Source organism: Caretta caretta, chromosome 1 (assembly GCF_965140235.1).
Source record: "Caretta caretta isolate rCarCar2 chromosome 1, rCarCar1.hap1, whole genome shotgun sequence".
Classification (NCBI taxonomy): Eukaryota; Metazoa; Chordata; order Testudines; family Cheloniidae; genus Caretta; species Caretta caretta.
Window position 1 is genome coordinate 271,366,096 of NC_134206.1, and position 498,905 is coordinate 271,865,000.

The 498,905-nt window shown below is 43.5% G+C and overlaps 5 protein-coding genes and 3 long non-coding RNA genes across 15 annotated transcripts; 2 read left to right on the forward strand and 6 right to left on the reverse strand.

The window, feature by feature from the left end:
- Positions 1 to 10,176: 10,176 nt before the first annotated feature.
- On the reverse strand, positions 10,177 to 14,664 carry LOC125630092 (uncharacterized). The gene is made up of 2 exons (XR_007354558.2): positions 13,959 to 14,664; positions 10,177 to 10,550 (listed from the first exon to the last, which is right to left on the reverse strand). It is a non-coding gene; the product is annotated as an uncharacterized LOC125630092 (long non-coding RNA).
- Positions 14,665 to 20,781: 6,117 nt separating this feature from the next.
- Positions 20,782 to 55,658, forward strand: CEP83 (centrosomal protein 83). Of its 3 annotated transcripts, none has more exons than XM_048835578.2 (16): positions 20,782 to 20,865; positions 26,925 to 27,193; positions 27,786 to 27,936; positions 31,096 to 31,188; positions 31,375 to 31,506; positions 34,780 to 35,031; positions 37,771 to 37,902; positions 40,961 to 41,075; positions 43,462 to 43,606; positions 43,881 to 44,030; positions 44,728 to 44,803; positions 46,642 to 46,799; positions 47,595 to 47,724; positions 51,017 to 51,120; positions 53,124 to 53,301; positions 54,724 to 55,658. In XM_048835578.2, the coding sequence occupies exons 2-16, from the start codon at positions 27,042 to 27,044 to the stop codon at positions 54,907 to 54,909; spliced, it is 2,154 nt and encodes a 717-aa protein (XP_048691535.1). In that variant the 5' UTR covers positions 20,782 to 20,865; positions 26,925 to 27,041; the 3' UTR covers positions 54,910 to 55,658. The 3 variants fall into 3 exon arrangements, with proteins under 3 accessions (XP_048691535.1, XP_048691536.1, XP_048691537.1); XM_048835579.2 differs by having other exon boundaries at positions 47,595 to 47,682; XM_048835580.2 differs by lacking the exon at positions 34,780 to 35,031.
- A 1,735-nt stretch (positions 55,659 to 57,393) lies between these two features.
- On the reverse strand, positions 57,394 to 153,898 carry PLXNC1 (plexin C1). 2 transcript variants are annotated; one of them, XM_048835577.2, is made up of 31 exons: positions 152,689 to 153,898; positions 140,856 to 140,984; positions 138,530 to 138,664; positions 136,647 to 136,747; positions 130,327 to 130,441; positions 127,046 to 127,205; positions 122,257 to 122,326; positions 120,487 to 120,586; positions 120,287 to 120,370; positions 107,256 to 107,395; positions 100,127 to 100,306; positions 98,852 to 98,939; positions 98,100 to 98,306; positions 97,808 to 98,002; positions 96,670 to 96,772; positions 93,216 to 93,317; positions 92,766 to 92,869; positions 90,617 to 90,670; positions 90,025 to 90,149; positions 89,269 to 89,467; positions 87,919 to 88,065; positions 75,513 to 75,690; positions 74,503 to 74,606; positions 71,499 to 71,553; positions 70,630 to 70,661; positions 70,442 to 70,540; positions 68,044 to 68,207; positions 67,341 to 67,488; positions 65,280 to 65,417; positions 65,119 to 65,193; positions 57,394 to 63,274 (listed from the first exon to the last, which is right to left on the reverse strand). In XM_048835577.2, the coding sequence occupies exons 1-31, from the start codon at positions 153,679 to 153,681 to the stop codon at positions 63,170 to 63,172; spliced, it is 4,629 nt and encodes a 1,542-aa protein (XP_048691534.2). In that variant the 5' UTR covers positions 153,682 to 153,898; the 3' UTR covers positions 57,394 to 63,169. The 2 variants fall into 2 exon arrangements, with proteins under 2 accessions (XP_048691534.2, XP_074980386.1); XM_075124285.1 differs by lacking the exon at positions 140,856 to 140,984 and having other exon boundaries at positions 152,689 to 153,777.
- Positions 152,939 to 199,391, forward strand: LOC142070564 (uncharacterized). Its single transcript, XR_012666427.1, has 3 exons — positions 152,939 to 152,987; positions 163,082 to 163,235; positions 199,042 to 199,391. It is a non-coding gene; the product is annotated as an uncharacterized LOC142070564 (long non-coding RNA).
- LOC125630096 (uncharacterized) lies at positions 189,018 to 273,309 on the reverse strand. Its single transcript, XR_007354559.2, has 3 exons — positions 272,927 to 273,309; positions 208,383 to 208,440; positions 189,018 to 189,226 (listed from the first exon to the last, which is right to left on the reverse strand). It is a non-coding gene; the product is annotated as an uncharacterized LOC125630096 (long non-coding RNA).
- Positions 273,310 to 315,168: 41,859 nt separating this feature from the next.
- CRADD (CARD and death domain containing adaptor protein) lies at positions 315,169 to 415,421 on the reverse strand. Of its 4 annotated transcripts, none has more exons than XM_048835584.2 (3): positions 415,171 to 415,421; positions 406,121 to 406,418; positions 315,169 to 316,229 (listed from the first exon to the last, which is right to left on the reverse strand). In XM_048835584.2, exons 1-3 carry the CDS (start codon positions 415,261 to 415,263, stop codon positions 315,928 to 315,930), a joined length of 693 nt encoding a protein of 230 aa, XP_048691541.2. In that variant the 5' UTR covers positions 415,264 to 415,421; the 3' UTR covers positions 315,169 to 315,927. The 4 variants fall into 4 exon arrangements, with proteins under 4 accessions (XP_048691541.2, XP_048691543.2, XP_048691540.2 ...); XM_048835586.2 differs by lacking the exon at positions 415,171 to 415,421 and adding an exon at positions 409,445 to 409,532; XM_048835583.2 differs by lacking the exon at positions 415,171 to 415,421 and adding an exon at positions 409,204 to 409,312.
- Positions 415,422 to 424,024: 8,603 nt separating this feature from the next.
- SOCS2 (suppressor of cytokine signaling 2) lies at positions 424,025 to 435,247 on the reverse strand. Of its 2 annotated transcripts, none has more exons than XM_048835589.2 (3): positions 435,031 to 435,247; positions 433,431 to 433,699; positions 424,025 to 431,764 (listed from the first exon to the last, which is right to left on the reverse strand). In XM_048835589.2, exons 2-3 carry the CDS (start codon positions 433,564 to 433,566, stop codon positions 431,307 to 431,309), a joined length of 594 nt encoding a protein of 197 aa, XP_048691546.1. In that variant the 5' UTR covers positions 433,567 to 433,699; positions 435,031 to 435,247; the 3' UTR covers positions 424,025 to 431,306. The 2 variants fall into 2 exon arrangements, with proteins under 2 accessions (XP_048691546.1, XP_048691544.1); XM_048835587.2 differs by lacking the exon at positions 435,031 to 435,247 and adding an exon at positions 434,087 to 434,858.
- Positions 435,248 to 467,368: 32,121 nt separating this feature from the next.
- Positions 467,369 to 479,224, reverse strand: MRPL42 (mitochondrial ribosomal protein L42). The gene is made up of 6 exons (XM_048835598.2): positions 479,067 to 479,224; positions 474,286 to 474,473; positions 471,335 to 471,398; positions 470,124 to 470,208; positions 469,202 to 469,365; positions 467,369 to 467,493 (listed from the first exon to the last, which is right to left on the reverse strand). Exons 2-6 carry the CDS (start codon positions 474,368 to 474,370, stop codon positions 467,448 to 467,450), a joined length of 444 nt encoding a protein of 147 aa, XP_048691555.1. The 5' UTR covers positions 474,371 to 474,473; positions 479,067 to 479,224; the 3' UTR covers positions 467,369 to 467,447.
- Positions 479,225 to 498,905: the final 19,681 nt, after the last annotated feature.

Below are 498,905 nucleotides of genomic sequence, written 5' to 3' on the forward strand. Positions count from 1 at the left end.
AATGAAAGTAAAATCAGGCTTGAAGTCTGTAATGTATAAATGCAACACAAAAATATTATCTAATTTTAGCCCACCAGGACACACAGTCTGTAAGCAACCTCAGAGTTTGCCTTTTGAATATAATTTTAATTTTTTTAATTTACAATTTTGTGATCATCTTACAAATATTTTTTAAATTTAAGAAAAGTTGAAAAATTGGAGAGGGTTCAGAGAAGAGCCATGAGAATGATTAAAGGATTAGAAAACATGCCTTAACATGATAAACTTAAAGGTTCAATCTATTTAGCTTAACAAAGAGAAGGTTAAAGGGTGACTTGATTACAGTCTATAAATACTTACATGGAAAACAAATATTTAATAATGGGCTCTTCAGTCTAGCAGAGAAAGGTATAACATGATCCAATGGCTGGAAGCTGAAGCTAGACAAATTCATACTAGAAATAAAGTGTGTCTCTTTTTTGTGTTTGTTTTTGTTTTTTTAACAATTAACCATTAATTTTTTAACAATTAACCATTGGGACAATTTACCAAGTCATGGGGGATTTTCCATCACTGATAATTTTAAAATCAAGATTGGTTGTTTTTCTACAAGATCTGCTCTAGGAATTAATTTGGGGAAGCCTGTGTTCTACAGGAGGTCAGACCAGATGAACGCAATGGTCCCTTCTGGCATTGGAATCTATGAATACGTTGATTATTTTATGTTATGTTACGAATTACACCTGGTAGGACACGCACACAACTGCTGCGAATTACACCTGGTAGGACACGCACACAACTGCTGCGAATTACACCTGGTAGGACACGCACAGTTTGAACCTAGGCTGAGGCACATAAACAAAGTCCACAACTGCAGAGTTCACAAAAGACACTAAGTTTATTACGCTCGAGCGTGGTGCCCCCCTGCTAGCCAGGAGGGGACCCTGAATACAGATTATACAAAGGTTATATACTTTTTAGCAAAGCATGTTGCCCTTGTGCATCGGAAACCTTAGCCAATAAATAAACCCTTGTCTTATCTACCACCTATCCCTGCTTGGTGCATTCCTCATGCTATACCAGTATGTTAATTACACAGCATGGTCCTAAAGCCATGCATCAGTAACCTTTATTATCAGGATGGGAGGTGTCAAGGTTCCTCCCCCACTCTGAACTCTAGGGTACAGATGTGGGGACCTGCATGAAAAAAACCCCTAAGCTTATCTTTACCAGCTTAGGTCAAAACTTCCCCAAGGTACAAAATATTACACCCGTTATCCTTGGAATGGCCGCTACCACCACCAAACTAATACTGGTTACTGGGGAAGAGCTGTTTGGACGCGTCTTTCCCCCCAAAATACTTCCCCAAAACCTTGCACCCCACTTCCTGGACAAGGTTTGGTAAAAAGCCTCACCAATTTGCCTAGGTGACTACAGACCCAGACCCTTGGATCTTAAGAACAATGAACAATCCTCCCAACACTTGCACCCCCCCCCTCTCCTGGGAAATGTTGGATAAAAAGCCTCACCAATTTGCATCGGTGACCACAGACCCAAACCCTTGGATCTGAGAACAATGAAAAAGCATTCAGTTTTTTAAAAGAAGACTTTTAATAAAAAATAGCAGTAAATAGAAATAAAGAAATCCCCCCTGTAAAATCAGGATGGTAGATATCTTACAGGGTAATTAGATTCAAAACATAGAGAACCCCTCTAGGCAAAACCTTAAGTTACAAAAAAAGTACACAGACAGAAATAGTTATTCTATTCAGCACAATGCTTTTCTCAGCCATTTAAAGGAATCATAATCTAACACATACCTAGCTAGATTACTTACTAAAAGTTCTAAGACTCCATTCCTGTTCTGTCTCTGGCAAGAGCAGCACACAGACAGACCCAGACCCTTTGTTCCTCTCCCTCGTCCCAGCTTTTGAAAGTATCTTGTCTCCTCACTGGTCATTTTGGTCAGGTGCCAGCGAGGTTATCTTTAGCTTCTTAACCCTTTACAGGTGAGAGGAGCTTTCCCCTGGCCAGGAGGGATTTCAAAGGGGTTTACCCTTCCCTTTATATTTATGACACGCCCCCCAAATCTCAGCTAGGGTGAAACACTGGCTGGGATTTCTTCCTGGAGCTCTAGGAAAAACAGAGTTAATAAGACACATGGATCTCTAAATATACTACCAAGTACATAAAGACTAACAATATTTTCCACATCTCAAGGACGATTTTAACCAGTTGATTCTGGGAAACTTTCACGGGAGAGTGCATCAGCTACTTTGTTAGAGGCTCCTGAGATGTGTTGGACGTCGAAATCAAAATCTTGGAGAGCTAAACTCCACCGAAGAAGTTTTTTGTTAGTTTCCTTGACGGTGTGAAGCCACTTCAGTGCAGCATGGTCGGTTTGCAGGTGGAAACGCCGTCCCCAAACATATGGGCGTAGCTTTTCCAGAGCGTAGACAATGGCGTAACATTCTTTTTCAGTGACTGACCAGTTGCTTTCCCTCTCAGACAGTTTTTTGCTGAGAAACACTACAGGGTGGAATTCTTGATCAGGTCCTTTCTGCATTAAAACTGCTCCCACACCACGCTCGGATGCATCTGTGGTTACTAGGAACGGTTTGTCAAAGTCTGGGGCCCTTAGTACAGGGTCAGACATGAGTGTCGCTTTAAGCTTGTTAAAGGCCTTCTGACACTTTCCGGTCCACTGAACAGCATTTGGCTGTTTCTTTTTGGTTAGGTCTGTCAGTGGGGCAGCGATTTGGCTGTAGTGCGGTACAAATCGTCTGTAATAACCGGCCAAGCCTAAGGATTGAACCTGTTTCTTTGACTTTGGGACAGGCCACTTTTGGATAGCATCCACTTTGGCCTGTAGGGGGCTGATAGTTCCTTGACCCACCTGGTGTCCAAGGTAAGTCACTCTGTTTAGGCCTATTTGACACTTCTTAGCCTTAACAGTTAGTCCTGCCTCCCTTATGCGCTCAAGGACTTTTTGTAGATGTTCCAGGTGGTCTGCCCAGGAATCCGAAAATATGGCCACATCGTCAAGGTAGGCGACTGCATATTCTCCTAATCCCGCTAGGAGACCATCTACAAGTCTTTGGAAAGTGGCGGGTGCATTTCGCAGCCCGAAAGGGAGTACATTAAATTCATACAGCCCGAGATGTGTGATGAAGGCTGACCTTTCCTTGGCAGATTCATCTAGCGGTACCTGCCAGTACCCCTTGGTTAAGTCCAAGGTAGAGATGAACTGGGCCCGTCCCAGTTTCTCTAATAGTTCATCTGTGCGTGGCATTGGATAGTTGTCTGGGCGAGTTACAGCATTTAGCTTACGGTAGTCCACGCAAAAACGTATTTCCCCATCTGGTTTGGGAACTAGAACCACTGGAGATGCCCATGCACTTTCAGAGGGGCGGATTACACCCATCTGTAACATATCCTGGATCTCCCGTTCTATAGCAGTTTTAGCTTGAGGAGACACCCGGTAAGGTTGAACCCTAATTGGGTGAGCATTACCTGTGTCAATGGAGTGGTATGCCCGTTCAGTCAGTCCTGGGGTGGCTGAGAACGTTGGCGCGTAGCTAGTGCACAGCTCCTGGATCTGCTGTCGCTGCATACGCCCAAGGGTCATGGAGAGGTTCACCTCTTCCACACCACCAGCACATTTCCCTTCGTAGTAAACACCTTCAGGCCACTCAGCGTCGTCTTCTCCCTGGGCTGTAAACTGACAAACCTTTAATTCTCTGGAATAAAAGGGCTTTAGAGAATTAATATGGTACACCTTAGGCTTCCGGTTGGAGGTGGGGAATGCTATGAGATAATTAACAGCTCCCAGGCGCTCCTGGACCGTGAATGGCCCTTCCCACGATGCTTCCATTTTATGGGCCTGGAGCGCCTTTAAGACCATGACCTGGTCTCCTACTTTGAAGGAACGCTCTCTGGCATGGTTATCATACCAGGCTTTTTGCTCTTTTTGAGCATCCTGTAAGTTTTCTCTAGCAAGGGCTAAAGAGGTTCGGAGGGTGTTTTGTAGGTTGGTTACAAAGTCCAGAATGTTAGTTCCTGGAGACGGTGTAAATCCCTCCCATTGCTGCTTCACCAACTGCAATGGCCCCTTAACCTCACGGCCATATACAAGTTCAAATGGGGAAAACCCTAAACTGGGATGTGGTACAGCTCTGTAGGCAAAGAGCAATTGCTGCAACACTAGGTCCCAATCATTGGAGTGCTCATTTACAAATTTACGTATCATGGCCCCCAAAGTTCCATTAAACTTCTCCACCATGCCATTTGTTTGATGATGGTAAGGAGTGGCAACCAAGTGATTTACCCCATGAGCTTCCCAAAGGTTTTTCATAGTTCCTGCCAGGAAATTAGTCCCTGCATCGGTGAGGATGTCGGAGGGCCAACCTACCCTGGCAAAAATGTCTGCTAGTGCCTGGCACACACTTTTAGCCCTGGTGTTGCTTAGAGCTACTGCTTCCGGCCATCGGGTGGCAAAATCCATGAAAGTCAGTATGTACTGCTTTCCTCTGGGTGTCTTTTTCGGAAAAGGACCCAGAATATCCACAGCTACTCGCTGAAATGGAACTTCAATGATGGGGAGTGGCTGGAGAGGGGCTTTGACCTGGTCTTGGGGTTTTCCCACTCTTTGGCACACCTCACAAGACTGGACATAGGTAGAAACATCCTTGCCCATTCCCTCCCAGTGGAATGACCCCCCCAAACGGTCTTTGGTCCTGTTCACCCCAGCATGGCCACTAGGGTGATCATGGGCTAAGCTCAAGAGCTTGGCCCGGTATTTAGTTGGAACTACCAACTGTCTCTGAGGATGCCAGTCTTCCTGGTGTCCACCCGAAAGAGTTTCCTTGTATAAAAGTCCTCTTTCTACAACAAACCTGGATCGATTAGAAGAGCTGAGAGGCGGTGGGTTGCTCCGTGCCGCCGTCCAAGCTCTCTGGAGGCTTTCATCTGCTTCCTGTTCGGTCTGGAACTGTTCCCTTGATGCTGGAGACATCAGTTCCTCATGGGATTGTGGACCTAGGCTTGGTCCCTCTGGAAGCGATATAGGGGATGGAGCTGTTTCTGTTGACTGTGAACCGCTCTCCGCTGGTGCACTATGTTGGGATTCAGGCTCCGGCTGAGCCTCTTGGGTCGGGTTATCGGCTGCTGCCAGTTCAGGTTCGGTGGGGCCCTCTGTTGTTGAGGTTGCAAGTACTGGATTCAGTGCTGACACGGGGTCTGGTGTTGGTTGTTCGGCTGGTTCCGGTTCTGGGACTGGTTCCGTCTGGGTCTCTGGGACTGGATCCACTACTGCTGTTGCAGACATTGGCCTGGGGTCCGGGTCCATCACCTCTGACTGGGTCCTGATAGAAGTTTCCGGAACAGAGCTAGGCCTCACGGCTTGTTTAGCCTGGCTGCGGGTGACCATTCCCACCCTCTTGGCCTGCTTCACATGATTGGCCAAGTCTTCCCCCAACAGCATGGGGATGGGATAATCATCATAGACTGCAAAAGTCCACATTCCTGACCAGCCCTTGTACTGGACAGGCAACTTGGCTGTAGGCAAATTGAAAGAGTTGGACTTGAAGGGTTGAATCGTCACTTGGATCTCTGGGTTGATTAAATTGGGGTCCACTAAGGAAGCATGGATAGCTGACACTTGTGCTCCGGTGTCCCTCCACGCGGTGACCTTCTTCCCGCCCACACTCACAGTTTCCCTCCGCTCCAAGGGTATCTGGGAGGTATCTGGGCCTGTGGACCTCTGGTGTGATTCCGGTGCAATGAACTGTAATCTGTTGGGGTTCTTGGGGCAGTTGGCCTTTACATGCCCCAGCTCGTTACACTTAAAACATCGTCCAGCTGACGGGTCACTGGGGCGAGGAGGGTTGCTGGAGAACGGGGTGGTGGGACGATAAGGGGTCTGGAGGGTTCTTTGGGAGGTAGGTGGGGCTTTGGGCGGCCCCCGGTAATAGGGTGTGGTCTGGGGTGGTCCCTTCTGGTCTCCGCTCCAACTGCGACCAGTTTTCTTCTTCTCTGCCACCTCCACCCATCTGGCTCCAATCTCTCCTGCCTCAATTACAGTTTTGGGTTTCCCATCTAGGATGTATCTTTCTATTTCCTCAGGAACACCCTCTAAGAATTGTTCCATTTGCATTAGGAAGGGCAAATTTACTGGAGATTCAACACTTGCTCCTGATATCCAGGCATCCCAATGTTTCACAATGTGGTAGGCATGTCGGGTAAATGACATGTCTGGTTTCCACCTTAGGGCTCTGAACCTCCGACGAGACTGCTTGGGTGTTATCCCCATTCTGACTCTCGCCTTGGATTTAAACAGTTCATACTTGTTCATGTGTTCTTTAGGCATTTCAGCTGCCACCTCAGCTAAGGGTCCACTGAGCTGCGGCCTCAGCTCTACCATGTATTGGTCAGCAGAGATGTTGTACCCAAGGCAGGCCCTTTCGAAGTTTTCTAAGAAGGCCTCAGTATCATCACCTGCCTTGTAGGTGGGGAACTTTCTGGGATGGGAAGTGGTACCTGGAGAAGGATTGCTAGGGTTTGTTGGTATATTCTGCTGGGCCTTTATCCTCTCCATCTCCTCCACATGCTTCCTCTCTTTTTCCCTCTCCTCCTCCACATGCTTCCTTGCCTCCATTTCTTGTTCCTTCTTCAGCTGCATGAGTTCTATCTGTCTTTCATGTTCCCTTTGTCTTTCCTCAGCCTGAAATTTGGCTAATTCGAGCTGTAGTCGAGCCGCGGATTTTGCCATTCTAACCTCTCTGTTTTTACTAACTTTACACCCGAGGTTTAGAAATAAACAAACAAAACTTGGCTGTAAAATTTTGCTGTGCTGGAATAGAATACCTATTCTCTGATAGTGATTGTCAGCCTACAGAAAAAGACAATTCCCTTGTCTCTGCTCTGGGCCCAAATTAAAGCAAAAAACCTCCAACTGCTTGGAAACCTGCTTACCCAGCCCAAAGAAAAAGCAAATGGGTAGAACACACACCCCCTATTTACTTTTAGGAAGAAAAGAAAAAAAAACCCTCTGGGTTGGAAGACTTCCCTGCAGGAGTTAAGTACCCTGCCTCCAGGCAAAGAAAACCTGCAATTCACAAGATAATCCCCTTTTGTCTCTGCTTGGCCACAAAGCAGAGAGAAACCAAGCTGCTTTCAGTTTCAAAGCTGCTTTCTGGACTTTCTTTCCAAAGAAAAAAAATTTCCTTTTTAAAATCTGTATTTCTAGTTCAAAAAATCTCAACTGGATCTCAAATGATTTCAGGTTAATCCCACCACTGTGCCACCATGTCAAGGTTCCTCCCCCACTCTGAACTCTAGGGTACAGATGTGGGGACCTGCATGAAAAAAACCCCTAAGCTTATCTTTACCAGCTTAGGTCAAAACTTCCCCAAGGTACAAAATATTACACCCGTTATCCTTGGAATGGCCGCTACCACCACCAAACTAATACTGGTTACTGGGGAAGAGCTGTTTGGACGCGTCTTTCCCCCCAAAATACTTCCCCAAAACCTTGCACCCCACTTCCTGGACAAGGTTTGGTAAAAAGCCTCACCAATTTGCCTAGGTGACTACAGACCCAGACCCTTGGATCTTAAGAACAATGAACAATCCTCCCAACACTTGCACCCCCCCCTCTCCTGGGAAATGTTGGATAAAAAGCCTCACCAATTTGCATAGGTGACCACAGACCCAAATCCTTGGATCTGAGAACAATGAAAAAGCATTCAGTTTTTTAAAAGAAGACTTTTAATAAAAAATAGCAGTAAATAGAAATAAAGAAATCCCCCCTGTAAAATCAGGATGGTAGATATCTTACAGGGTAATTAGATTCAAAACATAGAGAACCCCTCTAGGCAAAACCTTAAGTTACAAAAAAAGTACACAGACAGAAATAGTTATTCTATTCAGCACAATGCTTTTCTCAGCCATTTAAAGGAATCATAATCTAACACATACCTAGCTAGATTACTTACTAAAAGTTCTAAGACTCCATTCCTGTTCTGTCTCTGGCAAGAGCAGCACACAGACAGACCCAGACCCTTTATTCCTCTCCCTCGTCCCAGCTTTTGAAAGTATCTTGTCTCCTCATTGGTCATTTTGGTCAGGTGCCAGCGAGGTTATCTTTAGCTTCTTAACCCTTTACAGGTGAGAGGAGCTTTCCCCTGGCCAGGAGGGATTTCAAAGGGGTTTACCCTTCCCTTTATATTTATGACAGGAGGCCTCACATCAAGGCCAAGAGACAGGGAGTTAGAGACTGACAAAAACCAGATACTGGGAGTCAAGGCAGGCTGGAGACAAGGAGGATTTTCACAGGGATTCAGTGTCTAAGGATCACTCCTCCTGGTGTATGATGTGCTGGCATTTAAACAATGGTGGGCCCGAAACCAAAATGGAATCACATGTGCTAACTTTTCCTTAACAGTCCTCCCTTTCTTTTTGTACGTCAGTAAGCTATATTGGGGCTGAGTGACCGCGCTGCAGGGTTAGCAACTGCCGACAGCACATACTGCAGCATTGTAGGCATACAAAAAATAACGCAAAAACAATAACAGTCAAAAAAAGTAAATACAAAATACGCTGTCCCCAAGTCCCCACATCCGGTAGCCATGAGGTGAGCCAGTCCCAGATCTCCTGGAATCCGGCGCTGGTAGTGTCGAGGCTGATGTGGTGGAATAGGGCTGCCTGTTGCTTGAGGACGTGGATGTCAGTTTCCACCCTATGGTGCTGATTTACAAATACACAACAGCTTGAGTTGACCAGAGCACAAACCCCGCCCTGATTTGCAAGGAGATAATCCAGGGCTAGGCGGTTTTGCAATGTAGTTTGGGATAGCTGGGTGACTTCAATTTGAAGGGCAGATAGAGCATGTGCAGTAGCATTTGCCATTAGTTTCAAAGCAGCTGAAATGTTAACTATAGCTTTTTTCAGCTCACTTACTCCCAACCATGGCAGAAACCAACGCACAAAGGAGTGAAAGCCTTTGGGCCGTTGAGAAAGGGGGTTTAAAGGAATACTTCGTTGGTCCCTCCATACTAGATTGCGGATCTCTCTCCGGGTCAGGTTCTGGTGTACTGTCACGGCCAGTACTATAGCCCCTAAGGTACATGTACCACACCATCCTGCTGGGAGAACCTTATAGGCTGTGTGATTGCATAACCAAAACCAGACAGACCCCTCGGGGACTGGCCACAGGGTCCTGGAGTAGGTAGAGGGGCCTCCCGCACCAGAGCTGATTTGGGTGGTGTCCTTGCACCCCACAAAATTCCCTACAAAAACTGTATTTTCTATGCCCTTACATCGTGACACACATAAAGCATAATTACCCTGGGCCACCATATCAATAGACCATATTTGGATTGTAACATTCCAGTTAAATGTAGTGTTTGCCCATAGCTTAGTTTGGAATGTTCGATTAAGGGGGATAGGTACCCCTACCAACAGGACCCCCTGACCTAAATATGTGGGGGTATAAATACAAATCCAACACTGCATTCGATTTACACCCTGTTTGATAGCGCGGGTTAAATTCAAGAAGCTATTGCCCTCCCATCCTTGTACTGGACTTGGGAATAGGGAGAGGAAACCCCCAGGCAAACCATACCAATGTTGGCATCCTCCTTTATACCATACAAAAAACACTACCCCCCAATGTAAGTCCAATAAACAGGAATACAAAAAGTCCTGGTGGGCTGTGAAGGTCCCAGTAGCTGGAAAGCTTAGTCCATGGGTTGGTTGTGGTGTTCATTCGTGAAGTGGCTCGTCCAATGGCTTGTCAGGGTCAGGTGCGGGTCCCAGCGGCAACTTAACGTAGCTATGATGGATCCAGGAACCTTTACCTGCAAAGGAGTGGTGGCAGATGGTGGGAGTAATGTTCGTGGCTGTAAGGCATTTTTGGTATTTATACTTGCCTACAAGCACAGGTTCCAGCCTCTGGAATAAACCCATCCCACCACTTTACTTCACAATCCCAAGAATACATCCCGCAACTTCCTCCCTGCCAATGTACAATGCTCCGTCTTTGCCATCAAGGCCAATTCTCAGTGTCTTTTGCAGTCAGGAATCCTTGGATTTTGGTGGTTTTAGCAGAGCAGGCGTTTCTTCTTCTTTTTTGGAACAGTCATGGTTTTGCATTATACAGGGTAGAGGTTACTAGCACGTCACCCTGTAGTGCTTTGGTTTCTTTAGCAAATACTGAATGCAGGTTAGCTTTGTCAGTGGACAAGGGAGAGGTTACTAGCACTTCACCTTGTTTTTTTTTTCTGCTGTCCAAAAGGAGGAAAGAAAAAAACCCAAAAGGAGGGACAGGCTGATCAGTAGTCGAAGTGAAGTCATCTCGAGGGGGAGGGGTCTTTTTGCAGTAAGAAGCATGGGTCCAGGCAGTCAGTCCTTGTCACTTCACAGTGGTGTTGGTAGTTAGCAGGACTTAATAAGGGCCTTTCCAGCATGGGGCCAGAGTAGTCTTTTGTTGATGGACCTTTATGTAGACCCAGTTACCTGGTTTTAACAAATGGCAGGTTTGCTCAGGATCCTTGGAGCAGGACTTCTTTCACCTGTAAATACAGAGACCTAACACATTTTATTAATGTCTGGCAGTGTGTTGCAGATCTCACAGCTGCTTGGGCACATTCAAGCCTCCCTCTTTTTTGGCTGTTAGCCAAATCCGAGCTGTGAGTAGTGTCCTTGGGCAGGCCAGTGTCTTATCTTTGGACTGAGCCTGCCAGCTACAGCGTTGAATTAGCTTGTCCTCCGTTTTATTTTTTTCCCCCCTTCATGGCTTTTATTAACCTGCAAAGGAAACTTTCACTTTTTACTTATACACCTTTGTTTAAAAGGGAACACATGTACATTGCCCATTATATAGCACTTTAGTCTTATTGTTTAATGTATGACACATACACCCTTTTAGGAAAATGACTTTATTACAGAGCTTTGGAGTAACAAGCCAGGACAAGCACAACCACTTTTGAGGAATCCACTTGGTACAACCTCTGGTGTCCAATAGCTTTCCTCCCTCCCCAGCCCTCTGGCTAGAAATGTGAGGTAGCCAGAAGGATTTCATGTATAATATGGGGAGTGGGTTAACCTTTCATGTCCTTGCTTCCAAAGACTGTTGGTGTGCAAATTTTAACAACAATTTTTTTTAATTAAAAGATCTGGCCAATGAATTTTTTTTTTTTACTTAAGCAAATGTATTAAACTTTAGTATATATTCCAAGTTGAATAAAACGAGTATCTGCATTTTGATTTAACCCTTCTATTTAGTTTTAAACTAAACTGTCCTATGAAAAATTAAACACAGCAATTCTGGCCAAAAGACAAACACCACAAGACAGGACATAGAACACAGAACAGAATTCCTATTGTGCCAGTAAATTTATGAGATGTTGAATTGCTTTTCAGCTGGCATCAGTTTTCTCTGATTTTTTGAAAGACAAAAAAAAAAACAGATCTACCCCTTTTGGGCAGTCAGTCATTGCTTAAAATATTTCCTTTTTATGCAAATACCCTTGTTAATTGCAGGCAAAACAGAGGAATTACCCATATTTTCTTTCAGAGGAACAGCCGTGTTAATCTGTATTCGCAAAAAGAAAAGGAGTACTTGTGGCCTATTTCCTCTTGTTTTTTCCTACCCCCCCCCCCGATGTTCTGGTTTAACTTGGATTTAAACTTGGAGAGTGGTCAGTTTAGATGAGCTATTACCAGCAGGAGAGTGAGTTTGTGTGTGTATGGGGGTGGGGGGGATGTGAGAAAACCTGGATCTATGCAGGAAATAGCCCGACTTGATTATGTAAAGAGTTGTCACTTTGGATGGGCTAGCACCAGCAGGAGAGTGAATTTGTGTGGGGGGGTGGAGGGTGAGAAAACCTGGATTTGTGCTGGAAATGGCCCACCTGTTGATCACTTTAGATAAGCTATTACCAGCAGGACAGTGGGGTGGGAGGAGGTATTGTTTCATATTCTCTGTGTGTATATAAAGTCTGCTGCAGTTTCCACGGTATGCATCTGATGAAGTGAGCTGTAGCTCACGAAAGCTCATGCTCAAATAACTTGGTTAGTCTCTAAGGTGCCACAAGTACTCCTTTTCTTTTTCCATATTTTCTTGTATTTGTTTTATAGGCAGCCCAGGTTTCAGTGGCCTCTACCTTATTAGTTAGAAGAAAAGAAGAAGAAAATCCAGACTCCAGCGAGAAACTGCTGAATTGGAATTCATTTGCAAATTGGATACTATTAATTTAGGCTTAAATAGAGACTGGGAGTGGCTAAGTCATTATGCAAGGTAGCCTGTTTCCTCTTGTTTTTTCCTACCCCCCCCCCCCAGATATTCTGGTTTAACTTGGATTTAAACTTGGAGAGTGGTCAGTTTAGATGAGCTATCACCAGCAGGAGAGTGAGTTTGTGTGTGTATGGGGGTGGGGGGGAAGTGAGAAAACCTGGATCTATGCAGGAAATAGCCCGACTTGATTATGTAAAGAGTTGTCACTTTGGATGGGCTAGCACCAGCAGGAGAGTGAATTTGTGTGGGGGGGTGGAGGGTGAGAAAACCTGGATTTGTGCTGGAAATGGCCCACCTGTTGATCACTTTAGATAAGCTATTACCAGCAGGACAGTGGGGTGGGAGGAGGTATTGTTTCATATTCTCTGTGTGTATGTACTCCTTTTCTTTTTGCGAATACAGACTAACACGGCTGTTCCTCTGAAACCTCTTATTAGTTAGGTAATTTTACATTAAAACAAATGCTTTCTGGCTTGCTTTTGGATCCACAGGTTAAAGATTCTTACTCTAAAAAGGGCACAATAAACTTTACCAGACTTTTGATTGCCTTTTACTTTTAACTCCTGCTGTCAAACACACAGCGACCTGAAAAGGAAGACACCACCTATTGTAGCCCCTTGGAGCCTAATAAGATATTTAATTAAGTAGCACTGTATAATTGCATTTCTTTGGAAAAGGGCCCATTTTTTTCCAAAATGGCTGCAAAGAAACCAAGAATTCTTTTTCTTTCCAGTATTTTACAAAGTTCAACTGCTTAATTCTTTCCAGCAACTAAAGAGTTAACTTCTTACTTTCCTTTCTTAAATCACTTGCTTATTTCCCAAAACGACACCCAATTAACTTAGATTTTACATTTCAAGTATTATTCCGGGATTTACGTTTTCCATTCCTGTAATTATTTACTCCTCTTTTTTCACTATGACCTCCAAGTTTCCAACCTGTTTTCCAATCTCTCTATCTGTTGCCTGCCCGATTGGGCCCGATCCTGTTTTTTTTCTCTGAACTGTCCCTTCCATGAGCACCAGCTTTGTTTCACTACCAAATTAACAAGGAGGGTAGGCTTCTTAACTAGCCCCCAGCCCTCCTGGTCTATTTTCTTAAATATTTTCACTTACAAGGGCTACCCGAGTCCTACCCCCATGAGGCTTGTCACCTGGACAGAAAGAACGGCTAATTGGCAAGCAAGGAGGTGACGGGCATAAGTCAGAAAGCCGAGGGTAAGCCGGAGGAGGGGCAGAAGCAGGCATAGCACAGAGCGGGGCTGGAGACCCCTGAGATGAATAAGAAAAGGAGGAGGAAAGAGGACGTCCTTTCGCATGCGCATAAGCCCAGTTGTCCCATACATACCAATAATCCATCTGGGCTGGAGCTTTGTTTTCCAGCCTTTTCCTAAGCGCTGTTAATTTTTCCCCACCAAAGGAACCATCCGGTGGCCAGTCAAAAGGTGTTTGAGCTGTTAGTGCTGGCCACTCAACCTTGCACAAGATTACAGCTTTTTTTTTACCTAAACCTTTGGTGCCAGAAATATTCCCCCAATTCTCGAGAATTTCAGCCAAAGGGGTCCCCTTACTTACACTCTGCCCAGAACCCATAATGGGATACCAAAAGGACACCAAATGTGCCACCTTATCGCCTAAGCAACGGCTCACACCCCCCTCCTCGGAGTTCTCAAAGGTGAACTCACCCTATGGCGGCTGGAGCTGTCCGAGAGGAGGAGTGTAATCTCGCTTGTTGGGGCGAGCCTAGAGTCCCTTCGTGGTCGCCAAAACTGTTACGAATTACACCTGGTAGGACACGCACACAACTGCTGCGAATTACACCTGGTAGGACACGCACACCAATGCTGCGAATTATACCTGATAGGTCACGCACAGTTCGAATCTAGGCTGAGGCACATAAACAAAGTCCACAACTGCAAAGTTCCCAAAAGACACTAAGTTTATTACGCTCGAGCGTGGTGCTCCCCTGCTAGCCAGGAGGGGACCCTGAATACAGATTATACAAAGGTTATATACTTTTTAGCAAAGCATGTTGCCCTTGTGCATCGGAAACCTTAGCCAATAAACAAACCCTTGTCTTATCTACCACCTATCCCTGCTTGGTGCATTCCTCATGCTATACCAGTATGTTAATTACACAGCATGGTCCTAAAGCCACGGATCAGTAACCTTTATTATCAGGATGGGAGGCCTCACATCAAGGCCAAGAGACAGGGAGTTAGAGACTGACAAAAACCAAATACTGGGAGTCAAGGCAGGCTGGAGACAAGGAGGAGGATTTTCACAGGGATTCAGTGTCTAAGGATCACTCCTCCTGGTGTATGATGTGCTGGCATTTAAACAATGGTGGGCCCCAAACCAAAATGGAGTCACATGTGCTAACTTTTCCTTAACAGTTAGGAAACACCTACTTTCCCAAACTGCTGTGAACCCTCTTTGTAATTTTTTCACTATTATAAAAGCCATATGTTCCAGAATCAATAACTGCTTACATCCAAACTAAACAGAGGAATGGAGAACATGGGACTGTGTAGGCAGCAGCCCTACAGTAATGTAACAAGCCACTTAAATGGGACTGACTCGGCTGCAACTACACAACATAATATCCTGTTGATTGGTCTCAGTCCTTATACCTATTGACTCCCATAGTTTTTTTTTTTTTTTTTTTAAGAATTATACCAGGGATGAAATCCTGGCTTTGTTGAAGTTAATGGCAAAACTTCCTTGACTTCACTGGGGTCATATTTTTACCCCATGAGTAAAGAATTCCAGTGACGTTTAGTCTTCTGACTACAAACGTTTCTCTTAGGAGTGCCACATACAGTATCCACTCTATTTAATTTTTCCTCTTCCTCAGCCTAAATAACCCACCCATTGGAGCCAGTCATCTCTGGGGCTTGTGTTAGAAGGTATGGGACTTTGTCCTGTCTGTCTGGAACTCAGAGTATGTTTATACTGCAATCACAGGGTGCGACTGCAGCACAAGGAACCATATCCGAGCTAGCTTTGATCTAGAGCAATGACGTTGTGGAAGTGTGTGTTTCTGCTCAGGCTGTACAAACCTGCCCAGAACCTGGGGTAATTACTCAGTGGACTAGTCTGCACTGAAATGCAGCAGCTTCTCTGCTCAGGTATCTGAGCTCGCTAGATTAAAATTCAGGTACGTTTACTTGAACTGTAATCACAATCTGCGCTTTCAGTGTAGACCTACCTAAGATTGTTGCCTGCCTAATACTTCCAGGCCCAGCTGAAGCAGGAGTAGGATAGAGACTTTGATCACCACACTAATTAATTTTCCATGCAGCTTCTCTCCTGCTAGACTGCATTTAGACCAAGGTGACTGTGACAGTCCCCAGGGAGGCATATCACTACTATCTGCTCTTAAGTGTGTCTGCCAGGGGTCAGCTCCCCGACAACCCTGGCCACAGGCAGAACAGATACTCCCCTTTCAGCTCCAGTGGACTCTGCTCTCTCTCTGAGTGAGTGAGTAACAGGTATACAACCCCCAAGGACTCAAAGCGTACCCCTAGAGTGTCCAACCTCTTAGGAACAGTGGGTCTGGTAATTTTCTGTGTGTCAGTGGCTAAGTACACTGCAGCCTACCAGTTCACTTAAGAACATAGCGCTGCTTAACTCACAGCACTTAGATTTATTTATAGAGAAAGCAAGTACAGTGGAACCTCAAAGATACGAATACCAGAGTTGCGGACTGACCGGTCAATCGGACACCATGGGGAACCAGAAGTAGGCTGTTAGGCAGCAGTGGAGTCCAAAAAAACAAACCAGCAAATACTGTACTGTGCCTGTATTGCATCTTAAAGGTAGGCACATCTGGGCTGCCAGTCCCCACCACTATCCCCTACTCGCCAGGGTGTGGGGCAGCCACTTACAGGTAGGGGGTGGTGAACACTTTCCCCCTCTCCCTCCTGGCTGGGAGAGGGACAAGTTTGCAAGTTCAGAGCCTGGGAAGAAATTTCCTGAGCTGCTATTGAAACCTGGCCTGGAGTGTAAGCTGCCAGAGCCTGAGCTCCTGCCTGCACCCTGCGATCTGGAGGAGCAGCTCAGTTTTAAAGGGTCACAGCCTGCACCACGCACCCCCTGATATTGTGGTGCCCTAGGATGCCTCATTCATAACCCTTCCTGCCAGGGGGCTAGAACCAGCTGTCTGGGCCCACCCGCACTCACTGGGCAGCCACTGCAGAGCTGAGCCCCCGCTCCGAGCAGTCCCCCCGAGGAGCATCCCATAACAGCTTGTTCAGAGTAATAAACAACCTCCATTCCTGAGGTGTCCATAACTCTGAGGTTCTACTGTATAAGTTTATTTAACGAAGAACGCAATTAATGTGATAAACATAAATATTGGAAACAAAGGGTTACACATAAAAACAAAGTCATAACACACGTTCTGGAGCCTAAACTCAGCTAACAAATGCCCTCTTGTGTAATAAAGTCCTCACAGCATTTTTCAACCAAGATGGCTGAGATCCTTCTTTCATGAGGCCAAGCCTGCTGGAAGCTTGGCTTCCCCTGCTGAAGGATCCCAGGGCATCTCTCTGCACCCCCAAAACACACCAGACCTTCTTAAACACCTCAAAATATCACCTCTAAAACAGGGGATCTTCCCCCATGCTCCTGCTGTTTACCTCTTCCTGTTTATTTTCTTTTGAAGTTTCCACAAGCTCATCATTAGTATTTGACTCAGTATGCAAAGGACGTTTATTGTAAGACCCATAATACACAATGGTCAGCTAGGGAGATAAGTGTTTCCCACCTCCTGTCTGGAGAAATCTGTCTCAATGCACACAGTCTCTCTGGTCCTTTAACTACAAGACCTTAAGAGCATAATTTCTAATATATATATTCCTTACATATTATCTGCTTACACATTCTGCAAAGTTTCTGATGACCAGTGTGACACAAGCTTTCTGTAGAAACCTTATATGGCATTCTTTAGTGAACTAGAATGTAAATACCAGATGCTGGAGAGCCCTGTCACCGTTCTGTACCCATGTGCCTTCTCCCAGTTGGCATCAGGAGATCCTTAGCTCACAGTGACATGTACTAAACATAGATTAACCACAGATTTATACCTGCTACTACAGCAACAGTCCTATCTAAAGAGACACTTCTGGGTTACCAAAACTTGTGTGTGTTCCACATAGCAGCTACTTTCACCCTTACTCCATAGGGACAGCAAACAAGTTTGAAGTGAGCTTTCGGATTCATTACAGCATTTCTTGGCCATGACTACGTATTATCTATCCTATGAAAAGAATGGAATAGGGGGAAGGAGGAGGGAAAGCCTGAATTGCACTTATATAAGAGACTGTTCCCATCAAACTTCTCTTTTCACTCAGGTAAGCTTTCCTTTTTTCATTTTTTTTGTAAAATTCTGAACATATAATCCAGTAATTTCCCATTGTTAAAGAAATAATTTAAGATTACTTTGCAAGTAGAAATAAGGAATCTCAAATATTGGGAACCAAAAAGCTTTCCAGCTGTTTTTTTTTTTTTATTATTCCCATCCATTGGCCTCTCTCCTGTTCAACCACTTTCTTCCCTTGCTGTGCTCACCTGCTACTCCCTAGGTCTCCTGCTGGTCCCAATATGCATGTTGTTCTCCCTTCCCTGGCCGTCTTTTCTAAGAACCCTTGAATTCCATCTCTTTGTCTCCTACTTCATCTCCCTGCCTTGGTTGCCTCCTGCGAGACCCCTAGCACAGCCCCAATTTACATCACTAAAGCAATTTTTAAATCATTAAGAGGGAAGCAGGCTTTGTGTTGCCTTCCACAAAGATGCTGCTCAGAACAGCTCTAGGGGAGGTGGGCATGCAGTTCTGCTCCTTGCTTAGGTCTTCAGACAATTAGACCTGCTGGGTCTGGGTAGCTCTAAAGTTGCTCCCTGATGCAAGACCACTGGCCAAAATGCACTCCTTTCCTGACTCAGTAAACCCAGAAACCAAGCAGGATCCTTTTCTGCCTGGGGAAAAAAATGTCGGAGCAGATGTAAGGCTGCATGATTCCTCTCTCTTCCCCCACAAATCCTGCAGCCAATTTATATAGTTCTACATTGAAAATACCTGTGTAAAAATTGCACCAATTTATTCAACAGATTAGTTGCCCATACATATTCTGTCATATTTACTTTAATGACTAAAGTAAGATTTTACTGCTTTTTACTCCTATTAGCCCGGCAGAGCCAATACAGAGTGAGGTGGGTTCTTTTCTTGTGCATCAACTAAATTCCGTCCAGTTACAGCTGTGCAACCTTACTGAAGGGTTGTGGAGATGTCACTGAGATCAAAATGTGATGGTGCTGTTGATGATGCACGATCCCGGTCCCCTTGGCCCCAGCATCAGTCCCCTCGATATCGGCACTGGTTCCCCCCACTCCAAACACCAGTCTCCAGCAAGGCAAAAAGAACTCTACTTGACCTTAGGTAGCATGAACAGGGCTGACAAAAAAAAAAATCTTTTCCGTTTAAACTGAACATGTTTGATATGGAGTAACAATAAATATGGAACCCCCTGAAGCCTTTTTTTAACAGTCATTTTTCTGAGAACTACACTTTACAGTTCTGTAAAATTACTGTGCTTTGCATCCAAAACAAAAATCTTAACTTTTTAAAACAAAATCTTTGACTTTGGAGAAAAAACTTAATCAGTATTCATATTGTTGCAGTATTGTAAAATATTGTTATAGATTTAATGCTTTTCTTCCTATAAGCTCGAGTTGTTACCATTTTGCCACTGAAATTGTCAAGATACTTATCTTAACCTTATGATTATAAAATCATAAATGTTTACATGATTTCAACTAAAGAGAAACAAATATTAAACCATTTTGCCTAGACTTATTGTTCTTGATCTTTGGGAAATAATTGTCACACGTACTAGCCTTTCCCATATCTAGGATTACAGCAACCTCTAGGGGAACTAATTGTAACTAATTTTTTGTGCAGATCTATAAAAACATTCTGGTGATATTTAACTTGGTTCTTGTTTGTTTGTTTAATGGGGTTAGGCACATAAGTAAATCACACCCTGTGATATACAAAGTAGAGCCCTTTTTTATTCTTTCTCTTTTGAAAGGTAGGACGTTACTAGACTGGGATGATTAAGGGCTCTTCTTAGTCAAAATAAATCTTTCAAAATATGTTAAAGATTTCATCAGAAGCACCTGGTAACTGTTTTGACTGCTCTTATTGATTCATAAAATAGTATAAATCCATTCAAATGTAAATGAATGGGCACTATCAACAATACTGTGAATATATGTATTCTTGTTAAACAGTTGTGTAATGGGGGTATTGGCATTAGTAACATCCACCTGCCTTTATGATCTGGAGTTAGCATTGTTGAGTTCAAAATATGAGGTATAGCTATCGCCTTACTTGTCTGAAGTAGATTATTTAAGAGTTAGACACTGACATTGTCAGAAACTTCAAATTGTGTACATATACTTTAATTACAACCAATTTTGTATGTTCTGTTATTCCCTTCTCTTACCCCAGAAGTACATCTTAGCAATTAAGGGAGTCTGAGTCTGAAATTTTGGTATAGTAACTTGCATTTTGAACATAAAAGTTTTGTTGTTCTGTAGATGAGTTACCACGAGCACAGGTGAAAGTGCTCAATTGCTTTATGCCTATTTTCTTTCATTGTCAAATACTTCTGCAATGTAACCAGCACCAGAAGAGCAAATATACCTTACTGTGTATACGGTATCTAATGCCCTAGTTAAGGAGAGGTATATACTGCTGTAAGTACCCTGTTGGCAGACCCTCGCATGGTGTATGTGAAGTAACACTACATGGGGGGCACCGTTTTAAAGAGCTTGACTGCATAGGGGTGGGGATGGAGTGGGGGACACTTCAAAAGGGCATCCCCTGTCTGACAACAGGCAAAATCCTGTTCTGGTTTGTTCTAGTACTGGGCAGGGACCAAGCCAGCCACGGGGACCGTGGGTCAAGCCAGCCCCGTGGCCGCCTTCCTCTCCACCTCTACGGGGGGAGGGGGCGCGTGGTGGCGTTTCCTCCGGCACAAAAGGTTTTCACCGCCTGCAGCCACGCGGCTGCGTTGACCCGATGCCGGGGTGTAGCCCGGGCCTGCGGCGGTGCCGGGGGGGCGGACTGGGAGCTTCCCCCCCCGGAAGGGGCAGCGCGGGCGAAAGGCTGGAGGGGCCTGTGGGCGAGGAAAGCGGCGCTGGGCCGCCCTTGCGCTGCCGCCGGGGGCCAGGTGGGGCGAGCCCACGGGGGCTTTCAAGGGGCGGGCGAGGAGACAGGAGCCGGGAGCGGGCAATGGAGCAGCCAGGCAGCGCCAGCGGCAGAGACACGCCAGCCCAGCGCCCCTCCCGCTGGGGGCGGGGCCCAGCGTTCGCGCGCCCCAGTCGCGAGCCGGTTTCCGCAGCAACCGCGCTTCCGCGTTCCCATGAGGCTCAGCGGCGTCAGCCTTATTGGACATTCCAGGAGGCTGACGGGTCCCGAGCGGGGTCACAGCCAGGAGGTATGGGGAGGGGCGGGGCGGACGGCTACAGCGGGAGGCGAGGCGCCATTTTTAAACCCTCTTGGCGGCTGCCCGCAACTGCTCCCGGGTGAGTGGTGGGGCGGCTCGGGGACTCGGGCCCTCGCGCGGCGGTGTCCTGGTTGCCCCGCGCTCGGCGGCTGGTTCGAGGCTCGCGGTTCCCGTTCTCTCCTCGGCCGGGCCCCGCCCCGTGCTTGGCGGCTGCTGCTGCTTCCCCCCGTGCCTGGCGCTGCACAGGGCCTGGCTCCCGGCCTGAGCGGGCGGCGACTCGCCCGGGGCGAGCTCAGTGGCGGGGCACAGAAACAGGCTGCGCTGCGCTCTGGCCGTCGGGGCATGGGGGCCGGGGGGACGTCTCCTTCCACTGCCGGCGCCTCGCCCGCCGCGGGCTCCTGCTCCCACCGCTTGCGTCAGGGTGCGAGCCGCACGGGAAAGGCCCCGGGCCTGTGCATCAGTGCAGAGAGGCTGTGAAGGCGCTGATGACCAACGACTTAGCAACCGGCGAGAGAAAACCCTGTCAATTGTGACTTGCCTGCAGGAGTGTGCGTGGTCGGGAGCGACCCGCGGGTCTCCCTGGGTGTCGAGTCAGCTCATCGGTCTGGGAGGGGTGGATAAAAATCTCATGGATCTTTGTGAAAATGGCTTAGCTCCTGTAATGAGTCCGAGAGGTTGCATACACACAACTTCGTTGGTTGCTGTAACAGGGACACTTATTTTTCTAGTGTAAAATAACCAGGAAGTTCTCTCGTGTATATCACCTTATCAGCACTGCTGTAATTATCTACTGCTTCTGTGGTGGCTTTAAATTGCCCATTACTGTCTGGGAACCATACTTCACACATTGTGAGGAAAGAAGTGGTGACTACTCAATTGAGATTGGTGTCTCTCTTGCAATATATGTCAGAGCTTTAGGAATATTTTCCAGAAGGGGTGAGGTAATATCTACCTTGTCTCTCTAATATCCTGGGAGGACAGGGCTACAACTACACTGCATACAACAAAGTATTGATCTGTGTCAGAGTTCCAAAGTTAACTGCACTTCCAACCTACTTGTCCTCTCAAGACACCCCACTTAGGTCACAGGCCTCCAGCATTCATCTTTCTCTGAGTGAAATCCCATGATTCTCTTCCTGCACGTTATGGCCTTAGGTTGCAGACCTCTGCTAGTTTTGGTGATCACCTCATTAGGTCTGACTTCAATTTAACACCCTCAGTTCTGTTCTCTCAGGCCAATGACAGGGTTATCCAGTAACCAGCCAGCTTTCATAAAGTGAAGTACTATTTATTTAGAACAAAAGCTTTTCACAGAAAATAATCTTAAAGTAATAAACAGCTTACATGAACTCCTGACAAACATACTAGGTGGTTCTCCGTCTTTCACATGGAGACCCTGCTAAGCTTAAAATACTTAAGGTCCTCCCACAGGGCCTGTGTCTGTTGGTCACAGTCTCATGCCTGTGTCAGTTCTTGGATGGTATCCCTTTCCTTTCTCAATCAGGTCAAAGGCTTTCTGCTAAGGTCTTTGAACCAGGTCAAACCAGGCCATGTGCTTTTTCCCTAGGAGGGTGAAACTTTAAAAAGACTTGTTACCTGGATTTTCAGTATTGGAGATTTGCATTAATTATTTCCCATTGTCTTTAATTCTTGTATGAAGCATTCTTTGTCATACCCATTTAGCCAGGAATACAGTCGCTAAGTAGCCCATACAGATACATATTGCATTTATAAAGTTAATACAATAGCATTTGAATATTCCACAATTCCACAGCATTATGTCTGTTCCATCTCAATATAATAGGTGTTGGATATTCAAATATTCCCTAGCATCTGTTATAAAAATATTTGTGTAGGTATTTCTACTGCATTCCTCACTGTGGTATGTAAGAAAGTTACAGATTTTAAAAGTAAATACAGAATATTGAAGAATCTTCTATTTATCTCTCCATTCACTGTTCCTTGTTGGGGTGTGTGTGTGTCCTTGTTTTTTTATGGGACGGGTAGGTCAAATCAATGGCTTTCATGGTGATTTTAATTTCTCCCAGTAGCGAGTTCCTCAGTCATTAGTATGTTGCCAAAAGAGCTGTGTTTCCTGCAGCAGAGAGAGTTATTCTTTTAGGCTGATGGTAGTATTAATTCATAGTAACACGATTGTCCTGACAGATCGTGGTAGGTGATCACAGGGAGGTGGTATTGGCTTTGCATTCTAGAACACTGAAATAAGTAGGTAAACAGCTTATTCTGTACATTATATGAAACTATTAAACTTTACACTTACAATAATAACTGAAGGAAGTTGTTTTTTTTTTAATGTCTGATACAATTAGCTGACACAAGGCAGAATATTACTTGTCCTGTTCTGCACTGGCCAAAAAATTATGTTCAGCCTTGTTATTTAACTTCATTGATCATAAGTGTGTTCAAATATGGTAACATTTTGTAGGTTAGACCAGGTTATAGTGATGGAAGCAGAGCCTTGAATGAGTTATGCACGTAATCCTAAACAATTGCCGGTGAACGTGGAAATCACCATTGTGTAACTTGGTTATGCCACTTAAATTAGAGTGATGCTTTGGAGTTTTCAAAATTTAAATTAGTATGATTACATAATTTTCTCTAAATGTAGGTTGATTTAGTTACCATTTACAACTGTTAGTAACAAATTCTATTATTACATTTTTAAAAAAATGTTTTAAATTTTTTTTTTAAATGAATGGTGATATGGTGACTTAAAGGACTAATATCTCTGAATTTGCCAGGACTTAAAGTAAAAGTTGTAGTCCATATTAAAAAACAAAAAACAAACAAACAAAAAAAAACCCAGACACGTTCTAACTCTATTTAAGTGAGTGAAACAATGAGGGACGTAATTAAGGTGGTTGGAAGTTTAGCAGATAACATTCACATAGCATTTTATTCTCCTCTCTAACATTATTTTAAAGTTATTTAGCTTTTTAAAGGGGCAAACACACACACACACACCCCTTGATCCGAAGAATTAACACCCATTCCTATGGGTGTACATATGCAGGATGTTGTGGTAAAAGGTTTTACAGGCTTGAATTTGGGATGGCTATTTTGATCAATCACAGCATGCCATCATATACACTATATGCCTGATATTTTACAGAAAAAAATATTTAGAGATGTTTGAGTTTTAATTTGAACTATATAAATATTTCATATTCCTCTTTCTAAAGTTAGATGACCTTAGTTATAATTAAACTGTACAGTCCTCAGAGAGAGAGAGAATTATAACTAATTTTAGAACTCTCTTTAAAAAAAAATCCAAAACTCTGAATGTATTATCTAATCATGTTGTGGATTTAATGTATGATATATGGCTATAAGCAAGTGTCTTATTCCATTAGCTGGAAGTGATGCTTGCCTTATTAATGAATAATGCTCCTGTTCGTAGCCCTAACAAGGCAATTAAATATTTTCTGCTTATCCAAGAATGTATATTGCTTGTCCTGGAGCATGCACTAATGTGATTTGGTGAAAGAAATATCATGTTGGAGTGGAAAAGGAAGCAAATATTTGGCATATTTTTTGTTTTTAAAATGGTGATTTTGGATGTGGACAAATTGGAGAGAATCCAGCGGAGGGCAACGAAAATGATCAGGGGGCTGGGGCACATGACTTATGAGGAGAGGCTGAAGGAACTGGGCTTTAGTCTGCAGAAGAGAAGTGTTGGGGGGGGAGGGATTTGATAGCAGCCTTCAACTACCTCAAGGGGGGGTTCCAAAGAAGATGGAGCTCGGCTGTTCTCAGTGGTGGCAGATGACAGAACCAGGAGCAATGGTCTCAAATTGCAGTGGGGGAGGTCTAGGTTGGATATTAGGAAATACTTTTTCACTAGGAGGGTGGTGAAGCACTGGAATGGGTTACCTGGGAAGGTGGTAGAAGCTCCATTTTTAGAGGTTTTTAAGGCCTGACTTGACAAAGCCCTGGCTGGGATGATTTAGTTGGTGTTGGTCCTGCTTTGAGCAGGGGGTTGGACTAGATGACCTCCTGAGGTCTCTTCCAACCCTAAATCTTCTATGATTAGATGGAATATTAGAAGTCACTGACCATGGATTAATCAGCAGTGTTGATTAAATGGTCAGAGGTGCATGTTATATGCAATTTAGTACTTGGATGGCAACTATGTGTACTTATGCAAGTCAGTAACTTTAATGGGACAATGTAAAAGTGCTTTTAAAAACTGGTTTCAGAGTAGCAGCCGTGTTAGTCTGTATCCGCAAAAAGAACAGGAATACTTGTGGCACCTTAGAGATTAAGAAATTTATTTGAGCGGAAGCTTTTGTGGGCTACAGCCCACTTTATCAGATGCATAGAATGGAACATATAGTAAGAAGGTATATACATACAGAGAACGTGAAAAAGTGGAAATTGCCATACCAACTCTAAGAGGCTAATTAATTAAGATGAGCTATTATCGGCAAGATCAAAAAAAAATTTGTAGTGGTAATCAAGATGGCCCATTTCAGACAGCTCACAAGAAGGTGTGAGGATACTTAACATGGGGAAATAGATTCAATTTGTGTAATGACCCAGCCACTCCAAGTCTATTTTTTTTTCTCCTGCTGATAACAGCTCATCTTAATTAGCCTCTTAGAGTTGGTATGGCAGCTTCCACCTTTTCATACTCTGTATGTATATATATCTTCTTTCTATATGTTCTATTTTATGCATCCGATGAAGTGAGCTGTAGCCCACGAAAGCTTATGCTCAAATAAATTTGTTAGTCTAAGGTGCCACAAGTACTCCTGTTCTTTTTTAAAAAACTGACAGCTTCAGACTTTTATGCAGGTTTTAAAATCTACCAGAAGATGTCACTGTAATCTAAAACAGGGTTATTTTGTTAAATAGGTACCACTTACTGTTTTGACATTTAAAAAACCTGTTTGTAAACTATGGTTCTCTTTCCTGTTCTCCAAATCGGATCTTCTCAATTTCCAGTTCTTCCTCATGAAGTGTCATTGCAGGTGAACACTTTAGGTGCTGTGCGCCTGGCTTCTCAAGCCATGCAGCATGAATAGCAAGAGCCATTAGAAGGACTCTGGTATTCTGGAACTGAGAGTATAAAATTTTCCATTTCCCAACTGTCCCTCAGTTTCTCTTTCTGATGGCTGGTGTGTTCACAGAACCTCCACCTTGTCTTCTTTCATCCATTTTAGGCTCAGTCTGCTTGTTTGTGTGTGGTTTTTCTGCTCAAGCAAGGTACTCCTCTTGCCCAAATCTTTTGGGAGAGTCAGATCTATTTTTTGGAACACAGAATCTCCCCAATTAGGAGTGTTTTGCTTATTTGCTTGTTCCTTATCTCTGAAAATTACTTTCTCAATTCTGAAGCCTTTACGGCTTGGGACTTGGAATTTAATTTCATGACAGTACAGATCTGAGCCACGTTTTAGTGGTGGCCACCATAGTCCTTTTCAGATGGCAACTCCTGGCTTGGAAATTCCTGTGTGTGTTGCCTTGGCTTTCTTCATCTGGAAGAATCCTGGATTGTGCTTGTAGTCGCTGTGTGGTTCTTGTTCTTGCTCTTGAAAAGCGTGGGTTGAAAAGTAGATTGCTTATTCAGAAGGTTCTTCAGAATTTGTTTTACTGAAGGATTAGTGCTCAGAATTGGAAAAGCAGAGGCAGGGAGAACAGTCACTGGAAGAATAGTCAGTCTTTTTTCTTCACTGGATGGCTCAATTCTAATTTCTTCTTCCTCTGGGCAAGTTTGGACAAGACAAGTCAAAAGAAAATCAAGTCAGTTCTGGCACTTTGCTTACATTAGCACTTCAACTGTTACCAACAGGAAGTTATATATATACAGTACTGCAACTATATTTGAAAACAAGTTAAAGTATTTGCTGCAATGATACCTAAAGTTTAGGGAATAGAATCGGAGTGGGGGGAAATAAAAATATTAAAAGATAGAATAGCAGATAAATTTGTCTTTGTTCAGACTCACACATTGTCAACACTGGGATTTTACTCACCACTGTAGCTGCGCCAATAGCTAAAATCAGAGTGGTTAAGGAAGTTATGAAGCTTTGTAATATGAAAGCATAAAAATAGTGTGTGAAGCCTTTTGAACCATGAATGAGTATTACTAATTAGTTGCACTTGTGTTTGTTACAGGTAATTTGGCCTCCTGGGATGCCATCAAAAGAAAAGGTGGAGGGAATCCTTCTGAAAGTGGTAGATTTGGACTGAATTCATTTTTACCTGGTTGTCAACTCAATAATATTAGCCAGGATGGATACTTTCACCAGTATACTTCCTCCAATAAGTGGAAATACTGATCTTGCTGGTTCACAAGCAGAAATACAAAAACTTTTAATCGATGAAAGAATGCGGTGTGAAAATCATAAAACAAATTATCAAACTCTAAAGGCAGAGCATACAAGGTACAGTACTTTAAATGTCTGTTTTCCTTATTTTGTTTGAGCTGTTAAAAGGTAAAATTAAATATTGGAAGGAAGGGGTTTTTTTTGGTTGTTTTTTTTAAGCTAGTTACCTGTCTGACTTTAATTTGTAGGAGTAGCAGTACAAGTGTTTACTGGATTCAGTCATGAGTTCTGTAAATTGCTCCATTGAGGAAGGGCTTTGATTGTTAAAATACTCAGTGTCTAATAGAAATGTACATTACTACTCGAATTTATGCTTCAGGACAAGTTTGACAGTTTTCTAAAATAATACTTTGTTATTTACACAACAACAATTTAAAGGTCTCAACATATGGGAGGTGAGGGTTCTGAAATATTCAGTGTATCTGTAAATATGCAGTAATTTCAAGAATTTAGCATAGTAACCATGTCAAATGTATTTTGGGGGGAGGGCGGAAATGACACCTAGTAGATATTTTGTCAGATTTGATGTCTTTTTCTTCTGTACTTCTGTTATTACTGTGACTTCAGAATTTTCCGCATAAGAAAGATCTGTTTTTAGAGGATAAATGGGCATTCTTAGTATAAAATAAAAATACTTTATATTTTGCAGGTTACAGGATGAGTATACAAAATCACAAAATGAGCTCAAACGGTTGTTAGTTGAAAAGCAAACCATGCATGACAAATTTCAATTTCTTCTTGCTGAGCTCCGAGGGGAATTATTAGATAAAACTAGGGAACTAGAGGAACTGAAGATGCAGGTGAGAAAATGGTTCCCAGAACTTAATATGAATTTCAGTCCTTCTGTAGAAACATTTCTCTAATATGTCTTTATCAATGTATTGTGTGTTTTAGCTGTAGTTTTTCTTTCTATTTGTCAAATTGGATCTGTTACAGCCATGTCCTCAAATCACAAATCTTGACTGAGTTGCACTCCTCTTGTAATTTGACTGCAGGAGCACAAATGAAATGACAATTAAAACTTCTGGTACCATTTAGATCTTCTAAACTTATCATGCATTCCATGAATAGTAGTCTCTTGAAAAGGTGCCATTGATGGCACACTCCTTCTTTACTATGTTCTAGTATTACTAATGTCAAGTTCTCTCCTTCAGGGATCAAAAATTAGTTAGACTGGTTATGAAGAAGGATGAAGAAAATTAAGGAGAAGCATATCTCTTCCCTGTGTCAACACTGCAGCTGGGATTCTGCTATCCCCACTGGGATTTCAGTCAGCTTACGCAATGCATTAGGCCCTCTTGCTCTGTGAGATGGTGACACAGAAAGAAAAGTGTCTTTCACCCTGTAAATGAAGATGTACTGAAGGGAGAAAATTAAGCTTCCATTTTCCTTCAGCCGCTTTTCTTCCTCTGCCATCTGTATTTTTATGAACTTACATCAGCAGTGCTTGTTTTCAGCCAAAGATCCCACTTGTGCAATTTGTTAACTGAGAACATATTTTCCCTATTGCTAACCTCTTTAGTCAGATCGGTGCCTCATAAAGAAAGCTTTTTCACCTGTGGCACTCAAGGTCTGAACAGGTTCTGGAAAGAAGCTTAAGATGCCACTATTCATCATTTTTCTTTTAACTATTCCAACCTTGCTTCAGCACATACATTGTACCTGGTACAGTGGGGTTAGCTAAAATTCAAATTGTGCAAATCACATGTTGACTATCAGTCTTTTCTACTTTGGAGGTCAATGAAATTTTCAGGAATCTATTTACAGTAACTATCGTTTCCCCACAGCTTGGAAAGACTAGAGTTGACTTTCCAATGACTAGTCCATTTTGTGACCAGTGTTGATCTGAAGGTATTTTGGCAGTCAGCTGCAGGGGTTCATGTTAGCTATTCAGCTGCCAGTGAAATAACTTTCTAGCATTCTTTCTGAGCAAACCTTCATCTCCTGTATTGATCCTTCTTCTGCAAGTCAATATTTGCCTCAGGTTCTTCACTTCAGGAAGGGTGATACCAGCGCCAAAATGTAAGTGGGAGGGGTTTGTAGTGATCCTGTTTGTGTCCGATATACTCAAATGAGTTCTTCCATAGTTTCTTTTACAACCGCAATCTGCTTGTCAGGCTCTGAGGGTTTGTGTGATCCAACATGACACATGAATCACAAGAGCTTTCTAGGGTTCAGAGTAGCAGCCGTGTTAGTCTGTATCCACAAAAAGAAAAGGAGTACTTGTGGCACCTTAGAGATTAACAAATTTATTTGAGCATAAGCTTTTGTGAGCTACAGCTCACTTCATAGGATGCATTCAGTGGGGAAACAAAAAACCCCATAAAAACAAATTCCTAGGAATTTAACAGAATTTGGTCAGGGAAAGGCAATACTGTCTGATTGAAAATTCTAAAGATCTTCTGTCTACCCACAGTTCAGTATACTCTGAATGAGGGAGAGAATTCTCTCAATGCTGCTTCCAGAGCTGGTCTTCAGTGTCTGAAGTGCTTCTGGGGCCCAGAATGGCAGAAGAAAAGTGGAATTTGTCAGAGGCTTTGTTCTTATGGGAGGCAATTGAGGGTATGTCTGCGCTGCAAAGTTGTAGACAAAACTTTTGTCTTTCATGAGTACTTAAAGCCCCCCCCCCCCCCCCGCACGCGAAAGACAAAAGTTTTGCCGACACAAGTGGCAGTGTGAATGCAGCTTTGTCGGCACGAGCGCTCTCCTGCTGACAAAGCTAACTGTGCTCGCGGGGCTGGAAGTATTTTGTCAGCAAAAGTGCCAACAAAGAGCATTTACACACGCTGACTTTTAGAGACAAGGCTGTGTGAACACAGCGTTCTCGCTAAAAGCTGCGTGGTGTAGACAAGCCCAGGAGAGTAGGTGCAGGGAGCTCCTTGGCCATCCAGCATCTTGCCATGTTGGATTTAAGCCATTATGTTCTACTTTTCTGTAAGAATTCAAGGGGCATTTGTGCTTTTGTTTGTAGGAGTCACTTTTTTTTTTCATGTCAAGGTAGAGAGTTCTTAAAGGCAGGCTATTAGTTTAAAAACAAAACAAATCTCTTAGTGAATTGGCCTTTATCTGTTGAGACATTCTACTAAAATCAAAATGGAGATGTTCTAAACACTCTTCCCACCTCTTTTTCCAAAATTGTTTGTTTTAAGTAGTAATGCCACATATCTCTGGCTTTGCAGTTACCACTGAAATCCAGTCGAAATTCAGTGAAGGATGCAACCTGTTGCCAATCTGTTTTGATATATGCAAAAGCTAGACACAGAGGTTAAAAAAATTGTTGCAATTTAAGAAATACTGTATCTCAGAGCAGGACGATCGGTATGCTTTAAAAACAAACAAAACTCTTTTTGGGCCCTAGTGTAAGAACTGTAACCAGAAATCTTACACTCTTCTTCAAGAAAATGAGAATGCAGTAAGACCATGCCCACTGCACTTTTCTGAGGGCTTTTTCTTTTCTGCCCTCGTCTGTGCTTATCGATGGTATCTACATTGTTTTCCTCAATCCGTTCATAATTTTTTAATCTAGTAACAAAAGGGAGCAAATCACTGAAAAAGCAGAATGAGAGTGGGAAGAAAACAAGTCCTTCACTGTTTGAGCATTAGACTTGAATTATAGCAATTAAGGAAGAAGGCAAAAAAAAAGGTAGTGAATGTACCTTATCTGAAGAACTTCAAAGATGATGCAGTGGCTGGATTTATTTCACATATATTTAATATTGTTAACCTTTGCAATGTTAAATTTTTTCCTCAGAAAGCACATCAATTATAGCTAGATTGATTAGCTTTTTATGAAAACAGGAAAAAATTAAAAATAAATTTTATAAATGGCATATGTTCATAAAAACTTTTTAAAAATTCTATATGAAATGTTTCATTGCCCAACGTTTGTTTTCCAATATAAATTACTTAATATGACTGTGTGGTTATGCTACAGTACATTTGTTTTCTGTACATGTCAGGTACTAACTCCTCAAAAGCTGGAGTTGCTAAAAGCACAAATACAACATGAATTGGAAACCCCTATGAGAGAACGCTTTCGGAAACTAGATGAAGTAAGTAGTAAGACATATTTAACTTCACTTTGTCTAGATTGAGGGAGGGTTTGTTTGATATTTTGCTTGGTATTAAAATGACTTATGAAAAGATGACGGGGAAATTCAATGGATGACTCGTGAAATAAAAGTATTAAGTATCTACTTTTGTGCTTGAGTGAATCTGTGTTCTACTTCCTAATTTAGGAGGTAGAAAAATACAGAACAGAATATAACAAACTTCGTTATGAACATACCTTCCTCAAATCAGAATTTGAACACCAGAAGGAAGAACATGCACGTATTTTAGAAGAGAAAAAAATAAAGTATGACACTGAGGTAGGTAGAGAATATGTAATATAAGTTAAACTATAAAAGTGAAATATTTTAGGTATTTATAAAATTTTAATAAGGATTTTGTCATTTTAGTGTAACTTTAACTATTATAATTTTGTCTTTTTCGTACTCTTGTAATATGTTGGTTATCAGAGTACTGTCAGCTCAAATTTTTGTCATGGTCTGGTCCATAACAATTTACCTCAATTTGTTCAAGATATCCTGTAGAAATATCAGTTGTCCTATTGCAAATAATAGGCTTGTCTTTAAATGACAGCCAATAACAATGCTTGCAAACCTTTTTTATTAGCTTTGAGAGATTTAGATGGATCAATACATTATCTCCCAGTCCTAAATTAGTAGCTCAAATAGCCTAAATAAAAGTAAATAAATATAGAATTTAGATTCTATATAGAATCCTAGAATATCAGGGTTGGAAGGGACCTCAGGAGGTCTTCTAGTCCAACCCTCTGCTCAAAGCAGGACCAATCCCCAACTAAATCATCCCAGCCAGGGCTTTGTCAAGTCTGACCTTAAAAACCTCAAAGGAAGGAGATTCCACCACCTCCTTAGGTAACGCATTCCAGTGTTTCACACCCTCCTAGTGAAAAAGTTTTTCCTAATAGCCAACCTAAACCTCCCCCACTCCAACTTGAGACCATTACTCCTTGTTCTGTCATCTGCTACCACTGAGAACAGTCTAGATCCATCCTTTTTGGAACCCCCTTTCAGGTAGTTGAAAGCAGCTATCAAATCCCCCCCGTTCTTCTCTTCCGCAGACTAAACAATCCCAGTTCCCTCAGCCTCTCCTCATAAGTCATGTGTTCCAGTCCCCTAATCATTTTTGTTGCCCTCCGCTGGACATTTTCCAATTTTTCCACATCCTTCTTGTAGTGTGGGGCCCAAAACTGGACACGCTACTCCAGATGAGGCCTCACCAATGTCAAATAGAGGGGAATGATCACGTCCCTCAATCTGCTGGCAATGCCCCTACTTATACATCCCAAAATGCCATTGGCCTTCTTGGCAACAGCGGCACACCGTTCACTCATATCCAGCTTCTCGTCCACTACAACCCCTAAGTCCTTTTCTGCAGAACTGCTGCCTAGCCATTCGGTCCCTAGTCTGTAGCGGTGCATGGGATTCTTCCGTTCTATTGTCCTTGTTGAACCTCATCAGATTTCTTTTGGCCCAATCCTCTAATTTGTCTAGGGCCCTCTGTATCCTATCCCTACCCTCCAGCGTATCTACCTCTCCTCCCAGTTTAGTGTCATCTGCAAACTTGCTGAGGGTGCAGTACATGCCATCCTCCAGATCATTTATGAAGATATTGAACAAACCCGGCCCCAGGACCAACCCTTGGGGCACTCCACTTGATACTGGCTGCCAACTAGACATGGAGCTATTGATCACTATCCGTTGAGCCCAACGATTTAACCAGCTTTCTATCCAGCTTTTGTCCATTCATCCAGCCCATACTGCTTTAACTTGCCGGCAAGAATACTGTGGGAGATCGTATCAAAAGCTTTGCTAAAGTCTGATTATATTATGCTAAAGTCCAGTAACATCTGATTACTAACCCAAGAAAGGGGCAGCAGAAAATACTGAGGTGAGCAGGAAAACTTGTCCATTTTCAAACTTCTCAATATTCCTTTGTCTGCCATTTCTGAAAATTTTTCATGATCTCTCTACTATTGACCCTCTAAATGTTTCAAAATTTGTCCTCACCTATGATTTAGCTCTTGGGTAAACTATTCAATGATCTGTTTTGTTTGGGGCCAAGTTTTCAAGAAAGAGTCTAAATTATACGCACAAGTATATAATTACCAGTTGCACTCCAGCATGTATCTCTAGCATATTATATTTAGGTGCTTACCTGAAAATTTAGCCAAAACTGATATTTATTCTGAGACGTCAATATGTAAATCAGCTATGGTATGCACAATCAAGTCTTGAGACTCAAAGTAATTCAGGTCTTCTGTTTTATCAGCTCTTTAAGATTCAAGAATTGCTGGTTAGCTTTTGAAGCTCTCTAGTTTTAAACCTCCATGACTGTTAGAATTATAGGTGAAATTATTCCCAAACTCTCCTGTTGCAGAGACTGCTTTGCTTTGTTTTGTTTTCCATCATATAGCTAAAGCTGGATAACTTCACCCAACTTTCCAAAATCAGAAACTGAGGCTTGGTCTACACTACAGAGTTAGGTCGATGTAAGGCATCTTACGTCGATCTAATTATGTCAGTGTACATGCTACAGCCTTGCTCCCTCCGATGTATGTGCCCTAGTACATAGACATCATAACTCCACCTCCACAAGAGGCGTAAGGTTTATGTCAGTGTAGTTAGGGTGACAGTGTCCATATAGACTCTGTGTTACTTACTTCTGCTGTTGGCTGTCATTCTTGTAAATTTCACGGATCCATGCTGGAGCTGTGAAATTGACAAGAAAGCTGCGGAGGGTGTGGGAGGCTCCTGCTGCCTGGGCTTCCTGCTCAGAGCCAGGCTGCACCCACCTCACACAGAGCCTGGCTGCCCCCTGGCGGCAGGGAGCAGAAAACGGAGAGACCAGGGGGGCAGCAAGGCTTTCAGCGTGTTCCCCCCGCTCCCCACACTCTGCCCCTCTTCAGCGCGTCAGGTGAGGACGCACACCACTGACAGAAGGAGGTTAGTGTGACATGAACCACTGTAGTAATTGTTGCAGTGGTTCAAGTCGACTTACCTTTCTATTGTAGACATGCCCTCGGGGAAGTTGTCTCAACTGGCAGGCTCTTGAGGGAGGGACAGTCCTTCCTGCTGTTGACTGAGGGCATGTCTACATTGCAGTGAGACCCTGCAGGGCTCCTGGGGCTCAGGTTAAGGGGCTGTTTAATTGCGTTGTAGACGTTTGGGCTACAGCCTGAGCTCTGGGCTCCTTCCACCTCACAGGGTCATATAGCCCTCGCTCCAGTCTGATCCTGAACACCTACACTGCAGTTAAACAGCCCCTTAGCCTGAGCCCTGCAAGCCCAAGTCAGCTGGCTCAGGCCAGCCCTGGGTTTTTAATTGCAGGCGCCAACAAGCCTACTTTTGTCCCCTGCACAGTCAGCAGGCTGAAGTCAGATTGTTGTGGTTCTGTGGATCTTATTACTCGAAGAAAATAAATTAACATTTAAATGCAGATAGATTTCCCTGTTTAATGCAAATTGGTGATTTTTTCTTAATCATCAACTTGTGTATTATTTTGGTGACTGACAGCTAAATAATGTAACGGTTGTATATTTTTCTTATAACTATTAGATAGCAAGACTGGATAGAGATAAAGAAGAACTGCATAATCAGCTGCTTAGTGTTGATCCCACAAGAGACAATAAGCGAGTGGAGGTACTCCTAAGAGAAAAGGCTCAACTACATCAAAAATTAAAAGGTTTAGAAGCTGAGGTAGCAGAACTAAGAGCAGAGAGAGAAAATAGTGGCGTGCAGGCAGATAATGTCCAAAGAATACAAGTACGGCAGTTGGCAGAGATGCAGACTACAATGAGATCTCTGGAGGTAAGAAGTTTAACTGTCTCCCAGGGGAACACAGCAAATAAATTTGGAAGTTTTGGGACCAGTAGACTCTGGTTCCATGTACATGTTAAAGAATTAAAAATTTTGCATTTTCCGAACTTACTCTGTACTTCTGATTTTATTTTTAAGTCATCACTTCTCAAATTCTGTCATAGCATGGGCTACATCTTAACTGAAAAATTCTTACAGACCATGTCCATTCTCACCCATAGTTCTATTTGCAGTCACTTAAGATGCATGTGTGAATTTCAGTTGCTTAACTGGAATTTAATATTGGGATAGTGTGTGTTTTGATTGTCTTTAATACAATAAAAGTTTTGTCCTTTTAAAAAATGTTAATTATATGATCTACTTTTGTTAGCCCCACTCACTTCTGTTCATGTGTTTCCTTCTTGCTTACCTACCACGTGATACTCATGTCTCCTGAACATGTTGCCGCAACTTCCTACCTTCCTTTTCTTGTCCCCTTGCACATACTTCCCTACTGTAAGGTCCCATCTATCCTACTTCTCTTCTGTACATGCTTTTCAGGTTTCACTTCTCCACTGAACATTCCTCACTGGCTTGAGGGCTTCAGACCCATTAATGGTTCCTGCTTTTTTGTCTGTTGGCAGCTCCAGTCTGTGGTGGCTTTTCTTCCTACTGTGTAGCTGCAGCCCATAGTTAGACTGGCTTCCTTTCCATCTTACTTTTACAGGTGCCTAAGCTCTTCACTGCAATAGTTTGTTCAGCCGTCCCAATTTTATAGGGACAGTCCTGATATTTGGGGCTTTCTTATATAAGCACCTATGACCCCCCACCCTTTGTCCCAATCTTTCACACTTGCTATCTGGTCACCCTACACTGCTGTGAGCTGTATTTCTGTAAAAGCAGTTAGAAACAAGGAAGAGCCAGCACTATATGCCTGCCATATTGCTGTGGATTACCATCAAGTGGTCTGAAGACCACAACTTGACAAACACTGCTGTTAGATTTTTTTTTTTTAAACGGGCAAGACATCTTAAAGACCTATCAAAATGCACTTCATAATGCTTAGATCTACTCTAATCTTAATTTAGTAATTTTTAAAATCTTATTGGAGAAAAATAAATTGATTGAAGTCAATGTCCTGAGTTAAGCATCTACCTGAAATTTTACTAAAGTGCTGTCTCCCAACACCGCAAAATGCAGAGTACTGAGACTGTTTATCCTTTATGATGTTGACTTTACAGAGGTACACTCTAGGTGTTTTGTGCTGGGGTGTGTCTACAGAAGCCTTTTTGGAGCACTGCTTGCAGGCACACACATCCTGACAGCCTAACAGTTTACTGGATGAGGGTGTAAATATCTGACCTCTCTAACCAAGCCTCCATTCCTCTTGCCTCCAGAAGGCTTTGGGGATGTGGGGGGTGCATGAGTCTGGGGGGGTATGTAGTTACAAGTGTTACTCTGAGTAAATTAGAGACAGAACATAGTGAACTGCAAACCTCTACTAAATATAAATTAAGGCTATGTTTTAATCACTGGTATTTTTAGTAAAAGTCATGGACAGGTCATGGGTAATAAACAAAAATTCATGGCCCGTGACCTGTCCATGATTTTTACTATATACCCTTAACTAAAACTTGGGCTGCGGGCGCTCTGGGGGTGGTCCGGTGGTGCTGCAGATGCTGGGTGGGGGGTGGCCCGGGACCCGTGCTGGTGCTGGGAAGAGGGGCTGGGCAGCAGCTCGTGGCCTGGGACCCCCACTGGTGCTGGGGCGCGGAGGAGGTTTGGCAGGGATGGCAGGCTACCTACCTGGCTCCGATCAGCATGTCGCTGCAACTCCTACAGGGAGGGGCTGCCAGGGGGGCACCACATGCTGCTTCTGCCACAAGTGTCAACTCTGCAGCTCCCATTAGCTGGGGGGAACCGCAGCCAGTGGGAGCTGCGGGCGTGGCACCTGCGGGCATGGGCAGCACGCGGACCCCCTGGGCCTTCTGCCTAGGACAGGGGTGGGCAAACTTTTTGGCCTGAGGGCTGCATCTGGGTATGGAAATTGTATGGCGGACCATGAATGCCCGGTGGGGGAGAGGGACTCTGTGGGGTGTAGCATGGGAGGGCTCTATAAGGGATGTTACAGAGGTGGGGGAATGGGGTGCTCATCGGGTGGGGGGTGCTCTATAGGGGTGGTGCCAGCCAACAGTGACACCACTGCTGCGGGAGGAGGCACCCTAGCTGGGATGGGTGCGGCCCCTGGGCAGTTTCTAGGCTCTTGAGGGTGGGGCTGTAGGAGACCGGGAGGGGATTGGTCTTGCTGCTGCGTGGTGGGGGCTGCTGTTTAGGGGCGAGGTTCCAATCCTGGAAACAACGCAGTAAAGTTGTGCCTGTGCAGTGTGGTTCTGGGTGAAGCTGGTGCTCATCAAGGGAATTGTGAGTCGGGGGCTGGGGAGCACATGTGGCCTAGGAGCTGCAGGGACATATCGGTGGGAGCCAGAGAGCGCCCCCCCCACCTCCAACCGTGAGCCCCCTCCCACACACCCAAACTGCTGCTGCTGGCCCTGAGCCATCATCGGCCGCTGCAGAAGTCACTAAATCCATGGTTTCTGTGACACATGTGCAGCCTTAATATAAATATGTAAGCCAGTAGTGTCCAAAAAGCCCTAATCAAGATTGGGACCCTATTGTTCTACACAATGTACAAATGCATATCAAGAGATAGTTGCTGCTCCAAAGAGCTTATAAATACTTTTTTTATTCAAGGCAGAAAAGCAGTCAGCTAAGCTCCAAATTGATCGCATTGAAAAAGAACTACAGATGAGTAATGAGCAGAATACTCTCTTAACCAGCAAACTGCACAAAGCCGAACGAGAAATCAGTGCCTTGGCCACTAAAGTAAGTGCTTTTGTGGTATCAGCAATATATTTTCACATCTGGTTTCAACCTGAAGAAAAGGTGGTTTCAGCTGACTTTTTAAAACCATATTTCACTTGGTTTTTAATGTAAAACTATTTTCTGCCCTTTGAGTCTATGGTACCTGTAATAAATGTTCTTTAATTACAGATGGCAAGATAGATAAGGAGATTTTATCCTTCTCATTCTCTGGATTTTTTTTTTTTTTTTTTTTTAATGATGTGGTGCTTGAAGAGCCATATTTAGTACCACACTAGGTTTTTCCAACCCTTAATAAAATATGTCTGGTGCTATCAAATAAGGGTTGTGATTTCTTACTTTAATAAAAATTATCAGACTATTGAGACAAATCTAAACAAAAGTGCTAGAGCTTGAAACTAAAAAAAAATTGGATCATCAAGATTTGGTTTCTGGTTATTAAAATAATTCTAGCTAAGAACAAAAACAATGTTTCTTGTCTAATGAATCGTTCATTAGACTAGACTGAAGTAAAGAACTCTGTGTTTTGTATTTTCCTTTCCTTGTGGAACTGCTCTAAAAAGTGCCCATCTGGTGACTTTCTTCTAACAGTCAAAACAGAACTTAATTTTCCAGAAACATTATTTGACTTAATGTTAGCTTTACTTCTCATTTGTATATCAGAAAATATACTCAGAATTCTAGTCCCAGAGAAGAGAATGCTTGGACAGACATTATTTTAACAATCCTCAATGCTTCTTCCCAGTACATCTTGGAGAGAATTCCAATGAAAATAATAAACCAAAGTAAACCTTAATACCTTCAGTCTCTACTGAAGAGACTGTGGTTAGATTGCCTACACCATTTCTGAGACTGCCCACAGTTCCACAAGTTCTGGTCTCACATATACAATACTATGCAAAATACCTTCAACACAGTTTTGTTTTTGTTTTTTTAAATCAACAAACAAACGGAAACACTAATCTACTGCCTTTTGGAACATACCCCCCAAAATAATAGACACATCCATTCAAAATATTACCTTTAGCAGCTATTAGCACCATAATATGGCTCAAAAAGACACCTAACACAAGAAATGTGAAAGATGGAACAAATCACAGTCCAAATTTAACAATCCAAGAACTTGTTCAAGATGAGCTTAAGCACACCCAGTACTTGCAAAATAAATCAGGCAAAAAGACAATCTCAGCCCTGAACTACATTTTCCCCATGCACTAAGATTCTAACCTTCTGTAGGAAGAGGACAAAACACCAAACAACCCACATGCCTAATCATGTAATGTGACACACCTAGTTCTTATTTATCTAACTATTTGATCTATCTAATTATTTATATTATATTAGCACCTGGGCATCAGGGCTCCATCAAGCTAGGCATTGTATGACCAAATAAGAAGAAAGCCCCTGTCCCGGAAAGTGAACGCCAGCCAGGTAACTTTAAAAAAGGAAAAAAATGAGCTAAAACACCAGCCTGGCTCTTCCCTACCTTTTGTGTCTTGTTTGCTCCCCATCAGAAGCTGTACAAGGGGTATGGAGCCTTGAGGTTGTGTGAATTGCTGTTCTCTATAAAACCGCAGGAGTGCTGAGGAATTTGACTAGATAGTAGTGTTATTGGAGGGCAGAAACTTCCACCTAAGCAGGTCTACTCCAAGAATGTGTGCAGTAGGTCCCTCCAGCACTGCACTCCCCTCCCACTGTGTATCCAGACAAGCTTATTTCAGAACCCAGGTCCTTTAAGTGCACAAGTGATTTATGTATCTTCCTCAGGTTTGTGCCTCAGAAAGCTCCTTATATTAACTTCATATTTAAGCATCCAAATCCACAATGTAGTTACTTAATAAGCTACTGTGTCATTCTTAACCTTTTACAACTTGTAAGTGCCAGCAGGTTGTAAGTACATTTGTCACTGCAAATGGATTTTCATTGTAAGTGCTTTCCTCTAGATATTTAATTCTCACTGACCATGTAATTACTGTGCAGTAAGAGCCTAAACTATAGAAAGTTTCATGTAGGCAGTAATTGCCTTTAGTGATTTGATGTCCTATTTAAAACCACTGTTTTTATGGGGCAGTTTTTATGCATTACAGTTTCAGAAAAGATGCATCTGGTTTCAAATTATTTTAAAACTATGAACAATTGGATTTTTAAAAAAGTTGTGTAGCAATCTATGATTCTAGATGCTGTAAATTGCTGTCAGAGTGAACTGAATAAGGACGTCTTCAGTGGAATTTTTATTTTTCCTGTCTTTTTGTGTCACTTCATGTTGTTAGAATCTCTGTAGCTTCATTTTGGCTAGAAGTTGAGGAGGTTTAAGCCAGGAGGGAAAAACATGAAAGCTAGAGTGCTGGCAGATTGACATAAAAATGGAGAAAGCATCAAGGTCCATAATACTGGATCAAAGTCTTAATGAGGCACTTCAAGTGAGCAGCCTTCTAAGCACAAGCTGCACAATTTTGGGACATCTGCTTGTAGGAGGTGTATGCTTGAAAGTCTCAAGATACCACATTTTGTTTAGAGATACAATCTGTCTCATTGGGTGTGCAAAATCACAGTAAATAAAGAGCACAAGCCTCTTCTAAAAAGTAAGCTTTCCAATCTGGTGCATATAGCTGGCTGGTTCAACATGACTTACTACAACTCTAGTATATGACACTTCGGTAAATGGTTGAGTGTCTGCTCTGAGTACATCTTTCCTATGGAGACGTACAGTGCAGAAGTATATTATACATGTATATTAAGCATGTACAGTAACTCGTATTAAGTTACTTGTACAGTAATTTATCCAAGAATTTCCAGTGTCTTCAATTTGAAGGATTTATGGAAAGAAAGTGGCAATGGAGTATAATTTGTGGAGTCACAGTGTATTAATAGCCTTATTGTTGCTATGTGGATATGGGATATATAGCATCCTTAACCTGGACGCTTGGTAACTCTGAAGTGGCTGTATGAAAAACATTGTTTAAAGTAATTTCTTGTAAGGATGATGCCATCTGAAAAGCTTGGATCAAAATAATTGCTAGGGTATAATATTAGTGATTCGGTTTTATTTTCTAATTAACAGGTAGATGAACTTAAGCATTCACACAAATTAGAAGTAACTAATGTCAGACTGGAGGCAGCAAGAGCCAAGAGTGAGGTAGAAAGAGAGAGAAACAAGATTCAAAGTGAAATGGATGGTAATGTGCAATTAGTTTCTAATGGTTTCTGTTGTAACCTGCAGCTCCTATCACACTACAATAAAAATTAACTGCAGAAGAAACACATTATCTATTCTAGTGAAGATAGTCAATCTGAAAATGAATTTGCTGTCTAAAAACATTGCCGTATCCCCTAATCCACCAGGTGTAGAAGCTGTGTATGAATGACTCCCAGTTTATATAAATTAATGAACCCAGGAAACATTTTAGCATAATCTGTGCTAATTCACATATTTAGATAACTTGCCTTGTTAATTTTATTGACTATTGCCAAATTGTATAGTCAGTTTCTTTTTCTCTCTGTTATAATTAGTGCTTGAACTAAGGTTTTAATGTCCACAGAAGATTACCAACGGGACCTCCTGTATTCCATGAGTCTACAGCAATGGAATTTGCCACAGAGTTAGGCCAAGGATCTAGGCTTTCATTTGAAGAAAAACGATTGTTTCTAGCCTTCATGGTTTTGAAGAAAATCTTCCAAAAACGGTTGGAATGTAATCAGTGCATTTGTTGTCTGCCTGAATAGATTGACAGTCTGAAATAACAGCTTATAGGGGTGTGTAGCAGGGCGAGACTCACCAGTGCGGCGCCCCCTGCTGGCTGTCCAAGGAATTAGGTCTTCACCAGCACTGGAGCACCCCCGCACACCGGTGTCTCACCTGCCACTGGCCCCAGGTCTCTCTCAGACCCCGGTGCCTTTTTCCCTGGGGTTCTGCCCCAGCAGGACCCCCACTCTGGACCCCTAACCCTCTAGACCCACTGTGCCTTAGTGGCTACTGCCAGTCATCAGCTAGCACCCATTCACTGGAGCAGACTGCAGTGTAATGGCCACTCATCATTGGCAAGGGGGTAGGACCTGCTGCCTTTGTCTATCCTCAGGCTGCCCCTCTGCAGCCCCAGTGCCTCTGTAGGCCTTCATCAAGGCCTACGGCCTGGGGGTTTATCAGGCTGGAGCTCCCCAGCTCCCTTTGCCCTTCCCCAGCGCTGCTCTGTGCTGCTCAGACACCCTATTCCCAGGCAGCTAGCCCGTCCCACTCCAGGGCTAGAGTGGGACTCCTCAGCTTCTGGCCTATAGCCCTCTTATAAGGACCAGCTGGGCCCTAACTGAGCTGGCCACAGCTGTGGCTGCTTCCCCACAGCTTCCCCCAGCTGTTCTCACTCCATTTCCCAGTCGCAGCCCTCTGCAGGGCTGCTTTTAACCCCTTCTGCGGGAGTGTGACCACCCACCTCCCGGATTTCCAATATGACTATAGGGTGTGAATGCCAAAGTTTCCTGGGGGCAATTTAAATATCAACACAGTTAGCTGTTTCACAGCTGATCATTTTAGCGGAACATTCACTTTATCCAAAAATCCCAAAATATATCCCTCATTTTCCTGGATGAAAAAAAGAAGCTGTCAAAACCTCTAGCTTCCCCCCAAAAGTTCTAGAAATATAGTTGTTTGCTGTCAATACAAAAATGTGTAGTCCACTGAAAATGTCAGAACAAAAGAAAAAAATTAATTTAATATTAAAATAAATAATGTACATACTTCATTATTTATTTTGATATTTCATTCCACAAACCCCTTCACTTTTAAACTTACCTGAAACTGTTGCAAAATTTTCAGTTTCTTCCTGGATTGCCTATAAATGCCCTAACAAATCAAGGGTCAGGTCCATCTTGCCATTGAGTACATGGGCCCTGAATATCACACAAGAGTTTCACTCTTCTTCTTACAGCCATAGTATTTAATTATTCAGAATCACATGGGGCAGTAACTTTTCCACTACTGTTGATGTTTCCACAAATCTGTTTTCCACTATTACTGGTCTCTGGTACATTAGAGTTTCAGGTTTTCAATATAGTCCGTATTCTTCCCAATTCCACTCCATCTTGTTTTAGTGAATTAAAACAGGGGATATGCTCTAACTAGATCATTAAAGTTCCATTAGTGATTTATTATTAGTTTCCCATCAACTTCAGCTTGTACTCTCGAAGCATATAATGCATTTGTTCATTTAACCCTTCCATATTCACAATGGAATGTTTTATCCAGGGGCATCTGTTTAGCTAATATGGCTGTTTGCTAAATCTAAATTGCAGACTCAGTTCTTAATCGAAGTCTGTGCTGCTTATTTTAGTATTTTTAGAAAAATGTTTAATCATGATTACATAAGAATTGGTCTCTAAATAATGTGTTTTCTATTTTAAAGTATTTTTAATTAACAGTAGTAAAAGTCTTGCACATTTTATCTCTTTAAAGTGGTTGAATATTATGTATGAGTGAACAGTGGATTCACAGTTCCATTTTATCAATGTTTGTAAAATGTTTTAAATACTTTAAATATTTCATCATGCTGATGTGTATATTGTATAAAACAGGATTGCATTCAGACAATGAAATTCTCAAGGCAGCAGTTGAACGCCACAAAGTGCTTTTAGTAGAAAAGGATCGTGAGCTCATTCGTAAAGTACAAGCTGCCAGAGAAGAAGGCTTTCAAAAACTTGCAGCATTACAGGAAGAAAAGTATGTTCACTTGTTTACTGCTCTGTTTTAAAAATGGTTAGGGGGCAGCATAGGGTGACCAGATGTCACGATTTTATAGGGACAGTCCTGATATTTGGAACTTTGTCATATATGGGCGCCCATTACTCCCCACTCCATCCCGATTTTTTGCACTTGCTGTCTGGTCACCCTAGGACAGCATGCTTTACTTGTTTAATGTTATATTCAACTGAACGTTTTTGCTGTCACTTTGTCCTTGTAATAGTTCTTGTGTAAATATTGAGCATTGTTTCAGGTTAGAACTTGAGAACAGATTAGGTGAGTTAGAGAAAATGAAAGTGGAACAAGATGCTTGGAGGCAATCTGAAAAGGATGAGTACGAAGAGAAATTGCGTGTTATGCACCTGGCAGAAGAGTCTAACAGAAGGGAGCTTCAGAATGTTAGGTAATGTATGTGTTTTTTTTTTTTTTTTTAAAAAACCTGGTTTAAAAATATACAAAGTATTTTAAAATAAAAAAATAGTAGCTTCATATAAAAAGGCAAATAAAGAATGTATAGTTTAAAAAACAAAACTCAGAGGAGTCATGGGTTACAGAATTTTAAGCAGAATATCTTTTCCCCCTCCCAATAAATGCTGTTTAAAGTCATTTTTAATTAGTTAAATGTTAAAAACTGATCTCTTGGTGGCTGCTGGTTCAGGCCCACAGCAGCAGAAACCACTCTTTCCCCAGAATTGAGGTTTTAGGAACATGTGGCAAATCAAGAGGCCTAATTTGATTGCTCCTACTCCGTAAGCCTCCAGTTCTGTACAAGTTTTAACTTAGCAGTTGTCAAAGTTCTCAGTGGAGTTCTACAACTGTTTATCACATCCACATATCCACATTTATAAACCCCAGTGTCAAGTCAAGGATATATAAAATCAGGCAAATCATTGGAATCCATGACATTAGTGCAGTCTAATCATACAGTAGAAACATGACTTCTTATTTTATAATTGACGCAAGTGTATTGTTCAGAGTCATCAGCCTTTCAAAGGGTTAAACAGACTGATCTGTTTAACTACTAACAAGCTGAATAGTTATGTTTTAGAATAGTTACGTTTTAATTAGACAAAAATAATGATACCTATGTTAAATTTTAGGTTAAAACTTCAACAGCAAATTATTCAGTCTGAGGAGTTAGAAAAAGAGAAAAGTGAAAATGCTGATCTTAAACAGGTAAGAGTTTTTGTATCATACTGTGATATTTTACTGTGAATGGTCTTCATCCCTTTATTCATTTAAATCAAAGAAGTCTTATGTTCATAGTAAAACTTCTTTTTTTCAATGCTCTTTAAAACTCAAATGGCAAAATTGTATAGAGGGCCGGTATTTTCTGAGCCCTTATAAATGGATTTATCACAGTCTTTTGCTTCAGGTACTTTTTACTCTTTATGTATTCTAAGGATTTCAGAACTCAGAATGTTGCTGGTCCTTTGGCCTAATAAATGCTGTTAACTGGAGAGCCAGGTTCTATACACTTATAAACTGTTTCTCGGTAATACTTTGTATTTACATTGCACCTTTCACCCAAGGTTCTTCAAGTGCTTTACAGACATTTTATACATGAATAAACTCAGGTGAAGTGGCTTGCCAAAATTGCACCGTGAATTGGTAACAGAGTTGAAAATACAATCTTAAGTCTCCTAACTCCTGATAGGCCATGTTGTCTCCTGTGTAACTAATGAACCTAACAGATCCTTAAAGAAAGGGAGACTGCAGTACATATCTCATGCTTCCCTAGAATGCAGTTATGGAGCTATGTCTTTGAAAAAGCTGCCTACTTATTTAGCCAGAGTGAATTTACCAATCACAGTTTCAGCTGATTGGGAAAATAGGTAGATGTCTACAGTGAAAAAGAGCAGTTAAGAGTGAAGACATTAGTAATTGTCTTAAAAAAGCCCACATCTCATACCAAAGACCGTTTGGGTGGAATTATCAAAAATGTTCAAGTGTTGGCCAAACTGTTACTGGTGAAATCTGGTAAAATTCTTATTTACTTCAATGGGAGCAGAGTCAGACCAACACTTAACACTCCTGAAAATCCCACCCATTAACTTCATGAGTGAGTGAGTGCTGTGCCCTGTTGGCAAATGCTCTCTTCCAGATAAGCATGGAGGGGAAATAAAGCTCAAGTTCGGTTACCCAGGGATCTTCTAAAAGACAATATGTAATATTTTTCACTGTTGCCACTATGAAACAGAGTTAAATTTAGAATTCTGGCACTTACCTGAGCTCCAACTAGCTACCAAATGTAAGTGTTGTCTAATACTCCAAAACTCCTGCAACTTACTCTGCTCTTCTAAAATTTCATAACAGCTTTGTAGTTATGGTGAAGAGGTGCACATATTATGTACTCTTGTCTTCAGGCACATGTAACTTTCCCCCAGAAAAAAAATCTGAAATTTCTGATACTTGTTTACAGTCAGGAGATGAATCTGCTTTTTGTTTGTTTTTTTAGAATTTGAGGAAAATCCATTTAGTGATTTTTTGAGTTAAATGTGTGGCAAAATGTGTGTTCACATTAAAGAAAACTGTTCATATGTTCTTTTGCACTTGCAGCTGACATGCAGGGAGGCTATGCAGGGGAGTGCAGAGATCATACTCCCCTTCACAGTCATGTAAGGTTGGGCCCTTTGTTTTTTGGATAATTGACTGACTGACTTCTGTTAAATTTGTCTGTGATGCTTCAATATTTTATGAGTGTCAATGTCTCACTGCTGGGCTCTGTAATTTCTGCAAGAGCGCTAGTAAGGGGTACTAAAGAGTAATGACTTTTGCCTTATGCTATCTCTCCCTCCTTGTAACCTCAGAAGAAACCTCTTGCCTTATCCACAGAAAATGTATTGTAAAAGTTCCAGAGAGTGGACAAAAAAGACATCCATATTACGAAGACATAATGGGACAAATGGCCAGATATCATGGCAACTACCTCCTTCTCCCTCCCATTATCCCAAACTACTTGTCACTTGTTCATATTTTTCCCCTAAATAAAAACTTATATATTTCTTTGGTAGCAAATTCATGATTTGGAACTCCAAGTGGCCTCACTTTCTCAGTGTGAAAATGACTTGCTCGATTATAATCAAAAGCTGAAGGAAATGGTGGAGAGATTAAAACAAGAATGTCGAAATGCAAGAAGTCAAGCAGAAAAAGCTCAGCTAGAAGCAGAGAAGTATGATTTGCTTTTTTGTCTAATTCATTTTTTTTCTCCATGCTTGCATGTAATTCTTTAATAGTATTTCTCACCATTGCCATGACTCACCGATAATATAATGAAGCCCCTCTTTGTCCAGATCTTGACTGTATCTTGAGAAAAATAAGAATTCTTAGTGTGCTTTTAATTTCAACATCCTGGTGTAAAAATGTATTTCTGTCTTGTGATAACTTTAAGAATATGGATATGCGTCCATTTTATTTTCACTTACCAGTTACAATTAACCCTTCTTGAAATAAGAAATATGTATGGGATTAAATTCTGGTCCCATTGATGTCGATGGCAAAACTCCCACTGACTTCAGTGGGACCAGGATTTCCCCTATGGCTTCTGTTGTAGCAATATTTGCAGTGGATAAAGGCAAAAATGTCTTGTTTCAATATTTGAAAGGGGTTTGGCACTGCTCTGGTCACTCTCCACTACACTCTAATGTGGTTCCCATAGGTAAAGGCAGATAATTTATGGACTATCAAAAGGCTAATCCAAAGAAAAAGCCTGTACAGCCATCTATTTTATTGGAATCAGTTTACAAAATTAGCCATTTTATTTGAATTAAGTCAATAATGAAATTATAAATTCAAAAGTCCAAATTTGCTGAACTTTTTAAAGTTAGATACTAGAAACATATGGTTCAAGAAGAAAAGAGTGGGTGAAATAAAGTGTATATGTCAGGGATTCTAGATGCTGATATTTATTAAAAAGAATCCAGCGTTTGGTTTACTACATCACCACTCTTTAATGTTGTTCTCCTAGGATGTTAGAAGACAGATGTGTAGAGTGGTTGGAAGAAAAGCATAAATTTATTCACCGCATCACAGAAAGAGAAGAGAAGTATGACCAGGTGAAAGAGAAATTACACCGGGCTGCTGTTGCTCAAAAAAAGGCATGTTGACTCTTATTTACTTCAGTGCTTATGAAGAGGGAGAAAGCACAGCTTTCAATTTGGGCATGCAGAATTATTCTTTTATATTGACATTTTACGGCAGCATCTATGTACGTAAGAATGGCCCTACTAGGTCAGACCAAAGGTCCATCTAGCCCAGTATCCTGTCTTCCGACAGTGGCCAGTGCCAGGTGCACCAGAGAGAATGAACAGAACAGGCAATCATCAAGTGATGGATCTCTTGTCACTCATTCCCAGCTTCTGGCAAACAGAGGCTAGGGACATCATTCCTGCCCATCCTGGCTAATAGCCATTGATGGACCTATCCTCCATGAATTTATCTAGTTCTTTTTTGAACCCCGTTATGGACTTGGCTGTCACAACATCCTCTGGCAAGGAGTTCTGCAGGTTGACTGTGTGTTGTGTGAAGAAATACTTCCTTTTATTTGTTTTAAACCTTCTGCCTATTAATTTCATTTGGTGACCCCAAGTTTTTGTGTTATGAGAAGTAGTAAACAACATTTCCTTATCTACTTTCTCTACACCAGTCATGATTTTATAGACCTCAATCATATCTCCCCTTAGCAGTCTCTTTTCCAAGCTGAAAAGTCCAGGTCTTATTAATCTCTCATATGGAAGCCATTCCATACCCCTAATCATTTTTGTTGCCCTTTTCTGAACCTTTTCCAATTCCAATATATCTTTTTTGAGATGGGGCGACCACATCTGCACATAGTATTCAAGATGTGGGCATGCCATGGATTTATATAGAGGCAACATGATAATAGGACAGAAAATATCTATCCCTTTCTTAATTAGTCCCAGCATTCTGTTCACTTTTTTGACTGCCACTGCACATTGAGTGGATATTTTCAGAGAACTATCCCCAATGACTCCAAGAGCTCTTTCTTAAGTGGTATCATCTAATTTAGACCCCATCATTTTATATGTATAGTTGGGATTATACTTTCCAATGTGCATTACTTTGCATTTATCAACATAGAATTTCATCTGCCATTTTATTGCCCAGTCACCCAGGTTTGAGAGATTCTTTTGTATCTCTTCGCAGTCTGCCTGGGTCTTAACTATCTTTAGTAATTTTGTATCATCTGCAAATTTTATCACCTCACTGTTTACCCCTTTTTCCAGATCATTTATGAATATGTTGAATAGGATTGGTCCCAGAACAAACCCCTGGGGGACACCACTATTTACCTCTCTCCATTCTGAAAACTGACCATTTATACCTACCCTTTATTTCCTATCTTTTAGCCAGTTACCAATCCATGAGAACGCCTTCCCTCTTATTCCGTGGCAACTTACTTTGCATAAGAGCCTTTGGTGAGGGACCTTATCAAAGGCTTTCTGAAAATCTAAGTACACTATATCCATTGGATCCCCTTGGTCCACATGCTTGTTGACCCCCTCCAAGAATTCTAGTAGATTGGTGGGGCATGATTTCCCTTTACTAAAACCATGTTGACTCTTCCTCAACAAATTACGTACATCTATATGTCTGATAACATTGTTCTTTATTATAGTTTCAACCAGTTTGCCAGGTACTGAAGTCAGGCTTACAGGCCTGTAATTGCCTTCAGAACTCTTGGGTGAATGCCATCTGGTCCTGGTGACTTACTGCTGTTTAATTTATCAGTTTGTTCCAAAACCTCCTCTGTGGTTTTTTCCTGCCACAGGGATATTAAATTTAATTATATTATGGTTACTATTACCAAGCGGTCCAGCTATATTCACCTCTTGGACCAGATCCTGTGCTCCACTTAGGACTAAATCAAGAATCACCTCTCCTCTGGTGGGTTCCAGGATCAGCTGCTCCAAGAAGCAGTCATTTAAGGTGTTAAGAAACTTTATCTCTGCATCCTGTCCTGAGGTGACATGTACCCAGTCAATATGGGGATAATTGAAATCCCCCATTATTATTATTATTGAGTTTTTTATTTTAATAGCCTCTCTAATCTCCCTGAGCATTTCACAGTCCTATCACGCTCCTGGTCAGGTGTTCAGCAGTATATCCCTGCCGCTATATTCTTATTATTAGAGCATGGAATTTCTATCCATAGAGATTCTATGGTACAGTTTGATTCATTTACGATTTTTACTTCATTTGATTCTATGCTTTCTTTCATATATAATGCCACTCCCCACCAGCACGACCTGTTCTGTCCTTCCGATATATTTTGTACCATGGTATTACTATATCCCATTGAGTATCCTCATTCCACCAAGTTTCTGTGATGCCTATTATATCAATATCCTTATTTAATACGAGGCACTCAAGTTCACCCATTTTATTATTTTGTAATTGTACGCATAAATTCATGTATTTGAGATTACAGTAGTTGTAATATGCTTTATAGGAGCCAACCATGTTGTTCAATTAAATACTTTTTTGTTATTGGTGAGCTTGGAGATGGACCAAGAATTAACCAATAGGATGCTGTGTTAGATACCAATAGGATGACATTTCCCTTTTTAGTAACATCTATATGGTACATTGTTCCTACCCAAGCAACTATCTGTTACACACCCACGGGTTGGTAATACTGTTAATGGAAATATTTAATTTTATATTTTTGTTTCCCCCTAAAATTGCATGTTATGGAACAGCTAGCACAAAAGGAGAAACTGGTTATTAATTTTTCCAAGTCCATACGTTTTAGAGCTTAATAAAGCCCAGGATTAGTTAGTAATTTTATGCACCATAAATACATATACAGGATGCCTGCCTCTACTTTATAAAACAGAAAATGGATGTTAGTAGTTTAACATTGATGTCACCATCAGCAAGTGATGTCAGGGAGGAAATAAAATTTGCAGTTTCTAAGGTATTGTTTATATTTATAAACAGTCAGTACATGATGAGCTTATCTAATTTGCCTGTCAATTTGTCATTGTCTAACAAGACTTAGTAGTTGTTTCAATTTCCCAACAGGTGGTTTAGAATTGTCTATAACCTGCCCATACAACTGGATACTTTGTGTGTTGCTGCTTTACCTTCCTTTTCGGCATGTTTCCTTTAGACACGGGGCATGTGGGGATTCCAAGCCTCTTTTTTGGTACATTACTTTTCTAAATCAAAGAGAGGATGGAAAGCAAATATATGCTTATGTTTTCTTTCCACCATTTTCAACAAAATTACATCTCTTCATAAGGAAATGCTAAAAATTATGGAATCTTGTAACTGAAATGCAAGTGCAAAGTAGATGTAACTTGATCAAAATGATCAAAACAGGTGACACAACTTCTAAGTGTTCAAAATGTGTGTGTTTGACAGAGAAAGGCTCTCAATGACAATAAACAAAAGAGGCTGCAGGAGAAAATAGAACTCTTGGAAGCAAAGAGAGAAGAACTAGAAACAGAAAACCAGGTGTTAAATAGGTAATAAAATATTAGATTTTCTTTGAATTGGTCCTTAGAATTATAAACCAGTTGTTTTGAGGTATTTCGTTTCTAGATTGATTGATGTAATAATTCTGTAAATGAATAACTATCTCCTAAATTATTTGATTTACCATTACAAAATATTTGAGATGTGTGCAATTTACAGCATAGTCACTGGGGCCCAGTCCAACTGCATCCTTGTGGGCAGACCTCTGCTCCTGCATGGAGACCCACTGAAGCCAGTGTGCTGTTGCAGAATCAGGGCTGTTAGAGCTATTTTTGTACTATGAGGCCACCATGCTCTTCAGAATTAACATACAAAATCCTCTTGTTAAACACCCCCAATTCAAATAAGTTATTTCCTTGTTGTGGCTTTAACAGTTTAAAACTTGACTGTAGTAGATTGTTAGAATATCAATGAAAAGTTGAATTAATACTGCAGGACAATTAATTACATTTTCCAGTATTCCAAATATATTTAAAGTACAGTGGTTTAAATGTGAGATATTTTCCTTTTGAATGGAATTACTGCACATGAAAGTGAAGAAGCTTAAGGTCAGCCTAAAATGGCAAGTGGAGTGTTCAAAAGGCTAGAAATAAGTTTTCTAAGGTGACTTTAAGGGCAAACTAAATTGCAACTGTGGTGACCAACAGGAAATATGGTTGTCTCAATTTGGTTTGTAGACATCCAAGTTATGTTTTTTAAAGTGTAATGAATTAAAATAAAGGTTTGTTGTAGATCCTTCCTGCAAGGACACACTGCTGATCTGGCTTTCACTTAAACAAACCCGTGGTGTATCACCTGCCTGACATGTCCATCCAACCAAGGTTGGAAATGAAACACTGATCTCCAACCTCCCTTTGCTTCAGTGCTGAATTTGTAAAAAAGGGTGCCGGGGCTCAAGCAATAAGGAGGGTGTCCCCCGCACAGCATGATCTCGTGCACCACTGACAGAAGAGGTGCTGGGACTGCACCTCAGCATGAAAAGAAGTGCTGCGGTTGAGCCCCAGCGCAAATTAAGCTCTGCTTTCTTTGTAAATTTCACTGAGCTGCAGCTACGCCCTGTACCATGCTTCACAGAGAGGAGATACACCATTAGCTATGTACATTCTTGAGCTGTAGATTATAGGGAGCAGCTGCCTGAGTGGAACAAAAGGATGATTCTATCAAGCCAGTGGGCCACGAAGGCAAATTAATCTGTTTCCTGTCCTGCTCAGTGACATTTATAAATAAACCGACGGGAGAGGCTGACTTTCATTCTGTAGTTCAATGCACTGATCAGTTAACAGATACTTAGGGTGTACGCACAGTGATGTTCATTTTTCTTTTGCTAGTCAGACAGTGAGCAGAAGGCAGCAGGCTTGCATCAGAAGGTTCCATCGCAATCATATTTTGGACATTTGGGGAAAGAGGAGAAAAAGATAGCATGACTGCACCAGGAGGAGGGTTGTTAGACTGGGAAGAACAGTGCTGAGGGAAGGTTAAAACAGATAGCAAGGGGACAGTGTGTGAGACTAGCAGTACCCCAGACATGCAGGTAAGCAGACGTAAAGAAAAGGAAAAATAACCCAGAAGGATATAAGAGAACCAGACTAAAATCTGCATGGAAAGATACAACAGTTCCTGGTTCTTCTAATGCCTTTAAAGCATATGGAGGGTCTGACTCATCTTTGATTTAAATATTTTAAAAAGCAGTCTTAACTATAGTGCTTCTCGCTACTGTGAACATTACATTAAAATCTGAATTTATTTCCCTGCTGTTGAGTAAATTCTAGTCTGTGAAACTGTAGTTTATATCATTTGAGGTGTAAAAGGGATCTCCCAAACATTTAAACACAAATAAAGTGCTTCTGCTTGTTCTATATGGGCTATATGCATCCATCCTGAAGCAGCACTTTATTGGGAGTGTGTCCAGCAACATGTTGGAGAGAGAGAGAGACATGTTTCTGTGATCCGGTACTCTAAGCATTTTGAGCAATACAAAAATCTTATTTCATAGACAGAACGTTCCCTATGAAGAATACACTCGCCTTCAGAAAAGACTAAAGGATTTACAGCGCAGACACAATGAATTCCGGAGTTTAATTCTGGTTCCTAACATACCATCACTCAATCCAGTCAGTGGGATGTTGTCTACCTTAGTTCCTGGGCCTGAAATATCTTTTCCCCATCTGCAGGTGATGTATTAAATATTACTCAGATCCACATTTATTATTTCATATACCTTAGCAAAGGATGGAGTTTGTTGCTAACCTGGGACATAAACAGTGGTTAAAACTTCTGCATTAATAGTTTAGGCGATTTAAGCTAGTCACCAGACATACTGTTTAAAAGCATAAAGGAAGGAGTAATGAATGCTGTCATACTGTGGCCTAATATATAGAGAAGTGATTATATAAAATACATCTCACTGTACCCACTTCAGATGTGAATCCCTTGCTTCATTTTTGTTATGCAATTGCCATGTGGTGGTGGTGGTTTGTGGGTAACAGTTAGAGCTCTCTGGGCAGTCTGTTGTGTTGTATTGAGAACTGTTTTACTTTTTGTGAAAGTGCTCCTAGCCCTGGAGGAGTTATAGTGGTTACAAAATCAACATTTGTAACAGGAAATGAAAACACCAGTAGCACAGTTAGAATTCTGTTGCACCCTGCTAGCAACTGCTTCCCTTCTGATTCCTCAGATTTATAAAACATCTGCACTTGCCGCACCCCAGGCTCCAGCCTGTTGTTTGTCCTTTCTCTTATGTTTACACCCCCAGTCTCGAGCAATTCACTGGCTTCGTTATTTGGAAGAGGGGCATAGAAATAAGAGCCTCATCTGTGCACGGGAGCAAACTTAGGGCATGTCTACACGCTGCAAAGGAAACCCTATGGTGCCTGCGTCAGTTGACTCGGGCTCAGGGCTAAAAGTACAATGTAGACATTTGGGCTCAGGCTGAAGCCCGGGTTTGAGTCCCTCTCCCGTGGCTGGGTTTCAGAGCCTGGGCTCCAGGCTGAGCCCGAATGTCCACACTGCTATTTTTACTCTGCAGTGTGAGTCCTCCAAGCCCGAGTCAGTTGACCCAGGCTCTGAGACTTGGTGCCATGAGTTATTCTTTGCAGTGTAGATGTACCCACAGAAGGGAGATTCCAGTGGCACGTCCCTGCTTCCAGGATCAAAGAGGAGTTTGGTGAAGGTGGATACTCCCCTTCAAAAAACAGCACAAAGTGTAATAGGGAGAAGAGGCAGCTCCCTCTACCTCCCTGCGACCATGTAGTTTGCTCTTCCCCTGAGAGGTTGCTGTAGTGGGGGCTCCTGCCTCCCCACCTGTGTCCATTTGTTAGGCTCTGAAGTACACTGCCCCGGGAGCACCTGTCATTCCCGTGCACATTCCCCACTGCTGTTGATATCCTGAACGTCAGGGGCAATGCTTGAAAGCAAATAGAATAAAGACCTTTTAAAAAATCTTGTTTTCACATAAGGTAACTTTAAAAGCACTTTTATTTAAAACAAGTAAGTAAAGGGGACAGAGAAAAGGGGACAATGTCTCTGCAAATGTTACAAAATGTAATGTGGCTTTTTGTTGTTGTTGTTTTTTTTGCCGTGTCCCTAACTCCTAGGAGGAACAGCATCAAAGGGAGCTCTCCCTACTTCGTAAGCGGCTAGAAGATCTAGAAACCACACAGAGAAAACAGCTGCAAGAGCTCGGGCCACGTGGAGAGCGAGTTAGGCTGGGAGCGCACAGTGACTCTGGTAGAAGCAGGATGGTTGAAGAGGACGATATACAAATCGAGGACTCCAAATAAAGCCTGCAAGTTTCAATTACCAACTGACTTCACTACTTTTTTCTTGTGTAGGTTTTTATTGAGTGCTTTGCCAAAAACATATTTGTATGTGCCTCATATTAGAAGAAAGGATGAAATATCTGCGTCATTTTGTATTTTTGATGGAACGCACTGAGTTTAGTCAAACATCATAATTCAAGGGAAAAGAATGACTACACTTGGTCTATCTAAGCGTATACAATGATCGTGTTGCACAAAAAACGATTCTTTAAAAAGAATGGTCAAGCTTTGGGTTTCATTTTAAGCCATTTAGGAAAAAAAACTTGTCTGGAAAAATCCCTTGGAGTAACTGTTTCTTCAGGGATGTTCCCTGCCCCTCCACCCACCCACCCTCCCTTTCTGTGAAATTGTGCTGTGTTGCTAGCACATTTTTTCTTTAAAAACAAAAAAACCCCAAAACACATGATACAGGATCTGCAAAGAGATGGAGGAGGAGGAAAACAGATCACATTTTGGACAAAACCGGCACCATAACAATGTACCTTTTGTACTTTTTTATATTGCAATGACTTAAAACAAAGTTATGGGAGGACATAGCTAAGTAACAATCAAGGTTTTTATCAAATGCTGCATTATAGATGAAGTATGAATATTTGCCTTTTATATCTTTTAGAGACGTCTCAATTTGTATTTAATATATTGTGTGCTTTGTTTACTTAAACCTGATCACATCTATTTATTCAAGGTTTAATATATATATTTTAATTCTCTGCCTTTTTGTATTTGTTTTTCATTTAACAGAGCATTGGTTTGAAATCAGGAAACTTATAGGGACTGAGTCTTTTTCTCTGACCCGAAGAGAATTGAAATCTTTCTGGTAGTGCAGCAATGGTTCTCTTTCCTATTTCATGTGCCCACAGCCACTGCCTGGAAGTGAAGCTACAGCATGAACAAGCACATAATCTATTTCTTTAATAGTTAATACTATTTGTTAAAACATATCCCTTTATGTAAAGTACTACAATGGTATGCAAAAGAGTGGCTCAATCACAGGAGTTGACACCTTTCAGTTAGCATCTGTCCAAACTCCTCTCTTCTCCCTGCCCCCTGCATTTCAGATTCTCCTAGGAGTGCACACATTTGAACACTACCTCTTTTGGGGAAAAAAATCTAGAATTTCACATATTTTCTAAAGAAAATTAATAAGCAATTACAATGATCTGCTTGGCATATGAATACAGCTTAACATAGTGGAAGTACTCCTTTTCTTATAGTGGAAGTTGTTTCTAAAATCTTTAGAAGTGATCTGGAAGAATTTAATCCTTGTTTGCATTTCAGCTAGGTTTCCCAAATTTAATGCACATTAACATGCATGTATATTAGTGCACAGTGATAAATATTCAGATACAAAATGTAATGGGCAGAAATAAAAACTTACACTTTAACCTCTCCCCCCAGCTACATGCTATTCAGTAAGAAAAGACTTCCTTGTGGCAGCAACCATTGCATTGTCAGAGGGAATTTACACAGTCTGGGTGCCTCTGTGGAGCCTGGCTCCTGTATGGGAGAAGAGAGGGCCATAGCAGGAGTAAGGACAAACAGTCTCTCCCCAGGTTTAGGGGGCCCTTCCCCACAGATCCTGGCAATCTAGGGGTTTGGAAAGCCAAACCCATGTTCCTGCACTGGCCCTTTATGCCTTCCTCTTGACAAGACTCGATGGAAACCCTGCAAGGTAAACCTTCAGTTTCTTAGAACACTGTCATCCTCCATCCCCTTCTGTGATCTCGCACTTCTGACAACGTGCCGTGGCTAGCTGAATGCATGTCTTAAATTGCCGTGCTAACACTAGCATTTAAATGGCCTTTCTGGGCATTGACCTCAAGCCTTAGGACACTGAAAACATAGTGCTGCTGCTCAGAACTGCATTGCTGAACTCAGGATAAATCGACTTGTCCTGCACTCTTCCCAGTGCAAGCGTGGTAGCAGCTGCTGGGAACACACACGCGGGATTCCCCCACCTCCCACTTCCTATACATCTGCAGAAAGTCAGTAGGTCAGAGTTTCACACCAGTAACTTTCCACCGCACTCTCAGCTGATGCTGCATGGCACATGCCTTTTTTGTGTTTCCAAGCCTCCTCTTTTTTGCTTCCAGGAAGGAAGGAAGACTTGTCATTCAGGTGGTTGACAGAGCTCACTTTCGAGTCACTCCAGATAAGAGGTCTAACAGAGTTCCTAGGTGACATCCACTTTGATTGACTGGCTAATTCCTAAGTGCTAAACTTAGATGAACGGGAGGAGAGGGGTTAGGGAGACTTTTGCAAAACTGGAATAAGCATGGTAGCCCTGTTGGAATGATTAATAGTATGTTTCACACCAGTCACTTAACCCAGGTATCACTAGAAGCCAAGGTTGCTCTGACATAGTTACTTACTGTAATAACAGGAGCCATGTTTCAATCGGAACACTAGTAATTTAAAAAAAAAAAGACACTAAAGTTGGTCAACTAAATTTCAAATACATTTTATTATTCTGAAAAACCTATACACACATCAAGCTGCATCTCTGCAATTACTTGAAACATCTATTTTGAACAGCTTAAATTCTGTACAAGAGGGACTACTTTACATGTTAGTAGGATTTAACATTATATTATACTAACTGCAAAATAATGCTTTATAAGCTAGTGTTAGAAAAACAAATACTGTTTACAAATAGTTAATTTGCCTGTAAACAAAGTTCAAGACAGGGTGGTTGTTTCCCTTATAGCCAATACTGTTACAATTACCAGTTATCTGTAATAGGGCTTGCTTTAATCCACAGACTTTCCAAAACAGGTATGTGATTTGACTGTCAATATTCTCTGGGTGATGAAATGTCAGTGGAGTGCAAATACTAAATGTGCATTCCATAATGGTTTACAATCTCACCCAAGGTTCTCAAACAATCTACAAACATTTGATTATACATTTAATTACGCTATAGGAGACCCACTTCACAGGTTGGTAAGCCCCGGTATAAATGATTTTACCAAAGATTGGAGTGAAGCTACTGTCAAGACTTAAATAAAATGCAGTAATCCTGTTCTCTGTAAGTGCATTACACTTGCTTCTCCGTTTTACCTACTAGCTGGTAAGATTATAGCAAACAAGCAGAGGCCCAAAAACAAAACAGGACTGACTTTAATGTCTCCTTCCCTCTAAACACATGCTGGTTATGTGTCTAAAGAGGGCTATTTCCAAATGGCAGGGAGCCTCAAGCAGCACTGTTTCTAAGCCTGCTAACAGAGGCGCTCTTGGAAGGCAGGCTCCACTAGAGGTTATGCTTGTACAAGATGATTGCATTTCCTGAACTGTAACTGACCTTTTACTCTTTCCTGCTAGGCACGCCTCTGCACTGCTCCACTCCTATAAGATTCACTTCAAGCGTGTTGGCTACAGCAGGACCACTAACAGTCCTAAAACAATTAAACAGAGCAGCTAAGGTGAATGAGTGGTGGTTGTACCCACAGGCACTGACTTTTGCCAGTCGGTTTCCCCCCACACTGCACCCCCAAGGGGCAGTGGTGGTGGGGGGTGCAGAGAGTGGCAGGGCAGCCCTGTCCAACAGCTGATTGGCACCCAGCTCCTGAAGAACTGATGGGGGCATGCGGCCAGCCCCATGGGTGGGAAACACTCCCTAGTTTTTCTCTGTGTGTCCTTGAGCACCCACAGAGTCAGTGCCTATAGGTGTACCAATGGGGGTGTGGGGGTATGCCACCCTGAAACTATTTTTGACTACTGGGCCACATTGAGCTTCATAAAACCCAATTTGTGAGATAATGTTTAAAGTGGACCTAGCCAAAAGCAAATAAGCCTTTTCTAGTTACAAAATAGTTCAGGATAAAGTGTTACTGAAACTGGTGTCCCTGCTTCTGCAAAAGAAAGTACTGTAAGTCCAGTTATACAAAACTGGCATGGTAAAAGGTAGAGAAAACACTAAAATTAAACATGTGACAGTCTGTACCCCTATGGTCTCTCCCCCCCTTCCCCCCCCGCCCTTTTACAAGTAACGGTGCCATCTATCTGGGTTTTACCCAGGCTGGTTTCTGTGTCTGGGTGCCATTTAGGGTTGCCAGATGCCTAGTTTTCCACCAGCAAGTTTGGTCGAAAAGGGGACCTGGCAGAGTCTGGTCAGATGTATTCACTGAACACCAAAAGTCTGGTTACTATGGGGTGGGGGGTGGCGCAGAGGCATTAATCCTGCAGGCACCTTGTCAGACTGCAGCAGCTCCTGTCCCAACCCCAGAGCAGAGGGAGCCCAGCTGTGTGTTGTGGAGGCATGGGCGGTGGGTGAAGCTTCCCTTGGGGGTGGCTAGCTCCCCATCCCACCTCTTCTGCCCGCGGCCCACCCACACGCCACCCCCTCCCTGTGTGCTTCTCGCCTCTCCTCCACCGCTGGCTGCGTGCGCACCCCCCCGGCAGCCAAATCCCTGAACCCAAGCAAATGACATTTGAAAAAAAATCCTCCACGAAGAGGCGAGCCCCCTGCGGCCGGGGGGGGGGGGGGGGGGGGGGGGCTGAAGAACTGGATGCGAGGAGGAGAGAGGAGGAACCAGCAGGTGTCAGCAGGGCCCCCTGGCGAGGGGGTTGGAGTGCTGGAGACTGGAGCAGGCAGCCGCAGCAGCGAGTGCTGGGCTTTCATATGCTCCATGCAGCTTCCGGGATGGCTGAGGCAGCAGTACCTGTGACGTAGCTTCCCGGGTTCTTCAGTAATCTCTCTGGGGAGGCCAAGGGATCTGGGCAACTCAACCGCAGATACCGCCTCCTTAGCTGCCCCGGAATCTGCATGGCACAGAAATAAGAAAAAACTTCCCGTGAAAGGAACACACAGGCCCACTCCCGGCAGGGAGGGGAAGAGGTGGGGGCCACCAGGCTTCCTGCAGTAGCTGCTGCACCAGGGAGGGCTGAGCCTCCCCTGGCCTATTATACCCACTGCCTGTGTGGGGGGAAGGGAGCGGGAGTGGAGAAGGGACGAGGCCTTGGGAGGAAGAGGAAGGGCAGGGCCCGCGGGGTGGAGGGGAGGGGAGTAGTTCCTAGCAATGAGAAAGGTGGCAATGCTATTTTCCAAACTATGTTCATAAGAACGGCCATACCAGGTCAGCCCAGAGGTCCAGCCAGCCCAGTAAACTGTCTTCTGACAGTGGCCAATGCCAGGTGCCCCAGAGGGAATGAACAGAACAGGTTATCAAGTGATCTGGCACTCATTTCCAGCTTCTAGCACGCATACTGTGTAAGGTAGCATTTGAAAACTCCTAATTTGCTGCTTATTACTGCCCGGGTAAAATGTGTGGCAATACTGCACATCCAGAGATAAGATTCCACAGTACATTAACCAGGCCATGTTCCAAGATGTTCTGAAGGGTAGTCATAAAAAAAGTTCCCCAGAGACAAAAGGCTGGCCAGGGTCAATGAGCCAGGTGTCAATGAGATCAAACGGATCAGCACCTGATTAAGTGGCCATGCTTCAGCAGAAGACATGGTGTGGGCAGAAAATCTAAATTCTGACACAGAAGCATCTTAAGGTTTCTGGCCCCACAAACTCTGTCTTGTGAACATCGGTGGGAGATTATTCTTGCGCAAGAGAAAGGGCTTGAAGGGGAGAGGGCAGACAGCCCAAACCATCTCTTCCTTGCTCGCTACCCACAGCATCATCAACGCCTGAACAACAAAGGAAGCAGCATTGGACTGGGAGGGAGATCCTGACTGAAAGAGGTTCAGCCAGGAACTGCTGGAACATGGGGTGAGAGAGACCTTTGCTTTATATTCATTTAGCTTTAATTGTGTTTTACCTTTTATTTCCTTGTAACCAAGTCTGATAGATGTGGCTCATTATGTGTAGTCCACTAAAAATCTTCAAATTTGTTTTATTTAAACCTGAGAGAATAAGATTTGTGCAGATCATTTTCTATTAATAAATGACATACTTTATATGAGCTTATATAGTGCAGGAGGGTGCTGGGCAGTACAAGATGCACATTTCTGTGGGAAAGATTGGGACTGGGAGTTTGGAGGTGGTGCCCTGCAGTGTAATTCAGGGGTGGCTGGCTAGAGCACCTATCCTGTATAGCTGGGAGTGATTTACAGGAGCGAGGCAGTGAGTGCGCAGATCAGGAGAGGTAGTTCTCACAGCGAAGAAGTGTAAAAGACACCCCAGATTGATGGGACATAGCTGTCCATTAGTCCAGATTGTACCCTGGGTATGTCACACAATATTTTTACAGAGGATACAGACCATGAAATATAAACATCATATAAAAGGTTAGATTACTGATGCTTACTAAATCAAAGTGTGACTTAAGGGCTCCCCTTTTGGGTAAAAGAGAGGGACGTGTGCATATGCCAGACAAAGTCTGGGAGAGGAGAGAGGGAAGGAAGCAGAGCTGCAGCCACCCTCCCCCTTTCCCCAAGTTAACAGCTGGGCCCTTCTGCCCTCTGGGGGTGGTTAGCATGCCTTAGATTTGACCAGGCACAGTCGTGGCACTGTGCCTGACCAACCCCTAGCATTTCCTGCAGAGATAACAGCTAGTATTAACGCCTGCTGTGTGCCTTCTCCCTCTCAGTGAGGCAGAGTCACTAGTAGCACAACTCCTAACTAAGCTATACTGTCTGGGGTGCAATGCAGAGGTGCTTGCTGTTCATGTGCATGACTGTTCCGAGCCCCAGTAGTTCGAAGCAGCTCAAGGACCATGCTTCCTCATTCAGGAAGATGCTGCACCATTCTTTCCCCCTTATCTACACCTCCTCCTGCAAGTGGTTAATGACTCAAACTCAGTGCAGGGCTTCCTAAGTAACTGTTTCCCTTTTGTGTTTTGCTGTGCAAGGAGATCTATCCTTTAACCTCACACCAAACAGAGTAGAAGGCTTTATCCTTAGAGAGCCCAGCTGTACAGCAGTTGCAACTGGGTCAGAGAATGTAGCTACAAAACTGTTCCAACGTACAACATAGACAGGACCTTACTCGTGTGCCATAGGCTAAAGCCCTGGATGCTCCAAAAGGGCATTGTATTTGGGATTCCTGACTCAGTTATTACTATAATATACATGAGTCCTGAGCTAAATCTGGAGGCCTGTAGGAGTTTAAGGCAGTCGGGCAAGGATCTCTCTAGTAAAGCCCAGGTGTACTGTATGTATCAAAAAGTAGCACCATATACACAGCAGTAAAAACATCAGAAACTATGACTGACTTTTGCTTTTTTTGCCATTTCTTAGCATAACACTAAACTTCCAACAGAACACTTCATTTGTGCTCTCAGGCGAACTACTAGCTTTATACATTGAAGAAACTAGTAGCCACAGTGAAAACTATCATATGGAGTCCCCTCATCCATTCTAATCTAAACTGCAACTAAGTAAACCTTTTATCACCCAAAAAGCCCCATCTGATTTAGTGAAATAATTGGAATGTTCTGATGCAGTGTATTTATATACCATCATCAAAACATAAATGTGCTCAGGAGTGTCTTGATATTCTCAAATCTTATTGAAAAATTATGTAAACTATGGACAATGTCCTTGGAACAGTTGATTGCACCAGCAACCTAATGCTCTGCACACGTTTGGGTTCTTTCCCAATACCAATGTCTAAAACAAGACTCAGTATACCTTGAGTTAAAAAAAATGACTCATCACATGTAGCCCTGGAGCTTCTCTGCCACCTTTTTGCTAATACTGAATTACCTGCTCATAAGTGCGACTCTTCTATTGTTTTCAAACAAAGCCAGCACATTCTTGTGTTTAAGGGGGAACAAGGGAGGGGGGTTGTACTTTAAGGCCACACTCTTCATCCACAGCCCATTGAGATGTCAGGGTGTGTGACCAATTAGCACTATTCTCTGTTAATAAGGTGGCAGTGACCTACAAAAAACATCCTTATGTGAAAGTTTCTCTAACTTACAGTGAGTACATTCATTTCTGCATGTTTGTTTAATTTTAAAATACGTGGGGCAGACTTTCAAATCAGAGGTCTCTGGGCACACAAATGCATGTATAATACTAAGCAGGCTCAATGCATGAGTACCAAGCTCACATGCACTTTTACTTGCCCATATTTGAAAGTCTAGTCCTGTATGTGTGCCTGTTGTTTATGCCCTACACTTAAAATAATACTTTAAATGGTCATAATGGAGAGCAATATCCAAATGTTAAAAAAAAAATACACATAACCAGCCAAAACACTCGTTTGATACCAGCACCTCTAGTTTAAAAATTCACCAGATCATAGTCTTGGGCCCATGTGCTCTATTCACATCCACTTGCATTTTTTCTTTTCATCAAATAAGGCTTTTATATGCAGGAGATCTTTCTGGGCATCTTCTAGTCCCCATTCTCTGTCTAATTTACTTAGAATCTGTTGACAATTAGAAAAAAGATTTACTTTTTTTGCTACTTGTTTTAAACACACACTTTCTTCTCATCTGAAGATATCAGTGGTAAGATCTGTCTGAACTTGTGCCTATAACATGTTCTTCAAACATTAACACACTATTTCTGGCTTGCTTCACAAGTCATTACAATCACAGGATCTAGAACACTTCTGCTGAAAATAGCACCCCCAGTTTAAACCTTCTACCTTCCGCCCCCCCAACAAAAACCCCACTCGGCTTATTTACTAAATGTAAGGTCAGCACACTACCCTGGGGCAGAGAGACGGATTTAGAATTGCTCTTGTATATCACCCCCCCACACTCCCATGTAAGCTGGTGGTATAAATTATACACTTTGGCCTTGGGCCAGAGGATGTAAAGCAGAGCAGCGCTGTACTTTGAACACCCTTTGCTGGCATTTAAATCCAGAGGATTGGCAAAGGAAGGGCCAATAAGCTTGTAGTTGCTATTGATCAAAAGCTACATGGGGGAGCAGGGGGCCCAGAATGGATGGGGTAGGTTTAGATACCACATACTAACAAAACATCATTACTAGGTTAGAGGAGATTGTAATGAAAGGCTCTGGAGGCAACAGTTTAAGTACTCTAAGAAAGACAGATGAGAGACACTTTAAAAACCACTACCAGAGTCGTTTAGCAATGAGCTTATATGGCAAAGGACATGCTTTGATGCAGAATCCAGATACGTTGAGTTGGAAACTGACCAGCAGACTAATAAATTTTGGGAAACCTGCTGGTGCTGTGCTGCATAGGAGAGTCTGGGCTGCTAGGAATGAGGCCCAAGCTGCTAGAAATTGGCTTGATGAGGATGAGACTCTTCCCCGCAGTAAATCTCAACTGCCCCCCACACCATATTCCCGCTCCTCTTCCCCACCCAGCCCTCCGGCTGTGTCCCACATCACTCTAGGACCAGGCTCTGATCAGCACCCTTACTTCACCCGGAGTGGGGGGAGCCCAGTCATAGCAGGGTACAGGGATTTTTCTGGCATGGACATCTGAGTGGTCACTTGCTGAAGAGGTGGCTGGGAGCTGAGAGCAGATGCACAGGGAGGTACCCCACTTGACAGTCACAGCTAGGATTGGGGAGGTCTAGCAAGATGGGAGGTTATTTTCATGAGGACAGGATGTGGACCAAAAATGGGGCCAGGCAAGAGGTCAGTGACGGCCAAGAGACTGAGCAGGAATTTGCTCTGCTGTAGTGTTAAATTTACCTATTGGTTTTCATAAAGTGATATCCATACCAATGACAATAAACTCTGCCCAGCTCCTCAATGGCATATAGGCTCTTAACTCCCATTGTTTTCAATGGAAGGTAGGTGACTAAATAACTTTGTGGCTCTGGGCCTCTGATTCTATGTTATCTAGCACACTGAATTCCAAACAGTTCCAGAATCTCCAGGGAAATGGGTGGGTTGTGACAGCTGTTTAACAGTCACTTAACAACATTTCCAAACACTTTGGGACAGGAAGCATAGAACACAGTATCCTTCTGCAACTGCAAGGAGAATTTAAATTCACTTTTATGAAAAGTGGTGGCAGGGAACAAGGTGTGTTTAGAATCTTAACTCTATGGCTGAGTCCAAAGATACTATAAATATAGGACATTTATCCCCACGTGAGGTATTGGTTCTATACTGACTCAGACAATCTCTGAATTACCAGTAGCCACTCTCTCTGACATTTTCGTGGAGGTCTCCCAATCAAGCACTGTCAAAACTAGACCGTGCTTAGCTTGAAAAGTCAAACATCAGTGCCTGATGTGGTTAGTTTACATTAACTGCATAAATAGGAATAACAGGAGGTCTTACTTCATCATAATATTTTGCTATGTATTTGTAGATTTCAGTCAAGGCCACTTCCTCATTAAATTCATTTTCATGTTTCTAAAAAAGAAGAGAGATCTGATGAGACAGTTTTGCTTTTTAAAAAGTAACAAAAAGTTAGTAAAGTGTCTGCTTATTAATGATACCTTAGATTCCTGAGTTAAAAATTCTTCTACCTCTGAGGGCAATAGAGGCAAATCCCTGATTGCTTTATAGTAAGCTTTCACCTCCTCCTTGTAGAGTGGAATATCCTTAGCATAGAGAAGTTTATTTGTTGGTGCGTCCTTAAAAAGAAAACATATTATGAAGACTAGTAAATTTTAACAGCACAAATTTGCCCAAACTTCTGCATCCACGGAGTGGATTTACTGTATTTTCTGTTAGCACGTGATGACCACTTCTGGTTGCAGGGTGGTCACGTGCTAAGAGAGTCAAGCAAAATTGAATTTCATGACAGTCACTGTAGAACTATTTCTACTGGGCTCAGGAGTACTAATTACTATATTTGCCCCCGCTTGTGAGAGCTGAACCAACTCTCTTGAGACTGAAATTTTATTTATGTACAGAATGTGGGCAGCCGCTCTGTGAGTTTCCCTTACATTAACCTGCCAGTGGACCTAGCCCTGCCTTGCAGTGGGCTCCTCTCTAAGGATGAGAGGACAGTTTAATATTACTGAAAGAGCAGGGAGATTATGTGAATCTGGTGCTTAGAAGAATGAGTTAATACATGGGTGAGATTCAGGCAGAGGCAAATGGACTGTCACCTTGGCTTTAAGAGTCTAAAGCGATACTGACCTACAAGCCAGCCCAGCTATTCCAATTCTAATCTTCTGTGAGGAATGACCCTCAAAATATAAGAGATTTTTGATAAGAGCTAAAGCCCCTCTTTGAACCTAAGATTTCAGAAGCTACGAGCTAGTGCCCTCAGATTTCAGAAATAGTTTACTTATTTTAAATTATGGGGAGTAAACTATGTGTATGCTTATAATTAACTTTTTAAATATCCTGGCACTCCTATTAGTGTCTTAAAATAAAAATAAATAAATATGTTTATTTGACAAGTGACTGAAGAATATTTTAATCTAAAGCTTAGAAAAGTCATGCAAAATCATGAAATAATATTTGTTGTCTTTTTAAGAACTAAAAAAACTCTTAAATGCACTGATATTACGTATAGCAAGTTTCAGCTTGATTTTTTTTAAATGGCTAATATAAGCCATTGTATCAGCAATGGTTTCTAATGATGGTTAGACCAGGGAGCATAAATCTAACAATAGGAGGGTTTTAACATGCAGGCCACAGCGGTTTGGAGTTTTCCATCCAGTTATTAGTCAATTTAGCTTGAGTTTCAAGAACTCTAAAATCCTATTATCAAATAACTGGGTTTTTTTTTTTTAAATCTTGCTTTCTTCAATATCCACCTATTTAGGATGAGCAAACTGGTACAGATCAAACAGAAAATAACTCAATTTTTGTCTGAAACTTTTTTGAGGCTCAAAATTGTATAGTTAACATTTTAAAAAATCATTTTGTTTAACCCTGTATTTCTGGTTTAAGCCAGAAGGGGAAATAGCAGAAAAAATGTCTACTGAAGTTTTTTTGAGCAGGTCAACCAAAAAGTTCTGGAAATTTTGTAAGAAAGGCTCTACTTGTGAGATTTCCAAACTGATTTCTCCATCAAAGAAGTTTGGATGCGTTCAGATAAGCAGCCAACATTGTGCAAAAGGAACTGCATCACATCTCCAATGTTTTTCAAGTTTACCTATTATTATTCTGGATAGCAGCTTATCAGCAGTCTTTGCTGCATGCCTCATTAATGTATGGCAGAAAAATCTGGAGTTCTGGTTTAATAATTTTAACATCTCTAAAAACGTTTGATTAATCACAGATGCAACTTTGACCAAATAATGTGGAACTTTTCCCCCTCTTCATCATACTCTTTTAAAATGGCAAGATGGAAAAGAACATAGAAAATGCATGAGGAAATTTAGACTAGATATGACAATTCCTAGTTAAATTCTCTCTTAGCTTCATCTCTGGATCATTCAATTTCTTATTTTCCTATGAGATAGAGTAACAAAGGATGAAATAGGAGTTTTATCACTGACTTTCACTTTAGCCAGGATTTCATCCAAAAAGCATTACATAATTAAAAGTAACCTTATTCAGTCTTGAAACAGCAAAAAAATATGAAGGCCAAGCATTACCTTTCCCAGCTGCTGTTCTGTTAGAGAAAAGGCATCCATGAAAGCTTGTGCAATTACTGACAAACAGCCATCTATATGTGGTGTCTTCTTAATATCAAAGACAAACTGAGGGTTCTTCAATATATTCACCCAGAAGCGAAGAGGAAGACTAATCAGAGAAAGGACAAGCACTTTAAATTCAGCAGCTCAAGTCAGATGACTTATTCAGTATTGGAATTCATTACACCATGCAGACAGGCACAATTCTGAGTTGCTCATTCATGCAGTAATGAACATTAGTGAATCCCACAAAGCTACCAGACCAGTCAAATCCATGCTCGAGCTTCAGCCAGCACCAATTAATGTTCAAATCACTCTGTGGATTTGTAAAGACTTCCTTTGGGTGAGAAAATCAGTGTAAATCAGAGAAAATCAAATTTCTAGACGCTATCATGCCGTATATCAGAATCTAACTGATATATTAGAGCTCCAGACAGATAACTTGGATCCAGGTACCCACACCACAAAAGTTAGTGGGCAATGCTCAATTTTAAGTGATACATTTTTCACAAACAGAAACAAGGCAAGATTGTTTCCGAGTCATGAGTACTTAGTCACAGCATAACACCTACACACGTTATATAACAAGGTATGGTTACAAGTACCCTGTTCCAATTTCACATAAATATCCTGAGAAAGCACACACACACACATACAAACAAACCTGTTGGTTTTCCATATATGGACCACATCAGGATCTGTAATTTTTTTACTTTCAGCCTGAGCATCCAAAAAGTCAAAAAAGTATTTGATGGCAACTGGGGCTTTATTGTTGGGTAAACTCCAAATGCTTTTAAAGAGGTTTTCAACAACTAAATGAATTGCAACCTGAAAAGCAAGAAAATGAGCAGTCCTGTTATTATAGGTGAAAAGGATAAACTTTCTCAAGATGGACGGGGAAGGGGAGTTGAAACACAATCCAAGTGAAACATACACAGAAATGAAGGCGAGGGGTTGATGTGTGCGCTTGCATGCATGCTCATGCACACTATATAGGGTATGAGTAAAATTGACTCAACAGGTGTGGACAGAATCACAAATAAAAAAGAAACTGGAGACCGATCACCATCAGCTGTCATAACGGCTCACCAGCTAAGCTACATTGTTTTGTCAACAGGGAGAATTGTGGTAAATGTAAAGATGAATTCTGTATGGGAGGAGGAACTGTCTTGAGCCATTTCCTGCTTCTTTAGATAACATCACGCAATCTTAACTAAAAGTATATTTTTTCTACCTTTTTCAAAGAAGATCAGGAATACAACAGGTGCTCACTTTATTCTTTTTTGGGAGGGGAGGATCATATCAAGATTTCTAGAGGACCTGATTAATGATGTCACATGAGAATGTAAGCCAAGCTGCTGTTCTTCCTCCCTGGTGCACAACTGAGAGAAGAGGTGTTGCTGAGTCTTAAGATTCAGCTTTGGGCGATAATCAGAGACCTTGAAAAGGTCCTCCATTAAAGAGAGGAATTGAGGATTAGCTATTTTTAATGCAAAACAAACAAAACAAAAAACAAAAACCAGAGGTGGTAGAAGGGCAAGGCAAGTTAACAAAAAACGCATGGACACTATTCATACAATATTATTAAGAAGGAGGAAATGGAAAAAAACCAAACAACATTATGAAAGCCAAAAGTATAACTGGTTTCAGAGTAACAGCCATGTTACTCTGTATTCGCAAAAAGAATACATCCGATGAAGTGAGCTGTAGCTCACGAAAGCTTATGCTCAAATAAATTGGTTAGTCTCTAAGGTGCCAAAAGTATAACTGGGTTAAAAAAAGAATTAGACAAGTTCAAAGGATGGGTCTATCATCAATGACTATAAGCCAAGATGGTCAGGGACACAATCCCATGCTCTGGTACCATGCTCAGAAGCTGGGACCAGAGCTTATCTAAACATGTCCAACACAATGACATTTCCTGTAGCCCATGGCACATATAGATAGGGTTTGAGTGTGATATTTTCAAAGCACTGTCTTATTCTAATGCTGACACTGGATGCAGTACACTATTATAAAGTAGGAGATGATTAATTTACTTAAAAGACTACTTCTGTTTTGTTGTTTCTCAGCCTCTAAACTGATCTTTTCCACAGCAGCCAGATTCTAGGTCAGTTTGCTAGCACTGGATGTTACTAGGCAGCTGGGGAATTGCAGAGGCAGGATTAATTTTTGTGGATCTTGGTCTTCATTCTCTTTGAAAAGCACCCTGGAACATTCTGGGAGCTTCCATGACAATAATCTTAGATTGCTAGATTTAAGGCCACGCGGGCCTTAAGGATCATCTAGTCTGACCTCCTGAATAACACAGAATTTTATCCAGTAAGGGAATTGGTAATAATATTTTTAAACGATATGCTGTTGCTAAGAGCTTTTACATTTATATTCTTGGCTTCATTAGAAATAACTCACTCGAATTTAGTGAGGGTATTTTTTTTTTTTTGGTAGTGATGGTGGAGATTGTTTCTAAAACTGTGCACTATATGAATTAGATCCCTAAATTATAAAAGTTATGACCTAAGTTTTCAACAGTAACATGTATTTTCAAAAATAATAGCGGGTGCTCAGCATTTTCTGAAAAGTAGGCCCTGTCAGGGTATCTCAAGTTGGGCACCCAAAGTCTCTAATCATTCTGGAACATAGTCTATCCATCCAAAAGGTGAAATCCTGGCTCTATGGACGTCAACAGTAAAGCTCACATTAACTCCAACAGGGCCAGGTTTCACCCAGAATGTTTATAAACACTAACCTCTCCTTTGCCTGTACAACAAGTAGGAAACCCCATCTCCCCCAGTAACTACAATCTTATCCTCAAAAGGCAAGGAGGTAACAATTGTGCTGAGACGGGAGAATTCATTACTAGATCCCTAACTTAGGGCTCCACTTTGCCAATCTGTAACATACAGTTATTTTTGTGAAAGATAAAAATCTGTAACTAGTAGTGATTTTACAGTTTAATGTTGTGTCATACACATACATCAGGTTTGCATAATTTCCACACCAATTTCTGCTAAGTCAAACATACCGCCCAACCTACCCCAAAATGAATCCTGAACTATTACCTTGGTAGACAGCAGCTTTGTCAGATACATTTCTTTCACTTCAAATTTTTGCTTTCCTTTGTGCATTGCTCCCTGTGGCTCTTCAGAGTCAGGTAAAATCTACAGGCAGTGGAGGATAGATGTCATCCTGATATAATCATTCAATGTTAAATAAATGAACAATTAAATGGCTGGTTTATTTAACTCACCAAATGACAGTGTTCGTTCGAGTATTCCACATCTAAGCCATAGGAAAAAGGAGAAAGAGTGTGAACTGGTGTCAGTTAAATGCACCACAGCAATGGGCACCTTTATTTCGGACTAGACTGTGAGTTGGGCTATGTGCCCATGCAAGGAAGCAAGAACCTCACTGTACATTCCTAGACAGGCTACCAGACCTTAGGTCAGAGTTCACAGGTCCTCTGTTTTACTTGCTCCCTCTACATAGGTGGGCAGGGTGGGGTTGAGGAAAAGGGCAGAGCCATGATTCCAATTGCCCCTCCATTCTCTGGCCAGCAAACTGAGCCGGAACAGGGTTATCATAATTTGTTGTTGGCAGCAGCTTGACCAGTGGTGCTTGACACCTAACGTGTATCTTGTAATTACTGGTGTGTTATTGAAACAGCTGAGTAAAAAGTTCTACGTTTACAAAGTGAATAATGGAGCTGACTTGAAGTTCTGTCATTAACTGCTTATTACTATAGTTCATACAATTGTTCATAAGTTTCCTGTGCACAGTTTATATACTCATTAGCCAACAGCTGTGATGTTTATGCTTCTTTGCCTTGCCATCTTGCCTCTCAGTTTCTGCATCTTTACGCATTCCATTACTTTAGACTGTATGTTTTCTATGTCTTTCTTTTATTTTTTTTGACCTCTTCCTCCCAATGCTCTGTGGAGGTGTTGCCTGTCACAGGCTCAGAGCAAGATTTAAATAGTTGTCCCTGTTCTCAGTTACAGTTCAATGTCATGTTTTTGACATTGTTTCTATGAGATACAAACTACTATGAATGCAAATCTCTACAACTTTATTACAGTCTTCACATAAAAATAAAATAATTCTCAGTTTGTTTGTTACCTGGCGTGAAATTAGTTTTCTTTTTAAAGACTTTTATAGTTGTTCCATTTGAAATCTGAAAGCAAAAACAAGTATCTCTTACTGAAATATACGTGTCCATAATTAATGAAGCCTTAGGTTTCATGTCCTCATCCCTATGATGCATCTCAAATCATACAAAATGTGAGTTATGCCAGCATTATCCATTCTCAACATAGCACACATGATTCTCACTAAGCATTTAGGCCCAGGTCCTCAAAGGCGTTTTGGCACCTAACTCTCATTGATTTCATTACCTTTGAGGATCTGGGCTGTAAAGCCTTCTTTTCAGAGACGCTGAGCAGCTGCAACTGCCACAGACTTTACCTGAAGTTATAGAAATTCAGCACCTCTGAAAAAATCAGCTGCTTAAGGCTTTCCTTCTTCTCAGATTTTGCTGGTTTATTTATGCTCTGCATAGATCTCCTTAGGTTTCATTAATCATTCCCCGGCACTGTTTTGTGCTCTCCCTTCACATTCCTATTTCTATGGATTCCCTCCAGGACTGGTACAAGAATGATGTGTGACCCCCTAGCCTGGCCTCCCACCCAATCCCTTCCCATATGGGGATGGTGCTGTGGAGGCATATAATGCCTTCTATCACTTTTTTGCTAGGGAGGGTGAGATCTGCATTTTGAGGGGATGCAGCTGACCTGGCCTCAAGTTTCTAATAGTTATTTCCAGTCTTCAATTTCCAAAGCGATAAAGATCAAACTTCTGTACTGTAGATTTCTGCATTTCAGTTTTCTAGGCTTAAGGTACCTAGGCAGGTGGCTTGAGACTTCTAGGAAAATCCTCATCCTCCCTCCACGTATAAACTCCACTGTTAAGGTAGTAAAACTTCCCTTAAAAAGAAACTGGTGAGTCATACTGTTACTGTCAAAGAACGGATCTAAAGCTAATCCTGCATAGTGCTGAGTGTAGTCAGTTGTTGAATCCTGTGTTTTGCCAAGTGCTAGCATACGCTGCTCTATAATTACAAAAACAACTGGCCAATCCTACGAAGGGATCTCTGCCAAAATAATTTAAATGTCTTTTAAAACCTTGGCAGCCAGCCCACCGCTGGGAACCAGCATGAGCATTAAGATACTCTGTAGAAAGCTATGTCTTGTGCCAAAGAAATCTTGCCCTTACACTTGCTCCTGGGAGGCAGATACGGAATATTTTATACATATATTTATAAAGAAAAAGTTTAATTTGATAATGCAGTGTTTCACAGCTCATCCAGCGCTGCAGGAATGTTTCAGCATATGGTACTTTAAGACCACTCAAAAGATGGGCAAATTCGCTAGGGCTAGACTGGTTTCAGAGTAACAGCCGTGTTAGTCTGTCTTTGCAAAAAGAAAAGGAGTACTTGTGGCACCTTAGAGACTAACCAATTTATTTGAGCATGAGCTTTCGTGAGCTACAGCTCACTTCATCGGAGCTGTAGCTCACGAAAGCTCATGCTCAAATAAATTGGTTAGTCTCTAAGGTGCCACAAGTACTCCTTTTCTTAGGGCTAGACTGTGATTTGGACCATGCACCAACACAAGAGAGAGAGGGAGGGAGAGTCCCTCTTACATCTCTGTGTGGGCTACCTGGACCATGGATCTGGGTACATAGGACTAGACACCTGTTTCCTACTTCCCTGGAATGGAGGAGCATGGAATAAGCAAAGCCTTGGTTCTACCCCCTCACACTCTGGCCAGCACAGAAGACAGATTAATGCTGATGTACACCAGCTACCAACCAGGGCGAGAGGAACAGGGAGGTAATTGTGGTTCCCTATAGAAAATGATGTCACGGGTGCAGTGCAGCTCTGCACCACCCCTACAATGGGTCATGTCTTTGTGACAAAAGCTAGCCCTTAGCATCTAATGGAATAAAAGTGTTTCTCTTCTATTGTCATTGTGACCAAATCCGCCATTTCTTCCTCCACAATATATAAACAATGAGGCCCTTCTTTTCTGTCGTGATGCTTCAATTGCTTGTTCGTGTCATAATCGTTTCCACAGGCAGTTGAAATGCTATTAATTTCTGAGATGTACAGCTTCGGGGGGAGACGCTCATGTCTGTGCAGCATGGGGCATGAGCATTTCAGAACAGCTGAAGAGGCAGCGGTCTGCCTTTGCCTGTGCCTCTCCTCCGGCCCTCCAGGTCCCTTATCCTCCACAGAAAACTGGTTTTTGAATGAGGGATCACTGGATCTCATGTCCGATTCAAATTTCTTCAGCTTTGTGCCCCTAGAATTCACGGGTGACTCTGAAGCCTGGGAAATTTAAATTTTATGACTGGAGAACAGTGGTGTAAGTTGTTTCCTAGCTCTGTATTTGCTTGGGGAGAAAGCAAGTAACCTCTTGTCATGGTCTCTTTGTTAAGGCTCTTGTCTGCTTTTAGGAGAAAGTGCTGGGGATCCTGTAAAAAGCACATGAGTGCCTCCACTGAGTGTGTAGGCCCTGACGTGCCATCCAGGAGTAGTGCACTTCCCTTTTTACTTTGTTTTTTCTAGTAAGAAAAAGCCAATAAAGCCCTAAGAAATTAAAAGCTAAAGCTCTATATTAACGCAACGTTAGGGTCGCTTGCTTTAAAATTTAAAAGAAAAAAAATTAGGCAATGCAAAAATTGAGAGCCTAAGTTTTCAAAAGTGATCAGTATTTTTGGGTGCCTCTGATTTTGGACATTGAACCTCAGACACTTTAATTATTACTGTTCACTGGACTGCACTACCAAATACAGCATACCTGAGCTATCTAACCCTGGGTGATACCCTAACAAACAAACCTCTCCACAAGTAACATGAAATAGCATGTGACTCAACACTATGAACATTCCATAAATATTGTATGGGATAAAAATTTTCTAGGTGTCCGCATAAGGTGCTCAGCGTACAGAGCTTTCCCCATCTTGGTGAATGTTTAGACTTCTAATCAATCAAGATATTTCTGGGCAGGTAGTGGTTGGGAGAAATAGGTTCCTAATTCGATTGCACTATTTTTGTTCCTACCTCATAGTGACCTATGGTGTTTAGCTTTGTTATCCCATCTTCCAGAATCACAGAGGAACCATCTATATCTAACAGTTCTTTTTGCTGTGCACCAGACTGAAGTTCTGTAAAACAATGATATTGAAAAAACAATTACACGCTAAACCTGGTCCCATAAAGCAAAATACGGCATAGTTATTTTATTATTTTTGGACTAATAGTCCCAATCCGAGTTCTACTAACCACTGTCCACGTGCTAGTTTCCATGAGCATGACTTGCATGCCTGCCTGTAGAAACTCTTTGTACACGTAAGACTACCACCTTATCCTACTCAAGCCACAATCCAGACAGGTGCTTTCAACTAATCAAGCCCAAATGGATGCTTCATGAGTGTTTTATGGAATTGTTTCTAAAACTGGATGAACAGGATTAGTTTACTTTTGTACAGTTTATATAGTCATGTCAGATAAAGATTCAGTGGTCTTAAGGGCATGCAGTTTGCCATCTGCCTTTGTAACTATCCCATTCCTCATCCCCTTGGCAGTCTTATACAGTCATTTGAGTTCTCTTAGTGGCTGCCTGCTTAGGGTAATAAAGGAAAACAGTAATGTCCTGGGGAAAGAAAGAGCCTAGTTTTGAGTGCAGTTGGGAATATTTTTGTTATTGCGATATCCTGTGCACCAGAATTAATGCTGTTCTGCTGCACAAGTGTCCCTGTCATTGTTACTGTGTTTATACTAAGGGGAAAAGGGGTATTTTTAACACACGTTAGCTAATGTTTGTTCAAATCTTAGTGCAGGTAAAGGCAGTTGTAGTTTTAACACATTAACTTCTAAGAATGAAACTTTGGGGGCAAGCACAGGGTTACAGCCTTACTAGCTGTATGAATTCCCCAGAATGTAATATGACAAAGCAGCATTAACTAACAGTAGCCAAAGTCAGTGATAGGATCTACCAAGTAGGAAACTTCACAGAAACAGCAGCAAACATAAGAGGATAATGGAAATAACACACAGTGGCACTCTCTTACCAAGACCAATTTCACTGAGCTGAAGACCATAAAGAGAGCCATTCTTGTTTAGAAATGCTTGAAAGATCTTCTCTTTGGCTTGCTCTATGGTATCACAATCCAGAACTTTAACTTGCATATCAAGACAGGTATCTGTACTCTCATTTTCTGGGATTTTTTCAAAGAAGACATTCAGTGCCTGCAAGAATACAAATGTTATTCAAATCTACAGAGAATGAGACGGGCTTCACAGTATCAAACACTGTATATCGAGCTAGACACACTACAGTAGGCTTTTCAGCTATCCACCTATTTAAACTATTTTTCCAATCAAAAAGTTTGTTTGGTGGAGTTAAATAATGCATCACATAGATCTAATTAATTCTTAGTGTTCGAAGGATCACTGCCATGCACCTGTATATTTTCAAATATGCATTTTTTTCCTTCTATATTTGTACAAACGTATTTATTGAGTTACCGCTGAAGATCAGAAGAAAGTATACATCCTAAAATATGCATTTGTTTGATATAAGTGGGATTCCTAGAAAATGAAGTTGCAAGTGGATAAAAGTTTGAGAAGGTCACTCATTCAGCAAGCAGCCACGATATGCATTGTTTTTTCTTAAAATTGTTAAAATACACGTAAGCACCAGCTGTTGTTATTGATGAGCACAGAAAATCACAAGAAACATTTCCTATGGAAATCTGCATCCATCAGAATCCAACCATTTCTCCACAGGGAGAGAAGTCACTGTGCAGGGAGGTGAGGGGGGTAAAAGAACATGTGTGGTGTCAGATATATATGAAGTGGTCCACTGGCATATAGGTCTTGTATGAGGAGGTTGACATAGCTCATAATCAGATGTGGCTGGTAGCCAGCTTGTTTACTAGACTATACACAGAGTGGGGTCAGCCAACTAGTAGGCCACATCCACGGACCACACAGATTTACTGCCTGAAATTTACTGCTAGCAACGGCCAATGAGAACAGGAGGGAGAGGGAGATGAGTATGGATGCATGACTAGGTTTTTATTTTGAGGCAGTGATAAAGCTTTGCTAATACTGCAATTTTCTTATAGCAGAGGTAACTTTGCTCTGTTCATCTCAGTGTGTGTGAATAAAGGGGTTCTGATAGAATCTGTTCTATATGAGACTGTAACAAATGTTGTTTTAAAAGTCAGCCACTGAATGCAAGCCACAGAGGAAAAACTAATGTAATAACTCTCTACATTTAAGCAGTTGAACACCTATGTTATAATAAACCCTAACTGAAACATGAGGATCGTGGGTGTGACTTACTAGAGGAAAGACTGTTAAAAGAGGAAGCAACCAAAAATGTCATTTTTTTCCTTTCTGCTCTCATGAGAAGTAAAGACGAGTTAGCCTCAGGTCATTGTGTGGGCCTGTTTTCTCTTTCAGATTTAGAAATATTAATAATTATAATAGATGAGTGGTGCTTTCTATTTTTTTTTTTATCAGCCATGAGTGGAAAATACTACATTGTGGTGAGGAAAGAAAAGGAAAGAACCGAAAGAGACATTAATTAACTTCCCTGTTTCTATAAAAACAGATGGAGTATTAAAAACAAGATTGCAAAATTGCAAACATCAGGATTTAATGAACAATACAATGTAATCTGAGTAACTGAGAATGACTTAATCAGGACATAGAGATGTTTAATTACCAGGGTAATGAGTCTACTGAAAGGACAAACTGAGTGGAAGGGGAGGAGATGTGGAAATAGTGAGGGCGGACATCGCGCCTGAAGAAAGAAATGAATACTGGCTGAGATTTGATGCAGAAAAACCAGTAAAAGGAAGTATAAGTGACTTACACTTGGGGTCTGATCCATGATTCTCTGATGCTGATGGAGGTCTCCCTGTCAACTTCAAAAGGCTTTGTATCATAACATCCAAAGAATAGAATAATAGAATAATTTGGACAAAACTGGCTTAATATTTTATCTAGGGCCTGATCCAAGGTCATTGAAGTCTATGGGAAAACTCCCACTGACTTCAATAGCCTTTGGATCAAGCCTCTAGTTCAGTGGTTCTCAAACGTATTTGATCGGCACCCCCCCACCCTTTGTATCTGTAGTCGTTTGTGGGGCCCTCCTAGCCCCAAGTACATATTCTACCACCCAGCTCTGAAGGCAGCACTGCAGCGGCACAGAAGTAATGGTGGCAATGTGAAAAGGGATATTCGTCAATATCACTTTTCACAGCAGACTCAGTGCCCCGTTGGCACCCTTACTTCTGTGCTGGTCCCTGGGGCTGACAGCCGGAGCCCCGCCGCCTCCAGGTGAGGGATTGGGGGCTGTGTGGAAGGAGAGCCCAAGCTCAGGTGGCAGGGCTTTACCTCCGCCTACTGGGTGTGACGGCCCTTCTGCACGAGCCCCAGCCACCCAGGACAGACACCCAGAACTCTTAAAACAAAAAGGCGCACAGCTTGCCCCTCCCTTGACACATTCCCATGTGGCTCTAGTTCATTCCTCCACTAGTAGCCGGATTCCAAACAAAACACTTTCAAGGGTGCTTACTGAGTCTTAAATTGAAGGTTTAAAATGAAGCTGATTCCTCTTCAACTTCTTGCAAACATGTTTTATTGTTTAGGTGATTTTCCTATTATAGCATTTGCCCCACAATATAATAGAAACTTCCCCATTTCAATTTAAAACTCTCTTGCTTTTGGGCTAATAAGAAAAGTTCTGTTTCCTCTGTCGAGTCTCCTTTCCTGCACATATATTCCCACACAAATAGCTCCATGGAAGGTGCTGTGAAACCTCTTCATATGTTAACATGCCAGAAATTTGAGGCCTCCCTCCATTTCGACACTACCCACCAAACAAACAACAACAATTTGCATTCTTTATAATACGCAATGAAATAAGGCAGCGAAGACACATAGCAGTGTGTGTCTTGATCTAAACTCACCCAGGACATTGCCCTTCCTCTAGGATTAGCTTGGTTAAGGCAGAATGTGAAATAAAAAGACCTGGCAATGGCATAGAGCCTTTAGGTTGCTAGGTCAAGTTCACCACAAGTTGGAGGGGACAAAAAGTTGCTTAATATTATGGCTGTTCAGTAGTCTATTGGAAAATGAGTTGATTGTCTCAGTGCAGGTCCTTGTGAACAAGTATCCACGTCACAAAATTCACTACAGCCGGCACCCTTCAGGTAGTCTCAACAGAGAGGCCTAAGACTGAATGGCAATTGAGACTGAACTAACTGACCCAAGAGTAATGTCTCTGTGATGGGGTGTACCAACCCTGCACTGGTCCTGCGAGAGTTAACCACTCGCTTTGGCCCCAGGAGGCCACACCCCCTCACCCCTGCTGCGCATGTTCCCGGTGGAGGGAGTACATAAAAGAAAGCAGCTTGGGTCAGTCTGGGCTTACCAGAGCTGACGCAAGCTACAGGCTCCTGCGAGAGGCCCAGTCTGAGGAGGCCAAGCACATTGAGTCCGCCACAGGACCCCACTCGACCATGGAGGATGAGGGAGTTGGAAAGTTGCCACCCCTGGAGGAACTACAGGATCTGGGATCAAGAGTAGGAAGCGACCCAGGGAATGCATTTGTTGAGCCAGGGACCTAAGCCTGAAGCCAGGACTCCCGGTTCACAGGGCCCTGTGTCAGAACCCGGTGGAGTAAGGTAGGTCTGGGTCCCCCTATGCCTCATAGGCTCTAGCCGCTAGGCTTTGCTGCCCTGAGGACAAGGGCAGTTCCCTAATCTCTGACAGCTAGGCCTCGCTACCTGGACCAAGAGGAGCCACATTCACCAAAGGGGGGCATTCTCCCCTGTAAGGTGATTGCAGCTCTCTCCCCGTCCATCGGGGGGGAGACCACGCCGCCTCGCTACAATGTTTCTGGAGCAACTCAGTTCAGGGGGAAATTAGCCGACAGTTAATGGCTCTGGCCTGCAGTCAGGCTGAGCAGCAGTGAGTCTATGGGCTGGGAGGTCTCGGTCTGGGCTGGGGACCAGCACTCTAGCGGGGCAGGCAGCAAAACCGTCTGGCATCCTAGCTCAGGTGGGTGACAAACCAATGCAGATCTCTTGGCCTAAAGTTGGGGAGGCTGCCACCCCCTCAGGGGGCAAGGGTACAGGGACGCAGGCCCACCGACTCCACCGCGTCCCAGCCCAGGGCCCTAACCGTGGCCAAGTGGCCCGCCCCTGGGTCAGCGGGGAAATCCAGCCACAGCAGGCTGGCCAGCTTGAAGTCAGTAACACAGCCAAACCCTATTTGGCGTCCCTGGGCTCTTTCCTACACTCCCATTCAGGGGGTACCTGGGTTCCAGGGTCATCATTTGTCTCGCTGGGGTAAATGGCTAGTTGCAGCCCCAACAGCTCCTTGGTGTTCCCAGTGTCTGGCAGCTCTGGCAGTCCCTCCGGGTCTCTGGCGCTGTAGCAGCCTCCATCAGGTCCAAGCTCCAGCAGTGGCGGGGAGATGTCCTGCTCCTCTGGCAGCTCTCCTCTAACTGAGCTGGAGGTCCTGCCTTTTATATTTCCGATTCCTGTCCTGCCCCTCTGCTTCCAGTGGGGCAGTCACGGGTGTCCCAGCTCTGCCCACCAGGGGGTGGTCGAGGCCCTCTCCCTCAGGGAGGGAGACCACGCCTCCTCGCTACATCCCACTATTCCTCCCCCGATGGCCTGAAACCTATAGTTTCCAACTCAGGGTCAAGGCACATTAGCAAAGATGTAGAGAAACATGCCCAGCTGCTCCCCACGTTCTTTGGATAAATGAAGGACTTGGGTCTGCAGCATAGTCAGTTGGAAGGCAAATCAGAAAATGCTTTGGAGAGCAAGCAGGCCATGCTTGTGTTTAACTCTCCCATTCCCTCTGATGGAGAATCCAGTACGCTACTGGTGACAGGTGGAGAATGTAATCATTGATTGTAATTACATAAATGGAAACAGGGCATGTAATGTGGCAAACTGCCAATTAAATGTGTTTGCCACTTGGCATCTGCCCACTATGGTTCCATCCCTGAAAAAGAAGATCCTTGTGGCTTTTAAAAGCTCTGCTTTTGTCAGGGAGTAAAATTAAGCTTTTGACGCTTCAAGAATGATTGTGATGGCATCCTAAAACAGGTAACATCATGTGGCAAATCCAGCAAAGGAACTATCATCACCATAGGGAGAAATAAATAAAAATACTTAGCTCTTTACCTTGCTATCCAAATAGTAACTAATTAATGCTCAAAATATCTCTGTCGAGTAGGGAACATTACTGTCCCTATTTCACTGATAAAGAAAGAAGATACATCAGAATTATGTGATTTGCCTAAGGACAAATAGTAAATGCCAGAATTAGGATGAGAAATCAGGAATTCCTGGCTCTCAGTCTCATGTTCAGGCCAATATTTCATTTATTTCAATTTATAACAATAGATTCAAAACAGAATCTAGATGCATTTTCCAAAATTTTAAAAATAAAATAAATTGGAAGTAAAACTAGAAGGTACTCCACATCCCACAAACGAAAAATAATCAGCCACAGTAAAATCAAGCCCAATATAAACGTCAGATGCTATCATGCCTCTGCTTCCCCAGAAGCCCTGGCTAAGAGATGGGCCTTGCAGTGTGTCCTGAAAGTAATCACATTCAAGCTATTTCCAGTCAGAGTGGATGAGAGGGGAGAATAGGTCTGAAATCTGAGTTTCCCCCTGTCACAGTTCAGGGCAACTACATCTTTGGTCCCTCAAGGCCACCTGCTCTAGCCTCCCTGTTCCTCAGCCATCACCTCTCTTGGGTGGAGACATGTCTCTCTCTCCCTCCTGACTGACTGGGGTTTTTCCCCAGGCTGCCTAGTTCCCTGCCTATGCTGCGATACTCTCAGCAAACCAGACTGCTTAAACATGCTACCGTCTGTGCTTTGCTTTCTCTTCAAAGGCTATGAACAGTGTAATTGCCAGGAGTTTTATGTTACCACCCAGATATTTAAAAGGAAGCACATTTATTCTTAAGGTAAAAGTATTACAGAGAAAACACATAAAAACAATAGAAGTTCCCATAAGAATGTTCAAAGCTGACCAGAGGTCACCCACCAGTCTTATGAGGCCCTAATAGGTCAAGTCCTTCCAACCCTTCCACAGGGATTGGGGCTCTGCCTTGGACAGAAGGTGCTGTCCATTTGCTAGATAACGAAGAAAGCCCTAAGTCAATTTAAACTCAAACTGTTTATCTAAAAGTCCTTTCTTTGCCTGTTGGCCTCTGAAGAATCCAGTTTGACCTGGTATATGTGGACCTCCCCAGGTGGTAGTACCTCTCTGGAGATGTTACAACCTGAGTGAATTTGCCTAATCACCCTCCACTATGCTCCTTCCTGGAGGAGCTGTGGTCACCCTCTCCTGTGGGATTACATACAATCCCTGGCCCACAATGATACATAAACTTAATACAGTAAGATCTCCCAAAGATATTGCAGGAAATTGCCATATCTGTCAAACCCCTCACAGATAATGTCCTGTTAGCAGCAGCTCCCTCTCTTTTACACCAAGAGTGTCCCTGCTCCAGTGCTCCACTGAGTGCAGCTGTAACGGTATCTAACAGAGAGAGAGGCAGCCTCTTAAGTATGCAGCATTGAAGCATTTATGGATTCCAGATCTAAACAATGCATAAAATGGGCATAATAATACTTCTCTACCTCACAGTGGTGTCAGGGAGATAAATTCACTGATGTGTGTGAGATGCTCAGATGATAAGCAACGTACACATGCATATACATAAAACTCCTCTAAAAACAAAGAATCAGAGTGATGTAATGGTACACGAGCCAATAAGAAAACCAACAATTATTTTGCCTGTCTCTACAGCTGAAATGTTAATGAATCAGATTTTCCCTAACAGCTCCATGCCTGGCAGGAGGAATCTAATCTTCATGAGCACCACATTTATCCACAAATTGTAACACTAAAAAAGAAATCATAGATGATAAAATTATGAAAAGGCTCTTAAGATTGCTAAGGGCACTGAAGGTCAGACATTAAACAGACACATGGATGGAAGTACAGAAATCTTGGAGAAACATTAATAGGTATTTTTCACTATTTCTGGTTTTGCATGGGAAACAAGGAAAAGTACAAGTTAACTTAAAGAAAGACTCAGGAGGAAATTACAGGCCATTTAAGGTAACCCAGTAATATCCGGAGTTGAGCTTTCATGCACTAGAAGTAAGTGCTTAGCAGTAGTAAATCACAACTCTGCACCAAAGGATTAACATGGGTTGCAAGAAAGGTTTAACAACTATTTTAAGGAGACCGAGGCAAGCATTTGGAAGGGACCTACTTGACTGGAGATTGGCTTGGAAACTGGCTAAAGGACAGGGAAAATAAAGAGCATTTTTTTCTTGATAGCAACAAGGTAATAAAGAGGTTTGAATTCAACATTTAAAGACATTTTTCCAGACTTACAGTTGTTTCTGTAAATGAAAGCAAACTGTGATTGCTCTAGTTAAGTGAGGCACTTGAGCTAATGAACAGTAGCAGATGGCAACTGTGCTGTGGTTTAAGACAGAGGTGTATGCAAAATAATGTTTCTTGCCTCAAAGAACAGAAAGATAACCTGGGGAAAGGAAAGTTACTACATATAGCACACAGTTTTTACCCCAGCTCTACATCGTATCTCAAATCTCTGTGTTGTCAGTGTTCTGTATGTAGTACTTTTCCATTTATTACGTTGAGTGAAAAACTGAGATAGAATATTGTTCATTAAAAGGGGACCGGCAAAATTATATCTGCGACTGAAATTGCCCACCAGTCTAGCATTCTACCCCTGTCTCTCAGACTACAAAATGCAATAGACATGGAGAAATTAGACTAGGCCATTTTACTGAAAATGTTCTGTCCATCTTTTCCTTTGTTCTTCTGTGCTAAGAGTCTTTTCATTTGCATCTTTAATAGGGTCTCCAAACTGCTAACGTTTCCTCTTAGCTATTTGATGTCTTTTACAAGATTGTAAGGTCACCTCTTGGGCTAGCATCTACAGCCTCTTGACATTTTTTACTAATATATGCCCTTTTATCTCTTCTGGCACGCCTTTTACTTCTCTGTCCAGAGCTCTGTATTCTTCTTGCCACTTGCATGTCTCTTCTTGTCTTAGCATTTAACAATTTTTGGGTTGCTGTACACTTCTCTTTTCCACTGCCGCCCAAGTAGCATTGCTAATCCATTCTTCCCTTTCAGAGTTCATTGTTGTTAGAATTGGCTTTGCACTTTCCAGATAGCACACACTGATGTTTTCCCACAGAGCATCAGTGTCTTGGTTCTCTTCAGTTAACTCCATTAAAACACTGAACCTGTTCTTCAGTTCAAGCTGAAAAGCACTTTTTGTGTTTCAGTCTTTTAATTGTGCACTGTTGATGCACAGTTGTCTTTTAATTTTCTTCAGCCTCTTTAAGTTGATCTTCAATTAAGTGATACAAAGGTTATAATCACTCCCCACGTCTGCTCCCCTGTATGCACCTAAGAGCTGCAAAACGTGTTTTAAATACAGAAATGATCTATCTCAGGGGTGGCCAATCTGAGCCTGAGAAGGAGCCTGAATTTACCAATGTACATTGCCAAAGAGCCACAGTAATACGTCAGCAGCCCCGCATTAGCTCCCCCTCCCCACACCTCCCGATCAGCTGTTTTGTGGCACGCAGGAGGCTCTGGGGGGGAGGAGCAAGGACACGGCAGGCTCAGGGGAGGGGGCAGGAAAGGGTGGAGTGGGGGCAGACCAGGGGCTGAGCAGTGAGCACCCTCCAGCACATTGGAAAGTTGGCGCCTGTAGCTCCATCCCTGGAGTCGGTGCCTGTACAAGGAGCCGCATATTAACTTCTGAGGAGCCGCATGTGGCTCTGGAGCCACAGGTTGGCCACCCCTGATCTATCTGGTTCTTTGTAGTATCATCTGGGGAGTACTATGTTGAACTTCTTTAGGAGGAAAATATTGTTCTACCTATCATTGGGTAGTTTACACTGTACATTTCTACTTTGTACTGCAATCACCCACAGTCACTATGATATCATGTTTTGGGACCTTTGTTAACACATCCTGTAAAAAATCATGAAAAGCATTTTTTTCCTCATCTGACTTTTCACTGGTTAGCGCATAGCACTGCATGACTGATAGTTTGAATAATTGAGTCTGAAAGCAAGCTCTAATAATACTTCCATTGACTGATTCCTACTCAGTCAGTGTCTGATCTGCTTCATTCAACATCAAGATTGCTACAACAGCTTCATATCTATCATCCACATTCTCAAAGATGATGGTGTTATTTGTTTCTCTGAAGTGTAGTTTTGTCCATCTACGCTCACTGATTCCAAGGACAACAAGATGGTATCTACCCCTTTCTTTAATTACTTGGGCAGTTTTAGTAGCATCATACATTGTTCTCACATTCCAAAGTCCTATTTTCATTACTGATGTGGCCTTGAGCAAGGCACTTTTCATGACATGGGCTTCCTTATGGGTTTGACCAATCCCCATCATATTTTTCACATGAAGCTGATCTCTTGTTCGAGCCTCAAAGACCAAGCCCGAGCAAATTACTAGAAATGTGTGATGAAGACCTATTCCTAGAGCAGCCCATTGATTTAGGAGATATTACAATGGGAAAAAAGTTAGACAAGCCATCCGTAAACTCAAAAATGGGAAAGCAGCAGAAGAGGATAATATTAGTGAAGAGTTACTTAAAGCAAGTGATGAAACAGCCCTCCAGACTTTCCTTGTGTTTCTGAATATGGAATGGAGAAAAGAACCCAGCCCAGTGAAGAGAGGCTTTGTAGTAAAATTGCCAAAGTAAGGTGACCTTACCACCTGCAGTACCTGGAGAGGAACCCCATTACTCTCAGTGCCTGGGAAAACCATGTGCAGCATCACCCTGGAATGTACCGAGAACCAAATAGACCTTCAACTTAGAGAGGAACAAGCATATTTTAGACCTGAGATCAGGTGCAGGCCATATTGTTGTTCTCAGACATATTACAGAGCAAAGTATGGAGTGGCAAGCACAGCTTGTTATTAATTTGATAAATTTCCAGAAGGCTTTTGATAGAGTACAGAGAGACTGTATTATGTCCCCACTATTGTTTTCACTGGTCATGGACTATGTTATGAAAGTAAGTGCACAAGGCAACTGAAGAATTTAATGGACAAATGATAAAGCACAATTGGATAACCACATATTTGCTGAGGACACTGTCCAGCTTCATTCAACCCATCACTTAATCAAAGAAAATACTCAGCTTTTGGCTGATATGGTCAAACAAGTTGGCTTGTTCGTCAACAAGAGGAAGACGAAATATATGGCTAAACTAACCACTAGAGTGGATGAAGAAACATTAGAAGTAAGTCATTTTAGCTATACAGGTTCTGAGATGTACAATGATGGTGACACCATGCCAGTTGTCACACAATGAATATCAAAAGCAGCAGACAATTTTCATAAACTTGAAAAGATTTGGAAAAGTAGCATGATTAGCACTGACACAAAAGTATGAATTTTTAACACTGGCATCATGTCTGTCCTCCTTTAAGGAGCAGAGTCATGGAAATCTACAACAGAAATTGATAAGATCAACTCATTCCAAAGTAACTGTCTGAGGAAGATGTTAAGAATCCATTGGAAAGAGTTTCTTGCAATAGCAGAAATTCTAAATAGAGCAAACCAAACTAAAGCATCAAACACGGTAAGATGACAATGGACATATTTAGGACACACTTTAAGGATGCCACCAATGTGACTTCCATGGCAAGTGATAATATGCACATCCACCTGGAAAAAGAGAAAAAGGATGAGCTAGAGCAGGGATGGGCAAACTACAACCCGTGGGCTGGATCTGGCCCACGGGATTGCCACCCCCATGGTGCCGCAGACCCTGCACCGCTGCTGGAATCGACTGGCACCATGTCCCTGAGGCACCTGGGGGGAGGGGGGAAGAGGGCAGAGAGCTCCGTGCGCTGCCCTCGCCTCCAGACACCCACCCCCCATAGCTCCCATTGGCCGGGAATGGGGAACCGCAGCCAATGGGAGCTTCGGGGGAGGTACCTGCAGGGGAGGGCAGTGCGCGGAGCAGCGTGGCGCAGGGCCAGAGCAGGCAGGGAGCCTGTCTTAGCTCCACTCTTGGCCACTGCCACCCCGGAGCAGCTCCAGATAAGCAGCGCCAGGCCAGAGCCCATACCTTCAAACCCCTCCTGCACCCCACACCCTTACTCCCTGCCCTGAGCCCCCTGCCTGCACCCCAACTCCTGCCGCACACTGCACCCCTCCTGGATAATGGCCACACGGCAACAGCAGCAATTGCATACTTGAAAAACCAGGAAAGTATTAGATTAGCTTTCATTGAGAGCTCAGTACCTACATCTCTTAGGTGCTTTTTGAAATCTTACCCTAATATAGTGTTAAACTTCTTTCAATGTGTTTTAGCACTAGAAATAAGGAGGAGAACCAATGCCATGGGACTAGCCACTTTTCTGTGGACCACTAGCATTTGGTGTATGGATCACAGTTGGGAAACCTCTGATCTAGAAAGTTAATAGTTTTATAACATATAAAACCTATCTTTATCACAGAACATATATAGAACACACACAGAAAATAAATGTGCAGCACCAAATATTTGTTACAAATCGGTAAAAAAACCTAGAAAATCCAAGGATTCATAGTACACAGAAAACAGAACGTGTTTAATTAACTTTTTGCAATCATCTTTTTAAAAAAAAAAGAATATCTTGGTAATTCAGGTTGAAAATATCTTCAGTAGTAGCTGGATTGCAGCGGTAAGTGCAAAATGGTAAGAATGTTGTATTTGTTTTGGTGAATGTAACAAATCTATGTATAGAGGAAAGTTCTGACACCAGCACCCTGGAATGTCATGATTTAGCTAAGTTTCATAGGGACCTTGTTTTTAATCAGGCAACTAATTAAAATCCACCACACTACAACTTTACTAATTTGCAGTTAATGACAGGAAAGCTCACAGCAAATTACTGAATTCTGAGGATTATTGAGTAAGCAAACACAATAAAATCTCAGGCATCCAGCATCACACAATTTCTTGTGTACAGTTGATAAACGTCATCTAGTTTTAAATATTTATTTCAATACCTCATCGTGTACTTGCAAATGTTCTGTAGCATAATTTATAAATAAGAATAACTTGAAGTATCATGAGACTTCGATACCATGCTTGGCTGTTAGCTCACTGCTGTGAAGCAGAAGGTATCCAATTGGTGAAATGTGGGTTAATTCATGTCTACTGTGTTTTGAAACTGTGTTAATCATAATTTTATTTTCTGCCCATTTTTATCTATCTAGGTACTTATACCATCACCATCACTGGAATATCTAAGAGACTCAGTTTAGCATCCTTCCACAAGAAGAATGTTGGGTGGTCTTTCAAAACATTTCAGTATTTGGAGGAAAAGCAGCTTGGCAAACATACCACTGGTTTGAATTCGGTGACTTGCCACAGAAGCCAGTCTTCATTTAGTGTATATAGGGCTTTGCAAGTGATTACGTCTACCGGCCCTTTGTTTATCCTCTGATTGAGGGCAGTCACAAGCTTATAGAATGGTTCTCCAACTGTCTCCTAAGAAATAAACACAAACACGCAACAGCTTTAGTTCTTTTTTCTGCATTCCCATTGGAACTCTAGTGGGACACCAACAATTTGAAGCCAGTCAAACTAACTTCCTTTTTAGCCAAGTTGCTCAGCTGTCCTGAAATTAAAAATACTTTCTGTCCAGGTTTATCTGTTCTTTTGTAAATCCCCACCCAACTCCTGTTGCTCTTACTCAAATGGGAAGAGTCACCTGGGGCTCCTGACATGACAGTTCAGAGCCCCATGCTGGGCACAGGCAGGCAGCTAGTGGAGAAAGCCTGCCTTCCCTGCCTCTTCTGGCCTGGCTTAGCTTGCCTCTGGAGCTCTCAGAGGGACCTGCCATCTTCTCTCAGGTGTCACTCACTCCCCACCCCTGTGTAGGGCACCCTACCATCCCAAGCTACCATTGTTCCTGAGCCCCACGAAGAGGGCTGGGATACGAAGAACAGGTTTCCTCTGACTGTCCCCTAGCTCTGTACTTTGGTCCCAGGAAAGTTGCCAGCTTCAAACTACCCTGCTGCTGTATTTTGCAGGCCCAAGGGCAAAGCATGTGAGCTCCCTGCAGAACAGGGCATGGGAAAGATGTCATCATATTAGTGCCCACAAAACAGGAAGTACAACCTCAAACAACAAAATTGTTTGCACACAAAATGCAACTAAATGGACTAAATTAAACAGACTGTAAAATGAGAGAGATCATTTTCCCCAACCTCTTACAGTTCTATTAATCATAGGTGTTATCTGTAACAACAATAGGCAAAAAATTCAAACAGAAGTGAGGTTTTCAAAATGACACCCTCTCTTTAAACTCTCTGAAAGCATAGCTCTAAAATAGCTTCTGAAGAGAAGGATACACAATCTTCTGCCATGACAAGAAAATATCTGATGGGATTTGGATGATAATATGTGAAGCAAAGAAGAAAATGTCAGGGTTTCAAAATTACCTAAAGTCCAACCCAAGTACAGATTGTTAGCATCATTTATACAGTTGCTCTTTTCTTACCTCTGCATGATGACAGCTGTTTATATAAGTGATCAGAACAGTAATATGGGTATATTAGTAATATAGAAAGTTAGGTTTCATGCACAAACAGATCTCTCATGAGTTCTGCATGGAAGAAGTCAGCGTGTGCTATGTTGAAAATATTCCTCATTCTAGTGTCTGAGGTGGTGGAAAGATGTCAAACTTACCCGAAGAAAACCAGAAAGGCAAACAGACATCCAATTTGTCAGCAGTTTTTCTACGACAGATTCTGTGCGCCTTAGCATGAGCTTAGGTTGCGTATTGCTAGACTGCTCCATCAAGTCCCTGGTCAAAACTTCTAGAATATGGGTTAGGTAGACTAGTTTACTTTGTAGTGCAATAGTCAAGAAGGATGCAAACAAGCACCTGTTTACAAAAAATAAAAAAGTCATAGCTAAAAGGTCTGGAATTTGCTTTTCAAATCTATGACAACAGAAAGGTGATCCTAAGCCTTTTATAACAGCATACTGTGAAATTAGTTCAAATAAACATACACTGTTCAGTTACGCCTATATGCTGAACCTTCATTTTTTAGGTACCCCAAACACCCACTAAAGTCTCTATAAAATCTAAAGTACACAGGATCATCCCATCCAGCAATTTAAAAAATATATATATTTTGTGTATCCGAATTTAAAACTGAAGAAGACTAGCATCCGTTTCAAGGAAAGCAAAGTTACAATTTATAAAGCAAGAACTGCTTGCTCTGAGGTGAGGTATGTTGCTAGTTCAGTGTCTATAGGCATCTATAAATCTTCTGATTTCTTTTTAATGGCTTGTTTCATGGTGAAGAACAAGGAAAAGACTTTGGAAAAGCTTAAATTTGCTTTGAATGTAGTGAAAACTATATGTGTGTGTCATAATCCATGGGTTTTTTTTTTAATTCTATGGCTTGAAGATTATAAGGCATAATCATACTATACCTGTCTTTCACAGAGAAATTTTTCTGTTTTTCAAGGGTGTGAATGAGAGTGACAAGAAAATTCTTGTTACAAATTAAAGCATGCAACATGGTGAGGCTTTCATCCTTTCGTCTGGGGTCTCTGCTCTGGAACAGTTAAACAAAAATAAGGCAAACTGTAGTTGGGTATGACAGGCCCTTAATTCTTAGAAATGAGGGTAAGCAACACACAAGATGAAATCTTGGACCCACTGAAATCAATAGGAGTTTTGCCAATATGGCCAGGATTTCACCCATAACATATCTGTGCGCGCGCGCACACACACACACACACACACACACACACACACACACACACACACACACACACATTCTCTCTCTCTCTCTCTCTCTCCAAGTTGCCTGATACTTCCCATTATAAGATCCTGTTTTCATATCTACATATATGTTACTACATTATATACATAAAGCCGTGTAACTTTTCCCCACATGGGAAGGAATGTAGAGAAAATTTAATCTGATCATTTGGAAGGTGCTTAGATTCTATGGTGATCCAATGAAGACAGAAAAGAATAACCACTAAATAAAAGTAAAATTACATTACACAGACTTACCCGTGACACATTAGTGTGCATGTCTTCAATGAAAATGGATGCAAAGCCGCCTGCCTAAAATAAAAGACAGGTGATGTATTACTGTTAGAAATATCAAACGCTGAGCATCTACCCAAGGCAACAGACTTTGCTAAGTAAAAATGATTTGGGCTTCTAAATGCACCTGCAGTTTATGTATTCTGGGATTTCTGCAGAAGTTCTGGCACGTAACATAAAGGAAAACTGCAAAGAGAAACTGAGGATTGAGCTAGGCCAGATTTACTGGTATGCTGCTGAATGCCCTCACTCCCAGGCTCTGGAGGTCTGTCACCCCAGTCATGTTCTAACATGCCATAGGGAAGACTGTTTATTATCATCACATGAAAATCTGCTGCTTTTCCACGTATGCAAAGGACACCCCAGAATACATTACTCCCAGATGTCACTATATCAATAGTATGAATCTTCTGGATGTCAGGGATCCCTGGGCTTAGCCAAATTTAGAGTTTTTCTCTGCAGTTATTATTATTACTGCTGACACTTTTCATATGCTTGCTATCCATAGATCTCAAAGTTCATGAATTAAGTCTGCCACAACCCTGTGAGGCAAGTCAGTACTGTACATATATAAATAACAAAACAACAGCAGAAGTTAAAATACCAGAGTTAATAATGAAAATCAAAGCCATGGTGGCTAGATACGGGGTTAAGTAACAAAATGTGGGAAGCTAAAATGGTCATATATTTTTAAAATACATGAGATAAGCGTGGTGTACGTCAGTTGTCACCCTGACCACTTTGATAGCAAATGACACATTATAAACCCCATCCTGTTTGTTTCATAAAAGAGTTAAAATTTTTGATGAGGATTAAGCAGAAAGAACAGATGAACTAAAAATAATGATAATATTGTCATGTTAATATCCTTGGTTAAAAAAAAGTAAACAAAAGGAAAAAATGCAGAGTTTATAACAACAAGAGCCCTATTATGATCTCCCAGTTGCAGTTTGGGTAACTGCACTGAAGTTATTCCTGATTTACTCTGGTGTAAATGAGATCAATATCAGATCTGGAAAGTTTTATTGTTATTCATATGTAATATTCACATTACAGTGTCAATTTTGGGAACCCATTGTACTAGGCACTATACAAACCATCTAGGGCCATCTTCTCCTTTGAGCCAGTTATACAACAAAATATTTTCCGTTTAAGTATTTGTTTTTGAAAAGTAGTTGTCCATATTGATGCTCTTAGATGATTATACTAAAAACTCATGGTTAGTTTTGGTTAGTTTCAGAATATAACTTTGAAAGATATTTGAGTCTGGTATTTTCTTCCCCAGTTTGGTATCATTCCAGCTATTCCAGGGAAATTATTTCCCCCATTGTTCTTATGCTATTAAATGTCATGATGCTGCAAGTAACACTGGACCCAGTTCAGACAACATATAAACACTTGCTTAAGCCAGTCCCTATGTAGGACAACATTAAAGCACAGGCTTAAAGTTGAGCATGTGCTTAGTGCTGTCCTGTATTGGGACCACTGTCACGCCTCTAAACATTTCTGGCAAGGTAATCTGTAGCTTGAACCAGAACGTCAACATCACTTTCCATTTTTCATTTCCTACTTTTAATTTAATTTACTGAAATTAATTCATGTGCAGGCTTATGAGAGAGAACTTGTAAGGCCTCCTCCTCATCTTGCTGAGCCAATGAGGAAGTCCCATGATGTAAACATGTTAGCCGAACTGTTTAACTTAATTAAGTTTTGTACAGACAGGTGAGCGTGTGAGAGATAAAAACCACAGATAAAATGCAGGTTTAGGAATGGTAGTCTCATGAAGGGAGGCAGATCTAGTGAAGCAAGACTATGAGAGACTCTTACATGGCACACACAATCATTAAACACATATGAATTAAGGGGACACTAGGGTTAAATTAGTTAAAAAATTTAGACTTGGGGCATATGAAGTTTTACAGAACCTACAATCAACAGATCTAAACACGCCCCTCCAGTGTTTGCCCAGCACTGTTCTACTGGATTTGGAGCAGTATACAAAGTCTCCTGTGCAAATCACATGGTGATATTTACACGAGCTATTTGGTCCTTACTTGACAACTACCTTCATTACCGTGGAAGGATTACACCTAAAAGATTAGCAACCATTTACCTCTGGGAAGAAAGTTCTAAGAGCAAAATGTTTGTAGTCAAGGAAGGGAACAGTTCCAAAACTATCCACCACATCTAATTGATCCATCTGTAGTTCTGCAAATCCTGAAATAACAACCCCCTGGAATGTTAGTTTTGATAACGCAAAAGTATCTTCACAATTACAGCTTTCAATACGACCCTGAAAAGATGTTCTTAAAAACAGTTCTAAGACTTGATGCATTATTTTTCTAGCTGAATCTCTGTGGGATGGAAAACACTGATTGGATGCAGTTTTTTGTATTTCAAGTTTTGCTGAAGTGAATTGTTACATGCAATGCTATTAGTTTCTAGTATTAGCTACTACTGCACACCAACATTAATAAGAAACTCTGATATTCACATTCCAAACTATTCTATTTCTGATTAATGGAGTTTATGAAACAAAATATTTTAAAAATGTGAGACCTACCATCACGTATTTTTTTCCGAATTTCACATTCTAACAGTTCAATTTGTTGACTCAGTTTACGGGTTAACTGTTTGGATTTGTACCTAGTTACTATGATTGCAACTAAAAAAAAATTGAAAGAAAATTGTATTAGATACTGAATATAGAAATAAGCCAAACAAATCTGCTGTATATACCAATACTAACAATAAAATGAAAATGAGTGTAAGACAAACTAGGATCTCCTGTAATGTTCTTCTGAATTATATTATTATTATTATTTATTATTAATTTCCATTTTAGTAGCACGAAGGAGTCCTAGTCATAGACCAGGCCTCAGGAGTAAAGCCCTGTAGCTGCACCTGCTCTGTATTCCTGACACCTTAACAAACCAGCGAGGCTTCCTGACAGACCACTCTGCCTGACTAGCTGAGGAAGCCAGCAGCCGGTGTGATGGTGCACCCCATAAGGCTTTATGGAAATATGCTTATGAATGTATGTATGACATAACTGGAATATGTTTTATGCTACATATGCCATGTAACATATCTATGTAAAGGTTATGATCTACTGAATATATTCATCCTATTTGTATGCATGTGTCATTGTTGTATTCGAAGTTATGAATATTGGCTGTATACTTGTTTGATTTTAAATAACCTTAATAAGGCATTTGGTCAGCTTCTTTAGAAAGGAATTTGCAAGTTAAGTGCCCAGAGAAGAAGCACGTAACGGACAATGGATCTTCGAAGGCTCCAATCCACATAAGAAGTCTATGTGAGGACATTCACGGTAGCATGTGAACCATGGCTGCTACCTGTACGTTCTGAGTCATGAATGGACATGTGACTTGCCCATGTGACTCCAAAACTTCATCTTGTTGCTGGAATTCTACACAGAGGGAGGGAGAGGTATCCACCCACAAGAGAAAGTTTATTTAAACGCCTGGGAGACCCCTCCATTTTGTCTTCAGCTGGCTCAAGAGATAGCCTCTCCACCCCCCAAAGGATACCTGAAAGAAACTGGAACAAAGGACAGTAACCTCAGGGGGTGTGAGTGATTGCTGGACCCAGACTAGAAGGAGACTAGTCTGTAAAAGGAAGCTTACTGGAACACCTCTGAGGGTGAGGTTTTATCTGTATTCAGTTTTCTTACTGTATTAGACATAGACTTGCGTGTTCTATTTTATTTTGCTTGGTAATTCACTTTGTTCTGTCTGTTAGTACTTGGAACCACTTAAATCCTACTTTCTGTATCTAATAAAATCACTTTTTACTTATTAATTAACCCAGCGTATCTATTAATACAGGGGTAGGCAACCTGCGGCACGCGAGCTGATTTTCAGTGGCACTCACACTGCCCGGGTCTAGGGGGGGAAGGTCTCTGCATTTTAATTTAATTTTAAATGAAACTTCTTAAACATTTTAAAATCCTTATTTAATTTACATACAACAATATTTTAGTTATACATCATAGACTTATAGAAAGAGACCTTCTAAAAACGTTAAAATGTATTACTGGCACGCAAAACCTTAAATTAGAGTGAATAAATGAAGACTCGGCACACCACTTCTGAAAGGTTGCTGACCCTGTATTAATATGTGGGGAGAGAGGGGCAAACAGCTGTGCATCTCTCTCTATCAGTGTTATAGAGGGAGAACAATTTATGAGTTTACCCTGTATAAGCTTTATACAGGGGAAAACAGATTTTTTTGGGAGTTTGGACCCCGTCGGGAGTTGGGCATCTGAGTGTTAAAGACAGGAACACTTCTTCAGCTGCTTTCAGTTAAGCTGGCAGTTTGTGGGACGTGGTTCAGAACTGGGTCTGTGTTTGTGGCCGGCAAGCGTGTCTGGCACAGCCAGGCAGGGCTCTGGAGTCCCAAGCTGGCAGGGAAAGCAGGGGCAGAAGTAATCTTGGCATAGCAGTTGGCAGCCCCAACGGGGTTTCTGTGATCCAACCCGTCACAGGCGGTTCTTAAACTCTGGAGCAGCAGTAGCTCACTGGGTGCTCAACACACACGCCCACTGATTCTCTGTCTCATCTTTTGCCACATCCTGCTCCTGCTCTCCTCCTCCACAGCTCCAGCCCAGACCTTGCTCTGTACCCAGCCTTGTTCCTGTCCTGTCCCAGCCTTGCTCCTGCTCAGAACCAGCCCTTTACATCACTGCCTGAGCCCTGCTGCCGGAGCACTGGGGTAGCAGCGGCGGGGCTCCGGCGGTGATTTAAAGGGCCAGAGGCTCCCAGCCGCCGCTACCGCAGTGGAGTCCCAGGCCCTTTAAATCTCCGCCCGAGCCCCGGGGCTCCCAGCTGCCTCCACTACCCAGGGGCTCCGGCAGCAGGGCTCTGGCTGCAATTTAAAGGGCCCAAGGCTCTGGCCACTGCCGACTGGGGAAGCCGGTCGGGTACGCCATACCAGCTCTTGCTGGTAAGCCATACTGGACCATACTGGCTTACTTTCACCTCTGCCTTCAGCCCTGGTTCCTGATTCTAATCCTTTCTCAACCCTGGGCTCTGGCTTTCAGACTCCGACCACCAGGCCTGACTCCCCTTCCGAACCCTAGGCCTGACTCCCACTCCGACAACTAGGCTCGACTGCTTATGACACAGTCCGCTGACAATAGTATCCCATTGTGCAAGGCACTCTTTAATAACACACTCCTTTTATTTAGATCTCAGAATTATCAGGCTGACTTTCTTTTAACAAATAACACACTCAAATCTGCATGCTAAGCCATAGCATCTGACAGAAAGTGGAATAAAACTCTTCAAACATGACTGATTTTACAAGAAAGAGAAATATTTTAAGTTGGCATGTGTATTTCCAAATTGCTTAGTTAACACTTGTGAGAGAGGAGAGGCACTGACAAGGGTAGCAGTAAAGGCGAAGACATGCCTCTCACTACAAAATATGATGGAGTAAAAATATGGAAGAATTAAAATAATGAAAAGAAGGGGTGAAAAATAAACCCCTCACCAAACTAACTACAATTAATTAAACTAATGAGTCATCTAAAATGGGATGATCACAACCATTGTTTGATGATAAGCAACTGTGCTGGGACACTCGCCCTTGGGGAGCTTTGTTTTGACAACTGGGAAGGCGCTAACTTGTGATGTAGGAATGTAGGCCCAGATCACCAGCGGTATATAGGCACCCGACTCCCACTGATGTCAATGTGAATTAGGCACCTAAAGACCTTTGAGGATCTGGGCTGTAGTTCCTAGATCTTGCATGACCACATGGTGCATTTCCTGGAAGAACTGACAACTGAAACAGCCTTGTTACATCTTGTAGTCTGTGATGATGAACTTTACCACCAGAGCAAAATAATCTACCTAACTGTTCCCAACTGGACCTGGGGAAAATATCAGACTTTCTGTGATCATCCTGGACAATCCCAGACACTTTTAAGGTATACCCAGTAATTATCTCTTTCAGCAAATCAAAAACTAATAATGCATAACAGTACTTACCAACAATTACACCCAGTAATAAGATAGGAAGCAAAGTCAGAACATACAAATACTTGTGCAATGATTTCTTTTGAATTTCCTGCGTAAAGTTTCCTAATCTGACCTAATGGAAAAATAGACAGCTGTATTAGTGGAATGCAACTACTCTAGTCCATGTTTGCAGAAGATCATGTTCAGTGGCTAAAGCAACTAGTCTCTTCAGCTGAAGTGATGAACCCTGACTAGGTAAATCATCGGGAAGGAAAAAGCAGTTTGGAAAAACATATATGAACCGATCCAAACATAACATTTAGCATATCTTATGTTAAACCAAAAGAACAGAACTGTGCTGTGTGAAAAATGTAAAACTACTCACAACCAGCCAAATGCTGCCATCACTTATATTTCAGGCTAGACACACTGAAATTAATGTGGTGTAAGCAAAGGCAGATTTTGGCCTCAAACCAGCCAAGTATCTGCACTCACCAGAATCACTGCAAACAAAAATGTTGGCATTTTCAAGAGAGTAAAAACAAGTTTTCATAGTCAAAAACTGCTCTGTTCACTGCAGATGTCTACCCTGATCAGCAGAAAGACAAATGTAAGGCTCAAGTCAACACCAAAGAAAAACAACATTTCTGGTAGAGGCCTTGCACCAAACCTAAGTCCCTTCCTTGCCCTCGCAGAGGCTCACACCTCTCTAGCCCAGCCCCTGGATTACCTCCCCATCCTCCATGGGGAATTACTTCAACCAATGGAGCTATAGTTCAACCAACCACACCCTGAAGGTGGTACAGATGGCACAGCTGCAAAGCATGCATCTTGCTCTCTTCTGCATTGGTTCTGCTCCAGGGAGGTTGAGAGGAGCAGAACTTAGTCCCTTGAACTCCTCATGAGACACTGTGATAAGCCACAGGTCTTGAAGTTTTTGTACAGTTTATCAGATACACATGGACAGATCTTGCAAGTTCACCTAAACCTGAGCTTGTGCAGCGTCACAACTTGGCTGCGAACTATTTTAGGTAAGATATATTATAATGCTATTTCACTCTTTAATTATAAAGGATATCTATGATCAGCTGATTAACATCTTTGGACCTATTTTATAAGCATAAAAACTAAACAATGTTAAATCACCGCAGAAAGAATTTTTACTCACCCAAACTTTCACAGTGGATAACTCAATCTTGCCTGGTTTTTCCCTTTTGACTTTGCACAGTATAGTACTACGATCTGGAGTTTTGGTAATATTTTGAACACTGAAGATTATAGTTTCCAAAAGTGTACCATTCATCATGTGAGTAAGAGTAACGCCAATCTCATTTTCAGAAATATCTAAGATGTCATTTTTTTTCTGAAGAGTACAAATTTGAAATGGGAAACTATTATTAAATGTGGTAAAACTTAAAACTATCGTATGTGAATTTTTGTTTGATTTTTTAAAAACTTACATATAATTTTAATTCCAGATGGGGGTCCATCTCAGTATGCAGTTGATAGTCAATAAATATAGGGTCAGGACAATATTGTAATTTAATACAAGGTATAAGGACATTTTCCACTTTTAGTGACACATTAACAATTTTACTCCCTTTTGAAAGGCTAACATCTGGTGTTAGGAAACTACATGGAGAAGTACTTCCAGGACATCCAGAGACCTAGGGAAAAACAGCAAAACTGTCAGTGCTGAAGTACTCCAAGGTACAGACAGTGAGAAACTGAGGCACTCAATAGCACTTTAAAATCCTGCTGACATCACATGGGAAACTGATAAACCTTCTATTTAAGAGCAATACGCTGTGTACAAAATTTGAAGTAGTTTCCGTATTGGTCATTATTGTTCTTTTAAGTACCAATCATAGCACCAGCCATGCACTCTTCTAAGGCTGTGTCTATGTTGGTGATGGAGAGGGTTGCTGCATGGCCTTTTGGGAAGTGAAGAAACAAGAAAATAGGAGGGAGAATCCTTAGAACTTTGAGGCCTTGGAGAACTATGCATGGGAAATAACTATTTTAGACCTTGATTCTGCAAATATTTAGGCACACACATAATTTAACTGATATGAGTAGTCCCATTTACTTCAATGGGACTACTCACATGAGTAAAGTTAAGCATGTGATTAAGCTTTTGAAAGAGCTTAAGAACAAAAGTGAGTCCTTTAAAAACACGTACTTTGTTACTGCAAAGGAGTTCAAGACTTACAGTAAAATTTAATCTCTGGTCATCTGAAATAATGACACTGTCTGTCACATTAAAATTTCTCCCAAAGAGGGTTATTTTGCGACCGCCACTATAAAAAAAATTAAAAAATTGAAGGGTTAATGTTAGTTTTTCCCCACAAATAAATACATATCTTGTTTTTGCTGTTTACATTTCAAACTTTTTATTCAAGAAGGAACTACTAGTCACAGTGTATAACGTTTTGCCTTGGTAACAGTAGATAAAAACAAGTTGCAGGGCTAGGTAATTTGTATGACTGATTTTCCAGTTACACAAAATTAAGCTGAAAGTACTTTCAAAGATACAATATAGTTGCATTCCTCTTTCATGGTGCAAATCCTGTTTGCTCATGAGAGATCCAATGCAAGCCCCAAATGATCTAATAATCTATAGGCATATAATACTTCTCAGTTAGTCATACATTTTCTTCCATTCAAGTAGCAACAATGCATTTGCTTGTATTAACCAAAATTGTGCTCACTGAGGGCTAACGCCAGAGCATAAGCCAAAGATCTACCTTGAACAAGGAGCATCACATTGTTTTGCTGCTCCTGGAGCAACCTAGGACTATGCACAATTCCTGTTGTCTTTTAGTAGGAGATGAAGATGCAGAGTACCTCACAGGAAGCATCTGGCACTTTGGCCTAAAGACAAGTCAGTGGAGGCATTTCATACATATTACTCAAGGAAGGGGAATTTTCATTTTTATGATCAGTTCACTTCTTTTTTTTTAAAGATATTTTTAATGTAAAGGAGAATCTCTGCAGCTAGTTTTCAGGAGATGAAGGGGAAATTCACAATGTATGGTCAAAATAAATCATGGGGGGAAATCAAAATATGTTTGTGCTACCCTGGCACTCTCATTTTAGAACTCAGTTTAGTACCAAGGTTTATTTTTCATTTACCATTAAGAAGGGTTAAAAATAGTTTTGTACTTTACCACAAATGTATCTTTTTTTTTTAATTACAGTGATCATCTTTGCATGTTAAATATTGCTTCAGTTCAATTCACTGGGCTAAATTCTTCCCTGCCCTCCACCCAAATGGGTTATAGCAGTGCTTAACTGGATTATTGGATCAGAACCTTATCTTGTGTAAATGAGTACAGCTTCACTGAAAACCAATATACAGTTTATAAACACTCAATTTACACCAGCCGAGGACCCGGCAGCCAGTTAAATTTACTAATATTAACATAGTATGACTAAGCTTTATTAAATCTATAAAAATAAAACAAAAAACAAAAACAAGAATTACCTGGCCCAAGTGATATTTGGCTCCATTTTAGTACATGATGGCTGAGAGACATAATATACTGTGATTGGTGGTGAACATTTACCGCCATTAGCCTTTATGCATACACTCTTGGCCTCTTTGCGTCGAGGTGGGAGAGAGAATCTCACATGTGTGTCATTTAACACCTTGCTGACTTGTATGCTGGAAGAGAAAGAAAAACAGTGCAGATGTTTTTGCAGCATTTTAACTATGACAGAGACACTCAAGCTGTGACTCTGGAGTTACATGTGGCTGTTTATAGAGCCCCAAGTGAAGATCTTGTAGAATCCCTGGGTCTGATCAGAGCTCCCATGCAATGCAGTCCAAGTAGCACTGAACAAACTGACAGAAGCCCCCATCATCTCTCCATGTTACTGCAGGCAGGCCATAAACTGAAGAGGCGGAGAGAGGAGAAAAGACTCTCCCAGAAAGAAGTTACTCACCTTGTGCAATAATGGTGGTTCTTTGAGATGTGTGTCCCTATGGGTGCTCCACTGTAGGTGTGTTTGCGTCCTTGCGCTGCTGGCTGGAGAACTTTGGTAGCTGTCCGTCCTGCCCGCACATGCGCTGCTCCTCACCTGCCACGAGGCTAGCCAGCATGTGCAGGCCAACCCTCCTCAGTTCCTTATCTACCACAGAGTCAATGACAAAAACTCCAAAGTAGAGGGGAGGAGGGTGGGTCATGGAGCACCCATAGGGACACACATCTCGAAGAACCATCATTCGTGCACCAGGTGAGTAACCTCTTCTTCTTCAAGTAATGTCCCTAAGGGTGCTCCACTATAGGTGACTCCTGACCAGTGCCCACCATTGGAGACAGGGACTTTGGAGTTGAGTCTGATATGGATGATAGCACATTAGCACCAAATTTGGCATCTGCAGCTGAATCCCCCAAGATGGCATAGTGTTCTGCAAAGATATATGCAGATGCCCAGGTCGCTGCTCTGCAGATTTCTGATACAGGGATACTCTTGGAAAAGGCAACCGATGAGGTGATCAGCCTTGTAGAAAGCATGCATATTGCAGAGTGAGGTGTTACGTTGCGCAATTGGTAACAGTATAATACATCCCGATATGCACTTGCAGAGTCTCTAAGCTGAAATCGCTGTACCTTTTGATCTATCTGCAATGGAGAGGAAGAGTCTGGAAATAGAAGGCCAAAGCTCTCCTCACACCAAGCATATGAAGGATGGCTTTCCTATTATCCTGACGAGGTTTGGGATAAAAGGTTGGAAGCTGAATAAGCTGATTTATGTGGAATGTGGACGTCACCTTGGGAGTGAACTTTGGATGTGGTCTAAAGCGTGACTTTGCGGATGCGCCATTGGAGCTGCTATTTCCCCTATCCTTCTTGAATAGGTGATGGCTATGAGGAACGCTGTCTTCATGGAAAGGTGAGTTAATGAGCAAGTGGCCATAGGCTCAAATGGCAGTCTACCTAGTATTTTAGCACTAGGTTGAGATCCCATTGAGGACTGGGAAGTGTAGGTTGTGAGAAGAGGTTCATTATGCCCTTAAGAAACCTCTTTGTAGTTGGATGGGAGAAGACTGAGTAATCTTCTACCTCTTGGTGGAAGGTTGCAATTGCTGCTAAATGGACCTTTAGTGTTGGAGAGTCACAATTTCTTGAGAGCCAACAGGTAGTCCAGGATTACTGGTAGGGTGCCTGTATAATGGGCGACGCCTTCAGGTTGGTACCATATCTGGAATCTTTTCTATTTTTGCAGATAGGTAAGACGAGTAGTTCCTTTCCTACTGCGTAACAGCACCTCCTATACCTCCTCAAAGCAAGATGTGTCCATGTGCTGGCACCACAAAGGAGCCATGCTTTGAGCTGGAAAACCCACAGATTGGGATGGAGAGTGCATCTCTCGTTCTGTGACAGGTGATAAGGAGTGATTGGAAGAGTCATCAGTGAATATAATGCCAGCTGTGACAGATAAGGGTACTATGTCTATCTGGGCCATGTGAGAGCAATCAGTATGATGTTTTCTTTTTCTCTTTTTACTTTCAACAGGACTTTCAGTAATAGAGGGAATGGGGAAAAAGGCATAAAGAAGGCCCCTGTCCCATGGAAGAAGAAGAGCATCTCCCATGGAGTGTAGTCCAATCCCTGCTCTGGAACAATAATGTGGACATTTCTTGTTCTGGTAAGTAGTGAACAGGTCTTTGCTACTGTCCCCCACTGTCGGAATATGTCACCGACTATCTCCCATTTGTGGTCATGTGGGAATTTGTAGCTGAGACTGTCCGCCGTCGTATTGTGTACCTACTGGGAAGTAGGTAGGCTGCTGATATTAGGATATTGTGGGAGTTGCCTTTGTGCACAGGGAAAGAGACCTGGCGCCTCCCTGCCAGTTTATGAAATACATGCAGGCCATGTTGTATATCATGACCCTTGTGTGCATGTCTCTGATCAGCAGGAAGAAGTGAGTGTGTTGCTGCCTCTTCTGAGTTTGAGCGGGTTGATGTGAAGGCATGTCTCTGCTGGAGACCATTTGCCCTCTATCGGGCAACCATTGAGATGTGCGCCCCATCCTATGAGGGATGCATCAGTGGTCAGAAGTAGAGATGGGCTAGACTGAACAAATCAGATTCCCATACAGACATTTACTGGGTCCTTCCACCAGTCTAAGGATTATTTGACCCTGGTGAGCATCGATACAAGTTTGCTTATGTTGTCTCTCTTCGGCCTGTAAACCAAACTGAACCATGCTTAGAGGCATCTCATGCATAGTCTGACCCGAGCAATAACCGAAGTGCCTATGGTCACGTGCCCCAGGAGCTGTAGGTAACGTCTGGCTGAAATCTGGGGGCTGGATTGTACTGTCTCTATCAACGAGGACAGATGGTGGAATCTGTGATGTGAGAGCAGCGTCTTCACCTGAACAGAGTTGAGGATGGCTCCTATGAATTCTAACATCTATACATGTGTTAAGGTTGACTTTTGCTTGTTGCTCTACAGGCCCGGATTCAGAAACAGATCCAGAGTGCTTTGAGTGATTCATTGGGCTTCTGTGAAGGACCATGCCCTGAGAAAGCAGTCTTCCAGGTAAGGATAAATCAGGATGCCCTTAAAGTGTCAGTGGGCTGCCACTACCAAAAGGACCTTGGAGAATACCCTGGGGGTCGATGAGAGGCTAAATGGGAGTACTCTATACTGGTAGTGGTCCTGGCCCAGCATGAATCTGAGGTAATGTCTGAGACTCAGTATGACAGAAATGTGGAAGTAGGCATCTTGAAAGTCAAGGGCTGAGAACCCATCTCCTTTATCTAATGCTGGAATAATCATTGATAGGGTAACCATCTTGAATTTCTGTGCTTTGATGTATTTGTTGAGCGCTCTGAGGTTCATTATGGGTCTCCAAGCTCTCTTTTTCTTTGGTATCAGGAAGTAGCAAGAGTAGAAGCCTTTGCCTCTGAGATGTATGGGCACAGGTTCTATGGCTCCTACGCTGACGAGATGGTTTACCTCTAGATGTAGTAGATTCTCAAGAGAAAGGTCCCTGAAGAGAGACAGGGAAGGGTGTTTGGAAAGGGGGTGGGAGGAGAAATGAATGGCATTTCCATTCTGGACAATCTCCAGTACCCATTTGTCAGAGGTTATCTGTTCCCATGTGCTGTGGAATGGGGAGAGATGGTCTCCGAAGGGATGGGCGAGGTTTTCCAGTTTGAGATGGCGAGGAGAGTGTTCTACGGGCACCTCGACCAACCCATCAAAACTGCCACTTCACAGTGGAGGGCTGAGATAAAGTCAGTTGGGGTCCCGATTACTTTCGCCTGGGGAACCTCGGTTTCTTCCTCTGTGGCTCATAAGATCTTTGAGAGGAGTCCTGAAATGCATACTGCACTGATCAGGGCTTGAATGGTGGTGGAGGACTGTACTTTCTTTTATAGATGGGAGTATAGCTCCCAAGGGATCGATAATCCTTCAGCGTGTGGAGAGACATGTCAGTCTTCTCTGCGAATAACTTTTTTTCTCAAAAGGAAGATCCTCCACCGTGGTTTGAACTTTTCTAGGGAAGCTGAACAAATGAAGCCACAAAGCCCGTCTCATCACAACAGCCGTGGAAATTGATCATGCTGCTATGTCAGCCGCATCTAACACAGACTGGAGGGACATCTTAGCCAACTGTTGGCCCTTGTTAATTATGGTTTTGAATTGGTCCTTATGAGAATCAGGGAGTGTGTCAATAAAGGAACAGAGTTTTTTGTAGTTCTGATGGTCATATTGTGCTAGCAAGGCTTGGTAGTTTGCTACATGGAACTGGAGGGTGGCTGATGAGTATGCTTTCCTGCCAAACAGATCTAAATGTTTCCAGTCCCAATCATAAGGAGTGGACTTAAACTGGTGCTGTCGGTGCTTAGCATTAACGGCATCCACAATGATGGAATTGGGAGGCGAGTGGGGAAAAAAGAAATTCTGTGTCCTTTGCCGGCACGTAATACTTTTTGTCCACCCTCTTGCCCATTGGTGGGACAGATGTTGGGGTCTGCCATAAGAATATGGCAGGGTCTAGTATGGCCTCATTAAACAGGAGGGCCATTCTGGAGGAGGTGGAAGAATGTAAAATGTCCACCAGTTTGTGATGGGACTTTGTCACTTCTTCATGTAATGGTATTTGTAGGGCTTCTGCCACCCTCCTGTGATAAGTCCTGGAATAACTTGAAATCATCCGCCATCAATGGTGGTGGGGGTGAGGGGTGGATCACCATCTCGTCTGGTGAGGATGATGAGAGATGGGCTTGGGAGTGACTTCTTCTTCCACCTCTGCCTCAATGTCTTCCCCTTGTCCTGGGGGTTCAGAAGCCCTCGAAGCCACAGCTGAAGAAGGGTGTTTCCTTGCTTGTTGGTATGCCATGCTGGAGTCATGGAAGGTTTGCTGCCTCTGAGCCTTTCAAGAGTCCCAATATGGCCATTGTGGTGGGTAGGGGCCTGGCGGTTGTTAGCATGGATGGCCAAACCAGGGAGACAGTGGATCAGGGGGGCGATACACCTGATGCCCATAGTGAAATTGGGCCCAGTATGGCAAGTGAGAAGAGCATTGGGAACCAATCTCTTCCTTCTCACTTTCTAACTCCAGTGATAATGGTGGTGCATGGCAAGGATGGTGGTGAACCCGGAGCTCTGAGTGAGCAAGGTCCCTGGGCTCCAGTACTAAGTAAGGGTGAATCCAGTGCATTGGACACCGAAAGATCCGTCCACACACTGAAAATCAGGCGGTGCCGATAGTGTAGGTATTGGCAGTGGTTGTCAGTGCCGAGCGGCTTGCACTGATGGAGTCAGGGATGTGGATCTGGCCACAATGTCCATCGGTGCCACGTGCACTGGAGTCAGTACCAGTGCAGATGTCCATACTGACTGAGCCTTCCCTGGGGCAGATCTTCTGTGTCTTCCACACTTCTACAGTACCGGTGTTTCTTTGCCCATGTCCACTGGGTCCTTGGGCAGTCCAGCTTGTTCTGTTGGCTTGGTACCATGCGTGCCCTGGGTACCAGTTTTAGCTAACTTCCGTGCCATTGGTACCGATTATATTGATGGAGCCGGGGATTGTTTTCAGCTCTATCTGGGCTCGCTACAGGGACTCACAAACCTTCTCTTAGTGGTCCTGTGAGTGGCTAATCTCTCTGGGCTCACTTCCCTATGACATAGAAAGCTGCAGTGAGAGTTCCCGCTGGGATTCTGGGGGTTGAAGGGCCGACTCCATGAGCAGGAGTTTAAGCCTTAAATCTCTCTTTCCTGGACCTGGGCTTCAGTTGTTGGCACAAGTCACACTTTTGTGGAATGTGCTTTCCCCCAGGCAGTGAACGCACTGTGAGTGTCCGACAGTTACTGGGATAGATTCCTTGCAACTGAGGCCCTTTTTGAAGCATGGAGAGCCGGCATACACTTGTCCTGGGGGGTCCCCCCCAACAGGGTTGGCAGGAGGCAAACCCTTTTTTCTTCATTTTTCTTTCTTCTTATTTTTTTTTTTTAGTCAAAGCCAAATAAAATGCAAACAAGGAAAGAAAGTAAAAAAGGTTTCAAGGGAAGCTAAAATTAGCAAATCTAAAGGGAGTTAACAATCTGTGAAAGGACTGCTTTAGCTATGTCTCTAGCCAACGGTGGTTGAGAAGGAACTGAGGAGGGTCACCCGTGCATGCTGGCTGGCCTCATGGCAGGCAAGGAGCAACACATGCGCAGGCAGGACGGACTGCTACCAAAGTTCCCTGATCAGCAGCGCAGGGACGCAGACACACCTACAGTGAAGCACCCACCGGGATACTACTTGAAGAAGAAGGGGGAGGAGGAGACGGCAGATAGTCAGCTGAATAAAGTTGCTGTGTGCCACAAAATAATCCCAGTACCCAAACACTGCACTGTGGCTATATGATGAAGTGCGTAATGCAATGTCAGGTTTCCATTGCACAATTAGCACGCATCTCTCTGTGCCTCTGAAGTGACTCTTCAAGATTGGGTATCACTAACCTAGGGTAATCTACTCTATTTCACTAAGGGTTACACTGTGCAATTCTTCTTCACATTGGTGAACAGGCACTTACACAAAGTCCCACTGAGCACTGCACAGTCTATGCACTCCGTTGTCACTGAAGTCTCCAGTACCAGCAGAGTTCTGAAGCACGGCTGGGATATGTTGGGGTGGGTCAAAACATGGCTGAGGCATTCCTATGCCCCAACTATTTTCTACCTGCTGCAAGGCCCAGAGGGGCAATGGCACCTGAGTGCAAGATAGGGAAGCCTTCAGAACATCCCTTACTAGTACCAAGGGCTGAACTAGGATCACTCTGGCAGCTCCAGGATCCAGAATGAGACTTGCTCCTCCCATCTACCCATACCATCCCTTCGGCTGTGCACTAATGCAGGGCTGTATTTCCTCCATTGTTTTCAGTGGGAGTTGAGAGTCACAGCACCTTACAGGATGTGTTCAGCACTTGGCTAATTAAGGGATCATTAACGTAAATAACGGGCCACATTTTGTCCTTGACTGTAAGTCAATGAGAGTTGCATACCTGCCTGCGCATCTAAAGGCAAAATTTGGCTCTGGGGTATGTGTGTAATTTTCAATGTACTAAAAATATACACATAAATATTTGTATTATTTGAACTCACTTGTCTTGTTTGCAGCCACTGGTTCCAGTCAACACCATTGTAATGTTTGATGCTTTGCTAAAGTTTTCTCCTTTGACTACCACGTCCCTTTTACCTAACACTGATATCCATAAAGGTTCTATGGAAATACTGCGGATAGGCTATTGGAAACAAAATAAAATCTGGTTAAAAAACAAGCTATCAAAAAAAAAAAAGAACATTGAGCTATGCATTTAAAATATTTTTAAATGAATCAGAATTCATCTTTCTTTTTAATTGTTAACATATTTGAATCCGATCCTGAGAGGTGATGAAAACCACAACTCCTTTTCAAGTCTTCTAATTTTAGCAGTGTTAACGTTTGCATTTCTACTGAAATAAAACTACCAACAGGAAGCGCAATCTAACATATTGATAGATATGTATCACAGAAATCCACTTTAAAATGCAGCTTTATATGTTACTGTTCAACAATTCAGAAAAAGCACAACCTGAAACAATACCTATGATCACTGAAAGAGTTCAGAGAAACAAACTGTAACTCTAGCCAATGTCTTGAAAATGGTATGGCTGGCTAGAATTCTAGAATGAAAAGACAAGAAACAGGATAAAGCTGGATTCACTGGACACTTTTTAAAGCCATACACAGGTTTTTGAGTACTATATAGCCACAATTCAAGGAAAAGTAATTTACATGTGCATCTTCCTGTGTATAAAAATGACAATATGTGTGGTGATGTCCCAATAGCTAGCCAGTCATGTTTTAAAGAATCATAGAATCATAGACTTTAAGGTCAGAAGGGACCATTATGATCATCTAGTCTAACCTCCTGCACAACGCAGGCCACAGAATCTCACCCACTCACTCCTGTAACAAACATCTAACCCTATGTCTGAGCTATTGAAGTCCTCAAATCGTGGTTTAAAGACTTTGAGGTGCAGAGAATCCTCCAGCAAGTGACCCGTGCCCCACGCTGCAGAGGAAGGCGAAAAACCCCCAGGGCCTCTGCCAATCTGCCCTGGAGGAAAATTCCTTCCCAACCCCAAATATGGCGATCAGCTAAACCCTGAGCATGTGGGCAAGACTCACCAGCCAGACACCCAGGAAAGAATTCTCTGTAGTAACTCAGATCCCACCCCATCTAACATCCCATTCCAGGCCATTGGGCATATCTACCGCTAATAGTTGAAGATCAGTTAATTGCCAAAATTAGGCTATCCCATCATATCATCCCTTCCATAAACTTATCAAGCTTAGTCTTGAAGCCAGATATGTCTTTTGCCCCCACTGCTTCCCTTGGAAGGCTGTTCCAGAACTTCACTCCTCTGATGGTTAGAAACCTTCATCTAATTTCAAGTCTAAACTTCCTGACGGCCAGTTTATATCCATTTGTTCTTGTGTCCACATTGGTACTGAGCTTAAATAATTCTTCTCCCTCCGTGGTATTTATCTCTCTGATATATTTATAGAGAGCAATCATATCTCCCCTCAGCCTTCTTTTGGTTAGGCTAAACAAGCCAAGCTCTTTGAGTCTCCTTTCATAAGACAGGTTTTCCATTCCTCAGATCATCCTAACAGCCCTTCTCTGTACCTGTTCCAGTTTGAATTAATCTTTCTTAAACATAGGAGACCAGAACTGCACACAGTATTCCAGATGAGGTCTCACCAGTGCCTTGTTTAACGTTACTAACACCTCCTTATCTCTACTGGAAATACCTCGCCTGATGCATCCCAAGACCACATTAGTTTTTTTCACAGCCATATCACATTGGCGGTTCTTGGTCACCCTGTGATCAACCAATACTCCGAGGTCCTTCTCCTCCTCTGTTACTTCCAAGTGATGTGTCCCCAGTTTATAACAAAAATTCTTGTTATTAATCCCTAAATGCATGACCTTGCACTTTTCACTATTAAATTTAATTCTATTAAAAAGAAACATGGCCAATTTTAATAGTCACACTTCTTTCTGGACTTTTTATTTTTACTTACTATTGTTACAAAAATAACATTTTCTCTAATTATTTCAGTTTGTTTATTTGGTGCATTTGACAGCAGAGTGTGTGTAGTTAGTTTAGCTGTTTCCACTGTATTATAATCAGTTAGTTTCCTCTGTGTGCATTATTCACATAACAGGGGTGACAAAAAAATATCTAAAAATATAGGAAAGTATGACTCTAAAACCACAAACTGGCTGGGGCCTTCAAGGGTAAATGATTTTTAACTATTTTTTAAAAGTTAGTTTTATTACAAGTTTAAAATGACCCATTAGGATTTCGAGTTTTGTGATTATCCAGATTTTTAATGAGTTTGTTTGTGGGCACACCCATTGACACACTCCCTTGCCCGATTTAGAGCTTGGTTCAGCATGGCTGCTGAAATATCGAAAGCTTCTACCACGTGTTCTCCAGCTCATTTTATGCACATATGTCTAGAAAACATGGCTAATTTATTCTATGAGAGCACACTGTGTTCATCATGATTTGCTGCTTCCCCTCTCTACTCTCAGAGCAGTGTCATTCACACCAGTGTTTCCTCTAATTTTTTATGTTCATGTGCGGAATGAATTTTGTTATGTGCACTGATATGAAGGCGATGTGTGACACATCGCCTTCATATTGGTGCACATAACAAAATTCATGTGGTGGGGGTGTCTCTCAAGAGTTTGCTGGATTCACCTCCCACTTCCTGGGTGCATTTCCTGACAATACTGCTTTTGAATTAACTCGGTATATGCATACAGTAAACATGTCAATAACACAGACAACACATAATGTTCATAAATCGCTACAGGCAACTCCAAATCCGTCATAGATGTTTATAAAAATTAACTGCCCAAAACCTCTGTTATGGGAGAGTTAAGGTTACCCATTGGTGCCTCATGCCCATCCAGAATATCAAGTTCAGCTCCACTAAAATCTCTGAAGATCAGGAAATGAAGAGTTAAGATAAATGCCGCCACTCCCCCTCCCCGCAATGCAACCTTAACTGTGCCACCGTGGCACTGGCAATTGTTTAGTAGGGGTGATGCCATAATAAGTAGATACAAAGAACAGCTAAGAGAATGAGCCACTGTTTTTGTGCTGTGGTTAGTTCCAGATTTGAATGGCAGCATTTACCTGCATGCATTCCAGCTGTGTTCACTTTGTCGTGTCTATCTGTGCTGAACAACTGTGGGATTATTTGGGGCAGGTTGGTATAGCCATTACTGTGTAGAAGAAGAGGTGTACATGTGCTGTCAGGTAGGCCTTATTTCAGCACTGAGTTCCACAGGTTGTGTCAAGAGCGGTGCACAGGGGTCTTCTTGTCACAGGGACTGTTAGAAGTCCAGTGGCATTCGTGACTGTGCTCTCCAGGGCTAAGTGAAGGCAATGTCTCGAAGGGAATCCTGAAGGCCAGGGAAAAGGAGTGGGAACATTTAGCAAGTGTGGGCTGGTTTGTGTGGCACAGGCTCAATGTTTGGGTGTAAGTAGCTCCTGTCTGCTGTTATACCAATAAAATAAAAACCAGCAGGATCTTATTAAAGGGGAAAAGGCAAAATACCACATTTATTGTGAATACAGAAAGAATCATAGTAAGCAGTTAGTTATAGCTATAGCATTCCATTCAATCTCATATTTATTCACACATTCATTCATACACACACACACAGAGGTTCTGCAAGGTTGTTATCATAGTTACCAGCCTTAGAGTTGCTCATGCCAAGCCACTGGCCAGGTGGCCTGGACATGAGGAGGGAGCAGGGCCTTGTCAGATGCTCATCTGATGCTCCTGGAAGTTGGTTTGCAGAATCAGACCCCAAAGTTCTCACTTGCTAGAGTCCATTTTTATAGGAATTTCTTCCTATGCCAATCTATGGGAATTGCTTCATCATGCTGTTGCTGAATCAATCAGCAGATGGCACATTCCTGACAGCTCCGTGCCGCCAGATGTTATCCTGTTCTTTGGTTCTCCCATTCTTGAGGGTGTTGGGTGGATTCCAGTCTGCCCTCCGGGGGTCCTCTGGCTATTTCCACTTGACGCCTTCTTCAGCTGATGGACACTGGATTCTTAGGCTGGCACCTCCCTGATCATTCAGTTATTATCCACACCAAGCATCCATCCACATACATCCTTTATCTCTATTTTAATCACAATTGTTAACAAAGCGAGATGAATACAACAAAAGGGAGGGGAGTCTCTGGGTGCTGTTTCTGTTGTTACAGAGTATTGCTTTGAGTCTCTCTCTGTGTGAGTAGTTGTTGTTACAAAGAATTGCTTTGAGAACAGACTCTGTCTTAGAATGTACTAACACAATTAGCAGCTTGCAAGTTTCACACATAGAGGGAGAGAAACAGTACCAAAGACCAAGAGACCTCTTAACCAGTAATACCCTGGAATTCAAACCATGGGGAATCAAACTCATTTGTGACTTTAATACAGAACTTCTTTAATATGATCCAACATAATCCCCCTTTTGACACTAAGATTTATAATCGTCAGTGTCTCTTTCTATGTAGCCTATTCAAGAGAAGGTACTGTGAGGCAATTTGAGTTTGTGATTTCAATTCATCCCACATACATGATCCTAGTGATGTATCTTTACTACAAGGTTCTGGGGCAACAGGCAAGGTGAGGCACACCCACTTTTGAGGAGTCCATTCGGTACAACCTCTAGTATCCAATAGCTTTCCTCCCTCCCCAGCCCACTGGCTCGAGGTCCAGAGTAGCCAGAAGGATCCCATGTGTAATATGGGGAGTGGACTAACCTTCAATACCTTTGCCTCCATGGACTGTTGGTGTGCAATTCTGACAACAATTTCTCCCATTAACAAGTCTGGTTTTACAATACTGGAAACGTATTGCATCCATTCATATTGATAAGTGTCAAACAATGATCTCTTTCTTTGTTTTAACAAATGCATCAAACCCTTAATATTTCCCAGTATGACCCAGAACATTTTGTGTTCCAAAGTAGCTAGGGCAAGTATCTGCATTTCAGTGCATCCCATAGCTATGGCTGTGTAGTTTCCTATTTCTAAATTTTTTCTTATGCATAAGCCATGTGGTAGTATTAAGCCATTGCCAAAGATTCCATCGGGCTTTTAGGTTACCCCGACCAATTTGGACCAAGTGTACATTGGCATGTACTTGTTTTTGTATCAGGCTGTCCTGTAGCTGGGACAGAGAGCTTAATTTATTTTTAATTACCTGCAGGTCTGCAGTATTTTTTTTTTAAACACACAACAATGCTAGCAACAAGACAAGACAAAACATAGAACACAAAACACAATTTCTATTGTGACAGTATATTCATGGTATTGGGTTGCTCTTCAGCTGGCATCAGCTTTTCCTGATTTTCTGAAGGACAAAAGAACATGTTTCTACCCCTTTTTGGGGTGGCAGATTATTGCTTCAAATATTTCTTTTACAAATACCCTTGCTGATTGCAGGCAAAACAGAGGAATTACCCCCATATTTTCCTGTTTTTTTGTTCTATAGGCAGGCCATGTTTCAATGGCTTCTATCTTTTAAGGGTTATGGGGAAATTATCCCACTGTTTAGTCATTAAATCCATGAGGTGGGGTACCTCAGTTTTCCTTCTTATACAGCAGACCAAGTTTATAACGTTTTTCCTGCTGTGTTAAGCTTTAAGTTTATTTACAGGTAATAGCTGAGAAGCATCATTACCATATGATCTTAAAGGATTTTTCCAAAAATCATACACACTATACATTGTTACAGGGGTACTTATTATCATTAAATTTATGTAAATTCTCTTGTTATCCCATGCCTTTTTTTTAGACAATTTGTTTGCTGACCAGGTATGTCCTTTATCTGCAGCTCCTTTGTGCTGCTAGTTCTTTCCTTCCTTTATCATTTAGGTAATTTGCATTTTCACAGACGCTTCCTGCTTTTGGATTTAAAGCCATCAGCAGCTCAGAGACTCCATCTTAAAAGGGACACAATCAACTTTCACCAGAGTTTTGATCACTTTTTTAACTCCTCCTTCCAAAACACACAGCAATCTGAAAAAGAAAACCCAACCTATTGTGGCTCCCTTTGGAGCCCTAATAGCATTTTAATTAAGTCGCATGGTATGTTTGCATTTCTTTTGCCCCTTCTACAATATACCCTGCACATGTTCTGGGGCAAATGCACATTCTGAAGTGAGCTATAGCTCACGAAAGCTTATGCTCAAATAAATTGGTTAGTCCCTAAGGTGCCACTAGTACTCCTTTTCTTTTTGCGAATACAGACTAACATGGCTGCTACTCTGAAACTGATTCCTTCCATAGTTTAACTTCTATAACATTATCCATATCAATTTTTACATAAGGTGTAACTATTTCTTTTTTTTTTTGCTTACAGAGTTTTCATGTACCTTTATCAAAGTGACAGTCTGATTACTCAGAGCCATTTTAAGACTCAGTGTTTCTAACATTGCTTCTTTTTGTTTTGCGCACCTCACCCCTGCTGTTGCTTCAGAGGAGCACTCTTTTTTAATTTCTTCTTATTTATTTATTTACTACAGCTCTCATCTGCTATTTTGTTACAAAACAAACAAACTCCAGAATTTTTTTTCTATTCTCCTGATTTTGACTGCCCTGCTGCAGCCGCAACTTAAAAACATTTTAAATGTTGTAAAGCATTGAGTTACCTCTTAAGAGTTAAATGCCAAATCCCAAAGCCAAACAACACTAATCACCTGTGTCTGGCAAAAAGGTCTTTCAGTTTTGCAACTTTGAATTAAAGAATCAAATGGATTTTTAGTGGCATTATTTAAAACAAAAACAAAACCAGTTGGTCCTTAGAACTTTATATATTTACACACACACAGATAGATACATACATATTTTCCATTCCTTAACATCCCTTCCACACTGCTCTGTCTTTTACATCTTACATTCCCTCTATACATTTGAGGCAGTTAAGTTCCAATAATGTCTCTTATGTTCTTTTAGCAAATTTGACTAAATTGTCCATAGTCAAAAGATTTTAATCAGATAGTTTATTTTTGCCTGGCTAATTTACAGACATTCCTTTGGAAAAGGGCCCATTTTTCCTTCAGAATGGCTGCAAAGAAACCAAGAATGCTCTCTCTAACCCTTTTCCTTTTTAACATTTTCACAAAGTTTAGCTGCTTAATTCCCTCCAGCCTCTGCAGAGTTAACTTTTTCACTCTCTTTTCTCTTTGTAATTATGCCTGGGGGTGCCCTACATAGGACCTTCTCCCCTTTCACCTGCTGTAATGGCTGCTACCTTTTAGAGGCAAAGCCCAATTTTTGTCTCAGACTCTTAATTAGTGATTCACAACGACTATGTTTTGCAGGTGCTCTGCCCTGCTTCAAGGTTAATTTCTTTACCATACCTTGGAGCACATGATTCTCTTTCAATTTTCTCAGAGGCTTTAGCTTGGTCTGCCAGGAATCTTTCTCTCTTTTTGCATTCCTGGAGAGCCTTTCACTATTTTCAGCTGACTTTGGGTATTTGTAGCCAGCACCTTCCAATTGTCTGCTCCTTTTCTGTTTGTGCCTTTTCCTCTTTACATGAAGACAAGTGGAGGTAAGAATCCTTACATGCCTCCCACAACAACCAAATTGCTGCTGCATCTCTTTTGGCAGCACTAGAAGGTTTGTATATGAGGATATACTGAGCCAATCTATCCTCTAGGTCCGAAATAGTGCAGACATCAGCTAGGGCTTGTTTAGTCCAAGGACTGTGCCCAAATTTTTGAAGGATTTGTTTAAAAGGTGTAATTTCTTTAACAAAAGGTGAGGTTGGAGTTCCTTCTGACTCCATTCCTCCCTCTGATACTGGCTTACCCTGTTTTCTTTTAAAAATCTTAACATGGATATTTCAATCTCTTTGTCACTCCTGGTATTACTTAGCAAGTGACACAGCCTAGATTCTGAAATCATAGCTTATCAAATTTCCTCGTCACACCTGGCACAGGTCAGCGAGTGACACAGCCTAGATTCTCTGAACCTGCTACTCCTTATTCCAGCAAGTAGCTTAGCCTGGCCCTTAGGCCTTCTTGCTGCCCCTGATACCTCAGTGAACAATAGGACTTAGGTTTAGTAATCGTAGCTTAATCTATACACTTTCCCCTGCTACCTTCCCGGAGGCCAGCAGGTCTGGTTAACCTGTTCTTCCCTGCTACCTTCTCGGAGAGACTCAAAGCAATACTCTGTAACAACAGAAACAGCACCCAGAGACTTCCCGCCCTTTTGTTGTATTCATCTCGCTTTGTTAGCAATTGTGATTAAAATAGAGACAGAGGATGTATGTGGATGGATCCAACACTGCTACACCTGACATAAACCCAAGATTTGCCTTAGCAAGGAGAAGGTATTAGACTTTGCCCGACAATGCCCATGTGCTCTGTTCTCAGCGAGTTCTGCAGTGTCAGTAGGGGTAGAGCACTAGTACTGTATGCATGTCATTGGTGTGTTGGAAGGTCACTCTAAAAGAGCAGGTGAGGTTGTGTTGAGGGGTGATATAGACTTTAATTCTGCATTTCCTGGTTTTCTGAAGTTTAAGTTCACATTACATTAATTCTTAATTTTATGATTCCAGAGATTTTAATGTAGCTGAACTCGATGTCCTGGAAGAACATGAGGCACCATGCGGCAATCTTAACGCAACATTTGTTTGTTTGTTTGTTTGTTTTTGGGCGGGGGGGGATGTGTTCGTTCTGTTTTAATAACAATTTATCAGCTTCTCCATTTACCACAGCCCAGTTCTTCCTCTCCACTGCCTCTGGCTCCTTGGCCACAAAATGCACTGGTTGTACACTACCGCCTTCACTGCCTCTACAAAGTCTCCTTGTCTCCCTTATCTCTGCCAGTCCAGCACAGCCAGGTCCTCCCTATGGAGGGCTGAGCACCAGTGAGTGTGTGTGTGAGGTGGGGGGTGGAGGGCAGCAAGTGTTGAAGAGCTGGGTAGAGGATGCAGGTACTAACACTGAGTCACCGGGGACATGTTTTGAAGGGGGGACAAGAATTGGGAGTGTAGATGTTGGGAAGTTTGGGGGGCAGGGCTGAAGACCACCCTACATCCCCCAAGACATGGCTCTGACCCCCTCCCCTTCTCTCCTACACTGCTCTGGCCTCCCCTTCTTCCCTAGAAGCAGCAGCACTGGTGGGGAAGGGTGAGCCTGGAGCCTCTTCCCCACTGCTAGAGGCATCGTGGAGGGAAGGAGTCCCTTGATCAAGGAGCACCGGAGGGAAGAGGTGCCTCTAAGCCCCTCCCCTGGCCTAGTAGAGCAGCCATGGGAGGAACTTTTGAGGGACGGGGATTGTTGTAGGGCAGTGGGGTGGGAGTGGGGAAGATCACCAATGGCTCCACTTCCCTTCTCCTCCAAGTATGTCACTGGAGTGGAAGGTACCCAACTTCCCTCCATTATGGCTCTGCTCTGTCAGTGCTTCTGAGCTCCCAGAGGGCAATGGCCCTTTTCAGGATGACTTCTTGTTCATCAAGTATATATAGAAAAATGACATTTCTCGAAACCCAGTTTTTCATCAAAGCTCTAGTCATTGGACTGGCTCTTTAACCACAGTATCCGGATAACTCCTTATATTAATAAAGGTTGTCATCTATGGGTGCATTGCCACTGTGTGGCTGAGCCAGAGCACAACCCTAAGGGGAGATGGTTAGCAAATGTACAGAACCCCCACCCTCCAAGGCTCTAATCCCCTGTATTCACTAGCTCTGCATAAAAAAATTATAAAAATCTGAAAATGTTATGAGCAGCTCATGTTAGGGAACTGTGTATCAGAAACCTCTGGACCCAATGACCTAGCAACTTGCTTTCCTCTGATCACACTCAGTCCCATTATTCAGAAAACAGCTGAAGAGCATGAGTCATGGTCACATTACCCCAGCTGCTTAATAGAGCCTTTCATCTTCCCTCTATTCAACAAATGCTAATTTCCTTGACAATACTTCTAAAGTAAAATCCAAGTCTGCATGGGGATTTTAGAGCACTTCAAAATATCAGCTCTTAAAGCATAAACTTTGGTCTCAGGGCAAAAGGCTTGAGCTGACCAGGAGTTCTAAACGTAACCCTCAACAGCTTTTGAAATATTGCTTCTATGAAGGGACAGTGAGTACTGTGCCCTAGCGGAGATAAATCTTGAGTGGCTCAGATCAGTGTGCAAAGGATTAGAGTCATAGCTTGAGTGCCAGGTGTGTGCAAGAAACATTATAAAAACCAGGTGATTTTGAAAACATATAATTTTTAGGAGGTCTGTAAATCAGGAATGCTTTGCTCAAATGACCCCAAGTTTGAACCAGTAACTCTATCCCACAGTCCAATAAAGCACAGTTTTCAAGACAATCCAAGTCAGCATGTGGATTTTTAAAGCACTTAGAATAGTCATCTTTTAAACAGTGACTTTAAACTTAAAATATAATGCAGGGCCTGATTCTCCATTACTCTATTCCTGCAATTTGTGCATGGCCAGAGGATAGTGGGGAACCCTGATGCTTTAAGCTATGGCACTTCCCATATTCAGGGTCTTTGGCACAGGCCTCTCTGACCTCTCAAGTTAGAGCAGCTTCAGGGATGCTTTAATTTACACCCTGAATACCTGGGAAGCAGAGAATAATTACAGAGCAGTAGATGCTGGCTATACCCACATCATGCCAACAACCAATGTCCTACACCTGGAAGTGGGAGCAGAGCTAGTGTAAAGTCCTTATGCCAGCTCTAAACTGGCTGGGGAGGTCCTCTTCACAGGGAACAGTGTCAGTGAGCCATTTATACCCCATTGAGATCCCTTTACGTTGCCAAAGCAGCATAGAAGGACATTCACAAAACTGAGTAACAAGCCCCATTAGAAAGTAGGATTTCTCTAAGTTTCATTTTACTGCTGACATATAAGAAAGGTGGGTGCAAGTTCAGCAGGGAAAAGGAGCTCACATTAAAGGCATGTAGGATACTTAATTTAAATTATTTCTTATTAAAAACTAGAAATCATCAAACAGAAAGATGCTTAACGTGTCATTGAAAAATAATGCTTTTCCTGGGCTAAATGGCATTGGCTTCCTCACTGAACACAGAATCAAATTAAAAGATTTAGTGCTGATATTCAGAGCTCTGAACAGTGCTGACCCAAGCTACTTGGGCGACTGCTTCTCTACATGACCCCGGTTGCCCACAACACCTGAGTTTCTCTGGAACAATGAAACTATGATCTCGTGAATGTGGGAGAGACAGATGTGTCAGCAGTCAGCCTCATGTCTAGATCAGTCACTTCTGCATCAGAACACCACAGCTAACTTCCCCACTTTGCACATGCAAAACTCATTTCTTCAACTCAGCTGAATGAGAGAAACCCAGCAACAACAGGGAGGAAAAAAAGGAAAGAAAGAGTGATATTTTTAAACTCTTTGTAAGGCGCTCAGCTACCACACTGATGAGTGCAGTATAAATACCTAGAGAGATACACAAAGAGAGGGAGCTTGCTGACTGAGCTGCAGGACTTGGAGATATTTAGCCACATCTTTAGCTGGTGTACGTCAGCACATGGCCACTGACTTCGATGGAGCTACACCAGTTTACACCAATTGGTGATCTTGCCCACTCTGATTTGAATGGCATAATGCCTCAACTGGTGCTGAGAGAAGTGTCCTGGGTAAAAGGCTTTTGCTGCATCTTGGAAGGTGTAGACAGCATTGACCCATAATAGGTCAGCTGGTTCATGGGCTGTAAAGAAGCACAGTCCCCTACCTCAGCCCACTAGATACAGACCTCAGAGCAGTACTGGCCATCCTGCCTCTACCCTTGCAGCCCAGACAAATTATGGCTGTGCCCTGTGTGGATCGGCAATGGGTAGAGGGTTTCTTGTGGCCTTTCCCCCTTTCTAATGCTCCTATGCCGGTCCAACCACTGTTTGACCCTAAAGTTCTAAAGCCAAAGTAAAAATTCCAAACTTCAGGATAAAAGAAAAAGCAGGTTTTCAGCTGCAGTTTTAAAACCCATTTAATGTTTCAATCGAGTCTAAACAATATCTGCCTTTCCATTGCTTTTTAATGCTTCAACAGCTTTGTCCATCACTGTGTCTCCAAGATAAGGCATGTGGGAGAAAGCCATCTTTCAACAATTCCAACCATTTACCAATTCCACATTAATGCACTTGGAAACGAGGCATAGAGGAGTTTGCTCTGTTCTCTCTGCAGTGCTAACACTCTATGCACACATCAACTCCAAAATATTAATGTTCAGAAGTGTACATACTACAGTCCCATTTTTCTGTTTGAAAAACAAAAGTGATCTTATTATTCCATACAAAAACTTTACCATCAAGCCTAGCAGCTGGATTGAGAGGTAACTCATCTTGATGTATAAGGAATTAGGTGGACATATCCGGAGAAGTAGAGATAAGAATACTATATTCCCCCTTAGCATCTATTTATAGCAGCCATGCTATCTTGCAGAAAATGAGAAACCAAATAGGTAGCAACTTTCTGTGTACCTATTATCCATCAATCAACCCCTCTTCAATACCTATTTCTCTTCTGACACCTACAGTAAATCAGCAAACCACTGATGGCTAAGCTGAGTAGCACCAACTGATTCTGTTTATTTAATTTTATCAAACATTTAAGATGGTTTGGAACCATCAAGAAAGCGAGAATGGTCTTGTGGTTAAGGCACTTAGGGCACTGGAGATCTGAGTTCAGTTTCTGGTTCTGCCACAGAATCCTCCTGTGACTTTGCACAAGTAATTTAATCTCTTTGCCTCATTCTCCATTTGTAAAGTAGGGCTGGTAATACTTCCTACCCACCCTTTGTCTATGTACTTTGTATGGTGTTTGAGGGAAGTACTATATCTTTCTATGTATATGTACAACACCTAGCAGAATGGAGCCCGAATCCTGGTTTGTGCCACTAAGCACTATTTAATATAAATAAAAATAATGAAAAACAAGCCTGTGCAATAATTATATAACCAATTAATTCTCTTATAATTACCCTTGCCTTCCTTCCAACCTTCCCTCCTTTAATCTGAGCTTTTCCCCGATCAATTTGTGCATCATTTACATCTATCTAAAAATGTTAGCTAACCTCTGACATCTGTGTAGTAGCGTTCGTTTGGGAAGCAGTAGTGGCTGGCACATTCCCTTGTTTGTCAAACAGATGACAATCATCCTGAAAAAGTCAAAACATTCTGTCACATCAAAATGAACAGGAAACATACATTTGCTCAAATAATAAAAAATGTACCACAGAAAATGTTAAGTTCTATATAGCCCAAAGAATTTTACCTGAACTTGCCCAGAACCATCAGGCTTGCAGGCAACAAAGGGAGAGATGTGCTTTATTTCACACAAGGCACAAACACCAGTGCTGATACATCTTGAGCAACTGGCAATACATAAAACAGATAGCTTGCATCAAATATAGGGATTAAGCAAATACGTTAAGAAATACATTTGTGAACATGAAATTTCAAGTTATGCAAAAAGTACAAACCTAGCAGAACAACACTGTAAATCTTTCAACTACATTAAAATGAGCAAAACACTTATCCGTATTATAATCTCCAGTAGGTCCCGTGTTCTACTCACCAAGGAGAAAGAAGAGAGGCTCCCTTCCCTATCTCAGTGTTTATTACAGTCAGAAAAGGAAAAGTGTTGATTGGGGGTATAGGAACACAGGACACAGAACTGGAAGGGACCTCCTTGGATCATTAAATCCAGTCCCCTGCTATCGCAGGCAACCCTGTCATAAATATAATCTTGTTCATAATCTGCCCACATCCTGTGTGAGTAACTCCCACTGCTCTCAGTAAGAGTTTTCAGTGCAAAATAAGCCCAGAATATGGTGCTAAAGAATGGATGTGTAGATATAAATGCCCCTCAGGTTTCAATATTACTATTATTTCATTAGGTGTTTTACTTTCTGCTGTTAACATCACAACATATGACATCCCTGCTTTAATAGCAGCAAACACCTAAAGACAGAGGTGGGCAAACTACTGCCTGCGGGCCACATCTGACCCGCAGGACCGTCCTGCCCAGCCCTTGAGCTCCCGGCCGGGGATGCTAACCCCTCCCCGGCTGTCCCCCCTCCCCCGCAGCCTCAGCTCACCACACCGCCAACGTTGTGGCCTGCCGCTCCTGCGGGGCAGCGCGGCTGTGTAGCTGGGTTCGGCCAGGCCATGTGGCTGAGAGCTTCTGCTCCTCTGAGCGGCATGGTAAGGGGGCGGGAAGCAGGGGGGTTGGATAAGGAGCAGGAGGTCCCGGGGGGCAGTCAGGGGACAGGGAGCAGTTGGATGGGGCGGAGGTTTGGGGTGGGTCATGGGACGGGGAACAGGAGGGGTTGGATGGGGGAGGGTCCTGGGGGGTGGTTAGGGGCGGGGGTGTGGATAGGGGTCGGGGCAGTCAGGAAGCACGGGGGATTGGATAGGGGGTGGGGTCCCAGGAGGGGGCGGTCAGGGGACAAGGAGCAGGGTGGTGGTGGATGGATTGGGGGTTCTGAGGTGGACAGTCAGGGGGTGGGAAGTGAAAGGGGGCAGATAGGGGGCAGGGGCCAGGCTGTTTGGGGAGGCACAGCCTTCCCGACCCTTCCATCCATAGTTCTGCAACCCCAATGTGGCCCTCGGGCCAAAAAGTTTTCCCACCCCTGCCTTCAGATGAACTTCACACACTTTTCTGGGTCTTCTGTATCCATTCATCCAGGTTAGACCATGGGAGGGTACAGCATGATCCTCAGCCCTTACACAGGTAAAATGTCCGCTGATTTCCAGGTTACAGCCTTTATTATTTCAGTGGGAGCTAGCATTGTTATAACAACTCTCCTGTAGCTGCCAGGGGCTTATAAGAAATATCTCTTTTTATCATTTGTTTTTAAAACAGACACCACATGAAAGCAGCTTTATAAAGCCACAAAAAAGAAGAGAGGATATAGGCCAGGAAAAAGGATTTCTCGACCTCTGCTGAAGTGCATCCCCCTTTTTAAATACTTTTAAAAAACAACATGTAAACACCTCAGATACACAGCCCTTAGTCATCATATTTAGAAAACAAACTTACGTTTTCAACTGAAATGTTTCTGACAAATTCCGAGAATCAGAGATGAGTGTCACTTCAACAGCTGAAATATCTGAAAAAAAGATTATCTGTATTAGATGTACGTTGGTTACCCTGCTATAAGAAATAACTAAATATTCATTGACTTAATCTTAGCAGCCAACGTACATCAAGTTGCATCCTGGTTGGTATGTTTGTCCTTTCTCTCTCTCTCCCCTCACATACACACTTTTGCTTTATATAAAAACAACCACAACAACAACATTTTGTCTTTCTACAGCACCTTTCATCCAAAATTCTCAAAACACTTTACACGCTTTCATGATTTAAGCTTGGCATCACCCCTGTGAGGTAGGAAAGTAATATTATCTTCATGCTAACAGATGAGGAAACTCCCCCACAGAGAAAGTAAGTGACTTCCCCAAGATTACACAGCATGACTGTGGCAAAACCAGAATTTCCCAACTTCCAGGCTTGTGCTTTAACCACTAGAAGGTGCTTCTCTTCACAAACAATACTTCCTTCTCTTTCTGTCTCAAACCCTTCTACAGACTGTGCTATCTACATAGTAGCAATTTTTATCCTGTTTAAATATTTTATGACTACATGAGTTGATTTGCTATTATTTCAGCCAGTAATTACTATACCATAATTCATTGGCAGCTATGGAATGAAAGAATATCTTCCTCTCATAAGCTGAATATCACACGCAAAAGCATAGCCAGACATTTGCCACTTAAGCTATAATGTGTGCTTTGCAACAGTCCCTTATATTTTTGTGAGTGTGTGTGCGTGCCCGCATGCACATGCATGCAGAATCAATAACTGCCCGAGCTCAAGTTACACCTACCCACCTACGTGTGTTAGCTGGTCAGGGTCAACCCTGGGACGAACACTGACTTTGGGACTACTCATAGGCTTAAGTACTTTGCCACAATGGGGCCAGAACGCCAGATTTTTAAAGGTATTTCAGTTGTTTAAAGATGCAGATAGGCACCTAGCAGGATTTGAAAATTCACACTATGGCATATTGGCATCTTCAGGCACTTAGAAACCTTTAAAAATCTGGTCCATAGCACATAAAGTTAACAACACGCCTAAGTCACTGCATGATCAGAGACTTAATTGGTTATAATTCACCATTTATTGATAAGTGCTTGAATGGGGGGAGGGGAGAGAGAATGAGCAAAGGAAAGATATTCTGCTGCTTCTGGTGGAGTTTATGCCGTCTTTAAATACTAAAAACAAATTACTTTTATCCCTGGCTGATCAACTTGTTAGTGGAAAAACAGCTGTTGATTTCAGTATGAGCTGGACTGAGCCCAAGAAGAATGCATCAGATTGCACTGAGCAGTAGCTGTTTTCAAAGCATTTTCCCTGGTGAGATGATCACAAGAGTCTCGCAAAGGCCCTTTCTCACAAGATGAAGGCAACTTAATATCAGATAGCATGTACTTTTCAACATACACCCACGGTTCTATTAGTAACTGATTTGTAGCAGTAGTCATAACTGTAGTAAAATGACAGTAGCACCTGGAAGCTCTAGTTGAGTTCAGGATCCCATTTCTGCTAGGCATTATACAAACACAAAGTAAGCAACAGACCCTCCCCGCATAAAAAACGAGGGGGGAAGTGACAAATTCTACAACTGTGCTTACGTGGCTCATGAGAATGGGTCAATAATAGGCATATAGAAGTTCCTAATGTAATTATGACACTACTTGCATTTTTAAAAGTCCATTATTATGTATTTACAACAGACAGCTTAATGCCCTGGAGTCATCCTCTATTTTCCCAGCTGTCACACAGTTATGACAAAAGCTTTTTCCTTTTGTTTTTAACAATCAATATTATAAAAAGATGTCAACACACACAGAAATACATTTAAGTAACCGTTAGGGCTGTGAAGCCTGTGACTCCAGTGGGAGTTTTGCCTGAGCAATGACTGTAGGATGAGATTTTAAGACCCCGACACTGCGAGGAACTCCCAGTGGGAACAAGACTCCATCTGTGCAGAGCAAAATCAAGAATGTTCATAAATTAAAGCTGATGTTTCATTTATTCCTTTACATGGGAGTATTACAAGAGGATCAGATCTATGCATACTTTTATGTATCTTTTGGGCTACAATACCTAGGAAAAGAGAAAAGGTTAATGCTAAAGAGTTTTATCTTCTACTTTAAATTTCCTTAACCTACTGTTTTTTGTCAAACTCTCAGTACTATTTAAAGACGTTTTATTTTTGTGTTCACTAATATAATTGCATCTTTGCCTTTCATTTGTTTTAGAGCTTTCTTTTCTTCTTTGGCACCAGCAGTTTCCGTATGCATCCACACAGATCCATGAAGCAATGCATAGGGAAAAAAAATTATGTTACTAATTGAACAGAAACTGGTGTCATGGATTACCTTCTGAGCTACTTTGGGACGGAATCCTTGAATTCCAGAAAGTGAATTCCAAATTTATAATAATTCACAATCTGATTCTAATACTTACACTCATCCAGTCAGAAAACATACCACATGACCTAACTGTCCAATCAGAATGATTCAGATTTCTAATACTCACAACTAACTGCTCATGAACAAAGTCATGGACTAAGAATTACTGCAGAATGATGCAGTGAATAACTCTGAATAATGAATGAAATAAAGAATAGATTTGTTCACAGTCTGTTTACTGTCTTTTTGCAGGCAATTCACAAACATAAAGAGGCAAAATTTATCAAATAAATTATTCTTTACGAATATCACTCAGCCAATCACCATTGAATCCTAAGTTTTTCTGTTATCTACAGTTGATAAACAATGTATTGTAAAAACACTGTTCACTAATGTTAAACTATAATTCAGATATACATACCCACTTTTTTCTCTCATTTCACACTGGCACAACAGTATTAAAAGCCAAATTCTGGTCTCCCACGTGAGAACAGAATTTGATTCTTAACCACTAATTCACATTCGTTTTCAACATCTCTTGCCAGTAGTCTCCAAACAAAGCTATTTTCCAAGAAAAAGTTAAGCGACTGTATGAGAAGATATTAAACACCATATTTGACAACATAAACAAAATCAGCCCTGCCCCTCAGTTCAATTCAGATTGAGGTCAATAGGCATTTCACCATGTCATTGAGGATAGAATTGAGCCCAAAGTAGGTATAACATTATAATCATGAATGTATGTGTGACAGAGGCTATCTTAGACAACACAGCAGGGGCTGGACCAAGCACTTCCAGAGCTAAAAGGTTGAACTAGTACAGGTTGAGCTAAAGAGACAAAGCTTCCCAGATGGTGGTGGAAAGAACTCAAATTCTCTGCAGATTGGCTCAGAAGGGGACCTCTAACATGTTCAGTAGAGGGTTCATATAAACAAAACTTGAATGAACAAGCACACTCTAATATGTTCAAATCACTTGCCAAAATAAGAATCAAGTGTTTTTCAAATGAAAAACCTCAATACAAAGCATGATCTACATCAGTGGTCACCAACCAGTCGATCACAATCGACTGGTTGACCCTGGAGCCTCTGCCAGTTGATAGCCATCTCCGGCTGCTAAAAGCCGGTGGCGCAGCAGGGCTCACGTAGGCAGCCTGCCTTCCCTGCCCCACGCCACTCCTGGAAGCGGCTGGCTGCTGGCACATCTCTGTGGTCCCGTGGTGTGTGTGGGTGGGTGTGTGTGTGTGTGAGTGAGGCGGCTCCATGTGCTGCCCCCGCCCCCAGCACTGTCCCTGCCCTGCGGGGGCAGCGCTTACAGGCGCAGGCAGTGCATAGAGACCCGCTCCCATCCCCCCAGGAGCCGCAGAGATATGACAGCAGCCAGCTGCTTCTGGGAGCAATGTGGGGCCAAGGCAGGCAGGCAGCCGACCGGGAGCTGTCTGTGGTAAGCACCTCCCGGCTGGAGCCTGCACCTCGCACCCCCTCCTGCACCCTAAACCCCTGCCTGAGCCCGGAGTCCTCTCCTGCACCCAAACTCCCTCCCAGAGCCCGCACCCCTCACCCCCTCCTGCACCCCAATCCCCTCCCCCAGCCTGGACCCCCTCCTGTACCCAAACTCCCTCCCAGAGCCCGCACCCCGGCCTGCACCCCAACCCCCTGCCCCAGCCCAGAGCCCCCTCCTGCACCCCAATCCCCTGCCCCAGCCCGGAGCCCCCTCCTGCACCCAAACTCCCTCCCAGAGCACACACCCCTCACCCCATCCTGCACCCCAACACTCTGCCCCAGCCTGGACACCCCACAGTTAAGAATGTTACACTGATTTGTGACAATCCCTGAAGGATTTTGGATCTATAAACCACAAATGACACTAACAAAAAGTAAAACTCATGAAATGTCCAGTGGATTCTATGAGATTAGGTACAATGTGACCATATGACCCCTGCACCCAAACTCCCTCCCAGAGCTTGCACCCCTCACTCCTGCACCCCAACCCCCTGCCCCAGGTTCAGCCTGGAGCCCACTCCCACACTCTGAACCCCTTGGCCCCAGCCCAGAGCCTGCACCCCCTCCCGCACCCCAACCCCCTGCCCCAGCCTGGTGAAAGCGAGTGAGGGTAGGGGAGAGCAAGAGACGGAGGATGGGGGGGAATGGAGTGAGCAGGGCGGGGCCTCAGAGAAGGAGCAGGGCAGATCCTGGGTTGATCTTAAATTCAAAAAGTGATCTTGTGCGTAAAAAGGTTGGAGACCACTGATCTACATCTTATGCTCACTGGGCATGTATTCACTGTTGGTTTTAATCAGTTATGAAGGATAATGAATAGGTATTTAATATGTGGATGCTAAATAAACATACCCCTATTGATTAGTGTTGCATTATTTAGATTGCAGGAGCAGTTCATGATTTGTGACTCTTCCATTTTACAAAGTACTCGGTTGGTTTTTGTATCTTTCACAATACAAACAAAATGTCTTTTGGAGAGCGCTGAAACATCTCCAACTGCAGTCACAACAATCTAAAAAAAAAAAAAAAAGTAAAAATACAATTGATTACTTGCAATATTTATTAAATTGCCTTCCTGTCTTCACACAAGTTCAAACTATATGAAGTGCAGAGAAAAACTACCATGTCAGAAGCAGACAGATTCACCAGAGGTCTGTCAAAGGGAATTCCAAGCAGGGAAGGATACAAAAGAGATGTTGATGAGAGCTCCTGCACTGACTTGTTAAAATCAGAGGTGTGTGAGTAGGTAGAAAAATTTATTTTTGAATATTTTGATAACTGTTTAATTGAATTTTGCTTTGACAGTGTTATGCTCCTTTATATTGCCTTTTCAAAAATACAGGAACTCCTCACTTAAAGTCATCCCAGTTAACGTTGTTACGTTGCTGATCAATTAGGGAACATGCTCGTTTAAAGTTGTGCAGTGCTCCCTTCTAACGTCCTTTGGCAGCTGCCTGCTTTGTTCACTGCTTGCAGGAAGCGCAGCCTGGTGCAGCTAGCTGATGGGGGCTTGGAACTAGGGTGGATCGGCAGTCCCTCTACCAGCTCCCCGCTCCCCTAAGTTCCCTGTGCAGCAGCTGCCCAGCAGGCTGTCAATTGCTGGCAGTTCAGCTGTCCCTCCCCCACTGCCCTGTGCTGCTCCTGCCCTCTGCCTTGGAGCTGCTCTCCAGAGCCTCCTGCTTGCTGTGCGGGGTGGAGGGGAAGAGGGGGGCTAATATCAGGGTGTCTCCCTCCCCCCTGCTCCTGCACCCCGCTTACCCCATCTTCCATAGAGCAGGGGGGACACATGACATTCCCGGAGGCAGCAGCTGAGGTGGGTCTCAGCTTGCTGATCTAATTAACAAGGCAGTGTATTTAAGACAGGGATCAGCATACTTAAAGGGGAAATGCACATCTCTCTCTCTCTCTCTCTCTCACACACACACAGACACACACAGACAGAGGGTGTGTGTCTCTATCTGCTATGCTGTCTCCCCTCCCTTCATTCCTTCTGCCTTGTAGAGTGTGAGGCTACATTAACTACGAGTTAATCTTTGAGGGCTAGTTGATCATTTAGCAGTAAGGCATTCCCTGGGAAATATCCTACCCTCCGACTTCACCACCACAACCAAGCTTCACAATCATCATTGCTGTGTACCAGTATTAAATTGTTTGTTTAAAACTTATACTGTGTGTGTGTGTGTATATATATATATATATATATAAATATAATATAATCTTTTGTCTGGTGAAAAACATTTCCCTGGAACCTAACCCCCCATTTACATTAATTCTTATGCGGAAACTGGATTCACTTAACATCGTTTCGGTTAAAGTCGCATTTTTCAGGAACATAACTACAACGTTAAGTGAGGAGTTCCTGTATTTGTGTCAGTCTGTATAAATGTTCATGGAAAGTTAACTTTTGGGTCTATATCCAAAATTCATTTAATTACAACATAAAATCTGTTTTGTACTAAATTGGTTGCAAGTAATTTATAAATGTTAGCTCAAGCAATCAAGAAACAAAATGAGTATCATACAAATTGGGTGGCCAACCAGAGCTCAAAAAGTGAATACTCAAAGCTATCTGTGGTGAACAGATAATGAGCAAATCCATAAACCGAAATTTGTTTGGAAGAAACCTCCAAACAATCTCAGATAGTGAGCAATTTAGTACAAAATGCAGTCTGTTCATGGACAATTCTCCAAAGGACAAAGGGGCTGTGTTTGCCCAACATATTAATCATTATGAATTGTTTACCCCACTCAAGTCAAGAATAATTGATCAGGTGATAGTGGTGGTGCTGACTGCAGGTGGGACACTTGTAGTGTTGGCACGAGCAGTAAGAGCGACACTGGCATCGGAATAAGCTATAAACAGCTTTAGGCCTCATGGTGTTTAGCACAAACATATTTCAATCTTTTTCTTATTGCCAGAAATATGTCACAAAAATGGAGGGAATATACCAAAGAGAAGCAAAAACAGTCATGCTGCTGGAGTGACTGATGTATGAGGAAAGATTAACAGAGGTAAAGATGAATAGGCTGGCAAAGAAACAACTAAGCTGGGGGACATGATACCAGCCTACAATGATTTAAAGGATGTGATCAACGAGGAGATAGAAGAATTATTTAAGAGGGTACAGAGGATATATCAATATAAAGGGATGAAATTAAGACTACTGAGACTGAACACCAGAAAAAAAAAATCTCAAAGTGAGATCTACTACAGAAGGAACAAAAGCTGCATCGGTATGCTTATAGAAAACTAGACTCCACAGTACATTTTTTTTTTTTGTGCTAACAGGGGGACCCTTTTTGAACTCCTATAGAATTTTAAAAATAATTCTGTAGTGCATAGAGCACTGGGCTGGGACTCAGGAGACTTAGGCTCTATTCCCACTTTGACCATTGGCCTGCTGGTGACCTTGGGCAAGTCACTTCACCTCCTAGTGCCTCTGTTTCCCTGCATGGGGATATCAATGCTTATCTCTTTTGTAAAGCATTCAGGTCTACTGGCAAAAAGCACTGTGTAAGAGCTAGGTATTAATATTATTATATCAATATTCATAAAATTCTGTAGGTCATTTAGAGCAATTTCTATAGAATCTTAATGATTTCATCCCTATTAAGTTCTCTGTGGGCTTCCATCTGTACATATATTCCATTTCTCATTCCTAGGATCCTGTGATGTTTTTTCTCTATTCATTTTCATCTCAATCCTTTGCAAACACCAGTGTCATGGTCTCAAAGATTATATTTGTGTTTGTGTGCATATGCTGCCTTGTTGTCTGACTTATAAAACCTGGAACCCAGTTAGTGCATTTCATAGATACTCTCTGGATAACATAAGTGATAAAGTCACAATATAATTAAATCACTCCCTTGGTCAGCATAATGAAGTACTGAGTCAGCACAATAAAGCAAGGCCTTATGACCCACCTTGTGGCTGAGAAGCAAAGAGGTATAAGGGGAGCATCTATCATATCTATAAATTCACCCAGTTAGAGTCTCCACTATATTTGACAGTTTTTGAGATGGATAGGTGCTGGTTTATGGACTGTAGTGACCAAAAGAGGAAAGTTACTGTAAGTGATGCAATAGCACATTTAAAATGACAAACAAATACACATACAACTGTTTTTACATACCTTGTTTCTACCAATGAGAAGTATCTGGATTGTCAGGCATTTACCAGCTTCATGTGATATGTTAACCCAGTCCCTTGAGTTATTTGAATGTGAACAATTTCCTTTTAAAGTGCACCTAAAAAAAAAAAACCACACATACACACACAAAATTTCACTAGTCAATACTTCTTTATACTAGCTTCAGTACCAGATGCAGTGCTTTAATTTGTTCAGTATTTTACTGAATTTTAACAGGAACCCAGCTGCTACCATAAAAAGCTATAGGAAAACAGTCAGACAAATCTTCTAGTCGTATTTAGTATTTCAAAATAAATACACAGCACAATCATTTATGCATTTAGGCCCTGATTCAGCAAAGTATTCTGAAGTTAATGGGACTTTATTTAGAAATGCACTTACACATCTGAGTTAAGACGGTCTTAGGGGGCCTGGAGTCTGGTCCTGGCTAAGAACATAAGAATGGCCATATGGGGTCAGGCCAAAGGTCCATCCAGCCCAGTATCCTGTCTACCAACAGTGGCCAATGGCAGGTGGTGCCCCAGAAGGAGTGAGCCTAACAGGTAATGATCAGTGATCTCTCTCCTGCCATCCATCTTCACCCTCTGACAAACAGAGGCTAGGGACACCACTCCTTACCCATCCTGGCTAACTTCCCACTGACTCTAATGGGCTTTGGGATCAGATCCCTGTCTCTGACAAGGTATAGCAAAATATATTTTGCTAGTATTAAAGTATAAATTAAATCAGAGGTGGGAGGGGTAGGCACATGAAGTTCAATTAATATCAAATTGTTGTAGAAAATATACACTGTAAATCAGACTGCACAGAAGTATGTTTGTACAGAAGACCGTGGAGCAACCAGGAACTTTTGAATTGTTTTAATAAAGCATTCATTTCCAGGAGGCAAATAATAACAAAACTATTCAAAACTGGTTTGTTCGAACCATGTGGAATGAAAAATATTAAGCCTCAATCCCGAAAACACGTACGTGTATGATTAATTTTACTTACATGGAACTACTCAAGAACCTACAATTAAGCATGTTTGGGGCTTTAATTAATAAAATTCCTGAAGTAACAGATCCTGACAGGGGATTCAATGGGATTTTTCAGGGTTCACTACATGAAAGCATGTTTAGACAAACACTGAATTATCCTAAAAGGAAAAATAAATAAAAGACTGAAGAACCCCCCCCACAAGATGCCTAAAAATCAAGATGTTGACAGCATGAACAGAGTCAAGCAAGTGGCCACTTTCTGTGTGCTCTAACTCAGGAAACTGAATTCCTGTTGTACCAGAAACTGCTGAGGCCCTCATAGGCAATGCTAAGATTCTAACCTTACTGCAAGAAATTAACAAGGTGGTTGACAAGGTTTCACTTGAACTAAATGGGACAAATTCAGCTCTCATATACACTCTTGCAACCACACTGACTTCAGTGGGATCACATAGGTGCACATGAAAAACCCCACTTTTTGAAATGCCCTTTCCTAGTTGCCTAACTTGACAAACACACTCAGCAGCTCACTCAGCAAAGTTCTATTTTCGGAGAATCGCAGTATATTTAATAGTTCACACGAAATATTACAGAATGCATAGCGGCAGTCAAGAAATCAAACAGTACTTACAAATGCAAACCATGCACCCCAGAATTCAGAGAGTGTCAGAAAAACACCCAGCCATATTTATAAAGGTACAGCAAGCACCACACAAATTCTAGTGGCAGGGAAAGCCTCAGGCACAGCAGTATTTATTATTCTGCAGCAGGCACAAGGGAATAGATGCCAGCAGGCAAAAACCAAAACAATACATACTTTAAACTATAGAAGAGAGACACTCTCTCAAGACAGCAAGAGAGAACACTAATGTGGCTAACCATAAAAGGGAATCTTTAAAGACTCCCACAAATGCATAGCTCTACACTGGGCTCCTGTAATAGCCCTGGTGTCAGGTTGTTCAAACTCAGCAGACAGCCACTCCACCTTGCCCCTCCGTCCTGGTGGCAGTTTTTCTCGCTTTGCCTCACATATATAATGCCTATACAACATGCAGCTATAACCACTGGGATGTTTTCCTCGCTGAGATCTAATCTAGTGAATAAAACAACAGTAACCCTTCAATCTACCAAAGAACATTCCACCATCATTCTGCACCTACTGAGTCTGTAGTTAAATCTTTCCTTGGGGATGTCAAGGTGGCCGGTGTACGGCTTCATGAAGCAGGGAAACAAGGTGTAGGCTAGGTCCCCCAGAATTACTACTGGCATTTCCACATCACCAAATCCGCTGGTCAGGATAGAATATCCCTGAATTCAGCTCTCTCAGACGTTCTGTGTTCTTAAAGATGAGAGCATCATGCACCTTCCCTTACCAGCCTGCATTGATTTCAGTGAAGCAGCCCTGGTGATCCACTAGCACTTGCATTAGCATAGAAAAATAGCCCTTTCTGTTGGTGTACTTACTAGTAAGGTAGGCTGGTGCCAAAATAGGGATATAAGTTCCATTTATCACCTCGCCACAGTTCAGGAATTCTATGGTTTCAGATCCATCCACTATTTCTTGCACATTGCCAAGAATCATAGTCCTGCATAGCCCCACACACTTGCACAACAATGGCCTCCACTGTGGATTTTCCAACTCCAAAACAATTTCTCACTGAACAGTAGCAATCTGATATTGCAAGTTTCCAGAGAATGATCACCACACTCTTCTCTACTCTTGGTGCACCTCTCATTCTGGTGTCCCTGCACTGGAGGGCTGGAGCGAGCTCGGCACAGAGATCCAGGAACTTAGCCTTTTGCATCTTAAAGTTCTGTAGTCACAGCTCATCATCCCATACCTGCATTACGATGCAATCCCACTAGTCAGTGCTTGTCTCTTGGGCCCAGAAGTGGTGCTCCACCGTCTGCAGCTGCTCATGAACACCAACAACAACCTGGAATTTTTCTTTTGCTATGTCCATCAACAAACTCTCCTCAGACACATCATCATCTTCCTCATCTTGGTTGTTGCAGTACTTCCTGAAGGTCAGCATTCTGTATTTGCAACAGTCATGAGACTAGTGCTGAGCTCTGAGGGCTCCCTGCTTGTGTCAGAGACAGCAGAGACTAAAAGTACCACACAAGTTTGTGGCATTTTAAAAAAAATGTTATAAAAATTATGGGACATGGAAGGTGCTATGGAACGGAGAAACTTGCATGCTGGGAACTTGACACCTAGCTTCCCAAAATGCCTGGCGAATCATTACTATCCCACAAAACACTGAGAAAATGTCCCAAAAGGCAGTGACTCAGGTGGGGGTGCATGGCCCACTGGGATACCTACCCCTGGTGCACCACACTACATAAACACAAGCACTCCTGGTGAGTACACACAGCACCAACACAAGCAGCCAAATATACTCAGAAACTTTGGCAACTGTACATTGACATAACTTGCAATGACAGAAGTTTTTAGTGGAGACATGGCCTTAGCCCATAATGTATAAATAATAAATTGGGATCTAACAAATCCACATTATTTTGGATCCACTGGGTACTTAGAAGTGGCTACTGGTATCTGGCAGACAGTTAGCAACTATCAGCATTCAGATTTAGAAAATTACTAGGGAGGGAAAGAGCTATGCACTAGGAGTAAGCAGGTGAGGGTATCTGGAGCTCAGTCATGATGGAGGCAGAGAGCTGGGACTGGATCAGTGGCATTGTACATGAGGGAACTGGGAGGACACGAAGAAATTGATGAGAATGACTGGGAATCTTGAAGATGGGAGCAAGTTTAGAAGGACAGAATCTGGCAATGGCTGAGAGCAGGTGGCAGATTTGACAGAGTTGAGGTGGCATGGTCCAGTTTAAGTATTTGTAATTAATTTCAGAATGAGATTTGCAAAATGCATGGATTTGAGTACAGACAGATGCAGAATTGAGAATTTGTCACATCTTTACCAGCAAGCAAAATATTTATTCTGTTAAAGATCCCTTTTCACAATGTGCATCACTTCATTCATAGATCATGATGAGCAGTGTATCTAGATGTACAGATTCATTACCGTATGAGAAAGTCAATAAAGGACCTTCACCTAGTTTACCACTGTGTTAACCAAAATGCCTTTTTGGTTTACTGTACTTCATCTCTTTATTGTCTTGCTGCAATATGATGGTTTCATGGTGCAAAATCACAGCCCTTTCTGAAGAAATGTGACCTGATTTCAAAAGTTCTGATCAACTCATTTCCCACTGAAGTCAAGGGGAGCTGCAAATGAGCAGTATATTTGAAAATTAAGCTGCTCTTCAATAAGAAAAATAACACAGATGTGCTGTATTCTTTTCCTATGTGAAATGCATAAAAAACATTAGCACCTCCAATTGGATTCATTCCAACATACTTCAGTTAAGCACAGATTTACATGTGGAAATTAAATACAGATCCAGATGAAACGCTCTATTCTGTTATTAAAAGTTTTGACAGACTGAAGGGAAAAGAAGGGGAATGTATGCACTAGCCCTTATCTGATGAAAAAGTAGAAAAAAATTTTTTTGTTTCATGTATACGGGTGTGACAAGATGTACACATTTTCATATCAGAACAGCACCATTTCAATCAATACTGATGATTTTATCACTTTAACATCAGGAGATGATAAGTTTTATTCAAATAAAGGAAAAGTGTATCTAAGACAAACATTTATCATTAAGTAAAGAGCAGATAAGGATAAATTATTGTACACAGAACAAGTTGTGCACTGCCCTTTTATCTGCTGACAACACCAAGTGTACTTCCAGCACATGATAAAGATGTACTACAGAGTATATTGTTTTTAGTGTATACGTAGAAACTTAAATAAAAACATTTGTTAAAAACATCTCCACCTCTTTTTCTAAAAATTCACTTTTCATCCTCAATTTGCAAAAAACAAATCCATTAATATTGAAAAATCGTGTGGGTGTTAAGTAGTTCTCATCTGTAAACGTCTCATATAGAAAATCTGAAACCTGAAAAGCTCAATAAGGGTAATATAAATAACAAAATAACATAAAAACATAGAAACAGTTATGCTGGGTTAGACCAATGGCCCAGCTAGCCCACTACCCTGTCTTCTGAGAGTGGCCCATCTCAGATGCTGCATGGGCAATGAACAGAACAGGGCAAATACTGAGTGATCCATTCCATGTTGTCCAGTCACAACTTCTGGCAATCAAAGATTAAAGGACACCCAGAGCCTGGGGTTGCATCCCTGACCATCTTGGCTAATAGCCATTGACGTATCTATCCTCCATACTGATGGACCTATCCTCCATTAACAACATAGTTTTGGTGGAACGCCTGTTCTGGGCCAGCAGAAGACAACTTGGACAAAACAAATTAAAAGATACTAGATTACTTTCCATCAATATCCGCCTAGGCCTACACAGAAAAGTGGGTCTTCAACAGCAGTCTGTTAACATCAACGTAAAACAAACCAGATGGAATTAAAATGTACAGCAGTCTGCCAAACCTGCCCATGCAGCTTCAAACAGAGCAACAAAACTAATGGCAAAAATGGGAGATGCTTAGAAAGTTGTTCCCTACTGACCTAGAAGAAAATCTTCCTAATATTTTGCATAGAGAATCAGGCAAGAATTTGAATACAATGAACCCTAATTGCTGAAGGAGATTCAGGACTTTATTTATTTTTTCACATACAAAATATGCCTAGCATTAAAAAGGGGGTCTCTGGATACCTGTTCACGATTTAATACAACAAATGTTTTTTTAAAACAGAAGAATTCACTCTTCTCACCAGTCCTACACAAATTTCATAGGGAGACCCTAAATATCCAGAGGTTAACACAGCCCCTGGAAGGCGTGGAGCCCCTTCTCATGTGACAGTAAACGTCATATATTTATAGCAAGAGGGATTCATAAAAATTCCCATATATCTGAAGACACACTTCGGGCTTGTCTACTCTTGAAACACTGCTGTGGCACAGCGGCGTTGCTGCAGCTGAGCCACTGTAGCATTTCAGTGCAGACATTACCTACGCCAATGGAAGGGGTTCTCCTGTTGGTGTAGGATGGTAATCCACCTCCCCAAGAGGTGGTATCTAGGTTGACAGAAGAATTTTTCTGTCACCCTAGCACTGACTACACGGGGGAGGGTAAGGCTGGTTTGGCTATGTCTCTTGGGGTCTGAATTTTTCACACCCCTAAGAGACATAGCTATACCAATATACATTCCTAGGGTAGATCAGGCCTAAGTATATTCTGAATACAGCCCTGAATTATTAGAAATTAACATTTAATTATATGTTTTTTGTCTAAAAGTCTAAACCACCAGACAATACCTTTTGCTTAAAGAACACCATCCACAGTGTGGATCCTTTGCAGATAAACATTCTTTACAGGAACCATATTTATTGCAGTTTGCAACCTGTATTCTTCTCACCTAAAAATACAGAAAGCAATAACTTATGCTGAACAGTACTAGCTCTGCTCAAAAAGGGCAAAAGGGGTAGGGGATCCAAAGGTATTTTAATGTTTATACTAATCAGCAAACTAACATCAGTACAAAGTTTGCCCTGAGTTTATTTCATGAACCTCATAAAATGAATGTTTATTCTTTGCCTTTAAACAAATCTACAGCAAGAAAGTGATATACTTAAAAAAATATCCACTGAATATCCACTGGATATCTATGGAGTTTCCTCATTAGATAACTCGTAAAGTAAAGTACATTTTAATCTGGAAAACTAGCTATTAGGTTCTAACTTCTGAAAAATCCCATGCTACCATAAGTGGATACAGGAGAAATACTGGAGTAGCACAGCGAATTATGTATAATAGAAAGGGATATGTTTATGATGAATCTTCTAGTTTAGCAGAGAATGGATTTGTGCCTCTTCAAAATCAAATTCTTAAATGGTGCAATGAATGTGCATCTAAAAATGCATGTGCAAAAAATGCATCTGTGCATGTAAGTAGATATTTGCATGTATGCATTGGGTAAACTGGTACAAATGCATGGAACTATGAAACATGCATACAAAATTCCATTTCAGTGTGCAAAAACAGGTTATTGTGGATACATGTATATTTGAAAATTTGTCTCTAATATTCCAATTAACCATTCTCAAAATGAAATAATTTAAATGAAAACTATGAACATTATTTATAAATACTAAACATTTTCCTGATTCAAAAGATTTGCTTATAAATTGTATTGCAGACATTAAGATTGTTTGTTTTGTTTATTGTGGTTTTGCTCAGACCCTCGATCAACTCTTATTCCAAATATATACAATGGAACCCAATTTATTTGAAGGTCTGTGAAATAATTAGGGGTTCAGATCATTAGGGGAATTTACTAATAAATTTAAAAGTCTGTACTCAGGATCAGAAGTCTCCTTTTATAAAAGATCTTGCTAAGCCCCAAGCAAGGTTTTGGAGAGGTATTTATTCTTAAATGTTTCTCCATAGTAATTTGCTCTTCCAACAAGACTAAAGACCATCAAGCTCTTTCTTCTAAAGATCTATACCTATTTTTAGAACAGTAAACTTTTGCACTTTGAGATTCTCCACCCTTGAAAGTCAAGGGGTGTCTATAACAATTTGTAATCGTTCTGCTAGATTTTAGGGTAAAAATATGATTTTCACTGGCACTGAAGAGACTTTATCTTAAGGGAAGGCATAAAGGTCATGGGTGAAATCCTGCCCCACCAAAATGAATGGCAGTTTTGCCATTGACTTCAATAAGGCCAGGATTTCAAACCCATATCTCGAGTTAACATAATTCAGTAGTATAGACTGCAAAGCCTGCTACCAAACTCCGCACATTGTAGAGAACTAGCCTGCTGGCTCAAAGCTTTGTTCCCACAGAGTTAATGAGACCTGTTCATCAGCAGGTCTTCTATGCAGCTTGAGTTCAATCCTGACTGGTTCCAAACACTTTAGTCTCGATCCAGCAAAACACTTAATCACATGCTTAACTTTAATCATATGAGTACTCCCTCAATGGGAGCACATAAAAGTCAGCCTATTATGAGCTCTGCAGGTCTAAAGCCAAACTTTGGGGGATGCAGACAAGCTTTGGTTAACTGCAGTTTGGATAATTAATAAGGTTTGATTGTAATTCAGATGAAAAGCTCTACTTATACAATGACAGAAAACTTATTAAAGTCTTCAAGATAGCAGTTAATCATTTAATCATTTTATCTAGTATTGTACCAACCTCGTTAGCAAATGACAGATATATGTAGTCACTATCCACTGGGTCAAGTACAAGTTTGGGGAAAACGGAAGATTCTTCTTCAATTTCATACAAAATTTCAGGGCAGTTCGGTTCCATGTTGTTGTTAAGAATAACCTAAAAACATGAGATGTAAAATTATCCACTAAACCCCCTGATTAACAAGAAGACAGTTAATATTTTAATCATAAATCCTTTCCATGCTCCAACAGTGGCTACATCATTAGACCACTTAGAAGACTTATTGTGACCTGATTTCTTTAGAAATGTGTCTGGTTCTCATAATGCAGAAAGTTGGAGGACAAGAACATCAGATCATATCTTCTGTAGCATAGAAACTAGATATATTTTGTACTGAATTTGGATCTTGGAGTAGGGTAGGTAATGTAATTTTTATCAGTATTAAGTCACTAACTGACATCAACATCAAACGAGGAGGAAAAGATATACCCATACTATATGAAGTGTGTAACAATTTCTATCGGTAGAGTGGAGGGTGAAGGCGTCCACAATACGATCTAAGGTCTAAGATGTAGACCAGTGGTTCCCAAACTTTTCACATTGGGCCACTCCTTACCCCTGCCCATGCTCAGGAGACATGGTCGGGAAACTGGGGCTGAGTCATGGCTCCCGGGGGAAGGAGGGCGCAGATAGGGATAAAGGAGCCAAGGCTGGGGCCAGAGTTGCAGCTGGGCTGGGAGCCAGGGCCGGGAGCAGAGCCGTGGCGAGGCAGCAGTTGGGGCTGGCAGCACGGGCTGCATGTGGAGTTGTGGCCAGGCCAGGGACTGAGGCTGAGGGCAGAACCTGGGGGAGAGTCTCAGCCAGCATCCGGGACTGCAGCTGGGAGTGCGGCCAGAGCAGAGCTGGGGGCAGAGCACGGCTGGGTGGTCCTGCCGCGCCCCCCCCCCGAATGTTCCGCCACACCGCTGTAGTGGGGTGCGCCCCACAGTTTGGGGACAACTAACGTAGACAGATCTTATGCCTTTTTCTTCTCTCAGAAGATGGAGAGTGGCCCCTACCCTGCTTCATGGCAGAGGTTCAGCCCCCTAAATCCATGGGTACTCCCACAGGCAAAGACTATCTGGGTAGAGGCTCCATGCTTCTACATTGCCACCCAAATCCCAATACTCCCTGCAGCCCCTTGACAGTACAGCTCTTGTGTGAGTAATGCTGTAAGGGACTTGGCTCCTTGTACCTCTGCTTCCCAGGACCACCCATCAAGGGGGAGTTTCCACAGCATGAAAAGGAACCTACAAAAGTTATTGCTGACTCCGTCTCCAGTCACAGGAGTTGCTTTGCCCTGGAGCTTTTGGGGTTGATGAGAGGATGCTTGTGAGTTGCTATTCCTCTTCCATATCTCATCCAACCCAAATCCACAGGTTTCTATGCCTCTCCTCTCCCAAAAGTAAAAGGAGTAGGGGATCCAAAGATATTTTAATGTTTATACTAATCAGCAAACTAACATCAGTACAAAATTTGCCCTGAGTTTATTTCTTATTTCCACAAACAAGGCTAAGCAATGGAGACGTGTTCATGGTCTCCACTGAACTATAGAAACATGAAAGCATTCAGTTTTATTTAATTATCAAAAATTGGTTTCCAGCTCCCTGGAAACAAACAGGAGAAAGTTTTTCATGGTGTATTCTACTCTACTCCAGCTGTCTGCTTACTAAAAACAGAAAGAGTCATCCTTTGCAGTGTAGACAGGAAATGCACTGTTACAGAACGCTGGAAAAAAAAAATCTCAAATAAAAGAGAGTTGCCTCCCAGGTTTGACAGTGAGATAGGAAGCCTTTCATTTCTAAGTTTTTGATTCAGAACGGGCAAAGGTCAACTACTCAGCAGCCTTAGTAAAATGAGTCTGGTCTTGGTTCCTAATGGACAGATAACCACAAGACACAGAAAAGTTGTTTTTTAAAAACAGCTAGAGAAATGTAATAATAGTTGGTCTCCACTGGTAAACACAGACTAACTAAATGTGGTACAAACAATAAATTAAGGACTATAGATATTATTTAATTAGTGAACTATATTTGTGGATTTTAAGCAGGACATTTAATCTCATCTGGATGTTATTTTGTTCTCTGTGTTCCACTGTCACCAAGAGACTGTAAACCAATAATTGCACATTTGAATGTTTAAAAAGTGAAAGTAACAATACTGCAGTTCTTTAAAATGCAAACAAAACAGAATATAGAGATATCCAGGTGATGATGTTAGTTTACAATATAATGTATACAATGGAACACAGGAAACATTTACTCATTAAAACACATTGATTAGGAAAAATATCCCACATTCCACTAACCTTCAGTAACTGTCCATCTCTTGTTCCCAAAAACAAAACTGTCTTGTTCAAAACTACAGTAGCATAAACAGCTGATAAATCAGAGTGAATCAAGGTGGGTGACTTTTTCACTGGTGATAACAGTTTTTGCTGAAAATCAGACAAGAGCAGAACATGTGACAAAATTATTCAACAATACTGTAAAATACAACTAAAAAAAAAAGAAGAAGAATTCCTGGGAAGCCGCTCAGTGCCCTCCCCTTATGGACCACAACTTTTGGAGGTATTTCTATTTTCAACAGGGTTATACTCAACACAATATACTCTTGGAAATGTACAGAGAGATGTGACAGTCCTTTTGTCAATCTGGTCTGTTTAGCTATGCAAATATAAGTACTAAATAATTACTAACATAAATGGGGAGGGAAAGAAAGAATCAAAGCAGATACAGCCATTTGTTCCTTGATTCACTGTGGATATCTATCCAGATATGAAGCCTGTTATTGGTACTACTTCTCTGGCCAATTGTCTACATGTACACCCCCACTGTACCATATTGCAAAGCCGCTCTGCTGTTATAAAGTCTATAATGTCCAGATCTATTATAAATTACTGGCTCCCACTCCATGTAATCCTCAGTGTACCTTCATCTGGGTCCATGGAACCCTGCTTCAGACCTGAAATATTTTCAGAAGCCTCTTTTAATAAATGCAGTTACCCAGGATACAGCAGGTATAGATTCAAACAAATAGGTGGTGTTGTTTTTTCTCTTGCCAGAAAATGAAGTGCTTCACCCTTCCTTTTTTGGTTTCCTGCTTTGCAGTAAAGGAAGCTGAATCTTATAGAACATATTGCTAGACCATAAGAACTAGAAAGTGCCATACAATTTGTGACATTGTAGGCATTAAATACAGTTTATTCCCTTACTTTCCCCTCCATCATAACTCTGTTACACATAAAATTAAAGTTTCCGTATTTAATTTAGATCAAGTAACAGTCTTCATGATAAAAATATAATAACTAAATGCTATAAGAAAAATTAAAAAACTCTGTGAAGATGTAACTATGACATAATATTATTATAGACATATTTTAATAACAAATTAATTTATTAACAGGCTGGGCCAAAATACTGGTGTAAGATTTACACTACAGAGACAAAAAAGTGTTTGACCCACTATGTCTAAACAAAATGTATCTGTGGGAATTTCAATTCCAAGCATCACCCACAATTCTTTGTTGAAGCTGAGTTGTAAAACTATATTAATTTATGGAAATACCTGGGCAACTGCAGCATAAGAAAACGTAGGGCAATATCACTTCAGAAAATTATTTTTATATCATGCAAAAAAATGGACAATTTATTATTAATCGTATTATATAGGACCCTCCAAAGACCCCAACCAAGATGAGGGCTCCATTGTGCTACATGCTTTAGAAACACATAGTCAGAGACATGCCCTGTCCGAAATGGCTTACAATCTAAAACCGCAAACCTGGACATTGTTCCTCACAGGCAGATCCCTACACCTGTAAGGAGCTTCATCAAAGTCAGGAACCTAACTAGCTCCCTTGGAAGATCTGGTCATAGACAAAGGATGGGAGACAGGAAGCATTATCCTCCCCATGTTACAACTGGGGATTTTAGAAAAATGACACGACTTCCCACGTTCCCACAGAGTGAACCTGTGACAGAGCACGCCAAATCCAGTGACAAGGCCATCATTCAACAGAAAGAGAATATGTTTCTGCAATGTAAATCCACTCTCAATTAAAATATTTTCCTATAACTTAAATTAGTTACTTTCAATTAGTTTGTAGAAAGCGCATTTGAAAAAAAAAACTTGATTAACTTTGATTATTTAAAAAATATATATCTTTTTTCAAGGGGTTGCAAAACACAGAGGGATTGTGATGCAGGACCCTGCTTAAAGCACTCTCATGGCGGCGCGTTAACGTTGCTGCCCCTTTTGCGCCCCCCCATTGGTGGCCTTGCTGGGTCCCTGGTGGCAGGGCCGCTGATGAGGGGGTGCAAAACGGGCAGTGACGTTAACACGCTGCTGCTGATGGGGGCGGGGGAGCGGGCAAAAGAAGTAGCTTCCCCAAGCCCTTTAAATCGCCATTGGAGCCCCAGGCGGCATGGGCCAGGCAGCGCAGATGGGCTGGCTGGGGGACGCTGACCCCGAGCCCCGCCCCTGGAACGGGGGGCAGAGCTGGCCCTGTATCAGTAAGAGCTTAATTTTACTTTCACTCCTGGCAGGAGTGAAAGGAAGACAAGCTACTCAAGGTGTCTTGCAGAAGCTGCACAGTTAGACCCTGGAAGGAAGGAGGAACCACCTAGACATTGAAACAGTAGGGTGACTGAGTTTTATTTTAACTTATATACTAGTCGATGAGCAGTGCCATTCTTTAGCATCCTCTCTTTCTGACTGAAGAAGCAACCCTAACAAGTCTGAGAAAACATCACCCCAATTCTCCTCGCTAGATGGAGGGACACTATAACGTTAAGCTTAGCTGGTTGGTGAAAGGGGGAACTGGTTTGGTGGGCCATCAAAACAAAAAAATTGCCTTAACTCTTTTACAACCTATTTCCTATCTTGTCCCCTCCCTTTGGGGAGCAGCTGCTGTTCCTTTCATCCTTCTCATCCTTTTTTCACACGCATTTAGTTTTTTAACCAACCCTTTCATTTATTCCACTGGGACTAAATGGGTTATGGCAGTGCAGGGTCTTCCCAGGCTTTTCCTTTCTTAAGAAAACCAATCTTGATTCAGCCCTAAAAATGTATTTACAGTTGGAGCTTCCTCTATGCTTCATTAGTCATACTTCTCCTCCCTTCCATGTTTCTGTATTCCAGAACACTTCTGTGACATAGGGCCAGAAAGGGTTACACAACTAGTAGGCTAACTGATCCAGATTCAACATATTAGGAGACAATGATTGTGTTTGAGGTTGACAGTGTAACCAAATGGTTCCTGTCTATCGCTGTATTCTGTTAATTCAGAGATCAAAAGGAGATGTTAACATTTAGGTAAACTGTGAATGTTGTAATATCATTGACTTTATTTCGCTTTGAAGTTTGTGGAATCTACCTGTAAATGGCGGGAGCTGGGCAATTGCCTTTTATTAATCCATGCAGCTAATCACCGGTGGTTCTTAGGACATAGGATGTACCTTCAAAGCCACTATTGTTCACCCAAGGACTGCACGCTGTCAAGAGGCTGCTAGATAACTATAAAAAGAACTCTAGGGCCCTGATCCTATCATCTCACATCTGCTTAAACTTCATCAGGGGAAGTTTGAATTGCAAGACTGAGGTCCCCAGCTCCAAACTGGGTCACCCTGACATTGGACTATAACTTATAGAACTAATTCTGAAATAACTTTTTACAACTCTGAAGCTCACCATCTCTACTATGAACTGACCGTAGAACTTTACTCATATCTGTATGTATAATGATCTTTTAACCCGTACTCACTCTCATTCCTTTTTTAATAAATTTTAGCTGAGTTAATAAGAATTGGCTGTAAGTGTGTATTTGGGTAAGATCTGAAATATTCATTGACCTGATAGCACTTTTTATATATGACAAACAAGGTTTTCAGTAATCCTCATCATATTTGACTTGGCTGTCTGGGGGGGAGCTCAAGGCTGGGTTGCTTTAAGGGAACTGTATTTCTGGCTTCTGGGTAACCAGTAAGGTATTGTAGAAGCTTTTCTGTTGCTGGATCGGTGAATCTAAGTATTAGAATAACCATCAGTTTTGGGGATTGTCTGCCCCATTCTTTGCAGTTTGCCCTAATTGAGCAATCTCAGTGTGGCCCCCCCCGGGGCCCCGGTCACAACTTCTAAGATCCATAAGAACACAAGAAATGTACCAAGAAAAGACCATCCTGTCCAACATGGTTGCTCTTTCCAGTTCTCAAATCCCACTCTTCTGCTTTATTCTACACTCCTCAATCTCCTTCAATTTCACAAATAAACCCAGATGTCTCCTGGATTAATTTAGACTGTGTTACAACCACCACATCTTGTAATGTATCCTGTTTATGACCCTTTGCATGAAATTACTTATACATGTTCTATAATTTACATCTAGATTTCTTCCACCTTGAGCACAGCTGTGACTGCTAAATTCATGCTTCTATGTTCTGTCTTGATTTTATTTAAATGTTTTAGAGTGCAAGCTCCTTGGGGAAAGGACTGTGTTTTCCTGTTTGTACAGCTCCGAACTTACTGCAGCTGCTCACTAAGTAAAGATACAAAGCCAGATCCTTAGCTGGTGTAAATGGACACAGCTCTACTAACTTCACTGGAACTGCACCTATTTACACCAACTGAGGATCTGGCCCATAACTCTTCATTCCTTTCTGGCCCTGCCATGTGTAGAAAAATAGGCCCTATTTTATTTTTGCAATATATCAAGCAGGTAGTAAGTAGACTCTCTCCTTTAGTATATTCATTCCCTTGCAATAATTAGTTAGCAACCGCTTTCCACCTAGGACAGTCACAGATAAATCTCAGAATAGAGTTTCTTGCCTAAGCTAAATTGATTCTGATAATTCATCCAGAATATTCATAGCTGAGACTCTAAAATCTCTCTAAAGCATTGCTACCATGCAGATTCCCTCAAAATAACATGAAATGCAGCAATCTGATCAGGACACAGAGCACATGAGAAATGTGTAGCAAATATTTGTGCAATGGCCTAACTTTGTTTTTTTATTGAGTATAGATTTTGGAACTGTGTTCTCCCCTGCTAACTTAACCATCCTCTGATCTACACATGATTCCAAGGAAGCTAATCTCTTCTTCAACGGCTCCCTACCCGTCTCTCAAAAGTTTCAAGCAAAAATACTTGGTCAAGCCAGATGACTCAAGGCAACTCTTAGCTGGGAACTGATTATTGGAGAATTTACAAGATTCCTGTGGCTTAATTCCCCATACTGAACAAAGACATTTTTAGAACTCACTCCTGTTGGACACAAAGATTTAATCAGTAATTACCTATGACAACCTCAAGTGACATATACTGGCTATGGAAGCCTATACTCTTGTCACAGCAAACGTAACACTAATGGTCTAGCAATGTACTTTAAATGACTAGACTACTGCAAAATTAATTACACTAAACAGTATTTTGAAAGCCTTAAATTTTTTCTTAAAAGAGTTTGACTCCTTGAGGGCCAGTTATAACAAAATTTAAATACTTTGTGTCTGTAAATTAATGGACCAAATTCTCTGCTGGGGTAATTGGGTCCAGCTCTATTGACTTCCATACTTTGACTTCAACAGAGCTGTGCCAATTTACACCAGCTAAGAATCTGGCCCAAGGTTTTTAATCATGCTTGATGAATAAAGGACCACACACTACACAATCTACCTACTCATTTCTTATGAACATATGGGCAAAAGTACCAACATCATATTGTTACAACTCTTTAGTGATATGACATAACAGAGAGCAGACCAGCAAAAAGCTCTTTTCTTTCAGTAGCCATTTAGATCTTAATATTTCATAACAGAAGCATCTTAATGTAGCAAATGCTCCTCTTCACCATGTGGACACATGCCGAACTCAGAATTTTAGAATTTTCCCTATAACGCTCCTGAGTCTTTTTGTTTTGCAACTGCTGACCTCAGTTACAGGTTCTTAAATGTGAGGAGATAACATTCTAAACCACTCTCTCTATTTACAGAGTCATGTATGCTAATGTATGATGCACAAAATCCTAATCTCTCGGCAGGGTGTGATATTCCAGTAGTTCCCACAGGGCAGGCCCAAAGCCCATTGAAAGGAAAGACTCCCATTGACTTCAAAGGTCATTGGAACAGGTATTCCTCATGTATTTTAGCCATGGAGCTTCCATTTCAGAATTGCAGGCATCCAAAAAATGGTCACTGGTACACAGCCAAATTTCTGAAAACAAAGTCAGATTGAATTTGATGATTTCTCATTGGGAAAAGCAGTCATTAATTTGAGCAAAAAATGTGCTCATCTGCACGTAATTTCTATTGCAGTGTCCATTACGACATATATTTCAGCTGTATTTATAATTTGATATACCCAAAATTAAGGCAAGAGAAATTTGGATCAGAAAAAAGCAAGAAGAACAAAAAAATTACAAAACTATACAATTTTGTTTGAGGTATGGTATTGTCCCCTCGCTCACCTCAATGCTAATTTTGGGTCATGAGTTGCTGGGAGTGCCACATCATATAGCTAGGTTTCAGAGTAACAGCCGTGTTAGTCTGTATTCGCAAAAAGAACAGGAGTACTTGTGGCACCTTAGAGACTAACCAATTTATTTGAGCATAAGCTTTCGTGAGCTACAGCTCACTTCATCGGATGCATACTGTGGAAAGTACAGAAGATCTTTTTATACACACAAACCATGAAAAAATGGGTGTTTACCACTACAAAAGGTTTTCTCTCCCCCCACCCCACTCTCCTGCTGGTAATAGCTTATCTAAAGTGATCACTCTCCTTACAATGTGTATGATAATCAAGTTGGGCCATTTCCAGCACAAATCCAGGTTTTCTCCCCACCCCACCCCCACAAACCCACTCTCCTGTTGGCATAGCTATAAATTGTGTATATATTGTATATTGCTAAAAATGTAGCAACCTAGGACAAAATGCCATGTGCAAACCCCACTGTATGAAATCATAGCAAAATTGGTCCAGTCTCATAAGCAAAAATGCAACACATGGCCTAGTGAGCACTGGAGTTATATATTTTGAAATAAAGTTGGTGGAGACAGATTTTAAACATACTTGTTTGGAATGCTACACTTAAATCCATTGCTAAAACAAAAGCATAAGTTCTGTTTGACCACAGTAGCAATATTGTGTCAAATCGCACCCACCCACCCAGTTTCAATGCAGTAAAGTATTAAAATTTATGCTTAATTTTAAACCTGAGTAGTTCCTTTCAAGTCAACAGGATTATTGGTGTGCTTAAAGTTAAGCACATGCTTAAGTGTTTTGCTAAATCAGGGCCAGAGTGCTCAATACCTTTCAGGATCAAGTTTATAGTGGAATCTCCAAACCATTGTCCCATGAAATACAGGAATACAGATGATCCAGTATGCATATACCCTTAGCAATACAGACCCTTTGCATGTCACTCAGAACCACAATGCAGAGGCAACATTCATGAAGTGCAAGCAGCAGTGTGTGAATGTGGACAAATAGGAGATTCCCACACAAATCAGTCAAAAAACAGTGCTGTCACAAAGTTGTGGCATGTCACCGTATGCTCTTACTGAGGGCTGCATTCCCAAGATCAAAATGTAGCATCCTGAACCTTGCAGAGAGCCAACGTGATGGGTCTATGTACACTAGCCTGGACCATACCACACATCACTGATTTAGAACATGGTCAAGAGGACCAGGATTTGCAATATTTTTTTAAAGGGTATTTTTTTAAGGGTTGCTGGCAAAAGGCAGGGTTATGTTCAGAGGAGTCCACCAGCCACAAGAGTTACTCAGAGCTCCGATTCAAGGCAGTGGTAATAATACGACATATTCATGTTGCCATGACTGTAGCCAGATAACAACCCTATCTTTAAAAGAGCTGGGATGTAAAGCATACACATCGCCAGCTACCTGCTGCATGGGTACACATTTTTTATGATGAACAGTTGATGTTCTGGGATACATGGTGCTCCTTTGTGCCCAAAAGCCCTATCGATTTCTACAGGTTTTTTTTTTTTTTAAGTTTTGCATATTGAATGACAAGTTGTGCATTATTTTTCTGAAGATTTTGAACCCATGCACACTTTTGATTCGAAAGGGCATCACATTATGCAAGTGAACCACCTTGCACTTTTTTGAGGGAAGAGGACAGAAGAATGCAAGTAGAAATATCTGGAAGATGAAGCATGCATGCATGAAGTGAGCACACGTGTTGTGTTTACCTATCCTATCCTTTTGTGCTTGTAAAATGACTTTTTAAAATGGAATTGCATTTGTTTCTGTGTCTTTCCTGCAAATATGTATAATGAACAATGAATTATCATTAGGGCTGTTGATTAATCGCAGTTAATTCACACGATTAAGTAAAAAAAAATTAATCACAATTTAAAAAATTAATCGCGATTAATTGCAGTTTTAACTGCACTGTTAAACAATAGAATACCAATTGAATTTTATTAAATATTTTTGGATATTTTCCTACATTTTAAATATATTGATTTCAATTACAACATAAAGTCCAAAGTGTACAGTGCTCACTTTATATTATTTTTTATTACAAATATTTGCACTGTAAAAATGATAAACCAAAGAAATAGTATTTTTCAATTCACCTCATACAAGTACTGTAGTGCAATTTCTTTGTCATGAAAGTGCAATTTACAAATGTAGATTTTTTTTTGTTATGTAACTGCACTCAAAAACAAAACAATGTAAAACTTCAGAGCCTACAAGTCCACTCAGTCCTACTTTTTGTTCAGTCAATCGCTAAGACAAACAAGTTTGTTTACATTTACAGGAGATAATGTTGCCCTCTTCTTATTAACAATGTCACCAGAAGGTAAGAACAGGCATTTGCATGGCACTTTTGTAGTCAGCATTGCAAGGTATTTACTTGCCAGATATGCTAAACATTCGTATGGCCCTTCATGCTTCAGCCATCATTCCAGAGGCCATGTTTCCAGAGGACATGCTGATGACGCTCGTTAAAAAAATAATGCTTTAATTAAATTTGTGACTGAACTCCTTGGGAGAGAATTGTATGTCCCCTGCTCTGTTTTACCCACATTCTGCCATATATGTCATTTTATATAGCAGCCTTGGATAATGACCCAGCACACGTTGTTCATTTTAAGAATACTTTCACTGCAGATTTCACAAAACACAAAGAAGGTACCAACGTAAGATTTCTAAAGCTAGCTACAGCACTCAACCCAAGGTTTAAGAATCTGAAGTGCCTTCCAAAATCTGAGAGGGATTAGGTGTAGAGCATGCTTTCAGATGTCTTAAAAGAGCAACACTCCAATGCAGAAACTACAGAACCCAAACCACCAAAAAAGAAAATTAACCTTGTGCTGGTGGCATCTGACTCAGATAATGAAGATGAACATGTGTCGATCAGTACTGCTTTGGATTCTTATTGAGCAGAACCCATCATCAGCATGGACACATGTCCCCTGAAATGGTAGTTGAAGCATGAAAGGACATATGAATCTTTAGCACATCTGGCACGTAAATATCTTGCGATTCTGGCTACAACAGTGCCATAAGAATGCCTGTTCTCACTGTCAGGTGACATTGTAAACAAGGACCAGGCAGTATTATCTCCTGCAAATGTAAACAAACTTGTTTGTCTGAGTGATTGGCTTAACAAGAAGTAGGACTGAATGGACTTGCAGGCTCTAAAATTTTACATTGTTTTATTTTTGAATGCAGATTTTTTCTACATAATTCTACATTTGTAAGTTCAGCTTTCATGATAAAGAGATTGCACTACAGTACTTGTGTTAGGTGAATTGAAAAATACTATTTTTGTTGTTTTTTTACAGTGCAAATACTTGTAATCAAAAATAAATATAAAGTGAGCACTGTACACTGTATTCTGTGTTGTAATTTAAATCAATATATTTGAAAACATAGAAAACATCCACAAATATATAAATAAATGGTATTCTATTATTGTTTAACAGTGCGATTAATCACAATTAATGTTTTTAATCACACAATTAATCATTTTTTTTTTATCGCTTGACAGCCCTAATTATAATGAAGGGAATATCATGCCTCCTTTGGGTTGGCTTCATTAGACAATTAGCTCATGGTATAACACAACACTCAGAAGTCATTATCTAACACAATGTTAAACATGACTCTACTGCCAATGTAGGCAGGAACCAATGAAGTTTAACATTGTGTCAGCTGGTCATGATTAACTCTAGAGGTCCAGTTAGTGACATGTTAAACATAGCGATCCCTGTCTATACTGACAGCAAAGCTGTGTTTAGCATCATGTTAATTAACCCAACTCCTCATGGTCATATTCTAACACAACCTAATTTTCCAGTAAAGATAAGCCTTTTGAAAGATTGGAGTTATTGCTGTAATAATGGGACTATGCTTGTAGTCTAAGACAGAACTATTCTTAAAATAATGAATGTTGGTCTTTCATATTTAGATACTTAGATACCATGGTGATGACAGCCATATAAATAGACTGTATTTGCACTCCTTAGACCCATTTCCTTAAAAGTTACAAAAAAACAATTCTCTAGAATTTCTGATATATGAGCTGTGCAAAATATTTATTTTGGGTTTTTTATGTGGATCGCTATTGGAAGTTTATTATTCACTTTTGCCATGGATGACAGTCTGATAAAACACCTTAGACTGCCAGTAAAGAAATCATGTAAGAACTGACAATGAAAGAACCAGCATCCAAAATCCAATTTCTAAATAACCATTGTTTGGGAAGGAGAGACTTTTTATTACCTCCTTTCATTCAATTTACCATCAGTAACCACAGCAATCAAAGTGAGTTACTGACACCTAAAAACAGAGGGTCAAATCCTGGCTCCATAGAAATCAATGGGAGTTTTGCCACTGATTTCAATATAGCCAGGATTTCACACACCTAATCTTATGATTCCATGTGGAAAGGGACAGATATTTAATCTTATTTGTTGTGACTAGCTAGTTTTAATATATTTTACATTTATATTGCAAGCTTTTATTTGGAAAGATCTCAAGAGTGCTTCCCTAACTGTGGTTAGGGAAGCAACCTCTTCTCATGAAGTTTCCAAAATACTCCATCCATTACTGGACAAGGCTGTCCCAATCTAGAAGGGGCAGTGGGTTAAACTGCAGAATGCTTGGGTGTTGGAGGATCTGCCAGAGACCAGGGCTCTCTTTACAGATCATGTTCTTGTCTTTTTTGTTGTTGTTTGTTTTGCCTGTTCTCACTTTCAGGTGACATTGTAAATAAGAAGCAGGCAGCAGTATCTCCCCTCAATGTAAACAAACTTTTTTGTCTTAGCGATTGGCAGAACAAGAAGTAGGACTGAGTGGACTTGTAGGCTCGAAAGTTTTACACTATTTTGTTTTTGAGTGCAGTCATGTAACCAAAAACAAAAAAATCTGCATTTGTAAGTTACACTTTCAAGATAAAGCGATTGCACTTCAGTACTTGTACGAGATGAACTGGAAAATACTATTTCTTTTGTCATTTTACAGTGCATATATTTGTAATCAAAAATAATAATACAAAGTGAGCACTGTACACTTTGTATTCTGTGTTGTAATTGAAATCAATATTGAAAATGTAGAAAAATATCCAAAATATTGAATACATTTCAATTAGTATTCTATTGTTATAAGTATGATTAATCAATTAATTTTGTTGAGTTAAGTGTGTGGGTTAACTGTGATTGAAAGCCCTAATATTTAGTATTCATTATTATTATTTATACAGCCCCAGAGATGTGCATGGTGCACTACGGGGTGGAGGGGAGAAAGCATGTCTAGATGGCAACAGGAGGTAGGAGGCTGAGTGTGGGGGATTTGAAGCAAGGTCTGCTAAATTGCAATCCTGGCTCTACCCCTCATTTGAGAGGTAACCATGAACATGTCTGCCTTCCCACATCTGCAGAGGGGAATGATAGTATCTACCTCAAGGATCAGCGAGTTCACACAAGGTTTTTAAAATATAAAGCTCTCTCTAAGCCTCGTGGGGAGCCAGGTCCCTGGGTGCTGGCTCCGGATCAGAATTCCCCTGAAACTCAAGGGCTCTCGGGGGGGGGGGGGGGCGGATTTTGACGGGGGCCAGCTGATCTATTTCTCCGAGGGCAACAAGCTTCACCGAAGTGAAGGGGAGACTCACACAGTGGCGATTTTCATTGATTTTCAGTAACGAGCCGCAACTGGCGGCTGGCTCCTTCCTCTGCCCGGCCAGCCACTCCATGTCCTGCATGGCGAAGATGCAGAGCGCGGTGGAGTCCCAGCGCCGCTCGCCCGGCCCGGCGCTGAAGACCCCGGCCCACCAGCCCGCCTGCCCCAGGAGGCTGGAGGAGAGGAGGGTGCTGCGGGCGCCGCAGTCCAGGCGCAGCTCGCCGAAGAGGCTGAGGACGGGGGGGTCCTTCTGGGACTTCAGCACGGCCACGCTGGGATGCGCCGCCGGGGGTAAGGGGTAGTAGGGGAAGAAGAGGTGCGCGCCCCACAGGAAGGCGTCCACGAAGTGCAGCGGGTTCGCGCCGGCGCGCTTCAGCGTCCCAAACTCCCCCCGGATCAGGCCCAGGTCCGGCAGGCTGCGCACGGTGAGCACCGTGTCGGCGTCGGAGGCCGAGGGGGCGCACGTCAGGTTGGTGTCGGGCAGCGAGTAGGTGGCGGCCAGCGCCAGCAAGCGGCCTTGGTTGGGCTGCGGCGCGAAGAGCACCCCGGTGGTGGAGCCCTGCGGCAGGCAGCTCACCACCTCGCTCTGGTTGGACAGCGCCGTCAGGTTACCCAGCAGCCGCACCTGGCAGCTGCCGCCGTGCAGGGTCCAGCCGGTGAGCAGGCGGCCGCGCTCCGGGTCCGGCAGCAGCAGCTTGCTGTGGGTGCCCGCCGGCTGCGCGCAGTCCTGCGCCCCCGCGGGCGCCAGCTGCAGCTGCCCGGAGGGCGGCCGGCCCAGGGCCGGGTGCAGCTTGTACAGGCAGCTGCCGCCCGCCAGCAGGAGGCTGTCCCCGCTCGCCGCGATGCTGTCGATGCGCACGGGCAGGGCGAAGCGCGGCTGGCACACGACGGCCCCGGCCCCGGCCAGGGCGATCAGCAGCGCCCAGGGCAGCGGGGGCGCGGCGGGGCCGGGGCGCCGGGGGTCCTTCCTCCTGCAGGGCGCCATGGGCGCGGCCCGCTCCTCGATCGGCTCCGCGGCTGCTCTAGTTGCCTGGCGCCGGCGGCTGCCCCATGCTGTGCTGCGGGGCGGGAGAGGCGCTGTGTCGTTCAGCCCCGGCTTCCTCCGTCTGGCTGCGGTGGTGGGAAGTTCCTCTCCGGGAGGCTGGGCTGGGCTCCTGGGTGGGGGTTTGGGCCTCAGACTTGCTCTTGCACAAGCTTCCTTCCCCAGTCACCCCACGCCCTGCGCCCTCCAGGATGCAGCGGGCGGGGGCCGCAGGCCCCTGCCCAGCTTTGCTCCTGGGTGCACTGCAAAACCAAGGCTGGGCTCCTGCTGTGAGTGAAACATCCCACAGCCTCTCAGCCTAGATGGGAGCAAAGCACCCCTGTGCACCAGGCAGCCTTTGGCAGGCTTCTTGGGCGTGCCATGAGTAGGACCGGCTCTAGGTACCAGCAAAGCAAGCATGTGCGTGGGGTGGCACAATTCCAGGGGCGGCATTCCAGCCATCCTTTTTTTATTTTATTTTATTTTTTGCTTGTGCAGTTGTGCTCTCAGAGCTGGGGGCGGCAAATTGTTTGCTTGGGGTGGCAAAAAACCTAAGAGCCGGCCCTGGCCTTGAGAGCATGGCTGGGGCCCACTTGGACTAGGGTGACCGGATAGTAAGTGTGGAAAATCGGGAGTTTTGCGCGGGGAGGTGGAGGGGGACGGGGCTATAGTCAGGGCCGTCCCTACCCATACGCAAAGTACGCAGCTGTGTAGGGCACCAGGAAATTTGGGGCACCACAGTTCCTGGTGCCCTGCACAGCTGTGTGCTGCTCCAGCCCCTGCCCTGCCTCTTCCCCATGGCCCCTGCCCCTGCTCTGCCCCAGCCCCATCCCCTGCTCCACCCCAGCCCCACCTCCACTCCCCTGAGGACTGCAGCAAGGCTGGGCTTGCACTCACAGGTGGCGGGAAGTGCAGCGACGTGGCCCCTGCCATGCCGCCAGTGAGTGCTGTGGGGCGGTTCCCTTCTGCCCCCCAAGCCAGCCCCGCCGCCCCCACGCGGAGGCCTGGGCTCCCACACGCACACACACGTCGCAGGGGGGCTGCGTAGGGCCTCAGAATAGCTAGGGATGGCCCTGGGTATAGTTGCATATATAAGAGAAAGCCACTAATATCAGGATGGTCTTGACAATATCGGGACATCTGGTCACCCTAATTTGGACTGCCAGGCTGACCCAGGTTTTAAACCTCTTGGGGGGTGAGGAATAACATTGGAACAAGGGGCCCCACACACAGCTGATTTTCCAGCATAGATGGGACTGTCGCCACAGCCAGCAGAGAGTGTGACTTTCTCTGACCATCTCATCTTTATTATAGAGACCCATTGGGGTTCTCACAACACATTTTTAGTGGCCTCAGAGTGCAGCCACCAACTCTTGCTGGCAGCGGCTTTGGCAATTTTTCCTAAAATATTTAATTAACTTTAGGAAAAATAAATCAATATACACTATACATTTCCAGTGTAATTTATTTATATCTGGATTTTATTTGTGCAGACTCAATAATAAAAATAATGTATAGTTGTCTCTGTTCTTTACTGGACCTACACAGAATAGAAACAAATAATGTGTTTTGCATGTTCTTGTCCCTTTTTGTTGTTTCTTTTGCTATTTTGGTTGGTTGTTCTTTTTAGACTTGCTAGCTAGTAAGTCTGCTGCTGTGAAAAGTGATACTTGTGTATTAATATCACTTTTCACAGCCTCCCAGCTAGTTGCTAAGTCTGCTGTGAAAAGTGATATTAACATACAAATATAACTTTTCACAGCAGACTTACTCAGCCACGGCAAACCTGGGGACAAGTTAAGCCCTGGATGGGAAAGTGAATAGGGAAGCAGCAGAGGCCAGGAGCCATGGAGGGAATGAATAAGGGGGCTAGGGGAGGGGCTGGATGGGGGCTGAGGGAGGCAGTGGGGCCCAGGGGCAATGGGATGGGTGAGTGAAGGGCCAGAGGGTGCAGTGGAGGCCAGCACCCACCACTGCACAGCCAGGGCCTAACCCAAAGCCCTTTGGCTGGGGCCTGAGGCCCAGCGACTGGTGAAGGCGGTGGGGGCCAAGGGCAATGGGGAAGGGGTGGTGAGCCTGGGGCCCAGCAATCAGGGGACAGAGCATGCCTGCCACTGCACAGATGAAGCCTGGGGTTGGAGAAGGCAGCAGCTGGGGATGGGCAATGGGGGAGAGGGGCAGGGTGATGAGACTGGAACCACAGGATGGGGCCCATGGCCAGAGCCCGAAGCTCTGCAACTGGAGTCTGCCACCCACCATCCCTGAAGCCCAACCCCACCACCCCTGGGAAGGTGGGAAATTTACTGGCTTGCCTGCTTCTCCAGTGTTTGTGTCTTCAGAAGGAGGCAGGGCCCAAGCTCTGCTGGAGGCCCGAGGGGAGGGGCTGCTGCTTTGCCCCTGCGCTCCAATCGCTGCACAGGAGGCTGTGCCTGCAAGAAAAGCCCCGGACTGCATGAGGCCATGGTGGCCGCATTTGAGAAATGCTGCCCTGGTTGGCTTCTGAGACCTAGATAGTGACTTCTTCCTTCTAAGTAAAGCCAGGCTAATTTGGGATTCTTGCTGACATTTATCTCAGTACAGGATGGCCTGTCACACAATATCATGAAATGAAAACGGGGACAATTTTATACAAGCTTGTCCGTCCTCCTGGGAGCGGCAAAATCCACATACTTTGCTAATTTCAAGGAAGCATAAAACTGAGATCCTTCCCACCCGTAGTCATGATAGATCAGTATTTTCATAACAGTCGGGTAAATTAATTCCAGACTCCTGGGTGAACCTTATCTAAATTCCCCTTGTTGATGTGGAATTACATTGAATAGTGTGTTTTTTCGCTGCCTTTCTTAAGCTGTTGCGTCACGTTGCTGCATGTAGTTAAACAGTTGCTGCAAAAGGTTGCCGTGATTTTTATTTAGTCTGTCAGTAACAATGGTGAAGGATGTTGTGAGGCGTTTGGGTTTGTCCATCTTTGGGTGGGCGTTGTCTAATTTAGTGCCTCCTTCGGCAAGGTGCTGAGCACGTTGAACTCCCACTACAGTCACGGACAGTCAGCACCTCGCAGGACTGGGCCTTTAGCCTGGATGCTCTCTGAATCCTACTAGACCATTTCCAGTAAGGACTCAACAAAAGCAGAACTGTATAGTGCATGCTCAGCAAATGGCAGATACTCTGCTTTTGCTGAGTCCTAAGTAAAGATAAAATATTGTTTCTTTTTTTGAATAATTATATCAACTTCTCCTGCCCTAATGGGGCAGAGTTTAATGTTGCTGGAGCAGTGTAAAGTGGCCTGAATGTAAATAAGAATCCAGCCCCAAATTTGCAAATAGAAGGTATAATGCAGATGTTAGCAGTTTGAATACATACATTGCAGAAGTACATGCCCTTCCCCAAAATGTAGACTGCACCCTGCAGCAGTTATTGCTTAAGGCAATTTATTTTGCCCTGGATCTGAAGAAACATTTATCACTGGCACTTTTCCAGTTGCAGCAGTCAGAGTCCATGACATATCCTGTTCCCACATCCAGAACCACCAGCCTTTTATACTACTCCACAGGCAGTGACTTAAAGGGTGTGTACAGGGCCTTGCACAATGCAGAGGAGCACATGGAACAGAATTGCTACACTGGAGCTTTTTATATATATATATATACCAGAGATGGTAAGCAAAGCAGGCTACTTCTGGTGTGACACACTTTCTGAAGATGTGCTTTCCTGTACAGGACTGGGTTCTTGGTCAACATGTAAATGAAATAACGTTCAAACCGATCACACTGAAATAGATTGTCCAAGCACAGGAGTCCACTTACTTGGCAGGACAACGCAAGCTGAACACATTACACTTGTGCCCAATCTGCTACATTGACTTCCAATTTGTTTCTTAGTGCAATACAAGATGTTAAAATATAAAGTTCTATATGGTTTAGGTATTGGCTTTTGTGACTTCCTGAGACACATGGTCAATTGGAGACTTCTGACAGACCCTAGTTTCAATGTTTAGGGCCCTGGCAACAGGCTATATTCAGCAAAAACTCCACATCTTTGGAAGTTGCTCTCCTTATAAAGTCACTAAAGCCCAAGGTTTCTGGCTTTCAGGGCACAGCATATACAGGAGAGCAGGAAGAGAATCTAAACTAATTCTCCCCCAAGATGTACAATGGAATTCATTGGTTGAGTGTTTAGAGCAAATTATTAAGAACTAGCATATTCTGATGACAATTTGTGAAGAAAATTGTAACAAAATAGATGGAACGATCACAGCCAAATTAGACAACATTGGTCTAAAGAGAAATGTAGAAGGTGTGCTGAATATACTGAAACCTACTTCCATAGCCTTGGACAAACTGCAGAAGATTGCTGCTGTATTGCTGATGCTGTTGAAATTTGGAAAGAACTTCAAGAGACATTTATTCACACAGTGCAAAGGCAACCTGTGGAATTCTTTGTCAGAGGATATTGTGAAGGCCAAGACTATAACAGGGTTCAAAAAAGAACTAGATAAGTTCATGCGGGATAGGTCCATCAATGGTTATTAAGCAGGATAGGCAGGGATGGTGTCTCTAGCCTCTCTTTTCCAGAAGCTAGGAATGGACAACAGGCAGGGCCGAATTTAACGCAGGGGCTTTACTGGGCTGCAGCCAAGGGCCTTGGGCTAAGGGACCCCACAGGCTGGATGTGACCAACTGCTTCTTTTCATCCGGCCCGTGGCAAGTCTCCACGCCGCAGGCCAGACACTGATCCCCGAGCCTCGGTGCCCCCACCCCCCTGGGGCTGCAGCTACAAGTACCGGCTCGCCGATGTGCCCCTGTAGTCCCTAGACGAGGGGGGTTCAGGGACTCTCTGCACGCTGCTCCCGCCCCAGCACCGGTTCCACAACTCACATTGGCTGAGTACCACAGCCAATGGGAGCTGCGGGGGCAGCGCCTATGGAGCAAGCCACCTCGGAGAGCAGAGCAACGCAGAGCCAGGGCAGGCAGGGATCCTGCCTTAGCCCTGCTGCGCCACTCACCAGGAGCTGCCCGAGGTAAGCGCCTCCCTGCCAGAGCCTGCACCCGAACCCTCTACCCCAGCCCGGAGCCCCCTTCTGCACCCAAACTCCTACCCAGAGCCCACTGCACCCCAGCTGGAGTTGCACCCCCTCCCTGCCCCAGCCCTGAGCCCACTCCCCCACTCCAAACCCCCAGAGGCCCCACAAAATCTAATAGCCTCGGGCCTACAGGAGAGTTAATCCGGCCCTGGGAACAGGGGATGGCTCACTTGATGATTACCTGTTCTGTTCATTCCCTCTGGGGCACCCCAACCCCTTGTTCTATCCCTGGTCAGGAGACAGGATACTATACTAGATGGACCTTTGGTCTGACCCGATATGGCTCTTCTTATGACATTGAAGAAACAAATATCCTACAGCAAAGTTAATGTTCAGGCAGTAAAGAAACAGGTGGATCAAGCACTCAATCAATCTCATTTTCTTGCCAATATTCTCAACCCAAAGTACCAAGGTAGATGCCTAACTACTGAAGAAGATGCTGCTGCTATGACATGGGCATCCAATAATCACCCATCAGTCAGGCCAATCATAATATCAGGGCTGGAGATGAACCATTCAAGCAGGACCTGTTTGCTGATGATATTTTAGAGAAAGTCACACAATTGGACAGGTGGTAATCACTAGCTAAGCAGCTGCAGCCAGAGTTTGTTTAAGTGCTAAACCAGTTTTGGACAGCAGTAGCCCCTTCAGCACGCACAGAAAGAATATTTTCTTCATTTAGACTAAAAAATTCATAATTGAGGAATCTATTGGGAGTTGAAAAAGCAGGAAAATTTATCTTTCTCTTCCAGTCTATGAATAAAAACAAGGAAGGAAGGGATGAGAACTACTAGTTTTAAAAGTTTGAAGGACAGTCCAGGTAACTTAGAAGACTGTTGTTTCATTTTCAAGAGATTTAGGTGAATACAAACTCTAACTCCCACTACTTTTACTTAGACATATTTGAACATTTTCCCAGGCTGACCTGAAATAATTAGTTTAATTCACTGATTACAGTTAATCTCTCTGTTCCTTTAATAAATCATTTAGTTGTAAATGTGAAACATGTTTTGATAAGATAAGTTTATGTATCCAAAACATGTAAGGTTGTTTTGTTTAATAAACAAATTTAACATGCGGTTTTGTGCATTTATAAAGCACGAAGGGCCAAATCCTGAGCTCTTTACTCAGAGGAAAATTCTCAGTGAAGTCAATGAACCAACTTCACCTGTAATTACCACCTTGAGCAGTTTCAGTTACTTCAATGGGATTACATGAGAGCAGAATCTGACCCAATGTGAGTTTTGCCTAAATAAGAACTGCATCAGGACATCAGGACTTGGCCCTATGTGGATGAGTTAAAACAAGGTTTGACCCCTTTTTACATAATTTCTTTACCCTGAGACAGAACACAGCCTCTGTTCACATATTACTCCCTATTCTCTCTCTCCGCTGACTCAACTGCCATCTTCTCTCTGTCCTTCTCTCTCATTTGCATGACAAATTTGGGACTCTATGTAGAGATCTGGCAAAAGGGAAGCCACTGTAGTTAGATAACATTAAGAAAAAATAAAATTATTTTGAATTTAGCTTAAACTTGGTACTCTTCCTACACTGAAACAACTTTTTGGGATTTATGGACACTTACTTTAACATGGGATGATAATTTATTCTGCCCCATTGCTGGCTAAACAGCCTGTGCTGTGGTACAGTGGTAACAGGTAGGGTTAGGGTCACTATGCATTTTATTTGCAGTGCCATACCTGAAAACAGGGCAATAACTGCTTTCCACCTAATATATTTCAACAAGCCAATTTTCTACTACATCTACACATGGATTTACTGCAACAGGAAAACCAAGAGGCTGTACTGAAAGACTCCTTCTTTACAGAGTCAGTGCACCTGAATACTTTGAATATTCACATGGATTCTGCAATGTTGGATTTTAATTCTACTCTGGTGTTTTGTTTGGTTGTTGTTGTTTTTTTGGTGGTTGATCTAAGAATTATTGGGCCTTCTGCATCCTTTTCTGGGTTGTCTTGCCTTCCTACGATGAGGAGATTTCAGACACAAGACTAGGCTGCTCTGTGGCCTACAAGAGGAAATTCAAGTGAGTGCCACAAGAAGCTGAACTGTTACACCGCAAATGATACAACAACTTGAAAAAATCCAGTACCCTGAAGTGAAGGGAATCCTATGACAAAATCAAATATTTTTGTACAGCAGAATCCTGATAGCTAACAACCCTTTTGTGCATTGTTTAAACAAAAATAATAATAATGGATTTTCAGTTTGCCTCTATTCTAAATAATACAAACTATTTTAGATGACTGACCAAAGAAATCATGAACATGCACCCAAAGCATGATGTTTTCAATCACATAATTTTTTTTGTGCCAAAAGTGACTTGTTATTGAAAGCTTTTTTGTTACAGTGGCCAGGAGAAAGAGAAGCAACTCAGAATTGCATATAAAAAGTAACAGATTGCTGTTCCACATATCTACAATGGGTTCATATTCTGTCACAAACTGTGACACCTCGGAAGAATGGTTTGTAGCAAAAACAAGTACGTGAGACAGGAAACTCAGGGTCTGTTCCCTCTTTGTCACCAACTTCTTAAGGTTTTAAGGTCAGGCTTGACAAAGCCCTGGCTGGGATGATTTAATTGGGGATTGGTCCTGCTTTGAGCAGGGGGTTGGACTAGATGACCTCCTGAGGTCCCTTCCAACCCTGATATTCTATGATTCTATGTGTCTCCATCCACCCATGAAGGAGTGTACTCGCCCCATCAGCCAAGAAGTTGAATTAGGCCAAGTGGGCCCAATCAGTCAATTAAGCTGCAAATAGGGGAGATTTAGGCTGTGTGTGGGGCACGAGTTAGAAGGGAGATCACCTACAAGGGAACAAGCAGGAATTTTATAAAGCCAGGAGGCTGGCAACAGGAAGTCTGCAGTCTCTCCCCCTGAGATAAGGGAGAAGGAAGGAGGAATAGGAACCTGTGAGGAAGGGTTTACACAGTAGGCCTAAGAGAGAGGGTGCTGACTAAGAAGACTGGTGAGGGCATAGGTGTTGGAACTAGGAGTCCTGGGTGTGTGGCAGCACCCCCTGGCTTGAAGTAGTTACCATCATATACAAGGTTTACAATTTGGTGCAATGGCTCTCAGCACCCCCACTATATAAATTGTTCCAGCACCCCTGGGTGAAGGAGAAGCTTAAAGTAGTAGTCCAGAGAAGTAGTCCAGAGAAGAGAGCAGTAAGATTGGTGAAGACCCAGAATTTTAATTTCACTGTGGGGACCTAGACTGGACCCCAGAGTAGAGTGTGGGCCTGGGTTCCCCTGTACCATCCACTACAGAATGGTATTGCTGGGACAGTGAATGGGAGGACTGCCTGTATCACTGCAGGAGTGACATAGTCAAGGTAGCAGGCATGAGGGCTGCCTGATGCTGCTTGTGCAGAGAGACTTTGAAAGACCCCCTCTTCCCTCCCCTGCAAAAAAGGGGAAATCAAAGTGTAACGTGGCCGGAGGGCTGAGTCTCAAAACAGCCGTACTTTGACTCTGTGAGCAGGAGGAAAACTGCAACAGTGGAAGGCTAGAAAGGGGGCATTGTACAGGGAGGAACTAATTGCCAGAAGGGGGTGCCACCCAGTGGTGGATAGAATACCTTGTCATACTACCTCATTTGTAAATGGAGACTGGCAATATTCCCTTGCCTTGCAGGGATGCTGTAGCTGTTATCTCAAAGGGGAGCCAAGATAATTGTGTAATGGGTGTAGGTAACAGAATATAAACAAACCCCTTTTTCTCAGAAGAGCAGACCCGCCCTCTGTCGTATCTGTCACTGGTGGACTGGTGAAGTTCTCCTTCCCTCTTCCCTATGTGGTGCACAAATAATAAAGACTGACCAGAAATAAGGGTTAAACAACAGGTAAGTGTATTAAGGCATAAATTTCAGATAAGGGAAAGGATAAATGTAATGAGCAATAACTATATAAACAACAGGTTTCAGAGTAGCAGCCGTGTTAGTCTGTATTCGCAAAAAGAAAAGGAGTACTTGTGGCACCTTAGAGACTAACAAATTTATTTGAGCATAAGCTTTCATGAGCTACAGCATGAAGTGAGCTGTAGCTCATGAAAGCTTATGCTCAAATAAATTTGTTAGTCTCTAAGGTGCCACAAGTACTCCTTTTCTTTTTATATAAACAGCACAAACCCAGTGACACAGCAGCTCTTCCTATGAGCATAAAGCTCAGGCCCAAAAATACAGAACCCACCCTGGCAATTGAAACTGTAACCCCAACTAAGAAACCCCTAATTATTATGTCTCACTATATTCCCAGCACTTCCGGGGTGGCGGTGAAGTCCAGGACCTCCACTCCATGGGTAATTAGAACCTGTAGAGGAGGAGCACTGGAGAGTCCCTCGATGACAGTTGGGATGGAAGAAACGGACCGAAAACCCTCTGGTTGTTGACATTCCCAGAAACAGGAGCAGGTAAGTTGGAATGCGTCGTCTTCTTTCTTCTCACCTCAGGAGTGAATGGTATTCTTCGATGGTGCACTGGTGCCATGAAGACCCGAGCCGCACACGCACAATCACTAAGGTGGACTGCACGCACAGGTGCCAACTTTTGTTGGTGCTGGTGGATGCTTGTGCCCCCCCGGCCCTGCCCCGACTCCACCCCCTCCCTGCCCCTATTGGATCTCTCCCCAAATCCCTGCCTCTTCCCCAAGCATGCCACGTTCCCCCTCCTCCCCCCACCCTCCCAGGCTTGCCGCGCGAAACAGCTGTTTTGCAGCGCAAGTGCTGGGAGGGAGGGCGGAGAAGCAGGACACAATGGCATGCTCAGGGGAGGAGGTGGAGCGGAGGTGGAGGCGAGCTGGGGTGGGGGGGTAGGGTGGGGAGCTGCCGGTGGGTGCAGAGCACCCACGAATTTTTCCCCGGGGGTGCTCCAGCCACGGAGCCCCCATGGAGTCGGCGCCTATGATTACACCACCAGTTTGTGATTACAGTCCTTTTATACAGTTTGTGGCGGGAAAACATGGTATGATCCTGGGAAAGGCGGGAAACAGTCTGAGGTGGTAGAACCTTGGGGATAGCCCAGTGGTGGGAAAAAACAGTTCAATCCAGTTACACGCAGGCTAAGATGACTGTGCATAGAGGGGGGTCACAAGATGGAGTCACAAGATGACAGTTTAGATTCCATCTTGGATTGCTGCAATATCCTTAAAAACTGATTATTGGGTCTAATACATACATGTAACCTAATAATCCATGAACAATATAACATTTCATACCCAACATAGCGATTGTAAAGAATTTTGAAAACCTCAGATGCAAGGCACCATATAAGTCCAAAATATTATTACAAGAACAGTACCAGAATATTTCCAATATTGATTTTATAACATGTCATAAGGAAAAATAATGAAAAACCCTAACTTACCCTTAAAAATCAGTTTAATCTAACCTAGATCTGTCAACAGTTTAATCTAACCTAGATCTGCTCTAATTGTAACTGTATGGTGTCACTAAAGGGCAGAGTTAAGGGTATTTCAGTGCTTTACATACACATTTTCCATACCTTAAACATGTTTGGATTTCTTTTAAATTTATCTCTCAATTTCTTGGGTTTGCAATTATTTTTAGAAAAGTTGCAACATTTTTGTAATGTCTTTTATCCTTAAATTGATATGTACTTTCAACCTTTACTTAAGCATACAGGTGAATCCTGCACTTAATTTGCAATTGATTTACTAGATTGTTTTTCCAGGATACACACACACACACACAGAGCAGACAGTACTGCAGAGATCCTAGGCAGTGGTGCTGCATAGAGACTGCCAAAGCTGGCTACACCAGTGCTCAGAACAGCTCAGGATCAGGAGGGTGCTAAGGTGTCTTTAAGATACCTTGGTTCCTCCAACACCTTGGGCGGTGCCTGTCTGTGTTGCACTTCCAAGCGGCACAACACTCAATATCACCCATTGCTTCATTTTCCAATTTTGATTATCTGTGAGAGCTCAGAGGCAGACTCGGTAGAATGAGCTAGATGATGGGGGAGATCATGGCTTTGTGGGTGTGGAAGGGGGGGATGATCGGATATAAACAGGAATATATGAGGAGTATGAGATGGATGACTGGGGATTACAGAGGGAAGGGGGAAAAGAGGGTTCAGTGGGGGTTGTCAGGATGGGTGAGCAGGAATGGGGATGTGGGGGTCAAGGGGATTCAGTAACAATGTCTAATTAGGGGAGGTCAAAGAATGTATGGAACAAAGTTATGTGCACAGGAGGCCTGTGGTGGGGAGACTAGGGCTATGAACCAGGCAGGTGATAAGTGGGGATGTGCAGGGAATGGGTGGTATCCATATCTTCCTATTAGGGTGACCAGATGTCCCGATTTTATAGGGACAGTCCCGATTTTTGGGTCTTTTTCTTATATAGGCTCCTATTAACCCCCCACTCCCGAACTGATTTTTCACATTTGCTGTCTGGTCACCCTGCTTCCTATTGATGTTCGTATAGAGTGGTGGCCAAGTGATCCGCCAGTAAGAACTGTTGACAAAGGCATATAGTTCCCTTCACAGTGCCGGTTCATTACAACCAATAGAATTGTTGCATGCAAATTAGCTGTAAAGGAAGGATGATGATTGGTTGAGTTACTTCTGATAGCACATTGGCTCCTCTTAAGAGTGACCTGAGCTGTTAATCTGGCTTTGTCTGTGCACTCATAATAATTCAATACAATCTTTAATAACATAAAAGCAGAAAAGAGTCCTGTGGCACCTTATAGACTAACAGACGTATTGGAGCATAAGCTTTTGTGGGTGAATATTTTGTGTATTCAACCACAAAAGCTTATGCTCCAATACGTCTGTTAGTCTATAAGGTGCCACAGGACTCTTTGCCGCTTTTACAGATCCGGACTAACACGGCTACCCCTCTGATATTTAATAACATAACTTAACAAACTAATTTTTCAAATGTACCTTCTGCACAAGATATCAGTAAGTTTTAACTACATGGAAAGTTTGAAGAGGCTATGTAATGCCGTTATTAAAGGAAATCAAAGTCAAAGAAAGATCTAAAAATAAGTTCTGAATTTCTTAAGAGCTCATTATACATTATTTTAACTCAGGCTAACAGATTGACTTGTAACTTCTCCGAATGTTCATTCGGTATTAAAAAAGTAAGAGCTATGAGTTGGGGTATGATTACTCCTGGGAGAATTCTGCGCCAAAAAATTTAAAATGCTGCAAAGTTCTGCATATTTTATTTGTTAAAATAGCACAATATAATCACATTACTTTCAGTTATTTTGGTAATTTATTTAAGCTACAATACAGAAAAAAGTCACTAACTTTTCAGCATTTCCTAAATACATGGAAGTTAAGTTACAAATACTTGGTAACGAATACTTTGCATTCCAGTTATAATCCTGGCTGGGGGAAATGCTTGGTTCTGACTGTCATGACATTTTATTGACTGCTTGATAAAAGTTTTATTTGCCCTCAAAGTCTTTATTTTTTTAAATGGGTAAGTAAAATAGATCCTAAGCTGTAATCTAACCCCACTGTGGCACAGGAAAAAAGTGAGAAAGCACATAGCTCTTCCTAGCTGAGGATTCTCTTACTGTCATTTACAATAAGGCTCCTTTATACCACTTGGGCAATGTAAAGGAGCCTTAAAACTTTTACACTGTTTTATGCTGGGGGAATTCACTAAGAATGGGAACAATTTCCTAACAACAATAGGAACAACTAGGCAGGCAGGCTGCTATATTTTCTGCTCTGCATGAGGGGACAGAGCCTGCCTCATGCCTACCTCTAAACAACCCGAAGCCCTACCCCTCTATGACAGGTGCGCCACAATAGCGAGTCAGCATGAGGGACAGAGTCTTGCTCACTCACATGAACACCCACGCAACCTTGCCCCCCCAGAGATGATTGACATCTCCCCATGCACACATGCCCAACACTCCACTGCCCCACACTGATGCATGTCTCCGCTGGCTGCTCCAGGCACTCGAACAGACATGCCCAGGCTGCTGGGGAAGGGGTGAGTATCCCCTGCTGATTTCTTTGCTTCCCTATTTTTCTTCAGAGAAGCAAAGAAATCTGTGGGTGACCTGAATTCTGTGCACACACAGTGGTACAGAAGTCCCACAGGAGTAAATGATATACTGCAATGTTCATCTATAACAAATGATGAACTTCTGCTTTAAAATTCAGAACTTAACTCAACTTTTTACTATGGAATTGTTACCAGCAGCTGCAGAATGGAGTTGCATAATAAGTGCCTCTAGAATAAGAATAGGCCAGGGTATGGAAGAAGCAAAATCCCTGTTAAGAAAACTCTTTTCTATGGTCTCCCAGAATGATTTCACTGTTCCACCATCTCGTGATGCTTACAAATATCAATTTTTTGACAATTCCAGCATTCGATTGTCATTGTTAGACCAGCCACAGCCAGTTTCAGAAATTGACACAACAGTTGGCAGTTAAGTCAGATTCCAGATATCCTTTGTGTTAGCAGACACATATGTTAACTTTAAGTGAAAGTTGCTATTACTGTACACCAAGGAATGACCCATAATTACTAAGTATGGAAAATGAAAGTACAAAGGAGTTACAGGAAACTAGATAAAATTTTAAATACTGAGTGAATACAATCCCTTAAGTAAATGCACATTTGTAAAATATGATGTTGCATATTCCCAAAATAACGTTAGTCTGTCATATCTTTACCCAGTCTCTATTTTTAAATCTGAAACCTTTTTACCTCCATCTACCATCAAACCATCATTCATCCATCAAACATGGCTCACAAACCTTACCACAGACCATCCTCCAGTTAATGCTCTCATTATTTTATTAGCTAGAGATACCCACAGCTTGCCATTTTACTCTTCATAGGCAGATCAGAGACTTAGCTCTCCCAAATCCCAACTATCCACCATAGTTAAGAGACTACAGTATATCACAGCTTATTCTCCAAAACAGTCTAACAACTCCATCCAACATATATTGAGGAAAAAAACCCAATTTACTCCATCTAGCTTCTCTACATGGCTTGGAAATCCTAAGACTAGTGGATGGGTGGTGGGGAGCAGTAAATGTGATATATCTTGATTTTAGTAAGGCTTTTGATACTGTCTCACATGATCTTCTCATAAATAAGCAGAGAAATATAGCCTAGACAAGCCTACTCTAACATGGGTGCACAACTGGCTGGAAAACTGTACTCAAAGTAGTTATCAATGGTTCACAATTAAGCCGGAAGGGCATATCGAGTGGGGTCCCGCAGGGATTGGTACTGCATCCGGTTCTGTTCAATATCTTCATAAATGATGTGGATAATGGCATAGAGAGTACACTTATAAAGTGTGCAGACAATATAAATCTTGGTGCTGTTGCAAGAGCTTTGGAAGACAGGATTAGAATTCAATTTGATTTTGACAAACTGGAGAAATGGTCTGAAATAAATAGGACGAAATTCAATAAGGACAAATACAAAGTACTACACTTAGGAAGGAATAATTTCCTATTTTGTATTTGTGCAACTGATGACTGCCTAGGAAGGAGTACTGCAGAAAAGGATCTGGGGGTTATAGTGGATCACAAACTAAATTAGTCAACAAAGTAATACTGTGCCAAAAAAAAAAAAAAAAGCGGTGAACATCATTCTGGGATGTATTAGCAAGAGTGTGGTGAGCAAGACCCACTCTAATAATTCTTCCACTCTACTCAGCACTGATAAGGCCTCAACTGGAGTACTGTGTTCAGTTCTGGGCACCACACTTTGGGAAAGATGGGGACCAGTTGGAGACAGTCCAAAGAAGAGCAACAAAAATGATTACAGGTCTAGAAAACATGACCTACAAGGAAAGACTGAAAAAAATGAGTTTGTTTAGTTTGGAGAAGAGAAGACTGAGGGGGGCATAACAATCTATAACAATATTTTACATACTTGAAAAGAGGAGGGTGATAAATTGTTCTCCTTAACCATTGAGGTCAGGACAAGAAGTAATGGGCTTAAATTGCAGCAAGAGAGATTTAGACTAGACATTAGGAAAAATATCCCAACTGTAAGGTGGATAAGCACTGGAACAAATTATCTAGGGAGATTGTGGAATGTCCATCATTGGTGGTTTTTAAGAATAGGTTAGACAAACATCTGTCAGGGATGGTCTAGAGAATACTTAGTCCTGCCTCAGTGCAGGGGACTAGATGACCTATCAAAATCCCTTCCAGTCCTACATTTCTATGATCTCTATGATTATATCTTCCCTTTTCACCTTCCACTGTGAGTCAGAGACCTCACCTCACACACGTGTACTGTCATCCAATCCTTTCCAAATGTCTAGGCCTCGGTTTCAACAAATCACACTAGTAAAATATTTATTTACCTTAGAGAGAAGGGAATCAACATGTCTATAGAATGTGTATTATATGCTCATTTGTAATCAATCACTTTAAAAGCTTCATAAGTTGTGATTCTTATGTTAGCTGGATGGTGAGTGGCTACACAGGGGTAGAGTTAACGTTGAGTTTTGAATATGCAATGTGATATTTTTGCAAAGGTATACTTATTTAAGTCTGTACAACTGAACACGTGTTTGAATATACATCTACCTTCTCTTAAGTGTTGATTTCCATACTTTTTAATACTATTGGATAGATAACTTAAAATGTGTAGGGGAGAAAACTCTCTCATTCTCCAAAGACTCTGCAGCGAAGTTAAATACTTTCTTTTTAGCAATAATTCTGCTTAGGCTGTTGTAAATTGGTGGAATAACTTAGCAGAAAAAAAGCTTATAGTCAGCAGGCTCTTGTCCTCTTCCTCAATGTTTCATGTTTACAGCAAGGCAGTGAAACAAGTTCTCATAATGAGACTCCCAGTCCTGGGGTTCAGTCCAGACCTGTGGCCCCCAGTTGTGGAACACAACCTTCTCAAAGGCATTCTCTCTCCAATCAGTCGCCCAAACAACCTTTCATATAGCCCTTTCATAAGCAGGGAGGGGAAGGCTTACCAAGGCTGACATCTCATTGACAGGTTCCAGACAATGTCCCAAGAGTATAGATCTATTCCATTTCCCCTTTTTTTGTTTTTGCTTGTAGAGACTCACAGTGGAAACAGGATGTTAGGATCTGACGAAGCAGCATCAAGCTACCAGCTGTTAGGGCCCAGATCCTCAAAAGTACTTCGGCATTTGTCCACTCAGCATTGCAAGAGCTGACCCCTAGGCAGCGTGCTGACTAATGGAATCCTCAGCTCTGAATTAGGCTCCCAGCTCCCCATACAAACCACCAGGAGAGTTAGGTTCCTAAGGAAGGGATCTCCTGAATCCAGCAAGCTGAGTGGAGAGCTGCTGAAGCTAGTCAAGAGTGACATACCAAGGAGATAGGTGAGGAGAGATTGAGGGAGAAGAGAGGAGTTTAGGTGCCTAAATAGCTGACCTGGTGCACTTGGGTGATAGTTACCTCCTTCTGCTTGGGATCCACAGCCATGAACCTGTTTCTGGAGTGAGGTATCAAAGCCAGGTCAGCTGCTTAGGTAGCCTATACCCTAGGCATGAAACCATGTTTCTCTCTCTTTCTGTCTTCTACTTATGCTCAATTCTTCTCACACTCACCGTACACTTCCCAGTGCCGTAGCTGTCTGTTGTAGCAGTGCTGCCTGCCTTGGCCCTCCATCTCTGTCACATACACTCGCAAGTGCGCACACACACTCTCTCTCTCTGGCCCTCCTGTTGCGAAGTCTGACAGGTCTAAGGTGTGCTCAGAGCATACCTACAGGATCGGGCCCCACTGGTGAAATAGGTGTTCCCCTGCCTAGTTTGAGAATCCTGCTTCAGGGCCTTTGGCTTGAGCTAGGATTTGAGAGGCTCATTAGCTGTAAGGTGACATCAGGGCTACAGTGGATTTGTGAATGCCAACTAGCAGAAACTAGGCACCGTGGTGGTTTTGGGGCTGTCCACCTAAATGGTGGACTTAGGCACCTAAATACCTCTTAGGATCTGGGCCCAACTTCCCGAAGATCAGGCTGTAGAAATAAATATTATTTTCTCTCATGCAGATATCTTTAGAAAAGATAACAAATGACAGACAATTGAAGGAAAGCTGAACACTTGACATGTTAGAACAGTTTCTATGGGGACCATTTTTTAGAGCTTTCCCAAGTGTCAGTGGTCTTGTAAGTAACCTTTCTGCCAGGTGGAGCCAGCAGCAACCAGGGCCGGTTTCAGTATCTAGGGGTTCCTTTCCATCAGTACAACACAGAACCAGCTTGAGCCCCCACCCAGTAACCTGGGAAAACTACACACCACCTCTGGGTGCCTCTGAGAGCAATACTTCCTGTGATGGGGCAAGGCCAGATGGCAATAGAAAAGTAGTGGGAGATAGATATATTAGCTCCAGGCTAAACAAATCCCTGGTACCAGGATAAGTGAAATGGCAGCTGCTCCAGGTCAGTTAAGACACCTGGGGCCAATTAAGAACTTTCCAGAAGGCAGGGAGAAGGCTAGGTTGATTGGGACACCTGAAGCCAATCAAGGGCTGGCTGAAACTAGTTAAAAGCCTCCCAGTTAGTCAGGTGGGTGGGCATGTCAGGAGCTGTGGGAGGAAGTTGTGCTGTTGGAGAGACTGAGTAGTACACACCATATCAGGCACAAGGAAGGAGGCCCTGAGGTAAAGGTGAAGTGGAGCTTGAGGAAGTGAGGGCTGCTGTTGGGAAAGTAGCCCAAGGAATTGAACATGTCATGTTTCTAAAAGGTCAGCTACCATAGCTGATACTATTAGGGTACCTGGGCTGGAGCCCAGAGTAGACGGTGGGCCCAGGCTCCCCCTGCCACCTTTGCCCCCTGATTAATCACTGAGACTGGGAGACAACAGAGACTGTGCAAGGAAGGATAACTTCTCCTCACTTCCCTCACGGGCTTATGATGAAAATGGCTCAGTAGACCGTGACCCTTGTCTCTAGAGAGAGAAGGGTTACATGGAGGGACACAGTGAGCCTCTGAGGCTAGCAAAATCCTCCAGGAAACACGGGACCCATGGAGGCAAGGACAGAGCTTTGTCACATTCCCCACTCTCAACCACAGAGTCCGAGTGTAGAAAATAAACTTTTATTAAAAGGAGGGAAATAACTCTGTGTTAATTTGGGAAAACACCGCAAACAGGGTTCATAAACATAAACCATGAGCAAAAGACCCACCCCCAAGTAAGTTGGGCAGTGTCCTTTTCCCATCAGGGTCTTAAGTCCAGCAACCCAAAAGTCCCTTCATGTGCCTGACCCTTCTCTGCACCCCACTCACAGTTGCTGTCCTTGGTCAGTGCAGACCCAGAGTTCAGAGGTGCATCTGCAGAGTTCACCTCCCACCCTGGGTAGAGGGGGTGGTAAAAAGGCATCTTACTTGTTCCGCTGCTTGGTCATTCACTCGCTGCCCTTCTTTGTGGGGCTCTGCTCTGGCCCTCTGCCAGCTGCCCTGATGGCCACCTGCTTGCCGCTCCCGCCGCATCTCTCCACCAGCTGCCCTGCTGGCTGCTTGTTTGCCAGCCAACTGTCGGTCACCTTTTGCTGCCAACTGCCTCTCTGCTGTGACCTCTGCACATCAGTCTCTTAGTGATTTTTAGCTCTTAGCAGGCAGGGCAAAAACTCAGTCCTAGCACAAAATGATTTCAGCTCTGCTTGAGCATTTCAAATAAGAAAAGGTGCTCTTTATGAAGCCTATTTACTTATTTCTTTGAACCAAGGTGAGGGGGTAGGAGGAGGGGAGAAAGAACAGGTTAACCAGTCCAGGAAGAACCCTTGGGGGAAGGGTCCACACCTCCTGGCTAGAACACCTGTCTCTATCCCTCTTACTGCCACAGGCCTCTGGCATTTGAACCCTTGGCTTAATGAGGTTCTTTCAGCTGAGGGTGACCCCCCTCATTTGGGACAGGTTAAGCACTGTTTTGCTCCCCTTTATTCTCAATAATGCCAACATTGGTACCAGCATTTCACTACCCCTGCATTCAGTACTAAGGTGATTTGTAACCCAACACCAGCTAAAATTGATCACTTTGAGCAACACACCTCTCTATCTGCTGAATATCTAAGCAGAGTAGGTGTGTTCATGTAAATACAGTTTGCTCATGAGGTCTCTCCCCCTCCCAGTTAGCTGTCAGGGAAGATTTCAGCAGACCCTGCTTACAGTAATGAGCAGTTCTCTAAAGTCACTGTCAATGAAGATGAGTCATTAATTTCTCTTTCCATCTGCTTTAATCAAAGGCTATTTAATTCACCAAGAGAAATTTCAGTTGTATTTTTAGAAGTTATGAAAATACAGTTTCTGTCAAATGATTCTCTGTTCATTCACTGTGTTAATACTCATAATACAGAAGCCACTGGCTGAAATTATTATTAATTATTGTCATTTTAATTCTTGTTATTTAATGCAGTGAAGTCATCATTTCCTTGTACTTTATTTAACACTGATGTGTCTGAAGGAGGCAGCAGCAGTAGCAATATGAAACTTATTAATCTTTTCTTTCCCTTTAAATTATTTTTCCCTTGCTAAATTCATTCTGAAAATGACCTGAATGAGGATAGCACTGCCACTGCTAATTTATAGACCAGGAGCCGTGTTTGGAAGAGCTGATCAGCAGTGTCAAAGGTAGTCCCCCTGGTAAGTAATTCAGCTTAATGCCAGCTGGAACAGTGGCTCCCAGACTCTTTACCGAATGCCCTCTTGGATCTCTGCCCTGCCCTTCCTTTCCTGCCTCTGTTCCTTTTTTCTTCTTGTCTTTTTTCCTTTTTGTGTTTTTTAATTTGTTTCTTTATTTAAAACAAATATTTGTTAGCTCTTTCCTCTCATGGGAATTGTCTCTATCACCAAATGTTACTGTGTTCATATAAGCCCATGGTGGCCTCCCATTCTCCTGCTCACCAGAAGGCTTGCATTCTGCGTAGCTCAAGAACTGGGAGTTAGCTGATGACTCTCCAGTGCATAGCTGCTTGTGCCCTCCTGGCTGAGCTGAGTGCCATGGGGGCTGTGACTGGCAGAGATATTTGGCCAGTGGGAGGCTGTCCATGTCAACTTCTTCCATCACATTAGGGATTGTTTGGGAAAACAGCCAGTGTTCATGGAATACCTGCTCCTTTACCTGTATGTAGGTGGATGGCAGATGAAGAGGGGAGTAGTAAGGGATCTGGGATCAAGCAGCTTTGCCACATTACAGATGCCACTGAGCCAATTTCTTTTCTTTTCAATGTTGATAAATGCAAAGTAATGCACATTGGAAAACATAATCCCAACTATGCATATAAAATGATGGGGTCTAAATTAGCTGTTATCACACAAAAAAGAGCTTTTGGAGTCACTGTGGATAGTTCTCTGAAAACATCCACTCAATGTGCAACGGCAGTCAAAAAAGCAAACTAAAAAAGGGATAGATAATAACACAGAAAATATCATATTGCTGCCATATAAATCCATGGTTTACCCACATCTTGAACACTGCATGCAGATTTGTTTGCCCCATCTCAAAAAAGATATATTGGACTTGGAAAAGGTTCAGAAAAGGGCAACAAAAATTATTAGGGGTATGGAACGGCTGCCGTATGAGGAGAGATTAATAAGACTGGGACTTTTCATCTTTGAAAAGAGATGACTAAGGGGGGATATGATAGAGGTCTATAAAATCATGACTGGTGTAGAGAAAGTCAATAAGGAAGTGTTATTTACTCCTTCTCATAACACAAGAACTAGGGGCCACCAAATGAAATTAATAGGCAGCAGGTTTAAAACAACCAGAAGGAAGGTTTTTCCTCACACAATGCACAGTCAACCTGTGGAACTCCTTGCCAGAGGATGTTGTGAAGGCCAAGACTATAACAGGGTTCAAAAAAGAGCTAGATAAATTAATGGAGGATAGGTCCATCAATGGCTATTAGCCAGGATGGGCAGGGATAGTGTCCCTAGCTTCCATTTGCCAGAAGCTGGGAATGGGTGATAGGGAATGGATCACTTGATGATTGCCTGTTCTGTTCTTTCCTTCTGGGGCACCTGGCATTGGCCACTGTCGGAAGACAGGATACTGGGCTAGATGGACCTTTGGTCTGACCGAGTATGACCATTCTTACATTTTTATAGGCCTTGTTAGCAGAAATCCAGAAAACTAACATCTTTCCATGACACAATATATGCCCCCACTGTGCTAGTTTTCTGAGTGTGCATTGCTGCTCTGTTTCTGTACACACACAGAATATACGTGTTATTGTTTTATTAAAGATAATGTTAAAAGCAAAGAAACAGCATTACTGCACAACAGCTACAGTAAATTTAAGGTCTGGATTGTGGGCAGTTCTTAGACAGCTATGCAAGTGGAGGGAGAAAGCAAAACCTTTTCAAATTATACTTCCAGATAGGAGCTGCAAGAAATATAGTCCTTGCCAGGACTGCTCTGGGCTAGTTCAGCTAGTCAGCTTGAATGGCTCCCTCCTCCAGGAGCACCAGGTAAGCAAGTTCCTTTTACTGGCCAGCTGCTCTGAGAAATGTTTTGCTAAGGCACAACGCTTCCAGGACCTTGCCCTTGGGTGATGCCGCTCTGCATCCATCCAACAGGGGCCACTGCTTATAGTGAACAATTGAGTTTAAAAAACATGGATTCCAAGAGGTTTCAATGATAGTTGGGACTACATATATCTATAAGATTAATGTTCTTAGTAAACACTATCCTAAAGAAAATAATTGAGTCCAAAGGGAGGTGAAGGCAAAAGAATGATGAAATATATATTGAGAGAGAGAGAGAAAGAACAACCACACTAGCAAAAGCATCTGGGGAATACCTGTGCAACACATTCAAGATGGATGCTATCATTCCAAGCTCACGGCAATACAATTTTTATAGTACCCTATGCCATCCTTTTCTTTTTCCTAACCATTCCACCCTCTCCCTGTCTGTCCCTCATGCATCCTCCCATCTCTCTCCAGATCTGTTTTTTCTGTTTCTCTTTCACACCTCTTCTGGGCCACCTCCATTTTACAGAACTCAGAGCTGTCACTATCAGGCCAGGAGTTGCTTGTTTCTCTCGTCCCACTGTGGAGGAGGAAGGTGTCTGACAGTGAGAGGTGAAGAGGTTACTTTGCTTGAGGAATCCAAACAAATATGAGAAAAACAGGACAAAATTTCAGAGATGGAGTGTTTTTTAAGTGGTTCTTCTGCAAAAGCTAGGAAATACTTCACTATCAAATATTAAAAATGTAGTTGTTCTCTGAAATGTTATTGTGCCAAATTAGGAGACTAAATTAAATCATTATGGTGAAATGGGTATTTTAGTCCTGCTTTAAGTATAAATCTCAATGCAATACTAACTATGGCGCTGCCAGGGATGCCCAGTAAATTGGTCAGATTTGGTGGCTAAGTAAGTAGTCAGCAGCTGGATACCTGATTTTTCTATTTTTATAAAGGTATATTCTGAGATAGAGGATGTTGACTTTACAAAACTAGGAACACCCAGGAGCTTTACATTTGCCACAAGCAAGTAGTGTCATTAGGTCTAAGCATTGGTGGAAAGGCCTGTTGTGTTTTTACCTTTAGGCACTGTAAGGAATGCAGAAGTTCCTTCTAGGTCCGCTTGAAATAACCTGGAGGCTAAAAATCCCAACCACAACAAGGAAGAAACAAAATGTTATAGTTCACCGCAAAGCTCAGCCAATGCACTTTTGCATCTACCTAATTTCAAACCCATCCACTTGCACAAAACCAACATTCTATAAAAGGACATTCTGGGCTTTTAACACTGGGTGGACAGTGACTAAGTTGCCAGAGCTAGTTTTTAATGCCTGTTATAAGAACGTAAGAATGGCCATACTGGGTGAAACCAATGGTCCATCTAGCCCAGTATCCTGTCTTCCGACAGTGGTCAGTGCCAGACATTTTAGGGAGAATGAACAGAACGGCAATTATTGAATGATCCATCTCCAGTCACCCAGTCCCAGCTCTGGCAATCAGAGGTTTAGGGATACCCAGAGCATGGGGTTGCATCCCTGACCATCCTGGCTTATAGCCACTGATGTACCTATCCTATGTGAACTTATCTAATTCTTTTTTTTAACCCAGTTCTATTTTTGGCCTTCACAACATCCCCTGGCAACAAGTTACACAGGTTGATTGTGTATTTTATGATGAAGTACTTCCTTATAGTTGTTTTAAGCCTGTTGACTATTTATTTAATTGGGTGCTCCCTGGGTTTTGTGTTATGTGAAGGGGCAGGGGTGCCGGAACATGGGAGGCCAGGGCCCCATCGCTTTTAAAAGTGGGAGGGCTATTCCTTCCCACTTTTTACCAGCCATAAGGGCGAGTGATGTGGGGAATGGGTGGCACAGAGGCAGGGCCTTGGGGAGTAGGGGACTCAGTTTGGAAACCGGTGCCACCCCACTTATAGGGAGCTTCCACCACTTCTGTGAAGGGATAAATAATATTTCCTAATTCACTTTCTTCCCATCATTCATGATTTTAAAGTCGTCTATTATATCCTCTCTTAGTCCATAGGTGCTGGACCTAGGCATGCTGTCGCACCCCCTGGCTTGAAGTAGTTTCCATTATACACAGGGTTTACAGTTTAATTCAATGGCTCTCAGCACCCCCACTATACAAATTGTTCCAGCACCCCTGCCTTAGTCATCATTTTTCTACACTGAACAGTCCCGGTCTTTCATCTCTCCTCATGTGGAAGCTGTTCCATACTCCTTGTTATTTTTGTTGTCCTTATCTGTAATTTTTCCAATTCTAATATCTCTTTTTGAGATGGACAATCAGAACTGCACAGTGCTCAAGGTGGTGTACCATAGATTTATATAGTGGCATTATGATATTTTCTGTTTTGTTATCTATCCCTTTCCTAATGGTTCTTAACATTCTGTTAGTAAAAAACAAACAAACAAAAACCTCTGGCTCACATTAAGCAGATGTTTTCAGAGAACTAACCACTCAAGAAAGGTCTTGAGTCATTGTGGAAATAGCTAATTTAGACCCCATCATTTTGTCTAAATTAATAGCTGGGATTAGTAATAGCTTCCAACGTGCATTACTTTGCATTTATCAACACTGAATTTCATCTGCCATTTTGTTGCCTCGTCACCCAGTTTTGTGAGATACCTTTAACGCATCAGTCAACTCTGAGTAATTTTGTATTGTCTCCAAACTTTGCCACCTCATTGTTTATCCCTTTTCCAGGTCACTTATGAATATGTTGAATAACATTGGTCCCAGTACAAACCCCTGGGGGACCCTGCTATTTACCTCTCTCTATTCTGAGAACTGACCACATATTCCTACCCTTTGTTTCCTATCTTTAACCAGTTACTGATCCATGAGAGGTCTTTCCCTTCTATCCCTTGACAGCCGACTTTGCTTAAAAGCCTTTGGTGAGGGACCTTGTCAGAGGCTTTCTGAAAGTCTAAGTACACTAGATCCATTGGATCACCCTGGTCCACATGTTTGTTGACCCCCTCACAAAATTCTAATAGATTGGTGAGACATTAGTTCCCTTTACAAAAGCCATGTTGACTCTTCCCCAATATATCAGACGCATAGATGAGTGTGATAATTCTGTTCTTTTAAAAATCAGTGTACCATTAGGTATCCATCAGTTATCTAGTACAGAGGCTGATTTAAGTGATAGGTTAGTAGTGCTGCAATTTCATATTTAACGTCCGTCAGAACTCTTGGATAAATACCATCTGGTCCTGGTGACTTAATTTATGAATTTTTTCCAAAACCTCCTCTATTGACACCTCAATCTGGGACAGTTCCTTAGATTTGTCACCAAAAAAGAATGGAAATCTGCCTCACATCCTCTGTAGTGAAGATCGCTGCAAAGAATTCATTTAGCTTCTCTGCAATGGCTTTGTCTTCCTTGAGTGCTCCTTTAGCACCTCCATGGTCCAGTGGCCCCACTGCTTGGCAGGCTTCCTGCTTCTGATGTACTTATTTTTTGTTTTTTGTTTTTGCTGTTTAGTTCTTGTGTCTAGCTAGTTGCCCTTCATTCTTTTTTGGCCTGCCTACTTTTGCACTTGACTTGCCAGAGTTGATGTTCTTTTCTATTTTCCTCAGTAGGATTTGATTTCCAATTTTTAAGGTGTCGGTCTCTGACTGTCTCTTTTATTCTGTTTAGCTGTGGTGGCATTTTTGGTCCTCTGACTTTCTTTTTTTTATTTGGGATATATATATATATATAGTTTGAGCGATTATGATTTTTTTGTAAAGTTTCCCTGCAGCTTGCGGGCATTTAACTCTTGTGACAGTTTCTGTTAACTTCCGTTTAACTAGCCTCCTCATTTTTGTGTAGTTCCTCTTTTTTAAGTTAAATGCCACTCTGATGGATTTCCTTGGTATTTTCCTCCCCAACAAGAATGTTAAATTTAATTACATAGCAGTCCAGCTATAGTAACCTCTTGGACCAGAGTATGCCACTTAATACTAAATCAAGAATTGCCTCTCCACTTCTGGGTTCCAGAACTAGCTGCTCCAAGAAGTGGTCATTAATAATGCCTAGAAATTTTTCTCTCTGCATCCTGTCCTGTAGTGACATGTTCCCAGCCAACATGAGGGTAGTTGAAACCCCCCATTCTTATTGGGTGTTCTGTTTTTTGTAGGCTCTCATCTCCTTGAGCATTTCACAATCATCATACTGGTCAGTAGTATATTGCTATATTCTTATTCATAGGCGCCGACTTCCCCACTACCCGGGGGTGCTTGACCTCTCCCTCTGCCCCTTCCCCCAAGCCCAGCCCCACCCCACTTCTTCCTGCCCCTGCACGCACTCCACCCCTTCCCCAAGCCCTCATCTCTGCCCTGCCTCTTCCTGCCCTGCTCTGCCCCCGCCCTGCCTCATCACATCCCCTCCCCCAAGCGCCCCCCATCCCCGCTCCTCGCCCTCCATCCCCGAGCCGATCTGCGTGTTGCGAAACATCTCTTTGCAGTGGGCGGGAGGTGCTGGGAGGGAGGGGGAGGAGTGATCAGCGGGGCCGCTGGCAGGGGAGAGGCGCTGCGGGGGGCAGGGGGAGAATGGGGATCTTGGCTGCCAGTGCATGCTAAGCACCTGCTAATTTTTCTCCGTCAGTGCTCCAGGGCTGGAGCACCCATGGAGTTGGCGCCTATGTTCTTATTGTTCAAGCATGGTGTTTCTATCAATAGAAATTCTGTGGTACTGTTTGATTCATTTAAGATTTTTACTATGACTCTGCTTTCTTTCACTTGTAGTGCCATTCACCAACCAGTGCAATCTACTCTCTCATTCCTGTATATTTTGTATCCTGTTATTACCATATCCCATTGATTATCATCGTTCCATTAAGGTTCTGTGATGCCTTTTATATCAATACCATTTTATACCAGGCACTCAAGTCCTTAGTATTTAGACTTCTTGCATATGTATACAAGCACTTATAAAATTTGTCAATATATAGTTGTCTGCCTTCATATGATGTAATTGAATGAGACTCTTTTTTGCTTTCTCTTCAGTTCCTACCTCTACTTTGTCAACATTTTATCTCTCCTCTTATCTAGGATATAGAGTGAGTATCCCCTTTAATAAATCCTCCCTTAAGGGATGTGACTGTCTGAACCATGTGCTCCTCCACACCTGTCTGCTTTCTCCCAGCCCTTAGTTTGAAAACTCCTCTTTGACCTTTTTACATGCCAGAAATCTGGTTCCATTTTAGTTTAGGTGGATCCCATCTTTCCTGCATAGGCTCCTCCTTTCCCAAAATGTCGCCAGTTCCTAATAAACCTAAATCCCTCCTCCCAATACCATCTCCTCCATGCATTGAGACCCTGTCATTCGGGCCCTGCGCATGGAACTGGAAGCATTTCAAAGAATGCTACCATGGAGGTCTTAGACTCAACTTCTTACCTAACAGCCTAAATTTTGCTTCCAGGACCTCTCCCCTACCTTTCCCTATGCCACTGATACCTGCATGTACCACAACCACCAGCTCCTCCCCACTATTGCACATAAGTCTGTCTAGAGCCATAGGTGCTAGAACTACAGGTGCAGGGGATGCTGCAGGATCCCTGACTTGAAGTGGTTTCCGTTATATACAGGATTTACAGTTTGCTTCAATGGCTCACAGCACCCCCACTATAAAAATTGTTCCAGCACCCCGTCTAGAGCTCTCAGGAGGTCTGCAACCTTTGGAGCCAGCAGTCAATTCATCGTGTGGTTTTCCTAGTCATCACAAACCCAACTATCTATTTCCAGTAGTCAAGTCCCCCATTACTATTATTTCTCTTCTTAATAACAAGGGTCACCTGCCCTGGAGAAGTATCTTCAGTGCAAAAGGCTCCCAGGATAACACCTGGAAGGAGGGTCCCAACCATGGGATCATTTCCCTACATTTCAGCTTGATGTTCTCCTTTCTTGAGACTATCCTGCTCCTCCTCAACAGCACAGAGGCTGTCAGACTCTGGGTGGGACTGTTCTACTGTGTCCCGGAAAGGCTCCTTTGTGTACCTCTGTTTCCCTTAGCTCCTCCGGTTCGGCCACTCTGGTCTCAAGAGCCCATAGTCGGTCTCTGAAGGGCCATGAGCTGCTTGTGTCTAATGTACACACATGCCACCTTCCCACAAGACTGGTCATCATACATGTTGCAGTCAGTGCAATAAATTGGATAGCCTCCACTCCGCTGCTGGACTTCTGCCTGAATTATTTTTACTCTTGCTGTGTGTGAGTGTTTGTGTGTTTGAGACCTTCCCTTTGAGCCTCGTCAACAGCTCTGAAGAGACATGACCCACTCTTTGGAGCTCTCCCCATTCTGTCTGTGGCCGGGAGGTGATAGTGTCTTTAGTGTGGTGAGCCCTTGTGTGTGAGCTCACTCTACCATGAAGCCTGCCTCAGCTTCCCACTTCTAAAAACATCTAAAGAACTTACTCCTCTCCCCACATTAAAGCTGTTCAAATAACTAATTTGTCAGTGTGCTGGCAGTTCCAAAAAAACCCATCAAATCAGTTCAGGTCACACTAAGGGCTTGTCTACACATAGAGGGCTGCAGTAGTTAGTGAAGTTCGTGAAGTGTAGCAGATAGTGAAGATGCTACCCGGGGTGGCGGGTGAAGCTTCCCCTGCCCCGCTTCTTCTGGCCAAGATCCCACCCCCACTCGCTGCTCTAAGCCCCCCTGTGGCCCCAGCCAGGGCAGAAGGGTGGGGCTGAGAGCTCGTTCAGGGCCATGGTGCGGGGGACTGAGAGCTTGGCCCCAGCCAGGGTCAAGCTCTTGATCCCAGCAAGGACCATGGTGCAAACTCTCCCCGATTCCGCTCCTTCCACCCACGGCCCCTTCCCCGTGGTCCTGCCCCCCTCTGTCTCTTCCCCCATGGCCTTGCCCCCCACATGCTCCTTCTTCCCTGTCACAGCCCTGAGTCTAGAAGCCACAGTGGGGAGCGAGAGCTCCTCCAGCCCTGGGGCTGTGAAGCAGGGGAAAGATTTTTCTAGGGCCCCTGGATACAGGCCCCAGGGGCCTACAGTAATCTGCCATTGCCCCACCCCCCCAGCAGTGTGAGGTTTGGGAAGGCTCAGCCTTCCCTAGCCTCCATTACATGCCACCCATGAACTAATGGTGCCAACGGGAGAGCTGCTCCCATTGATGTAGGACTCCACTTCCCCAAAAGGCAGTAGCTATGTCGATGAGAGAAGCCCTTATGTTGACGTAGTGCTGTCTACACCTGGAGTTTGGTCAGTATAACAGGGTTGCTCAGGGTATGGATTTTCTAGCGACTTATCTATACCAACATAAGTCTGTAGTGCAGACCAAGCCTAAATGTATCCCTAGCTTTCCAGCTCTCAAAGGGTTTTTATTTTTAAATAAAATTGAAGGAATTTTTTTAAAGAAATCATGGAACCATTTTGATTATTTTTTTTTTCAGAGTTATTTTGGGGGAAGGGGTTTTGACCAGAACAATTCAGCAAATTTGACTTGCTTGCTAAATGTTGCAGTCACCACACATCTGCATGTCTTTGCTGAAAGATCTTTGGTTGAAAAGTTGCACCCAGCTCTACCACTTGTCTGTCTGTACACCCACACCAGTTTTTTCAGAGTTACCACTGAAGGCTGAATATTTGTAACCCTTTCCTCCTCTCCTTGTTTTCCTCAGGTGAAATTTTTTAAGGGTGGCTTTTATTCTAATGGTGTCTGAATATTTTTTATTGCACTATTATCCAGCACACAGTGCTTTGTTGTGGGATTTATAAATTAAACTAAGGAAAACATGAAAGATGCTTGGGTTCGTGTTATGGTGCTAAAAACAGCTGGATAGCCATTGGGCTTGGGCTCGGGCTCTGAAGCCTGGAGTATGCTGGGGGCCAGCGCGGGCGGTCAGAGCCCAAGCAGCAACTTCTACACTGCTGTTTTTAATGCCATACCATGATCCTGAGTCCGTACACCTGGGCTTTAAAACTTAGTGCAGACATACCCATAATGTCATAGTAAGTCCTTCTCTATTGTCAGGCGTCTCTGTAAGCTATTCCATACAGGTGGGGTCCATGAGGGTACAGCTTGCCAGGTCAGGGGCATGGTGAAAATCCCACTGAATGGGAGTTTTGCCATTGACTTGAGTGGGGCTAGGATTTTAGCCATGGTGCATAGCTTTTAGAAACCAGTTTTTTAAAAAAGCAGTATAAACCTCCTGTTTGCAACGCTTCACTGGATTTCTCTTAAGGGCCATAGATTAAGTGGTATCTATATCTTAGATTTGACAGCTTCTCTTTGACGGTTTTTATTTTCGAGAATGTATTTATGTACATAGGCAAGCAGTGTGAAACATCGTCATAGCACAGACCATATTTTAGTACAGAGATTATCTTGTGGACATTTTCCTTCCATTCACAGTTCTGGATCGCCTCTCCTACTGCTAGTAATCATGTAACTTCCCTGTGGTGACTACAGCAATTGGTCCCATGGAAAAGTAATATTAAGAAAGTATTTTGTGTAGAATTAGATGATTAAGTCAATAAGACACTGATTTTTAAAGATATTTAGGCATTGCTGCACTCAGTGTTGCAACACCTCAGTGATGCAGGAGCCTAAATTTCATTTTCAAAAGGAGTCTAAATGCCCCTGGTCAATGGGATTTAGACTCTTAAGCACCTAAATCCCCTTTGAAAATGAAATTTAGGCTCATAACTCAGGGGGTGCTATGAGAGTGAGCTGGGCAAAGCTACACCTGCTTTAAAAATTTGAGCCTTAGTCTTTTGGGGGAAAGTATTCATAGCAGTTTCCTCTTGCTCTTCATTTCATTCTAACCCACCACCTGCAACCTGGTCTGTGTTCTCTCAACCGGAAACAAGGAAGAGAGCCAGCATCTTGTAACCAACAAAAGATTTGTGGACCTCAGATTGGAAACATCTGGTCTACAGAAACAATCTGATAGTTCAGCTGTGTAGCCACTGGATGTCACTACTGATTCAGTTGATGAAAGCTGATTACTTGAAAGAATCTGAGTTCATAACCTTGACAGCATATTGGTCTACCTATGTTGGAAAAGTAAAGTTTTTTGGGGGGCTGCTTCATGTAGACATTTACAAAAAATGCTTCTTTTCTACAAGTATTAAGATTTATCTTCACTACACACAAGATATTTCTTCAAAAGAGAGTAATCTTGTATTAAAGTCCACAAGTCAAAGGTGACTAAGGGAGGGGTGGTTTTCTGTTTTTTTTTTAAAGAAAGGATAAAAATTATTCCCAAGTCTCTGATAAACATTGAGAAGTAAAAAGGGTACTTTGTGTTAATTTATGAGATTAAGCTTTTTTAGGGTTAGACATAGGCTTGGAAGGATTAAATTTTTAATCCTCACCATACACAAACTGATGAAAAATATTTCCATTGATAAGTGTACAGATAGCATTTTTATTACTTTGCCTGCTTGAGAACTACTTAGTGTGATTTAAGGATATTTACTTTGTATATTTTGACATGTGCTACTGACACTTGTTTTAAAGGTTGTAAAGCTTTGTACTCTGCAGCGGAGGGGTGTGTGTGAATTTAAGTGTCAACTCCCACTTGAGATGTTTTGAGGCTAGGCTAACCATTTTCCTTGAGGTTTTATTCTCTGCAATACATAATTGGGCACAGCTGTTAGCAAGGCAGTGGACAGATCATGGGGCTAAGTGGCACAAACTCAAAGCCCAGCTCCGCTTGTGACTCATGGTTTTGAGCAAGTCTTTAAATATCTCTGTATCAAGCTCTTCACAGCCCTTTCTAGCACTGTCCAGAATTGGCAGCTGCTCATAGTGCCCCATGCCTTGTTATGTGATATTGATGATGTACCTGCTGCAGGAGCTGCAAGTATAACTTCTGTGATGCTCCTAGCTCCTGCTAAACCAGGAGCATGAGAAAGTCTCAGAGATTCCTCCACATGGAAGCAATTTGTGATTATACTGGAGCACAGAGAGCCTGACAAATATACCTTGCAATTGTTCTTGATTGCAAGGGACAGTAAATTGCTTATTTTAAAGCAAAGTTTACCTCAGCCTCACACCAACTTGCTTTTGGTTCGCTGTTTTTTATATTACAAGTTGAGTGTCCGGACCATAATACATTAACATAATTTAAAGGAATTGCACTTTTTTTCTCCACCTATACATGTGCACATGAAGCATGTAGTTTTACTTCCATATATGCTGTGAGATCCTGTATGCAAGATGCCCTTTATATACAGGCAACGGAGAGAGCAGAGTTGATGTTCCTATGCCCTCCTCAATTCCCTGGCTAGGGTGCAATTAAAATCACATCCTTAATGTAAGCTCTGTGGCCTGAAGTTCCAGAGTGGAAAGAGCACTCTACTCCCTCTATTGGCGAAGTGGGGAAAGTGCTTGCCACAGAGAGATGCTACCTAAAATTCTTCTAGAGACACTTGGGTAGTCATTATAACTATACATGAATTTGGATTTGTGCGGTAGTGGGCTCCCAGAGAGTCAAAAGAGCTTTTACTTTGTGGCAAAAAGATAATTTCTAAGCAGCAATGCTCTGCTCATGGATCCTAATTACCTTTGGGCTGGGGAGGGGAGGCAAGTAAAAGTTCTATAGCCTTTAGGAGGGTTGTGAACTAGCTGTCTGATGAATAAGAAGGCTCTGTTCTGTGAATGCAGAATCATGCTGTGTTTCTTGAAATGAAACAACCAAGCTAGTACTGCTGTGCCCCATAAGCCCATAGTTTTTTACAGCATTTCAAAATTACATTCCTTTAAATGTTGCAAAGACACTAATTTTGCAAGAATATTTAGATATGCCATGTTGGAAATCTTATAAACAGAGGGTATGTCTATTCTGCAATCATGTGGTGTGACTGCAGCTGAAGTAGACATACCCAAGCAAGTTTTCATTGACCTAGCTTAGGTCTCAGGGCAGTGAACCCATGGCAGCGCAGGCTTCAGCAGGGACTGTACAAGCCCACCCAGAATCCTGAGTAGGGGTAGGTTAGGCTGATGTGCCACAACTTCACTGCTCCAGGAACTGAGCTAGCAAGATTAAAGCTAAACTCAGATAGTTCAACTCAAGCGGCAGTCACGTTCCGAGTGCTATGCACTCATACCCCGAGTTGTTTTGAAATTATCCAAAGGGGGGGAAAATTCTTAATTGTATTTTAATGGGTTAAAAGTGATGCTTTCCCCCTCTCCCCTGCCCATAACTTGCAGACTTCCAAAATAATTCACTTTCAGGAGGAGAAACTTGAGCCCAACATGGTATAAACAGGGGTTTAGGCTGGAATTACGGGTAGTGATCAATGGCTCCATGTCTAGTTGGCAGCCGGTATCAAGTGGAGTGCCCCAAGGGTCGGTCCTGGGGCCGGTTTTGTTCAATATCTTCATAAATGATCTGGAGGATGGTGTGGATTGCACTCTCAGCAAATTTGCGGATGATACTAAACTGGGAGGAGTGGTAGATACGCTGGAGGGGAGGGATAGGATACAGAAGGACCTAGACAAATTGGAGGATTGGGCCAAAAGAAATCTGATGAGGTTCAATAAGGATAAGTGCAGGGTCCTGCACTTAGGACGGAAGAACTCAATGCACAGCTACAGACCAGGGACCGAATGGCTAGGCAGCAGTTCTGCGGAAAAGGACCTAGGGGTGACAGTGGACGAGAAGCTGGATATGAGTCAGCAGTGTGCCCTTGTTGCCAAGAAGGCCAATGGCATTTTGGGATGTATAAGTAGGGGCATAGCGAGCAGATCGAGGGACGTGATCGTTCCCCTCTATTCGACATTGGTGAGGCCTCATCTGGAGTACTGTGTCCAGTTTTGGGCCCCACACTACAAGAAGGATGTGGATAAATTGGAGAGAGTCCAGCGAAGGGCAACAAAAATGATTAGGGGTCTGGAACACATGACTTATGAGGAGAGGCTGAGGGAGCTGGGATTGTTTAGCCTGCAGAAGAGAAGAATGAGGGGGGATTTGATAGCTGCTTTCAACTACCTGAAAGGGGGTTCCAAAGAGGATGGCTCTAGACTGTTCTCAATGGTAGCAGATGACAGAACGAGGAGTAATGGTCTCAAGTTGCAGTGGGGGAGGTTTAGATTGGATATTAGGAAAAACTTTTTCACTAAGAGGGTGGTGAAACACTGGAATGCGTTACCTAGGGAGGTGGTAGAATCTCCTTCCTTAGAGGTTTTTAAGGTCAGGCTTGACAAAGCCCTGGCTGGGATGATTTAACTGGGAATTGGTCCTGCTTCGAGCAGGGGGTTGGACTAGATGACCTTCTGGGGTCCCTTCCAACCCTGATATTCTATGATTCTATGATTCTATGAATTACCATCAGTCTAATTGCCATGCTTGCACTGTAATAGCTGTATATCCAGGTTAAGACTGTCTTCATGATACAGTTGAAGATGAATGGCCTACCATTTCATTCATGCAAAGACTAACCTTGACATATTAACTAAGATATTTACAATGGGTGCAAATAAAAACTTTCCATTAGAGCTAGAAGGTCACAATCCATTAGACAGCACCACACTTTAACCTAATATGATCCATTCTAATCCCTAAGATCTACAGCTCATGTTAACTAATGCATTCTGCCAAAGCACTGGGATCATGTCCTACGTATTGAAGTAATTCTTTCCAGAAGAATTTCAATTTGTAAATAACTGAGGAATAACACTACTCCTTCTGTTAGTAGCGGCATCGGGCCATTTGCCAGCCTGTAAGCAGCACAAGCATTTTGGTGTTTAGTGCTCCCATCTGTTTAGAAAGCCTGAGGGTGACGAGTTATCAGAAGCAGTATGTGGGCTTTCTTATTACATGTCTGAGATGACACATTTTGTCACAACACAAGCCAGTAGGGGTGAGATGATTCCCTAACCCTGACTCCTGAAACCAGTTCTAAGTACTTGGCTTTTGCCCAGTCTTGATCTAAGTGTACATATTTACACATAAAATAACTCCGCATTTTATGCCTCCCCTCAAAAACCAAGTATTCAACATTTACAAAATAATTAATCCTAAACACGTATGTACAATACACCGATTCAGTAAACACACAATTATATTACACTATTGGCTTTGAATAATTTTTTTTTAAGAGGCAGCTGGCCATTCAGGGTCTGAGGTTATTTTTTCAAAACGTTGCATTTTCCCCTCTACTAAATAGGAGTACATGAATTCCCTTCCCATGAGGATTTATAGGGAAGTGGGGGGAGGTTCGGCTGCAGGTGACCTTGCTGCCAGAAGTGGCTTCTTGGAGCCCTTTGCCCCAGTTCCAGCCCATCCTTTGAGCAGCCTTTTTATTGGGCTAGGGTGCTGCATGCAGACAGATCCCCCTGCATCCTCCTCCTCCCAATAATCTTTACAATGGTGTGTGGATGGTGCAAATGACCAATCCTTGAGAAGTCTGGCCATTTGTGCTGAGGGCAGCTAACTGCAGATAGATTGGGTACCACTGCCCTTCATGTGCGCTTGGCCAGTAGCTTTACCCTTTCCCAACCTTTGCACTCTTTTTAGTTGGATGAGGGAGGAAGGCCCAGGTGGGTCTTCTTTCTTAGAAGACTTGCAGTTCCGCACTCAGAGGGTTTGGGTGCATAACTATCTGGTCCCTAGCATCTCTAGTCCTACCAGGAGAACAGCAGTAATATTGCCATAGGTCCCATCCTGTGGAGTACTGAGGACCCTCCACTCCCATTGAAAGTGCTCAGCATATTGCAGGATTGTACCCATACTGAGGAAGCATCTGCTTTCCACACTTAGCCTAGATATATTGTAACATTTGTGAAGGAAAAACATTTTACTTGCCTGGTGGAGTTCACACAGTCTACAGCAGGATGCTCTGGGGCTCCATCCAGAAGTCAAGGATGGGTCTGTGCAGATTCCTGCAGGTTGGCAGAGTCACTTCCCCCCATTCTGGCCCCCTTCCTTATTGCTGAAAGTGGACCTTACTGTCTGGGTGAGGTATTGTGTTAGTATGAGCTTGTCACAGTCTATCCAGATCTCTTCTCTCTGAGGGTACCTGTCAATTCCAAAATGTGGTAATTAGTTTGGTAACAATTTACCACCACAATTGATCAGATGGCTGAGGAAGAGGGAAGCATCTCCCAAACACAGGTAGTTCTTACATATTCATTATCTGTACCTTAAAAAAAAAAGAGGGAAATATTATTTTTAGTTATCATTTGTATTGTTTTTGGTCCAGGAGTAGAGCTCCTGGGCACTGAACCCCATTGTGCTTAGCGCTGTACAGATTTTCAGCCTCCTCTTAGTTATGATTAATCTTATTCTTTCCAAATTATGCAACCGCCTCACTGACAAACCTGAAGGTTCCCCTGCTTGGCTCAGGGAGGACTTGAAGCTTCTTGTCTCTCAAATACACTATAAGATGTGGAGTGCTTTCTCTCCCCTCTGTCTTGTTCAGGTCCTTGCACAGAGCAGTATGGTGGAACACACAGTGAACATACAACGTGTGGGGATCAATGCTGCAAGGTGCTGAGTGCCTTGGCTCCTGCTGGATTTGATGCCTTGCTGATTCAAGCCCATAATACACATGGGCTCTTTTACAAATAAATATTCGTGATTCATCATGATGAATAAGTGATTCATCTTTTTTCCTCCCGATTAAACCAATAACATGGACATTTTTAACATTAGGGTTGCACTTGTCATCCAGGAACTTCTCACAATTGCTTTTGCCTTATTTGGCTTAGTTTTTTAACCCAGTTTCAATACTGTTATGCAAATAGTTCATATGTTCAAATAGTCTTTTAGCTGCTGTCAGACTAGTTAACAAGAGTAAGGGAAAAGAATGAACCTGGATCTGCTTTATCAAATATGTAGGACTTCTGATTTTTTATTTTAACCAATGCACACCAATAACACCCCTGACACAAATAAAACAAAAATTAAAAATTGCTGTTTATCCAATAAACAGAAAACCAGAAATGGTTACTTTTATCTAAGAGCTTCCCTACACAGAGCACCAGTGCAGACTACAAGGTGTAATTGCTAAAGTGCACTAATGTTGTGCATTAGTTCGTCTGCGTAGGCCCTGCTGATGCACACTAGTGGTTCCCTAGTGCACTTTAATGTAGTGCAGTTTCAAACAGTATTACATTAAAGTGCACTAAGGAACATTACCCAGATTATTCATTACAGTATACACTCTTGTAATAAGTAATGTATTTTAATGTGGACACTAGTCATTAGTTATATACAAAGAGAAAGCCCCAACCCTCCCCCCAATTTTGGGACATCTTGATAAACATTAAATTGCTAAAAATGCCCCCCTCCTCTGCCAATGAAAATAACCTCCACAAGACAGAAGCCCTACAAGTATTCCACCTAAGAAGGAAGGAGAGGGGTGGAGAAAGGACTAAGAGGGCAGTAAAATCTACATATAGGGCCTGATCCTTGGCTGGTGTAAATCAGTTGCTCCACTGACTGCAATGGGGCTATGCTAATTTCCACCATCTGAAAATCCGGCTCATGGAGTAGATAATGGCTAATACTGAAACAACTCTATTGGCTTAGGGCCAGATTGTGTCCAACCCGTACACAGATGCATGGAGCGGCCTCTTCTTCTTCCTCCTCCCATTCATCTGTGCAGGGGCCCTGGCCCTTTCTGTTGTCCCAACAGATGTGAGACGCTTAAAAGCAGCCAGGGAGAGGTGGGGTGAAAACAAGGTTTCAGCTCCTCAGTGGGCAGCACATTCTGCACCTGGGCCATGGGTATAGTTGCTGCACCCGCCTGCACTACCTGAGATACACCCACAAAGGACTCAGTCAGAATTTCTTCCGGGGACAGCAGCTGCCATATGGCCTGCTCCATGCCCTCGCAGCACACTTAGGGTGCAAAAGGCACAATCAAGCGCCCAGCTAGTGTTTACAGTATGTGCTTTGGCTTTTTCCCAAGGCTTGAAATAGACAGTGGAAAAGCAATAAGGTTGGCATGCTCTATAATTTAGATAACTAGGCTATAACACAGGCAATGTCTATTCCTGAAGAGCAAACAGCACCATCATGATGAAATAGTATTTCTAGCAATGGAAAGGAGAAATGAGGTTGCAATAATGCTCAATCATCTGTTTTTTTCCCCTTTTCAAATCAAGTGCCACAATTTTCCCTCTGCACCCCATTTTAGCTAATGTAAAAACTATGCCTGGCTAGCCATGAAAGCACTTACGGAGAAACATGTCTTTGCAACAATATTGATTGTTGATGCTACCACTGTGCATTTTGTAGATAAGGCAGAATTACTGAGGCACAACTTAATGAAGTGATATAGTGGAAGGTTTTTCCTTTAGCAGCTGAGAAAACAATCTGTATTGACTGGAAACATTTGTTTTATTACTACAGCTGTATTGATCACTGCTTTCGCTTCCTGGGATTAAGTTAACATTTCTCAGTATTTACAACTTCGCAATGTTTCCTCTTCTCCCTCTGTGAGCAACAGGCACACGAACCATGAATCCAAGGTGTATATTAAAGACCCCATATTCTTTGCAGCAAGGTGCTTGCATCGTGGCACTCTGACGGAAAATTCTATACCATCTTCAAGTACAAAAATTAAGGTTTATTTAAATATGCAAATGAATTCAATCACTATAGTAGCCCCACTCTTACCTGAATATTCAATTCACTGTATGTGTCCACACAGATTCTATTTCCAATGTGCCATTCATTGGTCATTATGTTTCAATTCCAAAGTCAACAACCCACTAAGGTGCATGGAGCAGATCATGCCTCTCAACTATTGTCTCATGCTGTCTACAAACTCAGGCATCAGCTTACACTCAGTTCTCACTTTCAAGGTTCTCTAAAACAGTGAGGGTTAGTCACATAATTTTCTTTTTAAATGAAAGCAGAGCTGTTGTGCATAATACTGTGGCAAAGGGTGACTTTCACAGCTATGGAACTAGAGACTACACTGGTTCCTGTGTATAGGAGCATTGGTGTGTATTGCTATGGGCCTGGCAAAGTGTGTGTGCCACAAGGAGTATTTAAAGGATGCATCAGCAGGACTATAATAAAGTCCTAGTTTAAAACACAAGCATAACAGTCCTCTAGGCCATCGTTTCTCAAATGCGGCCACCATGGCCGCATGCAGCCACCAGGACTTTTCATGTGGCCACAGCTTCCTGGGTGTTGGTGGGGGGAAGGGAGCAAAGCAGTGCCCCCCCCCCCAGGCCTGCCAGTAGGGGTTGGGCATTGTCCCCCGCTGGAGCCACAAATGCTGGAGGAGCAGGCAGGTGGCGGGGCTTGGGCTTCAGACCTGGGATGGTGGATGGCAGGCTCCAGCCATGTGGTGGCGGGCTACATCCCCTGGCCATGGGCTTTGAGCCCTGTTCCCGGGCTCCCCCCTCCCCCCGGCCATGTGCCCTGACCTCCAGCTGCAGGGTTTTGGACTCCACCCATGGGCCCACGCAATCCAGCCACGGCCCCCAGCCATGTGGCAGTGACTGCTGGCCCCAAGCTCACCACCCCCACACATGGCCCCTGGTCCCCACTACATCCTCCAGCCCCAGACTCACAGGGCTGTGCAGCTGCAGGACTCCAGTCCCCGGACTCTCCCCCCTGCCGCCCCCATCACCCCTGGCCCCGAGCTCCCTGCCCAACCTCCCTGCCCACCTTCCCATCCAGGGCTTAATTTGTCCCCCAGCTTGCCAGGGCTGAGTAAGTCTGTTGTGCAAAATGATATTTGTATGTTTGTTAATATCACTTTTCACTACCTCCCTGCCAGCTAGCAAGTCTTCTGCTGTGAAAAGTGATATTAACAAATTACAAATATCACTTTTCACACAGACTTACTAGCTAGCAAGTCTTAAAAAAATAAGCAACCAAAAAAACCCCAAAAGAAACAACAACAAAAAGGGAAAAGAACATGCAAAACACATTATTTGTTTCTCTCCTGTTTAGGTCCAGTAAAGAACAGAGAAAACTGTACATTATTTTTATTATTGAGTCTGTGAAAAAACCTCCATAAATTACAATGACATGTATAGATGAATATTTATTTGTTTTTCCTAAACTTAATTGAGTATTTTAGGAAAAATTGTCAGAGCAGCCACCAGCAATAGTTGGTGGCCGCACTCTAAGACCACCAAAAATTTCTTGTGAGAACTCCTGCTCTAGGCTGACAGAGCTTTGTATATTCAAGGTGCCAGGATGCCCAATTTGCTCTATAAGATGTTTAACTGCTTTTATGTTTTAGACTGAAGGAATTCACCATACAGAGACAATGCTAATTGTACCCGTTTTAGAATAGGTCTTTAACTTCAGATTGATAGTGTCCCTCAAATAACTTGTCGTTTAATGCAGTTTTAAAACTGCATTAAACAATTTCCGGTTCTGCTCTGACACCTCATCACTTTATGGTTCTGCAATCATATTTCCTATCTTTTTAAAAGTTGTTTCTCTCTCCCCTGTTGCTGTGTAAAAGTTCTACACAAACAGGTTGTAAGGCTAACTAGCTGACTACACAGGGAAACTGACAATATACATAGTTCCATCAAATGTACAAAATACACACAAACACCAATCTTTCAATTCTAGTCATTTTAGGTCTTACTTGTAACTATAATAGGTAAACAATGTTCAGAGAGAAGTGTGACTTTAAATGAAACCATGGGGAAAATGCCAATTTAACTTCCCTTCCCTCCCCCATTCTAGTACACATGCAATCTGTCATACACCTAGCCACACTGCTCTTCAGCAAAAATCACATGCACAAGGAAATCATTTGCGTAAAAAAACCCCAACCCCCAAGATTAGGAAACTCATGGTTTGAGTTACAATTTCCAGTCTCTCCAGCAATGCAGAACTGGCAGTTGCAATTAGTCAGTGTGGGGAAATGTAGAGCAAGATTCACACCCCCCAATTTCCCAAACTGATTTGTCAGGAGCCTACATTTCAAAAATTTCACTTACACTTAGGAAAGGTGTACAAATATACTCAAGCAGTCAAAGGTATCTTGGTTCTAATCCATTGCCTTGCCTCTGAGAATCTCGATTGCTTGCTGTTTACCATTACTCTATGCTTATGGCCACAGTTAAAGTCCCATCCTCCCCACACAGGAATAACTAATATTGTGAATAAACTTGCAAAGTTTCCAAGCAAGGTGGGGCTTAAATCAGAGGTGCCAAATCCACCACAGATCTTACAAGATCTACTTGTATCTTAGGGCAGTGGCCCTCAACCTTTCCAGACTACTGTACCTCGTTCAGGAGTCTGATTTGTCTTGCGTAGCTCCAAGTTTCACCTCACTTAAAAACTACATGCTTATAAAATCAGACCTAAAAACACAAAAAAGTGTCACAGCACACTATTAATGAAAAATTGCTGACTTTCTCATTTTTACCATATAATTATAAAATAAATTGTTTGGAATATAGATATTGTTCTTACATTTCAGTGTATGGTATATAGAGCAGTATAAACAAGTCACTGTCCATATGAAATTATAATTTGTACTGCCTTTGCTAGCGCTTTTTATGTAGCCTGTTGTAAAACTAGATAAATATCTAGATAAGTTGATGTACCCCTGGTTGAGAACCACTGTCTTAGGGGACCGATGGGAGGCAACAGGCATTTGTGGGGTAGCCTCTTGCCTCTGCATTGTGCTCAGCATACTGCAGCATGTCTCCTACTGAAAACCTAAAACTTTCCACAAATAAAACAACCCAATTGTACTCCCACGTCTTCAAGTGTCAGTATACCCAATTATTCCTCCTCAAACCCCTCTTAACCCTTCCTTTATCACTTCTCTACATGCTTCCCATATGGTACAGGATGGATTTGTGTAACTTTTACTTTAAAAAGATCAGAAGTGGAGAAATCAGGGTTCAACTTGGGAAGTGTTAGCAGGTCTCACAGCTGTGTGTGCAAGCACCAGGAGCCAATCTAGTCATATGAGTCACGTGGTGTAGTTTTTAGTAATCTTTGTTGAAGTCACTGGAGTTGCTCTAGATTTACACTGTGGTAAACAACAGTTTGGCTCAAAGCTTCAGTTTCTATTAGATACTGACACCATATCTATTTGTACGTGCTGGTACAAGATTAATCCAGTTTGTGATACATCTATGTGAAAGTTGCTACACAAAGACCTTGTTCATTATAGATATATTGTATAATCCCCATGGTAGATTTTCAGTAACACTTCTGGCAGTGTTGTGCTGAAAATCTATATGCCTGCCTCATTCCACACCTGAGGGCTGATGATACTCAATACACAGATTTGTCTGTAATGTCTCTTTGCTCACTTAGCCATAGCTAGCCCAAATAGCTACTGTGATTCAACATGTGTGGATGGGAAAGTTATGTACCAGCCCTGAATTTAAACACAATTTGTCTCATTGTCCCTTGCAGAGGAAGGATTAGTGTTTGTGTGTATGCGTTCCCCTCCCTCCCCACTACCATGGCTCACCAGGTCTACTGGCATAAAAATAGGGCTTTTACTTAACTCTGAGTTCAGTCGCTCTTGATGCTCGCTTTTCAACTGAGGCCGATAATCTTCCATTTGTAACCATCTCCACAGCAAGTAAGTGATGTTATGTTGTCACATGTGGAGGTTTATTGCTAGGGCTGTACAAAGCTTCGTGGTTTTCCCCTGGATTCCAATCTGTGTGGGTTTGCTCCCAAAGAATTTCACCTTGAGTCTTACGTTCCAGTGAACCCCTGAATTCAAGACTATGCACTTCTGGGCAAGGATCATCTACTACTGTGCTTGTACAATGGTTAGCATAATGGGTCCCCATTCTTGGCTGGTCCTCAGGCAAGATGGATTAAACCATGATTAATAATGCAAAAGTCATTTGGAACCACATCCTTTCACTTTTTGTTAACCTTAAGACCCTTAGTATTGGCCTGACTTGTGTGTGAAATTAAACTCATCACACATGAACTTCAAAGGTCTGCAGACCTTTACATGAACCTGGGCACAGATCTGAGTTTATAATAAAACTCAGCAGCAGATTAACAAAGAACCAACAATTCTGCTTTGTAGGCATATTTTGCTGGTTTAATAATAATAATAATAATAATAATAATAATTAATAATTAATAAAAAAGTAAAGAGTGCACCTGCTCCCACCATAATTGAGATAATTACAGACAGATTTGTTTCTAAGGAGAAGGCAAATCGCATCCTCAGGGTAACTCCATTAGCCTCAGGACAGTCTCACAAGGGATTATTTAAGATCAGAATGCTTTTAAGTTTTCCATGATATGACAGCTGCTCTTAAACAGTAGGCCACATAAAATGTGCTCCTCCCGAAAGACTTTAGAGACCTGCCTCTTTTATCAGTAATTTTCATTTTTCACCAGCTGGCAACTCTTTTAGAGAAACAAAGTGATATGCCACAATGGAGTTGGGGAAATAATTTTAACCAATCATTTTTGGATAAATTTTGCTTCTTTTTTCATGAATTGTTCTGTGGGTTTTGCAATATTCTGGAATTTTTTTTAAAGTATTTGCAAAATAATTCTTGGTCTGTAGCTTGTCCATGAATAGCTTATTGTAAGTAACTGGTTTTCAAAACTAAAACTATTCTGGTTAGCTTTGATTGGACAAATAAATCACGTGGCATTGTTCCTGTTCCCCATCTGAATCAGAGTAACTCTTGGACTCAGGTTTCCAGTGCAAGCTTTCGTGTTCACAAAAATCAAAATTCACTTTCAATGAATATTTTTCACCATTGATTCAAATTTCACTGGTTCTGCAAAAATTCCCTGCAGTAAACCATTTCAAAAATATTTTTGAAAATTGAACACAAATGCAGTGCAAACGTAATCTAAGCAAATTAATTAAAGCAACTCAAAGAAGAAACTGCAGGGCATTTTTTGGCAGCTTTACTTACTGGTAGTAGCAGCTTTAAGAAAATCTCATCTCATTAGAATATAAATATACCAAAAACCACCCAACCAAAAAAAGACTTGAACTTCAAGTCACACTAAAAGTGAAAGAACTTTGCTTTAAAAAGAATAGAAAGATTCACAGCTGCTAACCAAGTCTTTTTTATCTAAAGAATATTTACTACCTATTTCCAGTTCAGCAGGCCATAGTATCTTTGCTATTTGTTAATTTTAATTTCAGAGTGAATTTTATTGCATTCATATTTTCTTAGAATTATTCGTTCTTGGATCTCAGCTGCAATTGTTTCCAACTTGCAATGTAATTTTGAATACAAAAATATAGTGAACCCTTCAGGACCGGAGCAGGAATGCTATAGGAGGAGGGGGAAAGGGTAACAATGGCAGCAATTTATATGCCTGGCTTTTACTTTAGGTAAAACAAAAGGTTACTATTTCAGCCTCCACTCTATAGTCATTTGAGAATAAAGAGGTATGTGTAGTAAACACAAATATGAGAAAATGTGTATGTGTTGAGTAAGGCATATCTGTAATAGATGGCAGAGGGATAAAAAGTGCTACAGAAAGTGACACTCTGTCCATAGAAACATTAAATCCCATGGTTGAATTCCTGGAAGTTTGAGAGCTGGCTGCATTTTACCTTCTAAACTCCAACTGGTTTGTTACCTAAAAATCATAAATACTAATTACTGCCTATTAATTAGAGAGGCAGTTTTGTTATTTCTAGGACCTTTATAAGAGAATGACCTGACTGCCACAGGCTTGTCTGGTACAGTGTTTGTGAACAGAGAAACCCAGCTTCTGAACTTGAGGCCAAATCCTTTCCTTAGTTTATGATAAGGACCGAGTAAAAATTATCTGATGATTTCAGGGCTTGCTTTATAATAAGAAGGCTTTTAAATATGAAGCCTTTTCAGTATATTGCTAGCGACTTCCCCTCTCTTCCTGGCCCAATATCGATAAATGTCAGTTACTCCCCGCAGTGCCCGTCTCATTTACACAGTTTCAGATTCTCTGGCAATGAGCAGGGCCTAAGGGCATGATCCAACTGCCAATGACATCCATAGGAATTCTGACAAGACATCAGCGGGGCCCGACGGCCAGAGTTTTCAAAAGCGCCCAACATTGGCCTCCCTTTGCTTCCACTGAAATCAGAGACTTTTACCACTGACTTCAGTGGGGGAAGAGCGAGGCTGCCACCCTAAATGCCTACATCAATAATACAAGGAGACTCTGGACCTCCATTCCTGCTTCACAAGTGTGACACCTTGCCTTACATTAAGCAACCTGCCCTGTACTAAGGTGACGGCGTATTAAAGGGTATTGCTGCCACCCTCCAAGGACATGTCTACATGGGGACAAGAGCCCTGTGGCATGGCTGCAGCTGGCCTGGGTCAGCTGGCTTGGGCTGTGGGGCTAAAAATTGCTATGTAGACATTTGGGCTCAGGCTGGAGCCCAAGCTCTGGGACCCTCCACTCTGGCAGGGTCCCAGAGCTCGGGCTCCAGCCTGAACCCAAAGGACTACACAGCAATTCTTCAGCCCTGGATCCTGAGCCTCATAAGCCTGAGTCAACCCTGACGTGGGCCAGTCGTGGGTGTTTTATCCCCATGTGGACACACCCCAAGTGCCGGTTGTCAGCCAAAGCAAGTGCCCACAATGAACAGTGCCACAGCAGCACTGATACTGCTGCCCAAAGCTAAGTGTAATGTGTACAGCAAAAAACAAATGGTGCCCAAAAACATCCCTGTGAAGGCAACATTAGAGAATCGCTCTTCCCTTACCCCATGGGTTGGCCTCTCTCTCAAGAGAGTGTGACAGAACTACATTTCAGCTGGGATATTCTTTCTGCAAAGTCTCTCTGCAATGACTTTTCTCCTCTTTGGAACTTTTCTTTGTTAATTTCAAGCCCTCCTGTTTCTTTCCCCCCCTTCTCTCTCCATTCCTTTCTTATTTACTTTGCCAGGAACCCACTCCTGCAAGGTGCTGTGGACCCTCAGCTCCTCACAGGGAAGGCCTTGCAGCATGGAGCTTCTCTTTTATCCACCATGGGCTGGCTCCACTCTCTTGCAATGATAAAGCACAGGGGGAAGAACACAGGCAGCAAGAGTGGAACCAAGAAAGATAAAGCCAGCCCTGATATCAAAGCATGCCCTCACATCCTGGAGCTAAGTCAGGTGCAGGAAAGAGCAAGTCAAGGTGTGAAATGCCAACTTCTCCCTATACATACCCGAACTATGAAGCTGAAATTGGAGATCCACATATTGGATTTATGAGAATCTGTAATCCAACACCGACTCTTGGAAGTCAAGTATGTGGTGGGACAGTCAGTTTATCAGTAGGACATATACCAGTACCCTGATAGCTGCAACAAAACCCCACATTAGGCTTGCAGTTCTCCTAAATTTTACTCAATATTTTTTATTTTAAATTTCAGCTCTTCTGGTCCTAAGGAAGCTTCTTATTGGATACACTATGGGCAATCTTTCTTCTATTTCCGGGGTAGCTATAAATTTTGTTCCTTTTGCTGTTGCAATTTTTATCCTGTGTTCATCTGAGGAATAGAGAATGAGCAGAAAACAGCTTTATAGAGAACAATCATATAACTGCTCAATTATAGGGCAATTATTTTTGATAAATATTACTTTGATTCCAGGTTTCGTTGAGTAATTCCAAGAATTCCAACTCATAGCATATAAATACCCTGGAAGCACTCGTTTTGAACACAACCAACAACCACAGAGGGCATGTATAGCATCTGCACTCTAAGAGCACATTTTCACTGGCAGCGCTGCCCCGGCAGCACTTTAACATGGCTGTGTAGTCGTGGCACAATGCTGGGCGAGAGCTCTCCCAGCACTATTAAAAAAACCACCTCCACGAGAGGTGTGGCTCCTAGCGCTGGGAGAGCGGCTCCCAGTGCTGGGGCACTGTCCATACTGGTACTTTACAACGCTGAAACTTGCAGCGCTCATGGAGGTGTTTTTTCACACCCCTGAGTGAGGAAGTTGCAGGGCCATAAGGTGCCAAGCTAGACAAGCCCTAGTGCAGCCCACATTTGCAAGCGATAATTGCCGTCTGTACGGAGTTGCATGTTGCAGTGCATGTGATGCCAAGGGCTGATGGGTTCTCATGGTACCAAAAACACGGCTTATACTATGGCGACCATATTGTCAAAGTCAAAAACTGTGACACCTTTGTGGCAAGTTTTTATTGGGTGTGGAAAAATTCAAAAGTACACTTTGTTTTTGTTTTTTTAAATGCGTGCTGTTGTCACTGCTGCCAGTGCCTAACTCAGCAGCAACATGTGCCTATTTCCCGGCGTAGAGAATTTTGTCCTGTAATTTAGAATTTTGAATTTATCAAGAAACACTACACAAGCGTCATTACCATTCACTGTGAGCAAACCAGCCGTTTTGATAGCCTCTATACTCATTCAACCTCTCTTTTCACTCCAAATACTGTTTGTCACGACAAACAGCAGACTGCTAGTTCCTGGGAAAAACAAAGTGGGTGAGGTAATATCTTTTATTGGATCAACTTCACCCACCTGGTCTCATTTCCTGGGACCAACACATGCTACAGACACCACCACTGCAAGCTAGGTTCTGGGAAACCGTGCAAATTGTGCTGATATAGCATTATGACTTGGACAAACATTCTGTAGCTATAAAAAAAATTGATTAAATGAAAAAACTCAGATACTTCACGTCACTTCAGCTGAGACTGAAAGCTGGATAGGCTTTCTAGGAATTGGAATAAGGGTTTGACACACAGGAGTTCTGAGAAGAAACTGGGACTGAATTTTCAAAAGTGACTAGTAATTTTGGATACCTCAGTTTTAGGGTCCTCAGCTTCAGACAACTTAAAGGGGCCTCGTTTTTAGAAAGTGCTGGGAAACTGCCCCCTGAAAAATCTCCCAAACTGAGGCATCTAAAATCATGAGCTTTTTACAAAATTTAGTCCCTGGACCTTGCTCCTATCACATAATCTAGGTCTGCATGGGTGGCAGCTGTTCCAGGCCTCAATTCAGTAGGATGCTTAAGAATGTGCAGAACTTTAAGCAAGTCCCATAATTCAATGAGGTTCCACCTGTCCCGTGTCACTTATAGAACTGAGGTATAACACATCAAGTTGTGTGATTAGTGATGTAAGTTTCCAACCTGATTTTGCCATTGCACACCACTGCACTTCAAGAGTAATTCTGTCAAAATCAATGGATTTACAGTGGTGCAAGTGAGATGCATCAGGCATTGTGTTTTATTTAAAGTTCCAGATTTACAGATTGTACACTATGCAAGACTCAAAGAGAAGAAAGTTAGTATGGCACACAAGGGGAAAACTTCCCAAGACTATTGTTTCTAAAAATTAAAAATACAGCTAAGAAGGAGAAGACTGAAGAGATCAAGAAAGGGAAAAGTGACATTGGTTGAGCAATACAATATTCACAAAAAGAAAAGGAGTACTTGTGGCACCTTAGAGACTAACCAATTTATTTGAGCATAAGCTTATGCTCAAATAAATTGGTTAGTCTCTAAGGTGCCACAAGTACTCCTTTTCTTTTTGTGAATACAGACTAACACGGCTGCTACTCTGAAACCTGACAATATTTACAAAATATTTCTAAAAGCGACTGTACATTTCATACCCAAAACATTTTAAACACTTGCATTTTTCTCCATCGATTTTTGGGAACAATTGAAATACATTGAATTTATGCCCTGAGCCAGCAAAGCACTTAAGCATGTGCAATCCCTTTAATGTCACTGGGACTGCTCATGTGCTTAAAAGTTAAGCACATGGTCAAGTGTTTTGCTGGATCAGGGTCCTGGTGAATTTGAATTTTTTGTTTTTAAGCAAGCTTGCTTGTTAAGGACTTTTAAAAAATCTTAAACTCACTCATCTGAAGTCATTGCATAAAACCTTTTAGTGCTACACAACCCCTTCCTTCTTTTCCATTGAAAAGATGGCAGACTCAAATTGGAAAGTAAAGTAAATGCTGTATCAGAAACATCAGGCATAGAAGCTGCCTGGGAAGCTGGCAGCTGGGGAGTAAAGGGATTAGGAAAAAAAAAAAGAAACCTTTAAAATATTACAAATATATGAAAGCTGAAAACCATTAAGTCACAACATGGAACACTGGGATGGTCAGTTAAGGGTGAACACTTCCTTTTCGACAGTTTGCTGTGATATAAAACACTATTGCATTAGTCTAGAAAGAGGAAGCTAGGACAACATTCATAAAATGTAGCTGTTACTATGTCATCTGTGACATGTCTAATTCTTAAATCTCTGTAATGAGCGGATGGGTCAATCAAGTCAGAAATAATCGTGGCTTGTAAAGTAATACCACTTGATGCCATACATCCAGCCTTAGCCATTGGAGTTATCATCAGCTGTCCTCCTCCCCACTGCCTTTGTTTTATTGACTTATTTTATGATTCATAAGCACTGCTGACATCCTTATTTAATATACAGAATAAAAGATCTGATAAACATCTCCCCCCAGATTTGCCTTTTTTCTTTTTATTTGCAATTTTGCAGAATCAAGGAAGATGGGGGGAAAATAGCTGGCTCGCATGACAAATGTGATGAAAAACAGCAATAAATAATAAAAGACATAGTACCACTTAATTCTCAGTTCTGTATTATAAATTTAAAATATTGCTCTATAATTTGAGCCATTGCCTGCAAACCAGACTCATGGCCCTCATGACTGGTGAAAGCCAGCCACGTAACATGGTACCTACTGCTAATGGAAATCAAGTGCCAATCTAACTGAAAAGCATAATAGCCCATCAAATCATCAAAAAGCTAACACAAGGTAGAGCGCATTGTCAAGTCCCATCCCATCTCCAGTCTCACATTCCAAAGGGTTGGGGGAGGGAAAAAATCAAGAGAGCACTGACATGACATCTGGCAACAATTCAGCTTTAGATCAAATCACAGCACAGAGGCAGCCCTGCAGGCACTAAGCTCTGATCTTCCCCATGGTACTGGATAGAGGCCACCTCTCACGCCATGTCCACACTACAAAATTATGTCAACCTAAGTCATGTTGGCCTACAGCCACTGTGGTTGTTAAATCGCTTGTGTGCGCACACACACTTGGCTCCTTGTGTTGGCAGTGTATGTCCTCATCAGGAACACTTGTACCGATGCAGAATGCAATGCATCGTGGGTAGGTATCCCTGTGTGCAACTCGCCACTTTCCAATGCAGGGTGTTTTGGGAAGTTCTTGCAATGCCCGATGGGGCTGAAACAAGTTGCACAGGGTGACTGGGAGCATGGGGGTCAACGTCCCATAATAGTGTTCTCCATAAAGTTTATCTGCAGCCCATAATATTTTGTACCTTCTTTTCAAAATACGAAACTGCACGCATCCCTCCTTGCTGTCTGCGATCTCGTACAGAAGCACGGAGCTTGCACAGCTCAGCATTATTGTCATGAGCATTGCGAGCACAGGGCACACGATCCTGGCATATATGCAGAGCTGCAAGAGATGCTATGGGGAACGTGACTATTCCTTGGAGCACAGATTACTGTGGGACATAAAAAAAAACCCAGAACAATTCAATGTTGTTGCTGGTGTTCATGGAGCAGCTGGAGCTGGTGGAGTACTGGTTCTGAGCCCCAAAAACAAGCACTAACTGATGGGATCGCATTATCACACAGGTTTGGGATGATGAACGGTGGCTGCAGAAGTTTTGAATGCACAAGGCCACATTGTGGGACCTGTGTGCTGAACTCACCCCAGCCCTCCAGTGCAGGACACCAAAATGAAAGCTGCACTGAGAGATGAGGCAAGTGGCGATTGCACTGTGGAAACTTGTGGCACCAGATTGCTACCGATCAGTTGGGAATCATTTTGGAGTTGGAAAATCCATCACAGGGGCCGTTGTATCCAAGTGTGCAGAGCCATTAATCGCCTCCTGCTCTGCAGGACAGTGACTGTGGGGAACGTGCAGGGCATAGTGGATGGTTTTGCAGTTTGGGAACCCCACTCCTGCAGTGGGGTGACAGATGGCACAAATCCCTAGTTTAGCCCTAGACCACCTTGTCACAGAGTATGTCAACAGAAAGGTTTCCCTTTCTCTGCTAATGCAAGTGTTGGTGGATCACTGCATATGCTTTACTGGCCTCAATGTGGGCTGATCAGGGGAGGTGCATGACACGTGTATCTTTAAGAACACAGGGCTATTCAGAAAGCCAAAAACACAGATACTTTTTACTGACTGGCAAACTACTACCAGCAATATTGAAATGCCAGTAGTGATCCTGGAGGACCCAGCCTACCTCTTGCTCCCATGACTCATGAAGCCGTACACCAGCCACCTTGACAGCACCAAGGAGCATGTGAACTACAGACTCACCAAGTGGAGAATGACAGATGAATGTGCCTTTGGTTGTTTGAAGTGTCACTGGCACTGTTTGCTTATAATATTGGACCTCACTTAGAACTACTGGGATATTTTTCTATCTGCCTGCTGTTTCCCACCTAATATCTGTGAAGCAAAGGGGAAGAAGTTTCTCCTGGGGTGGAGATGGAGTGGCTGTCTGGTGAATTTGAACAGCCAGCTACAAGGACTATAAGAAGAGCTCAGTGCAGAGCTATGCGGCTCAGGGAGGCTTTGAACAATCATTTTAATAGTGAAGTAGAGTGGTGCACGTTGCTGTAGGTGTGCTCTGCCTGGCCTCACTTGTTTGGCCTGGAATTAGTCTTTTAGGGATTGTTGTGTTTGTCAATGCACCTGTTAATATTGTTTGTGAATGTTATCGGTTCCCAGACAATGCAGTAACAGGAAATAGGGTGTGGTCAGACCTGCTCAGTACCAGCCAGCGTATGTTGTGAAACAGAATTTTATTCAGTAACATGAATCAGCCAGTTAAAAACTTAAATTAAGGGACCAGATCTTAAGGAGAAAGAACAGTCATTTCCATTTCAGGTACACATACACAGTGACTTTCACAGCTCACTGTATGAAGCTGTCATTTTCTTTAATATACCCCTGGGTGGAGTGGTAGGAGTGGTGGCCAACCCCTGATGCCACAAGAACATAACGGCCATAGTGGATCAGACCAGAGGTCCATCTAGCCCAGTATCCTGTCTTCTGACAGTGGCCAATGCCAGGTGCCCCAGAGGGAATGAACAGATCAGGTAATCATCAAGTGATCCATCCCCTGTCGCCAATTTCCAGCTTCTGGCAAACAGAGACTAGGGACACGATCCCTGCCCATCCTGGCTAATAGCCATTGATGGACCTATCCTCCATGAATTTATCCAGTTCTTTTTTGAACCCTGTTATAATCTTGGCCTTCACAACATCCTCTGGCAAGGAGTTCCACAGATTGACTGTGCGTTGTGTGAAAAAACCCTTCCTTTTGGTTGTTTTAAACCTCCTGCTTATTAATTTCATTTGGTGGCCCCTAGTTCTTGTGTTATGAGGAGTAAATAACACTTCCTTATTTACTTTCTCCACACCAGTTATGATTTTATATCCTCCCTTAGTTGTCTCTTTTCTAAGCTAAAAAGTCCCAGTCTTATTAATCTCTCCTCATATGGAATCTGTTCCATACCCCTAATAATTTTTGTTGCCCTTTTCTGGACATTCTAATTTCAATATATCTTTTTTTGAGATGGGGTGACCACATCTGCACACAGTATTCAAGATGTGGGTGTACCATGGATTTATATAGAGGAATTATGATGTTTTGTGTTTTATCTATCCCTTTCTTAATGATTCTCAACATTCTGTTAGCTTTTTTGATTGCCGCTGCACATTGAGTGGATGTTTTCAGAGAACTATCCACAATGACTCCAAGATCTCTTTCTTGAGTGGGAACAACTAATTTAGACCCCCATCATTTGCATTTATCAACATTGAATTTCATCTGCCATTTTGGAGCCCAGTTACCCAGTTTTAAGAGATCATTTTGTAGCTCTTTGCAGTCTGTCTGGGAGCTAACTATCTTGAGTAGTTTTGTATCATCTGCAAACTTTGCCACCTCACTGTTTACCCCTTTTTCCAGATCATTTATGAATGTGTTGAATAGGACTGGTCCCAGTACAGACCCCTGGGAGATACCACTATTTACCTCTCTCCATTCTGAAAACTGACTATTTATCCCTACCCTTTGTTTCTTATCTTTTAACCAGTTACCGATCCATGAGAGAACCTTCCTTCTTATCCCATGACAGCTTACTTTACTTAAGAGCCATTGGTGAGGGACCTTGTCAAAGGCTTTCTGAAAATCTAAGTACGCTATATCCACTGGCTTGTTCACATGCTTGTTGACCCCCTCAAAGAATTCTAGTAGAATGGTGAGGCATGATTTCCCCTTACAAAAACCATGTTGACTCTTCCCCAACAAATTATGTATGTGTCTGACAATTTTGTTCTTTACTATAGTTACAACCAGTTTGCCCAGTACTGAGGTCAGGCTCACTGGCCTGTAATTTCCAGGATCACCTCTGGAACTATTTATTATTGCAGTAGTATCATAAACATGTCCTGGCTCACTGCACAGCTGGATCCCTGGGTCACCTGTCCCCCATACTCCTCATTTTTACAGCGGGGCCTATGACTCTGGCTTCTCAGAAGTATCCACAGTGCTATTGAGGGTGGTGGTGGTGGGATCTCCACCTAAGATGGCAGCCTTTTGTAAGAGCAGCAGGTCTAAATCTTGGCACCAGATCTATTGTTAATCTCCCTGGCCGCCTGTTATGCCTGCTGCATCTCCTTAGCTTTCACATGGCACTGCTGCTGGTCCCTGTTGTAGTCGTCCTCCTCCTACATCCCAAGCAATCTGCTCATAGGCGTTGTCATTTCCATGCCTGGAACGGACCTGTGCCTGCACAGCCTCTTCTCCCCACAAGCCCAGAAGATTCAGCACCTGCTGTGTGCTCCAGGCAGGAGCGCATCCGCAGCGTGTAGCCGGCATGGTCAGCTGGGCAGTTAAACACAATAATGGGAAGCTGCTAGGTGTGCTTGCCACACTGAGCTTTAATGGGGCAGGGTGGTTTCCTGCCTACCTGACCCCTGGGCAGCAGGGCCAGTGCAAGGATGTTTTGCGCCCTAGGCGAAACTTCCACCTTGCACCCCCCTCCGCCCTGAGGCACCCCCCCTGCAGTGAGCTCCCCGCCGCCCCCCTCCGCCCTGAAGCGCCCCCTCTCCGCCCTGAGGCGCCCCCCCCCATGGCAGCTCCCCACCTCCCCCTCTCCGCCCTGAGGCACCCCCCCACGGCAGCTCCCCGTCGCCCCCCCTCCGCCCTGAGGCGCCCCCCCACGACAGCTCCCTGCCGCCCTGAGGTGCCCCCCCCGTGGCAGCTCCCCTCTGCCCTGAGGCGCCCCCCCTGCAGCAGCTCCCTGCCGCTCCCTCTCGCCTCAGGGAGCCGTGCAGCAACTCCCGTCGGCCCAGGGAGCCGTGCGGCAACTCTCCTCCCCAGCTCACCTCTGCTCCACCTCCTCCCCGAGCATGCCGCCGCCGTTGCTTCTCCCGCCTCCCAGGCTTGCGGCGCCAATCAGTTGTTTGGCACGCAAGCCTGGGAGGGAGAGAAGCAGAGCGGGGCGGTGCGCTCAGAGGAGGAGGCGGAGCAGAGGTGAGCTGGGGTGGGGAGCGGTTCCCCTGTGCGCCACCCCCATTACTTGCTGCAGGCGGCCCTCCCTGCGCCCCTCTGCCCCAGCTCACCTCTGCTACACCGCCTCCGCCAGAGAGTGCTTTTGGCTGCCCCCAACTACTTGGCGCCCTAGGCAGCCGCCTAGTTTGCCTAGTGGTTGTACCAGCCCTGCTGGGCAGCAGATTGGTGAGTCATGATTTCCCTTTACAAAAACCATGTTGACACTTCCAGCAAATTATGTTCATCTGTGTCTGACAATTTTGTTCTTTTCTACAGTTTCAACCAGTTTACCCAGTACTGAAGTCAGGCTTACCGGCCTGTAATTGCTGGGATCACCTCTGGAGCCCTTTTTAAAAATTGGTGTCACATTAGCTATCCTCCAGTCATCTGGCACAGAAGCGGATTTAAATGATAGGTTACAGACGACAGTAGTTCTGCAATTTCACGTGAGTTCCTTCAGAACTCTTGGGTGAATACCATCTGGTTCTGGGGACTTATTACTATTTAGTTTATCGATTTGTTTCAAAACCTCCTCTAATGACACCGCAATCTGGGACAGTTCCTCAGATTTGTCACCTAAAAAGAATGGCTCAGGTTTGACAATCTCCCTTACATCCTCAGCTGTAAAGACCAATGCAAAACAAGGTACTTTCTCCACAATGGCCTTATCATCCCTGATTGCTTCTTTACCATTCGATCGTCCAGTGGCCCCACTGGTTGCTCAGCCGGCTTCCTGCTTCTGATGTACCTATAAAAAAATGTTTGATATTACTTTGAGTTTTTGATTAGCTGTTCTTCAAAATTCTTTTTTGGCCTTCCTAATTATATTTTTAAACTTCATTTCCAGAGTTTATGCTCCTTTTGATTTTCCTCACTAGGATTTAACTTCTACTTTTTAAAGGATACCTTTTTGTCTCTCCCTGCTTCTTCTACTTTGTTATTTAGCCACAGTGGCACTTTTTTTGTTCTCTTACTATGTTTTTTAATTTGGGGTATACATTTAAGTTGAGCCTCTATTATGGGGGTCTTAAAAAAGTTTCCATGAAACTTTCAGGGATTTCACTTTTGGCCCTGTACCTTTTAATTTCTGTTTAACTAACTTCCTTATTTTTGTGTAGACCCCTGTTCTGAAATTAAATGCTACAGTGTTGGGCTGTTTTGGCATTTTTCCTGCCTCAGGGATGTTAAATTTTATTATATTATTGTCACTATTGCCAAGTGGTCCAGCTATATTCACCTCTTGGACAAAATCCTGTGCTCCATTTAGGACAAAATCAAGAATTGCCTCTCCTCTTGTGGTTCCAGGACTAGCTGATCCAAGAAGCAGTCATTTAAGGAGTCGAGAAACTTTCTCTGCATCCCGTCCTGAGGTGACATGTACCTAGTCAATATGGGGATAGTTGATATCCCCCATTATTACTGAGTTTATTTTTGTAGCCTCTCTAATCTCCCTGAGCATTTCAGAGTCACTATCACCATCCCGGTTTGGTGGTTGGTAATAGATCCCTACTGCTATATTCTTATTTTTCGAGCATGGAATTACTATCCATAGAGATTCTATGGTACAGTTTGGTTCATTTAAGATTTTTACTTCATTTGATTCTACGCTTTCCTACCACATATAGTGCCACTCCCCACCTCCCAGCACAACCTGTTCTGCCCTTCTGATATATTTTGCACCCTGGTATTACTGTGTTCCATTGATTATCTTCATTCCACTGAGTTTCTTTGATGCCTATTATATCAATACCCCCATTTAATACGAGGCACTCTAGTTCGCCCATCTTATTAATTAGACTTCTAGCATTTGTATATAAGCACTTTAAAAACTTGTTACTTTTTAGCTGTCTGCCATTACATGATGTAATTGAATGGGACTCTTTCATTTGACAGTTTCTCATCAGATGCTACCCATATTTTATCATCTTCCATCCTTTTCTCCTTACTAGGACATAGACAATCTCCATTAATAGATCCTCCGAAAGGTGTAACAGAATTGAATTAAGCCCCGTGAATCTTCAGCATGGTATATGCTCATGTTCTTCTGTCTACTTGCCCCAGTTTAGAACTATGAACAATTAACACTTGTCTGCCTGCTTTGATTGCAAAATGTTAGCAACCACCCACACAACCATAGACTGCAATTACTGAGCTATATAAAATATATTATTGCAGTGCAGACAGCCATGAACATGCAGGTATTGGTATACAGGAGAGCAGAAATTAGAGCTTTTAAAAATAGACTAGAAAACAAAACAGATTTTCCTCACCCACTGGTTTGTAATGGAGCACAGCAGATGAAAAGCGGTAATGGTATTAGAAAACCACAATAAAAACAAAATAATCTTATTATAAAATTTAAGTTACCACAAAAGCCATAGCGGGTTTCACAGTGAAGAACGTTTTCCTGTTGCAGAGTTGGTCTGAGGAAGAGGACCTCTAGTTTTCTAGAGGCCTTTGTTCTACAGAGACTTTTTTTATTCTATTCTTGGATTTAGCTATTCTTGAAGCAGCTATTCAAAAGTCTGTGAGTAATTACAAGGAGTATTGTTTTACATATGCAGAACTCTAGTACTACTCACATTTCTCTCAGAGAATATTCCTTTATAATTTAGATCTAGACCAAATCATTCATCCACTTGAGAAGTCTGTTACAATGTTTATGAGAAATTGTTCCATTTCTAAGTCAAATTTGATCTTCAAGGGAGGCAATTTAAACATGATTTGAAGCCTATGGCAGGTGAGTCTAATTGTTAGTTACTTTAGAAAGGAAAAGAAGCCATGAAAGCCAGACTAGCATTGCAGGAGTGCAGAAGGCAGGCATATAATTGAGAAAGGATTATATGAAACTCCCTTACACTTCTCCATTATATAGTTAGAATGCCTTTAAATACAGAGTTTTCTCTTGCTCAGTTATCACAGTGGGCTAGGACTTGTGGAGTAGAAATGACATGATCCATTAGCCTAAGTGAATCACAAAGCTGTAATATGATTGAGGTGCTTGTAGGATTTCATTATTAGTGAGTGGACAAGATTAAAGCTTTCATCAACTCAGAAGGTAAATATGGTACTGGTCTGCAGACTTGTAAGTCAATAGGGGATATTTACAGCATACAGCATGCTATGTATGTATATGCACACTAATATGTATCTCACACTCATACAAACCACATCTATGGAGGAAATATACTTCTGATCAGTTGCAAGACCATGTGATAAATTAATTTATCAAGCGTATGTGACCATTTCACTATTTCAGAAAAGATGTGGACAAATTGGAGAAAATCCAGAGAAGAGCAACAAAAATGACTGAAGATCTAGAAAACATGACTCATGAGGAAAGATTGAAAAATTTGAAGACTGAGAGGGGACATGTTAAAAGTTTTCAAATACATAAAAGGTTGTTACAAGAAGTAGGGAGAAAAATTGTTCTCCTTAACCCCTGAGGATAGAACAAGCAGCAATGGGCTTAAATTGCAGCAAGGGCAATTTAGGTTGGACATTAGGAAAAGCTTCCTAACTGTCAGGATAGTTAAGCACTGGAATTAATTACCTAGGGAGATTTAAAAATCTCCAATGATGGAGATTCCACAGAACAGGTTAGATAAAGATCTGTCAGGGATGGTCTAGATAATACTTAGTCCTGCCTTGAGTGCAGGAGACTGGACTAGAAGACCTCTCAATGTCCCTTCTAGTCCTACAATTCTAGGATCCTCTGTCCACTCAATGATCTCCATTGGGCTTATTGTAACATTCCATTTCCAAGCCCCTGAAAAGTTTCCTCACAAAAACAAAAACAAAAACAAAAAAAACCCCCACACAAGATGTGCACAATTTGTCCTTCCTCAAAACCCCCTTTTTCATACATCATAAAAAACTAATAGTTCTAAGGTATGTTATCTCATGCATCTTGCAGGGTTAGAAATTAGAGCATTATTCCTGGGGAAAGGTTCTCATTGGGGCTTGGCACACTGCTAGACTGGAATGTCCAGAGATAATAATTTAGAATTGTGACATTTTAAGAAGGTAGAGAAATGCAATTGTAAGTGGGTTTTACAGTTTCTTCTGAGCCCTGCACGGTTAGGCTCAAGGTGCTCGATCCTGAACCCATTGTGGCCAACTGGGGCTTTGTCACCAACTTCAATAGATACAGGATTAGGTCCATAGTAACTAAGGGCCAGATTTTCAAAGATTGTGCCTAAAGATTAAGATAGGTGCCTTTGAATGTCCCACGAGGTGCCTAAGAAGGTAGGTATCTATCATTAGGCATTCAAATCCTTTTGAAAATATGGCCCTACTGGATTTAGCTTTTCAGTCAGTGAAATACAAGGTAGAGCCCCATTTTAAATGCTCAAAACATCTCAAACAGACCAAGATTTCTTTTAAATGGGTGCCTAAAGTTAGGTTCCTTATTAAATCCGTATTTAGGCAACTAAATAAGTGGTCTTATTGCCAGAAATGCTGAGTATCTAAGCAAGCTTTTATTGTAGTCAATAGAGGATTCTAAGAAACTAGGCCAATTGCCTAAATATGGATATAGGAGCCTAACTTTAGGCACTCATCTAGAAAAATCTTGACCACAATATATATATTTACATTTTTAAAAAAAATTAACTTTAAAATATACAGATATTACAGTGTATGTTTGTTCCATAGTGTATACACACACCATTTCGTAAGTAAATTATACAATAAATAAATTAACAGGTCAAAGGTGAAGTAAGTGAGTATGACTTTCAAGCCTTTCATGTTTGCATGGAGGGTGGTAGCACTGTTGCACTGAAGAGGTGAACAGGAATAAAGTTAGTAGCCCACATTCAAGGGAGATAAGTGTGTAGACTGGCGATTCCAGGTGTCTTTAATTGCTTTTACATCAACACAGACTCAAGTGGGAAAGGAAGAAAAGTCAGACAAAAAGGAGAACTGGATGCATTGCAAAATGAGACGATATGCAGGTAGGGTGACCAGATAGCAAGTGTTAAAAATTGGGACGGGGTGGGGGTGGGGGGTAATAGGAGCCCATATTAAAAAAAAGCACCAAATATCAGGACTGTCCCTATAAAATCGGGACATCTGGTCACCCTATATGCAGGAAGGACAACATGAGATTACTTTACATAAGAAGGCCAACAGTTCCATACAGGGTGTCTTTGTATCCTCCGTCTCTTGTACAATTTATTAAAATGTGGTTTGCATTAGTAAAAAACTGCACACTTACTGTACATTTCCAGATAGAAAAATGCTCTTATGAGGTATGATAACCTCCAGTTAGCAGCTCATGTGCTAGTTCCTGAGATAAAAGGCTTGCCACAGTTATGGGACCACATTCATAATTTCCCTACAGCCTACACCAACAGCAGTGACATAAGGGGCCTCTGAAACATCCCTGCAGCACGGGTGGCATTCTGGGGTAGCATGGAGGTGGGCTAGAGAAAGGAGAGAATGGATCCTGTCCCTCGGTGATTCCCTGCTAGCCCAACAGGAGCTATGGCAGCCAGGAGCACAACTTAAGGGAGCCCCGTAGGCTGCCTCAGCTTGTGCTGGGGACTGAATCAACCCCTGCAGTTTTGGAATCTGGAGACACAAGGGTCCAGTTCCTCAACGATAGTTCGGCTCCTAACTTAACTGATTACAAAGTGAGAAGCCTAACTCAGTTAAGCTAGGAGCCGAACTATCTTTGAGGATTTGGGCCCTCGGGCCTCACGATTCCAAAACTGCAGGGATTGATTCAGCCTAACTGTCTTTCAGTATGTGGACCACACTTCCACCTCTCTGCTGCTGCACCAGCTTTGGAACAGATGCACAATGAAACTGACCCAAAGCATCCAATAGCTGCTTTGACTGAGTGCTGGAGATGTCAGAGAGGAAGATTACTAGCAGGTCTTTACTGGGCCATATTATTTACTGGCCTGCTGGTCAGCAAATTGCCCCCCCGCCACCACCCTGCCCCGGTTTCCATGGGTAAGTCTAAAAGATCCAAGTTTTATCAGAAGACGGAAGACTATCAAGGAAACGGATGTGTTTAAAGGCATGCAATTTCATGAGTGTTTGGATATCAAAGAGTTATCTTGGGGAAAATATTTGAGAGACTAGTTAGTTATATTCCATGGGGTAACCAAGCTGTGTACTTATTGTACAAAAAGGGACCTTGCTTTGCTGTTGCTAAAGTCACACACAGTTTTGCCTGCACTGTGTGTCCTTCCTTGCAACTGGAGCTCTCTAACAGCAGCTCACGCAAAGGCTGGTGCTTTTGTACCTTGGAAGGGGATATGAACCCTAAATTTAAACTCAAAAGCCTATTTTAGCCTCTGGAAACTGTTCAGTTCAAAAATGTAATATAGAAATCCTGAGTCTGTATCTACGGTGACCCAACTGGATGATTTTTACCAGTGCCTTAATGAAAACAACACTATGTGTCTTAAATGTTAAGAAAATGTGTCCTCTAAATGTCATTTCAAGGGCATACTCATATTAAGGAAGTAGCAACCTGGTAGGATTAAGAACTCTCCAGAAACAACAACTTCCTCTGATTTCCATCAGGAGCAACTAAAATATATAAGGGAAGCATTGAGTGTTACACTGAAAATAAGACCAATCAGCTTAATGGGAGAGACTTAAGGAGATCGACACTTACCAGGTCTTGTCTCTCAGCCAAGGCTATCCAGAAACTGCTCTTTCTTAGATCTTATCCTATCAGCTGGGTAACAAGGAGCTATTTATCCACATGAAGTACCTTAAGTACCCCGTGACACTGAGCCAGAAAGGGTTAAGCAACCAGCAGATTAAAGTGATCCCAGATCAACCTTTAAAACCGTATTAGAGAAGTACTGAAATGGTAAACAGGGCCATTTCTTGTACTGTAGGTGGTTATCAAAGTAATTAAGTAGACTAAATTCTTTTAAATGCAAACCTCTATTGCCAGGTAACTTAGGGTGACCAGATGTCCTGATATTGCGGCTTTAGCTGCTCTGGCGGGGTTTTTTTTTGGCGCTTCGGCAACTCCGGCCACTTTTTTTTTTTTTTTTGCTTCCCCCGTGTGTCCTGATATTTTGTCCGTTTCATCTGGTCACCCTAAGGTAACTAGAAGTAAATACTAATTGCATTTGCCTGTGTCTACCTGTATCTTGTTAGATGTTAACAATGTGATCTAATCAGCTTGTAGATCAGGGCTGGGCGAGCTTTTTGGCCTCAAGGCTGCATTTGGGTATGGAAATTGTACAGCGGGCCATGAATGCCTGGTGGAGGAGTGGGGACTCTATGGAGTGTAGCATGGGAGGGCTCTATAAGAGATGTTACCAAGGTGGGGGAGGAAGGACTCGTCGAGGGGGGGGGCGCTCCACAGGGGCGGTACTGGGAACTTCTAGGGGCCCTGCCAGCAGTGACACCAAGATGGCCGTACCAGACAGCACCACGGGCAGAGGCACCCTAGCTGGGATGGGTGCAGCCCCTGGGCAGTTTTGAGGTTCTCGAGGGTGGGGCTGTAGGAGACTGGGAGGGGATTGGGCGTGATGCCGTGTAGGAGGGGCTGCCACATAGGGGCAGGCTTCAGATCCTGGAAACAGTGTGGTAAGTTCGTGTCTGCACAGTGTGGCTCTGCGTGAAGATGTTGCTCTGCGTGAAGATGTTGCTCATCAAAGGAATTGTGAGTCGGGGGATGGGGAGCGCCGGGCAGGCAGAGTGGGAAAAGCTCCCCAGCAGGAGCACCAAGCAGGTGGAGCAGGGCAAGCCCCCGACCCCGCTCCCTGACGGGAACACGAGGGCCAGATAAAAACATCTGATGGGCCAGAAGCGGACTGTGGGCCATAGTTTGCCCATCCATGTTGTAGATGCTAAACTTCTGTTCCTGTTTGTTACTATATTCTATTGATTCAGAGATCAAAAGGGAATATTAGGAATTAGATGAAAATGTGTGGTGTAATAATATCATTGTCTTTACTACAAACTTCAAAGAGAAATAAACTACCTGTGAATCTTTGAATGGTTAATTGTCTTATGCTAATACATGCAAATAATTACCTGTGTATACATAGGAAATAGGAGGTTTGCTTCAAAGCAACAATGTATATTACTTATTCTTCATCCAAGGAATGTTTGCTGTGTTATCTTCTGTCAAGGGGTTATTGTAGCCTGCCAGAGATCTATAAAAGAACTTTGGGACCCAATCCTGTTTGTCTCAGATATGTTTGAATTTCATCAGGGAAAGTTTAAATCACAAGACTGAGGTCTCAAGCTCCATTCTGGATTACTCTTCTATTTCACATGGAAGAATTTAAACAAACTCTGCACATGGACTTCCTATTGGTTGATAACTTATGGAATTGATGCTGGGAGAACTTTTTACAAATCACCTGCTCACCATGGTGCCACTGAAGCGTGGTAAGTATAGACAAACCCTGAGGCTAGTGGAGGATCAGGCATATCAGAATTCTGCTCTGCCATGGCCCCTCCCTCCCAAATATGCATGCCCTACCCATGGAATGCCTCTGATGGCCTCCTTCACCTTGAGAATGGGGACAGCTGGTATAGGCGGTATCATAGCACTTCTCCCAGCTGTGCCCCAGCAGAGAATTTCCCCGAATGGGGGAGTTCTCCATTGGCCATCTCTGGATGCTTTAAAACTGCTTTGCATCACTTACACAGTACAGCATTGTTTTACTGGACTGCAGAATCTGGCAGAGTGCATGTAAAAATAGCCACCTTTCAGCATCTTAATAATGAAAATGTAACCCTTCTGCTAGTTGGAGCCAGCAACAACAAGGGCCGGGTTCAGTATCTAAGGGGTTCCTTTTCAATAATACAACACAAAACCTGATCAAGCGCCACCCAGTGACCTGGGACAATTACACATCATCCCCTGGGCACCTCTAAGAGGCAATACTTCCCCTCTTGCAAGCACAGAGTCTTAGGCCTTATCTACACTACGAAATTAGGTCGTATAGAAGTCGGTTTTGTAGAAAGCGTTTTTATACAGTCGATTGTGTGTGTCCCCATACAAATGCTCTAAGTGATTATAGTCGGTGGAGTGTGTCCACAGTACCGAGGTAACCGTCGACTTCCAGAGCATTGCACTGTGGGTAGCTATCCCACAGTTCCCACAGTCTCCGCTGCCCATTTGAATTCTGGGTAGAAATCCCAGTGCCTGATGGGGCTAAAACATTGTTGCGGGTGATTCTGGGTACATATCGTCAGGCCCCCCTTCCCTCCCTCCCTCCATGAAAGCAACGGCAGACAATTGTTTTTGTGCCTTTTTTCTTGAGTTACCCATGCAGACGCCATACCACGGCAAGCATGGAGCCCGCTCAGCTAACTGTCACCATATGTCTCCTGGGTGCTGGCAGACATGGTATTACATTGCTACACAGCAGCAGTTTATTGCCTTTTGGCAGCAGACAGTGCAGTATGACTGGTAGCCATCGTCAATGTAGTCCAGGGTGCTCTTTTAACTGACCTCGATGAGGTCGGGGCGCCTGGGCAAACATGGGAGTGACTCAGCCAGGTCATTACCCTTTTAAGTTTCATCTCATGGCGATTCAATCCTACCGGCAGTGCACTCTTTTAATCTGCAGCCAGCAGAAGACGATGGCTAGCAGTCATACTGCACCGTCTTCTGCCGAGCACCCAGGAGATGACGATGGCTAGCGGTCGTACTGCACAGTCTGCTGCCAGCAAGATGTATAAAGACAGATGAAGTGGATCAAAACAAGGAATAGACCAGATTTGTTTTGTATTCATTTTCTCCTCCCTCCCTCCAAGAAATCAACGGCCTGCTAAACCCAGTTTTGAGTTCTATCTTTGAGGTTTTGAGTTCTATCCTTAAGGGGGCCATTCTGTTTCTCGCAAAGCCACCCCCCTTGTTGATTTTAATTCTCTGTATGCCAACCCTGTACAGAGAGCCATGTTGTCAGTTGCCCCTCCCTCTGCCAGAGCAACGGCAAACAATCGTTTCGCGCCCTTTTCCCTGGATTGCCCAAGCAGGAGCAGACACCATAGCTCAGCAAGCATGGAGCCCGTTCAGCTCACCACAGCAGTTATGACCATTGTAAACACCTTGTGCATTATTGTGCAGTGTATGCAGAACCAGCACCTGAAAATCCAGGTGAGGAGGAGACAGCAGCGTGGTGATGAGGACACGAACACACTTTTCTCTAAAACCGCGTTCCCCCGCAATTTGGAGATTATGGTGTTAATGGGGCAGGTTCAAGCCGTGGAATGCCAATTCTGGGCCCTGGAAACAAGCACAGACTGGTGGGACCACATAGTGTTGCAGGTCTGGGACGAATCCCAGTGGCTGTGAAACTTTCGCATGCGTAAGGGCACTTTCATGGAACTTTGTGACTTGCTTTCCTCTGCCCTGAAGCGCAAGAATACCAAGATGAGAGCAGCCCTCACAGTTCACAAGCGAGTGGCAATAGCCCTGTGGAAGCTTGCAACGCCAGACAGATACCGATCAGTCAGTAATCAATTTGGAGTGGGCAAATCGACTGTGGGGGTTGCTGTGATGCAAGTAGCCAACGCAATCATTGAGCTACTGCTATCAAAGGTAGTGATTCTGGGAAATGTGCAGGTCATAGTGGATGGCTTTGCTGCAATGGGATTCCCTAACTGTGGTGGGGCTATAGATGGAACGCATATCCCTATCTTGGGACTGGACCACCAGGGCAGCCGGTACATAAACCACAAGGGGTACTTTTCAATGGTGCTGCAAGCACTGGTGGATCACAAGGGATGTTTCACCAACATCAATGTGGGATGGCTGGGACAGGTTCATGACTCTCGTGTCTTCAGGAACTCTGGTCTGTTTAAATGGCTGCAGGAAGGGATTTACTTCCCAGACCAGAAAATAACTGTTGGAGATGTTGAAATGCCTATAGTTATTCTTGGGGACCCAGCCTACCCCTTAATGCCCTGGCTCATGAAGCCGTACACAGGCACCCTGGACAGTAGTAAGAAGCTGTTCAACTATAGGCTGAGTAAGTGCAGAATGGTGGTATAGTGTGCATTTGGACGTTTAAAGGGTCGCTGGTGCAGTTTACTGACTCGCTCAGACCTCAGCAAAACCAATATTCCCATTGTTATTGCTGCTTGTGGTGTGCTCCACAATCTCTGTGAAAGTAAGCGGGAGAAGTTTATGGCGGGGTGGGAGGTTGAGGCAAATTGCCTGGACACTGAATACGTGCAGCCAGACACCGGGGCAGTTAGAAGAGCACAGCAGGAAGCAGTGCACATCAGAGATGCGTTGAAAACCAGTTTCATGACTGGCCAGGGTACTGTGTGACACTTCTGTTTGATTCTCCTTGATGAAAACCCACCCCCTTGGTTGACTCTAATTCCCTGTAAGCCACCTGCCCTCCCGCCTTCCATCACAGCTTGCTTGCAAAGGAAATAAAGTCACTATCCTTTAAAAAACATGTATTCTTTATTAATTGATTATAAAAATAGGGAGATAACTCACAAGGGAGCCCGGGTGGGGTGTGGGAGGAGGGTAGGGTGGAAGGAAAAGGCCACTTTAAAACTTGTTGAATGCCAGCCTTATGTTGCTTGGGCTGTCCACTGGGATGGAGTGGCTGGGTGCCCAGAGGCGCCCCTCCCCCCCCGCCGCGTTCTTGGGCATCCGGGTGAAGAGGCTATGGAACTTGGGGAGGATGGAGGGCAGTTAAGCAGGGGCTGCAGCGGCAGTCTGTGATCCTGCTGCTGTTCATGAACCTCCACCAGACGCCAGAGCATGTCTGTTTGATCCCGCAGTAGCCCCAGCATTTCCTCATGCCTCCTCTGATCTTCCTGCCGCCACCTCTCCTCACGTTCATCGGCCATCATCCTGTACTCTGCTATTGTGTCCCTCCACACAGCTCTGTCAGTGACGGATGACTGCATGAGCTCAGAGAACATTTCTTCGCGCGTGTGTTTTTTTCGCTGCCATATCTGAGATAGCCTTTGGGATGGAGGAGGGAGGCTTGAAACATTTGCAGCTGCTGGAGGAAAAGGGAATAAAGTATTTAAAAAGATACATTTTACAGAACAATGGCTATACTCTTTCACAGTGAACAACGCTATTCACATTACATAGCACATGTGATTTTGGTACAAGGTCTCATTTTGCATCTTATATTGAGTGCCTGCGTCTTTGGTGTTAGAGATCACACATGCAGGGCTGGGCAACAGAATTCGGCTTGCAGGAGGCCATGGTAAGCCATAGTCTTTCGGCTTCTGCAACCTTCATAACATCAGCCCCCTCTTTTCCCCATACCAAGCAAAGCCCGTTGAGTTGGCCATTTAGTGCTGCAGTTTTCCTGTTAACATGCAGCAGCAGAAACCAAACTAACCCCCTCCCCGCATCCAATTCTCTGGGATGATCGCTTTTCCCCTCCCCCGCACCGCCTGGCTGGTATCAGGGAAGATCCCTGCTAGCCAAATGCGAACAGCTCAGCACCAATGGCCCCCCCTCCCACCGCATGGCTAACTGTGGGGAGGATTTCTTTTCAGCCACAGGCAAACAGCCCAGTAGGAACGGGCACCGCTGAATGTCCCCTTAATCAAATCCCCCTATTTCAACCAGGTTACCATGAATGATATCACTCTCCTGAAGATAACACAGAGAGATAAAGAACGGATGTTGCTTGAATGCCAGCAAAGACCATGACCATACGCTGCCAGGCTTTGTCATGCAATGATACCAGATTACTTGCTACTAGCATGGTGTGGTAAAGTGTCCTACCATGGAGGACGGAATAAGGCTGCTCTCCCCAGAAACCTTCTGCAAAGGCTTTTAGAGTACCTCCAGGAGAGCTTCATGGAGATGTCCCTGGAGGATTTCCACTCCATCCCCAGACACGTTAACAGACTTTTCCAGTAGCAGTACTGGCCACGAATGCATCCCAAGTCCTCAGGCTACTTCATCATTAAAAAAACACTTGCTTTTATACCATGTATTATATTTAAAAAGGTACACTCACCAGAGGTCCCTTCTCTGGCTTTGTTGGGTTGGGAGGGTATTTGAGTCAGGGTGATAAAAAGATCTTGGCTGTCGGGGAGAACGGTGTGCTCTCCCCAAGCTCGTCCTCCTCCTCCTCATCTTCCCCATCTGCAAAATCCTCAGCCATGGTGGAGAGTACCCCATCATCGGAGTCCACGGACAGGGGTGGTGTAGTGGTGGCGGCCCCCTCTAGAATTGCATGCAGCTCAGCGTAGAAGCGGCATGTCTGGGGCTCTGTCCCGGAGTGTCCGTTTGATTCTTTGGTTTTCTGGTACACTTGTCTGAGCTCCTTAAGTTTCACGTGGCACTGTGTTGCATCCGTGATGTAGCCTTTGTCCCTCATGGCCTCTGAGATTTTTTGAAATGTTTTGGCATTTTGTCTTTTGGAACGTAGTTCTGATAGCACGGATTCCTCTCCCCATACAGCGATCAGATCCAGTACCTCCCATTCGGTCCATGCTGGAGCTCTTTTTTGATTCTGGGACTGCATGGTCACCTGTGCTGATGAGCTTGCCTGGCCAAACAACAAATGAGATTCAAAAGTTCCCGGGGCTTTTCCTGTACACCTGGCCAGTGCATCCGAGTTCAGAGTGCTGTCCAGAGTAGTCACAATGGTGCACTGTGGGATAGCTCCCAGAGGCCAATACCTTCGAATTGCGTCCACACTAACCCTAATTCAAAACGGCGATGTCGATTTCAGCGCTAATCCCCTCATTGGGGAGGAGTACAGAAATCGGTTTTAAGAGCCCTTTATGTCGAAAAAACGGCTTCATTGGGTGGACGGGTGCAGGGTTAATTCGGATTTAACGCTGGTAAATCTGACATAAACTCATAGTGTAGACCAAGCCTTAGGGTAGCAAAAACTTTTAATAAAAGGAGGGAAGTAACTCAGCCTTAATTTGAGAAAATACCACAACTAGGGCTCATAAACACAAACCATGAGCAAAAGACCCACCCCCAGTAAGTTGGGCAGTGTCCTTTTCTCCTCAGGGTCTTAAGTCCAGCAATCCAAAAGTCTCTTTAATGTGCCTGTCCCTTCTCTGTGCCCCACTCACAGTTGCTGTCCTTGGCCAGTGCAGCCCCAGAGTTCAGAGGTTCATCCGCAGAGTTCACTGCCCACCCTGTGTGGAAGGCAGGGGGGCTAAGGAGGCACCTTACATGCTGCACTGCTTAGGCACTCACTCATCACCCCAACAGCTGATTGCCACACCTCTGCGAGGCTCTGTTCTGGCCCTCTCCATCAGGTTCTCTGCTGGCTGCTTGCCACGCCTCTGTCTGCCAGCTGCCCACTCACCAAGATGTCATCTGAGCCCCCCCACACACACTTAACGCAGCTCTCAGTGAGTTCAGCTGTTAGTGTGGGAGCCTCACTACTTGTGCACACTGGGCAGTCTCTTGCAATAGAGACACTGCCCAAAAGTAGGTGTGATACTTAGACCTAAGTATCAGTGATTTCAGCTCTGCAGTATGTAGCAAGACTCTCAGTTGAGTTTAAATTAGGTTCATTACACCATGGAGAGAGAAGAGGTCAAATGGTGTCTAGAGCCCTTAAACAGGGCCCACACCACCAGGTACAAGTACCTGTCCCCACCCTCTCTCAACTCACTGGGCTTTGGAACCCATGTTCCCTGCCTAGCGAGTGCTGTTCAGTTGAGGATGAGTCCTTCCATTGGGGTATGCCACGTACAGTTCTGCTGCCCTAGGTTCACACAACAAGGATAGCAACCCTTTATTACTCTGGCCCCAATAACAAGGAGACTGGGGATCCAACACCAGCCACAAGTGATCATTTGGGCAAGCAGTCCCATCATGTTGAGCACCAAGGCAGGGTGGGTGTGTCCATGCAAATGAGATCAGCTTCTGAAGTCTTTTTCCACAGCTCACCACTAGATGTCAGGGGAGAGCTCATCCAGACTCTGCTTACATACAGAACTCATTCAAGTGCTTAGTTCTGATATGGGGATGACAGCAGAGAAGCAAACCTACCCACAAGGAATATTTGCAGAACACCCTGTGTGCCATGTGCCACTGAGGCTTTTAATTTTTCTGCTATGTAGTTAAATATTTCAGAATTGTTCACTGTTTTTATCCTGCCATTTCAAACTACTGTTTTCTCCTCCTGCATTTCTTTGCCTGAAGCCAAATTAGCAATCTTATCAACAATATTGATTTTGGTAATGCCCCAGAATACAGCATGTCCAGCCTAATCTGAGGGGTGAAGTGGTCTTCTGAATAATCCTCCTGTTTGACTCACTAAACAAAGTAACCTAGGTTAGCGTGTTGTTAAGACTTTAAAGCCCAGATCCTCAGAAGTATTTGGGCTCCTCTCTAGGCACCACTGACATTCTTTGAACCACAACTCAGCTGCCACCCAACTCCTCATGACACATATGTTTCTACTGGATGGCAATCAAAGATGCCTAAGCACTGATGTCACCCCACCGTTAAATTAAACAGTCATTGGGCCAGAATGCGAGACTGGCTGCATAGCACCCTGGTGAGAGTACTTTCCTAGGATGCGGAAGACAGCTTCAAGTCTCTGCTCCAACAATATTTCTACAAATTAGAACAGCTTCAATAAGGGAGATTGAGGGAAAAAAATCCATCTTAGACAAGACTGATGGCTTGGACACTCAGCTGGGTCATGAGACCTGAGTTCAAATCCCTACTCTACATCAGGCAGAGCAGGGACTCGGACCTGGGTCTCCCACATCGCAGGCGAGTGCTTTACCCATCAGGCTATTCTGAACTCTCTCCTGCGCTCTGGTTTTCCATGGAAAAAATGGCAAAAGGTCTCAGTTTCATCCCGGTGGGTTTCAGGTGCTAGGACATGGAACACTGTCACAGGCCAGCTGTCACATTGTCTGGAGCTGCTATCTCAGGGCAGACCAGCCAAAACAGGGCAGACACCCCACACCGGTGGTGGGTTCGATAATTAGATTTCACTAAGCCAGTGACAAATGTGCACTCCTGGATCACTGTACCAGTCCCACCATGGGGTCAGACAATCCCTTTAGACTCTCCAGTCTATCTTGCCACACAGGCAAGCTGGATTTAGTCATAAATGGTCACTTAAAAAAAAGAAAAACAACCGCCACAAAACAGGCAGGTTGTTTCCAGTCCCAAGAAACCATGCACTTACCCCAAGTCAGTTTGTATTAGATCTCACACCAAAGACAGCACCTGTAGCCAAATGAGTTGAAATCCAAAGAGTGACAGTTGTATCAATCTATCAATTCAAAGTGTCTTTCAGGGCAGTCCCAGGAATAACCCCTGGGAATCACTGGCTTCAGCTTGGTGTGTCTGGCTTGGGCACCTAATTCCAGGAGAAGGTTCACAGCAGAATCCTGAGCAGAAGGAGGCACCTATCTCTGGTGCATTAGTCAGGCACCTAAGCCCCTTTTCTCTGAATTTCACTCCTGGCTAACTTAAGCAGCTCCCTGCTTAGGCTTCTCAGAAGTTAGCAAGCTTTCCTTAAGCACTGTCTAGTGATCCTGGCCACCTAACTCAGGGCTGAGGATTCCATGAGGTGGAAGGCCATCTAGTGGCTAGGTGTTGCAATGCTGAGCAAAGCAATGCAATGTCTAAGTATGTTTGAGGATCTGGGCAAAAGAGTTTTCTTTTTCCAGTCCAAGTCAGAAAGCCGTACCTTGACATGATACATTCAGAATCCTAGCAAACATAGTGTTGGTAGGCAGGCCACTCATCCCATATTAAACCAGACAGTCCTGCTTTTCTGCGGTGTGTCCCCTTTCCACTACTCAGACAAAACCGGAGGTGCCTTTTTCCTGGTATTGGATGGGGGAATGCCATTTTAAAAGCATGCCACCCCATCCCCATGTGCTGTGACCTCACACACACTATGTCCAAGGACACAACGGCAGGGGTGGACGGGGTATTCTCTTAAAAATGGCACCCATGTGCGGCGTGACCTCACGTGCACAGGAACAAACATGAGCATGCAGTTTCTGTGCTCATAATTTCCAAGCCTTCCCAGCTAGTCCAGTGCCCCAAGGAGCTCTGTCTCTGCTCACTGTCATGGTCATACTCACAACTGCTTCTCCTTGTGTCTGCTTGCTTTCCTGTGGCTTTCTGCCTCTGATACACACAGCTGCAACCAAGCAATGTCCCAGCCCCTGTGTTTGCAATCAGCCCCCAGAGAAACCCTTCAGTCCACATGGCTTAGCTTCTGCTCAGGCCCTGCCATGTTGGGCAATGCCTTGGCAGTGACCTTCATAGTTTTAGCTATCATTATACAAAAGGGGCATTTAATTGCTCCTTCATTTAGCCTGAACTAAAGGTGCTTAATACGCCCATTGACTTTACCCAGGTCTGTGACTGATAGCAACCATTAACACCTTTCTGCATAACAATACCTTAAGGCAATAGAAAAATTACTTGATAGTAGAAGAGTAGCCTAACCAGATTCTGGCCCCAGTTGTACCTTCATTTTAAAAAAAAATGGTGGCAGCACTCAGGTTTATTTCTCTAAGTAATCGGTGGATTATAAATAGAAAATACTATTAAATTACCCAGGTGCTGTACTATTATGTTGCACATAGTTTTACATTGAAAGCTTTATAAATAGCAAAGGCTGAAACACTCGTGGAGAGAGAGGAGGGATTGAAACCGAAGTATGACAGAATAACCTCCTGATCTGCCTTCCAAATTTCTCAAGTAACATACAAAATAATGACTGTTAATATAAAATGTGTATTGTCAATCTCCCTAAGATCCCTTTGTACACGTGCCTCCTGACACAGACAGCGTGACATTTGTAAAGCTAAGTAACAACCAAACACAAAAAACAGAAGAGCATAAGCTCTAATTACCCTTTTCCTGCCTCCTGAGAATCCTGTAAACCGGGGGGCTGTCAAGAGTGATCTTTGCCATACTACTGTGCCTCTTATATATAAAGCCTGATTCTCCATTCTGCTAAACCCCTTTTCCCACAGCATAATCCCAATGAAATCAATAGCATTGCACCAGCATAAAACTGGTGTAATGAAGAGGAGAATCAGGTCCCTAATATTCTTCTCTGAAGGTCCTCACACCAAGATATGACACGGCAACATCCCACTCCTGTCTCCTGCTCTGTCTACACAGACTCAGAGCCCTTCCATTGTTAGAAGCAAATACTGCACTGCGGGATTTGCTCTTCCCACCACTTTACCAATCCATACACTGTATTACAGTGGTCCCCAAACATTTGAGGGTCACACCTCACCTTACCTCTGGTCCCCCGAGCTAGGGCCGGGAGCAGGGTTGCAGCTCCCAGGGTGGGGGGCGGGGCAGGAGGAGAGACATGGACAGTGTTAAGGGGGCCAAGGCTCAGGTTGCAGCTGGGCATGGGGCTGGGAATAAGGCCGCGGCTGGGGGCAGGGCCAGAACCAGGGCCAGTTGTGGAGCCACAGCCAGGCCGAGGGCAGGGCCAGGTGTGAGACTGGGGGCACGGCAGGAGCGGAGCGGGGTGGGGCGGGGCAGGGCAGGGCAGGGCAGGGCAGGGCACCCTCCCCACCCACCGTGGGGGCTGGCCGAGGCCCTGTCGCACCCTCCCCTTCTTCAGCACCACCCTAGGGGGCACACCCCACAGTTTGTGGACTTCTGCCATGTTACTTAGAGTTTCAGTTTGTCCTTAGCTCTCCATCAAGAAGAGAGAAGCACACATGTTCCCCCTAAGCCGCCTTGGTTCTGGCTCTGCCAACCTGCCTTTATTCCCAGCACTTCCCTCCTGTGCCTTCTTCTAGCCTCTAGTGTTAATGGAATAATTAGCTCTTTAGTCCTCCTCCTGCCCATTCAAATATGCTAATTAAGCACAGTCATGTCCACCCCAGGGAAATTACTTGGTGTTTAAGGAATCCGAGTGGCTCAGGGGTTGGGTCCCAGCACTCTGTCACACAAGGCAAGATTGTTTTACACCAGACTATCCTCAGGTGCCAAAATATAAATTTAAGAGTCTAATTTAAGTCTCACAGGTTTGAAAATGTTGGCCCCCTAGGTTGTAGATGCTCTAGGACGCAATCTGACTATAAGTTTGGTGTTGCTTTCTCTGGAACAGTACAAAGCTCAGCAGAGAGATTTAACATTGGGAACAATGTTTATTGGCAGAGTGGAACAAAAATAGATACAATGTGGGTTACTGTCTGCTTTCTCTGTGGATGCTGCTGCATGCTGCCCTCTCCCCGAGGAGCCAGAGAAAACCCCTCCATGACCATATTAACAGGCAGCCACAATGATTAGAGGTGGAAATGGAAGCAAAAGGGGGTGGAGAAGGGGAGCAGCGCACTCTAGACAGCAGTATTATCATAGCCTCCATGCCATCCAGTCCCTGGTGAGGAGTGGGTATGATAGGAGCGAAGGGGACAGCGTATTGCAACATGGCTCCCTCAGGTGCCATGTTGTCACCTGCAATTAGCATGGCGGGTCCTAGATCCACACAACTGCCCTCTGCTGTCTTTGCAGCTCCTGAGAACTGCAACACTTGCAGCCTGTGCTCCTGCCACACCTTTCCCCTTTGAAGAGAGGATTCAGAAAACAGTCTGTTGGATACGATTGTCAGCCAAAACATTCCTCTCCCATGGGCTTTTACCCCGGTGCTGACATCTTGCCCCATATGAACTGCCAGTCTCCCGGGCCATGGTTTTAAACAACACGGTGCTTGCTCTGGTAAATGAGACTCTCACTGTACCCTTGGTTAATAAGAATTGACATCTGCATAAAATAATCCAATTCATAGTGCCACTGATCCCTTAGCATGTGATACAAATGTGTGCTGCTATAAATAATTAGATCTTTAAAATGATCGCAGGGCAGTGGTTATAACTGCTACATTTTGTTAAGCCTGCTGCTCTACAGGCTTCTGGTTTACCTCTTATGACTCGGATCATGTTTGGATTTATACTGGAATTAATTCAGGACATTAGGCTCAGCTTTGCTTTCAATCTCTTGTTTATCCATTCATAATAGCAGATGAGACAGTTGGTAAAATTCCAATAAACATATCGAGTTCATTTCAAATAAAGCGTATTATTGTTTTGACCCTTGGGTTGTACTACTAATAAAAAGGACACCAGGGAAAAAGACAACCTAACAATCCAGGATTTGTGTGTCTCCTGTCGGCTGGTGTCATGTTCTGGCAGGGTTTCTGTGAGACAGTAGCTGTGACAGTAATGCATGGTACAAGCTGGTATGTCACTGGAAGTCAGAGCCAGTTGACGGGCTGTAGCAGAAATTTATATCATAGTACCTCACAGAGAGGAACCAATATATTGCTTTTTAAGTGATAATGGGTTGAATGCCCCCCTGAACTCGCATTTTAGGGGCAATCAGAACTTATTAATAAAGTCACTGTGCAAGAACCTTACTTAATCTGTGTAGGTGACTTTTAAAGGCTAGTTCACTAAGCCATTCTGCTTACTCTTTTTATTTTGACAGGGCTCAAGGATTTAAAATCTTAACTATAGTTCATAGGGACCATCCCCTGGAAGAGGCTCCTAAAATGATACAATGAGAATCTATTAGATGACATGGAGTTTTTTAAGTCTGGTTTCTAATTCTTGGTGTATGTGTATATCTGGAAGGTTTACAACAGAATGTGATTGTCCATTTAACACTCCTGTGCTTCACTGACCAGACAACAAGCCGATGACAGAGGGTCTGGTTCTTTTATGCAATTTGATCCTGTGTGCCACTCAGGCAGTGACAGTGAAACTCTCTATCTGATAATTCCCCCACCAGGGAGAGAGAGCTCCAATGCCAACTACCCTACCTCCACCCTGGCAGAGGGGATACTTCGGGAGCAGGAGGGAGCATGTAAAAAATGGAGCAGAGCACAGCTCCAGGACCGCAGCCAGATGTTGTAAGTTAGAGCAGCCCTTAGGGGCGCTCCAGCACAGCACCCATTGTGCTAGGTGCTGTACAAACACATACTAGGAGATTGTCCATTCTCTGAAGAGCTTACAGCCTAAGTCCCTGATCCTGCAAATACATATGCACATGCTTAACTGTGTACACATGAACAGTCCTATTGACCGCATTGAAAAAGAGATTGCGGGATTGAGGCATAATTTAAAATTAGACACTGCAAGACAGAATGAAGGATGTAGGATGAGGATAAAGTGTTAGAAACACAGATACTTGCACAGTTGGATGATTTCAAGTCAAAGATATTTTTTATTCATTCCCTATTTCTATTCCCTGTTGTCTTCACCCTGGCTGGTCTTCCAGTGTCAAGGTTACACTGTTGTCATTTCATCGCTGTGCTCGACAGTACTCACCACAGCTCTGTTAGGTTCTCTACTAGCTCGCCCCACACTTCCCTTCAGCTCTTCATTTTGCTTCTTGTGTTTTAGTTGCTCTTTTCCCCAGCATCATTCTTTTCATTCCTTCCGATATTTTTGTCTCACTTTCTCCACATCCTGTCATTAAGTGATTTCTTGAAGCCGCACGGAGTGCCTCTGTTATTTTCTTTCCCTCTGTAAACACTCCAATTTGTCCATTGTCTCTGCTAAGATAACTCCACAACTATCTGATGTTTACAATAACTAAAATAAAACATGGCTAATGGACAGCATTTGTGTATGCCACTGTCTGTGTTGAGGGAGGCAGCATGGGTGAAAGAATAAGGCATTAGACTGGGAAGCGGGACACAAGTTCTATGCTCCCTGAGTGACCTTAGGTAACCTCCTCTTGCTCTAGTTTGACCATCTGTAAGCTGGGCAAATATGAAGTGCTTTGAGATCTACTGATGAAAAGCGCTATGTAAGAGCCAGGTATTATTTATTATTCTTCGAGATCTTTGGAAGAAAGGCACTATATATATATATATATATATATATATATATATATATATATATATATATATATATATATATATATATATAAATAAAAAAGTGTATAGGCCCACCCACCCCCAGAACTTAATAGATATAGTCCAGTGTGGCACTCTGGGTGAGCCCTGCCTTAATGTCTTCCCCACTGGGACAGCAACAGGTTCCTTTTAACAGCCTGAGGCAAGCAGAAGCCAACACACATTCACAAATGGCATGTCCCCTTTCAATGAGGTTTCAGAACAGGAGCAAATACAATACACAGTTTATAAGGGACTCACCTCAGGGCCCTGGTTCAGCTCCCACACCTAAATTTTACAAGCAAAGTCTCTAGTTAGGCCCATCTCCTAGCAACTGAGAGGAAGCCACCACCCACTATAGCCTGCATGGTTTCTTTGCCCTCTCTCCTCCTCAGCTTCCTGTTTATATAGCCCAGTCCTAGGGCAGGGCAGGGCCTTCTTGATTACACCCCAGGCTGTCCCAGCATGTCCCTTAAGGGGTAGCACACCCCTTCACATTAAGATTATTACCCCTCAGGTAAGTTAGGACCATATCATTCCATTGATTTTCATGGAGAACTCAGTGAAGTCAAAGGTACAATATTGTACTAAGACTGTGAGAGGCATTGCTAATTATATGATTTATAAAGGGATGCTGTCAGGTTAAACATCAACCAGGACTGAACAGCTGTTCCTTTTTTGGGGTGAAAAAGCCCATACATTATTTTTCTACATTTGATACCCACCTCAATGAATTATTCTTGCACTTTTTCCTGCCACCAAAAACCTCTCCCTACTGCAGTAGTAGATTTTTAGATTACTATTACCCTGCTACTTCCTGGAGAAAGTGTGGCTGTCCGCTCACTATTTAAACCAGCTTTTAACTACCACATTGAAATTTAACAGTTGTTTTGGCCTTAAATGAAAATTAAAGCCATGGCACTGCAGTGACCACTATACAAATTGTTCCAGCAGCATGGAGCTCTAGCCTCTCCAAATCAGAAAAAGAGGGCAAGAATACTGCCTAAATTGCCACCCCTAATCTCAGTGTCTTTCTGCTAATAAAATTGATTTTTCTGCTAATAAGATCTGCAGTGAAATAGATAACACAGAACTTCTGGACCTGAGTCTCCTCTCTCTTTCACTAATGTTCAACGGGGATAACTCCAGTGAATTCCAATGAGTCACACCAGTGTCAAACTGATGTGTAAGGGAAATCGGCAGCAGGCCCACTTTTTAGTCTGTCTGTCTGGCAGCAGACTCAAGAAGGCAGCACTGCATCCGTTCATATTCTGGCTTCTTAGCAACCATAAGGACTAGAATCAGGTGTTTTGTTTTTTAATGAAAGCTTAAATTTTGCAGAAATTGATGGGACCATCACAGACATGCTAGTATGGCATATCAGCATACATCTGCTCAATCTTTCTCTTTATATACTGCTTTGTATAGCAGTAGTTACAAGCCTGCCAGGAGCTCACAAGAATGTACTCAAGGAAGATTAAAAGGGGGGCACTTTGAATGGTCAGCTGACTGAAGAGCTTAAAAAAATAACAGTAATTAATCGTGGTACCACAGATGTTGTAAAAAGAAATCAAGCCAGGGTGTTATTAGTGCACTCAGAATCTCCTTTGTTAAAAAGTGTGAGTGTATTTTGTATCATCTTTCTCTAAGAATATGCCTAAATAGAGGTTGTGGTTTTTTTTAAAGGATCCTGGAGCTAAATTTCAAATCAGCCCACTGTTTGAATGTTTGGAGCTCAGCTATCTTTCTGGGAAGGCTGCCAAAAGATATGAAATTAAGTAGAAATTCTAAGTTTGAAGTTATTTTGTCAAATTAGTTTAATCTGGAATAAAGCCAAGAAAAACAGTTGCTGAAGAGACGGGAAATCACACTTCAAAAGTAGCGTGAGAAGCTGGGAAATAATTATTCAAAACCTGTGTGAATTAGTATGAACATCTGGCAGGTGAATGAATACCTTCTGAAGAAGGCATTATTAACAGTCAAAACAGCTTTAGCTAAACAAGCCATTCCAGAAGGCATCATTTCTAAAGTGCCCATCATTGGAGCTGGCCTGTCATTTGATGACACCCTAGAAAATTAAGAAATACATTGGCCTCCCTCAGATAAGAGACTTTTGGGCCTGAGTCTAACCTCGCTTATACTGGTCAAACAGAAGTAACTTCACTGAAGTCAATTTACACCTGTTTCAACAAGTATGACAATTGAAGGGCCTGATCTAATGCCCACTGAAATCAATAAGAATATTTACCTCAGTGAGTGTTAGATCAGGCCCTAAATATGGAAGAAATCAGTTACATTTGTTTAGAAGGTATCTAAACATATGCTTCAGGTGTCTTTGATATTCTGTGACCCACTATTCATAATAGAAAGATTTCAAGTACAGCTGAAGGCTACTTTTTCATCAAATCAATGTGAGAAAAGTTGGGAGAGAGTACAAAGATTTATTCTCTCCCTCTTGTGCTACATGGACAAGCTAGCTACACTCATAGTCTTCAGGTACCTTGAATACAAGGACTGCTCCAGGTTACAACTGCAGGGGGTGCTAACTACCTCAACTAGGGGACAGGGTGTACTTTGGGCATCAGTCAGCAGAGCTGAGCAAGTGTGAGAACCATATGCAGCCCTCTTTGAAAGTGGAGTGGAGCTTCTGGTCCAGAATGTGCTCTCAATGCTCCAGGAGGAATTCTGAGTCAGCCAGAGTTCCTAGTGCACAACCTTCCTTAAACTGTCATTGGTTTAAAGCCATAATCTACACTGCAGTAGTAACATTCTATTTGCAGCTGTATCTGCACATGTGTGCAAGATGAATTAAAGTTCTCCGCTCATTTTGCCATCCAAATGGTATGAAAGTTCATAAAGTGAACTTCAGACTCAGATGTATATGAGAAAGTATGCATTTAAACTAGAATTTCTGTTTTCTTAGTGTCTTCGGGAGAGTGTTTGTTGAGTAAGATACAGACAAACGCTGGACTTTCAGTTAACTTGTCCAGTCATCATAAATTAGAGCTGAAACAAACTAGCAGATCATCTAGTCCATCCATCTGCAAACGTAAGACACATATTCCAAGGATCAAGGCCATGGGGTGATTTTTAGTTGTTTGGTGACTAAAAGGTGGTGTAAGTTACATGTTAGGTGGGTCAGGACAGGAGAGGGTGTATGTAGGGAAGTGGTGTCACTTGCACTACTGTGAGTTAGCAATAATTTATACTCGTGTATGAGAGAGAAATCGAGAGAGAGAGAGTGGCAGAGTGGAATACGAAGGGTCATTAAAAAGGGGGATAAGATTAAAGTATGAGTGTGTATCCATATACACACTTTTCAGAGTTTGCAAGTCTCTCAGAAAAGGAAGGAAATGATTTGTACTAGTTTACAAATTAAGGATTTGTCATACAATAAGCATCATTTATAAAGCATTTGAACTGGAAAAAGAGAGAAATGACAGTTGAAGCCAGAATGAGAATGTGACGGTGAAGCTTCTCTTTCTTGTTCTATGAGTAGGGTTTGCTATAATGAAACCCTGGTGGATTTTCAGCCCAACAGAAGGCAATTATTCCATAAAAGAAAGCAGGATCTAAAATATAAAAAGTAGCACCTGGAAGAGTTCAAAATACTAAACAAGGAGGAAAGGCAACTCCCTTCACTGGAAGTCTCCTTTGGTGCCACTGAGTCTGTTTGTCTGTCCTCCTCAGCTCTCCTGAAAAACCCAGTGGTTACCAAAGACCATAACATAAAGAAAAAGAGCAACAAAGTCCACTTGGCCGTCTGTAGACACATGAGGCCAAATCCAGCCCTAGTGTGTGCATAATGATGGTTGCTTGAATCATAGCTGAAGTTGACTCCTGGTAGGCGAAGGGGAACATCAGAAGAATGTCCCCCAGATAGAAATAGAGCAGATAAAATCTTTGATGACAGTTTTCCAGAAATCACTAGGGAGAGAGGCACACACTCTCATTTAAAATAAAAAAGAGTATCCCAATTTGTAGTCCTTCTTATGGGTCTAATTATGTATAATAATCCATTAATGCACTTCAAAGATCTGGTTTCTGGCTAAGCAGGGATTGATTCTTAAGATCTTAATAGAGTGTTGTATCCTGTGTTTCCTCTGTTGATGTCAATATTGTTTGGTCAGATGACAAAAAATGCTCCATCTGTTTAACGATCTTATTTTTGAAGTTTCCATTTCCCAGATTAGTAGTGATTCAGACTCATTCCTAAGTCTCCTTTAGTCACATGATCTTCCTTTTAAACCACCAGACCCACACTGCCATCTGCAGTTTAGAGTAACATAAAATCTTGGTAACCAAAACTGCCGTTTGCTGGTTTGCTAATTTTCATCCCCACTTCCCTTGCTGAAACAGGGAAGATATAGCAGCATCCTTGGACCGCCAGGATGTGGGCCCAGAATTGGGAACATGGAATACGAGGGTGTGAGGATCTACCATTTGCAAGGTGAGAGCATTAGCACACACTTCAAGTCTGTTTCCCTCTATGCTGATCAGTCGTTAGCTACCTGTTTCCTAAATCTGGCAGAGGGAGCCAAGCAGCAGTCAGTGAGCTCAGCACACAGAACTCAATGGAGCTGCCAAGCGTAACTGCCTCTGCAGATGAGACACACTGAGAAAGGGGTCACCAATGAGACCCTTTTTAGTTAAGATATGAAGCAAGAACCAGTGAGTCCTTCCATTGCCACTGCATGGCAGAGAGGGGAGCATGGGGAAGAGGGGAAATTAAGAAGTAGTATAAACATTCCAAGTACTAAAATGAAATGATTAAAAGACAGACATTACAACACAGTCCATGTCACATAGAAACCATATTCAAAGGATCTTGTAATGCTGTTGTTAGGCAAAAGATTTTTTTTTGTTAAGAAACAGGCAGGCACAGACAATACTGAAGGGGGTTTATTTACGGTACTGGGAAGACTGACAAGCAGCTTCAAAGATATGGTGCCATAGTGGCCAGTTATATACATTTTTTATTAATTTATTTGCATTTATTTGTACATACAGACACAGACATTGTTACAAGTTAAGAGAGAACTCTGAACAAAGATAAAAATAAGAACAGTATGTACATATAGAGGTCATCCTAATTGCATTAAACATCTATGGCTACCTTGCGAGGGAAGGAGGTGGGAGGAGGGGGGGCTAGGGATGAGTGCTTACAGATATCCAGTGGGTTGTGAAGGAGGGTTAGCATTGTTCTAAGAACTGAGTTACTGGGCGGGCATTGACCAAATAAGCTTATTAATTGTTTACAGTTGTTAGTTTCCTTGCTACTGAATGCTTATTGAAACATTCCGGCTTGTTCTGCAGTTTTTGTTTTAGCTGTTAGCTAAATTTTAATTTTTTTTTTACAATTCCCTCCTTTTGACAAATTGAACTTTTAAGTGAGATAAAGTCAATACTTTAAATACTTTAATATACATGATTTGTTTTAGGGTTGCCCAAGGGAGGTGGGAGAGGGAAGGAGAGGGAAATTGGGGGAAGAGGGTAAAGGTAGAAAACATAGTAAGATTTTTAAGCATGTGTTTAAAGTACCCACACATGACAAGAGAGGTTAGTAACACAAATATAGAAGCGGCAGCTGTTATTTGGACAATTGTTCACCAGGAGATGGGCCTGTAAGATGCATTATAAACAGGATTTTTTAGTTGGGTGATGGTTTGATTGGAGAGCTGGACTTGAATGCGACCTTTGGTGACATGGTTATGAACGGTGGTAAATGCAGACGCAGAAGCCAGGACCACTTTGAGAAGTAGCTTTTTGGCCAGTTGAACTGGTGTATTGTCCAGATATAGGTTATTATACCACCGAGGAGCCATTGTTATTCCAGTGAACACACGGCAGGGGAGGTGGACGTTTCCTAGGGTAAATGAGTCAGTAATTTGCAGGCACATGGAAGCGTTTGCCTGGCACTGTAATGGTTCCTACATGTAATAAGATGCAGGGGTGATGAAACACTACTGAGTAGCGGATACTTGTACAACAACTTCACCATTTGCAAGAGGAAGGACATTTACAACAACAGAAGAGGACAAGGTCAAAGAGCGAAGGGTCGAACAGGAGCATACAATGTAATTGTCTGTTTTTGTGCCACAGTTTGAGGTTGTCATTAGTGTAGCATTGTCAGGGGATGATGTCAGGTATTCAGACAGTCCTACTTCATACACCATATTATTTGTTACATATTTAACAGACTTGAAACGAAAAGAAGAAGGAAACACATGAGTGGGAATGATAGAAGGATACACAAGAGGGAAATTGAAGGTGAAGGGTGAGTCTGGAGAAAGTAGAGGGCTACTATTAGTTGTGTAGAGATGCCTGCAATGTGGGCAAGGGTGGAGGAGGAAAGGGTATGGGACGGGGAAAAACCCAGGTATATATTTAACATGGGTTTTTTTGCAATGTTAAACAGATTACAAGCCAGTGTATTACAAGCACAACCTTTAGCTTGTGACATGGCTATATTAATTGCAGTCAGAGTATAAAATAATCCAGGGTTAGTATGTTTAAGGGCTTGGGTGGTTGGCCTTTGACGCAAGCATTGTATGACCTTGCATTTTGAAACTGGGGGTCCTACATGTGTGTGCCCACATGCCCCGAAGCTAAATACCCAGTTACAGTCCAGATCAGGTGAAATGCAGGGAGGGAGCCGAAGTCTGCTCCCGGGCTGTGGTAGTCGGATTGAGACCTTGGAGCCTGGATGTTTTGGGAGGCGAGCTGTAACCACAATAGGTCCCAGGTGGTCCGGTCTGGGGATAAGCCAAGTGTATGGTTTCTTTACCCATTTGCCGCTGTTTCCTGTAGGGAGTTGCACATACTGGCCAGCTTTGAAACAGGTTTTTGTGTAACATGTACCAAGGGCAGGTCCCAGGAGGCTGCATCAGGTATGTTTGCCAGGAGGATTAACGTGGTGAGTCACATTTGTTACCTAAAAGGATATAATATAAACAAAATGAATTTATTTATACATTTTAATTTTGGTTTTATGGACCCATGTTGGAATTTTTTGCACTTTTACAGAGGTATTTGTATGGGTTAATACCATGTGCAGGTTGGAGTATTTTGACTGAAGTACCCCGGAGTTGTATGTTTTACCATGATCTGTTTTGGGGGTTTTTTGCTATGTTTGCTCAAGAGGGGGGTTTTGGAGGGTCGTGGGCTTAAGAGGGTGCACTTTCACAAGGAACCAGTATGCCTTGCTGAAGTAAAGAGTGAATAATGTTACCTACTGCATTTACAGCCTCAGGTTTGAGAGGGTACTGCTTGGTAGGTGGAGCGAGTTGGCTGGTAACCTGGATGGGTGGGCAGAGATGCGCAGGCACTGAACTGCAAGGCAGCTTATTTTTTGCCCAGACAGAGGGAAATCTTGAAGATAAGTCTTGAAAAGGGTTAAACGTATTTTAAGTAAGAGCCACAGATCTGGCAGTTGCAACTGAAGAGAGGGATGTATTATTGTGGAGGGGAATGGTATGAGTACGCATAAGTTTATTAGTAACTGTACTTTGAGCGAGGTTAAGAGTTGCTGCAAGGTGGCAGAGGACGTCCATGCCCCAAATAGTCCCCTTTGCATTTGGAGCTACATTAAAAAAGAGACTGAGTTCAGAAGAGTAGATTAGATTTTACAAGAACAGGATAGCTTTTATAAACCGTGAGTTGTGCACCTTTGACCCCTGAAATGGGAATATACTGTTTAGTAGTGGGGAGGGGAGGTCAGTAATGGAAACAGATGCTTCCGTGTCCACGAGAATTGTGCATGGCTGGCCCCTTATCCATGCTTGTAAGTGTGGCCTTGAGGGATTTATATTTGCATTAGCAGTACTGACAGGCAAGGGGGGGCTGCTGGATTTTAGTGGGTTATGGAATTTAAAAGCCTGACCGTTTTCTTTTTGCTTAGGTGTGAGTAAGGGTTGGCAGCTGGTTGAGATACCGTTTGAGGCCGGTTGCCCAGGGCTCCTCGGCTTGGGCATTCAGCTGCCCAATGTCCGGTTTCCCCACATACAAAACACTGTGAGGTCGGGAGGAGGGTGGGGACAGGACCAGGACCAGATTGAAAGGGCAGTGAGGTACTGCAGGGATTTAACTGGCCATGATTTTGTTTCTGACTAGGCTTTTGGGTTTTGCGCCTGCAGTTTTTTTGGGGTATGCCCGAGACACTCACAATTATAGCAGGCTACATTATTTTTTGCTGTTACCATAGCAATGCGAGCAGCTTTGTTTCTTATTTTTTTGGCTTGTTTGGCTTTGCATTTAGAGGCCCACATACAGATGGATTTATAATTAGAGTTTAGGTTCACTTCCAAATTAAGGACTGTTTGCAGGTGGGAGTTAAATCCTTTCTTTAACATTTTTAAAAATGCCTGATCCATTTTTTTGGGGTCTGTAATACTTGCATTGCTGGAATACATTTCCCACTTTTTTTTTACAATATTGAGAGGCAGGCTTGTCCTTGCCTTGTACGCAGCCCACTATCAGCCCCCAATTACCGGCTCCGTTCCCCCAGGCTTCTTGGACGGCTTTCTTAAACTCAGTGCAGGGGAGGGTCATATCATTTTTAGATTTAAATTTAACAGAGGCCCAGGAGCCGTTTTGTAGGGATTTTGGCCCATGATAGATTGGGGCAGTTAGCTTTTGTTAAGATATAAAGATCCCTGGGATGTAACGTATAGGTGGTAACCATTTGGCTTTTTTTTTTTTTTTTTTAGAATATAAAATTTGGGGTTTTGGGCTTTAGGTTAGGGAGATCTTTTAATAAGCCCCTCATTTCCTTTGTGCTGAGAGGAGCGTACATATAAGTATTATGAGCCACTTTGTTTTCACCTGTTCCTGCCCACCGAGTGGTCACTTTGTTTTCACCTGATCCTGACCACTGAGTGGTCACTTGGAGAGGGGCCAAGGGAGCACTGGCACTTAATTTTGGGTTAAAAGGGGAGGAAAGAGGAGGAGGTGGCCAATTATTTTGATTTTCCCCCATGTGTGCCAGGTTCCAGTTTTGAATTTGTTTCTTAAGGTGTTTTTAATTAATTTTATTTTGGTTTTTATTAGTTTTGCTGCTTGAGTTAGGGTTAGTAAAATTACCCTTTTGTTGCATGCTAGCAGCAATATGACGTGCAGAGAAGTTTTTTTTTTTTAGTTTTGTTTTTAGAGCCTTGTTTTTTGCTTTAAGCTTATTTAGCTTGCGGCTGCAATTTGCTTTATGATTGAACTTTGATGTAGGAGCTTTTTGGAGTGTTTTTAACTTTTGTAATTTTTTTTTATATTTGTAATACATTATTATGATTTTTTCCCTAATTTTTTTTGTTTAATTAGATTACTACAACATGCTATTTATTGTACTTAGACCCTTATTTTATTTATTTTTTGCTATTATTTTTTGAACCTTTTTATGTTTTCCTTTTATAAAATTAATGAGTTTCCCTCCAGTGGAGGGCATTACTGATGTTCCCTGGGGCCAGTCAATGAGTCTTCCTTCTGTAGAGGGTATTATTGGGGCACCCTGGGGCATGCTAACAAGCCCCGCCCCCCGCCCCCCGCCCTGTGAAGGGTATTGTTGATGCATTTTGGGGCAATTCATAAGCCATTGTATCCCAGCTTTCTGAAACCCACTTAAGTGGGGCTGCAGGGAAGACTGACTGAGCACACCCTTGCACTCAGTTTACTGCAGCACACACTCTGGTGCTCAGTACTTGGCAGGGCAGCCTTCGCCTCCAGCAATCCCTGCACCCCAACAATCTTGACCACAAACACAGTCCCGTTCAGTCCTTTTGCCTGTGCGTCCTATATGTGGTTCGTATTAAAAAACGGTTGATGTGGAGGGGTGCCTCGCGGAGTCCCAAACCAAGGTGTGCGCTAGAGGTGGTAAGTAAAAAGGTACTCGCCTCTATCCCTGGTTGTGAGAAACTCTCTGAGGAGTCCCAATCACACCCTGCTTGCTGCACCAAAACTGTTAGGCAAAAGATTCTTTTCTTCAAGAATAAGGCAGGCACAGACAATACTGAAGGGGGTTTATTTACAGTACTGGGAAGACTGACAAGCAGCTTCAAAGATATGGTGCCACAGTGGCCAGTTATATACATTTTTTATTAATTTATTTGCATTTATTTGTACATACAGACACAGACATTGTTACAAGTCAAGAGGAAACTCTGAACAAAGATAAAAATAACAACAGTACGTACATATAGAGGTCATCCTAATTGCATTAAACATCTATGGCTACCTTGCGGGGGAAGGAGGCAGGAGGAGGTGGGGCTAGGGATGAGTGCTTACAGATATCCAGTGGGTTGTGAAGGAGGGTTAGCATTGTTCTAAGAACTGAGTTACTGGGCGGGCATTGACCATATAAGCTTATTAATTGTTTACAGTTGTCAGTGTCCTTGCTACTCAATGCTTACTCCTGCTTGTTCTGCGGTTTTTGTTTTAGCTGTTAGCTAAATTTTAAGGTTTTTTTGACACTGTTAATTGCAGTAAAATAATCTGAGAGTATCACTATAAAGATAAAGAAGCATGAGCGAGGCCTTTATTATGTTTAGTTGTGTGTTTAACTGGTTGGGATTTGGATTTAGCTAATCCCAGTTCTCATCCACTGTTTCCCCAGGGCTCTTGAGACTGGGAATGAAGTGGAAGGGAAAATGGGGGCATTGCTGAGTAATTAGCCATCTCCTGTTATGCTCCCAATCCCAGCCGTGTTCTACTCTGAACATAGTCCATGTGAAAAGCCACAAAGATGGAAACATCATGGCCCAACTAAGATTCTAGGGTGGAACCACCTATGAATGGGTGATTGTCATTATCTGGCAATTTGTAATTATTATTAGAATAATTTATTTTAAGGTGTGGTTGCTAGGATAAGAGCATCAGTGTCAGAGGCTCACTGTAGTGTACAAAAATAAAACAAAATTGCAGAAGCACGTGTGAAGTGCCAGGAAAGACATTTTTGAAAAAAAATTGTGTGTCATTTACAAGATCCAGATTTTAGCATCCCGCACACCCATAAAATGACTGAGCCAACTTCCAACTGACCAACATAGAATTTTTCCATTGGGTTCAGTGTTCAGCTGAATATCCAAACATCTGTTCTGTGGTTCATTCAACCCTATAGGTCAATATGATGTTAATCTTTGGATACACAAAAACTGAAGTGATGGCAATGATTTAATTCCTAAGATGGAGGAAGATCTTTTCTGGAGCTATAAATCCTTCCAGCCTCCAACCAAAAAGAAAAATGTAAATCAGCAGAAAGGAAGTGTGGCAAGTGTAGCTTTACTTCAAAACTAGGGTAGGATCATCTTTGGAAATGGCTCAGGCTTATTCTAACATTTCCCAGTCATTTTCTGGGAGATTGGTCTTCAGTGTCATTAGAGGTGTTTCCAACTTGGAACAAAAACTCTTCCTCAAGAGAAGTGCCAGCAAAGCATTATTGGTATTTGTAGCTAGCTCCTTCTTTCTCTGCGATATCTCCAAAATATGCTTCTTACTCCTTTTCCCTGGTGCCAGAAGGTTAGTCCGTGCTCTGGTCAATTCCTGTATTGACTACTGCAGCCTCCTCTTCAGCTTCTTGCATATCTCCACCAAGAGACAAGAGACCCTTATACAGGATTGCTTGATGCTGTCCTCTGCAGAAGTCCCTGCCTCCAGCCAGGAGAGCAGAAACTATGAATGCATCTGAGTAGTCTCCTCCCATGGTTCTAGGTTGTTTCCAATTTTATAGGGATAGTCCTGATATTTGGGGCTTTGTCTTATACAGGCATCTATTACCCCCACCTCCTGTCCTGATTTTTCACACTTCCTATCTGGTCACCCTACATGATTCAGAATAAGTTACACAACTTCAGTGCCACACAGTCACATCATCCCTCCGTTGCTCTGTGCAACTTCTCTCCTGCCATGACAATGGGCTTCACCATCACAAGTCAGGCAACATTTGTGTATTTAAGAATTATAATACTTCTAAGCAACCTTCGCTAACCCATAATATGTGTGCTGGCAGTTAGTCTTTGCATAAGGGGGGATCCATTCATTAGAGGTGGCATTTGTAGGGGCGGAGGGGAGGGATGTAGTAACTCACACTCTGCAACTAGCACCTGCTGCGGTTGCAATGCAGCAGCACAGAATGCTGTGCTGGGAATGGAGATGGCCAATGAGAGGGTAGCTCAAGCTGAGGATGAGGCTTCAAATCCGCCTGAAGGGGCAGTTGGAAAAAGTTGTTAGAGAAGAAGAAGAATCAAGATACTGAGCTATCCGATGAACCAGAGCCTGGGTTGGAGGGGAGGGGCTAAAATAAAAGAACAGAAGAATGAAAGTAGGGTCTGGGAAGTGAGAAGGAGGAAAGAAGGACAATAGGAAGGGGTTTGGGTCAGGAGAAGCAGAAAAAAATAGACCTGCGTTTGTGAGCAGGTGCTGTTAGAGAAAGGAAGCAGAGAGAAGTGAAATCTACAGGTGTACTGACACAAAGTATCAAGGGCGGGGAGGGAAAGGCAACTGAAAGGAAATATAACTGATGGAAAAGGGAATTGATCAAAAAGCTGGGTTAGATGAAAACAGATCCTGAAAATGGCCTCACACAGGACCTACAGTGTCTGAACAGCAAGAATGACTATTTAAACGTCTATTGACAGAATACAGTTCCAAGATGCCTAATGGACACGTGAGGGACCACTAGGTGAAGAAACCCTGCTTGTGGATAACCTCAGTGAAAAGAGGGACAGACACAGGAACATCGAATCTAATGAGCACTTCAAGCCGAAGAGAAGCAAAGAACTAGACAGCAAGAGTGGGGCTGGACTTTACAGCCATGGAGAGGAAAAGTTGGTTATTCGCTGAAGTGACACAGTATATTGTTAAGTCATCTCTTTTGCTCTTGTTAATAGCAATGCCTTTGGTACTAACCACACAACATATACAATCTCACAAAGGTTAATGAGTTGGTAGCCTAAATAGTAAGCCTTTGGGAATGTGCTATATTATTTATGCTCCTGGTACAATTTGGGAGTTTTCCCTTATAAATTTCTAAAAATATAAATTTTCCCCTTTTGTCTTGGTTTGCCTCTGCCTCTCCTCTGCTCTCAGAGCCTAGCCTAGCCAGGTCACCATAGGAAGAGGTGGCTGGGTTGTGGGGGTTAAGGCTGGCATCTTCTAAGTGACCAAACGGAGTTAGGCACCAGGTATCCAACTACCTTTGGCCCCTTTGAAAATCCCACCTTTGTCTCATTAGTATATGTACAATACAGTTGTTTAACCAGATATTTTTTAATCTACAGCATTCTGTTTTCAGTTTTTAATCTCTTATTAGTTTAAAGCTATGCAGGGCAGTCTGCGCTCCTTCTGTTTTTACTGCCCATTTATAGACATTTTATTGGCTTGTTAGAACACGAGCATTGCCACTATTAGCATAAGTGGATGTCCCTGTAAAGTGATCTGGAAACTGTTTCCCCAGGTGGGGAGACCATGCATTCTTAGCTCTGGTACTGTACTTAGCTTCCTTAGCTGAACCGTCAAAGGAACCAATGGAGCTGTGTCTAATACTCAAAGCCTGAGATCTGTTCCCCAGAAGATGGTGGCCCTTGCCAAGAGCCTAGTGGGTAGAGTCCCCATGAAGAAGGCATTTTATAGGGACCATACATTATTATAGCATTAATTTCTGTGACAAAATGCATAGTCACACGTGTAAGATGTTTATTGGCTTCAATATAAAAAGAGGAGGGTCTGACCTAAATTTCCCATTCTTACCCCCCAACACACACACCTCCACCATCCCAGAATTACAGCCATAAAAATAACTAGAAAAAAACCCTGAATTCTTCCCATGACACAGAATTATTCCAATACTCAGAAAAGATGTTTTCAAAAAATTAACTTAACCTGTCGAGTAAGTGCCTTCAGAACTCAGGCTTACTGGATGTTTCCAAATGAGGATAAAATTTGGTTTATAAAATGAGCTTTCCCTCTGGATTAAATAAAATAAAATAATTAAATATGAATGTATAGAGTTCATATTTACAAATTTCATAGCACATGCTGCTCAGATTCACAATCGTAGGAAAAGCAGCACAAGAATGGAGGTTTAGTTGTACATACATAATTCTCAGAGCAAACTCCATGGAAAACAATGACATTATTGTTAGTGTTATATATTTTAAAACAAAAAGATCTGAGTCACCTCACAGCCACACTGTATTTGAACACTTGCAACTATAATCTAGAGACGTGAGCCCAAACCAGACCTCTGGATATTACCACTCCAGGTCAAATCCTGGCAAGAAGTGAAGTCTTTGGGAATTTTCCAATGACTATAGCAGGGCCAGAATTTCACCCCCTGAAATTAGGCAAACTTCAGATACTAGCTTTTTGACTTTGGCCCATCTCCAGCCATAATGTGGTGTCAAATATAATAAACAGTGATGGGCCTAGAGAGATTGGGAGCACACATGTCAGAGGTTAACAGAATTCCAGAAGGACATATAAAGAGCAACTGTCACTTCTTGAATTAGCTCCTGTGTGTTAATTAACCCAAATGAAGAGTAGCTCTCCTCTTGTGTCTCTAGAACTAGCTGTTCCAAGAAGCAATCTCTTAAAGTGTTGAGAAATTGTTTCTCTAACTGCTCTCCCATTGTGCCATTTGACCAGTTTGTACATGGGGGTAGTTGAACTCCCCCATTATTATCATTTTGTTTAATTTTTCTACCTCTTTGATTTCTCCCAACATTGTGCACTCAATTTCTTTTCCTTGGTCTGGAAGCTGGTAGCATAGCCAGTATTCTGCCAACAGCCCATTACCACACCAGAATGTGTTGACTGTCACTTTGATTTGCATTCGTGATTACAATATAACTTTTTCTTTTCCCTGTCAGGATTTTATAGACAACACTTTCTGGTTAGTCTTTGTTCAGGTTAGTACTTTATTGGGAATGTTTACTCAGTCGTATCTATGGCATCAACACCCAGTTTGTTAATTCCACAGTCAAATAGAATTGGGCCAATTCACCCTCTTCCTTCAGTGAGCACAAAGTCATGGCAGGGAGTTTGGAGGTGAGGAGAGGAAAACTCCATACTTCCCCTCATGAAGATTTCCCCAGATCATTCCAGTAGGGAGCAGGGGTGTTTGTTTCCTCAGGGAAGAAGCAGGGTCCCATGGAGCTTCTGGGACCTGCTGGAATCCCTGAGATATCTGTATCTATATGAGCTCTGGAGTCCTCTGCCCCATCTTCCAGCTCCTTGGCCGCTCTTAGGAACCCCTTTGCCTGTGGATGCACCTTCCTAAAAGAGGGGTTCTTCAGTGCAGAGGTCTATGTCTACAATAACTACCATGTCTACAATAACTTTTCAGTATGTTCTCTACAGGATTTGTTGGGGATGTTGCAAATTCCTCATTCCTTTCCCCAGGCACTGGTGCTGGACCCTGCAAAGGATCTCTGGGGATAAGGGAGAACTAAAGAAGCAATGTTGTGGAAGCAGCTTAAACCTTTGCCCATTCTGCAGAGGCAAAGGGAGATCCATGCATAGTAGGTACCTTAGGTGTAAGACCTTAGGTGGCACAGTCTGGGCCTTTGACAGGAGAACTGGAGAAGCATGGAGCCTTGTCACAGGACTTTTGGCTTTGCCAACAAAAAATTATTTGGAGAAACAATTAATTGCTTTGTCTGGGGCAAAGACTACCAGGGCTACTGCATTGCTACTGCATTATATCATCCAATGGATGATATGCCTCACTGATGCAGGAAGAATAGAAAAGGTCTCATTTGGTGAGTTAATCTTGTTAAATGTAACCGCAGAGGCCTGGTCAGTTACAGACATCTGTTAGGAAGTTTATAATAAAGAGATGATCACCTGCTTCTTTCTTTCCAGCTGTCACCGGAATGTACAGAAGGCCATTTATGTATTGTGAATGGTGAGTGACACATGACCATATATGTTCTGGTGAGAACATATTGCACAGTTTTGGAGACTGATCAGGAAGATGTGCTGTGTGCATGGACACATAAACCCTTATGGTATCAGATTATACTTTAAGCAGTTGTTAAAATTGTCAAGAGGGTTTTTCAGGTGTCTTTTTAAAATGGTGTTAAGAGGTGCTTGGCTGCTTAGATGTTATTCTTCTAAAGGAGACTTAAAATCTTAGTTCTGCTCTCTTGTGATCTTTAAAGATCCCATGGCATTTTTCACAAGAGGTAGGATGTTAATATTAGTGTCCTGTTTAAATGTCAGTGTAGATAATTATATTTCACCTCCCTACATTCCCCCGCAGCCTTGCAGATTCAGGCATTATTAATGCTTTATATAGCATTCTAAATTTACACTGTGTGCCACTGTAAGTGGAGGGTAGGGGAGTTACACTGGATGAAAATGTCACAAAGGGAAAATCAGGTGCTGGCTACTGTACTGTTGAAGTAATTCAGGATATTTGCAGTAACAAGCAAATGTATGTTATATGACAGCTAGTAAAATGTTGACAAGCATAGAGAAATTAAATGCATCTACCACAATAAGCATTTTGATAGTAATAAGTGAACCTGCAAATATATTTATTTTAACAAAAAGTTACCCAACTTTTGTAAGGTTCTTCCTATGCCATTATAATGGATCTGGGAGAATATTTGGGCTGGATTCTGATCAGCTGCAGGAGTGTAAACCCAGAGTAATTCCACAGATGTCAGTGTAGTAACTCAGGTTTCAGAGTAACAGCCGTGTTAGTCTGTATTCGCAAAAAGAAAAGGAGTACTTGTGGCACCTTAGAGACTAACCAATTTATTTCCGTTTATGTGATGTAAATGATAGCAGAAATTGTCTCATAACACTACTGTGAAAGGAAGAGCTTGTCAGAGCCTGTCTCAACATCAAATTCTCCTTAGAGCATATCCTAAAGTGACAACACTCTTCAAATACAAACTCCATGGAAATCAATGGGCTTTTGTATACAAGTTATGTAACATTAATTGCATAAAAGGTGATAAAATTGGAAAAAATGTAATGGAAAGAATTCTTTCAAAATCCAGGAACAAAAATAAATAGCAGAAAGAAATCACTTCAGAGAGCTTATCTTAAATACTAGGATTCATTTTTAATGACAGTAATGGAAAATGCCTAGAAGCATTCCTAGAATCATAAATAACAGCAATAATTCAATTATAGTTGTGACCTTAAAAAGCTTCGCAGATTAGAAACTTTCCACCAGGTCTAGAGAGAACTTCTGTCTGTGAAATGGGAAATTCCACTAGAATTAGTAGAATCTTTCAAACCAGGAGAACTTTAAATTCACCCATTGTATTTGCTATTGTTAATAATTATACAGTGCCAAAAGTGGGCACTTTACAGATCTCAGAGCAGGGACCATGTCTTCTTGTGGTATGCTTACAAGTCTGGTATAAACAAATAACCCAGTGACTAAAGACATCAAACCAGGACAGGGAATAGTAGGGTAACAAGACAAGTGAGACTATAATGCTCTTGGGAGAGTAGTGTTAGATTCTGTCTACAGTTTTTGTTTGTCCAGTCATGGTCAGGCAGAAGAGTGTTAACCAACAATACCAGTAATGAAATCAATGGTTGAAAGTGAGACAAAAGTAATGAGTTTTGAGGTGTACGAGTCCACTAGACACACAGGACATAGGAAGATTTGCTAGCTGTAATTGTTTCTTAGCGAACTATTATTATTTATATTACAGTAATACCAAAAGGCCTCAACCAAGATCAGGGCCCCATTGTGCTGGGCACTGAACAAACATAGTTTAAAAGACAGACCCTGCCCCAACGATCTTACAGTCTAAGCAGACAAGACAGGATGAGAGAAAGGAAGTATTATCATCCTTATTTTACAGACAGGGAACTGAGGGACAAAGAGATTATTTGTAACCTGCTCAGGATGTCACATCCTGGGGTGAAATCCAGATCAGTGAGAGGTTGTGTCACTGTATGCCCTGAGTGTCTGTGTTAAGCAGCTCTAGTTCAGCAACTCTGATTCCAGCAGCCAGCTTGTCACACCCCAAGGCCCCCTTCCTCAGGGAGTCCCCCCTGGGAGGGCAGATCAGCATTGTATATTGCTAACGCTGTCGCTTGCATCACAAAGCATTTTGGGGAGGGTCAAAGGGGTATAAGTGGGGAGTGGAAGTTTCCTTTGAGGGTACGAGAGGCTGAGGGGGTGGAGAGAAAGAAAAAAGCAAACAACAGGTTAATTCAACACTGCAGCTAGCAAGCTCAGTCTGAAGATAAGAAGATGACTTCAGCCCAAGGCCAGCTGCTACCTGCCAAGACAAAAAAGGGGGAAGTCCAAACCCCCCCCCCCCCCCCGACCAGCTGTAAGAAAGGAAAGTTGTTGAACAATATGCAGGGGCTGGGAAAAGGAGCAAGATGGTGACAGCCAACCAGGAACAAACAAAACTGTCTCACAGCCCTGAAACCAGGTGTTTTGGAAAAGCTGAAGACACCTTGAAAAGCTGGTTTGAACTGGCACAAAGGGCACCAAAAGCAGAGGTCCCCGGATGGAGCACACACCCCTTCCCCCCAGGGAGCCAGGACTTAAAACCCTCCTGTCAAGTTTCCTTCTCCACTCTGAACTCTAGGGTACAGATGTGGGGACCTGCATGAAAGACCCCCTAAGCTTATTTTTACCAGCTTAGGTTAAAACTTCCCCAAGGTACAAACTGTTTTACCTTTTGTCCCTGGACCTTATGCTGCCACCACCAAAGTGTCTAACAAAAATAACAGGGGAAGTGCGCACTTGGAAACGTCTCCCCCCAAAAATATCCCCCCAAGCACTACACCCCCTTTCCTGGGGAAGGCTTGATAAAAATCCTCACCAATTTGCATAGGTGAACACAGACCCAAACCCTTGGATCTTAAGAACAATGAAAAAGCAATTAGGTTCTTAAAAGAAGAATTTTAATTGAAGAGAAAAAGTAAAAGAATCACCTCTGTAAAATCAGGACAGTAAATACCTTACAGGGTAATCAGATTCAAAACATAGAGAATCCCTCTAGGCAAAACCTTAAGTTACAAAAAGACACAAAAACAGGAATATACATCCCATTCAGCACAACTTATTTTATCAGCCATTTAAACAAAACAGAATCTAACGCATATCTAACTAGATTGCTTACTAACTCTTTACAGGAGTTCTGACCTGCATTCCTGCTCTGGTCCCGGCAAAAGCATCACACAGACAGACAGACCCTTCCCCCCCACCGCCTCCTCCAGCTTTGAAAGTATCTTGTCACCTCATTGGTCATTTTGGTCAGGTGCCATCGAGGTTATCTTAGCTTCTTAACCCTTAACAGGTTAAAGGGTTTTTCCTCTGGCCAGGAAGGATTTAAAGGTGGTTAGCCTTCCCTTTATATTTATGACACCTCCTGACAGCTGGAGCAATTTGGAGAGCACAGCAGATCCTTGGACGGCCTCGGACCAGGATAGCCCTCCCATCCACCTTCCCTCTCCCCTTCTTCTGACATTACACTCAGACTTGGCCAGTCTGGGTCATGCATATGTGAGTATGAAAGTGGGTTAGGGCTTGGGGCATTAACGTTTTCTTTCTTCCCCTGAGTGATGTGGGAGCATTGCCAGCACTCTCTGCTGTAATTTTATTATTTTATCAATAAAAGCTTTAAAATTTAGACACTTGGTGTGCCTTGTCATCTCCTGCCCAAAAAAGATCCTGTGGCCCCAGCCTGATCAACTGTGGCCCAGGCAGATTGGTAACAAAAATCTGTCACAAGCTTGTTACATCCCAGCCACACTCCGGTATCCACCAGCCTTTGTCACTACCAGCCAAGTAACTCCAACACACTCCCAGTCCCGAATTTTCCAAAAACCATGTGATCTGCAATGTCCAGCCCTTTCCTGGACCATTCAGAGGAATAATAATGTTTGTTTGTTCCTATAAAAAGTCAATACCCAGCAGCTTGCCACGTTTACTGGAGTTAACAATCACGTCAAGTCAAATACTGCGTTGGGTTGGTTTAGATTAAAGTAAAACAAGCTTATTAACAACAGGACATAGGTAATGTGATGCCAAGTAAAAGAAATAAAGATAGAGATGGTTACAAGGAAATAAAAGTGAAAAACACACGTCCAAACATCTAGAACATAATCTAGCAAGGTACAAGCTTTGTTATGATGATCTCTCTGGCCGATCACACTTTGTCCAGCATGGCTGACTGTGTCTCAGGATCATCCACAGAATTATAGGGTGCTGGCTCCCTTTATCTTCCTAGATGAAAGGTAACTTGGCAATTTTTGCCCCTCTCTTTTATAGTCCAGTGTACCTTTGAAGTGGATTCTTCTGCAGGTTATCCACCAAAGGAAAGTTCATTCAAGCTGTGAGGAAGAAGACATGGATTCTGGGGAAGGAAGTTCTCTGCTGGTTTCTTCCCCCACTGGTGTTTGCTAAAATGCAAATTAATCTGTTCCTGCTACCTCCCATGCAAATGAATGGGCACTTGCCATGAGATTGCCAGTGGATTCTGATGACATTTGTCTGGCTTGTCCTTTGTCTGAGAGAAACCTGTTTACCCACTTCTCAAACTCGTCTGATAAACTCATTTCTGTTCCGCATTTCCTCCATGTTCATATGGTCCCTTGGGCATTTACTATACATGCACCTCACAAAAATATTAATGAGCAGTGTGTTATTAGTTTTCCAGTGATACCTTACATGACTCACATTAGATACAGTTTATGACATTAATGAATTGGGATACACTGAACTGGTCAGGCCGGCTGAAACTCACTACCAGATACCAGTGAGTCTCTTACCCTGGGATGCTGTTAGCATGACAGAAGATCACACAGGAGGGCTGTGGCAGAGATGGGTATGGAACCCAGATCTCAATTGTCAGGCCAGAGGCTTGACCCCAATACCACTCTTCTCTGCAAATTAAACCAGAAGCAGTATTCTGCCGGTTAATCATACTTGCTGCCTTTACAGCTTTGCTTATTTTCCTAATTTGTATGTTTGAATTGTATCAGGTATGTAACAGAATGGGTAGGGTTGGTAATAGACACAAATGGGTCATATTAATTTAAGTTGAGGGTATTTCAATGAAATCCTTGTAAGTAGCATCACTATCGAAGAGAAACTATTCTTGTTAATTCCCAAGGATTAGAAAGTAAACCTGTCTTCTCAAATAATCTCTCATGTGGTTTCTTCAGTGTCTAGGAAACTCCCCTCTTGCTTCACTGGAAAAATGCCATGACTGCAAATCTAGCACCTTTCTTAATGGAGACATGGATGATTTAATATCAGCCTTTCTCCCTGACACACAGTCCATCTGTATTGCTGCTCATAAAGTGCTGTGAACAGCTACAAGGGGTGTTTCTCTGAATTCCCCAGCAGCAGCATGGACACAGGAGGGGAAATCCAGAAAGTGGAATATTTGATGTAACAGTGCACATAACATGCCCACGTATAATTTTTTCTTACCCGTGTCATTTAACTATGTCTGCACTAAAACTGCATTGAAATTTTCCATACAACACCACCATCCAGCCCTATGGAATGGGAACAATCAAAAGCCTTTGGCACAACCCCCTTTACAAATGTATACCACTTAAAATATCTTGTCTCGCCCTCCCCCACGAAAAATATAAAAGTACCAACTCGGTCCCCATCACAAAACCTAATTATTTATTCCCTGTGACATCAGTATTGTGTGACAGGACCCTTCCTCATAGAATCCCAGTGATGAGAATGGGCCTTATCCAGCCCCATCACCACAAAGATATAGGTACTCTCTTCAGCAGGGATTTGTTTGTCCCATCCGGTCTGATCTTAGGCTGACTGTGCTAGAGGCCTTTTTTCTTCCAGCATTCCAGAGAAAGAAATTTTCCACACTTATCAACAGAATACTTTAGCAATTTAAAAATTAATAATTCCACCAGGCTTCCTGTAGCAGGCAGTAGACATACATTTCTCTTTTAAAGCAAACTCACACCTGTTTTCTAAGATCCCACCTTGCCACCCTAAGTATCAACTTATTTTACTTTGCTAAATTTACTTTCAAGTAAATGCAAAACACAGTTAATTTGCTTTTCTTTTCAAGCACTACAGATACACACAGCTGAATATTTTGGACCTTCCTATCGGAGATGAAAAAGAAATTAAAACCTTATTACTGTATAACTTGAAAAGCCTAGTAATTTTCTCCATCTTCTTCTTCCAGAAACAACATTCATCTGCAGCTGTTATTTAACAAGATTGGTGTCATTTACAAGCATTTGTAATACATCTTCTCCAAATAAATATAACTGAAATGTAATTATGAGTAGGAAGCATGCCTGATCTCTCTCCCCCACCCTTATACACACACACACACACACACACACACACACACACACACACACACACACACAAAGAAATCTAGAAAAAAGTATTTGTAGAATCTATTTTCTTTACATTAAATAGTTTATTTTGCACCTGTCTGAAGCTTTTACAAACTAAATGGCATTTCTATAAATTATTATGGGAGCCTGAAGAGCAGTAATACACAGAACAGTGACAAAATTAATACATTTGACATTAAAGGTGAATTTGAAAAAATGTTATGTACTGATATTTGTGTGTGCTAAGTTTTGAAATTGAAGAGGGAAGGTATGATTTAAAGTTTTCACATACAGTATTGAAGCTATTCCAAGGTACGTTTTCAGTTACACTACTGCAAATCCAGAATAACTAGATTAAAGAGAGTTATTCCAAATTTACTATCAAGGAAACTCAGATTGGAATTTATTCTAGAATATAACCACTAAAAACTACGTCTGAAATCCATGGGCCAGATCCTGAACTGACCTGTCTGTTTCCCTGCGAATTTGACCCAATTTTTCCACACACCTCTCCCCCTTACTGGAAGGGCCACTCTTGGGGAGTCTCTCTCTGTCCCTAGGGTGATCATCTGGGTTGCCCTTGTGGGGGTCTGCCCACAGAAATCACACTTTGTAAGGGGAGGATACCCCCACAGCTCCATCTCAGCCAACAAGTCTTTATATCATGGGCAGTCTGGGGAATTGCTCCCCCAATTCTCCCTCTTTGTATCTGGTGGTGGATTGAGGTTACTCCCTTTATCCCCTGATCACGCATGACCTCGAGTTCTCCCAACCCTCCAAACCATGCTTGGGGGGGTATGTCTACAGAGCAAAGAAAAACCCACAGCTGGCCCATTCCAGCCAACTCAGGCTCGCAGGGCTGGGGCTGTGGTGCTGTTTCATTGCTCTGTAGACTTCTGGGCTCGGGCTGGAGCCCTTACTTTGGGATGCTCCCATCCTGCAGTCCTGGAGCCGCAGGTTTTTCTTTGCTGTATAGGCTTACCCTGGATTTCTTCTCATTGGGGTTGTGTTGCTGGGGCCTCCATAGGTCCCTCATCCTCTACTAATGAGTTCATGCTCTTTCCCCTGTATCTCTTTCCTTAATTTCTATCTCCTCACTTTCAGTTTCCTGGGGCAGTCTCCTTTCCTCCCTTTCCTTCTGACTTGGGCTTTGTTGTCTAGGGACTTCTCCTGTGGGCTTATTTTTTTCTCTCCTCTGGGGTTTTCTTTCCCCCAATCTGGGATTCCTTACCCCACCTTGTTTCCATCGTGGGAAGGGATTCCAGTCAGTGCCCAACACAACACGATAGGGCAGCCCCTCCATTATCCCAATCTGTTTCCAACAAAACCTCCCCAGGCCTCTAGGGACACCTGGGCCATAGGGCAGCATCTTTTATCTCCATGGACACATTCTATGTGCATAGATGGTCCTGGAATCATCCAGTGAGGCTTCACCAGCTCCCTCCAGACCAGACCAGCAAGCTGAGGCCATATCCACAAGGTCCCTCCGGAGTTTCCTCCCTCCCATCACTGAAATAGTGGACAGTTTTTGTCCCTGTTTTTTCCCATCTAGTCCTGATGCAGCTGCAAAACTCAGCAAAACTGCAGTCCATGTACAGGCAATCCCTTTCTGTGTCTACCTGTCGCCCACGTCAATAGCATGTAATGGGTCGAGCCCCAACCAGAGCTCCTTCCTTCTTCCTCTCTATGCTTCTTCCTGCTGTGGGTTCTCCAGTCTCCCTCCCAAGCTCTAGACACCTCTACAGTTGTCCCTCTTTCCTGGGAAAGTCTGCCTGGTTGATGCTGCCTGACGCACACTGGTATGTTCACAGGGAGACCATGAAGGAACTGTTCTAGCACCAGAGCATCCATTATTTCCCCCACTGTTTGTGTTTTCAGTCACAGCCAGTGGGCGGCCCAGTCCATCAACCTTTGGGTGAGTGCCCAGGGCTGTAAACTCCAGATCGGAACGTTTGGTGGTACTTCTCAGTGGACAGACCCACCCAAGTCAGGATAGCTGCCCTCACCACCTCCTAAGTCCTGGCCTGCTCCTCACTCAGTGCCATATAGGTCACTTGGGCTTCCCCCGACAGATAGGGAGCCAGCCTCAGGGCCCAGGTTGTCCTATCCCAACCTGCACCTATAGCTACCCTTTAAAAATGCCCCAGAATGCACCAGCGTCATCTGCAGGGCCCATCTTACACAGTGCCAGGCCCTCTGTCCGGTTGCCATCCCCCACCACGGGACCCACTACCTTCTGTAGGAGCTGCTGCTGTATGTTGGCTTGGTCTCTTATGAAATCCCACAGGCTTTTCTGCTGCTCTGCCTGCCAGATATGCAAAGTCTGCCTCTCCACGTGAGGGGATTGTTGGAAACTTTGCAGGGTCTTCTGCATTTCTTCTTGCTGTTTTACCAGCCATTGCAGGGACTCCTCCATCTCCAGGTTGCTGAACCCTTGCACTGGCTAAGATCCTGGACAAGCCCCATGCATGGCAGAGCCCACTCACTCCTGCCTCTGCTCTGGTGTAATTAATTAGACGGCAGTGACCAGAGTGCTGGCTTAGCTGCTGTTGCCCAGCACTCTGTCAAAATCTCTTATAATCACAAAGTTTAAGGCCAGAAGAGACCACCATATCATCTAGTTTGACCTCCTGTATATATCACAGGCCACCATGACCACTAAGCACTCACACACTAAATCCAACAACTGAAAGTATACCAAAGTATTACAGTCCACAGGCAACTACACTATTAAGTGCAACAAGGAGAGAATAGGAGGGATTGAAGTACATCAATACCCCAGGATCCCATAATGACAGGGGACTGATATATCCAGATAATCCTGGTAAGTGACCTGCAGAGGAAGGTGAACCTCTCACCCCTCCACGGTCACTGCCAGTCTGACTGAGAGGAAAATTCCTTCCCAACCCCACATATGGAGATCAGTTAGACCCTGAGCATGTGAGCAAGAACCAGCCAGCTGAGCACCTAAGAAAGAGAATTCTCAGTGCCACCTCAGAGTACTGGCCCGCTCTGTCCAGTGTTCATCTGGAGACGGTGACCAGCCCTCTGTGGAGAAAGAAGTGGTTCGGGACTATTTAGAAAAGCTGGACGAGCACAAGTCCATGGGGCTGGATGCGTTGCATCCGAGAGTGCTAAAGGAGTTGGTGGATGTGATTGCAGAGCCATTGGCCATTATCTTTGAAAACTCATGGCAATCAGAGGAGGTCCCAGATGACTGGAAAAAGGCTAATGTAGTGCCCATCTTTAAAAAAGGGAAGAAGGAGGACCCTGGGAACTACAGGTCAGACAGCTCACCTCAGTCCCTGGAAAAATCATGGAGCATGTCCTCAAGGAATCAGTTCTGAAGCACTTAGAGGAGAGGAAAGTGATCAGGAACAGTCAGCATGGATTCACCAAGGGCAAGTCATGCCTGACTAATCTAATTGCCTTCTATGAGGAGATAACGGGCTCTGTGGATGAAGGGAAAGCAGAGGACGTGTTGTTCCTTGACTTTAGCAAAGCTTTTGATATGGTCTCCCACAGTATTCTTGCCAGCAAGTTAAAGAAGTATGGGCTGGATGAATGCACTATAAGGTGCGTAGAAAGTTGGCTAGATTGTCGGGCTCAACGGGTAGTGATCAATGGCTCCATGTCTAGTTAGCAGCCGGTAACAAGTGGAGTGCCCCAGGGGTCGGTCCTGGGGCCGGTTTTGTTCAATATCTTCATAAATGATCTGGAGGATGGTGTGGATTGTACCCTCAGCAAGTTTGCAGATGACACTAAACTGGAAGGAGTGGTAGATATGCTGGAGGGCAGGGATAGGATACAGAGGGACCTAGACAAATTGGAGGATTGGGCCAAAAGAAATCTGATGAGGTTCAACAAGGACAAGTGCAGAGTCCTGCACTTAGGACGCAAGAATCCCATGCACCGCTACAGACTAGGGACCGAATGGCTCGGCAGCAGTTCTGCAGAAAAGGACCTAGGGGTTACAGTGGACGAGAAGCTGGATATGGGTCAACAGTGTGCCCTTGTTGCCAAGAAGGCGAATGGCATTTTGGGATGTATAAGTAGGGGCATAGCCAGCAGATTGAGGGACGTGATCGTTCCCCTCTATTCGACATAGGTGAGGCCTCATCTGGAGTACTGTGTCCAGTTTTGGGCCCCACACTACAAGAAGGATGTGAAAAAATTGGAGAGTCCAGCGGAGAGCAACAAAAATGATTAGGGGACTGGAACACATGACTTATGAGGAGAGGCTGAGAGAACTGGGGATGTTTAGTCTTCAGAAGAGAAGAATGAGGGGGGATTTGATAGCTGCTTTCAACTACCTGAAAGGGGGTTCCAAAGAGGATGGCTCTAGACTGTTCTCAGTGGTAGCAGATGACAGAACAAGGAGTAATGGTCTCAAGTTGCAGTGGGGAGATTTAGGTTGGATATTAGGACAAAATTTTTCACGAGGAGGGTGGTGAAATCTGGAATGCGTTACCTAGGGAGGTGGTAGAATCTCCTTCCTTAGAAGTTTTTAAGGTCAGGCTTGACAAAGCCCTGGCTGGGATGATTTAGTTGGGGATTGGTCCTGCTTTGAGCAGGGGATTGGACTAGATGACCTCCTGAGGTCCCTTCCAACGGTGATATTCTATGATTCTATGATCTCCAGCTGTGTCCATCAATGATGCTTCAGAGGAAGGAGACTAACCCCCCTGCACCACCACCACCCCGTCCCTGAATACATTGGTGGGAACCCTTCCTGACCTCTGCAGGTGGCCATCTGAAGCCCTGAAGTATGAACTTTTGGGAACATAAGACATAAATCAGACATAAGCCCCAGGGCTGTTGAGCCCTGCCTGCTACCACCAGAAGCAATCCCATAACTCAATTGCACTCATAAATTAGTCCAGCTCTTCCTTAAAGCTAATTAAGTTGTTTGCCCCCACAACTCCTATTGGGAGGCTGTTCCAATTAGAAATCTTCTAATTTCCAACTTGAATTTGTTCATGGCTAGCTCATACCCATTTGTTCTTGTACCAATGTTGTCCTTTAGCTTAAATAGCTCTTCTCCCTTCCCCATGGTTGCTCTCTATACATGCATCAGGGGGAAATCATATCTGATGGTTTCTGTGTCTATTTGAAATGAATTAATTATCTTTTACCCAGCAAAGCAATCTCCCCAGGCTAGAATTACACTCATCATGCAAACCGAGATCTGCCATGCTTGCAGTCTCAGCAAAGAGGTAGCAGACTGAGCAGGCATGGAGACTGCCTAGTCTTGGAGGCTGCCCCTAGTGGTCCCTTCCAAGACAGGTTTGAGGGATACTGATGGGCTTGTTGAGACATCTACACTGCTATTCTTTAGAATATACAGTGCCTGTTTTGTGGATAAAGCTGAGGATAGAGCTGACTTCTGCTTCCCCTGCGGAGATCCTTTCGCTGTGTTACAAAATTTGGCTCTTTTCACTCTGCAATGGATCACACCTGGTTTTTGTTTGTTTCCCCTTGAGGAAATGGAATGAGCAATCACTTTAGCCCAACTCCACCCCTGAATGCATAGCAAGAAGGACTCCACGCATAACCATGACCGTTCTTCTATGATTCAGCTTAGTTCAAAAGTGGGTCAACAAGTGAGGATGAAAGAAACTGCAGAAATGGACCAAAGAACAGTCCCATCACTAGCAAAGGAAGTGAAGGCTAAATGTTTGTTGGACAGTGTTTCTGTACAAGGGCAGGTCACAAGCTGAGCTCTTTCAAGTGAGCTCCAACTTTCTATGATTTCCTGTTTCCTTGGATCTGTGTCTATCCATGGTCTATGAGCAGAATTCTAGTTGATGTTGATAGGATTCTTACACCTGGAATTCCCAGGTGCAGTCAGTTTGCTTTCTTAAGCTCACCTGTTTTTTTGAGTTTGTGTCTGTCCCTGTTTCATTATCAACAGCCAAATTATTAGCATGGGAGAGGATATCAGAACTGCGTTTCCTCTCTGGTGGGGCAGTGTTGTAATTATTGGGCCTAAAAGGTGTACTCCTATTGTGAGCTCGAATGTAAAAAGTATGTGAAAGTTCATAAGATGTTACAATAATCATGAGAAATCGATCACGTTGTTTGCGTTGTTGAGTGTTGTTATAAGTACAAAAGAACCAAACAAAGGAAGCTGGGTTAGTCAAAGCAAAAAGGGCACGTTGACATAATCCAAGGACTGTTGAAATTATGCTTTGGTAAAAACAGAAGGATGTGGAACTGGACATTACTAGACCCAAAGTGGTGCGACAGGTATTAGGCCTAATTGGTGGCTAAAACAATGAGGGAGATAAACTATGATGCTCACTTTCCCTCCTTTTTGAATCCCTTAAAAAGAAACTTTGAAAGAAAGACATGATCAGTTGGGTTCAGTTCTCCCTCCTGTCTTCCTGCTCAACTTGCAGTCCATCTCATCCCAGCACTGCCAGGACTACAGCTTATTCTGGTTCATCTTGACTCATCTATAGGACTTTCTTCCTGAGAGGAAGGCTGGGTGGCCTTAATATTGTTCAAGGAATTTTGTTTTCACCTGTCAGTGCTTAAAGTCATCACATTATCAGGACATCCAATCCTCAGACCATCACTGGGGATATCTAATTGCTGGCACCCTATCCCCCTTTCTTTTCTTCTATTCTATCTCTTGACTTTTCATCAAATGCTGACATCAGCTATGCTACCGTCATCCAATCCTGCCTTGTCTAAGAAGAAAAGATCCAATCAGATGATGTCCCCGACCAGCTCATTTCTCACATGGGCTCCCGTTACCGGTACATTTGTTCATTTGTACATGCTCCCGTATCACTCTGGAGGACTTATTTTATATGTCATCTGTTCAATGGTCTTTTGGTAGTGTTGTTTGTAATTTTAAATTTACTGGAAAAGTCGCGTGCAACAGGCATATAAATATACACTAAACATTTTTGCATAAATTAGGAGTGATTTTTGTGATATATCCAGAGTGATTGGAAAATGTCCAACACAACTTTGGGGGTAAATCCTTAGGTCATTTTAAGAAAAAACGTTTCTGTGAACACACGTCCTAAAATTCTTCCTAAGGGAGCTACAGTACCTTCAAGGAGGTGATGAAAAGTTAATTTCTGATTAATATCTCAAAAACACTTTAATATAAAGTAATGAAATTATGTCTGTGTCTTAGCATTAGTATGTGCTACCATAGTACATTATCCAAAATTATTTAAATCATAGGCGTCCTGCACTGGCGGTTGGTCATTTTTATTTCATATTTCAAGAAAGGCTTGTCGTCGACTGCCCATGGCTACGAGCGGTAATATTATGTTCCAAAATAAGTTAATATTTTTGGTTATTATTTATTATGTTTAAAATTTATGGTTCCAAAGTTGAAAAATAAGTAATAAGTAAAATTGTTTGTATCATTCTAAGCATCTAAGCAGATTAAAATTTTTAAACAGTTTTCTTGGAAATGGTTAATTATACAAAATAAATTAAGAGTACCATTTTAGTGCATGTTTTAGCATTAAATCACATTCCAGGGTCGTATCTGTAAAATAGTCGAAGATTTAAAAAAAAAAAAAAAATCGCCCAGTCCCCCCAGTTCAAGATGGCTGTAGTTTAAATAATTTTATTTGAATGATGTTGTATGATAGAACGTTGGAAATAAGCTTTAACGGGAGAGCGGATTCAAATTGCAAGCACAGTCCTTTTAGTAAAGAGAGCAAATTTTCAGAAATAAGTTTTTCCTTCATCAGGCTGAAAACATTATACAAGATAGATTTAGTAATCTATTACTAAAATTTGCTCTCTTTACTAAAAGGACTGTGCTTGCAATTTGAATCCGCTTTCCCATTAAAGTTTATTTTCAACTTTGTAATGTGTAGCCTCATACACATTTTCATAAGAAAAAATAACTTGCAATTTATAAATAAAAATTTATATTATGTATATTAAAAATACTTCTTACTTCATTAAAACTGCAAGAAACATGTTAAAATATTAAAATATACTTTAATAATAATTTTGTGTAAAAAGAAAATGAAGTCATTTTTCTCCAGAAAATCCAAAATAAATTCGAAGTACCTTAAGTGGGTTAAGATATCACAAGCAGGTACATTATAAAAAAATAATGCTTCTGTTCATTGCTTTTCAAAGATCATAACAAGAAACATTTGGATGCGGTAGCAGCAAAAGAAGATTTGGCCATGGCTTCAGCAAAAGAATCAAATCTGCCCCCTATGATTGATAGGCGATTTACGGAAAAGGATCTCAACGACTTTTTTACTTTTGAATTTGAAAAACCCAAATTGCTTTGGGAAAAGCAAAGAAGAAATCGGCAACGTGCAAAAGGACGTGGATGGCAAGCTCAAACCATGTAGCTTCAAGACAAGTGAAGCAAGTGCCGTGAAAAGTTTCAGCCTTTGGCAGCATGTAAAATGTAACCATCCTGAAAACTATGCAGCTCTGGTTACAAAATAGGGCCAGGAAGATGAGGCAAACCAGAAAGCTGACGCGGCTAAACGACATTCACCTGGCTCTTTGAAAACTCCTGGAGAAAAGATTTTTTGTGGAGTTTCATCTGAAAAGAAACCCAAAATTGAGCAAACAAAACTTGATTCATATTTGAAGTCCTCAAAGGTTACAGTCACCATGGATGCCAATACTTTCCATGAAGGCCTGATGGAAATGGTTTACTTGAGTTCAACACCACGCACAACCTTCAGGCTAAAGAACAAAGGATTCCAAAAAATTGTAGGTGAAATGGGTCGGCAGCTTGGTGTTTCGATGGGGCACAATGCGGTTCGTCATTTAGTTGTCAGCACAGCTGAGTCTGGTCATGAAGAGCTCAAGAAAGCTTTTGAGCAAAAATTGTGCTACCTGAAAATGGATGCGGCAACCTGTGGAAACAGAAATTTCCTTGCAATCAATGCTCAGTACTATGAAGAAGGAAAAGATAAAGCTGTGGTAAAAACCTTGGACATAATTGACACTGAAGGGTGTCACAATTCTTCTTAAGTCAAAAGTCAAGTAAAAGCTATTTTAGAAAAATTTGGGATCAGTGAAATGCAAGTGTTGAGCATCTGTGTTGACAATGCAGCAAACATGACGTGCCGTCAAAAATTTCAATGAGGACAATGAAACCATTTCTACCTCTGAGAACAGCAATGTGGACAGAACTGAAGCTATTTTGCCTGATGAAGGAACTAAAGGAATAGATGAAATCGAACTCAACATGGATGCTGCTGCGCAATGGGTTAATGACCCTAGCCTCATACTTCCAACATGGCTTCATGAGGACGACTCAAAAGTCCAGCTGATGAGGTGTGGTATTCACACTCTTCATTTGGCAATCTGGGATGGACTGAACAAAGAACATGGGAAGAAATTTCTGGCAAAAATTCAACAAGTCGTTGTCAAACTATGAACCTGAAGTATTTGAAGTGTTCTGCTTGATCTACATGGGGTAACTCAATCATTGGATACTGTGACTCGCTGGGGTTCAACATTTGCAATGATTGATTGGCTTCTCGTTTTTCAATCTTACTGTGAACAAGTGGCTGCTACTGGAACAAGAGAACTCAAGTTAACAAAAACTGAATGGGACGGAGTGAAGAACCTGCGAGACCTCTTGGCAAAGCCAAACCAAACAACCATGAATCTTCAAGCTTTGATGTAACCCTGGGAGTTTTAATGAAGGAATGGCGAAAACTGTCAAAATTCTTGTAAGAAAATGGTGGACAAATTGCAGAAGGAATTCTATCCTCCATGCAGAAACACAAAGAGAAGCTTTTTGACAATATTCGTTTCCTTGCTGGAGTTTATGTTGACCCATGGTATCGGATTCTTCTTACCTCAAGGGAAATACCAAAGGCAAAGGAAGGGCTCCTTGATATTGCTCAATGACTTGAAAAACAAAATCTATTGTTACATTTGAACTCTGTGAAAGAGGTTGAAGAAAAAGAAACACAACAAAAGGAGTCATCAATAATCAAATTTGCAGTTTCGGAAAGTTCACATCCTTCAGAAATAGCAGGCTGTTCTCAAACTTCCATCTCCACTCTGAACTTGTTTGAGTATCCAACTCTGAGACATCTTCAACCATCACAGGGAAATGGAGATAATTCAAGCACCAATTCTTCAGAAGATGACTTCCCTTCGAAAAGGAATTGTATAAACAAGAAAGATGCCAGCGAATTTCCGCAATTCATAATTGTAATGAAGCATTATTCGAGAGAAACTTTCGGGAAGATTTTGAGGCGATGGAGTCTATTGGTAGGCTAAAAGTTAAGTCTGTTTTTGAGGCCATTCACAGCTACCCACACCTCATTCAGGCTGCCTGTAGAATTGCTTCGAGCATGCCAACAACTCAAGCTAGTGTAGAGCGACTGTTTTCAGCTTTAAAGTTAATGTTAAATGATTTGTGGCAGGCTATGAAAGATGACTTAATTGCTGCAATAATTTTTTACAGAATGAATTATGAATTATTCTAGTTTGTATCTTTGTTGATGACATTTAAATTGTTTTAAAAGTCTGAAAAAAATAATGTTTTTTCAAAATTACAGTATGCACTTTTTTATTTAGTTAAAATTAATTTGAGTCGGAGCGTAGAGTGGAGTCAGAGAGGAGCTGGAGAGGAGCAATTCAAAAATTTGATTGCTACAAATCCCTGGTTTCAGGAGTAGATAGAGCGAGCCGTTGGACCTCTCAGTGAGGCAATAGTACCTCATCTACCTTGTCTGTCTATCTTTCATTGGACCAGCTTCTGCTGGTGAGAGAGACAAGCTTTCCAGAGTACACAGAGTTCTTGTTCAGTTCTGTCCCAGCATGCAGCCATGCACAGTTGTGTCTGCCACTGATAAGAGCCTGGGATCCAAGTGGTGATGGCCTACACCCAGCAGGGCCTAGAGACCGTAGGAAGAGAGACATAGATTGAACCATCTGGAGAGAAGCTTGTGAAGACTTCCTGCTTGCTCTCTACTTGTTGTCTTGTTTGAAAGGAGCAGCCTGTTGCCTTTTCCTCACATGTCTGTGTACGTCTTTTCTCAGTGTTGTACGTCTTGTCTCACCAACAAAAGGGCAATTGAAGATTTGGTTGTGCTCTAATTACTGCTCTGAGTACCTGGCTGCAGGACTACAATAAAGCTGTGTGATTGGTAATTCAAAAATAAATAAGTGGAAGTTCAAACAGTATTGATAGATATGAGAAGCTGTAGCGGAGCGATGACTCACCAGCATGGCGCCTCCTGCTGGTTGTCTTGGGAATTAGCTCTTTCCAGCCTTCAGAGCGCCCTCTGCAGGCCAGTGTCTTGCCTGCCACTGGCCCCATGTCCCTCCAGACCCTGCTGCCCTTTTCCTCGGGGTTCTGCCCCACAGTACCCCCACACTCTGGGTCTCCCCTCCCAGGAGAACCCCCAACCCTCTATCCCCACCTTTCCTCAGTGGCTACTGCCAGTCACCATCTAGCCTCCACTCACTGGGGCAGACTGCGGTCTGTAAACCACTCATCATCAGCAAGGGGGCTTGGAACTGCTGCCTCTGCCTATTCCCAGGCTACCCCTTTGTAGTCCCAGCACCTTTCCTGGCCTTTAGCAAGGCCTGCAGTCTGGGAGTTTTCCAGGCTGGAGCTCCGCAGCTCCTCTGACCCTTCCCCAGCACTGTTCCACTCCAGGTACCATTTTCTCCCAGACAGCTAATCCCTCTCTCTCAAAAGCGAGAGAGAGAGTCTCCCTCTGAGCGCCTAGCTCATAGTCCTTTTATCGGGCCAGCTGTGGCCTGATTGGGGCGTGGCCCCAGCTGTGGCTGCCTTCCCAATCAGCCAAGCCTTTTCTCTCAGCCCCAGCTCTCTCCAACGGCTGGCTTTAACCCTGTCAGGGCTGGACCAGGGTGATTGCCCTGCTACAGAAGCCTATTGATGAGAACTTTAGCTCTGATGTCTACACTGCAATTAAAAACCCACGGCTGGCCCATGCCAGCTGACTCGGGCCAACAGGCTTGGGCTAAGGGGCTGTTTAATTGCAGTGCAGATATTCCAGCTCAAGCTGCAGCCCAAGCTCTGGGACCTTCCCACCTTGCGGTCCTAGAGCCTGGACTCCAGCCTGAGCCCAAATAGCTACACCACAGTTAAACAGCCTCGTAAGCCCAGGCCTGAGAGCCTGAGTCAGCTGGCAAGGGTCAGCCCCAGGTTTTCACTTGCAGTGTAGACTTACCCTGAGAGAGTGGGAGCTGGAAGTTCTGGTTGCCAATATTGCAAAATGTGAAAATCTCCTGAGATGGAGACCCAACAAAACAGACGTCTGTTCTGCACATTAGGGCTTCTATGACGCTATATACATACATATGCTGTACAAGGCAAACATATGCCAAGCATTGTTAACAATATAATGTTACAAAGTAAATCATTCTGTCGCTTAAGCTATTCCTCCAAAATGTGAAAGCCCTTGGCAACATTTGCAGAAGAACTGAGAGTTACCATACACTTCTCAATTGTTCTGATCTCAATGCAAGAGCTTTTCTGTGTTGAAAATGGGTCCTCATCTTTCTCACGCTGGAAACACAGCGGAAGAATATAAAGACCATATGGCGTAACAAACGTGACCACCGGGCTGAGGAGGACAAGATTGTAGCATGGGTAGACAATACTGCTGGATGCTTAATCTTCCACCTGCTGTGGCCCTTAACTGTGGCCACCGCAGATCTTGGAAGGGGAACAAATAGATGAAAGAATAGGAAAACCTTGTGGGCCAGATTGTGGCTTGGAAGCCACAGGGTAGAGTGAGGCTGTACGGCAGGGAGAGCCCCGAATTGGAATGTTGGCTGAGTCTGCCTGGGAGAACACACTTTTGTGGAAGCACTGTTGCATTTGCAAGGTGTTGCCTGTCGACCGGGTGACCTGCATGGCCAGCATGCAGAGACGGGGCAGGGTCATTGCCATTTGGATAGCCCATACCTGTGAGTGCGTGTGACAGAAGGGGACAGTGCTTGTGCTCCCCAACAGGACTGTCTTGGAGAGGGGAGCGCACAAATCCTCAGCTGTGACGTGTCTATGGAGCTATAACAACTTACACGAGATGAAGAGCTGAGTTACTCTAGTCGTATACCAATGTAACTCCATGGAAATCAGTGGAGTTACACTGACATACAACTGGAAAGGCAAATCAGGCCCGGGGGGGTGTTTACAAGGTTGTTTATGATATTATATTTTCACTCTGAGTTCAAGCTTTGTTAGCCACAAAATGTTATATGCAGAAACACACACAATGTGTCCAAGTCTCAAGTGTTTTTCTCACTGAGAGCATTTCTACTGCTGTCTTTTGATTTCATATATGGCTTTTAAGACACCTTTGTTTTACTGCAAGTGTGACTCCACACAGGTTTCTTGGCTATTTGAAACAAAACACACTTAAAAATTGGAGTGGATGCCAGTGTCATTTTTAAACTCTCAAAAAAACTCAAAAAAAAATCAATCAATCAATCAATCAATCAGCAATGCAAAATGAATAATGAGTAAGTAAACTGCAAGGAGACTACCATTAGTTCTACAATTTAAGCTTTTCATGTGGTGAATCATGTTATGATCAAGACAAAGAAGCTTGAAAATTAGAGGCTGTTATAAAAAAGAAAAGAAAAACAAAGAAAGAAACCCTCACTAATCTATGGTATTAAAAATAATGTAATTTTCTGAAGCACTTCCTTAAAGGAGGAACAATGACTTGTCTGCAGGCAGGGAGAGAATAACAACTTGGCTCCACTTAGTATGGAAGTATCAGATGGCTTACTGTCAGCAGCAGCTAGGCACAGAAGCCTGGAGAATGTCAGAACCTGTCATACATGAAAGCAAAAAAACAGTCATCTGAATCAGCCAACAAAGGTTGTAAGCAGATGCTGGCTGGATGTGTGGAGTGATAGGGCCAGCATGAAGGGTGGGAGGGGTGAGGAGGAGAGGAAGAGGGGAGGGGAGCCCACTGCTAGACTAAAGAAAATAATATGCTAGATTTCATTTATAAAGAATTTGCAATCTGGCAATTGTGGTTTTCTGTGGGGAAGATTATGATGAAGATTAGAATTCCAATCTGGGGTGTAACTAAAATGAAAGAATTAGCTTTCTCCTTTAAGCAACAGGAAAATGTTGAACTGGATGGCTCAGTCAACTGCTAACAGAGAACACTTCACCTCTAGGCCACTGGTTCAAATAATAATGACACATGGCACGTCTGTAGCATCCTTCATCCAAGGACCTCAAAATGCTCTAAAGCACGGGTGGGCAAACTTTTTGGCCCGAGAGCCACATCTGGGAATAGAAATTGTATGGCGAGCCATGAATGCTCACAAAATTGGGGTTGGGGTGCGGGAGGGGGTGAGGGCTCTGGCTGGGGGTGTGAGCTCTGGGGTGGGGACAGAAATGAGGAGTTCACGGTGTGGGAGGGGGCTCTGGGCTGGGGGGTGCGGGCTCTGGGGTTGGGCTGCGGATGAGAGGTTAGGGGTGCAGGAAGGTGCTCTGGGCTAGGATTGAGGGGTTTGGAGGATGGGAGGGGGACTAGGGCTGGGGCGGGGGGTTGGGGCATGGAGAAAGGCTCAGGGGTGCAGGATCCAAGTGGCGCTTATCTCAAGCAGCTCCTGGAAGCAGCAACATATCCCTTCTCCTGCTCCTAAGCAGAGGCGCGGCCAGGTGCCTCTGCATCCTGCCCCATCTGCAGGCACCACCCCTGCAGCTCCCGTTGGAGTGCTGGAGGGGGCCATTGGAGTGTGTAGGAGCCAGAGTGGGGCCATGCTGCAGCTTCGGGGAGCCACGTGGTGTGGCCCCCCTACCCTGCGCCCTGGCTGGAGCGCCGGAACAGGGCAAGCCCCAGAACCCGCTCTCCATTGGGAGCTTGTGGGCTGGCTTAAAATGGCTCCAGCCCGCAGGCCATAGTTTGCCCATCCCGCTCTAAAGCATTAATTGATTGAGCCTTGCAACAATCATGTTTAGGAGGGAATGAGTGATAAGAATCACTTCCTCCCCCACAGAAATGCAACCAGCTCTGGAGAGGAACACAGCAGCTGTTTAACAGTGCACAGCAATATGCACAACAGTTGACAGGAAGTGACTACTGTTTACATCTTTCCTGACCTGGAATTTGGTCAGGACATTGGTGCAAAGTACTATGGAATCTTTGAATTACAAGAAATGATCTGGACCTCAACTGTACATCTCATCCATAAGATGGCATCCCTAACAGCCCTGCATCCCCTAATGCAAAGACAATGCCCTAGTTCAGTAATAATAATAACTAGGATTTACATAGTTTGGATTTAACTTTACATGTTTTTCAAATCAGAGTACAAACTTCAACTAGTTTAGATGCAAGAGTTCCTTCCACTACACACTTCCTGCAATATTTGAATAGGTGACCTCCATGCAACACCAAATACTGCCCTAGAATGATTCCACATACCCTGTGAGAACTGGCATGGCTGCTGGTCAGCAGTGAAATCCGACCCTGGTTAGTAGTGACCAAAAGTCCTTATCACTGAATGGCCATTCCATGCCCCATGTGAAGTGAGTTGGTGTCTCAACATAGTTTTAGTGGACAAATGATTACATCACAAAACTGGCAAAATTGGCATTGTTGGCAGCAACCTCAGAAGTGGGACCAAGGACTGAGCCTGCTTCCATTTAAAATCAATGATGGCTTTGTCATTGACTTTAGTGGAAGCTAGGTTGAAACCTGAATAGATCTGGAAACTCAGTTTCCTTCTCACCCCTTGAAAGTGGCCCCTCCAGAAAAGGCTTGAGGTACATGAGTGATGCAGTATCAGGAAGGCTGCCCATGCTGTACTTCTTCTGTGCATAAATAAAGGGCTTTCCCTAGGTCTGTTAACCTCCATCCAGACTTTCACAAGCACACAAAAAAAATTCACTTTCCAAGGAAAATGGACAATGTCTTGGCCTAGCCCCACCACCAGAACAGAAGCTACTTCAAAGATGAAGTTGCTAGTCAGTTTCACCAACACCACCCTTAGCACACAGAGAATGGAGATGCATGGCTGGAAAACCTCCTGGGGCAGGAGATTTCAAATCCCCTTGTGCTCAAATTGGGGTCTCAATTCCATTTCAACTATTTAATTTTTGTTTACCTGCCTTAAAGCTAAATCCAAGGGGCCAGATACCAACCTGTAGTGGACAGCCTGCAACATACTGTAACCTGCAAGGGAGAAAGAGGGAGATGGGGAAACAGATGAAAGACAGTAGTAAAGGGCTATTCAGTGTCCTAGATGGGAAGAACTGAGCTGATGGATGCTTTCCACTTCTCTGTGGAGAGGTATCCATATTACAAAAAACATAACCAAAAGATGTACCAACTGGAACCTTAGTTATACATCTCAGTAGACACCATTATAGTCCATCTAGATTAAGGTTGAAGGACTGGTGGGGCAGGTAGGGGAAACCTGTACTCCTGCTGTTCCTTTTTTAGATAAAACACTTCAGACTCAAGTGCTGTAAATGTGGCATTTTAAAAGAGTGCCAAGTTAACTTTAAAACAATGTGAAAGAGGTGCAGGCATTTACAGTAGGATGAGAAAGGGAGACCTCATTGAGAAATCAAAGACAAATGAAATGCATTAAAAATTGCAATGACCATTTTCTTGGTGATTTATGATCTAAAGAAGTAAAGCCTCTGTCAAGTGTATCAAGTGACCCGATAGCAGACAATCCAGTAGTGCAAAGGTGCTGTTACAAATAGGTTTCTTTATTGAGCTCTGACAGCCAACGGCTATTTGTCACTCATTGTAGTGTTCGTTTAACAGAATTTTACCCCCAAACAAGAAAACAGTGTACACATTTAATGTGAACATAGCATGGCAAATCATGAATGATGGGATCTGATGGTATGAAATGAATAATCCTTCAAGACGCCTGGTGTGCTGGCCTGTTTGCTGCATTAGTCAGATGCACAATGTAGCTCATAGAACCACTGCCAGAAAATCTCACCACACCCAGAAAGCTCTGAAAAAAAAGCCTATTTTAGTTAGTACTTTAAAATAAAATGCCTGCAAGCTAACTGGACCTTACAGAGAAAGAAAAAAAAAAACAATTTAGCCTCTTCTTCCTCACAAAGCCTAAATCATTGAAAGGGCTTTTAATTTTTGAAAACCTCAGCCAGTATGTGAGCTACTGGGTGGGTGTGCTCATGCTGGAGTGCATGTGTGACTTCAGAATGAAGTTCTGTGCAAAGGCGCCACACAAGGCTTATATGCCCACTCCTGTCCCACTCTTCGGGTTTAAGTGCTGTGTAGGCCTCCCAGGGGCTTTCTGCACATGGGTGAATTTCACCTTTGGTGCTTGTAAAAAGTGCCAGAGAGATCACCTTGGAGACTGAAATCCTCCCTTTATCCACAGAAGAGTTACAGCACACATAGAGACAATGCAAGCTGCCTCCCAATGCCCTGCCACATTACCTCAGCTCTTCTAAAGAGGGCCCATCTTTAGAGAATGAGAAAGTAGTTCTGTCTCTGTGTGCATTCAGTGCTTGGTTTCTTTGCTGAGCCTTCCACCAAGTACGCTGATTAATGGCAGATGCGAGGGCAGTTCTGAGATGTGGATACTTGTCTGCTGAGGTCTGAGACTATCTGCCAGAGTGGGGATGTGAGCCGTCACGCCCAGTAGTTGGAGCAGGTGTCAGGCCTAGTGGCTGGGGCAGGAGTTGGTAATCAGGGGCAGAGCAGGAGTCGGAAGTCAGGAATTGGAGCCGAGAGTCAGAGCCAGGTTACCTGGAGTGGGGCAAGGCCGGGGTGGGGCAGGGCCCAGTCTGGGACAGAAGCTGGGCTGGGAACAAGCAGGCACAGGAGCTATTGCAGCTGTGGGCAAATGCTTTGCGCAGCCTACGGTTGCCAGTTATGGTTGGACATATTCCAGGAGGTTTCATCACATGACATAATCTTTAATTCTTGGAGACTCCAGGACAAGCCTGGAGGGTTGGCAACCCTAACGTAGCCACTGCACTGCTGCTGCACTTAAGAGCTGGTCTTCTGACTCTTCTCACTAGTCAGGTGGTATAGCCACGCAATCAGCCTACTCCAGGCCAGCTGCGCTTGTTAGGTGGCCCAAAGACTGGCTCTGCTGTAGGCCCCAAAGGTGATCCCGGCAATTACAAGCCAGTAAGCCCCACTTCAGTACCAGGCAAACTGCTTGAAACTATAGTAAAGAACAAAATTGTCAAAAACATAGATGAACATAATTTGTTGGGGAAGTGTCAACATGGTTTTTGTAAAGGGAAATCATGCCTCACCAATCTACTAGAATTCTTTGAGGGGGTCAACAAGCATGTGGACAAGGGGGATCCAGTGGATATAGTGTACTTAGATTTTCAGAAAGCTTTTGACAAGGCTCTTAAACAAAGTAAGCTGTCATGAGATAAGAGGGACGGTCCTCTCATGGATTGGCAGCTGGTTAAAAGATAGGAAAAGGGTAGGAATAAATGGTCAGTTTTCAGAATGGAGAGAGGTAAATAGTGGTGTCCCCCAGGGGTCTGCACTGGGACCAGTCCTATTCAACATATTCATAAATGATCTGGAAAAAGGGGTAAACAGTGAGGTGGCAAAATTTGCAGATGATACAAAACAGCTAAGTCTCAAGCAGACTGCGAAAAGCTACAAAAGGATCTCACAAAACTGGGTGACTGGGCAACAAAATGGCAGATGAAATTCTATGTTGATAAATGCAAAGTAATGCACATTGGAAAACATAATCTCAACTATACATATAAAATGATGGGGTCTAAATTAGCTGTTCCCACTCAAGAAAGAGATCTTGGAGTCATTGTGGAAAATTCTCTGAAAACATCCACTCAATGTGCAGCGGCAGTCAAAAAAGCGAACGGAATGTTGGGAATCATTAAGAAAGGGATAGAAAATAAGACAGAAAATATCATATTGCCTCTATATAAATCCATAATAATCCCACATCTTGAATACTGCATGCAGATGTGGTCGCCCCATCTCAGAAAAGATATCTTGTAATTGGAAAAGGTTCAGAAAAAGGCAACAAAAATGATTAGGGGATGGAACAGCTTCTGTATGAGGAGAGATTAATAAGACTGGGACTTTGCAGCTTGGAAAAGAGATGACTATGGGGCGATATGATAGAGATCTATAAATTCATGACTGGTGTGGAGAAAGTAAATAAGGAAGTGTTATTTACTTCTTCTCATAACACAAGAACTAGGGATCTCCAAATGAAATTAATAGGCAGCAGCTTTAAACAAAAGGAAGTATTTTTCACACAGTGCACAGACAACCTGTGGAACTCCTTGCTAGAGGATGTTGTGGCAAAGACTATAACAGGGTTCAAAAAAGAGCTAGATATGTTCATGGAGGATAGCTCTATCAATGGCTATTAGCCAGGATGGGCAGGGACAGTGTCCTTAGCCCAGAGATGGGCAAAATTTTTGGCCCAAGCGCCACATCTGGGGATGGAAATTGTATGGCGGGCCATGAATGCTCACAAAATTGGGGGTTGGAGTGTGGGAGGGGGTGAGGGATCTGGCTGGGGGTGCGGGCTTTCAGGTGGGGCCAGAAATGAGGAGTTCAGGATGCAGGAGGGGGCTCCGGGCTGGGGCAGGGGGTTGGAGTGTGTGTGTGTGGGGGGGTGAGGTCTTTCAGCTGGGGGTTCAGGCTCTGGGATGGGGCTGGGGAGGGTGCTCCAGGTGGGACAGAGGGGTTTGGCGGGTGGGAGGGGGATCAGGGCTGGGGCAGGGGGTTGGGATGCAGGAGGGGGGCAGGGGTGCAGGCTTCCGGAGGCGCTTACCTCAAGCAGCTCACGGAAGCAGTGACATTTCCCTCCTCTGGCTCCTACATGGAGGCGCAACCAGATGGTCTGCGCGCTGCCCCATCCATAGGCACCGCCCCTGCAGCTCCCTTTGGCCACAGTTCCCAGCCATGGCACACATGGAGTGGGGCAAGCCCTGGATCCCACTCCCCAGCTGGAGCTCGAGGGCCGGATTAAAATGTCTGAAGGGCCGGATGTGGCTCCCAGGCCGTAGTTTGCACACACCTGCCCTAGCCTCTGTTTACCAGAAGCTGGGAATGGGTGACAAGGAATGGATCATTTGATGATTACCTGTTCTGTTCATTCCCTCTGGGGTACGTGGCATTTGCCACTGTCAGAAGACAGGATACTGGGCTACATGAACCTTTGGTCTGACCCAGTATGGCCATCCTTATGTTCTTATGAGATCAGGTGTAACTGAGGGAAAATCACACACACACACACACACCCAGAGCAACCTAAATTTGACCAACCTAAGTGCCAATGTGGACCGCACTATGTTGGGAGGAGAGCATCTCCTGCCAACATAGCTAGCCCCCCTCTCAGGGGCTAGAGTAGTTAAGCCGAGGGGAGAGCTCTCTCCCGTCAGCTGAAAGCAGCCACATTAGAGCCACATTACAGCGGCAAAACTGCATCAATGCAGCTGCGTTGCTTTAAAGTCTCTAGTATAGCCCTGCCCTTAGACAGACGTGGATGTCTCTCTTCTGAAAGCCAGATGTGACTGCCATGTTCTGAAGTGCAAATGAATACTCAGCACCATGGGCTAATAGTAATGTCTCCTGACATGTACCCACTGTCACATCTTACTCATAGTTGTTGTCCTACAACCAACCACAACCTGTCAGATTCTGTAGCTAGGAAAGTGCTGTCTGATCTGGCTTAACTAGAATGTGACTGTCTAGCAAACACCTGAATGCCACGTCCAGTGCAACAGTGTATGTTTGAACTATGCAGCAGCCACTGTTGCACTGAGTGAAACCCAGCACACAAGAAAATAACTTCCTGTTATTGACTAAATTCTAATAAGAAATTGATCACAGATGCAAGCAGCTAGCCAGAAATAGGTTATTGCCATTTGGACCTGCACTGTACTTGGAAGTTGATGCTAATGACAGGCTAAAGAACATCCCAGGTATAGCAGTATGCCAGGCTGCAGTCGTATTTATTGGCAACACAGTAGACTCACTTACTTACAGTTTAAAGATTGAAAAGCAAGGAAATGAGTAACAGTGAGTGGAAGCAAGCAGCAAGAAATTATTCCTTTCCCTTTCTACTGTTTATATTTAGTGCTTAAGAACCTTATGTAAGAGAGTCAAAAACAAAAATACTCACCCCCTCTACAACACTCATGGCCTGAGTTCCTGAAGCCCTGAAACAGCAACTGAGCTGTTGATGTTATCTCAGCATCTAAATATAGCCCTTGATCCAGTTCAGGCTTTCTGCAGATCCCTACTGGAAGGAAGCCATTTTTCTTGAGTGTATTTCCAAGAAAGCAGTTGACAGGCTTGGCACAGCGATTCTTGGAAATGTTCAATAGGTCATCTTCTGGAAGGGAATGCTGACTGGTGGAACCAAACAGACTTTTTTCTTAGCTCCACACACCACTCACTATTCTTATCAGGGCTCGTTCCCCAGGTGCAGCAACCTTATACAAAATACTATCTGCAGTAAATTGGCCTGATTAAGCCTTCTTCGAGTCTCATTTCCTTTCTGGCAGCAGAGCCACAACTGTTCTGCCGTTGCCAGGGTGCTTGCTGCTAAATGAAGACAGACAGCCTAAGACTAGAAATTACAGCACCACCTGTTGCTCACACCGGTGCAGTGGAAATCCCACTAAAACACAATGGGGAATTCTGAGAACACTGATTCTGGAAAAAGCTTTATTCCTTGCATGTGTTAACTCTGATCTAAAGCACACAACAGAGGCCGTTTTTTACCTTTTGCACAATTGTCCTGTTCTCCAGCGTTCATTCACCAATTCCAATGCCAGAAAGGACCATTGTGATGATCTTGTCTGACATCCTGTAAAACACAGGCCATAGAACTTCACTGAAAAATGAAGCTCATAGTGGAGTCCTGGGGGTTAGAAAGTTGCCCCTGATTGAGGTCAGAACATGTAGGGATAAAGTGAGACAGGCTAAAAGTCAAGTAGAGTTGGACCTTGCAAAGGGAATTAAAACCAATAGTAAAAGGTTCTATAGCCATATAAATAAGAAGAAAACAAAGAAAGAAGAAGTGGGACCGCCAAACACTGAGGATGGAGTGGAGGTCCAGGATAATCTAGGCATGGCCCAATATCTAAATAAATACTTTGGCTCAATCTTTAATAAGGCTAAAGAGGATCTTAGGGATAATGGTAGCATGACAAATGGGAAGGAGGCTATGGAGGTAGATATTACCATATCTGAGGTAGAAGCGAAACTCAAACAGCTTAATGGGATGAAATTGGGGGGCCCAGATAATCTTCATCCAAGAATACTAAAGGAATTGGCACCTGAAATTGCAAGCCCATTAGCAAGAATTTTTAATAAATCTGTAAACTCAGGGGTTGTACCGTATGATTGGAGAATTGCTAACATAGTTCTTATTTTTAAGAAGGGGAAAAAAAGTGATCCGGGTAACTATAGGCCTGTTAGTTTGACATCTGTAGTATGCAAGTTCTTGGAAAAAATTTTGAAGGAGAAAGTAGTTAAGGAAATTGAAGTCAGTGGTAAATGGGACAAAATACAACATGGTTTTACAAAAGGTAGATTGTGCCAAACCAACCTGATCTCCTTCTTTGAGAAAGTAACAGATTTTTTAGACAAAGGAAACGCAGTGGATCTAATTTTCCTAGATTTCAGTAAGGTGTTTGATACCGTGCCACATGGGGAATTATTAGTTAAATTGGAAAAGATGGGGATCAATATGAAAATTGAAAGGTGGATAAGGAATTGGTTAAAGGGGAGACTACAGCGGGTCCTACTGAAAGGTGAACTGTCAGGCTGGAGGGAGGTTACCAGTGGAGTTGCTCAAGGATCAGTTTTGGGACCAATCTTATTTAATCTTTTTATTACTGACCTCGGCACAAAAAGTGGGAGTGTGCTAATAAAGTTTGTGGATGATACAAAGCTGGGAGGTATTGCCAATTTGGAGAAGGACCGGGATATCATACAGGAGGATCTGGATGACCTTGTAAACTGGAGTATTAGTAATAAGATGAAATTTAATAGTGAGAAGTGTAAGGTTATGCATTTAGGGATTAATAACAAGAATTTTAGGTATAAGCTGGGGACGCATCAATTAGAAGTAACAGAGGAGGAGAAGGACCTTGGAGTATTGGTTGATCATAGGATGACTATGAGCCGCCAATGTGATATGGCTGTGAAAAAAGCTAATGCGGTCTTGGGATGCATCAGGAGAGGTATTTCCAGTAGGGATAAGGAGGTTTTAGTACCGTTATACAAGGCACCGGTGAGACCTCACCTGGAATACTGTGTGCAGTTCTGGTCTCCCATGTTTAAGAAGGATGAATTCAAACTGGAACAGGTACAGAGAAGGGCTACTAGGATGATCCGAGGAATGGAAAACTTGTCTTATGAAAGAAGACTCAATGAGCTTGGCTTGTTTAGCCTAACTAAAAGAAGGTTGAGGGGAGATATGATTGCGCTCTATAAATATATCAGAGGTATAAATACCGGAGAGGGAGAGGAATTATTTAAGCTCAGTACCAAAGTGGACACAAGAACAAATGCATATAAACTGGCCACCAGGAAGTTTAGACTTGAAATTAGACGAAGGTTTCTAACCATCAGAGGAGTGAAGTTTTGGAATAGCCTTCCAAGGGAAGCAGTGGGGGCAAAAGATCTATCTGGCTTTAAGATTAAACTTGATAAGTTTATGGAGGAGATGGTATGATGGGATAACATGATTTTGGCAATTAAATATTCATAGTAAATAGGCCTAATGGCCTGTGATGGGATGTTAGATGGAGTGGGATCTGAGTTACTTGTAGAAAATTCTTTCCTGGGTATCTGGCTGGTGAATCTTGCCCATATGCTCAGGGTTTAGCTGATCGCCATATTTGGGGTTGGGAAGGAATTTTCCTCCAGGGCAGATTGGAAGAGGACCTGGAGGTTTTTCTCCTTCTTCTGTAGCATGGGGCACAGGTCACTTGCTGGAGGATTCTCTGCTCCTTGAAGTCTTTAAACCACGATTTGAGGACTTCAATAGCTCAGATATAGGTGAGAGGTTTTTCACAGGAGTGGGTGGGTGAAATTCTGTGGCCTGCGTTGTGCAGGAGGTCAGACTAGATGATCGTAATTGTCCCTTCTGACCTTAGTATCTATGTAAGAATGCTGACTAGAGATACTTAAAAGTTCGCCATTTCTTCTAGTTTCTTCTGTAGCTATAATGTTTGTACTCCATGTTGTTTGCAATAAGCCTGACAATATTTATCTTCTTACCAATTCTGTGCTAGATCCTGGCATTTCACGCTAGATGAGAAAGCTGGCTTAGACAACTTCCACAGCCTCCATCCTTGCTCACACACATGCAGGCGGCAGGGCAGGATCTCTACCTACCATTCAGATATAGTGCTAGGGAGGGGATATCTGCCATGCAGGCCCCCAAACAAAGGACCAAGGGGATGTGGTGTGGTATGCTAGCTAGGGGACACATCCCAGCAGCATTTATTTATCTGTCTCAGCGCCAATTGTTGGAAGGTGTCAATTGTTGCATTATCTCAGCACTAGCCAGGGACACATACTGCTCTTTTTGAGAAGAGCAACAAAGTGCATCGACTACGAGATGTCCAAGGCCTGCTATGTGGAATTCTGCCTTGGCCAGCAGCATTCTGGCAGCACAGGATATCCTGGAGAATGTTCTCGCTTCCTCTATTTGCACTAGCCAGGGGAGGGCTAGGGCCTTCAGCATATGGCAGATATTGAATTTATTTTCTCCCCATATCCAAAGAGCATTAAGTGACTATTTGGGTTTAACTTTGACCTACATAGCACCTTATCATGTTAAAGGATCTTTGCTTGTGTATCAGCACAGCTTGAGGAGGCATCCGATGATGCCGCAGAGTCAGAAGCAGCCGCAATCATAGAATATCAGGGTTGGAAGAGACCTCAGGAGGTCATCGAGTCCAACCCCCTGCTCAAAGCAGGACCAATCCCCAACTAAATCATCCCAGCCAGGGCTTTGTTAAGCCTGACCTTAAAAACTTCTAAGGAAGGAGATTCCACCACTTCCCTAGGTAACGCATTCCAGTGTTTCACCACCCTCCTAGTGAAAACGTTTTTCCTAATATCCAACCTAAACCTCCCCCACTGCAACTTGAGACCATTATTCCTCGTTCTGTCATCTGCTACCACTGAGAACAGTCTAGATCCATCCTCTTTGGAATCCCCTTTCAGGTTGTTGAAAGCAGCTATCAAATCCCCCTCTCCCCCATTCTTCTCTTCCACAGACTAAACAATCCCAGTTCCCTCAGCCTCTCCTCATAAGTCATGTGTTCCAGTCCCCTAATCATTTTTGTTGCCCTCCACTGGACATTTTCCAATTTTTCCACATCCTTCTTGTAGTGTGGGGCCCGAAACTGGACACACTACTCCAGGTGAGGCATCACCAATGTCAAATAGAGGGGAACGATCACGTCCCTCAATCTGCTGGCAATGCCCCTACTTATACATCCCAAAATGCCACTGGACTTCTTGGCAACAACGGCACACTGCTGACTCATATCCAGCTTCTCGTCCACTGTCACCCCTAGGTCCTTTTCCGCAGAACTGCTGCCTAGCCATTCGGTCCCTAGTCTGTAGCGGTGCATTGGATTCTTCCATCCTAAGTGCAGGACTCTGCACTTGTCCTTGTTGAACCTCATCAGATTTCTTTTGGCCCAATCTTCTAATTTGTCTAGGGCCCTCTATATCCTATCCCTATCCTCCAGCGTATCTACCTCTCCTCCCAGTTTAGTGTCATCTGCAAACTTGCTGAGGGTGCAATCCACACCATCCTCCAGATCATTAATGAAGACATTGAACAAAACCGGCCCGAGGACCGACCCTTGGGGCACTCCACTTGATACCGGCTGCCAACTAGACATGGAGCCATTGATCACTACCCGTTGAGCCCGACAATCTAGCCAGCTTTCTGGGAATTGGTCCTGCTTCGAGAGGGGGTTGGACTAGATGACCTTCAGGGGTCCCTTCCAACCCTGATATTCTATGATTCTATGATTCCCCCGATCGCCATGAGTTTTCAATGGCTCTGCAATCACATCCGCCAACTCCTTTAGAACTCTCAGATGCAGCTCATCTGGACCCATGGACTTGTGCTCATCCAGTTTTTCTAAATAGTCCCGAACCACTTCTTTCTCCACAAAGGGCTGGTCACCTCCTCCCAATACTGTGCTGCCCAGTGCAGCAGTCTGGGAGCTGACCTTGTTTGTGAAGACAAAGGCAAAAAAAGCATTGAGTACATTAGGTTTTTCCATATCCTCTGTCACTAGGTTGCCTCCCTCATTCAGTAAGGGGCCCACACTTTCCTTGACTTTCTTCTTGTTGCTAACTGTGACAGGGTTGGGCCAGATGGCTATAGGAAAGTAATTTTTTTTTTTGAAGCAAAAGATGTTTTTATTTGCGTAACACACTTACAAAGTAAAAACAGCAGCATATGCAATGTGTAACACAGCAACCAATCACAATTGTTTTCTCATTAGCTTCAGGGGAGGGAAGTGTTCAAGCTTGCCTGGGCCCAGAGCGGGGGGCTTCCTCGACTCTCGTGGTCTTCCACCCTTCTGAGTTACCTGGCACCATGCCCGAGTGTCACCAACAATTCCCTCCTCTGAAAGCACCCACCAAGAGGGGCAGGCTGTGGGGTGGGCAATCCGGGGGGCACGTGCACACACGTGTGAAAGGACCCCTCTAGGGTGGTGGTGTCCGCAGCAGCAATGGCTGGGGCTGGGGTCCCTTACTCTCTCCCCCAATCAAAGGGTCAGACAAAGGGACCTGGACAGGGACACCGAGCAGAGAACCTCAGACAGTGCCCACCGCCCTTCAAAAGCATCAAGGGAGTCGGTGGACGCTGCCCAGAGGAACTCCGCCCAGATATGTGAACGGACCGAGGATCGGAAAATGGCCCCACAGTCACAGGAAACTCCATCGGCCAACCTCGTCTCTCTGGTTTTATAGATGGCCGTTTTAGCCGGGGCCAGGAGGAGGTTAAATAGGAGATCCCGCGACTTTGTGAGGCCACGGATGGGGAGTGCATAAATAAAAAGGTGAGGGGGAAAAATGCAACCAAAAACGTAATAGGAGATTTGTGAGGAGTTGGAACAGGGGCTGCAGCCTGGCGCACTCCAAATATATATGCACCAGGGTTTCCCTCACACCACAAAAGGGACAAGTATCTGGGATGGGGTGAACCGCGCCAAGTACGTGCCTGTGCTCAAGGCTCCGTGAAGGAGCCACCAACTGATGTCCCTGACGGGCCTCAGGACCAAGGTGGAATATATGCTGGCCCACCAGGGCTGGTCACCCTCCGGTAGCAGAAGGTCTCGCCACTTTGTGTCGGGGCGGGACACTAGGGTGAGGGCGTGAAGGGTGTGGAGCGCAAGCGTGTAAAGATGTTTCCTTGGTGTGGTTTGGAAGCGTACCAGCTACAGTTCATGCAGCCAGCTCGCAGTGAAGGGGCGGGGGGGGGGGTCGATTGGATCTGCAGGGCAGGGGTCCAATTAAAAAGTCCAGCGGGCCTGGGGTAGAGGGTGGGCGGGGCGTGCCCTCGAGCAGGACCCGGTCAAGGTAAGTTCGAGCAGCGGGCGGCAAAGCAGCCTTCACCTCCTGAAGTACATGCCAGGGGGTACGAGGTCTGGAGAGCCCCATGCGCCGGGCGAGTGTCAGGGGATCCAGCCAGTCTCCCCAGTCGTAGTCCAGGAGGTCTCCGACTCTCGTGACTTCTGTCAGGATCAAGCTCTGGTGCACCGAGCGGGACTCCGCCACCTGCACACGGAGCTGGGGGTTGTGTAGCAAGGGCTCCGCGAGGAGATCTGCCCCCTCGGTGGCCGCCATGGACCTGGTCGTTAAAAACAGTTTCCAAGTCCGGAGGAGGTCCTGGTAGAAGACCGGCAGCCCAGAGAGGTCTCGCGGAAGACCTCCTGGTTGGAGATAAAAGAGCTGCTGCTCATATCGGAGCCCTCGGATGCAGCGCAGGATGGCATGCGCCAGTGTGCTCAACGCTGAACTGCCTGCACCATAGAGGAGACTCTGTAGGGCCTGGAGGCGGAAGACACAGACCTGAGTGTGTAGACACTTCAGGCCCTGTCCTCCTTCCTTCAGGGGTAGATGAAGAACCCCTAACGTGGCCCAGTGTGTTCCTGACCAAAAGAACCCCAGAATCGATGTCCGGAGGTTGGTCAGGAAACCCAGGGCCGGGATCAGGGTGTTGAGCCGGTACCAGAGCACGGACAGGACTAGTTGATTAAGCACCAGCACGCTCCTTCGGAGCGAGAGACATCGGAGTAGTCCCGTCCATTTCCGGAGCTGCTCTATCACCCCGCCCTCTAAATTTTCCCAGTTCTCCAGCAGAGAGGGATGTGTGGCAGAAAGGTAAACGCCAAGGTACAGCAGCGGACCCACGCTCCACCGGATTGTCTGAAGTGCGGGTGGGAGGGAGCTCGCCTGCCGCCAGGCTCCTACCGCCAAGCCAGAGCTCTTGACCCAGTTGACCTGGGCGGAGGAGGCTGCCCAATAGATGGTCTGGCAAGCCTCCACCCGCGCCAAGTCACCAGGGTCCTGGATCACAAGGAGCACGTCATCAGCATACGCTGACAGGACCAGTCGCAGCTCCGGCTCCTGCAGCACCAACCCTGTCAACCTCCTTCAGAGGAGACAGAGGAAGGGCTCGATCGCCAGAGCGTACAGCTGGCCTGAGAGGGGACACCCCTGCCGTACTCCTCGCCCGAAGCTGACCGGTTCAGTCAGGGTCCAGTTGAGCTTAACCAGACACTCTGTGGAAGCATACAGCACCTGGAGAAAACCCACAAACTGGGGTCCGAAGCCAAACGCCTGCAGAGTGCTCAGGAGGTACCCGTGGTCCACCCTATTGAACGCCTTCTCCTGATCTAGGGACAGGAGGGCGAACGACAGATCGTCTCTACGCCCGAGTTCCAAAAGGTCCCAAACCAGAAATAGGTTATCAAAGATACTGCGGTCCGGGACGGTGTAGGTCTGGTCTGGGTGGATCACGTCCACCAGCACAGACCCTAGCCGCAGCGAGATTGCTTTTGCTACGATTTTGTAGTCTGTGCTGAGGAGCGAGACGGGATGCCAATTTCGTAAATCGCGGAGGTCCCCCTTCTTCGGCAATAAAGCGAGCACAGCTCGCCTGCACGAGAGAGGGAGGACCCTGCTCTGCAGAGACTCGGCCCAGACGGTGACTAGGTCTGGGCCGAGGACATCCCAAAACACGCGGTAGAACGCCACAGTCAGCCCGTCCATGCCTGGAATCTTATTGGTGGGCATATGACGGAGGGCTTCTGAGAACTCGGCCAGAGTGAGAGACAACTCTAGCTGGTCTCGGTTGCTTGCTTTGACCTTAGGGAGCTCCTCCCAAAGCACTCTGAAAGCGCTATGGTCAGTCGGATTCGGGGAGAAAAGACTTGCGTAGAAGGCTCGGGTCCTCCCGCACATCTCCGCTGGTTCCATGAGGGGGATGCCGTCTTCTGCCAGGAGGCAGGTGACATGTTTCTTGGCCCCCCTCATTTTCTCCAGGGCATAGAAGAAGTGGGAGCCGCGATCCATCTCCCGAAGGAGGCAGATGTGGATTGAACAAAGGCGCCCCGGGCCCAATGGTCCTCGAGGGCCTGGAGCTCCTCCCGCTTCTCCCGGCACACTCCTCAGAGGAGCGGATCTTTGGGGCTGGTGGCCAGACGCCTCTCCAGCTCTAAGACCTCCCATTCCAACTGCTCTATCGCCACATTTCTCTGTCGGCTGGTGCCCCGGGTGTAGTTGCGGCAGAAAAACCGGGCGCGCACCCTCCCCAGGTCTCACCATCGCCGCGCCGAGGGAAAGGCACACCGCTGCCCTCACCAGGCCAGCCAGAATTCCCGGAAGGAAGTCACGAAGCCCTCATCCTCCAACAGGCTGTTGTTAAAATGCCAATAGGCCGGCCCCGGCCTCTCCGCACAGAGGGAGGCTGTCACGGTGGCTAGGTGATGGTCAGAAAATGGGGCCAGCCGAATGCTGGAGGAGTGGGCTCGTGAGAGATGGAAGCGTGATAGATAAATGCGGATACACCAGGAGTGGCTCGACCGATGGGCTTCCACCCGGACAAAGGAGAACATGGAAGTGTCATCCAGGTGGTGGTCATGCCAGATGTCCACTAGGGAGCAATGTTCAACTATCTCCCGGAGGGTGTCCGCGGCGGCCAGGCACTGCTCGGGCCCCGAGCGGTCTCGCTTCTTGAGGGTGGTATTAAAATCCCCTCCCAGGACCAGGCACTCGTGAGAATCTAAGGTGCCAAGGAAGGCGGATGCCTGCTGATAGAATTGCAGCTGCTCCGGGCCCGATGTCGGGGCATAGACGTTAACAAGGTTAACCATGAGCCCCTCTATATGGACGTGGAGATGCAGCAGGCGACCCTGCATGGCCTCGGCGACCCCTAGCACCTCGGGCTGTAGGTCGGGGGAGAACAGGGTCGCCTCTCCAGCCTGCCGAATCGTGGAATGGCTAAAGTAGACCCTGTCCCCCCACTCTAGCCGCCAACTATCTTTGGCGGTCGGATCCGTATGGGTCTCCTGCAGGAAAATCACAGAGTACCCTCCCTCCCAAAGGAAGGAGAGCACCTGGAACCTGCGGAGAGCCATCCTACAACCCCGGGTGTTCAACGTTGCGATGGTGAGAGGTGTCATGGGGAGGGCCGGGGGGATCCTCACTGGCAGGGATGCTCGTATCCCCCAGTGGGCCGCGCAACAGTCCTTGACCCATCCTGTAGGTGAGTAATTGGTCATGGAAGACGCGGACCCGCCAGTAGGCCGCAACATCCTGCTTCCCCATCCCTTTACCTTCCCCCATGAGGGCCCTTGTGGCCCGGAGGATTTGAAAAAAATCCTCCCATCACTGGAGAGCAAGCTGTACCTTGTTGCAGGAGCCACGGACATCCTCTAAAAACTTGCACAGCACTCCTCACAGCTCACGGGGGAGTGGGGTTACGGTTTCCCGGTTGTTCCCCGGCAAGGCCCTTTGTGCAGCCCCATGGCCCACTAAAACGGGCAAGCAGGGTGTGGACCCCCGACGGGGTGTCTGATGGGCTGGAGCTTCTAGGCCCGCCTCAAGCCCTGGGGCAATAGGGAGCAGTGGAGGGAAAATAGCAGCCCCTAATGGGTCAGGGCAGGAGAATGCAAAGGGAGCTCCCTGGGGGTCATCAGTTGGAAAAGGGAAGGAGACAGCCCTGGGGGCAGAGATAACATCGCAGGAGGTAGACTGGATAGGGGTAGGGGCAGGGGCAGGGGCAGGGGCAGAGGCGAGGTTCTGGGTTTCGGGAGGCAAGCAGCTGGATGGTGGCGCCTCCCGATCAGGCTCGAGGGTTAAGGGGGTGGGGAGGGAGCTCTCAGTGATACTGGGCGCAGGCTGTATGGTGAATTTAGCGGCTACAGCATCAGGAGGTGGATTATCTTCTGTTGGACCCCCGCCCGGGAAGGAAATCGATTGCTCCGCACCAACGGGGGATGACCGTGGCGGCTCATGTCCTGGTTGCATGGCGCCGGCTGTCACCTGAGGAGGCTCGGTGGTCATCAGTGGGGTGCCATCAGTGCCTGGGTCGATAGAGGAGTCCAGGGGCTCCTCGGAGGTGGGAGCAGAAGTAGCAGTTAGGGAGAGGAAGCATGGGGAATAGAGGGGTGGAGTGAGGTCGCCCAAATCGAGGTTTGCTGGCAAAAGGTCGTCCTCCCCCTGGGCAACCGGGGTCAGATCTAGGGCCTCGATCTCCTTGAACATGGAGGAGAGGACACTTTCCGTCACCCCGGGGTTCTCCCCGCTGGCACCCGCCACGACGGTTGCCTTGGAGTTCATGGGGGCTTCGGGCAGTGTCAGGACAGAAGGGGCTTCCTCAAGGGTCTCAGAGGGGAGGGTCTCCCGTGGGGGGGAAACACTACCTTCCAGTGCTACCACGTTTTTCCTGGCTGACACCGGTGGATGGGACGCACTCGTGGGCAAAGCGGAAGGCTCGGCATCGGTGCCCCCCTTCCTGGTCTTCCGGGGGGCCTCTGCCTCGGGTAGAGGAGGCAGAGTTCGAGCCTTCAGATTGCCTCGCTTCCCCTGGACTAGGGCCCAGACGTCCATGGCATCATCTGGGGGCTGGTTAGCAGGGGTCATATGAGGGGGTAAAGGCGATGGATCAGGGGCTTGGGGGGGACGGTGGGGCAGCATAAGGGAGGGAGGATTCTCCCTGGGGCAGGCTCTCTCTCATGCCTGGTGGTATCTCTGCCACACCCTCCTCCATAGGCCCCGCCAGATTGTCAGCAGCGAGGGCGGGGCTCTCCCACTCATCTGGCTGTTGTAGGGGAGGTGCCCCTTGGGTCTGAGTGGGAGAAGTGGTGGTCTGAAGAGGAGCGGGGGCGGGTTCGGGTATCGGGCAGCCAGGGATGTAGGCAATGACGGGGCTGATGTTCTGCCAGGTCTCAGGGATCCCAGTTGCCCCTCCTTGCCGGGCTAAGGGGCAGTCCCTCCAGACATGCCCTGACGCCTGGCAGAGGTAGCATTGGGCTTCCCCCGTGGAGAAATACACCTGGCAAAGGGCCACCTGGTGGGGGACTAGGAAGGACCCCTCGAGAGCCTCTCCATCACGCGCCGCTGATGGCAGTAGAAGCTGCACTTGCCGGCGGAAGGAAAAGATGTGACGGAGGGTGGGGTGCTTGCAGCCCAACGGGAGAGGGCTGATGACAGAAACAGGTTTTCCCAGGGTGGAGAGGGCGGGTAACAGGGCAGCATTGGGGAGAAAAGGAGGGACAGAGGTCAGGACCAGGCGGACACCCAGGTCCTCTAGCGGCTCTAGGGGGACAAACACCCCCCCACCGCCAGGCCCCTCTCCACCGCTTCCTGGGCGGCAGCCTCCAATGCTAAGAAGAAGACGACCTTCCCGTACATTTTGGAGGCTGCCACAATGGCCCAGGGCCCCACCACCCTCGCCAACGCCCGCACGTAGGTCTCCACGTGGGGCGAGGCAGGCACCAGGAGGCATCGGACTCTGTGCTTCCTTGTCATGGTGAAAAAGGGGCCCCAGCCGCTACTGATGGTGGCGGAGGCGGTGGGCTGGAGAGATGACGAGGCGTCAGGCAGGGGGGCTGCTGCTGCCCAGGCATACATCCTGGGGGCTGAGGGAGGGACATCGGCAGAGCTGGTTAAGGGGGCAGCGGGGGAGGACCGCAGCAGGGGGGGTGGCCCCTGCCATGGAGGGCCTGGTGGTTTTAGCGGGGCCCTTCCCCTTCTTCTTGCCCTGGCCTTTCCTGCTGGCTGGGGGGGCTTCCCTAGAGTCTGGGGAGGCGATGGGCATGGCAGCGGTGGAGGTCACCCCAGTGCCCTCCATTGCCGATACCCCAGTGGGGGCGGTGGCAGGTGATTGACAGGAGTTGGGGTCAGGTAGAAAGGGACAAGCTGTGGGACAATTCGTGGAGGGGGGCACATGAACCACCATACGCTTGTCCAGAGAGTCCTGTTTGGTTGGCTGGTGCTTCTGGCCCACGCAGTGGAATCAGGGCGAGCAGCTGAGTCCAGAGGCAGATATTAGACAGCCAGCAAAGATGGTGGAGGACGCAGTTGTGAAAATGGTAGCGTGGGGGTTGGGAGGACACAGATGGATCAGGGGGCAGCTCCATGCCACACCCCCTGTGTCCCTACAAACACATGTTGGATCATATTAAAGAAGTTCTGTATTAAAATCACAAATGAGTTTGATTCCCCATAGTTTAAATTCCAGGGTATTACTAATTAAGAGGTCTCTTGGTTTTTGGTACTGTTTCTCTCCCTCTATGTGTGAAACTTGCAAGCTGCAAATTGTGTTAGTACATTCTAAGACAGAGTCTGTTCTCAAAGCAATTCACAGAGAGAGAGACTCAAAGCAATACTCTAACAACAGAAACAGCACCCAGAGACTCCCCACCCTTTTGTTGTATTAACAATTGTGATTAAAATAGAGATAGAGGATTATGTGGATGGATGCTTGGTGTGGATAATAACTGAATGATCAGGGAGGTGCCAGCCTAAGAATCCAGTGTCCATCGGCTGAAGAAAGCATCAAGTGGAAATAACCAGAGGACCCCCCGGAGGGCAGACTGGAATCCACCCAACAGCCTCAAGAATGGGAGAACCAAAGAACAAGATAACATCTTGGAGCCGTCAGGAATGTGCTATCTGCGATTGATTCAGCAACAGCATGATGAAGCAATTCCCATAGACTGGCATAGGAAGAAATTCCTATAAAAATAGACTCTAAAAAGTGAGAACTCTGGGGTCTGATTCTGCAAACCAACCTTCAGGAGCATCAGATGAGCATCTGACAAGGCCCTGCTCCCTCCTCATGTCCAGGCCACCTGGCCAGTGGCTTGGCATGAGCAACTCTAAGGCTGGTAACTATGATAACAACCTTGCAGAACCTGTGTGTGTGTGTTTGTATGAATGAATGTGTGAATAAATATGAGATTGAATGGAATGTTATAGCTATAACTAACTGCTTACTATGATTCTTTCTGTATTCACAATAAACGTGGTATTTTGCCTTTTTCCCTTTAATAAGATCCTGCTGGTTTTTATTTTATTGGTATAACACACAGTTAAGACACAGTCAAGGCCTCCCCCCACATGAGAGCACAGTTCGAAAGTTACTCAGTCTTAGGCCCCCTCCATGGTGATTTGTAGATTCCCTGGGCAGTGTTCCTCTGGTGGACGGCTTTTTCTCTGTCTGTTCCGGATCGCAGCTGCAAACATTCCAGGGATGCCGGAGCGGATGATAAGAAATTCTCTCAGCCGGAGACAGGTCCGCAGACAAACAGCAAGCGGCTGGGTCTGGGGGCTGGGTCCCTCCACTCCCCCCCTCTGGGGAGCGGGCCGGCAGGCCCCCTCTCTCTTGGGGGGGGGGTTTCAGCTGGAGCGGCAGCAGCGTCCGAGGGCAGGTGGGGGGGGGCTAACAGCCGCCCGGCAGCCGGCCAGCACTCTAGCAACAGCAGCAGAGAAAGAAAAAAAAAACAAACAACAAAAAGAAAAGAAACGGGGGAGAGCGTCTGGCCCGGTCAGGGGGGAAGCCGAAAGCAGGGGCAAAAAGCAAGGAAAGCCCAGGCCAGAGGGCGGCAGTAGGAGAGCAGGCTAAGTAGGTCCCTTTTCCCTGGGTAAGGTAACAGGGAAGATTTTTTTTTTTTTTTTTTTTTTGAAACAGAAAGAAAGTTTATTGGTAACGCTTACAGATTTACCAAAGGAAACAAAACAACTATGCAACAAAACAATGCAATCAGAAGGTATAACACAGCAGCTTTCAGGAGGGAGAAGTGTTCAGGCTAGCCTGGGCCCAGAGCGGGGGGGCTTCCTCGACACTCGTGGTCTTCCACCCTCCTGAGTTACCTGGTGGCCTAGAGCGGGGGGGCTTCCTCGACACTCGTGGTCTTCCACCCCCTCGAGTTACCCAGTGCCGCGCCCAGTGTCACCGATCCTCCCTCTCCTGAGAGTGCCCGGTAAGATGGGCACGGCTGCGGGGTGGGTGGTTTTGGGGGGGGGGTAGACACCCATGTATTATAGGACCCCTCCTAGATGACAGGAATGATGGTATCCACAGCGGCAACGGCTGGGGCTGGCGTCTCTCGCTCTTCCCCTAAATCAAAGGGTCAGACGGAGGGAACCGGATGGGGTCACCGAGCAGAGAACCCCAGACAGCGCCCACCGCTCCTCGAAGGCTTCAAGGGAGTCGGTGGACGCCGCCCAGAGGAACTCCGCCCGGATACGTGAATGTACTGAGGATCGGAAAACGGCCACACAATCGTAGGACGTTTCATGGGCCAACCTCCTCTCTCTGGTTTTATAAATGGCTGTTTTAGCCAAAGCTAGGAGGAGGTTGACCAGAAGATCCCGCGACTTTGTGGGGCCACGGATGGGAAGTGTATAGATAAAAAGGTGGGGGGAAAAATGAAGCCAGAAGCGTAATAAAATATTTGTGAGGAGCCGGAAAAGGGGCTGCAATCTGGCACACTCTAAATACACGTGCGCCAGGGTTTCCCTCACATTACAGAAAGGACAAGTGTCCGGAATGGGGGTAAACCGTGTCAAAAACACGCCCGTGCTCACAGCTCCGTGAAGGAGCCGCCAACTGATGTCCCCGACGGGCCTTGGGACCAAGGTGGAATACAGGCTGGCCCACCGAGGTTGCTCACCCTCCAAAGGTGGCAGGAGATCCCGCCACTTTGTATCGGGGCAGGACACCAGGGTGTGGGCATGAAGGGTGTGAAGCGTAAGTGTATATAAGTATTTCCGTGGAGCAATTTGAAAGCTAACCGGCTGCAGTTCGTGCAGCCGGCTTGCAGTGAAAGGGTGAGGGGTTTGTTGGGATCTACGGGGTGGGGGCCCGATGGAAAGGTCCGGTGGGCCTGGGGTAAGGGATGGGTGGGGTGCGCCCTCGCACAAGGCTCGGCTAACATAAGCCCGAGCAGTGGGGGTCAAGGCGGCCTTCACCTCCTGAAGCACGCGCCGGGGGGTACGGAGGCTGGAGAGCCCCATGCGCCGACCGAGCGTCAGGGGATCCAGCCAGTCTCTCCGGTCGTAGTCCAGGAGGTCTCCGACCCTCGTGACTTCCGCCAGGACCAACCTCTGGCGCACCGAGCGGGACTCCGCCACCTGCACACGGAGCTGGGGGTTGTGTAGCAGGGGCTCCGTGAGGAGATCTGCTCCCACGGTGGCCGCCACGGACCTGGTTGTTAGAAACAGTTTCCAGGTCCGGAGGAGGTCCTGGTAGAAGACCGGCAGCCCAGAGAGGTCTTGCGGAAAACCCCTCGGTGAAAGATAAAAGAGCTGCCGGTCATATCGAAACCCTTGGAAACGGCGCAGGAAGGCGTGCGCCAGTATGCTCCACGCCGAACTACGTGCACTATAAAAGAGCCTCTGCAGGGCCTGGAGGCGGAAAACGCGGACCTGAGTGTACAGACACTTCAGGCCCTGCCCTCCTTCCTTCAGGGGTAGATGAAGAACTCCAACAGGGGCCCAGTGCATTCCTGACCAGAAGAACTCTAGAATCAATCTCCAGAGGTGGGTCAGGAAACCCGGGGCCGGGGCCAGGGTGTTGAGCCGGTACCAGAGCGTGGACAGGACTAGTTGGTTAAGCACCAGTGCTCTTCCTCGGAGGGAGAGACATCGGAGTAGCCTCGTCCATCTCCGGATCCGCTCTATCACCCCGCCCTCTAAATTTTGCCAGTTCTCCGGCGGGGAAGGATGCGTGGTGGAAAGGTAAACGCCGAGATAGAGCAGTGGACCCGCACTCCACCGGATGGTCTGAAGTGCGGGTGGGAGGGAGCTTACCTGCCGCCAGTCCCCCACCACCAAGCCAGAGCTCTTGACCCAGTTGACTCGGGCGGAGGAGGCTGCCGAATAGATGGCTTGGCATGCCTCTACTCGCGCCAAGTCGCCCGGGTCCTGGACCACGAGGAGTACGTCATCGGCGTACGCCGACAGGACCAGCCGCAGCTCCAGCTCCCGCAGCACCAACCCTGTCATCCTCCTGCGGAGGAGACAGAGGAAAGGCTCGATCGCCAGAGCGTACAACTGGCCCGAGAGGGGGCACCCCTGCCGCACTCCTCGCCCGAAGCTGACCGGTTCAGTCAGGGTCCAGTTGAGCCTAACCAAACACTCCGCGGAGGCATACAGCACCCGGAGAAAACTCACAAACTGAGGTCCAAATCCAAACGCCTGCAGAGTGCTCAGGAGGTACCCATGGTCTACTCTATCGAACGCCTTCTCCTGATCAAGAGACAGGAGGGCGAACGATAGACCATCTCTCCGCCCGAGTTCCAAAAGGTCTCGGACTAGAAAGAGGTTGTCGAAAATGCTGCGACCCGGGACAGTATAGGTCTGGTCTGGATGGACCACGTCCGCCATCACGGACCCTAGCCGCAGCGAGATTGCTTTCGCTACGATTTTGTAATCCGTGCTAAGGAGTGAGACGGGACGCCAGTTTCGTAGATCGCGGAGGTCCCCCTTCTTTGGCAGCAAAGCGAGCACCGCTCGCTTGCATGACAGAGGGAGGACCCCGCTCTGCAAGGACTCAGCCCAGACGGTGACTAGGTCTGGGCCGAGAATGTCCCAGAACGCGCGGTAAAACTCCACGGTCAGCCCGTCCATGCCCGGAGATTTATTGGTGGGCATGCGACGGAAGGCTTCCGAGAACTCGGCCAGGGTGAGAGGCAGCTCTAGTCGGTCTCGGTCGCCCACGCTGACCGTGGGGAGTTCCTCCCAGAGCACCCCGCAAGTGTCAGGATCGGTCGGGTCCGGGGAGAAAAGGCTTGTGTAGAAGTCACGGGCCCTCCCACACATCTCCTCTGGATCCGTGAGGGGGGTGCCGTCTTCCGCAAGAAGGCAGGTGACGTGTTTCTTGGCCCCCCTCGTTTTCTCCAGGGCATAGAAGAAGCGGGAGCCGCGGTCCATCTCCCGAAGGAGGCGGATGCGGGACCGAACGAAGGCACCTCGGGCCCGGTGGTCCTCAAGGGCCCGGAGCTCCTCCCGCTTCTCCCGGCACGCTCCGCAGAGGGACGGGTCCTCGGGATCGGCGGCCAGGCGCCTCTCCATCTCTAAGACCTCCCGTTCCAACTGCTCTATCGCCGCATTTCGCCGTCGGCTGGTGCCCCGAGTGTAGTCACGGCAGAAGAGCTTGGCGCGCACCTTCCCAAGATCCCACCATCGCCACACCGAGAGAAAGGCACGCCACTGCTCTCGCCAGGCCAGCCAAAACTCCCGGAAGGACATCACAAAGCTCTCGTCCTCCAACAGGCTGTTATTAAAGTGCCAATAGGCCGGCCCCGGTCTCTCTGCACGGAGGGAGACCGTTACAGTGACTAAATGATGATCGGAGAATGGGGCCGGCCGAATGGCGGAGGAGTGGGCCTGTGAAAGATGGAAACGGGATAAGTAAATACGGTCCAACCGAGAGTGGTGTGACCGATGGGCCTCCACCCGGACAAAGGTGAATGTGGAGGTGTCATCTGGGTGATGGTCACGCCAGACGTCCACTAGGGAATGATGGTCAACTATCCCTTGGAGAATATTCACAGCGGCCGGACTCGGTTCGGCCCCTGAGCGATCCCGTTCCTCGAGGGTGGTGTTAAAGTCCCCTCCCAGGACCAGGCACTCGTGCGAATCCAGGGTGCCGAGAAAGTCGGACACCTGCTGATAAAATTGTGGCCGCCTGGAGCTCATTTGCGGGGCATAGATGTTAACAAGATTAACCACGAGCCCCTCCATACGGACTCGAAGGTGCAGCACGTGGCCCGGCACGGCCTCATTGACCCCTAGCACCTCAGGCCGTAGGTTGGGGGAGAACAGGGTCGCCACTCCAGCTTGCCAGGTCGCGAAGTGGCTAAAGTATACCCCGTTCCCCCACTCCAGCCGCCACCTATCCTCAGCGGCCGGGTCCGTATGGGTCTCCTGCAGGAAAACTACAGAGTACCTCCCTTCCCGAAGGTAAGAGAGCACCTGGGACCTGCGGAGAGCCATCCTACAGCCCCTGGTATTCAGGGTCGCAATAATAAGAGGCGTCACGCGGAGGGCTGGGGGGGTGGGGGCCTCGTATTGGCGGGGGGGTTCAGGGCCCCCGGCGGGTTGCGCAGCAACCCATGACCCATCCCGTGGGTGAGTAGATCGCGTCGGAAGCTGCGGGCTCGCTCGTAGGCCGCAGCACCGCGCCTTCCTTGCCCCCTGCCCTCCTTTATAAGGGCCCTTGTGGCCTGGAGGATTTGATCAAAGTCCCCCCATAGCTGAAGAGCCAGCTGTGCCCTATCGCGGGCGCCACGGGTGTGCTCTAGGAACGTCCGTAGCGCATGCCGCAGCTCATGGGGGGGGGTTACAATTCCCGAGGTAGTCCCTGATGGGCCTCTTAATACAGCCTCGTGGTCCGCTAAGGCGGGTAGACAGGGTGCAGACCACCGACGGGGCGTCTGACAGGCTGGGATTATTAAATTCATTCCACACCTTGGGGTGGAGGGGGATGGCAGGGGAAAAATTGCCACTCCTAATGGGTCACGGCTAGAAAGTGCAAAGACTGCTCCCTGGGGGGAATCTGCGAAAGGCGGAAAGGAAATAACCCCAGGGGCGGCATTAACAGTGCAGGAGGTGGGAACTTGGGCAGGGGTGGGGGCAGGGGCAGGGGTAAGGCTCTGGGGTGCAGGAGGCAAGCAGCTAAAGGAAAGTGCCTCCTGAGCAGAGTCAAGGGTTAAGGGGTAAGGGAGGGGGCTCCCAATAATGCTAGGTGCTGGCTCCATGGTGGTCTTAGTGGCCATGGCATCAGGTGGGGGACCACTTTCTGCAGGGTGCTCACCCGGGAAGACAATTAGGGGGAGGGAGCATGGGGAAAGGGAGGCTGGGGTAAGGCTGCCCAGCTCAAGGCCAGCCGGCAGCAAATCATCCCCTCCCTGGGTGACCGGGGTCAAATCTAGGGCCTCAATCTCCGCATACACGGGGGAGAGGCCAACTCCTGCCACCCCGGGGGCCTCTCCTCTAGGGCCCGCCTCAACGGTCGCCTCGGGGTCCACGGGGGGTTCGGGTAGTGTCCAGGCAGAAGGGGCGTCCTCAGAAGTCTCGGAGGGGAGGGTCTCCCGTGGAGGGGGGACTCTGCCCTCCAATGCCAGTCCGTCTTCCCCTCCCGACACCAGCGGATGGATCTCGCTCGCGGCCGTGGCGGGAGGCTCGATAGCAGTGCCTCCTTTCCTGGTCTTCCGGGGGCTTCCGCGTCGGGTGGATGCAGCGGAGCTCGAGCCTTCCGCTTGCCTCGCTTCCCCTGGACTAGGGTCCAGCCCTCCATAGCGTCATCTGGGGGCTGGTTAGCAGGGGTCGTGTCGGGGGGCGGAGGCGATGGTTTAGGGGTTCGGGGAGGTAGCGGTGGGGCAACATGAGGGGCGGGGGCTTCTCCTTGGGGAGGGCCCTCTCCTATACCCGATAATATCCTTGCCACACCCTCCTCCATGGGCTCTGTTGGGTTGGTACTAGCAAGGGTGGAACTCCCTTGCTCGCCCGGGCGTTGTAGGGAAGGTATCTCTTGGGCCCGGACGGGAGCAGCGATGGGTCGAGTAGGAGGAGGGTTGGTTTCAGGTGCTGGGCAGCCAGGGGCGTCGGCAGCGACGGGGCCGATGTCCTGCCGGGTCTCGGGGGTTTCGGGGGCACCTCCCCCCCGGGCCAAAGGGCAGTCTCTGCGGACATGCCCCGCTGAACGGCAGAGGTAGCACCGGGCCTCTCCGGTAGAATAAAAGACCCGATAGCGGGCTCCCTGGTAGGGGACTAGAAAGGACCCCTCAAGCGCCTCTTCGTCATGCGCCCCTGCCGGTGGTAGAAGCTGCACTTGCCGGCGGAACGAAAAAATGTGACGGAGGGTGGGGTCCTTGCAGCCCAACGGGAGAGGGCTGATGACAGAGACAAGTTTCCCCAGGGTGGAAAGAGTGGGTAACAGGGCAGCATTGGGTAAGAAGGGAGGAATGGAGGTAAGGACAAGGCGAACACCCAGGTCTTCTAACGGTTCTAGGGGGACAAACACCCCCCCCACCGTCAGGCCCCTCTCTACCGCCTCCTGGGCGGCATCCTCCGAGGCTAAGAAGAAAACAACCTTCCCATACATCTTGGAGGCCGCCACAATAGCCGTGGGTCCTACCACCTTCGCCAATGCCTGCACGTATGTCTCCACGTGGGGCGAGGCGGGAACCAGGAGGCAACGGACGCCGTGCTTCCTGGTCAAGGCGGGGAAAGGGCCTCGGCCGCTGGTGATGGTGGCGGAGGCGGGGGGGGGCGAGATGACGAGGCGGCAGGTAGGGGAGAGCCCGCTGCCGCCCGGGCATACGTCCTGGGGGCCGGGGGAGGGGCAATCGCAGAGCTGGTGGAGGGAAACGCAGGGAGGGGCGCCACGGTTGATGACGAGGCCGCAGCGGTGGGGGCAGCCCCTGCCATGGAGGGCTCAGTGGTTTTAGCGGGGCCCTTTCCTTTCCACCCGCCCTGGCCCTTCCTGCGAACCGGGGGGGGTTTCCTAGAATCTGGGTGGGCGGTGGGTGCAGCAGCAGCAGCAATCACCCTGGTGCCTCCTGCTACCGGTGCCCCAGCAGGGGGGGTGGCAAGTATCTTAACAATAGTGGCAGGGGGGGGGACCTTGGGGGTCGGGCAGGGGTGGTGGTGGGGGAGGGACAACTAATTTTGTGAAAGCAGTCTCGCCCCTCTCGTTCCCCGCCATTGTGAGCAGGGAGAGACAGGGAGACACCGGAAGGAGGAGGGGGGAGGGGAGAAAGCGGAGTAGCCCCTCCTTCCGCTAGGCTGCGGGCAGGAAGGGGAGGAATGCCGAGGGGGGGGGACTGGGAGGAGCGGGGGGGAACAAAATCGGGGTCCAGTAATAGGGGCAAGTTGTGGGATAAGCAATCCGGGGGGGGGTGCAGACCCACACACGTTTGTCCAAAGAGTCTCGGTTGGTCGGAAAGTCCGAGCTGCTGGCAAAACGGCTGGGTCTGGGGGTTTCCACTCCCCCCTCCGGACAGCAAATTGGCAATCTTCCCCCCCCTCCTCCGGGGGCTCAGCTGAGGCAAGTAGCTGCGCCCGAAAGCAGGCGTGGGGGGGGGCGGGTGCTGGCGAAGGACGTAGACGGGAAAAAAAAACAAAGAATCAAGAAAAACAAAAAAAAGCGTCTGGCCCGGTCGGGGGGGGACTAAGGCAGGTGCAAAAAGTAAGAAAAATCCAGGCCAGGGGGCTTTAGGAAAGAATAGAAAGCAGATAGCTGAGGAGCAAGCAAAAGACGTTCCGTTTCCCAACAGGGAAGATTCCAGAACAATCAGGAACCTTCTGGAGATGATTAAGACTGGCTGATTAGAACACCTGCAGCCAATCAAGAAGCTGCTAGAATCAATTAAGGCAGGCTAATCAGGGCATCTGGGTTTAAAAAGGAGCTCACTTCAGTTTGTGGTGCGTGTGAGGAGCTGGGAGCAAGAGGCACTAGGAGCTGAGAGTGAGAACGCAGACTGTTGGAGGACTGAGGTGTACAAACGTTATCAGACACCAGGAGGAAGGTCCTATGGTGAGGATAAAGAAGGTGTTAGGAGGAGGCCATGGAGAAGTAGCCCAGGGAGTTGTAGCTGTTGCACAGCTGTTCCAGGAGGCACTCTAGACAGCTGCCTTCCACAGGGCCCTGGGCTGGAACCTGGAGTAGAGGGCGGGCCCGGGTTCCCCCCAAATCCTCCCAACTCCTGGTCAGACACAGGAGGAGTCGATCTGGACTGTGAATTCAGAAAAACGGCCAAGCTGAGGGCTGCCGTGAAGCTCCAAGGTGAGCAAATCCGCCAATAAGCACAAGACCCACCAAGGTAGAGCAGGAATTTTGTCACATAACATACCTGAAGAAACCCTTCTTGTTACTCTTTACATCTCTTGCTAGCTGCACCTCCAGGTGTGATTTGGCCTTCCTGATTTCACTCCTGCATGCCCAAGCAATATTTTTATACTCATCCCTGGTCATTTGTCCAATCTTCCACTTCTTGTAAGCTTCTTTTTTGGGTTTAAGATCAGCAAGGATTTCACTGTTAAGCCAAGCTGGTCACCTGCCATATTTACTATTCTTTCTACACATCGGGATGGTTTGTCCCTGTAACCTCAATAAGGATTCTTTAAAATACAGCCAGCTCTCCTGGACTCCTTTCCCCCTCATGTTATTCTCCATGGGGATCCTGCCCATCAGTTCCTGAGGTTGTCAAAATCTGCTTTTCTGAAGTCCAGGGTCTGTATTCTGCTGCTCTCCTTTCTTCCCTGTGTCAGGATCCTGAACAAGACCATCTCATGGTCACTGCCTCCCAGGTTCCCATCCACTTTTGCTTCCCCTACTAATTCTTCCTGGTTTGTGAGCAGCAGGTCAAGAAGAGCTCTGCCCTAGTTTGTTCCTCCAGCACTTGCACCAGGAAATTGTCCCCTACACTTTCCAAACACTTCCTGGATTGTCTGTGCACCGCTGTATTGCTCTCCCAGCAGATATCAGGGTGATTCAAGTCTCCCATGAGAACCAGGGCCTGTGATCTAGTAACTTCCATGAGTTGCCAGAAGAAAGCCTCGTCCACCTCATCCTCCTGGTCCGGTGGTTTAGCAGACTCCCACCACGACGTCACTCTTGTTGCTAACGCTTCTAAACTTAATCCAGAGACACTCAGATTTTTCTGCAGTTTCACACCGGAGCTCTGAGCAGTCATACTGCTCTCTTACATACAATCAGCTTCCCTACCTTTTCTGCCCTGCCTGTCCTTCCTGAACAGTTTATATCCATCCATGACAGTTCTCCAGTCATGTGAGTTATCCCACCAAGTCTCTGTTATTCCAATCACATCATAATTCCTTGACTGTGCCAGGACTTCCAGTTCTCCCTGCTTGTTTCCCAGGCTTCTTGCATTTGTGTATAGGCACTTGAGATAACTTGCTGTTTGTCCTGCTTTCTTAGTATGAGTCAGGAGCCCTCCCCTTTTCCGTTCTCCTGCTCATGCTTCCTCCCCGTATCCCATGTCCCCACTTACCTCAGGGCTTTGGTCTCCTTCCCCCGGTGAACCTAGTTTAAAGCCCTCCTCACTAGGTTAGCCAGCCTGCTTCCAAAGATGCTCTTCCCTCTCTTTGTTAGGTGGACCCCGTCTCTGCCTAGCACTCCTCCTTCTTGAAACACCATCCCATGGTCAAAGAATCCAAAGCCTTCTCTCCGACACCACCTGCGTAGCCATTCGTTGACTTCCACAATATGACGGTCTCTACCCAGGCCTTTTCCTTCCACGGGGAGGATGGACAAGAACACCACTTGCGCCTCATACTCCTTTATCCTTCTTCCCAGAGCCACATAGTCTGCAGTGATCCACTCAGTGTCATTCTTGGCAGGATCATTGGTGCCCACATGGAGAAGCAGGAAGGGGTAGCGATCTGAGGGCTTGATGAGTCTTGGCAGTCTCTCCGTCACATCATGAATCCTAGCTCCTGGCAAGCAGCAGACTTCTCAGTTTTCCCGGTTGGGGTGGCAGATAGATGACTCAGTCCCCCTGAGGAGAGAGTCCATGACCACCACCACCCGCCTCCTCCTCTTTGGAGCGGTTGTTGTGGAACCCCCATCCCTAGGACAGTGCATCTCATGCCTTCCAATCGGCAGAGTCTCCTTCTGTTCCCTTCCCTCAGATGTATCATCTAGTCCACTCTCCGCATTAGTACCTGTGGAGAGAACATGAAAATGGTTGCTTACCTGTATCTGCGCTGCTGGTACATGGACGTTCCCCTTTCTTCTTCTGGAGGTCACATGCTGCCAATTTTCTTCACCGTCCTCCTGTCCCCGCTGCGCAGCCTGCTCTGAAGCTTCAGAACACTGTGCCCGTAGAAGCATATCCTGACTTCTGTCCAGGAAATCTTCAGTTTCTCTTATGCAACACAGGGTCGATATTTGTTTTTCCAGACCTTGAACCTTCTCTTCCAATATGGAGACCAGCTTGCACTTTGTACAGACAAAGTCACTTCTGTCCTGTGGAAGAAAGACAAACATGGCACATCCAGTGCAGGTAACAGCTGAACGCTCCCCATCCATATTACCTTCCTTCTACGAGCTTCCTCAGGAGTTGTAGTAACTACTCAGAGAAGCCAGCAAGATGTAAGCCTCAGTGGGCTCTCCCTGGGCAAACTCCCTCTGTTAGCCTCTCTGCTGTTTGCTGCTCAGCTGGTTCTCAGCTGACTGGCTTTTTATAACAGTTAGGCCCACTCAAGGCTCACCTGGAACAAAGCACTCCCAATTCACACTTTTCAAACAAACAACCAATCAAGCACACGGTCAAACTGTACCCACAACAGACACTCAGATACTCACCAACACAGCCTCCCCAATGCAGCCCTTAGCGTACCTCGTCTCAGACAGATCCCAGGCAAACTCCCTCTGTTAGCCTCTCTGCTGTTCACCACTCAGCAGGTTCGCAATATAATAATGCTTTCTGTTTCCGGTCCCACAAAAATCAGTGCCTAGTGTTATTTTCTTTTTCATATACTTTCCCGACAATACAGTGTGATGACAGCAGTTAAGAAACAATCAAAACACTTTAGGTAGATTACAATTCAGAGTACTCCCCATCTCTCTCCATTTACACCCAAGCCGCTTTTAAAGTAGGTAACATTTTCATTCTATGCTACATAGGAGTTTCCCTTTCAAAATGTCTTGCCATTCTGCAGCTCATGAATGCAACTGTTCACTGAGCCTAACTTTCAAAATGATTCTCCTAGGACTGTGTTTCCCCCCCTCTTCAGTTCAACACACAAATAATATGCTTTCTGTGTTGCAAGGAATCTAATTGCCTCAATCTCTGTAAAAGCATCAAAATGCTCATTTAAATCTATTTTTGGGTATTGGATATAACTTTGGAAAATAAATTTGTTTTTAATAAAGAGCTACAAAGTTTGATATTCACTTCCCCCTGTTCTTTGGCCTTCTAAAGCCCTTTTCATCTTCAGAATTCAGAGCCCATTACAAAGGTAGGGTAGTATTATTACTCCCATTTTACAGACGGGGAGACTAAGACCTGGAGAGCGTAAGTGATTTGACCAAAAAGTCCTGGTGAGGCAGTGGCAGAGCCTCCTGCCTCTTAGTAGGGAGCTCTGTTCACAGAACCACAAAGCTCAAGGATGGTCAGCCCATTAGAAACATAGAAGCCAGCCCTGAAGTTTGAATCAGGATATGAATTTTCCCAGAGTTTGCAGATGTATGACACGGGGGATTTTGCTATGGACTACTAGCTTGGGGGATCTCTTTTTTAAAACAAGTTTCCAGTCTATTTTAAAAACACAAACAAACTTCTATTCACTATGTTTTCCCAACCTGCCAGCTTCTAGAATTTGCCAGGCTGCACTGATACGTGGCTCATGCCCAGCCACTATCAGTATGCAATGCTGTTGATATAGCTGGGAGTGACACACTTCATGACCATGGTGGACTAGTAATCATTTCAAAAAGGTAGCACTGGGAGTGGGATTGAAACACTCTGCTGCACACAATGGCCCACAACTTCTCTTCAACAAAATAGTCTTTATGCTTTTCTTAAAAAACAAAGCAAGCAAGAAAAAAAACCACCTTTGTTCAAAATGACTCTTGTGAGGTACTTAATGTTGACACACAGAAATGTTGTGCCAGAACCTTTAGTTCAGCATCTGTTCATTCAGAGACGCTCCTTTTGTGTTCATGTATTTCTCTTCAACTATTTATAATACACTCACCTTGAATTGCATTAGCCCTTGACAAACTCTGCTAATGCAACTTTCTCTGAGAGCTGAGGAGCCCACATGAGTGAAGGAATGAGGGATTAAATTTCTGTGCTCCACCTCCAATTCTCCCCTTTGTTATTGCAGCACATGGACCCTGTAAAATGACTCACCTGTTTGACAGCTTTGCAGTGTGCAAACAAAACTTGATGATTAAAGAATGGAATGTTAACCTGGCCTTTGAGAACCCACTCAAACAAACCTTTATTTGAATCTGTGACGGCTATTTGCTGGCTTAGCACATAAAATTTAGTAGTGGGAACTGACTTCCTTTCCTGAATGTATAGCCCGTACAACTCAGCTTCTAATGTTCAACTAACTGCTAGTGCTGTTTTATCTTCTACCTTAATAGTGGGGGGGTTTAAGTCTATTCAGAAATGCCTGTTTTGCTTACATTAGTATCTCCTTATGATCCGGATAGTTTAGGGCTAACAGTCTTGAGTGCCTCCCAAAGTTTTACAAAACAAGCATGGATTCCCAGATGTGCAGTGAAGTTTTCAAAACATGCCATGACTTTTTAGGAATAGACATAATTAATAATAAACAGCTGCCTGATGTTTCCTGCATGGCTGCTTCTCTATTGTGTGTTATGAATTTTTAATAGCAGGGAGGCATGAGAAATATTCATCAGGCAATGCAAGGCGACACCCAATTCAAGTTTTTTAAAATTTTGTAACAAAGTGAAAGAGGGCCCATCATGCAAAGCAAAATGGGGCATTCATGAGCTAAATAACAAAATAAAGAGCAGGTATTCACATGCTATGCACAACTCCATCTGTAGGTCCATTCTGTACGGGTAGGAAACAAGGTTTACTACCTGTTGGTATGAGTAGCTTTGCAGGAGGCTTGTGGGTTTATTGTCCTATTCTAAAAAACCCTACCTTTTTATAGTAGAGCGCTATTTTCTGTCGATCCACAGTTATGTCTGTAACTGGATTTTAGTGGTGTATTTTGTTCCAGACTCTTTAAGGATTTGGTGTGTGTGAATTGTTTATGGAAGATGAGTAGTTCCTTTTCCAGGGAAGCTGGTCTACCAAGGTGAATATTCTCCTTACTGGGGTGTATGCCGTCATTATTCTGTGACAGCACTGTGTCAAGGCCTCCCATAGGACTGTAGGCAATTTCTCCTTAATGCCACTCTGCATTGATGGGATAGCAGCGTGGGCATCTGCTTACATATTTTATGAATCTTTAATGATAGATTTACAGAGGTGTTGAGCACTCTCAACTCCTAGTGGAGCTGCAGTTACTCAATGCCTCTGACACTGAGACCCTTTAATCTCTTAGGGTATGCCTACGCTGCAGTTAAAAACCCACGGCTTGCCTGTGCCAGCTGACTCAGTCTCGCAGGGCTCAGGCTAAGGGGCTGTTTAACTGTGGTGTAGATGTTTGAGATTGGGCTGGAGGCCAGACTCTAGGAGCCTGCAAGGTGGGAGCATCCCAGACATGGGCAGGGGGTATAATAGGCCAGGGGAGACTCAGCTTCCCCTGGTGCTGCTGTGGCCACCAGACCCCTGGTTGTGGGGAAGTTTTTGATTTATTATGCCCTGTAGCTTCTTCCGGAGAAAAGAGACACATGCTTCTCCAGGTGGCTTGGGGGCTGGGGAGGGGAGGTGTGGCTGCAGCTGGCCCGGGACTCTGGGCAGGGGAGCTCAGGACTTTGGCTGGCTGGGGGCTCCTCTGGGCAGGTCGGGGGGGTGGGCTCAGGTCTCTTCTGGGTGGGGGTTCCAACCACAGGAGGGGAGAGGGGCTGCGGCCAGCTCGGGGATCCTCCAGCTGGGGGTGGGGGGCTTGGGGCTCCAGCCGAGGGGGGAGTGTGGAAGGGGTGGAGCCGGGGCTAGCCTCCCCAAAGGGAGGGCTCCACCCGCCGCCCATGGTTCCAGAGTTCAGGCTGAACTTCTATACCACCATAAACAGCCCCTTAGCTCAAGCCCCACTAGCCCCAGTCAGCTGGCATGGGCCAGCCATGGGTGACTAATTGCATTGTAGACATATCCTTAGAGACAAATTCTTCCAGGGGCACATCTCTACCCCTCACCTCAGCAATCCAGGGAGGCATAAGGCCACAATTTGTGGCATCAAGACATTTCACTAGTGCTTCCTAGAACATCTATTCTGAAACCAGTCTTACGTTAACCACTTAAGTTTCTTTTTAGGAGGTGAGAAATTCCCCAGATACCAAATAACTCCATCCTGTAAAACAGCTGTGGGCTTTAGGGTTACAAAGCACTTTCCAAGCCAGCTGTTCATCAGGCACGATACCAAAATCTACTCCCTACAAAGCCCATTCCATGTGGTCACTGGAATCATTCTGAAGCAGCTGTTGTCATTCTCTATATATTCCTTTAGAGCAAATAAATGTTTCTTATATGTATATGTATTCTCTCATGTTACTATTTTCCTTGGTTTCAGAGTAGCAGCCGTGTTAGTCTGTATCCACAAAAAGAACAGGAGTATGTGTGGTACCTTAGAGACTAACAAATTTATTTGAGCATAATCTTTCGTGGGCTACATATTTATTCACAGAGGTTGAAGTGTTCTGCTACCGGTTTTTGAATGTTATGATTCCTGATGTCAGATGTGTGTCCATTTATTCTTTTGCGTAGAGATTGTCCGGTTTGGCCAATGTACATGGCAGAGGGGCATTGCTGGCACATGATGGCATATATCACATTGGTAGATGTGCAGGTGAATGAGCCCCTGATGGCGTGTCTAATGTGATTAGGTCCTATGATGGTGTCACTTGAATACATATGTGGACAGAGTTGGCACGGGCTTTGTTGCAAGGATAGGTTCCTGGGTTAGTGTTTTTGTTGTATTTTTGTTTTTCCTGACATCAGGAATCATAACATTCAAAAACCAGTAGGAGAACATTTCAACCTCTCTGGCCACTCAGTAAAAGATTTAAGGGTGGCAATTTTGCAATAGAAAAGCTTCAAAAACAGACTCCAACAAGAAACTGCTGAGCTTGAATTAATATGCAAACTAGATATCATTAACTTGGGTTTGAATAGAGACTGGGAGTGCCTGGGTCATTACACACATTGAATCTATTTCCCTAAATTAAGTATGCTCACACCTTCTTGTCAACTCTCTAAATGGGCCATCTTGATTATCACTACAAAAGTTTTTTTTTCTCCTGCTAATAGCAACTCATCTTAATTAAGTAGCCTCTTACAGTTTGTATGGCAACTTCCACCTTCTATGTACGTATATCTATCTCTATCTTACTATTTGTTCCATTCTATGCATCCAATGAAGTGGGCTGTAGCCCACGAAAGATTATGCTCAAATAAATTTGTTACTCTCTAAGGTGCCACAAATCCTCCTGTTCTATTTACCTTGGGGCTCCGCTACTGGTTTATCAACTATTAGGAGTATATTTTTGTGTGACAAAACTCCAGTTCCTTTCCTCTTCATATTGTAGGAATCTAAGAAGGGTCTGACCTATCCTGTCAGTTGTACATTTAAGAATTTTCAGTTTCACCTCGGTAAGTTTCCTAGAAAAGGGTAATTCCTATTTCTTTCAGGCATGCTTTTATCTCATCACCACCTACTTCATTCTTGAGATGAGCAACTCTTACATCAGGTGACAATTTTTCTCTCTCTTTGGAGTTGCTGGGTTTTCCTTTAACCACAACATCGTATCCCCACAGTCTTGGTGTTATTGCTACTCTCGGGTGATGCCTTTGGTTTGTTTTCCTCCTCCTTCCACTACCATTATGTCTCCAGCTCGACTCATTCTAGTTAAAGAGACAGGGCTCCCCTCCTTCCCTGAATTGCTCCTTCTGATCAGCTGCATCTGTGTCTTATTTTTATGCAAGCAGACTCACTCCAGGATACTCTGTTGCAGAGGAGGCCTCCTAAAACATCAGCATTTGCCAACAGGTGTAAGGGGAAATTATGGCCTTTCCTGTTGTACCACTGTTTAACAAATGCTGACTTTTTAATGGTAATCACTGTCATTTGGCAAAGCTGAATTTACCATCGCACCCAGGACTCAAACCCAAAAGGCCAAAATTATCACTGCTGGAACTTTAATAGGGCTACACAGGGGATGAGTTTAACTCAGACACCTGTAGGTGTGCATGTCATCACCTTACGCATAAAGAGTTGCAAGGTTCAGCGAAGCTCCCATTCCCCTTCTACTCAATCCCCGAGGTGCCTGGTTGTTAACACAGAATTAAACCAGCCTTGTTTATATAAAGAGATACTCAAGAGGTTTTAAAAAACCAGGCTTTTGTTGACTTTTCATTTAGTTGCTCAGGGAACTAGCTATGATGATTGACAATTACTTCAGAGGATATTTTACATTAGCTCCTGACTCAGTGTGACAGTCAAACATAGAGTCTGACAAACCATAAAACCAAGAAAAGGTATATTTAAAACAAAGGGAAAAAAATTTGGCACCAGTTGATACAAAGTCCTAAATGAATATCACTCTAGTCCATTTTCAAAATAAAGATAAAACCAGACACAATGGTGTCTAAATTTAAAATGAATCAATATCCCAGACAGAATTTCATTGCTATTTTGGTTTTATGTATTTTGACTATTGCTTTCCTCTATTTTTGGTTTGTTTTATATAGATGGCACCAATTCTCTTTTTTAGGAAGCTTGCATGACCTAAATAACTTGTAGCAAGCAAGAAAAATAGTGTGTATCACAAAAAAAGCCTCTATTATAGTGCTACACAAAATACAAAGCATATATTGGTATGCGTATTTAACAGCAGAAGATTAAGCTACAGTGCCATCCTACTAGCAGCACATGGGCTTATCCCAACAGCAAATCCCAAACATTCATTAAGTTAATGCTCTGGGATTTGCCATGCTAGTCCACTCCTTTGTATAGGAAGTTTGCATATAAACAATAGTCCAGTCACTTCATAAATTGCAACCTGATGTGGATTTGCAAACTTTGCTAAATCAGTACCAGCAACAGACAGGAAGAGCACTTAATTATTTCAGATAATTTCCCATGCAGTTCAGAGCACTCACCAAAGCTACTGGGAGTTCTCCGCTAGAACGGACAGCAGAACATAGCCCTATGGAATTCTACAAAATTACAGCAGTCAACTTGATTTACACTGCCAGCTCCCTATGTGGCTTGGTTGTTTGGTTGATGTTTTCTCAGAAATCTTTATTATATCAAGAAGAGGTGGATGCACAGAACGTACACTGATTCTTGGAACTCACTAGGAAGGGATGCTTCATGGGAAACTGAACAAAAAGAGTTTGCCTAAGTATTTTAGAAAAGAATAACTGACCCTTTGCCTTCAAGCTATTAAAGCAACTGCACAGTAAGATCTTCATTTGGACTCTCCACATATTCAGTTGCTTTCATTATTTAAATAGGCTAGTAGAAATATATCTACAAAAACTAATAATCCCATAAAAGACTACTTCTGCGGTCTGTCTGCTCATGTAAATAAAAGTTACATACTTTTACAGCTCCCTTTTAAGAACGATAACAAAATATGCATTGTCTTTTTACAGGACCATTTGGTCTCTGCTGGGCTTCCTGGAGGAGCTATGGCAGTGTCATTCAGTTTTAGGCCACCCAGATAAATGCAGTGAACATCTTTTTCCCAAACAACCCTGCAGGGGACACCCAAGAACATTCTTTGTCACTTCCTTAGCAAATTTACACACCTCCAGAAGTACATTAGACTGGGCACATTGTCTATAAAATAAGAGGTAGGAGGCATTTTGTGGGGAAAGCAAGTAAACAATCTTTCATAGTTTGAATGTGCTGAATCTGAAAAAAAAAGTTCCCAAGCTGAATTAATATTATAAATAAAAGAATATATACTTGAACTCACTTAAAAGCCTAAGAGATAAAGTCTTAATAAAGTCTTTGTAAAGATAATGGTCACAAGCAAATGAAGTCTAAAAGTCTAAACTTTATCTAGCTAGGGTTGTTTCAAGATGGCCTTTCTCACCAACATTTCTAGTAAGATGGTGGCTGACCCCCTTTCTTGGTCAAGATCTCTTCCCGAGGCCTAAAGGTCCTGGTTCCTTTGTCTGACTGAATGAAAGAGAGAACATGGGGTTCTCTGCCTCTTTCTTTTATAGGCCATTGAATCTGAAATGGATTATATCCCCCAAAGTAAAGTTCATACAAGCTGTGAGGAAGGCAACATGGAGTCTTGTGAGGAAGGAAGCTCAATGCTCTTTCTTCTCTGACTGGTGTTTGCTGAAATGCAAATTGTTCTGTTTCTTGCCATCTCCTTCCCTACTGTCTTGATAGTTCTGCTCACTACTTATATGTAAATTGAAGTAAATACACATTCCTTTTTTTAGGATAGGCCTGTTTAACAACTTTTGCTTAAGCAAGGATGTCTGGTTATGAACAAGTAAAAAATCATACAGGGAGAATTCATAACTTTACATATAATGTTACTACATACATTTCACCATGATATTGTTGACCAGAGAGTTATTAGTTCTCCATTGATCACAAGGCATATTTTGTACAAAAATTATTACAAATAGAGTGTAGAGGGTGTCAATACAAGGTGCTTTGAGTCAAAGCTTGATCAACAGTCAAGACTGCTTGTTTCTGTTGAAGATAATATGTGACTTGTGCAAGTCTTTTCATGATAGTATTCAGTGTATCAACTTCATGACCTGGGGACTGACTACAGGTGGGTAGCCACCCGTAGTTAATGAAGAGTTATTGGTACTGTGGTTTGCATTAAAACTTGCCCAGACAGATTTTGGATTTTCAAGTTAACATTTGAGGAAAAATGCCATACCCTGTGCTTGTGCTTTCAAAGCTAACGATCATCTGCAGGCCAGTTACACCATTCTGTCAGGACAGCTTCCCTGAATTTTGGTTCCGCTGCGCCTTCTGTGACATGAGCAGGAAAGATGGCGGTCACTGCATCTGGAACATTCCAAGTGGCACGATTGGTTGATTCAATGTCCTGCAGTATCAGATCAGATGCAGGGCCTCTCTGCCAGGCTGCATACTCTGTGGCATGAAATGTGTTTTGCCCATCCAGGGTACACTCATTTGTATCAATGTGATCAATCTGTATCCAAATCAAAGCCTCACGAGTAGCATACCACCAAAACCAACACATAATTTACATTTAAATTATAAATATGTATTGATTTAAAAACAGTACAGTTGATACTAGCAGTGAGGTCATTTTGATATAAGTAAAGTAATGGTATTACAATTCATCCTTTATATTTTAGCTTCTAAAATCAGGGCTGGGATCCCATACTGAATTTAAAAAAGCCCTCCAGGTACTTGTAAAATTGGATTAAAACAGCTTGCACTAGCTAACACAAGGGGACAGAGCATCATAATTTATTACTGGATGGTTTCTAATAAGGTAGAAAATAATAGTACAGTTTATCATGAGTAAGGATATGATTCTGTCACAGAGGTCACGGATTCCGGGACCTCTGTGACTTCTTTCAGCACAGGCCTGGAGTAGCTGTCAGCCCTGGGGCCACCGGAGCAGCTGCCAGAGGACAGCCCCTGACAGGATATTTTTAGTAAAAGTCAGGGACAGGTCATGACCTGTCCCTGACTTTTACTAAAAATAAACCATGACAGAATCTTAACTTTAATCATGAGACCAAATTTTTTTGCATCATATGCAAGATCCACATTTGCTTGGTATAAAAATCATAGAAACGTATGGCTGGAAGGGGCCTTGAGAGTTCATCTAATCCACTCCCATGCGCTGAGGGAGGAGCAAGTATACCTAAACCATCCCTGACAGGTGTTTGTCTATATACAGGGCCAAAGCTGGAAGCACCACACTCTTACATTACTAACTGTGAATGAGGCAGAGACACTGGGGCAAAGGTACATTTGCGTTACTTGGATTTTGTTCTTCTATGTAGGTCAGTGGTAGAATGGTCACTAAATTGTATAACACCGTGTTCCGGTCAGAGTGATTTTAGGGGTGTGTTTTGCATATGGGAACTAAAGATCAATCTTACATAAAAGAGAAAAGGAGGAGGAAGGAGGTCTAAGATCACAGAACAAAATATAGCAACAGGAATGCCACCTCCCCAATCTACACTCTGACAGCAAAATTGTGATTAGCCCTAATGTGACCAGGCAGGGGACCAGATGGGAGTAAGATTCCCTCGCATGGCCATATTAGCATGGACTTAGATCTAGGAGCAGGGGGAGCACAAGGGCTGCCTGTCGGATGCTCCCCACAGTAGCAAGCGGAAAGTGAATGGATGGGAAGAAGTGTGAGAGGTTGGCGCTATGCCTGCCATGCACCCAGCCAGCAGTGCTGGTTGGCTATGCTGTGGGGAGTAAGGGAGTAATGCTGCACCCTGGAAAAGGGGTGTCGCAAATGACTCTCCCTCCGGAGCAACAAGGGAGCCCTGGGGGATTTGTGCCAGCGAAGGGTGTGTCTAAGACCCAATACTTCCCGGGGCCTCGTCTGGGGCAGTGCGAGTTATGCACTGTCCCTTATTCAGGGCAGTCCCTAAAGGCCCACTCCAGCCCTTAAAACAAATCTCTCTCTAAAACACTGCGGGCAAGCGTTTCACTTCTGTACAGGAGCAACAATAATGACTGTTAGTATTCTATCTATGCCCCCTGAAGAGGTGTGATGGATTCTGTACAGCTGCGTTAGAACTGACATCCAGGAAAACAGCACAAAACAGATAGAAAAATTAAATTAAGTGCTAAAAACCCAAAACAAAGGGGTATCATTACAAAGGGCACCAGTGCTTTTTAGAACAGAAGACACCGTTTGGGAGGTGGGAAGGGTCTTCAGTAGATTTTAAGCAGCAGGAAGGAAGCGTTAGATTCCAGCACCAAGTGCCACCTTAGATTCCATTACAGCGAAGAACTGGTCACAGCGAAGAACTGGTCACCTGCCAACCTATGGCACTGTGATGAGATCCTTAAAAGATGCGCGGTGCGTAAGTCTAGTTACTCACAGAAGGAGATTAGGAAGGACCATCACTTTTGTTTTACTAACAGAATTTCGCACACGCCAGGCACACTGAATTATGCCATGTTAACCAGAAAGAATAAAATTCCCAGTGAAGAGGGCATCATCATAAAGTAAATATTTACTGCTGTGCAGTATAAATACCTCATTGCGGTACACAGATGAAACACAGGAAATACCATGGTAAAGACAATACCACAATACAACGTCTGTTTAGTTTGCAGTGGTGGTCACTCTGCAAAGGAAAAGACAAAAACCTCCAATTTGCATGACTAGCTTAATTTAATTCATATGAACAATTCAAAGATAATTATGCAAAGGGGTGAGAATTCAGGTAGATATATTTATTTAGAATACCATTTAAATGATATTTTAAAACCTAATACTGAACCTTTAGGTGCCCAAACAGCTCAGAGAATTTTTTTTTAAACCTGAAAGGACCATTACAATCATCTAGTCTGCCCTCCTGCATAAACTGGGATATATTAACTTACAGTCACATAATGATGACCACCCAGCCCCATAAGAATAATCACATGCAGGAAACAAATTAATTCAGTCAGGAAATAACTCAATACATGAGAAAAGCCCCCAAATTACCTGTGACCACTGTTCCCTCTAAGCTGTGTGCGTGTACACAGATCCTGAACCCCATGCACATGGCAAAACACCACACGCACAAAAATTTGCACAGAAGCACAACAATTTGCACAGAAGAAATTTTTTGCGCACACGGCCTGTCAAAAATTAGAGGGAACATTGCCTGTGACTAAACAAAGATGTAATTAGCCAGAAATTCACTTTTCTAAGAGTATATTTGCAGAATGTCCCTTAATCCTGACACTTTATACTCTTATAGGCCTCGGCTGGGAAATCCTTATGACCGATGGTAAACATGAGTAGTCCCAATGAGTGTAATAGATCTACTCCTGTAAGCAGACGCTCACTGACATGAGTAAAGACAGCACAAGCCAGCCCTGAGCACATTCACCACTATGGCAGCGTAATGACAAAACAGGGTTTATTACAGCCCAGTCTGCATGTCAAGTACTTCAAAAAGGGCTAACGTACAGCCTGAAAGTGATTGTAACTACAGCTATTCAGCTCCTGAATACAACCCATTCCTAATATACAGCAATGAGTAAAGTAAACAACAAGGCAATAATCCAGTCCAGACTTTCTTTGTATGGATGAATTTCCTGCTGGTCTGAAAGGGGCCTAGCTGATTGCTGTGAGGCTGGTGTCCCCTGTTTATCCATAAAATAAGTACAGCAGGGCAGTGGCAATATATATTACCCAGACTGCCCTGGCAGTGGGCTCCAAATCTGAAACAGAGGGGCACCACCTTTATGGTAAAGGGGTGGATCAGGGTTCCTGCCCATTCAATCCCTTGTCTTCTCTGGTGGGTGTGCCAGCAAGGGTGGTGACTACAGTGCTAGTTGCAGGGGTGGGGAGGTGTTATGTTGTGGATACTCAACCACTGAGACCAGGACTGAAAGTCTAAAACTAATTTCACATAGGCCACCAATAAGTCAGCAGTGTGTGTCAGTTTTGACCTGGGTTGAGTGTGAACCATTGACCTCCACATGAGAAGTCCATAAACTCATAACCAATCCCCTGAGCTTTGAGGTCTAGTTCCCCCTAGGAGCTATTCGGAGTCAGAATTTAGGATAATATTAACAATATTAAAAAGAGACTAATACCCTTTAGGATCTAACTATTATTTTGTGTTGAATGGCTCTACTCTTCTGCTCTTTTTCTCTAATCAAGCCTTATTTAGAACTCACTGGTACAAAGTGGTCCTTGGGGCAGCGAAAGTAGGACCCTTAATCTAAAATACTAACTGTACACATACCCTTGCCTTTTATTACCAATTATCCATAAAAACTGCTTTTCAAAGTGAACTAGTAAAAATACCATGCTTCAGGGGGTCCCGATGAAAACATACCAGTGACTGAACCCAAAGTCCATTGAAGTCAATTTGAGGGTTTTTTTCTATTGACTTCAGTGGGCTTTGGATCATGCTCCAATATTAGAAACGGGCTCTTTGCCACCAATAGGTGTTAAATGTATTCACTGACACACCAGTAACACCCTACATTTCCTGTTCATTACCCATTCAGAGACTGCTGAACTGCAGTATTGTGATCTTTCAAATTTTCGCAAGAGGCAGAGCTTTGAAGAGGAATTTATGAAGAATTTTGTCTCTAACTCCACTGCCAGGTTTACATGGAGTTCTAGCTATACCATGTAAATCTCTCCTTGTCCAGGAAGCCATTTTGCAACATTCTGCAAATATTCCTGTTTCACAGGAACTCTGCTAGAGATTAATTCAGGTTAAAAAGACTCAACAGCCAGATATATTTTCTATGACTTTTACCAACTGGCAGAAAGACATCTTGGAAGAGCAAGAATTTTCCATGTAGTGAAATCTGGACAGTGTGTTTGAACATTCATGCTAAATGATGATCTTCGAGGAACTGCCTTTTGAGTGCTGTTTTATGCAATGTATTAAGAATATTCTCCTCTTATTGAAAATATGGAAACTTATAAATAGATTAACATTCAAATATTGTTTTTGTTTCCATTAGATAACAATATTGGCAACTCATCTGTATTCAGAATCTCATTCGTATTTCTTTTTATATTCTTTGGAAAAAGATGTTTGTTTATTTTTCTAGCCTTTTGCAAAATGTTTCATCCCATGGATCAATGGGTTGTCATAACAAATGACTCAGGATGGAAAATTCCCCTGGTTTATCTAGGGGCAGGCAGCTCAAAAACTGAGGATTTCTATTTTAATGTACATCTCCAAATGTTGTTCAAAATAGTCTGAAGTCTCATAGGTATCATTCTGACCTGGGCAGATTATTTTTCATGGCATTCAAGATCTTTTTAATTAAGGTGGGAATTAATTTTGTTGGTACCCATTTATAATCTGCCAGAAATCTGACTGCCTCCACTCAGCAGAGAACAAAATAACTTTTCTGAAACCTGGTTACTGCCTAAGGAAGATCCCTCTGTAGACAAGGCAGAGAAACAATCACCACCATTTTCAAGGACTAGAACAAAAATGGATTCATCTCTGTGGTAATGCCAGCAAGGACCATCTTTTTGTTATAAGTTTGTGCAGCGCCTGGCACAATGGGGGTCCTGGCCCATGACTGGAGCTCCGGAAGTGCTAGTGCAATGCAAATAACTAGTGCAATGCAATGCTAGTGCAAAGCAATAATAAATCATAATACAAAAGGTAGGGTGGCTGATAGGGATTTAACTGGAAAGGATTTCTCTAATCATATTAAGGGAGCCAGACTAAGAGAAAACAGTTGTTGCTCTGTGCTTAAGTTATGTCCATGAGCCCAAACGCTGTCTATCTGCCCCGCAGGATGTTTCTACTAAAAAGCGGTTAACAGTGAAATAATTCAGGTTATTTAAACTGATACTGCACTCTGAGAGCCATTCTTTCAGATTGCAGTATACTGGTAATATCTGGAGGGCTCTCTCTTCCACTGTCAGGGCAGAAACAATTTAAAAAATACCTTGAAAGTTCAGATTCTGCAGAAACTGCTGGAGATGCTACATCAGGGAGATGCTAGCATGGCATACTACTAAGTACTGGCTCAGTGCAAACCCATGCTCAGAACTCAGAGGGTATATCTTCACTGCAAGTTAGCCTGCGCTCTTATCCAGGTGTTACCCTACCACAAAAATCTCTCACCTGAGTTAAGTGGTGCTTTCAACCCAGGCCACGTGGCCTGGGTTGGAGGTATGGTTTAGAGCTCAGGTTCCACTTTCTCGGAGCAGCTAACCTGTCCCCTTTGCAGCGAGGACACAGGCTAAAATCACTTGATTGCTGATAGTCCTCCAGTGCCTTCCCAGAAATCCCCCCTGTGCTCAGAAGGATAGACAAGTTCTCCCACAACTCACTGGGAAAGCATCATGGAGAGGCTTGGTTTAGTGCATCACAAAGAACCATGGGAAACGTCTCCAGAAGACTTAGTGATACACATGGGTGAGTGCAGTACCAGTGAGGACATCATAACCTGAGTAGGTCTTTGTAGTGTGGCTGCTGGCACCCAGGTTAGGCTAAGTCAGGTGCTCAGACCTGAGTGCCAACCATCCAGGCTCATTCTGCAGAGAAGACAGACCCACAGACCCATTCAAGAACAAGGATTTAAACCTGCTAAAAACCAGCTGAGGGGGCTAGCTGGTGGCATAGATTAATGCAATAAAGGAAAATTGGGTTTAACTTGACTTAATATAGAATCATAAATGACCATCATTTTGGTGGTCTCAGCTCACTCATTTTAAGAGATTTGCCAAAATAAAATGTTCATATGGTTTGGCACAATAGCCATTCCTTCATTCAGGGAGAGGTGTTAGAACAGCAGTAATGTCACCCTGCAGCGAAGTAAGGCTTGAGGTGTGGCTGGTAGAGAGATGGGGGAAATTGCATATCTGTTTCCTCATTAATCTAGACAACACTGCCAGTCACTGACTTGTTTATAAACACCAACTTTTACCCACAAATAATTCTCCAAAGAGAATCCAACCCTTTGCAGATGGCATGATCTGGGCCTACCACAGTGGGATCCCGGAGTGGTGCTATTAGGTGTTACAATAATTCATAACAATAACAACACAACCTTTCTATATTAGAAAGGCAGTTTGTTTCCAAATTTTCTTTTGAAGCCAGATGTAGCATAGCAGGAGATTTTGTACCAAATAGGTATAGAACATTGGTCTGGAAAGGCAAATGCTAAATACAAGTAAATTAATGTAGCGTACATCCAGCATCAGTCAATATTTTAATTAAGAAAAACAAATTTCCATACTGAATTTTACAGGACCAATTAGTAATGTGCTTTTCAGTCATTTCCTGTGATGGTCACTTCTGGAAAAGCACACAAACTTTATAAATACGCCAGTCTGCTACAGAGATTGCAACAGCTACTGACTGATCTGACTTTGTAATATCGATTTTCAAAAAAACAAGTGGTTAAAAGTTAGGCTTCTAAACAAGTGATATGATTTCTAAATGTATTGTACACCAAGCAACTCCCATTGACTTCAGTGGGAGCTGCTGGGTGCTCAGTACTTTTAAATATTAGGCCACTAATTTAGGAACTTAAATATAGCCCTAAAGCCCGAATTTTATGCTCCTGCTTTTTAAAATCGCACACTCCTTACACACAGAGCAGTAAGAGCATCAGAGAAAATATTGTTGATAAGTTTTCTGTGAAGGCCTTAAAAACAAACTACCAACAAAATCAGCCTGGTTTAATTATCATTATAACTTTAGTGTCTGACTCAGTGGATATATTCAAGTGATGAATCTTTGCAGTAAGACGCATTATACCAGACTTAATATCCTTCAGATAGCAGAGGAAGGGGTGTACAATGGTCTTGTGTAACACTTGTTATGTGTCCATGTTTTATGAAATGTGACCCTACTCATATATCTAGTTAACAACCAAAGCATTAAATACTTTAGCAACGGTTACTAGCACTGTATCGCATATTGTTTAGATAGGTTTTGTAGTAGATTGAAAAGGTTTTGTACTTGATAGAAAAGAATAAAATACATTTTAAAGACCTCTTAACTGTCAAAGAGAGCAATGAGATAACCTTGCTCTAAATTTTAAGAGTACAATTGTCTTAATATAAAACAATGCCCACGAAAGAAAGATTCTTAAAGACTAATGAAAGGGAGTTTTCCATTCAAAGGGATACTACTGTCAAGTCAAATGTGGTCCTAAATGTAGGCTATTTAAAAACAAGCTTTTACAAGACCTAAATCAATAGAGACATTTCTATGAATTTAAAAAGAATGACAATGGACATTTTTTTAAAACAACAACAAAATTTCCCTGCAGTATATGCCACCCCATCATTGTAGCATTAAGTCAGGGCATGGGAAAGTTGAAGACAAAACTGATTAGAAAGTCATGATAAGCCAAAGAGAACCTGACATTCATTTTCAATTGTCAAGCCTGAGGACAAAAACCAAACAGCATAAATAGCGGCAAGTGAACAAGATTTTTAAAAATTTTCTGTTTTCCTTTCCTAAGGTAGTACTGGGAATTCTAGGAATGCAGGATGTAACCTTCAAATGTTATCTGCAAAATAGGTAAGGAGATTTATTTTAAAAACTATATAGGAAATGCCATACTGGATCAGACCATGTAGTCCAGTGTCCTCCCCAGTAGTGGTTGACACCAGCTGCTTCAAAGGATGGTGCAAGAAACAATGCAGTAGATAGTTATGGGATAACCTGTCCACAGGGAAAGTTTCTTCCTAACCCCTATCAGTTAGATGTTGGCTAAAGCCCTGAAGCCCTGAGGGTTTATATCGCTTGCAAACATTTTTTGTTTTAATCTTTACTTTGGAACTTAACTCTGGATGTGTTCATTATGTTTAACCCTACACGGTGACCTTTCAGTGCAGAATGTAAAACACAAAGTTTACCTGATTCAAAGAAGCTGACTCAAGAGTCTATCAACAGTGGCATAAAGTGGTGGGGTATGTTACATTATTTTTCCACTTGTACTGGTTTAGTATTCCTTGAGAATCAAATTCTGCCTGGTGTGGTAGATTCAACTCCCTTTGAGACCAATGTATAGTGTGGGTGTGTAACAGCATGAGAGGGGCTTTGCAAAAAAAAAAAAAAAGAATCTTTCATGCTCTTAGTAACTTCTCCGGCTCCCTGTCTAAGTTTTATTCTCTTAGGGCACCAGAGTGGATGCAGCAGGTGTATGTCACCCTCTTTTGCCACGTACACTTAACGTGTAGCTAACACCACTGTTTATATCACTTCTAGATTTTGCCCAGAAATTCCTCCAGGAGTTGCACTTCCCCTCTCCAGGCTACATTTGGCTGAATTAGCCCATGATCTTTATGCTCACGTAATTCCATATACATAAGCCACACTCAGATTGTTTTCAAATAGAACATATACATGTATATGAGATTCCTGAACAGAGGGTGAGTGTTCAGCACTTTCTGAAAAGCAGGTTCCTCTAAGGTGTCAAGCTAAGCACTCAAATAGAACATATACATGTATACAAGCAGTTTGAAACAGCAAAATATTATATATCTAATCTATAGCTATATCTATAAAAAAAATTCCAAAGCTCAAATTGATTTACATTGTTTATTTGAGACTTGTTGATAGAATTATGCTTTCATACACCATAATAGGATATAATTAATTAAGATATAAGTGAGGTGTAACAGGATCATGAATGGCTGAAGGTCGGGACTGTATTATAGAAGACTAAAAATAAAATACCAGCAGATTGTTTCTGGGCCTGAATGAGCTGATTCTGCCAAACCATACTGTCAGGTACCAGGAGTCCAGAAAACCATGGCAAACTGGGCAGCCAGCAGACTGTTCAGATGGCCCTCTCCTCCCTAATTTACCTTATGGTTTTGAGAATTGGGGGTACAGGACAAAAAAACCCTCTCACCCCCAAAAACTTTATGAAGACCTCTGACTTAAGTGAGAGTGCTGAAATATTTTGGGCAGAACCTGGGGGAGGAGGATGTTCCGCATTGGCTCTAGAGATGAGTCAGTCTTCTTGAGGGGCTGCCCATAAATTGATCTAAAAATTCTGGACCCAAACTGTTTACCTACCAAAAGTGAACAAAAAGAACGATAATTTCTTAAAGCCTGTTAAAAAATCATCTGGCATACATGTAATTATAAGAGACATCAAAACCTCCCACAGAAAACTGAAAGCTACAAGGAAGAACAGAGTAATAAAATTACCAAGCTGCTTGTCTGCCATTTCCTCGATTTCTAATTAAGAGAAATCAGAACACTGATAAGTGATTCAATGAATCCAATTGATTTCATTTAGCAAAAAACTCAAGAGCCACCAATCAATAACAAGACTTCACTCAAGCATATGCTGGATCACAGAAGGATCCACTTCTACGGCCATCAGACTGGTGTGCAGATTTTGGATTGTTGCTTTGATTCCAAAACGCTGTCTCCAAAGGACAAATGCAGCCACAATCTGTGACTGCACATTGTGAGGGTGATGGACTTTACATCTGTAGATGTCATTCAGTGACAAACCCAGGGACAGTACAATATGCTCCCACTCAGGCCCCAGACTCCTGGCAAGTTTGTTAATCTGCTGATCTGTTGGTGGGTTCTTCAAAACATCTGGTGGAATTCCAGTTAACCCGTCACCTGGAAAAAAGCAAAAAGCATACATACATCACTAGGCAATATTTTGGGCAAAAAATGGGCAAGGTTAATGCAGCCGGAAGCTTCAACAAAAGGGTTAAGGTTTATGGTTAAAGACTGAATTAATTTAGGGAACAAAACATATATAAAACAGAAGGATTCATTAAAAAAAAAAGTGCTAAACAAACTTTGTTATAGGACTCTGAGATTTAGGAAAATAAAAGACCTAGACATAGTGATACTACTGAGGGTATGTCTACACAGCCTGTGGAACCAAGCCTCCCAGCCTGGACTGACAGACGTGGGCTAGCAGGGCTCACACTAGCATAGGTGCTGGAACTAGGAATGCTGGGGGTTCTGCCACACCCCATGGCTTGAAGTGGTTTCCATCATATGCAACGTTTACAGTCTGGTTCAATGGCTCTCTGTGCCTCCACCATACAAATTGTTCCAGCTCCATCGCACATTAGCCCTCCAAAAAGAGCTGTGCAGGCAGCGCTTTGAAATTGCGGCTTGGGTTGGAGCTCTGGCTCTGAAGCCCCCTCCATCCCCTTCCTAGGCTTCACAGCCCGAACTGCAACTTCACTAGCTCAGACATAGGTAAGAGGTTTTTTGCAGGAGTGGGTGGGTGAGATTCTGTGGCCTGCGTTGTGCAGGAGGTCGGACTAGATGATCATAACGGTCCCTTCTGACCTTCATATCTATGAATCTATTAAACTAGTTTCAGAGGGCTAGCACAAGTCCTGCTAGCCCGAGTCTGTCAACCCAGGCTGGGAAGCTTGCTGTCACAGACTAGTACACATACTCTAAGAGGCCAAGAGTTTCAAAACTGACTGGTGGTACTGGGTGCCTAACTTGAGATTCCTGAACAGAGGGTGAGTGTTCAGCACTTTCTGAAAAGCAGGTTCCTCTAAGGTGTCAAGCTGAGCACTCAAAATCACCAGTCACTTTGGAAAACTTTGGCCAGAGTTTATGTCATAGTTGCTAAGGCCAGAACGGATCATTATGGTCATCTAGTCTCACCTTCTGCATAAACACAGGCCATAGAATTTTGGCCCGTAATTGCGTCAAGCCCATAATTCCTGGTTTAACTACTGTATATCTTTGAGAAAAATATCCAACCTTAAAGACTTCAAGGGATGAAGAATCCACCACATTCCTAGATAACTTTTTCCAATGGTTAATTAACCACATAGTTAAAAATTTGTTCTTTACTTTTAGTCTAAATTTGTCTCGCCTCAGCTTCCAGCCATTGGATCTTGTTATGCCTTTGTCTGTTATATGAAAGAGCCATCTACTATCAGAAATCTTCTCCCCATGGAGTTACTTATAGATCATGATCATCCCTTAACCATCCTCTTTTAAGTTAAATACACTGAGCTTCTTTTGTCTCACTAGGAGGCATGCTCAAATCATTCTTGTTGCTCATTTTTGATCTCTTTCCAATTTGTCAAAGTCCTTTTTGAAGCGTGGCCATGATGAGTAGACACAGTATTGCAGTAATGGTCTCACTAAGGCTTTATACAGTGATAGTAAAATCTCCATACTGCTTCTTCTTCCCCTACTTATATGCGCAATGATCACATTGGACTGTGAGCTCATATTCAGCTGGCGTTCTACAAGTACCCCTAAGTCTTTTATGTGTTGATGCTTACCAAAATATAGTCCCCTATTCTATGAGTCTGATCTACATTCTGCATGACCTAACTTTCATGCATACAGTTGTATTAAAATACATGTACTTCAAATAAGCCTGGCTTACCATGGAATCAAACTTGCTCTATAGAACTGACCTGTCCTTATCGTTAGTTACCATTCCACCAATTTTTGTCATCTGCAAATTTTGCCAGCAATGATTTTATAGTTCCTTCCCAGACCACTGATAGAGATATGAATAACAGAGGGCCATTAAAAGATCCCTGTGGGATCCTACTAGAAATGCTCCCAGTGGATGGTGATCCCCCATTTACAGTTACCTTTTTTTTTTTTTTTTTTTTTTTTAAGATCTAGCAATTAGCCAGTTTTTAATCAATTTCACCAAATTGCCCATGTCTCCTCTCCACTCCTGCCAATACAATCCCAACCTGCAACGCCTTATCTCACTGAGCTATTTGGCCTCTCCTCATTCACAATCTCCTTCCCATTACAAATAGTTTCCCATAATCCCTCTTCCCCGACCCAGTTCCATTCATCTGGCCTTCCTCAAATCTCTTTCATGGGATTTCTTCCAGTCCCATGGTCCCAAAACAATTCTTGTGGCTAGCTCCTGAATTTTGTCCAAGCTCCCCAGTGCTTCCCGCAAAATCCAGGCATGTATTGCTCACCTCAGAAAATTCCAATGCACTGCAAGATTTTACTACCAGAGTCACAGACTACAGTACCAATACAGTCCATCCCCCAGTACAGCCACCTGCAGAAGTGCATAGGTTACCATAGTTAACAGTGTTTAAAATGTTAAAGGAATTGAACGTAAAACCTCCGGTTAACCTGGGGGGCCTTCCTGAGTATTCCTTATTGTAATTTCAAAGGAACTGAAAAGGATATTTTAGCTCTGAATGTGCTGTTCAGAGACACAGTCTTTTGCCTGTAAAGTCACAGCTGATACTAGTTACATTGAAAATGATGCAATTAGAAAGAAGGTATTGCAAACATATCTATGAAACCTAGTCATCCTTAGATACTAACTGTCCCTTGAGATTACACCCTGATGCTACAGGCCAATGAATTTTGTACTCTAAATTTGTTGCCTGGGGGATTGCATCAAAATGGAAGATAAATACCCTCCAAGAGAGTGCTAATTATAGCCTACTGATCTCAATAATGAATAAGCAGCCAGCTCCCTACAGAAGAGCTGCTTTGTGAAATCTAATTCATAGCTCCAATATCATGCTCAGTCTGCATCAGCGTAACACAGTAACAACAGTGAAAATGCAGCACTCCCTTTGCATCATGAAAAGTTTCTTGTAAAATATTTTTGGCATAAAAAATCCAGGGCCTGCAGATCATTTGGGTCATTCAAGACTGATGTACACTATCAAGAGCTCTTTTGATTTAATAAATAGTTACTGTCTGAAAAATATTTTAGTCTGCTTTCATCTTTATGTCTCCAGACCACTAGAAGAGCCCTGGGGGGTTGGATGGTTAACAGAGGACTAATGATGGGCTACCCTGCCTTCCTTAGGTCACCAGTACAATCCCAGCCCAAGTCAGTACTAGCTGAACAGGATGACCCCCCCCCAATTGGCCATTTGGTGGCTTATGGGAAATGAGTTGGTGGTCTCAGTCCAGATCACAGTGGATGTAATTTCCAATCAGTTTGCAAAAGTGGATTATTTTGGGCCTGATCCACTGAAGTTAATCAATGTCTTTCAACCGACTTCAGTAAGCTTTGGGTCATGCCTTTTGTTGGCAATCTCAACAAAGGCATCAAGGATGAAATGGGTAAGAAAACTGAACTACCCTCTCATCAGTAGAGGGGGTCTCTCCAGAAAAGGGTTAAGACAACGTTGGTGGGGCTGCCTGTACTGCCGCTTCCCAGCTCTGCAGGTAATCAGAGGCCTATCTCCATAACTGTTAATCTGAACCCTCCATAAACAAATATTTAACTAAAACTAAAATTAAAAAGATATGGTACAGTATAACTATGGTTATATTGTACTCTGGCCGATAATATCTCATGGTAATACAGTTATTATTATGCTTAGCTACTAAATATAAAACAATGACTGCTCCCCTCCCCCCAAAGAACTGTTATCTGCCAACCTCCTATGATCTTTGCTCTCATACCAAACTGTTTACATTTTCTGGGCACTAGCAAAAGGATGATTTTATGCTGAGGATATTGAAATGTGATAATGCAGGAGGCCTAACAAAAACACGTTATCCTGCGCGTCCATTCTCTAATATTAAACAGATTTGATTACACCTAGTTGTGACCCAGGGAACCCTTGGTGTCAAATAGCGGAAAGCACAGGGGGTTGGATAGGTTTTACAGGGATCTCCTGGGTCAGATATCTGCATGATAGCTCACCAGAAGGTGACATGAAAGGTCTCTACCGAGAGCCGGTAGCCCACTGGTTGCCATAACTATTGCAAAATGTATGTAGGGATAATATTTAAGGAGTTACGTATCTACACTGAAAATTATGTTCTTAAGGTCTTAGAGTAAGGGAGGTCACCAAGAGGAGACATACCTTGGACATATTCCTTTCAGGCAGGAGGTAGCAGACACTTATATCCCTGTCTGATCATTTGTGTATTGTCTGCCTTACACTGGAGGCCTATGTGCATACTGAGCCAGGTGCCAGTCAAAAAGCTACAAAATCTACAAAAGAGAAAATCTACAGGCAGAAACAAATACAGCAGGCGGAGTGTCCTGTTTATGGATGTAGAAAAAGGATGGGAGTGGTACATCCAGGGGGGCAAGGAAACTCACTCAGTCATCCTTGACCTAGGAGACAAGTTGTCTGTCTCATGAAAGGAGGATTACAGACAAGCCTGGTTGTAAAGCACTGCAAGGATTTGGGGTGAGTATTTGCTCTAAGACACGAGAATATCTTAGTAATTAAGTCTACGTTTTAGGATGAGTGTTATGATTTTGTTTTATATGTAACCATTTATTTCCCCTGCTACTACTTGAGTCTCTGTGCTTTGTTAAACAAACTTATACTTAATTTCATTATAAATGGGGCCCTACCAAATTCACAGTCCATTTTGGTCAATTTCACGGACAGAGGATTTAAAAAATCATAAGTTTCATGATTTCAGCTATTTAAATCTGAAATTTCACAGTGTTATAATTGTAGGGGTCCTGACCCATAAAGGAGCTGTGGGGGGAGGTCCGCCAGGTTATTCTTGGGGGGCTGCGGTAACTGCTACCTTTACGTCTGCGCTGCTGCTGGAGGCGGCGCTGCCTTCAGAGCTGGGCAGCTGGAGAGCGGCGGCTGCTGGCCGGGAGCCCAGCTCTGAAGGCAGAGCCGCTGCCAGCAGCAGCACAGTAGTAAGGATGGCCTGGTATGGCATTGCCACCCTTACTTCTGAGCTACTACCTGCAAAGCTGCACCCTCAGTCAGGAGCCGCCACTCTCTAGCTGCCCAGCTGTGAAGGCAGCAAAATAGAAATAAGGATGGCATTGTACAGATTTGCCACCCTGACTTCTGTGCTGATGCTGGTGGGGCGCTGCCTTCAGAGCTGGGCACCTGGCTAACACCCGCTGCTCTCTGGCCACCCAGCTCTGAAGGCAGCATAGAAGTAAGGGTGGCAAAACCGCAACCTCCCTAAAATAACCTTGCAACCCCCCTGCAACTCTCTTTTGGATCAGGGTCCCCAAATTTGAGAAATGCTGGTCTCCTCCGTGAAGTCTGTATAGTATAGGGTAAAAGCACACAAAAGACCAGATTTCAAGGGAGGGAGCCCAGATTTCACAGCCAGTGACGTGTTTTTCATGGCCGTGAATTTGGTAGGTCCTTAATTATAAACATAGCTAATTGCTGTGCATTACGTGGAGTGGTGATCCAAGGTAGATCTGGAAAGCTGGGATGTAGTGTTTCTTTGGAAACAGTGAATCTGTGTATACTGCAAGTGTCCAGTGGACGAGGGGCTGGACACTCCAGGGGGATTGGAGGGCTCAAGGTTTGGAGAGCAACTATTGCTACTTCTGCAGAGTAGCAGTGGGGCCTGCAAAGACTAAAGGGGAGTGTTTGAGTTGATGGTGGTGTTGGGGAGCTGACCCACGCCAGGCACAGACAAGGCTTCCTCATGCTAAGGGCAGATGCGGTAGTGAGATGCTTGGCAACTCGTACCCCTGGGAAGCATCACACAAGTATCTTGCCTTCAGCATGTTATCAGCCCTTTAATAATAAATTATCATCATCATCATCATATATAAAACCCATCCAGGAAATCTTTTAATCTTCCATTTAATCCAATATGGGTGTACATGTTTCTGGGATGTTAGCCAGATGTTATATTTAATACAAAGCATTGTTATCTGAGTCCCATTCTATACTCTGTGTTGATTCTTTTTCATATATAGTAGCACAGTTTTTGGAACATTTGGGACAGATAGATAGATAGATAATGTTATCTAGATATATAAAAACTGTTGTATCTTTATTGAGAAATATTTAAATAGGCCACTTTAGATTCTAAGTTACATAAAAGAGGGTTGAGGTTTATTAAGATTACTGTTTTACAAAAGCAAAGGCATTTCAGTTGAGGGTGAAATTTGCTATACAATTGAGGCCTTAGTCTTAACATATTGTTCAGATACTACAAGTAATTTGTAGTAACTACAAAGTATCCCCTTAAATACTACTTCAGTGTGCTCCAGTGAGCCTAGGTGTTGGGGCCATATAGCAAATTTCAATGAACAAGGATCAAACTCATAATCCTTTTCTTTCAGTCCTGATGCATGCAAATTGTATCGCACCTTCCAAAGCCCTGTCTGCTCCCATTTCTAAGGGCTAGTCCACATTAGAAGTGATGCAGCTGTGCTGCTGTAGAACATATGATGAAGATGTTCTATACCGAAATGGCAAAGCTCTCATTGACTTTAATGCTGCAGGATCAGGCGGGGTGTTCCTGAGCTTCCAGACCAGTGTACAGACAGGAGGATGGTACTATGCTGGTGAAAGCAGAAAGCCAACAGAATCAGGATCTAAGCAGAACAGACCATAGATGCGTACCCAGACACAACATGGCTCTCCCTTAATAATCCAAGCAGCACAGCCTTAATTGGAGCAAAATGGCAGGATGCCACCTGTGAATTCCCTTGTTCCTCAGGGCTGTTCTGACTTACAGCAGACTAAATGGGCCATTGAACAGCCCCGGGTCATTGGAGCATTCCAGTAATGCCCCGATGCCAAGGGCGGTGAGGGGAGATGGCATAAAACTAACTAAAGCAGGCTTTATGCCACCTTGAGATTTTCTTATGTCAGGGGACTCCCCAGCTGGCCATGTCAGTCAGCTTTAGCGCTGCTTTGTGCCACTCGTTAGGGCCAAGGATCTGGTCTTCCATTCCCAAGATTGTTAGAAGTCATTAGGAAGTGCGTAATTCCCACAGAGTTCATAGCAAGTGTATCAATAGCCTCAGTGATGACTTTAGCCTCCTGCCTTCACTCCGAGCACAGTTCTTCCCTGAAAAGTGCTAAATTAAAAAAGGCAGCCTGAGGCTCAACATTTCTCATCTCTCAGTGATCTCCATAGCAAATCTGCTCACTTGACAAATCTAGTGAGCCAACAGCCTGTCACACTCGGAACACACGTTTCATTTTTTAAAGGAACTTAACACCAAATTGCTCTCCCTGAGGCCCCCTACAGGCCTATACACTTGCTTAACTGAAACACATCACAGCTCTAACAGTAGGTACCAAACTGGCACATACAAAGCTGCCAGGTTCTGTCCTGCTCCAGGTGTGATATATTACACAAATTATTTAAAGAGAGAATGTTCCTATTAGCAAATAATTTGCATGTAGCTATAAACTCAGGGCATAGACTGGAACAGAATTTGGCAGCTCTGACTGGTAGCTGGGTGGGGGCAGTGAAATCTGAGTGGGAAGCATGGGGAGGTGGTGGTGTGGGGATTGGTGCTGCAGCAGAGCAGAGTGCTAGGGCTCCCAGGGACAGGGAACCCCTCGGGGAGGTAAGAGGTACTTGTGCTGCTTGTTGCAGGGTAGGATAGAGTGAGCTGGGAGCTCTGGAGGCCGGAGGATAGAGGATGTTGGGGCTCATAGGTGGGGGCACTTGGCAGAGGTGGTGGTGGGGAATAGAAGGTTCTGGGGCTCCCTGGGAGTGGGGGGCAGGTTGAGGGCTTCCTGGGAGTGGGGGGCAGGTTGGGGATGGGGTAGTTTAGCTTGGTTTGTACTGAGGGCAACCTGAGGCCGGTATCAGGCCTCCCTCTTGTGCTGTCACCCTTCCCACCTTCTCTTCCTGGCTGCTCCTTCTTGACCCCATTCCATCAGGCAGAACTATGGGCAAATGCCTGTAGCCCCCTGCAGCATATCCAAATACGTGAGGTCAAGGCTGCTCTGTGGGAATACGTGACTGGACTGTCAGATACATGTCCTGAGATATGCGTGATATTTAGCAGCCCTGCACAGTGAATGTTTACTATGTACAGCACCAAGACCCTTGTTTGCACTTTGCAAATACTTGACAATGAGAATCAAGTATTACAGTGATGTTACAGTTATTCTAAACTTCAAAGGGGTCAGATCCTGCTCTCATTTAAGCACAAGCATGGGCTCAGATTGCTCAACATTGATGCGGTCATATAAATTACCCAGACCATTTCCCAATTTCTGACGTTGTGCAAATTGGACATTGAACTTGCTCAGGGGAGGAAGAATGGCACTTTGCAACAGCTCCAAATAAATCATATATTCTGGAATAGGAAGCTATTACTTATGTACATACCATCCCCTTTCCACCCTGTCTACTAACAGGATGGAAGAGTCTGAACCAAAGCCCATTCAAATCAATGGTGGTCTTTCCACTGGCATCAATGGGTTTTGGAAAAGTATTTCAAGGATCAAGGAAAATGGATTTAGATGCTGTAATATTTGAATTTAGGCAAACAGGTTGGATATGTTAGAAAGTTTTCCTTATCAAAGTTAATTGAAGTAATATAGATTAGAACGTTCTTTAGAAGGTACAGAACCCCCTGCAGGCATTGCTGTGTACAGGAATCTATCTGTGCTGTTACACATATGAGCCATGAGTAACATTTCTTCACCTTGGGAGAACATGTCCATGATGCAAGATTTTGGCAGGCCCTGCCCTAATCTCTCCCCACTGCTCCCCTGGAAGAGGTTTTTACTCACTACTTAGCCTCGCCTTCTCCTCATAACCCAGTACAAGGACATCTACTTGTAGTCCTGTCTCATAATTGCTGCCAAGAATTAGCTGACCTGTAAGTGGAAACTCCCTTTTCCTTGAATTACAGAATGGAATCAGTATTTTGGAAAATTCTGGTGATGGAAAAGCTATCTGCAGAAACTAGGGACCAGATTCTTTTCTCAGTAACACCTCAGTATAAATCCAGAGTAACTCCACTGCCTGCTGTAGAGTATGATCAAGCTCAGAGTCTGGCCTATTAAATATACTGCAATATGGAATCTGTACCAAGAGCAGAATGAGGAAAACACCACAAGTCTTCCAAAACTTGCATAATACTTTTCAGGTTCAGTTAGCACTTACCTGTTTATTCCCCATTCCCTCAAACCTACAGTAGCACAGGCTTTAATGAGAAAATTATGCTAGTTTGGGATACTGCTGAGTTAGGTATATACTGTACGTATAGTTTTGCTCTGCAGCCCTTGTTTTCATGTCTGAATTAATTCAGGATGGTATGAAGCCTATATAACTGGATAGCTTCTAATCTGATGATTGCAAACAAAAAAGTCATTAAAATGCAGAATATGTATCATACCAGAAATCACAGCCACTGACAAGTATCCATATGATATTTAGTATTTCCATGTATTGTAACTGATTGATTGAAGCTGCTAATAAAAATGGAAGACAAAAAATAAAATATGGTTTGCCATGTCCTTTGAAATGCTTCTACATAGGATCCGCAAATTCTCCCAAACCTTAAGCATCTGGTAGTGAACGCTGGTAACTTTAATAGTCATCATAGCAAGTGGGGTTTTGTGACCGCAGACCCAAAACAGCGAACAACTGTTGGAGTTGGCAACTAATAATGATCTCACATTGGTCCATGACCCTAAGCAGCGTGGTATCTTCCATTCAGCATGCTGGAATAGGGACTACTGCCCAGGCCAGGGCTGGGTCACCTCATATGCCAATCACACACAGCCAGTGGCGTGTACCGTATTTAATGATTTTCCATATAGCCAACATTGTCTGTCATTGATTCAGATGGGAATGCATCTTCCAATTATAGGGAGTGTACTGAAGCCTAGATCAAACTTCCAGGAGGCAGACTGCGACTCCTTTACAGATACTTAGAATGGAGCAACAGATTATAACCATCCTATTAAACATCATCTCCGGGCAAGATGCAAACCATTGTTTCTGTTGTGCCATTTTTAAAGCTGCAAGTGCAACAATTCCACGCAGCTTCTGACCAATGTACATTCTATGTCTGAACGAGGATTGTGAAGAATTGCTGAGGCAGTATGAGCAGTCAAGTGATCCGGAGATTGTGGACCATTTTATAGAATCATTGGATGCCACTTGCCAGGCTTAATGGGAGGAAGCAAGAGTGGCACTTGACTTTATGTAATCAAGCCGGAAAAGCTGGAGCTTAATTCATCATCCAGGTATGGCTCAATGTCCATGTGCATTAATCAGGCCAGCAGTTACTCCAAATCAGATTGCCAGTCTTCTGTTGAAGGTCACCAAAGCTCCTGTTGACAGAGTTGTCAAATGACAAGTACATGATGAATGGCAATGTTTCCTAAGGAGTAATCCAGCTGATGGTAAAATGGAGCCATTCACTAGTCTGGAATTGTATAAAGTGCCGAATAATTTAAAAACGTGTACAGTTCCCGGATAGGATAGAATTGCGCCTGAATTCATGAAACATCTGGGATCTTGAGCTCAGGAATGACTCGTTTGGTTTTTCAACAGAGTTCTGCGGGAATCTAGACTGCCTAGAATCTGGTGCCAAACAAAGATTGCCTTGCTGAAACCAGGGAAAGATCCACACTTGCCTTTGAGCTATAAACCAATTTACTTCTAAGCATCTGCTTTAAGGTGCTTGAGCATCTGATTTCAGAAAGAATTTGACCATCTCTGGAAGGCATACTGGTACCAGAGCAAGCTGTTTTTTGCCACAGTTGTAGTACATGTGATCAAGTGCTGGCACTTACAACTTCCATCAAAAATGGATTCCAACATAAGCTGAAGGCTGGTGTTAGTTTTCCTTGACCTTACCATGGGATACGGTATGGTTTGGCACATGGGCCTCTTGGTGAAATTGTCTAGAACTATGCCAAGTTGGTTAGTATGTGCAATGGCTCTGTTTTTGAGAAATCGCCATTTCCGTGTGGGTATTTCCCTAGCTGCTGGCATCATGCGCTTATGTGAGAATCTCATTGTTAGTTTAAAAAAAAAGCGGGGGGGGGGGGGGAGAAAGGGAATTTCTAGTCATTAAGGCTGTGAAGAAAAGCTAGAAATGTGAATACTGAAGGCTAGAAAGCAAATTAAAATAAACAGAACCCAAAATTCATTTTGTTTTTAAATCATGATTTTTAAGACAATCATGATTGTTGGGGCCTGACTTACAATTTTTGAATGTTTGAGCTTGTCATGTTGGTCCCAACCAAGTTCTGTGGCACACTGAAAACTGAATCTTAGAGGCAGTGTAAAATTAACAGAATTTAATCTCAAAATAAGTAACACAAGAAAGACTGAACAGATTATATTACTCATTTTATATTTAATTAAAAAAAAAATCCTACCATTTTTAGTGTGCTTAAAGCTACAATAGCATTTCCTGTTTGCCTCAGAATTTAGCCCCGGAGTGCTGAAAAAAAAAATGCTAACTTTTCCGTGAGAATAGAGGTCCAGCTTGTGGCCGAATAAATGAAGCTCTGTATTAGAAGGAGGCAGTAGGGTCTACTGGACAGAGTACTGGAGCGAGACTCGTGAGATCTGGGGTCTATCACTAGCCTGCTGGGTGACCTTGGACCAGTCACTTCCCCTCCCTTTGGTTCTATTTCCCCATCTGTAAAATGGGGATAATGAGGCTTCTCTGCTTTGTGAAGCATTTTGAGATCTACTGATTACAAGAGCTAGGTATTACTGATATACATTAGTACTAAGTTAAACACATGTGCAAGGAAGTTACATTATAGTTAGTATGGAGCCCACAAGTGAATTTTCTGACATTTGAGCATTTTAAAATCTCAGACATAATGCGAAATTAACGCAACAGCTGTGAAATGAAATAAAGTTAAGTGAAAATACATTTATGCAATGAATTAGGGCCTGATTCTGGAAGCTCTGCAGCTCTTAATGAAATCAGTGGGAACTGAGGTTACTCAGGAGGTGTTCAACCCTTTCCCAGATTAGGCCCCAAACCAATCTACCCTATCCCCCACATCAAATCCCCTCTAGGTTCTACCACAATACAAATAAGAAATAGTAACAGCAGTCAGCAGCTGCTTGTCATGATAACCATCAAGTACATGCATATCTGCACTAGATATCTTTTAGTTCCACTGGAACCATATTTAGCTTCTGTCAGTGCACACCAAGTAGATGTGGCTGCACTGAAAGTATGTTTCCCCCATGTATATTGTAAACTAGGGAAAACTGAAGTGATGAATAATTGTTTTAACCATTTTGTGACAAATTCATCATATGACTTTCATCAGGGGTTTGGAAATCACTTCTATCCACCTTGAACCCTCATCTCAAAAGAGGCCTATGCTCTCCTCTCAAAGCTGTTGAGCACACACTATTTGATTGCTCTTTTGCCTGGAAAAATCATGATAAAAATTGACAGAGTGTTTCTCTCCTAACTCGAAGAAACAAACAAAAACTCTTAATAAGCAGAGTGAAATTCTTATTAGTGACATTCCTAGAGAGGGAAATTTCCAAAGGATACATGCAACTTTTCAACAGAAAAATCAAGTGCTTTGGATTTAGCTGCAGCTGTTTCTTTCTTGCAACAACAAAAGTAACACTGCCAGTTATTAAGTGCTGTTTTGTTTTATAATGCAGTTAATCTCACTTTTTTTCCTTACGGGATTTAAACCAAGTATTACTGTAGGCTATTCTGTTTAGCCTTGATAAAACTATTCATTCCTTATAGAGATCTTTCCTCAGAACTGGCTACTTTTCTGGCCTTGGTTTAAGAAGTCAAAATTAAAGATCTATGTAACAGCTGGACCTCAGTTTAGAAGAGCGCTTTTGGGTGGCAAAGTTATTTTGGTTGACAGGTGTCAAACCAAAATTAACATTGTATACACTATGCTTTACTGAGTTTTAGATTTTAGTGAAGTGAGACTGTTCCTTCTTGCCTATGATCACACAACAGGTCAGTGGCAGAACCGGGATTAGAACCTCATAGCTTGACTCCCAGTCCAAAGCACTACTGGACACTGCTGCCTCTTCTAGTTATTGTCAGGGTTTCCACACATGCTTAATGTAGGGCTCTGATAGAATCCTGACCTACTTTTATTTCTCTGTTTTACTTGATTTGATTAAATTCATCTGCAAGCTGGCTCATAAGAGAGACTAGTTAAGTTATTAGACTCCAAGAGTTTAAATAATAAATTGTTCCTAGTCATCTGTAGTGTGAAATTTGGGAGTGATATTTGGCAAATCCACTAACCTATTGATCTGAGGTGCCAGACTGAAATGGCTATTTTACTAGCTCGGCAGCTAGCTATTTGAGCTACAGCTGATAGAATAATACATACATATTTTTCTGAATAAACAAGAGACCCAATCTTGCAATTGACTATGCTTAGATGGACCTCTATGTCCCCAGCCCCACCCCAACTGATGTCAATGAGGCTCTGCACAGTCCCAGAGGGCCTCCCACACATTGTACTGTAAATTGCAGGATCGAGCCTAAGAGTTTGCTCTGATATTGTTCCTTGGATCACATGCTTCATTGTTTGTAACTGTTCCAGTGAGCACCTGGTTATTTGTGAGAACATTTGAGAACTCGTAAATTTTCACAAAAGTAAGTATCCAAACATTCCAATCAGAGCTGCATCATTACTGACTTACTATCTACTATTCAACCTCCATCATATATAATCAACCTGTTTAAAAAAATTCATGCTATTGCCCCTTCTGTTTGCTGTGAGTGTAATGCTGTTAGCAGAGACAGTGAAGTAGCATGGACTGGGATGTCTTCAGAATGCACATGACACTCAACTTGTTTGTTTGGTTTTGTATTAGATGCACATGGTGCAGTTGTTAGACATGCCCCAGTGACTTGCTGAGCCTCAGGGTACATCTACACCACAAGCACTACAGCCGCCCTGAGAGATGTAGTTAGGTCGACCTATGTTTTAGGTATAGACCAGGCCTAGTGTTCAGAAGAATACTTAGCTGGGTTAAGATCAACTCTAATAAGAAAGAAGTGAGGTAAAGCTGCTGAACCTGGGGAGAACAATCAGAGGAGATGGCACGTGTAATATCTGCTGCCACAGATGAAGAAGTTTGTCTACCTCTTGTTACTCAGGTTTTTCAATTAGAGGGTTTTGCTGGATCTGAAACAGGCTATGGATGCTGAGAGAACAGCCATGCTTTTTGCCCCAGTGGGCATCTGGCACCTTTTCCTCCTGGATGTGGACTTCACCACAATTATTCTTTTTTTTTTTTTTAAACTAGATTACTGCAGTGCATTCTCTGAAGAGCTACTTGGTGACCACTCCAACTCCAGCGGACACAGAATGCAGCTGCCAGCTCACTTTAGCAGTGCTTCCTGTGAGGTGCAGATTACACTTGTGCTCCACAGGTTGCACCAACTTCCAATTTTGTCTCCAGATGCACTTCAGGGTGTTGGTTTTAATCTGTAAATTCCTTTGGGCCAGATTCTGATACCCTTACTCATATGGAGAGTAGTTTTTCACCACAGATAGTCCCACTGAAATCTATGGGTCTGACTGCCCAATGAGGCATCATCTACATGAGTAAGGGGAGCAGAATTTGTCCTTTTATGGTTTGGGACTCAGACTGCTTCTCTTCCTTGCATTTCCTCCTTGTCGTTGAAACCAATGGACTCACTTGAGCTCACACTTCCTGGACGTGTTCAGCTGGTAAGTGGGTATTTTCTGTTAAGGGCCCCAGATTTCGGAATACAGTCCTCTCCCCACACCTACCACTTTTGGTTGGACAGAGGCCCAAGTCTGATGACCATTAGGGCATGTTGCAAAGCCCACCCATTTCTCCAGGCTGCATCTGAGCAGGTGACTTGGTCTGGGATAAGTGAGCTGAGGTGGCACAGGGAGGCTTAGGGCTGAGAGGTTTGTAGGCTTGGATTTTAGAGAGTTAGGGCTGGAGACGGTAAAAAAAGAAAAAGGCTCGATGTTTTCCTCAAAAACTTCCAAACACCACAGAAATGTTTCATTTTATTCTAAGTTTTTTGCCATAATGAAAAAATGAAACATTTTCCAGTGAGCCTATTGCTATGGCATGTGAACATGTTACATATCGAAATAAGTCCACGTGAATGGTATACACATCATTATTTGTAGTGTGGTGGCAGTTTGAGGCTCCACTGTGCAAATGATGCACTGTACAAATGCATAGTACGAGATATTCCCTGCCCTGAAGAGCTTACATGCGATAAAGAGAAGACGGACAATTGAAACAGGAACCATACCCTTGTGTTTCTTGACATGTGTGCTTGTGAAATCTAAAGCATAATGTAGGGTTTTGTATGTATATTATTATTAATTATTTGTATAAATTCTCAACCCAATGCATCTTTACAGACATGGGCAGCAGCAAAGCGTCACCATTCATGCCTGTCGATGGCTTGTTCAACCCGTTACCTTCAACCTGGTCATGTCCCTGCATGAAATGTCCTGCCATCTAGTTGGTGATCTGACTGACCTTGGTTGCATTTGCATTAATTTTCTTTAGTATCTTATCATCTGTTTCTACCCTTCTATCTTGTTATCCCCTTCCCCCGCCATTGTAACCTTTTCAACTTTCAATCTTTTCAGCAATCAGTCCTGTTCCTTGATTATACACTCTACTCTCCTTGTAACTTTCTCATGGGTCTTAAAATCACTCCACTTTACACCTGCCATCTTCTGAAGAACTCTCATCTCTATTGCCTCCAGCCTTCTGAGGTCTGTTTCATTTAACGCAGCTGCTACTAGACCATAGAGCAATACTGTCAGAACACTGATTTGATAATTTTTCACATTGATACCAAATGCAATGTTTTTATCAGTCCATAATTTCATCAGCTTCTGTGCAGCACTTGTTGCTAAAGCACATCTCCTTTTAGCTTCAACCTTGATGGAACTATTGGCACAAATCAAGCTTCCTAGGTACACATATGACTTTATTTTGTATTTGTATTATAGTAGCACCTAAAAGCCCCAATTTTACAGCTGGGGGACCTTGAGAGAGAGAGATTGTGACTTGCCCACAGTCACACAGCATGACTGTAGCAGAGCTGGAAACTGAACCCAGGTTTCCTAAGTCCCAGGCGACAAAACTTCCTCTCTTCCATGTGAACACCTGAGTTTTCTGTCTCCTGATCCAGGAGCACTTAGGATTTTCAGGAACTTCACCATTCTTTTCATTCTTTTCTCCCCATTCTGGGGGTAGTCTGGATTCAGTAAGGTCGCATCCCTAAAAGTAGTTTGGATTTCTGCCCACAAAAACTTATTCCAATGGGTGAAGAGCCAAAACTCTACTGAAGTCAACCTATTATGCAATATATTGAAAAACTGTTAATGCCAACGTTGGGGTTTTGTTTTTTTAACACTGTTTTTCTCCACCACAGAATTCCAGTAACTGACCTAACTGAAATGTACTTTGATGAGTTACGACAGCACAGAAAACCCACCTATAAAATTATAGCCTTGCAATATCTTCCAAAGTAAATTGTAATCTTGGTATAACAGCTGGTGATGGAAAACTACAAACCAGTGGTTTTCAGACATACTGAAAACAGGTTAATTTTGTGTGTGTGTGTGTGTGTGTGTGTGAGAGTGAGTGAGTGAGAATAACCCAGAGAGATAGATAGCAAGTGCTATTACTTAGACATCTACGGTCACTTAATCTCTTTAGTCCTGGGTTCTGCTACATTGAGAGGGCTCCAAATGATTAACCCCCTGGAACACTAACAACACTGGCAGCCTATATGCTTGCTCTGTTGGTATCTCATTGCCTTTAATCTCTCTCTCAGGCAGCGGCAGATAGCAATAGTTCTCTGCCCAATCTGTCCCACTGCTGGCCTTACCTCGTATGCCTGGTCCTAAACCATCACTCCTCCAGTGCCTGCCTCCCTCCCTGCTATCTGTCGATCCCCAAAGGACACAAGTGAATCACATTAAAAACATGACTCTATCCCCACAGCTTCACCTCAACCCCACTTGGATTGGTGATGACAGAGAGCTTTTCATCTCAGCGGAGTTCCCTTCTTTCCCCTAGGGGTAGCAGCAAAGTTCCTCCCACTCAGAACAAATATACGTTTCAACAAAAATCTTCTCTACCCTCCAGAGAAGCAGCAGTGGCAGCAGGAGAGACTCCCAATGTTTACCCCTGCAGTCAGGCTCTATCTTCTTGGGTGAGCAGGCTATGCCTGTTGCACTGTTCTTCTCCAGCCACACAGTGTTCTGCTGGGGTGGTGTTGGAAGAGCTTTCAGGTCAACAGGTCTTGGAGCTAACCCCCCCTTGAGATGCATGGGGAAATGCACGACTTTCTGAGATATAATTTCTGACTGTCTTCAGACACAGGCAGACATCTCTGCATTGATTATACTTCGGTCATGTTTCCAAGCTTTTCTCCACAACCATGAGAGAGAAAAGTCTTAAACTAAAACCAAAGCCAAAAAAACCACAACAAAAAACAATCCCAAAAAACAGTGTTGCCAACTCTCTTGATAAAATCAAGAGTCTTGTGATATGTGACCTTTTTTTGATAGCTCTGGCTTCTGGAGTCATGTGAATAAGTGTGAGTTTCAGCTTTCATTTGCAAAGAAAAGCTGGAAAGGTGAACTCTCAAGCTCAAACAGCAGGAAAAAAAATCTATTGATTTGTAAAATCTAATAATTTTTAAACCAATCTCATGATTTCTGAGTGCTTGGATTTGCAACACTGGTCTGATATAGAAGCATAGAATAACAGGGTTGGAAGGGACCTCAGGAGGTCATCTAGTCCAACCCCCTGCTAAAAGCAGGACCAATCCCCAATTTTTCCCCCGATCCCTAAATGGCCCCCTCAAGGATTGAACTCACAACCCTGGGTTTAGCAGGCTAATGCTCAAACCACTGAGCTATCCCTCCCCCCATTTATGGATCGGGGCAAAAATTGGGGATTGGTCCTGCTTTGAGCAGGGGGGTGGACTAGATGACCTCCTGAGGTCCCTTCCAACCGTGATATTCTGTGATTCTGTGAACATGTACGTTACTAATATGTTTGCCCACTTGCCAGAAAGAAAATGGAGCAATGTACAGTGCCCAAAAGGTGTGGATCTGGGCAAGGTTTATTGTCATGTGTATTGCTGTAGAAGAGTCAAGGATCCCTACTCACAGCCCAGGACACCATTGTGCTAGGCACTATACAAACAGAACAAAAACATGGTCCCTGCCTCAAAAAGCTTACTTGTTCCCTCAATTCCTCCTTATTTCCAGTCCCGTTCCTTTTCCTGCCTGTCACTGCAACAAAGAGGAGGGAAACTGAGGGATAGATAAAAGCAGCACTAAACAAACGCTCGCACACAACATTGCCAGCAGATGAGATGAAGCACCTGCAGCCCTGGCACTCATTACAGTGCTTCCTGCAGTAACTGCTGATAAGAGAGAATCATCAGGACTGGAAGCAGTCCAGAAGCAGGTGGTCTGGGGTGGAGGCTGGGTTTGCAATAAAAGGGTGGAGGACATCACAGTACTTCTAGGTTCACTGAACAGAGAAGTGGCCAGTCCCATTCTCCTTTTCTCTGATCCTAGGATTGCTTAGACTATAAACTCTTTATTGCAGGGATGATGTCTTTATTTGTTCCTGAAAAGCAGCTGGCATACTACTGAGTGCTTTAAAATAATAAATAGGATGGAGTTGGGAGGACAGATAGCTTCAGGTTAGCTGTAACTGTTTCACTCTTCCTCTAACACGCTTTAAAATGCCAGTAATTGAAGTGCTTTGGAAAATGAGCTAATAAAATATGCAATTTGCAAGACTTCTGCACAAAATGAGTCGGCAGGCCACTTGGCTCCTACTGTTGAGCTAATCTACATCCCAGGCACGTTAGCATGTCAGGAAGTAGTAAAAATGAAGGAATACAGCCTAAAAAATAAAATACTTTAAAAAAATACTTCAAATTTTGCCACACTTCTTCATGAACACACAAATATTTAAAATGGACAGACTTGCAGGAATGTCCAGATTTTTCTAAGACATCTTGATCTGAAACATTCATGACCATCGCAGTAGTATTTTTCTTGGATAGTGTAATGAATCAAGTTTATTACCTACTGGTGCCAAAGAGCTGAAAATAAAATAACAGAGTTGAGTGCACTCAGGTTCATCAACTCAAACCAAATACTTCTGAAAAATTCATTACTGTCGTACCAGGAATACAACTCTCAGGGTTTGTCTACATGGTAGTGTGATGCATTCTACAGTGGTGTGATTTCTAAAGTGCATTCACATGTTACATATAAATTGGTCCGTGTAGACCCCAGTGTGCATTAAAGGGTCCTTAGTGCACTTTAACATAGTACTATTTCAAACAGCACTATGTTAAAGAACACCAGCAGAATCTACGCAGGCTAATTTACAAGCAACACAGTGTGCCTCAGAAATCACACTCTTGTGGAGCACATTACCCCACAGCGTAGACTAGCCCTCAGAATATACTGTCTCTCAAACTGTGTGTTAAATGCATATTTTATCCAGCTGTGTTATTCGAAGCAAATTGCTTATTTCAGAATTTCTAAATTAAATAAAGTGGCTCTGCAAAGACCCCAAAAGGTGAGTTCTTGGCATCTCCATCCATGTGCAGTGGGTGAGCACTGTATGAGCAGGGGGAAAGGTAGTTTTGCATGTTGGTGTTTAAAGTAAGTGCAAGATTGAGTTTTGAAAAATGTACAGAAGTACCACCAACTGCTGGAGAAGCAGGGCTACACAATTATTACAACTGAATTTATTATTATTTGTATTACTGTAGCACTTAGGAACTCCAGTCATGGACTAAAGCCCACAGGTGTAGTTTGACTTCTATGTTTGGAGGGGGTAGCTCCAGTCAGGCCAACAGGGACATGTGTGGGGGGCAAATTCTGCACCTACTTGAGACTTGCAGTTTGGGGGGCAATGCCCCCATGTCCCAACTACACCCATGCTAGAACCCCATTGTGCTAGATGCTGTACAAGCACAGAACTAAAAGACGGTCCCTAGGAGTCTAGGAATGTGGTTTTATCAAACCTTACAGCCTCATTCCACACTAGTCTCCCTGACTCCCACTTTCCCCTGCTCCTTTCTGAGCAAACTGCAGCCCCTTAAACCATCTTTTTGATGGTAGCTACAACTATTTCACCCTCACAGCTTTTGAGTCCCTCCCCAGGGCACCCCCTTCACTACATTATATTCAAGCTTCTTTTCCTTGACTTCAAGACTCTGAGTAACTTGGCGCCTCCCTGCTTATCCAGCTCTTTTATTGCATCAGCCCTGCCTAGTCCACAATGCCACCAGCCTCAATACATCATTTTATCTATTTCTTCCACAACCATGCACACGGAGGTGACTTGTAAAGCCAATATTCCCTCCTAAGCTTCCTGGGGTAGGGGTTGTCTTCATATGCGTTTGGACAGCACACGTTCACAAGGGATACTGTCATATAAATCCTCTATGACTAGGGCTCCTAGGTGTTAGGGTAATACAAATAAATCATCAACATCTTTTCTTTACTTCTGGTCATGCCATGAGTTGTGGAGAGGAAGGGATGTTTTAGAACTATGCTTTTGCTTCCTTGCCTAGTGTATCCATGCTGAATATTTAGATCTAATCATAGATTTTCACCAAATGGAAAACATAATGCAGTAAACTAAACCAAAGCCTACTGAAAACTTTGGGCCATCATTTGATTTTAAAAATAAAAGGCGGGGGGGTGCCTAAAGCTGGACTCTTATGCTCATACTTAAGCATCTAAATACATGAGCAAATTTTCAAAAATTCTGAAGTTAATGGAAACTTCTGGGCACACTTTTGAAAACTCACCCACTTATTTTGGTGCTTAAGTAACAGCCTAACTTTAGCCACCCAGATTTTTTAAACTTTTGTCTCTTGAAGGAAAAGAGAAAGCAGTTTTAATCACATGGGAGAGGGGCTTTTTATTTTTTCTTTCTGGGACATGTCTACTTTGGGCTCAGCAAATAAGGACTCTACCATTAAGTATTTATCACTGAATACTTAAATATCTTGTTCTGTTTTTGCCAAACTTCCTACAAAAATGAAAAATATCCCTTTAAAAAAAACAAAAACACTTCTCAGAGCTTATTTGTGTCTCCATTGGAAGGCCAGTTGCACAGTTTCAGAAAGACTAAGATGTCCTCAGTCTGAAAAGGAAAGAGGCTGTATCATTAGAGCCCTGCACGGATACAACATTTGTATCTGCATCCGATTCGCAAAAACCGTCTGTGGATATCCGCAATCCATGGGTCACAGAATATCAGGGTTGGAAGGGACCTCAGGAGGTCATCTAGTCCAACCCCCTCCTCAAAGGAGGACCAATCCCCAATTTTTGACCCAGAGCCCTAAATGGCCGCCTCAAGGATTGAACTCAGAACCCTGGCTTTAGCAGGGCAATGCTCAAACCACTGAGCTATCTCTCCCACGGTGATGCAGGGCTCTGCCAAGCCCCCAGTCGCCTCCAGGGCTCTCCCAGTGTGGAGGCTCAGACACCCATATGCAGCCACCACAGCTCTAACACATGCAGACCCAGCTGGGACAGACAGCGGCAACAGCAACTCTCCGCTGTTGCTGCCTGCTAGTTTAAAGTACAACCATGCCTCTTTCAAAATGGTGCTTGGCTCACTGTACAGGAGGACATGGTCGCGCTTCCTTCCGGGAGCTGTAGTTTACCTCCTCGATCCAAGAAATCTGGGGGCTACAACGTCCAGAGCGCCCAGCAGCCTTTTGGCACATATCGCAGCCTGCTGCTGCATGATTCAGAGCCAAGCTACAGCCTGAGAGCTGGGTGACAGCCGCTCTGTTCGGGTGAGCATGTGCTGCAGAGCCCTGCATGGATACAAAATTTGTATCTACCTCTGAGCTGTGAGTGGCAAAAATGATCTGCGGATATAAAGCAGATATTTGCGGATTTGCAGGGCTCTCTGCATCACGCTTAAGGAAATACAAAGGAGACGTTATTACTGAAAATTTCCATATGCCAGAAAATTTTAGTAGGTCAATTGTTTATTAACATAACCTGAAGGTCTATTTTCAGACACTGTAGCAGAGGGAAGGATTTACTATGGTTTTGGTGACAGGGGAGTGAAGGCCCCTGAAAATCCCTCTTCTCCTTCCCATCAGTCAGACCGGCAATTATTAACCCTGAGCCGCGTCTGTTTAAAAGACATCAAGGAAAAATTGGAGCCTTCCTACCTATCCAAAAAGAAACAAAAAGATTTTGGATACGTCTACGCTAGCGACTCTACAAGTGTCCATGTGCAGGTCTGTGCCATCATAACCCCCCTCTTGTCCACACTTAAACCCCAGAAGCACATGTCTCAAGGTGAATAGAGGGTGAGCAAGCAAGCATGCCTGAAGGATGTGGGTGAGTACATGCTTTAGGCTGTGCCACTGCCCTGTACCCATGCCACTTTGCAGTGTGAAAGAGGTCAAGGGGCACGTAACAGGTATTGAGTTTCATTAGTTCTCCACCCTCATTCCTATCATGCACTGAACCTTATTCTTCTTGACCCTGACACAATATAGGCCCCTGTTCCTCTGAGAAGTGGTAGTAGCATCCAGCAGAATAGCTTTCCACTGCACTCTTTACAGGTGAAAATGGATCCAGCTCTGAGAGCAGCAGCTTGGCCTCCTGAGCGCACCCAAGTGCTGATCCATGTGTGGGTGGAGTCACCATCCTCATGGTGTCATGAACCTTTCCAGTGTTTCCCACATTTAATTCAGGAATTTGCCTCTGGGGTCCACTAAGCCTTGCAAAACAACTAAGTAGCAACCTTTTCGGTTCACATATTCATTTTCCCCTTGTAGTGGGCAAAGTATTAGGCTGTGGGTGCCATCAATGGCCCCTGTACAGTTCTGAAACCCCATCCTCAGAATTCCTGCTATTATTTCTGAAACTTTTCTAATGGCAACCACTTGTGGATAGATCACACGTTAACTGCCTTACAAATGTGCACAACCACTACCCTGACAGTGGACTTCTAACCCCAAAGTGGTTTGGACCAATGGACCAACATCTGTCTGGTGTAGCCAGCTTTCACAGGGCAATAGCGAAGTGGTATGGCTTCTCTGAATCAAGTGTTGGAGGGCTGGTACAGACTCCTCACACAGCTCCATGAAAGTCTGTTTCCTCATTCAGAACTTCTGAAGCCATTGCTGCTCACCCCAGATTTCCAAAATAATGCGATCCCACCACACAGCACTGGTTCTCCTGCACAGAAGCAATGGTCAGCAAGCAAAGGTCAGACATCTTTGACATGTCATAAAATGCTGCTCGAATTCTAACCAGCCTCTCACTGAGTGCCCACTAAACTCTATAAACATTTGTCCCACCAGGAGCAGGACCAGAACTGGATCATCATCCCATTGCTCCATGTTTTCCATCCAGTTCTGCAGGGAATTACAACAAGGATTTACACAATCAGGAATTGCCATTGGCAAAAGGGTGAAAGAGGGACGACAGTGCTAACAAAACACAGCAAAGTAGTTCCTAGACTGTCTCTTTGTGATGCACAGAACCCTGGGATACCATCCCAAAAATGGTGCTAATGTTGCATACCACAGTGGCAGTGTGGATGCAAGTATATGCGTGTACAAAGCATTATACCCATGTCCAGCACAGCACACAGGGACACTTGGGTGCAAGTATGGGAAGCACGCAAGAACATTACATGATCCACTACTCAGGTATGTGTGCAAGTTTAGACATAGCCTTAATGAAAACAGGGTGCAGGGGAATTGTTTGGATTTCAAACATTTCCAATGCGGCATTTGTAACCCAAACATTGCACCACAGGTCTAGCGGAGGGGAGCCAGAAAGTGAAACTTGTTAAAATTGGACTTTAAAAAGAAAAGTCAAACTGACCAATCTATTTCCTTTGTTCATGGAATATGAAACATAAACAGCATTAGTGACGAAAAGCACTCCCATGGAATCAGATACACCCTGGGTTTATATTTGTATAATTCTGTTTCAGTAATGTAAGGTGTTATTAAAAAATATACAGACATTTGTGTTAAAATATATGATTTTTAACTTGACAGTGTCTCTACAGAATATACAAAGATATCATCATTATACCAAAAGCTCTGATATTTACATGTTTTAACATGTCAGTTTAGGCCTACAATATTATGACTATAGTATATTTAAATATAGTATACATTTAAAATATAATGATTTATGCTTAGCACGTTGTCCTGCATAAACAAAATCTTATCAGTTCCAAGATGAATCATGCTATCAGACATACTCTGCAAAGCTCTCAGTAGACTCAGAGTCTGCCATTAAGGTTTCAAAAATAGAATCTGGCATCTATGTTTGCAAGAATAATTTGTAGCAGTAAGTCTAGCCTTAAGAACACTGTATCCTAGCTAACAGCATGTTTCACATCTGGCAATATTCAGCTGTATTATTACTGTACATTCATTAGAGGTAGGTGAAACAAACTTTCCTAAAGTTTGGGAATGTTCAGACCCAACTGCAATATCCATAGCCTTTGAGGTATGAAGCATACAAAAGAGATGGTTGAATCAGAGGCTCAAAAAGGATGGTGATGAGAACTGTGAAAATTTAAAGCAGACATGCTGCCCATGATGGATTCTATAACTGCAATCCCCTTAGAAGACATCTGAAATGGACAATATAGCAATTAAGTCGGTAAGACCACTTCTCTCTCTCCCGGGCTGCTCTTTGAGATGGATACCTGCACCACCGAATAAGTAACTGAAGGGTTAAGAATTAAACAGCCTCAAAGATATAGCACCTAACTGAGGGTAGTCAAGGGAAAGATTCCTTAACCAATTAGAAGGCAATTCCAACCTTCCTTGGCAGGTGTTACAGGAATGTGACCCTACCTGAAGATAAAACAGCCAGCAGTGGAGCAGGAAAGATTTAGTTTGGAAGAAAACTTGGAAATATTCTGAGTATTGAACCAGCTTTAAAAAGCTGAACTCTCCTGAGGCTAATGGGACTTAGGTAAAATGTTACTCTTAGCTGAGCACATGTAACTCCCACAGAAGTTGTGTGTATCTGCCATGTTATCTGGTGGGAGAAACTCCAGGGATGTATACTGGCATTTTTGGATGGGATCAAAACTGAGGGAAGGTGAGTACTGTATGTTAGCATTCAGCTAAACAGGATTAATTGTTTAAATATAGAAGCCTGACCTCTTTGGTTTCTGAGGGGACACATTACCTATCTCCTGATCTCTTAAAATTGACAGTGTCAAGTGAAACGTAACGTTACAAGAAAAAGATGCATGTAAGGTTTCACTCAGAAGTGATCAACGGTGCTCTGGAAAGGATGAGGCTATGAACCGAAGAGGTTCCAAGTGCCTACAACTCCCCCTGACTTCAATGGGCGTGAGGATGCACAGCTGGTTGGCAGAACAGACCCACACTGAGCTGCACAGTTCTTATAACTTAGCCATAAAGCAGAGAGCAAGAAGAAGACATCAGTTGCTGTGACTAAGGAGCCAAATTCTCCCTCAGGACCATTGACTTCAAAAGGGATTACATGGGATTGGGAAGGCCTAACTGAGTAGTGGGAAAGAGTAGTCTGAATCATAACCGAACATAATAGGACTTCCTGTTGCAGCAATTATAACAGTAGCCAGAAATGGCAGGTAAGCATAGTCAGTTGAATGGCCAGGAATTTCTTATGTTTCAAAATCAGCCTGGTTAAAACACCATTACCACTAACAACAATTTTTGGCTTTGGTAGTAAAATCCCAGACAATTAGTCAGCCATTTCCAGTTAGAATGTTTTCATAAGGGCTTGGCAAAGCTTTCTATCTAAGGGATGTCTTCCATTGGTGCAAGAGTTCTCAAATAATAGAGAATTCCTCTTGGGGGTGAGCTCTTATGGGACTAACTTCAGTCTGGCTAGTTTCTAATTGTTTGATCAAGCATTCCATAGCCCTCTAAAAAGAGAAAAAGGCCAGTTGGCTATCAGTTACATTTTCATATGTCAGGTTTCAGAGGAACAGCCGTGTTAGTCTGTATTCGCAAAAAGAAAAGGAGTACTTGTGGCACCTTAGAGACTAACCAATTTATTTGAGCATGAGCTTTCGTGAGCCACAGCTCACTTCATCAGATGTGTACCGTGGAAACTGCAGCAGACTTTATATACACACAGAGAATATGAAACAATACCTCCTCCCACCCCACTGTCCTGCTGGTAATAGCTTATCTAAAGTGATCAGCAGGTGGGCCATTTCCAGCACAAATCCAGGTTTTCTCACCCTCCACCCCCCCACACAAATTCACTCTCCTGCTGGTGCTAGCCCATCCAAAGTGACAACTCTTGACCAGCAGGAGAGTGAGTTTGTGTGTGTATGGGGGTGGGGGGGAAGTGAGAGAACCTGGATCTATGCAGGAAATAGCCCGACTTGATTATGTAAAGAGTTGTCACTTTGGATGGGCTAGCACCAGCAGGAGAGTGAATTTGTGTGGGGGGGTGGAGGGTGAGAAAACCTGGATTTGTGCTGGAAATGGCCCACCTGCTGATCACTTTAGATAAGCTATTACCAGCAGGACAGTGGGGTGGGAGGAGGTATTGTTTCATATTCTCTGTGTGTATATAAAGTCTGCTGCAGTTTCCACGGTACACATCTGATGAAGTGAGCTGTGGCTCACGAAAGCTCATGCTCAAATAAATTGGTTAGTCTCTAAGGTGCCACAAGTACTCCTTTTCATTTTCATATGTGATATACTGGAAGTTAAATAGAGTGCTCCAGTGTAGGCAAATGCCGAAATCTAAGGCACCTGTCTGTGGTATGTTGACATGAAGAACAGGTTACTTATCTTGTGCTGTAACTGTGGTTCTTTGAGATGTGTCCCCTGCTGGGCGCTCTACTTCAGGTGCACATGTGCCTCTCGAGCCCTGAAGCAGAGATTTTCAGCTATCAGTGTCCTTTTGGCCCATGCATGTGCCCTAAACCTCCTCATGCCAGACACCAAGGCTATATGGGGGAAGAGGGCCCCCCGCAGGAGAACCGCCCTTGGTTCCTTCTCTTCCCCAGCATCCCCTGGCCCAGTCCAAAGCAGAGGGGAAGGAGGGCGGGTAGTTGAGCACCCATACGGATACAGATCTCAAAGCACTGCAGTTACCGCACAAGGTAAGTAACCTCTTCTTCGAGTAGTGTCCCTATGGGTGCTCCACTTCAGGTGACTTCCGAGCAGTATCCCCAGAAGGAGGAGGGAGCTTTGGAACAGAGTCCAGAACTGAAGATAATACTGCAGAGCCCAGTGCTGCATCATACCTGACAGTACAGATAAGGGCGTAATGTTTCATAAAGGTATATACTGAAGCCCATGTAGTGGCCTTACAAATTTTAAAAAATCAGTACGTTCTTCAGTACAGCCACAGATGTTACCTGACAGCTGGCCAAATGTGCTATCACCCTAAGACGGGGGGGGGGGGGGGGGGCAAAAGACAGGGGAAAGGGATGTTGAGCATCTGCAGTCTCATTACAATTTACAATACAACCAGATATTCATTTCGATAGTATCAGAGTAGAGATAGAGAATCCCCTGGATCTATTTGTGATGGAGATGAAGAGCCTAGGTGACCTTTGAAATTGTCTGGTCCTACCTAAACAGAAGGCTAAAGCTCTTCTAGCATCCAGGGTATGGAAATAGGATTCCTGCTGAGAACCGAGTTTTTTGGGAAAAAATACTGGTAGATGGATGGGTGAAGGTGAAAATCTGACAGAACTTTCGGTAAGAATTTAGGATGTGGGCATAAGGAGACCTTATCCTTGAAGAATACTAAGGAGCGGCGGTGGGGAGATTCTGCCATTAAGGCTCCAGTTTCCACAGTCCTATGGTCTGACATGATGGCAACTAAGAAAGCAGTTTTCATAGATAAATGGAGCAGGGAGAAATTTGCCACTGGTTTGAATGGTGGTCTCATAAACTGATGGAGAACCAGGTAGAGATCCCAGTAGGGGTAGGCTGCTAATACAGGGGTAAGAAATTGCCCAAGCCCTTAATGACTCTAGACAATGCTGGGTGAGCAAATCCAAAGAATCCCTCCCACTGGGGGATGAAAGGCTGATATGGAAGTCAAATGTACCTTACTTGAGCTAAAGGACAATCCCAGTTTATTCAGATCCAGCACGTAATCCAGGATGAGTGGAAGTGAAATTGAATAAGGCCAGAGGGAGCAATGTCTGCACCAATGAGAGAATCTTGCCCATTTTTGTAGATCTTTCTGCTGTTTAGTAGCACTTGCTGTACGTCCGCAGAGCAGGAAGCCTCTAATTCAGAGAACCATGGAGGAAGCATGCCCTGAGGCGTAGAACAGCTAGGTTGGGATGAAGCACACGACCTACATCCTGAGACAGGAGATGAGGAATGACTGGATGCTTGAACAGTGGTTGGACAGATAGATGAAGCAGATATGAGTACCAAAGTTGTCTCGGCCAGGTTGGCACTGTCAAGATAACTCTGGCTCCATCCTGTCTGATCTTGTGCATAACCCATAGAATTAATGGTATGGGGAAAATGCATAAAACAAACCCTTCTTCCAAGGGAGAAGGAAGGCTTTTCCCGAAGAGTGGTGACCCAGGCCCACTCTTGCACAGAAAAGATGGCACTTCCTGTTTCTGGAGATGGTGAAAAGGTTGACCTGTGCCAGTTCCCATCTTTGGAATATGCTGCGGAGAATTTGAGTGTCCAACTTTCATTCACAGTCCTGTGAGAAGCGTCTGCTGAGGGCATCGGCTGCAGTGTTCTGAATGCCTGGGAGGTAGACAGCTGAAATATGGGCCTAATGGGCTATATGCCAGTTCCAGAGCTTCATGGCTTTGTCACACAAGGAGTGGGACCTTGCTCCCCCCGTTTGTTGATGTAGAATATGCAAGACATGTTGTCCATTATAACCCTGATTGCTTTGCCTTTGGGAAGAAAATTACGGCAAGCATTCCTGACAGTCATGAGCTCCAACAGATTGATGTGTAGCCTGGTTTTTTGGGCTGTTCTTCTGCCTTTAATCAGGAGAGCATCAAGGTGGGCTCCCCATCCTAACAGGGGTTGTTAAAGTCACTGATGGGCTCAAGAGACAGAAAGGGATGCCCATGCAGACATTGATTTGTTCCTTCCACCAATTTAGGGAATTTTTTTTACCTGCAGGGGAACCATCAGCTGCCTGTCCAGGATGTCCTTGAGCAGGGAATAGGTTGATCTGAGTCAATTTTGGTTCAGCCTTGCTTGATCGGTCCTTGTATGGGTATCAGTATGGATTTCTGTACATTCAGCTGCAGGCCCAACTCTTGGAACAGAGCAAGGAGCCAGTGGGTGGATGATAACACTACTTTGTAGGAGCAACCCTGGAGTAGCCAGTTGTCAAGGTACAGAAAGACTAAGATTGCGTCCTGCTAAAAGTAAGCCATTGCTACTGCTAAAACCTTTGAGAACACCCAAGGGGGCTGATGATAGGCTGAAGAGAAGTACCCAGTATTGAAAATGAGCCTGGCCTACGGTGAAGCACAGGTGTTTCCTGTGCGACCGTTGTATTGATACATGAAAATAGGCATCTTGTAGGTCGAGGGCCAAAAGCCAATCCACTTCCTCCAGTAAGGGAATTATAGTTGCCAGAGTCACCATCCTGAACTTTTGAGGCTTCACGTACTTGTTGAAGAGTCTTAGATCTAAGATCAGCCTCCACCCTCTGTCCCCACCAGGAAATATTTTTAATAGAGCCCCTTGCCCCTGTGGGGAGAAGGGACCAGGAACCAGTTCTGTTGCTCCTAACCAGAGGAGAGAGTCCAGCTGTTGTCTCAACAAAAGCTCATGAGAGGTGTCCCTGAAGAGGGACAGGGAAGAGTGTGCAGGGGGTGGGGGATAATGTAAAATGGATGGTATAGCCCAACGTTATGACCTCCATGACCCATTTGTCCATGTTGATCTATTTCCAAGCTTCTGGAAACAAGAAAGATGGTCCCCAAAGTGGAGGAGGTAGGCCAATGGGCACAACTGTAAGTCCAGAGATAAAGGAAGCTTCAAATCCTCAAGCAAACTATCAACACTGCTGCTTGGATGAGGCCTGGGTGGCCAAAGAGGGTGGTTGAGTGGCTCTTTCTCTCCCTGAAATCTCTCTCTCTTTCTGGCAGTTCAGAAGATCCATGGAGTCCAGAAAACTGAGTAGGACGTGACCTCTGGGCAGTCTCTGACCTACTAAACCTCTTATTATTTGCAGATATATATATATATATATGCAGGGATTTTAAGGTAGCCCTCGAGTCTTTCAGTGTGTGCAGGAACTCATTTGTGGTTTCTGAGAAGAGTTTATAACCATCCAAGGGGAAGTCCTCAACAGTGTTCTATACTGTCTCTCAGAAACCCTGAGAGCTGAAGCCATGGCGCTCTGCACAGAACCACCACCATGGAGATGGATCTGGCAGCAATGTTTGCAGCATCTAAGGATGCTTGAAGAGCAGTTCTAGCCAACAACTGGCCCTCACAGATGATAGACTGGAATTGCTCCCTGTGTTCTTGTGGTAACTGTTCAATAAATATCATAAGTCTGTTATAAATGTATGGGTATGGGTAAATGATGAAGTTGTATTTAGCTATGATCACCTGCTAATTTACAATCTGAAATTACAGGGTTGCTGATGAACAATAACTTACTGCTTTTTGTACTGTGATTTTAGTCTTGTTCATAAGCCAGCTGGCTACTTGCATGAACTACTTTTGTTCACAGTCTGAATTTCCAGCAAGCGAGACAGCAGCTGGTGATCCGCTTAGAAATTCTTTTAGCTTTGAATTGTCAAAGAAACCCACGGGGAGTTAGGTCTCCAGTTCCCATTGGATTTCATTCAGAGTTGGAACCTGACCCACTTAGGCTCCTTGAAAGTCTCAGCTTTAAGGCTTAACACAAACAGGTATTATTGGTTCATGGCTAAATGGACATGATCCTTTGAGGTACTAAGAACTTGAATTTCATACTGACTTCAACAGAAGGATCAAGCCCTGTGACAGCATGATGATGTAGCTGGAATAGTCCAAGTATTTGAGACACTCTACATTATGCTGCTGTAATAAATGGAGAAGCCCATAAAATTTAGTAGTAGTAACTGTTGTCCACATTTGTTAATTCACAAGCACAACATTCAGTTGGAATCTGTAAAGCCTCATGCATGCTTAATGGTGATGGAGAAATAATAATTTGTATTTCTGTTGCACCTTCCATCAAAGGAGCTCAAAGTACTTTACACACATTGCAAAACCCTGTGAAGTAGCTCAGTGTTATCTCCATTTTGCAAGTGGCATAGTGGGGCACAGAATTTATGCAACTCAAAGCAGATGAGGCAGTGTCTTTTATATACTTCAACTCAACCAGAAGCTATGGGGTTTACTGAGGAATTATTGGGTAAAATTCTCTGGCCTGTGTTATGCAGGAGGTCAGACTACTTTATCATAATTGTCGCAGCTTGGCCTTAAAAATCTATGAACAGGTTTCCTATATCCTGTTTCCCACTCCCAGGTCTCTCTAACCAGCAGATTGGTTCTCCAAATTCGATTTTTTTCTATAATTTAGGGGCAGAAATGGCTTTAAAAGGTTATAGGTTTGCAGGGTTGATTGAACATGTCAGAAGTTGATACAAGATAGGAGACAGATGGGGCAGTCTGCCCCAGGTCTTGCTTTAGCTTCCAACCTTTGGATCTTGTAATGCCTTTCTCCCCTAGATTAAAGAGATCTTTACTATCCAATATTTTCTTCCTATGATGGTACCTTATACACTGTAGGTAAGTCACCTCTCAATCTTCTTTTTGATTTCCTAAACAGATTGAGCTCTTAAATCTCTTTGTGGCACATTTCAGAGTAACAGCCGTGTTAGTCTGTCTTTGCAAAAAGAAAAGGAGTACTTGTGGCACCTTAGAGACTAACCAATTTATTTGAGCATGAGCTTTCGTGATCCGATGAAGTGAGCTGTAGCTCACGAAAGCTCATGCTCAAATAAATTGGTTAGTCTCTAAGGTGCCACAAGTACTCTTTTCTTTTTGTGGCACATGGGTCATATCTACAACTACCAACCACAGATCAGACAAAACAGAGGCTTGAACCCCACCTCCTCTTCTTTCCCTTAATCGGAGTAGAACATTAGAGGCAGACATCTCTTTCCTTGGACCTTATCTACACTGGCGGTGGTGTTTACAGTACACATAGCTACACACCGGAGTGAAAAACAGGCTGTGTCCACACTGTGATGTGTCACTACAGATGGCAATGGGGAGGCAGCAGGGAAAGGCTCTAGCAGCAGGACACTACACTACTAAAAATAGCCATGTAGATGTGGAAGGCACTACTTGGGTGAGTAGAGAGCCATGTAGGGTATATACCCTAAGATTCGGGTGCTCACCTAAGCAGTGCCTCACAGCCTACACTGCTCTTTATACCGGTGCTAGTGGGACATGCAGGACCTGTACTCTACATGCCGCACGGTACATGTAGACATAGCTTTAGAAAGACTAAAGTAGATGAGACATCCCTGTATGGCCTAATCATGCACTGTGACTCACTCACGCCAGGACTCACAGCCATAACTAGATTCCGAGCACATTAAGAGTTTAAAAAAAAAAAATAAGGTTTTGCCAGCACCAATCCAAAGTTATCCACTGTAAACCTGGTATACTAATGAATACTTATAAATGATTAACTGCCAGAGTGGTTCAGTAGCAAATTCAATTGCAGCTGTAACAGAAAACCCTGAAAAGCAAAACACTCTTAAAAATGACTACAGACTCCACATTTTACTCTGGTTCAGGCTATACTATGAAAAAACTTCGAGATGTAATTGAAAAACTGTAATTATAAAAATAAAGACTTGGCAGAAGCATGTGGGATTCCCCTCCACCCCAATAATACAAGGGACCTATCAGGTCAACATGTTTCAGAGTAGCAGCCGTGTTAGTCTGTATTCACAAAAAGAAAAGGAGGACTTGTGGCACCTTAGAGACTAACAAATTTATTTGAGCATAAGCTTTCGTGAGCTACAGCTCACTTCATCGGATAGTCAACACTATCTCACCCATGACTATTATGCTGAGAGGTACTGGTGAGTGCATGAGTCACAAATCTCTTTCAGATTGGGTGTGAATGCATCCTTCAATTAACATAGCTGCCAGGATTGCAAGCCCCCCACCTAAAACACAAGGGGGATGAGAATCTGTCCAGCAGTTTGGACTGAGTTGGTGGAGGAGTATAGCTGAACATTGTCTGTATCGTAGGGAGTAAGATGGGCAGCTTTGGGAGGGGGTGGGGGGTAGAAGTTAGAGGTCTATTACAGGAGTGGACGGGTGAGGCTCTGTGGCCTGCAATGTGCAGGAGGTTCAGACTAGATAATGACTGTCCCTTCTAGCCTTAAAGCAGTGGTCACCAGTCAATCGCGATCGACTGGTTGATCCTAGAGACTCTCCCAGTCGATCGTGATCTCCAGTGGTGCAGCGGGGCTGCTGCTAAGGCAGGCTCTCTGCCTGCCATGGCCCCATGCTGCTCCTGGAAGCGGCCAGCGTGCCCTTTGGGGGGCGGAGGGGGAAGGGTCTCAGCACACTGCTCCTGCCTGCAAGCACTGCCCCCGCAGCTCCCATTGGCCGGGAACGGAGAATTGTGGCCAATGGGAGTTGCAGGGGCAGTAGCTGCAGAGAGGGGCAGTGTGTGGAGCCACGTTGGCCCCTTCTGGGAGTGGCATGCGGTCGGGGCAGGCAGGGAGCCTGCCTTAGCCTCACTGCGCTGCTTACCAGGAGCAACCCAAGATAAGTGCTGCCCGGTGGGAGGCTACACCCCAACCCCCAGCCCTGAGCTCCCTCCCAGAGCCAGCACCCTATACCCCCTCCTGCACCCCAAGCCCCTGCCCTGACCCTGAGCCCCTCCCCGAGCCAGAACCCCATACCCCCTCCTGCACCCCGAACCCCCTCCTGCACCCCAAGCCTCTGCCCTGACCCTGAGCCCCTCCCCGAGCCAGAACCCCATACCCCCTCCTGCACCCCAAGCCCCTGTGCCAGCCAGGAGGCCAGACTCCCTCCCAGAGCCTGCACCCCTCACCGGCTCCTGCACCCCAACCCCGTGCCCCAGGCTCAACCTGGAGCCCCCCTCCCACACTGTGAAGCCCTTGGCCCCAGCCCAAAGGCCGCACTTTGGAAGAAACTATCAAGGTTGGTAGGCCAGAGAACTGATCCACCTTGGAAGCACTATGTCTTTACATTGGGTTACTCATACATTTATTTTTTAAGTGACTGTTGCAGAACCTGAAAGAAATGTATCTATTGCATACCCCTTATATAAGACTTGCTCTGATAAACACTCCCAGTATATAGGCAGTGCATTCCATGCAAATGAGGAAATCAAATGCTGGCAGCAGTCGGGAATTTTATATTTAAAAGACAAACACTAAACCCAATCCTGCAAGCTTTTATTAATGAAGTAATCCTTACTGAAAGTAGGGCTACTCGCCTGAGTAAAGATTACATTAGCATGAGTCTGCAGGATCAGATTATGGCTTTCAAAAGTCAGTCAGTTGAAAATTAAATTCACTCCTACAAATAAACACTTCTATTATTTCCTGCACTGGGCGGCAACCAATTTTACTACCAATCTTCTACTTTTCTCCCATAGAGGCTGTTTGACAAAAAGGCTCCTCTTTGCACACATTATTGTCCTTTACTTACAAAATATTACCTGTTGGCTTTAGGAATAAATCACCTGACACTATCCATTATCTACTGGGAAAGCACTTGCCTTTAGTCAATGTGCCAATTGACAGTTCAACAATAGAATCATAGAATCATAGAATATAAGGGTTGGAAGGGACCCCAGAAGGTCATCTAGTCCAACCCCCTGCTCGAAGCAGGACCAATTCCCAGTTAAATCATCCCAGCCAGGGCTTTGTCAAGCCTGACCTTAAAAACCTCTAAGGAAGGAGATTCTACCACCTCCCTAGGTAACGCATTCCAGTGTTTCACCACCCTCTTAGTGAAAAAGTTTTTCCTAATATCCAATCTAAACCTCCCCCACTGCAGCTTGAGACCATTACTCCTTGTTCTGTCATCTGATACCATTGAGAACAGTCTAGAGCCATCCTCTTTGGAACCCCCTTTCAGGTAGTTGAAAGCAGCTATCAAATCCCCCCTCATTCTTCTCTTCTGCAGGCTAAACAATCCCAGCTCCCTCAGCCTCTCCTCATAACTCATGTGTTCCAGACCTCTAATCATTTTTGTTGCCCTTCGCTGGACTCTCTCCAATTTATCCACATCCTTCTTGAAGTGTGGGGCCCAAAACTGGACACAGTACTCCAGATGAGGCCTCACCAATGTCGAATAGAGGGGAACGATCACGTCCCTCGATCTGCTCGCTATGCCCCTACTTATACATCCCAAAATGCCATTGGCCTTCTTGGCAACAAGGGCACACTGCTGACTCATATCCAGCTTCTCGTCCACTGTCACCCCTAGGTCCTTTTCCGCAGAACTGCTGCCTAGCCATTCGGTCCCTAGTCTGTAGCTGTGCATTGGGTTCTTCCGTCCTAAGTGCAGGACCCTGCACTTATCCTTATTGAACCTCATCAGATTTCTTTTGGCCCAATCCTCCAATTTGTCTAGGTCTTTCTGTATCCTATCCCTCCCCTCCAGCGTATCTACCACTCCTCCCAGTTTAGTATCATCCGCAAATTTGCTGAGAGTGCAATCCACACCATCCTCCAGATCATTTATGAAGATATTGAACAAAACCGGCCCCAGGACCGACCCTTGGGGCACTCCACTTGATACCGGCTGCCAACTAGACATGGAGCCATTGATAACTACCCGTTGAGCCCGACAATCTAGCCAGCTTTCTACCCACCTTGTAGTGCATTCATCCAGCCCATACTTCCTTAACTTGCTGACAAGAATACTGTGGGAGACCGTGTCAAAAGCTTTGCTAAAGTCAAGAAACAATACATCCACTGCTTTCCCTTCATCCACAGAACCAGTAATCTCATCATAGAAGGCGATTAGATTAGTCAGGCATGACCTTCCCTTGGTGAATCCATGCTGGCTGTTCCTGATCACTTTCCTGTCATGCAAGTGCTTCAGGATTGATTCTTTGAGGACCTGCTCCATGATTTTTCCAGGGACTGAAGTGAGGCTGACTGGCCTGTAGTTCCCAGGATCCTCCTTCTTCCCTTTTTTAAAGATTGGCACTACATTAGCCTTTTTCCAGTCATCCGGGACTTCCCCGGTTCGCCATGAGTTTTCAAAGATAATGGCCAATGGCTCTGCAATCATAGCCGCCAGTTCCTTCAGCACTCTCGGATGCAACTCGTCCGGCCCCATGGACTTGTGCACGTCCAGCTTTTCTAAATAGTCCCTAACCACCTCTATCTCCACAGAGGGCTGTCCATCTCTTCCCCATTTTGTGATGCCCAGCGTAGCAGTCTGGGAGCTGACCTTGTTAGTGAAAACAGAGGCAAAAAAAGCATTGAGTACATTAGTTCAAGTATCCATTCACTGCCCAAGGCCAGTATTTATTTCCTTCAGATTCTGAGTCAGATCTTCAGATGGTGGAAACTGGTGTAACTCCATTGCCTCTGATGGAACTATGTCAATTGGTGATTTGACCTATTATTTCTTGCATTTAACACAAATTATTTCATTCCAGAAACACTCATACCAAGAAGAGTTACAACAATATGCTCCAATATCCTAATTTTACAGAACTGCACCATCTTGGGCCTGTGTCAGATTTGGATGTGATATGTATTTGATAGTACTGCCACACTTCTTCTAGGACCACTAGGTATTAAGACCACTAGGTGACTAATCTACTAATTGTCTGGTATTTTGCTTTGATTGCTTTTGTGTAGTACCACCTTGTATCTTCCGCAGCTGCTCTCTGTATGGTAATACCCATTGTTTCACATTCTCTATGTATATAAATCTCCCCACTGTATTTTCCACTGAATGCATCCAATGAAGTGAGCTGTAGCTCACGAAAACTTATGCTCAAACAAATTTGTTAGTCTCCAAGGTGCCACAAGTACTCCTTTTCTTTTTGCGGATACAGACTAACACGGCTGCTACTCTGAAACCTCTCCTTACTCTGAAATCCACAAGAGGGGAACTACAATGGATCTCAGTTAGAAAATTAAAAAATAATCCGAAGCTTGGTCAAAGAATGTCTAAGGTAGTCGGACTACTGAGTTGTGCATTCCTGAAAAATCATGCTGAGTTTTGTTGTGTTTGTGATTCCTGTGATAGATGCATCGCTCTGGAAATAGGGAATGTTCAAGGACTATTATATTGAGATGTGACCAATGCTATGGACACATAGAACAGTCAAAGCCTATTGTATTAACTATATAAATAATATATGTATCTTTATGGGCTGGCTTGTATTATATTCCTGGCTCAATGAATGAGCTAAACTATGTTTCCTGTAGGAACTAAAATCACTGTTGGGTACTTAATACAAATCCCTAATGCAGGTAACAAGTGTGTGGAAATAGCATATACTGGTTTGACTTGATTCAAGAGGCCTGGCAGACAAAGAACTTAAAACTGTATAAAGCTCCGGTGAAGGGACAGGAGTCACTGTCACTCCATCCAAGAACTGACAACAAAGTGTGATCAAGAGAGCCAGGCCCTATAGAAAGAGCAAAAGTGCTTCAGGCCCTCGTAGGGGATCCACATAGAAGAGGGATGACTCCATGGCCAGCTCAGACATGCCAAGATAATCACAATGAATTGCAGGAGTTGGCAGTCCAAGCCCCAAGTCTGGAGGGAGGAGATCATGATAGCCAACCCTGAGAAAGGTGACAGAAAGCCTGAAATCAAAACTGCAGGTGCCCTCAAGGAGACCACAAAAGAGACAGAGGTGTCATTACCTGAGAAACTGGGCAATTTCTTTTTGCAGTTCATTTCTGTCTGTGTCAGTATGACACACTTTATGTTCTCTCTTGCATGGTAAGTCTATTCCTGCTCCCTGGCCTCCCTTTTTTGTTTTGTTTTTTTAAAATAGTCACTAACAATAAACCTGAATTTTTTAAAAATTCAGCTACCGGGGGAGGAGGGGGGTTTGGGGAGGGGGGAGGAGAAAAGGGATATTTTCCAATTAATTTCTCCATGGCTGATGATGGCCAAATACATTTTTTAAATTGTGTAACCTTTTATTTGGGGGTGCAGATGTCTGCCCAGTGCAACACTCAGGTGACAGGGTCACAAACCACAAACTGAACTAGTGACCTAATCACACTTGCCAGGGGAGTGGGTTTGCGGGAGAGTTGTACCACTGAAACCATACCCAGCTCCAGGCAGGTCTCCCAACATCACAGACCCACAAACCCAGGTTTCATTGGTAGAATGAATCAAAACTATAATACATATGATATCTGGTGCTGCAGATGATCGGCAACAGAGATTTGCCCTCTAGCACAAAGACAAAGCCATCTGTGTCTTGACTTTCAATGGAGTCGTGGGCACTTAGCAAAATGAGGAAAAGTGTGTGTGCGGGAAGAGGGGGGAGGAAGACAGAGGAGACAAAATAGGATCTGCTGAGTAAATAGCAGGAAAAGAAGAAGAAGAAGAAAAAGAAAAAGGAGGAGGAGGGCAGGAAGTCACAAGTTATGGCATTGTTTCATTAGAAAAACAAAATCAGATGGAAACAAGTAACTTATTATCCCTTCCATTGAATCTAAAAGGAATAAAAAAGAAGCAATTCAGGAATAGAGGAAAGAATGTAGAAAAATATTACAGCATTTATTTTTATGTTTTCTGAAAATTAGTTTTATTATTTATTCATTCACCCACTCCTTCCCTTTATTTTTTTTCTTGTTTGTTTGTTTGTAACTGGAATCACTTTTTACTTCAGATGGGTAGTGTTTGTTTTCTCAGTGCCACGATTATATCTGCAATTACTGTTTGTGGTTCTGTTCTGGTTAAACATGCTTATAAAGGTAGCATGTTATGTAACGCATTACAAATCTCTATTTCACAGGTCTTCGAAACTTAAAAAAAACCCTCCGAATTAGTGGCTCCAAGTTTTCAAATTCTAAGTAATGCATTTCTCAGTTCAAGGGTTCCTGGAAAACACTAAGAATAACTGAGAAGAAACCAGGAACCACAAAAGCACAACAAATAGCAGCTGTAACACAATTATAACAACCTACGTAATTTCATAGCTCCAGGGAGTATTAGAAATTTCAACATACTTTTTGGACATATATTCAGCTTTCAGGCTGGAGTCATCAATAAATACATGTTTCTATGCTTTTGTTTTTAGAATAATCTTTTGCTGGGTATATAATGATCTTCCAGATGCTCAGAATTACATCTCCCACAATCAAAATACAGTGCAGAGATATAATAGGATTTACTACTACCAAGATTAAAGCTGAAAATCCACCAACACAAAGGCTTATTTAAAAAAGGTAATTATTTGCTATAAATACCCAAAAGGATTATTTTAAATTATTTGCAATGCATGATAAAAAATAAGTTTTGGTTTTAATTTTAATTCAGATGTAGAAACATTGTGATCCATTGTGAAACATTGTGATAGAAACATGTGTTCATTCATTTATTTTACTAAAATCTAGTAAATAAAAACATGTTCTTTCCCTCTTGTAACTAGACTTTTCTGAAGACTTGTACTAGAGTTAATTAGCTTTAAGATGTCCTTTTTTGTGAAAGAAAAAAAACAGACTTGCCAGAAACATTCTTAAGACTTTACAGTAGATTTGTATTATTAAATCAAGCCGTTAAGAAATTTTTTCTTCCAGAAAGGTGCACATTTTTTTTTTCATGTGAACTGTTAAATCAGCCAGTGGCTTTTCTAATAAATAGCTAGGTTGATTAAATCCAGACAGCATCATCAACTTTTACTACAACTGGTTTCAATTCCTTGATGTAAGTCTCTCTATTAAGCCACTCTTATAAGCCACTAGCTTGATTACAGTATGTGTTTTCTTTGAGACAGAAACCACTGCATAGTTAAATGCAAATTTGTTTACTGAACCTTAGAGTACCAATTTAGGACTAGTCATTATGTCATGTCTTTTACAGATGCATGCCTATAGATTGTTTAAAGTAAAATCTGTTTGTGAAAAGCAGCATGGTACATTTGCAGGATGCAAACAGTAAGATTATGTATATGCCATTTGACCATAATAGTCATGTTTCCATTTGCAGTTACAATTAATTGCAGCAAGCCAAAGTTCTATACTTATTCACTATCAAACAATGACAATTATTAAAATACTAATATATTAAAAATGACAAAACAAGTGACTAAAAAACAAGTAACGTTATGACAGCTGAAAATTCATGCACTCCAAAACTACTGATTTCAGTTGTATCCACTGTCTCCAACTCCTGATTTATAGTGAAAATTCAGATACATAATTTCATATCTATCCTTAACACCTGCTGGAGTCTAACATTCAGATATCTGTCTCTAGAAGGGAGAAGGCTCTTTTTTGACACAAACACAATGGTCATGTGTGTAAAACTTTGTTCACAATTTTTGCAGTGAGCACTTAACTTAAATGTACTGAGAAAGGCAAGAACAGTGGTTCTTGAGCTAATAAAATAGGGAAGTTCTATTGTACCAGCAAATTTTAAATTTATTTTAGCAGGTTGCTTAGAAAATGTACATGCTGGTGATTTACGTGTTCCCTGCACAACAAGCAACTAGTGCTTTCCCCACTCTTTTGTTCAGGGAACCTTAAAGGACTTGAAAGAGCAACTTTGGAGGAGTTTAATCTTAGAAATCCAATTATTACAATAGCTTTAATTAAACAGATACTGATCCCTGGAATATTTGTACACTTTTTTTTAAGTCTGTAGCTCGATCATGAACAATACCATTCTAAATTCAAGCTGCTTAGTTGTGACTTGTCATAGAAATCAATGTTCCTATCCCCAGAATGGATGGTTGCAACACTTGAAGAATCTGACCAGGAGCTTTGAACCTTTCAAGGAGGAAATAGGTAGGCATGTGTGACCTACAGTTCAGTGTGCTTTGTTCCCCTCTGTACCCAACCCTCAGAGAAGGCAAGTGTATTACAGTCCCTAGCTTCAGAGCTGGGCTATTTAGCTCAAGGTGTAGAGACTAATGCTTTCAGCTCTGGAGGTAATCCAAGATGGCAGATGTTGAACTCTCTCTTTTGGGGCCATACAGGTCTTGGCTAAGGCATCATTCCTAGGGGGAAAATAGTCTACTGTAAGTTTTGACTAGATAAAGACATAAGCACATTTAAATTAGACTCAATTCACACTCATACATAATAACTGCATTTGCAGACCAATTTGCAGTGGGGGTGTAACCAGATCCTTGTCTAGTTCATTTAGTTACTTCAATGCCCAGGCTCTGTCATTGGGTTTGGGAATCCTTTTACCCTAGTGTGTCAAGTAGCAATTCATTCCATATACGAACACTCACATGAGTGAGCTTAAAAGGGGCTATCTACCTCATCTGTAAGAATGAAATGCAATGTCTTGAATATAATAGGAAGGCCAAAAAAGAATTTGAAGAACAGCTAGCCAAAGACTGAAAAAGTAATAGCAAAAAAAATTTTTTAAGTACATCAGAACCAGGAAGACTGCTAAACAACCAGTGGTGCTACTGGACAATCGAGATGCTAAACGAGCACTCAACGAGAAACTAAATGAATTCTTTGCATCGGCGTTCATGGCTGAGGATGTGAGGGAGATTCCCAAACCTGAGCCATTCTTTTTAGGTCACAAATCTGAGGAACTGTCCTGGATTAAGGTGTCATTAGAAGAGGATTTGTAACAAATTGATACATTCAACAGTAATAAGTCAGGACCACATGGTATTCACCCAGGAGTTCTGAAGGAACTCAAAGGTAAAATTGCAGAACTGCTAACCTATCATTTAAATCAGCTTCTGTACCAGACGACTGGAGGATAGCTAATGTGACACCAATTTTTAAAAAAGGCTCCAGAGGCGATCCCGGCAATTACAGGCTGGTAAACCTAACTTCAGTACTGGGCAAACTGGTTGAAATGATAGGAAAGAACAGAAATGTCAGACACATAGATGAACGTGATTTGTTGGGGAAGAGTCAACATGGTTTTTCTAAAGGGAAATCATGCCTCACCAATCTACTAGAATTATTTGAGAGGGTCAACAAGCATGTGGAAAAGGGTGATCCAGTGAATAGAAGGAGTACTAGTGGCACCTTAGAGACTAACCAATTTATTTGAGCATAAGCTTTCGTGAGCTATAGATCACTTCATTGGCTGCATCCGATGAAGTGAGCTGTAGCTCACGAAAGCTTATGCTCAAATAAATTGGTTAGTCTCTAAGGTGCCACTAGTACTCCTTTTCTTTTTGCGAATACAGACTAACATGGCTGCTACTCTGAAATCAGTGAATATAGTGTACTTAGACTTTCAGAAAGCCTCTGACAAAAGTCCCTCACCAAAGGCTCTTAAGCAAAGTAAGCTGTCATGGGATAAGAGGGAAGGTGCTCTCATGGATAGGTAACTGGTTAAAAGATAGGAAATCAAGGGTAAGAATAAATGGTTAGTTTTCAGAATGGAGAGAGGTAAACAGTGGTGTCTCCCAAGGGTCTGTACTGGGACGAGTGCTATTCAACATATTCATAAATGATCTGGAAAAAGGGGTAAACAGTGAGGTGGCAAAATTTGCAGATGCTACAAAATTACTGAAGACATTTAAGTCCCAAGCAGACTGCAAAGAGCTACAAAGGGATCTCACAAAACTGGGTGACTGGGCAACTAAATGGCAGATGAAATTTAATGTTGATAAATGCAAAGTAATGTACATTGGAAAACATAATCCCAACTATACATACAAAATGATGGGGTCTAAATTAGCTGTTACTCTCAAGAAAGAGATCTTGGAGTCATTGTGGATAGTTCTCTGAAAACATCCACTAATGTGCAGCAGCAGTCAAAAAAGCAAACAGAATGTTGGGCATCATAAATAGGACAGAAAATATCGTATTGCCTCTGTATAAATTCATGGTATATGCACATCTTGAATACTGTATGCAGATGTGGTTGCCCCATCTCAAAAAAGATATATTGGACTAGGAAAAGGTTCAGAAAAGGGCAACAAAAATGATTAGGGGGATGGAACAGCTTCCGTATGAGGAGAGATTAATATGACTGGGACTTTTCAGCTTGGAAAAGAGATGACTATGGGGGGATATGATAGAGATCTATACAATCATGACAGGTGTGGAGAAAGTAAATAAGGAAGTGTTATTTACTCTTTCTTATAACACAAGAACTATGGGTCACCAAATGAAATTATTAGGCAGCAGGTTTAAAACAAATAAAAGGGAGTATTTCTTCACACAACATACAGTCAATCTGTGGAACTCCTTGCCAGAGGATGTTGTGAAGACTATAACAGGGTTCAAGAAAGAACTAGATAAATTCATGGAGGATAGGTCCATGAATGGCTAATATCCAGGATGGGCAAGGATGGTGTCCCTAGCCTCTGTTTGCTAGAAGCAGGGAATCGGTGACAGAGGATGGATCACTTGAGGATTATCCATTCTATTCATTCCTTCTGAACCACCTGGCATTGGCCACTGTTGGAAGACAGGATATTGGACGAGATAGACCTTTGGTCTAACCCAGTATGGCCGTTCTTGAATGTTCACAGAGAGCAAACCTCAAAAGGGGGAGGGAAAACATTTAAGCGTGATTCAAACAAAGCCACTTTCATGCTTAAATGCTTATGGAAAACGTTTGTAGTGTTTGCCAAGCTCTGCTATAAACTCAACCCCCTGCAGGACTACAACATAGTATAACAGTGTCAGAAACATGAGCCCCAATTCTGCAAGCTGATCTACATGGGCATCTGGGTCGACTCATGTGGCTCAGTCTGCAGGACTGGTACCATCGTTTGTAAGTGTATCAAGTATAGACAAAAGTCATGTTACAAACATAACCGCGTTTCAGATGGTTTCAGTCGCAGTCACAACCCCCCATAATGAACAGTGCCTAGTGCTAAAAAGTCAAGAGGCCAAATTCAGCCATATTGTTATGCACTGAAGTGACAGTAAAGCTGCAGCTCTCACCCAATTTTAGCTCCAGACTCCCATCATCTTTGGTTTTTACAAAAATATATTCTACATTTAAATCCCACTCTCTTTAAAAAAATAAATAAAAAAAAGCCTAGAAATTCTCGGTTTCAGTACCACCTAATAAAAAAACATAAACCATGGGGGGGAAATAACCTTGAAATGTGTAATTAAAAAACAAAAAACAAAAAATAACCAGAACCCTGCTGCAGTTCTTAAAATGCTTGTGTTGAAATAAGGATCACTATATTAGCATACAGTGACAGAGCCCAAATTGCGACATCATAAATTGTTTTATTTGATATATAAATTAAATACCCATGAGCATCTTAATTTTAAAACAGCAACTGTGAATTAAGATGCCTTACATAGTATATTTTGGGCCAAACTCTGTCTGCCTGAAACACAGCCAGGCAAAATTTAACATCCTAATTCTGGCTCCCAACAAACCCACAAAGAGGTAAAGTTGCTGTGTACAAGAGCCACAAAGGAGAGGCCTAGCATGGGGCTTAGGCATCAGGCTATTGCTGGGGTTCTGAAACTTCATTGCACCGCGACCCCCTCTGACAAAAAAAAATTACTACATGACCCCAGGATGGGGGACCAAAACTCGAGCCCGCCTGAGTCTAACTGCCCCGGGTGGGTGGGCCAAAGCCCAAGACCCACCACCCCAGGTGGTGTGGACCCAAGAGCTTCAGCCCCAGGCTTCGGCCCCGGGTCCCAACAAGAGTAAGTTAGCCCTGGCGACCCCCATGGGGTCCCGACCCACAGTTTGAGAACCTCTGGGCTACTGCAATCCCCACATCAGTGCATATGCACCTCCTGGCCCAAAATGGCAATTATGCAGATATACGCACATACTGCAGATGAATCCTACTCTGTGTAGGCCTAACCACTCATGCTCTGCATGAGGCCACTGACAGCCAGAATACAGACACTCACATTAACACTGTTCTGGATTCCTTTATGTGGTGGGCCAGACTTTGACCTTTTGTGAATAAAGCAAGCCGTCTGTTTATTTATTGACCCTTGTTTACACATAGGGTTGCCAACCCTCCAGGATTGGCCGGGAGTCTCCAGGAATTAAAGATTAAGTCATGTAATGAAATCTCCAAGAATGCATCCAACCAAAATTGGCAACCTTGTTTACACACCACTAAAGGGCACAACTACCCCAGAGGACTGCATAAAGATGCTGTACTGTAGCCTGACCAGATTTAAGGATGGCTGGTCTAGCTGCACAAGGGGATTGCATGAAACCCCTATTCCATTCGTGGCAGGGACAGAGCTGCTTGGTGCAGGAATGGAAAACATGCACATCAACTTCAATCACCCCTGGAAGCCACATATCTATCCTGACACACTTCTTCCCCACACCAAAATGGGGCTGATGGGGGATGACTACAGTGACCCTTGCACAGATCCTGCAAGGAGAGGAGGTATAAGACTGGGTTCCGGGAAGTTTTAAAGTTGGAGGAAAAAATGATGACAACAAAAGAATGTTATCAATCAGTTAATACTAAATGCTACTTTTTATCTGCATCAAGCAACTCTCCTGTGCTTTAAACTTGCAATGTTATTTAATGTCATAAAATTGAGAATGGGTGGAGCTATGTCTTCAAAACCCAAACACCCTCTCTACCTCCCTAGAAGCACAGCGGAGGAGAAGGCAGCAGATCAAGGTGAGAGAAGAGAGAATGTCCCTTCCATGACCTCATTCCCTTATTCACACAAATGCCTCTCTGCAGGGAACCAGCTGCATGGCTAGAGTGCAGGCAGGTTTACCTACCTTAGACCATAGAAAAGCCAGAGATGAAAATTTGCAAGAACTTACATACTTATAGCTTGCCAAAAAACCACAGAATTTTACATTTGCACATCTTCCAGGGGGAAAATATCAGGCCTCTTCCCTGGTGTGCTGTTCTGAGATTCCCCTTTTTCTTGTGTGCCACCCAGGTCCATCTTTCCTTCTGCCCCAGTTTGTTTCACCTTGACATCTCATGCTGTTCCTTCTCCAGTGCTGATTCCTGCTTCAGCTCTTCCTCAGCCTGGTTTCCTCCACTCAGCTTATCCTTTACCCAGCTTTGATCCCTCATCATTTGATCCCTGAAGGAATTGGCGGCTGTGATTGCAGAGCCATTGGCCATTATCTTTGAAAACTCGTGGCGAACCGGGGAAGTCCCGGATGACTGGAAAAAGGCTAATGTAGTGCCAATCTTTAAAAAAGGGAAGAAGGAGGATCCTGGGAACTACAGGCCAGTCAGCCTCAGCCTCAGTCCCTGAAAAAATCATGGAGCAGGTCCTCAAAGAATCAATCCTGAAGCACTTGCATGAGAGGAAAGTGATCAGGAACAGCCAGCATGGATTCACCAAGGGAAGGTCATGCCTGACTAATCTAATCGCCTTCTATGATGAGATTACTGGTTCTGTGGATGAAGGGAAAGCAGTGGATGTATTGTTTCTTGACTTTAGCAAAGCTTTTGACACGGTCTCCCACAGTATTCTTGTCAGCAAGTTAAGGAAGTATGGGCTGGATGAATGCACTATAAGGTGGGTAGAAAGCTGGCTAGATTGTCAGGCTCAACGGGTAGTGATCAATGGCTCCATGTCTAGCTGGCAGCCGGTATCAAGTGGAGTGCCCCAAGGGTCGGTCCTGGGGCCGGTTTTGTTCAATATCTTCATAAATGATCTGGAGGATGGTGTGGATTGCACTCTCAGCAAATTTGCGGATGATACTAAACTGGGAGGAGTGGTAGATACGCTGGAGGGGAGGGATAGGATACAGAAGGACCTAGACAAATTGGAGGATTGGGCCAAAAGAAATCTGATGAGGTTCAATAAGGATAAGTGCAGGGTCCTGCACTTAGGACGGAAGAACCCAATGCACAGCTACAGACTAGGGACCGAATGGCTAGGCAGCAGTTCTGCGGAAAAGGACCTAGGGGTGACAGTGGACGAGAAGCTGGATATGAGTCAGCAGTGTGCCCTTGTTGCCAAGAAGGCCAATGGCATTTTGGGATGTATAAGTAGGGGCATAGCGAGCAGATCGAAGGACGTGATCGTTCCCCTCTATTTGACATTGGTGAGGCCTCATCTGGAGTACTGTGTCCAGTTTTGGGCCCCACACTACAAGAAGGATGTGGATAAATTGGAGAGAGTCCAGCGAAGGGCAACAAAAATGATTAGGGGTCTGGAACACATGACTTATGAGGAGAGGCAGAGGGAGCTGGGATTGTTTAGCCTGCAGAAGAGAAGAATGAGGGGGGATTTGATAGCTGCTTTCAACTACCTGAAAGGGGGTTCCAAAGAGGATGGCTCTAGACTGTTCTCAATGGTAGCAGATGACAGAACGAGGAGTAATGGTCTCAAGTTGCAGTGGGGGAGGTTTAGATTGGATATTAGGAAAAACTTTTTCACTAAGAGGGTGGTGAAACACTGGAATGCGTTACCTAGGGAGGTGGTAGAATCTCCTTCCTTAGAGGTTTTTAAGGTCAGGCTTGACAAAGCCCTGGCTGGGATGATTTAACTGGGAATTGGTCCTGCTTCAAGCAGGGGGTTGGACTAGATGACCTTCTGGGGTCCCTTCCAATCCTGATATTCTGTGATTCTATGATTCTATGATCACAGCCTGGATTCTCCACTCCCAATTCTGCTGCCCATGCCCGGACTTCCACCCACAGTAACCTGAACTCCTGAAAAATCGGCTTCTCCTCCCACTCCCACCAACTAGCAGACTGATAGAATTTTAAAATTTAAATAAAACACCTGGTTTCTTTCCCAAAAATGGATCTGATTTTTTCTTCAGATATTGAAAGAGAACCAGTTACATACCACAACGATAGGCACTTTTTAAAAAACCTAGGATAGACAGAGGTCACCATAGTGTTTAAAAATTGCACTAGAATTTCTAGCTGAGCCAAGATGAAGGTTGCTTTCTATTTGTACCAAGTAAAGCATTCGCAAAAAGAAAAGGAGTACTTGTGGCACCTTAGAGACTAAGCAATTTATTTGAGCATGAGCTTTCGTGAGCTACAGCTCACTTCATCGGATGCATACCGTGGAAACTGCAGCAGATATTATATACACACAGAGATCATGAAACAATACCTCCTCCCACCCCACTGTCCTGCTGGTAATAGCTTATCTAAAGTGATCATCAAGTTGGGCCATTTCCAGCACAAATCCAGGTTTTCTCACCCTCCACCCCCCCACACACAAACTCACTCTCCTGCTGGTAATAGCCCATCCAAAGTGACAACTCTCTTCACAATGTGCATGATAATCAAGGTGGGCCATTTCCTGCACAAATCCAGGTTCTCTCACCCCCTCACCTCCCTCCAAAAACCACACACACAAACTCACTCTCCTGCTGGTAAAAGCTCATCCAAAGAGACCACTCTCCCTACAATGTGCATGGTAATCAAGGTGGGCCATTTCCAGCACAAATCCAGGTTTTCTCACCCTCCACCCCCCCCCACACAAACTCACTCTCCTGCTGGTAATAGCCCATCCAAAGTGACAACTCTCTTCACAATGTGCATGATAATCAAGGTGGGCCATTTCCTGCACAAATCCAGGTTCTCTCACCCCCTCACCTCCCTCCAAAAACCACACACACAAACTCACTCTCCTGCTGGTAAAAGCTCATCCAAAGTGACCACTCTCCCTACAATGTGCATGGTAATCAAGGTGGGCCATGTCCAGCACAAATCCAGGCTCTCTCACCCCGCCCTTCCCCCCCCCCGGGACACACACACACACACAAATTCCAATTCAGCAGTTTCTGCACATCTACCAATGTGATATATGCCATCATGTGCCAGCAATGCCCCTCTGCCATGTACATTGGTCAAACAGGACAGTCTCTACGTAAAAGAATAAATGGACACAAATCAGATGTCAAGAATTATAACATTCATAAACCAGTCGGAGAACACTTCAATCTCTCTGGTCACGCGATCACAGACATGAAGGTCGCTATCTTAAAACAAAAAAACTTCAAATCCAGACTCCAGCGAGAAACTGCTGAATTGGAATTCATTTGCAAATTGGACACTATTAATTTAGGCTTAAATAGAGACTGGGAGTGGCTAAGTCATTATGCAAGGTAGCCTATTTCCCCTTGTTTTTTCCTACCCCCCCCCCCCCAGACGTTCTGGTTAAACTTGGATTTAAACTTGGAGAGTGGTCAGTTTGGATGAGCTATTGCCAGCAGGACAGTGAGTTTGTGTGTGTGTGTGTGTCCCGGGGGGGGGGGGGGGGGGGGGGGGGGAAGGGGGTGTGTGAGAAAACCTGGATTTGTGCTGGAAATGGCCCACCTTGATTACCATGCACATTGTAGGGAGAGTGGTCACTTTGGATGAGCTTTTACCAGCAGGAGAGTGAGTTTGTGTGTGTGGTTTTTGGAGGGGGGTGAGGGAACCTGGATTTGTGCAGGAAATGGCCCACCTTGATTATCATGCACATTGTGAAAAGAGTTGTCACTATTACCAGCAGGAGAGTGAGTTTGTGTGTAGGGGGGTGGAGGGTGAGAAAACCTGGATTTGTGCTGGAAATGGCCCAACTTGATGATCACTTTAGATAAGCTATTACCAGCAGGACAGTGGGGTGGGAGGAGGTATTGTTTCATGATCTCTGTGTGTATATAATATCTGCTGCAGTTTCCACGGTATGCATCCGATGAAGTGAGCTGTAGCTCACGAAAGCTCATGCTCAAATAAATTGGTTAGTCTCTAAGGTGCCACAAGTACTCCTTTTCTTTTTGCGAATACAGACTAACACGGGTATTACTCTGAAACCTGTCATTAAGTAAAGCATTGTTTATGATTTATCATGGCCTGTATATACAAACACACAACTATGTTTTGCAAACCCTTACTCACATGAATAGCAGTTACACACACAAGTAGTCATTTTGACTAACCGGACTATTCATACAAACAAATATCTGCAAGATCAGGCCCATACATATGTATAAGGATATATAAACACATATATATTTCTACAAATAATAAGCTATGCAATAACTACAAGAATTATATATATCCAAGACTTATTTTCTGGGCCTAAACTACCTGACTACCTCTCTAATATTTTGTAGTATAAAATTGCATATGACAGAAAGCCAATGACAATGTAACATACCTAAGGGCTTGTCTACACTGGTAATTTACAGCACTGCAACTTTCTCGCTCAGGGGAGTGAAAAAACACCCCCCTGAGCACAGCAAGTTTCAGTGCTGTAAAGCGCCAGTGTACCAACACTCAGGTTTCAGAGTAACAGCCGTGTTAGTCTGTATTCACAAAAAGAAAAGGAGTACTTGTGGCACCTTAGAGACTAACCAATTTATTTGAGCACAAGCTTTCGTGAGCTACAGCTCACTTCATTGGATGCATACTGTGGAAAATACAGAAGATGTTTTTATACACACAAACCATGAAAAAATGGGTGTTTATCACTACAAAAGGTTTTCTCTCCCCCCACCCTACTCTCCTGCTGGTAATAGCTTATCTAAAGTGATCACTCTCCTTACAATGTGTATGATAATCAAGGTGGGCCATTTCTAGCACAAATCCAGGGTTTAACAAGAACGTCTGAGGAACAGTTGGGGGGGAGGGAAATAATAAACAAGGGGAAATAGGTTACTTTTTATAATGCATCAACCATTCCCAGTCTCTATTCAAGCCTAAGTTAATTGTATCCAATTTGCAAATTAATTCCAATTCAGCAGTCTCTCGTTGGAGTCTGTTTTCGAAGTTTTTTTGTTGAAGGATAGTCACTTTGAGATCAGAAATCGAGTGACCAGAGAGACTGAAGTGTTCTCCGACTGGTTTATGAATGTTATAATTCTTGACATCTGATTTGTGTCCATTTATTCTTTTACGTAGAGACTGTCCAGTTTGACCAATGTACATGGCAGACGGGCACTGCTGGCACATGATGGCATATATCACATTGGTGGATGTGCAGGTGAATGAGCCTTTGATAGTATGGCTGATATTATTAGGCCCTGTGATGGTGACCCCTGAATAGATATGTGGGCACAGTTGGCAACGGGCTTTGTTGCAAGGATAGGTTCCTGGGTTAGTGGTTCTGTTGTGTGGTATGTGGTTCCTGGTGAGTATTCACTTCAGGCTGGGGTGCTGTCTGTAGGCAAGGACTGGCCTGTCTCCCAAGATTTGTGAGAGTTGTAAATGACTCTGTTTACTTGCAAGCTTCCCTGTGAGTCAGGCCAGGAAGAATGAAGGCTTGGGGTCTCACAGGACATGTAACCATGTCACCTGGTACTGGACTCCATCTTAAACCTGGTGCTTTTCCATTTAGAAGGAGGGGTGGGGACCCAGAGAGACAAAAGATTCCTGCTTTGTGCCAAAGCTATATAAGGGGGTGGAACAGAAGAAAAGAGGCTGCAGTCATAAGAAATCCCCTAGCTACCACCTGAGCTGGAACAAGGACTGTACTGGGGAAAGGAATGGGCCCAAACTAGAAAGGAGTCTAGTCTGTGAAAGAAGTTTATTGGAACATCTCTGAGGGTGAGATTTATCTGTAATCAGTTTCTTAATGTATTAGGCTTAGACTTGCGTGTTTTCATTTTATTTTGCTTGGTAACTTACGTTGTTCTGTCTGTTATTACTTGGAACCACTTAAATCCTACTTTTTATATTTAATAAAATCACTTGCTTATTCATTAACCCAGAGTAAGCAATTAATACCAGGGACAGCAAACAGCTGTGCACAGCTCTCTGTCAGTGTTATAGAGGGCAGACAATTTATGAGTTTACCCTGAATAAGCTTTATACAGAGTAAAATGGATTTATATGGGGTTTGGACCCCACTGGGAACTGGGTATCTGGGTGCTGGAGACAGGAGCACTTCTTAAGCTGGTTTCAGTTAAGTCTGCAGCGTTGGGACATGTGGCTCAGACCTGGGTCTGTGTTTGCAGCAGGCTAGCGTGTCTGGCTCAACAAGGCAGGGAAAACGGGCTCAGGAGGTAGTTCTCAGCACATCAGGTGGCAGTCCCAAGGGGGTCTCTGTGACCAAACCCAACACGCCCTGCACCGGAGCAGAGGCCCAGTAACTGCACTAGCACAGGCGGCGGGGAGAGGGGGACAGGGTTGCCTATGTGCATCTCCTTGCAGGATGGAGGCCCATATGTTTAAAACAATGTTAGGTGTCATTAAAATGGAGATACAGGTCCAGATCCTTAGCTGGTGTAAACCATCATTGCTCCTTTAAGTCACCTGAGCTACAACAAGAAGGTTCCACTGCAGTATCAGTTCCGTGATTTGGGAGCAGAAGGAACCTTTCATATGGTAGCACAAAAGCATAAATAACCCTATCGTAACAAAAATATGGATCCAAAAGTTCAAGCCGTAGAATCCAATCACATCTTCCTGCTGTTATAGAAAACCTATATATTTGTAATCCTATCTTCCACTGTAAAAAAATTAAACATGATATATGCTGTTGCAGATGTTTAACACACCAGGGAGCTCTGACAACACTGACTAGCAGCCTGCATCTCTGATTGTCTTGCTTCCCATTGTGTGTAGGCTGTTCAGTGCTGAGCCTGTAATAAAGAAAAATCTGAAGGGTGGGGGAAGGAGGGGGAAGCACATGCTTATTTTGTAAATTCAAGACACAAAGCAAATTTATTTTCCAGAGTCTGTTTCCATAACTGGTATGGACAGTGCTCCTAGACAGATAGCATTATCAAGTGTCCCTTGCATGACCTAAATTGGTAAATCACACCATTTCAGTGCATTTGGAATGAGTCATCCCTAAATAATAAGGTAGAGATGTGTTTCTATGTCATTAATGATCTTGCTGAAGTACAGTGAACATAGCACTCTGTCTCCTTTAGCATCTCCGTACTCAGATTGAGCTGGTAACAGTCCTGTTTGCATGGAATACATTATTCCCCAAGACACACTCTGGTTCCATCTGATGATCCCCAATCAAAGCCTGGCTTTTAGGGAACAAGAAATGATTTTCCAGAAACAGGACCATGTACTGGGGCCTACCGAGACCCTACACCTGCTGCCATGGCCCATAGGTAATGCAATCATTAGGACTAGAGACAGGCTGGAAACCCTGTGGAGCAGTGATCATTTATAAATTGGCAGTTCCTGTGACAACCCAAAAGGTTGCTGATCATCAGAGGCTGCTCTCTTTGTTAAATATACAACCACCCCTGGTTGCATTCTCTCTCTCACCTAAACTCCACGGGGGTGGGTCAAAAAGTGCATGCCCTAGCCCTGCCCCAAAAGCTCTCTTCCCTCTGTCCTACGCAACCTACTCCTTCCTTCTGTATGAACCACAGTCATGAAGAAGGGACCTCACAGGATTTGGAAGGGAGGAGACCAATAACCATTGCTATAAAGGTGGCTGACCCCTCCTGCACCTCCACCCAGTACTGAGGAGATCTGTGCTCAGAGGGAACCTTTACATGTGGATCTAAAGAGGGATGATCTGCATCATATTGACAAGAGTCTTTCTAAAATCTTCCCCAGAGCAGCCAGATAGCAGTTAAATCAAAGATATGCTGAAGATTAGATTTAGCAAAACAGTCAGTTGACCAGCCAAATAATGTCAACTGACAGGTCAGTTGAACCCCCGTTAGTTGACCATGGTAAAATAGTGTCAAATATTCTGGCAAGAATGCCCTGAGGTAGGTGGCAGTTTACTTTTTGGATTGCAACACAGTGCCATCTGTTAGCAAGCCTACTTACATATCTTGATCACTCACTTTACTACGTAATGCTACCTGTTGAGAAAGATAAACTGGAAGCTGACTGACTGGAATCTTCTAGAATATTGTAAAGATTACATCTTTATTTGTACACCAGCCCATCAATGTATATGTTGGTTTACAAAGCACATTAAACAAGTTCAAAGAGATCGTCCCTGCCAGGAAGAGCTCACAATCTAAACCCATAACTATTTCACATTTGGGGACAATGTATACCTTCAAATCAGCGGCACTGCTATGGGTACCCGCATGGCACCACAGTATGTCAACATTTTTATGGCTGACTTAGAACAACGCTTCCTCAGCTCTCGTCCCCTAACGCCCCTACTCTACTTGCACTATATTGATGACATCATCATCTGGACCCATGGAAAAGAAGCCCTTGAGGAATTCCACCATGATTTCAACAATTTCCATCCCACCATCAACCTCAGCCTGGACCACACAAGAAATCCACTTCCTGGACACTACGGTGCTAATAAGCGATGGTCACATAAACACCACCCTATACCGGAAACCTACTGACCGCTATTCCTACCTACATGCCTCCAGCTTTCACCCTAACCACACCACACAATCCATCGTCTACAGCCAAGCTCTGCGATACAACCGCATTTGCTCCAACCCCTCAGACAAAGACAGACACCTACAAGATCTCTATCAAGCATTCTTACAACTACAATACCCACCTGCTGAAGTGAAGAAACAGATTGACAGAGCCAGAAGAGTACCCAGAAGTCATCTACTACAGGACAGGCCCAACAAAGAAAACAACAGAACGCCACTAGCCATCACCTTCAGCCCCCAACTAAAACTTCTCCAACGCATCATCAAGGATCTACAACCTATCCCGAAGGACGACCCATCGCTCCCACAAATCTTGGGAGACAGGCCAGTCCTTGCTTACAGACAGCCCCCCAACCTGAAGCAAATACTCACCAGCAACCACACACCACACAACAGAACCACTAACCCAGGAACCTATCCTTGCAACAAAGCCCGTTGCCAACTGCGTCCACATATCTATTTAGGGGACACCATCATAGGGCCTAATCACATCAGCCACACTATTAGAAGCTCGTTCACCTGCACATCTACCAATGTGATATATGCCATCATGTGCCAGCAATGCCCCTGGGGAGGAGAGGGATAGCTCAGTGGTTTGAGCATTGGCCTGCTAAACCCAGGGTTGTGAGTTCAGTCCTTGAGGGGGCCATTTAGGGATCTGGGGCAAACACTGAGGACTGGTCCCGCTTTAAGCAGGGGGTTGGACTAGATGACCTCCTGAGGTCCCTTCCAACTCTGATATTCTAGGATTCTATGTACATTGGTCAAACTGGACAGTCTCTATGTAAAAGAATAAATGGACACAAATCAGCTGTCAAGAATTATAACATTCATAAACCAGTCGGAGAACACTTCATTCTCTCTGGTCACTCAATTTCTGACCTAAAAGTGGCTATTCTTCAACAAAAAGACTTCAGAAAGACTCCAACGAGAGACTGCTGAATTGGAATTAATTTGCAAATTGGATACAATTATCTTAGGCTTGAATAGAGACTGGGAGTGGTTGAGTCATTACACAAAGTAAAACTATTTCCCCTTGTTTATTCCCCCCCCCCCACACTGTTCCTCAGACGTTCTTGTTAACTGCTGGAAATGGCCCACCTTGATTATCACTGCAAAGCGTTTTCTCCCCCTCCCCTCCCTCCCCCCGTAATAGCTCATCTTAAGTGATCACTCTCCTTACAGTGTGCATGATAAACACCCATTTTTTCACATTCTGTGTATATATAAATCTCCTCACTGTATTTTCCACTGAATGCATCCGATGAAGTGAGCTGTAGCTCACGAAAGCTTATGCTCAAATAAATTGGTTAGTCTCTAAGGTGCCACAAGTACTGCTTTTCTTTTTGCGAATGCAGACTAACACGGCTGCTACTCTGAAACCAATCTATAAACTGAGTGGACTAACATGCAGAAATTAATTCATAAGGGAGTGTGGAAGGGAGAGGAAGGTTCAGCGCCATTAAATCTCCTCCTGCAACACAAAGAGAATAGATGCACAGCCATTAAGCAGTTTGAAGATTTGGCCTGCTGCCTACCTAGCATAAGTGCATTTTAAAATGACTTTCTTTTACAGTTGCTATGCGTGTTTTATTTGTTTAATTTCATTTCTCTTTTCTTTTGTAATCTTGAATAACGTTCACATTTAAATGCTAACCTAATGTTGCTAAAAATGGTAATAATTATGTGTTCATTTTTTGAACTTCATTTCACTGGTCTCTATTTTTCTGAGTTACAGTAGCTCACAAGTAACTTTTTTGGAATTAGGCATAATAATCTACCAAGGGTAAGGCCTACTGGAGACCATAAAGTCTTATTTGTGTGTGTGTGTGTGTGTGTATACACACACACTGTTCTAATAAACCAGTGCTTTACAATATTTGACCATTTTTTACATTTGATCAAATGCCCAATTATTTTTAACCCGTCAAATGCCCAACCCTAGTGAAAACTATTGCACCCACCCTCATTCTGTCTTTACTTTCCCCAGTAACCCTCGCCCCCTGCAAAAGTCATACTTTGTATTAATTTTTCATTCCATATAGCCTTTTTTTTTTGAGCCAACAGAAATTTAAAAAAAAAGTAATACTAAAAGACCAAAACCTATATTAGTATAGCTATACTGGTATACCCTTTCTAGTACAGACATAGCCTCCTAATGGAAATGCAGCTTACATGGGCAAAGATGTTCTTTTGTTGGTATAGCTTGTACCATTTCCCCAAATAAAATAAGCTATACTGGCAGAAGCACTCTTTTGCTGACCTAACTGCATCTACATTAGGCCTTCGGAATTTGAAAAAAATCATATTCCTAACCAACATAGTTATGCTGGAAAAAGTCATTAAGTATAGACCAAATCCTAGACAGTGCTTCAAAAGACACAACTGTCTAATGTTTACCTTTTGGACTCTGTCTCCCAGTGACATATTACACAAACTTATTAGATGCAGACACACACTGAAAATGGTTAAAAAAAAAGCTGCCTATATGAGCTCTTTCAAAGGTTACTTTTACATAACATGTAGCAAAGAAATGGGAACTGCATAAGAGAAGGTTAAAAAGAACACATTGGTGTGTTTTGTTTTCTCAAAAAAAGTGTGGTATTTGAAGTCAGGCCCTTTGGCTTATCTGTTGTAAACCGTGACTGCTTCCCAATGCTCCGTATTTCCTAGAGAAGGGATTCTGAGAAAGAAAAAAAAAAAAAGAAAGAAAAAGAAAAAAAAAAGTCCTGGTTCCCTAGAAACATTAAATTAACACAAGGGATCTGTAAACGAAACAGCAGAGGTTTGAAAGCCTTACCCTTTACTGTTTCCTGCCTTCTTGGAAAAATCTCAGGATTAAAACAGATTGGATTACATTACAGGACTGGTTGCTGCTGAAGAATTTTATTTTCAGTTATAAAATATGATGTTTACTTTCTCTCTAATTCAGTTTGTTTTTCACCTTCATTTTGTTGCACTGTTACTAAGGCTCCTGTGAGACATCGAAGGTCTGCGTTTACATGAAAATTACCATGACACAATCATTAACCATTCCTCACTTTGCAAAACAATCCTTGTTGGAAAATGCATAGTGTGTACATTTTTGATTTAAGGAATGTCCTATTTCCAAATGCATTTCAGTCTGATTTTTGCTTTGACCATATTTTTTTTAAAAGTACATTGAAAACTACTGATAGTTTAATGATTTAAAAGGAAAGCAGATGAGTTCTGAACAAATACCCCAAGGACATTAACCTACTTCAGCCTTTGAATCAGGAATTGTGAATAAGTGATCAAATTTAACCTTATAATCTTCACTTTCAAAGGTAATCTCATAGATTCTAAGGCCAGAAGGGACCATTGTAATCTTCTAGTCCAATCCTCTGCATAACAGAGTCCATAGCACTTCCCGCAATTTCTAGAGCGGATCTTTTAGAAAAACATCCAATCTTGATTTAAAAATTGTCTGTGATGAAAAATCCACCATGACCCTTGGTAAATTGTTCCAGTGGTTAATTACTCTTACTATTCAAAATTTACATGTTATTTCCAGTCTGAATTTGTCTAGCTGAGCATACACAGTAAAGCTCGGAGTAAGCATAGTCACATATCTGTTGCCTAGTACTATCTAATAAGAACCATACTGCAGAAGACTGAATACATCTAGGACTCCGAATCTAATACTGCAGTTGCAGGCAACATTCCCTTTAATACAATGGGAATTAAATTTAGGTGATGGCCACAGGATTAAGGCTCCTGGGTCACATCATCTGCAGCAATTTTTACATTCACGTTTAAATATTTTAAGTAGCTGAAATGAAAGCTCCTGGCATTCTCAGATGACATCAAGAACTGTTAAAGAGGAAAAACAAAAGATTCTTGATAGCAAAATATTTAACACCCTTCTTGGAAATAAATTGTTACTGGGAATTTTTGGGGTGTCTCCACAGTCAGCCACTGCTGTACATTAAAACTGCTTATGCCTCTGAACTCACAAGACTATTATATAAAACCCAAACAGTGTCACAAGGTGGGATAACAACGCAAAATCATAGGGCTCTATATTAATCCTAGAGATACAGGAAATATTAATGGGTACTTTGAAAAGTATGCTACTGCCTGTGTAAAAGCAGTAATAGATATTCAAGATATGCAGCAAAGCTTCCCATATACTATAGATAAGAGTAGAGCTTACAAAGTCAACAAAGCAGACCTTGACAAAAAATTGACTTCAGCAGCTTTATGAACACATAAGACATTTATTAAAGGTAGCCTTTTCCAGCTTTGAATGGTTACGTGGCAGAATGGGACTGCTTTACAGTGAAAAGGAGTGGTGAGGGGCAGGATTAGTTTGCCTTTCTTACTGTCTTTTCGTAACAGTTGTCTGTTAGGTTTTAATTTCCCAATGCCACTCAGATATCAAAACACAAAACAAAAGTTTTAATAGAGATACACTTCCCCAGTAGCATAATGCTGGGCAAATTTATATTATCTCTTAAAAAAAATCACATATCACAGATTGAAGGAATATTGAAAGAAATTGAATACACATATCAGCAACTGAGTGAAAACCTTTACTCAGATTTTTTTTAAACTGTAAATATTTTTGTTTAAAAATATGGGGAAAGCAGTTTTATAAAATCCTCTGTGGATTCATCTTGGCAAACAGCTAAAAGAATCATCTTTCATTTAAGGAGAATAAACACCAGCATGGAGTCAAACTGTGCAGCCTTTATTTATTTTTAACGTCAGACATATACAAAAAAATACAAGTGACATGAACTGATGTAGTTTGCACAAAAGCTCTAAAAATTCACAAGTATTTGTGTGTTCTCTTTCACATCATTTTAGCATCACATAAAAATAGATTAACACTAGGTCATACAATTATTACACCACTGATCAAATATCTATAGTGTAAAGCATTCTCCACTCAAACACTTGAAAATCCTTCCAGAAAGTCAAGTGTGAGCCACATCTTCTATATCTGATGAGAATCTGGAGGTAATTTTAAATGACTTGCAGAACAAACAAACATTTTCACATTTTCTATTATCCACCCAGATTAAACTGCAGTCAGACATTCAAATGATATTGACTAGTCACAAAACAGGACACTGGCTCTGAAACCTTCAAGATATTATTTTAAAAATTCAGCCACAGAATTATAGCAGTTTTGACAGCACAATGAAAAAAATCTTTACAGAGAGAGTGTTTTTGTCCACTAATCTCACAAATATACCATTTAAGTCATCATAATATAAAAAGGTATTGGAAGGGATGGAAATTATTCTCATTTTGATTAACTATATTCCAATTCTGCTCTGAATTAATTTAGAATAATTCACACAAAATATATTTTTATATTCCTTTGATTTCTTTAAGAATTTTTTATTTGTTTGTTTAAAACAGTATAATCGTGAGACAGCCACTGAGGGCTGGATTTTCATAGGTGCTGAGCACCTGCAGTTCCCATTGACCTCAGTTGGATTTCGGCATGCTCATTGCTCTGACAAGTATATAAACTAACAAAAAACCAAACAAGATATGAGAAGACAAATGACTCTTTTAGGCCATCATACCTACTATAATCCCATGGCTAAATGTTGTTAAAACAGTGTTAAAGTTATATTATTAATAGGGCTGTCAATTAATCACAGTTAACTCACGTGATTAACTCAAAAACATTAATCGTGATTAATTGCAGTTTTAATCACACTGTTAAACAAGACACTACCAATTGAAATTTATTAAATATTTTTGATGTTTTTCTACATTTTCATATATATCATGTATTTTGTGTTGTAACTGAAATCAAAGTGTATATTTTAATTACAAATATTTGCACTGTAAAAATGATAAACAGAATAGTATTTTTTCAGTTCACCTCATACAAGTACTGTAGTGCAATCTCTTTGTCGTGAAAGTGCAACTTACAAATGTAGATTTTTTTTTACATAACTGCACTCAAAAACAAAAATGTAAAACTTCAGAGCCTATAAGTCCACTCAGTCTTAGTTTTGTTCAGCCAATTGCTAAGACAAACAAGTTTGTTTACATTTACAGGAGATAATGCTGCAGTCTTCTTATTTACAATGTCACCAGAAAGTGCGAACAGGCATTTGCATGGCACTTTTGTAGCCAGCACTGCAAGGTATTTACATGCCCGATATGCTAAATATTCGTATGCCCCTTCATGCTTTGGCCATCATTCCAGAGGACATGCTTCCATGCTGATGACACTAGTTAAAAAAATAATGCATTCATTAAATTTGTGACTGAACTCCTTGGGGGAGAATTGTACGTCCCATGCTCTGTTTTACCCACATTCTGCAATATATTTCATTTTATAGCAGTCTTGGATGATGACCCAGCAAATGGTGTTCATTTTAAGAACAGGTTTCAGAGTAACAGCCGTGTTAGTCTGTATTCGCAAAAAGAAAAGGAGTACTTGTGGCACCTTAGAGACTAACCATGCATCCGATGAAGTGAGCTGTAGCTCACGAAAGCTCATGCTCAAATAAATTGGTTAGTCTCTAAGGTGCCACAAGTACTCCTTTTCATTTTAAGAACACTTTCCCTACAGATTTCACAAAATGCAAAGAAGGTACTAATGTAAGATTTCTAAAAATAGCTACAGCACTGGACCCAACATTTAAGCATCTGAAGTAACTTCCAAAATCTGAGAGGGACGAGGTGTGAAGCATTCTTTCAGAAGTCTTAAAAGAGCAACATTCTGATGCGGAAACTACAGAACCCGAACCACCAAAAAAGAAAATCAACCTTCTGCTGGAAGAATCTGACTCCGATAATGAAAACGAACATGCATCGGTCCACATTGCTTTGGATGGTTTTCGAGCAGAACCCGTCATCAACATGGACGCATGTCCTCTGGAATGGTGGTTGAAGCATGAAGGGACATATGAATCTTTAGTGCATCTTGCCATTCTGGCTACAACAGTGCCATGAGAACACCTGTTCTTACTGTCAGGTGACACTGTAAACAAAGGACTGGGCAGTATCATCTCCTGCAAATGTAAACAAACTTGTTTTTCTGAGCGATTAGCTGAACAAGTAGGACTGAGTGGACTTGCAAGCTCTAAAATTTTAGATTGTTTTATTTTTGAATGCAGTATTTTTGTACATAATTCTATATTTGTAAGTTTAACTTTCATGATAAAGAAATTGTACTACAGTACTTTTATTAGGTGAATTGAAAAAATACTATTTCTTTTGTCTTTTTACAGTGCAAACACTTGCACTCAAAAATAAATATAAAGTGAGCACTATACACTTTGTATTCTGTGTTGTAACTGAAATCAATATATTTGAAAATGTAGAAAACATCCAAAAATATTTAAATAAATGGTATTCTATTTTTAACAGTGCAATTAATCACAATCAATTTTTAATCACTTGACAGCCCTAATTATTAATATCATATTCTAGCAACAAGTAGACCCAACGCAGTGTGCAATCCAATCTAAGTTTTAAAGTCAATTAGCCAAATTCTCTCATTTACACCTATTCAATTTCAGTATTAATTTTAGTGACATAGAATCATAGACTATCAGGGTTAGAAGGGACCTCAGGAGGTCATCTAGTCCAACCCCCTGCTCAAAGCAGGACCAATCCCCAATTTTTGCCCCAGATCCCTAAACGGCCCCCTCAAGGATTGAACTCACAACCCTGGGTTTAGCAGGCCAATGCTCAAACCACTGAGCTATCCCTCCCTAAGTGACTTCAGAACATTGCACTAATGTAGCTGAGGGCAAATTTGGCCCAGTGTATGGGAAATTATATCCATTAAAAAACCCACTAAATTATGATTATCTTTTTATAGTCTTCTGGCTCCTTTCATTATTTGGAATAATGGTATATTTGTGAGAGAACCATTAATGGCTAAGACACTAAGACTATGTCTACACTACTGCATATGTCAGCAAAATTTACGTCACTTAGGGTGTGAATATTCTACTCCCCTGAGCGACATAAGCATTAGTGTGTGCAGCTCTATGTTGGCAGGAGAGCTTCTCCCACTAATATAGCTTATTCTGCTTGCATAGGTGTTTTTTTTATGCCGACGGAAGAGCTCTCCCCCATAGGTATAGAGCGTCTTCACCACTCACGCTGAAGCGGCACAGCTGCACTGCTGTAGCACTGTACATATAGACATGGCCTAACATTCACACAAAAGTAGTCTCAGAAATGATTTTCTTGTCCAACTGTCACAACTTCTGTGTATTTGAAGAAGCAATTGTATATTAATGTCTGTATAACAACTGCAAATTGCTACAGTAACAGGGTTATATGAACATGTATAAAGCTATTCAAGCACAAATCTTCAGAATAAGGACATATTAATGAATAAATTATTTCAATAATGTAATAAAAGGATATCTAATTTAAAACCATATAGATATTATTTTACAAGAGGATATGATAACAGGCTTTAAAAACTTATTAGGATATAGTAAATACATTTGTAATGAAAATTATGTATTTGGTTAAATGTCATTTGGTGCATTAGTTAGATCTGACATGATAAAAGTTCTATATGCTTTGGGGAGGAGAATTGGAAAAAAAAAATCAAACTTCATTGCATCTACAGTGTGCATGATAAACACCCATTTTTTCATGTTCTGTGTGTATAAATCTCCTCACTGTATTTTCCACTGAATGCATCGGATGAAGTGAGCTGTAGCTCACAAAAGCTTATGCTCAAATAAATTGGTTAGTCTCTAAGGTGCCACAAGTACTCCTGTTCTTTTTTCGAATACAGACTAACACTGCTGCTACTCTGAAACCAGGAAAGAAATGGTTTTAAACAATTTAATGAGCTTCTTACTAAAAAACCTATTAATGATGCTTAGTAGGAAAATAAGCCAATGCATATTGACAATAAAAACAAAAGCAATACTGTAATAGTAGCCTTCAGGATGAAAAATCATGACTTGCTTGGTTATATACAGTGGGCAGATCCTCAGCTGAGGTGTGACATAGCTGCACTACATCAGTGGAGCTATACCGATGTACACAAAGCACAAGATAAGAGTATTAGTTGCCATCTGCTACAGACCACCAAATCCCACTACGGAACTTACGCACCTATCTATAACATGCAGAAAACAAATCTGCATGTTCAAGGGGAACTTCAATTTGACTGACATATGCCGAGGGTTTCATGCTACCAGCTACTAAAACTTCCTTGGAATTACTAAATATTATAGAGGACAATTTCCTAACTCAAGAAGTGCTGTAACCAACACAGGAAAATTCTATATTAGACCTTGTCTTGACACAGAGAGGAACTGATCACAGAATTAATAATTAATGGTAGCTTACAATGGATCATAAATTCACCACGTTTATAATGTCCAAACAGAATAAAGTCCAAATCAGTCATATAAATACTTGATGCTTTAAAATGGCCATTTTCATAATTATAGAGCCACATGAACTGGGAGGAAAAATTTAAAATCAGAAAAATGTGAATGATAATTAGGAATTGTTTAAGAACACTTGACTAGATGCCCAAAACCTACACTCCCACAATCAAGAAAGGTGGCCATGTTGGTTAAAAAACAGACCTGGTTTAGAGGGGAACTGAAGACAGCTATAAAAATTAATAAAAAATAAAAATAAAAAGTTGATAGTAATGAATCTAAATCAGAAACTACGAATTGCAGAAAACTGGTAAGGGAAGCAAAGGCACGCAGGGAGAAATCCATGGCCAGCAGAGTTAAGGATAATAAGATGGAGTTTTTTAAACTGTATTAGGAACAAAAAGAATCCTGATAATAGTATTGATCCATTACTAGTTGTAAATGGTACAATTTTCAGTAATAATGCAGAAAAGGCAGAAATGTTCAATAAATATGTCCATTCTATATTTGGAGGAAAAACTGTGGCCCAAGCAGGGGCTGTGTACCCACCCCTCGCTGCTTTGCCTGGGGCTGCAGCCAAGGCTGTGCCCCCCTGTGGTGGTGGGATTGGGGTGGGGGGCAGCTCTCATTCCTTCTCTCATAGGCACCGACTTCCTGATTTCCCGGGGGGTGCTTGACCCCTGCTCCATCCCAGGCCCTGCCCCCACTCCACCCCTTCCACCAAGGCCCCACACTGCCCCGCCTCTTCCTGCCCCCTCCACAAGGGCGCCCCATGGAAACTGGTGCCTCTCCATACTGGGGGGGCATGATCTAAAGGGGAGGTCACATGCCTGGTCACATGTCCCCCGGGTGAAGTGCCCCCCCCATGCCCAGCCCAGGGTCACCGTGCTCTCCCTGACCTATGTTACCAGCAGGGGGAGGTGTGCTTTGTCCTCCCTCTGTGCCTGACCCCGCCCCGACACGTTCCTGGCAGGAGGAAACCCAAGTGGGGAGTGGGAGGGAGATGCTTCTAATGCTGGCCCCTTCCGGTCGCTGCTCTGCAGCCCGGCAGCTGCCTGAGAGAGCCTAACTGGGGAGGCAGCTTCCACTCCCTACCCAGGCTCGGCAGCTAGGGACTGCAGCTGAGCAAGCCGGAAACATGCAGAGAGAAGGGGGGCTCTGGCTCTCTCGCCCCTGGCATCCAAGCCTGGGCTGGGAGCAGAAGCCGCCTCCCCAGCCAAGCTCTTTCAGGCAGCCACCAGCCCACCACACTGCAGAACAGCATCCTAGCGGCCAGAAGGAGCTGGTCCTACCCCTTCCGCTCCCTGGCATCTGGGGCATGCATCGCCCAGCCCAACCCCCAGCCCTTCCCGGCCCCACCCTCTCCCCTCCTCTTCCTACCCCCTGCTCCTCCCTCTCCCCCCAGCACATGCCGCCAAACAGCTGATCGTGATGGGTGGGAGGCATTGATCGGTGGGGTCCACCGCTGCCCAGAGACACTTTGGGGGAGGAGGACCCCAACAGTGGGTGCTGAGCACCCACTATTATTTTTCCATGGGTGCTCCACCTCTGATGCTCCAGTCCTCTCTCCCCGCTGTAGCCCCTGAGCACCCTCCTGCACCCCAAACCCCTCATTCCCAGCCCCACCCCAAGGCCTACCCCCCCAGCTGGAGCCCACACACCCCTACACCCCAACCCTTTGCCCCAGCCCTGAGCCCCTCATCCCTGGCCCCACCCCAGAGCCCACACCCCCAGCTGGAGCCCTCACACCCCTACACCCGACCCTTTGCCACAGCCCTGAGCCCCCTCCCACACTCTGTACCCATTGGCCCCACTCCACCACATGAATTTTGTTATGTACACCAATATGGAGGTGATGATGCACATAACAAAATTCATTTTGCACATGGTGGGAAAAATTAGAGGGAACACTGGTCAGGGCTCCCGTGAATTTTTGTTTCTTGCCCACAAAATGTCCATGACTTTTACTAAAAATAACCATGACAAAATCTTAACCTTACTTACAGTGATATACTCAAGGAGCTCAATCTATTTAGCTTATCAAAGAGAAGATTCTGGGGTGACTTGATTAGTCTATAAATATCTGTGTGGGAGGACAAATATTTAATAATGGGCTCTTCAGTCTAGCAGAGAAAGGTGTAACATGAGCTAATGGCTAGAAGATGAAGCTAGACAAATTCAGACTGGAAATAAGATGTACATTTTTAAACAGAGAGGGTAATTAACCACTGGAACAATTTATCAAGGATCATGGTGGCGTCTCCATCATTGACAATTTGTAAATCAAGGGTGGATGTTCATCTAAAAGTTCTGCTCTAGGAATTATTTTGGGGAAATTCTATGACCTGTGTTATACAGGAGGTCAGACTACATGATCACGGTGGTCCTTCTGGGCTTGGAATCTAAGAATCAATGAATTTTTAACCCGTGCTATATAATCCTCAGCTTTGGTGACAAGACTTCTATTAAAATAAATACTACTACTGCTTTCACATCTTTTTTTTTTCATTTTAAAATAAACAGAACTCATACTTGAAGTCAGTAATAATATCACTCCAACAATAGGACAGAAGTCAATAATATACCGTAGAGAGTTATGGGAAACGGCCTTTAATGGTTTTAATTATCTTTTCCTAGAAAGTTTTATAGATTGTTGCTGATATTTCATCTTGATAGCTCTGTTTTATATTACAAAGTGCATAATGTCAATAAGGGAGGGCATGCTGTCTCAGAGCAATGCTTGCAAACTTTAACCCTTTGTATGCACCAAATCAAAGGACACAGTGCTAGGACAGGCTCCTCTCACCATATATGCATGGTAAAAATTAAAGACTCCTAAGTCCCTTCAGTGTTTTTGAAAATGTTACCCAGTATACTTAGTATTTACAGAGCACTCTTCATAAGTAGACCTACCTCAAAAGATATGCTGACACAGCAGCTGGGAGTGAGCCTTCCAGCCCAGCTAGACAGATTCATGGTAGTGGGGCTCGAGCTAACCTGCTTAAAATTGCAGTGTGGACATCGTGGCTTCGGCAGAGACTTGGGCTAGCGAGCTGCCACCTGAGCCACAAACATCCACGCTGCTTTTTGTAGCGCATTAGCTTGAGCCCTGCTAGTGACAGTCCGTCTAGCCAGGCTCACTCAGCTGCCCTGTAGACATGACCTAAGTACCTAATTACCATCAAGTTTAATGGGTATCCTGAGGAATACTGGTATTGCCTGTGCCTAGCCCGTAGCACCTCACGTTATTTAACCTACCGCTGGGGCTCTTATTTTAGCTTAGCACATTTCACGACTAATAAGCTCTTTATAACCTAGCACTAACATTTTGTTGCAGACTCTGCTCACTTTCCACCCAGGCACAAGTCCGAGGATGGTTTTGCCTGTGATTCCGAATTCCCTTTCCTGACTGTCTTTCCATCTTTTTCCATACATTGGTTGCACCTTTTTATTTCTTATTAAATGGCTCAGGATTTGATCCAACAGAAGAATACATCACTAAATGCAGAACAGCTTTAGGGGTCTATTCTTTGAAAGCTCTTTCAATCTCATTGCTCTTTGATTTAAATTGTTGCTTTTATCCACTTCAACGTGGAAGCAAAACATCAAACCTTTTGTCCATGAATATAGATATCCAAGGCCTGACCCAACACTCACTGAAGTAAATGGCAAGACTCCCATTGATTTCAGTAAAGCTGGATCAGGCCCCCCAACCCTTTCATTTCACTTCTTCACTAAATAAAATGCAAAGGGGGGAGAGGAGCTAGTGTTCGATGTAGAAATCATAGGCATACTATGTAAGTGACAAACCCATGTTCATATGGTAAGTGATACTTAAGCACCTGTATTTAGGCATGAACAGCAGCATTCATACTTCAAAACAATTCACAATAATCTCTTGATGATCTTTTCCTGCCTATATGAGATACAATTCTGGGGATCACTGAGGCTGTTCATGAGGTTTAGGAGTCTGGCAGTGGTGGAAACAGAAATCCTCCATTTATCCAGAGAAAACAGAGGGAAACTGCAATGTCAATATTGTGCCACCAATCACCTCAGTATTTTTCTGTTTGTTGGTGAGGCACAGCCCTCTCCTGGGGGAAGGGTAATTCAATCTCCAGTTTAAACTGGTCCTTCCCCTGAACAAAAAAGAAAAGGAGTACTTGTGGCACCTTAGAGACTAACCAATTTATTTGAGCATGAGCTTTCGTGAGCTACAGCTCACTTCATCGTACCCCTGAACAAAGTCTGCCAGCTTTTCCAGGGTTCTTCTGATTGATTTTCTTATGCCATAATTTCCACTAAGAGTTAAACCTAATTCAGAGTAAAATACTAAAGAGCTGTTTGAGACACCATGATATACTACAAGTGACGGGGGAATATATAAATACTCAGATTAGGTAGATCCTCATTCTGCAATTGTCTCATTCTTTCTTCCTCCCAGAATGGAATCATGCATCTGGCCCTCTTTTGGAACCTTCTGCTATGTGTAACTTTCAAATGCTTCAGGTTCCAGCCACTTGACTCCTTTAGTGGGATACCTGATCCACACAAAAAATGTAACGATATGAAAAAGCACTCCAGTTTCTCAGAATTATAAACTCACTTCAAACTCATCTGGCATGGGATGGGGACAATAAAAATGAGTGATTTACAAGTATGCTAACCACTGAAGCTCCATAATAACCAGTATAATTAGGTAACTGCAGTTCCTGCAGGCCCATTCTCTCCTTTTATTCGTAGCACATCTGAGTAGCTCATGGAGGGATAATGAATAAGTATCATTGCCTCCATTTTACAAAAGGGGAAGCAGACACAGGGTTGATTTGCCAAAGCCATGCACTACATCAGTGGCAGAGCTGGGATTAAAATTCAGGTGGACCTATCTTCCTGCTCCCTGCACAATCCACTAGACTGCAACTCAAATAAACCAGACTACAGACAATGTTAATAGATTTAGAGGGGGAGACTATTTCCGCTAAGAGCTGTGGCAAAACTAGAAGGTGCCATGGAACGCACGCTCAATTCTATTCCTAAATGTGAGTGGTGGAGGACACAAAAAGAGAAGTGTGTAATTTCCAAGGGGCATCAATGTATCAGTCCAAGCAACAGCAGGGTTTCAGTTGCATGTGGCTAATAGTAAAAGCTATACTATACTATTTGGAATAAAAATTATACATGTCTTTATGATAATTCTATAGTCTTAAAACCCCAAATGGGACAGCTGGATTATTTGGCATGGTAACAGGGCTAGAGAGAAGGGGAAGCAGGACTTGACATAAGTAGGGGCTAAGATATGTGGTGCCATCATAAATCATCAGAGAACCTCAGCTATAAGATATACAGAAAATATAGGTTAAGGTTACTTGGGGGAGATTGGGAGGAATAGGCAGAGAGAGTTGCTTCAGGGGCCTGGCACAGTACATTGACCTGTTCTGATAATTCAAGAACAGTCAGTAAAACTGAAAAGATAACATTTTAAAACTGATGAAAGAAAACAGCTTTTCACACAATGCTGAGTTATTCTGTGGAACTCATTGCCACAAGATATCACTCATGCCAAGAGATCACGCACTGTTACATCTGATAGGACTTTTTTTAAAAATAAGATAAGCATACTCATGTTTCTTGACATTAGCAAACCATTAACTGGTGTCAGTTAAGAAACCTCCCCTATGGTGTTTCTTTCAGCTGTTGCTGAAGCATTTGGAACTGGCCAATATTACAGACAATGGCTGCCCATAAGTCTGATCCAGTACAGCATTTCCTATGTTCCTATATAAAGATGAACTGAATGTTCTGCAGATAGTTCATTTCAATGTAGAGTCTATTTAGATCTAAAATCTCAGGTACCAGAAATAGTAATTGTAAAATTATATTGCAGATTCCCAGACTAGAATACGGATAATGAGACTGCATGTCACAAGCTTCAAAATGTTGCAAAATTTGCTGGCATCATAATATTGACAGAGTTTAACAACCCCAGTGTTACCTGGATGGATGGCACATCAGGGCATGGTTTGGGGAAGTCATTTATTGATACTATAATTCATAAACAACCCAGCCTGTTTTGGGGCCTACAATGAAGGATCCCCCAACTGTGTCTTAAGAGGCAGGAGTTAATACAGTAGAATGACTGCACTAGTAAAAGGTGGGTGACAGCAGTCAGTGCACAGCTAGGTTTGTTTGCTTAGTAGGAAGCAACTGCCCTGAGGCAACGCCCAGACAAACTTTGCAAAGGGCATATGTTCAGCCTTCAGGTAAATGGTTGAGAGTAAAGCAAAGCGAAACGTACAAAAAACACAATCAGTTTAGGAGCTATTTGAGAATAATACATTAGGAGAATGGTTTGTGTACCTAATAGGTAGAGAAATACATTAGTTGTTAGAGCTACAAAAGCATCTTCACAAAACAGAAATCCTGCCCAATCCACACAACATTAACAGTGCCACACCAGGTGTGAATGAGAGAGACAGTTATAAAGAATTAAGACACAGGCAGCAGTTTAGCCTGAGGGACAGGGGATTGGACCAGAAGTCAGGAGATCTGTGTTCTATTCCCGACAGTGTTGCCAACTCTGATTTTTATTATGAGTCACACACTCTTCGGTGTTCTTCTTAAAGCCCCAACTCCTGGAGTTGAGTTATTACATCAGACTCTCAGTTTGCATTTTTTTAAAAAGCTTCTAGTTCTTGTGGTTGAGGAAAAACTTGAAAATCTGATTCCTAAAGGGTCAAAAATAAGGCAACAAACAAAAAGAACCCCAAATGGACTGTTTTAAAAATCTCATTATTTTGGTTGACTTGATTCCAGTTTTTGTATGCTTGGGTTGGCACTACTACTATCTAGCTCTGTGACTTTGGACAAGTCATTTCACCTTTCTGTGACTCTGTTTCCCCTCATACCCTTTGTCTTATTTAGATTGCAATTTCTGTGGGTCTGGAACACTCTCTCACTAAGTGCTTTTATGATGCCTAGCCAAATGGAGCCCCAGTCTTGGCTGGATCATCTAGCATTACTAGAATGTACATAATCATTTAGAAGATATAACTTTCTCTGATAACTTTTTTCAAAGTATTAGAAACAAGAAGGTTCCATACTTAACTGAAAACAGTCTAGGCTATCCAAAAGAAGGGATAATATATACAGAGAATGTAGAAGCATCAAATAAATTAAATTAACTTTTTTATATCATTCTTTACTGTAGAATCTGAAGGAGAAATTATTTTTCCAAACACAATTTTTTAGAAAATCAGTGTGACCTGAACAAAGGTTAAACTGTCCATGGATTAAATTAGAACTCAAGTGCTGCAAATCACCAGGTGTAAGTGGCAATTGTTAGGAGATTTCTGAAGATAAGATGTCAAACAGCAGAGATGCAGACTGAAACAGAGCATACTGTAACCTTTAAAACAGCAACTGTTTCTGAAAAGTCATTTATGTGGTGCCTGTTTTTAAAAATAGGTACATCCAGGCAGACCATGACAATTACACCCCAGGTGTTACTAATAGAGAACCTAACCTCAGTTGCAGGGAAACTGAAATAAAGGCTAAAACATTAGGAAGTGTGTAACTGGCAAGGTGAAATCCACACTACTTCTGTGAAAGGAAAACAAAAAAACCAAAACCAAAACAAACATAACCCCTGTGCTTCACATAGGTATTGAGAACAAAAGCTCAGTAAAATAAGTATTTATGCTCTATAGTTGCTACCTATTTATTTCCAAGTGCAAGTCAAGGTGTTGGTCACAATCTCTGAAACCCTCATAATCTGGGACAGAGTTACCAGAGATCATGTATCTCGTACAGCAGAAGTTACAAACACCTGCATCTCTGGTGCTCTCAGTTCCTTCCTGGTATTTAACTCCCATGGCCAGTGAGGGTATTTCCAACGAAGCTCTCACCTCTGGAATAGTGAGCTGTAGCTCACGAAAGCTCATGCTCAAATAAATTGGTTAGTCTCTAAGGTGCCACAAGTACTCCTTTTCTTTTTGCGAATACAGACTAACACGGCTGTTACTCTGAAACCTGTCACCTCTGGAATGGGTCCCTGCCCTAAGGCTAATCCTTTTTGTAATCATCTTGAGCTCCTGGTCTCAGTGATATCTTGCAACAGCGATCTCCAAAGGTTACTTGTATTTCCTTTTAAATCCAAACCATCATAAAAAGATTGAAGGCAAAAGATAGGACTTCTCTATTTGACCAAGCCTTTGAAGGATTTTTGGTTTAGTTTAACAGCAATGGTTTGGGAGCTTTTGTTATGGAAACACAAGTGTCATTGCTCACCTATAAGATGGAGGCTAGTTTTTGTTGCTTTATAATCAATTGTTTTTATAAAAGTGAGGATCCCTGTGCCAAGCACTTGGGTGCTATTGTTAATTTCTGGATATCAATAAGGGAAATGTTTCTTTTCTCAGATACCTGTGACCTGTGTGACACTAACAGCCTGAAGTTCAAATTCCTATTGCCTGCATTTCTTTTAGGACAGTTTAGTCTTGGTTTGGAATTTAGCACCCACACCTTGAGATATTATACCAAGTAATAATTATAAATATATTGTTCAGATAGTAATTAAAGTCTAAAGGTGATTTATTGACCTTTCCCACATTATAGTTTGTATACAGCTCTGTAGTAAAGGTTTTCAAATAAAAATATAAGGAAGCCAAATGATCTTCATGTCAATATTGAAAGAGGCCCATGTGCATAGTTTTTTATTCTCTGTAACAAATTACAATCCACTATTTGAATCAAACTAAGAAACGATCCCATTAAAAAAGGACAACAGAAATAGAAGACACAGTTTAGAGTAGCTCCCAGAAGCATACTAGTATTACTGAGAAGCCTTTGGCAAAGAAGCTAAAGGATAGATTCCAACAATGATTTATTGGTGCTTTTCTGGTGGTCTACAAAAAACCCCCCCAAGAACAGACAGGGAATATGGTGGGGGAAGAGCAGGGGAACTTGAGAACTGCGACTAGCATACAGTAACAGCACCTTTTCAACAGAGCTGTGCAAACCTTTTGTAGATCTGACAAGCTTTTAGCGTCTATGAAACTTTTAGGAATAAGTTTCTCATGGAGTTCTGACATCTCTGAACAGGAATGAACTTTTTAGACTATGTTTCAAGCCTTCATAATAAAACCTTACCAATAAATAGGTTTTATAGATTGCAGGAATTATTACAAAGCCCTGGCAAACCCACATGCAATACAAAGCTTACCAGTTTCACTTTGAGTTTTGCTTTAGCCATAATAGGGTTTAAAAACAAACCTGAAATTTAATTGCTTAGACACTGAGATGATGGGTGCCAATACATAATACTTAAGGTAGAAAAAGTGAAACGCCGGAGACGCAATAGAGCTGTATTGAATAACAAATTTGGTTCACTAGCTGTCTTTTTGTTCTTTGCCTAGCACAAATAAGAATAATGATGCCAAAAAGAGGGGGAAATCATGAGTAGACCCAAAAACAATGTTTTTCAGAATTTTTTAAATTGAAAATGTTAAGAAAAAATCCACTCCACTAAATGGAGGACGGGGAGGTGGCACACAGTAAGTGCATTTTAATTGATATACCTAATAATCTGGCAGCAATAATGTAGTTAAGCACTGTAATGAATCTTTGGAGCTATAATTCACTTCACTGTTGATTAAGTTCTCTCTTGTAATTTCAGCTCCTTCACAGCACATTTTCAGTCCCACAACCTTCCTAAGACACTGCTGTCTCCTTTGGTTGAAGAATGGGGCCTATATTATTATTTACTGCAAGGGGACTACTCATGTGATTAAATTAAGCATGTACTGAAATGCTTCACTGGATTGGGGCCACCATGCTCAGAGCCTTCAACTATGAAGTCCATAAAGAATACTCAGTTTATAAAAACAGAAATCTACTCTTTCCAGGAAGTTAATTCCCTTTTCTGTTTAGCTTATATATTAAAAAAAACAAAACAAAACAAAACAAAAAAACCTGAATTTTTCTAGTAAAGTTTTTTTATACATCCCAGCAAATCCCTCCCAACAATACAAGAGATCTAATTAAAAACAGTTAGTGAGCATCAATCCTTGAGATAAAAAAATTAGCTCTTTAGAATTCTGCCCTCACATATAGCTCTCTTAGCATATTCAACCAAACTGATTGAACAGTTGCTTCCAAATGCATTCTAATTCCTAATTAAGATATTTTTAGATGTTAAATTGTGGTTCAAGAAAAAACAGCAAGTCTGAATTATTTCTTTTTTTAACAAGTTCACTGAACAAGCAATTTGTAGCTATATATAAAAATATACACCCAGAGATTACCTTATTATTAGCAGTAATACTGATTTGTAAAACATGGACAAGGTATATGCAGTCACTGTGTCCTTAGAAGTACTGCCTAGATACCATTACCATGTCCAAATTATAGGATGCTGATTCTAATAAGATTTATTTTGCAATATTACTTAATCTTACAGCTGTTCAGAAAGTCTCCTTCAAAATGAGTTTTCAACAAAACAGTAAAAAATTGGTAAAAAATTGCAATAATTTGTTTCCATTTGGCAACCAACTCAATTTCGTATACATTCAGAGCACTTTGTGCCATCTACATGCTATACAAACATTAACTGATGAATCAAATCCTCAACAATCTCCCTGTTAGGTATGTTTGTAAAATAAGGATAATACTAAGGAAGAAACTGAGACACAAACCTCATGTCTGCACAGCAAAGAAAAACAGTCGACTAGCCAGTGCCAGCCAACTGGGGCTTATGCTGAGGGGCTGTTTCATTACCCCAAGAGCCCGGGCTCCAGCCAGAGCCCAGAAGTCTACACAGCAATGCAAGAGCCCTGCAGCCTGGGCCTCGCAAGCCCGAGTAGGTTGCACGGGCCAGCTAAGGGTGTCTAGTTACAGTGTAGACGTACCCAATGATATTTAAGCACCTAAACAAGCCCCATTTTCAGGCTCCACTGTGATCCACGGAACTCCTTCTCAGCTGCCACCTGCCAATAGGTGCCTAAAGTCGCTCAACGCTAGGGTTGCTACCAATCTGGATTTTACCCAGACAGTCCAGTTTTTGACTTGTGTCCAGGTGCAATTTAGGGTTGCCGGGTACCTGGTTTTCAGGGACCTGGCAGCCCCAAATGGCACCCAAACCAAGAGTCCAGTAACTGCGGAGTGGAGGGAGGCACCGACTCATTAACTCGCACCAGCGCCTGCTCAGCTGGGGCCACCTCCTACCTGCAGGCAGGTTCCTTGAGACAATCCAGCGATTGATGGGGAGGGGAGGTGGGAAAGAGGAGAGACAGGGGCCAGGCCTTGGGTGGGGGGAAAGGCTGAGCAGGGGGGAGAGCCTGGGAGAAGTGGCAGAGCAGGGGGTTGGGCTTCAGCTACTAATAATTAGAAAGGTGGCAACCCTACCCAAATTTCTGAAGTACAAGTTCCCTCGGTGCCTAGGTTTCTGCATCTGACTATGTACACTGTTGTCTCTCTCTAGGAGTCCAGGCACCATCTCTTGACTAAGCCCCTGAGTGATTCTAACCTGGGGAAGGATTAGAATACTAAATTATGTGTGTGGCCCTGTCTGCTAGGCATGCTCAGAAGCTGCCTAACTCCACATAAAACAGCGTGGGGAGAAGAGGAGAACCTCTCCCCTTATAAAATGTAGTCTATAGTGGTTAGAGTACTCACAGGGGATGTGGGAGACCCCCCAGTTCAAGCCCCTCTCTGTCTGAGGAGAAGGAATTTAAACAGGGACCTGCCACCTCTCTGGTGGGTGCTCAAACCCCTGAGCTACGGAATAGTCTGATATTCAGTCGTAGGAAATTACTGGGGGTGGGTGGGTCAGACAATGATTTAATAAGAGCAGACATTGAGATTCAAGTTAAAGCTTTATAAACCATTAAAACACAAATTGTCATCACATGTCAAAACATACAAAGTAAATATGAAATCAAACTTCTCGAGCAACATTTGTTCTTGTTTTGTCTATGTGTAAATTTTGGATTAATATAGAACTTTTTTCATTGGTTGAGAAGTGTACAGTGAAATAGACATTTACCGACATTTAGTGATAAAAATCTAATCCTTTCAAGCCTAACTGTTATAAAATGTAACCACACAGTTTCAGAGTCAGTGCTAGTGGATCTAAATGCAAGATCAGGGTCTTATTTAGTTTCCCCTATAAAAAAAGGGTCTACCAGCTCCTACAATAACATAAAACATTGTCTTTGAACTCAGCTTGCTTTTAAAACAGAACTGCATTGAAGGTGAACATTTCAGATAGTTATGAGCATGTGAAATAAGGGGATTATAATCAAAATTACAATCACTGCTAGAGGATAAAAAGGGGGAAATAATCTAAGGCAGGAGGTGGCAGAAATGGAATACAGACAGCTGTGTGATTTGTTTAATTTAAAACAGAGTAAATGTAAATGTCATGCTCCTTTAAATAGCTAAGTAAAAATAACAGTTTTATCAAGGATAGCAAATAAATGTATACGTAGAAGCTTTCTTCAGACAACAGGGAGGAAAAATATTGGTTCTCCTCTCAGCTGCAGCCCTCTTTTTCTTGCAGCTCTTTCCCTGGGGATTCATATACTGCTACTTAGAGAATTAGCTGCCTGCTATTAATGAGGCTTACCTGCAACTAGAGCTGGTTAGAAAAGTGTAGGGCTGGCTCGCTTGATTAATTAACTCCATACCTGCCATAACCTAAATCCCTTCACCTCCTCCTATCAAATGTTGTATTACATATTGCTGTGGATACAGAGGGAGAGAGAGGAACTGGGCTGTTCATTAAATATCTCTACACACACTAAATTACAAATGAAGGGTGAGATTTCCAAAAGCGCTCAGTGTTGGCCTAACTTTGCCCTTGCTGAAGTCAATGGGAGCTTTCCCATGGACGTAAATGGCAGCAGATTTAGGCCAACTGATCAGTTTGAAAATCCCACTTGAGGTGGTTAAATGCAGAGATTAAAGAGCATTCTGAATAAAAGGTACATTAATGGCAATTTATTCCCTTCAGCCCCATGGCTTTAACACTGATTCCCTTAAAAAATTAAAAACAAATCAAACCAGCTGCTCCCCTAAAAGGCAAATATGAAGGAACACTGAAAACGTCTTATCTTCTGCTCTAGATATTACGAGTTAAGAGAGCTTTGCAAAGTACATGCATAACTGCTTGGCAACGTGTCAGTACATGAGTTGATAGAAATCTATTTACAGACAAAGAAGAATCAGGAAAAAAAGTTCAAAATAAAAGAAAAAACAACCCATCAGAAAAATGTCTCATAGAAGCAACAAGATAGGTTTTCTGCTTACATAATCACTGCCAAATAGATAATGATTGCTTTAAAAAGCCTTGCATATAAACCGTTCACAGTACTAACAGGATAAACTGCAATCAAATCCTGGTGCGATTGAGGTGAAATACACTTGGGTATCTGTTCTAATTTTTTTTTTTTTAATCACAGATATACAACCAACTGAATTAAAAATACATAAAAAAGAACCAGAAAAAGAGTAGTGGCAGGGGTGGGTTGAACTTGAGAGCAGACTGCACTGCAGGATTGGGGTCCAGGTTTATAATGACCAAAGTTACTACTGCCTTATGGGAGCTCGGTGACCTGTGTCAAATGAGTTGTGACCTCAGTCCAGTTCTCAGATGAGAGACTGTCAGATCGTTGACAACCTCAGGAGAGAGAACACATACTGAATGGGTCTATAAACTAAATTATTAACACCCTTTCACCCTTAGAGATGGTCTTTCTACATGCAAGGTCAAGGTGGCATATTGACGTGTTGGTGCGAGGAAGCCTGTGCTGTATCTGTTCTGTGGATGAACAGACCACGGCAGTCTCCAGGGGTGAAATCCTGGCCCTACTGAAGTCAATGGGAGCTTGGCCATTTACTTCAATGGAGCCAGGATTTCACCCCAGGATACATGGCACAATTTTCAGTTGCCATAGGAGCTTGGACTCAATGCCTGTTGAAGTAGTTGGCAGTTTTTTTCCTTGGCTTCAGTCAGCTTTAGAGCATCCCTGAATTTTCACCCACATACAATACGCTTGCTTTTAAAACAAACGGAACAGCATTCACAACATTTCGTATTTTTCAAACTGAATTTCTTCATTACTTAGAAGACCTGTTGCCTCTTTCTCAGCAGTGGGAATACAAACAAAGATGAAAATCATCATCAGATGGTACCCCATGCAATTCAGAAGGAGGTGGAAACAACAGCTGGCCATTACGAAGGAAAATATTCAATACTGGGGATGAAAAATTCTATGAAATAAATTCCAGAAAATCATGAGCAAGGACTTCTCTGGGTCACTCTGACCCCTGTGTGCGTAGATATTAGTATCAAGGATGTGGCAGTATGTATGCATAAGACCAAGTAACTTTTTCCAGCCTTTTCAGGCTCATTTGCTACCTTAATCAGTCTCTAAGAGCAGGTGGTTAAAGAGAGAGTTTAATCTTTTTTTTTTTTTTTAAATGTAATTATTGCCATCTATCCAAATAATTTTCAATGGCTCATTTTCCATATCCAATTAAAGACAAGAGCAACAATGAGACACTGGCAGCAAGTTAACAATGGATCCCCAGGATCACATAGGCCTATGTTTGTTTAAAATAAAACAAGATTCTGGCATGAGTTTATCATCTTATGCCCAACAGCTTTGGTGAAACCTAAGAAGGAAAAAGGACCCAAGACAGTATTATGAAAACACAGTCTGATGGAAAATTATAGGTAATACAATCTGCAAGCTATTTAGAAATGGATACATCTGATGGGGGGAGAGAAGCACTGTACAATAGTTTAAGTGGAGAGTTTTGTTTCTTAAATTTAACAGAAGCAAGCTTTTAATTTTTTTTTTTTGTAAGATCACTGCCACCATATAAATATGCATAGTATGTTTTGGGAGGAAGAAACATGGTACCAAGACAGCTTGTGCTTATGGGCAAGGCTACTACATCCATTAGCCCAAAAAGTTTCCTGTTTTCAACACCAGCTAAACTCTGGATTAAAGCATTAGGTCCTCATCCAACTCCCATTGACTACAATGGCACACTGTAAGTATCCTCCCTCTCATCCTGGGAGGGAACCCTCCAAGACAGCGTGAAGGGATGATGATAGGACAGTGTGAGGAAGCTTGCATTGTTGTTGCCCAGGCTGCACCTATTCTGTGGATACATAAAAGGCCTTCAGGGGAGTCAAAATGGACCCTTCATCACTAAATTTACTTTATTACAAATAATCCATCATTCTTCCCCTCCCCCCCAACTAATATTTTTATCTGTTTCTCTGGAGTTGACCAAGTATGGTTACATCTTTCCGGTCACTTAACTAGAGGAAATAGTTTAAGACAGCACAGTACATTCTTTAAGCTCTTATTGGTGCTGTCAATGCTCTAGGCTTTTCAAAGGGAGACAGAAATGTAAACACAGCTGCTTATTGAAACTACATAAAACAAAAGCTACAAAACAAACTTCCTTTAGCTACAAAAAGATCGTAAGTTTGTACTCACACACACTAAATTGAAACATGATTCAAATGGAACACCCTGCAGCCCTAAGAAAGTCACTTGTCCATATCACGATAAATGTTTATTGAGTGCATGTACAGATCGTAATGTCAGATTTCACATATCTCATTGCAGTTGGAACCAAAGTCAAAGCCCTGAATGTCATATCTAGCTTTCAGGCGGGTTTGGGATGTGGAGAAGAGGTAGGGAAGTGCTCTTAAAAGAGTACACTTGATCCTCTCAACAGAGAGAGAGGATCATTTCCTACAGCCCTCAGGCATACAATGTAGCGCTAAACAGAATGCTCTTGATCTGACAAAGATCAACCCAGTGAGGCCAAAGCCCACCTCCTTCCTCCAAACATGTGGGGGGAAGCAGGGGTGCTGGAACAATTTTTATAGCGGAGTTGCTGAGAGCTATTGAACCAAACTGTAAACCCTGTATACAATGGAATCCATTTCAAGTCAGGAGGTGCGGCAGCAGCCCCCACACTCCTAGTTCCAGCACTTATAGGGAGACGACAGAGAGAAGGAATGAACCCTGTTGCCACCTGACCATGCAATTAAGAGGAGAGGTGGGGGAGAAACAGGAGAGAGAGAATACACACCCTACTGTCCCCACCACTTTAATGCCTGTCAGTGAGAGAAGGAAACCACCTGCTGTTACCCTTTGTGATCTCAAGATAGGCATTGAGGAGAAGACCAACCTTGTTTCCTGAAAGAACGAGGAGTACTCGTGGCACCTGAGAGACTAACAAATTTATCTAAGCATAAGCTTTTGTGGGCTAAAGCACAATTCATCAGATGCATGCAGTGGAAAATACAGTAGGTATACACACACACAGAACATGAAAAAATGGGGGTTGCCATACCAACTCTTAACGAGAGCAATCGATTAAGGTGAGCTATTATCAGCAGGAGGAAAAAAAAAACTTTTGTAGTGATAATCAGGATGGCCCATTTCAAACAGTTGACAAGAAGGTGTAACAGTAGGGGGAAAATTAGCATGGGGAAATAGTTTTTAGTTAGTGAATTGACTCATCTTATGACTTTCTTATGAATCAACAGCGTGCCCTTGTTGCCCAGAAGGCTAATGGCATTTTGGGCTGTATAAGTAGGGGCACTGCCAGCAGATCGAGGGACGTGATCTTTTCCCTCTATTTGACATTGGTGAGGCCTCATCTGGAGTACTGTGTCCAGTTTTGCGCCCCACACTACAAGAAGGATGTGGAAAAATTGGAAAGCGTCTGGCGGAGGGCAACAAAAATGATTAGGGGACTGGAACACATGACTTATGAGGAGAGGCTGAGGGAACTGGGATTGTTTAGTCTGCGGAAGAGAAGAATGGGGGGGAGGGAGGATTTGATAGCTGCTTTCCACTACCTGAAAGGGGGTTCCAAAAAGGATGGATCTAGGCTGTTCTCAGTGGTAGCAGATGACAGAACAAGGAGTAATGGTCTCAAGTTGCAATGGGGGAGGTTTATATTGGATATTAGGAAAAACTTTTTCATTAGGAGGGTGGTGAAGCACTGGAATGCGTTACCTAGGAAGGTGGTGGAATCTCCTTCCTTTGAGGTTTTTAAGGTTAGTCTTGACAAAGCCCTGGCTGGGATGATTTAGTTGGGGATTGCTCCTGCTTTGAGCAAAGGGTTGGACTAGATGACCTCCTGAGGTCCCTTCCAACCCTGATATTCTAGCATTCTATGATCCACTCCCCATCTTTATTCAAGCCTAATTTAACGGTGTCCAGTTTGCAGATTAATTCCAATTCAGCAGTCTCTCACTGGAGTCTGTTTTTGAAGTTTTTTTGTTGAATAATTGTGACTTTTAGGTCTGTAATTGAGTGACCAAGGAGGTTGAAGTGTTTTTCTGACTGGTTTTTGAATGTTATAATTCTTGACGTCTGATTTGTGTCCATTTATTCTTTTGCATAGAGACCAATGTACATGGCAGAGGGGTATTGCTGGCACATAATGGCATATATCATGTTGGTAGATGTGCAGGTGAATGAGCCTCTGATAGTGTGGCTGATGTGATTAGGTCCTATGATAGTGTCCCTTGAATAGATATGTGGACAGAGTTGGCAATGGGCTTTGTTGCAAGGATAGGTTCCTGGGTTAGTGTTTTTGTTGTGTGGTTCTGGTGAGTATTTGCTTCAGGTTGGGGGGAAGCAAGGACTAGCCTGTCTTCCAAGATCTGAGAGTGAGGGATTGTCCTTCAGGATAGGTTGTAGATCTTTGATGTGCTGGAGAGGTTTTAGTTGGGGGCTGAAGGTGATGGCTAGTGGCGTTCTGTTATTTTCTTTGTTGGGCCTGTCCTGTAGTAAGTGACTTCTGGGTACTCTTCTGGCTCTGTCAATCTGTTTCTTCACTTCAGCAGGTGGGTACTGTAGTTGTAAGAACGCTTGATCAAGATCTTGTCAGTGTTTGTCTCTGTCTGAGGGGTTGGAGCAAATGCGATTGTATCTTAGAGCTTGGCTGTAGACAATGGATCGTATGGTGTGGTCTGGATGAGAGCTGGAGACATGTGGGTAAGTATCGCAGTCAGTAGGTTTCGGGTATAGGGTGGTGTTTATGTGACATCGCTTATTAGCACTGTAGTGTCCAGGAAGTGGATCTCTTGTGTGGTCTGGTCCAGGCTGAGGTTGATGGTGGGATGGAAATTGTTAAAATTATGGTGGGATTCCTCAAGGGCTTCTTTTCCATGGGTCCAGATGATGAAGATGTCATTAGCATAGCGCAAGTAGAGTAGGGGCATTAGGGGACGAGAGCTGAGGAAGCGTTGTTCTAAGTCAGCCATAAAAATGTTAGCACACTGTGGGGCCATGCGAGTACCCATAGCAGTGCCATTGACTTGAAGGTATACATTGACTACCCCATGGGTGGGCCAAGGCAGGGCAGGAACAGGGTGAGAAGTACTTAGCAGCAGCAACATCCCACAAAAAGTAAGGAGAGAAGGTAAACCTGACAAAGCCCAAATGTGACTGGTCCTGAATTGGAATTCTCCCAAACTGTGTGACCCACGCACAGTTTTGATGTGGAGAACAAACTTTAGAGCTGGGGAAGATCTTTACCAGCAACAAATTTGTTTTCTGAAATGTATAGGCTTTATCCAAAACTCTAAAATACATACAAGGACACACATCCCACACAAGGCAAAACTGCAACTCAAAAGAAAAAAATATACATCCAAATTTCCAAGACCCAAACACAATTTGCTGATCATACACTTCAGCAAACAGACCATGCATTAGAAAAATACCTCCTTTATTAGTGGGAAGAAACACAATCTGACTCCATCTCCAAAATTCAGTAACATAAGCCAATATAGCAGGTTAGCAATCGCTGTTTCACAAGTCCAACTTCAGCCTCAGACTTCTATCTGTTTTGATATGCCAGGTTCTTCCAGGAACAAACAAACAAAAAACAAACTGAAGAGAAGTGGGTTAAAAGAGGTTTTAGAAATAAATTTTTACACAAACATCTAAAATATAGAGAAAAATGTAATAAAGAGAAGACATTCCTGAACAGAGACCAGAATACAAAAACATTCTATCAAACAAACAAATCCCCTCCCTAACATGCATTTTCCATTCTGTATAAACACATGTTGGGTAACGGATTGCTGTTCCTAGAAAGAATTACATTTTGTTGCCAACAGCTGTAGCCTTTCATAGGAATCATAAACATTATATAGAAGATTTACACTTTTGACAAAGCCATAACATTGTCCACAGTAGAAAAAAAAAGCCTTTTTCTTACAAAATAGCCCTACTAGATTGTCCTTAATACTGAGCACAATAGTGGGTTTTCTGTTCAAAGGGTGATATTCACCCATAGGTGCTGGAACTAGGGGGTGCTTAAAGTGGTTTCCATCATATATATGGTTTACAGTTTGGTTCAATGGCTCTTAGCACCCCCACTATAAAAATTGTTCCAGCACCCCGGACTTCACCCCTTGCGTGTTTAAATGATGTATGAGCCCTGAGCTAGTGCTCCACCCAGGGGTGAACTGTTTCACCCTAGCTACTTTACAAACAAGAAATGACATCAGCAACTTAACTTAGCAACCGAACTACATGACTCTGAATCTCTCTGCTGATTTTTTGGCTTTACAATCATACCTTCCCGTTTGGGGGGCGAAAAAAAAAAGTTTGTTGCCATATGATATATCCACACAAAACCAAAAAGCAAAAAACAAAAAAACCTACAGAGGAAAACTATTCACAAAGGGCTGTCAAATGCCCAAAGTAAACAAACGGGATGGGACGGGGAGAGAAAAATATATTGTTCTTCTCATGTCTTTCAGGTCTAGCAATCTTAGACCCCCCAATCCCGTACCTACAGGCACGCACATACGTAAACTCAAGCATGCAGTGGGGATACCCCCCTTTCTTATGTAGTCGTAGGACTGGGGCCTTTTAGTGTTTCTAGTAACAACAGTAGGTAAAATATTTCCAAGCAGAATTGTCAGTTAACTGACTCCCTTATGTTATTAAAACTCAGAGGTGTTGCAAATTTTTTTGTATTTATTTACAAATGACCAAACAGACATATAGGGCCAAATTCTGTAATGACCTACAGCTATACTCTGTGTAGGTACTCCACTACTAATCACAGTGAGTTATAGGAGTTGTTCATCACTACATAATTTGGCTCAGAGTGATTTGCCTAATGCTACACGATGAGTCAGTGGCAGAGTCTTGTTTAAAACTCAGACTCCTGGCTTCTATTCCACAGCTACTCAGTCCACTAGAGTACACTTATAGAGCTTTTAGAAAACCTCACTACAAATCTTATAATAGTAGTTGTTCTTCTAAAATTCCTGTAAAAATTTTTTTACTTGGAAAGGGGAAAAATAATAAAACAACTTCTCAGTAATTGAAGCAGCACTCTTTTATGACCATGAAACCACCAGAATGCATTTCCTAACTGAGTCAGAGATAGAATGAGGTTGATTTAGTGAAACAAAATGTTGAATAATTCAGAGTTCTGCTTAGCAAGATATTTAACAATGTTCACTCTTTTGCTTCTTTGGATGGGGGGAGACTAGTACACTGAATTTAGCAGTCTTAAATATGATCAACAACAAATCTTGATCAGCTATGAAATTCAACCTGCCTTCAAGGAACAAATTATTATATGCCAACAAGCTCTGCACAGTTTGGGGCTATGTGGCTTGAGCCAACAAAATCCAGGTAAATCCTGACTTGAGTGGGATTACTTCCATGGGTAAGCATTTCTCCTATTAATAAAGGATTTGGTTCATAAAATGAATTTCAAATGATCAGAGTGTAAATAACGTTAAATACGTATACTGCAGGTTCTTTTCATTTAGACAGATTCTCTCAAACATATTGTCATTAACAAACTATGATTCACAGATGATGCTCCCACAAAAGTCAGTGGGAGTCTTTCTATTGACTTTGAAAGGAGTTGGCTCAGGATCTTACCTACTATGGCCTTGACACAAAAGAGCACTTAAACATGTGCTTTAACTTGAAGCACAAGAAGCCTTATTGACTGCAATGAAGCTATTTACATGGGTAAAGTTGAACACATGCCTAAATGTTCTCCTTAATCATGGCCTAACTGAACTGAATCAATCTGTCACTTTAAAGTACTTTCTTGTTTTCTATACTCCATAATTATTACAAGAGAAATTTCAAAAAGTGAAAATAAGACATTACACGTCATTTCATCAGAACAATCAAGATTTTAGTATAACGAAGCAATGCCCAACAATGTGAATTGCTGTACCTAAAACACCGAAGTAGAAATATATTAAGAACTTCAGGCAACCATAGATTGCAGAGATCTGCAGAGCATTTTGCTACTGGTGGTATTGCCCCTCCCGAATACTTTTTACATCTCATCAAAATCTATCTTTGTCCCTCCCCCGTCTCCCCCCATAGGATCTGTGCAGCTCCCAAACATCAGCCAACAGCCTGAGAGGAGGGAAGTGCTGTTATCTCCATTTTACAGAAGGTTTAACAGAGGAATTATGTGATTTATCAGGACTATGCAGAATGTCTGACATAGTCTTAGAGTAGGAACCCCATCTCCTAAGTGCCAGTCCAGTGCCTTAGCCACAAAACTAATCTCCTCCATGACTACGAATCACATAGGAAAATATTCAATTGTTCTGTTAATACCTTTTGTCTTTACTACCTAACAGGAAGAGATTGCATGTTTCAGGCCAGAAAGAACTAGGAAGCTGGCAAATAAAAACATAATTTCTTTAAAATTCTCATAACAGATTTAAGGAAACATTTATTAGCTATAGTATACGGGGCATGTCTAAAGCAATTTTCAGCTGATCATCTCAAAGTACTTTAAAAATACCAACAAGCTAAACCTCACACCAATGTAAGATCTTATTATCCCCATTTTACAGACAGGGAAACCAAGGCAGAGAAATATAGGTGCTGATCCAACAAAGCACTTAAGCACATGCTTAACGTTAAGTCAGCAAGAACTAGTTATGTGCTTACATGCTTTGTTGGACTGGGACCCATGGACACACAAGTCAGTGGCAGCGCTATCCATCCTGATCACCCAAACATCTGTAAACAGTAAATGAGTCTTTGACCCCCATCCATGCTGGATTTTTAACCATTCCACAGTCAGTTTAAGTAGGGTCCCAGCATTCCAAGTTTTAACGTGCTTTGTCCAACCATTGTGGACAATTCCATACTAGTTCAAACCCACATTTAAAAACTATACTTCAAGGGTTCCACATTGGCCAGCCAAACCACTTCAGAAATCATTTTAGCAGGAACTGTGTTTAAACTCCTTAAAAGTCCATTCTAGATGAGCTTAAAGTTTATTATTCTAAACAGTACAAAGTATTTAAATGTATATAGTGTCATATAATTTAAATAGGATAATTCTATTTTTCATGATTCTTGATACTCATTTAATAACCTTGGAAAATACTCTCCTCTAACAATTCCTTCTTTTCCATTTGGCAAACATAGGGCTTTTCCCTCTTTCTAGACTTTTAAATGGAACAGAAATGAGTGTTTGTTGTTTAAAAACACAGAACAAGGCTATTCATGCCAAACTGTCTTTGTTGGCATACAAGCAGCACTGGAGAGGTCACCACAGTTAGCATCCTATTTTAAGGGTATCCGCTGCTTACGGCGCGATGGGTGCTCTGTTCTCGGACTCCTGCAGTACAGAATCAGATATCAGGTATGGCTATTTGCTTGCTATCTTGTTTTCATATTCCGTGTTGCTACAATAAAAATAAAAGGCACACTAATCTAGTCTGGAGCCCTTTTCTAGATTACACACAGAGCTTGGCAATAGGAATATCAAGCAGAGGCAACCACTTGAAACCAAATAACATAATGTACATAGATAAAATACATTAGTCACAAACTATTTACTGTAAGAAAAACACAATCCAAGAAAGAATATGAATCTGCAACTGTCCTTCTAATATCAAACTGTATGATGCTGCTGAACATACTTGAGGGTCCAATGCATGTAACTGTAAAGATTATTCAGACGATAAATAAGTAGCAAATGTATATACCACTAATCTACAACAAGCAAAAATATTACCATGATGGGTCAGAGCAATGAGGCATTTTTCAACACTGTTTAATACCGCAGGTACACACTGTGATTATAGCTCATACAACTCATGCCCACCCATTATATATGTTTTTTATTCTCAATAAATGGTGAACATTATTGAGCCATTTCTGCAGTAAGAGAGAAAGCATAAAATGCTGTCTACACAGGTCCAGCAAAAAAAGTGACTGTGTTTTTGATGGAATATGATAAGAATGTTCAATTTGCACAATTTAGCACTCAAAAAATAAAATCAAGAAATACCAAAATTTAAAGTTGCACATTCATGCTAAAAATCTACTTCCCGGTATGTATGTATTATGATACAAAACCTGATTCTGATCTCACTTACATGGGTGTAAATCAGGGGTAACACCACTGAACCAATGCACTTTCACCGGCGTAAGTCAAAGAATCATTCAAAAATCTTTAATCACATAATGGTTCTCAACCTCCACCATATATTATCATTCCTTCCTCTCCATGCCCCTTCCCCACCCCCAAAACTCAGATACACGTTTGTGGCATCTTGTAACTTTTAGGAATGGTGCTGCTTCCACCTTAGCTCATTTCCAAACTTTGGAAAGTTTCAAGAGAATGAAACCAATTGCACATCCTACTTCAATCCCACCATGTTAGAAGGGCACCATGGGGGAAATTTACATTGTTCTGCACCCTCTCTCCCAGAGCCGTTTCAAGGGCACGGCAAATTGGGGCAACTGCCCCAGCCCCCCGCTTTGTGGGTACCCACGCTTCATGAGGAGGCGGGCAGGGAGGTGAGGCGGGAGTCAGCGGGCAGGGAGGGGGGAGGAGGAGCCCCCCTACCAACCTTCCCCTCCCCCCTAAGCTTCCCGCTCACCAGCTGGCCCCGTCAATCGGTGCCTCCCCCTCCCTCCCAGTGCCTACCGCCAATCAGCTGTTTTGTAGCATCTGGACTTGGTGCTGGGGAGAGGATGGAACTGGGTGGGGAAGAGGCAGGGCAGGGGTGGGGTAGGGGCAGGACCTGGGCAGAGCCGGGGGTGGGAGCACCCCCCAGCAGATAGAAACTTGGTGCCTATGTCCCGGGCCCCACACCCCCGTAGGGACAGCCCTGCTCTCCCCACCCACCAGGTTAGCCCTTCACCTCCTCCCAGGGCAGTGAGTGCCACACTTTTGTGAAACACTGCCTTATACAATACAAAGGAAATGTGTCAAGGTAGAAAAATGTACTCAACTTCTATTGCCTTTGGATCAGGCCTATGCTGAAGGTGCACAACAAACGAGGAAAACGTTTTTTGCTTTGCCTCATTGATTACTCCACCCGTAAGATGTGCAGCGAATGAGGAGTTTCACTGAGTACCTTCAATAAATATCCATCACTGTGTAGCTAAATCAGCTGGGAGCACCCCTGCTGTGTAGCCTTCCTTAGCTATGCACCTTCACAAGTGAAGAGAGAAAAATCTTGTGAAAAAACTTACCTGCACAGAACATTTTTCTTTCAGTGCATTGTAACATGGTCAAATCAAGGCCAGTTTCCAGCCAAACGCTCAAAGGCTCGGAAGTAAGGACTAATTCCCTGCTAACTTCACACCATTTTGGCACTACAGCTATTAAAAAAATGTTGCCAGTGTCTTTTTACGATGAGGGAAGTGCATTTTATTCACTCTCCTTGTACTTAAAAATATTTGAATAATTTCATACATACTTTTTCTTTTTTTTTTAATCACTTTCAAGCAAAGCTGAACCCTAGAAAATTTCAGACTGGAAGTAGAAGGTTTTGGAAATATACTGGTAAGTGTCAAGACACTAAGGGTTAGAATACAAATTTGTGCAATTTTAACGTCTCTCAGCTCCTTGTCCTGCTGTAATTGAGCAATGGACAGGAGGTTTGCGGGACTGGTCCTAGATATTTAAGATGGAGGGCATGAGTCCCATTTACACCAAGGCCTACTTTACACTGCTCTGGGAGCGTAAAGGGTACTTAAAGTTGACATAAACGTACATTTACACCTCCTTACACTGTCAAAGTGGGGGAAAAGCAGCCTTAGTGTAAATGAGAATCAAACCCAAAATCAAGTTTGCATCATTCCTAAAACTAAACACTAATGTACATTTGATCTCACTGGGACCTGCTGCATTCTTAGCTGTTCTTGTGTCACTATCATATTTTTATGCTTCCATAGAGGCTGTTGGAGTCTACTTGTAATGCTGTAGGTAGTTTATCAAGTAGTAAACAACAAAAAAGCTAACAAATATCCATCCATTAAAACAAAACAAAAAAACAGAATAAAACCCCTATTAAAAAAAAAAAAACACACGCACACAACATATATTTTATGGACTGAACCCTTGTGACTGATGAGGTGGTTTATAGACCTGTTCTTCAGCTAGTAAACACCATTCCTAAGCTTACAGCAGAGTCCTCTTTTGGCCAGGAGGTCTAGTGTCTCCTTCCTTGGGAGGCTGTGGAAACTTCTTCACTGGAGGTTTTCAAAAGGAGGCTGGAGAGCCATCTCTCTTGGATGGTTCAGACACAACAAATCTTGCATCTTGGCAGGGGGTTAGCCTAGACGACTCTTCTAACCCTCTGATTCTTTCCTGCCTGGGCCCTCCAGATTCTGTTCCTCCTGAACCAACGCTCATCTTTTTCCCCCTCTGCTGGGCTGCCTATCAGGACCTAGGAACCTAGCCTAGCCTCTGCTCATCTCACAAGATCTGCATTACTTCCTCTCACTCAGCAGACTCTCAAGAAATATGGTCTGTGGCCAACCATGGGCACCATGCATCACGTCTACGTGGCACTGCCTCTCTCATCCCAAATGATGATATCAACACAGTCAAGAAAGTGCAGCTCTTTGGTTACTAACATCAAAGCCAACGTCAAAACCACAAAAAGAAAAGGAGTACTTGTGGCTTTTCTTTTTGCGAATACAGACTAACACGGCTGTTGCTCTGAAACCTGTCAAAACCACAGTTTTTGGTCTTACCTACAAGATCCTCTGCCATAGTTTCCTTACGCTTTCTCTCCAACTGGTCTCTCACCCATGGAAACTCCTGTAAGGAATCTAAGAACGTCCGAAAGGCCTTGGGTCCTCTGGTAGGAAGGATATCTAGAAGCATCATGGTTTTTCTGTGATTGGTGGCTTGGGACTTTATTTCTTGAAGGTGGTTTTCTGTTAGAATGCCTTCCTGGTAGAGGTAGTGAATGATGAGCCCCTCCACCAGCACCTCTGAGCAGAGCACCAGCCGCAGGGAACGCAGAACCCGCTTGTCTCTGGCATCCATCTGTCACGAGGCGTGCGAGAGAAGAAGCAGGACACGTGAGATATTAAAATGCTTCAGTTTTTAAGATCAAAGAAAGCTATTTTACAGTTCAAAGTGTTTAAAAAGAAAAACCACCCTATGATCAGCCAAAGTGGGAACCATATATCACTGCTCAGACACCTTTTTTTCTGCTGGGATTTCATGTACCGCCTCAGCTGCGAGTTGATTTCTTACCTCTCAGACTGCACCTGGGGCCATGAATTTGGGACCTGATCCTTCTCCCACTGAAGTTAATGTGTGTTTGCCTTAGTGTAGACTTAGATGGGAGCAGAACTGAAGCATTAAGGCCACAATCCTGTAAACTCCTTGGAACAGGGATGCAGCTGGATAACTGGTAGGCTTGGGGCCTTGAGATTAAAATAGCATGTTTCTGAGTCAATTGCTTTTTTTGTGGGAAGTGAAAAACTGAGAATTAGGGCAGGACAGACTTACTGCGAAAGGATTTAAAAGGAAAGAGCTCAAGATCTTTCTGTATCTGAAACAGCTCAGCTTGTATTAAAAACAATAGAATTAGTTGTCTTTAATTACTTGGGTGTACACTCAATGCAAGACACCCATTAGAAACACTCCTGGTGCCCCATAAACCAAAATATTTCAAGGATTAACCTGGTAGTTCCTATATGAAAGACAGTTTTTGCATGGAGTCAACCATTTCCTGAGAGAAGAAAAAGCTAGTGCTGCTCTCGCTTCCTCTCCTCTCAACCTCAGTTGAACTCTTTTTGCCGCACACACACCCATCTTCCCAGCATATAACATTCCACAACTCCCCTCCCACATGGCTCCCTTCCAGAAAGCCAAGGCCACTCAGGCTGTTTGTAAGAGATTAGAGGAGCCAAGATTGCACTGATGAGCAGTCCTGATCCTTGCCAAGAGCTGCTGGGGGAAGGGGGAAATGGAGTGAGGTGTGTACATATCTTAGATATTTACAAAGGACCAACAACCCCTTTGTGTTTTTAAATGATGCTTAAATACCAGTGTCTTTCAGGCTGGGAAGAGAGCTCCCAAAGTCTAGATATTTGGAGGGGGAAGGCGCTAGACAGGGAACCAAGCAGAAGACCTGGAGACTTACCATGATCCATTCCTGAGGTGAAATCAGCCTAGAAGGAGAGTTTAAAGATGGAGCACAACTAAAAGCAAAGAGCTCCCCCTTTCTCACTAATTTCCCCCTCCTGACTGTTGCAGTGAGAGCTCCCCCTCCTGTTCCAATCTACTATAACCACTGTCTGGAAGGGATCCAAGATCAAGCTAGAGGAGGCTTTTTTTTTTTTTTTTTTAAAGTAAATAATAGTGATGGTGGAGGGGAAGAGAGAGAAGAAACACCACATCATCCCTATTACAGAAAACTGCTGTCCACCAAGCAAGAAGACCAAAGTTACAGTAAAGTCAAAAATTTCCCAAGTATTTCTAAATATTTGTGATTTTTCAATTTCAGGACCAGACTAAGAAACATTCACTAACTCAGTGGTACTTGTACAGTCCCTGACTTGCACATTGGTATTGCTATAGACACAGGGGAAATCACTATTTGCATGCATACATTGATGTGGAAGCACACTAGAAGTGAAAGTTGAAAATCTGGCTCTGACTAGCTTCCTCATACCCATTTATTTAACCTTTGAAATAAACACTCTAGCTTTTCCCCAGATTTAATAGATATTATATTAATTGGTTTCTCTGCAAGTCAATAATAATTTGGACTGGATTCCTAGGACTCCTGGCACGTTGCAATAGGGAAGTTAGTGCCTGGTTAGGCAGGAATGATGTGAGCCATTAACTCCAAACGGCCTCATTATTATCCTATCAGGGCTGGATGGTTTTTCCCAGCTTTTTCAGTTGGAAAATGCTCCATAAACGACATAGATTCACACTTCAGAAGTTATCAATACATAATTTAGAAAACAGGTGCATCCATTACAATAAAGAACAAACAGATTGGCTATTGCCATTCATATTACTCGCGCTGCACGTCTAGTATTTTCTGTAGCTCATCTAATCTAGCAGGTAAGATTTAGGGTTCCCCCCCTCCTCATGATTACTTTATGCAAGAGGAATAATGTCATAAAGCTGTAGGGAGACATTTGTCGTTTCATTGAATCGATATATGCGGCTACTGTCTCAGACACTGTGTAAATACACATAGCTCCAGAACGCCACCTGAAATTCATTGAGAACTTTATAGCTTTTCCGCAGGAGATGAAACTGTCTCAGGGGTTCTGGGGTGGCTGGTAATTTAACTCTAGTAACACAGGAATCCACCAACAAATTACACTTACTATACATCAGCCCTTGGCTACGGTAGCTGGGTAGGAGTGGATCTCATGCCCTGAGGGGTGCAAGGCAGGAGCGTTGTAGCCTCCCGTGCTAACCGGAGACCCGGGTCAGCAGCAGCACCATAAATCACAGCAGCACTGCGTGTCTCCGCAAAGCCACCATATCACTATAAACTGAGCCGGTAGCAGGATGCGTCAGTACTGTGGAAGCTGCTGCGGGAGGACAGCCTACCATGGCTGGACCTGTCTTGGTGTGTGCGTGTGCATGTAAGTGCCTGGATTGATCTTCCAAAGCCAGCCCCGCTGGGGGCAGCAGGAAAGGTGCAGAGATCATAAGAAGCGGGCTAGACAAGAGACCGGAGGAAAGGAGCGTGCAAGGCCAGCCCCCAGTGCAGGGGCAGCAGGGCTCCCAACCAGCGCCTGGGGAAAGCACTGCGGAGCCGGCGTTCTCTCCCCGGTCACTGGAGCGTACTTACAGCCGGAAAGCCGGGGATTACACACGCTCCCGGCCCGGGGCTGGAGGCACCATCTTTGTTGAAGGCAAAAGGGCTGAACAGGAAATGCCCTGCCTCCATCCTTCTTAAGGGGACGAGTCCTCCAGAGGAAATGCAGCAGCCATGTTTGTTGAGGTCAAATGCTTTGCCGTAGAAAGCGCAGCAGCCATCAGTGTTGTGGACACAGGCACTCCCAAGTGTTAGACTAGCAGAGAGCACTTACCTAGAACATGCCATGTAAGTGTAACATGAGTTGTAATCGCTACCCCTGAGAGATTGTTCTTTGTCTGGAGCGGTGTTGTAGCCCTAGCAGTCCCAGACAAAGGCAAAATCTTTTATTGGACACACCTCTGTTAGCAAGAGAGACAAGCTTTCTAGCTACACAGAGCACTTCTGCCGGGGGGGGGGGAGGAGATTGGTCTTTGTCATTAGCAGCCAACTTGATTTGTTACAGTGCTCATATGTCCATCCATGAAACAAGATGACTATTTAAAATGCTCAAAAGTCAGAACTGTGATAGTTAAGGTTGAACATGTAACCTTAATTCTGCCCCATTGTGCATATGCATTAAAGTACAGTCATTTAATTTTAATCAATAGCAAACTGTAAAATCTATAGAAGTATAATTATAATATCAAAAATCCATTGGAAGGGAACAGTTTGGCTCAATATTTAGATTTTGCACAAATTAAGAAAACCTTCCTTTATTACAAATGCTGCTACGTTTTATTCCAATGGAAAATTTTTTTAAACAAACTTCTACAGTGATTACAACTCAAAAAATGCAGTACTAAAAATGTACAAATTAAACTGTAAACAAAGGTGAAATTGACTTGATTGTCCAAACTGAGGGAAATTCAAAAAAGTAAACAACATAGTAAGAGAAAAGCAAATTGAGTTTTTAAAATGTTGTCAGTTTTAAAAATCTAAGATGTCATTATTAGTAATACAGACTCCAGTTCTGCAACACACACACATATTTAACTTTACTCACTGTGAGTAGTCCCATTGACGACAATGAGGGCATGTAGTTAAGTAAGCACATGTCTTTACAGGATCTGGGCCATCAGTGAGCCTGCAATTGCATGTGCACAGCAGAGCCCCCTTCTGCATTGTAGGATGGAGTCCATAGGCAAGACAAAATGTTTCCTCACACCACATGACTTTTCACTCGAAGTGCCCCTTTTAAACTGAGATAGACAGAACTAAGGCTCCCTATTCCAGAATTAGTTTGGTATTACTAAATTTACCAAGTGACTATAGTGAGAATTCATATTTATGGACAAACTCACTTTGGGGTGTTCAGGGTTTTTTTTATAACTGTAATGTTCTTTCACAACTGTTTTTGTGAATGGAGATGAATTTAGCAACCTTGTTTTAAAATAAAAAAACAAACAAACAAACCCTACAACAAAAAAACAAGCACCAAAAATGCTGGGAATTCCCTTTTTTTTTTTTAAGGTTTTAATGAATGATCATTGTTTCACAAGTAATGGGAAGAGTGGCTGTATTATGCACACAGGAGAGTGGGAATGGTGTCTGCATTCTAGTACTAAAACTTTCTGATAGGGCTACATCTGAAAGGGAATAAGAAGGAAGTGATGCATAAATGTGCTATGATTGCATCTTCAAGTCTGTGAATGAGAGGATGGAGTAATGCCTGTTCTCTGCCATTCTTTATATTCCTTTAGGACCCTGATTGGCTAAAAAGATGCTGGCTTTCTCTGCCCGTCTATCTGTCTCCCTCAACCCAACCCATTCAGTCTCTGTTGGCTCCTATGCCTCCAAAGCTTCTCAAGGCCTACAGTGTCCAGGACTTTCCCTTCTGGATTCCAATGATTCACAGCTGCTGTCAGCCACAGAAGTCTGTCCTCACAGCACAATTGCCCATATACTAGTGTGATATTCATATATTATGTACCAAAGAGTGGTAGGTGTTGTATAAGCACTTAGGGAGACAACAATCTAAAAACCAGAATCTGTTAAGTCTTCAGTAGGATTCCAATTCTGTCTTAAAGAGACAGAGTTAGTTTCCACAAGTACATCAGGAACAGCATTTTGCAAAAGTGGGACCAGGATAGGGATACCCTCTGTCACCCATCTCTCTATCCCTAAGTGGTTAGTTGTGCGACTGCTTCCCTCTGGGAGATCAGCTGCACAGCTCCCTTTCAAAGCCTGACCCACTGGTTGGGTGCCTAGGTCCACAGATGCTGGAACAGCTGTTCTGTCCGGGGCAAACCCCCCCGCATGTAATCAGTGAGGAGACATTCCTGTACTCCCACCAATTCTCTCAGCTTCCTTCTCTGGGTCCCTGGGTAAGACACACATCTCTGTGCTCTCTAGAGTGGGATCTATCCCCTGTTCAGTTGTGAAGGGCTCACAGCTAACAGCCGGAACAGTTCTTTCACTGGCAAGCACTATACCCTCCTCCCTCTCGGAGTTGGGTTTGCCTCCAATTACAGAATCAATGGATCCGTCACCCACCTCAGTGGTCTCTACGATTCCATCACCCTTCACTGGTCTTCCCTCTAGGACAGGGTGGCCAACCTGTGGCTCTGGAGCCACATGCGGCTCTTCAGAAGTTAATATGCGGCTCCTTGTACAGGCACTGACTTTGGGACTGGAGCTACAGACGCCAACTTTCAAATGTGCCAGTGGGTGCTGACTGCTCAACCCCTGGCTCTGTCACGGGCCCTGCCCCCACTCCACCGCTTCCCGCTCTCTCCCCTGAGCCTGCCGTGCCCTCCCTCCTCCCCCAGAACCTTCTGCACGCCACAAAACATCTGATCAGGAAGTGTGAGGAGGGAGAGGGAGGTGCTGATTGGCAGGGCTGCTGGTGGGTGGGAGGCGCTGGGAGTAGGGGAGGGGAAAGCTGATGAGGGGCTGCTGACATATTACTGAGGCTCTTGGGCAATATACATTGGTAAATTCTGGCTCCTTCTCAGGCTCAGGTTGGCCACCCCTGCTCTAGGACTCATCTCTCTATGCATCCTAGAGTGAGGTCTGTCCCTTGCTCACCTGCAACGTGCTGGGAGCCAGCAACCTGGAGAGCTTTCTCATTGAGAGGCAACACACTCCCTTCCCCTGTAGGAGGAGATGCCGCCTTTAGCTACAGGGCAGCAGGAGCTGGTCTCAACCACACCCACCCCTGGAAGCATACAGTTTTCCACTGCTGCAGAGGAATTAAAGAGACACTCCCATTCTTCCAGTAGTTCCTGAGATTCTACCCTTTCTCTCTGGGGTTCAAGCATAACATTTCTCCTTGACAGCCCAAGCTACACAGAAGAAATCATTCCCCAGCAACAAGGCAATCAGGTTATCATTTACCACAGCCAATACAGCTTCCATTTCCAAATTCTCAGTTTCTATGTACACTTTAGCCAAAGGCACAAGGATTTTATAACCTCCTACTAATAAAAGCTCTGCCATCTGTCCTTGCAATAAGTCACTTTCCTGTACAACATTCCTTCTAACCACAGAAATTTCTGCCCCCGTCTTCCCACCCAAGGCATTCCTTGCCATTAATCCTGACAGCCTTCATGTGCTTTATGCCCGTCTGTGAAAAGGCTACTTTTACAAACCCTGTACGATCAGTGGCAATTGCCTGAGGTGCCTCTGTGCTCTGGGTGGCAACATTCACATGAGTTGCTTGCTGCCTGTTCCCTCCCAGCACAGGACATTTATTCCTCAGGTGTTCAGTGGAATTACTTCTCCCCCCACTCCCCGGGTCAGCAGCCCGAGGAGGGGAAAAAGGGACAATGGGACAATGACGTTAAAGGGGCTTTAACATCGCTGCCCCTTTTGTGCCCCCCATCAGTGGCCCTGCCGGGTCATCACTGCCCCTTTTGCGCCCCTCCCATCAGCGGCCCTGCCAGCTTCTTACTAGTTTCACTTTCACTCATTTTGCTCCTTTTCTGTCCCTACTTCCCTTTCCCAAAATAAGCAAACAGAAAATAACAAACTGGTAACCTCTTTGACTGATCTCAAGCCACCACACTTACAACTCACTTAAAATCACCACCAGTGTATAGAGTGCTCACTCAGAACAAGCTGTGCATTTAATCCTGCCAACTATGCCACTGTGATGGGTTACCCCCAGGGTGCCACCTGGCACTGGGGTACCCCGAGCCCTCTAACCCACCAGCCTGGGCTCCCTTTCACACTGTACTGCTGTGACAAGCTGCCAAGCCCTCCAGCCTGCACTTTCACCAGCATTCACACAAATAGGGACACACAGGCTCTCTAACCACCAACTTCCCAGCCTATGACCTCAGAGCAGTACCATTCTACCCTGGTCAAATCTGGTCAGTTTAATTGGTATGGGTTTAATACCCAGTCTGCCTCTCCCTCAACATGAAGAGAACAAAACACACTTGTGGTGACCAAGCCGAGATTTTCCCCAAGCACTCCAGTCAGAGCTCACTGATTTGGATTAAAACATAAAATAAATTTAACTACAAAAAATAGATTTTAAGTGATTATAAATGATGGCAAACAAATCAAAGCAGATTACCTAGCAAATAAACAAAAGCACAACCTAAACTTAATATACTACAAAGACTGGATATGAACAGCAGATTCTCACCCTAACTGATGGTACAGGCAGATTTGTAGATTCTTAAGGCACAAGCTACACTTGCTTTACAGCTTGGAATCCCCAGGTGTTTCAGACACAGAGGAAAATCCCTTTAGCCTGGATCCAGCACTTCCCCCACTTCCTCAGGTGTTTCCAGGAGTCTTCTTGTATGAGGAGTGAAGAATCCCAGATGATGTCACTCCCTGCTTTATATAGCTTTAGCATATGCTGGGAACCCTTTGTTTCAAAGCTTGGTTCCCAGACCAGTTTGTGGAAAGATATTAACATCCCAAGATGGGAGTCCAGCATCATATGGTCTTGTCACATGTCCTTGTAGAGTCATAGCAGCCATTACTTACAGGCTGTCTATAGCATTCTCAAGAAGGCTCACCAGGTAGGGGACAAGCTTCTCCGAAGGCCTATTGTTTTTCCTAATGGCCCATTTCCCTGATCAGGCCCTTCCCAATCACAGATCTAGACTGAAAGCATCTTGTCTACTGGGTGTTACCCAGGTGTAACTACATTTGAAATACAGACAAGTAGTCAATATTCATAAATTCAGATACAAAAATTATACAAACATACAAAAAGGATAATCATATTCATCAAATCATAACATTTTCAATGATACCTCATGACTTATCTTGTACAAAATTCATCATAATTATGTCATAATCTTATCATAACAACATTACTATGATGAATATGGGGTGCAGTGTCACACCTGCACTAGATCTTTGCAGGGAGACTTCAGTGATCATATGGAGTCCTATTACAATCAATGAAACTCTCTGCAGACTCGTGGGTGCACCTGCAAGGGACTCCTGGCAGTACTGGGGCCTAAAGGAAATGAAGAAGGTGGGAGAAAAGGATATAGCAAACAAGCAAAGGGATGAGAGTGATGACTGACATCTTTGGTTAGTTCCATTGGGTTTATGTCATTGTTAGTTTTTTTTGTTTGTTTTTAATATATGTTTATATATTCTATATAATTTAATGTTTTTATACGTCTATATAAAATCCCCAACTGCCTCTCTGGCTGGCCACTATTAGTTCTTAATTTTTTCATTCATTGCTTACTTTGTTATAAATTATTTTGAACCCTTTCCTAGTTCAGAACCTCCCCACCCCCACCCCGCATTTGTTTGCATAGCCCTTTCCCATTTATTATTTCTACTTATTTTTAGCTTACTGACCATTTTCAAAATGTGTGTGTGTGTATATATATATATATATATATATATATATATCAGCCCTAGTTTTTATTTCTTGCCTTTGTGTGTGTCAGATCCCCTTAGTGTTTTGTGATTGGTAGGGGCACAAGATTGTCATGGTGCTCTCGGGCAATGGGTTGGAAGCATTAAGCCACTAACCTGTTGCTCTTCATAGAAGCAGTCTTGTCTTGAGACGTAGCCCACTGAGGCAGCCACTGCTGTACACTTCTTCACCAGCAATGGAATTTTCATCTCACCCCTGGGAAGGGGTAGAGAGAGCAGGCAGTAGCAGAATCTTCATACACACCCTGTTTGGAGTAGCTGGGGGTGGGATCTTTATACCCCTGCACAGAGATACATGGTGATACCTTCCCCCAGGTTAGCAGTCCTTCAACACCAGTCAGGTAAAATATTCCACAGATGTCCATACTTTCTCTTTTTTTGATACTGCTAAGAGAGAAGTCAATAAGGCTTCGGTCGGGCCCATTAGTCTGCCTATGAGACACAGATGCAGGATCAAGGCCACAAGGAGCAATTTGGGGTTGCTCTTCAGTTATAGAATACCAAAATGGTTGGACCTAGAGAAAGCAATTTCCCAGTCTTTTGACTGTTCTTCCTTTCTTTAGTAACATTGCAAATCAATTTAGCCTCCATTCACTGTTTTTAGATCTCCCTTCAGCATTTCCTATTGACTAATACATTGCCTGGGAATAAACATCTTAAATTGGCTTCTGCAATAGTATTAAATATAAATACCACATATAACAAGAAAATTGTTCTAGGAGGAATGGCTCTCTACTGCTGCTTCAAAATTCTGTTTACAGGCTAGTTGATATTACTACTATTAGATTAAATTAGACTGCCCAATTTTAAAAGATATTTTTTGCTACTTGGGGAGGGTCTTGTACTTGAGAAACCTATTTTCAGCAAGTTATTCTTATTTTACCTATGTTAGTACAAAATTCCATTACATAAATAGTTGCTCATGGGGTACAAGTGTTCCCTCAAGTGAAATTCGTTAGCCAACTTCTTGGATTCTCCCTAAGACATTCAACAAACATTCTAAACTTCCTATTTTAAACACTTCTTGTCTCCTGTTAACTTTTTAGAACATTCAATGTTGTTGTAGCCATGTTGGTCCCAGGATATTAGAGACCAGGTAGGTGAGGGAATATATTTTATTGCACCAACTTCTGTTGGTGAGAGGATGAGCTTACACAGAGCTCTTCTTTGAGCCAACAGAAGTTGGTCCAGTACAAGATATTACCTTACCCTTCTTGTCTAGAGCCACATTTAACAAAAACGGTGACTAGTTTCAATAGTACAGAAACCCACTCAAAACTTCAAACTGATTTTGGTGGGGAGCTTATATATGAGAAGTGAATTTTTGTTGAAACTGAACTTGTATCCAGAATATATCTTCATTTATAAACTCCTCTTTTGGAAGCAGAAAGCAATATATTGTGTTCAGCCTGATACATGATATCCGGAAAAAAACAGTAACAAAGATTCCCCAAAGGATTCGATATCTACATGCTACATAACTTTAATAAATATGATCTCATAATAGCACGAGGGGATAAACTTTCAAAAAGCCTTGCTACATGCTTGTTTCCTAATTAGAAGGCTGTATGTAATTTCCTGTCTTCTGATCATCACATTATGTATTGTTTACATAATTCTTTGAAGATGTAAAACTCTCAAAGTGTTAAAAAATAGGACCACTAGTAGTAGTATTTATTGCATTCTTTCCCCCCATGCAACTGAATGATTCTGTGTGTTTCATATTTGAACATGGGGCAGTAGGTTAGTTGTACTAGCCAATTTATATTTTTTGTGAACTATCGCTGTAATATACTTTAGGTTTGATCTTGAGAAGTGCTGCACTTGCCCAGCTTCTGTGGACTTTAATGGGAATTGAAGGTGCTCAGAAGTACATAGGATTGGGCCTAGGTTCATGTTCTTTTCTTTCTTTTTTTTTTTTTGGGGGGGTGTCTATCATTAATATGTTTCTCTAAACGATTAACAACAATATTTAGTCCTCATGGATCTTTTTATTTCTGCTTTCTTTTAAATCTACTTACCTGAAATCCGTTGGGGTTTTGTAACAACCATTTGGACTCATTATTCAGTGGAGGTATTGACTTCCATCGTAAGTGTGCGCTCAGCCACATGAAAGTACCACACCCAGAGCTGTAATGTATACAGTATTATACACAGTTACCTACTTTGCACCTCATTTGAACAGCTGCATAAAACTTAAAACAAATGAAAAAAACTTTCCCATATAAGAGAAATATTGGTAAACTAGGACCCATCTCAACAAAAACACTGGTATTTTTACATTGTATTTACTGTACTTCAGATGCCATATACAAACCAATACTTGTTTGTTATTAATAGTATCTTATTAAATATGAACATCTTTCTCAAGAATCTGTTTTATCTAGATAGTTGAAAATGTAATACTTAAACAACAGGAGCCTATGATCCATAGATCCAATAGTGTGATTTAAAGTAATTTCTTGTCACATGTCATCAAACTACTTTTTTCTGAGTGAGGATAGGTGTCCGACATCATGTGTGCTTGAGTGATGACAGGTGCTTGCTTTTTATAACCTAATTTATTTTTTAAACTCAGTTTGCAGCACATATTGTATCTGGGGACTGCACTAGGGATTAAAGAAAAGAGCGGCCATATTACCAGAATGCGTTGCCTTGAAGATGTAGGCAGTCACAGTGAGCCTGCTACCAGCTGCTCTGAGTGCTGAGAACTCTCCTTTAAGAAACAAAAATAGCAGCTGCTGCAGCTGCTCCTGAAAATTTTGCCACCTTGTTATGCAAATCTAATTTGTACATACAGTTTAAATCACTCAGACAATTAAGCATATTTGAAGTTGTTTATGGAAACTTTTCTCAGCTATTTGTTGGAGACTGTACTCCAGAAATAACTGCGACAAAGCTAAGAATATATAAACCAAAGTATTATTGGTTAGAGCTAATCTACTGCATATGCTAGGTGTATTTTGCATTATCGAGTTGAGTCTGACTAAAAAAGACCCCAACAAACCTCCATGCCTCTTTTCCTTCAATTTTTTCACTGATGTATGGCTTACAGCAAAGTTAATACTTTATGTGGGCCCAGGACACATTACAACCTAAAAGGCAAGGTTCAAGGTATACTGGGTTTGAGAAGTGTTTTAAAAGAGTTACAATATATTTTATCAGTATATATACTATCACTTAGGTAGCATTTCTGGAGAGGCAGTCTATTAGCAAATCTAAAAGAATATTTGAAAGTAGTCAGCCCCTGAAAAAGTGGCATGCCCATTTTCTGGGATTATTTCAATGTGAGGCATTTAAATTATTTTAAAATAATGGTTAAATAGCATCTTACTCTAACACTTCCGTAAATGTGACAATGTTTTTACCTTACATACATGTACAGATTTGTCAGTTTTTCAAGACTAGACATTGAGATTAATAAAATCATTACTACTTGACTCAGACTGTTGTACCAATATATCATTTACACATTAGTGTATTTTATTGAGGTAGACAATCACACAAATGGACAAGTTTTTCCTTCTTGTGCAGCAACACCAGTGACCCGAAAGAGGTATATTATAATTGTACCTAAAATGCAACTGAGATGTTTGTCAGTCTTTCAGATACCAGGGAGAGTTTGTAGGGCTGGCAGTGAGGAAATCCAATATTTGTAAACAGAGCAAAACTGACATGGAATCATGGACAACAATAAACAAGGAACCTCAGGATCCATTTATACAGTCACTCTTCAGAGCAGAGTCATGTGGTCTCTGAAAGCCTCCCTTCACAATTTTCCACTTTTCTGGTAGCCTGGTTGTTTCTCTCAGATGTATACAGAACATAAGGAATCATATTATCCAGGCCTGGGATGACCAAACACTGAGACCTGGAATGTTATAGCACTGGAAGCCTGACAACTGTACTTAACGTGCATACATTTGAAAATTTAAAAAAAATGAACATCTGACTGGACCTGTGCCTTCCTTGGCATGATGCAAACTATTACTTTGATTTATTGTATAGTGCCCAGAAGTGTCACAGGTACTTCACAGAAGAGAGAGAAATTCATAGAGTAAAATCCTGACCCCACTGAAGTCAATAGCAAAGCTGACTGACTTCAGTCATGCCAGGATTTTACCCATTGTCTTTGACCCAAAGAGCTTAGGCCCAAATCCACAAAGGTACTTACATGCTTAAGTCCCAGTTTTAGGTTCCACTGCGATCCACAAAACCCCAACCAAACTCTGTAGGTGCCTAAACTCATTCAGCGCCTCAGTTTTCAGGGTAGAAGTTCCATAAGTGATTGTTTCTGCCTCTGGGCACAAGTGCTGCTGCCTCCCTCTAGGTATGTCACACCTAAGCCCCAGAGCAAATCACAGACTTGGGAAAGATAGGCATTCATAGTCATGCCTGGGACCTGATCCAGTAGGTAGCCTTTGAACACTCCTATGGGATCAGATGCCATTCAAAATGGCTGGAGGTAGTGATGAGGCCCAGCTTATAAGTTTAGCCCAATGATTAGAATATTAACCTGGGATGTGGGTGACCTAGATTCACTTTCTCCCCTTTCTATCAGAGGGGAGAAAGGATTTAAACAGGCTTCTCCCCCATCTCAGGCACTCCGTGCTATGGGACTCCCTCAGTCTCTCCTGTTGAAGCTGTTCCCTGGTGGCTAACTAGTGAAAGTGATAGGAACTGGGGGACTGGAGCCAGGGGTCTCCTACCTCCCAGGTGGCTGCCCTAACCACTGGACTAGTTTCTCTCTCTCTCACTCTGGTCCAAAGACCATTTAAGTAAGTATCCACAGTGGAACAGTCATTGGGCCTGAGAGAGAGCAAGCAAGAGAGAATGACTCTATAATCCCATAGGTAGAGCACCCACCTGCGAGGTGGGAGACCCTGGATCCAGTTCCCCAGCACCTATCACCCTTTTCTTGGCATCTCCCATTGGCTACCTTAGGTGGCTCTGCACCTAGTGTGTTGCCTTTTGTGGATCACATTCTTAGGCACCTGTCTCTCCTCAAACACTATATAGGGAGGCTAGGTATCTAACTCAGCTTTCTGGATCACAGTGTTGTTCGTGTGCTTTTCTAGGTGCCTAAAAGTTAGATACTGCAACATTCAGTGATGCGATGCCTAAGTCCCTTCATAGATCCCTCCTGGCCAAAGTAAGTGTAGACATGAAGCAACGAGTTAGAATGACAATCAGGAGAAGATGTGGCAGGAAACAATGAGAGCAACATCAAGATGATCATGTGGTTAATCCATTCAAAGCACGTGCTTGTCTTGGTGTTTTCTTTAAATATAAAGCAATAACTGGAAATAGTAAATGTAGTTCTGGTTGTTTAAGTTCATCATCAGCAACAGACGTTGGAAGTTGATTATCTCTGTGTTTCCCCTGTAGTTAGGGCAAGAATGCAGAAGCAACACTTCAGGACTGCATGACTTCCTTTGGCTAAAATATCTAGATTAGGGTGGCCTGTCAAAATCTGTGGGAAGCAAACTGCTCAGCCTCCCACGCTGATAATGCTATTATTTTCTTTAAACAAGGATTACTAGAGATCAAAATGCCAGACTTTACAAGTGATCACACATTAAAAAAAACAAACGCTGAGAATTGCATGCAGCTTCTCATAAAAGTGGCATGTCTGTGGGGAAGAACCCCTGGGAGGTATCCATAGAGCATTTTGGGGGAGTGGTAGGGTCACAAAAGTGGCAGAACCAAAATGACTGTTTGCTTCCCTTGTCTTCTGGTATGCTTGCCAAAGCTCCTGTATTTTCACACAGCACTGCTGCATGTCCCTGGTATAGTGCTCCTCCCCCAAGCCCTGTGCAATCTTGGCATAGATGTCAGCATTTCTTCTGCTGGATCGAAGCTCTGCCTACCCAGACTCTTCTCCTCCCCTCTCCTCCCCCAAGCAATAAGATCCACCGCCTCCTGTGTCCTCCATGCTGGAGTGGGTTTGTGGCCTTGAGTCTCCATGATCAGCTGTGCTGGCAAGCTCTCCATACTGATCAAACAGGAACTGAAAATTCCAAAGTTTCCAGGGCTTTAACAGGGAGCGATTGTTTCCTGTGTACCTGGCTCACATCCAGTAGAGTTGAAAGCGCTCTCCAGAGCGGTCACAGCAGAGCATTGTGGGACACCTCCTGGAGGTCAATTCATTCAAATTGCACAACGCAGTGTCTACACTATCCCCATGTTGACCCATGGATGTCAAATCAATCACTATGCCTCTTGCAGAGGTGGAGTACAGAAGTCAACTTTACAGCCACTTAAGTCGGTGGAAGGGACTTGGTAGCGTAGACACATACAGACGCTCCCCAGGTTACGCAAGACCCGACTTACGCAAATCTGCACTTACGGAAAAAGTTCTGTAAGCTAGAAATAAGAGGGGTTTTTTTGGCGTAACGTTCGGGTATACGTTTCTGACTTAGACAAAATTCAAGTTACGCAAGGCTTTCTGGAACAGAACGATTGCGTAAGTGGGGGAGCATCTGTACATTATTAGATCGACTTAACACAGCTTAAGTCGACCTACGTTTGTAGTATAGACCAGGCCTGAGATTCTGCTCCATAGCAAAAAGCTGTATAATCATGGAGGACTTCAATTTGAGTGATATATGCTTGAAATCTCATGCAGCCATTAAAAAAAAAATCCTTGGAATTTCTAACGTTTAGGTTAGTTTCTTAACTCAAAATGTGCTGGATGTCTTAGTGATATATAAAAATTAATGGTACCTTAGGTACAAATTGATCATGACATTTTTAATGTACAAAGTTCAGACCAGTGTTTATAAATAAAATAAAAAAAGTGTGTATATATATATACACACACACTATACACACTGCTTTAACAGGACTGAATTCACAAAGCTGAAAACAATTCTGAGCCAAAAATCAGCTGGGAGGAAGAATTTAAATCAGAAAAATGTAAATAATAATTAGGAATTCTTTAAGAAATCTTCACTAGATGCCCCCAAAGCCACAATCGAGGAAGATGGCTGTTAAAAAACCACTTTGGACTAAAACGGAAGTGAAGGCAGCTATAAAAAACAGTAATATGGAAGAAAGGGGAAGCTGACAGTAAGGAAAATAAACCAAACTAGTAACCGTAGAAAATAGATAAGGGAGGCAAAGGGACATAAAGCTATAGCCAGGAGAGTTAAGGACAATAGATGGTTTAAGTTTTATAATTAACTGTCAATCAACATGGGTTTATGGAAAATAGATCCAGACAGACTAAGTTGATAAAATATATCTTAAAAAACAAATTATTTGAGATTACAGGTTTCGTTGATATAGTTGTGTTGATGTACCATACTTAGACTTCTATAAGACATTTGACTCGGTACTGCATGACATTTAGATTAAAAAAATATAAAATTAACATGGCACACAGTAAATGGATTAAAAACTGGCTGATAGGTCTCAAAATGTAAATGGGGAATCATCATTGAACAGGTGAGTTTCTAGAGGAATTCTGCAAGGATCAGTTCTTGGCCCTAGGTGCATTAGCATTTTATTAGTGACCTGCCTGGAAACATAAAAATTTGCAGAAGACACAAAAATTGGGGGAGTGGTAAATAATGAAGACAAGTCACTGATACTAAGTGATTTGAATGCCTGGTAAACTGGGCGCAAGCAAACAATATGCATTTTAATATGTCTAAATGTAAACATACACATCTAGGAACAAAGAATGTAGGTCATGCTTACAGGCTGGGGGACTCTATACTAGAATGCAGTGACTCAGAAAAAGATTTGGGGATTGTAACGGCTAGCCAGCTGAACAAGAGCTGCCAGTGTAAAATAATGGACTAATGTAATCCTGGGGTGCACAGACAGAGTAATCTTGAGTAGGTATAAGAGAGATTATTTTAACTCTGTATTTGGACTGCTGCTAGAATACTGTGTCCAGTTCTGCTATCCACAATTCAAGGATGTTGATAAATGGGAGGGGATTCAGAGCAGGCCTATAAGAATAATTAAAAGGATTAGGAAACATGTCTGATAGTGATAGACTTAAGGAGCTCAATCTATTTAGTATAACACAGAGAGGGTTAAGGGGTGATTTGGTTAGTACCTAACACAGAAAATAAATATATAATAATGGGCTCTTCAATCTAGCAGAGAAAGGTTTAACACAATCCAATGGCTAGAAGTTGAACAAAGACAAATTCAGTCTGGAAATTATGCATATGTTTTTAACAGTGCAAGTAATTAATAATTGGAACAGTTACCAAGGGTCATGGTGGATTCTCCAGCATTGATAATTTTTAAATCAGGATTGGATGTTTCTCTAAAAGATATGCTCTAGGGAAATTCTATGGTCTGTGTTATACAGGAAGTCAGGCTAGATGATCACAGTGGTCACTTTTGGCCTTAGAATCCATGAATAAAGCTTGAACTGTTCATATAATACCTAAATTTAAAATAATTTCTACAAAATGTAACTCTTGATGAACAGTACTGGAAGGAATTTTTCTTAATTATATTTAATCTGGTATGGATAATCTCTGGCCAAAAAAAGATATTGTGTAGGTCTAAGAGCAGAACAACCTTCAAGTGTGCACATATAGCATATTCCTTACAGGAAGAAATCCCTCGAATGCATGGCAATAAACATTTGCCACAGATATTTGCAAAGTCTGATAGATATTTTCCACCTAAGCAATGTTTAGTTCATTGTTTAAAGTACATACATAATTATTTGTAAATTTCATTTTTTAATGTTCTTTGTGCAGTGAACCTACAAGTTGAATTTGAAAAGTACCTTTATGGATGAAATATTGAAAAATCTCAATGTTTAATGTTTCAGGCTTACAGAAAAAAATTAAAATGAAAAGCAATTATTTTAATAGTGTGTGAATTAAACATATGGAACCACATAAACAAACTAACCCTAAACATCTGACTTTGACCAATAAGGGAAAGAAAATTAAGAGTCAGGTTGAGTTTGAAATACAGTTTCAGCCCTATTTTATTTACAAATTACAACATATCAAACATAAAACTAGTTGCCTGGCATTTTAAATACAGGGAAGATTAGAAACCTGGTTTTATTATTTAAAGGAAGAAATTAAGTACCTTATTTTGGTAAGCTTATATTTTTTATCCCAACTTTGAAATGGCCAAATCAATATATGTTACATTTTTAAAAGGCTAAAACTTTCAGGGTACATTTTAAGAGGACATTCATGACTCATAGAAAGTTTTGCAAAGTAGTGTATTCAGAGACTTGTCATTTTCTACAGGATCCATTTTAAAACAAACCGGGCTCCTTCAATTCTCTACTATATTTATTCCCTGGTTGTAGTGAAACTACTGTTCTCTTTGACATTGCTGTGGATTCATTATGTTGTCAGAGACAATCAGGGAGCAAAGAGAAAGAGCAGATGAAGGTCTTCAAAACACTGATCTTAATGCAAGTAATTTTCTTTACAGATAACGTCCCTCTGAAGTACTTCAACTAATTTCCCTCAGACAGGCATTCTGTTGCTATTGCTTGTGTAATGTAGTCACATATGATGCTTGGTGTCTTATTTTCATCTCTCCCCATCAAAGCATACCCATATAAAGACATTGCCACCACTGTAGCTTAAATTCATGGCAGGTATTATTAAAGTATAACTGAGTTAAAACAATTAACAAAAATGTAATAATTAACAATACAAACCTTCACAATCCTTACATATAAGCACACAGATTGTATCTTATAAAGGCTAAGTCCTGTATAAAACTGCTTTTCATATAAGAAAGTGAAACAACAAGGAATTCCATAAACAAAACAAAAAATAAATCTCAGAAATAATGATCCATGACTTTTTCCTTACTAAAGATGGTATTTTAATTATGTCCATCTTTGCTGGGGAGGAGAAGGAAAGTTGTCCCATTATATCATTGATTATGGCTACAGTTCCAGAGTTAGAACTGTACATGTGGAACCTCTGTGCTATGTATTATGGGATGAGAAATAAGTAGAGGTTTTGTGGAGATTCAGATATTACGAGGGAAATTTTCAGCAATGAGTACTGCAGGGTAACAGAAAAGCCCACCCTGAACTATGGAACAAATCCAAAGCCCATTAAACTCAATGAAAGACTGACTCCATCTGATTGTAGGACTGGGGCCTGAACATATATATTTAAATGTGGTTGTATTTGTTAAAACTGAAGTTATCTTACAGTGGTTCTGACAAAGCAATAAATACCATGCAACTGTTTCTCACACAGAGACTATAGAGCCTGATCTAAAGCCTATTGAAGTCAATAGGAATTTTTCTATGGACTTTGGACTGGTCCTATATGAAGCATATTTCAGACATCTATTTTTCTGCAGCAGGCAGAATTTAAGCCTCAATTATGTAATGCTGAAAGCCAATTTGCTCCAAAACAAAATAATCATTTACATAAGCCATGCCAGTGAAAGAAAAATAGAGGCACACATTTAATTTGGTTGTTTTCTTATTTTAACTCTGTGTATCAGAGTCAACACTGAAAACTTCCTGCATAATAGCCATCCCAATCTTTTCTAATAAAATCTCTGCTTGTTGCTCATCCCCAACTACATAGAGTCCTGTGCTGATAACAAATTTTGTATCTGCAAACATCGTCTGTGGATATAAAGTAGATAGCTACAGATTTGCAGGGCTTTACAAATAAACAGCTTTTGTTCTTGTAGTTTAAATTTTTTTTCTTAATGTTGTTGCCTCAGCATTCAGCTTCTGGAGCATTTTTCAATTTATTCATTCATTCTTGGTTGGTCCCAAGGGTGCATGTCGGAGGGAACGGGGGAGAAGAAGACCCTCTCCTTTTTAAATAGGGTTTCTTTTAGATTTTTGACTGCAATAAAGAGCCACATGGTTTATCACTGAAGTCAGACATTGTAAGTCTGATAGTTTCTTTGTTTCTTATTGCTCTCTAAAGCTCTCCTTGGAAATATGTAGGCTCTATGTAAACTGTCTCTTCTTCAGCATATTAGGTATTTATTGTATTTCTTAATCAATTAAGTCCTTGCCCTCTGGCCCCGCTGAGAACCCAATAGCCACATATTTTTACCATGTGCTTTGTCTTTTAAGTTCAGACTTACAGGCAAAGCCATATATGGATTTCAGTTATTTCTTCTCTTCCCCCACCCCCCACACCTCTCCGGGAGATCTTTAAACTCACTCTCCACCTGCACTATTAGTATTATAGTACCTAGGAACCCTAGTCACAGCCCAGGACCCCATTGTGCTAGGTGCTGTACAAACAACGAACAAAACAACAGTCTCTGCTCCAACGACCATACAATATAAGAGACAACAGATGGATACAGACAGATGGGAAACAATCAGACAATATTGGGCAGCATGAAAAGGTGGTTTTCATGACCTTCAGATAAAGATAACAGGTATTCTCACACCCACTTCCTTTGTGTGGACTGGCTAGCTCACTCGTTGAGGTGGTTTCTAATTATACTGCTGGTTTGGAAATTGAAGGAATGTTTTTATGCAATAGAATATATCACAATTTCTACAACGTTGTTCAAGCCATTCTTCTCGCACAAAGAGGTTTCTTAAAACTTATTTGGGTTTCAAATCACAAATATAAATTAGAGAACCCTTTTAAACACTTAATTTATGCATTTTGGCTGCATCAGTATAATGCCTAGAGTTTATTTTATTGATAGAAAGGCAATGATATTTAAAACATGAATAGACTATTCATGAAAGACACCCAATTCTAAATGCTCTCTTCCTATCAAATATTTTGAGGGGAGAAGAAAACAATAAATCCTGCATATACTGAGAAGGCTTCAATAGGAATAATATCAATAGATCCTTTTGTACGTATGCAAAACAAACTTATAAAACTAATTGGGCTGAAACAGGAAGATGCTTCATTTAACTCCACTATTAGGTATAAGCTTCTGTAGTAAAGGAAATTACCTACTGGAAGTTTGTCTGAGCCATGACAGAGGTGGGTAACTAATAGAACATTGCCCATCCTGTTTTATTTAGGAAGGGCTAATTCTTATACTTCCATGCTGTGGGCAAAGTAAGATTGGCTCATTAGAACGGAAGACCACACTATTTTCCCCTCTCAACTCCACACCTGCCGCACAGTAATTATAGGAGTGTTTACTCAGAATATTACATAAATTACAATATTAAAGAGGTCAGATTAAAATTTAATGGGATGGATACAACTGCCTGGTTACATTTCCACCCCATCCACCCATTTTGTAGATGAGCCATTTATTCTCCCTGCCTATGGTATAAGCAGCACTGAAACCCTCCATATTGAACAATTAAAGGTGGAGCCTCCAAATTCACACTTCAGTATGGAGTTTTAGTACACTCGGTATTTGTATTGCCAACTTGTAATTTTCATCATGAGTCTTTCAATACTTGGAGGGTTTTTTCCTTAAAGTTCCACCCTCCTGCAATTGAGAGAATCTCAGATTTCAATTAATTAAAAATAATAAGTTTCTAGCCCTTACCGTTGCAGGGAAGAACTGGAAAATATGGAACTTCAATGCTCAAAAAAGCAAACAAGACCCAGCACTTTTTTTTTTTTAAGTCTCCTGATTTAATGCAATCTCATGATTTGTGTTCTGATTCTCATTTTTTGAGCATTTAGGATTAGCAATGCTGATTCAGTCTGTTTGAGCCTACTACAGATTCAAGGCAACATTACAGCAGTTAGAGTCAGATTTGGAATTGAGAGAGCTATGAGTTTAAAGATTAACATTCTAAGCATTGCAGCAAAATCCACAAAGCCACCCTACTCCCACTGCTTTTTAAGAAGTTTGCCTCATGACTGTGCCCTAGAATCGAAGAACAACTCTACATGAGGGATTTTTACATCAATGTAATTTACCACAGCCTGCTGTACTGTATGAGTATGAAGTGGGGCTTGCACTGGTGCAATTAACCCTGGTTTCAAGTTGTGGTAAGTCACACCAGTGTACTGTGTCTACACCAGGGGCTTGCACCAGCCTAGCTGAACCAGTGTTAAGGTCCGTAATGTAGACAAGATCTAGGCCAGGGGTTCTCAAACTGGGAGTTGGGATCCCTAAGGGGGTTGCAAAATTCTTACATGGGGGGGTCTTGAGCTGTCAGCCTCCACCCCAAACCCCGCTTTGCTTCCAGCATTTATAATGGTGTTAAATATATATTTAAAAAGTGTTTTTAATTTATAAGGGGGTGGAGGGTGTCACACTCAGAGGCTTGCTATGTGAAAGGGGTCACCAGTACAAAAGTTTGAGAACCACTGACCTAGGCTTTCAAAGGGAGGATGTTTGCCCTCAAATCTATTCAAAATGCTGTTTCTTCAAAGCATATCACATCCACCACCACTACGTCCCTCCAGTACATTAAGCACAAGCTGCTTGTCTTTACCAAGAAGCAGTTCCGGATTTCAATGGCGCCAGTGGCTCCACGGAGCCGGGCCCATGCTCAGAAGGGGCCCTGGCCTGCTCCACTTGCACTGCGCCCCGAGACCCCGCTAGCTCTCCCCCCCCCACCACCACCACTTGCTCCTCTTGGCCTGCCCGCCAGGTGGCAAAGGGTTCCTCTCTGCTCCCTGGCCCCACCCCCTGCCCCTCTCAGGCCCCTGCCCGGACCCCAGTGCACCTCCGCCTCTCTGCTTCCTACCACCTGTGGGGCCCTTCCTGTCTCCCCAGAGCTGAGCTGGTGCAGAAGTCTGGCCAGTCTCAGCCGAGGAGGGGAGGGGGGAGAGGGCGCAGCAGGAGGACAATGTGGGGGGGGCTTGGCTAGGCCCCTCTAGGCAAGTGCATCTTGAGAGAGCCTGGCCAGGGCAGGCCTGGCCTGGCTGACTGCACCTCTCCTGAAGGGACAGAGCAATTCCCGGCCCTGGGACCAGCCTTGGCTGCGCTGCCAGCTCAGCCTGGCAGACACAGTTGCCTCCCAGCAGGCCAGTGAGTGTGGCCAGGAAGTAGGGTGTGGGGGAGTGGGTCTCTTGGGGGCTGTGGGTGGGGCTGGGCTGTGAGGGGGTGGGGAAGGTGTGTGTGTTAGGGCACTAGGGAGAGTGCTGGGCAGTTGTAGTGGGGCTGTGGGCAGGGGTAGTGTTGTGCAGGGTGCTATGCATTTGTGGGTGGGTCTGGCCATAGGGAGTTGCGGGGCTGTTGGGCAGGGGGACTGTGTGGTGTGGCATGGGCCTGCCCCCAAGGGGAAGGGGCATGCTGGCAGCATAGGGCTAGGCAGGCCACTATGCATCTGGCAACTGCCAGTTTGTAAACAGTGCCCTCGCTTTGGGCAGAACAGGGCCGCCCCTGCCATGGCATGCCCCATTGCCTCTGGCTGGCCCCTCGCTCTGGGGACTGACCTCCCCGCGCCATGCTCCATTACCTCCATGGGGGCCCACAAATATGTTTGGCACTGGGCCCACAAAAGGTTAATCCAGCCCTGCCAAGGAGCACTTCTAATCCCACCCTACCTAGCTGATTGATAGGATAATAAGGTACTGTCTCCTTCACTTGGCTGACATTCCCAGTCTTCACCTTCTCTTTTGCTGACCCATATACATTGAAAAGCCTCCAACAAAAACCCATCTAACTATGCTGCGAGACCTACAAGACACCTGCTGGCCCACTGTCACTGGCAAGCCATGACTCACATTCATTGTACAAAGTCAGTAACTTACTGTTGCCTCCTAACAACCCTACTCCCCAAAACAACTCTAATTTTTTGATCCACTTTTCTAACACATGTTCCATTCTTTGTGGGGGTAAGGACTATCTTTAGGAGTGTGTAGTCTTTCCTTCCCCTCCCCCCACAACTTAGTACAATACCTCCCCTCCACCCTGTGGCATCCCTGAAGCCAAATGACCATTAAATATCACATTTGCCAAAAGCAAAAAAAAAAACAATAATAAACCACACCACCAGCAGTTAGTTATCAGCAAGCATAAGATCTTGCTTTTGGCAGTAGTAGCATCTCTCAATGGATCGCGCAGGGGTGAAGAAGAGAAGGGAGGAGACAGAAAGCACTAAATGCCACTAGGGCTAAAACTATCCCCCACCCAACTCAAATTTCCAGCCAACAACGGTAGTGCAGTCATGGGTTTTCAATACAAGTGAATCTGCAAATACTGAAAATATACATGAAACAAGTAAATAGCAGAATAGAGGGAGACTGTGCTTTGGTAGCTGCTGCCAAATGTTCTGGTTTGCTACTGGGAGACAGAGCCTTGCAGCAATCTCCAGGTCCAGCATGCCATACATGAGGCCTTGGTCCCAAGGTACTCCAGAATTAGGGTTCCCCAAAAAACAGACCAGTGGTTAGATCAAGAAGGCATGATGGGATCAGAGAGCTCTACTCTTGCGCACTTCTAGGAAATCAAATACAGAAAGGAAAAAAAAAAAAAAAAAAACCAACGAAAAAGAAAAACTGCTACTCTAAAAATGCTTCAAGTGGGCCTTGGAGCATGAGTTGGGGGATTCTTGTCATATAGACTGAAGTCTCTTTAGATTAGTGGATATTGGGTCTGGACAGTAGCATAAAGGAGTTTTGCTCAAAAACAAGAACCCCAGTTTATTTTGCAGCATTTCAAACTGGGCAGGTTTAGCTTATAGTGAGTCTTGGCAGTCCTTGTTCAAACTCTGTTCTATTTGAAAAAGCAGACATTAAGATAATCTTAATCCTTTGCCTGTTTATAAAAGTGATGACTGAGCAACAAACTGTGGACCAGTTCCCCTATGTAAACACATATTTCTATTACCCTACTGTTACACACACACACACACGTGTGCACACATGCATCTGTGCCTCAGTCTAAATTACATATGTGTGTGTACACACACACACTTATGAGAGTAGGGTCTTCATCCCATTTACAGCTTCTGGGAGCTACTGTAATACAAGTATCATCTTTGCTATTTTATGTACCAATGGTGGCCATTATAGTGCTCTACACCATTTTCTTCAAACATAACACTACATTTTGGACAGGATCCCAAGTCCTCACAAGTTAATATGATGCCAACATACCTTGTTAAAGAGACTGCAGCCTCACCCCCTCCACTCCCATCAAAAATATGATTTGGGAAGGCTCTGCGCAGAACCTTATTTGGAGGCATTTTAAAATCCAAACCTTCCCTTTTCACCCACCCCCCCCGACTGACCCTATTTTAATAATAAATTCCATGCTGAATTGTACAGCTGGATACTCAGTTCTTTGGCTGATCTTAATAGTTGCATTCAAAGTTACTCTATGTGAGACATATTTAGAAAAGATATTTATACCTGGTATTGATACTCTTTCAAGTACTCTTTTAATCTTGTTGGTAAAGGCAGTTCCAAGATCTTATTTGTACATTTGTTTATAGTTATTCTACAGCGATGTTGCAAAGATGGAGTTGAAGTATATAGAGGTTTGTTCAAATAAAGATGCACTGTTCCATTTGATGGAGTTTCAGGCCCAGTTTTTCTATCCTTGCATGTAAGAACGTAGTATTCAATCAAATGGACCACACTATCAAATTGTTTAAGCCGAGATCTGACACATACAATGGAGTCCAGTCTGAATTTGCCGTCTTGATACTCGATACGCAGATTGGTTGGTCCAGCTGATGTTTTCACTGAGATAGTCAGTAGGTACTCCGAATGGGAGCTGTCTCTAACCAAGAAAGTACCTTCAGGAGTATCCTGTAATCTCTCTTTGGCTTCAGCAACATTCATACTGCCCCAGTACCACCCTGTTAGAAGAGGGAGAAGGTTGGTTGTTGTTTTTTCTCCACACAAAAATTGCAAAAAGTTTTTATAGTATCTTATTTCCTTTATCACTAGAAAAAGTACTATAACTTGCCAAGAAGCAAGCATCGTAGAATGTCTATTAAATATTTAATTTAGTTTATTGTACAATGTGTCATCCTGACCCTGTCAGGTCACTATTTCCATGTGTATCCCTGTGTGAATAAGTATTAGATTTCAAAATTTGCTGACAACTATGGGGGAAACCATCATATACCATCCTGTGTACAACATCCCAAATAAGTTCATATCAAACTACATAAATGCTTGAAGTCAAGAATGATCCTACTTTTAATAATTCTGGTTAGCTTATTAGTCAAATGATATCTGTATTAATTAGAAATAAGACAGTACAAGTAAGAGGAAATCCATGTTGAGAGACAAGGCTTCCATTCTGGCAGTCTAATGAAGATAAAAATCTTGCATTTTGTAATGCCTTTGATTGTCCTGTGACCTACAAGTATCCTTCACTTTAAAAAACAATAATTTCTACAGCTGTATGATGAGCTATTTTTCCTTTTCCACATTTGAGTGATATAAATATAACTGAAGAGGTTTTTAAAAAAAGTGCATGGGAATTTCAGAGGGCTAAGCTAAACTCTTCTGGACTTTGGGAAATTCAAGTTTGATACTATTTTTAACCATTTATTTTTCCCTGGACAGTAATTCTGAATTCCATCTGGGATAACAATGCAATTTAAGTGTTTCATGATTTTATTAAGGCTTAATTTTTATATATAAAGTGAAGCAATCTTTAAGAAAAAAGATGGTTGTCACAGAGAATTTGTAAGAGTAGTTTTTCCACCAGATACCATCTTTCCAAAACAGGCAACTTGAAGTTAGAGGATTTTTTTAAAAAAGTTTTCTATTTATTTTTAAAATAGAAACCCAGTAATCTACAATTGTATTAGTTTCCTCCCCCGTTCATTGCTGCGTATAGAACTGAGGTTTTGTCTCTTCCTTCTCCTCTACCTAAAGACAGAGAGATAAGAAACAAAGCCCCCGCCCCGAGCTGGTTTCTAAGAAGCAGTCACCGCAGCAAAACAAAACAAAAAAATTTACGAGCAGTTAAAAGCGACGTGGTTCCAGGGCGCGCAGCGCTGGGTGACCCAATGGCGAGCGGATCAGCACGAAATTGCTACAAATCGCTAGTCCGCCCGCAGCCCGAGGGAAGGGAGCCTGGGCAAGGCGACTCCTCGCGAGTCTCCCGCGCCCCGCCATCTGGCGCAGAGGCTGATCGGGCCGGGGCTAGCCGGAGGAAGCGGCATCTCTGCCCGCGGAGTCGGAGGGGAGGGCAGCGAAGCCAGCCCCCGCCAAGATGGGGATGTGACCCAGCCTTTGGGCTAGGAGGCAGCTTATCTGCCACTGAGGGAGATACGGGACGCTCCCACCGGCCGCCCGCCTGCCCAGACTCCCGGGGAAGCAAGCCCGGCTCTGCAAGGGGCAGCGATAGGTTGAGGCACCTCCACGCCGCGGCTACCTCCGCCTCCCCAGGCGGCAGACAAGTGCCCCGGGGCCAAGCCCTGCGGTCGCCCGGCTCAGCCGCGATGCATGTGCCCGGCCGATTCCCCGGGAAAAGCGCTTGTCCCCCCGCCTCGCTCGCTCGCTCACCTGCCCGCCTCAGCTCCTCCATGGCCGCGGCCAGGCGCTCCGCCGCCGCCCTCTCGGTCACCTCAGCCCCGGGACCCCGCCACTCGGCCCCGGCCCGCTCCGCACCATCCGAGGACTCGGAAGAGCGCAGAGTCATTTGCGGGGAGGCAGAAGTCACCCGCCGGTGACAGCCCGGGAAGACTCCGCTCCAGCCCCGCGGCGCCCGGCTCTCAGCGCCGCTCGGACATGCCCCTTGCCCGGGGCGCCCGGCCGCGCTCGCCCGCCGCAGCCTGCAAGCGGAGAGGAGAGCAAGATTTACCGCCGAGCCCCAGCCCGCGCTTCCCCGCGCCCGCTTCCCGAGTGCCGGAGCGACCTCGGCCCGCGCCCAGCAGGGGAAGGAGCCGCCCGCAGGCAAACGGGGCAGCCCCCCACTCGGCGCGGAGACTCACCTCCCGCCGGGCGGCGGACCTGGCTAGGAGCCCCGGGGGCGCAGCTCGAGCCGAGGGGCCGAGTCCGCAGCGCGGGGAAGGAGCGGAGGGGCCGCCTCGCTCCAGCCAGGGCGCCGCCGCCGTTGCTGCTGTCGAGGAACACGCGGCCCCGCCAACAAAACCGCCTGGCGCGGCCGGAGCCGGGCGGCCGCAGAGGAAGGCGTCTGGGGAACCGAGCCCGGCTCTTACCTTCGCCTCACCAGCGTCCCTGGGTCAGTAGCCGGGCGGCGGGACTTGGAGACAAGAAGCCAGGTGGGGGCCGCCAGGCGGGCTCGGGGGAGGGGGGGGGGCAAGCAGGTTGCTCTTATTCTCTGGGCTGTTACTGCGCAGAGCAGGCGGCGCCCCGCCGGGCAGGGCCCCCAGGGCGAACCGCGCGCGCGGAAGCGGGAGGCGGACGGGGAGCCCCTCTCTGCTGCACCGCGCAGGCCTCTGCTAAGGGGAGCTGGCTCGTGCCGCCCCCGGGCAGCGCGGGGCCGCGTGCACGTATTCAGCCCAGGGCGCCCCCCGCCTCCCCGCGCTGGTGACTGCACAGGCTGCTTTCCAGGAACTTTCCAGGAACCGCATCATGTGACAGCGCCAGCTCTGGCGCCTCCGCGCTGAAGGGGAGTCGGGCCGGAGCTGCCGCCGCTGCCGCCGCCGCTGCCAGGCGTGGAGCAGCCCCAGCAGCCGCCCCTCCCACCCCGCAGGGCCGGGAGGGGACACACCCGGCTGGGGTACGACGCGGACCCTTCTGGCCCGTGCTAGGGGCCGGGGCCGGCCTCCCAAGGCTAGTGAATCCTCCGCTGCTCTGCGGAGCCCCGTCCTCGGCCCACGCGGTCGGGGGCGCGGCCGGAGGTCGAGGAGGATAGGCTGGGGTCGGCGGGCGAGGCAGCGCGTCAGGCGGCTGCTGTGATCGCCGTGTGGCTGGCGGACGCAGCCCAGGGCCAGGTGCCGCTGTAGGGTCGAGCCGCCCTCCCACGCCGTCTGCAGCCCACACATACTAGCTATTCCCTCTGTCCCTGGGCTGATTGACCCAGGAAACCCTCTTCTCCGCCCGGCGCAATCCTTGCTTTTCGGGATACAAAACAGGGTCCCTCCCCAAGAGCCGGGTGGCGCTTCTGGAGAGACTCCCGCAGCAAGCGGGTCGCCCTCACCTGTGGGGAACCTCGCCCTGCCTGCCCGCCTCAGGAGTTGGGCGTCCCAGCCTCTCTGTACGCTTGATGTTGTTTCTTTTTCCCAGGGAAAGTCGGGACTCGGGAGCTGTAGCGGCACCTGAGCCTTCCTTGCGCAGTAATAAAAGTGCTCCGCGTTTCCTTTGGGGAAATCAGTCTCAGGCCCATGAGGTGCTTAAAGGGGCACTGCCAAGAATTACAGAGTAGCAGCGTGTTAGTCTGTATCTGCAAAAAGAAAAGGAGGACTTGTGTCATCTTAGAGACTAGCAAATTTATTTGAGCATCAGAGATAGCCACGTGGGGCAGGCCCGTCTCCCCTCGGGACCTGGAAGCTGGCACTGGTGTCTGTGATGCTCAAATAAATTTGTTAGTCCCTAAGGTGCCACAAGTACTCCTTTTCTTTTTGCCAAGAGTTAGAAACTCTTTATACAGATGTTTTTATAGTTGAAACTCCTGCCCCCACACATCCAGACACTAAAATATCTCATTATTACAACCATCTACTAGGCTGTTATTCCATTTTTATATAATCTGTAAACTGCTTTTGGTGGGGCTCACAAAAATGGTGCATTGTAGTCCTTCCCCTGGCTTTGCATTAGCTCCTAAGTAACCAACACCGTTCAGCATTGCTCAGGGCTGTTGATGTTTTGGTAGGAGGCTTGTAAGGATTAGATTTTTGCCTGGAAATGTTGATAAATGTGGATTTCTCTGGACAAACACCTGTGAAAAATATTTCCGTTGATAATAACTGAAATTTACAGATAGGCAAAGTAAGAAAAATGCTGCTTGATAACTTTTTATAGTTTGATTTAAGGGTATTTAGTTTGTATATTTTGATGTGAGTTGACAGCTAGTGTTTTAACAGTTATAACGTTATGTCTCAACATCTACTGTCATTGAATAATTATTATTGAACCCCCCTATTGTCTGATCCACCATAATTTCTGACTGCTCTGAACATTTAAAATTGATAAAAATAGAAAAATTATGCTTAAAAATAAAAATTATCTGTCAAAATTATAAAATAAATATTGATTTCTGCCAACCCTGTTTATTATTTAAAAGCAAACAAAATAATAACCATAGTAATATCAGCTCTGTTCAAAACAGGAAAATGTTACCAATTGCCCAAGAGAAGAGGGCAAAATTGGGATGGAAAATTGTTTTTAGGTATCATGAGATAAAGGATTAGAAAGATTTTTTAAAAAATCCGAGAGACTCCATTGTGTCTTTAAAAAATCCAAATCTTAAAAAATCCAAAGACTTAATTGTGTCTTTAAAAAAAACTCAAAATCTGTGGCACGGGGAAAGATGCAAACATGTGTATAACATTGCTAGGTTTTGTGGCATAGCAAGCAAAAGGGTGAGGTCTAGTGATAAGGTAATGTGAACTTTACTATTAATATGACTTCTGAATAAAAGAATGTAGGTAGAATATGCATATGGATTCACTATCAATACAGAGAGAAAGCTCTGGGAGTGTCAAATGTCTTTTGAGTTCTTTTGGGGTAACTCCTGAAACAATTACTTTAACATCTGAAAGGGGGGACTGTTTCAAACAGCTGTGTTGAGGATGTGGACAAGTGGAGAGAAAGATCTGAGTTAGTTTTGTTTAGTTTGCTAGTTGCCAAAGAGAATTGTTAATATTTAGCTGGCCACTCATACAATTCATGAGGCTCCTTTGAAAAAATCTACTTTGCAAAGTGACACTGTAAATATGGCATTATGGGCTTCCATGTTCATACAGTTTCAGTGATTCCAGATCACATTTGTTTAGTTTGAACAAAAAGATGGTTTTAATTACTGCTAGCATCTCAAATTCAAGATGGGAGTTCAAAATCAAGCAGGCTTCTTTCTGACTCATGCATCGTCACCAGTGATATAAAGTAATAAAGATTTTGAAAACCGTATTCTGCTCCTATTTTCATCTATGCAATTTCAAATGTTTTCAAATTCACTCTCTGTTACTCCTGTAGAGCCCATTTGTTTCCAGCTGCACACATGTGAAGGGGATCAGAATATGTCCATATAGTTCGGAACTTAGTTAACAATTCTGATGTTGATGATGTGAGCACTTGAATAGGATTTAGCTCACTCTTTCAGAACTGTGCTGCTTCTGCATTGTTAACAGGAGTTTTAAAAAAAGTAGTGCAAATGTATTTTTGTTGCTAAAATAATTGTGTCTCTGAAAATATGCTGGGAGCGGATCTGTTGCTCAGGAAAATGCTATTTTAATATGGTAGCTTTTCAGATGAGGACCACATTTTCAAGCCACTCTGATTCATGCTGGAAAACTTTGTAATGTATCCTACCTAGAGAAAAAGCTGCCCTTATTACAGATTTTCTGTATGTACCTTCTCTTGTTTTGTTAGTGGCATTTGTATGTAAATTGTATTTTAAGATTTCCTTTGCTCTTGCTATTTATTTCTCATTTGAAGTCCTAATCCGCTGTTTGTAAAATCACAACTGGCTGCTGTAAAAATGATTGTGATATCACAAGAAGGAAATTATGACTTCAGATGGAGAATAAACCATAAGGACAAAGAAAATTTTAACAAGTAAATAACTTATTTTCATTCAAATATCACTATAAAAAGGCTAGAACAAAAATTAAATATAAAGTATATCAGCAGGATCTCTTATCACACTTTTGTGCCTCATTATTGTAGTTCAGTACATGTTTAAGTTTATAGACTGTTTTGAGATCCCCATAACTACCTGTAGGCTTGACAGGATGAGTTAACAGTTCTCTGTTCGTACCTATAATCTGTTAGTCTGTTTTCCTTTTTGCTTGTATGAGTCTTTCAAAATGAGTAGGGGAGAGAGAACTTTTTTTTAAATGTAGGAAAATACAATTCATTTAAATTAGCTGTGGGATTTGGGGGCATGTGCAGTATGTTAAACTATACAGTATATACATTAAACTTCTTTTCTATAAATTGTCTAGATTGCAAGCTGATGGTGCCCCTTTATCTTCTTTGACACTGCTATTTTAGGTGCATACATGGTCTGTCCTGTACTACACAACAAAATTATAGAGATTGGAGGAAAAGGAAAAATGGAGAGAGGGGAGAAAAGAAACAGTAGTAAACGCAGTTCTTAAAGTTTAGCATGGAGTAGTGCAGACTGGAAAAAGGATTTTAAAATCACTCCCTGACTATGGTTCCTCTGGTCAAAGAGTCACAGATGTGAAGGGAAAAAGAGTTAATTTGTTACAAAACAGGGTGTTTAAAGTGATCATTTCAACTTAAACCAAAAAGTGTATTCTTCTGTCTCTGTGCTTTATTGGAACAATTCTAGGGGAAGTGTCACATACATGTACAGCTGAAACTTTCAGTTCTTTGAGTGTGTTGACTAGTTAATATTCTGAAGCAGTTCTGAGTATTCAAGACAGGTTAAGTCAGTTTTTAGGGCCAATCATCCAATGAAAGATTAAAAGCATGAATTTCAGAAGTCTCTTGGGAACCTTTTCCAGACACTTTCTACAATGCAAAAATCTTGTTTAATCCAGTGCACTCTCCAATAGTTGAACTGATTAACATAGTTTTTGTACTACTGAGAATACTTATATTTTCAAAGTGCTATTGAAAATCAGGAACAGAATACACTGGCATTTCAGACATGCTTTCAGTGATGTGCTCACAAAGAGGAGAGGTGAGAGACTGGAGGATTTATTTGTGTATTTTCTCATTTAAGCAAAATTCTTTTTTTCATAATCAAGGAGGGAGGCAATAGCTTTTGGCAAAAACATGAAGTGTCTTTGATGGAAATGTTTTTATTTTGTTCTTGAAAATTATGCTGAATTTATGGGCAGGTTAGCACAGTGTTTTATTTGTGTAATGGAATGAATGGAGGAGGGAGGCCTTCGCTCAGATTATTGGCCAGGTTAGGGTTGCTTTGTGCTGCTAAATAGATGTAAAGCAGGTTTACCCAGCTACCAAGGAGAATATATGGACAGTGTAACTGAGCCTTTCCTAATTCTTTCCATCCCTGCCCCTCAAAGTCCCAGTGCAGGATACATAACTAGAACATCCTTGCACTCTGACAACCCCCAATTACTGGAATAGCTCCGTGGCCAGGGAATATATTTCTTAAAGAGTTCAGTATTGTTTCCCAAGCATCCACAATTGCTGATTATTTGCTGTATTTTGACAACTCCTTACCAGAATTGATTTAAATAATACTATAACCACCAGCCCTCCACCTTATCCCACTTTTGTAACAATCAACCAAACACCCTAGCCCAGGGATGGGCAAACTTTTTGGCCCGAGGGCCACATCGGTGTTACAAAACTGTATGGAGGACTGGGTAGGGAAGGCTGTGCCTCGCCAAACAGCCTAGCCCCCGCCCCCTCCCACTTCCCACCCTCTGACTGCCCCCCTCAGAACCCCCAACCCATCCAACCCTCCCTGTCCCCTGACCGTGCCCCCAGGACCCCACCCCCTTTTCAACCCTGACCGCTCCCTGTCCCCTGACTGCCCCGACCCCTGTCCGCACCCACGCACCCTGACCGGCCTCCTGGGACTCCCATGCCTATCCAACCGCCCCATTCCCTGTCTCCTGACTACCCCCCAGGAGTCCCTGCCGCTTATCCAACTCCCCCGCTCCCCGCACCTTTACCATGCCGCTCAGAGTGGCAGGACTGGCAGCCATGCTGCCTGGCTGCAGCCAGCCATGCCGCCGTGCTGCCCAGAGCGCTGGTGGCATGGCGAGCTGAGGCTGCAGGGGAAGGGGAGAACAGGGGAGGGGCCTGGGGCTAGCCTCCCCTGCCGAGAGCTCAGGGGCCAGGCAGGATGGTCCTGTGGGCTGTAGTTTGACCACCTCTGCCCTAGCTAAGAAATGGGCATGCCAAATTTCAGGCCTTGCAAGTTTTACATCCAGCCCAAGAACAGGGTTTTTGATGGAACCCCTGAAGACTCCTTTGGTTCCTGACTGCAGCCAGAAGGAGAAGGGCTGCTTCTTCTACAAACTGTTTTTGTTCTTTCCATCAGTTTAATGGATTGAGTTAGATAGTTCCTAAAATGTAAATAAATTCAACAGAGATACAACAAATATTTTCGTAAATAGGATTGACCTGCTCTTTCCAGCCACTGAAGGAACAGAATGTTTTTATGAAATAAATAATGATTTCTATCAAAAAATTTTCCTGTTAATCAGCTGCCACCAGTATTTCCTGCCATTTTAGCTATTTAGATGTAAATTCTTAATATTCTTTATGAATATGAAAGTGCTAAATGAGAATACTCATAGATTCAATATACTCCGTCATTTTTCTTTTATAAATCACTGAAGTTGTCAAGAGACTCTAGTTATAAAAGAAATCTAGATCAGGAGATATCTGAATTAAAAGGCAAAATTAAACGACAAAATAAAAAGACCTGAAGAAGGGCCTTGTGTAGCTTGAAAACTTGTCTTTTTCACCAACAGAAGTTGATCCCGTAAAAGATCAACTCCTCACCCACCTTGTCTTTCTAAAATAAAAATATTATTTTCCTGCAGAGATTGTGGTGAGAGAAAAGGATCATTTCCTTTGTTGGATGGCTAGATGAATGGTTGCGAGCAAACCTAGAACTCTGAACATAAACATCTTCCTTTTGTCTTTCTAATTTGTTTTCCTCTGTCTGTTCCTCTGCTTTAGTGGTGATGGTAGTGTGTGGGGGGAAGATATGGCACTAAGACCCTTCTCTCATCTCATGATATGCTTTATATTATCATGTTTATATTGTGGTAGCACCTAGAGGCGTCAACCAGGTTTGGGCCTCATTGTGCTAGGCGCTGTACAAACATACTTTAAGGAACTTTAAGAAATATGTCAAATTCAGTATTTTCATAAGTTTTGCAACTATATTAACTGCATTTTAAAGTAAATTAGAAACATACATCAACTTGATACTTTGGGAAGTGATTGGAAATGCTGGTGCAGGGGAGATGGAATCTGATGGCACAGAGAATCAAACATAAATCATAGCATTCCATACACTTATACAAGTCTTGTCATATTAAAGGATCTCAAGGACTCTACCAAATAATGGGGCAAATCCTGTTCTTCTTTGAGTGCTTATTCATGTCAATTCCAAGCAGGTGTGTGCGTGCGTGTGTGCATGGCAGACAGAAGATTTTTCCCCTAGCAGCATCTGTCAGGTTGGTCTGGGCACCCCTTGGAGTCACGTCTTCACGGTGCTCAATATAGAGCCTTGCTGACCTGCCACTCCCTCAGATCATTCTTACTGCCAGTGATGGTTAGCTGGAACATCCCATAGCTCTTGCCTTGGCAAGCGCTGTTAGCAATGTCCATTGTATATAGTTCTCATACATTAGTTAGTGTTAGTTATTAGTAATTGTAGTGTAGATATAGGTAGGTTTTCTTTGGGGGTTCCCCCCGCCAATGCTCCCAGCGCCGTGGTATGCCACAGTCCCCGGGTTTTAAAACCTGTGAGGCCTTTGGCAGGTATATGCCTAAAAGTGACCTGCACACCTTGTGTTTAAGATGCCTAGGGGAGAGTCGCCAGAAAGACCAGTGCAAGATCTGTTGCGAGTTTCACCCTAGGTCTCTGAAAGACAGAGACCAGCGTCTTAAAGTCCTTCTTACGGACGCTGCGCTCCGGCCCCAGTCAGACTCCAGATCATGGGATCCCGCGCATAGCACCTCCTCCTCAGTGCAGAGTATCCCGGCACCGTCTACAGGGGAATTGGTGCCAAGAAAGGACTCATCTCGAGACTCTTGGCACCATCACAACTCCTCCCACGTACAGGCAGCGAGCAGGCACCAGTCGTAATTGCTGGTGCCACAAAAGAAAAGGAGGCCAGAGAGGGGGCGCTCTCACCCAGCCAAGAACAAGGAGCTGGCCGCTGTGAGACCCCAGTCAGGCCACACCACCTCGGCCCTTTCATGTGCTAGGTTGCGTCGACCCCCGCCCTGGTGGCGGCGCAGTTGAGTCCAGACCTTCCCCGTTTGCCAGCCTCACAGAGCCAACAACTACTGCTCCCATCGACTCCTGAGACATTTGTGGCAGCCCAGAACTTGTTACACCATACGGTGCCGTTTTTCCCTCCCAGAAGGGACGAATCACAAGCACTGGGCAGTCCCACGGCACCGTCAAGGGGAAAGCCAGCGATGATGTCGCGGCACTCACCATCCCCAAACCTCCCCAGAGCAGCAACGGCCCAGATGCAGGAGCCACACCGGTCCACTAGCCCATGCCACATACTGTCAGTGCCCCGCAGTGCAGCTCCTCCATAGTCCTCTTCAGAGACCTCCGAGTCAGAGTCTGATCCATTTGTTCAGACAGGAGTATGAGCAGGAGATCAAGGTCGCTGCAGGATCATCATGCTTCCCCGGCACCATAGCCTGCTCAATGGCAACAACTGACGCAGTGGCCCTTCTGGACACCCTGGGCCTTCCACCAAAGCCACGAGCGAAGCCAGGGGTCCCAGTGTAGAGCGGCATCGGTAGCTTCGGTTACCTTTGTACCACCGCCAGCTCTGTTGCCTTTGGGAGTACCAGGAGTGGCTCTGGCGCTTACCGATAGCGGGTTACCACCATACATGGCACTGATGTTGGCTCCCGTGGTACTGTCGCCGATCCCATGGACGCCATCGGCACCAATGCTGATGTCAGCACCAACTCTCCCGGCACTGGCTTCTATAGTCCCAGCACCGAGAGTCACAGCACCATTGGGGTTGACTTCAGCGTCCCAGGAACCACAGGCGCCGCAGGACCCCCGGGGCATGGAGGGAAGGGAACAGCCACTACTTTGGGGGTTTTCTTCCTCTTCCTCACCAGATGAGAATCTGGCGGGCACTGTTATAGCCCCGGCCCTAGAGGACAGCAGCGTTCTGCAGCAGCTTGTGTGGCGGGCTGCCCAGGGCCTGGGCATCCAGGCAGAGGAGTTTTTGGAGGACGCAGATCCCATGGTGGATATCCTCATCCCCTCTGGACCTGCACGCATTGCCCTGTCCCTCATAAAAGCCATCTCTGACACCACAAAGACTTTGTGGCAGACCCCAGCCTCATTGCCCCCTACAGCAAAGCATAATGAGAGACATTATTTTGTGCCATCAAGGGGCTACGAGCACTTATACACCCACCCTTCACCAGATTTCCTGGTAGTGGACGCTGCCAATTAGCACGAGCGCCAAGGCTACCAGGGACCCTCCCCAAAGAATCGGGAGGTGAAAAGACTTAACATCTTTGGAAGAAAGGTCTACTCGACCAGCGGCTTGCAGCTCCGTATTTCTAACCAGCAGGCCATTGTTAGCAGGTACTGGTATAATACTTGCGGAGCAATGGCTAAGTTTATGGAGCTGCTCCTGCAGGACTCCTGTGCTGAGTTTTCCGCTCTGATGGAGGAGGGGAAGCATCTGGTCTCAGGCGGAACTTCCTCTCCACGTCAATGTCAGAGAGCTGAGAGCAGTCCACCTAGCATGCTAGACTTTCTGAGCCCACTTGGCAGAGAGATGTGTATCAGTTATGACAGACAACACCACAGTGATGTTTTATATCAACTGACGGGGGCTGCACGCTCCTCTCCCCTGTGCCAGAAAGCCTTCAGGCTGTGGGACTTTTGTGTGGAGCATTCAATACACCTGCAAGCTTCGTACCTCCCTGGAGTATAGAACGAGTTGGTGGACCATCTCAGCAGGTTGTTCCATGGCCATGAGTGGTCCCTAAGCCCGGATGTCACAAACTTCATCTTCCTGTAAGCAGAGTCAGGATGAGCTCCACCCTGACATCTGGTGGTGAGGTGTGGCAAGTTGTGGAAAAGAACTTCAGGGGCTGATTTCATTTGCATAGGCACACCCACCCCACCTAGAATGAGACCATAGCTGCCCAAATGGTCACTTTGGCTGCTGTGGGATCCCCAGTGTCTCTGTTATTGGGGCAGGAAGAATAAATTTTTATTACCCTGATTATGGGAATCAAGGACAGTGGAACTGTACTTGGCCTTTTATTATGATGGAGGGACTCGCCATCAACTAAGTAGCACTTGCTAGGCAAGGGACATGGGTTCCAAAACTCTGTGAATGGAGAGAGGCTGGGGACAGGTATTAATACTTGCTGGCATTGGTCCCCTGGTGAGGGCCTTACATGCTAATTGCACTTCCTCCTCCCTCCACTGTGGAATATCAGAGCTAATTTTGATTCCATTAGGAGTCTAGTTACAGGCTGCTGAGCTGAATTCACTTTGGCCTAATGGTGCACCAGCACTGAGGCTCCCCTACTACAAGCTGAAATCATAAAGGAGCTAAACTTACTAAGAGCTGAAATCACTGAGTGTTGTGTTAAGTCATGGGGGAGCCTGAAGACATATGGTGGAGCAGTTTGCGGGACGGCAAGCAGAGCGGCTGGTGGAGCAGAGCAGTTTGCAGGATGCGGAGCGGCGGGTGGAGCAGAGCGGAGCGGCTGGTGGAGCAGAGCAGTTTGTTGGATGCCTAGAGCAGCTCATAGAGCGGCTGGTGGAGCAGAGCAGTTTGTTGGATGCCTAGAGCAGCTCATGGGGCGGCTGGCAGAGCGGAGCCCCATGGAGAGGTGGGGCCATCAGCTTTGGACCACGTAAGGTGCCCCTTAACTTCCCCCCCCCCCATTCTCCACCCAGGTTGGGAGGTAAAACTCTGTAGATAAACTTTTAAACTCTGGGGCTGCCCTGACCAGGGACAGAGACTTTTGGGTCGTTGGACTTTTGGGACTTTGGGTGATTTTGGGTTGCTGGACTCAAGAACCAAAGGGAAAGGACATGCCCCAATTTGCCTGGGGTGGGTTTTTTTGGTCATGAATTCTTGAATCCTGTTATGAATCCTGTTGGTGGGGTTTCCCCAACATAATGCCACATTGTTTCTCTCTGTTATTAAAAGGCTTTTCGCTACGCTCAGACTATGTGCTTGCGAGAGGGGAAGTATTGCCTCTTGGAGGCGCCCGGGGGGGTGGTATATATTTGTCCCAGGTCACTGGGTGGGGGCTCGAGCCGGTTTTGCATTGTGTTATTGGAATGGAACCCCTAGATACTGAACCCAGCCCTTGTTGCTGCCAACTCTGACAGGCAGAAGAGTTACATTCCAATGGTAGGGCTTTCCCCAAATAGACCTATTCGCCACACAATGCAACAGGAAGTGCCAGCAGTTTTGCTCCTTCCTGAATCACAGCCTGGGCTCCATCACAGACATGTTCCTGCTCCTTTGGGGAAGCCTATGTGCATTTCTGCCTATCCCTTTCATTCACAAGGTGCTCCTCAAGATACGGAGGGAAGAAGCTTCAGTGGTATTGATAGCTCCAGCCTGGCCCTGCCAACACTGGTACACATCTCTTCTGGAAATGTCCGAGGAAGCCCCAGTCACTTTGCCGCTCTTCCCGGACTTGATAACTCAGGAACACGGACCTCTCCAACGCCCAACCCTTGAGTCGATGCACCTCATGGCGTGGAAGCTCCATGGCTGAACTCGATGGAGCTCTCCTGCTCAGACCTGGTTAGACAAGTCCTCGTTGGCAGTAGGAAACCTTCCATCAGGGCTACCTACCTGGCCAAATGGGAGATTTTCAATCTGGTTGGTGCAACACTGTCCGTCTCCAACGCTTGCCTCCATACCACTTATACTGGACTACCTTCTCCATCTTAAGCAGCAGGGGTTGTCCATGTCGTCAGTAAAGGTTCACTTGGCTGCCATTTTGGCCTTCCATCCAGGCGCAGCGGGCCGGTCGGTTTTTGCCAACCCTATGGTCAGCTGTTTCCTGAAAGGTCTCGACAGGCTACACCCACATGTCCAACAACTAGTCCCAGCCTGGGACCTTAATCTGGTCCTTTCCAAACTGATGGGGCCACCCTTCAAACCACTGGTAACTTGCTCCCTGCTCTATCTCTCGTACAAGGTGGCCTTTCTTAATGTCAGCCAGGAGGGTGTCTGAGCTCAAGGCCCTAGCATCAGAGCCTCCTTACATGGTGTTCTGTAAGGACAAGGTTCAGATTGGGCCACTCCCAGCTTTCCTCCCAAAGGTTGTCTCCTAATTTCACCTCAATCAGGACATCTTCCTCCCAGTGTTCTATCCTAAGCCACACTTGAGCTCCAGAGAGCAGAAGCTTCACTTGTTGGCCGTCCGCAGCGCTCTAGCCTTTTACATTGAAAGAATGAAACCATTCTGGAAGTCCATTCAACTGTTTGTGGCAATGGCAGACATGATGAAAGGTGTTCCAGCCTCCTCTCAACGAATTTTGTTGTGGATCATGTCCTGCATCTGTGAGGGTTATAACCTGGCAGAGGTGCCTGCCCCTCCACTCACAGCACATTCCATTAGGGGAAGGCTTCTTCAGTAGTGTTCCTGGCACAGGTTCCCACTCAGGAAATATGCAGAGCAGTGATGTGGTCCTCTATACATACCTTTACACTGCATTATGCTATCACCCAGCAGGACAGAGACGACGTGGCCTTCGGTAGAGCAGTGCTCCAATCAGTGGACATCTGAACTCTGACCCCGCCTCCGGAATTTAGGCTTGGGAGTCACCTGATTGGAATGGACAGGAACAAGCACTCGAAGAAGAAAAAACAGTTACCTTCTCATAACTCTTGTTCTTCAAGATGTGTTGTTTGTGTCCATTCCAATACCCACTTTCCTGCCCCTCTGTCGGAGTAGCCAGCAAGAAGGAACTGAGGGAGTGGCGGGTCTGCAGGGCTCTATATTGAGTGCCATGGAGGCCCGACTCCAGGGGGAACCCAGGCCAACCTGATGGATGCTGCTAGGGGAAAAATCTTCCGGCTGCCCTTCACACAGCGCACACACACCTGATTGGAATGGACATGAACAACAGTTACGAGAAGGTGAGTAACTGTTTTTTTCCATGACTTTTTTCTGTCATGGAGTCATATATACACAAACACACATTAGAGGAGGTAAATACAGCAAAACGTCTGTGAACTTTAGTTCACATTTTTAAATACATGTGCTTCAAATGTATTCCCACCCCTGTTACGTTCTGTTGCTCTGAATATTCTAGCAAATGAGTTCATAGGTAAGAACGTTCTTGGAAACAGCAAATTTTAAGTAAATATTAGTGAATATTCACTGAATGTGAATTTTAAAGCTCAGATCACAATATAAGGAGGTATAGCTGTAACATTCAGGCACTTGTATTTCTGGCTGAGATAGAGGGCACAGACATTATCGTGTTTCTTCTATATAGACTCGCTTGAATCTCTGGATATTTTTAGAATTGTATGTGTGTACATACCCAAACACACATCTCTTTCTTCCAAAATCCAACAGATAGCCCAGTTGGATGCATTACAATATTTCTGCATTAGTGTTCTAGAAGTTGCCAGGAAAAAACAAGAATTTACACTTAAAGGAGCCCAAAAGTTTTTCTTCACAGTTGTTAGTTCTGTTGTTCAAAGTAGAAGAAAGGAGTTAATGTCTGTGAAACATGCTTTTCTGGCAGACAATATGTAGGCAGTCGTCCTGTCCCCGGCCAGACTATGGGTAATTAGCATTTGCTTGGTGGCAAAAAGTCAGCTCTGAAGCTAATAGGGAAAATTAAAACAGGACATACAACAGACAGTTCCAAAGCAGAGAGCTGGGAGGTACCCAAAGTAAGAGAAAGACAGTACTTTAAAAAGTCTCTGACCCATTGGTCTCTGTTCTGCATAAGAGTATGGTAATGTTAAATTACTGTTCTAATTCTTGTATTAAAGAAGATAGTTTCAAGCACACTGAATAAGTTGAACTTCAAGCTGAATTCTCTACAATTAATTCTTTCTCATTAAAATAACTAAAACAGGCGGATGAAGATTATACAAGAGTGCTGTGAATCATCAAATGATTTAGAAGATAAATGATTACTTCCCTCACTTCATTGTAGACAGGGTTGGACACAGAATATCATACTCACAAGCCAGACTAGATTAAGCACATAGGAATGGCCACACTGACTCAGACCAATGGTCCATCTAGCCCAATATCCTGTCTTCTGTCAGTGGCTGATGCCAGGTGCTTCAAAGGGAATGAACAGAATAGGCAATCATCAGGTGATCCATCTTCTCATCTACTCCCAGCTTCCAGCAAACAGAAGCTAGGAACACTCAGAACATGGTGTTGCATCCCTGCCCATCCTGGCTAATAGCCATTGATGGACCTAACCTCCATGAACTTATCAAGTTCTTTTTTTGAACCCTGTTATAGTTTTGGCCTTCACAACATCCCCTGGCAAAGAGTTCCACAGGTTAACAGTGTGTTGCGTGAATAAATATTTAATTTTGTTTGTTTTAAACCTGCTACCTATTAAATTTCATTGGGTGACCCCTAGTTCCCATGTATGTGGAGTAAATAACATTTCCTTATTCACTGTCTCCACACCAGTCAAGATTTTATAGCTTTCTATCATATCTCCCCTTAGTCATCTCTTTTCCAAGATGAAAAGACCCAGTCTTATTAATCTCTCCTCGTCTCTATGCTGTTCCATCCCCTAATCATTTTTGTTGCCCTTTGTACCTTTTCCAATTCCAATATATCTTTTTTGAGATGGGGCGATCAGATCTACATTCAGTATTCAAGATGTGTGCATACCATTGATTTATATAGAGGCATTGTGACATTTTGTGTATTGGTATCTATCCCTTTCCTGATTGTTCCTAACATTCTGTTAGCTTTTTTTGACTGCCACTGCACATTGAGTGGATGTTTTCAGAGCTCTGTCCACAGTGACTCCCAGATCTCTTTCATGAGTGGTAACAGCTAATTTAGACCCCATCATTTTGTATGTACGGTTGGGATTATGTTTTCCAATGTGCATTACTTTGCATTTATCAACATTGAATTTCATCTGCCATTTTGTTGCCCAGTCACCCAGTTTTGTGAGATTCCTTTGTAACTCTTCACAGTCTGCTTTGAACTTAACTGTCTTGAGTAATTTTGTATCAGCTTCAAATTTTGCCATCTCACTGTATATCTCTTTCTCCAGATCATTTATGAATACTTTGAACAGTACTGGTCCCCGTACAGACGCCTGGTGGATACCATTATTTGCCTGTCTCCATTCTGAAAACTGACCATTTATTTCTACCCTTCATTTCCTATCTTTTAACCAGTTACTGATCCATAAGAGGACCTTCCCTCTTATCCCATGACTGCTTACTTTGCTTAAGGACCTTTGGTGCAAGACTTTGTCAAAGGCTTTCTGAAAGTCTAGGTACACTATATTCACTGCATCACCCTTGTCCACATGTTTGTTGACCCCTCAAAAAATTCTAATAGAGTGGTGAGGCATGATTTCCCTTTACAAAAGCCATGTTGACTCTTCTCCAACAACTCGTGCTCTTCTATGTGCCTGATAATTCTGTTCTTTATTATAGTTTCAATCAATTTGCCTGGTAGTGAAGTTAGACTTACCGAGCTGTAATGGCCTTAGCATAATTGATATAGACAGGCATGTGGGACTTAAACATCTCTGATTGCCATGTAAACTGTCGTTAGCATTTGGTCCCGTGTAAACCAAATTCAGACCTGCTGTTGAGGTGACATTGTCATCACTGTCTTTTTTAAAGATGAACTCGAAAACAAGCAAACTTGAGATCCCTGAACAATAACAAAAATAAGTGAGATTTTTAAAAACACTACATATGTGAGCACACACGTGTTTTGGTAGAATATCTTTTCTGACTGCTCTGAGCTATTCTCATGCATTATGGATTTTTAGCACTCATTTTCGTCTCTGAGCTCACTTGCCCGATCAAATTTATTCATAAAGGTATAATTTATCTGGAAAGATGCCTGAGGCACAGTAAAATTTCAGGCCACATCAGTCTAAGTCCAAAGAAACTGCAGCATCTTCTGCTGCAGAACGGTTTTTATTTTGGTAAAGTGCTGAAGAGACACTAAACCATTAAATGAACTTTTTGAGACACAGGCTGGACATCATGCAGGATGTTGGCACAGATACTCAAAGGTATTTAGGTGCCAAACTCCCAGGAGTCTCTGTGTCTAAAAGGGGGCCAAGAATAGATTCTCTGAGCCAGTGTCAGCAGCACTGTACTGCATGGGTGGAGTTTAGGGAAGACATTGCCCCCCCCTTGCAAACTGCAAGCCTTGGGAAAGCATGGAATTTGCTCCCCCACACATATGTGGCTCCAGTGATGAGCTGCCAAAATCTTAACAACGGGTTCCATCCTCACCCCACGAGGGGGTCGTTGCCCACCCCCGTCCCCCAGGACTCCTGCCCCATCCAACCCACCCTTTGACGCCCCTCCCAGGACCCCTGCCCCATCCACCCCACTCCTCTGTCCCCTGACTGCCCCTAGAACCAGGCAGGAGGGTCTTGTGGGCCACCATAGTGGGTGCCCACCCCGCCCTACCCCTAAGAGCCAGAGGCACCTGCCCGGGGGGCGAGGTGGGGAGTCCCGGAGGTGCTTACCTGGGGCAGCTCCCAGGAAGCATCCGGCAGGGCCCTCTGGCTCCTAGGGGCAGGGGAACATACTGGGGGGGAGCAGGGGGAGCGGCCGCTCCCCCACTGATCACATCAAAAGTGGCGCCTTAGGCGCTGACTCCCTGGGTGCTCTGGGGCTGGAGCACCCATGGGCAAAATTTGGTGGGTGCAGAGCACCCACCGGCAGCTCCCCGCCCCACCCCCGGCCCCAGCTCACCTCACCTCTGCTCCGCCTCCTCCCCTGAATGTGCCACCCCGCTCTGCTTCTCCGCCCACCCCCACCCCCGGCTTTCCGCGAATCAGCTGTTCGGCGGGAAGCTGGGGAGGGCTGAGAAGCAGGTGGCTGCTTCCTGCTCAGGCCGAGGGTGGCGGAGGTGAGCTGGGGTGGGGAGCAGTTCCCCTGAGTGCCCCCCACCCCGGGTTACCTGCTGCGGCGCGGGCGGCCCTCCTCGCGTCCCCCCGCCCCAGCTCACTTCCGCCTCCCTGGGCCTGAGCGGGAAGCCGCGGCCTGCTTCTCAGCTCGCCTCAGCTTCCCGTGCGAACAGCTGATTCGCGGGAAGCCGGGGGGGGCGGGGGCGTTCAGGGGCGGAGGCGGAGCGGAGGTGAGCTGGGGCCGGGGGTGGGGCGGGGAGCTGCCGGTGGGTGCTCTGCACCCACCAAATTTTCCCCTTGGGAGCTCCAGGGCTGGAGCACCCGTGGAGTTGGCACCTAAGGCGCCACTTTTGGCCGGTTAAATTTAGAAGCCCTTTTAGAACCGGTTGTCCCTCACGGAACAACCGGTTCTAAAAGGGCTTCTAAATTTAACAACTGGTGCGAACCAGCTCTAGCTCGCCACTGTGTGGCTCCATTGGCCTGACTGGAGCTGCCCCCCCCCCAATATAGAAGTCAAACTACACCTATGCTGTACTGCTAAATCAAGCAGAACTGGCCCTGGGAGGATCAGGTCAGATGCTCTCCAGTACCCATAGCATATCCCTTGTAGCTGGAGAAGGAGAAAGTGGTAAACACTTGTTTGAACCCCAGAGATCCTTTGCTGCTCATACAACCCCTTGTGTCCATCAGCATGACATACATACACTAGAGCAGAGGACTAGACCAGCACGCAGTCAGTGCAGAGTTGGGAGTTCAAAAAGGGCACCTGTGCAGTCCCTTCCTGAGTTATGCTGTGCTCCTTGGCCAGTATTTAGATCAGTACAAAAGCTGGAGTTCAAAACGATAGATCCTGAGCCTTGTAGCTTTGACCTTGAGGGTACTGTACCACCTGTGCTGAAAGATAAAATGACTATCTTCACATTTGGATGACCTGAGTAAGAGACAACATAGCTGAAATTTAAGAGTGGTGAGGCTCCCAGCGGGAGCTGAATCCATGACGAAAGAGCATTATTGTATCACTTTGATCTTTTGGACAGATCTCTCGTCAGAGGAGTTTTTGTTGTTGATAGCCTGAAAAATGTCTAAATGAAAACAGATGGGTAACAGATCAGGGTCTGCGTTTGAAGCAGTCAGTTCTGGTGGTTAGAGCTATAGTCAAGAACAGGTAAAGGGTTGGAGCTGGTTGTAGCGGTGGGACTGGGCTGAGGGCAGCTGAAACCCAAGGTTGGGCACAGACTGTGGGTCAGAACCAAGATCAGAGTTTGTAGATGCGCCAATTCAGGATGGTAGTCAGAGTCCAAACACAGGGCAAAGGTCAAAGCCTGATAGGAGTCACTCTGGGGTCAGAAGGCAGCTACAGGCCTGGAGTGGGTCTGTGAAAGGGCATGAACAGTCAGAGTAGGGCACAGGAAAGGCTGAAGCAGGCATGAATGAAGCTCAGGCAAGGCCTGGGCAGGAACTGGATCAAGGGCAGGCTGGAAGCCATAGAAGTCTGTGACACTATGAGAAAGCAGGAGGGTTCCTGGTCAAGAAATGCTGTTGTGCAGACTAACTTGCAGCTCTGGCATGGTCAGAGACATACCAGTGCCTGGGGGTCATCTGATCCAGGTCTTACCCAGGGATAGGCTGCTGAAGTACACTTGAGTGCTGAGTTGCAGCAGGCTCTGCTTGAAGGATGAGTCAGTTGCAGCATGCCTGAATAATAAGTCACTGCAGATCTGTTAGGAGTGCAAGTCATGGCTGCTTAGTGAGCAGCCCCAGTCTGGCTACAGGTTTCCCATCCATTGTGTATCCTAATCCACATAGGGCATTAGTAAAATGTGAATTCTTGGTCATGAATAAGTTTATAACACCTCCTATATCTATTTAGAACCTTTATATAAACCTCCACCTCTCCTGCTTCCACAGTCTTGTACTAAAATTGTCAGAAGGTGAGTACACTGCTGCCTGTTTTTTAAGTTAAAGGTTAAAATAATATGTAAGTTACCCTGTTCTGCACCAGTTACTGTTTTGTTATGCTTTGTCTTTAGCTATGTTTATTATACCAATGAATGTGCAGTACTGTAAAGGAAGTCAAACAAAAAATCCCACTGTTAGTTCACTCTTACTCCTATCCCAGACACCCTGACTCCATGTATGACAGATTGAGATAGGTCCATATCAAATTAGGAACTCTATTCTTTATTATGTTGTCAGAGGCCATGTCTGCCCTCTAGTGCTCCCTTCTGGCCAAATATGGTTCTGGTGAGGCTATACTCAGTTTTCCATTTACTCAGGAACCCTTAAAAAGTTCACATTGCCAAGATATTTAAAACATTCCTCGTCTGGGGTCCAATTTATTAAGTCCTACACAAAACCTTACAAAAGAAAACTCACAAGGGCTTCCTCCTAGTTTCTACTGAGCTGACTCCCCAGGATCTGTCTTCCTTCTCTCCCAGCACCTCTTGCCTAGGGCTTGGCCTTCTCCAGTGGTAAACTAGGATCTTTCCACTCCTGACTCAAGGCACTGCAGGAGCCTTCTTAGCCCCTGCAGTGTCTGCAGACATTGGTTACCTACAGCTGTCTTCTCCTTTGTAAGGCCCAGGTGCCTTCCCTTTCGCCCAGTTGGGGAGCAGATAATCAGCCTAGGTCACTGGACCCCCCTTTCTCTTAAAGAGACCAGTCATTCAGTGACCTCTCCCCATCCCCAGAGTCTTCCTATGCCCAAAGTTAGGCTCTGTGATACTCTTTTTGTCAATTCTCCAGCCAAGGGAGCACTTCTGACAGGAAAAGGTCTTGTAAATCTTTATTGATAGCCCCCATCTTGGCATCCACAGTGTGATCAAAGCTTGGCCAGCACTGTGTCTGGTGCACTTCATACAACTCCTGTGGTCTTCAAGGGTTCTTGGCATGTCATAATTTATACCTTTCTGTATATTTTGAACATCCAGTCCTTGGGCTACCTGTGAAGTAAGTCAGCAAGGTCAGGCTGTGACTGGTTAAATTTATATAAAGCTATTTCACTACTCTTTGGGAGTTTTCCAAAATATGCATAACCCCCATCAGCACTGAGAATGACTGTGACAATATCTAGCCTCCTCTTGGGGTTTCCAATTACTAAGGTCAGAATCACCTTGCCTCAAACTTTTGGGTTTCATTTAACCAACCCCCCATCCATTCTTCTTCCACCCACATTGTTATATGAGTAAGACCTCCCCTCTCAGCTCCACTGTGTCCTTTCACCACTTTCTCTTCTCCATGTTTTTGTTCTTCCATCACCAAAGCTGGGCAACTGATTCTCAGTCACCAGGTGGACCTCATGGTCTTACCCCCCTCCTTTTGCTGCTTCTTGGAGCTCTCCTCTTCCTCCCTCTGCCTCAGCTTCTGGCACATCTCTTTCTGCAACTACTCCTGTGTATCCTGAAGATGTGACTGTAGGGTAACAAATGCTTCAATGGACTTGAGTGACCTGCTTTCTTATTGGCTCAGAAGGCCTGTGACATTGTCTAGCTCGCTTTGCAGTCTGGTGACTTTATTAACCTGCTCAATGCACTTTCTCTCTCACTCAGCGAGTACACTGGTTTTGCATACATGTGGGGGTGCCTTATGTATTTTTTAATAATTTAAAAAAAATGTTTGGAAGTGGCTTCTTTGTGTTCCTCTGCATGTGTATGTCTAACTTTCTGTGCTTCTATTTGTGTGACTTGTCCTTATTACAGCTGATGTTCATGAGGTCCCTGTATGTATTTGCAAAATTGGCAAAGCCCTGTTAGGTAAAAATCTATATATGCCTTAACTTTCCCACAAACTCCAGTTTTCTACTCTTTGAATAAAGAGAGGGAATGGGTGGGTGGGGCAAGGTAGTCCGCAAACATGTGTGCCTTGCTTACCAAGTATGGGCTGTAACTTCTGCCTCATTGGTTGTAGGCACAAGGGCTAGATGCACTCTTGCAATCAGACCTTTTGACAAACTAGAAGAAGTGAGAAAGAAAGCAAGGCAGCTTTTTCTGAAGATCAGTGATGTGAGCAATTTGTTTTCATTTTAAACTAGTTAACTATCAGCCATGACGTATGTTTAGTTTGCAGCAGTGTGTATGTGTTTGTATCTGGGGGGATGTGTATAGCGCAATCCAAGATGTGACCACACCTCAGTAGACATACTTGTGCTAGTTTTACCTATGCTAGCATTGCTAAACATAGCACTGTAGATGTGGTGTGGGCTGTACAAACCCTCCTGGAATATGGCTGCAGATCTTTGCTGAAGCCCAGGCTGCCACCTCTACACTGCTATTTTTAGGCAAGCTAGGCAGGCCTGCCTACCCCTGTTGCAGTCACACCTTGGATTGCACACCCTTAGGCTATGTCTACAGTGCAAGGGTGTGATTGTAGCAAGATTCAGCTTATCTTACCTGCTTTAGCTGTAAATATTTTGCTCATGTAGCAAACTACAAACAAAAAATAATAAGCATCAACCCCTTATGTGTAAACTGCAAGTGAAACTGTGATTGTAGCAAGGGTAGGCGGACCTCATGCTAGCTTTAATTTAGCAGCATAGATAACAATAGTAGGCATGGTGACACAGGCTTTATCACAGGCTAGCAAGCAACTGAGTATACAATGCAGGCTCCCTGGACCCCTTAAACTCAGATTGCTAGCATGCGCTACCATGTCTACACTACTATTGTTACCTGTGCTGGCTAGATTAACCCTGGCACAGTTCTGTCTACAATCATACCTTCACCTGCAGCGTAGACCTATGCAAAAGGGATTCATGCTTTTTGTTTTCTGAATGTCATTTGCTACATAAGCAAAATATTCACTGCTAAAGCATTTGATGAGCTGAATCTTACAGAAAGCCTTTTGTTTGTGTTTACAGTCTTACAAATACTAAAATGTCCATTCTGAAAGAGTTAGTTTGTTAGCAGAATGGAGATACTTTGTGATAAGAACAAGCAAAAATGTTATCAAATCCTTTTACCAAGAATAGTTTAAGCAAAGTGTGCATTAATTTACTCAACCCATCTCTTTACTCACAAGTTGAATAATGTCTCTCTCTGATAGAAATATACATTCGGTATTTACTGTTAATTTCTTTTAAAGTAGGATGTTTGTGTTTTTACTATACAATTATTTTGAAAAAACAAATATGAGTGTGTCTGCATACTTTGGGGTTTATCTACATTAATGTTATCAAAGCTGGGTGTAAAACATGGGGAAAAGGAGAGGGGGAGTTGGGACCAGGGTGTGATAGGAAGGTAACCTGGGCACCCTTGCTACCAGTGATTCAGAAAGCAATACTTTTTCTCTGTGCCTTATAAAAACTAGTTTTAACAGGTGTCTGGGTTACAATGGAAAACTGCTACCTGATGATCACTGATAAAGCCCCTCTGAGAAGTTACAAGAGTGAAATCAATTGCCCCTTCAAGAAACTTTTCTCAGGAGTTTGGGACAGTTTAAGCAGCAGTCATATGACCCATGCCTCCTGCTTTTGGGGGTGGGGAGGCAGAGTGAGGGTAGCTGTCTTCAGCAGTATTACTGAGCATGTTCAGTCTGTGCAAGCATGATCAGAAAAAGCCAAGCAGCAGGTGGGGGGGCACATGACCTTGCATGCCCTCCCACATACCTTGCCTCAACAGATGTCTGCAGTTTTCTTTTTCATTTGTCAGTGGGCAGCCACAACTAAGAATGTAGTTTTGTATTTTCAGTGCTTGTTTCTCTTCAATTATTCTGTGTGAACACACACTGGGGCATTTTAGTTAACATTTAGATTTATTTTTCTGTATTTTTTCCTTTGCACATATGCACATCTTTCTTTTTACATTTTATCTTTTCTCATACTTTTAGTTGAAGCTCTTTATGATTGCTAGGGTTGGCACTACATGTAAATTATTGGTTTAAAGGATCTGGCTCCTGAACTAAATCCTATTGGCTTCCTTCCCTAAAAAAGGTGGGCCTTGGGTGGGGTCATAGGATTTTAAAACAGCTTTCTGCTTTTGCATATTAGCTCTTTTATTCATTATTTTAGCTGCAGTTCTTTTTCATTGGTAGGGATGGCACTATAGGTCAGTCTGGTTTTGTGGTTCTGGGCTATACACCAAATCCTATTGGTTTCCCTCCATAGGGCCCTTGGGGAGGTCATAATGGCTTGGGCCAGGCCCATCTCCAATTATTCATGTGAGATTATTTAGATTTACAAGTATCTATTTTAACAAACCTCTGCACATATTTTAAAATATCTCACTGTGTTTATGTTCTAGCTTTTTTCATGCATTTAGTTGGGCGTCTTTATAATTTCTAGAGATAGTGATACTTATCAGTCACTGGTTTAGGGGTTCCATCCATCCATCCATCCAATCCTGTTTTCCCTTCCTAAGTGAGGAGAGTCTTCCTGTTGGGGATCAGGAGTAGAAAGAGATTAGGACAGAACCTGAAGGGCAAAGGTTTAGGTCAGAACATCAGTTTTGGGATATCATCATTTCCTATGCTGCTGTTATTTCTGGTTAAGGCAAGACTTCTGGTGACATTGAGGAAGCTGGGATTCATCCCTCCTTCTATTATCCCTCAATCTCTTTGCCATTTAGTACTACAATACAATTTGCAGGGCATAAAGCAATCTCTAACTAATTGAAGAAAACTTTGCCTGTGGGCAGATTACCCCATAACTGCCTACTGCAGGGTTTTTGTACTACCAGCTGGTGCTGGCCTTGGGTCATACTGGCTGGGTCTGACCATGGGTCTGATCCAGTATGGCAATTCCTATGTCTGACCATTCCAAAATAAGATTCCTAGCCATTTCTTTAACAGATATAATAGAGATTAGAATTATTTTAAAAATGATAACTGTTGGATGAAAGTTCACACCCAGCTATTTAGCTATATATATATATATATAGTATGAGTAGGAAATAAGTGTGAGAGAGTGAATTAAATGAACATTCTTTATTGGTTTCATAGTTAAAGTATTGAGATTTGTACTTAGAAACAGTATTTACAATCCTTCTACTTCACATGTAAATAACTAAATGTAGTTTACAAATCTATCACTAACTTTTCATGGTTCCACGAATTTTCCACAATATTTTCTAACTTTGTCAGAGTAACTTATGAAAATGAGCTCCATTTGAAATTTTTCTTGAGAGGCTCACATTTCTGGGGCTCTCTCTCTCTCTCTCTCTTTTATAATAGCTCAAGGACAAGGCCATTTAAAAATGTAAAATGTCAACACAAAAACAATTATTCCCCATATTTCATCTTCACAAAAACTAGCTGACAGAACAGTCAAGTTCTGCTAGCTACTTCTATTCTCTGACACTGCCAGCCTGTCTGACCAGCATCACTCTTCACAGTGACCTTGGGGAGCCAGTGAGACAGGCATGGTAGCAGGGAATATGTTTGAAAGCTAAATGTGGTAAGGGATTTGAGAGTCCTGTGATGAGAACCAGAGTTAGGAGGTGAAGTATGTTAAGGTGTTGTGCTGTGCAGATGTGGGTGGTTGGGGATAATTCCAGCTGTTGGGGGGATTTGGTGGTACAGGGAACACAGGAAAGGATAGCATCTTTGTGGGGGGTGGGACATGAGGTCCTAAAGAGAACATGTACATGACAAGCTATCAATATTGATATATTTAAAAAACAAACAAAAACCTACCAGCTTGGAAATCCCTCCAAATTAAAATAGAATAAAAAGTCAAGATTGTATTGACTTTTGCACTTATGCAACCTTAACTCTGACCATTATTTCATAATATATTCCCATATTCCCTTCCTAATATATTCCCATCTAGTTACTACAATGACACCTTACACCATTTTTATTTCCTCTGTTGCATTGCTGTCACAATAGCTTCATATGCAAATGAAAAGAAACCATAAGACACTTGTGATCTGAACCCCTGTATTTATCCCTTGTACGCTATTATGACAATCTTCGTACAAGAATGCCTTGTGAGGTATCATTTGAAACTCATAACTCACTGGTCAATATTGTCCTGATAAAATATGTCTAGTTTAAGTTAGGCATTAGTTGCATTTTACTTTTATTTTTCTTGTAATCAATTCTGACTTTTATGCCTCTTTATTAACTACAAAAGGATAGATTTTAAGTGAATATAAGTCAACTTGTTTTATTTTATCTAAACCAGTGTGTCTGAATGGAAGTGTTTGGGATAACAGGATTTGTGCATATCATTTTTATTAATAAAATGATGGACTTTATATGCACTTGTATTGTCCAAGACAGAGCTGGGCAGTATAAGACCAGTATAATAGACCAGTATAATAGAAGTCAAACCTCCAGGCCCATCATCATGCTTGTTGTACGAGCGGTTTTCATTTGATTTCTACTGTGCACAGTGTTCTAAATACTATAGTTAAAGTTACTACTTATATTTCAGAAGTGCCTGGAGGCCGCAATCAGTATCAGAGCCCCAGGTCCCAAGTCAGGTGCTTGAGAGATATGGAAAACTAATGTCCATGTTATGAGAGATGGGAGAACAAATGTAATGAAACTAAACATAACTCCAATTATTTGTAGTCTGTCTTTGAGACTTAAGGGGTTGATCAAGGGTTAGGAGTAAACAGGGGAAATTTAAAATGAAGAATTGGTAAAAATCAGTAACTTTGAAGAACAAGCCATCTTGTACAAAGTTCTTTAGTAAGAAAGTTCTAAATATCCTTTAAGATGTGTGTGTGTGTGTGTGTGTGTGTGAAGACACTTAACACACTTCACTGACTCATCCACATCTGTATTTGTTGATTCTTTTATCTGAATGATGTGCTAATGAGACTCAGCAGCAGGAAGGATCATCTTATCACAGCTCTAAATAGAAATGCATTTTCCTCCTATATGAATACTTCTGTAAGTACCAAGAAAAATAGCAAGAATGGTTTCTGGTAGCTGTTCTATTTCCAGGCTTTTAAGACATGGAAACCTGCAAAATGTACAGAAATACCATTCATATAATATAGGCAAAGCCTACTCAGGTCCACCCTTATTTTCCTCTAGATATTGAAAAGTGTTTTAAGACTGATGTGCAAATAACTACTACTGCATGACAGTAATGCTAAGGATCAGTTCCAGCTAATCAGTTCTGATTTAGACACAGACGTGGAAGAGAATACCTATTAAAGAACAGTATATGTCTGTTTCTATTTGCCATATATAGCCTTTTTCAATGTACTCATTTGTCAGCCCCGCCTGCATGCACACCAGCACACCCCATTTGATAAATGGAAAGGACAATACATTAAGTTCAGAATAGAATGACTTTTCTACGTAGAAAATATGGCCTCTAACTCGCCTACTGACAAAAGATATCTAAATTCTATAAAAGTGGCAAAGAGTCCGGTGGCACCTTATAGACTAACAGACATATTGGAGCATAAGCTTTCGGGGGATGCATCTGAAGAAGTGGGTATTCACCTATGAAAGCTTATGCTCCAATACAGCTGTTAGTCTTTAAGGTGCCACAGGACTCTTTACCGCTTTTACAGATCCAGACTAACACTGCTACCCCTCTGATACTAAATTCTATAGAGATAGGATTTTATTTTAAAGCCCATTAATGCCAATGGAAAGACAAAGATGATCCCTTTTTTCTTGTGCTCACTTAATCTCATACTAATTTTAAGAAGGGCATGAAAATATTAGAAAACTCTAGTAGAGCAGGCCCTTAAAGATTCAAAAGCAATTGGGACTTAATCTAGATTAACTGTAAATGACAGTTATTTTAGGATAGTAAAAATCCTGACTAGAATTGTCAAAACTTGGAGTTTGTTTTGTTGGAAATATGTTTTTAGTTCTGAATAGGAACTAAAGTAACTTTTTGAAATTTCCTTGAAAATGAAAATTCCAAAATTTTTCATCGGGGGGGGGAAATGTTTCAGAATGTTGAAATTTTTCAATTTATTTTATAAATGCTATAAGATACAAAAATAAAGGCATAAAATAAAATGTGAAATTTTTGAAACTCCAAAATTTTTCCAACACACAATTTTCATTTCAAATTTTTTCACAGGAAATTGTCCAAATTGATAGGATTTCTGTGAAAATTTTCAGTTTTAGATGAAAGGCTTTTCCCAACAAAAACTGTTTACCCAAAAGTTTTCTGTCCAGCTCTAATCGTGGCTAATCTAATCACTGAGATGTGGTGGTAGAACAGTGATTATTTGTAGTTTAGTAGAATCTAGTGTTCACAATTGAAATCAGGGCCTCCTTATACTGGGCAAGGAAAGCAACATACGAGACCATTTTCTGTGCCAAAGCATTTACAACCTATGTAAACAAGGCAGGCAAAGTAAGAGGAAGGAAATATTACTATCTCCCTTTTAAAGATTAACTTTCTTGCCCAAGGTCTCCTAGAGAGTCTATGACAATCCAAGAACTGAGCCTAGATCTTCTGCATTCCTGTCTCAGTGCCTTTGCCAAATGATCATCCTTCCTTTCTAGTAGCTCATAGGAGAAGGAAACAGGAGGCAGCAACAGGTGGAGTGGAAGGGGACTCAGGAGTCACTAGATAGGAAAGAAGAAGTAGGCACAGAAGAGGAGCTTCACTCCTCTTATTGGGCTCAATACAGGGATAATTGGATGACACAATGGCTTGTGACATACTGGAGCTCAGACTAGATCTAATGGGCCCTTCTGGACTTAACCTGTGTAAAAACTCCTTGGTGCAACAAAGCCCAGATGTGTTCACCTTAAAACATCCTCCAGAACCTCTTTAATTCAAGCCTTCCTGAGGAGGAGGGCTGAATTGGAGGGTCTTCCATGTCTGTAGTTGGGGCAGTCTTTTACAGTAATGGCTGATAATAGGTCTGCTTTGCCTTTTATTGTAATGTATATTTAATTCATTTATCTGAACTCACTACATGCTGGGGGGGGGGGGGGGGGAGATTCCCAAGGTTGGGTCACTGAATTACAAACTGCATCAGGATCTTACTCATCTCAAAGCCTCTCTTTTGTGCATGTGTCCCCCTACACACTTCAAGCTACTTGCTTGCTTGCCACAGATCTACTCCTGGCAGCAAAGAAATCAAGTGAGTATCCTCTTTTCTCTAGTGCAGGGAATGAGAGCGTCTCCTAGCGGATTCCTGCCTACCTAGTGCATTTTCCAAAGTAACAGTGTTGATTATTAGATTACTCTTGATTTTTTAAAAGTATAAAAAGGCTCTCCACTACCATTTGGCATAAATTACAAAAAACAAATGAGCTAAAACTAGCAAACAACACTAGCAATAGCCATCAGCACCACTCCGCCCACAACGGAAGAGCCCTCACTCCCATTCAAACCACAGCCACCTTCATACCCCTCCATCCTCAACATGCAAGGTATATCGGTCTTTCTGCATACATATGGATGGGTTAGTTCTCTTCTCTCAAGTATTTCAAAGCCCTGAGTCTGCTTCAGAAAAAGCTATTTAAAATAAATCATGCACTTCCACCATCCCTTCTTTCACAGTATTCAAGTATACAACTCTTTTAGATCTGCTCTGAGACTAATCTAATTGAGCTTTTACAAGACTGCCCTCTGCTGGTTTTATTAGTAATCTACAGAATCACATCCTTTGTACCTGGGAAAGGGAAGGCCCGGTTTGGCAAATGAAAACCTCTTCTCATGCATTGCTGTGCTGTCTCAGATGTGTTTGTGGAGGTTTGGACAGTTTGTTAAGATGAAACAATCTTCCTTGCACTTGGAGATAAAGAACTCAGTCCACTTAAATTATATATGAATCTGGGTACAAGCTTTCTTTGGTATTAGACTGAAATCAAACTTTCCCAGTCATAGGGTAGCAAGCATAGAGGGCTTTAAATCAGAAATAAATGAAGGCCACAGTAAGCTAGAAGGATGTAGTATACCAAACCCTCTCAGTGACCACAGATAGGGGCAGGGTTTGAAAGGCAACATTAAAAAAGCATCTGATAATGTGCATGCAAAACACAAAGTGTCTAATAGAGCTGTACAAAACTCTTATAGCAAAACTCACAACCCAGAGAAATGTGCCTGCTTTCAGGTTTTATTGCAAACATAACACTAGAGCCAAATTTGTAAAAGAGATTTTGGTAATTCTGGTCTGACTTCAAATGGACCCGGGGTGACTAGTTTCAAGTGAAAACTAAACCATTCAAACCCAGTTGTACTCCCCCAGTCGGTTGGGTATGTACCCCTGTGTCGTCTCTTGTACTTAGATTGTAAGCTCTTTGGGGCAGGGATAGTCTTTTTGTTCTGTGTTTGTACAGTGCCTAGCACAGTGAAGTCCTGCTTCAGGACTAAGGCTCCTAGACACTACAATTAAACAAAAATATGGTTAAGCTCAAAACTACAAGTCCAAGTGAGCTGAAACAATAGTCCAGAAAGCTCTCTTGCTAACCTCTAGTTTCTACACGGCTGTTTAAAGCATGGAAGAGAATCCTAAAGAACTCTACCATTGACTGATTTGGGTTTTAGAGCATCCAACTGGAATGTTGGTAGAGGATGATATCCTGGAAAAATCAGGAGATGGGAAAAGGCAGAATGGATACTTTTGACACTACATATGCCACCAAAGACTATGGGTTAATACAAGGAAAACAAGAAAGCAGAGGGGACTTCATAATAAGGGTGTGTTTTAGAGTCTGAATATCACAGAATAGGAGAGAAGAGGAAATACTGTTAATCTCGATATTTAAAATCTTGAAGATTTTTAGCCACCAAGGATATGTCTACACTGCAGCTGGGACTGAGCCACCCAGGCTAGGTAGACAGACTTCTGCCAGCAGGGCTCGAGGTAGTGGCCTTAAGAGTGTGGACACTGCAGTTTGGGCTAGAGTGTGGGCTCTGAAGCCCACAGCTATTTTAATTGCGCTAGCCCAAGCTTTTCCAGCACAAGTCTCTCTCTGTGTGGCCTGAGAGGATGTAGACATACCCCAAGACGTCTGACATTTTTAATTCTAGTTGAAGACATTTGATCACAAACTAACTGAATTTAAGATGCAAAGAAGGGGAAGAGCAGCAAGTAATGATATTCTAACATGAGATTTCTGTAAAGCAAACTGTCGTTATAATGGAGAAAGGCATTGGGCAGCATAAAATAAAAGTATAGGTGGAGAAGGGAGGGGGAAATGGAAAGTCTAAAGAAAACAATTTGATCAGAGAATCTAGTGATTTTTAAATTTGGGATTAAGCCAAGGAGGGGTAGATTTAGGCTCCGTGATTGATTAATGGAAGTTTTAAACAATCCATCTCTCTATTAGGGCTTTCTGTAGTGTATCATTGTAGTAATAATGCTCAGGACACTCTGAATACTTAATAGGTTTGGGGAAAATTACTGAAGGAAATAATGCCAACTGGAAGGATGATAGGCAATTCCAAACATAGCAAGTCAGTTCTCATCAGGGGATTTTGCAGGACAGCATCACACTATCACTGAGTATTTGAAGGAAAAAACAAATGGGAACAGGTTAAGATCAAGACTGACAGACTTACTCCTCATGGGAAAACTTGACATGGTATTAATTTCTTTGTAAGAGACAGCATGAAAAGGTAGGGGCAATATATTCAGAAGAAAAGTTAGATGCAGAGTATTACCATGTTAATGGCATTGAATCAACCCCACTATGTCAGGCCCATTTTAACAATGCCTCCTCTACAATCTTTAGTATTTGGGGGCATAATCTGTGTGCAAGACAATACACCCAATAGTTTAGTCATAAGATCAAAAGTTGCAGCTCCAAACTACACACTAACAATATCCCTGTGCAATGTAAACTGCTATGAACATGGACTTTAGACATATTATGCATTTTTAACTGGTATTTCATAGGAAATAAGCATTTTGGCAGGTAAGGGGGGAAAAAAAAAGTCCTTTCTCATTCAATTTGTGATTGTCATTTAATATCTGGAGCAGACAACATAACTCTTTACACTGGCATACCAAATCCTCTTTCGTGGTAGCCTGCTTTTTGTTTTTGGCATGCTGGATAATAAAAAAAATGTATAATATGCTGCCAAAAGTCACCAGCCAATTTCAGAATTAATTTTAAAGCAGCTATCTTGACTGCACAGCAGCAGGGGGTAGTGCGACCACTTCATGCTCTGCTAGCAAGAATGTCTGTTTGGGGAGCTGGGGGGGCTTGGTCAACAAACCAACTTGCATTCAGATTTGGATAAAGCTTTTTTAAAATTGAATTTTACAGATTATCTTCTAAATACATTGAATTACTTTATGTATAGTTTTTCCAGGAGTATATATTGTATGTCGCACAAAAGTCACCATTCACGGTCATGTGGTTAAATAAAATTGAATTATTTGCTACCAATTTTTGTGTACCGGAACTTTCAACTTCACACATCACCTGTGCTCTATTTCTTTTGGTAATAATACCTTCATTATCCCATTAATTACTATTTACAGCAACCTCCTTAGTGTACATAGCTCTTTAGAGGATGTTTAACCCTTATGGCAGACTGACAGACCAGTTTTTTCCACTCCCCCTCCCCTATGGAAATAAAATGCTTTGTAATTATTACCCAAAAAAAAAAAAAAAAGGACTTGTTTGCAGAAACAGTGATCAAAATGAATTGAGGATTAAACCTGTGTGGTACTCAACAGTCTATGAAAATGAACAGGTAACACACTTGAGGTGAGACTATATGATCATGATTGCTTTTGAACTTGGAATCTATGATTTGGCAGTATGACAGAGGCAATGCAATTGTGTGGGTAGGACAATGGACAGACTCAAGAGACCACAGTTCTGTTCCTGGCTCTACCATTTACCTGTTTGACCTTGGCCTTTTTGTGCCTGCTTGTTCCAACCCTCTTTCTATTTTGGTTGTTAGCTCTTCAGGGCTGTGACTGACTGACTGTACAGCATCTGGCTATGATCTAGTTTTGGGCATCTAGGTGCCGCTCTAGAAAATAATAATGACCTGATCCTGCACCAGGATCTGCTAATCTGACTCCACCAAAGTCATTTGGATCTCTCCAGACACACAAGGATCCATGCTAGCACTGCCTAACACAGGACTGGTGCCTAAAACAATAGTAGGCATAAGAGATCCAAAGAAACTCCTATGTTATTGAGAGAGGTGGCTGCTGTTGTAGGGAATTTAATATAAAAATACTTGAGCAGATGGTGGTGTGCTTGGTTGTTTGAGGAGTTTTTTCCTTTCCAAATTGCACTTCGTCCCCATCTAATGTCCAGCAACCATGACATTTTCTTCCCAGGAGAAGGTAGGTCAGGCCTCAAAAGCCCAGAGGACAAAGAGATGCAGGAATAGAATCTGTGTAATGGTTGCTGGAGGCTACCATGGAAAAACAAAAAAAGCAAGAAGAAAAGGAGTACTTGTGGCACCTTAGAGACTAACCAATTTATTTGAGCATAAGCTTCGTGAGCTACAGCTCACTTCATCGGATGTATACTGTGGAAAGTACAGAATACGTTTTTATAATGACCCATTTTTTCATGGTTTGTGTGTATAAAAACGTCTTCTGTACCTTCCACAGTATACATCCGATGAAGTGAGCTGTAGCTCACGAAAGCTTATGCTCAAATAAATTGGTTAGTGTCTAAGGTGCCACAAGTACTCCTTTTCTTTTTGCAAATACAGACTATCAGGGCTGTTACTCTAAAAAAAGCAAGCAACCCCAAGTGCCCCCGCCCCATTTTGCTAGGCACTATACAGACCTTTTAGATTTTGGCCTGGAAGAGAGCTTCAGTTACACTGAAGTGTTCAGAAGTAATGTCAAATACAGCTAGCAAATATTTATATGTATTTATACTTAGTGCCATACAGCAGGAGTCACTTCTTTCATTAAACAGATTCAGTGGGGCTGGTTTCAGTCCTCTGCCCCTTCCCATAAAATGGAGCATTTGCCAGGCTTTCAGCCTTCCAGGGTCCAAAAGGCAGCTAAAGCTTGCCCTCGGTAGCATTAATCTATTAGCTCAAATTGCTTGTAGTCAAACCCTATTTTCTACTGTCCTGACTACCCACAAATATCACCCACATGAGGCAAACTTCAACTAGGACATGGAGGATATAAACATCACAATCTTCTGAACTTTAGAAGAAGTGCTTCTTAAGAGCCAAGCCGTCCTATGACAGGTTGGAAGGCTCTGGTATCGTCAGGGTCTACCCTGCCATGGCAGACATCCCTTCCTCCACACAGCTACAACCATACAGTCACATGTATCTGACTTAACCTAACTGAATGTTAGCTTTATAAATAGCTATATTTGGGAGCTCCAGGCAGTCTGTAAAAATGAGTAATTATACCTTGAAACTAAGCTGTAACTAGACCTAGCCAGTTTCAGTAGGAGATGATAATTTTAGACACTTGTAAGGTGGTACCTGGAGGCAATTACATTACTTGAAACTATCAACAGCTGTAGGAGCCTAATATTCTTTTCATCTCAATCTTAAAGGTCATCTGTGTTTCACTTATTTAATTTCAGTTTTCTAGGAAGCCTGAGGCATTCAGCTCTATTGCTGGGACTTTCCATGCTGATCTTCTGTTCCTACCCATACAAGAATTTTAGAATCAAGTTTTATTTATGGAAAAAAGACTAATGATAGAACACTAATACAGAATTGATCAGCAAAACTCCTCTTTTTATTGTTTATTTCCAGTATAGTTGATGACACAGAGCAGACACACAAATTATTGTAATCATCTGTCTTTAGGAGGATTGAGTTTCTTGCGTCTTCTGTGATACCTGGAAGAAAAAAATTGCAATGATGATAATTTGGTACGTCGTCTTGGATTTTCCTGTCAGGATTTGTTTGTAACCACTAGGCTACAGCCTACAGATTAATAGAGCTATAAAAAGATACACAAGAGCTACTCAACACATTTTTTTTCTGTTCACAAGGCGTTACCTACATAAATAACACTACCCTATTTACTGCTGCATGAACAAGTACACAATACAACCAACTTGAAAATTCACATCTGAATTTTGTATCTACTTTAGTTACAACCACCACCAAGATTATTAAAAGCAATTGGCAAATAAAACTTCAGGTTTTCCAAGCTTATTTACTCTATGCACTTGACAGCACTTTGGATAAAATTCATTTCACCAGATGGTCAGCTTCTCCCTTGCTTAAAAGGGTCCTCAAACATCAAGAAAATAAAAAAATGACCTGATCCTTCATCAGGATCTGCTCATATGAGTCCACCAATGACTCCCTCCCACTTTCTAAAAGCTTTAAAAAAACAAAACAGTTTGGCCTAACTGGTATCTTTTTAATAGTCAATTCAACAATTCACTTTCAACTAAAACTAACACCACACTAGATCAGAAGAAGATATCCCTGATTTCATATACAAGGAAACAAAATTTTGTTGCTTATTGTGAAAGAGCAGTTTTTTCAACTGGAACAAGTTTCTACAACCAGTTCCTCCTCATCTAGTCCCACATGCTTTTTCTTATATAATTGCAATCATTCAGGGAAGAATTCAGCTCTTCAGTTCTCTGTTAGTTTCAGCTAACTTAAAGTGTTATGAAGCCACTTTTTAGAAAGGACTCATGACAGAGACTAAAACAAGCTTTGTTTCCACTGGCACAGCTGAACATAGATAATGCTTAAAGTGGAAGTACCTTTATCAGGAGTGCTTCCTCCTCATAAATCTTACCTTTTTAAGAGACTGCAAATATAAGAGCTAACAATGTTTCCCTATCACAGGCCCTTTCAAACAAGGAGCATCCAGTGTTTTTCACAGTAACTTAAGACTAAAAGCAATTACTACTGGGAAGGATTCTAGAAAGTTATCACTGGAGAAGGTAAGTATTCAAAAGGGGGTAGAGAATGCTGAGAATTTTATTTCCCAAGGGCTATAAGTCTCTGAAGAGAAAATAATTTGACCAAAGTGGGAAAACTGAGGTCAGTAACTAAGGTCTTGTCTACACTACGGACATATTACCAAGCTTATCACCACTGCTAATATTGGTGTAACTCCACTGTTGTTCGTCATGGTGGAAGCCCTAGTGTAGACTGCCACTGGTAAGCACCATGTCATCTAACGCTGCTCAGAGCGGGTCTAATCTACAACAGAGATACTAGGCAGAATCTAATGTTCTTGGTCAAAAGGTACTTTACATAATAAATTGGTTTCATAGTGAGACATTGATTAGATGATGATTCTGATATTCTTCGTTAATTAGATGAAGAAAAATCTCCCTTGACATTACTATACAATACTCTTTTTGGTGAGATTCTAAGACAGTATCTCCAGTGAAAATTCCTTAAGGAATTTATCCCTACATAAGTATTTTACATAACACTTAAATTTAACAATTTGATGCTAACATTACTGTGTCGTACCTAATGAGTTTCAGTAGGGGTGAATTTAGCCCATGTTATTTATTCCTCTTTCTTTTCAACCCCCCAAAGAACAAATACTTCAGAAAAGACACTTACTGTCCCACAGGGTACCAGCGATGTTTTGTTGTATAAAACATTTTGCTGAGCTCCTCAAATGTAGGACCTTTGCTATTCTTTAGCTCCTTCACTTCCAATCTGGATTTCAGCACTTGATCGTGTGTTTCTTCTTTGTTATCCACTGGATCTGGTCGAGGTATGGGCTACAAAATCATCAGTAATGAGCACACTACTTTAGTAAGCTTTTAGTATTCTTTAACTCTAAAACATTTAAACACTGCTCTGAACTGTTCGCAATCCAATCACTGTAGTATTTTACTAGTGCATAAGAATTAGAAAGTGAAACTGTCTCTAAACAAAAAGTCTATCTAGTCTGTTTTATCTTATGCAAGCTGAGTAAGTGCAAAGAATACAAAGGGCACAAATGATGGAAAGAAAATTAATTTCTCAAAATTTAAGGTTTTAGAGGCAGGTTAGGCTCCCACAGACTGCCAGATTTGCTTTGATTTAAATCAATCCACTCTGTGCCTGTCCTACTCTGGTTAGAATCTCTTTCCCAGAATTATATCTCCCATGCCTACATGGGAATCTATTTGCATCCCCTGCAGGTGAATCTCTCCTGTGGAACTATAGCACAGAGATATGAACTGACTGGTCCAAGACCACACAGGAGTGAGTGGCAGTCAGAAGGAGAACCCAGATCTGTTCTGTTCAGATTCATATACTGCACGCATCTTCATGGTATATTTTCCCTGCTTCCACTAACAGTTTGAACTACCTCTAGATAGTAGCCAAATTCATTATAAATTTGTATCACAATATTCTGGCTATGTTATCCAGTGTACTGAGACACTTTGTAAGAGCTAAAAAAGGGATAGCTCAAAAGAACATTATTGGCCAAATTAAAGATTGTCTGTGCTTTCAAGCAAACAGGAAACATAGTTGTGCAATCTGTATATACCTGTGTGTGCTCATATGGAATTTCAACGGAAGGATGGTAGCAGACAATTGTCCTTCCATCTGATGTCATGGAAAGTTCCACTTTACTATAAAAGATGAAAAAATTATCTAGATCAGTTGTATCCCCGTATTCCAATAAAGTCCACCCTCTTGCTCAGGTGAGAGCACTCCGGAAGAGACATGAGTCAGATTGGCTGACCAAGAAACCGGTGGAAAGTCTAGGGATTTCTGTGCACAAGTTGTCTTTTGAACTTTAGACAGCAATCTCAAAAATTTTACTACGTGATTTAGCAGCCTAAGAACCACAAACTTTCAATGGGACTTAAGACTCCTGAGTCACTTAGACATCTTTGAAAATTGTACCCAGTACCAGGGTTAAGTACATAAGATTTCCAGATAGTTTCCTCATAGTATTTTGTATCGTTTGTTTTTTTGAAAATATTTGGAAACTAGGCTTAAAATGTCTACAAGATACCTAGAAGCCAGAAATAAAGCACGAAAGATGATGGCAACTAACCCCTCTCAATGAATTTCAGGGCCAATGCCCTACAGAAGTGTCCAGCACCTCTAATCCACTGGGCAGGAAAGGGAGCTGGGATTTCTAACAAGTGCGAGGCCTTACCAGTCAGCTTCTACCTAGTAAGCATGATAAATGTGTAGCTCCACCAAACTCATTTTGCTGGAAGAGATGAGGCTTGTCTCATCTTCCCTGGAGAGCCTGTTAGCGTCTAGGAGGTGAGAGGGTCTACACTATTCTACCCTCCCTTCCCCATCTTTTTTAGATTTCTACCCAGTAAAGAACTCCAGTAATGGATTATGTTGCTACTCAACTTTCCCAAGCAGCTGCATGAAAGTGCCATGACTTTTGTCGAAGTACTGAAAAGCAGCCATGCTCTTTAATTTCACCAGGCTTCTTGACAAACCTATGAATATCAGCAGAGGCATGACAGCCCTTTGTCTATAGATTGAGGAAGACAACACTGCATTGATTTTTCACTTGATTCACATTTGGAACATTAGTTTCACAAGCCTTATGTCTAGAAACAAGGCTATTCTTCAGAAAATGGCTAGATCCAAAACTTGCAAAAGGAATAATTGGCATAAATAAAACAGCAAGACTAACAGCAGGTAGGGCAATTACTTCAATATGTATCCCTGAAGCTATGGGTCAAATGAAGTCCATAGTGGGTCAAAATAGATTTAACTGTGTACCAGTTATAGTCTTCTGGAAGAACTGAATATGTAGATTTATGGCGAGCACAATGCATTGCTCCATCTGCAAAGATGAGAAAAAACACCAATGAGAACAAATGAAACTGCAGCAGAAATAACTTTACACCTGCATTCCGTTATCTCAAACGTGACTGAGCTCAACCAGAAATGCACATTTAGTTTAAGTTTAACCAATCCATTTAGAAAGTGTCTGGAATATCATGCCAATATTTCAACCCTATTATAATACATTTCTAAAACTGCAACTGGCCCAGTATCTGGGTGCTATCCCAGTGTTATCCAGGTACAATTCTAAGAAGTTGCAAAAAACCCATACCATACGAAACTGGCCAAGCACACTACTCCTAAAGTAAGTTTCTTACACAGTGAAATAAGAACACTGCTATACTAGAAGGTTGCATTACTTCGTTGCTTCTGTAGGCCAAACTTGCACTCAATTACAGAAAGTCCCATCTTAAGCTGCTGCCTGTTGCAAGCGTGTGTACAGGAGCGATGACAGGAACCATGAGGGAGGCAGAAATAGGGATCGGGGAGGTGGGGGTTACATTCCCCAGCCCCTGCTCATAGAGCTGCCTTGCCCTTTACCCTCTAGTTACTCAGCCTATGCCTCCGTCGTCTTCTCACCTGATCCCAGAGGTTGACCCCTTGCCCAAAGCCCTGGCTGGGAATCAGTTCCCCCAAACACAGGGCCTGCCTTTCTCCTTCCAGGCAATCTTTGCAGAGGTTGAGCTGAAACCCTAGGGTTTTTTATAGACAGTCTCTACCCTGTCCCCACACTTCTAGTCCCTGATTTTTCCATCTCTACTTCCCCCATTCCTGGTCCCTGCTTCCTCACCACCATAACTCCCAACCCCCTGCCTCTCAACCCCCAGGTCCCTGCTCTCCCCTGGCACCCCAGTACCTGCTGCTTTCCCCAACCCAACTCCTCCCTGCTCCATGTCTGTTTCTCCCTGACACCCAAAACTCCTTCCTTTAAAACCCTTACTTTTCTTATACTCAAGGCTACAGACAATCTCCCCATGCAAGTTAAGATACTGCCTCTGATATGACACAGCAGGGGGCACTGCAGAGATTCCTCTGCCTGCAGTACTAGGCAGTCTGATTTTCCTGTAAAGCTGGCTGTCCTGGTTTTCTGATTTTCACCAAAATCAGTATGATTCTGCCCACTGATGCCTAGAACATTCCCTGAAATGCTGGAATTGATCAGATGCAGTGTTCAAAAACTATCACGTTACATACAGACAAACAGAAATGCCAGAAAGTTACGTAGAACCTTGCTTTGCCAGGCTAACAGATATACAGAACGAGAAATTATGAATACAAAGACTGTTATCCATGACATCCAATTCCAAAAATGCTTTCATGTTTCATGGAATTGCAGCATCTTCAGGCCCAAAACTGTATGGGGTTTTAGTTCAACAGTAATTCATGAGCTCATGCATTATTTCTGGGTTCTGGCCAGATCACAGGGTAGTAAACGCATACATTTTACAGCTATCTTATGATGTACTCTTCCACGTGTGGGTTGGATTTTTTTTAAAATCCTTGAGTTTCAGTGTGTCTCCACTTTGAGGATGATTTTATCAAGAAGCATGTGTAGTAGTAACCTGAACTGAGATTTATGGGTTTTTTTAAACTGATATTTTTCAGGGATTTGTTAGGATGATATGCATATCTTTGTAAGAAATTAGGCTCAAGAACTCCAAACTCATTACTGATATCTGAAAGGGATCATAAAAATAATTAGTCTGGGTACAGTTCTTCTAATGTTCCATTATTTTACTATTTACTACAAGCGTGGATATTGTTAACTATTAATACTCCATTGCTTATGGCAGAAACACCACAAGTATCTTATGTCCCACATATTTCACAAGAACAGGCACAGAAACCTAAAGCTAGGCCAAGTCTACAACAAGTTTTACTGGCAAAACTCTACATTTGTTGGCACTGCCTAGTGTTCATTCACACGTAAGCTTCAGCGTGGTGAGAGATTTTATTACCACTGGTTTCAGAGTAACAGCCGTGTTAGTCTGTATTTGCAAAAAGAAAAGGAGTACTTGAGGCACCTTAGAGACTAACCAATTTATCTGAGCATGAGCTTTCATGAGCTACAGCTCACTTCATCAGATGTAGCTCACGAAAGCTCATGCTCAAATAAATTGGTTAGTCTCTAAGGTGCCACAAGTACTCTTTTTCTTTTTATTACCACTACACTTCAAGCTCTGAATTACATTCACAGGAAACAATAAGGAGTTTTGGAAGCAGAAAACCCAGAATCAGTACAACTGACAGAATGTTTTTCTTCCAACTTTTGCTTTCACATTTTAGAAGAAGCAACGTAGCTCATCTTCGATTTTATATCAAGATGGAGATACTACAAATACGATGTCCTTGGCGCTGCCTACAACTCCAGATTCCCAGCGCTTTTTCTTCCACATATTGCTACCCTCAACTAACACCTCCCCAAAAGCCAATCTGAAATATTGCAAAATCAGGCAACACTGCATATTATTGTTCCTTGTCCGCTTATGTCAAGGAATTATATTTTCTTACAGACTTTTTCTCAGCAATATTTTTTCAGTTCAAGAGAAGGTAAACGTGAGCCTAAGAAATCAAGTTTTCAAATCTCAGATTCCTCCTAATGTTAAAATGCTCTTTAAAGCCTGGTTAATGGAGCTAATCTATTTTAAAGTTCAACACTGGAAACTTCAAAGGCAGCCAAGTCGAAACATGACTTAGTAACAAAGCACATAACTCCATAAATATCAAACTTTAAGCAGGTGAAATATAAAGATCACTTCCCTGCCTGTGTTACTGTAAACGTTGCTCAGAACAAGTATCAATGCAAGAGTGTCTTTGGGGAAAAAACAACAAAAAACAGAAAATTTCTAAACATAGGATTTTTATAAAGCAGCACTATGTCTTACTCTGTACTGAGGCCTGCCTACTGAATGTTGCTAAATGCATCCACATGGTACGGGACCACAAAGCTCTTCTCAATGCTACTGCCATGCTCACAGAAGACAGAAAATTGGTGATGGAGAAAGAAATATTCTGGACATAAATGGTATCCTTTTTACTGCAGAACACCCTTCTGAAGGAGCAGGTTTCATCACTGTTCAGGAGACAAAAGGGTTGACAATTAGTTTATTAATAAAAGATTCAAGATCTATGAAATATATGACTTGCACAGCACCTTAAATATTGTTCAATAAGTGCTGGAAATATTTGTAATGAATTAAGAATTAGTACTCCTGAGGGAATTCTGTGCCAAAAAATTAAAAATTCTGTGCACAATATTATAAAATTCTGTGAAATAACACAATATAATCACACCACTTTCAATTATTTACTTACAAGTATTTTGAAATTAATTACCAAAATAATTGAAAATGGTGTGATTATATTGTGTTATTTTGACAAATAAAATTATGCAGAACTTTAAAATTTTTAGGCACCGTATTTTTAATTTTTGGTGCAGAATTCCCTCAAGAGTACATTGTGCCACACAGAACCAATCTGGCTGTGGGAGCTCAGTGGAGGATCCAGGTGTGTGTGTATGTGTGTGGGGGAGATCAGGATGCATAGGACTTGTTGGGGGGTTCTGGGTGCAGGGGGAATGGGGCTCAGGGCTCAGCCGGGGGGAGGTGTGGGGGCTCAGCAGGCAGTCTGGGTGCTGGGGGAGTGGGGCTTGGTGGGGTAGGGGTCAGGGCACAGCTGGTTGGGGTTCAGTGGGGGGCTCCCAATGCAGAGGGTGAGGCTCGCGGGGGGTGCAGGGATTCTGGATGCAGAGAGGTCTGGGTGCCAGAGGCTTCTGATTCAGGAGGTCAGGCTCGGCGGGGTGGTTTGGTGGGAGGGTTCTGGGTGCAGGGGGGTGGGGAAATGAGGCTCAATAGGGAGGGGGTTGGAGGGGCGGTGGGGGGGGGGGGAGAATCAGGGAGACAGGGGGACCAGCTTCCTGTACTGTGACCCCTCCCCCTGTGGCTGAGGAGCAATGGGGCCAGGAAGTGGGGGGAAGGGATCACTTTATGCAGTGCTGCTCCCCCTGTCTGCCCAATCCCCCTGCACCTAACCCCTCCCTGCCAAGCCTCACCACCTCACTGATCCTGACCCCCTCTTCATGCAGACCTTCCTGCAACAGTGTAGAGCTTCCTGCAGTAGAGGGAGATTTCTGGTGGTTGATTTGACCCAGCCCTGGCTGCTCCCTGCAGGGGAGGGGGAGAGAGACTTATCTGCACTGCCAAGGAGGGGTGAATAAGCACTGGTGCACTAACACCAGAAGCTTTTCAGGAGGAGGAGCCTATGGTGAGTGTTCTACCCACTGTGCTAAAAGTTATACGGTGGATACCACTACCTCCTACAGCCAGATTTTGAATGGGACCCACCCTAGTAAGCAGCCTCTAAGCACACCAACCAGATCAGGCCCAGCACTTGACTTATGTGGACAAATACCTATCTTCCCTTCCCTTCATGAACTGCCCTGCAGCTTAAGCAGGAGATCGGCGTCTGGATGCTTAGAGTAAGGAAGCACTGCGCATGCTCAAAGGCAGAAAGTTAGACGACTTGGGAACTTTTATCCTGGAAATGTAGGCACTGAGTGAGTTTAGGCACCTACAAGGTTCATTGGAAGTTTTAGCAACATAAAACTTGGACTTGGGCCTTTAAGTATCTCTGTGAATCTAGGCCTCAGTCTCTATAATGTGGTTATAATATACAGTATATGGGCCTGGCTTCTTCAGATCTTGGTAAGAACATCGGCATCCTGTTCAGAACACTTCAGAATTAGTGTTGTCAGCAAAACCACCCCTCACAGCAGACATGTATAGCATCTGGCACTGCTGTCAAACAGATATATTTAAACATTTCCCCTTGAGTCCTAATAGCTATGCCAATCAGGTGTGTAAAGAGGCAATGACTTGCCCGGTAGCTTGCCTATAATGAAAGGCATCCTATGCAACTTCATCAGAAACAAATGCAGAGTATGTCTAGTAACTGCCACACCCCATTTCTGGATCAGGACATCTGCTCTGCACTTTTCAAATGTGCTGAGACATAACATCACAATGTGTAGTGAGCTGAAAATATTTTTGTTGTAGCCTATGCAGACTGTGTTCTCGCATGTTTGTGGATATTGCACTAAGGACTCATTAATATTACCATCATAATGTAAGAGAGATGTAAGATAATGCTGTGTTGTAAGTTAAATCTTCCTGGGAGCACATAGTTAATAAAGATATGGTTTACATCATGTGTGGGCTGAGATCAAAAAGGAATCTTTACAGTTTAAAGCACCAAACTGTAGATTAATTGGTTAATTCTTATGGGACAAGAGTGCCACCACTTTGTGTGCATTGCTTATACAGGGGAGTGCCAACAACCTCTGCATGCCTGGCAGGATCTACCATGACACTGCCAGGCCTTCATTGTCCTGAACAGCACATAGCACAGAGAAGGAGCACGTCACCTTAAATTAACTTTGAACCATGTAGTGAAACTTTGTCAGCACAAAACAGATCCCTGTGAACTACTGTAAAGGCTTTTTACAAAGAGCCACACTCAGAAAAGTTAAGCTCCATTGCTTCCCTCCTTCTCTTTGGACTTTAAATAAAACACAAAACTAAGTTACACTGGGACTATAAAAGCCTTTAGAAATGTTCAAGACAGATCAAAGGATGGATGATTAATATATCGTGTTTTGGGGAAAGATTCCTGTAATCTTCTAAATTGCCCTGTCATCAAAATTAAGGCCACTTTACTTATGAACAAGAGCATCCATACAGCGATTTAAAGAGCTGTAATGGATGTGCATTAACTTCACACCTCCATTATGTCCACATTGACAAGCCCTTAGTAAGGAAAGGGAATTTGAAGGAGGAAAAGCTACTGTTAATTCCTTTACATTAAAATGCTTTAACTGGTTTTCCATGACACCCATACAAATTGGGGGGAGGGGGAGGCGCTGCAGACGCTCAGATGCAAATGCTTCTGATGCAGTATTAACCACACAATCAGCATGAGAGTTGCAAAGCCATGAACAATAATGGTGCATCTAATATATGAGTCAGCATTATAGTCTGTCCCTGTGCTAAGACAGTGTGTGTTTTTACCATGGAGTAACTAACATGTATTCGCTATCCCACTGTAAAAACATAGTGGACACAAGGCACTTCAGTTTCACCAAAAGACAAACTAGTTATGGTCAGCACTAGGACTCCATCCAACCGATATAAAGGATTAAGGTCCCCTCGCAGTCTTTTTTCCTCAAGACTAAACATGCCCAATTTTTTTAACCTTTCCTCAGAGGTCAAGTTTTCTAAACGTTTTATCATTTTTGTTTCTCTCCTCTGGGCTCTCTCCAATTTATCCACATCTTTCCTGAACCGTGGCGCACAGAAGTGGACACAGTATTCCAGCTGGGGTCTCATCAGGGCTGAGTAGAGTGGGACAATTACCTCCTGCATCTTACATATTACACTCTTGTTAATATACCACAAAATGTTATTAACCTTTTTCACAAAGGCATCACATTGTTGATGCATATTCAATTCCTTAACCACTATAATCCCCACATCCTCTTCAGCAGTACTACAATTTAACCAGTTATTCCCCATTTTGTAGCTGTGCATTTGAGGTTTCCTTCCTAAATGCAGTACTTTGTACTTGTTTCTATTGAATTTCATCTGGTTGATTTTAGACTAATTCTGTAATTTGTCAAGCTCACTTTGAATTCTAATCCTGTCCACCAAAATACTCATCACTCCTGCCCAGCTTGGCATCATCCACAAATTGTATAAGCACTCTCTCCACTTCCTTATCTATTTCATTAATGAAAACATTGACTAGTACAGGACCCAGAACTGAGCGCTGCGGGACTCCATTAGATATGCCCATGTACTTTGACAACGAACCATTCATAACAACTCTGAGTATGATCTTTCAACCAGTTGTGCACCCACCTTACACTAGTTTCACATAGACTACTAACAAATCGCTAGTTTGCTTCTGAGACGATCGTATGGGACGGTCAGAAGCCTTAATGCAACGAACTTATCACGTCTAATGCTTCCCCCTAGCCCCTGGGCCGCTCACCCTGACAAAGGTGGCGATTAGGTTGGGTGGCATGATTGGCTCTTGACAAATCCCTGCTGGCTACTCCTTATAACCCTGTTATCCCCTAAGTGCGACCTACACACGGATTGTTCCGGAGTCGGTCGGTCTCCCCGGAAGCCCGAGGGTCCCGAGAAGCACCCACCGGAGAGCGCCCCAGAGAACCAACAAACGCGTTCGGAACCGGGAGCCACAAAACAGCCACAAGAACAGTTGTTTGACCCTCCGGGGCTTCCATACCCCCCCCTCCTCAGATCCTGCCCCTCCCTCGCCTCCCCCTTCCAGCCCCGTGAACGGCAGGGAGCGGGCTGGGAGAGTGGCAGAGACGACAGCGGATTTACTGCGCATGCTCACTTCGCAGGCTGATTAGCAGCCGAACAATTCGGTTTGCCGGCAGGAGCAGATTGTGACGTTACGTCTCTGGCCGCTCACGCGCTGTTCAGGCTCCCGCCACAGCCCATCATCGCCTTCCATCCCTCTGCACCCCCAACCCGGGAGCCGCGGCCCCGCCGAGCCCGCCAGTCACACAGCGCCGCGGGAGCGCAGAGCCAGGCCGCGCCCGGCCAGTTGGGAACGGCACCGCTGGGGGAGCAGCGCTTACCTGGCCCAGCCCGGAGAGCGGCGCCATCATCTTGTCCTGCGGGGCTCCACAGATTCGACTGAGAGACGTTCAGTCAATCAGTCTGTACACTCTGGCCCGCTGCCTTCCTCACGGGGGCCGGACGCAGTGCGACGTACATTTCCGGTGACGTAGACTCACCCGCAAAGCATGCTGGGAATTGTAGTCCTAAGCCGTGTATAGGCTAGATACAAACAGCCAGCGACCAAACCTCCCTCCCGCGGGGTGTTCTGCCCGGCCCAGACCCACCCGTCTCTCCCACCCACCACCAGCTGCGAGGGGAGGGGGCAGACCCAGACGTCCCTCCCCCCCCCCACCAGCCGGGGGGGAGCCAGGCCCAGCAGCTACCCCCGCCCCCCGCCCCCACCCAGGACCGCCAGGCCCAACCCCACTCTCTCTCACGTGCCACCAGTGGGGGGGCCAAGTCCAACCCTGCCCACCATCAGCTGGGGGCGCCAGCTTCGCCTCCCCTGCCGGCCACAAGCTAGGGGTGCCAGGCCCAACCTCACCCCTAGGGGTGTCACGGGTGCCAGGCCCAGCAGCTCTGTCCCACCACCAGCCAGGGGTGCCAGGCCCAGCCCCACATCTCTCTCCGTCCTGCCAGCAACCAAGGGTGCCAGGCCCAGCCCCCACCCTGCCTGCCACCAGCCGGGGTGCCAGGCCCTAGTATCCCCCCAGTCCTAGTGGTGTTGGGCTCAGTGTGCCCAGCCGCATGACCTTTAGCTGAAGTGCAAGGTCATCTCTGTAATGTTACCTCAAAAGTTGTTCTCTTCAGTCTTTATTTAGGTAATGCTTCCATTAATCTTCAGTGGGAGTCTTGCCTGAAATAAGGGTTGCAGGATTGGGCCCAGGTTATCTTCATAGGTCACTGATAAATACCCAGCATTAATTCTAGGCAGTTTACAGGCAATGGCTTGTTTAATTTTTGGCTCCTTAAATGCTTCATGGTTAGATTGTTTACTGGCTTTTGTTTCTCTCCTAATGGTCCCTATATTTGGACTAGTATTTAACAGATACTTTATTAGATGGAAACAGGAATTTCCACAGAGGAGATCAGACAAGTGGTCCATCTAGGCAAGTTGCTAAATTGAGATGTTTCAGTAAAAGCATAAAATCCCTACAATGTATAATGACAAGTTTCAGAGTAGCAGCCATGTTAGTCTCTATTCGCAAAAAGAAAAGGAACACTTGTGGCACCTTAGAGACTAACAAACGTATTTGAGCATAAGCTTTCGTGACCTACAGCTCACTTCATCGGATGCATTCAGTGGAAAATACCGTGGGGAGATTTATATACACAGAGAACATGAAACAATGGGTGTTATCATACACACTGTAAGGAGAGGTATCAGGGTAGCAGCCGTGTTAGTCTGTATTCGCAAAAAGAAAAGGAGTACTAGTGGCACCTTAGAGACTAACCAATTTATTTGAGCATGCATCTGATGAAGTGAACTGTAGCTCACGAAAGCTTATGCTCAAATAAATTTGTTAGTCTCTAAGGTGCCACAAGTCCTCCTTTTCTTTTTACTGTAAGGAGAATGATCACTTAAGATGAGCTAATACCAGCAGGAGAGCGGAGGGTGAGAGGGGGGAAGAAAATCTTTTGTAGTGATGATCAAGATGGGCCATTTCCAGCAGTTGACAAGAATGTCTGAGGAACAGTGGGGGGAGGAGGAATAAACATGGGGAAATAGTTTTACTTTGTGTAATGACCCATCCACTCCCAGTCTCTATTCAAGCCTAAGTTAATTGTATCCAGTTTGCAAATTAATGCCAATTCAGCAGTCTCTCGTTGGAGTCTATTTTTGAAGTCTTTTTGTTGTAATATTGTGACTTTTAGGTCTGTAATCGAGTGACCAGAGAGATTGAAGTGTTCTCCGACTGGTTTATAAATATTATAATTCTTGACATCTGATTTGTGTCCATTTATTCTTTTACATAGAGACTGTCCAGTTTGACCAATGTACATGGCAGAGGGCCATTGCTGGCACATGATGGCATATATCACATTGGTAGATGTGCAGGTGAATGAGCCTCTGACAGTGTGGCTGATGTGATTAGGCCCTATGATGGTGTCCCCTGAATAGATATGTGGACACAGTTGGCAACGGGCTTTGTTGCAAACATAGGTTCCTGGGTTAGTGGTTCTGTTGTGTGGTATGTGGTTGCTGGTGAGCATTTGCTTCAGGTTGGGAGGCTGTTTATAAGCAAGGACTGGTCTGTCTCCCAAGATCTGTGAGAGTGATGGGCTGTCCTTCAGGATAGGTTGTAGATCCTTGATGATGTGTTGGAGAGGTTTTAGTTGGGGGCTGAAGGTGTTGGCTAGTGGCGTTCTGTTATTTTCTTTGTTGGGCCTGTCCTGTTTTAGGTGACTTCTGGGTACTCTTCTGGCTCTGTCAATTTGTTTCTTCACTTCAGCAGGTGGGTATTGTAATTGTAAGAATGCTTGATAGAGATCTTGTAGGTGTTTGTCTCTGTCTGAGGGGTTGGAGCAAATGCGGTTGTATCGTAGAGCCTGGCTGTAGACAATGGATCGTGTGGTGTGATCTGGGTGAAAACTGGAGGCATGTAGGTAGGAATAGCGGTCAGTGGGTTTCCGGTATAGGGTGGTGTTTATGTGACCATCGCTTATTAGCACTGTAGTGTCCAGGAAGTGGATCTCTTGTGTGGACTGGTCCAGGCTGAGATTGATGGTGGGATGGAAATTGTTGAAATCATGGTGGAATTCCCCAAGGGCTTCCTTTCCATGGATCCAGATGAAGAAGATGTCATCAATATAGCGCAAGTAGAGTAGGGGCATTAGGGGACGAGAGCTGAGGAAGCGTTGTTCTAAGTCAGCCATAAAAATGTTGGTATACTGTGGGGCCATGCGGGTACCCATAGCAGTGCCGCTGGTTTGAAGGTATACATTGTCCCCAACTGTGAAATAGTTGTGGTTGAGGACAAAGTCACAAAGTTCAGCCACCAGGTTTGCCTTGACATTATCGGGGACACTGTTCCTGATGGCTTGTAGTCCATCTTTGTGTGGAATGTTGGTGAATGTTGCCATCCACAGCCTCAGTAACAACTCTGACATCATAATCAAAAAGGCTGACAAAGAAGGTACTGTCGTCATCATGAATAGGTCGGAATATGAACAAGAGGCTGCTAGGCAGCTCTCCAACACCACTTTCTTCAAGCCATTACCCTCTGATCCCACTGAGGGTTACCAAAAGAAACGACACCATTTGCTCAAGAAACTCCCTGAAAAAGCACAAGAACAAATCCGCACAGACACACCCCTGGAACACCGACCTGGGGTATTCTATCTGCTACCCAAGATCCATAAACCTGGAAATCCTGGACGCCCCATCATCTCAGGCATTGGCACCCTGACAGCAGGATTGTCTGGCTATGTAGACTCCCTCCTCAGGCCCTACGCTACCAGCATTCCCAGCAATCTTCGAGACACCACTGACTTCCTGAGGAAACTACAATTCATCGGTGATCTTCCTGGCCACTATGGATGTAGAAGCCCTCTATAAAAACATTCCAGACAAAGATGGACTACAAGCTGTCAGGAACAGTATCCCCGATAATGTCAAGGCAAACCTGGTGGCATGTACGCAGAAGTCACCAACAACAGGACAGGCCCAACAAAGAAAATAACAGAACGCCACTAGCCAACACCTTCAGCCCCCAACTAAAACCTCTCCAACGCATCATCAAGGATCTACAACCTATCCTGAAGGACGACCCATTACTCTCACAGATCTTGGGAGACAGACCAGTCCTCGCTTACAGACAACCCCCCAACCTGAAGCAAATACTCACCAGCAACCACATACCACACAACAGAACCACTAACCCAGGAACCTATTCTTGTAACAAAGCCCGTTGCCAACTGTGTCCACATATCTATTCAGGGGACACCATCATAGGGCTAATCACATCAGTCACACTATCAGAGGCTCGTTCACCTGCACATCTACCAATGTGATATATGCCATCATGTGCCAACAATGCCCCTCTGCCATGTACATTGGCCAAACTGGACAGTCTCTACATAAAAGAATAAATGGACACAAATCAGATGTCAAGAATTATAACATTCATAAACCAGTCGGAGAATACTTCAGTCTTTCTGGTCACTCGATTACAGACCTAAAAGTCGCAATATTACAACAAAAAGACTTCAAAAATAGATTCCAATGAGAGACTGCTGAACTGGCATTAATTTGCAAACTGGATACAATTAACTTAGGCTTGAATAGAGACTGGGAGTGGATGGATCATTACACAAAGTAAAACTATTTCCCCATGTTTATTCCCCCCCCCCCAGCCACTGTTCCTCAGACGTTCTTGTCAACTGCTGGAAATGGCCCACCTTGATTATCACTACAAAAGGTTTTCTTCCCCCCTCTCGCCCCCCCGCTCTCCTGCTGGTATTAGCTCATCTTAAGTGATCACTCTCCTTACAGTGTGTATGATAACACCCATTGTTTCATGTTCTCTGTGTATATAAATCTCCCCACTGTATTTTCCACTGAATGCATCCGTTGAAGTGAGCTGTAGCTCACCAAAGCTTATGCTCAAATAAATTTGTTAGTCTCTAAGGTGCCACAAGTACTCCTTTTCTTTTTACAATGTATAATGACATATTAACATGTACATGGGGAATTTTCTTCCTAAGCATTTAGTAATAATTCAGTGATAGCTAGAAAATAAAGTATATTGATACAATAATTTGATGGTACGTTTCTAATTGATAATTATTACTGATTTCATAAAGTTGTGGGTTGGCAGCAGCTTTCTGCATTAAATTGCATAGTAGTTGAGAGGTTCAGTTTATCAGCTTGCTGTACTGGGAGAATATTTGTAACCTTATTTTGTAGTAATGGTACAGGATCTTTCAGACTGGAGTGGCTTCTGGAGCAAGAGCCAGTTCCATTGTAACTGCTCAGGAGGGGGAATGAAGGCATTTTTATTTCTCTGTTGACTTATAAAATTGAATTAGTTACATTTCAGATGCTTGAAGTGTGTAGCGATTCAGTTGCTGTGGAGATGCAGTATTGATTTGGCATTTGAGTCCCAGCACAATTCAAGTGTGTCTTTATAGTCCCAGTAACAATGATAAAACTACGAAAATGAAGGAGACAGATCAGTCTCATACATTACTGGCATGCCATTGGAACATCCCTGTCCTTCGAGGTCACTTCAGCCAGTTCTTAACTCCTTCAGTGGGGTCGTTTTCCATTTTGGAAATACTCAGATTTTCTCCTATTAAAAGTCTGTAGGACAGCAGTTCTCAACCTGCAGCCCAGTTAGCACAGAGCTGCATCCCAGCTGTGTGCTAAAGGCCACCGGGCTCACACAGTGGGGTCTGGGTTCCTGGCTGTCCGGTCGCCTGGGGTGGCCGGCTAGCACGGTCAGCGGTCCGGGACACCTGACTAGCCTGGCGTAGGCAGGGGTCTGAGCCGGCCAGCAGGGAATATGCAGCCCACAATGACAAATAGGTTGAGAACCACTGCTCTAGGGCCTGAGAGACATCTTCACACCATTTGATCTTGTTTACCTTTGATCCTAGGTGTCATCTTTTTTCAGTGCAGTCATCTTTGGAAGCCTCACCCCCTTCAGCAAAATTTACCTCATTCTGCAATTATGTCTATTGCTGCAGAATAATTAGTTGCCCTGCTAAATTTGCAAGGCTACATGTAGGATTTTAACTAGAACTCACCAGTCAGTGATCTCTCAGTTCCAGCAGAAAAACATTTTTGCCCTTGATGATCTCCTCTTGTCAAAGGCAGATATCCATTCTCATCCTCCTGGACCTCTGCAGCTTTTGATACTGCTGATCATGAGATGCTGCAGTGATGCTCTAAAATGGTTTAAGTCCTTCCGAGAAGGACTCAGCCAAAAAGCAGTGATGGGAAACTGCACTTCCACCACTAGACTCTGTCACTTGTGGAGGTTCAATTCTCTCTTAAGTCTTATTCAACTTTAACATGCTGCCTCTAGGTGACCTGGTAAGATGTTTTATTAGACAGAGCTGGCCAAATAACAAAGTTGTTGTTTTGCTGGCAATGCTGTAATCAATCAATCAATAAAACCTTTGTTCTGGGTCATATTGAAAATGAACTTCTTTTTAAATTGTGGATTAAGCTAAACATTTTGACCTGAAACATTTCATTTTGGTTTCAAGCATTTTTTATATATGTTTAAATGCTTAAAAATAAAATTGAAGGAGATTTCTAAATGAAAAGTCATTTTGAATTGAAAAATCTGTTCATTTCATTTTGAAAACAGCAAAACAAGACATTTAGATTTAAAAAAAGGTTTTATTCCAACTCAAACAATTCAGCAAAACTGGCACAAATTTGCAAAATATTTCAGTGTCACACAATCTGTATTTTTCACCAAAAAAGTTTGTCAAAAAATGTTGTCCAGACCTAGTTATGCACTCATTTGCTAGCAATATGCAGATCAGACACAGGTCTATCTATCCTTCATCACATACCACTACCACCAAGATAGCCCAGTGATTGGAGTAGATCAGCTCATAGGGTACATCTACTACTCCTGGGGAAATTCTGTGCCAAAAAATTAAAAATTCTGCACAATATTTTAAAATTCTGCATATTTTGTCAAAACAACACAGTATAATCACGCACAGCTGGGACTTGGGCTTTCAGCTCCAGGTGGTTGCAGCTCAGGCTGTCAGCCCCAGCTACCTGGGGCTGACAGCGGCGTCCCAGCTGGAAAAACTGGACAAAGGAAGCATTCTGGTGGAAATCACAAATTCTGCATGAAAAAATAAAATTCTGCAGGGACTATTAGTTCTGTGCAAATTCTGCATTATATAGTGATGCAGAGTTCCAGGACGAGCAATGTAGACTGCATTCTCCTTTTGCCAGCATGTAGAGTATATACCTGTATAGCCCGCTAGCATGGTATAAATAGGAGTGTAGATGATGAAGCATGGTTTAGGCAAGTAGGGTAAAGTATGGGTTGTGGGTATTTACGCTGTTATTTTTAGCAGTGAAGTGTCCTGCTGCCGGAGCCTTTCCTTACCGCAGGGAAAGACTCCGGCAGTGGGGAAAGGCTCTGATAGCTTCTTGCTGCTGGAACCCTTCCCCTACTTTAGGGAAGTAGTCCGGCTGTGGGAAAAGGCTACACCCTGCCAGGACCTTTTCTCACGGCAGTGAAAGGCTCTGGCAGCAGAGAGCTCCTAAAGCCTTTCCTTTCTACTTCACCCCTGACAGAGCCTTACACTGTAGCATGTAGCTACATACCATGGTATAAAGGCAGGTTGCTTTTCTCTGCAGCATGTAGTTACAAGTACACTACATGCAGCTACCAGTAGTGTGTAAAGTAGAGATAGTCATAGATGAACAGCTGGTTGAAGCCAAACCCAAGCAAGACAGAGGTTATGCTGTTGGGCAGAAGAAAGCACTTTGAAGAACTTGCAACCACAGTGCTGCTTTGTTTCATTTAAGGCATATCACAGGGTGGCACTGGCCCTTTAACAAGGAAGAAACCAGTGCACCTGTATCAGCTGCTTTCTAACTGGGTCAAGAGAGGCACATGGGCCACATAAATGGGAGCTTCCTGGAGGGTCAGTCAGGAAAAGGAGAAGGGGAGAGCTATTAAAGATCAGAAGTCTGTAGAAGGTCCCTGAGGAAGGCTGAAGGCAGGAAGAGAGGCTTGCTGACTGACCTCCTCAAGCCAGGATGGAGGAGGCTGAAGGCAGGAGAGCAGCAGAAAGATTAGCCTGCTGACTTCTGAGCCGGAGAAGGCTGCGGGCCAGGGAGTGAGGGATGCTCTCCTGATGAGGATAATCTCCTAGTAGAGAGGCTGTGGAGGTTCCCGCTGGGAAGACCAGGGTTGCACTCCAACTGGGTGGCAGTCCTAGCAGAGGGACAGAAAAGGACTGACAAAGAGCCCAGGTGTGATGGAGTGTGGTATGAGGGGTACTGAAGGACTAGATGTCTTGAGATTTTAAGGAGTACATGCAGGGAGGTGAGAAATGGACTATGTGGGGGACTTTTGTTATGGACTGTTTGTACTATGTTTTTGTAATAAACTGGCTGCCAGCAGGGTATTTCTGAGTCAAAAAAGAATGTTGTGGAGTGTCTTAAAGGGGAAACTTAGGCAAACAGATCTGTTTGGCTACAGGAGGGTCCTCCAGGTGGGATGACAAAGCACACACATCAATTGATCAGTTCAGTCCGTAGCTTAGGAATGCTCCTAGATTCTTGCCGATTCTAACCTCTCACATACAACAGCATCCATGAGTAAAGCTTTTAGTATCTCTAGTTGGCTAGAAGACTGTCGCATCCTGGCAGACAATGATCTGCTTTGGTTATACAAGCCTATGTCACCTCCTATCTGAACTACAGCCAGGCAATACACCTTGACATGAAACCATCAGTAGTTAAGAAACCTCAGCTAGTACAGAATGCTGTAGCATGTGCTGGAAGCACATCAGACCTGTCCTCTGCTCTCTACACTGGCTTTCTATAGAATTTCCAGTCAAGTTCAAGACCTCAGTCTTATCCTCCAGATACTCCCTAGCCTGGGCCTAGGACATCTACAAGATCACCTAATGCTTTGGAATGAAGACTACAGTTGACAACTCTGCTCCTCAGGCCCAATGGAGCTTTGTACAATAAAGGTAAAATTCAACTGTCCAGGAGACAGATCTTTCTTGGGACAAGACTGTGGAGCAAGCTCTCCCAGAAATTAAAGACCATCACAAACCTCACCACCTTCCAGTCCAAAGTTTACTTCTTCAACCTGTCTTCTCTAATTTAAATACAGAGCAGCATGTGAATTAAAAAAAAAAACTAAAAAAATTAAGCTCTACCAAAACAAAACACTACCCTGCACAAACAGTTCTTCCCCTAGGGTGAGCGTGAGAAAGAACAAACCATGTGACATGTTAGTCATGTTGCTTAATACACTATTGGAAGGTACATAGGTTCTTATACTGCCCTTATCACTGTAGTATCTATGTAGAAAGAACAAATGCTATTTATATCGGTGTATTTGCTTGTACAAAGATCATTTTTATCTTGAAGTAGTGCTTTATCTTGAAGTGTGAATTTGCTGGAGATGATATACAGACGCACACTCTTCTAAGTGTTCATTTTGACAGAAGTCTGGAAAATGCCACAATTCTAGGGTTTGAATATAACAGGTGGCTGTGAAACTACATTTTCCCTAACACTAGAAACCTGTAGCCCAGTGGCACTCAATCATGAACTGAACATAACATAAGAATGGCCATACTTGCCCAGACAAAAGGTCCATCTTGCTCAGTATCCTGTCTTTTAACAATGGCCAATACCAGGGACTTCAGAGGGAATGAACAGAACAGGTAATCATCAAGTGATCCATCCATCCCTTGTCACCCATTCCCAGCTTCTGGCAAACAGAGTCTAGGGACACCATCCCTGCCCATCCTGGCTAATAGCCATTGATGGAAAAATCCTCCATGAACTTATCAAGTTCTTTTTTGAAACCTGTTATAGTCTTGGCCTTCACAACATGTTCTGGCAAAGAGTTCCACAGGTTGACTGTGCATTGTTTGAAGAAATACTTCCTTTTGTTTGTTTTAAACCTGCTGCCTATTAATTTCATTTGGTGACCCCTAGTTCTTGCATTATGAGGAGGAGTAAATAACACTTCTTTATTTACTTTCTCCACACCAGTCATGATTTTATAGGCCACTATCATATCCCCCCCCTTAGTCATTTCTTTTCCAGGCTAAAAAGTCCTAGTTTTACTAATCTCCCCTCATATGGAAGCTGTTCCATATCCTTAATCATTTTTGTTTCCCTTTTTTATTCCTTTTCCAATTCCAGTATATCTTTTTTGAGATGGGGTGACCACATCTGCACATAGTATTCAAGATGTGAGCGTACCATGGATTTATATAGAGGGAATATGATATTTTCTGTCATATTATCTACCCTTTTCTTAATGATTCCCAACATTCTATTAGCTTTTTTGACCGCTGCTGCATTAGGTGGATGTTTTCAGAGAACTATCCACAATGACTCCAAGATCTCTTTCTTGAGTAGTAACAGCTAATTTAGAGTCAATTAATCAGAGCATATCTCAACGAACCATAAAAGATACATAATTTGCTATCTCACTATTTTCAAAAAGTCCTCTTCTATCAATATACCTGCCACCCTGTCTGTGTTACTAGTTTTCCGTTACCATTTTTTCACAGTGTAAACACCACATGGTCCTCTGCAAGGGGTAGGATGCCTTATTGAACTCAGAAGAAGAGCCACCTGCAAGAGTATGAAGAACTGGTAACTAGGGTTGTGTCTCACTTCTGTACTCCTATCTTTTTGGTACACTACTGGAGTGGAATACATTCAATTACTCCTGAGGGAATTCTGCACCAAAAAAATAAAAATATTGCACACAATATTTTAAAATTCTGCAGATTTTGTCAATAAATAAATGTGGAGGCTCCAGCGTGGAGTGGAGAGCACAGGCCACTGGCTGCACAGAGATGACCCTGAAGCTCCTCCCCTCCCAGGGACACAGACTTGGTGGTAAGGCTACATCTGATCCTGACACAGCTCAAGGGTTGGGCCTTCCCCAGAAACACCCCAGGGCCCTGCACCTTCGCACCAGGCACATCAGGTGTGGGGCAGGCAAGCCCAGCCCAGCAGGATCCACATGTGGAGTGGCTTTATGTGGGGTGAGACTCATGAGAGGTTTCTGTGTGGGGCAAACTGGGTGCAAGTGGCTCACTGGGTGGTGCAGCGGGATCTGGATGCAAAGGGGCTCATGGGGGGTGTGTTTTGGGTGCAGGGGCAATGGGACTCTGCAGGGGGCTCCAGGTGATAGTGGTAGGGGCTCAGCAGGAGGGGTTTGGGTGTGGGGGGCACAGTGGGGGAGTTGGGCTTGGTGAGGTGGGGGTCCAGGTGCAGCTGCTTGGGGCTCAGTTGGTTGGGGGTCCAGGTGCAGGGGGTTTGTCGGGGTTGTTCAGATGCAGGGGTGTTGGGGCTCCAAATATAGGGCGTAGTCTGGATGCAGTCATGGGGTCCAGTTGCTGGGGGGTGGGGAAGAGACTCACTGGGGGGTCCGTGTGCAGGGGGGCTCCATATGCAAGAGGTGAGGCTTGGCAGGGTGGGTTTGATTGGGGAGGATCTGGGGAGGGTCCAGATGCAGAGGGTGAGGTTCACTGAGGTGGGGTTTTCAGGAGTGGTGGGTTCCATGGAAGGTTCTCGGTGTGTGTGTGGGGGGGTGAAGCTTGGTGGGGAGTCTGGGTATGGGTGGGGTGACACCCTCATACCCCAATATTCACCACCGTCACGTAATTAGGATATGTTTTGTACAAAGTATGCCTTGTGTGGTATCATTCTAAAAGCCTTGATCTGCTAGATATTAATATCTCACTGGATTATGTGTGTTATCGTCATATGTGAAGTTATGAAGTTTGGCTATGTATGTGTTACTGAAAAATGTTGTGAGGTTGAAAACACCCACAAGCAGCCTTTCAGGTACAACAGTATAAAGGCCAAACAATGTTAATGTTATTGAGGAAATTCACACAAGCACAAGGATTACCCCAGGAACTGTGTACAACAGAAACCTGTCAGAGGTAGCCCTACACAATGGCAACTGTTTGGCCCAGGTCACAGCAAAAGAGCTTTCCAGCAAGTGGGAAGAAGATATAAAAGGGGGACAATGACATCACGATGGTACCTCACTCCCCCTACAACAACACACCTGGAAACATCCGAGGAACAAAGACGGAACTGTGGGAAGTGATGGTCCCAGGCTAGAGGGATTTCTAGCCTGTGTATGAAAACCTGGGAAACCCAAGCTGAAAAGCCGAGGCAGCTTGTGCTTTAAGAATCTGCCAGCCTGTTTATCACTCAGGGTGAGAATTTGCTAAATCATATCCTACCTATCTAGCGTGTTAAGCTCAGTTTGCGGTTTTGTTTATTTGCTAGGTGAGAATCTGCTTTGATCTGTTTGCTATCTCTTCTAATCATTTAAAATCTATCTTTTATAGTTAATAAACTTGTTTTTGTTTTGTGTAACACCAGTGTGTGGAAATTATAACTTGGGGCAGAAAACTCTTGCATATCTCTCTCCACATTAAGGGAGGTGGCAAATGGTTTGATCTTATGCTGTACAGTTCCCTGTGCAGCGCAAGACGGTATAATTTTGGGTTTACACTCCAGAGGGGGCTGCGTGCCTTAGGAAGTGGGAGGTGCCTTAACTGAGCCTTCCCACGCAGAGCTGATCTCAGCATGTGTGTGTATAGCTGCAGCTCAGTGTGTCTCTACCCATATGTGTGCTGGTGGAGGCCTGAGGGCCTGTCACAGCAGTAGAGTGTAAAAGGAGTCCAGGCTGGTAGGCCAGGTGGGCTCAGTGGTACCCCAGTTCCAGGTGGCACCCTGGGGTGAACCCATCACAGGGGTCTGGATGCATGGGGTTTGGGTGGACAGGGGAGCAGCTCCCTGTACAGGGACGCTTCCCCCACATCTGAGGTGTAATGGGGGCAGAAAGCAGGGGGGTGGGTGCTTCTTGCAGCCGGAGGAGGTTTCTGGGGTGGGTCTGACCTGGCCCCGGCCCAGGTCACTCCTTGCAGGGGGAAGAGCAAGTCCTGTCCTGCCCGTCCCTAGCTCAGCTGGGACTAGCAACTGAGCACACTGCAGGGTAGGAGCCACTGGCTGGGGCATTCTCAGCGCCCACGGTGATTTACCTCTCTGCCAGGTGCTCCAGGTGCCCAAAACAATGCACCCATACTTCTGGGGAGGGGCACGTGACCACTTTTACGGCCTCCCTTTGCTTCCCCATCAGACAATCATTTTTCTGTGGGGAAGCAAAGAAATCTTGGGGGAACATGAATTCTGCACACATGCAGTGGCACAGAATTTCCCCAGAAGTAACATTCTGTGCAATAGTTTACCACGGACTACATGTAATCAAGTTTCAGAGGAACAGCCGTGTTAGTCTGTATTCGCAAAAAGAAAAGGAGTACTTGTGGCACCTTAGAGACTAACCAATTTATTTGAGCATGAGCTTTCGTGAGCTACAGCTCACTTCATCAGATGTTTACCGTGGAAACTGCAGCAGACTTTATATACACACAGAGAATATGAAACAATACCTCCTCCCACCCCACTGTCCTGCTGGTAATAGCTTATCTAAAGTGATCAACAGGTGGGCCATTTCCAGCACAAATCCAGGTTTTCTCACCCTCCACCCCCCCACACAAATTCACTCTCCTGCTGGTGCTAGCCCATCCAAAGTGACAACTCTTTACATAATCAAGTCGGGCTATTTCCTGCATAGATCCAGGTTTTCTCACATCCCCCCCACCCCCATACACACACAAACTCACTCTCCTGCTGGTAATAGCTCATCTAAACTGACCACTCTCCAAGTTTAAATCCAAGTTAAACCAGAGCATCTGGGGGGGGGGTAGGAAAAAACAAGAGGAAACAGGCTACCTTGCATAATGACTTAGCCACTCCAAGTCTCTATTTAAGCCTAAATTAATAGTATCCAATTTGCAAATGAATTCCAATTCAGCAGTTTCTCGCTGGAGTCTGGATTTGAAGTTTTTTTGTTTTAAGATAGCGACCTTCATGTCTGTGATTGCGTGACCAGAGAGATTGAAGTGTTCTCCAACTGGTTTATGAATGTTATAATTCTTGACATCTGATTTGTGTCCATTTATTCTTTTACGTAGAGACTGTCCACAATCGGGACAGGTCGGGAGGTCGGGGTTCCAGGGGTGTGTCTGTGCGGATTTGATCTTGTGCTTTTTCAGGAAGTTTCTTGAGCAAATGCTGTAGTTGCTTTTGGTAACTCTCAGTGGGATCAGAGGGTAATGGCTTGTAGAAACTCGTGTTGGAGAGCTGTCGAGCAGCCTCTTGTTCATATTCCGACCTATTCATGATGACAACAGCACCTCCTTTGTCAGCCTTTTTGATTATGATGTCAGAGTTGTTTCTGAGGCTGTGGATGGCATTGCGTTCCGCATGGCTGAGGTTATGGGGCAAGTGATGCTGCTTTTCCACAATTTCAGCCCGTGCACGTCGGCGGAAGCACTCTATGTAGAAGTCCAGTCTGCTGTTTCGACCTTCAGGAGGAGTCCATCTAGAATCCCTCTTTCTGTAGTGTTGGCAGGGAGACCTCTGTGGATTAGTATGTTGTTCAGAGGTATTTTGGAAATATTCCTTGAGATGGAGACGTCGAAAATAGGATTCTAGGTCACCACAGAACTGTATCATGTTCGTGGGGGTGGAGGGGCAGAAGGAGAGGCCCCGAGATAGAACAGCTGCTTCTGCTGGGCTGGGAGTATAGTTGGATAGGTTAACAATATTGCTAGGTGGGGTGAGGGAACCATTGCTGTGGCCCCTTGTAGCATGTAGTAGTTTAGAAAGTTTAGTGTCCTTTTTCTTTTGTAGAGAAGCAAAGTGTGCGTTGTAAATGGCTTGTCTAGTTTTAGTAAAATCCAGCCACGAGGAAGTTTGTGTGGAAGGTTGGTTCTTTATGAGAGTATCCATTTTTGAGAGCTCATTCTTAATCTTTCCCTGTTTGCTGTAGAGGATCTTGATCAGGTGATTCCGCAGTTTCTCAAATCCGCACAGACACACCCCTGGAACCCCGACCTGGGATATTCTATCTACTACCCAAGATCCATAAACCTGGAAATCCTGGGCGCCCCATCATCTCAGGCATTGGCACCCTGACAGCAGGATTGTCTGGCTATGTAGACTCCCTCCTCAGGCCCTACGCTACCAGCACTCCCAGCTACCTTCGAGACACCACTGACTTCCTGAGGAAACTTCAATCCATCGGTGATCTTCCTGATAACACCATCCTGGCTACTATGGATGTAGAAGCCCTCTACACCAACATTCCACACAAAGATGGACTACAAGCCGTCAAGAACACTATCCCCGATAATGTCACGGCTAACCTGGTGGCTGAACTTTGTGACTTTGTCCTTACCCATAACTATTTCACATTTGGGGACAATGTATACCTTCAGATCAGCGGCACTGCTATGGGTACCCGCATGGCCCCACAGTATGCCAACATTTTTATGGCTGACTTAGAACAACGCTTCCTCAGCTCTCGTCCCCTAAAGCCCCTACTCTACTTGCGCTATATTGATGACATCTTCATCATCTGGACCCGTGGAAAAGAAGCCCTTGAGGAATTCCACCATGATTTCACAATTTCCATCCCACCACCAAACTCAGCCTGGTCCAGTCCACACAAGAGATCCACTTCCTGGACACTACAGTGCTAATAAACAATGGCCACATAAACACCACCCTATACCGGAAACCTACTGACCGGCTATTCCTACCTGCATGCCTCCAGCTTTCACCCTGACCACACCACACGATCCATCGTCTACAGCCAAGCTCTGCGATACAACCGCATTTGCTCCAACCCCTCAGACAGAGACAAACACCTACAAGATCTCTGTCAAGCTTTCTTACAACTACAATACCCACCTGCAGAAGTAAAGAAACAGATTGATAGAGCCAGAAGAGTTCCCAGAAGTTACCTACTACAGGACAGGCCTAACAAAGAAAATAACAGAACGCCACTAGCGGTCACCTTCAGCCCCCAACTAAAACCCCTCCAACGCATTATTAAGGATCTTCAACCTATCCTAAAGGATGACCCAACACTCTCACAAGTCTTGGGAGACAGGCCAGTCCTTGCCTACAGACAGCCCCGCAACCTGAAGCAAATACTCACCAACAACCACATACCACACAACAGAACCACTAACCCAGGAACTTATCCTTGCAACAAAGCCCGTTGCCAATTGTGCCCACATATCTATTCAGGGGACACCATCACAGGGCCTAATAACATCAGCCACACTATCAGAGGCTCGTTCACCTGCACATCCACCAATGTGATATATGCCATCATGTGCCAGCAATGCCCCTCTGCCATGTACATTGGTCAAACTGGACAGTCTCTACGTAAAAGAATAAATGGACACAAATCAGATGTCAAGAATTATAACATTCATAAACCAGTCGGAGAACACTTCAATCTCTCTGGTCACGCAATCACAGACATGAAGGTCGCTATCTTAAAACAAAAAAACTTCAAATCCAGACTCCAGCGAGAAACTGCTGAATTGGAATTCATTTGCAAATTGGATACTATTAATTTAGGCTTAAATAGAGACTGGGAGTGGCTAAGTCATTATGCAAGGTAGCCTGTTTCCTCTTGTTTTTTTCTACCCCCCCCCCCCCCCCCCCAGATGTTCTGGTTTAACTTGGATTTAAACTTGGAGAGTGGTCAGTTTAGATGAGCTATTACCAGCAGGAGAGTGAGTTTGTGTGTGTATGGGGGTGGGGGGGATGTGAGAAAACCTGGATCTATGCAGGAAATAGCCCGACTTGATTATGTAAAGAGTTGTCACTTTGGATGGGCTAGCACCAGCAGGAGAGTGAATTTGTGTGGGGGGGTGGAGGGTGAGAAAACCTGGATTTGTGCTGGAAATGGCCCACCTGTTGATCACTTTAGATAAGCTATTACCAGCAGGACAGTGGGGTGGGAGGAGGTATTGTTTTATATTCTCTGTGTGTATATAAAGTCTGCTGCAGTTTCCACGGTATACATCTGATGAAGTGAGTTGTAGCTCACGAAAGCTCATGCTCAAATAAATTGGTTAGTCTCTAAGGTGCCACAAGTCCTCCTTTTCTTTTTAAGTTAGAATAATGATTCACAGTTACCATTGAATAGCACATCATTATTACAGATAAAGGTATATGTTTTAATAACTAATTACTTCTCAGTTACTAAGGCTGTCTCTAGATGATTTGAATACTAACTTCATCTTTTCAGTAATCCCCTCCCCCTACCCTCCTCTTCCATCTCATTGATAAACCACAAGTGCAATCCGATCCCCCTCAAGTGGTCAGATATCTCCTTCTGTAATCCCATCCCTCTGAAGTGATCAGATCCTCTAATCCTTCCTTATGCTGGACCGTGTTAAGTAATTATTAATATGCAGGCGCTACAGTTCGTTGTCTGAACTAATTTATTTATCCCATTCCCACCATTTTCCAAAATGCTAAAATTCTTGAGAATGCCACTGTATTTTACTCTTTGTTACAATTTGCTGCAGGTTTGTCATGCTTGAGAAGATTTAATTTTGACTGTTGGAAATGTGTGCTAAATAGGGGTTATTTGTCTCAGAATTCCCTGAGTCAATTAACCAAAAGTTTCTTGAGATGGCACTTTTAGTACCATATGGATTTTTCAAATGAGTAGTAATTAAAAAACCTGTATGGTTCTAAAACTGCCATGTCTATTCACAAGATGAAAGCTCTTAGATGTAATAATTACTTGCACCAAGATATGTCTCAAATTATCTTGATTTCATTTCAGCCAGGATCCAGCTGCTGACAGTTAAGACACACAGCTGGAGTAGCTGGCTGCTTTCAAGCTGCTGCTGGATCAGTCTGAAAAGGAGATTTCAAACTATGATGAATAAAACAGTATGTTTCTCCTGTTGAAAAAACACTTAGCAAATCGTAGAGTATCCCCAGAGAGAAGAACCCATGCTAAACATATAGTTATTTATAAGGGACTGGGTTGACAGTTTGGTCCTGCCTATATGCAAGGACAAATCTATGCTAACACCCGGTTAAAAACATAGTTTAGTTCAGAAAGGTTTTTCTCTGTGTGTTATAGCCTCTTCCTCTAAGGATTAGGATTTCATTTGTGTACTGTGTGACAGCACTCATCTAACCTGTGAAACTGATCCCATTAAGTTTGGTTGCTTAATACCTGACTAACTGGTGGGAACCAAATTGTTGTAACTAGGTTAAAAAAAAAGTTCTAGACTTTTTTTTAATAAACAATTTGGGTCTATATACATTGGCAAGACCAATATGTTATACATTCATGCTTAAACATGCTGTTTCGCAGGCCCAGCAATGCATTCAGGTTGGACTCTCTTCCATCAGCACATGACAGAGGGCAAACAATTCTGCAAATACATGCCTAACTTTAAGTAGGAGTAGTGTCACTGAAGTCAATTAAGTCAACAGAGCTACTCACATGCATAAAGTTAAGAAGGTGTATAAACATGTACTGGATTGGGACCTTATTCAACAAATTTTGATCCTTTTTCATGAGTTGACTGCAAAAGATTAGCATTTTCTTGAATTTATTTGTAATTTGAAGTCAAATCATTTCTGTCAATAACCCTGACCCACAGCTTGCTCAAAAACAGTTGCAAGATTTTGATACAGTATTCAGAATTCAAGTTATGGACACACAAGTTGCATGTTGTGTTTCTGTTTCTTGTTTGGAGGAGGACAAAATTTGCTTTCTGCAATATTCCCTTAAATTATGTTTGTCAGAACTTGATTTTTTGTGTAACTGACGGATATTATCAATTTTTATTTTTAAGAATTTTTTCTTTATCTACTTAAATTTTCACAGTTGCACAAAATTGTAGGTTTTAAACATTTCTTTTTCAATTTTTATTTATTTAAATTTTCACAGCTGTAAGCAGTTATAGGGGAATCAGAAAATTATTTAATGACAGTAGACCTTGAGATTCAAAAAGTTAAAGCTTTATAACCATTAAAATACAAGCTGTCAACCTTATGTCAAAATATACAAAGTAAATGTCCTTAAATCAAACTCTAATAAGTTCTCAAGCAGCATTTTTTGTACTTTGCTTATCTGTAAATTTTGATTATCAATGATGGAAATATTTTTAATCAGTTTGTGTGTACAGGGAAATCAACATTTACCAATAAGAGTCTAATCCTTTCAAGCCTACTTATAATGTGCTCTTTTGGTAAAGGTTCCTGATAATAAATTCACCTGTAGAAAGCATAAACACACAGTTGAAGGTTTCAGAGTGGTAACCGTGTTAGTCTGTATCACCAAAAATAATGAGGAGTCCTTGTGGCACCTTAGAGACTAACAAATTGATTTGGGCATAAGCTTTCGTGGGCTAGAACCCACTTCATCAGATGCATGGAGTGAAAATACAGGAGCAGGTATAAATACATAAAAGGATGGGGGTTGATTTACCAAGTGTGAGGTCAGTCTAACGAGATAAATCAATTAACAACAGGATACCAAGAAAGGAAAAATAACTTTTGAAGTGGTAAGAGAGTGGCCCATTACAAGAAGTTTACAAGTTGACAAGAACGTGTGAGTAATTTGAAAGATTATTTGTGGAAAGTCTTTTTATCTTGACAGGTTTCAGCATAGCAGCCGTGTTAGTCTGTATTCGCAAAAAGAAAAGGAGTACTTGTGGCACCTTAGAGACTAACCAATTTATTTCAGCATAAGCTTTTGTGAGCTACAGCATCTGATGAAGTGAGCTGTAGCTCACAAAAGCTTATGCTCAAATAAATTTCTTAGTCTCTAAGGTGCCACAACTACTCCTTTTCTTTTTATCTTGTGTCACAGAACTATACCTTGCTTTAAAATTTATTTTTGAGACCATAACTCCCCTATGAGTGTGAGACTAGGATGACATGGAGATAAGAAAGGTAAGAAAGGCCTTGAACAACAGAGAAAACTGCAGTAAATTTAACACCCGTGTATGGAAGAACCTATAACTGCGTGGGTGAGCCTGTGGTTGACTAGGTCTGTTGGGGAACCTGTAGCTGAGAGGCAGGAGGTCTTTTCTTGCGTGTTGCTGGTTGGCAGCATCGGTGGGGCTTGGTGTCTAGGTATAGCTGTGTGTGTGTGCGGGGGGCTGTAGTTACGTATTGCTGGGTGTTGCCGTGCGTATGTGTCTGGGATCTGAGTGCTACCTGGCACGGGGGTCTGGGGGCT

Excerpts from the sequence above, each read along its gene's own strand:
- MRPL42 (XM_048835598.2), bottom strand. The coding sequence starts at position 474,370 with ATGGCAGTAGCATTGAGAAGAGCTTTGTGGTCCCGTACCATGTGGATG. Across the intron at positions 470,209-471,334 it reads CTTCCAGAAGACTATAACTG|TAAAGTGGAACTTTCCATGA; the intron begins GTACACAGTTAA and ends CATCTTTTATAG. Across the intron at positions 469,366-470,123 it reads TTCCATATGAGCACACACAG|CCCATACCTCGACCAGATCC; the intron begins GTATATACAGAT and ends ATGATTTTGTAG.
- PLXNC1 (XM_048835577.2), bottom strand. The coding sequence starts at position 153,681 with ATGGCGCCCTGCAGGAGGAAGGACCCCCGGCGCCCCGGCCCCGCCGCG. Across the intron at positions 140,985-152,688 it reads TCAATGAAAATCGCCACTGT|CAAAAACTGTTATCACCAGT; the intron begins GTGAGTCTCCCC and ends TCTGATTTTCAG. Across the intron at positions 68,208-70,441 it reads CAAAGCTGCTGTCTACCAAG|GTTGCAATTCATTTAGTTGT; the intron begins GTAATAGTTCAG and ends CTTGCTTTTCAG.
- CRADD (XM_048835583.2), bottom strand. The coding sequence starts at position 409,302 with ATGGAGGCAGGGCATTTCCTGTTCAGCCCTTTTGCCTTCAACAAAGAT. Across the intron at positions 406,419-409,203 it reads TAATCCCCGGCTTTCCGGCT|ATGGATGCCAGAGACAAGCG; the intron begins GTAAGTACGCTC and ends GCCTCGTGACAG. Across the intron at positions 316,230-406,120 it reads TATGGCAGAGGATCTTGTAG|GTGACGGGTTAACTGGAATT; the intron begins GTAAGACCAAAA and ends GCTTTTTTCCAG.
- SOCS2 (XM_048835589.2), bottom strand. The coding sequence starts at position 433,566 with ATGACTCTGCGCTCTTCCGAGTCCTCGGATGGTGCGGAGCGGGCCGGG. Across the intron at positions 431,765-433,430 it reads GGAGGAGCTGAGGCGGGCAG|GGTGGTACTGGGGCAGTATG; the intron begins GTGAGCGAGCGA and ends CTCTTCTAACAG.
- CEP83 (XM_048835578.2), top strand. The coding sequence starts at position 27,042 with ATGGATACTTTCACCAGTATACTTCCTCCAATAAGTGGAAATACTGAT. Across the intron at positions 47,725-51,016 it reads CTGCTGTTGCTCAAAAAAAG|AGAAAGGCTCTCAATGACAA; the intron begins GCATGTTGACTC and ends TGTGTTTGACAG. Across the intron at positions 51,121-53,123 it reads GAAAACCAGGTGTTAAATAG|ACAGAACGTTCCCTATGAAG; the intron begins GTAATAAAATAT and ends CTTATTTCATAG.